At 44.3% G+C, this 553,302-nt stretch overlaps 2 protein-coding genes, 1 long non-coding RNA gene and 1 pseudogene across 5 annotated transcripts; 2 read left to right on the top strand and 2 right to left on the bottom strand.

The window, feature by feature from the left end:
- Positions 1-27,431: 27,431 nt before the first annotated feature.
- On the top strand, positions 27,432-97,651 carry CCDC3 (coiled-coil domain containing 3). Its single transcript, XM_050937015.1, has 3 exons — positions 27,432-27,911; positions 32,295-32,469; positions 97,112-97,651. Exons 1-3 carry the CDS (start codon positions 27,541-27,543, stop codon positions 97,385-97,387), a joined length of 822 nt encoding a protein of 273 aa, XP_050792972.1. The 5' UTR covers positions 27,432-27,540; the 3' UTR covers positions 97,388-97,651.
- Positions 97,652-150,237: 52,586 nt separating this feature from the next.
- On the bottom strand, positions 150,238-539,359 carry CAMK1D (calcium/calmodulin dependent protein kinase ID). Of its 3 annotated transcripts, XM_050936946.1 has the most exons (12): positions 539,032-539,359; positions 537,014-537,070; positions 388,779-388,910; positions 311,696-311,770; positions 227,460-227,598; positions 216,352-216,478; positions 197,748-197,823; positions 179,392-179,504; positions 177,508-177,586; positions 166,760-166,847; positions 166,089-166,227; positions 150,238-158,805 (listed from the first exon to the last, which is right to left on the bottom strand). In XM_050936946.1, the coding sequence occupies exons 1-12, from the start codon at positions 539,121-539,123 to the stop codon at positions 158,684-158,686; spliced, it is 1,239 nt and encodes a 412-aa protein (XP_050792903.1). In that variant the 5' UTR covers positions 539,124-539,359; the 3' UTR covers positions 150,238-158,683. The 3 variants fall into 3 exon arrangements, with proteins under 3 accessions (XP_050792903.1, XP_050792904.1, XP_050792905.1); XM_050936947.1 differs by lacking the exon at positions 537,014-537,070; XM_050936948.1 differs by lacking the exons at positions 537,014-537,070; positions 539,032-539,359 and adding an exon at positions 526,200-526,277.
- LOC127043202 (uncharacterized) lies at positions 163,712-245,895 on the top strand. The gene is made up of 3 exons (XR_007772167.1): positions 163,712-164,143; positions 164,372-164,511; positions 245,724-245,895. It is a non-coding gene; the product is annotated as an uncharacterized LOC127043202 (long non-coding RNA).
- Positions 237,032-237,343, bottom strand: LOC127043195 (histone H4 type VIII-like; annotated as a pseudogene).
- Positions 539,360-553,302: the final 13,943 nt, after the last annotated feature.

Below are 553,302 nucleotides of genomic sequence, written 5' to 3'. Positions count from 1 at the left end.
AAAGCTGCTACCCCTATGTCCCTCACCCCTACATATTCCATTCACCTCCATACACTGCTGCACTCCCATCATGTTCCTATACACTCCTGTGCCCCCCACATCCTCATGCATCTGTAGCCTTCTGCCTCCCCCTGCATCCCCATCCACCCCACATATCCCCCCACCCCCTCCTCTCTCCTTTACTGCCCCCTCTCACCCTCACCCTGCTCTCATCCTTGGTCTCTTTCCCTCCCCATCCTCTCTCCTCCCCACCATCTTTTCCCCTCCAGCCCACTCTTCTCCCTTCCCGGCTGGGTGATTTAGGCAGCCCCTGGAAAAGTGCATGAAAAAGTGTCTCTGTGTAGGCAAGTGTGTGTGTAAGAGACTGTGTGTCTTTGTGTAGGGAGATACGTGTATTGCCACATGTGTGTGTACCTGTGTGAATAAAATTTGCAGCCTAACTCTTTGACTTTTATTCCTTCTGCTGGCTTGCACACACAAAAAATGATGACATAAAATATGTGTGTTTTCATTTCATAACAAGTTTTTAAAAGAGAAGGGAACTCTACAAGAAATGTATTATTAAACAGTGAATGTTGTTGACTAGTAATTGCAGAAGAGCCAATGTATCAGACATTTCTCCCCACCTCTGTCTAGCTACATTATAAACTCTTTGTTGCAGACTCTCTCTTTTTATGTGTATGTCCAGCACCTACCACCCTGGAGCCCTGATCTTAGGTGGGGTCTCTAGCACTGAACAACAATTGTAATAATAAATAATGTGGAAGTATGTGTGTTAGCGCATGCTAGATGTGTACACATGAATACACGTGTGTATCTGCATGTAGGTGTGGGAGTCAGTTTCTACAGATTTATTTATATAGGTATCTGGACAGGCGTGCACTTCTGTGGTTAGGCTCTGTGGATTTGTATTTGGGCTTCAGGAGTGGGCCTTTAATGGCTTCATTGCAGCTGTGATAATGTGTGGTCCTAACGGAGGGAGGGGAATGGAGTGAGCAGGAGAGCAGGGCCTCGGGAAGGCGCGGAGCATTACATTTTCTGGAATTGGAAAGTTGGCAACCCTAGTTGCAGTTCCCATTCAGGGGCTGGGGCTGGCCTGGGGCTTGGGCCAGCCAGTGCGTCTGGGGCAGCTCGGGCTGATCCAGGGCTCCGCTGGCCATGGAGGGGGAGGGCAGGGGAAGTAGGGGGCCTGGAGCTGTTGGGCAGGGGGCAGGGCCTTAGGCAGAAGGGATGAGGGGGCTAGCCTCCCTGAAAGGGGGGTCCACTCACCACCCATGAGAGATAGGGTTGTCGACTTTCTAATGGCACAAAACCAAACACCCCTGCCCCACCTCCTGTCTAGTCCCTTCCCCTAGGTCCCTCCCCTGCTCATTCCATCCCCTTCCCTCCATCGCTTGCTCTCCCCCACCCTCTTTTCACTTTCACCGGGCTGGGACGGGGGATGGAGTGCTGGGGGATGTGAGGACTCCAGTTAGGGGAGCAGGCTCTGGGGTGGAGCCAGGGATGAGGGATTTTGGGGAGCAGGAGGGGTCTCTGGACTGAGGCCAAGGGGGTTCGGAGTGTGGGAGGGGGGTGCGGCTCCAGCTAGGGGTTCAGGCTCTGGGGTGGGACCGGGAATGAGGGCTTTGGGGTGTAGGAGGGGGCTCTGGGCTGGGGCAGGGAGTTGGAGTGCATGGTCCCGCAGCACATACCACGGCTCCCAAGAAGTGGCTGCCAGGTCCCTGTCGTGCCTAGGTGCCCTGGAGGCCAGGGAGGCTCCACGTGCTGCTTTTGCGCTCACAGGAGCCACCCCCACAGCTCCCATTGGCCAGGAATCGCGACCAATGGGAGCTGCAGGGGCAGCAACTGTGGGCGCGAGGGCAGTGTGTGGAGCCTTCCTGGCTGCCCATGCACCGAGGGGCCGCAAGGATCTGGCAGCTGCTTCCAAGAGCCATGTGGAGCTAGGGCAGACAGAGAACCTGTCTTATCCCCGGACCCCCACTGCACCATCAACCAGACTTTTAACAGCCCGGTCAGCAGTGCAGACCAGAGCCACCAGGGTCCCTTTTCAACTGGGCATTCTGGTCAAGAAACAGATGCCTGGCAACCCTAATGAGAGAACTTAAAATTCTGGAGACAGGCCCAAATCACAAGTTCCAAACCAGGTCTGAACTACCTGAGAACCAGGGGAGATCTGGATCTGCCATTTCGGGTTGACCCATTATGCAAAGGGGCCCCAGTCCTGGAGCTCGAATCCACACCAGGATTGGATTTTCACTTATGTCTGGCAGAGTTCTGAGCAGGGGTTTGGATTTAGGGATTTATTTATAAGCATTTCTATAGCGCTCATCACCACAGTATCTGGGCCCATCTCTAGATGTTATAACAATAACTGACTGATTTATACAGTGTCTTTTATGACACTGTCAAAGCTATGGCATTTATAGGTAAACAAGTCGCTTTTGAAAATGGAACTTAGGCTGCTAAATCACACAAAGGCTTTTCAAATTTTTACCCAGAGTGCTGATCAGTGTACTGAGTGCTGAAGCTTTATAGAATTACAGACTCTACACATATAGCTATCCCTTAACTCATTGGCCATTATAATGGCGCAGCAACCCTACACATTTTAGGGGCAGGAAGCAAAGAAGAATAATGTATTTAGTTAAAGCAACAGAGGAAGTTGAACAGATGTGTGAAGACCGAATAAAACTTCATAGATTAATAAGGTAAAATAATTCAGTGTCAACTTGGACTATATTGAAATGAATGGCTTTGATACTAGACATTACTTCTTCTTTGCTCCTTTGCATATCTGTTCAGTTTTTCATTACCAGGCACAGAGAGCAGAAATCAATAGTACTCTTGCATTAATTATTGATAGTAGCAGCCAGCCAACTGAATACAAAACTTCCCTAATTCAGAATCAGATTAATCAGTCTCATAGTTTGAGCTAACAAAGCTGAAAAATAAGTGCAATGAGAGGTCTAGATTTAAGATGCAATAAACAACACTAACTCCCCTAATAAAACCCCACAAAGCTATGATGTCATGGCTCTCACAAAAAAGAGGTGCAGAAGTGAATAATAATGCAGTCTCATTTATTTATATAGTTCCTTTCCTTTAAAATGATCACATAGAACTTTAGGCTGAGGAAACAATCTCCCACAGGATTTAAGAACCATCTCAAACATCACCACGTTCTGTTCCAAGTGCCAGACACTCTCCTTTGATCTCGTCTTCAGTAACAAGCACACGTAGCACAGCTCGCATAACTTAAATTAGAAAACCAAAACCAACCCTCATATAATTTTTGACTTGGAGAGAAATTGGGAAAAAAGGGAAAAATAATCTAGTCACATTGCTTAATGCACTTCTGGAGGTTCTCAGATATGACCATGATCAGAGTAGTAAAATTTTACAGTGTATATGGGGCGAGGGTCACTTCACACACTGAAATGCAGCCACCTCTAGACTGGAATGCAGCAATCCTTTAATATTCCACTGTAAAGCTGCAAAACAGTCTGAGAACAGGCTGTCCTCTCCAAAACAAACTATGGGACAGATGTGCAGTGCAGAGGGAGTGTTAGGTAATTTTAATCCTGATACCCTTTGTAACTTGTGTAGATATTTCAAGCATGGTTTGAGAGCGTGGAGGTGCTAAACCTGAAGGTTTGTGCTTGATCAGGTTATAGAGACACCATTCACTATGCAAAGTTTGAATAAAAATGTTGTAAACAGGAGATTCAATGAATAGCTTGGGTTTTTAATGAAGGATTTATTTGGAATGTATGGATTATTCTCTATTGATACAGCTACCAGCAAAGCAGTAAATATTAATTGGAGGCCTCCAAGTAGTGTACGAAAAGAAATCCAGTTGGAGTTAATGCCAAGATGGCTATGATATGTATGATGCAGACCTAAAGGACAAAAAGTATGAAGTAAAGATTTTCTTTCTTTCATGGGAATCCCAGGAGGGTTTCTGCACAGCCTAGGTGGAAAGTGCTTAGAATTCTAAGTAGCGTTTGTGAAGAGGCCACAGGACCGATGGATGAAGTGGCTGAGAGAGCCAGAAGCTTATTATGGCACCAGTCGAGAGGGACAGCAGAACAACTGAACAGCAAATGGGCAGCTACTGAGCACCACAGATGGTGGTTAGCCTGCACCTGATCTGCGTTAGTAGTGATCAAGGAAGTAAATGTGTCCAAGCACTGATGAGAGATAGGATGAATGAGCAGATTCAGCAGACACTCTAGAGAAAAGCTAGGACAGGTCTTCCCTACCCGCCAGATCAGCAGGTAGTGATCCATCTATCGGGGATTCCCAGTTGCTCTGCCATCGACTCCAGAACTCCACCACTGCCGAGAGGCAGAAGCGGAGTTGACAGGGGAGCGGCGGCAGTCAACCCCGCGCCATGAGGATGTGAGGTAAGTCGATCTAAGATACATCAACTTCAGCTACGCTATTCTTGTAGCTGAAGTTGCATATCTTAGATCGATCCCCCCCGCCCCAGTGTAGACCAGGGCTAAGGGCTTGGTTGTGAAAGATGTTAGTGACTTCAGTGAAGCAAGCATTTTGGGGTAAGCCCTGGAGGAGGAATCGATCTAAGATTCACAACTTCAGCTATGAGAATAGCGTAGCTGAAGTCAATGTATCTTAGATTGACTTACCTCGCTTCCTCACGTCAACTACGCTTCCACCTCTTGGTAGTGGTGGAGTTCCGGAGTCAATGGCAGAGCGATCGGGGATTGATTTATCTCGTCTACACTAGACATGATAAATTGATCCGCAATAGCTCGATCACTACCCACAGGTAGTGAAGACCTGCCCTAGGTTATGTGGTGTACTGTTGCAATTCTTCCATAAGTTCAACTGGTACACAGTCAATGTAGTCTATAGAGAATCATGTGTCATTTAAAGATGGAATAAGAATTGGAAAGCCTTTTGCATTTGAGTATGCAGGAGTTCCACTGCCTAAGTCTCTAAATTCTTTCTTGAAAGGGGAAAAATTGAATGAAGTTGTAAACTCAGTTTACAATATGTGAAGTTGATATATAGAATTAGGATGAGTTTCATGGGACCTCAGTAAATTATCAGTGCAGCCCTTCTGCTGGGTGAAGTTTGCATCCCCCTCTCAAACAACAGCCAGATCGGACTCTTTAATTTTCTTTTTTGTGATCTTTATCTGCTGTCTGCATAGAGACAAGAATAGCTTGAAGATACTGTGATTTTAAACAAACACAAAACAAAAGTCGTGTTAGACACAACCCATCTGCCCCTCCTGTCACAATGTATTTTCTTCCAGCTTTCTTCTCAGGGCCAGATGGCAGAGTGTACAAGCCCAGGAAAACTCTCTGTAACCCATTGGTATGTCTACACTGTAATAAAACACCGTCGCTGGCCCATGTCCTCTGACTCAGGCTAGTGAGACTTGGACTGCAGGGCTATAAAACTGCAGTGTGCTGTGGTCGTTTGGGCTCAGTTTAGAGCCCAGGCTCTGGGACCCCACGAAGAGGGTGGGTTCCAGAACCTGAGCTCCAGCCTGAGCCCAAACGACTACACTGCAATTTTATAGCCCCACAGCCTGAGCCAACTGACCTACACCAACTGCAGGTGTTTTACTGCAGTGTAGACACACCTTGAGTTATTTCTATGGCCCTCCATTACAGTAGTACCTGAGTGGCTCACATTCTTTAACATATTTAGCCTCACAATACTCCTGTGGGGTAGGGAAATGCTGATATTCCCATTTTACTGATGGGGAACTGAGGGCACAGAGACTAAGTAACTTGTCCAAGGTCATACAGGAAACCTGTGGCAGAGCTGGAAATTGTACCCATGTCTCCTAAGTCTCAGGCTAGCACTTAGCCATGATCTCCAGTCTCTTTGCCTATGAATTTCCAAACTACCCCAAGCACCTGCAAAGAAAGAGGAGCTAAAGGGAAGCACATTTTAAAATCAAGGACCCGCCAGAGAGAATGGTCTGTTAGCAGCTCCCTCCATTATACACAAAGGGTCTTTCACACAAAATGCCTCTTCTGACCTCAGTTGTGGATGTATGGCCCAGAGAGCTGATCCAACTCACTTTGAAGTCAATGGGAGTCTTTCCATTGGCTTCAGCTGGGGTTGAATCAGGCTCTTGCAGATTATTAAGATTAAAAACTCCACACAAGAGACAGTACAACTCGCCGAGTACTGAATACTTCCTGTGTATTGCACTAGTAGTCAACAAACAGGGGGCAGCATTCTGTATTAGCTAGAGCTTTTGAGTGGTCTAGCCCATGTAGAATGCATTACAGTACTAGAATTACTATATTTCTGTTGCTATAAACTAATTTCTTAGACTGCAATAATGTCTTATTAATCATGACATTTTAAATATTAAAAATGAAACCTACTCCGTCCTACTTATAATATCACAACTCATAAAAGCCAGAGGGAAGCCTGTCTGGAGGCAAAATTAAATGTGGATGAAAGCAAAGTACTGATTGTTAACTGGAATGGGACCAGAAAAACACAGCTGAAAAGAGGAGAGAAATCTCAATTTTTAAAACTGGCCCTTGGTCTTATATAGCTAGTTTCAACCTATATAAAACTTGGCCAAGAGCCTGTTATTAATTTTGATTTAACACAAGCAGACTTGCACTTTTTAAATACAAAACTTACAAGGTGAACAAAGCATTACCTAGAATACACTCTGAGAGTCAGATTATACCATTAAGTCACATGGGAAACACCAATTGACTTGAGTTTACACAGAAGACGCTGAAAAGCTTGTCTTTTTCACCAACAGAAGTAGGTCTAATAAATGATATTACCTCACCCAGCTTGTCCCTCAAAAATCTTTGAATCTATATGACTACAACACCACTGCAAACAATGATAAAAGGTATTACTCCTCACCCACCTTGTCCCTCGAAATATTTTAGTTTCATTTGTTACAAAACAAATATTGGCCCATGTATGATCTGAGCCTGAACTTTCTAAATATTAGTTTACCTTATTTCACTTGATCCACAGGTGTGAGTCAGCATGGGTCTCCATTAGCACAGTTATTTCAGTATCATAAAGACTATCAGAGGTGTAAGGACATTAAAAGATGCAGGATGTTAGATATCGTAGCAACAAAAAATAACATCTGCCTTTATGCTGGAGACTTAAAAACAAAGTTGCCATCTGCTTAAGTGGACGTTAAACACCCCATTGCCTAAGAATAGAGGTTTACTCAGGCCCTTCCCATCCCCTGCTGTGTAGCTGGCTGAAAGTGTGTTGGTTCATTCGTGCCCTCCACTCCAGAAGTGGCTGCTGTTCATTTGAGTTGTGTGTAAATTACCTTGATTCGTCCCTCGTTTTTTTCTGCCTTCTACTGGCATGGCCCAGGATGCAGCACCCTCAGCAGTATAAATTCTGCATGGGAGGACTGTGCTGGCACAAGGAGCCTGCAAAGGCCGTGCTGCAGTTGGAGAACCGCAGCAGCTAGTACAGCCCCTAAAGTGGGTGCTGCTAGCTGCTGACGGGGCTTGGTAAGGGTGGGCCAGTTCCGGGGACATCCAGGCAGTCCCTGCCTGCTGGGCTTCACTATAGTCTAAAGCTAACCTCCCCTGTGGAGGGCAGAAGTGGGAAAGCTAACTGCCTTCCTCTGGGGAGTAGATCCCGCTGTGGGGTGCAGCAGTGCCCAGTTTCTTAAAGGGGTGCAAATAGCCATTGCCCAGGCTGTATCAACCAGAGTGAATGGAGCCCAGTCGGCAAGATTTTCAAATGTGCTCACTCCTAGCAGCTCCAGTTGCTGGGAGCTGGGCACGTTTGAAAATCTGGGCAGTTGTTTCCAAAGCACTTTGGGATGAAAGTTTCTATATTCATGAGGAATATTCTTCAATCAAATGTTTCTTTGTTTCAATGGGACCAATAGTAAAAGAGGATACAAAGCTGACCCTAACGCTGAAGGATCCAGCTAAATCCCAGTTTGTTAAAAACCCACACCAAACTTTTGATGCCTTTTCTAAGACCCTCTCGCGAATCACTCTAACTAGGGAAGAAACCATCTGACGCATCAAAAGGCAGTTACTATGGTTCCCACAGCAGGTAGCAGGACTGTACAATTTATCTGTTACACTTTCCTCTCTCACGTATTAATAAGAGTTTTATCAACAAAGTGATAGTCATAGAAAAGCTAATTAAGCTTAAGCAGAGTTCAGGAAATTATGTATCCACGGCCATTCACAGCAACCTTTAAAAAAAAAGTTAACACCTGTGCCTGGCTCAGCATGCCATTTTTTCAAGTTTGCAGTTGTCCTCCAGGGAATCAAAGTGACAGATTTATGCAGAGCTGCAGTTTGCATCTCCCTTGAGCAACACTTTTATCCAGTGTTTCTTTCCCCACCCTTAGTAACTCTTTTAAGAAGACGCTGAAGAGAAATACAACAGATCTGAGAAAGGCAAAGAAAAAAACATCTTTCACAGCTGTTCCTAGCAGCTAGGATAAATCTACTCAGAATTAGAAATCAACACACATCACAGCGAAGGAGAGATTCTTCTCCTTTTTTCTCTATAGTAATGTTATCACATATACAGTCGGGTGAGATTCTGTGCAGCACAGAAATTGCAGTCCTAGCAGTGAAGTTGTTTAAGGTAGAGTTAAGCCACCTTTGCACCATCCTCATCCCAGGATGCTCAAGGGACCCGAGTGGCCTCTGGTGTAATTTGGACAGTGTCTCAGGCCTGGTCTACACTACGCGTTTAAACCGATTTTAGCAGCGTCAAACCGATTTAACGCTGCACCCGTCCACACAACGAGGCCCTTTATATCGATATAAAGGGCTCTTTAAACTGGTTTCTGTACTCCTCCCTGACAAGAGGAGTAGCGCTGAAATCGGTATTACCATATCGGATTAGGGTTAGTGTGGCTGCAAATCGATGGTATTGGCCTCCGGGCGGTATCACACAGTGCACCATTGTGACCGCTCTGGACAGCAATCTAAACTTGGAGGCACTGGCCAGGTAGACAGGAAAAGCCCCACAAACTTTTGAATTTCATTTCCTGTTTGCCCAGCATGGAGCTCTGATCAGCACGGGTGGCCATGCAGTCCCAACTCCAGAAAGAGCTCCAGCATGGACCGTACGGGAGATACTGGATCTGACCGCTGTATGGGGAGACAAATCTGTTCTATCAGAGCTCCGTTACAGAAGACGAAATGCCAAAGCATTTGAAAAAAATCTCCAGGCTATGATACAGAGTCCACAGCACAGTGCTGCATGACAAGCGTAACGGAAAGCCAAAGAATCAAATGGATGTTCATGGAGGGAGGGAGAGGATACTGAGGACTCCAGCTATCCCACAGTCCCCAGCAGTCTCCGAAAAGTATTTGCATTCTTGACTGAGCTCCCAATTGCCTGTAGGGTCAAACACATTGTCCGGGGTGGTTCAGGGTATAGCTCGTCAATTTACTCCCCCTTCCCCACCCGTGAAAGAAAAGGGAGAAAAATCGTTTGTTGACTTTTTTCAATGTCACTGTATGTCTACTGCATGCTGCTGGTAGACACGGTGCTAGGGCAATGAACAGCAGCAGCCTCTCTCTTTCCTTCCCTGGTGGCAGACAGTACAGTGCAGTAGGACTGGTAACCGTCCTTGTCATCAGCCCGTGAGTGCTCCTGGCCGGCCTCAGGAGAGGTCAGCCGGGGCGCCTGGGTAAAAATAGGAATGACTCCCGGTCATTCCCAGTAGATGGTACAGAATGGCTGGTAACCGTCTTCATCATAGCAACGGGGGGCTGAGCTCCATCAGCCCCCTCCCTTTCATGTATAAAGAAAAGATTCTGTACTGCCTGGACTATCATAGCAGCGGGATGCTGGGCTCCTCTCCCCCCCACCGTTTAATGTCCTGCCTGGACTATCATAGCAGCTGGAGGCTGCCTCCCCCTCATTTTATCTCACTAAAAAGTCAGTGTTTCTTATTCCTCCAGTCTTTATTATTTCATCACACAAATGGGGGGACACTGCAATGGTAGCCCAGGAGGGTTGGGGGAGCAGGGAAGCAACAGGTGGGGTTCTTGCAGGGGCACCCCCTAGAATGGCATGTAGCTCATCATTTCTGCGGGATCTGACACGGAGCGGCTGTGCTCTCTGGTACCCTGGTTCTCTAGTACACTTATCCCATATTCTAGGCAGGACTGACTCTATTTTTAGATACCATAAAGGAGGGATTGACTCGGGGAGTCATTCCCATTTTTGTCTTTGCACCCCCGGCCGACCTCAGCCAGGGGCACCCATGACAGCAGCAGATGGTACAGGACGACTGATAACCATCTCTGCTATCTTGCAAAGGCAAATGAATGCTGCTGTGTAGCGCTGCAGTACCGTGTCTGTTAGCAACATCCAGTAGACATACGGTGACAGTAAAAAAAAGCTGAACAGGCTTCATGGTTGCCGTGCTATGGCATCTGCCAGGGCAATCTAGGGGAAAAGGGTGCAAAATGATTGTCTGCCGTTGCTTTCACAGAGGAAGGAATGAGTGACGACATTTACCCAGAATCACCCGCAACACTGTTTTTGCACCATCATGCATTGGGGTCTCAACCCAGAATTCCAATGGGCAGGGGAGACTGCGGGAACTATGGGATAGCTATGGGATAGCTACCCACAGTGCAACGCTCCAGAAATAGACACTAGCCTCGGACTATGGACGCACACCACCGAATTAATGTGCTTAGTGTGGCCGCATGCACTCGACATTATACAATCTGTTTTACAAAACCGGTTTATGTAAAATCGGAATAATCCCATAGTGTAGACATACCCTTAGGGCTGTCTAAATTATGGCAGCCTCGCCTGGCTGGCAGTGCTATTCAAAACCCCCACAATACTACATGATAAGACCCTGCACTTCTCCTGCCCCAGCCATACCCCTGACATGTCCCTCATGCCCAGTCTTACAAAGGTGTCCTTCGAACGCAAGCTTATGGCTATCACCTGCCATTACAGTGCTGGGGAAATCATTTCCTGGACAGATGCAAGACTTTTAGACACCCACAATGCTGTTTTTGCCCTTTTACCTAATTTTTGAGCGTTTGACTCTGCAACCATAATAATGTTCTTTTACCTAGTTTTTGTGTGTGTCATTTCCTAGACTTTTAAAAACAAACTGAACCCCCTCCCCCCGTGAAATTCCATCATGTAGCTTCATATTGACATCCATATGGATCATCAGCAGGATTGGAACTTTTAGATCCAACACACAAACCTCTTCCACTTGAGCTAACAAAGTAACTGAAAGCAATTGTAGGCTGCCGTCCTCTATGTGGACCAGCACTAGAGAGGGATGAGATACACTTTGCTCGTGGGCTTCACAGGTACTTGCTGAGAGCAGAGGAAAGGTGAGATTCAGGAATCTTGGGTTCCAATCCAGGCTCTGGAAAAAGTAACAAATCCGTATGTGACGGCCAGTGAAGATACACGTACAGCAACAGAGACAGAATGCTGGATTGTCTGCTTCAGCCACACAGCCCTCCATTGCTTGAGCCAAAGGAGAATCTTTGTTAGGAAGCAGTAGCATTAGGGCTCACAGCCTTTGCGGGCTAGCCGCTAGGGGAAGCTCTGACATTCCATCTAGCAGAGGGCAGTGGTGCTCAGTGCATTAGCCAGGAGATTTCAAAAGGAAGAACGAAGAATTCATATGTGGAACAGTACTGGACCTGTTCCGCAATGTTTGTTTCTGCTACATCGCACAAAGTGCCTACCACATTCAGCTTCCTCTGCTCAGAGTTGTGCCGCAGCATTACAAGAGTGCCCCATTTTGAGCCCCATTATTGTCCATTACACAGACCAATGCAACTACTATGGAAGTACAACTAACCCCCCGACATGTAATCCCAGGGTGAGTGTTTTGATAAAGTGAGTGCAAAGAGACTGCCACAGTCTGTTTTTTAAACGTTTCCTTTGTAAAGCACCCGGTGAACCTTGTTTAAGGGTGCTCTACACAAGAGTGATGTGTACTCCTGGCACACTAAGTAACAATAATACACTGCTCTCACATATAGCACCTTTCACTCAGTAGTTTCAAGTCACTTTAGAGATATTAACGTCCTAGGCCTCGCAGTGTTTAGTTTTGTGCATCTCTTCACGCAGGAGATATTGACAGATTGGAAGGCGTCTAAAGAAGTGGGAATGATCAGGAGGCTGAAGAGATAGATTATGAGGAATGATTACAAGAACTAAATGTGTGTAACTTGGCTGAATAACAGCCCAGGTGGCGGAGGTGGAAGTGGCGGTGATGACTGGGCAAATAGGCAGAATATAATGAGTGCCAAAAATATTCAAATGCTGTCAAAACCAGTACAGAGGAGCTTCCTGACAGTGAGATCTATTGGGTTGTGGAACAGTCGCCCCAGAGAAATAGTGGAAGCCCCCCATCCTCTGGGATTTTTATTAAAAACAGACTGGTCCAAACACTGGAGATGGGAGTAAATCTAAGGCTAGGGTGAGGCCTATGAGGCAACAGAATGTGGGGAAAGCAGGGCTATGGTAGGGCCATGTTCAGGATTTATGGGGGAAATAGACAGTGAGAGGTGGACCAGGCAGCTACAAATGTTTCGGAACTAGCGTGACTAATGAAGGAGCTGTACTAGCGCTCAGTGGACACTGGGGCCATACTATAAAACAACGACAAGCTATGGCCAAGATTTTCAGAAGAGAATAGTAGTGATTTTGGCTGTCCAGTTGGATACTGTTAAAAAGGGGCCTGGTTTTCAGAAAGGGCTGCACACCTGCCCTCTGGAAATCAGGCCTCTCTAAGGTGTTTCTAGTTGGGCACCCAAAATCAATGGTAATTTTTTTAAATCTTGGCCAAAGTCGTTTTTTTGGTCTCTCCTTTTCCTTCTCTCTTCCTATGAAATATATTTTTAATACAGCTTTGCTTCACTCTTTGGGGAGTCCAATTTTTCCTCAGGTTATTTGCTTCTAATTTCTAATCTGTTATTTCCTTTATCTCCTCCTCTCTTTGACCCAAACTATTCCTTTACTCCTTTCCTGCCTCCATTCCCACCTCCCGTGTCTGCTCCCTGATCTCCCTCTCTTTCTCCATTGGTTCTCTCTCTGACTCTGCTCCCCTTTGTCTGCCTCACTTACCATGGTGCTCCCCCTCCTTCCATTCTGCTTGCCTATGTCTCTTTACTACAACCACTGCCCTCTCTCCAACAGAGATGCTTCTCACTCTGCATTCTGTGTTACTTTGACCCTCCTCAGCCATCCACAGATCCACACACCAGACACACAGACACACAGGCCTTTGTGCTGGAACCAAGTCCAATCAAGGATACTTCCATTAACTTCATAAGCAATGGATAGTGCCCTTTGTGTGTTGACTGATACACATATGTGACACGTTAGTCACATTGCTCAATGCACTGCTGGAAGGTGCTCAGACAGTGTAGTGATGAGGCTGTCATCAGAACCTGTGTAGAACAGAATAGTCTCCACTGCTGGGTATGAAACATAGGCTGTCTTGGAATTCGAAAACATTTTAATAAAACCTTTAAGCATAATGTTTTTATTAAAATGCTTTCAAATTCCAAGGTGTTTTCAAATTCAAAGCACAGATTTATAAGTAGACTATAATATGCTATGGGACGACTTTATTGGAAAGAACAACTGTAATGAGAAATAATTGTGACTTACCTTTTATGCAGCGCTTGAAAGCAGATTTCCCTTGAGTTAAGGGGATTAATTTGCACTCTAGCAGTGGACGAATTAAGACTTTTTAAATTTAACATAAACAAAAGAGATTTAATCCAGAATCCTAATGCAAGCGTATTTTCTGCTCACTTAAAAAGTTCAGTAATTCCATAAGGAAGATGGACACTTAGGTTATTTGAATCTCAGCACAGCTGGGCAACAATATAAGGGACATTGAAGGAAATTAGCTCACCAACATAAGAATCTAATTTTGAAAACTAAGCACAGTTTGAGTTCAATTGCAATTAACTATATGTTGTACCAAAATCACTCATTAGCAATACCTCTTCTCATTTTTAATCTTTTCCAGTCTGAGAGTAAGTGAAAATATTTGTTCATATAGGCCAGGATTGGGCAAACTTTTTGGCCCGAGGGCCACATCTGGGTGGGAAACTGTATGCAGGGCGATGAATGTAGGGCTAGGGCAGGGGTTTGGGGTGTGGGAGGGACTATGGGGTGTGAGAGGGAGCTCAGGGCAGGGTGTTGGGGTGCAGGAGGGCTGTGGGGTGCAGCAGGGGGCTCGGGGCAGGGGGTTGGGCTGCAGGAGGGGTGTGGATTGTGGGGAGGTCTCAGGGCAGGGAGGTGGGGTGCAGGAGGGGTTCAGGGTGCAGACTCCGGCCTGGTGCCACGTACCTTGAGTGGCTCCAGGGTGGCAGTGGTGCACAGTGGGGTTAAGGCAGGCCCCTACCTGCCCTGGCCCCGTGCCGCTCCCGGAAATGACCAGCATGTCTGGCAGTGGCTCCTGGGAGTGGGGTGGGGCAGGCGGATCCGCCAAGCTCTGCCCTCGCCTGTGGGTACCACCCACAAAGCTCCTATTGGCTGCGGTTCCATGTTTCCAGCCAATGGGAGCTGTGCGGGGAGGTGCCTGCCGGTCAGGGCAGTGCACGGAGCCCTCTGCCCCCACCCCAGGGGCCACAGGAACATGGTGCTGGCCGCTTCCGGGAGCGGCGCAGGCCAGAGTAGCCAGGGAGCCTGCTGGCAATCCCGTGGGCCAGACTGAAAGCCCTGATGGGCCGGATCCAGCCCACGGGCCGTAGTTAGCCCTCCCCTTGTATAGGCTCTGATTTTCTTACTTCAGGTTCGTGCACACAGAGACCTATCCTGGGCTCAATGAGAGTCCTGTACATACATATTCCAACTTACCAAAGGTTGTGGTGGATTCACACCAACCCCAATCACTGGCAATTTCTAAATCATGATTAGATTTTTTTCAAAGACATGCTCTAGTTCAAAAGGAATTATTTTAGGAAAGTTCTCTGGACTGTGCTATACAGGATGTCAGACTAGCTGATCACAATGGTCCCTTCTTGCATTGGAATCTATGAATATCTGAGGTGAAATTAATCTCAGTGCAGGGGCCCACACAAGGATCCCCGAGAGCGGAATTTGGCCCTTGGTGAGGGATGAAGAGGTAAGTGAGTGGTTTCTTGTAGAAACACCATTAGTTAGCCTGTAAACTGGAAGGCCGGCCCATGAGAGCTACCAGACAAAGCCAATTCCCCTCCCTACAGAATGACAGCAAAATATCTTTCATCCTTGCTAGCACAGCATTCTACTAACAGTCTCAGCACAAAGGCAAAGATGGAATGGGCACAGAGTCTTTAGGCTCTTGTCCCCTTTCAGAGGTGGTCTCTCCCACCAACTGAAATTTGGGTGGCAAATTGTTCTGCTACTGCTCTTGCTATTCCTGTTCTGTGGAAAGACAGAAAAATTAGGACTGTCAATCTGGTACCATTTATAAGCACCTAATTCACTTTAAAAACAAGCAGTGTCAAGCAGGTCTCTAAAAACTATAACAGATTCAGCTCTTTGAAAATAGGATAATGATGGGATATGAATACTAAAAGCTTGAGCAATGAAGACAAATGCAAAACACTACCCTGCTATGCTTTATGAACTCCATTCATTTCAGAACAGAATTCAGGGTTGTGGACTCAATTGACAATACTATAGATGGATTGCAACTTAAGTACTTCAAATATTGCTTTCTCCTCCAAGACAATTATACATCCCAGAAATGGTGTGGCTGAAGAGAACCAGTAAGAACTATCTGATCCTGGAACTCTTTGCCAGAAGGGGTTAGAATTGCCCTAGCCTGAGTGTATTCAGGTCCAAGTGCAAATGCACCTTTTCAATAAAACTCAGTAATCTGGGAGAAACCCTGGGTGCCTCTAAGAGGCAATACTTCCCCTCTCGCAAGCGCTGAGTCTATATAGGAAAAAGAAAACATTTAATAAAAGGGGAAAGGAACCCGGCATTAATTTGGGAAATCACCACAAGCATGATTCGAAGACATACAACCATGAGCCAAACACTCACCCCAGCATATTTTGGGCAATGTCCTTTTCCTCAGTCTCTTACCTTGTGGTGTGAAAGTCCAACAAACAAAGGTCTCTTTAACACACCACTTCCCTCTCCCTCCACTGCACCCTACTCAAAGTTGTTGTCCTTGGTCAGCGGTCAGCGGCGACCCAGAGTTCAGAGGTGCCTTTGCATGAGCTCACTTCCCACCCTGGGGGGTGAGGGAAGGCATCGAGCAATGCATCATCTCTGCTGCCCTGCTGTTCACTTTGCATTGCTCGCTCAGGCATCAGTTGATCTGCTGTCAGCCACTCCATTGCTGGCCACTCTATGTCAACCACTCTGTTGTCAGCTGCTCCGCCACCTCATAGACTCATAGACTTTAAGGTCAGAAGGGACCACTGTGATCAACTAGTCTGACCTCTTGCGCAACACAAGTCAAAGAACCTCACCCACCCACTCCTGTAATAGACCCCCAACCTCTGGCTGAGTTACTGAAGTCCTCAGATCATGGTTTAATGACTTTGAGTTAGAGAAAACTCACCATTTACACTCATTTAAACCTGCAAGTGAGCCACAACCTGCGCTATAGAGAAAGGTGAAAGGTCTCTGCCAATCTGACCTGAGGGAAAATCCTTCCCAACCCCCAAAACAGCAATCAGTTAGACCCTGAGCGTGTGAGCAAGACACACCAACCAGATGCCTGGGAAACAATTCTCTGCAGTAACTCAGCCTATCCCATCTAGCATCCCATCTGCAGCAGTTGGGGAATTTTGCTACTGGCAGTCGCCAATGGGCTACATGCCACTGTAGCCAATGTCATCATATCATCCCCTCCATAAACTGACCAAGCTCAGTCTTGAACCCAGTTAGGTTTTTTGCCCCCACAGTTCTCCTTGGATGTCTATTCCAGAACTTCACTCCTCTGATGGTTAGAAACCTTCATCTAATTTCAAACCTAAACTTGTTGATGGTCAGTGTACATCCATTTCTTCTTGTGTTCACATTGGCCTTTAACTTAAATAATGCCTCTCCTTCCCTAGTATTTATCCCTCTGATGTATTTAATAAAGAGCAATCATAGCTCCCTCAGCCTTCTTTTGGTTAGGCTAAACAAGCGAAGAAGCTCTTTAAGACTCCTTTCATAAGGCATTCCTTGGCTCATCCTAGTAACCTTTTTCTGCAGCTGTTCCTGTTTGAATTCATCTTTTATAAACACGGGAGACCAGAATTGCACACAGTATTGCAGATGAGGTCTCACCAATGCCTTGCATAATGGTACTAACACTTCCTTGTCTCTACTGGAAATAGCTCCTGGATCTGCATTATTCTTTTTCATGGCCGCATCACATTGACGGCTCATAGTCATCCTGTGGTTAGTCAATACACCCAGGTCTTTCTCCTCTTCTGGCACTCCCAACTGATAAGTCCCCAACTTCTAGCAAAAATTATTGTTGTTAGTCCCTAAATGCATGACCTTGCACTTTGCACTATTAAATTTCATCTCATTTCTATTACTCCAGTTTACAAGGTCATCCAGATCTTCTTGTATGTTATTCCAGCCCTCTTCTGTGTTGGCAGTACCTCCCAACTTTGTGTCATCCGCAAATTTTATTAGTGCACAACCACTTTTTGTGCTGAGGTCAGTAATAAAAAGTTTAAATAAGATTGGTCCCAAGACCGATCCCTGAGGAACTCCACTAATATCCTCCCTCCAGCCTGACAGGTCACCTTTCAGTATGACCCATTGTAGTCACCCCTTTAACCAGTTCTTCATGCACCTTTCAATTCTCATATTAATCCCTATCTTCTCCAATTTAACTAATAAATTCCCATGTGGAACCGTATCAAACGCCTTACTGACATCCAGTTAGATTAGATCTACTGCATTTCCTTTGTCTAAAAATCTGTTACATTCTCAAAGAAGGAGATCAGGTTGGTCTGGCACAATCTACCTTTTGTAAACCCATGTTGTATTTTATCCCAATTACCATTGACCTCTATGTCCTTAACTACCTTCTCTTTCAAAATTTGTTCTGTAGTCACTCATGCTGCCGTCTGCTCCATCGTTGTTCACTCCGCCTCTGCCCTCTCTCCTGCAGCCTCTAGGATGTCTTGAGATCCCACCACTTAACACAGCTCTCAGTGATTTCAGCTGCTAGTGGGTGAGCCTCACTGCTTGCACAGGCTGGGCAGTCTCTTTTACCAGAGACACTATCCCATACGCAGGTCTAAGGCTTAGCACTTGATCTGTTTATCAGTGATTTCAGCTCTGCTGATCCACAACAAAAGACTCTTAATTGAGTCTTAATCAGCTCTGTCCTTAAACAGTGGAGAGGGAAAGGGTCAAATGGTGTCAAGGACCCTTAGGCAGCACCCGCACCACTAGGCAAAAACACCTATCCAGGGATATCGGTGGCTCCTTCATGAGGTCGTGAGCACAGGTGTGTATTTGGTGTGGTTTACCCCTGTCCCAGACACCTGCCCCTTCTGAGGTGTGAGGGAGACCTTGGCACATGTTTACATGGAGTGCGCCAGGCTGCAGCCCCTATTCCTGCTCCTCTTAGATATCCTGTTACGTTTTTGGTTGCACATTTCCCCTCATCTTCTTATCTACGCACTCCCTTTCTGTGGCCCCACAAAGTCACGGGACCTCCTGGTCAACTTCCTCCTGGCCCTGGCTAAAATGGCCATCCATAAAACCAGTGAGAGGTTGGCCGATGGGGTCTCCTGTGACTGTGGAACCTATTTCCGATCCTCCGTCCACTCACGCATCCGGGCAGAGTTCCTCTGGGCGGCATCTGCTGGCTCCCTTGATGCCTTTGAGGACCAGTGGGCGCTGTCCAGGGTTCTCTGCTTAATGTCCCCATCCGGTTCCCTTCGTTTGGCCCTTTGACCTCACTCCTGTCTCTGTTATCTCATTAGTTGTCCCCCGAAATCACTTTGCTTCCAGGTCCTGCGAGTCCTCCCCTTACGTTAAAAAATCAGCCAAAAGTGATAATTTGGGCAAAGCAACTCTAGCCTGCTGCACACCTAGGCAGAGTGGGTATGTCAACACAAACAAGGCACAGTGAGGATAATTACCTACTGGAACCTACCAAGGGATGCAGTGAGGTCTCCATTGCTACAGACTGGAATTAATGTGTACATTTTAAACAGAGAGAGTAATTAAATATTGGAACAATTTACCAAGGGTCATGGTGCATCCTCCATCATTGACAATTTTAAACTCAAGATTGGGTGCTTTTTCAAAAGATCTGCTCTCTGAATTATTTCAGGGAAGTTCCATGACCAGTGTAATACAGGAGGTGAGACTAGATGATCACAGTGTCCTTTCTGGCCTGGGAATCTGTCAAATCTTTAAATGAAGAATGAAAGTCTTTCTAAGAGATATGTTTTAGCTCAACCAAAAGTTAACAGTTTGATGCAGCAATTACTGGGTAAAATTCCAAAGCCTGTGCTCTGCAGGTCAGACTAGATGTTCATAATGGTTCTTCTGGCCTTAACATTTATGAATCATAAGAGTCCAGTGCAAATGGTATTTTCTCTCTCAACTCATTTGGATTACAGGGGGAGTGTGACTTAGACAGTCAAGGATCATCCTCTCACTCCATTCCTCCGCAACTGTATGAATGATGTGTTCAGGTATGTTTCCCTTTGCTAAGGCTGCCAGTTGTGGAAGTGTTTTTTTGTTATGTAGATGTCTGTCCACTGGCATCTAGACTGAAACACAATTTTGGTTCGCATTGCTTAATGAGTAGACACCTGATTGCAACAACCTCCTGTCTCTGCTGATTTAGGCTGGATTCAATCTGGGAAAGTATAGGTAGAATTGAAGACTCCATAATCACTGCCAATTCCCTAATCCATCCTGAGCACTTTTACATTAAATTCTAAATTGTTTTAGGAAAACATCTTTTATGTCATTTATAAAATCATGCTTGGCTTTATGTATTGCTGTTCATTGTAACAGTGTATTACAGCTGATCCCCAGAAGGCAGATCTTATTTCACCAGATCATAAATATTGTCCAAAAGAAACAAAAAGCTAACAGAAAATTTGGGGCAGCAGAATGTTTTGTTTGATAAGGGGGAAAAAACAGATGGTAGAAAAATCGTGAAATGCAATGGAACAAATTTTAAAATGTACAAGAAGAATAAACCAGATTATGGAAACAGTTATAAGAAGGTAAGGAAAAACACTTCCTTTTGGGAACGGAGAAAGCCAAATATTCATCTTTCTAGGTCACCCAGTTTAAAGGGGGGAAGAAAATCTGGGTTTGATATTTTGTACCCTAGACTACAAAGGAATCGCTGAGGATATATAAATAAAAGACAGCTGAGTTGAGGTTTCAGGTCACCTACACTCATCCGTAAAACAGCCAGAGTCTGATCCTGTGCTCTTTTGTTTGGTACCTGGACTAAAGCTCAGCTCTGTCAATGCTTTAGAGGCAAAGAGAGCAAGATCAGAGTTATGTTTATACTAAAATTCTTGAATCACCTGTATTGCCATAGAAACAGGAAGTAAAATGACAAAGCCCTGAGGGAGAAATCCTTGGCTTTAATGTTCATTAAAATGTGTGAAAAGGAAGTAGAGTTCCTGCCTGGGAAAACCACAGGTCTGTCTCAAAGTCTACAAGACTATCTAAGAGAAGGAAGTGAATGAATAACCCATGGTGCATGCATGAGTGGTTAAAAGCATGGACGCAGCTATAATTGGCTCTATTGATGCTACTTTGATTAGTTAGTTTTGGCTACAGTGCTCGTCAGATACATTTTGAGTTCACAGAAAAAAAAATCACATGGCACTTCACACGGCACTGAAGAATGTCTCAGATCAGCCTTAGGATCCCTGAGGAGAAACAGCAAACATAGATCTTAAAGATGCAGTCTCCTGGCTGGATTGCTTAATCTTTGCTTTATGTCACTAATACCTTGTTATCCAGAGCTAGAAGAAGAGGAACCCTGGTGAGAATTTAGAAAGTCTTACTACATTTCAATACATCTGCCACTTACAAAAAAAAAAATTAGAAGCAACATTGAATTAATTGTTATGTCCTGAATCGAAAGAGCTAAACATCTCCACTAAAATATCGATCTAAAAGTAGTTGATAAAATCCCTAACTGAAACAGAAAACAGCGTAGAGGAGCCAGTTTTGTTCTGATGGCTCTGGGTTGAAAGGTCACCTACTGCTGATTATCAGGAAAACTTTCTAACAATTAAGCTACCAAAATGTGGAACGTCTCCCAAAAGGAAGCCTCATTGTGTTGGCCATTTAGAACTAGACTGGATAAGGCACTAGCAAATATAAATGGAATAGATACAGGAAATATGAGTCTTTAAAATGAAAGGTATTGTTATTTTTATAAATACATGGTTCTTTATAAAACTAAGGATATGACAACATTTACGCTCAATGACTGAAATCCTGGGTCCATTGACATCCATGGGAGTTTTGCCATTGACTTCAGTGGGGCCAGGATTTCACCAACTGTGTCTCCACAATGTACGCATCATCGCCACTGCTGGATCATGGAGAGAATTCCAAAGGAGAGTAATTACTCACTTCTACACCCCAGTAATCACCACAGAAAAGGAAATTGGACAGCTCCAATCTGAGCCAAAGGATGCAGGCAAATATGTCAGCACACACATGCTTTTTAGGACTGCAGTGTTTCAGACATTCTGGTCACACAACATATTTATTCACCTTATTAACAGTGGCATTAAGAAAACACAGCACTCCAGTAGGGCTCCAAAAAAACCAAAAGACTCCCCCTCCCCCAACAAGCAACCCAATGGTAATATTGTGGCTAAATGAAATAAAAGGAATAGCAGCTATGGAATCAGTCACAGCTCACATGAGATATTCCCAAATCTGGTTTGAGGATTGTTGAGCCTTCGCCAATTAGGTATTTGCAACACACACAAAACAAAACAAAGAACAATGAACCTTCCACGGAAACTGTTCTCCTCTATCTAGAAAGCTACCAATTTCTTATTTAGATGATTAATAAATAGTATCTACATAGCCGTTCAAGTATAATAAAACTGCTCTAAATACACATGTATCTATCTAGGTATAAACACGCTTCATCAGCTACTTTGTCCTATGACAATGGTGCAGCAAATTCCCACATATGAACGTGTTTCAGAGAAGCAGCCTTATTAGTCTGTATCTGCAAAAAGAACAGGAGTACTTGTGGCACCTTAGAGACTAACAAATGTATTTGCGCATAAGCGTTTGTGGGCTACAGCCCACTTCATCAGATGCATAGAGTGGAACATATAGTAAGAGGATATATATATATATACACACACATACAGAGAACATGAAAAAGTGGAAGTAGCCATACCAACTGTAAGAGGCTAATTAATTAAGATGACCTATTATCAGCAGGAGAAAAAAAACTTTTGTAGTGATAATCAAGATGGCCCATTTTAGACAGTTGACAAGAAGGTGTGAGGATACTTAACATGGGGAAATAGATTCAATATGTGTAATGACCCAGCCACTCCTAGTCTCTATTCAAACCCGAGTTAATGGTATCTAGTTTGCACATTAATTCAAGCTCAGCAGTTTCTCATTGGAGTCTGTTTTTTAAGCTTTTCTGTTGCAAAATTGCCACCTTTAAGTCTGTTACTGAGTGACCAGAGAGGTTGAAGTGTTTTCCTACTGGTTTTTGAATGTTATGATTCCTGATGTCAGATTTGTGTCCATTTATTCTTTTGTGTAGATACTGTTAGGTTTGGCCAACGTACATGGCAGAGGGGCATTGCTGGCATATGATGGCATATATCACATTGGGAGATGTGCAGGTGAACGAGCCCTTGATGGCATGGCTAATCTGATTAGGCCCTAGGATACTGTCTTTTGAATAAATATGTGGACAGAGTTGGCATCGAGCTTTGTTGCAAGGATGGATTCCTGGGTTAGTGTTTTTGTTCTGTGATGTATGGTTGCTGGTGAGTAATTAGCCTCTTACAGTTGGTATGGCTACTTCCACTTTTTCATGTCCTCTGTATGAATATATATCTTCTTACTATATGTTCCATTCTATGCACCTGATGAAGTGGGCTGTAGCCCACGAAAGCTTATGCTCAAATAAATTTGTTAGTCTCTAAGGTGCCACAAGTACTCCTGTTCTTTTTACATATGAACAAGTGGATAATAATGCTGCACCAAGTACCTGTATATATATTCCTCCACACACAAAAAACTGAGTTAACTTGGAGTTAAAGTTGGTAGACTTCATTTCCCAGGAATGCAAACCATATAAAGCAAAGAGGTGGGGAAACAGTTGAATAATTCAACAATCCACTCATCCATTCTCTTTCTCAACCTCAAATGCCTCCATTCTATCACCCACAGACCACATGCCTCCACCCTTATCCAGGACAACGGACACAACAGACTTGACTTCAGCCTAGTTTATGTTGATGTGTTTAGATTATTAATAGAATGGGTGTGGCATAGATGAAAAACACGCTACATAGTTCTGTTCACGGTTTTGCATTGGGGTGCATAAGTCAGGTATGATGTCAGATTGCGAAAGGTAGCTGTGATATATGATTTTCTGTAATGGCTAGGAAGAGTTATGTTAATAGGTCAGCTATGCTCTTAGTGGTTGTGAATTTGTTAGTAGTTTTTATGTAGGAATTACAGAACATAAACTTGTATGTGTGTGTTGGTGTATTACACTTATGTTTGAGTTAAAGTTGCACCTTGGTTGGATGAAAATATATGGGCTGTCGGCAGTGGGAGAGAGATTCAGCTGCTTATTTCCTTGCTCTTCACAGTTTCAAAGATTTTTAAAGATTATCAAACACCCATATTCATAATGTGGTCCCATTTGTAAGTACCACTGTTGCCAGATGTAACTGCTGATGCAGCCAAACATTTCAAAGCTAAATATAATTGGAAAGCAGAGGTGCATGGTAGGGTAAGGAAAGCATGTTGACAAGGATGTGGAGGGCCACGGGGACAATCCGGGGAGGGGGGGCGGAGGGACATATGATTCCCTGAATGAGAGAAACAGGATTTGTGGGAGAGGGGGTTTCCCCTTAGCACCGCTGCCTTGGCCCCTGGGTGGTGAGGTTTGGAGATTATGGTTGTTTAGTTAGAGGAACCCAAATAAATGTGAGAAAAACAGGGCAACATTTCAAAGAGGGAGTATTTTTAAATGTTTCCTTGGCAAACGTTAGTCAAGATTTCTCTTTAAAAATTACATGGACTATTCAAGCAGCAAAGAATCCTGTGGCACCTTATAGACTAACAGACGTTTTGGAGCATGAGCTTTCATGGGTGAATACCCACATCGTCAGATGCATGTAGTGGAAATTTCCAGGGGCAGGTACATATATGCAGGCAAGCTAGAGATAATGAGGTAGTTCAATCAGGGAGGATGAGGCCCTGTTCTAGCAGTTGAGGTGTGAAAACCAAGGGAGGAGAAACTGGTTTTGTAATTGGCAAGTCATTCACAGTCTTTGTTTAATCCTGAGCTGATGGTGTCAAATTTGCAGATGAACTGAAGCTCAGCAGTTTCTCTTTGAAGTCTGGTCCTGAAGTTTTTTTGCTGCAGGATGGCCACCTTAAGGTCTGCTATAGTGTGGCCAGGGAGGTTGAAGTGTTCTCCTACAGGTTTTTGTATATTGCCATTCCTAATATCTGATTTGTGTCTGTTTATCCTTTTCCGTAGCGACAGTCCAGTTTGGCCGATGTACATAGCAGAGGGGCATTCCTGGCATATGATGGCATATATTACATTGGTGGACGTGCAGGTGAATGAACCAGTGATGGTATGGCTGATCTGGTTAGGTCCTGTGATGGTGTCGCTGGTGTAGATATGTGGGCAGAGTTGGCCTCGAGGTTTGTTGCATGGATTGGTTCCTGAGCTAGAGTTCCTATGGTGCGGTGTGCAGTTACTGGTGAGAATATGTTTCAGGTTGGCAGGTTGCCTGTGGGCGAGGACCAAGAAAGAAACCAACAGGACTCCACTAGCCATCACATACAGTCCCCAGCTAAAACCTCTCCAACGCATCATCAGGGATCTACAACCCATCCTGGACAATGATCCCACACTTTCACAGGCCTTGGGTGGCAGGCCAGTCCTCGCCAACAGGCACCCTGCCAACCTGGCCCAGTTTGCAAAAAAAAGAGAACCTTACCCTGGAAGATTATATTTAAAAATCACATGTAATTTGTTGACTCCTTGACCTTTGTTTTGGAATTTTTCTTATTATTATTTCTTATTATTGTGGCTTCCCCATCAAGCTTTTTTTTTTGACAGATATGAAACAATATGTTGCTCTCCAAGAAACAGATTCTGAAGAATGCTGAAAAAGACTTGAGTCCATCAGTCAAATTTACTCTAGAATGTGTGTGTGTCTGGGGGGGGGGAGGGGATGAATACATTTTAAAAAATCTGTTTCAGATAGATCTTTGCTGTTTTTCCATAAAAATTATGAAGAACTAAGGTATAGGAGAACTGTCTGCTAATGAAAAGTGAATATTGCATTTATTTAAGATTCTGGACCACATTCTGCTGTCAGTTTCATCAGTGTAAATCTGGAGTAACTCCACTGATTTTATTGAAGTTACTCCAAATTTACCCCAGTGCCACTGAGAGCAGAAGTTGAGCCAGTGTTATTTAACTAACTCTGCATGATGTATAGCTGCTAACACGACTGAACTAAAGTTGATAGGAACCAGGAATAGGCCCAAGGCACCTATAACAGTCTTGTTATAGGTGCCTTGGGCCTATTCCTGGTTCCTATCAACTTTAGTCAATCAGATTTGGGCCCTTTGAGATCCTCAGATAAAGGGCAGTACTAATAAATGTAATTATTATTATAACAGAGTTGGGTGTTCTTCAATGCCATGGGTCTCAGGAAATACTTGCGAGAGGAGTGAGAACCAAATGTTCCCTGGTAGATGTATCCTGTTGCTGAAGTGGTAGTCAGAGTCTTGGAGATATTCTCCAAGGCCCAGTGGTCCCGCTAACCAGATGAAACCAAAATGTGCCGTTAGACACCCCTAGGTTGTGATGTGATAGGATAAGATGGTGGTAAGAGGTTGATGTGCTTGGGCCTGCCTTTCTATTTTTATCTTTCTTCTTGTGATTTAAAAAATGCCTAGAGCTAAGGATAGGAGCTTTTAAACATGTGTGATTGAAACAAATGAATATAGGTAAGCAATGTGGGAAAGCAGGAGGTGGAGGAGAGAAGTGGCCCGGGGTAACCTGTGGCTGGTCAGAAAAGATGGGCTGGCAGGAAGGGGTTCTCCCCTGCCCAGAGGTTGGTCATCTTCCTCCTCATCTCCTGTGCATTGAAGAGAGAGGGAGGTTAAGGGGAATTCTCCCACTCCTCCCCTTCCCAGTGGGTGGGGGAAAGGAGAATACATGGAAGCTGCAGTCCATACATTCTCCTATGCTTTCTTCTTCAATCATCCCTCACTTCAACATCTCAATCCCACTTTCTTTCATTTCTTACCCCATTCCTCTTCTCCCACTCTAATTCTATGACTCAGTCTCTACTTCCCCTTATCATCCACTCCTCACCCCATCCTTCCTGCCTGCATTATGTAGGGGCCCTCAGCACCAGTGACTCTGAGTGCCTGACAAACACTGTCATTCTAGTCTTATTATTTGCACTACAGCAGCACCCACAGATCCCAGAGCAGGCCCCACGATGCCAGGCACTGTACAAATCCACCATTCCTGCCCCATCGCATTTACATTGTCTCCTGCCCAGTGTGGTGCCTTGTCGGCTTTCCCTGGTGGGGGGGTCAGCCTGGCCGCAGGGGTCTGCCCACCCAGAACCAGCTGCAAGAGCGGGGACCAAGGCACCTTCATGCATTTTATCTTCACATGGGTGGATAGGGACGCAGCTTCCTCATTTGACAGATGGGGAAGCTGGGGCACAGATCCCCAAAGGCAGGTGTTTGCCTTCAGTGGGAGTAAAGCACCTAAATACCTTTGAAGAGCTGGGCCAGGAAGCTTAAGTGAGGTGCTCAAGGGCACAGAGAGAGGCAGAGCCAGAGATTGTTTGCAGCCCAGATCTGTGTCCCAGCCACAAGGCATCTCCCTTACTCCTCTTCTCCTCCATCAGTCTCCTTCCCCTTCTCCCCACCTACTCCCCTCCAGTCTCAAAACTCCTCCTCTCCCCCTCGAGCCCGTCTGAGCACAAGACAAGCTGCGGCCGCGAGCTCCGTTCCCTCCCCGCAGGCAGCGCGCAGACGCCTGGCTCCAATTTTGAAACGTCCCCTGTGCGCCTGCGCTCCTGCCTGTAGCCCGTGTGAGGCTGGTTCTGGGCAAGGCGCAGCGGCCGGGCTGCTGTCACTGCCCCTCCCTCGCTCCCCGTGTGACTCCAACTGGACGCCGCCTGCTTGATTGGTAGGGCTCAGCCCCCAGTCACCAGCCCCAATAAGCGGGTTCAGCGCGCAGGGATCCTGTTTCACGCGGTGCAGCTGCCTAGTAGCAGCAGCTTTTGCCTTGGGAAGCCAAAGTGTCCGGCGAGTATTGTGCGTTCATCCATCATGCTGCACATGCTGCTGCTGCTGCTGCCCCTTGGAAGGCAGCTCAGCCCATGCTGGGGCTGTCAGCTGCCCTCAGACTGGAGACCCTTGAGTGAAAGTTGCAGGGCTGAGCTGGCAGAGATCATAGTGTACGCCAAGGTGCTGGCACTCCACCAGGAGATGTACAGCCTGTATAATTACCTGCCCTGGCAATATGAAGCCAGCGAGGGGGGGCTCTTTTACTCGGCTGAGATAGAGATGCTGTGTGACCAGGCTTGGGGAAGCATGCTGGAAGTCCCTGCAGGCTCCAGGCTTAACCTCACTGGACTGGGCTACTTCTCCTGTCACTCCCACACAGTCATGCAGGATTACTCTTACTTCTTCTTTCTCAGGTGAGTAAAAACGTGTGAACCATGCCCTGCTTGAAAATGAGAGAGAACATTTTCTCGTTCATAAATGCTCGGCACTTGTATAACACTTTCACCCCAGCATCTCAAAGCACTTTGTATGCAGCTGAACCTCTAGAGCTTCTCTGAGCCAGACAAAAGTTAGTCCAGTACGTTTTCTGTAACTAAAGTACACAGGGAGCCACCAGGCATGACTTAATATTGTATAGTGAGTGAATAAAAGGAAATGTTCTCTGGTGTGTAACTATATCATGGATGAGCCTTGTACATTTATCTTAGAGATAATATTACTGAGCTGCAGCACATGGGGGAGAGCAAGTCTCTTTACTTTGGATAGTGGAGTTTCATACTCATTGTTACTCAGGTAGGTACAAATTCACCTAGCAGAGAAGACGTTAATGTTATGCATTTCAAAGGAGAATACTTTCTATTGTGATTTTTCTTGGAAGGAGTGGTGCTTAATTAGTGCTTTCCTAGACTACAGAAAGTAGAAACAAACATGTTCAATTTATTTGAAATCTAGGGTGTGTGACAGACATATCTGTAAATGATTTTATGACCTCAACAAAAATCAAACACTGCACTTTACTATGGCTTGTTTATAGTTGGTGTGGATTGGATCTTACATTTTCAATGTTCAATATTTACATTGTTCTGTAAATTTTAATCATCTGTGTCAGTTTCTTTGATGTGAAGTAGTGTACAACTAGCCAGCTGAAGTAGGAAGACAGTAAATGCACCATGATATATACAGATAGTTTGGAAAGTTGTCCTTTTAGAATGTTTTCGACAGACAAGTTGGTATGGTCATGGAGGATAGGTCCATCAATGGCTATTAGCCAAGATGATCAGGAACACAACCCCATGCTCTGCGTGTCCCTAAATCTCTGATTTCAGAAGCTAGGACTGGATGAGAGGATAGCTTACTCGATAAATTGCCCTGTTCTGTTCATTCCTTCTGAAGCATCTGGTACTGGCCACTGTCAGAAAACAGGAGACTGGGCTAAATGGACCATTGGTCTGACCTAGTATGGCCATTCTGATGTTCAGGTTTAGAACTGAGCATGTTGTTGGTTTTTTTTTCCAACTTGAGATTGAGGGTGTAAAGTTTTTCAAGCATTCTAGCGAATAACTGAGATGTAAATCAAGTTATCTTTTGAAAACTAAACTCAGTAAAAGTGTTTCCCCCCCATATCTGTTTTAGAAGCCTACAGCAGATAAAATAGTAAATAATGAAGAATCACTTTCTAAAGAAAAATAAACATCCCAGCAGATGGCATTTGTTCCCATCTTGTTGTTAATTTCTGCTCAGTGATTTGTGGTATTAACTTCTTAGTGATCTTGCTCATTTACAAACCATGGTAATGTCTTTCATGACCGAAAGGATACAGCATTTCAAAACAATAATTTTGCATTCCTATGGAACAGATTTATTCTGAGCTGTTATTTAACTGTGTACAGCTCAGCCTCTCTTTGTTTCTATGAGACCAAAGTAGGTATACTAGATTCTGGTCTATTTTACAGACTGGATAGGTGCCAGTGTCTATTCTCAAAGTTTAGCACATGGGTTTAGCACTGATCCCCAAGTATTTACTCAGAAGATTTCTCTTTGCTCTTCTGGATACCAGCCAAATCCTCATTTTAAGCCCATCAAAAGAATAAGAATAAGAATCTACAATGCAGAAATAAAGCCATCACAGTGAACCTTTAAATCCAAAACTATTTGTGAAATTCACTCAGTAGCTTGTTTAGAAACATTCAGTGTATCTCAAATCAGGGGATTGGTGGCAGAGAAGCACAACAAAACATGTTTTGATGGTGCCTGCTAATGTCTCTAAAAGCTAATTTTGTATTAGTTATTAATGGATTATTTTAAATTGTGCCCATCTAGATCAGTGAGTACCTGGAAAGAAATGGCAAACTAAAGCATAGAAAAAAATCAAACAAACAATGCCCAAAATATAGGACCACCCCAAATTATGCCTCCAGTTGTGCAATTGGCCCTTGGTGGGAGGACACCTGTGCCCAGGAGGAGCCCTGTTGATATCTGTGTGGCTGCAGGGGCCTGCCTGTGTGGAACTCATTGCAGGACTGAAGCCTATTGGGCAGAACCACCGCTAGTTTACATTGCTGTCATGATAGCGGGTGTTATGGACCAATGGCTGTTTACACCCTCTATGAATATATGGATATGTCTTCACTACGGAATTATTCTGATTTTACAGAAACCAGTTTTGTAAAACAGATTGTATAAAGTCAAGTGCATGCGGCCACGCTAAGCACATTAATTCGGCGGTGTGCATCCATGTACTGAGGCTAGCGTCGATTTCCGGAGCGTTGCACTGTGGGTAGCTATCCCATAGTTCCTGCAGTCTCCCCCGCCCATTGGAATTCTGAGTTGAGATCCCAATGCAAAAACAGTGTCGCGGGTGATTCTGGATAAATGTCGTCACTCAATCCTTCCTCCATGAAAGCAACGGCAGACAATCATTTCGTGCCCTTTTTCCCTGGATTGCCCTGGCAGACGCCATAGTATGGCAACCATGGACCCCGTTTTGCCTTTTGTCACTGTCACCGTATGTGTACTGGATGCCGCTGACAGAGGCAGTACTGCAGCGCTACACAGCAGCATTCATTTGCCTTTGCAAGGTAGCAGAGACGGTTACCATCCCTATTGCACTGTCTGCCATGCCGTTGTAAATTGGCAATGAGATGACGGTTATCAGTCATTCTGTACCATCTGCTGCTGTCACGGGTGCTCCTGGCTGACCTCGTTGAGATCGGCCGAGGGCGCATGGACAAAAATGGGAATGATTCCCCGGGTCATTCCCTTCTTTATGTTTTGTCTAAAAATAGAGTCAGTCCTGCCTAGAATATGGGGCAAGTGTACTAGAGAACTAGAGAGCACAGTCACTCCGTGTCAGAGCCCCAGAGATCCCGCAGAAATGATGAGCTACATGCCATTCTAGGGGGTATCCCTGCAACAACCCCACCTGTTGCTTCCCTCCTCCCCCAACCCTCCTGGGCTACCGTGGCAATGTCCCCCTATTTGTGTGATGAAGTAATAAAGAATGGAGGAATAAGAAACTGACTTTTTAGTGAGATAAAATGAGGGGGAGGCAGCCTCCAGCTGCTATGATAGTCCAGGCAGTACAGAATCTTTTCTTTAGACATAAAAGAGGGGGTTGATAGAGCTCAGCCTCCAGTTGCTATGATGAGGACGGTTACCAGCCATTCTGTTCCATCTGCCGGGAATGACCGAGAGTCACTCCCATTTTTACCCAGGAGCCCCTGTCCAACCTCACCAAGGCCAGCCAGGAGCACTCACGGGCTGATAATGACAATAGCAGATAGTACAATATGAGTGCTATCCACAAGGAAGGGGATGCTGGTGTTCAGTGCTGCAGCACCCCGTCTACCAGCAGCATGCAGTAGACATAGGGTGACATTGAAAAAAGGCGAGAAACATTTTTTCCCCCTTTTCTTTCGGGGGGAGGAAGGGTGTAAATTGACGACATATACCCTGAAACACCCGGGAAAATGTTTTTGACCCTTCAGGCACTGGGAGCTCAGCCAAGAATGTAAATACTTTTCGGAGACTGCGGGGACTATGGGATAGCTGGAGTCCTCAGTACCCCCTCCCTCCCTCCATGAGCGTCCATTTGATTCTTTGGCTTTCCGTTACGCTTGTCACACAGCACTGTGCTGTGGACTCTGTCTAGCATAGCCTGGAGATTTTTCAAATGCTTTGTCATTTAGTCTTCTGTAACGGAGCTCTGATAGAACAGATTTGTCTCTCCATACAGCGATCAGATCCAGTATCTCCCGTACGGTCCATGCTGGACATCTTTTTGGATTTGGGACTGCATCGCCACCCGTTCTGATCGGAGCTCCACGCTGGGCAAACAGGAAATGAAATTCAAAAGTTTGTGGGGCTTTTCCTGTCTACCTGGCCAGTGCATTCGAGTTCAGATTGCTTTTCAGAGTGATCACAATGGTGCACAGTGGAATACCGCCTGGAGGCCAATACTGTCGATTTGCGGCCACGCTAACCCTAATCTGACATGGCAATACCGATTTCAGCGCTACTCCTCTCGTCGGAGAGTAGTACAGAAACCGGTTTAAAGAGCCCTTTATATCGATATAAAGGGCCTCGTTGTGTGGACGGGTGCAGGGTTAAATCGGTTTAACGCTGCTAAATTCAGTTTAAACGCGTAGTGTAGACCAGGCCTATGCCTAGGAGTCTACTGCTACCCAGTGTAGACTATTCAGGCAACAGTCCTGGTATAGGTGAGAAACACAACATAGATGGGGGGAAAATGCCCCATGATTTGACATGACATAAGTACTATCTGATTTTTGTTTCAGAATGGATGAGAATTATAACCTCCTTCCTCACGGAGTAAATTTCCAAGATGCAATATTTCCAGACACACAGGAGAACAGAAGGATGTTTTCCAGTCTCTTCCAGTTTTCCAATTGCTCTCAGGCGCAACATGTCATAACTTTCTCCAGTGACTGGGAGATTCAAGAGGACAACAGGGTAAGCCTCAGTGGGTAGGTGTATCCCCACATCACTTGCAAACACAAGTGTATGAAATATACAGCAGTTGCAACTGATGGTACCTTTCGTCTAGATGGTCATGTAATGTTTTAACGTAACATGGTATTGCCACAAGCAGCCTCCCTGCTCTGGTCTTATCTGAAATGCTCAGGGGCATGAACTTGACTGTTCTAAGAGAGAGATTGTTTCAACCAGTGTTTTCTGTATTATGAAGCTTCCAACCTGACTCTTGCTGGCACCAAATCTATGTCCTTGATTGGATCACTCTGCACTCTAAAAGAACACATTTTTAGTAAGTCTCAGAGGGGTAGTCGTGTTAGTCTGGATCTGTAAAAGTGGCAAAGAGTTCTATGGCACCTTATAGACTAATAAATGCATTGGAGCATAAGCTTTCGTGGTGAATACCCACTTCGTCAGATGCATGTATCCGACGAAGTGAGTGTTCACCATGAAAGCTTATGCTCCAGTGCATTTGTTAGTCTATAAGGTGCCACAGAAATCTTTGCCATTTTTAGTAAGCAAAGTCTCAGATGCAGATACCACTGGTGTGTGTCTCTACAATGGCTTTTGGCCTTTGCTGGAGGGAGTGGGCATGTGTGTCACTTTCAGGTTTAAAATAAACAGGTGAAATACTTCGTTAGCAGTTTTGGTGGGGACGTTTCATGCTTATTTACAGAATTAAAACTTTTGGATTTTGTTTTTCTGCCATTGCTGATAGTTTTATGACGTTGGTTGTTTCTCCAAGGGGCTGTGAGAATTGTAAGTGTCTCTCTAGCTTAGGAATGACTGGATATTTGTCATTGGTTGCAATTTCTGTCATGTTGATTCATGCAAGGTCTACGAAACCACTGTTTACACATAGGAGAAGGAGCTCTATTGCCTTGTTCAGGAGAATGATGGTAGAAGCTCAATAGCCAATTGAAGGCCTCTTATTTACAAGCTGGCTCATAGCCAGCATAAGAAGTTTTAGCTCCTGGTTTTCCAGCTGGCCAGTGGTGCAAAATAATCAGAACATAGCTCAGGTCAGAGAGCAGTCACCATCAGGTGGAATTTTTATAGAACCCTGAGGGTTTAACTGTTTTAACACTATTTTTCAATCGTGTATTGGGGTGGGTCATAGACATCAGGTGGTTTTTAAGAGGGTGGGGACGATTTATCCTACAAACAGATCCCATAGTTACAGAAATATAAGGACAGGAGATAGGACAGGCTTGTAGTCAAAGCACAGGGCTGGGAATCAGGGTAGTCTAGACTTAAACCTTCTTCAGTTTCTTCATCTGTAGAATGTGAGGAATACTTACAGGTTACAAAACACTGAGATTTGGGTGTAAATCCACCCACACTAGGAAAACTTTGCTGGTCCTCTGCTCCAGATCAGGGATCTGGATTTGAGCAGATAGGGGATAGCTTCTATGTTGAGGCTACAGTCTGAACCCCCTCAGAGTCTGAGATGTTTGCAGGCACGGTATTGATTTGGGTCCAACTCTACAATTAATTAATGGGGAGGGAGGTTTAACTGAATTTTCAGTCCTCCAGAGGCTGCTTGGGGTGAACATTTGGCAGCAAGGAAGGAGGTGAAGGGCAATTTATTCAACTTGTTTCACCCATCCCTATTAATACACAGGGATAGTGCAGGGGGACTGGGAGCTGCATTCTCCAGCCCTCAAAGGCCACTTGGCATGCAGGGGAACTCTGGGGGCATAAATCTTGCAGAGGTGGCTCCTATACCAGCATTGCTCCAGGCAATAAGAGAGGGTGGGGCATATCCAGGACAGTGAAGGGAACGCGATGTGGCAGAGAAGAGCTCAACTATACCATGTGCTCTGGTGGACCCTTTGCAGCCCTTACTACAGCCAGGGCCAGGCAGCCCTGAATCAAGGAGCAGCAACCAGCCCTGTAGCTGTCAATGAGTTGGATATAGTGAAGGATAAGAGCCTGAATCGCTTTAGTCAGAAAAACCTCTTGTCAGCACGGCATACGTTTAAAACCACTGTTTTGATATGACCCTCCTGTGCCACACGGTTTTCCACGTGCCTTAGAAGAATGGCTCCAAAGCGAGTTGACTTCCCTGGCATAGCACCTGGCTATGCCAGCCGTGAATCTGGCCCATTCACTTTCATGGAAGCTACAAGGCAAAAATCCGCAAAGGCCACTTGGGGAAACTTAGAAACAAATGTAGCAAAAGTGTGTTTCAGCTGTTGTGCTCTCTGACCCTTTGCAGCTGTAAGCAGCTTCCAGAGTGGAATTGTTTTAGCTGCTTGCTTTATAGGTTTGGACTGAGATTTTTATCCACTTAGTATGGATAAAATCTAACCAGTTAACAGGCACCTTGTCTCCCCTCCACTTCCCTTTACAATAAAAAGTAAAAGCTTCCTTTGCACAATTTAAAAAAACATCCAGGCTGGCCTCTCTGTCATTCATCTGGGGTCCCCTAATGTCTCTGTTCTCCAAGCTGAGTGCTGGTTTTCCTTTGAACTGTCCCTTCAGGCAGGCATTCCCCACCCTTGGGAAGGGCTGCAATGATGTGGAGGTGTCAGGGTTTCATCCTCACTCCCTCATGGAAAAAGAGTAATAGCAGTGTCTCCTTCCAAAGGCAGTGCCTGATCTCCTCTGTTGACTACATGTTCAGGCCTTGTCTACACTACAGTTTAAGTCGATGCAAGTTATGTCGCTCAGGAGTGTGAAAAAACTCACCTCCTGAGCAAAGTAACTTGCATCGACTTAATGCGATGTCCACACGCTCTCCCACCAACGTAGCTTCTGCCTCTCATTGAGATGGATTAATTACATTGACAGCAGAGCGCGCTCCCATTGACATAGTGTGTCTTCACCAGATACGCTTAATCAATGCCGCTGTGGTACGGTAGTGAAAAAAAGCCCTTAGTGTCTTCTTCACTTCTTCCCCATATCAGACAAATGCCATGCCTGTGATTTCCCCTTTGTTCTCTCTCACTTCCCTCAGTTGTACTCATCCTACCAAAATCCAAACTATTTTAATTTCCAAATCCAGCCAGCTGAGCAACCTCTTGTTCTCTTTGAAACTGAAAGGTGCTATAAATGCTGAGTTCCCATTGCAGTAAATGAGTGAGTTTTCAGGAAAAATGGATATTGTTCCTTCAAGCTTTTAAAAGTAAAAATCTATTAAAGGGGCTCCCAGAGGGGGAAGGAGGCATCACAACGCGGGACTGTCTCTGAGACACTGTCAGGCTTTAGGATTCCTATGTGGAGGTACAGAGTTATTTTCTGGACTCACCCTGTTAGTCAGACCAGAGAGGTCTCATTAGCTGATGTGCATTAGTGTAAATGGTTTCCCAAGGTGCAGGGCAGTGGAAATCAGGCACCAAGAGTTTCTTTGAGATAACTGAGAGCTTGTCAGGGAGAAGTCATGGGAATAACCAGCTTAGGAGGCTTGGGCTAAGGTCTATGTTGAAGTGTTAGTCACAAACCTGCTCGCAGGCAACCTGGGATTCTGGTCGCTCAGCTTTGGATTCTGGGTTTGGCAACACCCCAGTGGCTGAGCAGCCCTTTTTAGTACATCAATGTTCATTCTAGTAAGGGGAGGGGTTAGAAAACATGGCCTAAGCATTGCCTGCCTAACTTTAATTTGCCTAGTTCACCACGACTGGGGAATCATCCACACACCAGATATTCTATAAGAAAAACAAGATCTCACTGTGGAGCCATGGAAAAAGCAGACTCTAGTAGACAACAATAACACATTAAGGCCTGAAAGATATACAGTGTTAATTGTATACTACATATAGCATTGACATAGCTGCCCTTAATGAAACCAAACTTGCAGTTGAAGGGTCCATAAAGGACCCTTAGCAGGGGCTGCATCTTCTTTTGGAAAGGGAACCCAGCAAAGGAAGACAATTTATGGCATTGTTCCTGTTAGAAACAGCCTCCTGAAATCACTGAAAGACCTTACCTGTGGGCAAAACTGAATGCCTAGTGACTCTACAAGTTCCCACTGGAAATTCATGCTTTGCGGCTCTTGTCAATGTTTATGCTCCAACCATGAACAGTGCAGAAGAAATAAATGAAAGTTCTATTCTGGTTTGATTGTGTCATTCTATTCCTAGGGGAGACAAACTCATACTACTGGGAGACTTTAATGCCAGACTCAGAGAAGTCAGTGAGGCTTGAAGTGGTGTAATAAAGAACAACGGAGTTGGAAAAATGAACAGCAGTGGTCTTCTGCTACTCAGCAAGTGTGCTGAGCATGAGCTCATTCTTGCTATAAGCTTTAGGAAAGCAGACAAATACAAACTTCATGTATGCATCCAAGATCAAAGCACTGACATCTGACTTATGTCATTACACGGCAAAGAGATATCGGGGATATCATGATCACTGGAGCCAAATAAGGAGCAAACTGTTGGGCCGACCACAGGTTGATCGAAGCCATTTTCAGTTTCCACATTGTTGTCCCTCAGTGGAATAAAGAATTCTGAACAGATTTAAACTGAAACTGAACATAGCAAAGTTGAGACATTCATTTAATCAAGACAAACTGAAGGAAAACAAAGGAAAAATTTGTTAGTATTACATCATCACCCAAGAACATACCCCAAAAGTGGAACATATTCACATCAACCATCCTTCAAGACTTGGAAGACAGCACCAGGATAGGTGTGATGAAAATGATTAAATTGAAAAGATCCTTCAGGAAAAGAATGATGTGTTTATGTGTTGACAAAACAACAAAGAATCAATATCAAAGAAGGATAAAGTCAAATAGGGCTTCATGTTCTTCAGGATAACTGAAGAGAAAAAAAAGTAGAAATACAAGTTTACATCGATATAAACAACAGAAAGTTGTTTTATGACTCTCTGAAGGCCATTTAAGGGCCATCAAAATGGACCAGCTCCATAAATCTGTTCAGATGAATCTACCTCAATAAACAAAGAGAGGCACCTCTGAAAGATAGGGGCAGCACTTCGAGGAGCTACTCAACCATCCTTCTACTGTCAACCAACTAGTGCTGGAGGAACTAACCCAGCACGTATACATGAAGAAATTGCCCAGCTGCCTACTGTCGAGGAAGTGCAAAAAGCTATCAAACAAATGAAGTCAGGTAAATCACCAGGCAAAGACAGCATGCTGCTGTAATCTTTAAACCTGCAGGCCCCAAAACTGTCATCTATACAAAATTAAGGATATCTGGGAAACTGAGAAAATTCCTCAGGATTTCAAAAATGCAATCATAGTTTTATAGTTACACAATACAAAAATAAAAGCAACAAATCTGACTGTGGCAACTACCTGGGCATCTCCCTGCTATCTGTAAGTGGCAAAATCCTCGGTTGTACCTTGCTCAATTGGCTTGTCAAAACAGAATCGGAAAAGCTTCTACGAGAGGCCCTATGTGGGTTTAAATCAGGTCAGAGCATCACAGACATGATTTTCATAGAGAGAGAGATTCAGAAACAATTCATTGAACAAAACACAGAACTCTACGCTGTCTTCATTGATCTAAAAAAGAATTTGCAACTGTGAGCAGAAATGGCCTGTGGAAAATTCTTGAAAAGTGTGCCTGCCCCACCAAATTCATTATCATACGTCAATTCCACAAAGACATGACTGGACAAATACTCTCAGAGGGTGGCCTCTGTAAGCCATTCCCTATAGCTAAGGGGGTGAAACAAGGCTGTGTGCTGGCACCAGTCCTCTTTGGTCTCTTTGCAGCTGTTCTAAATTACACAACTGACAACCTTCAAAAGGGCATCTACATAAGGTACAGAACTTACGGAAAACTCCTCAATCTCCAAAGGCTTGCTGCAAAAACAAAAGGTCTTGAGGAACTCTTATTTGAAGCTCTTTTTCTGGATTATGGTTCCCTACTTAGTCATAGTGAAAAGTGACCTACTGTTTATGCTTGACAGATTCTAAGAGGCCACTAAACAGTTTGGACTCGCTGTCAGCCTGGAAAAAACTGAAGTTCTCTTCCAACCAGCCCCGGCAACCACTACCACTGAACCAGATATAATTGGTGGTAAAGATCAATCAATCACTTTACATACCTTGGCAGTACTACTTCAAGGGATGGTTCAATAGGTCAAGAAATATCAAACAGAACACGAAAGGCAAGCCGGGCTTTTGGAGGACTTCACAATAGGATACTCAACCAGCATACCATCAAACTGCCAACAAAACATGATATCCATTGTAGCAGTGATAGCATCCTTTGCTATATGGCTGTGAAAGACAGACAGTTTACTGCAGACACATCAAGCAACTTGAAAAATTTCACATGCACTGGCTTTGCTCTGTTCTGAGGGTCCGCTGGCAAGGGTCTAACATTAACATCCTTGAAAAAGCCAAAACAACCAGCATCGAGCCAATGAGTATCAAAACTCAGCTTAAATGGAGAGGTCATGTTGTCAGAATGGACAATGATACACTCCTGAAAATAGACCTCTGTGGTGAGCTGAAACTCGGAAAGCCCTAGAGCAGTGGTCCCCAACATGGTGCCCGCAGGCGCCCTGGTACCCGCGGGGCCATTTATTTGCGCCCACCTAGTGCTCAGCAGGGGAAAGAAGCCGTGGCTCTGCGGTTGCTGGGGACAGAGGACTCCAGGGCTGAGGGCGCCGGTGCTCTCTGTCCCCGGCAGGCGCGGGGCCCGCCTAGTGCCCAGCAGGGGAGAGATGCCAGGGCCCCCCGCTTGCTGGGGACAGAGTACTCTGGGGGTGCAGGCTGCGCAGCTTCTCTCAGGCTTCTCCTTGCACTACCCAGAACTGCCACCAAAAAACAAACAAACAAACAAACAAAAACAACTGCTCCGCCTCTGCAGAATGGACCAAATGCTGCCCCATAGCATGTGCTGACGCAGGCACCTGCTTGCTCCACTGGTGCCCGGAGCCAGCCCTGTATGTGAGTAGTCTTCCGGCACTGATACCGCTGTTTTCTTGTGCTTTGAAATTTATTATTATTTTTTTTAACATTTTGCTCCAAAATGAGTGGTTCAAAGAGGAGACAGCGTACGTATTATTTCAACCCAGAGTGGGAAGAATATTAAATATGATGTTTTTCATATTATTTAATGTACAAATACAAAATAAGCCTTGAAAAATTCTGTAAACATGAATGCGCTACTGGCCACAAAAAGGTTGGGGACCACTGCCCTAGAGGGTCAGCCAGTGAAAACGCTTCAAAGACACCCATAAGCAGAATCTCAGCTCATACTGCATAACTATTGATAACTTCGAAGTCATAGCCAAGGACAGTCCTGAATGGAGAGCAACCCTCAATTAACGTAAACACTTTGAGAAAGACAGAAATGCAAAACCAGTTCAGAAGGACCAACCGTTATGCCAGATCTTCAGTGGGAGCCTGCCCATTCCTATGTGTAGACGTGGCAGAATTAAATTTTCATTTACAGATCTGTCTCATGTTACACTGGGGTTACATTCCGCAGTCAGCACATAAAGCGAAAATCGCGTATAGTCAAAATTACATTGAGTGTAATGGCAGGCGGAATCTCCTGCACTACAGAAACAGTATTTAAATTTTTTCTCTTTTTTTGGTTTTTTTTTTCTTGTTTTTGCCAACCGTGTAAAGCTGAAATTGCACATGTTAAATGCGCCTAAGGTCCGACAGACCTCTATTTGCAATGTCAGTGATTAATATAGATTTCTATTTTTAATTAATTATTTTTATGGTTGTGGGACATTAAGGAGGGGTAGAGATGGGGTTAGGATTAGGGAAGCGCTCGCAGTAGAGCTGCATTCGTGGTCTCCCAGGGCGTGGGGGAAGCTGCATTCCTGGTCCCATGGAACAGAGACCCCAGCCCAGGGCTGTAAGGAGGAAGACAAGCCCCCATCTGCATGAGAGACCACCCTGCTGCCGAACAGCTCCTGCCCGGGGACGGCTCCTGAACTCCTGGCTGGTGAGCGTGCGAGCGAGGCTGTGACAGCAGAGCTTCAGAATGCTCCCTGCACAGCCACAGGGCCGCTGACACCTGATCCCTGCAAGCACAAGGAGTAGCATTGGACAGGCTGCTCTTGCGCCAACTGTTATGGATGGATATTTTTTTTCTCATTGATTTCAGCATGTCAGTTGAAATCAACATTTACTGACAGATACCAATTTAAATCTAATCCTGCCACGCCTACGTTTGTGACATCTGGTTGCGAACTTGCTCCCTGCAGATTGGATTGTTCGGCCGCAAGAGAATGCATGAGATGCTGTGACGTCATTGTCAGATAGGATGGATAGCCATAAAGTCCTGCCTCAGAGCCTTGCTTCTCAAATCTCTGAGACAGCAGGATACCGGCAAATGTCAGGTAGGGGGTGAGTTTGGACAAGAACAGTGTGTGTGTGATGGGAATGAGGCGAGTGAGGAAATCTCTTGTTTACAGTCTCAGGTTCATTCCTTGTAGGGGGCCTTCTGAAATCCTAAATTTGCCTCTGGCCCTCTATCTTACTTTTGATAGGGCTCTGGAGTGGACTTTTAAAGTTGTGAATGCACATACAGTTGCACTGCATATTTATGTGAGTATATACCTGATTTGCCATGTATACCTGGTGTTTGCAAGTATAAGGCAGGTGAACCCAGTTGCTGGACTGCAAACATGTATGCACATCTTTGGAAAATCTGGCTCTTTTTGACTGTCACTTAATGTAAGATCACTCCTAATGACTCAAGGGATGCCTTCTCCTGAATGTATTTGAGTTGGGAACTTGGTTGAGCTTGGATTGTGGATTTGTGCTCACACATACTCGTCTATGCCACTGTGTAGACTTGAAGGAAGTTGTACACTGCAGCCGTGCACAGAAAATGTTCATAATCATGTTTTCAGTACATCCTTATTAAACTTTTAGGAATAAATTGTTTTTCCTTTTCTCAGCCATGCAGAATTTAAATCTAAACCTAACCTGACCTCACCCAGCTGCATAGCATAAGTTACTTGCAAAACTGACCATGTGTACTTTGGAATTATCCTACCAGTGTCTCATCAGGCAAACAGATTAGTATTATGGAAGTCAGTGCCAGGCTTGTGTTGCAGGTCACAACTGGAACTCAGGTGACAATTTCACATATGTGGTTGTGGAGGGACATTGGAGGTAAAAGGCATGTGGGAGGGATCCCTGGAAAGACGCGTAGTAAACTGAAGCATGGCCTACCATTTGCACCATGTGAAAATGTTTTTCTTAGAAACCACTTGGGCATGTAGTAGAGAGAACTCACGGTAAAGAGCCCAAACTTGGGTATATTTGGTTGGGGATGAAGCACAAACCTTCCTCCATGTGGGCCTGCTGTTGTAACCTGGGATGACTGAAGATCATGTGTTATCCATGGTTTACAAACAGCCCTTGTATTCTCAGAACTTCACTCAAGCGGCTATACTCAGTACGAGGAGGAGCTGCAGTAGGTTGGGATGTCTTTTCTGTAGCAAAAACAAGGAGAAGCCCTTGTGGCACCTTAGAGACTCTGAAACCTGTTTTCTGTAGCAAGTTGCATTTTGTTTTTGTGGGAGAGTAATTGGACTTTGTCTTGACTGCTCCCAAAGACCACTCCCCCTTTGTGATGTTTATAGTTCTCCTGCAAAGTACCAACTTGCTGTTGTACTTCTGGTCTGCTCTCATACTAATTTCCTCAAAGTCACTCATCAAGTGCCTGTGGTGTTTAGATGTTGCTTGTGATTATTAGAACTAGGAGCACTGACTGTTGGGAGTCTGAAAGGACAGGAAACAGGAAGGAGAGGAGAGGAGTTGAGGCTGACTGAGAGTTAGAGGGTGCAGCAGCAGCTTGGTAAAGAGGTTTCCACTGTACATAAAGTCCTGTTGAAGCTTGTTAGTACCTTGCCTGCTTGATACAACAGGGCCAAACTCCAGGAAGGGTTTGTGGCCAGCACTTCGGCTTCCAAGCTGGATTTGTAACAAGTTGCTATATTTTTCTCCACTCTGCCAGGGGATCACATAGCCCTGTTGTAATTCCAGAACTGATGTAGGTGGAGATGATATATGTAGAAGTGCTGCTATTTTTCCTTTTAGTTACCATTTTAGGAAGTGATTGTTAGAATTGGTCCTTTTGCCCTCCCCCCACAAGTCTGGAATATTTGCCTAGGAAAAGGAATCTTGCAGTCACAACAGTTTCTTTTTATTTTAACAGGACATGAGTTTCATTACTTTTTAATTTTTTTGCATGCTCAATAACTTTCTTAAAAGCTGCACATTTTTACTGTGCTCTCCTGTGGGGCCCCCTCAGGGGAGAGCCACAGATGTATCAAACAGTTGGTGAAATTTGACAACCCAATAAATAGACATACCAAACTGCTCCTGTATTGGCTCCAGAACAATCGCTACCTCACTTCTGGCTCTAGAAATTGCCTCAAAGGTCTCTCTTCATTTAACAAAACCCCACAGATAGTTCCCAGAACCTTGTATGTCACTTAGTCATGTGCATTCTCGGAGATCTGTGCAGCCAAGGCCCGTGCTGTCAGTAGCAGTCGCTTTACTGATACCTTGTGCTACTTGTTAGACCCAATTCTGTGAACCCTCACTTACCCAAGCAGACCCAGTGACTTCAGTGAGACTCCTCACATGAGTCAGGGTTTGCAGGATTTGACCCTTATTCCCAGAGCCGTCCTTAGGATTTATGGGGCCCTTCGCAGTATTATTAAACTGGTGCCCCTATGTCTGACTTGGGTCACAGCCACCACTTCCCCCCGTGGACCCCCAGAAAAAGTCTCCCCCATTGCTGACACACACTGAGCTTTTTATGCAGCAGATGCTGGAGCAGCCTGGGGCAGGGAGAGGAGGGGGAAGGAGGGACGAGGCAGCAAAGGATACCAAGCCTTCTGGCCTGCCTCATGGCAGCAGAGTCACTGTTCCCTGCAGAGACCCCTGTGCCCTCTCCCTCATGCAGAATGCGCCGTGCCGGCTCATTCGGTTCTGTGAATATAGCCCCTGCCTAAGGATGCTATAGCACGCGCTGGGTGTGCAGGAGCCAACCCACTCTTACCTGCTGTCCCGGTGGTGCCCCAAATTTTCAGGTCCCTGGGCAGCCACGTATGCTGCATACGCTTAAGGACAGCCCTGCTTACTCCCTTCTCTAGACTGTACTCAGTCTCCTCTTTATAACAAAGAATGTGACTACTAGGAATTGCAGAAGGTTTCCCATCTCTGTAGAGGAGCACCTCCTGGTGTGATCATAGTAACTAGAAGGCATTAAGTGGCTGTAGAAACTTTCTACCTGTAAAAATGCCAGTGTCACACTGCTGAAGCTCAGACATCTCAGCCCTGGTCTACACTGGGGGGGGGGGGGGCGGAAATCGATCTAAGTTATACAGCTTCAGCTATGTGAATAACATAGCTGAAGTTGACGTTCTTAAATTGACTTACCGTGGTGTCTTCACTGTGGTGAGTCGACTGCTGCTGCTCCCCCCTCAACTCCCCTTGTACCTCTTGTGGTGGTGGAGTACAGGAGTTGACGGGAGAGTGCTCAGAGGTCGATTTATCGTGTCTAGACTAGACGTGATAAATTGATCCCTGCTGGATTGATCGCTGCCCGCCGATTTGGCGGGTGGTGTAGACATACCCTGAGGGTATGTCTACCCAGCAGTCAGAGGTGACTGCAGCCCATGTAGACATACGTGAGCAAGCTTTCTTTACAAGCCAGGTTTCCCCCATTTTAAACACAGGGAAATCAGAGAAATGACCCAACGTGTATCATTAAGGGAATCAATACAGATGCATTAACGTCTTCTTGAACAAGCTGTTAAAGTAGCAGGGGCCTGCTCCATAACCTACTGACATCAGTGAGCATCTTTCCAACGACTTCAGTGAGCTTTCCATCAAGACCTAGGAGAGAGAGATTCAGCTTTGGAATAAGCCTTTAAAGTCCATGGTGTTGTACTAGAGATGGATTTGACCCCTTGTTTCTATGTATCTAGTGGACTCTTTGCAGCCTCAGTAGGACAGTTCAAGACCACAAGGATTTCTTCACAACCATAAGGGCTAGACATTTAATATTTACCAGATGAAAGCTTAAAACCAAGCTGATTGTGACACCAGAGAAGTACTTGTACATTTCACCATGGAGAACCACTCAATCCAACATCTGGCCATGAGTAGAGACTACAGAATCTCCTTTAGTACTGCTCTTAATCATTAGTAGTTGTGTCGCTAATGAAACCAAACGTAAAGAAATCTAAGAACACTGAGTAAATGATGATTTAGGAGTTGGTTGGATTTTGCTGTTTAGACTTTCCCTCACCCCACCCAAAAAGGAAGGCTTCTCATATCCTCAAAACATTTCAGAAACACTCTAATTTTTCCCACACATATGAAAATGAATTTTGTTATGTGCACCAATACGGAGGTGATGTGTGACACATCATCTTCATATTGGTGCACATAACAAAATTCATGTGGTGATGGTGTGGCCAAGGCGTTTGAACTATGGGAGGGGACTCAGGGCTGTGACGGAGGGTTGGAGGGGTATAGGGGTGTGAGGACTCTGACTGGGGGTGCAGGCTCTGGGTGGGGCTGGGGATGAGGGGTTTGGAATGCAGGAGGGTGCTCCGAGGCTATGGCGGGGAGAGCTCTCCCCACACAGCAGCAGCAGCACCTGAGCTGTGGGGGAGAGGCGCCTCTCCTTGTCATGGCAGTTCTGGGGCCGCAGGATAGGTGCCGTGGCAGGTCTGGTCCAGGGCTGGGTTCAGGCTGGGGGAAGGGGTGCCCTGACCGCGGCAGGTCCAGTCTAGGGCTGGGTTCAGGCTCGGAGAGGGGCAGCCCTCCCTCAACTGTGGCAGGGCTGGGTTGGGACTGGGGGAGGGGCGCCCTGGCCACAGCAGGTCCGAGCTGGGACCAGAGGAGGGGTGTCCCTCCCTCGGCTGTGACAGGGCTGGGCTGGGACTGGGGGAGGGGTGCCCCAGCCACAGCAGGTCCGAGGCAAGACCAGGGGAGGGGTGCCCCTCCCTCGGTTGTGGCAGGTCTGGGGCTGGGTTGGGGTCTGCGGCAGGTCCCAGCTGGGTGGGTTCCTTGAGCACCTGCGTGGTGCTAAATAGGCCGCTGCGCGGCCCCGCAGCTTACAGGGGACTTAGGTTTCCACCCATCTTTTCCCCTCCTCCTAATTAAATCCCTTTCTTCAACTTGTGTCGGAGCTGTGGCTAAATATTGCAGCACCCACCTTTGTAGCCCCGAACTCTTTCTTTCAGAGGGATTATGACTCTTCAGACTGGTGGCCAAAGAAATCTGCTCTGCCCCGGAGAGGATGAGAGCGCGAAAGCAATTAGAGAGAGCAGACTGAGCATTGATTTTGTTTGTAGAGTTATAGTGCATCTAAAGGTTCTACGATGGCTACCTGTGGGAGCCGGCGCTGTAGGCTAGGGTAGCATGGCAATGTACAGTCATTTGCCAGGCCCTTTGGTACAGGTATAGGACAAACTTTTTAAATGGGGTGGGGAGAGCACTCATTGAAGGCAGTGTCCTCAGTCTCATCTGTAGAAGCTGTATTTGCTGTGGAAGTGGGGTCAGCTCTCTAGTATTTCCGCCTCGACAGCTCAGACTACGAGGCTCTCCCTGTGATGGCCAATCCTGTGAGTCAAAGCTCTAAGGTAGACCTGGACTTTCCGCATGCCTGGGCAATGTGCTGTCAGCCAAGCCATCGGGCCAAGCCCATTAACTGCCTCTGTCAAATGCAAAGGTCAGTCTTGGGGCAGTTAATCTCAAAGGCTTTTAGTAATAGGCCTTCTGAGAACCAAACCCATTTCATAAATATGGTAAGAGCCTCTGTTCCTTTGTCTCCTTGGTGAAGCACACCCAAATAATGTGTAGAGGGTCAGGGCAGTGCATCTCCCCCCCCCCGTCCGCACTATGAGAGTGATCACAGCTGGGTTGAGGAAAAGACTCCTGAGGCCATCACAGTGGAGACTGGGTGGAGCTCTATGACACGGGCACAACAGGCAGTTGGTACATTAACTGTGTCGCTCTCTCCATTCACAAGGGAGGCAGGGAAGCAGTAGAAGTCTTGCAGCCTCATCCCACTGATTTGCCATGGCTCACTGTTCAGAGTGCTGCAGTTGTGTGGTAAGATTGCCATCCACATTCTTCTCAGAGAGACATTTCCCTCCACTAATTTCAATCACAGGGCCAGTTAAAAATAATAATGTTTGTAGTCCTGGGAAATTCTGCACCACTGAGCATCCACAGAATTTATGTCCCCTGCAGATTTCTTTGGTTCCCAGCAGAAAAGTTACTCCCTGACAGGGAAGCAAAGGGAAGCCACAAGAGCAGTAATGCAGTCCTCCCCATCAGTATGTTTTGGGTGCCTTGGGCAGCTGGAGGAAAGATAAATCACTGAGGGGCAGGGGCCAGGACTGGGGAAGACCCAGCTGGTGGCTCCTACCCTTGTGCTGGGCTGAGCTGAGCTGCTAGTCGCAGCTGGGCTGGGGAGGATGGGACTTCCTCTTCCCCTGCACAGGATCTGGGGTAGGGTCAGACCCACCCCCAGATTTCTCCCCAAGCTGCAGGAAGTTCTGCAAACTCTGCCCCCCCTCCCCTGCACCCATGGCTCCTCTGCTGCAGGGGGAAGGATCCCTGTACAGGGAGCTGCTCATGCAGCCACCCAGCCCCTGTGCATCCAGACCCCCTCATACCCAGAGCCTTCCACAGAGCCTCACTCTCCCACACTCAGAACCCCCCTCCCGCTGAGCCCCACTCCCCTGGCACCTGGACCACCCTGAGGAGCCACCAGCACCCCCACTCCACCAAGTTCCAACCAGCTTCACCTGGATCCCCACCCCACTGAACCCCAGTCCCTCAGCATCTGGACTCCCTACTGAGCCTCCCACACCCAGATCACCCTGCTGAACTGTACCCCCCACACCCAGGCCCTCGCCAAGTCCCAGACACCTTCACCTGGACCCCCTGTTGCACCTAGAACCCCCCCCTAAACAAGCCCCTGTGCATCCAGATCTCCCCACCCACCCCGCACCAAGACTGCCCCACACAGAACCCTCTCACCCCACACCTGGATCCTCCCCACACTAAGCCCCTCCAGACTTGGATGCTGCCTTGCTGGTGCACCTGGCATGGAGGAACAGGGCCATGGGGTGTTTGTGGAGCAGGCCCAGTCTTTTCGCTGTGTCAGGGTTGGGTGCAGCCTCACTACTGATCCTGTGTAAATATATTTGGACCACCAGTTCAGCAAAGTTTTACTTTTTAAAAATAAAAAAGATTAAAACTGTTTATGATATTTATTTTGTAAAAACTCCTTAATTTTTCTTACAGGTAGATAAAAAAGAGCAAATTCACATGGTAAGGTGAAAGAGTAATTGCCGAATAATTTAATTAATATCTCTTACATGTAAAATTACCCTTTTTATCTTATGGATTCATATATTATGTAATAATAAATATGATTTTCATATTATTTAATGCACAAATACAAAATAAGTCTTGAAAAATTGTTGGCGCCCACCACTCTTCTGAAAACATGAATGTGCTACTGGCCACAAAAAGGTTAGGGACCACTGGTTTAAGACATTGATGAAAAATATCATTGCCAGCTGAACTTCAGGGGAAAGTTGGATAGGATTGTGAGCTGGAATCTGGAAAGCAAATGGGAGCTGACATCACAGACCGGTGTAATTTTAACACCACCTAACAAAGCAAAAACAGTGGGATCTTTTATCACCAGCAGGGGCTAGAGCGTTATTTTACAGCTGATCTGAAAGATGGCACCTTCAACAGCACCATGTCCTCTGACACGCTGCTAGCATATGGAAACAATGTTGGCTTATGGGAATAGTGTTCCTTAGAGCAGAGGTTCTCAAACTAGGGCCACCGCTTGTTCAGGGAAAGCCCCTGTCAGGCCGGGCCAGTTTGTTTACCTGCTGCATCCGCAGGTTCGGCTGATTGCAGCTCCCAGTGGCCACAGTTCGCTGCTCCAGGACAATGGAGGCTGCAGGAAGCGGTGGCCAGTATGTCCCTCGGCCCACACTGCTTCCTGCAGCTCCCATTGGCCTGGAGTGGCAAACCGCGGCCACTGGGAGCTATGATCAGCCGAACCTGCAGATGCAGCAGGTAAACAAACCAGCCCGGCCTACCACGGGCTTTTCCTGAACAAGCGGCGGCAGCCCTAGTTTGAGAACCACTGCCTTAGAATTAAATAAGGAGACCTCTAACTGGGCTTGTCCCTGCTTGGTCTGAGACTTGACTTGGGTTGGGCAAATCAGATGGTATGGGCCGTTCAAACCACTTTAAAACAGAATTGTTTTGCTTTATTTTCTGTATGGGAAGCCGCTTTGTCACAACTGCTAGAAGAAAGATTGGCATTAAGCTAGTTTGAAAGGTGGGCGAGGTAGTGTCTTTTATTGGCCCAGCTTCTGTTGATGAGAGACAAGCTTTCAAGGTACCTAGAGCTCTTCTTTCAGCTAATTTACCATGGCATTAGCTCATCAATGAAAGTGGGATCTACATTAGTCATTGGAGGTCCTATGTACTAGAAAAGTCATCCTAGTAATGCCAGTAGCATTCAGTTTAAAGACTCAAAATATTCAGTGGGGTAAAATAAAGAGTGAAGGGAATTAAGTTTACTTGTTTAAGAAGCTAGTTTTATAAACATATTTACAACACTCACCCTAGTGCTTGAAGAACTGCCTCACTGACCAAGTTTAGAATGGAAGGAATGCTGTGTGAAACAGGGGAATACCTCTCTCTTCTATACACACAAGAGGCAGCCTGAAGCTGGCCTGCTGTTTACACCTGGCTTGTTGGCTATAGGTCGGTTAAATTCAATGGGCCCAATTCTCATGTATCTTAAGGCCCCTTTGCATTGTTCTAGTTGTATAAAAGGGCCTGAAGGTGGGTGTAAATAAATATAATTTGCTCTCACTTTAAAGCACACAGCAGTGCAAAGTGGCCTTGGTTATAAATCAGAATCAGGCCCAGTGACTTAAAAGTTACTGTTTTTTATAAGGATGAGCAGGAGTAGGGCCCCCCGCTTCCATTTGATAAAGCAATCGTCACTACATTAGCCTAGCAGCATGAAATGCAACTGTGCACAGAATTTTTGTAGTTTGAATAAATTGCTCAGCTTGATTTTCCTTCCTAATAATCCATCACACAGACAGGACGCCCATTCCTACAATCTGTATTTAATTTAAACGCATGCAGGCAAGATTAGAAAAAAAAATGGGTAACTGCTGGGAAGCATCTGAGATGAGCTGAGACGAGGAGACAGTCGACATATTTGGGTGACATCACAGACTTCTCGATCTGAGGAAGGGACATGATTAATGTCTAAATCTTCTTCTACAGAGATAATCAACTCTTTCAGGGTTGCTTTGTATCTAATTAGGGGCTCATTCTCCTCCCACATGCATACACACTGTTGATAGAAACACATTGCAAAAGGAAAAGGGAGCATTTAAGGGCACAAAATACTCTCTCCCATCCATGGGAAACATACATTCCTTACAGTTTTTATTATGTTTACAGCTCCCAAAAGTGTTCTGGGCACTTACAATATAAATAGAAAGACAAGGCGTTGGATTTCCTTTGAGAATCTAGGCCTAAGTGACTTAGGAGCACAGGTCCTATTGATTTTAAACACATTTGGAAATCTTACCCAAGATCCCGGCACTTAAAGAGCCTTCAGTTATAGTTTGAGCATTCTGCAACAAGCGGGGGTTATAAGCGGTAGAGAGAGGCTAGGGAAAGGGGTGAGGTTTACAGTGTTAAGATTATGGGGGTTATTCATCTCAGGCATGGGCAAAGTCTGGCCCATCTCTTACAAGGGCTGTTTTGTTTTTTTAAAACTAAAAATATTATGGTCAACCCACTTCTTATGAGCATCTTGGAAGCAGCAAGTCTTCAGTGATGATTTTCCTGACAAGACAGAAGTGGCTTGGCACTGCGCAGTTGGGAGGACGTTTCATGCGCATGGGTGGCATGGGAAGAAACACAGAGATGGCTATTTGAGAAGCCCACAAACAGGTCACCAAGGCAGACATCAGTGGCAGAGGGGAGATGAAGGGATACGAGGCTAGGGTGGATAGGGAGGCAGAGGCGCAGTTATGTAGACCCTCAAAGGAGCAGGACATGGAGTTTAAACTTCATGTCATGTAGAAGGATTGGGATTCGGAGAGCGGGTGATGTGAGCAGATCAACTGAGAAACATTTCAGCAGCCACCTTTTGAATAGACGGGAGTGGGGGGGACATAACTGGATGGCAGGGAAGACCCAGGGGAGGTGGTATGAATGTAACAAAGTAAGCAAAAAAGGGCAGAATTTATTGTTATCCATCAGTGGAGCTTGGGGGACTGCATCACAATTATGCCTAAACTGCCTTTAATCCGTAGAAGGTTGGCAATTTCTAGCCTACCAGCCCAACCGATGCTGCAGGAGGTGAAGGTATATGCCTTTTTCCTGTCTCCAAAGGGTTAAGGAGGAATCCTTTCGCAGTCCAAAGATGAATGAAGACAATCATTGCTTAAGGCTGCTTTTAATTATTCAGAGCCACATGTTAAACAAGTTCTGTCAAATTCACGAAAGCACGTAGTATTTTGCAGTGTGGTAATAGCTGCTGTCCTGGATCTTCATAGGAGGCAGGCAGGCTGTGAAATCTACCACAGCTGAAATACAGTGCACACGCTTACAGATTGGGTGCTCCTTCCACAGCCACAGAGGGTGGGAAATTGCAGATGGCAGTGGGGACTCTGATTACCAATGTGCTCAGTTCCATGTGTTTAGAGATTGAGAGACAGGCTGGCACTCATCTAGGGCTTAAGAAACCTGTCGTTTCCTCCAGAACTTTTCCAAGTCGTGTTCTGCGCTGGCACTGCCCAGGTCCCAGCAAGGATGTAGTCAGCTGGAGCGCAGTAATGCCGCAATGCTGCTGCAGCATTTCCTCAGGTGGCCTAGGCAACATCTCAGTTCTTTCTGACCACTGATCTGCTGCTCTCAGCCAAGGGGGTGTGTGTGTGAAGTGATCAATTTCCTTCTGTTGCCAGGAAGATGAACTGGATTAACTAATAGAGGCTAACTGTCCCCCACCTCTCATATTCCCTAAACTAACCTATAGGATACGATTCAGCGACACCTCCTCCCACCTCTGGAGCATGAAGGCTAGAGCATTCAATGTTCTTGGGCCTCTCCCCCAGCCCTAGACAGAGAGGGGCATTGTAGGACATGCTTAGATTTAAAAATGGTTGCATCATTTTCCATTCCAAGTTGTAGGCCTGTTCTGGGGCATCATTCCTTCCTAGACCTTCTGTCCTGACACATCTAACTAATGGTCTTTGAGGAGAGCCAGTCTCTGAATGGGTTTGCCTCCCCCTCAGGGAATGAATGTCAAGCTCCACCCCCACATCAGAGTTAAAATAAACATGGTCTCTGCAGAGAGAAGCATCCAAACTTGGGGTGCTACCTGTAGCCTCTAGAATGTGTAGTTGGGTAGGAATTTGGGGAGAGCTGGTTCTCTCGTGAGATTGTCTATGTCTGGAGATAGGTCAGAAATACTGTGCAAAGAGCCTTTGTGTTATTATATACAGATAGAAATATGTATATCGGGGTAGGCAACCTATGGCACATGTGCCGAAGGCATCACCCAAGCTGATTTTCAGTGGCATTCACACTGCCTGGGTCCTGGCCACCGGTCTGGGGGCTCTGCATTTTAATTTAAAATTAAATGAAGCTTCTTAAACATTTTAAAAACCTTATTTACTTTACATACAACAATAGTTTAGTTATATATTATAGACTTAGAGAAAGAGACCTTCTAAAAACATTAAAATGTATTACTGGCACACAAAACCTTAAATAAGGGTGAATAAATGAAGACTCGGCACACCACTTCTGAAAGGTTGCTGACCCCTGGTGTATATCTATATTATAAAGAAAACCCCAAATGCCCCTGCACACACATCTCTTCTTGGGGAAAGCATCAGAAAACACAGCAGGACCGATATTAGTCACGTCGCTTAATGCGCTGGAAGGCACTCAGATCCTACAGCAGGGGCAGGCAAACTTTTTGGCTTGAGGGCCACATCGAGGATAGAGATCGTATGGCGGGCATGAATGCTCACAAAATTGGGGCTGTGGTTGGGAGTGCAGGCTCTGGGATGGGCTGAGGAGTTTCGGGTGTAGGAGGGTCCTCTGGGCTGGGATCGAGGGGTTCGAAGTGTGTGTGGGGGATTGGGTGCAGGAAGGGGTGCAGGTTCCAGATGGAGGTGTGGCTCTGGCGTGGGGATGAGGATGAGGAGTTTGGGGTATAGGAGGATGCTCTGTGCTGGGATCAAGGGGTTTGGAGGGTGGGAGAGATCAGGACTGAGGCAGAGGGTTGGGGCATGGGGAGAGGCTCGGGTCCAGGCTCCGAGCAGTGTTTACCTCAAGTGGCTGCTGGAAGCAGTGGCATGTCCCTTCTCTGGCTCCTACACATGCAGTGGTCCCCAACCTTACTAGTGCTGGGGCAGGGCCATGCAACTGCTTCCAGGAGCCATGTGGCTTGGCCCCTGACCGGCACCTCAGCTGGAGCGGGGCAATCCCCAGACCCTGCTCCCCAGCGGGATCTCACGGGCTGGCATAAAACAGCTCATGGGCTGGATTTGGTCTGGGGGCCATAGTTGCCCACTCCTGTCCTACAGTGATAAGGGTGGTATAAGAACCTGTGGAGAATAAAGTAGGAATATTCCAGGGCTTCTGCATCTAGTCCTGGCTGGAATTGGGAAAAGAAGTGTTCTACAAGCTGGAAAAGTTAATATATGGAGATATACCTATCTCAGAGCTGGAAGGGACCCTGAAAGGTCATTGAGTCCAGCCCCCTGCCTTCACTAGCAGGACCAAGTACTGATTTTGCCCCAGACCCCTAAGTGGCCCCCTGAAGGATTGAACTCACAAGCCTGGGTTTAAGCAGGCCAATGTTCAAACCATTGAGTTATCCCTCCTGCATTAAGTGAGAATTAAGAGCTTGTGTCTCCACTTTTCAGGTCTCCAGGACTCTGCACCACGAACCCTCCGTTCTGCACCCCATGGTGTAGGAGTTTAGGGAGGGAGCATGGCCAATGTGAATCTTGGTCATGGTTGCTGGCATAGGGCCAGCCAATTCAATGATTTTTCAAGGGCTCCCAAGTTTTTTTGTACCTAAACCTGGGCTGCTGAAGCCACCCAGATTCTACATAGTCCTAAAACTCTGTAATCAAAGGAAGTGTTCTAGCATGAAGAAGAATGGCTTAAACAGTAGGGAAGGATGACTCACATGGCACTGAACAGACATATCTGGGCCAATGCCTCTCTGAAGCATGCACACAGCCTCTATCCCAGTGATCTGGAGCACCACACACTTAGGGTGGACCGTGGAATACAGTTTTTAGTCAGTAATTTGCTGTGTGCAGAACAGATCCCAGTGAAAAGATACTTCCATTGGTTGTTTTCTTTCTTTTACCCCATATGTTAATACAGAAACTGTGGAACAGGCCATTTATTAAAAAACAACCACCTCCAAAATCCAGCTGACAGCTGGCCATCGGGACACCTGTAATGTTGCCTGTAACCTGTTCAGCCATTGTGGCTAAAGGGAGATGAGATCTTTCAACCCAAGACATAATTTATCCTGTTCTCTGTATTTTGAGACTTATTTTCACAAATCACAAGCCAGCTTGGCTGAGGCAGAGCAGCAGTTTGTATCCCTAATGGACGCTACAGATGGAACCTTTTAAAGCCTGGCCTCTCTTCATGAGTGAACAATGTTTCCAAATTCATCCTATGTAATTTCCTTTCCTTACAGTGCTTTTCAGAAGCAGCAACAATTTCAGAGACATGGTTCCTTTATTTGCGTCTGGAAATGCAGAGCACATTAAAAGGGTGCAGAAAATAATGAGACATGACAAGTGAGAGCAGCAGATTTCTGGGAGCTGCAAATATAGTTTGTGTGTGTTTGTTCCTGACCAATAGTAGCTGGGTTCTGCTCCTGTCGTTCCAGGTGCTTTTCACATCTGATGTGAATACTAGCTCCATTTCCCCCTCCCCCCGATTTCTTGCACCAGTTTTGTTTTTTTGGAGATTATTACTAAAACAACAGTCCAGTCATCTGTAAAATGAATGAGAGAAGGAATGTGCATACCAAAATAGATGCAAACCTCCAAGATTCAGCTGTATAAAGCAATACCTACAAAATAAAAATCCAGGTCTGAATCTATGCCTAAAAACCTCAACCCAAACTAAATGTGACCATTTTTCCTCTGAGGTCTGAGACAATTCAGTTGTTGTCTGTTTTTGACATTTCTCCATTTCCTAGATTTGTCTTAAACCATTAACTACGCAAGAAGAAGACTTGTTACTGCAGTATTTCTGGCCCAGATAAAACTAAAAGGAAAGAATAAGCTTGCACTTACATAGCTTCGTCTTCCAAGCACCTTGCAAGTATTAAACTAATAAATCCTCATAATGCTCTGGCATATGTGTGTGTGTGTGGCAGGGGCATGTATAATAATGCCCATTTTACAGATGGAGAAATTGAAGCAGGGAGATTAAGACCCATATCCCTGGTTCCACAGGAACAATGGGAAATTCCATTTGATTTTAGTGGGACCAGGAGTTGCCTCTACTTGACTTATCCAAGGCCAAAAAGGATGTCAGAAATTAAGTTAGAACGCAGGAGTTCCTGGCCAGCTACATGTCATGTGCTGTAGCTACTAAAAGTCTCTTAAGCCAACCCTGTTTGCATGAGAATTCCAGCTCTGCTTCGTGATTTAGGTAAACTTCACACAAGCAGCCAGATTTTTGGTTGTTTATTGAAACTGAAGCTTTTGAAGCTCAACCATCAGTTGTGTTTACCCCAGCTCACTTAAAGGAGGAAAGAGTGATGTACCATCGCTGCACTGAGCCACAAAATTTCATGAACTTGTGGCTTTTGTTTCTCTTTTCTGTGAGCCTGTTTCAAATCATATTAGTTTGTTGGGTGCTTATTTTTCCTTCTTCTTTCTTTTAAGCTTGCATTGGATCTGAGCACAATTACTTTTCCCAGGATATTTTTGATTATATGTTTATTGTGGAGGGAAAAAAGTTTAACTAACAGCATAACTAGACAGCATCTCACAAGAGGTTTAAAAGAGAAAATCAAGATGATGGCAGTTTCTATCAAGGTGGACTAAGGATCTGAATAGAAATTAGTATACTGCAAGTCCAAAAAGATTCACTTCAGATTGGAAGAGGAGCCCTATTTCACACCCTTTGAAATGTGAATACAATGCACTTGTCCATTGGAAGTCCCCTATTTATCCACAGAACAGGCAAGCTACTTCCAACTCTCTATAAATGTTAACTGGATTCTTGGCTATATAAATAGGAAGATGTTGTGCAGAAGGTTAATATTACATCTGCATATGGCACTGGTGAAAACATTACTCAAATCCTGCATCCAATTATAGTGCCCACACTTTAAAATAATAAAATCTAGCTCTTACAGAGAGCACTTTTCATCAGTAACTCTCAAAGCACTTTTACAAAGTAAGTCAGGATCAGCATCCCCATTTTACAGATGGGGAAAACCGAGGTACAGAGAAGTGAAGTGAGTTACTCAAGATCACCCAGCAGAACCCAGATCTGTGTCAGATTTGGGAACAGAATCCAGGTTTCTGTAGTCCTCATCTAGTGCACCATCCATGGGCCACATTGCCTCCACTTTTGGAAACTTGCAGGGAGGTTAGAGAAGAGCTAAAAAGAATATTAAAGGTCTAGGAAACATGCCTTATCGTGAGAACTGTAAGGAGCTCCATCTACTTAGTTTGCAAGAGGGAAGGCAAAAAAGGCAACTTAATCAAAGTCTAGAAGTAGCTGCACAGAAAGAAGGTATCTAACATTAAGGGGCTCTTTAATGTATCAGACAAAGACATAACAAGATCCAAGTTGAAGTTAGAAAAAATGGTGCAATAAGGAGTAAATAGATATAACAGTGAGGGTAAATAACCATTGGAAGAATTTAACCACAGACTAACGTAAATTTTCCTTCACTTGTGAGACTTTAAATAGCAATTGGAAGCCTTTCTAAGAGACATGTCTTCCTTTCTGTGTAAAAAGGAAGATTAATTAATTCCCTTCTCTGCCATAGCTACTCGGTGAAATTCTATAACCCATCTTATGTAGGAAGTTAGACTAGATGATCACAGTGGTCCTTTCTAGCCTTAAAATCCAAGAAGTCATGACCTAGAGGGACTGCCACAAGGTGTCAGAGGGTAGTTCAGTCTGACTGTCCTCTCTAATCCTTTGTCTCTAATGACTGACAATAAAAGGGTGAATTGTGACCTGTCCACTAGAAAGTGGGCGTAGCTCACTAACCCATTTCATTTACGCTGAGAACCGTAAGGTAATAACAGCATTTGCTCTTTACCTCCGTTACCTAGGCGTGAACCAGTACCCTACAGATGACAGGCTCTAAAGCCCATGACCTAGTCTGAGCCACACAGAAAGCTGCAGTCATATTAGAGACAAAGAAAAATGTTAAGAAAAGGTGGCTAATTCCAGTCCTAAAGGATACCCAAGGGAAGGTTGGTTACTAACGTCAGCACATTGGGTGTTTGCCATTTGACAAATTTAGGGCTCAGTTCTCAAGAGGCATTTTGCTTAAGTGAAGACTATGTGATCCATTCCTTAAAAATCTTCTTTGGTTCCACAAGTATAATTTCCACAAAGCACAGGGCAGAAGAATCTCATTCCAGGTTCCATTTCCAGAGATGCCCAGCTGTAGATTAAATGGATTCAAGAAACGGTATTGTATGCTTGAGCCTTTTCTGCTTCGATCTAAATCATTCAAAAATAAATTCAGCAACAAAACTGTATGTTATTTAACCACGCTCAAAAAGCTGCTGAAATACTGACATGAAAAGTCCTGATGCTTCCAACTTAGTGGCGTTCGGTAGCCACTGGAAGGCATCCCACCCGTTCTAAATGATCTCGGCTCCAAAAACATTTTACAGATGTTAAGACGCAGGCTCCATTCTCCACAATGTTGAGATAATTAAGGGATTAACCAACCCCCTCCCTCTCTCCATCACTACCAAACTCAAGGCATTCTTATGGCAACTGCAAGGCTCATCTGTTTGTGCACTTCAAAATCAACCTCAGCTTTGGTTTCTATTCAGCCTCATAAAAGTTAAAGATGGAAAAAACTTAGAGGGCACCACTAAAAAAAGCTACATTTACTACGCCATGGTAATTGCACTTACCATGGTATTTCCTATACTGAGAATAGGAAATACCGCAAGAAAGACAAATATTGCAGTTTTTTTGGTTCTTCTCCCTCCCACCCCAACACTGCATTTGGTCATATAGCTTCGCTTATCTTCTGTAAAATTACTCATTAAGGGCAAAAATCAGCTGTCAGAGGCACACAAGAGCTCTTAATTCTGCAAGATAGCCGTGACTCCTCTGAACACATAGGCACGTGCTTAATTTTAAATGTTTCCAGCATCAGGGACCAATATGAACAGCATGTTTAACCATTTACATGGTGTATGGTATCGATACTGTATCAAAAGGGAATATTTTGTTCCCTCCTCTGCAGATCTGGGCAGTCATTTTTGTACTGCTGTTGGGGGGATCTGAGGTGGAGGGAATAGACTGACACCTGCAGGCATGCCATGCATGCCGTAGCTCCTGGGAAGGGAAGGAGGGATTGAAAGTGGGCAGTATTTCAACCCTAGCCGGAAAGAGGGCTGTGTTAGGCCAGCAGAGGCTAAGAGCCTTCAGGCTAGAGTAGATGTCACTGGAGTGGCTTTGTGGCTACAGCTGAGGAATCTGTCTTTCCCCAGCCCAACATACACCAGGAGGTCCCCAGGTTCTAACAAACTTACTCAAAGGTTGCATGCTCCTACTTAACCTATTAGCAACATGGCTCCAATTAGCATGGGGTGTCTTAAAAAAAAAACAACAACCCACCATCAAAATCACAATCAAACCAGTTTCATGATATTACTTGAACCCTAAACAATTCAGGGCTGAGGCTGGCTGCAGGTCATTGCTAGCTCCATCTCCAGGTCTTATTTAATAAATTTATTTTTGAAGACTCACAAAAGTTCCAGCTGTGACCTGTCCAGGAGAAAGTGGGCTTAGATCACTAATCCATTTCACGTAGGCCACTAGGACCCAGGAAGTGATAGCAGCATGGTGCAAAATAACAAAGTGACAATTTATGATTTCTTTGCTCGCACACTGATCTTATAGTGGGGAGTGAAAGACGCATTGAATATAAACATTTCCTTGTAGCTGTATCACTTTGGCATGTAATCTTGTAAAATCTCACAAGCTAGGCAGCTTCTGGCATGGACAATATTTGGACAGGAGGCCTGTACCAAAAACCCATGTAACAAACTATGCATTCTTACAGAAACAACTGTCTTCAACAGAGACTGAACCCGGGTTCTTCAGTGCCAAAACCACAAGCTCCTACTGTTGTAGTTAAAGGAACAACCTCTGTTAGATCTGAGTATATAGCAGATTATCAATATTAGGGCCTGCCACTAGACAGACACTTGGGCCTTGTCTACACAACACAGCAGTGTGCACTAGAGGGGTATGAAATCTAATGTGCACCAATGTATTGCACACTACCTGGCCCGTATAGACCTTGCTGGCACACACTAAAATTTCCCTAGTGCACATTAATGCAGCCCTGTTTCAAATAGCACTTGCACGAACCCAGTCTATCACATCCAGGTATTAAAGGAAGTGATACTGGTGATTTAGGGTGTGTCTTCACTGCATTTAGACACCCATGGCTGGCCCAGACAACTGACTTGGGCTCACAGGGCTCAGGCTAAGGGGCTGTTTAGTTCTAGTGTAGATGTCTAGGCTTGGGCCACAGCCTGAACTCTGGGACCCTCCCTCCTTGCAAGATCCTAGAGCCTGAGCTCCAGGTGGAGCCTGAATGTCTACACTGGAATTAAAAACAGTCCCTTAGCCCAAACCCATGAGCCCAAGTCAGCTGGCACAGGCCAGACAAGGATGTCTATTTGCTGTGTAGATGTACACTGAGTACTCCAGGTGGCATTTCTTTCTCAGAGTCACTACATCAGCATGGTATTAGAGATCACTGAGCAAAGGATCTTCTAGGAGACCTCCAGGACCAAGGTCTGACCATTTATGATCCTCTGATGGATTTTACACAAGTAAGGGCATGGGTCAAATGTCCAGGCTACATTCAAACGTGGGTAGTTCCTTTCTTTCCACATAAACTATCCTTGACATTTCAACAGTGCACTGTTTTGGGACCTCAGGCTCATAATATCTGAGCATCTGTCAAAAAGCTGCTACATTCCACCCCGGGAATCACTGCATTTCAGCAGAGAGTGAAGTGACTCATTTGCAGCCAAATTCAGATCTGTAGTGGTCCATGGCCATCCCTCCCCATCAGGCTTGGAGGGAGGCCACTCTGCCACACTACAAGATCACACAAAATTTTGTGTGGAGAGAAGTGTGTATTAGCAGCACAAAAGGAGTGGTGATGTGAGCCTATATTCTGATCCAGACTACACAGATTTATTAAGGGTATGAAAGATCTTAGTAGGGGAGTTACCACAGTCCCGGAACATGTGTACTAAAATATTTGGACCATTATCTCAGGCCTAGTCTCCCAAAAGAGGAAGTCAATCAGCAGTGTAGTTTCTAGGGGTTCCACAGGTTCCGGGAAAGCCCTGAGCTGATGTACCCCTGTTTGACTTCCTCTTTTCATGTATGCACATCTGTGGAATGGTGGCCTGAGTTTAGTTTATAGCTGGTAATGCCTTTTGAATCCTTGATCCTTTAGCTTGTAAAACCTTTTGGATGAGAGCTACAATATGCCTGCACAGTGTGTTTTTTATTTTGTGGATTTTAATCCAATCTTCTAAATTGCTTTAAAGCAGTTCCTTGTTACTAAATTCAGAATATCTTCTTTTTTTTAAATCAACCTTTGTGGTCAATTACAAAATGGTTTAGAAAATGATGCAAAAGGTCTAAACAAAGTTATATAATCTTTTAAAAAAATGATTTTTAAAACACAAAAACACGTTATCAATGGTATAGCAAAAGAGCAACAATTTCTCCATCCATTGAAAACCCGTGCTGAAGAGATGGAAGTGGAAATTAACCCTTGCTTGGAGTAGCAACAAAAATGAACTTTCCAACCCATGGAACACTGTGTTGCAGCCATCATGTGAGAAAATCTCTTGCAAATGGCTCATTGTTGGACGACATTATAATTGATTTTAGGACTGTCTAATGGATGCACACGTGTATTCTCTGGGGAGCTGAGGTGCAGGTTAGAATGGATTTACAACTTTTCCCCAAGCATTTAATGTATTAATATTCTCAAAGAGGGTAGTTTTAGGCAGGTTGACTGCTTTGGTCTTGTTTAATTTTTGGTAGTAAAAAAAATGTGACATCTCTGAAAGCTCCAGCAATATAGTTGTTTTAAAAGAGGTGCGCATTAAAAAGACATTCAAATTCACATGCTAGGAGTGGAGTTAGTGTCACCAGGTACAGAGTGCATCTCCAAGATTTTCTTGGATGGTGGTGGTATGTTGCTGGGTTTTAAGATGCTTGAAATTGAAAACAAATTGCTTTTGAGTGAGGTAAGCCATCAAATAGAATGATCTACTGTGCCTTGTAAATTCTACTTCTGAGGAATAGAACAGACTAGGGGTTGATCTTGTTCCTATTTTAGCTCCCACTGAGTTTAAAGGAATCAGGCCTTAGGGGGCAAATCCAGCCTGTTCTGGCTGGCCCAAGTATCTGGAAAGGGAGGAATCCTGCAGAGCCACTTGCAGCCACTACAGCCCCGTGGAAGGTGCCTATGTGAGGTGCTTACAAAGAGCCCTCTAAGTTGTGGGGGAACAGAAGGAGCTATACAGCTGCACCCAACCCATGCTGAGCCCCCCAGCCACACACACATCTAATCCTGGGCCTCTCATGGAGCAGCTTTCTGTGCCTTTGTGTAGGCTCCCTCTGTGAAAGAAGGGGAAGGCTGGATGTGGGAATTGCCTCTGTTAGCCATGGAGAAAAGAACTGACTTTGTCCATGAGAGAAAACAAAAGGTTCTGGGCAGCCTTAGTTTCGTGAGTGATTAAGATACATGGTTTATAACTTTTGGGTTTTGTTTGTTTTAATTTAAATGACAGTCATGACATTTCTGGTTGGGCTCTCTGGAGGGACTGAGCCCGTGACCTCTGGATCTAAAAGCCCAAATCTCCACTGCTTAAGATAAGAGACCGGCTCCAGTGCTGGGTGGTACTTGAGAGCTTCCTACAAGGTGTTCCTACTAGGCCTGATCTTTTAAAGTGCAGAACACTTCCTTGAACTGGTGGCCTCAGCATGGTTCAACTTCAGACCTTTTGTGTGCAAAAAAGCCTGTGTGATTGTAACCCACTGGTGAGCACGTGTTACAGTCACCTCCTCCCTCAGTGCCAGATCCACCAAGGATATGGTTGGCTAATGGCTCTATGTACTGATCTCTTTAGCTCAAGCAGTAGGAGCTCATGCTTTTAGTAGTAGGAAGAGAGCCTAAGACATAAGCCCTTGTATGAGGCAGGACCTGCTCATACAATCTGGCAAGAATAGGGCTAAGATTGCAAAAATACTCATTCCTAAAAAGGGCTCAGCTCAGAGTACTCATGCAAACACATCCCGATATCAAGTGGTACCAGAACATCCCAATATCAAGGATGGTGCAAAAACATTCCCCAAGAATAATGGGAACACACTAATCCTTCCTAAAAGATGACAGTAGGTAATAAAGATGTTTAATTGAACCAATATGAACAAGGTAATAGCTAGTCACATCAGGGGGCAGTAACTATGTCAGAGGCAGTACTAACTTGTTTGTATCAGTGTACAAAAATGTATCTCAGAAGTATCTTTGTCCAGGAGAGGGGAGTAAAGGAGAGTTCTGCCATTCACTGAGCTGCATCCATTGTCACAGGTATACATGCCTTAGTATCCTCGTAGAGTCTGCCAGGTGCTATTACCATGTTTTGTCGACAATAAACCTGGCCCGGTGCCTTCGTACATTAACAGATCTTGTGGTCATTGAGCAGTTTGCTCGAGGCCTGCTGTCCCAGCTGTCTGTGCAGAGCTGGGGCAGCACACAGGGAGAACACACACACACACACACACAGCCAAACATCTGAGGCTGTGGGATTTTCCTTGAACAGGCCATTAAAACATAAAGTGCATTTGGGCAGAGACCAAGCCTGAGATGCTACAGCCTAAAATTCTCTTAAAAAAAAAAAAAAGAGTTAGTTGTGAGTGAGTGTAAATGGGTTCCTGATGAAAGTGAATTTGCAACTTGAATTCTAATGAACTGTATTGAAAGCAGATTTTTAGATTAAATAAAATTTCCATCAAGTAATTACTTTAATCTTCAGAAAGTTAAGTAAGTGAAAGTATGAAGTGACTGACTTTGTTTTGAGGTGGTTAGTAAAGGAACACATCACCTTTCTGAGAAACTGCCAGGTCAATGCCAAGTGTTGAAGGGGTGCTATACTATAGTCCTACAACTGTTCAAGGGCCTCATTAGGAAAATATTTTACAAAATCCAAGTCTAATCTAAAGTCCTGTTCAAAATCTCACTCCTACTACTTCTGTTACCAAGGAAACACACTGTAATGCAGCAGTCTCCACACTTTTCAGGGTCTCCCCCCTCGACCTCTGTCCATGACCCCGAGCCAGAGACAGGGCCATGGCTTGGAGGAGGGATGCAGACGGAGGTAAGGGGACCGAGGCTGGGGGGACAGTGGAGGGGTGGTGCGGGGAGCAGGAGCAGAGCCTAAGCTGCACGCCCCCAAATATTCCTCTGTGGCCCCCAGGGGAGCACACCCCACAGTTTGGGAACCTCTTCTGTAATAGGAGTCCATGGAAATGGTGGGGTTCTTTTCTTGTATGTTGAGTTACATGTAAAATTTGCTCCCACCATCCCTGTTTTGTTTGTTTGGTCTTCTAACAAAATACGCCCCGAGCCAGCTCCACAGAAAATGAATGCACTTCACAGAAAGCAATTCTTTCTGCATCCATTCTGAAGGCACAAGTCATCCTTTGCCCACAGAGAATGGAAGGCAAGAGATCCTCAGTACAGTAGTCATTTACTGAGGAGTTTCAGATGAATATATATTTGTTCATCTCTCCTTGGATAGTTTTACCCAAGCTACTCAAGCCAATTTGCCATTCTACCCACCAACTCAAAACCCCTCATTTTCCAGTTCTGTATCTGGTGCATACCTGCTTGGCCAGCCACTCACCTGTCTTCCCCTACCCCAGTAACATGCACCATTGCTAATGCCTAGCCTGGCAGTAAGTCACAAGGTGTGAATAGGTCAGGACTTCCTCAGGGCGAGTGTTGATCTACTCTGTCTCCAGGAAGGAATTCCCCAAAACAATGTCACAAGAAATTGTTCAGGGCACCAAAAGACGTGCTGTGTTTTACCAAGTGTGACTGGAGCTATAAACTATGGCAGGAAAAAGCCCTGAGCTGTGAAAGCTCATTTTAAAGCAGAAGTCTTTTATGTTCTTAGTCAAAACTCTTTACAGAACAGCTTTAAAAAAAATAAGAAGAACTGAGGGCCAGGATATATGCCATTACAACAATGACATCCAAGAAAGATTAGTTGGACCTGAGTGACTTTAGGCCAATTTCCCCAATTCCCGTGAATCGGGCCCCGAGCCTAAGAGGGCCCCACAGCGTCCTGATGAGGGGTCCTGCAAGGCAAGGCCCTGGAAGACAACTGCTGCTGAGGAAGGACCCTCTGCCAAAGTGCCACCGGAAACAGCGGCAACCGACGGCAGGTCTTTCAAATCAGGCCCCACACGTCCTAAAGCGGGCCCTGCCTGAGTCCATCTAAAAACATAGATTGTGCTATTTTGTACCCTTTGGGCTGTTTGCTAAAGTATTAAGGAATTGGGAGAAGTGCCAGAAAACTGGTTCAACTCATCAAATACTATGAAGCTAAAAAGAGAAACCCTAGCCAGGGAGAGTGAGGAATAGAGGATACTGCTAGCTTCCCATGGAAGCAAGACACTGCTATGCAGCATCCGATTCACACCAGGAGCCGGAAGATGGTTGGAGCTGCTGAAAGTGAAGATTTATATGAAACACACACTCTATAGAGTTTTCAGCTTGCTGATGGAACAAAGGCAAAGGGTTTGATGAGACACGCTTCAGAAAACTGTGGACTGATGTTGCCAATGAGAAAGGATGCATTTGAACACTACAAGGTTGGCTTCTGAGACATGGAGAACATCTGCCCCTCTGAGCCACTTGTGGTTTGTCAGACTGAGTGGTGCTTGTCTCCCTTCTCCTGACCCACTCCCTCATAGTTCAAGCCTTGCAATACCATCCCCACCCCCAGCCACACACACTTTCAGCTGATATAATTGTAGGGCCCAATCCCAGAAAGACTCCGCTCGCAGCCTTACCTTTACTCACTAAATAATTCCATTGGCATCATAGTGTGTAAAGTTAAGTCCAGGCATAAATCTTTGCAGGATTTAGGACATGGGGAAGTATACTCCTAGGCCTCAAGACGCTCTCTGTACCACAGCCTTTAAAGTTGTCAACTCCATTTTCCCCCCTAAATAGATCATTTAAAGTCCAGGACACTAAATTGCATTAAGCTGATTCACTATAGGGATACTCAACACTACTGTATCTGAATTAACGACAGGAATACTGAAGCCTGGTATTGCTATATGGTGAACCAGGTGCCATGTTTCACCTTACAGATGCTTTTTCTGTAGTGATGGATGAAATATTTGTAAGTGACAGTACACCTCTACCTCAAGATAAAATTTTTTGGCTCCCAAGGACAGGGTTATCGCATTATAGGTGAAACCGTGTTATATTGAACTTGCTTTGATCCATTGGAGTGAGCAGCACTGCCCCCCTGGAGCACTGCTTTACCGTGTTATAGCTGAATTCATGTTATATTGGGTGGCATTATATCGAGGTAGTGGTGTATGTAGAAAGTAAGCTTTCCATATTTGTAAAACACTTGAGGAAACTTTTGGATGAAATCTGCTATACAAATATAGTATATTGCATTATTATTAGAAATGTATCCGAGATAGAGGCTTTGGACTTGGGTCTGATCTTTCTCCAAAGCTTGTAAGTGTTCAGAGGTGGGGCTTAGCTTTGGTCCATTACAGAGATAAAGTTCAGACCCAAGCATCCCTCAAAGGAAGCGTCTGGACATGGGAATTCAGATCTGATGTTGAATCCATTTGGGCACATCTCTGATTATCTCTATAATCCTGGTTATCTTCATAAATTACTCTTTGTTCTTACATAGCATCTTTACTCTGGGGATCTCAAAGTGTTCTACAAGCAGCTCATTGAGTTGTGACACACCTAGGAAAGATTGGTATCATTATCCCCATTTTACTGATCAGCCAACAGACAGGGGTAAGGCCTAAATTTCCAAGTCTCCACTAAATTTGGGTGCCCAATTTAAGATACTTAGGCCCCCCATTGCCTTGCACCTTGTGGAATCTTTTACACCATTACCATTTGCCATTTTTGGTAGTATATTACACCTATGTTGCACCACACAAGGTACAGAGCAGTGACAAATTTGGCCTCTTGGGACTGCTTTTTAGAGGTGCTGAGTGTCTGCAGCTCCCATTGAAGTCAGTCGGATCTCTAGGTGCTCTGCAGCTCTGGAAATCAGGCTCCAGGTATTTAGAGTTATCCTCCCATACATGGCAGTATGAAAAATTACTGGATAGTTTTAGGTTAAAATGACTTTGACAGGGTCATTAACTGTGGTGGGACTAGAACCCATGAATCCTTGACCTGCTCACTTGCTCTTGCCACTAGCCACATTTCCATCTTTACACATAGCTCTGGAACAATATTACAACCTTTTTGTATTTTAACGTGATATTTTGAGACAACATATTAAAGTTTAGCTCAAGTGTAACCAGTACAAGTTACAAGTGCAACTATATTGTGAAAGTCTGTCTTGCATTAGTACCTCTCCAAAAAACATTAAACTATGATGGGCTCTGCATTCTCCCGGTGCATGTTGATTCAACTGTTCTTAAAAATGTGGGAGTGAGGGAGAGCGTGAATGTCAGCACCAGTGGGAATTCTGAATGCATGTAGGAGGGGAAAACAGATCTAGCTGACTCGACCATCCTCTCCACTCACCCTCTCATGTGTAACTGAAAGGATAAAGGCTCAGTTGGCTTCGGTAGCGTAGTGCCTTGGGGGAGCCACCAGCTGCTACTTGTGTGTTACAGTTGGATTAAACAGGAGCTGAGTGGAATGTGCAGTGTGGGTAGGAGCAATTGCACATTCATCACCAGCTTCTGTCCACAGCAGTTTAAATATAACGTGCAGGCCTAAAATCAGCTAAACAAATGCTACCTAAGAAGTGTGGGAGGGGAGAGCTGCCTCTGGCTGAAAACAAGGGAGCAAATGCTGAATGGGCTGCACTGCAGCCATAGCAATGACAACCTACGTTTCTTATATACAGCATCTTTTGATCTGGAGATTCCCAGAGCCCATTGGAAAACAATGGTTCCCCATCTATTTCACAGTGTAGAGGGGAGCAAACACACACAAGGTCTGCACAAATGTAAGGAAAAGCGGGGGGGGGGGGGGTCACCCCAGCATGCTCCAATCTCCTAGGCCATTGGCCACACAGGGGGACTGTCTAGCTTCATGAATTCCCATCGGATCCCCAGGGTTAGATGCTGGTATCCCCAAGGGTCCACTAGCTGTATGGGGCTTCAAGTCTGTGTGTGTGTTGGTCTGTACGCACCATACACTCTGTTCACCCACCACTGAAATAGCTCCATCTCTGGTCTTAAACACAACAGCTGTTTAACACTCCACAGCAATATTGCACAGCAGTGTGGATCAGGAATTAAATAATAGCACATGTGATTGAAAGGCCCAAGGAATTCAGGTCAGCAGAATGGAATTACTCATGTTAGAATTTACCAGGATGATTTAATTTCTGTTCACAGTGAAAATGTCAAGATGTATTTTGTGTGTTCCAGTTAACCTTAAATCAAGCCTAACCATGTCACCACTTTCCTTTCATCTACTGACTGATGGGTAGCAAGTGTTTCTTAAATACAACAGTATGGAACTATAGACCAGTCAGCCTAATGTTGATATCGGGAAAGATACTGGAACAAATTATTACACAATCAGTTTGCAAGCACTTAGAGGGTACTAAAGGTACAAGGAATAGCTAAAATGGGTTTGTCAAGAACAGATTATGCCACATCAACCAAATTTCCTTCTTTGAGAGGGTTACTGGCCTCATGGATTCAGAGGGGAGGGGAGCTGTAGACATGATATATATTAATTTTAGTAAGGCTTTTGACACAGTTCCACAAGACTTTCTCATAAGCAAACTAGGGAAATGTGGTCTAAATGAAATTACTATAAAGTGGGTGCACAATTGGTTAAAAGACCATCCTCAAAAAGTATTTATCAATGGATCGCTGTCAAACTGAGAGGGCATATCTAATGGAGTCTCACAGGGGTCAGTCCTGTGTCCGGTACTGTTCACTATAGTATTAATGACTTGGAAAATGGAGTGGAGGGTATATATAACATTTCTGATGACATGATACTGGGAGGGGTTGCAAGTACTTTGGAGGACAGGATTAGAATTCAAAATTATCTTGAAAAATTGGAGAATTGTTCTGAAATCAACACAATGAAATTCAGTAAATGTAAGTGCAAAGCACTTCACTTAGGATGGAGAAATCAAATGCACAGCTACGAAATGGAGAATAACTGACTAGGTGGTAGAACTTCTGGGAAGGATCTGGGAGTTATAATGGATCATAGAATATTAGGGTTGGAAGAGACCTCAGGAGGTCATTTAGTCCAACTCCCTACTCAAGGCAGCACCAACCCTAACTAAATCATCCCAGCCAGAGCTTTGTCAAGCCAGGCCTTCAAAACCTGTAAGGATGCAGATTCCACCGCCTCCCTAGTTAATGCATTCCAGTGCTTCACCACCCTCCTAGTGAAATAGTGTTTCTGAATATCCAACCTAGACCTTCCCCACTGCAACTTGAGACCATTGCGTCTTGTTCTGTCATTTGCCACCACTGAGAACAGCCGAGCTCCATCCCCTTTGGAACTCCCCCTTCAGATAGTTGAAGGCTGCTATCAAATCCCCCCCTCACTCTTCTGCAGACTAAATAAGCCCAGTTCCCTCAGCATCTCCTGCTCTGGATCACAAATTAAATACAAGTCAACAGTAATATGATGCAGTTGCAAAAAAAAAAAAGCTACTGTCATTCTGGGGTGTATTAACAAGAGTGTCGTATGTAAGACATGGAGGTAATTGTCCCACTCTACTCTGCGCTAGTGAGGCCTCAGTTGGAGGTCTGTGTCCAGTTCTGGGCCCCACACTATAGGAAAGATGTGAACAAGTTGGAGAGAGTCTAGAGGAGAGCAGCAAAAAATGATAAAGGTTTAGAAAACCTGACCTTTGAGGAAAGGTTAGAAAAATTGGGCACGTTTCATCTTGAGAAAAGATGGCTGTGGGGGGACCTGATGCCAGTCTTCAAATATGTTCAGAGCTGTTATAAAGAGGACAGTGATCAATTGTTTTTGTCCACTGAAGATAGGACAAGAAGTAATGGGCTTAACCTGCAGCAAGGGAGATTTAGGTTAGATATTAGGAAAAAACTTTGACTGTAAGGAGTGTTATGCTGTGGAATAGGCTTTTGAAGGAGGCTGTGGAATCCCCGTCATGGAAGGTTTTTAAGAACAGGTTAGACAAATGCCCTATCAGAGTGGTCTAGATTTACTTAGTCCTGCTTCAGTGAGGGGGGTGGACTTGATGACCTCTTTCTATTACTCTGAACATAGGCATTGCTGATCACAGCGCTCATGTGGGTATAACTATGAATAAGCCACAACATCCTCACATCAGCAAGGCTAGTAGATGTTACCGTTTTAACTGGCCCACTTGTTGATCCAATTAAGCATTTAGGATTACATGCGGTCCCAACCCAGGCACTCTAGGGGTGAATCAGAGCTACCCTATCCCAGCTGGAGCACAGGGAGGTACAGTGCCTCTTGGGACAAGGGATAAGGTAGGGATGTAGCATGGGCAATCCAGGCGAGAGAGGGAGTTAGGAGGAGCTGCTTCTATTCACATTCTCTGTCTCTACACGAGGGAGAGGAGGGAAAAAAAAAAAAAAGCACACACACTACTCCAACCACTGATATAATTTAGCTTCTAGGGAGTAGCTTTGTAGCTTCCCTGGTGGCTGGAAGGCATAATTCTCTCCTTCCCACTCCTGTCGCCTCTGCCAAGCATCTGGCCAACGCTGCTTGGGGTCAGGAGCTGTGCTGTGCCTTTGGCCATATGGATTTTTTTTTTTTTTGCATGTCTTACTGAGGCTGGAGGACTTGGGCTCAAAGGCTTCTAATGAGAATTATGTGGAATGCAGCAGTTTTGCTTGTCAGAGGCTCATGGGAATCTCTCATTAGGTTTCAGCTCCAGGGATGTGTTCTCCCTAGGCTTCAAACAAATCCACAAGCTCCAAGCAAAACTCAGCTGAAACCACTACATTACACCCGCTGTTGAGTGGAAACATACGATATCTCCAAGTTTCCCCTCAGTTTCCACATGGAACCATTAGCTGACCCAGATTCACCTGGCTCAGCGGTGTGCACAGGAGTCAAAATTTGGCTGTTTGGAGGAGCTGCCTCACCCCCGGCCCCCACACCCCAGCAGCCAGAGGAGCTGCGTCTCCCTCCCTGCCCCCACAGCCCTGGGGCTGGAGGAGCTGTTATCTCCCACCCTGGCCCAGGAGTTGACTGTCCCTAGATGGAGCAGGCTCTCACCCGGCAGCCAGAAGAGCTGCCTCTCCTTGCAATGGCCCCGGTGGAGCTGGCTCTCCCTCCCCCTGCAGCTTGCGGTCCCTGGCACCAGGGGAGTTCTGTGCCCCTGCTGATTGCGGGGGGGGAGGGCTGTGCCCCCGCTTGCTCCCCCTTATGCACGCTCCTGGCTTGTGTGCCTTTCAGTGAATCCCAGGTTGAGTTTCCACTTATACTTGCTGTTTTCCTTTGCACGCAAAGAGCGGTCTGCACTTCCACAATAAAGCCTCCCTGGGCCAGGCTCTCAGTCCTATATGAGTCAGGAGTTACTTTATACAAGAGGAGAGAAGAAGCAGGTCCTCTACCTTAAGGATGTACAGCTTGGCTACAAACACTGACTCCCAGATAAAATGTGACAAATCAATCTCAGCTAGGAAGTAATTTAACTGTCTTGCCTTCCCGCCACAAGCACATGCTGTTTTGTCAAATTAGTGCAAAAATGTGGTGTTTATTGAGTGCCAGTGTTGTTGTTACTGTACAATAAACAGAACACAACGTTGCCCATGCCCCTTGCAAACCAAACAAAAATAGCATGTAGACATCAGTGTCCACCCAGTGACCAGATGCCAGGTTTATTCCTTGTAAAATCCCTGCACATTTCTTTCTATAAGTGTCCTTTGGGCTGTTGGAGTAACCCTGATGGCCTCCATGGTCGAAGAATGTTTAAGGAAGGATTTAAAGCAGTCAGTAAAGGAGTTTCCCGCACAAAGGGTGGAGTGGAAGGAGAGAAACACAAAATGCTACAATTTCAGATAATTTTTGTGTGCGCCTTGAACTGAAAATAGTCTATGAAGTGTATTGAGCAGTTTTGTTTCCTTGTAGATAACTGCATAGATTGGTTTGGGTTTTGGGGTAATGCCATTAGTAGCTTTCAAAAAAGCAACTATAGAGATATCTATGATTACACTAATGCATTTAGTAAAGGAATTGAACAGATCAGTGCAGATCTGAGAGGTTTATTTGGATTGGAATCAGATCTTGAACAAAATTAGTCATTCACCTGCACTCATGGCATGGTTTCTTATAGGAACCCTAAACCAGTGGTTCTCAAACTAGGGCCGCCGCTTGTTCAGGGAAAACCCTTGGCGGGCCAGGCTGTTTTGTTTACCTGCCGCATACGCAGGTTCAGCTGATCGCGGCTCTCATTGGCAGCAATTCACCGCTCCAAGCCAATGGGGGTTGCGGGAAGGGCGGCCTGCAGGTCCCTTGGCCCGTACCACATCCTGCAGCCCCCACTGGCCTGGAGCGGCAAACCACGGCCAGTGGGAGCCACGATCGGCCGAACCTGCGGATGTGGCAGATAAACAAACCAGCCCAGCCCGCCTGGGGCTTTCCCTGAACAAGCGGTGGCCCTAGTTTGAGAACCACTGTCCTAAGCCATCCCTGATAGATTGAGAGGCAGGCCTAGCCTCCAGCATCAGTTGTGAAAGTGACTCCACCATCTGCTTTGGCACCTCCTTCCTTTGCCCAGGATTGTGAAGTATTTTTCCTGCTCAAACCCCACCACATTAGTTCTTGTGCGGGGTGACTAATGAGAATAAAGGGCTCTGTCTGCCCTGTGATATCTCTTTATGTATTTGTGGATAGTTTACTTTTTTTTATTCAAGAACTAAGTTTAATTTATGTTCCTTGCAAGGCCAGTGCTGTTTCAAACACAGGCATGCAAGCAGGCCCATCCTCTTTCCAAAATGCCCTCCCTGGACTAGCTTAGTGGTAGGTAATCCAGGACAACCACCTTCTCACCACAGATGAGCTCCCTTGGGTGCTGATGAGCACCTCCTGCACAGACAGTGTCGAGTGCCCTTATCTCCAACTGAAGCACCTCAGGACTGGGCACTAGAGTAGGGGCATTTTGTAATTAACTGCAGCCCAGCCAGTGGTGTAGACTTATGGAGGCAAATCCTGGCCCCACTGAAATCAATGGCCAAACTCCCCATGAGCCAGTGAGGCCAACATTTCACCCCAGTTCTCAGCATCCGGCCCAAGTCAGTGCCCACAGAAGTCAATGGAAAGACTCCCTTTGACCTGGGGCTTTCCCTGAACAATCGGTGGCCCTAGTTTGAGAACCACTGTCCTAAACCATCCCTGATAGATTGAGAGGCAGGCCTAGCCTCCAGCATCAGTCATGAAAGTGACTCCACCACCTCCTTTGGCACCTCCTTCCTTTGCCTGGGATTATGAAGTACTTCTCCTGCTCAAACCCCACCTTGGACTAGGTGTCCAGTGTAGAGAAAATGTCCTCTCAGTCACCAAGAGGAAAGCAGAGTTCTAGTAGCTTCAATTTCTGGACCCTAAAAACATAACTAGGAAAAAATAAAAGGTGTGGTCACTAATCAAATATCACTGCCATTTCCCCCCACCCCACCAAGCCCATTGCCAGTCTACCAGTGACAGGTTCTTCCAGCAGCATCATGCATCACAGCTTTCCCATGATTCACACTATACAGTATAGCTCTTAGTGCTACCTGAGCATCATGTTTCAGGGGCCATAACAGCCATATTTCATCCTTCACCAGGTAGGTCTGAAGGCAAATAGAGAATTCATTTCACTGACTGGCTGAAATTACTCATACTCCCAAATGCCTGGCCCTAGGGTCAATGATCACACACCCAGCAGAGGACATGGAGGTCACGTGTTAGTCACAGAATAATGGTCAGACTGTGTTTAACCTATTAATAAATGGTGCATTGCTCAGCTGTTGAGGCAGCTGTCAGCTGGTAAAGGAAGGAATTTTATTGCAGGTGGTGAGATGACTGTCCCTCCTTTCCTAGTCCTTTGTCTCAGCAAGATGTAGACAGGTGTGGAGAACATTCATGGCCACCCTTTCATTTGTCCTCAAGAGAAAAGGAAGGGCTGTCTCTCTCTTTTAGAGAAATATATTTTACATCTGGAAATTCAGCAAATAGAAGATTATTATTTAATACTATAGAGATCCCCCTTTTCCAGGCATATTGAGCATTTGAAGTAGGATACAGACCCTTCTCTAAATCAGTGGTTTTCCATCTCTCCCTTACTTCTGTGCCGTCTGGCAGCATAAAGATTAAAGGTTGTGTGGGATTTAACCACAAAGCCACTGGCTTCCATAAGAATTGGGAGTCTAAATACCATGCAAGTCTGAAGGTTTTCAAGGCTGTCTAGGGGATTTAGACATATCAGGTGGGATTTTAGATGTGCCTAATTGATTTAGGAGGAGTACAATGCACAGTGACTTTCAATGGCATCTATGTTCCTAGCACCCACAGATGCTTTTCAAAAGCCCACCCACCTGTCATTAATTTTGGTGGAACATGTGTCTAAATCCCCTAAACAGTTCTGAAACATTTCAATCCACAAATCCAAGGAGCACTGACCTGTCTCCTACTCAGAAGTTTCTCACACCGTGCACTCAAATGCCTTATACCGAACAGTGGGAAAGTCAAAGATGCAGCTTTCTGGTTACTGAGATTCATAGGTTAAAGCCTCGGTGCTGTAATGTGACCCACAGCTAGACCATGCAGTGTACTTGCTAATAAGGAGGCTCTGGAGCAGCAAGACTTAATTGAACAGCTTAGATACAGCAGACAACTGAAGGATGTGTTTTAAGTGCCCGTAATTAATATGCACACATGGCACCAAATCATATTATAGTTCTCTAACTAAACTCCTGTCCCAGAGCTGCCTCTGCATTTACTTCCTATTACTTATAGCACCAGCTGTGTGCATATAAATAGAAGGACACTGCAGCATGTACTTAGCTTGAAGAAATTTAGTGGGGGAGTATTCTTGAACAGAAGAAATGACAGAGCACCTCACAGCCAGTTAGTTGTATCATGATTTACTGTATTTGCTCCATAAAAGCTCTGGCTAGACTTTGTAATAGGCCCAGCAGCCTATTTTCCAAATATTTTAGGTTGCTTTAGTAATTGATACTATTGTGGAGGGGGACAATTTCTAAGACAGCGAGGAGGAGGAGGAAGTGTGTGTGTGTGTAAAAGCTTTGGGTTACAGTGGATTGCAAATGGAATATGAGTCAACAATGTGATGCAGATGCAAAAAAGCCCAATATATATATTTTCAGTAGTAACAGTTACTAAAGCAACATTATATATTAGCCTTTTTTTGCAAATGCACCATATTGTTGACTCATTCAATTTGTGATCCACTATAACTCTCAAGTCATTTTTGGCAGTACTACTACCTAGCTAGTCATTCCCCGTTTTGTAGTTGTACATATATATGTGTGAGAGAGATCATATTATATAAAGGGGGGCAGGGACTCTAAGGCCTCTTAGTCAAGAGAGCTGTGTGTGGATGCAGGAGTCCCTCTAAAACAAGAAAAAGGAGTGGGCTGAAAACAGGACTGGGAACAAGGAGTGCCCAAGTTCTAAAAGCAGACAGACATGACACCCTCTTGGGAGCCTTTTTCATATCCTTTACTCTTTCTGCCTCAGTTTCTCCATCTGGCAAAGACAATCATAACACTATGGATACTTACACCCTTTTGAGTCAGAAGAGTTTTAAGTTTTTGATTAGCTAAATGGCCAAAAATTATTGAATTTTTAAATTTCAAAATTTGGGGGGGGAAATTGTTTAATTGTGAAAATGTTTTATGTACCACTCTCACCATCTCTAATGTATGTAATTCTACAGACACCAGGACATAAAGTAAGTAATTTATTGAACTGGCAAAAGTAAATTATATGGCGCAAGACAGGGAACAAAGTATTGTTGGAAAAACATTCACTTCAGAATCTCAGCCCAGCAGCATAGCATGAAAATTATTGTTTTTCCGTAGAGCCTCTCCTAAGGAAAATATGACAAGTTTCATGAAAGAGCCAAATTCAGATGTAAATAGAACAAAATATTTCTGTTAGCAGATACATATTTCACTTTGTCATTCAGTTTTTCATCCATGTACCTGTCCTGCTGCCTTCTTTGCCTGGAACTACCCTCTTCACCTTTTGTGCTAAATAGCTTTCCCTCCTCCATCCAAATCCCTCCTTATAACACATCTTCTTTCACAAAGCTATCAACTGAAGATAAGGGAGATTATAAAAAACAAAACGTACACCAGTCCCATAAGTTCAAAAGCACAAGTCTAGTCCTCCAAAATCATGAAGTTTAAAAGAAAAAAATTATCTTGGGGTCTTTTGGGTGCACTTCATGTTTCCAAGCACTGCAATGATGAGGGCTAGAAAATTGCTCTCTTTTTAAATGAGAGTGGAGATTCTCATGCAATGATGATGATCCCAGCAGCTGGGGCCGTAATAGAAGCACTGAAGATCACGAGGCTCATGATAAAAGTCATGCCAACACTTGCGTCCACATGGGGAAACAATGAAGATCCAAATTCTGCAATCATGCTCTTGCAATGACTCCACTGTATAACCTTTGTAAGGTGCAGATAACTCCATAGTACAAAACATAGAATATCAGGGTTAGAAAGGACCTCAGGAAGCCATCTAGTCCAACCCCCTGCTCAAAGCAGAACCAATCCCCAGACAGAATTTTACACCAGTTCCCTAAATAGCCCCCTTAAGGATTGAGCTCATAACCTTGGGTTTACCAAGCCAATGCTCAAACCACTGAGCTATCCCTCCATGTAATACAAGGAAGAACAAAATAAGCCTGTATATAGGAATCTGTACTGGAAGGAAAAAAACATTGATGATCCAATTTAAAAAAAGACAAAAATAGAACACCAAGTGACATGGGACAAATATCCTCAAACTTCTCACTAATTACCTGGTCACTAGCAACAGTAGGTTTCACTAGTAAATGTATCATAACAGCAGGAGTTACAAGTTCCTACAGATTACTATGTAATCATACTTAAAAGAGCCCAAAAGCAATTGCCATGTGACCTGTGCACTGTAGTTCAGAAGACATCAATAACCATGCATTTATCTTGTAATGATGTGGCATTTGCCATGTAATTATCTTGCCGTGACAATTATTAACCTAGAATTAAATGGTCAAGAATTACCATAATAATATTAAAGACCAGTTGTAGGATATTATGTGTCCTATAATTTACATGGTTTCCCAGATAAATTCATCCAAGGGTACACTTCTGCTCAGTGAACATGAAGTCAGATATAGCCCACTGTTCTCCCATATAAAGCAACCTAGCAAAGCTCCTCAAGCTTAAGTCTCAAACTCATCCCCTGAAATCAGGATAGAAAAATAACCAAAGACATATTCTGGCTTGGGAGATGAAGGCTGAATCTTGCTCTTTCGAGTTATTATCTGTTAATCAGTATCAAATGTATCATTATTGCAATCATGTAAATGCATTCTCTTGTGGAGTACTTACAATTTTCCAGCAAAAGGCTGCATTTGCTGAGGTTTACTTAGCTATATGAAATACGTCTAAGCTGTTTCAATAGAGTGTCTTGAGCAGTAAAATTTGAGTATGGATTTCAAATAATCCACAGGACTTGCTAGAGGTCAAGGAGTCAAGGCTCTAGACTGGGGCCATATCTAATTTATGCATTTTGGGACCAACGTTCCTGGTGAAATCAATAGATTAACTCCCATTTACCTCACTTGGAACAGGAGCAGATCACTAGTAGCATTAATACTTAGGGCCAGTTTCTGCTATGCTTCCCACATGGAGTTGTTCCTCACTCCATGCAGAATATGGTAATCTGCTGGATTACTTGCTCAGTAAGATATTGCTGAGTGTGTATAAGGGAGGCAGAATCTGTCCCCTAGGGAATAAGACTACAGTAAATCTAAGTCTGCAAGTGGTAAATACACAAGATCACTTTGTATCTGGCATGTTGGAAGCCATTCCTTGTATGCATTGGACACTGTCTCCTCCTTAACCAGAAACATTGTGGAACCTAGGAACACAGATTGACCCAAGACCAGCCTCCATAGTGAGCCTTCAGCCTGGCACCATAAATCAGGCCCATGTCCTTCTGCTCCACTTCAACAATCCTAAGTGCATTCAGAGGCAGAACAGAGAAAAAAAAATACACCATTCCTGAGCCCTGAAGCCCAAGCAATTTCAGAATTCTCCCCTATCCAAGTGTGGTATGTTCTACCATTATCACACATAGGATCATCCAATTTATCTTTCAAGATTTATAGCCCACTCACGAGGATGCATTGTACTCAGCCCCATCACTTCCACAGTGCGCCATGAAAAGGATATCTGTTCCATGAACGCCTCTGATAATTAGCACTCTGCGCCTGTTTTCCAGATCTCCAGTTTCATTCAGAGTTTAACCCCTTTGCTTCAGAACGATGGCATGTGCCAGAGGTATTTTACTAACTGCAGTCCTTTAAATTTCCATGTCTTGTGATAAACTCAGGACAGACAGCTGCGGGGGGGGCGGGGGGGAAAGGGTGTTAGAAATCAGTCTCAGAGAGTTAAAAGGCCCTCCTCCCTATCAACTGGGGAGTAACTACAGGTCAGTCAGGTTCAGCTGAGAAGGGGTTACCAAAGTATCAATTAGAATCAGCTGAGAGGGAGCTACCTGAGGTTAATTAGGATCAGCTGATTCCAACTAAGGGCTGCCTGAGACCTTTTTAAATGCTCCCCGGGGAGGGGGAGAAGAGAAGAGGAAAGGGGGAGAGAAGAAGTCCTGCTGCCAGGAGGCTAGGAGCAGCAAGACAGTGAGCCTCACCAGGAGGAGAGGCTGCATTCCCTCCCACAAGGGAGAAAAATAAGCTAAAAAGGACTGATGGAGAGAAGGAACAGACTTTCCCTGTGCCCCAAGGGGGACCATATTACCTAAGTCTGTTTCACTAGGGCTAAAAGCAGTGGAGGCTAGGGAGACGGAGAAGGTACCTTGCCACCGTCTATGCACATAATATTGCTACTTTACTGAAGCTTTCAGACTTCCTCTCTGTTGGCTCGTGTATCACATCTAACACATTACTAACATCTTTAGTTTTGGCACCATGTGACTAATCGAGCTGTCAGTGCCTGATAATGTAACACCAAAAGTAGAGAGGCTGTTGCTGAGGTCTCCTGGTTGCTGGTAGTTCACTGAGCCTCCTAGTAGCCAAAATACAATGGCCTCTATGCTTTTCCTTACTCCTCTGTGTGAAGGAAAGCAAAGCCATTCAGAAACCTCTGTGCAAACTGTGATGACGTAAGGTGCTATGCAGAATGCTTCCACGGAACCAGCCTTCTCCTCTCTGCAAGATAATCCCCGTATTTCACTGAGCCACATTTATATTGTCCAGTCTCATTTTAATAGGGCTTCCACCTTCTCTGGAGGTTTCATACATTACTAGACCTTTATATTGAAAAGGCCTATTGGACCATCCTGTGCATCCATTGCCAGATTGCTCCCTAAAGTAGCGGATGATTGTCCAGTCTATATTACTCAGATGTTGCTGTTTCCACCCCCTCTTTGCAGCAGCTAGTTTAATAGATCTTAGTGAGGAAGATCCTTTCTACTATTAAACCTAAATCAATTATTACTCAACTCCCAGTTATACCCCAGGCCTCATACTAAATAGTCCTCTCCCTCGTGGGGCCCAACTGACTATTGCCCTCCATCCGCATATTCCTTTACACCAGTGCAAAGTGTAAAATGCCAGAATGGTAGCGCTTTGCACTGATGTACGTCTCTAATACAATACTCAGGACAACCTGCATATTTCTGCCCTTTGTTTATCTGTAGGTTGTCGTCATGTCCCACTCCATTTAGACAAGCACTAAAAGTTTAATCTTTTCCTTGTACATCGGTCCCTCCAGCCCCTTTGTGTTTTGGGGCTCTTCCTTCTATTCCCTCCCAACTGGCAAGGCGCAGTATTACAGCTATGGCCAGACCTGAATGCTCTTTAGAACTAGGTACTTACAGGACTTTAATCATCATAGCATCTGTCGCCTGACCATTGTTACTGGGTTTTATGCTCACAACACTTCTGTGAGGTAGGGAAGTTCTATCCCCATTTTACAGATGAGACTCTGGGTCACAGGATAATTTAAGTGACTTGACCAGGGTCGCACACAGAGTCTGTGACTAAGCCAAAAATTGAACCTACGTCTCTCGCGTTCCAGACCCATACCCTGTGCACTAGACCAGCCTTCCTACTTATGTGTATCCTCGCTGATTTCATGAATAGAGCAAAATGAAAGCAGTAAATGCAACTTCACACCTGATTCTCAGAAGCGATACAAGAACGCTGCACTTCCTAATCACAGCCAACAAGCAGCAGCATGCTCTGAGCATATATGCATTTGACTTTCAAGCTCTGAACATAAACAGCAGCAACACATGTACAGTATTCTGAGCTAAGAACTCGGCTAAGGAAATATTTTTTTAAAGGCACCTGAGCTACAGAGGCTTATGTGGGGTGTGAAGTCAAGAGGTCGGGCCATGGAGCATTTAGAAGGAATTATGATATTTATTAACTGTGTTTTAACTTTAAACTGATGCCCTGCCTGACTTGGGTCCCTTGTCTAAGTAAGTCTCTCGGTCAATAAGCAGGAAGCTTCCAGAACAGCTATTGCTGTTAACAACTTTATCATCATGCAACAAACCAGCCCCCAAGACTTATTTGCAATATGCATATTGATGTTACACCAGGGTTAAGGAAGTCTTGAAACTGACTGCAGCGCTGTCCTCTTACACTGGACCTTTCTTTTTGAAGGAGATTTAGCAACTCTATAGCACTGTCCAACCAAGGATCTCAAAACATTTAGCATTAATTAAACCTCTGTGAGCTAGGAGAGTGCTAATTCCTTACGTTTGATTTAGCAAGAATTCCTCCCGGGGCTGTAAGGAGACACGTCCCTGGGGTAAAGCGTACGCTGCCATCCTTGTGCAGCTGAGGAGGCATGGAAGGGAGGTGGGATCCTAGCCTTGCTCATGCCTCTCTGGGAATCTAGAACCACAGGGAGCTCTAGGCATGCAGTCCTTGCACTCCCTAGTGGGATTGCAGCTGACTTGTGCCCAGGGAAACAAAGGGTTAGAGGAAAGGCTCCTTGATGCACTCTCCATCTCCAAGTCAGAGAATTCCTCCCTCAGGTGGGGGACATCATGCTATCCATGCTCTGTATTTGAAAGCGGTAAAATATGAGGTAGGAGAGGAGTCGTTTATGGAGGACAAGGAGACTTCAACTAGGGAGTTAAGTAGAAGATAAAGTAGGCTAAGTATTAGGGGAAACTTCCTAACACTGAGACATGACTCGTTCTCCCTAGGGAAGTGGTGAAAGCCCCATTGCTTGAGTCACTTACAACTAGACAGGAGAAAACCCTGGAGAACACTCTGGGAGGGGAGCGAGTCCTGAACTAGCAGGAAGATGGACTACAGCAGATGACCTAGTGGGTCTGGTCCATCTCTGAGGGCTAAGGCTCTGTGAAGATGGATTGCCTGTCTTGGGGAATGGAGGAGTGCAATTTAGCAGAGCAGTTTATTAAAAATAGTTTGCAGTGCTGCTTCGCAAGCATGTTTGGTGGAAAGAAACTACCAGATTCCATTTACAGTAGATTACACAGTTATACTTTCTTTGGAGACACAGGCAACGATTTACGGTGTGACACTCCACCGGCCACCTTCTGGCCAAAAGAACCTGCAGGAATTAGCTGGGCTTCTTCCTTCCCTGGTTTTAGCTTACAGGTGACAGAAAATTCCCCGCTTTGTCATTTTGCTGTCCACAAGTAATAAATCCCAAGGGAGACAGAAAGGGGCCAAGGTGGGAGGAGGGCACTCTTGGTATTTCAAAGCAGGAATCATCCATTTACCTTTACTCAGCAGAGGGGGGAGACTTCGCTTTTTCTTGTACAAGGCGAGAGACTTTCTTGGCTGTGCTTTTTCCATTTGGAAGTACAAAGTCACAAATCTAGCACTTGGTCTGAGCCTAGTGTTGTAGGGGATTCTTACGGATATAGGAATTGCCTGACTAACTCAGATCCGAGGTCCATCTTGCCCAATACGCTGTCTCTGATAGTATTCTGTACCAGAGGCAGGGGTGGGGGTAATTTTCTGCATGACATTTCCCACCTTTTTAATTTCATTTAACAGTCCCTTGTTCTTGTGTGTGACAGATGGAGAACAGAAGCCCCCACACTACCTTCGCTATGCCATGCATTATTTTATATGCTTTTATTAGGTCCCCAGTTAGTCATCTGCTTTCTAAGGTAAATAGTCCCAGTCTTTCCACTCTCTCTTCATAGGAATGTTTTTCCATGCCCTTGATCATTCATGTTGTTCTTCTGTGACCTGCCCACTCCAGCTGCAGGCTATACACATCATACAGTAGGTGACTGAAGCATTAAGAATTCGGTGTGCACAGACAGACCAACATCTCTTTATTTAGTCACTTTGTAGGCCAGATATTTTCCCGTCACGTAGCCTTTTAATTTGTCTGCCTTAGAGTATGTATGTGGGGTTGAAATACATCTTTCCTATTTGGTCCATACAAGAAAAACTAAGGTTCCTAATAGGTGACCCAGGTGGCATTTATAATGCTTTAGGTTGGACAGCATTTCTTCACTTGCCACTCTCAAATTGTTGTAAAGTGCTGCCATGTCTCACCTCAGAGCTGGCTGCATTTCTGTGGTGAATAAAGCAACTACTGGGTTTGATAGTTCATAGGGCACGTTGGGACCAAAGGCACCGCATAGGCATAAGATTTTTTTATCATGCCTCCAGAACAATGCTGCCAGTAATAGCTCGGCAGGTGACAAACTGAGACAATTTATTAATCAGCTTAATTGTCTTCATTAATAATGAAAACAACTCAGTACCTACAAATTGTGCACAGTTTGTCTATGCAAAAATATGTGAATGTTTATCATCCCATCCTCCCTCACGTTCAGAGCTTGTTTGCTTGCTTCGTCCACCTGTTACATCTCCTCTTAATCTAAGGCATCAAACTCTGTGGGGCATGCTTTTTTACTAATTGTACAGAACCTAGTGCAACAGAACCCTGCCCTGGCTGAGACTTCTCAGCACTAGAGTAATACAAAAGTAAATAAGAATGAAAAACTCATCCTCAAAAAAAAAAAAAAATCTTCTGAGCCAAGTTTAGCCCTGGCATAATCTGGTGCAATTCCAGTGATACTATACTGATGGAGATGGATATTTCATTGATACTGATGGAGATGTGTTTGTTTACCCAAGAGTTGAATTTGGCCCTCAGTCTTCAGTGCATTTAATGATGGTGACTTCAAATAATTTCATATGTCCCCATCCCCACTGCTGTCTAGTTACCCCAAAGTAGATAGTTTAACATCCCTATTAAATAGATTGAGAGAATATGTAGCTTCTAGGAGCTGTTGTAACACAAGACTTGCAGTAAGATAGTCTTTTAAAGGTCTGTGTAACGGGTCGTTCAACTCACCACCGCAGCACCTCCTGCTGATCATCTTGGGAATTTGCTCGGGGTTGCCAGTGCGCCCTCCTCAGGTGGCATCTCACCCATCATCACTTCTGTCTCCACCTCCAAGACCCACGTCACTCCCCAGACCACATCGTTCTCTTTTGGACACAGCCCTCCAGCCATGTTCCAGAGGGTTCTTCCCCCCTCCTCCGGGGGACCAACAATTCTTAGTCCTACCACATGCCTCAGTGGCAAACTGCAGTCCTGGTTCTGGCCACTCATCTCAGTGGCAAAGGGTAGTTCATACACTGGCCACACCTCTCAGTGGCAAGTGGTGGCAAAGGTCAGGGGGTTATCCAGGACCACCCGCTACTCCAGGCCCCGACCCAGGGACCATACAGCCAGCAGCCATGTACTGCCCCTCCTCCAACTCTGATGTTTCCTTCCCTGGGCCACTTCCCCACAGCCCCAGCACCTCCTCTACCCTTGTATCCAGGCCTCGGTTTGGCAGCTGTCAGCCTGGAGCTTTCTCATACTCTGCTGACCCTGCCCAGCACCGCTCTGTCCATGGTCTTCTAGCCCTCTAAGCAGCCAGTCCTCCTCCCTTGAACTCCAAGAAGTGACTGCCCTCTGCTCTGCTGAGCAGCCCCTTCTTATATGGGCAAGCCTGGCCCTGATTGGCTCCTCCAGTAAACCTTCCCCTAATTGGCTGGCACAATAAGCTTTTTCTTTATTGGCTGCCTCCCGCACAGCCTCCCCAAGGTTGCTTTAACCCCTTGCATACCAGTGAGGGGCAGCCGCCCCATTACAGTCTACCACGACCATTGTGCGTTCAACAGAGATGGATACTAGTTTCTTGACTTTTAGTTGCAAGATGCCTGGCTTTTCACACCAGCGCTTCCTAAGCCAGCACTTTCATGCCTTGTCTATGCTACAGAGGCTTTGCTAATACAGCGATACCAGTATAGCTATGCCAGCAAAGCCCCCTAGTATGGACACAGCCTATGTCAACAGAAGGAGTTCTGCTGTTACAGTAACATCATCTCCCCAAATGACGTTAGTTCTGCCAACAGAAAAACTCTTCTGTTAATGTAGCTACAGCTACATGGGGATAGCGGGTTGCCGGCATATGGCTTTACTGGCTATATCAGCTATGAGGAGTGATTTTTTTCATACCCCCACCACCAGAGCTAAGCTGACAAAACTTAGTTCTGTTGACCTGACTTTTGTTTCAGTCAGTGATGATGAACACAACACACTTCCATTTCTAGGTCATTCTGTTTTTATTCGTTCCTTGAAATGTTGTTAATTCAGGGGGAGAGGGAAATCGTTAAACTAATCCTAGTGAGATGAGCGAAGTACTGTAAAACAAAACTTCAGCGGTGTCAAGTTCACACAGCACCTTTCAATCTCAGGCCATGTCTACACTACAAAATTATGTCGACCTAACTTACGTTGGCATATTGCCACTGCAGTTATTATATTGCTTGTGTGTGTGCAAACTTGGCTCCTTGTGTCAGTGGTGTGCATCCTTACCAGGAGCACTTGACTTGTATCTATTGTATTGCCAGTGTGGGACATTGTGGGATGATTCCTGAAAGCCAGTAACAGTCTACATAAGCAACGCAGTGTCTACATTGACACTGCATCGACCTAATTACATCGACCCTGAATCTACGCCGCTCAGGGAGGTGGTGTTTTCTAAAGAGGCACTCACTTTAGTGGGAGCCAAATTTAAGTGGAGCCATTTCTGCAGCTAGGTCAATGCAAGGCAGCTTATGTTAACCTAACCATGTAGTGTAGACCAGGGCTCAGAAAATATACATAGGCCAAAGGACACTGACAAGTAGTTTTAGGCACAACAGGGCCTTGTTGGGTTTTGTAATAATAATAAATGAGTGTGAGGAAAAAATAACAGAGTTTGAAAAGTTTATGTGAATTAAAAATAAAATGGATGGAAAGGTTTTATTATATGTTTTATAGAGTATATATTATATAGAGTCTTAAATCTGAATTAGAATTGTACTAGGGCATAAATCTGAAATGAAAATGACTATTAAAAAGGAGAAAACATTAACAGTCTAATTTCAGTATCCAAACTGAGTGAAATGCAAAAATCAAGAAACAGCATATAATATAAACTAGATTATAAAAATTCTTTCAGTTATCATCAAAGGTGCTTTTAGTAACAGAGGGAAAGGTTTTATCCTTACTCAAAATGTGATTTTTATCTTGACAATGCCTCTTTAAGAGTAGTTCAGAAGCAATCAACCTAACACATGCATCCCATGCCCTATGCTATACCTTCCTTTATTGCCCTGGGGATGGGGCAGGACAGGGAAGTACCTGGTACATTCATCATCCCTGATGGGAATCCATGCAAAAGGCTGTATTACCCAGTCCATGCTGTGGTCAGCCACACTGGAAGAGAACCTGGAAATGTAGCTCCAAGGTGGGCCTTCAAAAGGCCTAGACTCAGGATGGAGATGAGAGAGATGGGAGTTGGGCTCTAAATGGCACTTATATCTTTGTACCGCAGCTTGAAAACAAAGTGCTGGCAGGGTGATAAGTTATCATAATTACCTGAACTCGGAGGTTAATAAAAGCGTCACAGAAAGTGTTATTTTACTGGAAATTACCAGTCAAGACAACACTAGGAATACAGGTCTCAACAAACAGGTATGCAAGACCTCACCTACCCTCAGGGCTAAACCTATGGGAATGTTCATGCTAGTTTCCCGCCCAACCCCCTACATTACAATCCTTAACATGAATGGTTCTCAAGCTACAGCACTGGGGAAGCTGCCAAACAACCGGAAGGCTATTTTAAATCTAAAAGGCAATGGGTATTCCTTGCGTCAGCTCTCACGGGGTGCTCAGTGTAATGTGACCATGTTATAAAAGTTAATACACGCAAAAGGAAGATGAGTGCTTTAACCACCAGCCCAAACGGAGACTCCAGAGATCTAGGTTCAGTTCCCAGGTCTGCCACTGCAGTCCTGTTGGACCTTGGGCGTCATTGGTGGGCAACAGATAGCAACTGGGCACCTAAGTCCCAGCTGAGCCCTGGAAAATCAGCTTAATCTCTCTGGGCCTGAATTTTAAAGACATCTAACTCTTATTGAAATTAATGAGAAATAGATGCCTAAATACCTTTAAAAATCTGGCCCTCCACATCACCTCTGTAAGATGAAAATACTTCTTTCCTCTCACTCTGTGTCTTTCCCATTAATTTAGATTGTAATCTCTTTGGGGAAGGGACTGTCTTTTGGTTTCATATCGGTACAGCGCCTTGCCCAGTGGGGCCCCCAATACCTGACTGAGTTCAACTGCGATACAAATAATAGGGAAAACTGATATACATGGAGACAATAGTGCTCCCCTGCCCCAGTCTCAGCAGAGGGACCATGGGCTGAACAGGACCTGGAATCTGTAGTGTTGTCTCTTCCGTAGACGTGCTCCTTGCAGCTCAGGTTCAAAGCATAGTGAGAAGACAGTGTTGGGGACCCCTCACCGGTGTTGTACCTATGATGGACAGAGGGGGCTCTCGGGTTGTCAGGCTAGCTCCTTTCATCAGCACTAAGGCCACTCAAACCCAGCTGTACTGCCCAAAGCAAATCACCTTTTATTCATAAGAACCCAGAAAGGCTGGGAACTTGAAGACAGAGATGAGGATTTTAACATTAGATGTCTCCGATATTCACTACAAACAAGTACCCACCCAGAATCCAAACACCTCAGCAGAAATGAAGGTTGTGCTTTCAGATTAATGGGCTCTTTGTTGTAGATAAGTTTTTCAAGAAGTCCATCTCTGAGTTTAAGAACATGGTTAAAAATATAAGAGCAAGTTGTGGCATTTATGCCCTTTCAAACACCCCCTGTCCCCCAGAATCCAACAACCCCTCTTCGCCAAAACAAAACAGTCCTGCCTGCCAAGTCAGTGCATTCTGGTAAAGCAGCTGGCACGTTGGCAACTGGGAAGTAAATTTTGTCACAATTTGTAACCAGGGATCGCATTTTCCAGAGAGAGTGCAGGCAGCAGGAATCCTTGGTCTTTTCGCAGCCTGCAATAGGAATGTTAGCAACGCATACTAGCAAGCGCAACAAGTGCCTGGGAAAACAGCACTTTGGTCAATGCTGCCTGCATCAGGCTCCTTAAGTTATCACTCAGGCAGCTTGTTGTATCTATGGGGGGGGGGGGATGGAGTTAGCCCCAACTATCAACTTTAAGAGAATTTTAAAACTTTATCACACATGGAACTTAAATTTAGGTTCAGCCTCTGTGCCCCAGCATTTTCAGCTTCTAGGACAGGAATGAAAGGTTGGGGGTTGTTTGTTTGTTTTTGGTTTTTGCGACTGAAATAGTGAGAGACACCACCACCCCGTTTTTAAGAAAAATGAAAGCTGGTCTGCTGGTGAACAGTTGAAAAGGCTATCCTTGCTTCTGGGCTAGTTCTTCATGACTCATGCTTTGAGGAAAGTGAATGCTTCACATTGCTCTTCAGTAATCTGCTGATGGCTGGAAGCGAAGACAGCAGTCATAGGAAGACCATCAACCATCACACTATCAAAGCTGATGTGGGCTTCTTGCATTTGGAGGGTCACCACAGGAAAGGGCTTTAACTCTTCCCTGACAAATACATACATCAGCACCTAGGAGTCAGTGACAGGCATCCATATAGCAAAGATAACCATCAGACTCTGCCCCCATGCACACAAACACACTCAGTCCCCACCCAGCCTCTCCATTGGTACTTTACATGAGTTTCCATAACCCTCCCACCTGCCAAAACCCTCCTTCACTCCCTGCATCAGTGATAAGCATGCTGTCATGGTTTCCTCTCACTAACTCCTGCTGACAGGGGCTGAGTATGCTGAGGAGGCAGCATGCTCAGGCCCACCCTTGGCTGGAGACAGCACTTCAAATCTGAAATCGGGCTGTGTAAACAATTCCTCTGATGGGCTCAAAGGAGTCCCCCATCCAGCCTTCTTCAGCTAAGGCAGGGGTAGCATTTTGTGGGTGATCTGCATCATGTCTTATTTACACTGCAGCATAGAGAGAGCCCTTCTCCTTGCTGGGGCTCAGTAAATATATCCTGTTAGAATTAAAAAATACAGAGCGAGGTTTGGCTCCCACGTCTTTCTAGAAAGAGTGAATCAGTTCTTTCTGTGGTTAAACAAATAAGGAGCCAGAGGTAAGCATCTGGGGCTGGCTAAGGTTTCCCGAAGCACCTAAGCAACATGCAATGAATCTGACCAGCTTCTCCTGGTCTCTGTGATTTATAGCATGGAAGGCAACTGGAGATAAAGGCTGGGATGCAACAAGACCTGCTGTAGGGGAAGATACAGCATGTGCAGTGCTTAATTTGTAATGAAAGAGGTGCCTGGGCTCAAGCAATTAAGTGCTGGTGCTGAAGCAATTTTTTTACTTTCATAACTGATGCAGCAAATCCAGAGGTGCCAGTGCTCAGCCCTGACACAAATAAAGCACGAGTATGTGCAAAGGGAGCAGCCAACCCCTGCAGCTACCTATCTGTAGCATTTGCACCGCATTCCCAGAGAGCACAAATGTCATTTGTTCCATCAGGCACTCCAGATGCTGCTGGTAACTTGTTTTCGTTGGTGCGATCTTGGTTTTGGAACTCTGTTTTTGGGAAGAAAAAAATTCTGGACTGTGCACGCTGCTTAAGGGAGAGGCTGAAATCTCAGCCAGAGCAGTTATTTACATGTGCTCCCTTTGAGCAGTGAGGATATCAGGGAAGTAATCATCTCATCACGGAGGGGGCCTACTTTTTAAAGCTAGGAATTATTGCGGGGGAGGCCCTAATTCCTTTTTAAAAAAAATGAACCCCATAGTAACAACAGAACATCATCACAACATAAACATCTGTTGACATCATGCCAACGAACAACGTGAGTAGGGATGGGACTTTTTGGCCCAGGACACCACGGCAACCCTCCCCCAACTCTTAGAAGGAGTACCGGAGTAGCTTTATTATCCACGGAGAGCAGAGGAAACCTTGTTTCATAGGTTTTAAGGCCAGCAAGGACCATTATGATTAGGGGTCTACTAAGTTCGCAGCCGTGAAAAACACATTACGAACTGTGAAATCTGAGCTCCCCTGTTAAATCTGGTCCTTTGTGTACTTTTACCCTATACTATAGGCTAAAGTATACAAAAATACACAGAGAGAGAGACTCCTAGCAGAAGTCATTTCAAGAAGAACAGATTGTTCTGAAGTGTTATTGGCTAGAGGACGTAAAACACAATACCAATATCAAGATGAGGGTCCCAACCCAAAAGGAGGTTGCAAGTCTATTGTAAGGTGGGTGCGGTATTATCACCCTTACCTCTGTGCTGCCTTCAGAGCTGGGTGGCCAGAGAGTGACGGCTGCTGGCTGGGCACCCAGCTCTGAAGGCAGCGCCCTGCCAGCAGCAGCAGAGAAGCAAGGGTGGCATGGAATATACAACTGTATGAACACATCTGCGAAATTTTGCTCTTTATGCCCTGACCAACCCACGAAAAATGTGTGATTTTAATCGCAATTTAAGTAGACCCCTAATTATGATAATCTAATCTGACCTTGTGCATAACACAGGCCGAAACTTCTGGGTGAAGGGAAGCATATCTTCTAAAAGACATCCAGGCTGGATTTAAAGGTATCAAGTGATGGAGAATCCACCACATTTGAAAATCTTGTAAGTAAGTTCATTGTGTGTGGTTCTATCTGGAACTCAATTTATGTCCCTCAGATAGATGAAGGGTGAGTTGGCACTGCTGGGGTTTGAACTTGTGGCTAACCTACTTGATCTCTTCTATGCCAACTTAATCATTTGTATACTGTTCATAATGTATAAATGCTACCATTGTGTACCATTGCCTTTGACAGCAGAGCGATCACTGTTCATTATGCCGTTACTACAAAGCATCTTTGTGATTCAGCCATAGGAGAACAGAGTCCAGTGCTTCAGCCATTCAGAAATCAGCTTATGTATGAAGTACAGATTTTATAAATAAACGTAAAGTGTGTGCACATGCTATAAAAGTGCTCATTCTTGCTATCGCATTAGCAAAAGCAAGTGTTGTTTGATACAATGCTGGTTTTTATTGGCTTGAATACATTTTGTTAAGCCTGTGGATGGAGCGAGGCTTAAAGGCAGGATACATTTTTAAGACAAAATATTTCAGACCAATACTTGGACAAATGAATCTCTGATTCCACAACAATAGACTCCCTGGGCCAAATCCTGAGAGGTGCTAGGAACCTGCAACTCCGAGGAATTTCCCATGTCCATGGTACCTGTCTTTACCTGGGTCCTGCAGTAGATTTCACTTCAGGCCACCCTTGAACTTTGCTAGCTAAAGAAACTATGGAACAGAGAGAGAGACTCCTAGCAGAAGTCATTTCAAGAAGAACAGATTGTTCTGAAGTGTTATTGGCTAGAGGACGTAAAACACAATACCAGCAGAGCCCAGAAGGGTAATTCGTAAGCTGTTCTAAGCAATGTGTAGTGCTCCATCCTCAGTCTGGGGTCGCTTGGCAGCATCGCTCGGTTCCATTAGAATGCATTGTAACTAAGTATTCCTTTCAGAAGTGGTATCTTAGCTGTTTGACCTTAGAGGCTCTGTGGGACTGGTAAGCTATCCACTCGATTGCCAGCACTGACACTAAAGCTGCCATTCAATAACAACTTCCAAGACAGTTTTGCTCTTTTCTCTCTAATTTCCTCACTATCCTCTCCTCCACTATCCTCCCATGAGCCACATTCAATTCTTTCACAGTCTACTGGGGGGTCGGCCTCCCACTCAGCGCACCTCAGGACAGACTGAGTGGCTTTCTGGTTGGCAGTCATTCCCGAAACCGCCCTCCTTAGTCTTAGGAAGGAGGGGAGGAGCCTATGCCAACTCAAATATAGACACCGAAGCGTGCTGCTGAAGCCTGAAAAAGGCTTCAGATTCCTTCACTTTGGCACACCTGCCTCTTTCCCTCTAGCCCTCTGCAGAACTTGTCCTTCTGCTGGAAGCGTGCAGGATGGCTCTCTTTAGTGACTCTTACTGTGCGAGATCGTTATGCAGGAGACTTCGAGTGGCCTGTTAACTGAATCTGATGGGCAGGAAAGAGCATTTTACTTAGCTGGGTTTCAGCCCTTCTTAAAAACTTAGCTCACAGAACGTACGTGGTCACATGTTTCATGTTTTATACCTGAAGTAGCTTTCCACGCACAAGGAAATGGAGCCTGCTGGCAGAAGATGCAGAATGAATGAGTCCACAGAACCTGCCCAGAAGCAAAATCCAGTTCTCTGTGGCTTTCAGAGGTGTGAGTGGTAATGAGTGATCCCATTTACACTAGTGTAATTCTACGGGACCTACATGGGATCACTCCACATTTATACAAGTATAAAACTGGGCAAAATCTGACTGAAACTGGTCTGTATTAGTGGAAAGCTCAACATGTTTGGAAACCACTTTTAATGGAAGTCCCATCTATGCTACAATTGGTTTTTTCTAACCAGCTGGCAACACAGTGGTGATTTCCAGGCTCATTGTGTCTCAGCAATTTCCATATCAACTGTGCTTTGTGCACAAGTAGAGATGATTGTTTTTTAACTGATAATTATGCAAATGGCACCAGGGATCAAATCTCAAGCTGGTTTCTGTCTAGTACATGCCTCAACAGCAGCAATAAAAAAGTTCCTCAGGACCAGTTCTGCCCTAGCTCTTGTGCAACCACACTGTCTTCAGTAGATTTACATAGGGTTAGCTGGAATTTAGTAAACAATCCTGTTGATGCATAAGGAGGAATAAAATCCAGCTTATACACATAGGTGTATTGGCTCTGACGGCCTAGCAGAAGTTGAAGATACTCAGATACGCGTCACACCTTATAAGAAGCTAGCGCAGACGGATAGATTAATAGTAATCAAAGTTTATTTTTGTCGCTAACATCAGCAGTCAGGGATCCTGATACACACAGTGTACATCTCGTGGGTAACAAGGTACCATTCTGACATAGTTGTTTCTCACATTAGAGCCATACTTCTATCTAGGAATTGCCAGACTGAGTCAGACCCAAGGTCGATCTAGTCCAGTACCTGTCTCCGGCAATGGCCAGCACTGGATGCTTCAGAAGAAGGTGCAAGAAACCTCACAGGAGGTTGAGATGGGATAATCTGCCCCCTCACCCCCCGTGAAAGTCGTGTTGTAATCCCTAATAGATAGGGATTGTTTTAAGAAACTGCAAGGGAAAGCTGTAAACTTGATTTAAGATTATTCGTACATGTTCAGGTTGAAGCTTTGCAGGGGACTGGGAAACATGAAAGCCAAGAATTCCTGGCTGTTTTCAAACAGCTTGTGGATTTAGCTTGCAATATGTATTATTGGGAAAAACCAACATCCTCCTTTTCTGAACAGCATTTGGTCCTTTGCTTTGGGGTTATCATTCTCCTTGGCATGCATTTATAAAGCCACTCTGGTGGGAGTATGGTCACCACAAATGGTTCCGTCTCTAGGAAAGTCTTGGGTCTCATCTGTAAAACGGACTGAAGCAAAGTAGCCAGCTGCAAATGGAAGCTGCTGCAGTGTTATCCTGCAGAGGTTTTTGATGGCTGGTGGATTTCCAAAGCAAATGAAACATGACACGTCCACCCACCACCTCCTGGTTTGCTGAGAAACATTACAAAACAAGATGGAAAAAATAGGCTATAACAGCATGTAAATTATTCATTACCTCTGCAAGTATTCACTTATTTATTTTGATTTCAGTCTTATTAAACTCCACACCAAAGGAAGCCCATCCAAAGCTCTGGGAGCCCTCGATGCCTATTTAAAAAACAGAAGATGATTGGAGATACAAAGTAAAATTTAATCAAAGAAACAGCATTCCTTTCTCCCCCCGCCCCCCAACATTTGAGGGCCTGTCGTGACCAATGCAGCTTAAAACTCCAGTCACACTATTAAAATTTAAAAGGAATATTTTCCTAGAGAGAATGGAAAAAAACAATTGCTCTAGAAGGGACTTCACTTCCTCCAGTCGCTACTGTACTTGGGAGTTTATTGGTAAGATGTACAGATTTACTAACATGGATGCATTAGGAACTTAAATCCATTGTTTCTCTAAACTCTGCCCTGAAACAATGCCTGGGATCAAATTTCTTGTTAGCAATAGTTTTTATTTTTAAAATTGATTTTTATAACCTTGTTATGACAACCACATACGCGGGAGGTGAAACCTAAAACAAAGGCTGAAATAAGAGGAAAAACCATCCAGTGATTCTATAAACCAGAGATACAACAGCACTGTTCAGTCATTACAAGAGAATGACACAGAGTGACGTGGCCATGTGATAGTATTTGATACATTACAAACAGGTTACTTAAATCTTTGATACGCTCTTTAAAAAAATATTCATCAGTCCATTCCTCAGCTTTACAGTTCTGCTCAGACTCTCTCATCCTGGAGGATTCCAAAGTGCTCTGCAAATTATGGCAGCATTCCTGTCGTTGTCCTGCTGAAGTCAGTGGGAATTTTGCCTGAGTAAGGACTGCAGGAGTGAGAGGAAATTTATACATTCAAGAGCACTAAAATGCAGCAATCAACTGATCCACTGCGCACTGTGCAACAATGGAGTTTGACTGGGGGAGGAGAAAATTTTTGACCAAGGGCAAATGTCTACTCTTAAGAATAAGGCGATGGGCACTTTAATATCCACATGGAGATTACCTGATCTTACTTTTTAAGGTCTCATCTAAAAGACCCATATGTAATAAACTGCATAAAATCTGGGGGAAGGGCGAGGGTTAAGCTTTGGAAGAGCAGAGTCCAAACTTGCCAGGATTTGACCTTGTGGTTCCAGGCAATGGTGGCACATCAAGTGTGAGATTTAGATCATTGTGCCATCCCCTTCTGTCTCTAGTAGAAAGAGCAAGAGGCGGGCCTGAACCAAAACCTGGAACTTCGGAAGGGTTAAAAAAAAATAATCAAACCCTGCATCTGATTATAGATTTTGCAAATGGCAGAACCCAATGGACTGAATTCAAATCCCAGATCTGAAACACAGAGCAGAAACAAGTCAGATCTTCTTAAGTTCACCTAAATGCCACTGATGACCTAGACCAGTGGTTTTCAAGCTGTGGTCTGTGGCCCTCTGGGGGTCTGCAGACTATGTCCAAGATTTCCAAAGGGGTCTGCATCTCCATTCAAAATTTTTTAGGGATCCACAAATGGGAAAAGGTTGAATATCACTGACTGAGGTTAACCTCTTGTAGAGCTCATTAAGGTTATGTTGATAGCTAATGAAGTCTAAATAATAAGATGGGTGAACTAGAGTGCCTTGTGATAAAGGAGGATATTGATATAATAGGCATCACAGAAACCTGGTGGACTGAGAGCAATCAATGGGACTCAATCATTCCGGGGTACAAAATATATCGGAAGGACAGAACAAGTCGTGCAGGGGGAGGAGTGGCACTATATATGTGAAAGAAAATGTAGATTCAAATGAAGTAAAAATCTTAAGCGAATCCACATGTTCCAAGCGAATCCACATGTTCCATAGAATCGCTATGGATAGAAATTTAATGCTCTAATAAAAATATAACATTAGGGATCTATTATCGACCATCTGACCAGGACAGTAATAGTGATGATGAAATGCTAAGGGAAATTAGAGATGCTATCAAAATTAAGAACCCAATAATAGTGCGGGATTTCAATTATCCCCGTATTGACTGGGAACATTTCACTTCAGGACGAAATGCAGAGATAAAATTTCTCGATACTTTAAATGACTGCTTCATGGAGCAGCTGGTATGGGAACCCACAAGGGGAGAGGCAACTCTAGATTTAATCCTGAGTGGAGCGCAGGAGCTGGTGCAAGAGGTAACTATAGCAGGACCGCTTGGAAATAGTGACCATAATACAATAGCATTCAACATCCCTGTGGGGGGAAGAACACCTCAACAGCCCAACACTGTGGCATTTAATTTCAAAAGAGGGAACTATACAAAAATGAGGGGGTTAGTTAAACAAAAGTTAAAAGGAACAGTGACTAAAGTGAAATCCCTGCAAGTTGCATGGGCCCTTTTTAAAGACACCATAATAGAGGCCCAACTTCAATGTATACCCCAAATTAAGAAACACAATAAAATAACTAAAAAGAGCCACCGTCGCTTAATAACCATGTAAAAGAAGCAGTGAGAGATAAAAAGACTTCCTTTAAAAAGTGGAAGTCAAATCCTAGTGAGGCAAATAGAAAGGAGCACAAAACGCTGCCAGCTTAAGTGCAAGAGTGTAATAAGAAAAGCCAAAGAGGAGTTTGAAGAACGGCTAGCCAAAAACTCCAAAGATAATAACAAAATGTTTTTTAAATACATCAGAAGCAGGAAGCTAAACAACCAGTGGGGCCCCTTGACGATCGAAATACAAAAGGAGCGCTTAAAGACGATTAAGTCATTGCGGAGAAACTAAATGGATTCTTTGCTTCAGTCTTCACGGCTGAGGATGTTAGGGAGATTCCCAAACCTGAGCCAGCTTTTGTAGGTGACAAATCTGAGGAACTGTCACAGATTGAAGTGTGACTAGAGGAGGTTTTGGAATTAATTGATAAACTCAACATTAACAAGTCACCGGGACCCGGTGGCATTAGCCCAAGAGTTCTGAAAGAACTCAAATGTGAAGTTGTGGAACTATTAACTAAGGTTTGTAACCTGTCCTTTAAATCAGCTTTGGTACCCAATGACTGGAAGTTAGCTAACTAACGCCAATATTTAGAAAGGGCTCTAGAGGTGATCCCAGCAATTACAGACCGGTAAGTCTAATGTCGGTACCAGGCAAATTAGTCGAAACAATAGTTAAGAATAAAATTGTCAGACACATAGAAAAACAAACTGTTGAGCAATAGTCAGCATGGTTTCTGTAAAGGGAAATCATGTCTTACTAATCTATTAGAGTTCTTTGAAGGGGTCAAACAAACATGTGGACAAGGGGGATCCAGTGGACATAGTGTACTTAGATTTCCTGAAAGCCTTTGACAAGGTCCCTCACCAAAGGCTCTAACGTAAATTAAGCTGTCATGGGATAAAAGGGAAGGTCCTTTCATGGACTGAGAACTGGTTAAAAGAAAGGGAACAAAGGGTAAGAATTAATGGTAAATTCTCAGAGTGGAGAGGGGTAACTAGTGGTGTTCCCCAAGGTCAGTCCTAGGACCAATCCTATTCAATTTATTCATAAATGATCTGGAGAAAGGGGTAAGCAGGGAGGTGGCAACGTTTGCAGATGATACTAAACTACTCAAGATAGTTAAGACCAAAGCAGATTGTGAAGAACTTCAATAAGATCTCACAAAACTAAGTGATTGGGCAACAAAATGGCAAATGAAATTTAATGTGGATAAATGTAAAGCAATGCACATTGGAAAAAATAACCCCAACTATACATACAATATGATGGGGGCTAATTTAGATACAACGAGTCAGGAAAAAGATCTTGGCGTCATCGTGGATAGTTCTCTGAAGATGTCCACGCAGTGCGCAGAGGCTGTCAAAAAAGCAAACGGATGTTAGGAATCATTAAAAAGGGGATAGAGAATAAGACTGAAAATATATTATTGCCCTTATATAAATCCATGATACACCCACATCTCGAATACTGTGTACAGATGTGGTCTCCTCACCTCAAAAAAGATATTCTAGCACTAGAAAAGGTTCAGAAAAGGGCAACTAAAATGATTAGGGGTTTGGAGAGGGTCCCATATGAGGAAAGATTAAAGAGGCTAGGTTTCTTCAGCTTGGAAAAGAGGAGACTAAGGGGGGATATGATAGAGGTATATAAAATCATGAGTGATGTGGAGAAAGTGGATAAGGAAAAAGTTATTTACTTATTCCCACAATACAAGAACTAGGGGTCACCAAATGAAATTAATAGGTAGCAGGTTTAAAACAAATAAAAGGAAGTTCTTCACACAGCGCACAGTTAACTTGTGGAACTCCATGCCTGAGGAGGTTGTGAAGGCTAGGACTATAACAAATGTTTAAAAGGGAACTGGATAAATTCATGGTGGCTGAGTCCATAAATGGCTATTAGCCAGGATGGGTAAGAAATGGTGTCCCTAGCCTCTGTTCACCAGAGGATGGAGATGGATGGCAGGAGAGAGATCACTTGATCATTGCCTGTTAGGTTCACTCCCTCTGGAGCACCTGGCATTGGCCACTTTCGGTAGACAGATACTGGGCTAGATGGACCTTTGGTCTGACCCGGTACGGCCGTTCTTATGTTCTTAATGTTATTAAGATCTGAAATAGTTTGTTCTTATATTCAAAGAAGACTGAGGGGTAGAGGAATTTAGGAGAAAACTGCAAGATGAGGAGGAGCTTCTGAAAGCAACCATACAGTTGTGGGGTATTCCAGCAATAGAATGTCTGGGGAATTTACATGTGCCTTCATAGTGCAAGTGGCTTCCGGGCTTTGGTTTAGAGCTCATGTGTCCTGTTTCCTTTCTACTCTTCCCTCAGCTCATGTGTTCTTCAGTCCAGAAAGCCCTATTTGAGGAAGAGGATCAAGTGAAGAAACTGCAGCAGAAGGTGGCAACCTTGGAGAAACGCAACAAGCAGCTGCGAGACCGGGTGAAGAAAGTCAAGAGGTCCCTCCGGCAAGCCAGAAAGAACAACAGGCACATGGAGCAGATAAACCGAAAGCTCAGTGAGAAGCTCTCCTCTGCAGGAGGCCAAATCCCACATATTAACTCTTTAAAACAAGAGAACTCTCATGCTACCTACCTTAAAGTATAATGCAAGGTTTAGGGCAAAAGCCAATGATATTGGTGACTTAGGGCCTGATCTCATGTTCCTTACACAGCCAAGTACTCCAGTGGGAGTTTTGCCTGCATTAGAGTGCAGGATCTGGTCCTCACACCTTGTCTACGCTGGCATTTGAACCATGTATGAAAAACAAATTGGAACTCTGTTTAGATACAGTTCTAGATAAGCAGGATCCACGCTAGATTTGGCTGGACACTGTAGACTGGACCAAGCTATCTTAAGAGTGCTTGAAGTGAGCCTTACGGGGATAGCAGCATCAATACCTTTTGGCTCCATTTTCACTCCCCAGCCTGGCAGTATTTGAAACCAGGTTATCTGGATCTGCGTCTAGGATCAGATCCAGATCTCACAGTCAATGGGCCTCTTTGCACTGACTTCCAATGAGAGCTGAATCAGGAACATAAAAAAAAGATTTCAGATCCAGTTTTCAAGCACGCTTCAATTTTCAGGGTAGACAAGGTCTCCTGTCTTGTAATCACTGTTTTAAGACATGATGGAGGTTGCTGGGCAACCTCATTTACCTAGGTTTAGATACCGTAGAGATCACATCAATATCAACAGGGCATTAAAATTAAGGTAGTTTATATGTGTATATATTTTAAAATCCTATAGAAAATATTTTTATTACACCTTTGATATAGTCTAATTTCTTAAAGTATGAAATAAATCCTGTTTCATGGAGGCAGTCATCCCTTAAAATATATTTCCCAACATTCCTCCTTAGGCACTGCCAAAAGAGATTAGAAACTGAATTTTTAAAATGGCTTAAGTTAAGGTAGCAATCTCATTGGTTGACAAGGATGCCAACCTTGTGTATATATATCAGTTCATGGCTTGGAAATAGTTAGCCAAATCACCGCTCTTCATATCAATATGCCATGGAAGAGTAATGAAAAAAAAATAAAGGAAGGCATTCGGTGTGTTTCCCCTTTTTGTTTTTGTTAATATTTATTTTATAATCAATTTACGTGACCTGAATAAAAATACACTTAATATTTGCAACTTTAGGACAGAGGCAGACAGACTTTGCCCAACCAAGGGTAACACTGACAATTTGCCAGGGCTACACCTGACTTGCATAAAAATGACCAGAGAGCAGCTTATCTTTATTCCAGAAATGTGGGCCATAGAGATATAGGTCGCATGCAATGCTTGATTTGAACCCTCAAACCTTACTAGACTATCCAGATCATGGCAGAACATTGCATGCTGGGATATGTAGTTTCCACAGGCTGCACCTCTGTACTGAAGAGAAGAGAAACCACAGGCTGCATTGGGCTCATGCACCATCCATGCATTAGGACCTATAGTGAGCCCTGTACCAACTTTTATACAACCATTTGTATCAAACCAAGCTGACTTTGATACTTACCTGTTGCTTTGGCTTCTAGGAAGCTGCTGAAGTTTAATTATCTTGTACCTCTGCTCTGCTTGGAAACAGAAGCATATATTTTTCTCCTGAAATAATACCGGCATTTCTTAAAAGTCTGACTCTTCTATAAACTGCAGCAGCTTCAAATTGTCTGCCTGTCAAGTCTGTATAATTCAGGTTGAAATAGTACAATTTCTGGAGAACTACTGAAGGTTTTCTTAGCATTCTAAAAAACATCAATGGATTTTTACTTAGTCAAAAATAAAATCCAGAAGAAAGTATCTAGGTTGTGTGTTGTTTCTATTTTTAAACTGTTTGAATAAAATTAACTGTTTTCTTGGCATTGGTACTAAAATTCTGTGTTTAATTAATAAAAATGTTCCATGTTAATCACGTATGTTAGTCAGGCCAGTAAGATGTTATTAATACAACTAGATTGTCATTTTTTAAATGAAAATGTGATTTTCAATCAAAACAAAATTTTGCAGAATATTTTTGTTTTGGTCAAAACTTTGTGCATTTGTCAACAAAAATACTGAAATTTCTCGTTCTGTTTTGTGGGGGAAAATCCCATTCTTTCATTTTAAAACTTTTTTCTTCCTCTTTTCTAGTGGGGGAAAAAGTACAAAAAGCAGGAGTGTTTATTTCCCTCTAGGAATTTCAAACATTCATTGTATGTTTGATCAGTTGGTTGAATTTTTCGTTAAAAAAAAAATGGTGCAAATTGAAAATTTTTCACTTTTTTTTTTGGACCAGCTCTGAAGATGTGGTCTAGCGGCCTGAACACTGCACTAGGAGGCAGAGACTCCTTAGTTCTGGTGTTCACTTCACTCTGGTCTTCACTTCAGTTCTGGTCCTTCAGAATCATATAACTTAGATAAGAGTTTTCAGAAAATTGTGTGTGCACTGTGCACATGCAGACACATGCATACAATTCATGCCTTGTTTTTACATGGTCACTATGGTCATACTTTGAATCCCAATAACTAAACATACCAGTTTAGGTATGTAATTGTAACACACGATTCATGGAGTTAAGATCAGAAGGGACCATTAGATCATCTAGGCTGGGTGTAATTTAATAACCTGCAATATACAGGGGGTAGGTTACCCCCGAACTGAGCCCAATAACTCATGTAAATGACCTTAAACTCTACTTCATTCTTCCCTCTGTAAAATGTGGATACTACTACTTACCTATCTGGCCAAATAGTGAGAATTACAAACATTATCTAGACTTACTGAAGTGATACGTATTATTAGCAGTCTACATCCGAGTATTCAGATATTGGGAGATCCACATTTCACAAACACCCACTAGCTTCATAGCTTGTATTACTTGTGAGATATGTGCATGTACTGTATTTAGTAAGGGCTGATACATAGAGTCCAGTGATGTGTGTATATCCCTGCATTAAACACAAATGCACTGTCACTATGCTCACGGTCATGCACTGTGATTGCAAGGTATAATGCATGTAATGATGGAAGTATTGTCCCTTTCCATCTGAGGAAGGTACCTGGTGGAAACACGTAAAGCCAGATTGTGACTGGCCCTTGCGCAGGTACACAATAATGGTGTAACATCCTGGCTAAGTGTGAGTGTCCATCTCCAGTGGGTGATCCACAGAAGATAAGTGTACTACCCCTATCAGTTAAAGGAGATACTCCTTGAGCTAAAGGAGTAAAAGCTGGCACTAAAGGGCTTGGGTTCTTTCCCTGATGGTTGTTTGACATTGATAGATTTGAAATCTAATGTGCAATCCTTGGCTAAGTGTCAGATTATTACGTGGGCAGAAGGTGCAAGGTACAGGCACAAGGTGCAAGGTACAGGCACAAGTGCAGTTCTTGGTAGCGGCGGTGTGCACTCTAGATTTCAAATTCACAGTCTGACAAACCATCAGGGATAGAAACTCAAAAACAATGGAAAGCGATTGTCTGCTCCTGTCACCTCATTATGGTGGGGAGCTCACCCTCCTAAAAGCTGGAGCAAAACCCCTCCTTCCAGGAACACAATACTTTCTGGAAACACCTCAAGGGCAGTGCAAATTCTCCTTGTTTCTAACCAAAGCTCTCACATGTGCTATATTTTGTGAGCTGTTCTACATTTCAGTCAAATCAGACTCCCTGTCTCACTATTTCAGCAAGTAATACATAGATGAGAGCACATGATCCCATCAAAATATTCCTTAGCCTAGAGGAAGGTGTACTGGACTGGGATCCAGGAGACCACAAGGTCAAGCCTCACCTTTTCTACTAAGTGGTGTTAATAATGTGCACTTCACTCCCCTCTACTGTGGAGCCCCAGTTATAAGCCAGGGCCCCATTGTGCTAGGTGCTGTACAAACACAGAACAAAAGGATGATACAGTTGCACGGGGTAATTTCCCTTTTTCTGTAACTTAAATTGTGTTGGTGTGGGGAACAGCATGAGCTGAATTTGGGGGTAGCCTGATCATGTTCTTCCTCCCCCTGGCACCCCAGGTAAAGAACTCCCCTCACACACACACACACACAATCCTTTAACAGCCAGGGCAGGGATCCCCTCAAACCTCCACCCACATCTGTAACAGATTGAAGAACCATTTTGTTTGATTCACACAGAGGCAAAATCCTTGACAATGGGTTTATGGTTTAAAATACATATGACATTTATCAGCTATGGCACAGCATGTTTCAAAACCCAAGTGTTACTTACGTCAATCTTTGGTCACGTGGCAGTGGTTTGTGTCACTCAGTCTTTAGTCACATGTCAATGGTTGGTGACACTCATCAGATCTGAAGTGGAGGCCACCAACAGAGGCCTGTACTTCACAGGCACAGAGTGGCCCCTAGATCGTATAGCACAAAAGTTCCCCCAGATTTACAGAACGTGTCTATTGACAGAGCAGAGCAAACCAAGTGAGCTGGATGATTCTCTCTCATGAATTACAAGCATCATCATGATTTAACAACCTCACACAAGTGGCGACGAGCAAATCATGCAGCGAAGGAGGAAGATTTATGGAGGACAGCGTTAGCAGCTTTATCTGGATTGCAGCAACAAAGAAATATAGGCAAGACAATGATTCCCATATGTCTGAATATTAATTTGGAGGAACAGCCACGCTCTGTTTCTGTGTTGGTTTATTTATTTTATTGGCGTGCGGGTGACAGAATAATTGTGTTCTGGAACTAGGGACAACAGTACTGCTTTTGATACCAATTGCACTCCACAGAATAATTCCACTCAAGTTAGATTTATCCTGTTGCAATGGAGATCACAATCTGTCCCAGTATTTTTAAGGTTGATCATAGAATCATAGAACTGGAAGGGACCTTGAGAGGTCATCTAGTCCAGTCCCCTGCACTCGTGGCAGGACTAATTATCTAGACCATCCCTGAGAGGTGTTTGTCTAACCTGCTCTTAATCTCCAATGATGGAGATTCTACAGCCCCCTAGGTAATTTAGTCCAGTGCTTAACCAACCTGATAGTTAGGAAGTTTTCCCTAATGTCCAACCTAAACCTCCCTTTCAGCTATTTAAGCCCATTGCTTTTTGTTCTATCTTAAGAGGTTAAGGAAAACAATTTTTCTTCCTCCTCCTTGTAACAGCCTTTTACATACTTGAAAAAGTATGTCCCCTCTCACTCTTCTCTTTTCCATGCTAAACACACCCATTTTTTTCAATCTTTCCTCATAGGTCATGTTTTCTAGACCTTTAATCAATTTTTGTTGCTCTTCTCTAGACTCTCTCCAATTTGTCCACAACTTTCCTGAAATATGGCGCCCAGGACTGGACATAATACTCCAGATGAAGTCTATTCAGCGCAGTGTAGAGGGGAAGAATTACTTCTTGTGTCTTGCTTACAACTCTCCTGCTAATACATCCCAGAATTATGTTCACTTTTTTTGCAACAGCATTCCACTATTGACTCATATTTAGCTTGTGGTCCACTACAACCCCCAGATCCCTTTCCGCAGTACTCCTTCCTAGACAGTCATTTCCCATTTTGTATGTGTGCAACTGATTGTTCCTTCCTAAATGGAGTACTTCGCATTTGTCCTTATTTAATTTCATATTATTTACTTCAGACCATTTCTCCAGTTTGTCCAGATCATTTTGAACTGTAATCCTATCCCAATAAAGCCCCAGTTTCTCCTATTCGCAGAAATATAAAGTCTCCCTGGGTCAGAGAATCCCCCATCACAGCAACAGAGGAGAAAGGTTTCCATCCCCAAAAGGAAAAACATCCAGAGACCTGAATGAAAGAACATGGATAACAGATGAAACCAGCAAAGCCTGTCAGCTGGTTCCAGCAATAAATTTAAGTAATTGCTATAAATTTCCACTTTCCCCCCATTTAGCCACAAATTACTTTAATTTCAGTCACAGGAACTTTGATTTTTCACCCAAGCTCAGAGCACTTGCCATACAAAACACTATTTCCAACATCAGTTTTAGTCTCGGCACATTAGTGTTGCCAAAAATGAGAAGACAAAGAGCAGCAGTGTGGTCCCGTGGGAATGAGGAGAGCTGTTATTTAGATTACAGTAGCGCCTAGAGGCCTCATTCCAGATTGGGCTCTCATTGTGCTAGGCACTGTGCAAACCTTCGTAAGGTACAGCCCAACCCAACCCCAAAGTACTTACAATCGAAATACACAGACAAAATGAAACAGGAGGCACCAAGAGGTGAAATGATTTGCCCAAGGTCACACAGCAGATTAGTGCAGAGGTGGGAACAGAGCACAGCTCTCTTGACTCCCAGTCCAGTGCCCTATCTACTAACCACGCTCTTTCTAGTTGAGTTCCTCTCCCAGCATTGCCATTGACTTGATGTATGATCTCAGGTAAAATCACTTCAGCTCCCTATACCAATTTTGAATGGGCCAGGATCAACGTACAGCCAGCCTTCACACCTGGGGCCAATGAGAGCATCCCACATGCGGCTGTGGCCAGAGACAGACAGCGTCACATGCCATGGATGATTGCCCTCTGATAAGATTTGCAGGTGGTCTGAGGGCTCTGCACTTGGCTGATGAGACTGCCATAAATTGGCTTGGCAAGCGCCTCATCTGATAAGATGATAACCTGCCTATGTCCTCAGTTTTCCCAGCTGTGAAATGGGGCTAGTGACACTGAAATTCAGTGACTCGTGTCACGCAGGACGTCAGACAAGATGATCGCAATGGTCCGTCCAAGCCTGAACATCTATGAATACTTCTCTCAATTCTGTGCTTGCTTTATGCTGCCTACATCCTTGAGATTCTCTGTGTCTCCAGATGTGTGCACCTCAGCTGTTTCTACAAATCGTCTTGAGTTCTGGACTCCACATACCAGAACACCACAGATGCACTAACTAAATCTGTGATAAGGCTTGAGCCAGTCAGAACACAGGATTTTTTCCCCTGCTGAAAATTTTGATGAAAAGAAGAATAATTTTCATTGCCACGTTTCCCGCAGAAAATGCCCCAAATGCACACCAAAATATTTCTGCTTCAGCCTTTTCTGGTTTTGAGCATTCAGTCCCCCTTCTTCCTCCGACAGAATATTGAAATTTTTCATGTAAAGCAGAAAAAAAAATCCATCAAAAAACAGTTCTGACAGAAAATATTTGACCAGCCCTAAGTAAGACCCTGCCCTGGTCCCATTTCTGTATGGCTAACTCCAGCAGTGAGACCCTATTCCAGAAGCTATTTACTATTGCAATTATGTTCTATTCCAACTGCCACATTCCGAAATATGTTAGAGGTGGTGTCTCCCCAGCATCGCTGTTCTAATTTGAGGACAAAGTGCTGAACAGAATTGCAAGTGTCAGTACTATTATTTATTTCATCACCTTCTCCTGCATCTTCCTCCCATAGGGAAAAAAGAAAAAAAAAATCACACAAAGGTCCTGAATTAAAGGTCTGGAGACTTTCATGCACATCAGAGGTGGGCAAACTACGGCCCGTGGGCCACATCCAGCCCGCAGGACTGTCCTGCCCAGCCCCTGAGCTCCTGGGTGGGGAGGCTAGCCCCCAGCCCCTCCCGCACTGCCCCTTTCTCCCCCGCAGTCATGCCGCCACGCGGGCAACGCTCTGGGCGGTGGAGCTGCGCATTCCTGCCGAGCAGAGCAGCAGCGTGTCTGACTCTGGCTGGCATGGCAGCCAGACATGCTGCTCTGCTCGGCATGGTAAGTGGGCCAGGGCTGGGGCTGGGAGGTTGTATAAGGAGTGGGGGGTCCCAGGGAGCAGTCAGGGGATAGGGAGCAGGGGGTGGTTGAATGGGATGGAGGTTCTGGAGGGGGGCAGTCAGGGGATGGGGAACAGGGGGAGTTGGATAGGTGTAGGGTTCCAGGGGGCCTGTCTGGGGGCAGGAGTGTGGATAAGGGTGGGGCAGTTAGGGGACAAGGAGCAGTGGGGGTTGGATGGGTCGGGAGTTCTGAGGGGTGCAGTCAAGGGGCAGGAGGTGGGAGGGGTCAGATGGGGCGGGGGCCAGACTGTTTAGGGAGGCACAGCCTTCCCTACCCGGCCCTCCATCCAGTCTTGCAACCCCAATGTGGCCCTCGGGCCAAAAAGTTTGCCCACCCCTGATGTACATGGTATAAAACCAAGACCATGCACTAGGATCCAGCATACAATCAAATGCATGTAAAAATACACTGACAGGGCAATCTGCTAGAACTGAGCATAGGAGCTTTGCTAAGGGCCTGATCCTGTGAGGTACTGAGTGCCCTCAGGTCCCATTGACTTCAAGGACCATGTGGGATCAAGCCCTAAGCGTTCTTGCATTCTATAGTCTCCTGCAACTACACTGGAAAGATGATGTAAGTGAGTGGCACAGCAATTCAGCGTGCTTTATTCAAGAGTAATGCTACAGTGGGCTACAGATTAGCGTTAGTTTTCACTGTGGAATAAACAATGACCCACGGCCAATTATATTTCAGCCACAGGCAATTATTCTAGCCCAAGTGTGAATCAAATTAATTCTTTCTTGGTGGGTATGAGAGTGAGAATAGGCATTTTTCCCACAGGTAAATGAAGCAGAGCAGAGGCCGGAGTTTAATAGCTAAGTGTTTCTCTTTTTTTCCATATGTGACACTGCATTCCACACAAGGCTGTAGGGGAACCAAACGAGCATGTTTTTAGACCGGGGTAGGCAACCTATGGCATGTGTGAGCTGATTTTCAGTGGCACTTACGTTGCCCAGGGCCTCGCCACTGGTCCAAGGGGCTCTGCATTTTAATTTAATTTTAAATGAAGTTTCTTAAACATTTAAAAAACCTTATTTACTTTATATACAACAATAATTTAGTTATATATTATAGATTTATAGAAAGAGACCTTCTAAAAATGTTAAAATGTATTACTGGCACGCGAAATCTTAAATTTGAGTGAATAAATGAAGACTCGGCACAGCACTTCTAAAAGGTTGCCAACCCCTGGTTTAATGGTTACAAATGGGTCTCCTGGGATCTCGTCTTGCTCCAATACTAATTCACTGTGTGAACTTGGGTAAACCACTTAACCTCTCTGCCCCTCAGTCTGCCCCCTGGAAAATATGTACCTGCATCCCCAGAAGTCCTGTGAGGCTTTCATAGTTCATCTCCGCAAAGGACATTGAGGTCCTCAGATGACAAATGATACTCATGTGCCCCAGGCAGCGACATCTACAAAAATGTCACCATTGTTGTCGGTAGAATCTTGGACGAACCATAGGGGCCATACAAGTGCCCCATCTTTTGGCATGTGAGCTATACAGAAGCTTTACAATGCTCTTACTCCCTTGGTTGGTTGGCTCTCTCTCTACATAGAATAAAAGTGCCAATCCTGAGTGCAGCAAACTTGGATTTCTGCCTAGGGGAAATGTGATCCACCAGCAGCAATTTGTTTCCTCTTGCTTCTTCACTACCAGAAGTTATTAACAGTTAGCAGCAGGCCCAGGAAGAGAGCAGCTAGGCCTAAAATGACTGCAGCTGGCACAGTGAAGAGAATGAGGGTCTAGGCAGCAATGAAGCAGCCGTGGCTGGCCTAGGTCAGCTAATTCAGGCCTGCAGGGCTGTAAAATGGCTGTGTAGACATTCGTGATGGGCGAGGGTCCCTGATCCCAGACTCCAGCCTGGCAGCTCCCTTTCACCACATCAGCACCCCCAGCAGACACAGGGGGAAGTGACCTCATGCTGCATCTGTTACATGCTCACCTCCTTGTGCTGATCAATGGGCCTTGATCGGCAGCAGTCCTTTTATAGCTCTCACCGGGGAGGGAAGGCAGTGCTGGTTTCCTGCTTGTGGAGTCAAGTATTGCTTTCAAAGCCATGCCTTCCAAGGGCTGGAGGGGCATGTTTCATTAATAAGAGATGGTATCATAGAGAGAGATGTGGTTTCAAGTTGGGTGGAAGAGTCATAAGTGAAATGAGCCTGGTGGCTGTATTCTAATCCTCATGGATGCTTGGAATGCGAACGGAGACATTCATGCATCAGAATCAGCTCAGAGTTAATTAAAGGAAATAGTACTTGACACTTGGTTTTCATCCTCAAAGCACTTTACATATGTTAACTGAAATTAAATAGTGATACCCTAGAGACCAAGAGAGAGGATACTGTACCAAACTCATCCACGGCAGAGAATAAACTTACACCGTTCCCTTTATGTTTAGTGATGTTCCACGCAATCAGCTTGGATCATCATAAAACGGGCAAATTTGTCCAGGGTATAAAGCTACTGACAAAAGTATCATTACATGGTCCCAGGGTGAAAGTGGTCCATCATGTTTAGTGTCACCGGAGCTAGCCATACAGAATTATTACCATATCTCCTTATTACCCAATATTCAAAGGCTTTTTCGCTTGAGGAGGATTTCAATTCCTGCACACACTGGAATTCCCACATCTACCTGATTCCTATAGAAACAGCAGGCAGCAGCAGCCCCAAAGCTCAGCTATGTCTTATGAACCAGTTTCCCAAAACAGACTTCTGAAAACAAAAAAATGGAGCAATAGCTATATTTTATCTATCATTTTCTCACTGTGGTAGACAAATGTTTGTCCCTGGGAGGGATAGCTCGAGGTCAAATTCCTTTAAAGTACACTTAACTCAGGTAACTGAAACCTCAAGCTGCTGAAGGAAGGGACCCAGGCATATTTTCAGAAATCTGTAACCATTTGATAATTTCACTAATGCTGTTTTGAATGACCATTTGGAAGTTTGCCGCCTCAGCGAGTCTAGAACTCAGATTTTCTTGGTCCAAAAGTACAAGCCTCTACTACTCAAGCTAAAGGAGAATCTCCCTTCAATGGCTATCAGTATAAGGCCTATAACAAAACTGAGTCCATCCAGTGCAGGGTGTGTGTATATAATAATATATAATATTATATAATAATATAATACACGTTGATGCACCTACATGCGCACACAGAGTTTGCTATGGTATTCTTCCAGAGTTAATTGTCACTCTCAAACCCTTTTGAGTTCTTCTAAGCCTTCCTTTCCTGAGGTTCAGAATAGGCTGTCTTGGTGTGTTTTGTTTGGAAGCACAAGGGTGTTAAGAGTTTCGGTTAAGCTTTCAATTATCTAAATCCAAGACTAAGTGGAAACTGAGTGGAAAGTTTCCTACTAAGTAAGAGTCTTTGTAAATGCCAAGCCTGTTCCTATGCAGATAATCCCTAGACTGTTTATATGCTGGAGGAGCTGAAAGTCAGAGTCACTCAGCATCCCACCCTTCAGATACACCACAAATTAGTCTGCAGAATGGCTGCCAGGCCTGCCTGAAAGAGCTGAGCAGAGTATGTTTACAGTGGAAAGTGCCTATCCCACACTGCATGGTGGGAAGACCTGTCCGGTTCCAGGCTCAGTGATACTCACCATCCTGTGAGTGTAAGGGTATGTCTACACTACGGGATTATTCCGATTTTACATAAACCAGTTTTGTAAAACAGATTGTATAAAGTCAAGTGCACGTGGCCACACTAAGCACATTAATTCAGCGGTATGCGTCCATGTACTGGCAGTGTAGCATCGATTTCCGGAGCGTTGCACTGTGGGTAGCTATCCTGTAACTATCCCATAGTTCCCACAGTCTTCTCCACCCATTGGAATTCTGGGTTGAGATCCCAATGCAAAAACAGTGTCACGGGTGATTCTGGATAAATATCATCACTCAATCCTTCCTCCATGAAAGCAACGGCAGACAATCATTTCGCGCCCTTTTTCCCTGGATTGCCCTGGCAGACCATGGCAACCATGGAGCCCGTTTTGCCTTTTGTCACTGTCACCGTATATGTACTGGATGCTGCTGACAGACACAGTACTGCACAGCAGCATCATTTGCCTTTGCAAGGTAGCAGAGATGTTACCATCCCTATTGCACTGTCTGCCATGCCATTGTAAATTGGCAATGAGATGATGGTTATCAGTCGTTCTGTACCGTCTGCTGCTGTCATGGGTGTTCCTGACTCCTCAGGTCATTCCCTTCTTTATGTTTTGTCTAAAAATAGAGTCAGTCCTGCCTAGAATATGGGGCAAGTGTACTAGAGAACCAGAGAGCACAGCCGCTCCGTGTCAGAGCCCCAGAGATCCCGCAGAAATGATGAGCTGCATGCCATTCTAGGGGGTGCCCCTGCAACAACCCTACCCGTTGCTTCCCTCCTCCCCCAACCCTCTTGGGCTACCGTGGCAGTGTCTCCCCATTTGTGTGATGAAAGAATGCAGGAATAAGAAACATCGACTTTTTAGTGAGATAAAATGAGGGGGAGGAAGCCTCCAGCTGCTATGATAGTCCAGGCAGGACATTAAAGGGTGGCAAGGGAGAGGAGCCCAGCCTCCTGCTGCCATGGTAGTCCAGGCAGTGCAGAATCTTTTCTTTAGACATGAAAGGGGGGGGCTGATAGAGTTGCTATGATGAAGTTGCTATGATGAAGACGGTTACCAGCCGTTCTGTACCATCTGCCGGGAATGCCCAGGAGTCATTCCCATTTTTACCCAGGTGCCCTGGCCGACTTCACCGAGGCCAGCCAGGAGAACTCACGGGCTGATGATGATGGATACCAGTCATATTGCACCATCTGCCACCAGGAAGAGGATGCTGGTGTTCGGCACTGTAGCACCCCGTCTACCAGTAGCATGCAGTAGACATAGGGTGACATTGAAAAAAGGTGAGAAACTTTTTTCCCCCCTTTTCTTTCGGGGGAGGGAAAGGGTGTAAATTGACGACATATACCCTGAAACACCCTGGAAAATGTTTTTGACCCTTCAGGCACTGGGAGCTCAGCCAAGAATGCAAATGCTTTTCGGAGACTGCAGAGACTGTGGGATAGCTGGAGTCCTCAGTACCCTCTCCCTCCTTCTATGAGCGTCCATTTGATTCTTTGGCTTTCTGTTACGCTTGTCACACAGCACTGTGCTGTGGACTCTGTCTATCATAGCCTTGGAGATTTTTTCAAATGCTTTGGCATTTCATCTTTTGGAATGGAGCTCCGATAGAACAGATTTGTTTCCCCATACAGCGATCAGATCCAGTATCTCCCGTACGGTCCATGCTGGAGCTCTTTTTGGATTTGGGACTGCATCGCCACCTATGCTGATCAGAGCTCCACGCTGGGAAAACAGGAAATGAAATTCAAAAGTTCGCAGGGCTTTTCCTATCTACCTGGCCAGTGCATCCGAGTTCAGATTCCTTTCCAGAGTGGTCACAATGGTGCACTGTGGGATACTGCCCAGAGGCCAATACCGTCGATTTGCGGCCACACTAACCCTAATCCGACATGGCAATACCGATTTCAGCGCTACTCCTCTCGTCAGGGAGGAGTACAGAAATCCGTTTAAAGAGCCCTTTATATCGATATAAAGGGCCTCGTTGTGTGGACGGGTGCAGAGTTAAATCGGTTTAACGCTGCTAAATTCGGTTTAAACGCGTAGTGTAGACCAGGCCTAAGGAATATAGCAGCAAGGGCAGAGAGGGCAGGTCTTCTTCAAATTAACTCCTTGCACCTTGGCTCTCCTTTTTGCTGGAGCACTAACAAATGTTCTCCAGCTGCAGCCTGGATCTTCAGCAAAGCACGGGGAAGGGTAGGGACAAGGCAGCAAAGGATATTGAGCTTCCCAGCCCACTTCACAGTAGCGGAGAGCCACAGTTCCCCGCAGAGACCCCCATACCCTCTCCTCATGCAGAATGCGTGGCGCCGGCTCATTCGGCTCTGTGACTATGGCCCCTGCCATAGGTGCCGACTCCGTGGGTGCTCTGGGGCTGGAGCACCCACAGGGAAAAATTGGTGGGTGCTCTGCACCCACTGACAGCTCCCCGCCCCACCTCTCCACCCCAGCTCACCTCTGCCTCTGCTCTACTTTCTCCCTTGAGCGTGTTGCTTCTCCCCCTAACTCCCAGCGCTTCCCACCGCGAAACAGCTGTTTTGTGGTGGCAAGCACTGGGGGGTGGGGGGAAGGAGGGGGAACACAGTGCACACAGAGAAGAGGTGGGGCCGGGGTGGGGATTTGGGGAAAGAAATCCAATAGGGGCGGGGGGGTGGAGTTGGGGTGGGGACTTTGGGGAAGGGGGCAGGGCATGGGTGGAGTCGGGGTGGGGCCAGGAGTAGGGAGGACGCGAGCACCCACCGACTCCGGGAAAAGTTGGTGCCTGTGGCCTCTGCCTAAGGAGACTGCAGTGCACTCTGGGTGGTGGTGCCCCAAATTTTCAATTGTCCTACACATTCGCTTTTGCTGCATGTGCCTAGGGACGGCGCTGCCTCTAGCTGACAAGTAACTACTTAATTACCATCCAAGTGAAGTGAACTTGACTAACTGACCCTTTAACCCTTTCTCACTCCTGATTGGGAAGTAGTTCATCCCATCACAGGTCCCTTTTCCTCCTCACTAATATCATGTCCACTAATAGCACAACCCTCTGTGGTAGTGCTCTGTACAACAAAGTTGTGAGACATTCTCGTGAGTGACACAGCACAATCCCTTACCACTGGGAGCATCACCTCAGCTACTGCCTATGTTGGTGTCTCAGATCGCAGCATGATGCCTTCTCTCTACTGAGCCATCATTCTGACGAGCAGTTAGATGACCCAGGACAATAGTTGCTGATTAAAGAACTTCATATACTTGTGTTTAAACTCAGAAGTTACAGGGTCGGAGAAAGAGAGCTTGGTAGGCTGCCCCACACTTCCAGCTCACCAAAGCATGTGAGGGCCTGCACAAAACACTTCCCATTGTATTGCGTAGCAGAGAGTTGGAGCCTTTTCCTCCAGTCTTGGCCCCTGATCCTGCTAGCAATTAACAGTGTATGTGGACTGGCAGTACTTGCAAGAACTTAAGACTCGTGGTTACTGCACTCCTTGTCCACATGCTCAACATCATCAGACCCTGCTACTCCTTCAAAAACCCATTAGAGGGCCCTGGATTGACAGCTCAGCAGGCTTAGATAGACAGCACAAGACTGCAGATCTCTGCAGTGTCAGTCCGATGCTCCTGGTTGGGCCTCTCCACTTAAATATAAAGAATCTGCTTCTCCTCTGATTTACACCAGTGTAAATGAGGGGACCACCACTGAAGCTGGTAGTGACACTGGTGCGAAACTGGTGCAAGTTTTTGGCCCAATCCCTTCTGAAGCTAAACAATTGACTGTCTGTGTCTGTAAAGCAGTCATCTGTCTGCCTTCAGCCTGCACAGCAAAGTTTTCTGTGATGTAGAAAACAACCGACCCAGTGGCCAAATGTAATATGATCTGTGCTGAGTTGCATAAATCCAATTGTATTTCCATGCAAAGCAAAGGAACTGAGCAAATGATCACTTTTGTCCAGAGACACTGGCTATTTATCATTATAAAATGGCCTTTGGCTCAGAGCACTGGTAAAGGTATAAGACCGGGCCTGCACAACTCATAAAGCGGCGAGGGCCACATTACTCCAAAGAAAACAGCTGAGGGCCGAAACCCCTCGGCCCCGCAGAAACACCTCCCCCACCCCCGAGCACCTCCCAGCCCCGCGAAAACACCCTGCTCCAGCACCGCCCAGCCCTGCAGAAACAAACCCTCCTTCCCCAGCGCTGCCCCACCAAAACAACTGTGGGCCAAAAAGGAAGGTTGGGGGTGGGGAGGCGATACTTGATTTTAAATCATCCAGGGACTCCCAGCTGAAGAGGTGGCTGGGAGCCCTCAGGGACAAATTAAAGGGCCCAGGGCTCCGGTGGCTGGGAGAACTCGGAGCTTTGTGGGACTGGGGCAGGGATTTAAAGGGCCCAGAGCTCCTGCCATGGGGGGAGGCTGAGCCCTTTAAATCACAGCCCCAGCCCATCCGCTGGAGCCGCAGATGGGATTCAAAGGGCTTTGGGCTGCCCGCAGCAGTGGGGAGTCCTGAGCCCTTTAAATCTCAGCCGCAGCCGGGAATCTTTGCGGGCAGCCCAGAGCCCTTTTGAATCCCAGCCGTGGTTGAGATTTAGAGGGTTCAGGGCTCCTCGGGGCTGCAGGCAGCTCAGAGCACTTTGATTCCCGGCTGCAGCTGCGATTTAAAGGGCTCTCAGCTCCCCGCCGCTGCAGGCAGCCCAGAGCTCTTTGACTCCTGGCCGCGGGACGCACAGTGAGGCTCCGCGGGACGCATGCGGCCCGCAGGCCATATGTTGTGCAGGCCTGGTATAGACGTATCTACAGGTGATTGAATTCAGCCCAGCTACTTTTGACCTGCAGTTGGCGCTGTCTGATGACAGTTTGGTGGCCTCTATGAAATGAGGTGGGGATCACAGTCCAGTTCCTAATTGACCATCACATGATTGATTCCTCTTCCTGGTTTCCTGCTGCTTTCATAGGTAACTAGACTCTTCTCTGCAAGGAAGAGAGCCAAAACCATGTGAGTTGACTGTTTTCTGGAGACCAACCGATACTGGACCCCAGCGGAAGGACACATCACAATTTAGAGATGCTGCAGCAGTACAATACATCGCACTTCCCCTGAACCTTTAATCTGGAGCCTTTAAGGTGCTTTATAAATGTTCATTCATTAAGCCTTTCAAAGGCTCTTTTTACCCAGAGGCACCAAGAGATCGGTAGCTCACCCAAGTTCCCACAGCAAGTCCGTGACAGAGCTGGGTTATAGAACCTGACCCCCAGTCCATGACAGCAGTTTCTAGAACCTGCCAGTGCCCAAATAGCAGGGACAGGATGTGTGAATAAGACCAAAAAGGAGGGATACAAAACACTGACTCATGCAGGAAACTGAGAGTGCTGGGTGATCCCTGTTTTTCGTGTAACTCTTTCCACAACTTCTCTCTATCTAAGATACTTATATGGCCCCCCATTGCTGTAGTATCAGAGTCTCACCATCTTTAATGTCAATTAAAACTTCTACATCAGATGGAGGATTCTGCATTTCTGACATAAATCATTTTCTACAATGGAGGGGAGAGAGCGTGGGACAGAGATAAGGTTGGGACTAAAGTGAGCGACGTCTCATGAGCCGAGGGACTCTCAAGGGGGGCAGGCATGACACTCCACTGCTGTAAAGAGGCAAAGAAGATGGAATGTGCTCACGTGTCTGAGAAATCACCCTGGAGCGTCTTACTCTCTAGTCCTTTCTAGCTTGGCCAATGTAAACAGGGGTTTGAAAAGAGCTGCTTTCTCCAGGTGTTCTCCCCCGTGATTACACAGCGGACACACTTGTTGGATCAGAGAAAAGGATTTACAGTTTCCTTTTTCTATTTCGCTCTGTTTATTCTAGAGGAAACACCATAATCCAAATACTAGTTTTTACAAGACTCAATCAAATCCTCTGTCTGAAATCCGGCAAGTTTCTATTATGTCATCTGCTCAGCTCCTCCTGCCTGTGCTTATGTTTCAAGAATTCCCAAGAAAACCTTAGGCTGTGCCAAGGCTTTCACACTAAACTCATTCAATGAGCCAGAATCTATGGGATCAAAATTTTTTCTCTTTTTCGCAGCCTCCTGTGCAGCGCGCACCCAGGGGCAGGAAACACATTTTAAACTCTTTGTGGCTTGTTAGACACACATCTGCTCTCTGCGAGTATGAGAGCTGCATCGGGTCATTTCCTTTATCTGATGATGGTACACTGCACATGGGTCACTCAAGGGGCTGCTGCTGCTCAATTCCTGAGGGACCTGGTGAGGTGCAATAAGAGGCAGGAGAGCATAGGGAAAGCTGAAACTGATGATGGGGACATCAGGAAGACCAGGACAGCAGGTATAATCATTTATTTACATCTCCAAATACATTTTTGTTGCACCTGCACTGCTCGCTAGCTGGAGGAAACGTACGATCCTCCAAGCAAAGGGAGTTTAGAATCAAACATACCCACCAGAGGGAATTTCCAGACCAAAAACACAGAGGCACAAAAGGAAAGATGAAACACATCATCCCCATTTGAAATATAAGACAATGACATGACTATACTGCAATGTTCTGTCTGTTTGAACTGTTCCCATGCAATTCTTAGAGAAGCAGGGCATTCTTTTAAGGTGAGGTGCAGGGGGTTACTTTTTTTATTATTATTATTTTTTAAATAATATAGCTACAGACTCCAACTCAGGGGATAAGGAAAGGGGAATGTCACAATATGTTGTCAATACAGTATTTTCCTTTTTCTGGATGCTAGTAAAAACAACCTTACTCCAAAAGTGGGAAGAGAAAGAAAGAGAAATGATGCATTATGTTTGCCTTAAGTAATTTTTTGGCTATGCTGTAGATTATTTTATTTATACATTGTTGGGGTTGGTCCTGCTTTGAGCAGAGGGTTGGACTAGATGACCTCTTCCAACCTTAATCTTCTATGATACATGAAATACATTGTTGGGGAGTTGGTAGCATCTCCTCTATTAAAGTTGTCTAACATTTTCCATGATAAGAGAGTCTTACAACTTTAATTCAGCCCTCTTGTGCATATGTATTGTCAACAGTTTTTAATGACATGATCACATACTGTCCCACCCTCACACCTCCCCAGAAAACCAGGACTCTATTGTGCTGGCTCTGTACAAACCCATCAGCAAAAATAAAGTCTCTGCCCCAAAAAGCTTAAGCCCATAATTACGGACAGGACAGGTAGCACTGCTTATAAAGTTTCCTCCACGCTATCCATTGTAAGACCCTGTTTTCAGTTGTTTAGAACTTTGCCAGATTGGCACTGTTTGAGCTGAAATTTCCCATATCAGATGTCTGCCTCAAGCTGGAAAGTTTCAGCCAAAATGGTTTAGTCATTTCTGAGAACAAACCTAGCGCATGAGGAGGGGTGGGGAGGACCATTGTTTTGCAATGTTAGAAAAGTTCTGGGTGACCTTTTATTTGAAAAGCTCTGGGTTCCCCATGGTTTGGAGCAGGGAATTGAAATCTGGGGTGTGTGTGTGTGTGTGTGTGTGTGTGTGTGTGTGTGTGTGTGTGTGTGTGTGTGTGTGTGTGTGTGTGTGTGTGTGTGTGTGTGTGTGTGTGTGTGTGTGTGTGTGAGAGAGAGAGAGAGAGAGAGATGGGGTGTTTGCTGTTCCTAGTCAAACTCTGCCTGAATTTGGCCAAATTGCAAGCCTTTGAAAAATCTCAATTTGCACACATTCAGTAGAGATTTCTTCAACTTTAGTAGCTAAAAACTCCACTGATTCCATACTCACACAGCACGCTCAAGCCTCTGACATTCTTAGTACTGACCAGACTACACGTGTACTATCCCCATAGCACCACTAAGCCTGCTTCACCCCAGGATTATAGGGGCTCAGAAGGACTCTCCTTGTAATTGCTGCTCTTTGCTGGACACCAGAGCTGTCTTTCCTGTGCTCTTCCTGAGCTCCCAGCTGGTGCAACATGGAGGAGGAAGCCACCTGACTTGAATACAGAGGGAACAAGTGCTGGATGGGGGAAGGGAAAGGAATAGATTGGGACTGGAGGAACAAGAAACTGCGTAAGAGCCGTCTGGGCAAGGAGGCTGAGGGGGAGTGACTGGGCAAGGAGGCTAGGCCTGGGATCGGGGGGGGGGGGGTTGGGACTGGTTGGGCAAGGAGACTGGGATTGGGAACCAGAGGGTGGGGAGGCTGGGACTGGAAGCTGATGAGCAAAATGGGGGCGGGGTCGGAGGAGACACACTGGAATTCGATGCAGAACAGAGGAGACTGGGACTGGCTGGACAAGTGGACTGGAACTTGGAACCCGTGTGGAGAAGAGGGATGGGGAGATCTGACAAGGAACTAGGGTGTGGGTGTAGAACTGGTACTGGATGGACAAAGAGACTGGGACATGGAGCCGGAGAGAATGTGTTGGGATGTTGGCAATTCAACAGGAGGTATATTCCCCTGTATGTCCGTATGAACGCAGAGCCCCTTCATGGTGCTAGATATTACTGTGCCTTTCCAATACCACATAAAATCCAGGACCATTGAAAAACCCATCGCACTTACAGCAGATGTAGGTTGCTCTCTGAATTATCCTGCCAAAAATCCAACTCAGGCAACTATATCCAGCTTAAGCTCTTCCTGGTATTTCTCTTCACTTCCTGAGGTGCAAGGGGTAGTTTGGTGGCAAGAATGCATTCTCCTAAAGAATCTGTCAAGGCAGTGAATCCCACACAGCTACAACTCCTGCTGTATTTCAGGTCAATACATACTCTAAGTCACACCTTTAGAAGTAATCCAAAGGCACCAGCTAAGGCCCCAAGGGCACACCCACTGGAGTCACTGGAAGTTCCTCCACGGAAGATTGGCACTGAGAGTGAGAAATAAGCGCGTGTCTCTACCATGAGGCTTATTTTATACTTCATCTACCTGGGCAACAGTTTTCTCGCCATCGCTCCCCACATCTGGCGAGTTTAACTGAAGGTAATGGAATGTGGTTACTTTCCCTTTGGAGCTGGACTTGCAGCCTGGGCTCCAGTTCTGGGCAATTAAACTCCCCTGGAAAACCCACCCAACTTGCGTCCCTCTAGCACAGGGGAGCACAGCGGCAGCAGCTGCTTCTTGTTTGTCTCCTGGTTGTTTACGGTGCTTCCTCTCCCTGCTAAGATACTGTGCAAGCCATTCGTTACCACAGCCTCTGGCAATTTCTAACTGGCACCAGAGGGTTTCCTGCCACTCATCTGATCTGCCCTCCCCATGTGGAAAACTAAAGTGAGCCCCAAACCATCCACATAGACAGCTGGCAGATTTGAGTAATGATTGTGGTGTCTACCTGGCTCCCTTTCGCTGAGGAGCTGTAGGATCAGTGATTCCAAGGAATCTTTACATGCACCTTGGATAACACCAGTATCAAATAAAAGGCCTTGCTGTGTGTCAAGTGCTGCCTATAAGCTGTAAATTACCCTTAAAGCAACTGTTAATGAACAAGGGGCAAGGGTGAGACAATCCCACAAGTCACAGAGGTGAGGTGACCTAATGTGGCCACTGAGGTCTCCCTGGACTGCAAGTCAGAATGATGTTCCAGGAATATTTCCCATAAATTACCCAATTGGATGGGTAGGGAGGAAACGTCGCTGGTTTCCCAAGGCATCACACGATGCCAACATTTTTGTATCTCCTTTGATTGTTCTCACAGATGGTCACAGTTTTGTGGAGCTAGAGTTCTATCATGCTACTCCTGCCAATCCAATCCCCCTTAACCCCCATGCCTGTTTCATCCCATCGCAACCTAAGACCTACATTGTAAGTTTAAGAGATGGGACATTCAGGAGTGTGTTTTTCAGTGTCCTCACTTGAATGAACACTCTCAGAGATCTGGCAAAGGAGTTACCCACATCTAATACGGGGCCTGAAGGTTCAGCTGTGGCCACGGAAGAGGAAACTGGTGGACTGAGAAGCAGAAGGATGATCCGCTTGGGTAAACAGAATTCAAAAAACTTCTCAAATCAATTACTTCATTGCATGCAAGTCCCCTTAGGTACTCAGGTGACATACATCATTTAAGACATTGACATCATCTATGTCAGTGAGGCAGTTATTGTACAAAGTGAAATGGCCTGTGCTATTGTGACTGTTTGCAGGGACTGTCTATGAACAACTAGTGAATCCTTTTTGATATTGTGAACTCTGTACATTTGTGCCCTTACGGTTGTGGTACTGTAACTGTATTGTGGCAAGGAGAGGGGGACTGGCACCAAGGTGTCTGCCTCTGAATGGGATGGTTAAGGACCATCAACAACTGAATGAGCCCTGCCCTGGCAGAGCAAAGGGGTGACTGCAACCTAGGTAAATCCAGATCTCAGCCAGCGAATGGAAAAAACCAAGAGTAGGAACAAGAAACCAAAGTGTTGGTGCTGGATTTTAAAAATTCAGAGACTGGTCAGAAGCACAAAGGGATCTTGCGGCAGGAGAAGAGACTCCGTGACCTGGGAGAGAAGCCCAAACTGGAGGTGTGAAGTCCAGGAGAGAGAGGACCTGGAACCCTGAAAGGACACTGACTCAATCCCAAAGAACACTCAAGACTGAAGTAGGGAATTGTGTACAGGTATTTCTAGTTTTGCATGGATCTGTATATTTCTTTTGCTGTCTAAAGTAAAGAGTAACTGGTTTAGAAATCCCTCAGCAAAGTCTGTCTTATTTGCTTCAACTATCATGTGTCCCTCAAGGTTTATGTTAGAGTATCCACAAGGGTGGAGCTCCGTGAAGAGCGGGCTTAAGCTATTCGGCAGCCTTGGGCATTTCAGTTCTGGTCTTGGGACTAGGGCAGGTGGACCATGAGAGCCCACTTCCAAAAAGAGGCACCAGACAGAGAGTCTTTGCGCAGGGAATAGACTCATAGACTTTAAGGTCAGAAGGGACCATTATGATCATCTAGTCTGACCTCCTGCACAATGCAGGCCACAGAATCTCACCCATCCACTCCTGTAACAAACCCCTAACCTGTGTCTGAGTTATTGAAGTCCTCAAATTGTGGTTTGAAGACCTCAAGCAGCAGAGAATCCTCCATTAAGTGACCCGTGCCCCATGCTGCAGAGGAAGGTGAAAAACCTCCAGGGCCTCTGCCAATCTGCCCTGGAGGAAAATTCCTTCCCGACGCCAAATATGGTGATCAGTTAAACCCTGAGCATGTGGGCAAGACTCACCAGCCAGAACCCAGGAAAGAACTCTTTATAGTAACTCAGATCCCATCCCATCTAACATCCAATCACAGACCATGAGTCTAGAGGCCAAGGGAGGGACTGTGCCTGGAGCCAAGATAGATCCTGGCGAGCTTAAGAGCACAGGGATCCAGAACATGAGTCCAAACACAGCAGCCTGGTGAGTGTCCAACAAACAGGAGCTTGACCCTTCAATAATCATTATGCCTTAAAAATGAGAAATAAAAACTATGAGTGCAAATCAATTTGCCATGGAGGAGTTGCCAAGGCAGGTGGGAACAGGGAGAGCAGGAGTATTAAAAGTCACTCCAAAAGACAGCACACACTACATGGCATCCGTTATAAATATAGGACTGGTCATACCAGTTTAAAATCACCAGTGCATCCAGTCCAGTAACCTGCCTCCAGCTGTTGCCACTGACACATGTTTTAGAAGAAGGCAAGAAAAAATACCCAGCTCGATAACATGCCTTTTCAGTTACTCAGAGCTGTACATGTTGAGTCACTGACCCCAGTAGGAGATTACACTGTGAACCGCTGAGTGAGCTTTAATTACCCATGTCATTATCTTAGCTTGCATTGATACAAAGCTGTTTGAAGGTCACAAAACTATCCAGCTTTTCCAAACCCAACCACAGTGTTTGTCTCAAATACACGATCTGCAGCTGTGAATGGGACAGCTAAGAGGTTGAATGTGACATGTTACATAAAGGATTGGTTCTATTATGTGATGCATCCCCACTCACTGGCACAGTCATACTGTGTTCTGAGGTACAAATGACTCCCCCAGACAGCCATATGGCAGCAAAAGCCAGTCCCCTGACGGATAACAAATATTGGCCAACAGGTGGCTGATGCAACCTGGGAGAACATAACTGAATGCCATTAGAAACACAGGGTCAGTCCTATTTATCCATTTCACTGGACGCAAAATCAAAATAGTCAAAACAGTTAAAACCTGGGCTAATGTTGACCTATGGTCAATTGTCTAAAGTTTCAAAATGATTAGGGGGCTGGAGCACATGACTTATGAGGAGAGGCTGAGGGAACTGGGATTGTTTAGTCTGCAGAAGAGAACAGAAGAGAAGAACGTGTGTGGGGAGGGGGGTTGATAGCTGCTTTCAACTACCTGAAAGGGGGTTCCAAAGAGGGTGGATCTAGACTGTTCTCAGTGGTAGCGGATGACAGAACAAGGAGTGATGGTCTCAAGTTGCAGTGGAGGTGGTTTAGGTTGGACATTAGAAAAAAAAACTTTTTCACTAGGAGGGTGGTGAAGCACTGGAATGTGTTACTTAGGGAGGTGGTGGAATCTCCTTCCTTAGAGGTTTTTAAGGTCAGGCTTGACAAAGCCCTGGCTGGGATGATTTAGTTGGGGTTGGTCCTGCTTTGAGCAGGGGTTGGACTAGATGACCTCCTGAGGTCTCTTCCAACCCTGATATTCTATGATTCTAAGCTGTAAAATAAAAAAGCAGCATCTCTTGAGCAAATCCATGTCCCTTCTTGGGCGGTTATTTCTGTGAGATCTATAGTAGAGGTACCATGGGATCCACTATGGAACAGTGTCGCATGTGTGTACTGCAGAAATCCAAAGGCAAGTGGACTCACTTTGCCATAGCAGTGATCACGGTGTTACTGGTGTCAAGCACGCTAAGTGAACGTTGAGCCTTAACACACTATAACTGTGGGATGTTCCTATCTCAACAGATTTTTAGGAGTCATGTCAGTAGCCTTCTGTATTAAAAGGAAGAGAGACAATAAACAGCAACTAATAACTAGGATCTTACATTTACGCAGTGTCTTTGAGCCCAATCTATTCCAACAGCCCTAAATTTCACCTGTCCCTGAACTGCAGTCGCTGCTGTGATTGAACAAGGCAGCTATTTAACAGCCCCCAGCAACAGCACCGATAGTTTAAATGAAGATGATCACGTCTAATGGAGATTGCAGGGGTGTTCGTGCAGGCAGGCGCAATTTGGCCAAGGCACCAAGACAGGCATCCTGACTTGTTACGAGTCTTTAGTGTCCAGAAGGGGTCAGGGTTTTACATGTCATCCAGTACACTGGACCTCTGGCAGCTCAGCTCCCAAGAACTGGCAGGCAGACCAGTAATGGTATATTAGGTGCTAGTGACTAGTAGTCTAGACAACCCATTTAGTACCTTACTGAGAAGCACAGGATTTATTGCTACAGCCTGCCTCCAACAGTGCCCTTACCAGACTGCAGGGGCACTGGTTCAGCACATACTCCAGGGGACAAAGAGTTCCCTACCTGAATCACGAGCATTCACTGCTGCACTATTTTGACTTTTCCCTGGAGATCGCTAATGTCTCACACAACTGCTATCAGCCCTGACCTTGCTTTGTTAGTCAGATCTAACAAAATCACAGCCCGGGAATGCTACAGCCACCAACCAAAGATCACGCTGCAGTCAAGATAACTGACAAGCACCGAAGGCCCTGTATTTATTTTTCTGGTGTATAGCCGATGCCCGGTTCATGCCCTGTGCTTATTGAGTTGAACTACAATGTTAACATTAAAGATGTCATTCAAGATGGTGACTACAGACGTCACATTCTGAAGTTTGCTTTCACCGATTTCCTTCTGTATGTCCTTAATACCCAGCTTGGTACGTCTCTGGAGACTGTATTTACTATTTATCTAAGGTACGTATATGGTCCCCACTGCCACCACATCTTTAATGTATTTATCTGCACAACAGTCTTCTGAAATGGGGAACTGAGGCACGGAGAGGCATGAGTGCTCTCCTACAGTTAGGTGCCTAAGCCAGGCCAGCTCTTTCTCAAGAAATGCCTCCCCTGCTCAATATCCCAGTAGTTAGGGCATTCATCCAGGATGTAAGAGCTCAAGGTTCAAATCCCCACTCTGCTTGATTCAGAGCAGGGTCTTGAATCCAGACCTCCCACCTCCTAGTTGTGTGCCCAATATAGGGTGACCAGAGAGCAAGTGGGAAAAATCAGGATCAGGGGAGGGAATAGGCATCTATATAAGACAAATATTGACTGTCCCTATAAAATCAGGACATCTGGTCATCCTTGACCCAAATAGTGGGCTATATAGGAGGTTATCCTGGTGTGGATCTTTCTCAAGCTCTCCTACTGAATCTAGTGCACTTTGTATGAAATACCTGAATAGGCACTGGACTGAAAAGAAAGCATGAGAATGACTCCATGGCCTGGTGGCTTAGGCCCTCCCTTGGGAATGGGGAAAACATGGGTTCAGGTCCCTGTTCAATTGGGCAAAGGGTAGATTTGTATCTGGGTGTCCCAGGGAAGTGCTTTGGGCTGTGGGATAGAAGAGGTGATGACCCCTCCTCCTCAGCAGGGTTTTGTGCAGGGCCAGTCTGGCAGTGAGCTGTAAAGCAGCCTCGTAGCCCATCTATTGGACAGACGGGGGACTGCCTCCTTTGTGAATCTCATCAGGAACCGGGTGTGAGTTAGGCACCAAGCAGCCTGCTGATGTCTGGGCTAAGACAATTCTGTGCATACCCATCAGCAGAAGTTTTGGTACCTAGAGCACTTCATCAGTGGAAATTTCAGTCCTTAGAGACTTTAAATGCTTGCAGGGCTGAGTGGAGCTGCGCAGTGGTTTTGTGAATGCCAGAGGTGCCTAAACGTTGCACTTTGGCACCTACAGGCACGGCTAGGTGCCCAATTCCCCCTTATGAATCTAGCCCTAAGTGACTCGCCCAAGGTCACATAGGAAGCCTGGGGCAGAGCTAGCAATGAACGCAAGGCTCCCATGCGGTAAGCTAGTGCTCTAATCAAGGCACCATCCTCCCCCTCTACTATTAGTGAGAAGTGTCGGGCCACGTAGCACCACAATTTCCCCCTAAACACTTGCGTGGCTGGCCACTCTGAATGTGCCAGGGCTCTAGCGGTTAATCTATATTGCTGCACAATACCTACGAACGCTTTAACCAGGCTCAAAATTCAACCCCTCTTGACCAAGCAGAAAACAAGAAACCAACTCACTGAGATACAGCCTGAGGCTTCAGCTCCACTAATTGTAAGTTTGAGCAGCTACCAGGAGAACACAAAGCTGCGAACAATTATGCAGCAAAGTAGAATGCAGGGATAATGGAGGGCAGGCCAACTATGACCTGCTGAACTTTGAATGCTGTGATTGATTACTGTGCTCGGGTCGGTTCCAGCTGGTCATACAGGGACAAGAGACACTGCTGCATCCGCCACGTTTACACCAGGAGGCTGAGTGTTTAGCACTAGGGCTCCAGAATAAATCAAACATCTGGTAGGGAGAACAAGACAGCGCTGTGCTGGCAGCACTGCGTGGCCCTCATTTCAAGGGCAAAGATGAAATCACCATTCCAAAAGCAGGAGAGACGTTGCTTACCAGAAAGGCCCTGCTTGCAGACGAGAGCACCCTTTCATGCCTCCCTCTTCTCCCCTACTGCCATCCGCAGACTTAACACACCTCAGCACAAGAGCCTGAGCGCCAAAACTGAATCCACACATGGCCCACGTCTGTTTGGCCTCCTTTTACTTTGGTGGGGAGAGGAGGAGTAACAGACTCCTGCTCTGTGGATCAGACACAATAACACTGACCAGTCGGTTACACATGCACTGCGCCTGGTTAAGTGGTGTAGCAGCAGCCACTCTGGACCACACTCCACGTGGCACTCCTGGAAGCTCTGAGCCCCATTGTGATCTCATTGACATTGGTGTAAATCCAGAGTGATACTCAGGGCAGGTCTACACTGGCTGCGCTGCTGTAGTGTTTAAGTGAAGACACTCCTATGCTGACAGAAGAACTCACCCATCAGCATAGTTAATCCACCTCCCTGAGAGGCAGTAGCTATGTCAATGGGAGATGCTCTCCCACAGACACAGCGCTGTCTACACAGGGGGGTTAACGTCAGTATAACTAAGTCAATTAGGGGATGGATCTGCACCCCTGAGCGACTTAGTTATACTGAGATAGGTCTGTAGTGTAGACCTGGCCTAAGCCACACCACTTAGACAGGGGAAAGAAGCCTAAGGCTTCCAGGAGTCCCAGCTGTGACAGGGCACATTAGCATGTGCCCCTCCCCCTGCAACCTGTAACTGAAGAGCCACCACTTAGCCCCCAGTTTTCTTTCAGTCACTGCACAGGAAAAGCAAGAAGGAAGGAACGAGACTCCCACAGAACTGAGAGCCCATGATGCAGAGTTAGGACATGCAAATCTGGGGCTAGGCCACACACTTGTGTTTAGGTATATTTCAAGGGGCACCATCTACTTCAATATCACCTGTCTGGAAATGTTTATGACTGTTACAAACAGTAGCTAAGGTTTTATAGCTGAGAAATTCGGGGATGGGGAGGGAACAAGATGGGGGTTCTGTTTTTCCCACTTTGTGCTACAATCTTTTGGATCAAGCCAGTTCCCCCAGTACAAATAGTTGGAGCCTTTTGTTTTTTGGGGGTCTCACACACAGCATCAGAAGACAGGGCAGCAGGGGTGTGTGTTAAAATTTGGACAACATGACAGTAAAACCACGGTAATCGGCCAGGGGATTAAGAGGCAGGAACTAATTTTAATTACTTTTAAAACCTGTCTGGATTTCAAACTGATGGTGCCTCTGGAAAAGCCCTAGGGCAGTTGGGGTCCAAAATCCACAATGATAAAAGAATCAAACAATGAACTACTTGCAGAATACAGAATAAACTCTGCAAGGAACACACATGCTGACTACTGATTTCTTACCTGTAGCAGTGAAACATAAATATAATACACACAGGTAGCTCAGCATTAAGAAGGGGGAAATATAACCAGAGGGAAGGCCAGTGGATGGAATCAGAAGCAGCCAAGTTTCAAAATGACCAAATTAAGACCACAGCTGCTTGTCCCTGACAAATTTAAAGAGCCAGGCATTTAAAGGGAACAGGCACCTATTTAAAAAAAAAAAAAAAAAAAAAAAAAAAAAAAAAGAGTGCCAACCCCAGATGTTCAAAAATCATGAGATTGTGACCATAAAATCATGAAATTATAAAAAAGCTTTTATAAATGTGTGTGGTCTGTCTTCAGGATTTTGAGTCCCCTTCTCTCCCCTCCCCTCCAGCTCCCATGTGCATCAACCTTAAACACACATGAAATGTGCACACATAGAATGCAAGCCCCTTTCCCCTGTAATGTCCAGAGCCCTTAGCAGCTACATTCCCACAATCCTCTTGGTCCCCTAGCAGGCTCCTTCAGCCCTCTCACTCCCCCAGCCCCAGCCAGTGCCAGACTCAGAAACAGCCCCCTCTCTCCAGCCTACAAGGGTGGGGGTTTCTGCTGAGTTCTTACCTCCAGTCATTCCCCCTTCTTGCACTGTGGTAAGGGAGCAGAGGAGGAGCAGCTGCTGCTGCTGCTCTCAAGTTTGGGGAGGGGTTAGACCCACCATGCAGCATCTGTTTAGGCCTCTGCCCCATCCAGGGCACCCTGATATTTATTGCAGCCTGCTGTGCAAAAGCAGCCCAGCAGCCTCTAGTGACCAGAGGAGGAAAGCAGATGGTTGGGACAATGTTCCTGAGCCTGATTCATCTGCGCTAGAGCCTCAGACATCCATTTTAAAGCCACAAAGGATCATCATTGTCACCTCAGCTGCAGTACTGCCAAGCTTAACCATTCAAAAATCATGAGTCAGGTCCCCAAAAATCATGAGATTAGTTTCAAAATCATAGGGGATTGTGGAGTGTTTTTATTTAATAAGAAATTGTAGGCTTAGTTAATTTGCCTTCTGAGCCTTTAGGTCTGTGGTCCCCAAACTGTGGGGTGTCCCCAGTAGCAGGCCATGGAGGAATGTCCAGAGTGGCAGGGCAGGGCAGGGCCTGGGCCAGCCACCATGAGGAGCAGACAGCGAGCGCCACCCAGCCCCACTCTGCCCACAGCTCCGCTCCAGCCTCACCCCAACCCCAGCCCCTGGCTGCAGCTGCGGCACTGACTCCACCTCCAGCTCCCACTCCCAGCCCTGGATCTGCTCCCAGCCCTAGCCATGGCCCCAGCCCAACCTTGACTCTGCTCCCGGCCCGGGGCACAGACGCATTCCATTCCTGGTAAGGGCAGGGGTGTGAGACGAAAAGTTTGGGCACCACTGCTTTAGGTGCGCTCACTTCACATTTTCAAGCTTTTCTCCACAACCATGAGAGCTAGAAACTTAGAAATTTTTTTTAAATATGAAAGCTGAGATTCTCATGCAGTGCTGCGATTTGAGCAGTTGTGGCTTTAAAATAAACCACCAGCTGTCATGAGACTTGTAATGTTATCATGAGGGTTGGCAACAGTGGGTCGGACCTGTTGCTTAGCTCAGGCCATAGATGGCCACCCAAGGACCATCTATAGGGAAGGGATTGCTCAGTGGTTTGAGCATTGGCCTGCTAAACCCAGGGGTTGTGAGCTCAATCCTTGAGGGAGTCATTTAGAGATCTAGGGGAAAAAATCAGTACTTGGTCCTGCTAGTGTAGGCAAGGGGCTGGCCTCAATGAGCTTTCAGGATCCCTTCCAGCTTTATGAGATAGGTATATCTCCATGTAAAAGGACTCCTGCATCAAGGCTCATGACATCATAACCACGGGTATAGGACTCCACACTGAAAGATCTGCTATGGGTGGCATCATCTATAGCACAAGAGAAGAAACTGAGCAAACTTCTGACCTATTTGCACACACAAGGCACTAGAGGGGCAGTACTAAGCTTTCCAGTGAAAAATGTTTGTAAGCAGGCACTTTATTTGGGGTGTGATCTGGGCTATATCCTGGGGAGGCTCTGTGGTGGCCCAGATGTAGATTCCAGCCTGTTAAGTGGAAAGCTCCAAAGGAATCTTTATTATACAGCAGACTGAAGCTGACTCCTAACATTTTGGATGGATAAGTACTGCTGCAGAGAAGCTGAATCTGAACAGAGCTATCCCCAGAAAAGCCAGATGAAGATTAGCTAGGGAGGAGACATTGGATCAGAGCTAGGGTTGTCCTGGGAGAAACCAGGCCAGGCTGGCCTGAATGAAAAAGTCAGGCCCCAACTACATTAGACGTTGCATCTCCAGCTATGAAACACTAAGACAGTTACTCTCCCTACAGGTGGATCAGAAAGACTAGGACAAAGTGCAGAGGGGAGGCATTCTTGATCCAGGGGAATCTGAATATTATAAATCAAAATATATAAACAGCCGTTGCCGGTGTGGATGCTCTCACATTTAAGGTATCTTAGGAAGAGTCTTTATAGGCAATAGGCGTTCCCATCCCCAGAGCGGCTGGTACACTGAGCTCAGGACCACTGCCAAGTACTGGCACATCATCTAAGGGCTTGATCCTATGAAATGCAGCAGGTCTGCTGCAAGGGTCTGAAACTTCCTGGGATTGAAGATGTTCAGCAATATGTTCACACAGCACACACACAGAGAAATTAGGTAATAACATAAATACTCTTGCTGGGAGGTTGTACTGTAACACTGTCCTATTCTTTCTTTTATTATTAAACCTTTAGCTTTCAGTTACTAAAGGATTGGCACCAGCATGTTTATTGGGTAAGAGCTGAGTTATATATTGACCTGGCTAAGTGGCTACTCTCTTGAGATTGGAAGGACCCAATAGTTCAGGAATGGACAACCTGTAGCTCAAGAGCCACATGCGGCTCTTCAGAAGATAATATCCCTAGGATCCAACTCTAGGGAAAAAGTGGTGGGTGCTCAGCATCCAACTGCAGCCCTATCAGCCCCCCTTCTTTCCCCCGTGCATCCTGCCCACTGCAATCAGCTGTTTTGCAGCATTCAGGAAGCTCTGGGGAGGGAAGGGCAGAGGAGTGAGGATGTGGTGTGCAGCCTCCCTCCCTCCCTCCTTCCCCTAGCACCTCAGCTGCGATCAGCTGTTTTGCTGTTGAGGAGGCTCTGGCGAAAAGCGGGGAGGAGAGAGGACATGGTGCACAGCCTCCCACCTCCCTCCCTCCCCCAGCACCTCCTCCTCCCTCTCTGTGCCTCCTGCCCACCATGATCAGCTGTTTTGCGACGTGCATGTGGCTCGGGGGTGGGAGGAGGAGCGAGGACACAGCTCACTTGGGGGAGGGAGCGGGAAGAGGCAGGGCAGAGGTGCGGGTAGGGACTTGGGGAAACAGGTTGAGTGGGGGTCGGGGCCCAGGGCAGAGCCAGGGGTCCAGCACCTCCTGGCCGGCACCAGTGTCTCCTAGAATAAAGCACACAGTGACTAGCTCGTGTGGAAATTTTTAATCAAAATTTTCTTACACCCTCTAACAATGAGAGGCAAGTGCAAACAGAAAAGAAAATACACAGATGAAAATCGAGGCATCCAATAGGAGTGGGAGATAAGTACTTTTTAGTTGAACGTAAATGGTAAGGCCATGTGTCTTCTTTGCCAGACGTGTATCTCTCAGGTCAAATCTTCAGACCTGCAGCCTCATTTCACTTCTAGCCATGCGCATATGGATCAAGAATTCCCACAAGGTTCTAAACTCTGAACTTTAAAACTGAAAACTTTGAAAAAAAAACCAAACAGATGTAGAAGCCCAGATTTACCAACTGATTGCAGACTGTAACGTTAGCCTCCTAGTATATGGCCTGGCACATAGCCCATGTGAAAAAGCCCTACTCTGAAGGAGATCTTATAAAAACATGACTCACTGATGTGACTTCAATCCTGTCACCAGAGAACGAGAATCTACAGAAGAAAATTTCTGGCCTGCAGCTTTCACGTCACAGAATAGAACACAGAATCTCCAACCTGAACAGTGACATCGAATTGCAACTGCACTCGCAACTTCAGCAGTGTGAGTATTTGAGCATCACCTTGGATGAGTCATGCCATGCGCAGGATAAACCTTATTATTGGTATTTGTCCACACTGTGTCTGATGACTATGTTGTAAGGAAAGAACTCCTCAATATCGGGGCACTAAAGGACAGAACTCATGGACAAGATCTAAAGGAGGCGTTGATGCTGGTAGCTGTGAAAAGCCACTTGCCTTTACAGAAGCTCACTGCCACTGCAACGTATAGGCTACGTCCACGTGGGGATCCGCAAATGGATTAGCAGGGCTTTGTAAAGCTGATGAGAGCTCTTCCGAATTTTGGACGTTTCACTGTATTATTCATTGGGAGCAACTGGTATCTAAAAATCTCAACTTTGATCACGTCATGAAACCTGTCTTGCACATTGTGAAATTCATTCTTGCAAATGCACTCAATCACAGACAATTTCAAAATTGAATTCAAGAAATGGAGGCAAAATTTGCTATTTCACTGTGCAGTTCAATGGCTCTCAGGAGGTAAAGTTATTTCCCATTTTTGTGAGCTCCTGAAACCAGTAAATTGTTTATGGAGGAGAAGCATAGAATACATCCCGAACTTACAGATCCTGGAGGGGTTCTAGACTTGGCATTTCTTGCAGACATGCTGCTGCATTTGGATAAATTAAATGTGGACTTACAAGGAAAATTCCGGTTGCTGTCTGATCTAGTGCAAGGCCTATTTGCATTCACGAAAAAACTGCAGTTGTTTCACAAACAAATTCTTGAGGGAGAGCAGACACACTTTCCCTCAATATCACAACTTCAAGCCAGATCAAAAGAAGATGCAGAACCCCAAAAACAGAGCAAACTAGGTATGCAAATGTGATTAAAGATCACAAGGACAATTTTGAGGAAAGATTCCAAGATTTGCAGCAGAAGAGACCTCAAATCAGATTTCTAATTGACCCTTTTAGTGCTGAAGCTGATTGTCTGAACCCCCTTTAGTCACTGATGAAGCAACATCCCAGATGGAAATAGTAGAACTTTTGGAAGATGACAGATTGAAATCTGTTCAGAAGACAGAGAGGACCATCACTTTCTGGAAATCTGTACCAAAGGAAAAAATATCCCAACATCAGAGGCGGAGCGGCTCTAGATATTTCGCCGCCCCAAGCATGTCATCATGCCGCAGGGGTCGCTCTGCCGGTCGCCAGTCCCGTGGCTCCGGTGGACCTCCCGCAGGCATGCCTGCAGAGGGTCCTCTGGTCCCATGGCTCCGGTGGACCCTCCGCAGGCATGCCACCAAAGGCACTCTGCCTACCGCCCTCTCGGCGACTGGCAGAGTGCCTCCTGTGGCATGCCACCCCAAGCACGTGCTTGGCGTGCTGGGGCCTGGAGCCGCCCCTGATCAGAGGTGCAGCCCTAAAATTCATCTTGTTGTTTGCCTCAACCTATCTTTGAGAGTCTGTTTTCGCAACACTCAAACGTGAAATCCAAGCACCGATCCATTTTGACAGACAGCTACTTAAGAGAACTACTGCATGTGAGCACAACTGAACACAAACCAAACTTCGAGGGAATTGTTGAAAGCAAAGATTTCCAAAAGTCCCACTAAGTTATTATTGTTAACTATACATTATAAATGTATAATAAATACACATTATCAACTTATATAATGATTATGTGTGTGTGAATATATATACACATAATCATTACATATTACTGTGGCTCTTTGGCAATGTACATTGGTAAATTCCTGTGTCTGGGTGGTGAGCCAGTGCTGGAATGCCTAAAGAGACTGCATTTTTGACTTCTTGTTAACCAGTGCGGTGCAACAGAAGTTTACTTTTGTTACTGGCTTGGTATAATCTAATGACCACCAGTTGGGGGTGAGTCTGCCCTATTTCTCAGCAGTTTAGCCTGAATCTGGCATGTTCAGCTGTGACCCACTGAGGCATGGCAACAGGTGTCCTGTAAGCAGAGTGAAGTCCTAGGTCCCAGATCCTCAAAGATGATTAGGCACATAGATGCTGTTGGTTTCAATAGGAGTTTGATGCCTTTGAGGATCTTGGCCTAGAAATCTGATCTGCAAACTCTTTTCATTGGGTTAGTCCTTGCTCAGGCAAATGATCCTAATGCAGCCAATGTGAGTCTGAAGCAAGTTCCTCAAAGCGGGATCCAGAGGGCCGGTGATCCAAGCTTTATCACTAAGTCACAGATGAAAAGCCACAAGCTTTGATACTCACTTAATTTGCCAGCTCGCTGGGGTAAGGCATGTCTTTTTGTTCTGGGTTTGCATAGCCTCACAGCAAGGTGGGGTCCTGTCCATGACTGGGGCTCCTAGGAGCTTCCGCAACTGCAAAACAAACCAATAATAAAACCATAGTATTAATAATAATGAATGGCCTCTAATGCTAAGCATACATTTTTATATCAATGGTGTAATGACCTGAGAGCTTCTTCTGGGCTAGCTCTAATGCATGGAAAAAGCCCATTCCCCTCGCCTTCAAATCCCTCTTCAAGCCCCATTTTGAATGTGAACCTCTACAAGAATCAGCCAGCTCATGACGGTCAGCTTGAGCAGCAGAAGCCGATGGTCAATGACACTGCTCTAGTTATATTTTAAATAGGTAAACCAAAAAAAATAAAAAAACAACCAAAGCTATTAAATGTGTGATGCCTGTATTTCTGGATGTGATTATTCTCTGGTCATTCTTATTTGGGGCATTTGGTTCCATAATTTTGACGAAAATTTCCTGTGAAAGTTCTGTCTCCTACACTCACAAGCCTGTTCGCTCTTGGTTGACAGTTTCCTTCTTCCAATGGAATGCAGCTGTTGTGGCCAGAGAGGTGATCTTCTGAGTTGCTAGGGTCACTTTAAGGCAGAGACCACCTTGAGTGGGTCAGGATGTTGAGGTTTGTAATGGAGATGTTGGCAACTTGAATTAGAGGTCATTAACATCAATCATTCTGTGAAGCAGTGGTTGCATTGTTCTCACAAATGTTTCCCTTTCGACAGTGTAGTAACTATGAATGGTTCCCCACAATGGTCAACGTTAGTGTGATTCTAAGTGTTTCAGCCTTCTCATCAGTAAGGGTCTGATTAAACACTGGCACAAATTACCAAAGGAAGTGGTGGATTTTCTAACTCTTGGTGTCTTCAGATGAAGACTAGTTCATAGATTCCAAGGCCAGAAAGAACCATTGTGATCATCGAGTCTGACCTCCTGTGCAACTCAAGCCAGAACCTCTCCACAACAATTCCTGGAGCAGATCTGTTAGAAATGCAACCATTCTTGATTTTAAAATTGTCAGTGATGAAGACTCCACCATTACCCTGGGTGCATTCTTCAACAGTTAATTAAAAATGTATCCTTTACTTTCAGCTGAAATTAGTCTAGCGTCAACTTCCAGCTTGTTATGTTCTACTTTCCTCTGATAGATTAAAGAGCCCTTATTAAATATTTGTTCCACATGCAAACGCTTATAGACTGTGATCAAGTCATCCCCTAACCTCTCTGTTAAGCTAAATAGATTGCGCTCTTTGAGTCTGTCACTACAAGGCATCGTGACAAAGTTCCTCCTCTACCTTGGTGGGTCCTGTGCTTATTGGCGGATTTGCTTGCCTTGGAGATTCACCATGTGGGTCAGGAAACAGCCCAGAGACCTTCCCTTCTGGTAGAAGCCACAGTCCAGGTCAATTCCTCCTGTGTCTGATCAGGAGTTGAGAGGTTTGGGGGGAACCTGGGCCTGCCCTCTACTCCAGGTTCCAGCCCAGGGCCCTGTAGACTGCAGCTGTCTAGAGTGCCTCCTGGTACTGCTGCATGACAGCTACAACTCCCTGGGCTACTTCCCCATTACCTTCTTCAAACACCTTCTTTATCCTCACCACAGGACCTTTCTCTTGGTGTCTGATAATGCTTGTACTCCTCAGTCCTCCAGCAATATGTCTTCTCACACTCAGCTCCTAGTGCCTCTTGCTCCCAGCTCCTCAAATGCACACTATAAACTGAAGTGAGATCCTTTTTAACTCAGGTGCCCTAATTTAGCCAGCCTGTCCTAATTGTTTCTAGCAGCTTCTTCTTAATTGGCTCCAGTTGTCCTAATTAGCCTGCCTGAGTTGGTTCCTGCTTATTCTGGAACTGCCCTTGTTACCTTACCCAGAGAAAAGAGATCTACTTAATCTGGGACTAATATATCTGCCTTCTAACACTCTCCTGTAGCCATCTGGCCTGACCCTGTCACAGCATGTTTTCTAACCCTTTAATCATTCTCATGGCTCTTTGGACACTCTCCAATTTATCAACATCCTCCTTGAATTGCGGGCACCAGAACTGGACACAATATTCCAATATAGCAGCAGACACACTAGTGGCAAATATAGAAGTAAAATAGCCTCTACTCCTACTTGAGATTCTCCTATTTATGCATCCCAGGGTCACATTAGCTCTTTTGGCCAGAGCATCACACTTGGAGCTCATGTTCAGCTGATTAACTACCATAACCCCTAAATCTTTTGCAGAGTCACTGCTTCCCAGGCTAGGATCCCCCATCATGTAATTATGGCCTGCATTATTTGTTCACAGATGAGTACACTCACATTTAGCTGTATTAAAATGCACATTGTTTGCTTGCACTCAGTTTACCAAGTGATCCAGCTCAATCCAAGTGTTTGTCTGTCCTCTTCATTACTTACTACTTCCCCAATTTTTGTCAACTGTAAACATTACAAGTGATGATTTTGTTTTCTTCGAAGTCACCGATAAAAATAGTGTAGGGCTAAGAACTGACCCTGACGGGATCCCACTAGAAACATACTTGCTTGGTGACAATTCACTTTTTACAATTACATTTTGAGAGCTCTCAGTTTGCCAGTTTTTAATCCAGTTAATGTGTGCTGCTTTAATTTTATACCCTTTTAGTTTTTTAATCAAAGTGTGTGGAACCAAATCAAACACCTTAGAGAAGGTTATGTCAATACTATTACCTCTATCAACCAAACGTCTAAGATCACCAGAGAAAGATATCAAGTCAGTTTGACAAGATCTATTGTCCATAAACCATGTTAATTTGCATTAATTATATTACTCCCCTTTAATTCTATATTGATCGAGTCCCATATCAGCTGCTTCATTATTTTGCCTAGGATCAATGTCGGGCTAATAGGCCTATAATTACCCAGGCCTTCCTGTTTCCCAGTTGCCTTTCTGGAAGACATGATTTAGCCAGACACAATTATTGGACTGAATACTGCGGTAGCATGTGAAATTTGGTGGCCTGTGTTATGCAGCTGGTCAGAGTAGATGATCTGATGGTCCCGTCTGGCCTTAAATGCTGAATCAATGAATCTATGATCCAGTGCTCATGGAAGTCAATGGGAATTTTTCACTGGACTTTAATGGGATTTGGATCAGGCGCCGTGAGGCCCTGATTCATCAAAGCACTAAAGTCCACATTTAAAATGAAAGCACATTCTGCTTAAGTATCTTGTTGAATTAGGCGCTAAATGTGGTGGCGGGAGCAGAATCTAAGCCCATCATGTTTATAAAAGTTATCGGAACTTCTCCATCTAAATCCCTGTGCACCAACTGGAGACAAAATCTCCATGCGCATGAGCTTTCAGCAAAGGGATAATAAACTCACCTCTCCTGCTGGGGAGCTCTTTGATCTGAACTTTATATTCATCATCTGCTGTGGATTTAATCCCCTTTATTTTTAATTAACTGCAGATTTTCTTTGGTTTCACATTTCTGGCTCTTTAACTTCACAGCAGCATTTTCCATTTAGTACAGAAACAGGCCTGGGGACAGGCTGATGATAAGCAGCATTGGACCGAGCTGGTGGGCTGATGCCTAATCGGGTCCAGCCATAGACTGGTGTCAAGGCTGGTCCTAGGTCAGAGCTTCATTAATGACCTGGAAGGGAATAAGCAGCAGGATAACAGAAGTAACAGTTGGCATTCAGGCGGGAGGAGCTGCACATGCCATGGAGGGCGGAGAAGGGAGAGAGATTAGAGCAATGGGAAGAAAATCATCAACTGGATCCCTCCCCGTGTGAAGTTTGCTAGCAAATCCATTGGGGGGTCAGGGAGGAGATGTAAAACACAGGTCCTTAATGGGAAGGAGAAAGCTGGGACACAGTAATGCTGAGAGACAGGACAGATGTGATTATGAGTACACACGAGTTTCCAAAGGCAGCAATGGCAGAGGCATCATGGCACAAAGCATCTGGTAGAAGTCCCTCTCCTTTGGTGCTGGTGAGATCACACCCGGCCTGCTGCGGTCTAATCTGGGCCTCGCCTTGCTAGAGTTCAGGGCAAAGCAGAAGAGCTGGGGGAGCTAAGCAGAACATACTCTTGACTCCGTGTGTCCAGGTTCTTGCCATATTCCAGATTCTTCTACAGCATCTGTCAAATCCACCTCTTCCTCTTTGTCCCTAATTCCAACACCCTCACCGACGATGCCCTGTTTATCTCTTGCCTATAACCTTCTGCTCTCCAGCCTCCCAGCTCTTCCGCCTCCAGTCTGTGTACCTTCTCCTCTCCCATCCTCCCCACTCCAGCACGCCCCACTCAAACTCAAGCTTTGTGGGGCTCAGTTCTGCAGCTGGAAGCAGTGTTTGCCATAGGCCCACTTTCCATGCTCTGCCTCTGGCTGCCTGCAGGGTGGTGCAAAGTGCTCCTTGCAGCCTTGGTCCTGCTTAAAAGCTGGCCCCTTGCTGCTGCCAGTTGCTGTTTCCCATCCCATCTGTGATCAGCTGGCTGTGGGATGCAGGCACACTTCACCGAGCTGTTATAGCCTTCACCCTCCCCTTGCTGTTCCCCTCCACATTAGCATCTCTCTTCTGAGGTGGCTGCACAAGAGGTTTGCAAGTTCCCTCTGGAAGCTTTAGGTTACTCACCCTACCACCTTCTCTGACCATGTGCTGCAGGAAGGGGGCACGTACAATGTTTTGCTGTTCCCCAGGCCTTCTCTCTACCTGTAGCCATGTCCACACTTCCTTGAAGCAGTTCCTGGGCTGAGCATTGCTGGGACACTGTGCTTAGCATGGCTGATTTGGTGTATGCTGCCCATCTTTTCCTACATGGAGTGGGGCACCTTTCATTTGTCTTGCCCCACTTGTATGAGAGAGAGAAAAACCCTTCTTTCTATATATCAATATGCTGGGAGTCAAAAATATCTCACCTCCACAGAGCTCAGCAGTTTCTTATTAGTCCCCCTTGATCAATGGAGAAACTGAGGCTCAAAAATGGTGAGCTCAAGCTTGCAAAGGAAATCATGGCAGATTGAACATTAGAACCCAGGCATCCTAACTCCTAGCGCCAGCCCCCTGCTCCAACCAGTAGCCCACACCTTCTGCTTCCATTCACACTAGGGAAGAAAGGGGGCCCACCCTTGGCCTGTTCCTCTGCAGAGGTTATTCAGAAACAAAGGGTTTATTTTCAATGGAGCATCCGCTCATCACACTGGGCCTTCCTCAGAGCACACCTTCCTGAACTTTCCCTTCCAACGTGAGGCAGGCTGTCACTGCTGGGCCACCTCAAACCACAAAAACCTCCACGCCATCACAAGTGATGAGATGGGAGGTTTTTTGGCTGGGGGGGGGATCAGCAGTGGTTTGAGGAACGGTTCCCCTTCCTTCCTTCCATCCATCCATCATGTGGCAGCTGAAATATTACATTATCAGATTTACATTCTAATTGACTGAGCCTCCTGGCAGCAATCACCAAGGATTACTGATGTGTGCATTTGTAGATGATTGGAACCAGGCTGCCTTCTCCTGGCTTTGAATCTGTGGCCAGGTTTCGTCCATGTGTTTCCTTAAGATCCCAAAGGAGCCTTGAAGACAGGCATAGACAATGAGTTGGCAAGAATGAGGAATTGTTAAAACTTTATGATGTGCATGTAGGAAAATACAACCCGCAGGGCAATTCAGTATATTTCTCTCTTTCTCACACACACACAAAACGAATGGGCTAAAAAAGAAATATATTGAAAAATTAGTTTTTCTCTGATTCACGCATTTATCACAAGTTTCAGGGATTGCTGATGGAAGCATTACAGTGATGCTATAATACTAAGCTGTGCTCCACTAATGGGCTTGCTCCAAGGAAGAACCAGGGAAAGACACTTGAAAATAAATCCATGGCTTATGGACAGAAAGGAGACAAGTGAATTCAATAACCCACAGGATAGACAAGTCCCAGGATGTCAGTGGAAAAAGGGAGGAAGAGGATATGTGGGAGCGAGAGAGAGAGCGGGGCAGGCTTCTAGTCAGAGCCACATGAGATCTCACCCTTTCTTGCCTCAGGAGCTGCATATTCTGTTAAGATGGTGGAAAAGAACACTGTAAATTAACCACACCAGGCATTTTACCTAAAGAAGGTCTCTAAGCCATTTGTGGGCTAGAAAGTAGGCAGGAACAAATCTGCCCTGCCACAGGCATCATGTTGTAAACTGGGTTAAAATGAAACACTATCACTTTCAGAGTAAGAGCTTCCTGGTCCTGCTTGCAGGGTAAGAGGCTCTGTAGGAAAGCATGCAATCAGAGTCAGTCAACAGAAAGCCTAAAGTGGAGTGATTTGTGCCTCTCTGTTTTAGGGAGCAGACTGTTTTTGCTCTCTCTGCTTTTGGGTTCTTGTGTGTTAGGGTTCTGAATCCTAAGAAATAAAATATTGTTATGGTGACACCTTCCAGAAAGAGTATTTTAAGTTTTTAGGTAACTTCTCTGTATGTGTATGCCATGAACATAACATAACATCCCCAATGGTCATGTTCTTGCATCACAATTGTGACAAAGTTCCTCCATTACCTTGGTGGGTCCTGTGCTTATTGGTGGATTTGCTCATCTCAGTGATCTTCCCCTCTGGTGAAACCCACAGTCTGGGTCAACTCCTCCTGTGTCTGATCAGGAGTTGGGAGGTTTGGGGGGAACCTGGGCCCACCCTCTGCTCCAGGTTCCAGCCCAGGGCCCTGTGGATTGCAGCTGTCTATAGTGCCTCCTGTAACAGCTGCATGACAGCTACAATTCCCTGGGCTGCTTCCCCATGGCCTCCTCCAAACACCTTCTTTATCCTCACCACAGGACCTTCCTCCTGGTGTCTGATAATGCTTGATTGTCTGATAATTCCTCAGTCCTCCAGTAGCACACCCTCTCAGTCTCAGCTCCTTGCACCTCTCAGTTTCAGCTCCTCACACACACTTCCTCTCCTCTAGCTCCTCCCCACCTGACTGGAGTGAGCTCCTTTTTAAACCCAGGTGCCCTGATTAGCCTACCTTGATTGGCTGCAGGTGTTCTAATCAATGTAGCGATCTCCACTGCCTTCTAGAAAGATCTTAATTGGCCCTAGGTGCCTTGATTAACCTGGAGCAACTGCCATTTGGTTACCATGGTACTAGCGATTTGTTTAGCCTGGGGCTAACATACCTGTTCCTCAGTACTTTACTGTAGTCATCTGGCCTTGCCCCATCACACAATAAATTACTTTGGAGAAAGACAGTCAGGTGGTTGCATTATATCCAAGATTCCAAACCTCTCTCACTGTAGCTCAGGGATACAAATAGAAAACTGAGGAAATCAAAGTGGAGATGAAATGTATTAGATGATTACAGATGATCCCAAACCAGACCTGATCCAAACCCTGTCAGACTTTGATGTGCTATCAATCCAGGTCTGAATCTGGCCCAAATCCATTTCTAGATCAGTGTGGTCTAAGGGGGAAATAACTTGAAGCAACATCTCTCCTTCCTCCTTCCTTCATATCCAAGCCCTTGTCAAATCCTGTCATTTCTTCCTTTATGACATCCCTATAATCTGTCTTTTCCCCTCCAGCCTCAATTAGACCTTTGCTCCAGGCCCTGATCATCTCTCTGCTTAGCTTTCACAAACCCCTCCTCTTTGGCCTCCCTCCATCTCACCTCTCTTTCCCATCCAGCCCACCTTGTCTGTGATACGTTCTGCATATAAGCTAATTTTACCAATCAAATGCTGATGCTGGGCCAGACTCCATAGGGGCCAGTGAAATGAAAATCAGAGCAGCTCAGAAGGCTTTTGCTGTCTCTGCCATTCCTTACATGTCTGAACTCATTTTTACCTCCCTACTTTCTCTGAATCTCCGCATCTTCTCGTCACTTTCCCCCACGCTCAGTAACCTTTCAGGTTACTCCCCACACATTGAGCCACTAATCCTTTATGCCCAGGGCTGTTCCTCTCCTATGGATCTCACCTCAGCACCCACTTCCGCAGTGATGTTCTTCTGCCTTGACCCAGGCCTGTTTAGCTTTAATATTGTTGTCTGGTGTTTTGTCTTCATCTGAGTGAGGACCCTGGTGTCATAAACAGATAGCTAAGGGTTAATGTCTCTTCCACCTGAAGCACCTGACCAGAGGACCAATCAGGAAACCGGATTTTTTCAACTCTGGGTGGAGGGAGTTTGTGTCTGAGTCTTTGTTGTCTGCCTGCCTGCTTTCTCTGAGCTTTGGAGAAGTAGTTCTACTTTCTAATTTTCTGTTTCTAAGTGTAAGGACAAAGAGATCAGATAGTAAGTTCTATGGTTTCTTTTCTTTGGTATTTGCATGAATATAAGTGCTGGAGTGCTTTGATTTGTCTTCTTTTTGAATAAGGCTGTTTATTCAATATTCTTTTAAGCAATTGACCCTGTGTTGTATCATCTTAATACAGAGAGCACATTTGTATGTATTTTTCTTTCTTTTTATATAAAGCTTTCTTTTAAGACCTGTTGAAGTTTTCTTTACTTCAGGGAATTGAGTCTGTACTCACCAGGGAATTGGTGGGAGGAAGAAAACGGGGAGATCTGTGTGTTGGATTGCTAGCCTGATTTTGCATTCCCTCTGGGGGAATAGGAAAGTACTTTTTGTTTCCAGGATTGGGAACAGAAAGGGGGGAGTCTCTCTGTGTAGTTTCACAGAGCTTGTGTCTGTGTATCTCTCCAGGAGCACCTGGAGGGGGGAAGGGAAAAAGGATTATTTCCCTTTGTTGTGAGACTCAAGGGATTTGGGTCTTGGGGTCCCCAGGGAAGGTTTTTCAGAGGGACCAGAGTGCCCCAAAACACTCTAATTTTTGGGTGGTGGCAGCAGGTACCAGGTCCAAGCTGGTAACTAAGCTTGGAGGTTTTCATACTAACCCCCATATTTTGGACGCTAAGGTCCAAATCTGGGACTAAGGTTATGATATGAGTGGCAGCGGTGGGATATAGACAGAATCCAGAAGCCAGTAGGAATATTATATTTTTCTCTTCTCTGCTAAGTGCTTTTTAGCAGAGAGAAACAGTTGGTTTTAAAAGGGAACCAGAGAGAATTTTTTTTTCTGCTCTCTCTGGCAGTTTGTGGCTTGCATGTTAAGCGAGAAGCCATTACCAAACTGTTGAGGGTCTTTTGTCATGCAATAGCCCTCCCATTAGGAGGCAAGTACCAGCACTTATATGCATGCAAATAAAGTGGTTTTTCTGGTTTCCCTTCATTGAACATTAGCTAGAGAGAGAAAAGGAAACTTAGCTAAAGGCACTGTTGCTAGGCAGACTTCAGGAGGCAACAGAGAACCTGCAGTTCAGAAGATAAACACCGGAGGGCACCCCAACACAAGAAAACAGGAATCATGACTTCTAAGGCAAAAATTGAGGCCGAAGAACAAATCAAAGAAGCTGAACACAGGCGACAACTGGAAATAAAACAAAAAGAGATGGAGATGAAAGAAAGAGAAGAACAGATCAAAGAGGCAGCCTACCAAAGAGAACAAGCAGCCCAAGAGGCAGCACACAAAAGAAAACTAGAAGAAGAAGAGGTGGCCTACCGAAGGAAACAAGCAGAAGAAGAGTTGGCCCACAGAAGGAAGCAAGAAGAAGAAGAGGCAGCCCACCGCCGAGACATGGAAAAACACCAAAAAGAAATGGAAAAACAAACAACAAAAAGAGAATGAAGAGAAGGAAAAACAGAGAAAACATGAACTGGACTTGGCAAAAGCTGGGCTGCCTGTGCCAGCCAACCCTAACAACCCGGCGCCAAATATTGCTCCACAGCACAGGAAATTTCCCACCTACAAGGCAGGTGATGACACCGAGGCCTTCTTGGAAAATTTTGAAAGAGCCTGTCTTGGGTACAACATCCCCGAAGACCAGTACATGGTAGAATTGAGGTCACAGCTCAGTGGACCTTTAGCAGAGGTGGCAGCTGAAATGCCTAAGCTGCAAATGAATGACTATAAACTTTTTCAAACCAAGGCCAGATACCGAATGGGGATAACCCCAGATCATGCCCGTCGGCGCTTCAGAACCCAAAAGTGGAAACCCGAGGTGTCATTTCCCAAACACGCCTACTACATTGCAAAAAACTATGAGGCCTGGATAACAGGAAACAACATTCAAACCTTGGAAGAACTAAACCTCCTCATACAAATGGAGCAGTTCTTGGATGGTGTTCCTGAAGACATCACACGGTACATACAAGATGGAAATCCCAAAGATATCGCTGAGGCGGGGGAGATTGGAGCCAAATGGATGGAACTGGCAGAAAGCAAGAAAGCTACTGTCAAGGGGAACGATTATCCCAGGGGGCACACAGACCATAAACCCTACAACCGAGGACAGCCAAAGACCCCACATACCACCCAAGTAAAGCCACAGATACCCTACCCTTCAACCTCACCAGTCTCCAGTAACTCACCTCGGCCCAGTGACCCATCATATGGAAGATGCTTTAAGTGTAATGAACTGGGACATATCAAGGCCAACTGTCCCAAGAACACCATGCGAGTGCAATTCATTACACCACCATCACACCAAAGATCCCCAGGCCCGGATGCCTCTCAAATACCCTTGGAGCGAAGGGAAAATTTGAGAGTGGGCGGAAAGAAGGTTACTGCGTGGAGAGACACGGGGGCACAAGTGTCAGCTATCCACCAGTCCTTCGTTGACCCCAAATTCATCAACCCAAAGGCCAAAGTTACAATTTACCCCTTCATGTCACAAGCTGTAGACTTGCCTACAGCTCAACTGCCTGTCCAGTACAAAGGCTGGTCAGGAATGTGGACTTTTGCAGTCTATGACAATTATCCTATCCCCATGCTACTGGGGGAAGACTTGGCCAACCAGGTGAAGCAGGCCAAGAGAGTGGGAATGGTTACACGTAGCCAAACCAGGCAAGCTTCCAGACCCATTCCTGTTCCTGAGCCGTCCACAGAGGCCCCGTCTGTGTTACCAGAGACCCAGACAGAGGTAGTGGACCCGGATTCCATGCCAACCACTGAAACAGCCACAGCACCTCCAGTCCCAGGCCCGGAACTGGAACAGCAACCAGCACCGGCGATTGCAACCCCATCTTCAAACTCAACGCCAGTGGGCGCCAGCGAGCCACAACTGGCAGAAGCAACAGACAGCCATACCCAAAAGGCTCAGCCAGAGCCTGAAATACCCTCAGGTGCACCAGCGGAGAGCGGTTCACCAGCAATGGAAACAACCCCATCACCTACATCGCTTCCAGAGGGACCAAGCCCAAGTCCACAGTCTGAGGAAGAACTGGTGACCCCAGCCTCAAGGGAACAGTTCCAGACTGAGCAGGAAGCAGATGACAGCCTTCAGAAAGCTTGGGCGGCGGCACGGAGCACCCCACCGCCTCTCAGCTCTTCTAATCGATCCCGGTTTGTTATAGACCAAGGACTTTTATACAAGGAAATTCTTTCTGGTGGACACCGGGAAGAATGGCAGCCGCAAAAACAGTTGGTGGTTCCAACTAAGTCCCGGGGGAAGCACTTAAGCTTAGCCCATGATCATCCCAGTGGCCATGCTGGGGTGAACAGAACCAAGGACCGGTTGGGGAAGTCCTTCCACTGGGAGGGGATGGGCAAGGACGTTGCCAAGTATGTCCGATCTTGTGAGGTATGCCAAAGAGTGGGAAAGCCTCAAGACCAGGTCAAGGCCCTCTCCAGCCACTCCCCATAATTGAGGTCCCATTTCAGCGAGTAGCTGTGGATATTCTGGGCCCTTTCCCAAAAAAGACGCCCAGAGGAAAGCAGTACGTACTGACTTTAGTGGACTTTGCTACTCGATGGCCAGAAGCAGTAGCTCTAGGCAGCACCAGGGCTAACACTGTGTGCCTGGCCCTAACAGACATTTTTGCCAGGGTAGGTTGGCCCTCTGACATCCTTACAGATTCAGGGTCTAATTTCCTGGCAGGGACCATGGAAAAACTGTGGGAAACTCATGGGGTGAATCACTTGGTTGCCACCCCGTACCACCATCAAACCAATGGCCTGGTGGAAAGGTTCAATGGAACTTTGGGGGCCATGATACGAAAATTCATCAACGAATTCTCCAATAATTGGGACCTAGTGTTGCAGCAGTTGCTGTTTGCCTACAGGGCTGTACCACATCCCAGTTTAGGGTTTTCACCATTTGAACTTGTGTATGGTCACGAGGTTAAGGGGCCATTACAGTTGGTGAAGCAGCAATGGGAGGGGTTTACGCCTTCTCCAGGAACTAACATTCTGGACTTTGTAAGCAACCTACAAAGCACCCTCCGACACTCTTTAGCCCTTGCTAGAGAAAACCTAAAGAATGCTCAGGAAGAGCAAAGGCCTGGTATGACAGACATGCCAGAGAACGTTCCTTCAAGGTAGGAGACCAGGTTATGGTCTTGAAGGCGCAACAGGCCCATAAGATGGAAGCATCATGGGAAGGGCCATTCACGGTCCAAGAGCGCCTGGGAGCTGTAAACTACCTCATAGCATTTCCCAATTCCTCACTAAAGCCTAAAGTGTACCATGTTAATTCTCTCAAGTCTTTCTATTCCAGAGACTTACAGGTTTGTCAGTTTACAGTCCAGGGAGAGGATGCTGAGTGGCCTGACGGTGTCTACTACGACGGGAAAAAAGACGGTGGCGTGGAAGAGGTGAACCTCTCAACCACCCTGGAACGTCTGCAGCGGCAACAAATCAAGGAGCTGTGCACTAGCTTCGCCCCATTGTTCTCAGCCACCCCAGGACGGACTGAACGGGCATACCACTCCATTGATACAGGTAATGCTCACCCAATCAGAACCCCACCCTACCGAGTGTCTCCTCATGCCCAAGCTGCTATAGAACGGGAGATCCAGAACATGCTACAGATGGGTATAATCCGCTCATCTACCAGTGCATGGGCATCTCCAGTGGTTCTGGTACCCAAACCAGATGGGGAAATACGCTTTTGCGTGGACTACCGTAAGCTAAATGCTGTAACTCGTCCAGAGCAGGGCTTTGTCTTTCTATTTGGTTTTATAATGCACCATGTAGGCTTAAACTATAAATCCAGGATTTTCAGCCATGAGTGCCTGTAGTTAGGCACCTATTTTCAATCCTGTAGTGAAGTGTTAGATGCACCCAGCTTGTTGAGTTGTGTGTAACCCCCTAGTCAAATCAAACTGTAGTAGCTCATGCTTTTCACTGTGAAGGCCCTGGATTTGATGCCCAGTAAGTCAGTCAAGATGGTGGCGGTCCCACATATTTCCCTGTGTGCTGATCTGGACGTATATCCATTAGCCTTTCCTCACAAGTCATGTGCCCCAGCACCCTAATAATTTTCATTGTCCTCCACTGGACTCTCTCCAATTTGTCCACATTCTTTCTGTAGTGGGTGCCCCAAAACTGGATGCAATACTTCAGCTATGGCCTCACTAGTGCCGAATAGAGGGGAATAATCACTTCCCTCGATCTGCTGACAATGCGCCTACTAATGCAGTCCAATATGCCGTTAGCCTTTTGGCAACAAGGGCACACTGCTAACTCATATCCAGCTTCTCATCCACTGTAATCCCCAGGTGCTTTTCTGCAGATCTGCCGCTTAGCCAGCTGGTCTCCAGCCTGTAGCAGTGCCTGGGATTCTTCCATCTTAAGTGCAGGACACTGCACTTGTCCTTGTTGAACCTCATCAGATTTCTTTTAGCCCAATCCTCCAATTTGTCTAGGTCACTCTGGACCCTATGCCTACCCTCCAGTGTATCTACCTCTTCCCCCAGCTGAGTGTCATCCATGAACTTGCTGAGGGTGTTATCATATAAAACTGATATGTGGCTCTCAGGAATGGAGAGTCCCAGTCCAGATGGACTCCTACAGAAATAAACATTTGTTTGTAATTTTGTATTTATTTTTAGCCATAACTAGACTGTGATGTGAAATAAAGCCATGTGGTTCTTATACCCTAGCAAAATGCAGCCAATAGTATCGCAGAGCACATCCATTGCCAGGGGAACCACACAGCCCAGGGGTTGGCCTAACACACGGACCCTTTAGTCCTGTTACTGCTTCCTAAATGAAACCCTTTGTGAAGGTTGTAAACAGATCATCAGCCAACCACTACAGGGCCAGATGCTGCAGTTCTAAAAACAAGAACTAAAGGATGAACAATGAAAGTTGGGTAACTGGGAATTCAGGTTTGGTAAACAAAGCCGGAGAGTCAGGAACATACAGCAATGTAATTCAAAAACCCGACATGCTAAACGGTCTGGAAGTAGAGAGCTGACTACATAGAGTGCTGATCAAAATGCTCCCGCTACCCTGCCCCTCACAGTTCTCAGCAATTCTGTATGATTTCTACTGCAGGAGTGCCCAGAGGTCCCGCTGAGACTGAGGGTCCATTGTACCAGGCACCATACATACACACAGGAAGAGACAGTGCCCCCCACCCCCAGCCAAACTTACAATCTAAACAGACCAACAGATGGAAAAAAGGAAGAAGTATCCTCTCGATTTTACAAATGGAGAAATGAGGCACAGAGAGACTAAAGCCCAGATCCTCAAATGTATTTACGTATCTAACTCCCCTTGATCTCAGTGGGAGTTAGGTGTCTAAATACCTGTGCAGATCTGGGCCCAAGTGATTCACTCAAGGAGTCTTTGGCAGAGGCAAGATTTGAGTGCAGATGGGTTGAGAGTAGACCCCCAAGAGCACTCTTCTTCTTTGCTCTTCAGGGAGGGAAGGTCACTCTTTGCACCATCTCCGCCCCAGTCCTCTGCCTCTTCTGTTCCCAGGGCCGGCTCTAGGCACCAGCAAAGCAAGCACATGCTTGGAGTGGCACAATTCCAGGGGCAGTATTCCGGTTTTTGTTTGATTGCTTTTTGCTTCGGCAGTTGTGCTCTTGAAGCTTGGAGCGGCACATATTTTGCTTGGGGCAGCAAAAATCCTAGAGCCGGCCCTGTCCGTTCCCCCTTTATTTCTAATAGCTGCAACTACCAGAGCTCCTAGAGAGATGGCACGAACACTCCTCCTCTGCGTGTTCCTGCACCATTGTCGCACTCAGGCTGCTGAGGGGGGACTCTGAGGTGTTCTGTCTTCTGGGATTCTCATCTACCCTAAGTTGATAACAGAGATGGTTCCTCCCATCAATGGACAGAGCCTCCAGGAAAAAGGTGAGGAGGGACCATCAAGGCCCCTATGCACAGGAACATCCTTTTTAAAAGAAAGGGACCAAGTTGGTAATTGAATCAGCCTGAGTCTCACTTTCCTAACAGATGTGGGTCACCAAAAGGCATTCTCCTGAAAGCTAAGGGCACAACCTTGCACCCATTGCAGGCAGTGGGAGTTTTGCTGTTGACCTCAGTGGGATTGGGCCCTAAATCCTCAATATCAGCAGCCCTGGAGTGGCTGTAGTACTCTCCATTTAGGGGATGGAAGAAACGATGATGGGGGCCCAAAGAGATTGTCTTGAAGCCAGAACTGATCCTGGACATCTAGTAGAATTTAAGTCCATAGTAAAAGGCGCTACTCCAATGCAGGAAGCTGCACAGCGGCGGCAGAGGCCAGGCCTAGGGCAATCACCCTTTAGTTCAGCCCTTCCATTGCTCATTCCCCTCTCTGTGACTGCAATCCTGAAGCCCTCACTCATGCAAAACTCCCATTAATCTCAACCAACAACAGCAATGCCTGAGCAGGACCCACAAGAACAGGCTCCACATAGGACAGAGTGAAGTTAATTGGAAGGCCACTCACTGCATGGAATAAGAGTAAGGTGTTCAAGGTACTCTCTATGCCATAATTTCTCTGCACACAAAGCTCCCCAAGCCTTTTCAGATAAGACCAATGGCCTTCCCCTTAGGAGTGGAAGTGGCTGTGTTCCTTGGCAGGGCTACAGTAGCAATATTTTCAATAACCTTGTCTCTGTCCTGTCCCTTTGCTTTCATTGCACTGTTTTATTTTACAAAAGAAAAGGGAGGCAAAGAATGTGGTGCTGAGCCCACGCCCGCGAGGTGAAGGCAGCTAGGTCAAGTAAACACCGACACGATATACGCAATCCTGTCTTGGAGTGAAAGGCCTGCAATTGTTCTGCGCTGATCTTCTCTTCCTGTTTCACAGGGGACTAGTCACTGCTCAGTGCACACGAGGTAATTGTTGAGTCTACAAAGCAGCCAAGAATCTTACAGCCAAGTAGTGGGGTTAAGGCTGACAGAGCTTCCTGGAATTTTATACAGAACTCAAGGGCCAGATCCTCAGCTGGGCAAATCAACCCAGCTCCATTTAAGTCATGGGGGCTGATATACGCCAGCTGAGGAGCTGTCCTAAGGTGATGAAAGGTGGTTAAAGTCCTGTAGCGAAAGGTTTTGCCTCAGTTCCCAGTAACAGAGCACTTACCTGTGGTGAAACCACTTGTATCTCTGTGAGCGCCTCACACCAAGTCACAAAATTGTGTCTTGACTAAACCGAGGACACGGAGAGAGTATGTGGCAAAGTCAGGAACATAACACAGAACTTCTGGTTCCTAATCTTGTGCTCTACCAGTATGGCCCAACTAGCAACATCCTCTGCTTCCTGGATGTCCTTAGGAGCCATGTTTCCCTTGTTTACCTCTCCCTTTCTCCAACCCACCAGCATGTTCAAAGCTCTTCACATGTAGTCACTGTTCTCTTTAAGAAGCACTGGGATGGATAGGGTCTCTGTTGAGTGACACAAGCAGTCCCCAGAGGCTGAGCCCATTGTCTGCATTGCCTTCCCAGCCCCCTGCTGAAGGCAGCTGTTCATTGGTACAATGCTGAAATAATCAAGTTTTCAAAGGGATGAGATATACCACAGAACCACTTTCTGATATTGCTATAATGGGTCAAAAGTTTATCTCCACTGATCTCACGAGAGACACCTGGGGGCGTCTAACATCTTCTAAAGTGACATTCTGTCAGAGGTCGTTGTTTCACATATCAGCTTCAGGAGATATTTGAGGGGCAAACTTTCACAGCAATACATGGGAAATAAATGTACAAGTCCTTTAAACAAGTACATTTTTGCAGTGCCACAGTCCTTTGCATTATATAATTGTTTCAAATGACAACATTGATCTTTTTAAACAATGCTGCGCTGGTCCCCACCATGAGCTATTTTGGACAGCTTTAGAAGGGACTGAACACAGCATGCCTCATTGACGGGGGCAGAGCTGAAAGCATAGGCACCCAGAACTGACTGGTATGGAAATCCCAAAGGGGCAGATCACTTTGTAAATCACTGTAGTTTGTGCTACAGGTATTGGAGAACTGGCCCCACATTCTGCAGCAAAGGCCTTAGATCCTGCAGTGCTCTGATGGAAATTCTGCTGTCGTTTGTTTCCCCATCCTTTCTGTTCCTGGTTTATTTAGAATCAGGGGCGGCTCTATGTATTTTGCCACCCCAAGCACAGCAGCCAGGTGTCTTTCGGCAGCTCGCCTGTGGGCGGTCTGCTGGTAACGCAGATTTGGTGGCTTGCCTGTGGCAGGTCCACCGGTCCCACGCCTTCAGTGTACCTGCAGCCGAATTGCCGCCAAAACCGTGGCACTGGTGGACGTCCCGCAGGCATGCTGCTGAAGGCAGCCTGACTGCCACTCTCACGGCGACCGGCAGGCCGCCCCACGTGGCTTGCCGCCCCAGGCACGCGCTTGGTGTGCTGGTGCCTGGAACCTCCTCTGTTTAGAAGGACGGCTTTTGGGAGCACTTATCTCGAATTTTTATTTGTTCTCTCTTTTACACCTAGCACACTGTTGGTGCTGTTTCTATAGCAAATAAAACAATAACGTTCTAAGAGCATTTAATAAATAAATAATATATCCTCTCTTTGGGCACCATAACCTGTACTGACAAGGAGATGGAATCGATAATTGTTTTTTTCATTGCTTGCAGGTCTGTTTGAATTCAATGGGACATGAGGGCGCTAAGTACTTAGAATAATGGACTCATTAGTTCGCATGACTGAGTGATCCTAATGATTACTACTTGTTCCATGTACCAGAGAAAGGTGACATTAAACCCTGGACTAGATCCTTCACTGGTGTAAATCAGGACAAGCCCACTGAAGTCATTGGCGCATTGGTGATTTACATTAATTAAGGCTCTAGCCCCCTATAATCATCATAGTCAACTTTAAGAGGAGGCTGAGGAAAGAGTATTTTTTAAAAAATATTTGTTCCCAAAATTACATCTCTTACGCATTAAAATTTGGTAACTACAGCAATAACAGGTGGCCTAGTGGCTAGAGCACTGGCATACTACTTAAGCAACCCACGTTCTAGTCCCAGCTCTGCTACTTGCCTGCTGGGTATCCTTGGTCAAGTCACTTCACCCCTCAGGTTTCCTATCCGTAAAATGGGAAAAATGGTGCTGACCTCCTGTGAGGATAAGAGCTGGGTGTTATAGCCATCTCAGCCATACAGTTCTCTTCCTCTCCCACACATGCAGAAGGATTAGTGTATCTGAAAATAGTAGGACACTTCAGATCATGGTGATTTAATTGGATTTATTGGAGGAAAACAATTAATCATCCCTTTCACTTATCATTATGATAGAAATCTCGATATGTATACATGATTGTCAAGGCAGAGAATCATTTGCGACGTAGCCCCATTAACAATTTGCAGGTTCGCAAACCCATTACGCAGGTTAAACTTTTTGCAATGCCTTAGTACATGCATGGAGTAAATACACTATTTCCCTTCATTTGGACAAGGATGTTGTTATGAAATTGCATCAATCACAAGACCTGTAATATTAGGCACACTGACATTCCTGGATTAAAACTGTAAGCTTTTATTTTTCTTTTTGTTAATAAAACATGCTCGCATCATTGTAAAAATAAACCAAGAGATGTTTTGCAGTCGAGTGCTACTTCGGGAATCCTTCCCAAATTTCCCTCTGGGCAGGCTGGGCTTTTTTTGTCCCAAGCCAAATGTTAAAAATAAATAAAATGCAGAAATGCTGCTTCCCACCCAGAAGCAAAGACTCAGAGAGAAACGTCACTGGCCTGGATGAGCAGAAACACGAACCACCTAATAACTCACCCACTAATTAACTGGTTCGACTTCTACTCAAGTCTGTGGGATGTCAGGGCTGCAGAAGCTGGGCATGAATAAAGAGGTGGTAAGTACTGACCTGGCTTTCTCACCTAGGGCAAGATTCAGCCCCTGTGACCCCAGGCTATGCTTGGTGAGTGTGGAGGGTGATGCGGGAGGGATTCTGACTGAGGACTCCCTCTGTGTGCACAGCACAGCAGCACTTGGGCCCTGATTCCACAAAGCACGTAAGCACATGCTTACCTTTAGGGAAAACAGATTCTGTTGACTCCAGTGAGACTGATGTGCTTGGAGTTCTTTGCATTGAGACTTTGCAGAAGGCCCAGCATGCTGCCCACTGCTTTGTGGACTGATGCGGTGGGCAGGGCCATAGCATAACCATTCCCCTTCACCCCTCCCTAAACCCTGTCAGCCAGTGGGAAGAGCAACTGTACAGGGCTGCAAGGGTAGGAGAAAGTCCCACCCAGGACTCTCAAAACAGCTAGAAGGTTTTAAACTCACTCCCTACATCACCCTGGCCTTACTTTTGCTGAAATTCCCCTGCCAAGCATGCTACTTCCAGGGAAATTGATTGTGAAGGAATGACTGAACCCATCTTCCTACTGGCAAGCAATTTCCTAGCTCTCAGCTGCCTCCCTTTGTGGATTTTGAGCTTTCAGTAATGTCCAACTCTTCTGTAATATAAACAGCAAACACTGAACAACCAGGCAAATTGCGCTCTCAGCTGATTAGTTGAGTGGGTTTCCAGCATTGATACTGAGAGCTCCATGTGACCTCCTCTCTCTTGTCCAGCCTCCGAAAAAGAAATCACGAGTCAAAATGATTCGCAGAGATCGATCAGCAGAAGAGACGATTACAATCATTTCCAGGTAGTACAGAAAATAGAGCTGAAGTCTTTTGTTGATAAATACAGACTTGAATGCATGAAGCGCAATGGGTTAAATGCAACTGGAAAAAAAAAGTTCTGACACTTGATGCTTTGGGAACATGACTTTAAGATATTCAGCAACTGGCTCGGTCCACAGCAACAGAGTATTCTGCAACAGATCTGCAAAGCCAAATTCCAAGACCTTCTCAGGAAAAAGGGGGAAATATAAATCGACTGAGCCTACATTCCAGTCTAAGTTTTGCTATTATCTTAAAGCGCAGAGACATAGATATAACTAACATGTTTGCTTGGCAGCCCTCGCTGTGCAGCAGATCCAGTACAAGGGATTTTAATGTAGATAATTGTTTTTAAGCATACGTGAAAACAAAAGTTTGATTTCCCGGAACCAAGACAGGTGTAACTGACAGGTGCATAGAATGAAGCCTCTCTAGACAGAGATCTTCCCTTAAAAACTGCACAGCATTTACTAAAAGGACAAAATACATTCCCAGGCTTTGCAGAGTTTTGTTCACAAAACGTCAGCTTTTGCAGTTAGCGCTAGGTAACGATGGATTTCGAGTTACAGATACATATAGTCCTTTCAAAACCAAACTTAAAAGAAACCCCAGGGGACTGGGTCCAAGATGTGTTTACAGCAAAGGCTTGGGAAATGTAGAAATAGTACAATTTAATACATGCCGTGCAGTATCATGCATCAATTGGACATTTTCATGTCATTGTGAGTTTAGCAGTGATTTTCACGACACTCAAAGCACACATGCCCTGTTTTCCCTCTCTGTCATGGAAAAATGTAGGCACTGTGAATCTGACTGTGCTAATAGAAACCAAAGATAACGCACTGATCTGTTGTTTTGTTAGGTGGAGTCCTGAAAAATAACATCTGAGATTAAGAAGCTCCTATGTTTAATTACAAATGTTGTTTATATGGATACAATCCTAAGTGAAGCCAGAATAGGAATTTATGTCTTGGGGCAAACTTTTAAACATCCGCGAAATCTGTATAAAATAAGTAATCACACCAAGGGAATAATGCACACACAATAAAGAAATTGTCTAGTAGACATGAATTTAAGGGTAAGATACAACTGTACTGGAAATTGGGGATAATTTACAGGGATCACATACAACTACTGCTGGGTGAATAATCTTCTACTGAAGAATTTACCAAATGAATTTTTGTTGACCAAATGTCTATGAGCAGATTGCAATTCCCTCATATATATCTGTTACTTGAAATTACTGGTTGGATAATACTTTGCATTAGCGAGCATTCTGTTGCATTTGATTTTGATACTGTTTTGATTAGACGCACAAGTCACATGATCGGTTTCTGTTCTTTGAGTGGATGAGCATAATTCTTAGAATCAGGTTTCTGGTTCAAATGGTCATGATAATGAAAGCAAAATTCCCTTCCCATGAATATTCTCTGGTATTTATTTAGGCCCAGTTCAGCAAGGTACTTAAGCATATGCGCAACTTGAAGAACATGAATTGTGCCATTGAACTGATGTATCTGCAGAAACAACACTTCGAAGCCCTAATTCAGAAGGTACTTACACACGTCTAACTTTAAGCATGTGATAAATCCCATTAAAGTCAAATGGGAGTCAAAAGTGCTTAAAGTTAGGTGTGTGTTTCTGTCCCTTGCTGAACTGGGGTTCCGTGGTCTCTCCCTGCACAGTCTAGCCAGTAAATTAGCTCCCGGAATATCTGCAGAGAACACACACAGAAGCCTAAATTATGTTTGTAAATTCAGCCCAATGTTTTGCAGTATTTGCCCAACTCTGCTCAAGACAGAAGTTGGTGGTTAGTGGGGGTGGAAATGTTAGCACAGGTTTCACTGAATCTGACAAATACAGATCCGCTTCCCCATTCACTCTTGTTCAGAACGTTCTCACTGCTTGCTAATGACTAAAGCGATTTGGGCTTGAACAAGGGCTTGTTTCCTCATGGCTCATCTGCTCTTCCTGCTTCATCCTGCAGTGCAGGATACACACCCCCATGCCCTGCAGGCATGGAAGGCCCTGATTCAGTGGGAAGGGTGTGATTCTGCGGTATACCATACCCCTTGTGCATCACGCAGCCCTGCACCATAGTTTGCAAAGGCATTGGTAGGCAGGGGTGGATTAAGGGAGAAGTCAGGCTAAGACATTGGTCTGTAACTATTAAAACACATCCACAACTCTCTTCTATGGAGGAGGAATATACCAGTCACCTGTGGTGGGCATTGCAATGATTAAACTGATCCAATGCCAGGCTGTCAATTTGCAAGGGTAAAACTCCTTTCTCCATGAGTTTCACCCCAGTGCTGAGATTCTCACGACAAGCCCGAGCCACTCAAGTGCCATGATGGTTTCTATCAAGGTACTTGTATGGCCCTTCTCATGGTGATGTCCAGATTTGTCTCCTAATGCCTCATTTGTGACACTACAATGACCACCAGGGCAATTGACTGCAATGTCATAAACATGGGATTCTGCTGTTACTAAAGGATCAGGCAGAAAAGGAGGAAAATAAACCAGGGCTGTGAAGGAGAGAAACTTGTTATAGATACAACTGTTGTCAACAATAGAAAAGCAAACCCAGGAAATACATGGATCAGAGGATATACCTCCTCTTTTCTCAAGCTGGCTTCAATGTTAAAAGTCCCCATTTAATTTCTGTTTTCAGAACTACCTAAAATCGTTTTCCCCACAGAATACACATTACATGATCATTTAATCCTTACCAGCAGCAAATCAGTGTCTACTATTGTTTTTTTTTTAAATTTCAGTCCACTATACTAACAGACAAACTAGAAGAAGGTGAAATAATAAAGCTTTTCTGAACCGACTAGTTTGATGGCACCTGCATGATAGTGACCAATGCAGAAGAGACATTACCTGCCCAGAAATAACTAAAGCATAATTGGGGAGGGTGAGTTTCATTTCGCCACAGCCAGTATTTTCCCATTCACCTGCCTCCTCACTAGCTGTGCTGCAGGGTCAATATCCAGTTTGTCTTTCAGGAAGTGATCCAGTGGGACATCTAGGCTGCTTTAGGAATAAAAAGTCAACCGCAAAATCAGCAGCGTGTGGCATTAACACTGTATAACTGACCTTCAGTTTCAGGAAGATCCCAAGCAGCCTACAGTCGCCAGTCTCCTGCAGGCAACTGGTGTTAGCTGGGTTAGTTTTATGTTTTCCTGACAAGAACATTGGGGTTGGTGTCACAGATGAGAACTGTGACTCTGGAGGTAACAATTCAACAATCGAGGCTGCAAGCAAAGACCAGAAGGAGGCAATCCAGGAAAAAAAGAGTTAACAAATCACAGTGGTGCCATTTAAACAAATAAAGCTAAGAGCAGCATAACTCAGAGAAGCATTAACTCGGGGCAAGTCTCCGAGATGTGGACCACATGCAATGAGTGAACCACTAATGGTTTGCTGAGATGGCCCCTTGGAAAATAAGCAGCCGTGCTTTCTTATCATACCTCATACCACCTGCACTGGTTACATACTGTTAGTTTTTACACTCATTTATAACACTGGTTTAGAACTCAACTGGCAGGCCAGGCTGGGGTGAAGTCTGCCGAGTTACACCTGTCGCTAGACATGCATGGGTGTAAGTTGAAAAGATTTGGCTCTGAAGGGGGATAGATCCTTAGTGAATCAATGACAGTAAAAATCTCCGCTCTCTCCTCCCCACAAATACCTGTCAGATCCTCAGCCACAGTTCTTGAGAAACAAAAGCTTTCCATCTCCTCGACTTCTGGCAGAAAGAAACGTTTTACTTTTAACGTCTTCTGATCCTTTTCTTAAGGTACTAATCCGAATAGAGTGATAATAAAATGATCCAATTCTTGTGGAATACCAGCAACATTAAGACAAATCTAATTTCCAGTCTAGAATGAAATGGAAACTATTGTAAATCCACAGCTCAATGTGATACTATTTGCATCCAGCATGGAGATATTGTGGACATACTGGACCAGAGCAGAAAATTGACCAAAAATCAATTGAGGGAGTGCACTCCTGCAATGGACTCACCTTTACATACGTCACTCTGCTTTATTTTGCAGAAGGAAAACATTTTATTTTTGCAAGACAAATTTGGACAGGGCCATATTTTGATTATTGTTATAAGCAATTAAATCAAAATCAGAAACTTCAGTATGATGTTAGAAAAGAATGCAAATAGGGGCTGCTTGAGTTTCAATTTATATGCAGCAGCATATACAGGAAAGCACCATTGGCCAAATTCTGTGTTAAACCAGTTTTAAATGTGGTGTAATTCCATTGACTCAAAATCAAGTTACTTCATATTTACACAGGTGCAATGAGATCAGAATTTATTGGGCCAACTGAATTTATTTGGAAGATGAAGTTCTGAGATAAGTTAAGGCTTTTAGGGCCTTATTATGACTTAAATTAAGGTCCCTTTACACCAGTCTGGCAGCATAAATAGGTCTTATAGTGGGCATAAATTGCATTAGCAGCCACTTTAACCCCCATTTACACTGCCAGAGAGATGTCAAGAGACCTGAGTATGAATATGAATAAGATCCTAAATGAAAAACCCTGTATGTCAGGGGGCACAGTCCAGTTTTAGATAATGCAGGATTTCGGATAAGAGGGGCTCAGATCAACAACGTCCCCCAGCATTGACTGCTGTTCCTGTCTACCAAATCTGGGGCAGGATTCTGCAACACTGAAGCCAATGGGAATTTTACCGCTGACTTCAATGAGACTAGTATCAGGCATTTTAACGTGTTTCTTAGAAGTTAATGGCTGTGGATTTTTGATTTTGCTTTGAGAATGGAGCCAAATAACCTCTTTGAAGAGCAATTACTCTATTAAAAACTGAGCGTGCATATCAGTGCTGTGGTATGTCACTATCACATGTTGGCCCAGATCCTCAGCTGGTGAAAATCATAGTTCAACTGACTTCACTGGAATGACGCCACTTTACATTAGCTGGGGATCTGGCCCATTATGTCAGAGACTGGATGTATCTATGAGGTTTTACAAGGCGATATATTGGAGTGTCAGCTATCCACAGGGGAAAGTCAGATGCACACTAGTGTTTTATGGAGTTCACATTAAATCATTATAGTTTGAATGTCTCTGATCGGCACAATATGATATAGGGTTGTTGGGAACTTCTGGAGGAAACTGGTTAAATCATACTCCACATCTCCAGACTGAAAATGGAGCACAGATTAATACTGGCTCAACCGAGATCTATTATATGTAATATCTTTATGAGCAGTGCAATGACATCTAGTGCAATAACATCTTTGGAAAGAACTAGCACTGCGTACCACCTGGTTTTCTTGAAATCCTGGCTCCTCTGAAGTTAATGGCCAAAATCCCACTGACTTCAATAGGGGCAGGATTTCACCTTACATGTTTGAAATCTCAATGAAATGTAAATGTCATGGCTTTTTGTAGCATGTTCACTATGGCCGTATATATTCAGATGTGTCTGTGACTGGTTTATCTAATTCTTTAAAGACAATAACTGATGTGGATGTGGCAACAGAATCATTTAAGGAAAAATGATCCCTGCCTGCCCGTGGAGAGGGCTGTATTTGGGTGTAGGGAGTTAGTAATAGCTTAGATGTGCCTGACTCTCATGAACTCCCCTTCTATCTTTTCTCCTCAAAGCTGGGAATGACTTGTAGAGATCTGGACACGTCTCACAAGGTTCGTAAGTGCGATGAGCTCTGAACACTGCTGTCTCTTCTGGTCCAGGATATTTAAAACATTTATGATAAAGCAGTGACAGTGCCTGTTTTTGGCCTTTTCCATGCTGCGGTGGTATATATGGTACAGGTAGCTTACACGCCACAGTGAAAGGCAGGCTGTGTCCACACTGCAGTGTGTATCATTATCACCACTTTACGGATGAGGAAACTGAGGCATGACTTTTTTTTTTTTTTAAGGCCAAAACTTTCAGAAATGCTTTCTGATTTTTGGTGCCCAGCTTGGGGCACCTGGGGCCTAACTCTGAGCCACCAATAACTTCAGCTGAGGTCAGTGGGTTGCAGTGCTCACCAGCTCTCAATTAGCAGGCCTCAAACTGGAGGTACTCAAAATCAGAGGCCACATTTGAAATTTTTGACCTTGGGCAGTGACTTGTCCAAAGCTCAAGCAGCAAGTCAGTGGCAGAGATGGGAACAGAACCCAGGCTCTCCTGACTCCTCCTTATGGGGCCTCACTGATGAACCACAAGGGGTTTAGCAAAGGAATAAGAGCTGTAGGATGAAGCATTATATCATTTTTCACATGCTTGCTGAACTAAGGGCTGTTCCCGGCTGAGAACTTTGCCACTCCAGTCAAAGTCAATGAATGTTGCAGGTTCACAGAATGTCATGATGGATTGTTTTCAATCAACTCTCACCACTGTTTCCAAGAAGGAGGAAGAGAGGGAAAGCAGGTTGTTTTAGTGTAATGGCACTGCTAGATCCAGACAGGTTTACAGTCCAATTTTAGGAATTAAAAATGGCATGCAAGCCTTTGGAACCCTCCTGTTTTGGAAGGTCAATGCAAATCTCTACCATGAGAAGTAACCTATCCCTCAGCAAACTGGAAGGAGGGATGCAACTGGAAGTACTTGCTAAAAGAAAAAAAGAAGTCTATTTCTCAAAAATTATCTCTATTTAAATAATCCAGCCGAGACCTTTTTAGTTAATGGAAAAAAAAATACAACATATACTGTTACCTACACTGAGAAGAAGAGAGTAAATCACTGGGAAAAAGAATGCGCGTCTGTTAGTTAGAACATTGCTAGACTCATATATACAGCACCAGAGACTGTTAAATCCATTCCCCCTGGAGTCATTGCAGTTTGTGCTAAATGAAACATTTCAGAATTGCAGTATAAAATATGGCCATAAAAAAATCTTCTCTCTTCTAGTCCTTCACCGAGTGCACAATGCAGGATGAAATCACTCGGAGTAGGTATGCTCGACCCGATGGCTTTCCCGTCTCTATCCTCATCCGCTGATCACTTGCTCCCTGTGTGCACTGTTGTTACTGTGGTCGGCCTGGGTCTCCGTTCTCCTCCTACTGCAGAAATACCGGAAGAAGCAGATGAAACAAAACTACAGAGAGCAGATGGGGACATACCTAAAAGGAAAGCCAAAAAAACAGATGAGCAAACTCTTAAAACGCTGATTTGCTGAGCCAGAAATGACCAGGGTCATTCTATAAAGCGGAGAGGAAATAGCCGCTGGAAAGATAACCAACATGGTTTTCCCATTTTTCCTGCAGCGATGAAATAGCAGCTGTGGATTCATTGGGGCATATTTTCCCCGCTTTTCCATTCACAGTTTCTCCCATCAATATCAATAGGTGTTTCATGCATGGATCATGAAGAGAACATGCCCAAAATTACGTTACCCATTTAGTTAGAATGGCGCTATATTTTTTAATTGGAGACTCATTGTATCTTTTATAATAAAGAGTTTTCTGATTTTAAGAAGCCCTCCAGAATTGTACTAATCCCCCAGACTTCACAGACATCTGCACTAGGGATGGTCAAAACTGTTCTGCCAAAACTGTTTTTTTGATTGAAAACTGTTTTTTTGGATACATTTTTTGTGAAGTGTCTGCTTTCCACAAAAATCTCAGTATTTGGTCAAAAAATTGAACACTCAAACCGCAAAATGTTTCAGCTGAAAGCCAAAATATTTTGCCTGAAAACTGAAATATTTTGGTTTTTGATATTTCAACCAACAGTCAGAAAATGCTACAGAAAATTAAAATGAAAACAAAGAACAACAACAAATTTTGTCAAAAAAGTTTCCACAAACCCGACCTCCTATTTTCTGACCAATTCTAATATGCACTTCAACTTCTAACAGATTTTGTACCTAGAAACGGCCAGGGTTGGCTCTGTACGTGATTCATGACTGCACATCACATGGTGAAACTCTTTTAGTGATGACAGTAACTAACAATGCGCCCCCGCTGCCAGAGGCCTGGGCTGCTGCACAGCAGTTTTCCTAGTACTGGTTCAGCACACAGGATTTTTGCAATGCAAACAGGATGCCCAAAGTATGTTTGTGTAATTGGTTTAGCCAGTCCTCTCTTCCCATCCTTTCTTCTCTCTGTCAGGAACTCCCAGAGCTCATTGCACCACATGCTGCTGATGTTACTCTCTGTGCATGTTCACTGATGCTCTATCCTCTGCTAAGGCACTGGGACACCTGCCCAGATTTTCCCTGTCGGCACCAGTACAACCATAGTTAGGCAGCATGAGATACAGATGCACAAACTAGCTGTGGGGTTGGAAAGGCTGCTGAACAGTAAGCAGCTAAGGTGACCATGCCCTAACCAGATATAAAATCACAGTTAAGAACATTAGGGTCAGATTCTCTCATCTGCTCAAGGACCAGAGGGTGGGTCAACTGACGTGGTTTAAAGTCACATTTACATTCCCTCCATCCTGAGACTGACCCCCAGTATAAACAGCCTGAAGCCTGCTACAACTTTTGCCCAGGTGCCCCTAGCCAAAAGGATATTCCAGCATCTGGGGACCGTTTGTGTGTAAAGATATCCCAGCCACATCCCCTTTTCCAGCACCATGGAGACCTGCTATTCTGGCTGTGCACTGTAATCCCATATGTTTTCCCCTGACACAAGCGGGAATCCCCAGAGATCCAGATATCCTGGCTTTATGGAAGCTCTACACTGCTCAAGCAGCATAAAACAGCCAGGCAGGGCTAAGAGTCTGGTCCATATCCTGAGAAGGGCCTAATTTACTTATTTAGACTCTCACTTCCTTTACTGATATGTAATTTATACTATCCTCATACAGCACCTCTGAGTTAGCCTCATGTCCTCACAAGTAGTAGAGAATTAGAACGTACCCTGGAAAATCTAGTCTCAGACTAGACAATCTACACAGGAGGTCCACTTTCTTGACACCATGGTGCAAATAAGTGATGGTCACATTAACACCACTCTATATCGAAAACCTACCGACCGCTATGCCTACCTTCATGCCTCCAGCTTCCATCCTGGACACATCACACGATCCATTGTCTACAGCCAAGCACTGAGGTACAACCGCATCTGCTCTAACCCCTCAGACAGAGACCAACACCTACAAAATCTCCACCAAGCATTCTCAAAACTACAATACCCGCACGAGGAAATAAGGAAACAGATCAACAGAGCCAGACGTGTACCCAGAAGCCTCCTACTGCAAGACAAACCCAAGAAAGAAACCAACAGGACTCCACTGGCCATCACATACAGCCCCCAGCTAAAACCCCTCCAATGCATCATCAAGGATCTACAACCCATCCTGGACAATGATCCCACACTTTCACAGGCCTTGGGTGGCAGGCCAGTCCTTGCCCACAGACAACCTGCCAACCTGAAACATATTCTCACCAGTAACTGCACACCGCACCATAATAACTCTAGCTCAGGAACCAATCCATGCAACAAACCTCGATGCCAACTCTGCCCACATATCTACACCAGCGACACCATCACAGGACCTAACCAGATCAGCCACACCATCACTGGTTCATTCACCTGCACATCCACCAATGTAATATACGCCATCATATGCCAGCAATGCCCCTCTGCTATGCACATCGGCCAAACTGGACAGTCTCTACGGAAAAGGATAAATGGACACAAATCAGACATTAGGAATGGCAATATACAAAAACCTGTAGGAGAGCATTTCAACCTCCCTGGCCACACTATAGCAGACCTTAAGGTGGCCATCCTGCAGCAAAAAAGCTTCAGGACCAGACTTCAAAGAGAAACTGCTGAGCTTCAGTTCATCTGCAAATTTGACACCATCAGCTCAGGATTGAACAAAGACTGTGAATGGCTTGCCAACTACAGAACCAGTTTCTCCTCTCTTGGTTTTCACACCTCAACTGCTAGAACAGGGCCTCATCCTCCCTGATTGCACTAACCTCGTTATCTCTAGCTTGCTTGCTAGCATATATATACCTGCCCCTGGAAATTTCCACTACATGCATCTGAGGAAATGGGTATTCACCCACAAAAGCTCATGCTCCAAAACGTCTGTTAGTCTATAAGGTGCCACAGGATTCTTTGCTGCTTTACAGATCCAGACTAACACGGCTACCCCTCTGATACCTGATCTCAGACTATTGTAGCCCCGCCTGCTCTTCATCAGTGTTGAAACTATTACAGCACAAATATCAATGTGCAGAGGGCCAATATATTTTGTGACAGCATAACATTTACTATTAATGGTATTAATCAGTATTAAAAATCTTAGCGCTGACAGCAATTGCTTTATGCAGCTCACTATTCAGTCACAGCTACTTGTTACTTCAAGCACTACCATCTGAATAATAAGACACATTCCAGTAACGGAGCCGCATAATTGGCTTCATTGTTGTATAATTGTTAATAAGCATCTCTTGATGCTGAAGGACTGCATCTGTAGAACTCTGGGCCCCATTTCTTTTCTTCCCCTCCCCCTTTATCTGACGTTCTCTAAAATAAAATTAAGTTTGAAAAATTTGAAGATGAAAGCGATGGCCAAGGCATGACAGAACCTATACAGCTAGCACGGCTTTCCCCCAAATCCCATCAGAGAGCTGACTTTGGAGGCACTACCTGAGAGGCACTTTGAAGGCACTGTTTGAAACAAGACTGGTCAGTGGGTTGAAGAGAGACTAACCTGTTACTTTGGCTGGCAGTGAACTAAAGATTGGTTGCAGTGAATAGCTCGGATGCTCCTCTTGTTGTAGAGAGTAAAAGCCATTGACCTGAGTGAAGTTATTCCTGATTCATATGAGGGAAAGCAAAAGGGGAATGAAGCCTCATATCTGTGAAGCAGCAAGAATCTGGGTTTTCTTTAGTCACTCATTTAGTGTGGGACCATGGGCAAGTCACTTGACCTACTTGTACATCTATTTGCACCTGTGCAGTACTTTCCCCATATAAGAAATTCTTTCCTAAATAAAACTAATGAGGAAGAAGGAGGCAGGAAAGAGTCTTCAGAGATATTTCTTTTTCCCAGGACCCAGTTGGTCTGCAGATTGTATTGGATGTATAAACTTTCCCTTATTTTCAGGAGTTGTATTTGCAGTTCCCTTTGGGGTTCTACCACTACTTGCTGCATTCCCCCTAACTGTTCTCTTTAATTTATTGCCTATTCACTAGTAAGATCTCTCATTGCGTTCAGTTTGGGATGCTAGGAAATCTGGCCATTCTTTTCTGCCTTAAATTCCAGGTGACATACAAACATAACCAGCTCAGCATGTCTGGCCCACTCTTAATGTCCTTGGCTGCTTAATCCATCCTGCAACCTTCCACCGCCAGATATTGTACTGGGCTATCTTAGCATTTGTAACAGCTGTAAGTGAGTTTTGTTCTTGGTCTCATCCTCCCCTTCACCACCCCTTGTAAACAGTGATTTCCTCATTATAATAATGAAAGCCCATTTGAGGTCAGAAGCAGTGACAGTTTAATCTTCCATTATCTATAGTTAACAGTGAAATCAGCAATCAGATTCTCTGGGTCTAACTTATGTCCCGCATTTCTGTACTGTAATCAGATTCAAAACGAAACCTCAGATCTTCATGCAACAGGCTCTCTGCTGCAGTCTACCTTGGTGAGAATGCTTTAGCTCCACAGTAGAAGTGATTTGTAGATAAGAGGCATCATATTATTCATATGTGGGTGACAGTTGGCTGATTTAAGTAGACCACCTGGGAGAAAAGTAGTGCTTTCCTGTCAGCTGCTGGAGCATGTGGAACTGGGCTAGAATGGATTATTCCAGGCAAAAAGGTTTTAGTGTGATATATTTCCACCAATGAAGATTATCTGTATGAATCTCTACGGTGCCTGAAATGCAAATAGAAAGGGCTCTGTTTTGGCCGACATTGCTTGAGTTGGATGGGAGGAAGCAGAGGGGTTTGGCAGCAGTTGTTGTCCTTGCAGGCATTCTGGCTGATGCAGCCAGAGTGTTTCCAAGGTGCTGGAGGGTGCGCACGCCAGAACAGGGGCTGTCACGTCTTTTAACTAAGGGCTTGTCTACATCAGAAAGTTGCAGCGCTGGTGAGGGAGTTACAGCGCTGCAACTTAGGAGGTGTACACATCTGCAGGGCACCACCAGCGCTGCAACTCCCTGTTTGCAGCGCTGGCCGTACTCCCGTTTTGTCTCGGGTGTAGAGGATCCAGCGCTGGTGATCCAGCGCTGGTAATCAAGTATAGACACTTACCAGCGCTTTTCTTGACCTCCGTGGAATAAGCAGGTATCCCAGCATACCTGAGGAAGCCTCTGGTAATCAAGCTGGTCTCCTTCCCCGGCTTGCTCTCGCGTTCCCCGAACCCCGAGCAAGCAGGTCTCCTTCCCTGAGGTTTGCTGGGTGGTTCCGGGAACGCGAGAGCAAACCGCGGCGAAGCTGGTCTCCTTTCCTGGTTTGCTCTCTCGTTCCCCGAACCCCCGAGCAAGCAGGTCTCCTTCCCTGCGGTTTGCAGGGTGGTTCGGGGAACGCGAGAGCAAATCGCGGCGAAGCTGGTCTCCTTCCCCGGTTTGCTCTCTCGTTCCCCGAACCCCCGAGCAAGTAGGTCTCCTTCCCTGCGGTTTGCAGGGTGGTTCGGGGGAACGCGAGAGCAAACCGCGGCGAAGCTGGTCTCCTTTCCCGGTTTTGCTCTCGCGTTCCCCGAACCCCCGAGCAAGCAGGTCTCCTTCCCTGCGGTTTGCAGGGTGGTTCGGGGAACGCGAGAGCAAACTGCGGCGAAGCTGGTCTCCTTTCCCGGTTTGCTCTCTCGTTCCCCGAACCCCCGAGCAAGCAGGTCTCCTTCCCTGCGGTTTGCAGGGTGGTTCGGGGAACGCGAGAGCAAACCGGGAAAGGAGACCAGCTTCGCCGCGGTTTGCTCTCGCGTTCCCCCGAACAAGCAGGTCTCCTTCCCTGCGGTTTGCAGGGTGGTTCGCGGAACGCGAGAGCAAACCGCGGCGAAGCTGGTCTCCTTTCCCGGTTTGCTCTCGCGTTCCCCGAACCCCCCTTGAAGCCGCCCAACAGCGCTGCAGTGTGGCCACATCTAACACCACTTGCAGCGCTGGTTGCTGTAAGTGTGGCCACTCTGCAGCGCTGGCCCTATACAGCTGTACTAATACAGCTGTAACAACCAGCGCTGCAAAATTTTAGATGTAGACATGGCCTGAGTCCCTGGGGACTTCCTTGCATTCAGGAACGGAGTGTGGCAGGACTTTGCAAAGGGGTGCACAGTGGTGGACAGGAGTGCGAAGGGGAGAAAGCAGGGTCAGCCAAAATCTGGCCCAAAGAGTAGGGGGATTGGAACTGCATGTTTAGTCCTTAGATACACCATAGCACAATAGTACAATGAATCAAACACTGTGGTATGTTGCTGTAGAAAGAGCCAATTAAACCTCCTCTGAAACTGAGCAGTAACTTGCAGTCTAATAAGCCATTAGCAGGCCTATTCAGCTGCACATCTTAAATCTCCATATAAGTAGACGTGATCTAATGGCTAAGTTTATCTCCCCCATTTTAATTGGCTTTTTGTGATGTAAAAACCTCAAAAAGATAGAGAGCAAGGAAGAGTAAATCAATGCTGAAAGGGTAGGGATAAAATGAACTTCATTGTGAAGGAAACCCTGCACTCTCCCAAATGATCCCTGTTGCTGCCCCTCACCATTCCCTGACATTCAGAAAACTATATAGGGCAGGTGTTTAAATCTCTTAGGCTAGGGGTTGGCAACCTTTCAGAAGTGGTGTGCCAAGTCTTCACGCCAGTAATGCATTTTAATGTTTTTAGAAGATCTCTTTCTCTAAGTCTATAATATATAACTAAACTATTGTTGTATGTAAAGTAAATAAGGTTTTTAAAATGTTTAAGAAGCTTCATTTAAAATTAAATTAAAATGCAGAGCCTCTCACACCCAGGGCAGGCCAGGAACCAGGCAGTGTGAGTCCACTGAAAATCAGCTTGCGTGCCACCTTTAGCACACGTGCCATAGGTTGCCTACCCCTCCCTTAGGCAGCTTTGAACTATCAGTCATGATGTATAACAATCAAGACACTGGGCCAAATCTGGTCTTAGTGTAAGAGGGTAGGACTGCTACCAAAATAAAAGCGATTTGTGTCCACTGACATGAGAGCCGATTTGCCCCATTGATTCTGGTGTCTCAGCCAAGGGGTAAATATTACAGCCAATCAGAAAATAGTTTTTTTCCCCTTGGGAAAATGAAAATACTGTAGGGTCAAATCTGTTGGGCTGACACAGTGGGAGGAAAGTAGAGTGATACGAGCTTTGATCCAGGTTGCTGTCAAAGCTGTCACATATTGCAGGAGAGAGCAACAGAGGGTGACGTCTGATTGATCACCGGTACCCTGCTAGGAGTTGGCAGCAGCCTTGCTATGCTGTCATGTACTTACAATCTTTCCTGGTTGTTCCATCGGGAAGTGGATTGGCCAGGCTGAGGGTGCTTGCCACGCTTGCATTTGAACTGTCCAAACTACTGCCAAGATGTAACTTTCTCATATGTCTCACAACTGCTGTGGCATTAAACGCTTGCTGGAAAGAGAAAAAAAAATCCACAGAAACACTTGGTTGTGAATTAATTCTTTTCTTTCAGAATTGTCAGATATGGATTTAAAAATAACAACTTTAATGAGTTACTCTTTTGTAAACTAAATACGGATGAAAAAAAAAACCCTTTCTCAAGCCTTGATCCTGTAACTCTTACTTCCAGTGAGGAGTGCTTAGGTAAACGCAGCTCTCTCTCACGGGCCCCTCTCTGTGCCCAACGGTAGAAGACGGGAATCTGTTCTAGCAGCCGCGGCAGGGCCTTGACTCTTTAGCTCAGCCTATAGCAACTCACATGTTTGGGTCTAGAGGTTCCTCATTCAATCCTCTGTACAGCAGCTGTAGCTTACTGATGTAAGTAGCACTAATCTATCTACAGTTCTGAGCCACGAATAAGATATTGCATCATCCCTTTAAAAGACTGTAACACAATTCAGTGCACAGGAAGGTTGCACCTGCTTTAGAAAACAGGTATGTGTTACTGGCTTGCAATGTAACCCCCTGAGAATGTGACACTTACTCTCCATTTGCTTTTTGCAAAGTTCTTTCGGATCTGAGCACTGACGGACTCATGGATATTTTTGCTGAGGGCTGTGTCCCCTGCGATCCTGAAACAGAAAAACAAGATCTTTTTACAGGTGCTTTGCTCTAAGACATCCGTCTTTAACACCTCTCGCTTTATAACTCATGGACTCAAAGATTCTAAGGCCAGAAGGAACCACAGTGATCATCTTATCTGACCTCCTGTACAGCACATGCTGTAGAACGCCTCCGAAATAGTTCCCATTTGAATTAGAGCAGGTCTTTAGGGAGAAAATACAATCCTGATTTAAAACATACCAGTGACGGAGAATCCACCAAAACCTTTGGCAAGTTGCTCCCATGGTTAATCACATTGACTGTGAAAATTTGCATATTATTTCCAGTTTGAATTTATCTAGTTTCAACTTCTAGCTACTGTATGTTGTTATATCTTTGTCTGCTAGATAGAATAACCCTCTATTATCAGATTTCCGTTCCCCATATAGGCACTTACAAATTATACATATAGGTACTTACTTAAACCTTCTGTTTAAGCTAAATAAATCAAGCGCCTTCTGTCTATCACTATAAGGCACATTTTCCAACCCTTTGATCATTTATAAAGGTGACCAGAAGTGGTCAGTATAAAGCATGATTGTTCATGTATTGAAATTCTGGTATAATCTTTTCTATGGATTTTTGTCTCTAACTTCCCACTGTTGTTACCAATGGCTTAGACCAGTACTGATAGCACTGATGGCAGCATTCGTGTAACAAAGCGCCGATGGACACTGGCATTTTGACCACTGTGTAATGTAGACTCGATGTTAGCAGAATTAGACAAAGTTGGTTAAAAGGCCACCTATATTCCTGTCTCTGCTAGCACACCCAATGTTGCTTCCATTTTATTTTGTTGGTGTGTGTCTGCTTTCTAGTACGACTAGAGATCTGGGTAAAAACACCAGTTTTTTCTTTTATGTGATTTATAAAGTTTTAACATCAACATTTTAACCTCCGAACACGTGGCAGTTTCCAAAGGAAGTCCAGCATGCCTGAATTCTGTTTGCACTGGAGACTTTCCTGCCACACTGAAATGTATGGAGTCGGTCATCATAACTAATGTAAGTCTGCACTCAGTAAAGCAGATACATGGAGTCTCTTAGCAAAGAAATGTGGACTGTATGAGATAGCTCAATCTCCACAAGACACAGCCTTAAACATTTCCAGTTCTTGCATCGATAATTCATTTGCACAAAGGGACAAATTCATCCCTCCTGTAAACCCAGTTATCTCAGTGGAATTACACATGGGGTGAATCTGGTCCATCAAGCCAGAAGGGCTGTTATAATAACAGTCACAGGAGTCAAGGATACCACGCCATATGACAGGTAAATCCTAGTGTAAGCCTGGCCCAAGTTCTGGGGCTGAAACCAGGAAGTAAAGGCTGGGCTCCTGGGTGATTTCACACATTCGTTACATGGTCCCAGAAGTAAATTCAGTCTTTGGAAAAAATGTAGCAGATGAAGCCATCTGAAACCTTCAGACTAGCAGGGACCCTGACAAAAAAATAATAATGATAATGCAGGAGCTGTTACAGTGCCCCCAAAGTTTCCTGGAAGCCAAGTGACATTACAGAGAAACTGGAGACGATGAAATCCTCCATGCTGATAGATCTGACAGGTCCAGAGACCTTCCCAGTGGGAGCACAAAGGGGCCAACAAACTGGTAAACAAAGTCATTCATAACAAGCACTTTGTAAATATTAATGAATTCTGCAGGAGGAAGCTACTTAGAAAAGCAACATGATTAAGGCCTCTGTCTAGAAAAAAGGACTGGAATAGAGTATGGTTTCATGAGGTGCTGAGTATCACACAGGATTGGACCAAGACTAGCCTAAGCGGACTGAGCTTTTCATTGCTGGGTAGCTGGCTCAATCTGGCATACGTCTACCCTACAATCTGAGCACTCTTTGTGAGCAAGCTAGTATTTAGTCTGGTTCTGAATGGAGAGGTATTCGCATCACAAGCGCTGCTACTTGGCATCACTGTGGACAATCTCAGTGCAAGAGTTGAGGAACAAATGAGCCCCAGGAGCTGAAGAGTCCTAGAGGGGTGAGGTATGAAGCATGTTGGCAGGGCAGTGTGTAGAAGCTTGTTTTGTGGATACATCCAAGACTTCAGAAGCCAGTATGGGAAGTCTGACAACTTTCTCAAGAACTCATGGCCTGATCCAAGGAGGTGTGCTTGCAGTGGGAGCTGAGGGTGCTCAAGAACTTTCAGGAAGTGACAGCAATGGCCAGGTTGTTATTGACATAAGAAGTAGCACCTTTCTCCATAAGTAGCTTCCCGGAAGCTACTGGGACTGTTCACCTCGAGTAAACCTAATAGAATCTAGCCCTAAAGCTGCGAAATAAATTAATGTATTTATCAAATTTTATTTTATCTAATCTGATTTATTTTATCCATCTATCTGGGTTCAGTTCTACCTTTACTATCTATCTAGACATAGTATTACTGAGCTTTAAAGGAACCTCCAAGACAGAGAAAAACAGTACACTCCCTTTTGGATGATTCTTCGGCAAAATACTGCAAGCATGTTTCTTTCAGCCTGTCCCTCCCTGCCCACAAGGGCAGTCTGAATCTTTCATCTAGTATTATCTTCAGAACCCTCATGCTTATTGAAGGCAGCCAATTCAAACTTTCTACAGGCCAAATACTACTTGGAAATACCAGGGAGTATGATGACAGGAAACGTGGCGTTAGCTGTGATGGATAATGCTGGAGGAACATAACAGTTCTGATTTTATATACACATATATACAAACACACACATATGCATACAGTATCAGAGATAGTCCAAAATAAATAGCGTGCAGGGATGATCTGGAGAGGAGTTTGATTTCATGTTGTACGCATCCCTGGTTCCCTTTGGGGAGCCATATCACACTTCAAACAACACTTTCTGAAAACAGAGCTCTTTGTAAACTATCTTCCTCCTCTGGATGGGAGTTATCTGACTAGTGCGTTTAGCACACAAAATACATTTAGTGGGACTATTATAATTTGCAGAGGCCCAAGCAATAGCAGGACAACAAGCTTCTGCATGGGCAGGGGGAAATCAAGTATCTGAGTGCCTCACAGTCTTGACTGGATTTATCCTCACAACACCCTGGTAAGAGAGGGAAGTGCTGTTATCCCCATTTTACAGAGAGTGAGGAAGACAGTCTAAGGTCACCAAGGAAGTCTGTGGCAGAGCAGGGAATTAAATGCAGGTTTTCTGAGTCCCAGCCCAGCCCCATAACCACTGGACCATCCGTCCTCTCCTAGACAGTGGTGCTGGAACAATGTTTATAACGGGGGTGCTGAGCACCACTGAACCAAACTGTAAATCTGTATATAATGGAAACCATTTCAAGCGAGGGGGAGTGGCAGCACTCCCAGCACCCCTAGTTCCAGCATCTATGCTCCTAGGAAGCATGTAAGAGATCTGGTTCCTTTCCCTCCAACCTGACTGATGGAGGCTGAGTTAGGGCCAGTTCATGAACTGCTGACCTCTCATGGATTTCAATCACAGCGCTGTGTATCCTATGGAAAAATCAGACCTTTGGGTTTCTACCTCTTGCTTTTAATCACTTCACTCTGAGCTATGTGGCTATGTGCCTTAGAGGAGTATCTGAATTCTGCTCTAGCAACATACTTAATACAGACAAGGTAGATGAGGTAGTATCTCTCACTGGACCGTGAAAAAGACAAGCTTTCAATCTCCACAGAGTTTTTCAGGTCTGTGGAGCTTGAAAGCTTGTCTCGTTCATCAACAGAAGTTGGTCCAGTCAAAGATATTACTCACCCATCTTATCTTTCTCATATCCTGAGACCGACACAGCTACAACAACACTGCAATAATATATTTAATAAACATAACTGCTATCATTAATACTAGAACAGAAAATATTAAAATGTATCAAGCTGCAGGAAATCACACCCCTTCTTTTGTTACTCTAGTTTTCCATGTGATTTTCTGAAAGGTCACAATGGAATGATGAAACCGCATATTCACTTTTGCAACAAATCATAAATAATAGCCCTGGCAAAAAAGAGTATAAATCACCTGTAGATTAAGCTGGAGAAGATTGTGTAAATGTGCAGCTTATTCAGTTTAGGATGTAACCATCTCTACCAACAGAGCTTATATATTGCACTTTTTCTTTTGCAATACTTCATTGTAATTATTAGCCTTCTTTTTCTGCCAACTCTGAGTTTAAGCATACTGTCTTCCTGCCAAGGCCATTTGATTATAAACAGAAACACAGCACATAAATGCAGGCAGCTGGGGAACAGATACAGTTCAGAAAAATGGATCATTGGGAAGAGGCGTTTTAATTTCTTAGGCCCTGATCCTGCAAACATTTAAGCACCTGAGTAGCTGTACGCACCTGCGTAGTTTCACCAGATTCAATGGGACTATTCACCTACATAAAGTTACTAACACATTTAACATTTGGCAGGATCAAGCCCTCAGTTTTCCCAATTTGCTTGTTTCCTTGGGAATTTTTTACTGAAAAGATGTGCTAGTTAAAGTCATAGGCACACTCTGAAGTGAGCCATGTCTGTGTAGGTGCAGTACTCGGATAAGTAACGTACGTAGTTGTTGTTGTAGTTGTGTTGGTCTCAAGATATTAGAGAGAAAAGATGGGTGAGGTAATATCTTTTATTGGACCAACTTCTGTTGGTGAGAGAGACAAGCTTTTGAGCTACACAGGTTGTCTTCAGGTCCTGAAGAAAAGCTCTGTGTAGCTCAAGTGTTTGTCTCTCTCAACAACAGAAGTTAGTCCAGTAAAAGATATTACCTCAGCTACCTTGTCTCTGGAATAATTAAGCCAGGTAGTTTTCTCTTGCATAGTTAAATGTTTTTGTCCACAGTCAAACTCTGATATGTTTTGTGAAACAGTTTCTTTTATTTGATGAATTTTTACCTCATTGCTTGTGGCGGACCCCAAAGACCTGGCGTCACAGTAAAAACACATAAAACGGAGGAGGAAGCAAGAAAATGTCACTGCATGCACAAGATAATGGACTCTCTCAGGAAGGTCAATGCCACAATGTTCCAGGCCCTTCACTCAGGGCACATGTTATTAGTTAAACAGACAATTTAGGCATAATACCAAAATAAAAGAATTCCTCTACCAACATGGGCTACATTTCCCAGAGGCTTTTCCTCCACCTCTCTTAGCCCTGCCACATCTTTGCTCTGACCCAGCAACTACTACAAGAACCTATCTCTTTCCTGCAATTCTGCAGCTCAGCTGAGCTCTTGCTGGTCTTTTTAAGGTGCTCTTCAGGCTATCACCTGATCCCTAACTCCACAGCCTCAGCTGGGATGCAGTAGATTATTGCAGTTGGGGCGTGGACCTTTGCCCTTAAAGGGCCAAGTGACCTTGTGACAATGTGGAGCTATCTCATCTCTTCTACTATTTATTATTTGTATAGTGCCAACTAGATGTTTTATATCCAGCTGTGAAGACTATGGATCAAATCCTGTCCCCTCTGAAGTCAGCAGCAACTCCCACGGACCTCAGTGGAGCCAGAATTTCACTTTGTGTCCTCCTATCCCAAAGAGCTTAAAAATCCATTGCAATGTGACTCTTTATCTTAGCTTCAAATACATTTTCATCTTCTACAGGCTCAGTCTTGCAAACATGCAAATAGTTTTTACTCTCATCAGAGCCCCATTAAGTTACAAGGGTGTGCTTGTAAGAGTCAGAGTTCTGCAGCAGAGTATGACTCGCAAGACTCTGTGAAGTCTGCAGGAAAATATGGCATGTTCTGGTGAGCTCTTCATCCAAAATCTCTGGAACTGTGCACATCGTTCATTTACGTCACAGCCTCTAGCATGATGTAGTCTGTTTGGTAGGTGAGATTTGCAAATGAGTATGTGTGTGTGTTAAAACTAAGGGTATGCATAGAAGGGTGGCGCTGGCAGACCCCTAATATAGCCACAGTAGTGTCTGTCTCTAAAAGCTAAATACCTGTGCCATATTTCAAAGTGCTGCCACGCTGTGTGGCACAGTGGGAGACAAGACCTCAAGGATAGACTTAGCTTTCCATTTGCTGAGCCTTACTGGCTCTGGAAAGGCAATAGCTGAATCCACAAAGGCCTTGTCACTACGATGAACCACCCGACTGCCAAATGACTAGTGAAATCAAGAGGCCCAAGCTCCCCTCCTTCAAACTGATGGTAAAGCAGCCTAGTGCAAATGGAGACAATGGTTAGAATGACAGAGGGACCAGTAAAAACCCTATTGTTTCCCGGCATAAGCAAACAGGTACACCCACAACTAGCCCTTCAGGTACAACAATGAAAAAGCCAGACAGGGCTGATGGCCCATCAGCAAAGACAATGGATTGTGACAGAGCTCAGTCTTCTCGTAGACACTCCAGACAGCCTGTGAGTAATGGCTGCTACGACCCTGCAGAGACCTGTGTCTGAGTCACCTGGTACTGAACCCCACCTTCTTGGAATGCCAGTGTTTTTCCACTGGAAGACAAAGGGTTCCCGCCAGGGGCGGCTCTAGGCATTTTGCCACCCCAAGCACGGCAGGCAGGCTGCCTTCGGCGGCTTGCATGCAGAAGGTCCACTGGTCCCGCGGCTTCAGTGGACCTCCCGCAGGTGCCTGCAGGAGGTCCGCCAAAGCCGTGGGACCAGCAGACCCTCTGCAGGCAAGCCGCTGAAGGCAGCCCATCTGCCGCCCTCGCAGCGACCGGCAGAGCGCCCCCAGTGGCTTGCCGCCCAAAGCACGCACTTGGCGTGCTGGAGCCTGGAGCCGCCCCTGGTTCCTGCCATACACAAAAGCTACATAAGGCAGGGGAGTGACATCATCAAGGTCTCCTCTGCCTCCCCACCCAAAGAGACACTAGGAAATACCTGAAAAGAAAAACTGAATTGAGGGGAGAAGAGTTGAGCCCAGGATGGAAGGTTGTCTAGCCTGTGAGCAATATTTGCCTGAAACAATTTTTAGGGTGAGAAATTACTATTTGAAGCCAATTTCTTTAGTGAATCAAGCTTCGTTTTCATGCTTTGTTTTATTTGCTTAGCAATCTGCTTTGTTCTATTTGCTATCCCTTACAATCACTTAAAATTTGCCTTTTATAGTTAATAAATTTGTTTTGTTTATTATTAAACCCAGTTTGTGCAATTTCTAACGGGAGGAGCAAAGTGGTGTGAATACCTCTCTTCACATTGGGGAAGAGGGTGAATTTTTATGAGCTTGAGCTGTGCAGATTCTTCTATATAGCGCAAGACAATATACCTTTGGGTCTGCACTCTAAGGCAGGAGGACACCTGAGTGTTGGGGCAAGTCCCCTAAGCTGAATCTTCCCAGAGCTGATCTCAGTGTCTGTGTCTTTCTGCAGCTGGGTGTGGCCCTGCTGGTGTGCGTGCTAGAGGAGGCTTCAGAGCTTGGCTCAGCAAGACAGGTTAAAAGGAAGCCCATGCTGGAAGAACAGGTGGGCTCAGTGGTATCTCAGCACATCAGGTGGCACCTTGAAGGGGGGCAACGCGTCACACTTGAATTCAGCAATGCTTTACATAGCTGGGAAGGGCCTTATAAATAAACCACTGCCTTGAAAAGTCACACTTGCAGAACTGTATCTCTGCAACAGAAATGACTGAAAAACTTTTTTTTAGTAGATTTTAGACAGAAGGTTGGGTATTGTGGAAAACAGCAAAATGTATGGAGCAGTCCATGATTTTCTACTGGCTTCTGGCAATGACTTGCAAAACAAAACAAAAACCCCACAACACATTTTATCTTCCTGCTCCATTGGTAGGACTTAGCAGCTGTGTGTTGGTCTTGCCATATTTCTTTATTTTAGTCCAGCAACCAACAGCAATGTTACCAGGCCAAGACTTAGATTTGTACATTTTGTGTATCTTGGATAATAACATTTTGGAAAATTTGTCCTTCAGAAATATAAAAGGTCACCCAATTCTCCACTGGGAGTTGCATTTCTGGTTCTTTACTCTGTATTTGGAATATCCACTTCTATCAATTGTTTAATTTCTTAAAGCTCAGAATTATATAATTTGAAAACACTTTTTTTCCTTCTCAAAAATTACAAACAATTTCCCAAATTTCCTTTTTGTTACCAAGACAATAGGTTACCAAGACGATAGGTACTGTTATTGATGGGACAGAGGAGAATTGCAATGATTTATGTTTTAACTTCTCCACATTTCTCGTTCATATTGATGCCGGCCATTGATCTTGCTAATATTTTACATATGCAATGTATTTATGGTAGTGGGTAGGTGGGAGGATGTAGACAAATAATCTCAATTTCCCAGATTATTTGTGTGACATCCTCAGTGTCTCATGTTTTTTTTTTATTATTCAAAGAGATATATTGCTCTTTTCTCCACTTGTTTTTGCCCCTTTGATTGAAAAGACTGAGTCTCAATCTAGTTGTAATCATAGCTATTATGAGACCCTGCAGTCATTGCCTGATGTGGTACTCTAGTTAGGATAACTCTGTGCCATTATACCAAGGTTTCCAGGACTATCACTTGCTTTCTATACATTCACAATTCATTGACCTGCATCACAAGTCACTAGTTAACTAGAGGAGCAAACCATGACCCTAATTTTTGGACATTGCAATGAGCAAGGAAACCAGCATAGCAAGAAGCATGTTTTTGAATTGCACTGATTTATGAACATCAGGTTCCATCCCATACCATTACACAATCTACTGCTAGGTAGTGGGGGATAATTTTCCTATACGTGAATGAAAGCAGCATCAGTCACAAGTTTATAAACACAGGGTATTGCAAGGCTCATTGTGTCCAGACAATCAGCAAGTAGTCATAGTCCGCTACAGCTCCAGTGTTCTGCTGTAAAAGACTTGAAGACAATCTACCTTTTCTTCTGTCCCAGAATTTTACAAAATGCAGACACACCAATGAACTTCAGTGAAGGGACCAAACACTCTGAATCCTAATCTCGGAATCTGTTCCATGCTACCACTTTTAAGCCTTATTGAAACTTAACATGCTTTTTAAATGGATAACGTGGTGTGCACCCAAGCTACATAATTTGCAAACTGTGCTACAAGGATATTACACATCAAATCCAGGTACCTAGACAAGTATGCTACAGACCCATGATCAAGTCTGCAGAGAGAGCAGTTCTGAACAACAAAGTTCACTGCTCCTCAAGAGATCAGAGCTTATTTTTTGAATTTCCATGTTCCAGATACACGAAGCAAGTGACTGTTATGTTAACATCTCTGCATGTTCATTTTATGCCAGTGCTGTAACTTGGCTGCATTCTGCATTCAAGTACACTGCTGCAGTGGAGTTGTCCAATGTAACTGAGTGCAGAACTTGGCCCATTGTGCTCCAATTGCCCCACAGGACAAGTACTGCAGTAAATCAAGCTACTGAACTTATTATTGTTCAAGATCAGCAACTTTATAAATGGCTAAGGGTACATGCAGGATGAACTTCAGGTGCTGAGGAAACACATTGGTCAGTGTACCATCCAACCTTATGAATGAAATGATATTTTCATTAGCTGTGATGTTCCTGAGTGGAAAAGGATTTCTACTGTCATTGATTCCAGTATCCTTTCCATTGCAATTATTGTCATTATTGTACAATCCCCAAAAGCAGCTTCTCTCAGCACAAACTTGCCTTCCCTAAAGGAGTTGGATTGAAAACCCTGACCCCCTGAGTGCTTACAATGACGGCCTAGTGCAGTGGTTTACAGGTAGCGTACCTCTTTCGAAACAACGTAGTCTACCACATACCCCTGTCTGAGATTGAGTCATAATATATCTATGATTAGATTGCCAAGTCTGATGAAATAAAGTGCGTTGTCTGCCACTACAGGATTTTTCTCATGTATGCCCTGACGAGAGCTCACGTACCCCCCCTCTTGAAAACTACTGTCCTAATGGATAGGGCACTAGCCTGATACTCAGGAGATGGGGGTTCAAGTCCTGATTCTGCTACAGACTTTTTGCATGATCTTGAGTATGTATGTCTGCACTACCAAAAATAGCGATTTTATCTTCGGTTAAAATAGTGGTGAAGACATAGTCACTTGAGGGGGAGTCTTGGATTGAGCTTTTGCTGCTAGCCAAATTGTGTCTGTACTGCTATTTTAACCCGAATTTGTGAACATGGATTAGCTAACTCCAGCTAAGAACATACCTTTTTTTTTAAGCAGTGTAGACATATCATGAGTCTACGCTGTACCTATGAATTGTGGATGATATCTCCCTGTCTCACCAGGGTGTTGTGAGGTAAAGTCTTTCAGTCGTTGTTAGGTGCTCAGACTCTACTTGGATGAGGGCCATATAAGTAAGCAGATGACTAACTTTAATCACATCCCATTGACTTCAATCTGAGTTTTAGCAAAAAGGCCAAATTCTGCATTGATTCATGCTGATGCAACCCCACTGCAGCAGTATAAGTAACTGAGAGCAGCAATTAACTAATTATTCAAGGATTTCAATGGGACTGCTGGCAAGCTTAAAGTTTTTGCAGGTTCAGGGCCTAATTTCAGATACAATGGAACAAGCAGGAAGAACGAGGGGCCAAAGACAGGGGTTGCAGCAATAAGTTACTCAGCAAAGGCTAGTATATGGCACAGTGGAGCAAACATTCCCTCTTGTACACACAAATTAAAGAAAAGTCTCATTTCTTGAGGTCATTGCAACAGAAGTCATGTGTTTAGTTGCTTACCATGGGTGCCGGGCTGCTTGCTCACAGGTATATCTTTTGTTAGGGTCTTTCTCCATCAAGTTCCGAATAAAATCTTTAGCTGTAAAAAACAAAATAAAATAAGCAAAAGCAATTGGGCTGACGCCTGGAGAAGCAAGGACACACAGTGGTATTTAAAGGTTCGTCTTAATAATGCTGATGTATGACACAATGACTTTCTTCCCCTTCCCCCACCCACTCATACAGGACTCTCATCAAAATGAAGTCTGCCTTTCATAAGACTAGCCCAATAGGCAAGATCAATAATAATAATAACATAATAATAATAATAATAATAAAGACACAGGAGTCAATTACCAAGTTTGAGCCCACAGACCGAGCATTCCAACTCTGTATTAGAGAGGTCAGACAGATATTTAAAAGTCTCCACATTCCTATTTTAACCATTTAATCATTATTTAATAGGCCTCCCCAGAAGTAAGCTACTGGCTTCACAGAAGACACAGTCACTAGCCCCAAAGGATTTGTGCGTTACATTTTAAATGTGAACCATGAGGGAGGGTGACAAAAAGTAGGGAGAGTATGGGGAGAAGAAGAAGGAGGGTTACAAAGCCTGTGATTACTCATTTCAGTCAAGTCACATCTGGGTGGTTCTGTTAATGTTTTCGCTGCTCTTTTTTAAAATATCAAATATAAGAAAGATAGGTGGTGAATGTGATCAACTCACTTGGGCTTGAAGCAGTGTGTGTTCAGGAGACTTTTAAATGGAGAGAAGACCATTGAAGGGAGGACATCAAAGGTGTCTGGGGCAGCCTGAAAAATGTGACCTAACTGCTTGTCTGAGACGCCAAACTTGGAATGAAGTGGCTTGATTTAGGCTCCTGGTGTTAATCTGATCTATTTGGGGAGATTCCCAAAAGCACTCTGGGGATTTCTCAGGAAAAGTCCCACTGACTTTCAGCTTTGTGCTCCTAAATTCCCTAAATCTTCCTCTGGATCGATTTCTACCATCACTGTGGTATCTGGGCACCAGATGTACACAGTATGAAATTGTGTAGCACTAGGAAGTTGTTAGCTGCCCCAAGCACAATCCAGCCTGGGACTCCAGTACATAATTGGGTGACTATCCCATCCTGCCACCTGTGCTGTGCCAGATACACTGATATTTTTAGCATGCTAATTTGATCAGGAATAGTACATGTACATCTGTCCAAAGTGGAAATTATACCTCAAACTCCAGTGTACACATACCTCAATAACATGCCTGGGTTAAACAGCAAGTCTGGCAGATTCATGAATGGAATCCAGAACTTCTGATTCCCAGCCTAGTGCTATAACTACTAGACTGCATGCCCTCCCTTCCCAGAGGATTGATGGGATTTTTCTTTCCTTGTTGTTTTAGCCATTTTCATTTGGAAGCCATTGATTTCCTGGGTTTGCTTCTTTCCCGTTTACATCGCACAGATTCATCAATCAGGCCAGCAATACACATTCAAGAAAAAAAGCTGAATTATTTTCTTTTCTATTATTGGAGACAGATGAAAATGTGCATTTTATTCAGATGTGCTGGAAAAATGAAAGTATGTTGTTTTCTTGGGGCTGAATACCAATTCTCATTTCATGGTCTTCTCTACAAATCAAGTTTGGGTGCTTTATGCCTGACACTGGGAGGAGACAGGACTTAATTTGAGGCTGTTATGGAAATAATTTCCCATGATGCTTAAAAAATATTTGGGTTAAAATCCTGCCCTCAGTTGAACATATAGCTCCCTCTGACCTCAAGTTAACAGGAGTTAGGCATACTATGGAGATCCAAATTTCACTCTTGGAAAGTATGCATGGTAGACATCAGTAATATGAAGGAAAGTGCAAGACATGGCTATTGGAATTAAATGAGCTCCTTACCAGAGTCTGAGATGTCATCCCAATATGGAGAGTCAAATTCATATTCCGCCTTAAGAATCTGCTCAAAGAGTTTGGAGTCATTTTCATCATAAAATGGAGGATATCCACAGAGCCTAATAAACAAAACAGATCAGGGGATGTGAAGCACTTTAATCACTTTCTGGGAGAAGGTAACAAATGAGGAGGAGGAATTCATAATTGTGAATCATGACTGAAATACATGGCACCATTCAAGCTTCCCAAAAGAGTCACGTGCTTCTCTAATAGATGCTCTCTTTGGTCAGGAGCAAGTGCCTTGTTGCAGCTACAGAGTCCTGGTTGCTGAAGGCTCAATCCTGACCCTTCTGTGAAGCACAGATGAAGACGGGCTTTATGCAGGAATTCTCCACGGAAACCCCAGCACAGTAGCTACTACAGCCTCAGAGTTGCAGAGGCATCTGTGCCCCCCACCTCCGGCTCCCTCTTCAGGGGGCATTTGGCCAATGGACCCATAGGATCAGACACAATAGCCATGAGCCCCTCAGCCATTTCTGCCCCTATAAGGGAGTAGAGGAAGTTTTCATGGAGTGCTGCTCTGTGTTGCAGAGAGAGCTCAGAACCCCCGGCACAGCCTCTATCACCACTGGGACCTTTCTCCATGACCTTCTTTAGCCCTTCTGAAGTCTCTGGTCCCTAAAACGGTCCATGTGCAATTTAAATTGACTTCCTTCCAGTGGTTATGGGCCATGCAGCTCCAATGTGGTGAGAGTGCAGAGGCAGGCATCCCCTACCCTTGGAACTCTGGAGTGCACAAAGGAAGCATGGCTCCTGTAACAAGCTCTGCTGGCTGGGGCAAGGTAGGCGCAGCATCAGGACTAGCCCTGAGCACTGTCTGGTACATCTGCATTACAGCCAAGGGCGTGAGTGGCAGCTCGTGTAGACACACCCAGACTAGCTGTCCTCTAGTTAGCTCACTGAAAACAGCAGTGAGGCTGTGGAGGTGCAGGCTTCAGTGCCGGCTGCATGGGACTGCACTTGTGTGGGCAGCCCATGCTGAAGCCTGTGCCACGGTGTCCTCACTGGTACTTTTAGCAAGCTAACTAGAGGACAGCTAGTGTAGATACATCTACATGAGCTGCCATTCCTGTACCCAGCTGTAGTGCTGGTGCACCCTCCCTTTTGTGCCAGAGGCACTAGCTATGAGGGGAAGGTTCCTTGCCCATCCTTTCCATCTTACTCTTAATGCCCCACAGAAAATAAAACTCCTGAACACGGCTAAAGAAAAGCTGTACTTATTAATCATTATTATTTGGATTTGGGTAGTACCCACAATGCACTAAGCACTGTTTACTCACATAGTCCCTGCCCCAAAGAGCTTACAATTTAAGGGGGAAAGAAACATTGATAAAGGACAAGGGAGGGTGAATACACTCAAAATATAGATAATTATATATATATATATTTAAAATTAAATAAATACATTCTAGCTCTACCCAACTACGTCTCAACCTACCCATTATTAGTTGGCTAATTTCTTGTAGGTGTTATATCACCTCTCCCCCTACGTATCTAGCATATTTATCTAGCTCCAGCCCTCATGGTATCTAGATGCTAACACAGTATATTTGACAAAGAAGTACAAATAATTTAATGCTTGATCTTTTGCATCCATATAACCAAAAAAGATCCAATCCCAGAATCCTTGTTTTATCTTTACTTAGGCAAATCTCCTGGCCCTATGTATTTATAGCTAGGCATTCTGGAAGCTTAGCACTAAGATAACTAGAATGTTAGCATACATAAAACATTGTCTGTATAGTTAGACCAGATGAGCAGTCACATTTTAATTAAAGCGTTCAAAGATTTTCCCCAGCTGTCTTGTTTTACATACAAGTCTGAACACCACAACTGTAAAATGACAAATGTACTTTAGAGACTGATCCAGCATTTAAGCGAATTGTGCTTTTGCTCATGGTAACTCAGGACCTTTCTATCTGCTCCATTCCAAGTACTGTGTCTGCACTGAGTTGCAACAATCTTCATCACTTATCTTTTGGTTTAGGTTAGTTCTCATGCTGTCACTTGAGCAGTGTAGGGGCCATGTGCTTCCATAATGTTCTGTCCTGTGTCAAATCTGGCATGTTACACCTATGAGGGACAGGTGTTTATTGATGCTGTCTGGCCACTGTGTTTGAGGAGATCTTTTCCATCCTGCATTCACTGGGTCAAGGTCGAAGATGATTATAGCAGAGAAGTTGGTGGGCATTTGGAACAAAAGACCACACCACCTTAGAGAGCACTGGGTAACTGTTTGAGAGCACAGGACCTTCTTAATTGGAAGACAGGTACCTTCATTTGGCTTGAATTTCTACCATTCAATGTTTTCGATCATTCAAAGATGCTTAATCTGAATGGTACTGAATGAATCTTTTTAATCTCGACAGTGGGGGCCATGTTTCAGTCCCATCGATCAGGATACTGACCACCAAAGCATTATATATACAGTAACTCCTCACTTTAAGTCATCCTGGTTAACTTTGTTTCGTTGTTACGTTGCTGATCAGTTAGGGAACATGCTCATTAAAAGCTGTTCAATGCTCCACTCTTATGTTGTTTGGCTGCCTGCTTTCTCCATAGCTGGCAGCGTCCCTACACAACCCGCTCCTCACAGCACCTCCTGCCCACCGGCAGACCCCACGGATCAGCACCTTCCCCCTCCTCCCACCCTGCCTGCAGCAATCAGCTGGCTTGCGGTGTTACAGGGGCAGGAGGGAGGGGGAAGGAGCAAGGACTCGGCGCACAGGCTCCCGCTCCTTCCCCTGCCTCCCCAATGCTGCAAGCCAGCTGATTGCCCTGGGCAGGAGGCGGAGGGGAGGGAAGAGGAGCCTGTGCGCTGAGTCCTCGCTCCTCCCTCTTGCCCCCTAAACACCGCAAGCCAGCTGATTGCCCCAGGCAGGAGGGAGGGGGAAGGAGCAAGGACTCTGTGTGCAGGCTCCCCCTCCCTCCTGGCTTGCCGCGGCATGTAGAAGGGAGGAGCGAGGACGCAGCGTGGGAAGTAAAGGGAGAGGAGGTGGGGGGAAGAAGGTGATAGATCAGCTGCTGCTAATGGCTGCACACATTGTTCAATATCGTCTGGAGAACAGCGTCAGTCTGGCCAACTGGCAAAAAGGCATTATTTTCCCGCTTTGGAAACAAAGGCAGCAAATGAGACTACTGCAACTATCACAACATTACTCTTCTACCCTTCCCACAGAAAGAATTTGCTTCAGACTTGCTGGCCCAAGCTGCCAACATCTTAAGGAGAAAGAGAAAACCACAGGTGGCTTTACTCCTCCCCATCCCATGACGGAAAAATCTTGACAGGGCGGCAGTTCATAAAAAAAGTGATGAGAATTCAAGCACCTCGATTACACTTCTCTTTAGGCCCCTTCTTTCACACACCTGTCTGATACAGAACTCGTATAATACTTTCATAAGGTTTTCTTAACCCCCAGGATGATTAACCTGAATAAAGTATTTAATTCAAGAGAGCCAGCCATTGTAAACAGACTAAGGATTTAGCTGAAACATTACTCTGTAGCACCAACAGGAGTGAGAGAAAAAAAATCTGTAAAATATAAAATAGTAGCGTTATTTATAACACAGAGCCAGCTTCCTGCCCTTAAAGTTATTTGAACCCATTTAACACACACAGTAAAATTATCAGTATTTTGTTAACTCTGAAGATTCAGTCTGCTTTATAGATATATTTTCTATACTGGGCCAGATCCTGATCTAAGGTACAACAGAATAATTCTGGAGTAACTCCACAGGAATTTGTAGAGTTACTCTGGATTTACTCTGGTATCACTGCAGTTGAAATCTGGCCTTTTATCTTTTAAAGCCGATGTACTCTGCTGCTGATAGGTGTCCCATTTGGGCAAGTGCTCTCATCAAAGGCCAATAAGATGTTTTCACACCAGCCAAGCTCTTACATTTAAATCAAGATTGGAAATGTTTCTAGAAGACATGTTCTAACTCAGCCACAAGTTATTTGGCTCGATGCAGGAATCACTGAGTGAAATTCTATGGCTTGTGTTGTGCAGGAGGTCAGACTAGACGATCACAACAGTCTATCTATGCATCTAAACAAGACATAACATGCCACATGCCTGATCAATGAAAACATAAAATAAAAATAATTCAGACAACTGGGATAAAGCACCACAGTTACTTAACTCCCTATGACTGCTCAAGAATGTTAACGTAGCCTACATTATTATGGCAAATATCAACGTTCAGAGCCCACAGTCACAGGGACTGATCATGCCCCCACTATATGCACACAGAGAGGAAGCTATTCATCCTGAATAATACCATTATGGTTATCTTACCTGTGCAGCTACCTTCAGGTGTAGAGATCTTGATACAAAGGAACCTACCCAGTTTCGCTCTTCAGCAAAGGGCAGTAGTGAAAGCTTTCAACATAGAATGGAAAGTGACTAGAATTCTAGCCTCTCTCTCTATGTGATCTCTACTCTGTAGCCTTTCAATGCCAGAGTGAGAGAGTGCTGTTCACTTTGCAGGCTACAGAAGCAAGGTGGGTGAGATAATAGCTTTTATTGGACCAACTTCTGTAGTCTCTCTCACCTACAGAAGTTGATCCAATAAAATACATTACCTCACCCACCTTGGCGCACTGAGGCCTGGTCTATACTATGCGTTTATACCGAATTTAGCAGCATTAAACCGATTTTACGCTGCACTCGTCCACACAACGAAGCCCTTTATATCGATATAAAGGGCTCTTAAAGCCGATTTCTGTACTCCTCTGTGACGAGGGGAGTAGCGCTGAAATCGGTATTGCTATGTTGGATTAGGGTTAGTGTGGCTTGCAATTCAACGGTATTGGCCTCCGGGAGCTATCCCACAGTGCACCATTGTGACCGCTCTGGAAAGCCATCTGAACTCGGATGCACTGGCCAGGTAGACAGGAAAAGTCCTGCGAACTTTTGAATTTCATTTCCTGCTGGGCCAGCGTGGAGAGCTCATCAGCACAGGTGACCACGCAGAGCTCATCAGCACAGGTAACAATGCAGTCTCCTGAGAATCGAAAAAGAGCTCCAGCATGGACTGCACTGGAGGTACTAGATCTGATCGCTGTATGGGGAGAGGATTCTGTGCTAACAGAACTCCGTTCCAAATGACGAAATGAAAAAACATTTGAAAAAATTTCCAAGGCCATGATGCAGAGAGGCCACACCAGGGACTCAGTACAGTGCCGTGTGAAAGTTAAGGAGCTCAGACAAGCCTACCAGAAAACCAAAGAAGCAAATGGAAAGTCCAGGACAGGGCTGAAAACATGCCGCTTCTATGTTGAGCTGCAAGCAATTCTAGGGGGGTCTGCCATCACTACCCCACCCCGTCCGTGGATTCCAAGGTGGGGGTGGTAATCGCAGCCATGGCTGAGGATTCTGCAGATGGGGAAGATGAGGAGGAAGAGGAGGACGAGCTTGTAGAGGGCACACAGCACTCCGTTCTCCCCAACAGCCAGGAGCTTTTTCTCACCCTGAAAGAATTACCCTCCCAGCCCTCCCAAGCAACTATCCCAGACAATGAAGCCATGGAAGGGACCTCTGGTGAGTGTACCTTGTAAATATAAGACAAGGTTTAAAAGCAAGCATTTTTTAATGATCAATTTGTCCTGAAGACTTGGGATGCATTCGCGGCCAGTACAGTTACTGGAAAAGTCTGTTAACATGTCCCTGGAGGATTTCCGCTCCATCCCCAGACATCTCCATGAAGGTACTCCATGGAGGTACTCCAAAAGCCTTTGCAGAAGGTTTCTGGGCAGCGCTGCTTTATTCCGTCCTCCATGGTAGGACACTTGACCACGCCATGCATGTAGCAAGTAATCTGGTATCATTGCATGACAAAGCCTAGCTGCGTATAGTCCTGGTGATTGCTGGCATTCAAGCAACATCCGTTCTTTATCTCGCTGTGTTATCCTCAGGAGAGTGATATCATTCATGGTAACCTGGTTGAAATTCAGGAATTTAAGTAAGGGGACAGAGATGGCCATTCCTACTGGGCTGTTTGCCTGTGGCTTAAAAGAAATCCTTCCCTGCAGATAACCAAGCGGGGGAAAGGGGAGGGGAGCGATTGGCACTGAGCTTTTCCGTGTTTGGCTAGCAGGGATCTTTCCTGCTACCAGCCACGCGGTTGCAGGGGTGGCTGGGAAGAGGGGTGTTTAGCAGTGATCTTCCATGATACCAGCCACGGGGTGGTTTCTGCTGCTGCACGTTAACAGAAAAGAAGCAGCACTCAACGGGCTTTGCTTGGTATTTGGGAAAGCAGGGCACTGGATAGATGAAGGCTGCAGAAGACTAAAGACAATGGTTTACCATGGCCGCATGCAAGCCGAATTCTGCTGCCCGGACTTGCGTCTGTGATCTGTAATACCAAAGCCGCAGGCACTCAATATTAAGATGCAAAATGCAACCTTGTAGTGAAAACATATGTGCTATGTAAGGTGAATAGTGTTGTTCACCATGAAAGAGTATAACCATTGTTCTCTAAAATGTATCTTTTTAAATACTTCTCTCCCTTTTTTCCCTCCCTCATGCAGCTGCAAATTTTTCAAGCCTCCCTACTCCGTCCCAAAGGCTATCTCAGATAAGACGGCGGAAAAAAAAGACGCGAGAAGAAATGTTTTCGGAAATCATGGAAGTGACCCGCAATGAAAGAGCTCATCTGAATGAGTGGAAGGACGTGGTAGCAAAGTACAGGAAAGATGCCAGTGACCGTGAGGACAGGAGGGACCAACGTGAGGACAGGAGGGACGCTCGAGATGAGAGGGGCAGCAGGAAGATCAGTGGTGGTGAGATGCAACTCTGGGGCTGCTGCGTGATCAAACTGACATGCTCTGGCATATGGTGGAGCTTCAGGAATGGCAGTAGGATCACAGAGTGCTACTACAGCCTCTGTATAACCACCCTCCCCCCTCACCATGTTCCTTAGCCTCCTCACCCACCAGACGAGTAAGAACGCGTGGGGGTAGGCTCCGTGCCCCCGCCCACTCCACCCCAATGGACAGCCCAACCAAAAGGTTCTCATTATTATGAAATTTTTTTAGTGGCCTTTTTCTTCCCTACTATTCTCCTCCCAAACCCCACCTGGGCTACCTTGTCAGTTCTCTCCCTCTTTTTATAATTAAGTAATAAAGAATACATGATTTTTAAACGAGAGTGACTTTATTTCCTTAGAAAGCAAGCTGTGATCGAAGGAGGTGGGTGGGTGGCTTACAGGGAATGAGTCAATTAAGGGGGGGCGGTTTCATCAAGGAGAAACAAACACAACAGTCACACTGTACCCTGGCCAGTGATGAAACTGGTTTTCAAAGCTTCTCTGATGCGCACCACCTCCTGGTGTGCTCTTCTAATCATCCTGGTGTCTGGCTGTGCATAATCAGCGACCAGGTGATTTGCCTCAGCTTCCCACCCCGCCATAAACGTCTCCCCCTTACTCTCACAGAGATTGTGGAGCACACAACAAGCAGCAACAACAATGGGGACATTGGTTTGGCTGAGGTCTGAGCGAGTCAGTAATGTATGCCAGCGCGCCTTTAAACGGCCAAATGCACATTCTACCACCATTCTGCACTTGCTCAGCCTGTAGTTGAACAGCTCCTGACTACTGTCCAGGCTGCCTGTGTATGGCTTCATGAGCCATGGCATCAAGGGGTAGGCTGGGTCCCCCAGGATAATGGCAGGCATTTCAACATCCCCAACTGTTATTTTCTGGTCTGGGAAGTAATTCCCTTGCTGCAGCCGTTTAAACAGAGTAGTGTTCCTGAAGACGTGAGCGTCATGAACCCTTCCCGGCCATCCCACATGGATGTTGGTGAAACGTCCCTTGTGATCTACCAGTGCTTGCAGCACCATGGAAATGTACCCCTTGTGGTTTATGTAGTGAGTGCCCTGGTGCTCCGGTGCCAAGACAGGGATATGGGTTCCATCTATCGTCCCACCACAGTTAGGGAATCCCATTGCAGCAACGCCATCCACTATGACCTGCACATTTCCCAGACTCACAACCTTTCGTAGCAGCAGCTTATTTATTGCTTTGGCTACTTGCATCACAGCAGCCCCCACAGTAGATTTGCCCACTCCAAATTGATTCCTGACTGACCGGTAGCTGTCTGGCGTTGCAAGCTTCCAGAGGGCTATTGTCACTCGCTTCTCAACTGTGAGGGCTGCTCTCATCTTGGTATTCTGGCACTTCAGGGCAGGGGAAAGAAAGTCACAAAGTTCCATGGAAGTGCCCTTCAACGCATGCGAAAGTTTCGCAGCCACTGGGAACTGTCCCACACCTGCAACACTATGCGGTCCCACCAGTCTGTGCTTGTTTCCCGGGCCCAAAATTGGCGTACAATGGCTAGAACCTGCCCCATTACCATCAGGATCTCCAAAGCGCAGGGGCCCGCAGTTCGACAGAATTCTGTGTCCATGTCCTCATCACTCTCATTGCTGCTCTGCCGTAGCCGCCACCTCCTCGCCTGGCTTTGCAGGTCCTGGTTCAGCATTGACTGCACAAGAATGCGCGAGGTGTTTAAAATGTCCATGATTGCTGTCTTGAGCTCAGCAGGGTCGATGCTTGCCGTGGAATGGTGTCTGCACAGTTCACCCAGGAAAAAAGGTGCGAAACGGTTAGCTGCTGCTGCTTTCATGGAGGGAGGGGTGAGGCTGTACCCAGAAGCACCAGCGGCAATGTTTTTTGCCCCATCAGGCACTGGGATCTCAACCCAGCATTCCAATGGGCGGGGGAGACTGCGGGAACTATGGGATAGCTATGGGATAGCTACCCAGAGTGCAACGCTCAGGAAATCGACGCTAGCCTCGATATATGGATGCGCATCGCCGAATTAATGTGCTTAGTGTGGCTGTGTGCACTCGACTTTATACAATCTGTTTTAAAAAACCGGTTTCTGTAAAATCGGAATAATCCTGTAGTGTAGACATGCCCTTAGAGTGACATTTCCAAAAGGGCTGAAGAGACTTGGGAACTGAGGAGACTCAGGCCCACATCCTGAAAGGCGTTTCCCCTACGGTATTGGAATATTGGGACTGAAGAGTGAAGATCTATAAGGGCAGCGAATGACTGGGAGGGAAATATAAACTTATGAATGGCTCATTTGCTACCTGTGGGTTATACCGAATTGCATTGCTGTGCTGCAGGGTGCAGAGCTGCTTATTTAAATAAAATGTACATAATTGTTACATACAATTATTGATATAAATTTCAACAATTGTATTTTTTCACTATTTTTATTTATTTATTTAACTTCTTATTTTAACCAGTCTCCAGGGTGGTCGAAATCTCTCTCTCTTTCCTTAGGTGGGCTCTTATCCCGTGATCTAGATAAAAGAGGCTCCATAGCTTCTGGTCCCTCTCCTTCATTTCCCAGTATCCTCCTTAAAAAACAAAAAAAAAACGTCCTGAGGAAATTACAAACCCTGGCTCTTGTGGTCTGCACGCTCCTTCCTGCTCCAGTGAACAGGCATGTGCATGTCCTTTCAGGCGGCTCTAGCGAGAGTAATAACTTATGTAAAGTGTACACTATACTGATTACTTTGGCCGAGGTACAAGAGCTAAGTTAGGTTTAAGAGGTTTATGGCTGAAAAATGTTCCGCCTTCAGGTAACCGCAGGGACAGACGGTGGCAGTTAAATACTGCCTTGTGCTAGGGAGCTGTACAGAAGCATATGCCCAAGAAAGAGCTCCAGGAGAGATTCTCCCTCAGCAGGAGCAGTCCCTTCCAGAGCTCCTTCAGGACAGCCTGCACTGCACCATCCCCGAGAGGAATGTGCTCCACTCTCTGCATATGGTCAGCTCTGTTGACAAGTCCAGAACTAAGGGAGTCATTTCCCCACTCCATTCAGATATTTGCATGTTTCTCTCATCACAATGCAAGAACAAGCTAATGCTCCAGCTGATTAGTTATTATTAACTATCCCTGACATTAACACTTTTCCAAGGTCTCCTACCATGGGCAATGCAACAGAACCTGCTAATAGGTGAACTGGCATAGAGTGAAACTCTGTTAATGATGAGCATAGGGAAGAACCTGTATGTGGCTGGCACTGTTCAACTGAAACACCCCACGTGGTTAGGAGTAAGTGGGTTCTGCTAACTCACTGAGCCAGGTGGTTCAGTACCTCTACCTTGATATATTGGAGATAGCAGAAATTTTCTGGGAAAGATGATATAGGGGGTGGGCAGGACAGCCCTGAGAGAGGAACCCCAGGAGAAGCCAAGCATGGAGAGAAGGTGTGAGTAGAATTTTATGTCATCTTATTGTGAATCTGACAGAGGCAGAGCCAGAGCCCAGGAAGGGAGATGAGTTTGGATTTTACACAGAGCATGGACTGGCTTTGCCAGGCAAAATGGGAAAGGACCCTGCTCAGAGTCCCGAAGTCATCCCACATGCAATTTGTGATGGCAGTGAATTGTAGTGGAATTCCACTTTCTGGGCCAAATTCCAAGGTTCTTACCTAGTTTTCACTTGATCCTTACTTAGCCAAAATCCTTGTGACCTAGATTTGGCCCATTATGAAGATCCTGTGTGAAAAAAATGACCTTACTTTCAGAAGGTTTCTCTATATTTCTTTAGTTATGCGAATAGTCGAAATAAAATACACAATCTCTCTCCAGTGGGAAAATCAAAGTTTGCCCTGGGGGAGTTTCAATCAATTGTTAGCTGTCATCATTTTCTTGAAGTTTCACCAAAGGCATATGCACTTTAAGGACTATTTTAGGGTCTTGCCACATCAGAAATAGCAACTGGCTGTTTCTTATGTTTTCTCTGTGCCTATCATTCCCACCCTTCCCCAAATGTACTCCCACCCTGTAACCAAATATAAAATGGGATGCTAATAAGCAAAACACAGCTGGACTTGCAAAAGAGAACCATGTTTTCTGATGTCCTAGGGAAAGTGCTGTAGAGGCCTGCTTAATGTACCTATTTCCTTACCAAAGCAAAGCAAAACCAAACAAGCTACACACTTTCCCACTGCGTAATGGTTGTGATTCCACGTACAGGAGCAGCTCTACACATCACACGCATATTGCCAGCGTATAGCTTGCAATCAGTGCAGGACGTACCAGGGTAAATCATGCACACTCTTTATTGATACAATAGTACGTGTTGAAATCTGTGTGTGAGGGGTGCACAAACCCCACACTAGAGAATAAGGGGTTAAGGAGCAGCAATGGGCCCAAGCGGCCCTGCCCAACCATACTTGTGAAGTCCGTACAAGCTGGAGACGGGTTTATAAGGGGAAGCAGAGCAGCTTAGAGGAGAGTAGGCAGTGGAATGGGGCAGAACTCTGCTCTGAGTTCTGGGGAAGTATTTCCCAGGAGCTCTTGCGGCCTGAGACTTGGGAAAACAGACCTGATCGGACCCACAAAGGAGAGACTTGGGAAGGGTCAAGACTTGATTTGTGATTCTGTAATTTACTCCATGAGCAGAAGGGCAATTTGGGTAGGAAGTGGTCCAGGGGGCAGCTGCATAGCATCCTAACGTGCAGGACATAGCTGCCCACCATTGGGCCCTGGATTGGAGCCCAGGGGAGAGGGTGGACTCAGCCTCCTCTAGCCACTCCCAAAAGACAGAGCATCAGCAGACGCCTTCACCTCAGTAGAGTCCAGCTGGGGAAGACCCTAACTGTTCAAGGGTCCAGACCCACAAAGCCCTGAAGCCCTTGGAGAAGCTGAAGGGCAGGACTATAACTGAAAAGGGGTAACCACCTGCTGCACTCACGCCTGTCCCCAGGGCAGCAGTGGGGGTGAATGTTCCCCTTTCCACTCTGTAATGGGTAGAGGTAAGGCCTGGGGCAGACAGGTCTGACTTTGAAGCAATGCCCTCCATGGGAAGTTGTCCAAGTGTTACTTATTGTTGGAATACATGTATTTTTCTCATTTTGAGCAGACACACTCGTTCTGGCTGACACAGTCACCTCTGATTGAACTGTACAGCTCTCCAGGGCACAACAATAAAGAGAACATTGAGCACATTTACAAGGATAATGAAGCTACTGAAGGACTGATTTTGGATTGTATTTTCCCAGGGTTTAAATCTGGCATCCTGGGTCCCAACATGGGTAACACATTTTGCTTTCATTAATTTCCCCTGCAGTGTCGAATGGATGTCATTGCTCATTTCCTCTCCTAAGGTATTGGGTAGTGACTTTTGGTATTGCTAAACCTGCCACAATTTTCCCTGTGGGGGGCTCTGTCTCAGTGGTAGCGCGAATTATTTCCTGTATATCAGGCTGTTACATTTTGTACTGTACGTTGGGAACATTTCAAGAAAATGTGTTATATAATGTAAGTTGTTAGTATCATTTCATGCACATCTACATCGAAGTAAAAAACAACCCAACAACAGGGATGGCACAGTCTTTGGGAAGGGGACTGCCTTCTACAGATCATTGTTGTTTAACAAATAATAATAATAAAACAGTAACGATGCTACTCTATCAATGATTTGTTAAATATAAATAATCAGAGGCTCAAGCACAACATGCTGTAGCCCATGACTTTTTTCAACTTTAAAATGCAATTTTCCATTTTTTGCTTCTATTAATTTAATCTTCGCCATGTAAAGGAATCTGAGGGACCAGAATTTTAGCCACCTGGCATCCATGAGCTTGTCTGTGTGGGTCCAAACCCATGGGATAGGAATTTGATAAAGTCTCTCACTCTTTTTTCTATTAAACTGAACACATACCAAAACTGCCTTGACACCAGTGGGAAAAGGAGCCCAACAATGAAGCTATTTCAAACTGGAAAATGTTACAACTGGAATAACAGGAAGTTTCAAGCTGCTAAAATTAGTTCTTGTGAGTAATGACTTTTTATATAAAATTAGTTTTTGATAAAATAAAACTCCATTGCTGCAGATGCTGATATCTGGATGTGATTTAAATAAAAAGCATTAGTGGCTGGCACTGAAAGAAGGGAAGTATTTCCTAAGACATCTTCACGTATCAGGGTTACATTTTTCTGTGTGCTTATGATCTATTATATAGTCAACTATTAATCAAAAATAGCAATGAATAAGAAATAGCTTGTTTTCTCAATGTCATAAGCTCAAGACTATCCTGGGAGAGTGTGCATTTCTGTTTGGATATAGTTAAAGCACTAAAAGTAACAATATTTTAAAACATTTCTCATTTATGCCCTGCTTCTGAATTGGGTTCCCCTAAACTGCCATCTTTTTAAATTCAACAACAGTAACATGCTAAGAGGAAGTAAGCGCTGGTAAATGTTTTCTGTTCTGCACAGAAATTACTTTGAATCTGACCCCCCTCAACACACACAATGATTGGAACTAACAGCCTGGTTTGTTAAGCAAGTATTGGCTTCACCTTCACCCACTGGAACTTTTTAGCCAGTCTAGATACAGTAGCATTCTCTGCCTAGTTGAGAGAGTTATTTTGGAAGTGTTAGTGAATAATACAAGTATAAAGTCAAATGCAGTCACTCTTCTCAGGCCAATTATCATCTTACCTGAAGATCCAAAACTGGTCACTCTCTCTTCATCCAGTCTAGGCACTAATACTGTTCCCATCAATGCAGTATCAAAAAGCCTGCAGGGCTATTTACTATGAAGACTGGGAGGGAATCCCATTCTCTTTTCCACCGAACATGTACCATTGGCTAAGTCCATCACAGAGGCTTCCACTTTCTTTCAAAGCAGGTATTGGGTATTACTGGAGATGGGATGTCGGAGTAATGGTGTGGCAAATCAATATTACTATACTTCTTAATGTATATAGTAAAATTAGATTCCTATTAGATATCTAATCCAGAAGCCTTAAAATACCACCACTTCTTATAGGACCTCATTGTTTTTCAATGGATTTCACCCTGCTGGGCAGGAAATTCCCGATAGGGTAGGTGGAATTTTAAGGCTTCAGAGAAGTATGTGTATCTTTTTTGAAAAACACAAGCACAAATTGATTTTGAAAACAAATAGGAGATACTGTTGCACTGATGCCAGCAAAAAACATTGTTTCACTGGTGTGAAAAAAAAAGTGTAAATTGGTAACATTGCTTGAGCCATGTCTCAAGGACAGGACTGAAACCTTCCATCTGATAGTTACACACAGATCACTGGGAGGATGTATTTCTCAACCAAGTGCTGGGGGGGGTACACTGTTGATCATCTTCATGAGCTCAGCTCCTGCCTTCAGACACAGCTAGTTATAAAACAGGGATATTAGGCAGTGTAAAAGCAACTAGTGAAACAGCAGCAAAAAGCATTTGTTTGCATGTGCCATGGCTGTATGGAGCTGAGGACATGGATAGAACATGGACTAATTTTATCTCTGCATAACCAGGCAGCACTAGCCAGGCTTGCTTGTGTGTAGCCAGATCAACACAAGTATTTCTATGGCAAAAACTTTACACTGAACTGTAACCGGGAAAGAGAAGCTAGTAGTAGCCAAGCCTCTGGCCTGCTGTTCTCTACCATCTAGCCTCGCAGCCAGGCTGAAGTACCATGCTTAGCATAGGCAGGACTGAGGACTTGACTAAGAAATAGACAGAAAAACCTTGCTAAACTGTCCCTCTATTGCTAACCTAAGATTCAAGCTTCAGGAAAGCACATGAGGGGGAGTGCTTCATTCAGCAACATGCCTTGGGCCCTGCAGCCCCATATTTGCAGCTGTTAGATGGCAGGTCTTGAGGGCAGTGAACGCCACTCCTTTTAAAAGAAGTATTAATGAGTCCCCAGTGATCTCTGAATTATTGAATATTAGGGCTGTTGATTAATGGCAGTTAACTCACACAATTAACTCAAAAATTTAATTGCAATTTAAAAAATTTAGCACGATTAATTGCAATTTTAATTGCACTGTTAAGCAATAGAATATCAATCGAAATTTATTTTCAAATAACTTGATTTCAGAATAAAGTGTATACTTGATACAGAATACAAAGTGTATAGTGTTCATGATCATTTTTACAGTGCAAATATTTGTAATAAAAATAATATAAAACAAAAAATAGTATTTTTTCAATTCACCTCAGACAAGTACTGTAGTGCAATCTCTTTATCGTGAGAATGCAACTTACAAATGTAGATTTTTGTGTGTGACATAACTGCACTCAAAAACAAACAATGTAAAACTTCAGCACCTACAAGTCCACTCAGTCCTACTTCTTGTTCAGCCAATCGCTAAGACAAACAAGTTTGTTTACAGCTACAGGAGATAATGTGCTTGCTTCTTATTTACAATGTCACCAGAAAGTGAGAACAGGTATTCACAGTGCACTTTTGTAGCTGGCATTGCAAGGTAATTACATGCCAGATATGCTAAATATTCATATGCCCCTTCATGCTTCAGCCACCATTCCAGAGGACATATTCCATGCTGATGACTCTTGTTAAAAAATGTGTTAATTAAATTTTTGACTGAACTCCTTAGGGGAGAGTGGTATGTGTCCTTCTGTTTTACCCGCATTCTGCCATATATTTCATGTCATAACTGTCTCGGATGATGACCCGGCACATGTTTTTCATTTTAAGAACACTTTCACTGCAGATTTGACAAAAACACAAAGAGGGTACCAATGTGAGTTTTCTAAAGATAGCTACAGCACATGACCCAAGGTTTAAGAATCTAAAGTGCCTTCCAAAATCACAGAGGGATGAGGTATGGAGCATGCTTTCAAAAGTGTTAAAAGAGCAACACTCCACTGCAGAAACTGCAGAACCCGAACCACCAAAAAATAAAATCAACCTTCTGCTGGTGGCATCTGACTCAGATAAGGGAAAGTGAACATGTGTCAGTACGCACTACTTTGGATCATTATTGAGCAGAACCTATCATCAGTAGGGTTCCAAATTCATGGCCATGAAAAATGCGTCATGGGCTGTGAAATCTGGTCTCCCTCTATGAAATCTGGTCTTCTAGGTGCTTTTACCCTATAATATACAGATTTCCTGGGGGGAGACCAGTGTTTCTCAAATTGGGGGTCCTGCCCAAGAGGGAGTTGCAGGGTGGTCACAAGGTTATTTTGGGGTAAGAGGGGTCACGGTATTGAAACCCTTACTTCTACGCTGCCTTCAGAGCTTGGCGGCAAGAGAGTAGAGACTGTTGGCCAGGTGCACACCTCTGAAGGCAGCGCCCCACCAGCAGCAGCACAGAAATAAGAGTGGCAATACCATACCATGCTCCCAACCAGCAGCCGCCACTCTCCAGCCCCCTAGCTCTGGAGGCAGCACCGCTGCCAGCAGCAGTGCAGAAGTAAGGGTAGCAGTACCGCTCCCCCCTCTCCCCCAATAATCTTTCAATCTCCCCACAGCTCCTTTTGTGACAGGACTCCTATAATTACAACATCATGAAATTTCAGATTTAAACAGCTGAAATGATGAAATTTACTCTTTTTAAAAGCCTATGACCATGAAATTGATCAAAATGGACTGTGAATTTGGTAGGGCCCTAATCATCAGCATGGAGGTATGTCCTCTGCAATGGTTGTTGAAGCATGAAGGGACATATGAATCTTTAGCGGATCTTGCACGTAAATATCTTGCAACGCTGGCTACAACAGTGCCATGCAAAAGTCTGTTCTCACTTTCAGGTGACATTGTAAACAAGAAGTGGGCAGCATTATTTCCTGCAAATGTAAACCAACTTGTTTGTGTGAGTGATTGGCTGAACAAGAAGTAGGACTGAGGGGACTTGCAAGCTCTAAAATTTTACATTGTTTTATTTTTGAATGCCTTTTTTTTTAACATAATTCTACATTTGTTAGTTCAAATTCCATGATAAAGAGATTGCACTACAGTATTTGTATGTGGTGAATTGAAAAATACTATTTCTTTTGTTTTTTACAGCGCAAATATTTGTAATAAAAATAAAGCGAGCACTGTATACTTTGTATGCTGTGTTGTAATTGAAATCAATATATTAGAAAATGTAGAAAACATCCAAAAATATTTAAATAAATGGTATTCTATTGTTGTCTGAGAGTGCAATTAATCGTGATTAATTGTTTTAATTGCTTGACAGCCCTATTTAATATTTGTCCATCCTGCCCCACAATAGCTCTGCTCCTTCAGTGCTCCTGAGACTGCACAAGGCAGGATTTGGCTCTAAGGATTTAGCAGTGCCAATAGCTTTGATTCTCTGTGCAAAATTCTTTTGCCTCCTTTTGCTGTTAAAACTTGCTCTGAGGAAAATCCAGCACTCAACGATGTTTTCAGAGGAGAACATTGCAGACACGCAAGCAGAACAGCAAAGGAGTCAGAAATCTGACATTATTCAGGAATGTGTTGTTGTTAAAGAAAAACGTGCAATATGCTTTAAAAAGAGGTAAACAACCACTTGGGTGGCACTGGGGAAAACAAGTCATAAAATTTATACTCTGGACTAAAAGAAAATGCGGATGACAGACAAACAATATGCACTGTGCAGCAATGGATAATGCAGCAATTAAATAGTGTGCAGACAAAAATAGCTCTGCTGCATTATGCAAAAGTTATTCATGTTGACAAGCCATCAAATATTTACACAAAGGGAAGAGGAACAAAGTAGGAACAATTCGATGCTGTGGCACTTCAGTCGCTTTTAGCTGCAGACTTATTTGACTATGACATTTGTATAATATGAAAAAATAATATCACTGGAAATATAAGTATCAACAGGTCTAACTTGGCTTCTGTTACACTTAGTAGCAACAGGGCTGTTCCCTGCTTCAGTGTACAAAGAGAACAAGTTTGTCATGTTAGCTGTGCCTTGTCTGGCCTATCTGAGCTAGCCTATTGCAGCAGCCTAAACATGTTTCAAGGAACCACACTTGGTACAAATGCCAATTGATGTAAAGAATCTAATGCTGCAGACAACATACACAATTACTATCTAACCCACACACATGCACAGGGAGCTGGGCCCAGAATGCTGGTACTTATAATTCGGCATTCCTCACTTGAGCTGATGGGAATCTCCCATAGACATTACAAGCAGCAGGTCCCTTCTCTTCCCTGTAGGCCAACCACTAGAGGTTGACCTCACACATTCACACACACAGAGAGCAGATTTCAGCTGCTGCCCATTGATCCCCAGCACTGTTATAGGCATAGCCACCTAAAGAGCCTTAGCTCTTCAGCTCAAGCTGTAACTGCTCTAACTTTTAGCTCTGGAGGCCTGTGGTTCAATCCCTGCTGTGGGGGCCAACATGGGGCTTTCACGTCAGATGGGGCTTGTCCAGGATTCCAACTGCTGTGGACTCAGACAATTGGGATGAGATTCCCTTGATCAGAAGAAGAATATACACAGGTGAATGTGTGTTACAGACCCTATAGTTATAAAATTAACGGATACTTACAAAATGTATGCAATTACCCCAATGGACCAACAATCCACCGCTTTGCTGTAGGGTTTCTGGGCCAGCACTTCAGGAGCTGGGGAAAAAAAAAGAAGTCATACAGCTAAATGTAACAAGACCAAAAACTGCATGTGTTGCCAACTTGTAGGGCTCCACGGTCATTAATGGTACCTAGAATCCCTTAGCCAACATAACATCTGTACTGGGTCAGACCAAAGGTCCATCTAGCCCAGTATTCTGTCTTCCGACAGTGGCCAATGCCAGGTGCTTCAGAGCGAATGAACAGAACAGGAAATCATCAAACGATCCATCTCCTGTCATCCAGTCTCTGCTTCTGGCAAACAGAGGCTAGAGACATTCAGAGCATGGGGTTGCAACCCCGATTATCTTTGCTAATAGCCACTGATAGATCTATCCTCCATGAGCGTATCTAGTTCTTTTTTTAAACCTGTTATAGTCTTGGCCTTCACAACATCCCCTGGCCCAATTCTGTGTAATGCTCACTATTTATTTTGGGAGCTGAGACTATCTCGACTTGTTCTCTACCTCCCAAACTCAGGTCTCATATTAGCAGGCCAAACCAGAAAGTTTTAAAGAGTATTTATTGAAAGAAAACTGTGAATCTGAATGCAGAGTTAGCTCATTATCTTCCGGCAGAGATTAGAGGACTGAAAACAAAAACAAGCGCATAAAAAATATAAAAGACAGTCAGGCCACAGGATCATCAGCTTCCCATCAAAAGAACTTTTGGTAATGTGAAGAAAAACAAGACAGTGTTGCACAATTGCTCAAATGTACATTTATAAGTTGCCAGCTCTGCGGCATTGTGCTATCAAATGGAAGATTTCAGGAAGCAACTCAAATTGAGGGCCATGTGTCACTGAACTGATATGCTAAATCTCCAGGAGAGGGATGAGAGCACGACAGCTGTCACCGTACCTCCTACAGCCTGACTAATGAAGCATCACAGTTGTCAAAGTCAGAGGGAGCCACTTTCCCTTCTGTCTCAAGAAGCAAAGAGACCATAATAACTGAAACTAAAAAAGCTAAGAATTAGAGCGAGACACACACACACAAAAGAACTGAGCCTCATTTGCATTTAATACTGTTAGCTACTGTATCTCGAGTTCCCATGGAAGATGGAGGTTGAACATTTATTCAAATGCTTGTGGGGTTTTTTTGCTTTTTTTTTTTTTTTTTTAAATCACTGAAACTTAAAAAGGCACATTACATGAAAGTCTGGAGAATTAGGTCTATGCTGGTAGCTTTCATTTGCAAATGCTTAACAGTGAATTTTAAACCCCATGACCTTAATCTTTTTCATGTAAAGAAGCTTTTGAATTTTCAAAGCAAAATGCCCATAATAATGCAAAAATCATTGCTCATAATATTTATAAAGTTGACCTGCCATGTTAGCTTTAAAAGCACAGGGTTTTCTCATGAGTACTGAGGAGTTTAAGGGCCAGGTTCTGCCACAACTATTCATGTTGAGTAGTACTTTACTCAGCAGGTAATCCCACTGAAGACAATGGGGCTACTCCAAAAGAAAGGGACCACTTAATGTGAGCAAGCAAATCACAGTCTGGCCCCTTGCAGTACACAATGCAGTTCATTTACAGAGCGCCCAGATAAAGATTTCCTGCTGCAGAGAGCGAACAGTCTAAATAAAACAAGGCAAAGGAATCCAGGACAAAATTTCTGGAGGAGGAGGAAGTGGAAGTTATTCATGACAAGGAGTTGCTTGGAGGAGAGTGTACAAGGAGGGATTTGAAGAGGATAAGGAACTTGGCTTCCAGCCTTCTCTCATACTGCACTCTATATAAGATACCATCTCCTTGCTCTCCTCTGCCAAGACTAGGCTTGGGAGATGTAAGGAGTGATGACTGGGAGAAGTCTAGGGGGAAATAGGTACAGAGAGATGGCTGGAAGTGAGGTTATGAAGAGCCTTGTAGGTTAGGATGAATTAAGCTTCACACAGCCCTGTGATGTAGGGCAAATATTATGCCCACTTTAGAGATGGGGGAAGAACAGCATACCAGACTTTGGCCACTAAAAAATAACTAACGATAACATTTCTGTTCAAATATAGGATTAATGGTATGTGAGCACGTATGCTGGACAATGCTTTGCATCTTCAAACACAAACACTACTTAACCCTCAGGCATGCCTGTGAGGTAGGTCAGTGTTCTCATCCCCATTTTACAGAGGGGAAAACTAGACCCAGAGAAGTTAAGGGACTTGCCCTGTGCCCTAGAGCGAGTCAGTTTCAGAGCTAGGATTAGAACTCAGAGGTTCCTGGTGCCCAATCCTGTGCACTGAGAACATATGCCTCAATGTTTATGAGAGTGGAATATATGAACAATGGACTTGCACCATCTCCTATTGAAGACAGTGACAAAGCAGCCATTGACCTTAATGGGAGCAGGCTGTGACTCATGTCAATAATAACATTAACAGTCACTGCAGGCTCCGATCCTGCCATTGACTCTGCAGGGGTGGATCCTGAACTTCAGTGGAACTCCATGTAGTGCAAGGTTCCACCTACATAGTTCCTTTTGCAGGACTGAGGCCAAAGTTCTTTCCTCAGTTTGCACCACACACACCTCTCAGAGCCGGCCATGTACCGTACTTCTCCTTTTAGGCTCCTCTCTGCACTGGGGGCCCAATCTGGCTAGTCTCCTGCAACATGATGCTAAGCACATCACACGATCATGCCTTAGGTGACCATGGCTGCAGTACTTCGTCTGCATCTTTTCCAGGGTGGTGCTTTCTAAAGCAGAAGGGCAGGGACTCAAAGAGTTTTCTGAATGCTAAAGTAGCATGGCTATAGGTTTTTGTTTCAACGGGCAATAACCCAGCAATTAAGGTAGGGGCATGTGAAGAAAACAAGGCAAGAACAATGGCCCAATCTGCTTTTCACACATATCAACAGGACTTCCACATGTGCACCTGAGGACAGGATTTGTGATAACGGTGGTGGACACATTTTATCTATGGCTCTTATATGGCCTTCATTACCTTACACACCTTCTTCACCGGGGTGGGCAAACTAAGGCCTGTGGGCCGCTTCCGCCCATCAGATGTTTTTATCCAGCCCACAAGCTCCCACTGGGGAGTGGGGTCAGGGGCCTGCCCCACTCTGCCTGCCTGGCACTCACCCCGACTCACAATTCCAGCATCTTTTGGCACGCGCAAAGCCATACTGCACAGGCGTGACTTCACCGTGCTGTTTCCAGGGTTGGAACCCCTGCCCCTACATGGCAGCCCCTCGCTATGCAGCAGCATGCCCAGTCTCTTCCAGGTCTCCAACAGCTCCACCCTCAAGAGCCTCGAAACTGCCCAGGGGCTGCACCTGTCCCAGCTAGGCTTCTTTCTAGTTTCTATAAGCTGACAGACCCTGTAACTTTTTACCATCTAAATTGCAGAGATAAACTTTTACCTTTTTTTCTTTCTTTTATTAAAAGCTTTGCTTTAAGACCTGTCTGATTTTTTTCTCCTAGTTAAGGCTCAAAGGAACTGAGTCTGTGTACACCAGGGAATTGGTGGGGAGAAGGGAAAGAGAGCAGGGGGGAGAAGGGAAAAGTGAATTTCCTCTTTGTTTTAGATTCACGGAGTTTGAATCTGGATTGCCTCTGGGTGAAGGGAAAAGAGGAAGGGGGAAGGTAGTGTACCCAGGGCGGAAAAGAGCTGGGAGGAAGAAAGGAGGGGGAAGGGAAATGGTTTATTCCCCTTTGTTGTGAGACTCAAGGAATTTGGGTCTTGGGGTCCCCAGGGAAGGCTTTGAGGGAGACGAAAGTTTATCAGGCACTCTACTCTAAGTCCTGATTGGTGGCAGCACTACAAGATCTAAGCTGGTAATGAAGCTTAGGGGAATTCATGCTAGTACCCATATTTTGGACGCTAAGGTTCAGAATCGGGAATTATATTAATGCAAATGTATATACTACACATCAGCCACAAGGAGATGCAATCGGAACCCCAGACATACCTTTAGGACTGTTTTTATTTATACGTGCTGTCTGACGAACTGTCTGTTCTCCTCTCATCCCTCTGTCTCCCATGTTCAGTTTGCTACCAGATCACACATTCCCCTGCCAATTTCTCGTCTTCTCTTCCTCTTTCCTCTCCTACCTTTTGTCATCCTCCTCCATTCTTCTTTCCCCTGAGCTCCTCCTCCACTACTCATACTCACCCCTTCTGCACTTCTCCCTCCACCAAACAAAAACCCCCAAGCAAAAAGTCGGCCTTAATCATAATCCTATTTATCCTATAAAACAAAACATCTATTTAAAGAACATGCCACCAAGATGTGGGCCTAGCCATGAAAGAAAACTCATGACTCTTGTCTGCCTCTTCCCCTCCCTGCTCTCTTGGTGCAGGGCTTCATTTCTCTTGTCTCCAGTACTATTTTAAGCTCTTTGGGGCAGAGACTTCTTATCTGTATTGATAGATTCACAACTCTTAAGGCCACAAGTCATCATCTAATTTGACCTCTTCTCATAACACAGGCCAAAGAACCTCCCCCAATAATTTCTGCACCAAGTCCACAACTTCTGTTTCAGTGATAATATATCTTTTAGAACGATATCCAGTCTTGACGTAAAGACTGCAAGTGATAGAGAATTCACCCATGCCCCTAGGTACTGCAGTGGTGCCTAACAGCCACAGAGTCATTGACAAAGCCCCATTGTGGTAGGCACCGTAGAAACACAGAACTAAGAGATGGTCCCTGCTCCAAAGTGCTCACAATCTAAATATCTTTCTTTATGTGCCTATGAACTGCCTAATATAGTTTCAGATGCCATAAAATAATACTAAGCACGTATGAGCGTCTGTGTTTGGATTAAAATGCCCAATCAAAAATGTTAAAGGCAAAAAATATCACACAGAACTCTTCACTTCCGGGTCATCATGTTTCAAATCCAGCCAATGTCAGCAGTGACTGCTTTACTGCCATCTCAAGGTGGTTGAGTGGACAGCTGTGAAATGAGCTGGTGGTCTCAATTTGTAAGCAGACAAATGTACATAGCTCCAAAAGCACAACTAGAAATGATGCCCACTGAGACTGCAGTTGGCAATCTCTGGAGAGACACTAAAGGAGTGAATAATCTAAGATCACGATCAACCTTTCCCCCCATCTAAGTAGTCAAGATTAAGGCATGTGAGGGAAGCTAGCACTACCTCTGTCTGTTCTTCAGGTAAATGGAACACTTGGCTTCTCAGTCCTGGCTATCCGGTGTCTTTCACAGTTTCATTTTTAAAAAATCTAGAAAGAAAAATGGAAGGCTTGTTCGGAAAAGAGATTTTTAGAAAAGGAATCAGAAAAGTTGCTGGTTTCAGCCCTTCAAAGTGAGTGATCATACTCTCCACTCAACAGCTAAAAACATGCTAATAAGCTCCCCCAAAATGCAATAACTGAATGTTGAAGAATAGTAGTAGTTCATGTTCTTGAAAAGAGCCTAGCACATGAGATTTTAAGCTTGCTGAGTATGCTGTATGAAGTTAGTTATTAGAATGTGCTGACAGGACTCTACCAGCTCTCCCCTCCTCGCCTGAGGGCTGAACCTGGCCTTCATTTGCTCCCATAATTGTATCTCCTGCTGGCAGCTTTTGCCACCCCACAAGAACAAAGTATAATGCTATTTTTCCTGTAATACATGATTTCAGGTAAACTGACAGGAAATGGCACCTTTATACGTGTAGGACAGGTTGTGCTATAGCTACACCAGCGCCAATTTCCCTAAAATAGGGGAAACAAAGGGGAGTTATGATACACATCTGTACCCGCAAAGATAATGGAGCAAATAATTAAGCAATCAATTTGCAAACATCTAGAAGACAATAAGGTGATAAGTAACAGTCAGTATGGATTTGTCAAGAACAAATCATGTCAAACCAACCTAATAACTTTCTTTGACAAGGTAACAAGCCTTGTGTATAGGGGGGAAGTGGTAGATGTGGTAAGACTTTAGTAAGACTTTTGATGTTCTCTCGCATATGACCTTCTCATAAACAAACTAGGGAAATACAACCTAGATGGAGCTACTATAAGGTGGGTGCATAACTCGTTGGAAAACCATTCCCAGAGAACAGTTATCACTGGTTCACAGTCAAGTTGGAAGGCCATACTGAGTGGGGTCCTGCAGGGATCAGTTCTGGGTCCAGTTCTGCTCAATATCTTCATCAATGATTTAACTAGTGGCATAGAGAACACTTAAAGTTTGCAGACAATACCAAGCTGGTTGTAGGTGCTTTGGAGGATAGGATTAAAATTCAAAATGATCTGGACAAACCTGAAAAATAGTCTGAAGTTAATAGGATGAAATTCAATAAGGACAAATGCAAAATACTCCACTTAGGAAGGAACAATAAATTTAACACATACAAAATGGGAAATGACTGACTAGGAAGAAGTACTGCAGAAAGGGATCTGGGGGTCATAGTTAAGGCTAGTCATGGAGGTCACAGAAGTCATGGAGGTCAGGGATTCCATGACTTCCAAAGACCTTCATGACTTCAGCCAGCCCTGGCTGGGAGCTGCAGGGACCCCTGCCGCTGCTGGCAGCAGGCGGACCTCCCGCAGCTCCTGGCCACCATAGGTGGCAAGGGGGAACCCCACTACTCCTGGCCGCCACAGACAGCCGGATGATCTCTGCAGCTTCTGCCACCATGGGTGGCTGGGGGGACCCCCATCACTCCCCGTCACTGCAGGCGGCAGGAGGGATCCCTGCAGCTCCCCGCCACCGCGGGTGGCAGGAGGGATCCCTGTAGTTCTCCACTGCTGTGGGTGGCAAGAGGGATCCCCAGAGCTCCCAGCCTTTGCAGTTTGGAGCCTACAGCGGAGTTTGGAGCCGACAGTGGAGGGGCTGGAGCTCCTAGCCCACCCGCAGCTGCCCAGGCTTCTCATTTTATCATGGATATTTTTAGTAAAATTCAGGGACAGGTCACAGGCTTCTGTGAACTTTTCATTATTGCCCATGATGTGTCTGTGACTTTTACTAAAAATATCTGTGACAAAATCTTAGCCTTAATCATAATGGATCACAAGCTAAATGTGTGTGAACAGTGTAACACTACTGCAAAAAGGCAAACATCATTCTGGGATGTATTAGCAGGAGTGTTGTAAGCAAGACACAAGAAGTAATTCTTCCATTCTACACTGCACTGGAGTATTGTGTCCAGTTCTGGGCACCACATTTCAGGAAGGATGTGGACAAATTGCAGAGAGTCCAGAGAAGAGCAACAAAAATGATTAAAGGTCAAGAAAACATGACCTATGAGGGAAGATTGAAAAAACTGGGTTGGTTTTGTCTGGAGAAGAGAAGAGTGAGAGGGGACATGATAACAGTTTTCAAGTACATAAAAAGTTGTTACAAGCAGGAGGGGGAAATTGTTCTCCTTAACCTGTGAGGATAAAACAAGAAGCAATGGGCTTAAATTGCAGCAAGGGAGGCTTAGGTTGGACATTAGGGAAAACTTCCTAACTGTTAGGGTGGTTAAGCACTGGAATAAATTGCCTAGGGAGGTTGTGGAATCTCCATCATTGGAGATTTTTAAGAGTAGGTTAGGCAAACACCTGTCAGGGATGGTCTAGATAATACTTAGTCCTGCCATGAGTGCAGGGATTGGACTAGACGACCTCTTGAGGTCCCTTTCAGTCCTGCAGATTCTGTGATAGCCTACAAATATAGGAAAGGTGTGAACTTCAAGTGTGGAGAGGAAATATTTATTGTGATACACAGGAAGTGGTACAACAAAGATTTATGGGATAAGACTTAAAGGGAAAGCCTGCATTAACTATCAGGAAATACTGCCTGACAGCGAGACGTATTACGCTGTGGAATAAGTCTCCACAGCAAAGGGAATTGGCCTAAACCTCAGTGCTTGGGATTTATAAAGCCACAAACACTGGAAAGTCCGCTGTAGGCAATGAAACTGTATTGCCAGGCAGATGCGCTGGATGTATTTAGAGTAAATACAGCCCTTAGCTTTGCAGCCATGAAGGGCCCCAATATAACAGATCTGGTATGGTTCTGCACTGGAACCATACAAGGGAGGTGGCTGGATTCCAAGAGATGCCACAGAGGGCGAGGGAAGGCAGGGCATTTGTTGGCCTAGGGAGAGTCGGGGCTGGAGAACATCTCATGGTATGAATCCTCCTTTATAGCAGGGGTATGCAAGACTGCTTCAGCCACGACAGCAAAGCAGGATGCACAGAGCAGCTCTGCAGCAGCTCCATAGGCGCCTGAGGGGGATGCCTCCTTTGTCCACCTGCTCATAGATCCCCCCAGCATCCAGGTCACCTGCTTGAGCTGAGTGCTGCCCCTTAGAGCGGCTTACTGAGCAGAACAGTATTTGTAAAGAATGACTGCGGTCTACGGTACAGGAAAGGTGGGAACTCCAAGTGGGGAGAGAAAATATTTACTGTGGTACACAGGGAGAGGTAGAACACATATTTAAGGGATGGTTCTTTTCTATCTGTTGTTACAAAGATAACTTTAAGTGGCCAAGCTGGAATTTACACAGCTTCAGCCATGATAACATACAAACAATCCCTATTTTCCGTATTTTAATGCAATTGGGGTGCCAGAACATTGCCCTGCAATTGGCTACAGTCTCCGAGGAAGGTCTGACAAATGCAGTACTCATGCTTTACTTTTGCTTTATTACTCATGTTGTGTTGCCTAAACAACTTCTTGTGTTGTTACTTGCTTAAAAGGATATTCCAAAAGACTTACTGTTATTTTCCACCCTTTGGCTCAAAGTGATACCAAGGAATTCAAAAGCAAACATGAAAATCTATTAATTACCTTTGTGCCTTGGCCTGGTGTCCTATCCGAAGCTATAATAAAATTACAGCTTTGACATGAGCTGAGATCTCTGCTGGATTTCTGGCAAGTCAGAAATATGGTGAAATGGCCTTTCAGGAATGCAAGACAAAGACTCAAAACGAAGAGGGAAAAAACAGATACCAAGGTTCCACTCCAACTCCCACTGTAGGAAATTTTCCATGGACCTCAGTAGGAGCTGGATTGGGCCCTAAAGCAGTAAGGTTACATTTAGGTGGGATTCATATATTAGAGAGGGTCCCATGGAACTATATTTCCATGATTCAGCATTCCTGAGGTGTCTAATTTACAGATCTAAAAGAGGATAACACCAGATCTGTGTGGACCATGGTGTATTGCTTGGGATAACATCTGAAGAAGTGCGTTTTTTACTCATGAAAACTTATACCCAAATAAATCTGTTAGTTTTTAAGGTGTCACTGGACTCCTTGTTGTTTTTGCCTGGGATAGTCTTTAAGGTCTTGAATAAAATGCTCAAAAGCACCTAAGTGTCTTACGAAAAGCACCTAAGTCCCATTTTCAAAGCGACTTAGGCATGTAGAAGCCTAAATATCATTGAAAATCAACAGTGTTTGGACTCTTAAGTCACTTTTGAAAACAGGACTTTGGTTTGACTAAGGTTTTCAAAGGGGACTAGTGATTTTGAGTGCTCCTACTGTTGGGTGCCCAACTTGAGCTGCCTTAAAGAGGCCTGATTTTCAGAAAGTACAGAGCACCCATCTTCTCAAAAATCAGGCCCATTTAAGTTGTCTCAAGCCAAAATTTCAAGTTACTTTTAAATATTTTTCCCTTACGTTCCTAACTAACTTAGGCTTGGTCTACACTATAGAGATAGGTCAGCGTAAGGCAGCTTATGTCGACCTAACTATGTCAGTGTCTACACTACAGCCTTTCTCCCACTGATGTCAGTGCTCTATTACACTGACATAATAACTCCACCTCCACGAGAGGGGTAAGGCTTATGTTGGTGTAGTGAGGGCGACACAGTGTCTGTGTAGACACTGCGTTCCTTACATCGGCTGTTGGCTCTCTTGCCAATTTCACGGCTCCGCTGACAAGGAAGTTGGCTCCCAGCTCCCCAGCTGGGCTGGTGCCAGGTCCCTCTCCAAGCCGGACTGCCATCCAGGCTCCTGGCTGGGGTTGCCACCTGGGCTCCTTGCTGTCCTCCCCAGGGTCCCAGCTCCATGATCCCTATTGAGAGCCCGGATGCACCGAGGCTCCCAGCTGGAAGCCCAGCTGCCCCCCTCGGCTCTCGGCTCCCTTCTCCCTGCTGGGATCTTGGCAGCTGACCAGACTTTAGGTCTGGATCTCCCTGCCAGAGGCGAGAAGCCCTGGGTGGCTGCCCTCCTGCTCCCAGCTGGGACTGGGGAGGCGAAAAGCTTGGGGGTCAGCTGGGCTCTGGGTGAGGAGCTCTGCGGAGCTAAGAGCCCTGGCTCTCAGCCCCCTACACTGCCCCTTTTCAGTCAGTGGAAGTGCTCCTTGTGAGGATATGCACCAGTGACAAAAGGAGGGTAGTGTAGACATCTCCCCCCGCAGTAATTACTGAGCTGGACGTAAGTTAACCTAACATAGGTCAACTTAAGATAGTAGTGTAGACATGCCCTTTAGGTACTTCTGAAAATTTTACTCCTTGTCTAAACTGGGAGAAAAATGTGGTTTTTAAAATCATGTTAGCTAACCTCACTTGAAACACCACTCAGCAACTAGCATTTAAGACCTCTAAAACTGTAGTCGCCTGGTGGGAGGAATGTCAATGGGACTATTTAAATGATGGAAATTAAGCATGTGCTTGAGCACTTTGCTGGATTGAGGACAGACTGCTCAGCATGTTGCAGGATTGAGCCCTAAATTCACTCACTGACGAAAAGGCAGTAGCTTCCCAGGGACAGAAGAATGTAATTGTCATATGAACAGACTGAAATGTGAGAAGCCTTCTTAAATAAGTAAAAATGTAAAATTATCTCTTGGGAAAACACCTTAATTGAGTTTCATCGGGTTAAATTATCCTAATAGTCACCTTTTTAACCGCAGAACCAATATCTCTGACAACCCTCCTGAAAGAATAAGACCTTCTCTGAACTGCTTATATTGATTTAATCTGTAGCGCTGGGATTTAAAAGCTAGTTAATGTGCTAATGTACTACTGGTTTTAGGCATTAGACACTAACAGACCATTTCCGATACATTATAACTTGATAAGTAATAATTTACTGTTTAGAAAGAAAACAGTGATATTTATCAAGAAGTTTAACTCTAATTACACATTTTGTTGGCTTAGAAAGTGACTGAACCAGGTAGATAGCAGTTCAGTGTATCGCTTACCACCACTCTTTTGAAACAAAACTGAGTCTATGGGCTTCTCTACACTGGCACTTTACAGCGCTGCAATTTTCTCGCTTAGGGAGTGTGAAAAAACACCCCCCTGAACACTGAAAGTTTCAGCACTGTAACGTGGCAGTGTAGACGGTACTACAGCGCTGGTAGCTACTCCCCTTGTGGAGGTGGTTTTTTTTACAGCCCTGGGAATGCGCTCTCCCAACCCCGGTGCTGCGACTACACAGCCATGTTAAAGTGCTGCCGCCGCAGCACTTTAATGTTGCTAGTGAAGACATGCCCTAAGTCTACACTGCAAACACTACAGCAGCACAGCTGCAGCAGAGAGGTTGCACCGTGGTCATGCTTAAGTGTAGACATTCACTACAGTGCTGGGAGGCGTTTTCCTGTCACTGTAGTTAATCCACCTCCCCAGGAGGTGGTAGTTAGGTCAATGGAAGAATTCTTTTGTTGACCTAGCGCTGTCCACATTGGGGGTTAGGTCTGCTTAGCTATGTCACTCAGGGAGTAGGGGCTCACAACCCTGAGAGATGTAGCTATGCCGATGTAAGTTTCCAGTGTAGACCAGCCCTAAATGAAGCTCCGCTTTTGTCCCAGCTACTAGAGGGCTTGATCCTGTAAAGTGCAGAGTCCTTCTCTCACTAGCGTAGATAGAACTTGAGTGCATTCATCACTTTTTATACTGGAAGCTGTTTGGGGAAGGAACTACCATTTACTAGTTAAAGTTCAGCTAAAGACTTTGGAGGGGGATCCTCGACCTGCTAACTTCTGTTAAAACTACAAACTGCCTCGAGCTAAGAGCCCACCTTTGTTTCACTAGTGAAGACAAGGCCACAGTGTTTATACAGTGCCTCACACAATGGGATCCCTGTTGGGTTGGCTTCTGAGCACTTCCACAATATAAGTGCTAAATAATAATAATGGATATTAATAACCCCTCAGACCTGGGCCCTTATGCCTTTTGCCCGGCGGTATTCAGCCACATGTTCCCAAGGGATTTAAGAATGAAGTGGCTGAACTAACAAAAGTAGGTAATTTCTCCTTAAAATCAGCTACAATACCGAACCACTGGGTGTTGTACCTATCTTTAAAAAAGGCATGAGGGATGATCTTGGGAGTTACAGGCCACTGAGCCTTACTGCAGCACCAGATGAACTAGCAGAAACAATAACTAAAAAGAGACAGTCATTCAACACCTAGATTAACATAATACGATAGGGACTACACTGGCATGGCTCCTGTGAAGGAAAACCTCGCCTCTTCAGTCTACTAAAATCTTTACTAGCCATGGTACTCAGACACCATGCAGTAGAAGAAGCTAATTAGAACAGTACTGTCATGGATCAGAAACTGGCAGGAAGATTGGAAGCAAAGAGTATGAATAAATTATTCATTTTCAGTGTGCTAAAAGGCTAACAGTTTTACAGCTCAGTGCATCAGGTGTTAGCAGACCCCTAAAACTGTTAACCTTTTATCACTGACTTAAATATTGTGGCTTCCAATATACACTGGTGTAAGATAGATAAGAACCAAGACTTAAAGCTCTAAAGCTGACTATCTAATAACAATATCCCCAGTCTCTTGTATAGCTCTTTTCATCAGTGGATCTCAAAGCACTTTACAAAGAAGGTCACCAACATAATTCCCATTTTACAAACAGGAAAACAGAAGTATAGGAAATTGAAGCAATTTGTCCCAGGTCACCCAGGAACAGAACCCAGGTCATCTGAATCCCAGTCCAACGCACTATCCACTAGGTCACATCAGCACCCTTAAACCTTTGTATAATAATTCATTTTGTGTTTCTGGGAGGAAGGAAAGTTACATTTATGCAGGGTCATTAGGCTACTGCTGAAAATTCTGGTGATATTACAACCCAGGAAAGCTGTTTGATGTAGATAAATTGCACAGAAACTATGCAGATGACGTGCAATCAGGTATAGCACTAGCAGTGGCCTCGTGGCAGGCATTATTGCAGCACATTTTCACTGTGCTTGGAGAGTGTTGTCTGGGCAACCAATGACGAAAAAGAGAAAACATCGAAGAGGAGCTAGCTTCTACAGAAGAGGGAAAAAAACAGAACAAAACTCTAAATATGATGCAAATGCAAAGTTGTCTGGTTTTTAGGAATACTGCAAGTGTTGGCTCACATCACCTGAGCCAGTATCAACATAACCAATGTCTTGAAGCAGTGGGGTATACAGCATGAACATATTCTGCTTTTGAATTGTAGAGAGGGAAAGAAAATGGGGAAAAATGAACATTTAAAAGGATAGTAGCTGCTGTGAAGCAAAAACAAAATTAGAGAGGCAGACATGAAAACACAACTGTTAGAAAATAATTATTCCCATAAGCTTATAAAAATAGATACACACTGTGTTATCATCCAATGACTCCACACAAAATTGTGGAGCTGGGAGTACGTGTGAATTTTTATAAAGAATATCAACAACTTTGATAACTATAGCACTTTCTATTATTTCCAAGAGCTTTGCAACATTAATGAATGAATCTTCATGCCCTCCCACACCGTGCTGGGTAGGTTTTATCCCCATTTTACAGACAGAACAACAGAGCAGTTTATGTGACTTTCCCAAAGACACACAGAAAGTCTGTGGGGAAGTCAGGAATAGAATCCAAATCTCTGGACTCTCCATTCTGAGCTTTAACCATACAACTTTAATCCAAAAGTAATGGAGGACATGGAAGTCACTCAGGTATCTGAGAATTTTTTGTCTTAGCTGAAGTAATGATGTGAGCATGTAACTTTGTATGTGTCAAAGCCTTTACCTGAAATCTGCAGTACAAAGACTTGTGCACATAAAGCAGAGGGATCTGATCGTATTTCAGGATAAGAGGTTATTTAAGGAATAAGATTCAGGTGCCAATGTGCATGATTATAGTGAAAACTTGACAAAAAATGAACAGAGGTAGTGAGGCAAATAGTTCAATACAGAAAGAAAGATTGTGAATGGATCTCATAAACACAAGACCTCTACCATCAGGAATCCAACATCACCACCCTCCTAAACAGAGATCAGACAATCAAGCCATCATTTCAGGCCTTAATCTACCAGGAAGGCCTAACACTGTGGTTAGAGTCCTGTCATCAGCAAGATAATGATGAATATGGAGTCACCTTTCTAGGAGTGGCAGGTCAGTATCCAGACAGTGAATGATCAGAACTCCCTAAGTATCAGTTAAAGTGGCAGCACTTTTACTCATGTGATCAGAAGAACTTTATTTCCAGAATGTGTAAATGGTAACATGAAGAGGCCGCATGAGATTATTCTCTGCCAGATTGGAGTCAGACTCTCTCACGTTCAGCCACTCTTCAGCAAACAGAATCTTAAAATTGATGTTTCTTACAGACTTATTGTTTTTGGCCAGTGGCCCATGGAGAACCTGCTGAAACATTTTAATTAAGAGAGCTGAGCAGCCTACATGAAGAATTATCGAACGTACTGTTTTAGTTCTTACTCAATTCCTCTATCGAGCTTCAAAAACAAGGTCTCTGATTCAGCTTGATTAAATAAAGTAGAGTCCAGAATGTAACCTAGTGCAGGCTGTGTTATGTTTCACAAAGTAATAAGAGATATAAGGCCATGATTGCTGCAGAGTGATCAAGACAAAAGAAAAATTTGTTTCTCTTTCCAAGGTTACCAAGATAAAATCAAGGGTATTTTGTGCAATATAGAGATAATGTGATTCCATGGATTTACACCAGGGATGAACCTGTCTCTCTGTGTCATAGGCTCTGCTGTGTTATATTCAGGTTTTTATACCATGCTTATCACTATGGGATCTGAGTGGTTTCTATTTCCTCCTAAATGTATGTAAATTCAGGTGACTTGGCAGTCACTAAGCAAAAATCATAGTGCCCAAAGTCATTAAACTTCCCATGTGGGTTTCTCAACAATTAGAAACAATGCACACAGGAGAATGTTAGAAACACAGCTGGGCCATTCTTTCACCATTATTGCAACTTGCAGATTGAAAGGGAACAGTAATTTTGCTGTGTTGGAAATCAGCTCTTTAACTGAGTGATCACTAAAGAGTGTAGTATTTTTATAGACTGAGCTCCAGTTCTGACCTTAAAATCTATGAGAGCAGCCAGCTAGGGTTCTGACATGGTGTAAATCCACCCGATGGTATTTTTGCTCCTGGCTGCAATTGTAGTCCTAGGCCAGAGAGAGAGAGTTTCCACATTCTTGGTTGCAATGTTTACGCGGGGCGTGTGTGGGGGGGTGTTCCTACACTGCTTCAGTGGGCATCCCTGCCTAGGTGACCATATCCGCCTCAGCCCTCCAGGGCTCAGGTGCTGGGCAACTTCAGTTTGCTCCCAAAAATACTGCCATCAAAATTCTGAAGGGAAACTGGCCTCCTGTTCTTGCCAGTGAACGAGGGGATCATGAGGGTCAGCCAGGAGATGCCGTGAATGAGAGAGAAATGGGGGGATTGAATTTCACCAAACTGCAATATTTCTCAGTGCCCCTGGATAATGGCTTCCAGGGGGACTGTCCAGACTTGATCATCAGACCTTAAGACAGAGGGGAGCCTTCAATACTTTCTATTAGATCCAGAGTGGTCTTGTGTCGCAAAGTAATCTGCAAAGCCCTGGCTACCCCTGTATCTATGAAATCATTGGCTGCTCCCGAACTGTTGAGGGCTCACTGGATGGACATCCGTTTGGTCTCTCCGAGGATGTGTAGTTGGATGGACACCTGCAAGTGAGAAGTCCCTGGATGAAGCTTGGTGAGTGTTCCAGTCAGGACTGAGGTGCAGAGAAATTCTTATCTCACAGACCCTAGGCTGGTTCTCCTCACTGAACCTAAAGCAACTAATTTCCCAGATTCCTAGGAGCTCAGATGGGACAGGCAGAAATGGTGTGGCCAGGTTTGCTACAACAGATGCTTATGTGGTGCCATTGGCATAATTCCTTTTCTTTGGGTGGTCAATGAGCCAGATCCACCTTCATCAGTTCAGTGGGTGAAACAGGTACCGAGGTAATGGTAAGTGGATGGGGAGGTAGGGGGGGCCTGCAGAGACCCTCCCTTTTCCTCTCTCCATTCCTGTAACTGATTATTTATGCAGAGGATGAGGTTGATGAAGGCATCCAGACTTGTGGGCATCTCCACGTGGGTCACTTCATCTTTGATCTCCTCCCTCAAACCCCACCAGAATTAGTACAGCTCCACTGCCTCATACCACTCTGCATCTGCAATGAGATGGCAGAAGTGTGCTGCATAGGAAGCCACAGTATCCTGTCCCTGTGGAGTTTCTTTAGAGTGGCCTCAGCCAAATGGCCATGATGCAGACCATTCAAGATTGCTGATATTGATTGGAGAAAGGTGTTCCAATTTGGCAGGACTGGGCTGTTACCCTCCAGCAAGGGGGAGGCCCAGTCTGGAGCCTCCCCCTTCAGGACACTGATTACAACTGAGGCATAGGTCTGGGGACACAACAGGAACAGAAGATGGCACTGGTTCATGAAGCCCCAGAACGGCTGGTGACTCCCACTGAATTGTTCTGGTAGAGGCATTGCGAACTGCAGTTCGAGGCAGGGCACTGTGGTCTGTGTCTGAAGCGAAGTGTTTTCTATGTGAAGCTGGCTTACTTGATCCCTCAGCAGCCCACTCTCTGAGCAGTTGCAGAACTTGGGCCTGCAGTGCTAGGTTCTCCGCCTGGAGGCAGGCAGCCCATTTGGGCAAGCCCAGTGCCTCTGGAGGCAGCAGTTGAATTGCTAGTTCCATACTAGTTATACTGGGCCAACCCTCGTTGGGCATAGGTGCAGGAACTATGTGTGCAGGGGGTGCTACAGCACTCCCAGGTTTTACGTGGGGCTCTGCTGCTGGTCCCACTCCCAGGGTCCTGGCCGCTGACCACGCGGTCGGGGCTCTGGCTGCTGACCATGCTCCAGGTCCCGGATGCTGCTCCCCCCCGAGGTCCCGGCTGCCTCCCTGTGCCTGAGGTTCCACTGTCAGCCCTGCACTCAAGGTCCTGGCTGCCAGCCCCGATCCTTCCCCCACCTATGGCCCTAGCCTCGGCCCCCTTAGCCCTGTCCAGGTCCCCGCTGCCCAGGGAAACACAGCCCTGCTCCCAGCCCCGGCTCAGGGGAAGGAGGGAGAACGGACAGGGGTAAGGGGGCTGGCTTCCAGCATCCCCACTGTTAAAAATGCTCCAGTGCCACTGCCCTTGGGGATGACTGTATGGTCTGTACAAACCGTTGGGGCGGGGATGTAGGCAGCTGGGCCTAGTTTTACCACAAGGTGGATGAGTTGGGTTCTTGCACCAGCCAGAGTTCAGAACCAGAAGGTCAGAAACTGAGAGTCAGATGCCAAAAGTCAGGCCGAGTCAAGAAACCAGGAGATCGAGGTCAGGGTCAGGTCGGAAAATCCAGACTCATTTGACCACACACACAAAACTGTATGTCAGCACAGATACAAAGAACACCTACTTCTGGCTACTGTAAACCTTAAAGTTCAGATCCTTCCTAGGTAGAAACGCTAGGCCAAAGGTATCCCTGGCACAGGTGCCATTATTTCAATGTAATTATTTAAAAGGAATTACACTAAAGATGAATTTTACACTGTAACCTGTTATAGTATCACAGTATTAGAACAGCTACTGCCATTTTGCATGCTCCTCTGAAATATGATGTTTGCCTTTTAAATAAAGTCTCTTAAAAAGGTATCCTGCAAAGATATTTTCCAGTATTTGTTTAATTATTCTTTTTAAACTATGCTGGTAAAAGGGAGTGAATGTAATCTGACCAGCAGTGCAACACAGCATCTTGGTACATTGACATCTTAGACTGGACAAACCATCAGAACATATAAAAAGGAAACAATCTGAGGACTGGACTACGTACAGGGTTTTTCCATCTCTATGACATTTCTATGAGTCTATAACTCAGTGTGCCTCGACAAGAGGTTTATTTGAGACTTTAAAATAAGTGCAGCTCATCCATTTTACTTACTAATACTTCTCTTGGAAGGAATTTGTGAAATGTGATCCTTTATCATTAAAAACAAAATGATTCCTACGTTAAAGTGTCTCAGTTTCATATGTGATTGAAAAACTGAATGGATTAGAAGGATATCATTCAAATGCGCCCAGTTCAACAGCAGGCACTGTGTTCAAGACAGCTCACCCTTCGAAGGAATACAATTATAAAGCTTAATCCCATAACCCAAGTTGACTACAGAAATAAATAAATGGCAGGATCAGGACACAATAGACGAAAAGGACCAAAGAAAGAGAAGCATTAACTTCAGAAAACTCTAGCTAATGTCCTCAAAATCTTTCATCTACTATACACAGTAACCAGAGAACAAAGAGCATTCTTTTATATTACCACCATTTTCACTTATGCATATACCTCCAAATAACTGATGGTAATTATGACCCAAACACTTACCAACATATCCTGGGGTTCCACATGCTGTGGACATGACGTCTCCTTTATCCTCCATCTTTGACAATCCGAAGTCACTAATCATGATTTTGGATTCTTCATCCTGGCTGTAGTACAGCAGATTCTCAGGCTAGGAAGAAGTTTGAGACAAACAGTTATGAATATATGAGTCCAGTAAAGAACAAGGTGACACTTTACACTTATTATATTTAATTTTTGAAGCGAAGTGGGGGGGGAGATTTCCCAGAACCCTCAACCAATTCCCCACAATAATCATTCTTCAAAGGCAATACCAGCCAACCTATTCTCGTGATTGAGAAGGATTCTATAGGGAACCAATCAGTGCCACTGTTTAGGCAACTAGCCAGAGGCCCTCCTCTTCAGATGTTGCATGCACCATCTCTGTTGCATGTAACATCTCTGAAGCCAATCCTTTTCTTTGACACCCCAAGCAGGAACCATGGCTCCTTCTTTCTCCTGACCAGAGACATAAGGGGATTGACCTATATACAAACAAGGACACCTCTTCAATCTATGGTGATAAAACAAAAGAGTTCGCTTATATGCAAGTATAAATGGTAAGTACTGTGTGAAACATTCAAAACATTTTACATAGATGCAGTATGGGGTTAAACTGTAGTTTAAAAAAACCCATTAGTGTTAGAGGATTTTTATATATATCCTGCAGGAAATAAACCATGATAAAAGAGTAAATGACATTAAAGTTAATAGAGTTACACCAACATTGATTTGGCTCCAGTTATTTAGAAAAAATATTGCACTGCTGAGAATAATGAACTAGGAGCCAAGTAGAAACCATGAGTCTTTTCACTGAGCTCCATGGAGTTGTGCTGATGTTAATCTAGTTTGAGATCAAAATCATGCCCCAGACACAGATGTGCTACATTGTTGCTAATCCAAAATGTTCAATACATCTGCTTTTAGTAATTCGCTATGTTTTTAACAAACAAACAATACAGGTCTTACTAAATACAGTGCACTTCTGGGAAGTGTAATTTGAGGTTTTATCTCCCAGGGTGATTCCATTGCTAAGGGTTTGAGCCTGCAAGGTGCTTAGGGTCCTCTGTGAACTCCCAGTGAAGCTGTGGAAGCAGTGGACAATCCACACCTCGTAGGGCCAGGCCTTAAACTTCTTACATTTTTACAGCACTAGATGACCAACTTTGTGACATAGTATTGGAACAGTTTCTGCCAAGAAACTGGTACAAATACCTACCACAATTTAACACATTTCTTCTATAAACCCAATATGTGCTCCAGATGTGGATTTCCAGGAAATAATATATGAGACAGATGGGACAATTCAACATCATTACATTCATTGGGCCAAACCCAGCCTTGGTATATAAGGGGGCAACTCCACTGAAGTCAATAGCAACGGGCTAGGGCTGAATTTGGCACCTTATCTTATAGCAGAACCCAGGAAGTCAGACACATTTTTATGTTTCACTCAGATGCTTGTGAACTCTTAAAAGTATTTCAACAACACTCACACAGAGCCAAGAACCCCAGGATACCAGAGGAGAAGAGACAGAATTAAATGTTTAGGACCTAATCCTTTGTACCTGCTTTTCAGTGCTCAATGTGGCATAGTGACGCTGTAGAGGAGATTATTGCAAAGGAGGCCACAGGGCCCTGAGATGCAACTACTTACAGCAGCCCTGAGGTTGCTTTAAGTTGTATGGACCAATAGCCCATAGGGCAGTCAGGATCATTGGGGCATAAGAATAATCCAGCCATGTTCCCTCTTCCCTGGATATTTCCCTTGAACTGGGAACAGGAGCAGTGAAGGAGCCATTACACCATCTCTATACCATCCAGATACTCCTCTTACATATGGAGTATTGTCATGTGGTAATTAAGCCAGCTTTCTGGCTGCTGTGCACCATCAGAGCAGCACCAAGCCGCATTGCTGGGCCTTAATTTGCGGGACTGAAACATAGCAGACAATGATGTTATCCACTTGACCTCACATGTGCATGTACACACAAGTGGAAACAAACTATGACCTTGCCTAGTGTCTTCTAAAGGGGCTGAGATCAAAAAGGAAACAGGGTTTCTGAAAAACAAAACAAAATTGGCTGTGCTGTGTTTACTGCTTTTCTAAATGTTCTCATGGTACCTCATGAGTCCCTCGCCTTCAATGCCCTGCATAGCTCTATCTCTGCCTTACCCTTGGACCTTCTTCTGACATCACATAGGGATGTTAAGGGCTGGATCTGTTCCATGGTAGTTTCATCAGGACCACAGACTTCCCATGACTCTGTGGGCTTGTCTATATGACCCCGGAGGCCACACTATGAAGATGTGATTCATAGAGTGCATCAGTGTGTCACTACTCTAACTCCCCGTGTGTACCTTGCTAGTGTGCATTGGTGTAGTCCTGTTTCAAACAGGATTATATCTATGCACACTAAGGAACACTTAGTGTGAACCAGCAAGTTCCACAAGGGGGAATTAGAGCACAACACACTGGTGCACTCTGCAAATCACACTCTTGTAGTGCAGACTCTGGCACAGCAATCCTGCAGTACCTTGCACACAGGTGTAGAACCGCTCAGTTGCATTTAAACAGCACTGGGGAAGCTTAAATCTGGTGGAAACTGAAGAGGAAATGGCACTGAAGAGCGCTTACCCATTGGCTGGAGATTAGATACCTCAAGTCAAAGAAAAGGAAACTTCAAATAAGTCAAAGGTTGAATGCCTCTTGCAGCTGGTGGACTCCCTTTTAAATAAAGGGGTGAGGGAATACCCTTTTTCTACTCATCGGTTCCTTCATTTCTTTATTCAGCTTGTAACACATGGCCATGTCTTTATCCATAAAGAGAAAAGTAGATCATTTCTCTTGAAAGACAGGACATTGATGGAGAATTTCATGTTCCTTTGTGGACATGAATGGACAGCATACATGCTTGATATGTAAGCAACAGGTAGCTGTGGTAAAAGAATACAACATTCAAAGACAGTATGAAGCAAACCAGGATGAGAAGTATGATAAGTAAACAAGAAAATTATGTGAAGATAAATACTCCAGATTAGCACAGTTGTTAAAAATGCAGCCATTAGTGTTTACTAATGCTTATCATGTAAGTAATTCTGCTGTTAAGGCAAGCTATGTGATTGCCCATGAAATAGCTGTCTCATCAAAACCATTTTCCGAGGGAGAATTTTTTGAGGAACTTCATGCTGCAAGCTTCAGAAGTACTGTGTCCAGATAAGTGGGAAGCTGTCATGGTATAAATCCACACTCTGAACCTTAGAGTCCAAAAGATGGGGTACCAGCATGAATTCCTCTAAGCTTAATTACCAGCTTAGATCCTGTAGTGCTGCCACCAACCAGGACTTGGAGTGCCTGGTACACTCTGGTCCCCCCAAAACCTTCCCTGGGGACCCTAACATCCAGACCCCCTGGATCTTAACACAAGGAAAGTAAACCCTTTCCCCCACCGTTGCCTCTCCCAGGCTTTCCCTCCCTGGGTTCCCCTGGAAGATCACTGTGATTCAAACTCCTTGAATCTTAAAACAAAGGTTAAAATGCCCCTTCCCCCCTCCTCTTTTCTCTCCCTGTCTCCCACCAATTCCCTGGTGAGTACAGACTCAATTCCCTTGAGCCTCAACAAGGGGAAAAAATCAATCAGGTCTTAAAAAAGAAAAGCTTTTAATAAAAGAACGAAAAAAGTAAAAGTTGTCTCTGTAATTTAGATGGTAAATGTTACAGGGTCTTTCAGCTTATAGACACTAGAGAGAAGCCTTCCCCCCAGCACAAATACAAATTAAAAATCCTTCCAGCAAAATACACATTTGCAAATAAAGAAAACAAACAAAAAGACTAAACCGCCTTCTACTGGTACTTACTATTTGAACAAAAAATTAGACAGCCTGTAGGTACGTCTGGTTACACTCAGAACCCAGAGAGAACAATAGACAAACAAACAACACAAAAACAAAGACTTCCCACCACTGAGATTTGAAAGTATCTCGTCTTTTGATTGGTCCTCTGGTCAGGTGGTCCAGGTTCACTGCTTGTAACCCTTTACAGGTAAAAGAGACATTAACCCTTAACTATCTGTTTATGATAGAAGCTTTTGCAAATATCAGCCTCTCAGAAAACAAAACTGCTGAAAGAATCAAGTTAGCTGAGAATCTGAAGAGTCAACTGCAGGACAAAGCAAAGTCCTTTGCTACTTTTTCAACAGCAATTGATGAAAGGACAAATGTAAATGACACATCTCAACTAGCAGTGTTAATTCATGAAGAACATGCGTGTACCAGAGGAGCTTGTAGAAATGTAGACACAAAAACAGTAAATTCTCTCTTTATCAACTTGGTGGAAACTCTAAACAAATTGGTTGTGGACTGGACAAGAGCTCTGAGGCTGGCCGCAAACAGGGCATCCTCAATGGTAGGTAAGAAAGCTGGAGTTGCAACAAAATTGAAGACCTAATTGCAAACTATCAACCACAACCAACAGTTTAGCAATTTTCATTGTATTTTACATTAAGAAGCTTTCTGTAGTAAAATTTTGGAATTAAATCATGTGATGAATGCGACTGTTAAAAATCTAAATTTTATTCGAGCTAGAGGTCTCTAATCAGTTCAGCCTGCTGTTGGAAGAATGTGACATTCATCGTGGGCTGCCATATCAAACTGTAATTCAGTGGCTAAATTGGGGAGTTGTATTGAAGCACTTTAAGAACATAAGAACGGCCATACTGGGTCAGACCAAAGGTCCATCTAGCCCAATATCCTGTCTTGCAACAGTGGCCAATGCCAGGTGCCCCAGAGGGAATGAACAGAACAGTTAAGACATCAAGTGATCCATCCCCTGTTGCCCAGTCCCAGCTTCTGGCAAAGAGAGGCTAGGGACACCATCCCTGCCCACCCTTTCTAATAGCCATTGATGGACCTATCCTCCATGAACTTATCTAGTTCTTTTTTGAAATCTGTTATAATCTTGGCCTTCACAACATCGGCTGGCAAAGAGTTCCACAGGTTGACGGTGCGTTGTGTGAAGAAATACTTCCTTTTGTTTTAAACCTGCTGCCTATTAATTTCATTTGGTGACCGCTATTTCTTGTGTTATGAGAAGGAATAAACAACCCTCCCTTATTTACTTTCTCCACATAAGTCATGATTTTATAGATCTCTATCATATCCCCACTTAGTCATCTCTTTTCCAAGCTGAAAAGTCCCAGTCTTATTAATCTCCTCTCATATGGAAGTTGTTCCATGCCCCTTGTAATTTTTGTTGACCTTTTTTGAATTGCATTGTGAGATCCATCTTTTCATGGATCAGAAAGGAAAAGCCGTCAATGAATTACAGGACAATGAATGGCTTCAAGACCTTGCTTTCATGGTGGATATTACAGAGCACTTGAACTCGCTCAACACAAGAATGCAGGTGGGCAACCAAGTAGCGATAGAATCCTATGACAACATTCATGCCTTTGAAACTGAGCTTCAGCTGTGGGAGAAAGAACTTTCCCAGAGTAACTTAGCACACTTACCTGCCTTGAAATCACTACGTGACACTGTTAGGACTCACTGTGATAACATCATGGGCAAAATTGCTGAACTGAGAAAGGAATTTCAAGAATGATTCTCTGACTTTAGGAACCATGAGGAAGAGTTTGCAATTTTCAGCACAACCTTTTCTGTTAGTGCGCTCGATGTACTAGAGGAGCTCCAACTGGAACTTAATGAAGTGTAGTGTGACCCTGCTGAAGGGAAAATTTTCCAATATTGGTGTTTCCAAGTTTACCAATATCTGGATCAAATTATTCTAGACTGAAGTCCTTTGCATCAAGAATTCTTTCCATGTTTGGGAGAATGTATGTGTGTGAACAAGTATTCTCCATTATAAATATCAACAAATCTAAGCTACTTTCTGAACTAAGCGACACACACCTGAACTCGATACTCAAGATAGCCTCAGCCCAGTCATTTGCTCCAAATGTTGATGCACCAGTTCTAGCTAAGAGGTACCAGGTATCGGGGCAGCAACAGCAATCACTAAAAACTAAAATAAATGTAATTACCAACATGGTTTCTCTTTATCTATTTCTATTTTAATAACTTTTGCTGAATGTGGCCCATGCAAAGTGGCAGAGTATCAGATCAGGCCCGCCATATGAAATGCATTTGACAACTCTGCGTCACGTACGCTAGTTTTACATTGGTATCTGGCTGTGTGGGAATTACCCGATTTACCTCGGTGCAAGAGAGATCAGAACCAGGCTTGTGTCTCTAGCCCCACACTTGGGTCCCAAACTGTGCCAGTTTGGCTCACCTTGCTGCTTCCTTTGTCTCCTATTACCATAAATGACACCTTATGTATCTTCTTGCTACCCCACCTCCCCCACGCTCAGAGCATCCTCCCTAACCACATTAGAATGGCTTAGACATTTTTAACACTATCTTGCGACATCAGCTACAACAGTGGCATCAGGATGCCTGTTCTCACTTTCAGGTTACATTGCAAACAAGATGTGGGCAGCATTATCTCCCGCAAATTGTAACCAACTTGTTTGTCTGAGCAATTGGCTGAAGTAGGACTGAGTGGACCTGTAGGTTCTAAAGTTTTACATTGTTTTATTTCTGAATGCAGCTATTTTTTTAACATAATTCTACATTTGTAAATTCAACTTTCATGATAAACAGATTGCACTACTTGCAGTTCTTATTAGGTGAATTGAAAAATACTATTTCTGTTGTTTTTTTACAGTGCAAATACCTGTAATCAAAAATAAATATAAAGTGAGCACTGTACACTTTGTATTCTGTGTTCAAATTGAAATCAATATATTTGAAAATGTAGAAAACATAAACAAAATTAAATAAATGGTATTCTATTATTGTTTAACAGTGCAATTAATCGTCATTAACTTTTTTAATCCATTGACAGCCCTCAGGACCTTTCATTGTTCTAACCACTGTCCTCCACCCTTTGTTTATAGTCATTCTTTGCTGTGTTATTTAGATCAGAATCTCTCGAGCTAGAGACCTGCCTTTCCCATCTGTTAAGTGGGGCTCTACAAATAATTATTATAATAGCGATAGTTAATTACTGATGTTGCAAAGTAATAGTCCCAATCTCAATCTTGATTGTGGGACCGTCTGGCCTCCATCAGGAACTTCCCCAGCTTAGGAGTACACAGGACCTGCTTGCCCACTTGCAGCCTTCTGCGGCAGCCACAACAGAGTGCATTACCAGCCCTCTGCTGGGCCCAGGTTCCCTGATGGAGTTGGGACCACCTTTACAACCTGTAGCTGGAAATCACCAGCTCCAATCATTAGATTCTGTCCAGCTGGGTTGGATGATTCTCACCAACTACCTGCTGGGCTCCTCTCCAGAACAGGGCTAGTTGTTCCCTGGTACTCTAGCCCTTAAAGCGGCAGACTGGCCTGTTTACAGTGCTAGGGCAACAGGTGCAGGGCCGGTGCACCATTTAGGCGACCTAGGTGGTTGCCTAGGGCGCTGGGATTTGGGGGGCACCATTTTCTTCGGCAGTGACCGCGGCAGCTGGATCTTCGGCCACCCTGGTCGCCGCCAGCAGTTAGGCGGAGGGAGCTGGAGGCAGGGGAGCACGGGGAGGGCCGCCTGCAGCAAGTAAGGGGGGGGCAGCATGCAGGGGAACTCCCCACCCCAGCTCACCCTGCCCCGCCTCCTCCCCGAGCACGCCATGGCTGCTTCACTTCTCCCGCTTCCCAGGCTTGTGGCACCAATCAGCTTAGGCACGGCAAACCTGGGAGGCGGGAGAAGTGAAGCAGCCATGGCGTGCTCGGGGTGCTCGTGCGCGGAGAAAGGGGTGAGCTGGAGTGGGGGAGAGTGTGCCTCAGGGCGGAGGGTGGGGGTGGGGAGCTGCTGCAAGGGTGGTGCCTCAGAGCGGCAGGGGGTAGCTGCCGCGGGCGGAGGCACGGGGTGGGGGAGGGGGGCACAAGGTGGAAGTTTCGCCTAGGGCACGAAACATCCTTGCACCGGCCCCGAACAGGTGAATTCCCCCCCAGCTACTGTCACTCAGGGAATACCTAGACAATGAGAGAACCTCTCTCATTGGCAAAGGTGGCATATTCATTGTAGCTGTTTATATATCGACAAGCCTAAAAACTTTACCAACACGTAACAGACCAGAAGCAGAACCAATGAACAGACGAAGGTAAAGATTATACTGTTGCTAACCCAAAGCAGGGCCAACTCTGTCTGCCATGAAGAGCTTCTCTTGTGCATTGTCCCATACAAAACCTGTGCAACAGCAATGCTGAGCGTTACTTGTAAAATCGGACTCTGGTCTGTCTGCCACATCCATATGTTTTGGGACAAGCCTTTATTTTATCATTTTCCCCCAACTGGCCCTTTTTATCAGATGTGAAAAATCAACATCACCACCACTCAGCATTGCCATGTTTATGCAAAGTTAAGACAAAGCAATGAGAGAGACAGTACAGTCCTTACCATCTGCTCAACAAAGAGTTGAAGGAGCAAATTGCTTTTGTAAGTCTGGAATAAAAAATGAAACCACCCAGGTAAAACATAAAGCTTCATTCATGACTTTGTTACCACCAGAGTGTGATGCTGCCCGGCTTCTCTTTAGGTTGGATTCCCCTTTCGGGACCTTTGAGGACAACGTAGGGGAAGAGGCCAGAGTATCAACAGCTGAAAGAGATGGTTGTAAAGTCCCACCAAGTCATTGACAACAGATTGCTTGGCTTGGCACTTTCCCTCAGTCTTCTGATAGCCAACAAATCCCTTGGCCTCTATAAAAGAGTATAGAGGTCCTATACTCTAAGAGGAAAAGTGAATCCTACCTCAAAATGGAGAAGCATTTTCCATCTCTAACCTCTGCCTATCCAAGTATTTAGATAGCTCCCATCACCAGAGTCACTAGGCTCTTCAAATGATAACTAAACTTATCCTCACAATAACTTTGGAAGACAAGGAATTCTTATCCCCATATTAAAGATGGGGAACTGAGGCTGGGAAAGACTAAGCAATTGACCCAGGAAAACTAAACTAAGCTAGTGGCAGGAATTGAACTTAAATTGCAGTTTAGTTCAGGTCAGTGCTTTAACCACAAGACCATCCTTTCTCTCTTGTAAATCTATATTTTGTTACAAGCTACATTAGTTTGCTCTTTCACTTTTATCCTACACTAAGTGATAAATTTGTGACCTCAGTGCTGAGTATATATATTCAGTTATTGTCTTTTATTAAAATATATGCCTTCTGCTACTGTATTGTTCAGGGTACCCAAAGCTTAAATGTACTGATTTTATCTAGCTATGCACACCGTTACATCTTTAGAAAGAAATATCTGCTTATCATCTCAATGGCAGCATTCAAAATGAAAGGAGAAAAGCATAAAAAAATAATGCTATTATCTGAATAGAAGGGATGAGAGATTCTGCTATAATGACACCTTGGCACAGTGAGGAACAAAGAATAATCTCAAAATCATACAATTACACCATGTTCTTCAGAAAAGAATCACTTGTGCAGAAAGCACTTATAAAAACATTGGCTCAAATGGAATGACCCTAAAGGAGGATTGATAGGGAATTGGTAAACATTTTCCAAACAATTAATCCTGTGACACTCTGTATCTAAAACAGCACCCTGGAACCCCCATATTCACCCCGTCATAGAATTATGATATATTGCACACAAAGCATGCATGTAAGATATCATATGAAAGGTCATGATCTGCTGAAACCCATTATTCTGTCCAAATACATATATCATTTGTGCGTATCAAGTTATGGGATTTTGCTGTAGGGTCGTTACTGAAATATGTGGTAAGGTTGCTAGTTACATTGAAAGAAGGCAAACCACTCCCAGGAGGATGTTCAGTGACCACTAATCAGCAGGGGAGTTGTAATCAAGGGATTTACAATTCAGTGGCAGTTGCACAAGACCACACCGGGGGGGTTGCTTAACACTGTGACTCAGCAAGGCCCACCAGGACAAATCTGGGCTAATATCTTCCAGTCACATGGATTAAGGGTATAAAATAATGACAGTGGCATCATGCCTGGGCCTTTCTCCTCCTCTACCCATGCTGGAAGCATCAAGAATGCTGGAAAGACAAAGAATTCAATTGAGGAGACATCCAGTGGGGTGAAAAAACTGCTTGATTGAAATACTACCTAACGTAATAAGGTTTAAGATTTAGACTGTGCGTTTACCTTTTATTTTCTTTGATAACTATCTCTGACCTTTTAAGCCCACCGCTTATAATCACTTAAAATCTATCTTTCTGTAGTTAATATGTTTTGTATTTTACCTAAAACAGTGAGTTTTGGTTGAAGTGCTTGAGCAATCTCAGCTTAATTTACAAAGGCTCGTTTATGTCCTCTCCACATCAACAGAGGGGCAGACTGTCTAATAAACCTACACTGGTCAGGCTTCTGACCAGGGAAAGATGGTATGGCTTTGGGATGCACCGCTGGAGAGATGGGGGGAATGGGCTTGTGCCTTTCTCTGTGTAATTTGTGAGCGGCTCAGGGACCATTCATGCAATCTAGCTAAGTGTGGGGCTCCACATGTGGTTATGCTGAGTGATAACAGCACCTGGAGGGATTTGCTGCTAGTCACTAGCAAGGCATTGTGAGAGATAGCCCAGGCTGGAGAGTTAAGGGGGCACAGCGATCCCATAGTTCTAGGTTGTAACCCAGGGATTCCATCACAAATCCCTCATCATTATAAGTAGTATGTGGTATTTAATACAGCACTGTAAATTTGCAAGGCACTTTTCAGCAGTAAAAACACATGTGTCTGCCCAGAAGAGCTCACATTCTTAATGTAACTGAAGTCATTTCCCCCCGGGACAGATTTGCTGTAATCCCACTCACCACTAATGTTGGTGAAGGTGGCAGGACAAGGCCCTTCATGAGACAAGATGAAGAAACACTACTCTAGATAAAATACAGGACAGCTGTTCAGATAAGTGAGGGTATGGATTATACAAAGCTTCACTTAAAAGATTAATCTCTACTACCAATGGTAGTCTCGAACAGTGTGAGTTAGGCTTTGCGGTAATTGGGCCCACACTCATTAATACTATCTAGGGATACAAGTAAGTAAATGGCCTTACCTTGAGATCTCGATGCACAATGCCCATTCTGTGCAGGTAGTAGACAGCATCTAGGACCTGCCGTATCAGAGTGCTTGCATCCTTCTCGGTGTAAAATCCTTTCTCTACTATGCGGTCGAAAAGCTCGCCTCCAGACACTCTGAAAAACATCATGGAATATGGAAGTGTGAAGATGTGCTTATAACTCTCTAAAGGTATGTCTACACTGGGGCTGACTGCAGCTTGGGTAGACACATCCAAGCTAGCTTTATTCTAGATAGCTCAGGTCCTGGAGCAGTGAAGCTGCTGAGGCAGCATGTGAGTAATTACCTAAGGTTCTGGGATGACTTGTACAGCCCATACAGTCCAAGTTCCACAGCACTGGCACCCAAGCTAGCTAGACTAAAGCTAGGCTCCGTGTCAGCAACATATATATACCTTAAACAATGGCCAATGACAGTAGGGTGACCACATGTCCTGTTTTTATAGGGACAGTCCCATTTTGGGGGACTTTTGCTTATATAGGCGCCTATTACCCCCACCTCCTGTCCCATTTTTTCACAGTTGCTATCTGGTCAATCTAGATGATAGTACAGAATCGGATTCAAGCAAGCGATTATCTAGTGCTATGGGGATGCTCAGACAAAGTAGAAAAAGCCTCAAATATTAGGATTTGGGGGGGCTTCCCATAGCACAAAAGCTGCTCAGTTTGCTTTTAATGCTGAATCCACCCTAACAGGACAAAAAGGTTGATTGAAAACAATAAGGTAATAGTTATAAAACAAAAAACATCATGACTACCCTACTATAACAGAATGGACCATCTAATCCAGTGTACTGTCTCGACAAGAGCCAAAGAAAAAGTAGTGGGCCAGACTCACTAGGGCTAGCTAGCACAGGGTAATTACACTTTCCTAGGCCAGCAAGATCCATGCGTAGATGAGGAAGGACAGGGAATGTTTCTGATACTGCCCAGCTGTAATACACTTCGTGTGCGTAAGTTAAAGTCTGACATCGCCGTCTAGTGACTGGCCCAGGACGATTATAAGGCTCTTACTACGGTCAGCAGCTTGACTCATACTTTAGGGGTAAAGACTTGTGTTTTTGGAGCTGGAGGGCAGGGTTCTATTCTCCTTCCCCATCTGTGAGAGATTTATACAGTAATTGTGTCTGATACCTACAGCATATTCATTCATTTTACTGCTTTGGGATTCCTACTGGGGAGAAGAAAAGGGCAGTCTCTTCCAGAGGCTTCACCATTTTACCCATTCCTACTTGTTCATATATCACAACCTAGACACACGCTTATGTTACAAGACTGTTGGGTGAGCCTGGCCTCAGACTGACTGGCAGAGCACAGTTATTAATGAGAGAACAGAGATTATGAGATCAGTTCCTCACCAGGTAACCCAGACTGGGAAAGGGTTCCATAAATCAAAGAGAAAAATAAAACAGAACCATCCCAATATTACACTTCTCTTCTGCTCAGCTAGAAATAACTTGCTCCTTCACCGATCTTACATAAAGAATGGGCCACATTAAACTTTTTAATGGAACTTTCTGTGAAAAAAAGAGGAAGGTCTTTACTAAGCTATTGAAATCATAAAACTGTCAGCAAGAAACTTTAACTGCCCCACCAGGACAAATAAAAGATTTCTATGTTAGCAGGCAAACAAATTAAAAAAAAAAATAATGTGATATGTTTTCTGCAAGCTGTACTACTTAACATATAATAAATAACAGACTGAAATGTTCTTTAAAAACAAACCTAATAAAGGAAAAATAATAGGGTCATTAAATGCTCGTGGGGGGAGCTTTACATTATACAAACACTAGGTAATTCAGTTGCAGGCACTCCAAGCAATAATCTATTTGAATAATGACATGAGGTCACTTCCTAAGGAAAGTTAGGAGCTGAAACAGAAGAGAATGCTGCTCCTGGAAATTAACATGTTCAACTTGGAAACTGAAATGAAATCTAGGAGAAAACAGCCATTTAAACTGAATAATCCACCAATTAATTAATTACTAAGCAACTAAACAAAATAAGCCACTGAAATATTGAAACTAAGATGAAATTATTCAACAGACGTGAAACTCACTCAGGGCCTGGTCCAAAGCCCACTGAAATGAATGGAAAGACTCTCACTGGCTCCGATAAGCTATGGATCAGGCCCCACATGGGTCCCCCCTGTGTCACTTACACTTTGTACTTCCACATTGAGAGCAGGGCTGGAAGCCCGGATCCAGAGTGGTCATGTAGAGGCTCTTTGCACTCCCTATGCACCAGAGAGGGGGCTCTGTGCTGGCCACAGAAACAGATTGATGCAGAAGATAGCACTATAGGGGAAGGTTGGCAGCAAGTTGGGTGAGGGGCTCCTGGATCCATTATGTAGTTCTAGATGCTATAAACACCTAGCCCAGGTGACAAGGAGGTACCACAGCCTACGGCTATTGCAACTGAGGAGACGGAGATGTGATGCAGCTCCACACCCTGGATTGCGGTGATTTTTGTCCACTCTCCATCCTGGGCATTTCACTTGCATAAAGTCTGAATGCTCACCCTACAGGAATCCTCCTACATAACGATGATCTGGTTGTCACAATAGGAGCTATATAATGAAAAGTGAATAGATACAATGGACAGGCAGGTGCTATTCCGTACCGCACAGGATGCTGCCCCAAATCCTTGGCTTTTAGATTCACGTTCAATATAAAATCCAGCCAGACTCCATTCTCCTTGCCATGGAAGAGTCTACTAAATGCTGTGCAAAGAATCTATTTCTCCATTCGCAGAAGGCAGACACAGTTTTATTGAATCTGGCTTTTATTAACTGCCTGTCTTTTCATATTTCCCCCAACTCCTCTTATACTCTGTGGATTCACTGCACTGAAAATTTAGTCCATGCCATAACTAATGTGATTGAATACAGCACGTTTTCCTAGGAAATCTCTGTGTGCTTTGTTGTGCACGCCACACAGTTCCTTGGCTTTTATTCCTGAGATATACTGCTTTACTAGACACTGATTTACAGCATGTGCTTTTATGTGCAAGGTCTCTCTCCTCCCTTACTCCCAGAGAGAATAACTCCCTACTATTTTTAATCAGAACTACTTGAGATTTCACACACACACACACACTCCACAAGTCCTTTATCTCTTAATCAAAAGCTCTTCTAACTTGAATTTAGTTCAGTTGATCTACTGTACCCAGGCTCAATCTGTTTATAATTTACTTTGAACACACGGAATATATTTTCAGCCTATTGAATGATGCATTGCAAAACAGAGCTGAAATACAGACACAAGATCACTATTCCATGGGTGGTTACCTCTTACTAATTCAGGACATGACTGTGACACCAAGTGCGCATCAGGCAGGGACCAAAGGGGGCATATGGCATCCTTTACTCTCTTGCATGGGTTACCCGTGTTGCAAGTCCAAGATAATGTGCACTGGCACAAGACACTTTGTATCCTGGTGCAGTTTTTTCTACACTATGGGTTTGCAATGGTGCATCGACAATGGCATAACTATACCGGTGCAACAAGCCCTGGGATAGACAAAGCCTTGTCTCTTCAAGCAAGAAGCTTCATAGTCACAGGTTCTGCCCCCAAGAATGTTCTGCCCTACAGCCCTAATGGCCTAAACCGGGGTCCCTCTAGCTGTGTCATCCCTGTCTTGGAGGGTGAGCAGACTCTTCGGTAGCTGAGTCTCAGCCCATTATATTGAGACCAGGACTTTGCACTCTGTTCTGAAGTGAGCAGGGAGCCCTAGGTGTTTATGAAGCATTTATGAAGCCCTCCTGCAGTGTTTGCACTGGTCTTTGTCACTTATAGGATGAGCTGCTGGTGGGTGTGGCACAAACGTCCCACTTTCTGAGGCAGTTACATTCAGCCTCAAATAGCAATAGTAACAGTAGCTGAAGCTGGAGGATGACAGTGTAGCTACGTCCTTGTCTTAGAGGAGGGGGATGTAGTTTCCTGGCCAGACAGATATGGAAGGAGACATTTCTCATCACTATGGCAATGTGTGACTGAGAGTAGACTGTAAGATGGCGGACAGTGGAAAGAGCAAGAGCGCACCGACAGCCCCATCCACCAGCAAAGCCCTGACGGCGGAGCAGGTGGTGGCCAGGTTCAACCAGCTGTGGCAGGAGCAGCAGGGCCTGGCCTCGAAGGCGGAGGAGCTGGAGCTGAAGCTGAACGAGCACAGCCTGGTCATCGACACGTTGCGAGACGTGGACCCCACCCGCAAGCGTTACCGCATGGTGGGCGGGGTGCTGGTGGAGCGCACCGTCACGGAGGTCCTCCCTGCCCTGGAGAGCAACAAAGAGCTGTCACTATCTAATCTGACTAGATGCACTTTACCAAACGTCGGCACAAGGACTGGGAGCAGAGGCAATTTTTCTCCCTTCACTGATTCTGATCTTGTCTCTGTGCAAGGAAAATGGCTGGACAGGAACAGCCAAGCATGATTACTTGAAGGCAGTCTAATCCTGGTAATGACTCAGGTGTTACGGGAATCTGGAGTAACATTAACACAAAAACAAGTGCCTAGGGTGTACGATGCATATTCAACAAAAAAGGGCTTGTGTCTGGCCCTATTACAGTTCAGTGCGCTCTATATTCTGATGAGTCACTGCTGACCATTATTAAAAGGAGACAAAGAACAGTCTTGTGATTAAGTCACTAAACTAGAACTCGGAAAGCACGGGTTCAGCTGCTAGTTCTGCCCCAGACTTCCTGTGTGACTTTGTGCAAGATGTGATCTCTCTGTGCCTTGGCTACCCATCCGTAAAACGTCTAACACTACTTCTCCATTTCACACAGGGTGATGTGAGCTACTATAGCAGCTATTATAGCAAAGGGATGTGTATCAATATCTGCATAGACAGGAGGTGGGCCTTTGGTTCCAGGGTAGATGTAGTACTGAATTTAATACCACTAACAATGACATGTGTTTGAGTAAAAATGAAAAACAACAAAGTTAATACTTTTTACTTCCATAGCACCTTCCATCTGGAATGATTAACAATCACTGATCACCCAAATGAGGAGGCCAGAATGAGTATTATCCCCATTTTTCAGCTAAGGAAACTCAGACACCGTGATTAAATGACTTGCCCAAGATCACACACACAGTTTGTGACACAGCCAGGAATAGAAGCAAATCCTGACTCTCCATCCAATCACAATACCACCCTTGCTAGGAAAGGTGCCTTGCCCTTGGTCCACTGTCCCTGCTTCAAGACACCGCGTAATACTGTGTGGCTGAGTGTTTGAACACTGAGCCATTTTCTGGAAGTGGTGTGCTACACGTGTGAGTTGTAAGTTGAACTTTGCTTTTGACACTTAACATTTGTTCCAAAAGGTCTATACTAAATAAACCAGACTAAGAGTCAGTATAGCCTGTTTGGTGACCTTGGGTAAGTCACTTTACTGCATAGTGCCTCCGTTTCCTGATCTGTAAAATGGGGAAAATGATACTGACCTTCTCTGTAAAGTACTTTGACAGCTACTGATGAAAAGCACTGTAAAAGAGCTGGATATTACTGTTATTCTATTATTAGTATCCTGGGTCTATTGCAACTCATTTTCCCCACAACTGGGAAATAATCCATTGCAGCGTTCCTGGTCAGTTGAAAGACAAGATTACTAATTTTCCTAGCAGAAATGGTAGGTGTCTCAGAAAAACAAGTAAAAGACATGGATCATAAGCTCTTTATTCCATGGAGCAAGAGTGGGCATGGCACAACAAGTGAGAATTAAAAATATACTGGGGGAAGGGAAAGGAAAGATAAGGGTGACAGTAATAAGGTCATGTAGTTATGTGGTAAGAGGTAAATCCACTTAACAGCCAGTCAGCATAGCGCTTAGACATTTGTACTGATCTCCTGGGATGGGGTCAATGTCACCTGAAGACATGAACCCATACTGATTTTTTGTCCTTGCAAATCTGTTGTTTTTGTTTCCTTTCTTCTCCTCAGATTAAATAAGAATAAATTGGTATTGTTGAAATAGTAGAAAAATGGGTGAAAATATGTATGATAGAGCTATAGGCACACCACCCCCATGGAGCTAGCACACAGCAACTGAAACAGTAAGAAATGCACAAAAGAAATAATGAGAAAAGAGAACATTAAAGTAGGGTCTAACTTAATATACATCAGCGCAGCCAAATTAAAAGTAAAACAATACGATAAAATGCATTTGACAGTGGAAGATATTAAAAATCTGTTATTGGAAAGTGGACAGACTAATACGGTATATTTTCTGAGTTTGTGAAAAGGGTAGGTAGAAGGAATAACAGGCAATTTGAGTTAGAATAATATGTAGTTCCGTAAGAATGTACTGACACAGATTGCCATTGCTTGGGTTTATTGTGCATAATAACAGCTTGAGTAACTGGATGTTCATGATCCTGTGGTAAATTGGGCTTGATTCTCCTCTCTGACAATGTAAATAAAGAGTAACTCCACTGAAGTCCATACAGACAGAAAGGTATAAAACTGGTATGAGATCCAAATCAGAGCCTCTGGTTTTATAGGGGGAAGAGTGTCCAAACAGAAGATATTATAAATAGAGCTATTAGACACTTGCTTCATTAAGGAGGTGGAAGATTCACTTTAACGATTTTGTTGCTTCAGTTCATGTGCTTCAAATGAAGCAAAATAAAATTCAGCTGAAATCACCTTTTTTTCTGATTTCTGATTAAAAAACCTGCATGATTTTGACCTGAAACCACAGCTTGACCAGTTTGTTCAAAACTTGACTCAGGTTCACCAAAAACAGACACAGGCCAAACCAGATCCTCGGATCTAAACCACCAGATCTGGATTTGGCTTCAAGATCACAGTTTGAATCTATACAAGAGTGGACAGGATACAAATCCCCTCTGTGAACTTTGAGAAAGTTTGCTTTTCAATTCACCAAGTTCAGGACTGTTTCAGTTGTGCCCATGTGACGTTACTGACGTAACCTGTGACTGTATAGATAATTGTTGCGACCACTGTTATATATTTGCAGCAAATATTGTACAAAGGTTGTCATGTAAGGTGTCTATGGATAGGTTATAATTTGCTGATTATGATTATGCTATCGGTATGGGTGTATCATTTTTGTAGCTGAGGTTATGAATATTGGCTATGTACTTGTATATCAATGTGTTTTGACTCTAAGTAGCCTCAGTGAAGCATTTGGTCAGCTTCTTGAGAAGGACTATTTTCAGTAAGTGCCCAATCAAGATACACTTAATGGACAATGGACTTTAGGAGACGCCAATCCACATCTGACCTTTCCTGGGAACGTTCAAACTAACATGTAAACAATGGCATCGGCCTATAAAGAACTGAATCATGCATGGATGTGTGACTTGCCCATGTGACTCCAAACTCCATCCTGCTATGATCTTGCACAGGAGAACTAAGGGGTTTCCATCCACAAGAGAAAGCCTATAAAAGGCTGCTGCATCTCCTCCATTTTGTCTTCAGTCTTGCTTCTTGCCTTTGGAGGAACTTTGCTCTGAACAAAGGACTGAATGATTCTTCCCAGCTGTGGATGTACTCCAGAGACTTGATTTGAACCTGTAGTTTATTCCATCACTCTATAAGCCTGAACCAGGAACTTTGCCATTACTGTATGTAATTGATTCCATTTAACCAATTCTAGCTCTCATCTATATCTTTTTCCTTTTATTAATAAACCTTTAGATTTTAGATTCTATAGCAGGCCTGCACAACATACAGCCCGCGGGCCACATGTGGCCCGCATGGGCTCACTGTGCAGCCCATGGGGGGTGAGTGGGCAAGCCAACGGCTGGCTGGCCGGCCGGCCGGCCAGTTGGCTGACTGGCAGGTGGGCGGGGTGGTGAAGGGGCCAGTGGCAGGCTGGAGAGTGAGGGTGAGCCAGCAGCAGAAGGTAAGAGGCCAGGCAAGTGAGCTGGCAGTGGGGGAGGGGGGCTAAGAAGGCGAGCGGGTAGCGGGGGGGTGAGGAGGTGAGCTGGGGGGGGGTTGGGAGCTGAGCAGGCGAGCGGGCTGGCAATGGCAGGGGGGTAGGTGAGCTAGCAGCGGGGGAGGGGGACTGAGGAGGCGAGTGGGGGGCAGGTGAGCTGGTGAGGGGGGCTGAGAAGGTGAGCAGGCGGGCAGGTAGTGGTGGGGGAGCAATTGGGAGAGAGGGAGGTTTTTCTGTCACTACACTGGTGGCTGAGGAGGCAAGTGAGGTGTGGGGCAAGTGAGCTGGCGGCGAGGGAGCAGGGGCTGAGGAGGTGAGCGGGCAGGCAGGTGAGCTGGTGGTGGGGGAGAGCTGAGCGGGCAGGCAGCCAGGCAATAGCGGGGGGGGGCAGGTGAGCTGGCAGCGGGGGAGCGGGGGCTGAGGAAGTGAGCAGGGGGCAGGTGAGCTGGTGGCGAGGGAGGGGGGCTGAGGAGGTGAGTGGAAGGCAGGTGAGCTGGAGGTGGGGGAGGGCTGAGTGGGCGGGCAGCGAGGCAATAGCGGGGAGGGCAGGTGAGCTGGCGGCGAGGAAGGGGGGCTGAGGAGGTGAGTGGGGGGGCAGGTGAGCTGGTGGGTGGGGGAGGACTGAGCAGGTGGGCAGCCAGGCAATGGGGGGGGCAGATGAGCTGGTGGTGGGGGAGAGGGGCTGAGGAGGTGAGCAGGGGGGCAGGCGAGCTGGTGACGGGAGGGGAGGGCTGAGGAGGCGAGCGGGCGGGCAGTGGTGGTGGGGCAATAGGGAGAGGGAGATTTTTCTGTCTCTACACCTATGGCTGAGGAGGCGAGTGGGCGGGCAGGTGAGCTGGTGGCGGGGGAGCAAGGGCCAAGGAGGCAAGCAGGCGGGCAGTGGCGGGGGTGCAATTGGGAGAGGGAAATGGCAGAATGCCCCTGATGGTCCCAAATATTCAAGTAACTGCCCCAGGGTAGTAAAGAAATCTGGGTCATTAAGGCTTGACAGTCTCGGTGGGTCTGACAGTCTCTGGGTCTTGACAGTCTCTGGGTCTGGGTTCTGGTATGAAAATTTCATGAAGCTCTCATGAGAAAGAATCAGAAACCACAGAGATATCTCTTAAAATGAAAAATTACAAACTCAGTCACCATCTATTATTTTTCATTTTTTAACTTCTTGGTCCTCCTCATCTGGGATTTATGATGCATAGTAACTTACTATATGAGAAGATCCATTGATTTCAATGGAAATACTTGTAGCGTCGGCACTACTCAGTAGGAGTCTGTGTGTCAGAATCTGGCCTCAGACCAAGTTTAGGATCACACATGGAGTCCAGTTTCATCCATTACATTGACTGTGTAATTGATAAATGAAAGCATTTTGCTGTAACCTCAGATTCATTGCTTCTTCAAGAACACTACAGAGGGTTCCATTGCTTCAACAGAAAATCAGTCATATTCTGTTTTCATTCCCATGTTCCTTCTGCAGTACTTGACTTTTTTAAAACATTAATTTACTCTTATTACCAGATAAAGACAAGTGCCAAATAAAACCGCATGGCCAAACATCTCATTCAACTTCATAGCTGCCTCCTATCCCCTCTTATCAAAACCCACAATACAAACATCCCTCTGTCCTGTTGACTTTAATGACCCGTTTAGCCGCCAAAACCATAGAGAGTACGACTCTGGTGCTTCAGGGCATAAACCACATCCACAGCCGTTACAGTCTTTCGCTTGGCATGTTCAGTGTAAGTGACAGCATCGCGGATCACGTTCTCCAAGAACACCTTCAGCACTCCTCGGGTCTCTTCGTAGATCAAACCCGAAATACGCTTCACTCCCCCGCGTCAAGCCAAGCGACGAATCGCCGGCTTGGTAATACCTTGGATGTTATCCTGAAGCACTTTACGGTGGTGCTTGGCAACCCCTTTCCCCAAGCCTTTACCACCCTTACTACGACCAGACATGGCGAAATCAAATCACACACAACTAACCCACTCCCAAACACCCCTCTGTGCTGGGCAGTGAGCTTTGCACCTAGGACCCACCTGAAATCTGCACCTGAGCTTTGCAGCCTGGACCCACCTCTATTCCATTTTCAAAACAGGACCAACTTATGGCACTGCATAGCTCTATCTCCAAGTTATCTTAAGGCTAACCACCCATCCAACACCAGAGTGGGATAGATCTGCTGTACCTACATTGCAGAGGGCACATCACTAGTTACAACGTTAATCTTTATAAAATAATATATATGTTGGAATTTGGAACTAATTGACGCTAAGTTACATTTAAATGATAATTTATTTGATGATTCTTTTCCCTTGTTGTCAATACCAATTTTTAAGGGATAAATCCTTCCCTTAATACAGCCATTCAACTTCCTGTTGCTATTAACTGTAAATACACATGCTCCTATGCCATTTGGCAAAACATTTATATGTTTGATGCTGACAATTTAATTGATTGATCGTTTTTTACAAAAGTCTTATTGATGACATCATCAATGGTGGATTTAAACAAAAAACAATAAAGCTATTCAGTATCAGGAGGACAATCCCTCATGAAGAACTGCTACTGGGAAGTCTGCCTGATGTCATGACTACATCTTCAAGTCACAGTGCAATAGAAGGATGTATCTTTAACAAAAACACAGTGTTTTAATGTGGCATCACATCAAAAGCATGATAGTGCTTCATGGGGACTTAACATTCACCCATCAGGGATGATCCTAGAAATGTGGAATAGGTATGAACCCTAAGTATAGGTTAATATTAAGGTCAGCAAAAATTGAGGCTTTTACTAATCATTAGTCAACAGCTGAACTGCTTAGAATTTAACTGTCAACAGTTAACTGCTTTGGGATTTTTTAGTAACAATTTATTGGGGTAAATGTATTATGGAGGGGTAGCCGTGTTAGTCTGGATCTGTAAAATCAACAAAGAGTCCTGTAGCACCTTATAGACTAACAGGCAACTCAATATCTTTGCTTCCGGTCTTTCACATTGGCATCCTTGCCGTGGAAGCAATTTCTTAATCTTTTGATGTTCCGCTGAAATCATTATAGAATACAATGATAAATGTGGTAAAATGTGAAGGAGTGGAAGTGCGTTTTGCTCAACCAACTTAGCATGTTAGATGACGAGTCATAAGCAACCTGCACTTCGCAAGGAACATTGCTGTTCTGAATTCTCCAGTGCACGCTTGCTGGCAGGGATGAGCTGACATCACTGGGAATCCCAGCACAAAGGCAGTATAATCATAATAAAAAGCCTAAAGGATCTAGTACCAATGAAAGAACTCAGCGATGAAAACAGCACCTAGTGTAAACTCTCTCAAACATAAATCTGTGACTGCTTATGAGGGCTTGTGTTCCTTTTCATGATAATGTTTAAACAAAAGCCCTGTCCTGTTCTTACTGAAATCAATGGCAAAACACATATCGATTTCAGTGGAAGCAGGATCAGGCCCACACATTCTAAATATGATTAACTTACTGCAGCATTCTTATAAGCCAACAAAAGCCCTTAACTCAGCCCATCAGGTGCAGAGCTGGGACAATCAGGTGAGCTAAGAATAGTCTGAGAGAGTTAAAGGTGCACTACCGGGAAGTTCAGGATCCAGATACTGCTTTTATCAAATGGAAGGGTTTCCAAGAACTATTATTCATACAAATTTTTTCATTTAAAAAACTAATGAAAACTTGTTTTTTTTGTTTGCATTTCAATTTCCTTTGCATTGTGCAAGTTCATGAGAAACGAAAGGAAATATGAGTAGCACATAATCCCAAAGGAAAGACATACTAGCAGCTCTAGTCTCAGTGTTCCAACTTAGTGAAATGCAAAAAGACAATGAACAAACAGCCAAAATAGTGAAACTCAGATTTCAGGTCCTGAAAGGACCATTATCACCATCTAGCCCGAGCTCCTACAAATATAATTAGACAATTAAAATTCTCTTAGTGCCAGTAATCTAAGGTGTTAATAATCAGGTAAGGATGTTTGTTACTATAAAAATATTATAAATCCTACAGAGTCCTGTGTCATTCAACATACACCTTAGAAAATTGCATCAGATGCCTCATTCACTGCACATCATCAAATATTCAAACTGAATGAGGCAAGAATTTTCCTTGCTATTGAAGCTTTAAATCAGAACTTTAAAATATGTCCCTTTCACAAATCTGTGCTCGTAGGCCACCAGAGGAAGAGTACAAGACTAAGTGTGATCTGTTTTTAAAAAATACAGGTATGTGTATTATAGGCAGCACAGGTAGTGATGCCTCTGGTTAAGGTTGCCTGACACTCCATTAAAAGATGCTGTGGATGGCACAGTGGTTTGTGCATTGGCCTGCTAAACCCAGGGTTGTAAATTCAATCCTTGAGGGGGCCATTTGGGGATTTAGTTGGGGAGTGGTCCTGCCGTGAGCAGAGGGTTGGACTAGATGACCTCCTGAGGTCCTTTCTGACCCTGATACTCTATGATTTTTCAGGTGCTTATAACTTTGCCAAATTGTAATCATTTAGGATGAAATTTACCAAGCAGGCTGTCTGCTTCAGGTTGTTTTTTTCATTTTTTGTTTTTTTTAATTTCAGCAGAAATTATTCAGCCTTTCTCAGAATGAGGTTAGGTGAAAATACATTGTTTTGCCCATGTTAAAAAATTATACAACTGTTTATTTGAGAATCTCTACTGCCCTCATGCTCTGGAGCTGGGAGTTGAAATTTGACTAGGGGTTTTGCCACCCTCATGAAAATCCACCCAAGGTTGTATACACTATAAGCCTCTGAAAATTTCAGTTTGTATATGCTCAGTAAAGGCTTCTTAAGAGGGTTGCAGCTAAATTCTCTGCAGTTTCCATCTGCACTAAGCATGCTCGATTCCCTCATCCTGACTGCACATGTGCTATCCTCAGATAGGGTGACCAGATAGCAAGTGTGAAAAACAGGGGCACTTTTTTGGGGGCTGTGGAGTATAGTTGCATATATAAGACAAAGCCCCTAGTATCAAGATGTTCAGTCACCGTATCCCCAAAGGGCAACTAAGTCCGCTCCACCCCAGAGGCACGGGCTCTGTAGAACTTTCCCTGCAATTCCACAGGGAGACTGTCTCTCCTGTGCTCTCGATGTACCCCCAGCTGGCACCCAGGCTGTGAGGAGAAAGAAGCAGCTCCAGACTGGAGGTGAGGAACTGGGCCTGAGGGAATGGTCAGGGGAGAGACTGGGACAAGGAGGTAGGAAGGGTAGGTAAGGACAGGGACTGGTACATGCAGCCAAGATCTAGGGGTGGGGTGTGTGGGAGGAAATGAGCCTAGGCCAGGAAGAGCAGGATAAGGAGCTAGGGGAGTGTGGGTCTGGGAAACAGAGCCAGTGAGGACTGGATGTGGAGTTGGGTAGGAGGAATGGGGACTGGGACATGGAGCTGAAGGGAAGTGGGATGGGAGACTGGGCTAAGGAATTGAGGCGGCAAGACATGGTCTGGGATGTGGAGCCAAGGAAGACTGGGACACAGGGACCAGAGCAAGGTGCTTAGCTGGGGGCTAGGTGATGTAGAATGGGCACCAGGACTGGAACAAGGAGCTGAGGGGAAGTTGGGGGAGGAGGAGGAGGCGGCAAGAAGAAGACTGTGACTGAGTAAGGCACATGCTATACAGGCTGGGACACTAGTGTCTGTAACCTCTGAAATACACTCCCTAGACTAGAACCCAGGATTCCTGAGTCTCAACATTCCTCTGCTGTCAGCAAATAGCTGTGAAAGCCACTGGTAAAATGTGTGCCTTCTCTGCCTCTAGTGCAGGCCCTCAATGAGACAGACAACCTACCACTGCTGCAAGTTATTCTGTTAGCTCAAGTAGCAGAGGTTTGTGCTGACAATGAACCACATGGAAGCCACTGAAATTCCACATGATGGAATATTCTGTTTTTTCAGTTTGCTTTTCTAAAAACCTAGAAAATTAAATAAGTCATAATAAAAGTTAAAAGAATGTTAAGGTTGCAAAGTAAAATAACAACAAATTAGGAAATTTTCTGTGGAACCTTAATTTAAACCCTGGTACATATGCCTTATGATACAGTTTTCAGTTACACAATCACACTACTTTTTTCATAGAACCCTTCCAGAGCTGTAACTCTTGGTGGGGTCTACACTACACTTTGTCCAAAAATTCCCTCTGGTGCTAACACCACTTCAGCTCTACCAAAGGAAGCAATGGTGGGAGCAGTAATACAGATATAGCTGCAGGTGAGAGTCTGTGTTTTACATACAGTGTCACCTAACCTTGCTCAGAACAGGCCTATGACATGGTGCTTAAAATAACAATGGTTTGAGAGATCTTGTCTGTACTGGTGGGTTCACTGGTGATAGCAACAACGGAAAATGTAGGGCTACAAAAATTCACAACAACTTGATGAGGTTTGACTTGAACTGTATTTTAACTCTACATGTAACAGGTGCAAGGCCTGGCCTGAGACACATCAATGATAGTGAAACTAGTGACTGTCATTTACAGCAGGGCCGCCCAGAGGATTCAGGGGGCCTGGGGTCTTCGGCAGCAGGGGGCCCCCGCTTCAACGGTAATTTGGCGGCAGGGGGTCCTTCCGCTCCGGGACCCACTGCCGAAGTGTCCCGAAGACCCGAAAGACCCCACTCCAGGGGCCCCGAAAAACTCGTGGGGGCCCCTGCAGGGCCCAGGGCAAATTGCTCCACTTGACCCCCCTTCTGGGCGGCCCTGATTTACAGAGATACTTGTGGTATTATTATTAGTAAGGCATCTATCTATATTAGAGAAATTGCACTGGTAAATTTTCCTAACGCAGCTAGGCTCTAAGAAATTCTATAACAAATTTTAAATCTCAGGCTCTGCTCAGCAGCCCACAAACAAAATGAAAGGCAGATGATGGTTAAACAGTTTCCATTCAGGCTATCCTTTTAAATTTGTTCGGTGGTGCCTACAGTAGCCAAGCAAAAGAAGCAAATCTGCAGATTACGAGGTTTAAAGTGTGCACATTCCCATATGTATTTTTAAAGGGCAATGTTAATTAGTTATGTGTTTGTTCCCTCCCTGCCAACTTTTAATTAAATCAAAAAAGGTAAAAATCACAGTGAATTATGGTACCATTAATTCACAGTCAATGTGTTGTCAGGCTGGTTGCCAAAGACTCAGTGTCATCAACCTCCCAACATTAGAATACATACACCATAAGTCAGACCCTGAAGGGTCTCGCTGAGATCATAAAACATTATTTTTTTAAAAAATGAGCAGTATAAATTAACTCACTAATGAGGTTAGTTCTGAGGAAGATATTACTCTCTGCTTTACTCATTTTCTTAGGTGGAATTCCAGCAATTCAATCTGAGCATGACTTCTCTTGCCCAGCTTTTATAGATATACACACACACGCACGCATATATTATATACATATATGTATATGTGACTCTGTAGTCTGAATGTTTCTCAGTTTGCTGCAACAGAGTAGAAGAATGAAGCTCTGTATATCCACTGTACACACACAAAAAACCCATCTGAGGTATTTTTCTTACATTTCTTGGGGCTGGAATAGCTGTTGTCCCACTTCTACCATACTATCTAGAATAAATTGATATTTAGAATCCGGAGGAGATTCGCCACCTGACAGCAATTTAAAAGTAGGTCAGATTTCAGGACTAGTAGGTCAGATTCCATTTTCCCTTTATCCTGTTTTCCAGTGGAAACCAACCTCAATGTCCTGCCAGCATTTACTAGGAAAAACAAGGCTCTAAAAATACTCATAATTGAAGTAACTGAAAATGGAGGCCTTAAATTATGCAAGGGATGGTAAACAGCTATTAAATGTGAAAATCTAAGAGAACTGCTAGTGTTTCAGTAAGGATTGTCTTGATTCTGAAGAGAACAAAGAAAAAAAAACAATGCACGCCCCAATAAGAGCAGGTTTCAGCCCTCAACACATTTTATTCCGTTTGCTCGAATAAAACACTAAAAATTCACTTTCCCATTTTCATTCCCCTTTTAAGTTAGATTTCCACATAGATTCCAGTGAATGAGTTTGCAGGTAGACATGTTTATGGAATCAGTGATTTTTAAGATTATATTAGATAATAGTCACAGAAGGTGAAATTCATCCATGGGCAGACAACCAGAAGAAGTCCCACGTAAGCCTTTACTTTGAGATTTTCTGCAAAATCTGTGTGGTGCATAGGCTTTGAGTTGGTCCTCTGCCCAGGAGTAAAGTTAACCCAGCAAATGCATTTTGAACTCAATATCCAACTATTTGTCTCAGAAATCTAATTCTAAAAGTTAAGCTAATCTAGAAAGCGAATGGAAACAATAAAATGAAAGCTAAATGTCAAATCCAAACGAGTCAACACAACTCAAATTTATCACAATATCAAATTTTAATCAGGTACTTTATTTAACAGGTTATAATATAAAAAAAACATGCATGAAAAATCTGCATAGCAAAATTATTCCCAGAAATTGTTCAGTGGCTCTTGAACGACAAATCTGAGGAAACTGTAAGCTTCTTGCAGATAACTGGCAAACACAGACAGAGATGAAATCCATCAAATAAATTATTCACTTAAAATGATTCACTCAACTCTGGCCTGAATGTACCACAAAGACATTTTTTAAAAAAACCTCTTCAATTTACTTTCTCAAGATAATATATGACAGATTCATAGATTTTTAAGGTCAGATGAGACCATTATGATCATCTACTCTGACCTCGTGTATGGCACAGACCATATAATTCCTGCATTAAATCTGTAATTTCTGGTTGAATTACAGCATATCTTTTAGCATGGCATCCAATCTTGATTTAGGGACTTCAGCTGATAGTGAATCCATCACACATCTTGGTTAAATTCTGCCCAATGATTAATTATGTTCACTATTAAAGATTTGCATCTTATTTCCAGTCTGAATTGGTCTCGCTTCCACTTCCAGCCATTGGATTTTGTTGTGCCCCAGGACCACACTCTAGTACAGATTAATGATTTTATTCTCTCTAGCTCATTCTCCTCTGATCTCACAGTCTCTTCTTCTCCCTAAATTCACTGACTCTGCCATCCCCAGAGACTGGAAGCTACTTTCCCCATATGCATGGCCACCCCACTACCCAGTAATGCAGATGAGGGCTTCAGTGCACAGTGCATGAGCTGAATGGTTTTGGAGAAAGCCGCCATGCATTTCAGAAGGGAGCATTTCTCCCATGGTGAATCATTCAGGCTTGGGGAATGATGGGAAGCCAAATGGGAAGAGAGTGCGGTTCCCAGGGGTAGAGCCCACAAAGCCCTCCCCTGTCTGGAGCGGAGGTCAGAAATAGCAGTAGCAGAGCAGTAGAGTTGAAAGGAGTGAGGCATCTTCTCTATCTCATGGACACCAGTGACCTTAGCAGACCCTACGCTCTGCCCCTCTCCCTCACAGTCCCTCCACTGCTAGCTGCAATCTCTCTGACCTACATGCTCCTCTGTCTCCCCTAACTCTTCCTAGCTCCCCCCAATCCCTTCCATCCTTCTACGCCCATGCTCCTATTAACTCATCCCCTCCTGGCTACTCTTTCCTCTGCCTCATCTGTCTTGTCTGTCTAGATTTTGTTCTGTGTTTGTACAACACCTAGAACAATGGGAGCCTGGTATATGACTGTGGCCTCTAGGCAACACTGAAATGCAAGTAATAAATCATAAGCAATTGTGAGCTCCAGGGGGTAGGGACTATTTTCTCTATGTACTTCTGTAACATCTCGTACAATGGGGCCTTGATTCTGTTTCGGGCCTTTCTGGTTCTATCATAATGCAAATAATAAACAAATAATAATAAGTTACTGCAGACCTGGAGAATCCTGTCAACCTTCACCCTTAATTAATCCTGAAAAGTGGGTTTTATTCATTCTATTGCCTGTGTACCAATAACAGGTTAGAAATAATGTTCAGAGATAAAACATCATGATTAGATCACACCTGGAATTTTTTGCACTGGAAATCAACAGACATCCTCTCCCATTAGCAAGGGCTGATTTTCCAGGCCTTGCAGTCTGTGCTGATAATGCACTGCAGGGGCCTGCAAGTACCAGCCAATTTATTTTTTGTTTGGACAGAGGGTGGGCAGTGTAGTCAGGCTCTCAGGCCCTCATGGAAGCTTTTATAATGCACAAAACAGACATTAAAAAAAACTGCATCTGGTCCTAAGGCCATGTCTACATCTAAAATTTTGCAGCGCTGGTTGTTACAGCTGTATTAGTACAGCTGTATAGGGCCAGCGCTGCAGAGTGGCCACACTTACAGCAACCAGCGCTGCAAGTGGTGTTAGATGTGGCCACACTGCAGCGCTGTTGGGCGGCTTCAAGGGAGGTTCGGGGAACGCGAGAGCAAACCGCGGCGAAGCTGGTCTCCTTTCCCGGTTTGCTCTCTCGTTCCCCGAACCCCGAGCAAGCAGGTCTCCTTCCCTGCGGTTTGCAGGGTGGTTCGGGGAACGCGAGAGCAAACCGCGGCGAAGCTGGTCTCCTTTCCTGGTTTGCTCTCGCGTTCCCGAACCACCCTGCAAACCGCAGGGAAGAAGACCTGCTTGTTCGGGGAACGCGAGAGCAAACCGAGAAAGGAGACCAGCTTCGCCGCGGTTTGCTCTCGCGTTCCCGGAACCACCCAGCAAACCGCGGGGAAGGAGACCTGCTTGCTCGGGGGTTCGGGGAACGCGAGAGCAAACCGGGGAAGGAGACCAGCTTCGCCGCGGTTTGCTCTCGCGTTTCCCGGAACCACCCTGCAAACCGCAGGGAAGGAGACCTGCTTGCTCGGGGTTCGGGGAACGCGAGAGCAAACCGCGGCGAAGCTGGTCTCCTTTCCCGGTTTGCTCTCGCGTTCCCGGAACCACCCTGCAAACCGCAGGGAAGGAGACCTGCTTGCTCGGGGTTCGGGGAACGCGAGAGCAAACCGGGGAAGGAGACCAGCTTGATTACCAGAGGCTTCCTCAGGTATGCTGGGATACCTGCTTATTCCACGGAGGTCAAGAAAAGCGCTGATAAGTGTCTATATTTGATTACCAGCGCTGGATCACCAGCGCTGGATCCTCTACACCCGAGACAAAACGGGAGTACGGCCAGCGCTGCAAACAGGGAGTTGCAGCGCTGGTGGTGCCCTGCAGATGTGTACACCTCCTAAGTTGCAGCGCTGTAACTCCCTCACCAGCGCTGCAACTTTCTGATGTAGACAAGCCCTAATTCCTAATATTCTCCAGATAAAAGCAGAAGTTGACCGTGTGAACCACCAAGACAGCTGCATTTTATGAGAATGCTGCTCCAAGCTCAGCTCAGCAGGAAGCTCTTAAGACATATAGCTCTTGGGGGAGAATCCTTGACCATGGAATTCCTTAGTGGAGGAGATAAGAATGAACTGATGTCTGACCATTCACGGAACACAATGCAAAACCCACCTGTGCACAAAGACCTTCCTGCAATAGTGTAAGGGGAAAAAAGGCAAAGAGAGACACCCCCTAAAAGTATCTGGACACAGAAGGGGCAGAGTGAGGTCTTTACAGTTTTAATGGGGCCATTAATTCTGTGTTTGGTGACTGATGTTACTGAGATGGACTAAACCAGATCAGATAGTTAACTGACTGCCATCATTAGTATATGCAATAGCAGAATGTATTGCATTTTGAAAAGAATAAAAGCTACACTTCAAGGGAAGCCTTTTGTCAAAAGATACATCAGGATCATAATATGCAAAATCTCCAGGGTGCCTACATAAAACAAACAAGCCCCACAGCTTATTTTAATAATTCCTCAATTATTGACCTACTAATAGCAGACTTAAACCAAACAATTGAGATGTCTGTAATGAAACTCATTGACTCAGCATGGAGAGTTATTTTCCAGGAATCTATTCACACAAATGAAAACACATGCACCCTGATGTTAATAATGAGGACGCCAGCAAAATAAAGAAGATTTTTTTAAAAAAGTAGTTATTTGGTACTGCCACTTTTGGAAATGTCTTAAGAATCCAGGCTGGCCTGCTGCCAGATGTTGTATTTTTACTGGGACCATTCCATGGCTCAAGGAGAGTTTTTAAATGTCTGTTTATTTATTGTTGCTCCTGGGCTGCAATGTATTCTCACATATTACACAGAGACATTTTAAATGCCCTGCAACTGAAAACACTTCAGATGAAGTCATTGGCAGTTAATGAGAGTAACTCTGCAGTAATTTTTTTAATGAGGAGAGCAAACTGGTGTCATCCAACTTACTGTTACACTAACACAGTAAGATCACTTTCTTATGTTTTTAGGGACATAAATAGACAGTGCCATGTTACCATAACAACAGGAAAAAATACACATCACATTCATTTTCCTTAATAAGAACAGGAGTACCTATGGCACCTTAAGAGGCAGATTTATGAGAGGTTTGCTCTATAAGCAAATTGAACTATTGCACTATAAATGTTGAAGCTGGGAAAAACAAAGTCAGAACGAACACAACTAATTAGACTTGTACAAGAGCTGGGCTGATTCAGAGTAAAACTAGAGTCAGGTTCTCACAGATTCAGTAGCACACACGACCTAAATTCTGCAGCAACGCCCTGCTATCAGCACAATTCAGACTGTCTCTCGTGTTTTATGGAAAGCATGACGGTCACCTGTTCAGGACTAGATTGTGCCTTGTCCCTGCATGGGTCTGCAAGTGGTGTGAGGGTGGGAAAGCAGGATACAAGAAGCATTTGCTTCTAGTGTCCCTCTCTCACAGGTACTAGACAAAACTGCAGTCCCCTCTCTCAGCCATAGGTGCTGGAACTAGGAGGCTGGGGATTCTCCCACACCCCCTGGCTTGAAGTAGTTTCCATCATATACAGGGTTTACAGTTTGGTTCAATGGCTCTAAGCACCCCACTATACAAACTGTTCCAGCACCCCTGTCAGGGACAGCCCCCTACTAATATCCTGTGGGTTGCTAGCTATGCCAAACAGAGTAGGAAGGAAAACTATAGCTCCTCCTCCCCACCCCGCACATCATACAGAACTGGGCTGATGCACTAGGGAAAACATGTTGCACTCTACTAATAGATGGAGCAATGTGTGCATTTGCCCTGTGCATAATCCCTCCCAGAGTTCCTCCTAAGGCAGTTCCGTACTGCACTCCCACCCCCCAGGCAGGCCCTGGGTGTTAAAGCCCCAGTCTAACCCTCCCAATATCTTGTGTTCCAAAAATATTATATAGCACCATCCATAAGCCCTAGGTGCATCCCAGAGCAACAGCAATACAAGCAGCAGAAATACACCAGCTTTAAATCACAGCCACTTCACTAATCGGCCCTGCTCAACCATCCCTCTCCCACAAAAAAGCCCAAATAAGTAGATGAGCCTTGAAGCATGCTGTGTGGCAGTGAGATTTTGGACACTGAAGAAACGTAAATCAGCAAACAATGTTATCCTGTTTCTAATGCATAACTTTCAGGAACGCAAGTTGCTGTGATAATGGGCAAGCATGTTTTTGTAAGGAAACTGGGGGCTACCGGAGCTGGAATGAACTATCACTATAACAATTTAGTAAATTCTTAGTGACTTTAGGGAGTCAGTGTGTTTATCTTCAGTGTATTTAATTTGGCCTAGGTGGCATCTCCGGTCGCTCCTGTAGATAAAACCACATGACTTCACAGTTTTATAGAATAAAGGGATTCAGCTTCGACTTAGAAAGAAAATGATCTGATTACTATATTTCTGTATAATGTTTCTTTAAACAAAATCTCACTGTTGTAATGATTATTGTTTTATTTCTGATATTTACATTGCAAGGATTTGTAACCCTGTTAATACTTACTAAATAAATGTATAGTATTGCAAAAAGAAAAGAAATATAACAATTCAAGCTTTCTTTTTCATTTTGTAATGATTTTTAAGGATCAGTCCTGGACGGTACATTCCTTTACCGTATGTTAAAAATACAATAACGTGAAATATAAAACCAGCAGCTTCTCTTCAACCCAAAATCAAAAATAACCAAACAGATGAAATCAAATCCAAAAAATAACCCTCACTTACGGACAAATATAGCACTTTTTATGTTCCTGCGCTGCATGCCATATATCTTCTATCCTCTAAGAATTCTGGCAGGGGAGGGGAGAGGGGTTAGAAAATGACCATAGAAATTATTATATTATCGGTGTTTATATAATACTCACAGCATACTACAAGATTCAAAAGCAAATATGAAGAAAAAGACCTTGACCCAAAGAGCTTGCAGTCTATATAGTGAGATGATGAGTGCCATGTATTTGACATTGAACTCTGGCACTTAAATACTACAGGCCAGATCTTCAATGGTGTAGCCTCATTGACTTCAGTGGAGCTATGCCAATTTACATCAACTGAGGATTTGGCTCAAAATGTACTTAAGTTTGAATGTGACAAGGGATCAAGTTTGTGGCTGTTATGTTCAGATCATAAACAGAGAAATAAGATAAAAAAATATTCTTGCTGGAAGATTGCAACATAATACTACTTCATTTTTTAGGCCTTGGCTACACTGGCGCTTTACAGCGCTGCAACTTTCTTGCTCAGGGGTGTGAAAAAAACATCCCCCTGAGCGCTGCAAGATACAGCGCTGTAAAGCACCAGTGTAAACAGTGCCACAGCGCCAGTGCTGCAAGCTAATCCCCATGAGGAGGTGGAGTATGTGCAGTGCTGCGATGCGACCACACTCACACTTCAAAGTACTGCCGCGGCAGCGCTTTGAAGTTTTGAGTGTAGCCAAGCCCTTAGAATTCAGCCTGATAACATACAAGCCCAAAAAAAGAGAGAGAGAAAACAGGCTGCTCTCTATGGCAGTGAGGCACAACTCACCCCTCTTGCTTTTAAGATGGCTCTTTCCATACTGACTCTGTTCACATGATTTGCGAGAGAGCCCACTCGTCTGCAAGCAGGACCTGGAAACCCCCACATTCTTATAGTGATAGCTTGCAAGTCCAACATAGTCCTCAATACACTGCACCACAGTGGCAAATACAGTCATCAGCAGTAACCATGGGAATTTAGCTGTGCAACTCACAAAGCAGGGTAATTATTTCAGACTAAAGTGACTTTTTATTCCAGAAAAGAGAGCCCATACATGGAGGTATTCTGAAATAGCTATTTGGTTCAATTTCCCCATGTAGACAAGGTCTCAATATCATTAGGTTCAGAGACAGAAGTAATTAGAAATGAAAAAGACATACTAGATTATTGGGCCTGGTCTTTAAGGCGCTTCAATCCAAACACTCATTTTGCACTCACAATTAGTTGTGGGTGCCGTTTTGCAGACACAATTAACCTGTTCAGGCATCCGTATCACATCTATTACTGTAGTATCTCAGGGTCTGCATGCTGCAGGAACAGATGCTGGGATGTAAACATCTATATTGCATACAGTCAGTCACCTCTATGGCAGCAGTTATTTGAGGCTGCAAAATGAGAAACCAGTCTTAAAAATCAAGCCCACTGAATCCATCCCTGCTGCCAGGGCAGAACTCAATCCTTAGGTGCGTATATTAAACTCATTAAGCTGATATTACACTTGGCCTTAGCCAAAAGATCAAGGTAAAAACATTAAAATGCTAAATGTCTATAGTCCAGATGGCTTGACTGGATAAATATGGCATAGATGCTACTCCAGTTCCATATTAAACCAAAGCACACACTATAAGGAAACAGGATTTTTGATAGAATTGGTGTTGGTAAAAAAGTCAACATTATTATTAATATAATAACCATAATTGATGTGTGCATGGCAGCTGCCTTCCTAATGGATCCTAAAGCACTTCAATATGAGACAAATCCTGACTCACAGGTAGTAGAAGTAAGGGGTACCTGAGCATCTTACTGCTATGCAAGCCAGCAGGAAGAGAGTTACCATAGCCCAGTGGTTAGCGACCTAGCCTGCAATTCAGAATACCTGTGCTCAGTTCTCTGCTCTGTCACAAACTTTCTGTGTGATCTTGGGCAAGTCACTGTCAAAGCACACTACAGAACTTTTACTGCACGGCAGCAGGCTCCACACAGGCAATTTATGTACAACAGGCTAGAGTGCTGTACGTTCACACCTTGGCATGCTGCACACTAACAGACCACGTAGAAAAACCCTTAGTCTCTCTGGCCCACATCCGCAAAGGTACTGAGGCTTTGTGATGCTGAGAGTGTTGCAATGCCTGACTTTTAGCACCTACAAAATCACAGGTACACATTGCGATTCACAAAGACTCCCTGCAGAATGCATGGGGAAAGAAAGAGAGACAAGATGGGTGAGGTAATATCTTTTATTGGACCAACTTCTGTTGGTGAGTGAGATAAGCTTTCGAGCCACACAGAGCTCTTCTTCAGGTCTGGGAAACGTATTTCTACACTGCAATTAAAAATTTGCAGCTGGCCTGCGCCAGCAGACTAGGACTTGTGGGGTTGTTTAATTGCAGTGTAGATGTTTGGGCTCAGGCTGCAGCCCGGGCTTTGGGGCCTTCCCACCTCACAGGGTCCTAGAGCCTGGGCTCCTGCCCTAGCCTGAACATCTACACTGCAATTAAACAGCCCCTTAAGTCTGAATCCCACAAGCCCAAGTCAGCCGGCTGGGGCCAGCTGCAGGTTTTTAATTGCAGTGTAAACATACACAGAGTATCACAGCTAAATGCAAAGGGGAACAGATTGTTTAGCATAAGTAATTAAAATATATTTCCAAGGGACCATTGAAGGCCAAGTGGCCCGTTAACGCCCCTCCAGTCATAGGGGGGGAAAGGAAGGGAGGGGAAAAGAAAAAAAAGGCAGCTTGCAAGGGGAGGTAGTTAGTGAGTTACAGATTGTTGTAATAAGCCATAGAGCCAGTGTCTCTATTTAGTCCATGATTTTTAGTGGGTGAGGTAATATGTTTTATTGGACCAACTTCTGTTGGTGAGAGAGACAAGCTTTCAAACTTACACAATGCTCTTCTTCAGGTCTGTAGAAGCTCAAAAGCTTGTTTCCCTCACCAACAGAAGTTGGTCCAATAAAAAATATTACCTCACCCTCCTTGTCTCTCTAATATTATAGACTTTAAGGTCAGAAGGGACCATTATGATCATCTAGTCTGACCTCCTGCACAATGCAGGCCACAGAATCTCACCCATCCACTTCAATAACAAATCCCTAACCTATGACTGAGTTATTGAAGTCCTCAAATTGTGGTTTGAAGACCTCAAGCTGCAGAGAATCCTCCAGCAAGTGACCCGTGCCCCATGCTGCAAAGGAAGGCGAAAAACCTCCAGGGCCTCTGCCAATCTGCCCTGGAGGAAAATTCCTTCCCAACTCCAAATATGACGATCAGTTAAACTCTGAGCATGTGGGCAAGACTCACCAGCCAGACACCCAGGAAAGAATTCTCTGTAGTAACTCAGATCCCACCCCATCTAACATCCCATCACAGACCATTGAGCATACTTACCTGCATATAATCAAAGATCAATTGCCAAATTAATTGCCAAAATTAGGCTCTCCCATCATACCATCCCCTCCATAAACTTATCAAGCTTAGTCTTAAAGCCAGATATGTCTTCTGCCCCCACTACTCCCCTTGGAAGGTTGTTCCAGAACTTCACTCCTCTAACGGTTAGAAACCTTCATCTAATTTCAAGTCTAAACTTCCCAGTGTCCAGTTTATATCCATTTGTTCTTGTGTCCACATTGGTACTAAGCTTAAATAATTCCTCTCCCTCCCTAATATTTATCCCTCTGATATATTTATAAAGAGCAATCATATCCCCCCTCAACCTTCTTTTGGTTAGGCTAAACAAGCCAAGCTCTTTGAGTCTCCTTTCATAAGAGAGGTTTTCCATTCCTCGGATCATCCTAGTAGCCCGTCTCTGAACCTGTCCCAGTTTCAATTCATCCTTCTTAAACATGGAAGACCAGAACTGCACACAATATTCCAGATGAGGTCTCACCAGGGCCTTGTATAATGGTACTAACACCTCCTTATCTTTGCTGGAAATACCTAGCCTGATGCATCCTAAAACTGCATTAGCTTTTTTAACAGCCATATCACATTGGCGGCTCATAATCATCCTGTGATCAGCCAATACTCCAAGGTCCTTCTCCTCCTCTGTTACTTCCAGCTGATGTGTCCCCAATTTATAACTAAAATTCTTGTTATTAATCCCTAAATACATGACCTATGAGTCTATGTTTTCCAAGCATCCCATACTCTGTTTATGTTCATGTTACAAAAAAACTCAACTGGCTCCCAACAAAGCCAATTCCAGAGTTTTTTGGGTTAAGTTTAGAGGCGAGAGAAACAAGGGTGATGTCGTAGGGGCCATGTGCTATAGACCACCGGATCAGGAGGATGAGGTAGATGAGGCTTTTTTCGGACAACTAACGGAAGTTTCCAAATTGCAGGCCCTGGTTCTTGTGAGGGACTTCAATCACCCTGACATCTGCTGGGAGAGCAATATAGTTGTGCACAGACAATCCAGGATGGTTTTGGAAAGTGTTGGGGCCACGTCCTGGTGCAGGTGCTGGAGGAATTAACTAGGGACCGTGCTCCTCTTGACCCGCTGCTCACAAACAGGGAAGAATTGGTAGGGGAAGTAGAAGTGGGTGACAACCTGGACAGTAGTGCCCATGAGATGGTCAAGTTCAAGATCATGAAAAAAGGAAAGCAGCAGAATATGGACCCTGGACTTCAGAAAAGCAGACTTTGACTCTCTCAGAGAACTGATGGGCAGGATCCCCTGGGAGGTTAATATGAGGGGAAAGGAGTCCAGGAGAGCAGGCTGTATTTTAAAGAAGCCTTATTGACGGTGCAGGAAAAAACCATCCTGATGTGTAGAAAGAATAGTAAATATGGCAGGTGACCAGCTTGGCTTAACAGAGAAATCTTTGGTGAGCTTAGACCAGGGGTCGGCAACCTTTCAGAGTCTTCATTTATTCATTCTAATTTAAAGTTTTGTGTGCCGGTGATACATTTTAACCTTTTTAGACCGTCTCTTTCTACAAGTCTATAATATATAACTAAACTATTGTTGTATGTAAAGTAAATAAGGTTTTTTAAATGTTTAAGAAGCTTCATTTAAAATTAAATTAAAATGCAGAGCCCCCCCCACCGGAACTGGTGGCCAGGACCCAGGCAGTGCGAGTGCCACTGAAAATCAGCTCGCGAGCCGCCTTCAGCACCTGTGCCATATGTTGCCTACCCCTGGTTTAGACACAAAAAGGAAGCTTACAAGAAGTAGAAACTTGGACAGATGACTAGGGAGGAGTATAAAAATATTGCTTGAGCATGCAGGGGTGTAATCAGGAAGGCCAAAGCACAATTGGAGTTGTAGCTAGCAAGGGATGTGAAGGGTAACAAGAAGGGTTTCTACAGGTATGTTAGCAACAAAAGAAGGTCAGGGAAAGTGTGAGACCCTTACTGAACAGGGGAGGCAACCTAGTGACAGATGATATGGAAAAGGCTCATGTACTCAATGCTTTTTTTGCCTCGATCTTCACAGACAAGGTCGGCTCCCAGACTGCTACACTGGGCAGCACAGCATGGGGAGGAGGTGAGCAGCCCTCAGTGGTAAAAGAACAGGTTAAGGACTATTTAGAAAAGTTGGACATGGGGCCAGATCTAATGCATCCAAGGGTGCTGAGGGAGTTGGATGATGTGACTGCAGAGTCATTGGCAGTTATCTCTGAAAACTTGTGGCAATTGGAGGAGGTCCCGGATGATTGGAAAAAGGCATATATAGTGCCCATATTTAAAAAAAGGGAAGGAGGAGAATCTGGGGAATTACAGACTGGTAAGCCTCACCTCAGTCCCTGGAAAAATCATGGAGCAGGTCCTCAAGGAAACCATTCTGAAGCACTTGGAGGAGAGGAAGGTGATCAGGAACAGTCAACATGGATTTACCAAGGCCAAGTTAAGCCTGACAAACCTGATTGCCTTCTATGATGAGATAACTGGCTCTGTGGATATGGGTAAGTGGTGGATGTGATATATCTTGACTTTTTCAAAGCTTTTGATATGGTCTCCCACAGTATCCTTGCCAGTAAATTAAGAAGTATGAACGGACTACAAGGTGGATAGAAAGCTAGCTGAATAGTTGGCTCAATGGGTAGCGATCAACAGCTCAATGTCTAGTTGGCAGCTGGTATCAAGTGGAGTGCCCCACAGGTTGGTCCTGGAGCTGGTTTTGTTCAACATCTTCATAAATGATCTGGATGATGGGATGGATTGCACTCTCAGCAAGTTCGAGGAAGACAATAAGCGGGAGGGGGAGAGGGAGAGGTAGATAAGCTGGAAGGTAGGGATAGGATCCAGAGTGACCTAGACAAATTGGAGGATTGGGCCAAAAGAAATCTGATGGAGGTTCAACAAGGACAAGTGCAGAGTCGTGCACTTAGGAAGGAAGAATCCCATGCACTGCTACAGGCTGGGGAGCTACTGGCTAACCGGCAGTTCTGCAGAAAAGCACCGGGGGATTACAGTGAAGGAGAAGCTGAATATGAGTCAACAGTGTGCCCCTGTTGCCAAGAAGGCTAACATCACATTGGGCTGCATTAGTAGGAGCATTGCCAGCAGACTGAGGGAAGTGATTATTCCCCTCTACTCGGCACTGGAGAGACCACACCTGTAGTACTGTGTCCAGTTTTGCCCCTCCCCAAAGGAATGTGGACAAATTGGAGACAGTCTAGTGGATGGCAATGAAAATGATTACGGGGTTGGGGCACATGACTTATGAGGAAGGCTGAGGGAACTGGGATTATTTAGTCTGCAGAAGAGAAGAGTGAGGGGGGGATTTGATAGCAGCCTTCAACTACCTGAGTGGGGGTTCCAAAGAGGATGGAACTTGGCTGTTCTCAGTGGTGGCAGATGACAGAACAAGGAGCAATGGTCTCAAGTTGCAGTGGGGGAAGTCTCGGTTGGATATTAGGCGGGTGGTGAAGCACTGGAATGGATTACCTAGGGAGATGGTGGAATCTCCATCCTTAGAGGTTTTTAAGGCCTGGCTTGACAAAGCCCTGGCTGGGATGATTTAGTTAGTGTTGGTCCTGCTTTGAGCAGGGAGTTGGATTAGATGACCTCCTGAGGTCTCTTCCAACCCTAATCTTCTATGATTCCACAGGATCCTAAACACATCCCTATAACAAGTATGTTAATATGTCCATTTCTGGTACATAGCAATCTTATTCTGTAGCTTCTGTAACATACAATAGATGACAGAAAAAACTCAGATCCTGGCCTGGTCTTACAAAGAAAGAGTCTGTCTGTCTGTCCAGGGAGTGAGCCAGGTGTATTATTGGGATGGAGGAGGCTATTCACTTATAGAACAATAATGGAAAACAGATTTCAGGCAGATAATTTATGAAGTGCTTTTAGATCTCCTTTAAATAATGTGTTATAAAACTGCATGAACATTCGCAGCCAATGATGAAAATGCTCTTCTGCTCTAACCATATTATTTATGTTGCCCTGGTTGTTATACTCAGCTCTCTAGTCCCACTCCTTTACCCTAAAGCAAGAATTGATCAATTTAAATGTTGCAGCACCATAAACATCTGGTTTCTATTTGGCTGTGGTATTCCCTGTACAATATTAAAATGTCATCAGTTCAGTTTTACAGACCACGTAAAGGCCTTAGTCAACCATTTAACAGCTAAGAAAAACATATGGCAAATACATATCAATCCAGTGACTGTATTAAACGTTTAAGGATTCAATTAAGAGGAATCCTTTCTGGGGTGTTCGGAAAACAGAAATACCAATGTTTCTTTACAATAAATATAAAACACAAGGTTGAAAATCCCTTTTCCCCCCCCTAAATGTGTGTGTGTGTGTGTGTGTGTGTGTGTGTGTGTGTGTGTGTGTGTGTGTGTGTGTGTGTGTGTGTGTGTAGATATTTACAAAGCACTTAACTTGGTAAGGTACCTAATTAAAATAAACTACTGATGTGAAAAAATGTTGATATTTTTACTGAAGAAGTTGTCTCTTTATTTTTTTTAATAAAAGAAGGTGGCTCTGGCCCAAACTCCCAGACTCAATCTCCCCATGAATTCCGGGGATGTTCACTCTGGATCTGAATGTCAGAGCTAGCTACAACTCCATGATGGTCCAAACTAGGGCATTAGATCTGAACACTCCAGTACTTTGAGAGCTTAGATTCAAAGCAAGCTGCGCTCTATTCCCAGGGCTGACTGCAGTCGTATTTTGAATGGCTACCCAGCTGCATTATTTCCATTCTCGAGGTCTGAGGTGCTTTAAAAAGAATGGTGGCTGCCCCGTAGAAATAACAGGTAGTAAAAAGGTAATGTCCTAGATGCACCAGATGCAGTGCACAGACACTACAGCCTTCTCCAGGTTCCAATGACTCATAGACTCATAGGTCAGAAGGGACCAATATGATCATCTAGTCTGACCTCCTGCACAAGGCAGGCCACAGAACCCTACCCATCCACTTTTATAACAACCCCTAACCCAGGACTGAGTTATTGAAATCCTCAAAATTGGTTTGAAGACCTCAAGCTGCAGAGAATCCACCAGCAAGCGACCCATGCCCCACGCTGCAGGGGAAGGCGAAAAACCTCCAGGGCCCCTGCCAATCCGCCCTGGAGGAAAATTCCTTCCCGACCCCAAAAATGGCGATCAGCTAAACCCTGAGCATGTGGGCAAGACTCACCAGACAGCACCCAAGAAGGAATTCTCTGCAGTAACTCAGTTCCCATCCCATCCAACATCTCCTCGCAGACCATTGAGCAGACTTATCTGGTGATAATCCAAGATCAATTGCCCAAATTAAACTATCCTATCATAACATTCCCTCCATATACTTATCAAGCTTAGTCTTAAAGCCAGATAAGTCTTTTGCCCCCACTACTTCCCTCGGAAGGCTGTTCCAGAACTTCACTCCCCTAATGGTTAGAAACCTTCGTCTAATTTCAAGTCTAAACTTCCTAATATCCAGTTTGTACCCATTCGTCCTCGTGCCTACATTAGTACTAAACTTAAATAATTCCTCTCCCTCCCTAACGTTAACCCCCCTGATATATTTATATAGAGCAAGCATATCCCCCCGCAGCCTTCTTTTGGCCAGGCTAAACAAGCCAAGCTCTTTGAGTCTCCTTTCATAAGGCAGGTTTTCCATTCCTCGGATCAACCTAGTAGCCCGTCTCTGGACCTGTTCCAGTTTGAATTCATCCTTCTTGAACATGGGACACCAGAACTGCACACAATATTCCAGATGGGGTCTCACCAGCGCCTTATATAACGGTACTAACACCTCCTTATCCCTGCTGGAAATACCTCGCCTGATGCATCCTAAAATCGCATTTGCTTTTTTAACAGCCGTATCACATTGGCGGCTCATAGTCATCCTGCTGTCAACCAATACCCCAAGGTCCTTCTCCTCCTCTGTCGCTTCCAACTGATGCGTCCCCAACGTATATCTAAAATTCTTATTATTAATCCCTAAGTGCATGACCTTGCACTTTTCACTATTGTATTTCATCCTATTACTATTACTCCAGTTTACAAGGTGGTCCGGATCTTCCTGAATAGTATCCCTGTCCTTCTCCGTGTTAGCAATACCCCCCAGCTTTGTGTCATCCGCAAACTTTATTAGCACGTTCCCGCTCTTTGTGCCAAGGTCAGTAATAAAAAGGTTAAATAAGATCGGTCCCAAAACCGATCCTTGATGGACTCCACTAGTGACCTCTTTCCAGCCTGACAGTTCACCCTTCAATACGACCCGCTGGAGTCTCCCCTTTAACCAGTTCCGTATCCACCTTACAACTTTCATATTCATCCCCATCTTTTCCAATTTAACTAACAGTTCCCCATGTGGAACCGTGTCAAACGCCTTACTGAAATCGAGGTAAATTATATCTACCGCATTTCCTTTATCTAAGTAATCCGTCACCTTCTCAAAGAAGGAGATCAGATTGGTTTGGCACGATCTACCTTTAGTAAATCCATATTGCAATTCGTCCCAATTACCATTGACCTCTATGTCCTTAACTACTTTCTCCCTTAAAATTTTTTCCAAGTCCTTACATACTACAGACGTCAAGCTAACAGGCCTATAATTACCCGGATCACTTTTATTCCCTTTCTTAAAAATAGGAACTACGTTAGCAATCCTCCAGTTGTACGGCACAACCCCCGAGTTTATCGATTGCTTAAAAATTCTCGCTAACGGGCTCGCAATTTCATGCACCAGTTCTTTAATATCCTCGGATGGAGATTGTCCGGGCTCTCCGATTTTGTCCCATTAAGCTGTTCAAGTTTGGCCTCTACCTCAGTTGTGGTAATATCCACCTCCATATCCACATTCCCGTTTATCATCCCTCCATCATCGCTAAACTCCTCACTAGTCTTATTAAAAACTGAGGCAAAGTACTTATTTAGATATTGGGCCATGCCTAGGTTATCCTTAACCTCCATTCCATCCTCAGTGTATAGCGGCCCCACTTCTTCTTTCTTTGTTTTCTTCTTATTTATGTGCCTGTAGAACCTTTTACTATTGGTTTTGATTCCCTTTGCAAGGTCCAGTTCAATGAGGCTTTTAGCCTTCCTCACTTTATCCCTACATGTTCTACAGCTTCCCTTGCTGATCCCGCCTTTCTTCCACTCCCTGTAAGCTTTCTGCTTTTTCCTAATCCCCTCTCTGAGTTGCTTGCTCATCCAGCTTGGCCTACAATTCCTGCTCATGGTTTTTTTCCCCTTTCTTGGGATGCAGGCTTCCGACAATTTCCGCAGCTGCGACTTAAAGTAATTCCAGGCCTCCTCCGCATTTAAATCCACAAGTTCCTCCGTCCAATCCACTTCCCTAACTAATTTCCTTAACTCTTTAAAATTAGCCCCCGAGAAGTCGAAAACCCTAATCCCAGATCTACATTTGTTTATCCTTCTATCTAGTTTGAACTGAATCAGCTCATGATCACTCGAACCAAGGTTGTCCCCTACCACCATTTCTTCTACGACGTCCTCACTGCTCACCAAAACCAAATCTAAAATGGCATCCCCTCTCGTAGGTACTTCAACTACTTGATGAAGAAATCCATCCGCTATCACATCCAGAAAAATCTGACCCCTATTATTCTTGCAAGCACTCATCCTCCAGTCTATATCCGGGAAGTTGAAGTCTCCCATAATCACACATTTCCCCTTGGTGTTTACTTCATTAAAGACATTAAAGAGGTCTCTATCCATATCCAAATCAGATCCCGGTGGTCTATAGCACACCCCAAGCACTATCTCAGGGGAAGCTCTAGTTGCTTTTTTACCCAGTGTGATTTTTGCCCAGACAGACTCTGTCTTGTCCATTCCATCGCTTCTTATTTCATTACAGTTAATCTCATCATTGATGTACAAGGCTACTCCACCACCTTTGCCTTTCTTCCTGTCTTTTCTAAACAGCACATAGCCTTCAATACCTGTACTCCAGTCATGAGTACTATTCCACCAGGTTTCTGTTATCCCTATAATATCCGGTTTCACTTCCTGCACCAGTAGCTCCAGTTCCTCCATCTTCTTACCTAGGCTCCTCGCATTAGTGTACAGACATTTTAATTTTTGGCGTTTGGCATCAGTGACATTCTTTCCCCCGTCGTGCACAGACCTTCTACCACCAGCATCACCCGTTACTCTGGTTTCTACTCCACTATTCCTCCTTGGATCAATTCTTTGGTCCGCAAGGGTATCCCCTCTCACTTTGTTTACTTCCCTCTCCAGGTTATATTCCGGCGTGGAGATCTCCTGAACATCTCCCAACCATCTCCCCCAACTCCCTAGTTTAAAGTGACAATGTTATGTTATGGTATAACAGTAATGCTCCTACAACACTTCATAAACCAATCAGCTGGCGCCAGAGTCTATGGATATAGAACTGCTTCCCGATAGAAGTGTCTAATGGTTAGAGAACAGGACCTGAGTTCTATTCCCAGCTCTGTCAAGATTTTTAAGCAATGGCTTCCATTTTTGCCCTTGCCATAACTTGCAGGCATAATACAGAGTATATGGAAATGTAGGTGGAGACTTTCAAAATCACAAAAGGCAATTAGGCCACCTGACAATTGTGTTTTTGAATATCTCCTCCCTAGGTGCCATCTCCCACCACTGCAATGCAGCCCTGCCTGGTTTGGAGGCCAACAAACAACTGGCACACACCGGAATACTAAGGGGCAACTTCTGTCGGGACACTGGAGCAGAACTTCATTCTTACCAAGAAGCACTAACGCATATGCAGGTCTTGATCCAAGATCAATATGAGTCTTTCCATTAACTACTCACTGTCTTTGGATCAGGCCCTTAATGGTCACAAAGAACAGACAAGACATGGTTAAAGTCTCATCCCAAACAGCCCTGCACAAGAATAATAGGCATAGAATTCAAGCTACCGCTGAAGGAGAAAGGACTGAGTCAACCCAGCAAAGATACAAACCAATGATTTCAGTGTCTTGGTGCTTAGTTTGCTAAGGCACCATTTGCCTTATCTGTGCTGCTATGACACTTTCCTTTCCTCTTTAACATGAGATTTCTTCAGTGATTTGGGAGGTTTATTAGTTTTGTTTTGCTGAGGACTGCTGATGAGGGAGGTGGAAATCAGAGGCCAGAATCTGACTCTACCTGCACTTCCCTAATTTAGGGCAACATTTGTTGCTCAGAAACTCACAGATCTCATGTCCCATATTCTACTCTCATTAGCTCACAGTGTGACTTTGGGCAAGTCACTTGCCCACCCGATGCCTCCTGTTAAATGGGAGTGCCAGCTTTGTAAGATCCGAGTATTGTTATTACATGGGTCAAACTTCCGCTGCTATCAATACTGGAAGAATATTGAAGCGGAGAGCCAGAGAGAGCTGGGAAAAAAGCACAAATTTGCTTACCTGGGAATCTATTTGATTTTAATTTTTGTGAGGGTTTTTTGTTTGTTTTTTTTAAATTGGGTACCACTAATTCAACCTAAGAATGCAAACAGATTTTTAAATGAAAATCATACTGAGATGTGAGCAGAGGGCATGTTCTGAAGAAGACTATGGTTTGCAGATGTTGATGCCTTTTATTAGTCAAATATAACAAAATACTTCAACGTATACCTCAGAGTCTACAAATTATGCTCACAACTATGCAGAACTGCTTTACATTTCAGCTTTGGGGCATTGTTTAAAAATTTACTCTGGTACTCTTTTCAAGAAAAGTCAATCACACCCAACTGGAGATTTAAAACATCAGGGAGCCATCTGGTGGCTTGATTGCCTTCTAATTAAAATCCATCTCTTGGGTTCTCCATTTCCTCTATCTGCACTCTGTTGTTGAACTACACTGGCCAGTACAGAGCATAACCGGAAAGGAATTAAATATTGTTTTGTTTCATGAAAATAAAATGTAAATATTTGGAAACCGCCAACTGGAGCATGGGCCCTAAAAAAAAGAAAAGAGGGAGCATGTTTTTTGCTACCAGTTTGGAAATACAACTGGAAAGATGTTTATACGGAATGCTTAGTTGTTCGAGTGAAATGAATGAGATATTTACCTTAAGATCTTTTTTTTCTTTTTTGCAAACTGCTCTATATTTCATAGGATTTTTACAGGGAACATTTATGGGGAATAAAGTAATAGTCACAGAACAAAAAAACTCACACAAACAAAAAAATCCTCCCTCAAAAAAGAAAATTTTAAAGTAATTAGTAAAATAATTACACTTACGGGAAGGACCTAAAATAATTTTTAAAAAAATGAAAAAAAACCACCCTTCCAGTTGGTTTTCCCCACTATCCCATAAAATTTGATAGAGAATTATATCCTTGCTATAGAATTCAATGGAATACCTTAAAACCTATAGAATATATAGAGAACAATCTCCTTTCTAAAGGGGTTTGGTTTTTGTTTTGCTTGTTTGGGTTTTTTTAAAAGTCACTGCTAATTTATTGATTTTACCTCTATTAAATTCTATATTCTATATATATTCTATATTCCCTTCCCTGGAGTCTTACAAAAGATAACCCAAAAAAATCAATTAGCTTCTAAAAAAGAGGAAAACTTTAATAAAGAAGGAAAAAACATAAAAATTGTCTCTGTAATCAAGATGGTAAATATATAGGGTTTTTTAGCTTATAGACAATAGAAAGAAGCTTTCTCCAGCAGAAACACAATTTAAGCTACTTTCAGCAAGTACACATCTGCAAATAAAGAAAAACAAGTTAAAAGACTATGACCGCCTTTGTACTTACTTACTATTCTGAATAGATAAGAGACTGTAGTAGGGAGATTGGCAGAAACCTGGTTGCACCTCTAGTCCCGTCCAGGACCCAGAGAGAACAAAGCCAAACCCAAAAACACACACAAAGGCTTCCCTCCACACAAGATTTGAAAGTATCTTGTCTCCTGATTGGTCCTCTGGTCAGGCGTTGCAGGTCACTGTTTGTTAACCCTTTACAGGTGAAAGAGATATTAACCCTTAGCTATCAGTTTATGGACAGCTGCACAGTGGGATAGCTACCATAGTGTACTGCTCGCTATATCCATGCAAGAGCTGCTAGTGTGGATGCACTCTGCTGATACAAGGAGCTAGTATAAGCAGCAAAGAAACCTGTGGCACCTTATAGACTAACAGACGTTTTGGAGCATGAGCTTTCGTGGGTGAATACCCACTTCCTCAGATGCATGTAGTGGAAATTTCCAGGGGCAGGTATATATATGCTAGCAAGCAAGCTAGAGATAACGATGGTGTATATTACATTGGTGGATATATTGGCCTAATACTCCAATTTGTCTAGGTCACTCTGGACCCTATCCCTACCCTCTAGTGTATCTACCTCTCCCCCCAGTTTAATGTCATCTGCGAACTTGCTGAGGGTGCAATCCATCCCATCATCCAGATCATTTATGAAGATGTTGAACAAAACTGGTCCCAGGACCAACCCCTGGGGCACTCCACTTGATACCAGCTGCCAATTAGCCATCAAGCCATTGATCGCTACCCATTGAGCCTGATGATCATGCCAGCTTTCTATCCACCTTATAGTCCATTCATTCATCCAATCCATACTTCTTTAACTTGCTGGCAAGAATAATGTGGGAGACCATCTCAAAAGCTTTGCTAAACTCAAAGGATATCATGACCACCACTTTCCCCAGATCCACAGAGTCAGTTATCTCATCATAGAAGGCAATCAGGTTGGTCAGGCATGACTTGCCCTTGGTGAATCCATTTTGACCTTTCCTGATCACCTTCCTCTCCTCCAAGTGCTTCAAAATGGATTCCTCAGAGTTAGCTTTCTTACAGAAAAGCACTGTCTTATGTGCAGTCCCCACAGTCACACTGTGTCGGACATGGATGAATAAAATGTTTCAGTACGGGCAAGGATTGGACATGCATTGTATTTTTAAAGGTGATAATGATGAATGACTTTTAGGTCTTGTCTATACTACAAAGTTTTGTCAGCAAAAGTTATGCCGCTTTAATTAAAGCGCTTTAATTAAAACTGCTGTTGCAAGTCCATACTAGCTCCTGTATCAGAGGGGTAGCCGTGTTAGTCTGGATCTGTAAAAGCAGCAAAGAATCCTGTGGCACCTTATAGACTAACAGACGTTTTAGAGCATGAGCTTTCGTGGGTGAATACCCGCTTTGTAAGATACATCTACAAGCTCATGGTCTAAAACGTCTGTTAGTCTATAAGGTGCCACAGGATTCTTTGCTGTTTTTACAGATCCAAACTAAAACGGCTACCCCTCTGATACTTAATATCCTGCAGTGTTTTGACTGTAGCCAGCTCACTGAGTTGCTAGATCCTGATGAATGTTCCCAGACTTCTGACAGATGTAGGTAGCCTGGCAGGATGTTACTGCCTGACTGAATTCATTTGGGGGGTATTTTTCCATTTTGATGGGCGGAAGTTTGCCTCCTTGCATGGCACTGATGCTGATGGGAGCTTCTTGTACATATGACTGTATTTCAAGTTGAGAGAGTTCACTCCTGGGTCATTGTGCATATAGATGCTAAAATGAATAATGCTCAGAAACAAAAATCATATATAAACCGATGGCAAGTTATGAAACCACAAAGCAAAGGAAATGTAAACACAATTTTTAATTTCTTGGCACTTAAGGTATATCACTCAAAGTGGCTTTTTGGGATTTTACTATGATATTTAACTAGTATTCCTCCTCCTGTTTCTCAATCATCCTTTTACTTGTTTCCATTATTTTAATCCTTTGTATTTCTCTGCAATCCCCATAGGAGGAGCCTCTTTACCACTGTGTTTCGATGCTATGCCTGAGAGCAGCCAGAATTTGAGATCTTTGGATACTATTTGCAGTTTTGCCTTTTGTGCACAACTGTTTCTTTAGTGATTAACCAGCACACAAGCTTTGTAAGCCTGACTGAAAAAGGCCATTTACCAGTGTGAAAAGAGTTTCTTGGGATGGTTTTTATAAGTTGAGATCTTTTCATTCACAGATACTTGATGCATCTACAGTTATAATTACAGGACCTAATCCTAAAATCCCTGTAAAGTGAGATTATGGATGTGAGTCAAGTTACATGAATAAATGTTTGACCACAAACTCTCTAACCACAGTACACAGGAAAATTGAAAGTGCTAGTAACATAGCTAGGTAACTTCTCAAGTCAAAACGGCAAGGGAGGGAGAAGGGTTCTGGAGATGGCTAGGACTAGAATTCAGGAGACCTGGATTCTATTCTTGACTCAGTCACTGAACTGTTTGTTGAGCAACCTTAAGGCATGTTCACCTCTCTGTGCCTTTGTTTCCCCTTTCCTCTCTTTGTCTTGTCTATTTACTATTCAAGGCTCTCCACTTGTCTGCACAGTGCCTAGCACAATGAAGCCCTAGTCTCAGCTGGGGACTCTTGGCTCTACCATAATACAAATAATAATTAGAACTGTCAGTTAAGCGAAATTAACTCAAGCGATTAATGCAAAACAAATTAACTAGATTTAAAAACAGTTGCAATTAATCAGTGTTTTAATTGCACTGTTAAACAATAATAGAATGCCAATTTAAATTTATTATAAATATTTTGTATGTTTTTCTACATTTTCAAATCTATTGATTTCAATTACAACAGAATACAACATGTACAGTGTTCACTTTATATTATTTTTATTACAAATATTTGCACTGTAAAAATGATAAACAAGAGGAATAGTATTTTTCAATTCATCTCATAAAAGTACTGTAATACAATCTCTTTATTGTGGAAGTGTAATTTACGAATGTAGAATTATTTTCTTATATAACTGCACTCAAAAAGAAAACAATGTAAAACTTTAGAGCCAGGGCCGCCCAAGGGTGGTGGTGGGGGGGAGAAGCGCCAAGGGGGGCAATTTGCCCCAGGCCCCGGGCCCTGCAGGGGCCCCCATGAGAGTTTTTTGGGGCCCCTGGAGCGAGGTCCTTCACTCGCTCCGAGGACCCCAAAAACTCTCACGGGGCCCCGGCCCCCGGAGCTTCTTTCACTCTGGGTCATCGTTGGCAATTCAGCAGCGGGGCAGTCCTTCCACCCTGGAACCCCCCACCAAAGTGCCCCGAAGACTGATGGCAGGAGGTCCTTCCGCCCCGGGACCCCCTGCCGAAGTGTTGGGTCTTCGGCGGCAATTCGGCAACAGGGGGTCCTTCTGCCCTGGGACCTGCCGCCGAGGTGCCGGGTCTTCAGCGGAAATTCAGCAGCGGGGTCCCCCCCGCCGAAGACCCCAGACCCCCTGAATCCTCTGGGCGGACCTGTTTAGAGCTTACAAATCCACTCAGTCCTACTTCTTGTTCACCCAATTGCTACGATAAACAAGTTTGTTTACTTTTATTAGAGATAATGCTGCCCTCTTCTTATTTACAATGTCACCTGAAAGTGACAGGCATTCACATGACACTGTTATAGCTGGCAAGATATTTATGTGCCAAATATGCTAAACATTCATATGCCCCTTCATGCTTCGGCCACCACTCCAGAGGACATGCTTCCATGCTGAATTTAAATTGGTATTTTATTATTGTTTAACAGTGTGATTAAAACGGAGATTAATAGCGACAACTACTTTTATGATTAATTGCCTTTTTATTAATCATTTGACAGTCCTAATAATAATAATAAAAGTTTATTCCTGTAATCAAAATTTGCTGGTAGTATCAACAGCTGCTGGAAAGGATTTTTCTGTGTTAGAATTCTGGCTAATAGAAATCTTTATACTTATTAGAAGGTAAATTACACTAGCAGGAACAAATCTTTTATTTTGCAGCTGTATTTATTAATAAATTTAATGAGATGGAAACTGCAGCATAAGAAATAACAGTTCTGAGTCTTTTCAGGATGAAACAGAAAGTTAATATAAAATCTAGTATACATTAATTTATCTGCTTAGATTGATGTCATGAATAACTTTAAGAGTTATATAAATTCTCTCTTTTTCTTAAGCTAATAAATTCATTTGCACTAAAGTAATTTATTTATTCAAGATAGACCAGCCCAAAGAATCTCTTTCAATTACTTTTTTAATTAAATGATTTTCCAGCTAAGCCACCTGTAAAACTTGTCAGACATACAGATCAGTTCTATCTAGCCAGAAAAATCTTACTCTTATGAAAGAATAAATCCTAATCCCTCCCTGTTACCATTAGACCACAGAATCTCTAATCAAATACCAAGCCACTTGAAGAAAAATCTAAATACAGCATGATAAGGAACATAACTACCTATGCTCTACCATCTCTTTTATATCCCTAAAATTAGCTAGTTTTAGTTCTGATTTTTTTTGTATTAAGGAATATTTGAAACTATAGAAATGGGAAAAACCTACTAGGTCCTTTAGTCCATCCTCCTGCCAGTGTAAGATTGCTCCCTACAACTGTGTAGGGTGGTTTCCTAGTGCTGTGTCCTATTCTGTTTTAAATGACTTCAACAACTGGGCTCCCACAATTTTATGCGGAGGGTGATTTCTCCATCTAGCAGATCCCACCATTAAGAAAGTGTATCCCGATGCTCATTTTAATAAATACCCTGTCACTTACTAGCTTTCTTTTTATCCCAGCGCCGGTAGGCCCCTGAACAAGCTTGAATGCCCACTCTATACCCCACTCACACCTTGATTTACTATCCATAGTGTCCTCCCTGAGGTTTGGCATTACAGATAGCTCAAACGCAACAACTCCGTAGAAACCTCAGCTTTAGCTTCCTCACAGAAATTGGCTGTTCTTGATGTCTTTTCTGAAGCAGCTCCTCCTAGAGCTGTTGCTAGTCTTCCTGCTAGGCTGCAGCCCAGGTTTCTATCACTCTTGTTGTGCTAGTCATCTCAGGACTTCTTCCAGCCCTCACCCGTTGTGTCTGGAGGGAGTCTGGAAATCTTATTACTCGTACCAAAATGGGAAAGGCCTGAGTCCCTACCCAATCACCCACAAAGGCCTGGAACACAGCTAACTGAAGTCAGTAGAAAGTTACATTGATCCAAAGCCCACTGGAGTCAGACTCCAGTAACACAACATAGACACTCAGCCTAAACTTCCTCCACTAGGAGTCAGTGTCTGTCTTAGTTCCCTCTTCCCACAGGGCCTCTGCCACCTCCCATGTGTCATAAGTAGATTTAATGAGCTACACCTGCCACAATGATTCACCAGAAATTCAGCAGCTACATGCCAGGTTCTAACAGCTGCTAAGAGAGTGAGTCAACAGAAAAGCCCTGACACCTTTTCCCAATTTCCTTGTGGTACACTAACAAGTTCTTCTCTCTTTCCTTGGGGTTTGCATTCACCAGATACTTGTGCAGAGTTAACATATCCCTTTTTAATAATCATTTGGCCAAGCAACTAAATGTGTGTACTTTTAATCTATCCTCATTCAGTTCTACTAGCCTCTTAATCATTTCTGTAGTTCTTGTCATGGCTAGTCTCAATGTACTAATGCTTTTTCAAATGCCATAATAAACTCAACAATCACTTGTGAAGCACTGACAGTAACCATTCTATATGCTTAGAAAAGGAAAGATTATGATGTCAAAATCACTGGGAAATCTTGGTACAGAGGGTACTGTATTTTAATCACTAGAATATGTTTTACTTTCCACCTTTTAATGTCTCTAATAGGACTAGCAGACTTTTTCCAAAAAAAATATTTCAATGGAAAATTGAGTTTGAGACAAACTGGAAATGTTCACATAAAGTGTCTGTTTTCCTTGAAAAGTTTCAATTCTTCATTGTAAAACTGAAAATGTGAAAACCAAACATTTCTGGCTGAACACCAAACAAAAACTAAATTAGTTTTTGGGTTTTCAGTTTTCCATCAAAACAGTTAAGATATTCTGCTAAAACCATTGATGGAAAAGGAAAATGTGCATCACTGAAATTTTCCATGGAAAAAACCCCAACCACTTTTGCAAGTCACCCAAAAATTGGCTTCATTAAAGTTCCACATTATTACGACAACATATGCTTTTCTAGAGAGTAGACAGATAAGCAATTAGATTCTTCATTACTCCCTGCCCCAGTCTGAATTCTAGATAGCCTTCTTTGCAATTGCCAGATTTTCACAACCGGTGTTCTCTTAAGCTGGACAGACAGCACTTACAAATCTTGCACTGGGCTGGGTTTTTTACCTTTCTGTTTTTGACAGTGGGAAGACTCAGGGCATCTGGAGTGTGGGCTTCCCCTCAGCCCACCAGAGAAGCACCTAGGTTTCTCACACACCCTGCTGGCTCTGACTCATCACCATGTAGGATTGCAAGCAGAAGTGAGAAGCACTCAGATGACAGCTTTTCTCCAATAAATTCCCTCCTCCCTTCACTCACCAGGGAGCTGCTCTTCACACTTCATGTGAAGTGCTGTACATCATCTTTACATTAACTCCTACATACCAGATGCTAGAATTAGTTTGAGATTGGCAACATCCTCCCAGTGCCTGGTATTTTAACAGTCTTCTCGACTATGTCAGCTCAAGGATCTGAGACACCTGAAGTCAGTCTTGTCATGCTTTGATCCTGTAACTGGATTTGTGTAGGGAAACTCTTATCCCTGTGAAGACCCCTGCTGATTTCAGAGAGGCTCTGCATGCATGTACGCAGAGATCCAATTACAGGATTGGGAGTCTCAGCATGTTGAGAAGGAAGACACTTAGATCCCACTTTTCTTTCCACAAGTATCAGTCTCTGTTCCTGCCTGCACTGTTTGGCCTGTCTGGTCATGCTGTCAGGGGATTTGTTGTTCAAAAGCTGTCTCTGCTTCCTTGGCTTATCACAGTCCCTATATTGCCCCAGGTAATTTTTAAGCTATTTGTTTGCTACAATTCCACACAAAGGGGCCTGACTTCTCCCTTGGGGCCTGATCCATCCAGGGCCCATCAAAGTCAAAGGAAGGACTCCTAGTGACATCAACAGCAATGGAGAAGGCCCGGGCTGTGGGCATGGAGGCACTTGGACATACTGCAATGCAGTTACATTATATGGGGTGAGTGGGCAGGGTTTGGGAAGCCCACAGAGAGTACAGAGCATGGCACCACACACAGTATTGGACAAGATGGTTTGGGGCAGGGTAGAGCCAGCAAGACCAGTGGATTTGCAGCAGCTCACCTATTATGGTCACGAAAGAGAGGGGTGCAGGAGCCATGGGAGTTACTGCAGTCTCAGGGCTCCCGTAGCAGCTGAGAGCAGCTCTACTCATGCTCTGCTCACTTCAGAGTCCTTCCAATGGTGCCATGTAAAATGGGCTCCCCAGATACTCAGGATGTACCGAGGGGGATGATTTGCCCTCTGTTAATTACTTCTGAATGTGGCTGGAGATGAGTGAGGTGCTGTAATCTGATTAGCTGTTCTTTGTTAATGAATTATTGATAGAGTTGTTGCTTGGCTCAGTGAATAGAGCACTGGCCTGGCTGCTAGTCCCAACTCTGCTGCTGCCCTGCTGGGTGGTCCTGAGCAATTCACGTCACCGCTCTGTGCCTCAGTTTCTCTACCTGTAAAATGGAGATAATGACATTGACCTCCTTTGTAAAGCATCTTGAGATTTACTGATAACAAGCCAATATAAGAGCTTGGTCTTTCCATTTGTCATCTGTATGGGACAGGAGGGCAATTTCCGGCCAATACTAGTAAGACAGCTAGACTAAGGTGCTGGACCAGATAAAATAACTTTGTTTCCTCTGTATTGTACAGTATGTATTGGTCACTTGACAGAAAACATTAATGAAATACTACAGCCTTGAGGAAAAGGAAACCGCAAAGTTATTGGATTGACCCTTAGACTGTACCGTCACAGGACTTTCAACCCAAATTTACGAATCATGCTTAAGCATATACTTAAAGTTTGGCTGCGGCCAAACTGGGAACGAGCAGATTTTAGGAGGCTAGCATAGATAGGGCAGAGTTCAAAAAACATGCCCAGATTGCAGCCTAGGCTAACATCTGATTTGGCCACTGTGACAATCTTTGGGTTCAACCAAGACCAGTAAGGGATTGTGTTACTGCCTGCCCTGTAACTTCGGTTGCCTTCAATGTTATGCTGCTGTGGCTCACAGCCCTGGCACCAACAGCCATCCTACAACCATGGAGGTCACACCCTGACTTCCATCACCCAGTTACTTTTTGCAGAGGGACCCCCAACACCCTCCCATTACTGAATTTCCCCCAGACCACCTGCCATGCAGTGTCCAGCCCTCTCCCGGAACACTCACAGAAGTTATTAAGTTTGTTGCTCCCTTTAAAGAGACAACACACTGCAGCTCGTTAATTTAACTGGGGTTTGACAAACACTTATTTCAATCACAGCACAGAATTGCTTTACAGTAAAGGGAAAACAAATTTATTTAACAAAAGGACATAGATTTAAATGATACCAAGTATAAGGAATAAAGATAGAAAGGATTACAAGCAAACAAAAGTAAAAATAGGCTTCTAAGACTAAAACTTAATTTCAGCAAGTTACAATTTTGGCCTAAGCAGAGTTCTCACCTACACTTGGTTCCTAGAGACCCCCTTGGTTGAAGAATCCAACTTTCTGTGATTTCAAGAGCTCTAGCCCCTTAAATTCCTCAAGTGATGGACATCAAAATGGCTTTCTGTTTCTGCATTTATCTCTGAAATTTCACTAACCCTGTTACAAAAAGCCAGAAGGTTTCCTGGGGTACAGTCTCCATCCTCAACTGAGGTTGTTAAATATTCATCTTTCCCCACTGCTTTTCCTGATGGCTTTGTTTGCCTTGTATGTAAATGTGCTTTTCTTTGTCTTGGGTCACACCCTTACCTAGCTTACATAGGAGACCCATTCAAGCCAGTGGAACCACATGCCTTTTTCTGAAACAAGCATGGCTTAGGCACTGCTTGCCAAATACATGTTAAGAATATATTTTCAGCATATATCTATAAAGTCCCTTGTGGGTTTACCATACATACATCATGCAGTGATTTTCGGGACCAGAGTGTTACTAGTTTTCATACAATACCTTACATGGCACCTTTTAGATACAGCTTATGATAAGTGTGTTAGGTGTGGTGAATATGTCAGGTTTGATAAGAGCTGCAGACACAGAATAACAAACCACCAGTGGGCCTCTGTGTCAGAGCCACAAATACATGCAAAGTGCTAAATCACAGTTGTTAAATTTGGTGGAAAGATCTGAAGTTTCACTCCTGTTCTATAGCTTCCCAACCAGATTTGCTTTTTCTGTGGTTTGCATTATCACTTGTTAAACAAAGCCATAGCTATTTAGGAACACATTGCTATGCTATTGCCACTCGGAACTTCACAGTAAAGACAATAACCAGGGCATTATGAAACTAAGCAGCTCAACTTTTGTATGACAAGCTTATGGGGCTTTTACATAGATATCTGATCTATTTTTTACATATATTGCTGAGATTCTGTAATGTTCATTCTGAAAACTACATGTAGTGTATATAAGGTTTATAATTGTAAGAAAGAGATTGACATTATAAAGAAATATTGAGGAAATTGAAAAAAAAAACAGTTACTTAGCATCACTATCTGTAGGCACAACTGAATACGGTCATTTTCTTGCTGTAGGAAAAGATTTACAAAAAGCCCTTCACATTATACAAGGTTTCAAGATGCTCTATACAAGATTATGAGAACAATACAGTCTATTTTCAGCTCACCAAGAAGAGTGAATCAATAGCCTTTAAAAAACTGTCTTTCTGGTGATTCATCTACAGAATGTATGTGTTTGAGTCAACAGAGTAGATTTATATCATCTCCGCCCAGCATGTAGCCGTTCTTTTTTGTAGATCTAAGTCCAGGTCCATCAAGACATCCAGACAGCCGATTAAGAGGCTGGAATCATAGGGGAACACACAAGAAAGACGTAAATACTATTCTACAGTTGTCATAAACAGATAGCTAAGGGCTAATGTCTCTTTCACCTGAAAAAAAAAGTAACCTGAAGCACCTGACCAGAGGACCAATCAGGAAACAGGATTTTTTCAACTCTGGGTGGAGGGAAGTTTGTGTGTGAGTCTTTTGTTCTTGGTTTTCTGCCTGTATGCTCTCTCGGCTATGAGGGGATTTCTATTTCTTGCTTTCTAATCTTCTGTTTCCCAGTTGTAAGTACAAAGGATCAGCTAGTGATTTATATGTTTTTTTTTGTATTTACATGTCTATAGTTGCTGGAGTGCTTTGAATTGTATTCTTTTTGAATAAGGCTGTTTATTCAATATTCTTTTAAGCAATTGACCCTGTATTTGTCACCTTAATACAGAGAGACCATTTTTATGTATTTTTCTTTCTTTTATATAAAGCTTTCTTTTAAGACCTGTTGGAGTTTTTCTTTAGTGGGGAACTCTAGGGAATTGAGTCTGCAGCTCACCAGGGAATTGGTGGGAGGAAGAAGTCAGGGGGAAATCTGTGTGTGTTAGATTTACTAGCCTGACTTTGCATTCCCTCTGGGTGAAGAGGGAAGTGCTTGTGTTTCCCTGCTGGAAATGAGGGAAGGTGGAATCCCTCTGCTTAGATTCACGGAGGTTGCTTCTGTGTATCTCTCCAGGAACACCTGGAGGGGGGAAGGGAAAAGGTTTATTTCCCTTTGTTGTGAGACTCAAGGGATTTGGGTCTCGGGGTCCCCAGGGAAGGTTTTTGTGGGGACCAGAGTGCCCCAAAACACTCTAATTTTTTGGGTGGTGGCAGCTTTACCAGGTCCAAGCTGGTAACTAAGCTTGGAGGTTTTCATGCTAACCCCCATATTTTGGACGCTAAGGTCCAAATCTGGGACTAGGTTATGATAACAGTGTAGCTGCATGTACCGGGAGGGCTAAATTAAATAATAAAATATATTTTGGAGAAGCTCCTTTATGTCAAGTTGAGCTATCGGTGCTTGCCAAAGGTTGGTTTTTTGGGTTCGATGCCACTTGCTATAGCTATAAGAGTTTTATCCACATTTATCAGAAAGCTCCTGTAGAATTTTCTGAAAACTTCTGGGTATATTGTTGGAAGTGGAAACCTTGTGGCCAACAGCTTCTGCTTTCAATCTTTCAGGTCTAATGGGTTCTGCAAATCAATATTTTTTTCTTCATAAGTTAATAGTGCAGTATATGATTGCACTGAATGTTATGCTACATAACAAGTGAGAACTCAAGTTTGAGCAAAGTACAACAGCTTGTATTGCAGGAATTGTCCTAAAACAGGTAACTGTCACTTAATCCTGTTAAGAGGCCTGTGTTATATAGGGAAAGAACTAGCTGGAGGAATGTTATCTGAGAACAGTGCTGATATTCACACTCTAAAGGATACTCCCATGTTTGGCTTAATGTGGTGCATTCAAAGTTTGAGTAGAATAAACATAATGCGGGTTGCGTTTTGCCTTGCAAATCATCATTCAAGACCATTCAACAGGACTGAGACCTTGAGGCCATTAATATAATTTAGAACCAAAAAGCTGTATAAAATAGCACACAGAGTTTGGTAGGAAAACAATTTTTGCACTAACAAATATCTGGGGGCTGATCCACCTCTGACTTACATCAGTGCACAACAGGAATAACTCAACTGAAGTCAACCGGGTTACATGGGTGTCACCCTGGTGAGAGGAGACTGGAGCCTCCTGGTGTTAGTTCATGTTCCCTTTCCCACATTTCTCTCGCTCTCTGGACTGTATTTGGTAGAGAACTAATTACCATACAAGGTTATGCTGATAAGTAAAATGGACTGAATTATGATAGATAACAGTGTATATCTTTGCAAAATACTTCTAATGACTCAGATGGTTGGATACTTACTGCCTTGAAACATGAATTGTGTCAAAGCAAGACACTGAAAAGAGTATGTCATAGTGAAGCTCTTGAAGCAGTAATTTAGACTTCAGGGAAATTTACAAGTAGTACAGATGCTACAGACAATGCCACACAAACAAACAAACTGATATGCTGCTTACAATGAAAAAGTACGAATAAAGCCTGAATTGCAATTTTTTAAAATTAAAATGGCCATTTCATGCACAACTACATCGTCTTCCTTTTTGCAAAATAGTTATTTAGGAAATACACTGAAATCAAACTAAATGAGTCATAGGATACATTATCGTGCCCACACTCATATTCTCAATCATTATGCTGGTGTGTGTGTGTGTTGTGTTCCTTTCTATCTATCCAGTGAATTTATATGCCTCAATGAACAAGCATCACAACAATTCACAGCCTTTAATGCATTGATCCTCACAACTTCCCTGTGAGGTCTGTGGCTTCTATTATTCACATTGTACAGAAGGGGAACTAAGACACGGAGAGACTAAGTGACTTGCAGAGGGTCTCACAGGAAATCTGTGACACAGCAGTGAACTGAGACTTGGTCTCTCAAGACCTAAGCTAGTGCATTACCCACTGGACTAACTTTATTTTCATACCACTTGCCTTTCCACTGTCCTTCATGGGTCTTTTTGTCTACTGAGCCTGTTGGCCATTTGGGGCAGGGACTCATCTTATTATTTACCTATAGCACGTACCATTGTTGTAGTATTTGTGTACCTAGCACACCCTGGAGGTGCTATATAAGTAACAATAAATTTTCCAGATTTGGGGCTGGACTGTGCATGCCTCTTTGCATATGACCTGGTAAGAAAGCTGTAACGGAAAGACTTTCCTGTTCCTTGTGCCCTTGAGAAGGGTCTGGGTGCAATCTGGTCCTTGAGTTTGGCACTGAAATTTCCTAAAGAGGGCAGGAAGGGCAAGAAAGGGAATCCAGTGATTAGGGCACTTGCCTAGTCTGCAGGACTATGCCCTTGGGGAAAGCATCTATTAATCCCCTGCTGTCTTCAATAAGCAGCTCCATCTACTCACAAATAAAGAAACAGATATTCCAGATATTCAAATTCTGGACACAGCCAGCCATGAGCGAGCCTGGGCTCAGTTTGTTCAATCCTTAACAACACCCTCATACTAATACAAATGTTCCCCATTGCTACCTTCAGTGGTTCATGCATGCTTCTAATGGCATCCACCTCTATACTGCACACATTGGGTGAAATCCTGACCCAAATGAAGTCAATGAGAATTTTGCCATTGACTTCAGGTGGATCAGGATTTTACCCGTTATAAGTCTGGATGTCATACTACTACACTGTTTAGTGCAACTACATACCTATCTCATAAGAACAAATAAATATGCATGTTCTTGTTGGCTACCTTAGTATATAACATTACAGAATACAACATATTGAGTAGTTTGCATTATGATATATACACTTATGTGAAATGACAATGAAAGATGGATGTGTAAAGTTACTAAACAGATACCTTAGTACAGCACTTGGTGAGAGATGATAAAACTTTATATTATGTGCTTTGAAATGTTCTTCACAGTGGTCACAACTACCACACCAACAGCACATACTCTGACTAATTCTCGGTACTTCTGCAGCACCTTCAAGCCGAGGAACTGAATGGACTTCACAGACATTAAGGGCCAGATTCTAATACCCTTATTCAATGAGTCCCACTGACTTCAAGAACTAATTAATTAATTAACTAGGCTTCTATTAGGAACGTATTACACCATTCCCACTTTGCCAAAAGGACAATTACAGCAGAAACTGAGTTGAGATCACACTGGAAATCAGTGACAGAGCTAGGAGTAGTACTAAGGTCTCATGACTTCCAGACTTGTGCCTTAACCCTCCTTTCTGAAAGGCTTGGGAGACTTTCCTGATACTAGCCTCTGGTTCTCTTTACAGCTAGAAGGGAAAGGCCTAGAGTTTGTTCCCCTAAGTAAAGGGAGGAGGGATAGCTCAGTGGTTTGAGCATTGGCCTGCTAAACTCAGAGTGGTGAGCTCAGTCCTTGAGGGGGCCACTTAGGGAGCTGGGTCAAAAATCAGTAGTTGGTCCTGCTAGTGAAGGCAGGGGGCTGGACTTGATGACCTTTCAAGGTCCCTTCCAGTCCTAAAAGATAGGTATATCTCCAATTATTTAAAAATTATAAAGTGGTGTGTCCTTTACCCCACTCTGCAGTGCCACTGTTTCCATGTTGTAGAAAGTTGTAATTCCTGTGGTAGAATATTATCAGACTTCCTAAATACACAAGCATCACAGTCACACAGGCACCAACCATTGGAAAATGTTGTCTCACATGCATCCACTTTCACTTTTTGCACCATATGTTTGACTTCTGTCTAATCTCCAACAAGTTGTTCGCTCTCTCTGGTGCTCACACAGAATAGCTGTAGTGCTCTGCTTTACTAAGCATTAAGGGATGGAGACCAAAGGGAAAAGACGCAGTGTAGTGTAATCAAATTCAGAGCAAAACACTACATCACAATTCATGAGTAAGGCTATGATTTAGTCACAGGTATTTTTAGTAAAAGTCATGGAAGGTCACAGGCAATAAACAAAAATTTATGGCCCCTGACCTGTCCATCAGCCACCGGGGGCCATGGACTGCAGCTGCTCCAGCCCGCTGGGGACCACTGTCGGGGCTAGTGGACGACAGCTGCTCCAGCCAGCTGGCCAGGAACTGCTGCCTGGGGCTGCGGACCGGAGCTGCTCCAGCTGCCCCAGGACAGTTGCCAGGGTCTGCTGGAGAAGTGGCAGGTGCCACAGTCTGCAGGGCCACACCAGCAGTGGTTGGTGTGGCTGTCTTGGGAGCCAGCTGCTTGGGCAGCTCTGGGGTCAGCCACACTGGCTCCTGCAGAAGTCACAGAGGTTGCGGAAAGTCACAGAATCTGTGACTTCCGCAACCTCTGTGACAGACACAGAGCCCTGTTCACGAGATTATGAAGAAAGGGCATTTGGACTAGCTCTTGATGCAGTTATCAACATGGGACATAGTGCAACTTCCATTGGTGCAGCTGGGGATCAAAACTGCTGAAAACCCATGCAAAGTATGTCACAGGGTGCCATGCAAAAGGGAAAGGCCTTTATCGGATGGAACATTCCTCCTCTGCTGATCTGCCTGTGGACACAGATGGGGCTACAGGGTGCAAGCTGAGTTTCACGCGACCTGGAGCAAAACAGGGGACAAATATCACTGTAGTATGTTCCCCTCTCAGGGTAGCATAAATGAGGCTGCAATTTGCATGGTAAGTTACTACTGTTCTGAAGAGTAGTAACTCCATCAATGTGGCTAAGAAACCCTGCAGAGAGGGGACTTGAGAGGAGATGGCTAAGCGATGGCATTGCAGCAGGGACAGGTTGCTTGGTCTTTGCGTAGTGTGGACAGGGCAAGATCCTCAGGCAGTGGCTCTGTTTATTCCATATACATATTTTTTCTGTCATGTGAGATCAGAGAAATAACTACTGTTTAACTGAACTTTTGTTTTGGCCTCTGAACATTCCCCTTTGTGAAAGGCTAACAGATCTCTCAAATTAAGCAACATGAGGCCTAGTCAGTTCTTGGATGAGAGACTTCTCATGGACACCTCTATCAAAGCTGCCTAAAAGCAGCACTGCCCTGCAAAGGAATTATCTTGAGTTCCTTGGTGATTTGGTATGTGGCACTCTTCCCTCTGACACAGTGATAAACTAATGCCCCAACCAGGGTGCAGTTTATAGTTGGAAATGTTATCCTTTGCCTGAGACATAAGGTCTTGCTCATTGCCTATCTAAAACTACATATTTCTTAGACTGCAAGCTGTATGAGGCAAAGCCCAGGCTTTCATGTGTGTTTGTACAGCACCTTGCACCATGGAGCACTGATCTTAATTTGTGCCTTTGGGCACTACCGTAATATAGCTATTTAATTCAAATAATAGCAACAACTTTAAATACTTCTGCAGTTTCAACTGAAGATTTCATTCTTCCTGTCCCACCTGCTTCCTGACCTAACCTGTTCTTATTTTAAGCTGCTGTTGCGTTTCTTCCCACAGACGGATGTATTTCAATGGCAAGCAAAGGGATTCCAGTTCACAATTTGTTAAACTTTGGGGATAAAATGTGCTATATAAACGCAAGATCAAATTTTATTCCCCCAGATAATCTCTTTATATTTAAAGCATCTTTCATAGTATCTGGTGCATCTTAAAGAGCTTCCAAAAGTTCAATGACAAAAAAAAAATCTTATATCTATATATATTATAGCTAGACAGTAAAGTGCAAACATGAATCAAACATCTTAAAATAGCAAATCTAGCTGCAAAACCCAGTGAGAAAGAAGCAGTTTTAACAGTCTCTGGCAGAAAATTTCATGATCCAGGAGGCAAAATGTTAAAGTACTTTGTCAAAATGATTGTATTTAGTGTTTACATGAAGAACAGCATTAATCAATCAAAAATGTCTTGGACTGCAGTGACAAATGTTCAGCCAGATGGTACTTGTGAGGGAACGGAATCAGGAAATCTCTCGTCTCTAAATGCTCATACTCAACCATATTTATTTTCTTTCTCCTTATAGTTTTTCTGTGGTTTCCATTATCACTCATTACATAGGCAACAAAGCTATCTAGGAACTTCATTGCTGGTTCTATGATGCACACTAGCTACTCTGAACTTCAGAGCAACAGCAGAGTCTGAACACAGCTTCCCAAGCCCAGAACCCTATTGACTGACCTACAGGAGAACCATAACTGACATCTAGCAGTAAAAAGCTTATGACATACTGATGAATAGTTCTGATTCTTTCTAGCAGTAGTTGTTGGTGGCATAGTCTATTTGTGTGTGTGTGTGTACATACACAGGTGCCCAGAAGTGTCATTTCAGAAAAATTTGGGAGAGGAGGGCAAAGTTGTGTCAACATGTAGAACAGTTTATGTAATTATATTCTATCCAGCAAAGCCAGAGTAGGGGAGTGGCAGACATAATGGAGTATATAGACTTATGAGAAGTCAAGGGGTGCGGGTAAACCAAGGTCAGGGGAAGATAATTGTCCCATTGCTAAGACTATGATTATGCCACGGAGGTCACTGAATCCATGACATTTTCTGCCCCATGCTGGAGCTGTCAGCAGGCATCCCAACAGCTCTCAGCCACTGCTGGCAGCAGGCCCACAGCAGCTCCTAGCCACGGGGCAGCAAGGGGACCCTGGAGCTTCCAGCCGCCGAGGAGACCCCGCCACAGCTCAGCTGTCACGGGGGAAGAGAGGGCCCCACAGTGCCACAGCTGCCCACCTGCAGCAGGAACCCTCCCCCAGCAGCTCAGCCACTGTGGGCTGCAGGGGGACCGAAGAGCCATCAGCCACTATGGGGCTGGACACTCCTCCCTTCGCATTTGTCAGGGATATTTTTAGTAAAGATCATGGATGGGTGATGGGCTTCCGTGAATTTTTGTTTATTGCCCGTGACTTGTCTTCCATTTAGTTGCCCAGTGTTGTACGGTACCTTTGTAGCTCTTTGCAGTCTGCTTTGGACTTAACTATCCTGAGTAGTTTTGTATCATCTGCAAATTTTGCCACCTCACTGTTTACCCCTTTTTCCAGATCATTTGTGAATATGTTGGGCAGTACTGGTCCCAGTACAGACCCCTGGGGGACACCATTATTTACCTCTCTCCATATCTTATCCAGTAAGATATTCAGACCCCCAAACCATTAAGAGCTTATAAAAATGACTCTTGCAAGGGGAAGAATGGTGCAGTAGTGTGGTGTTTAGATGTTGCTTGTAATTACTAGAACTGGGAGCACTGGCTGTCGGGAGTCTGAAAGGACAGGAAACAGGAAGGAGGGGGGAGGAGTTGAGAAGACAGAGTGAGAGTTACAGAAGGTGCAGCAGCAGCTTGGTAAAGAGGTTTCCACTTTAAAAAGAAAGTCCTGTTAAAGTTTGTTAGTACCTTGCCTGGTTGATACAACAAGTAGCCAAGGCACTAGCCTGTATCTCAGAAGACAGGGGTTCAATTATCTGCTAGTCTCAGATCTTCAGAGGCCTTTAGGTGCTTAATTTCCATTGAAGTCAGTGGGAATTAGGCACCTAAATCGCTTCGAGGATCTGAGCCACAGTACCCCATCTGCCAAATAGGAATAACAGTACTTCCCTACCTTACAAGGAAGTTATGAGGTGATACTATAGTAACAGGGTAATAAGTGCCTAAAATGGACACAACTTCAAGACTGTGGTAAAACAAAAGGTATTAGATACTCTTTTTGCTGGTCTCCAAACAAACTCGTAATAGCAAGATGTTGTCAGGGCTTCAAGAAAATTATTTCATCCATCAAATTTCCTAAGTTGTGGAGCTGTTTCCAAATGCCCTGCACCACTTGTGCAGTATTTAGCTCACAAAATATTTCAAAGATCCTGTAGAAAGTGTATGTCTTAATGATGCATTTGTCAAGTAAGAAGCCCTCATCCTTCTTAAATCTTCATTGACTTAAGTGGGCATGACATCAGGAAATGTGAGCTGAAAGCATCATCTCTATCTTTAACCAGTGACGATTGAGGCATGGTAAGACCATCCCAAAGACATTGGATGAGGTTGTATGTTAGCTAGCCAGGTTATTATTGCAATTAACCTCTCCTCCAGTTAATTTCAGGGTGTAATTCGTGGAATGACATTGATTTCCTGAAAAATGATTCTCCTTTCCTGCAGAAAATGTGGCGCTGAAAGAACCATAGCACCTGCCACTTCAGGATGTCAAAGTTCTATACAAAGATGGGTATCATCGGTTTACAGCTGGGGAGAAACTGAAGTACTGAATGGTTAAATAATAATAATAATACCTAGCTCTTATATAGAGCACTTTTCATCCATAGATCTAAAAGCAACTTACAAACGAAGTTAATATCATTACCTCAATTTTACAGATTGGGAAACTGAGGCACCAATGACTTGCTCAAAGTCACACAGCCCTCACTAGGAGTTTTGTCTTAGAAAGGAGTGGATAAAGAGTGAAGGATTTGGCCCTATGGGTAAAGTTTCCTCCCAGATTGAGGGATAAATAGTCTTTAACGTGGACAGGATGTGCCCATATCATATTAATCCAAATATGATGAGTGCACATTCTGTAAATGCATAATCAAAAAAGCTATAATCACAAGGATTTTTTTTCTTTTTCTACAAAACACTCAATTTTTTGAAAACTATAGTAGAACTAAATACCATTTTTGGAAAAAAAATCCAGAAAATTTGTACTCATTTAATTTTCCAGTGAGAATGGCTAAAGCACAAAACTATGACAAGAATTCCTGCAGCTGTTATAAAAATAGTTTCTGTAAGCAGAGGTAACCATAACACTACAAAAGAAGGCAACACAGTGCTTCAAACAGGAATTTGAATTGCCTTAAAAAGTTCTAGATATGAGACGATCCCTTCTTAGGGCCCTGATCCCAAATCCATTGAAAAGAATGGAATGAATCCCATTGACTTCAAAGGGTTTGGATCAGGCTCTAGATGAATCTAAAGTAAGATGCAAGCTCACTTTCAGTACAGATATAAAATGCTTTTGTATTTGATGATCACGCTTCATATGCTTGGCCTCCTGCCTAATAGGATCTTTTCCCCATTAGGTTTTACACATGGCCTTTTGATAATGTAATTAAAATGAAAACTGCAAGTCAGCATTACACTGATTTGAATTCGCTGAAGGGAACTTCAACAAAACAGCCCCCCTGACTATACCAAGTACAGAGAGTCTGGAGCCTGGGGGTGACAGTGCTCGGAAAATTGAGTTTGGAGCTTGCTTACTAATTTTTATCAGAATATAATCCTCACAAGCCAGACTTGACCACCTTTACTCACACTGTGTAGTACAGTGCTCCATGAGTAAACTTGGGGAGAGAGGCAAGTTTTAAAACAGAGGTTGCCAAATAAAGAATAAAACTTCAGCAAACAGCAATTTTAGCCTTGTATTTTCATTTGGTACAGTATGTTACTTCATTTTAAATCTTTCTAGGCTTCTATGGAAGTCCTCATCTCTCCAAATCACTGCAGCTACTTAAGAGTAATAATTAGTACACCTCAGTGCACTGCCTAAGAGCATTCAACTCTATCAGAATGTACTCTCGTACTGTGCTATACATGGACTTAATATTTATTGTGCATTTCCTAGTAAAGCTGCTTTGCCCCAACTGCTAGGTGTTTTATTGATTTTAGTGCTGGTACGGTACAATTTAAAATTACCGGCTACATCTAGAGCCAGAGTTAAATGCAAGAGACTAATTCAGCTACTATACGAACAATAAGTAACCAGCAGTGAAACTTCTGGGCAAGGCAAGGCATGAAAGAATGAAATAGTTATTCAAATCCATCAAAATGAGATGAAAATTGCTATGCCTCTAAATAGCAATCTGCCTGCTGTTTGAAGAGAAAGGGCTCATTCCTGCTCTCGGAGATGCAGAGATATTATATGTGGCTACTGGCCGTTATACATCAATGTCTGTCTTGTGACTCATCTATATCACATGCCTGCCTAGTGCTGTGGCTAATTTTTACAAGTTATGCAGCACTGGCACATGCACCCACATAGCCAGGTGCAGCATGGAGCTCAGAAATTAGAAAGTGTAGCTCCATGAATAGCAGCCTCCAGAAGTTCCTCTCTTCTTCAGCACCCTAATACAATAGCTAGATCTGGATATCTTACTTAAAAATCTTTATTTACCTTCCCAATCTTTATGTAGCTTTTTTGTTAATAATAAGAGTTGGTGATTTATTTATTTATTTTTGTCTTGCTAGTGCAGGTAGGAAGGATGCCATGCTTCCTAAGGGAAACCGGGATCAGACTTGTTTAGCCACGTCCAATCAGTACATATCCCACACTGTGAATCATACCTAATCCTTACAACTACAGGCAGGGAATTATCTGGACACATCTAGAATTCATCTTGGGAATCACTCTGCTGCTCATTAATCTGTTACTAAAACATCTGCTTATCCATTCCTGATCACTTCCTGTACTTTAATCCTTTCCACCCTGCTTACCTCCTCTTGGCCACCAGCACAGAAAGGAAGAGAAACAGCTTCCTATCAAGTACTTTGGAGTGTACCTTGGTCAGTTTAATCATCTTTCTTTCAAAGACAAAAATATGCAGAAACTGCTCCTGGAGGAATAACCATTGCTCATTTACCAGAGGTACAGAGCCAGTGGATCAGTTTACTATTAGTTCAGTAACTTGCACAGCGCCGATGGCAAATACTGGACTATAGTGCAATTAAGATGGCTATCAGTATAGTGTCATTCAGTCAATACGTCTTTGTAGCGTGACAAACCACAACGAACCAATAAAATGACATGTTCTGAGTCCATTAAATACTAGCGATGGCTTGAATCCAACTCACATATTTTGCAGTTTGGACCCATTTCTATTAAATACCAGATCTAGATTCTGAAAAACCCAGTTTTGATTCCTCTGATAGGCAGCTGAAGCTTGGGTAGCAGAACTCTTACCATTCTTAGGGTGTTCTTCATAAAGTAAAAAAAGGAAGCATAGTCCAGGGTGCAAGCTGGAGACCTAGGTTCAATTCCCTGCTCCTCCACAGACTCCCTGTGTGAGGTTCGGAAAGCCACTTGTTCTCTCAGTGTGTGGTAAAACCACTTCCCTACCCCATAGAGGTGTTAGGAAGATAAACATATTGAGGACTGTGTTACAATGGCAATGGGGGCCATATAACTACCACTGACAGAAGTAAACCACTTCTTTTGTCTTGTCTATACTATACCCAGCATCATGGTGTTGGAGCATCTTGTCTCTCTTAAAAGCAAGCATATTCACACTCATTGTCATGACCACCTATCTTCTTGTTATATCCCTTTGCTTTCTTCTAAAGATTACTCACTGTGGGAGGGGCAAAGGACCCACATTCAACACTGATGTTCAAGCTGCCCCCTGCAGGAGCCTCAGGCAGTAAATAAGAGCAGAATTTTATTTTAGACATGTTAGGAAGGAGGTGAGTGGACAATAGAAAAGATGGTGAGAACCAAACTTCTGGACCCTGGTGCCACAGAAAACAATGCTAATGTGCAGTGGGATCTTTGGACCTGGTTTTTAGAAGCATGGAACTCACAAATCCCACTGACTTCCTCTGAAGCTGTGGATGCTGAGACCTTCTGAAAATTGGGCCCTTTCATCATGAAAATCCATCATGTGTCCTATTCCTCAATGCCAAGAATGGGCATTTTGGAAACAGAGGCTGGCATTTGCAAAGTGGTCTAAGAGTGGCGTTCAATGGGAGTTGGGCACTCAAACTTCTTAGTTCCCTCTGAATGTTCCAGTCAGACACTTGTAGGACATCAGAAGTATGGCACTATCAGAAATAACAAAGTGAACACTATATTGAGACCTAGCTGGTTTCCTGTCCTCTTCTATGAAATCAACCAGCTGCTGAGTGCCAGGTACATCTACACTTACAGTAGTGTGTAGAGTACAGACATTGCGCACTCAGCTAACATGGGTATAAACAGAAGTGCAGATGGTGAGGCAAGTAGAATAATGTGCCCTACATGCCTGCACCCTAGGGTATATATCTTACATGGGCTCTCTACATGCCCAAGCTGTGCCTCCCATGTCTACATTGCTATTTTTAGCAGTATAGTGTCTTTCTACCTCCTCACAGCTGGAGCCTTTCCCTGCACAGCCTTTCCTCCAGCAAAGGGGAAAGGCTCCGGCAGCAGGGAGGCAACAGAGAACAGCTCCGGCAACAGGGAGGCAGTGGGGAAAGGCTCTGGCAGCTCCATGTTGCTGGAGCCAGTTGCCAGTGCCTTTCATTGAAGCTTGTAGCCACACACTGCAGTGACTAGTGTGGATACAGACTGTCTTTCACTGAGGTGTGTAGCTACTATGGAATGTCTGCACTCTACACGCCACCTTAAGTGTAAACACAGTAGATCTTGCCTTTTCCATACTTAATGCACCATGTAAACTGCACAGCTCCTGCTTAAGCTGCATGTTTGGAGAACTTTATATTCTGCTGTTAAAGCACTAATCCTGCTGCATAGAAGTCACTGAAATATTATCATGAACTATTGAGTACATAGACATTAAGGCCATGTCTACACGTACAGTGCTGCACTGGTGCAGCCGTACCAATACAGTGGCACGCTGCAGCGCACCTGGTGAAGACATTTTATGCCAAAGAGAGAGAGCTCTCCTGTCAGTGTTAAAAAACCATCCCGGCAAGCGGCATAAGCTACGTTGGCATAAGAAACTCTCCCATCATCATAGCGCTGTGCACACCAGCACTTATGTGGGTTTAACTTATGTTGCTCAGGGGAGTTAAATATTCACACCCCGAGTGACATACATTTTGCCGACATAGGTGGTAGTGTAGACATAGACTTAGTTCTGGGCTGGCTCTAGTTCTGGGTAACGAATCATGAGGAACATGCATCTGAACGAAATCCTAGAAGGCATCCTGTCCTGTAAGTCTGTGTGTTGGTTTAATTAGCATCCTGATGTGATATCTGTGTGGCATTTGTACCAGTGTTTTGTAATATAGCATATACTTGCTATACTTCTTAGGGAAACTGGCAAACAAGGCATTTCCCTTAACTGTTTCTTGTTTTTCTTTGAGGCTGAATATTTTAATTTAAATGTCACTTTCAAATACAGTATATGCTTCACTGCACTCAGAGTGCATTCATGCATTGGTTATTAAAACAAAAAATTTAATGCTTAACTATTGCTTAGTGCTTTTATTTACCTAATATTCAGTGGGTTTAGTGTGTGCTTAGAGATATAGCTTTTGATAATAATAATAATAATAAAGTCTATAGACTTTAGTGCAGATATGTAAGTATCTGATTCAGCTAGTTCTTGCAAGTCATTCTCCTTTGAACATTACAGTTGCCTCCAACAGGACTAACACATGAGGAGGGCCTATATGTGCCTATATAGAGGGTGGCAGAATCAGGCCCACAATTTGTCCATCAACAACTGACTTCAACGCATGAAAAAAAATGTAGGTGCCAAACAAACATTTCCAGGCCAGAGTGAGACCTTCTTGAACATATGGAATTTGGAAGAAGCTCCTGATCAGATTTAAAATCATTTTAAAAGCAGGTCAAATCTGGGGCCTAAACTTCTAGACAATAAGCACAATCCTGTTCCCACTGTAGTAACTGGCAGAAGTCCAGTTGATTTCAGTGGAAATAGAACTAAGCCCAGTTATAACGTAGAGTGAAATCCTGCTCCATACTACTCTTGCAAGTATTATTTTGTAGGGGTCTCTTACTGTCCCTTACTATGTATCAAATAAATACATGCATATCCAAATTAGATCCATTTTAATATATAACTCTCTAGCATGAACAAGAAATATCAGAGTATATAATATACATCATTAAAAAGTCAGTATATTATTGGAAAATAATAACTGCACCAGTGTATCTAAAATACAGTGGCATATCCCTATACATAGAAGAGGATATAACTGCTAAATCTCAGGAAACATGGTATATGGCTATTGTTGGTCAATGATCCACCCCCACTTTAGTCTCTAGCAACTAGAATGTCTATGATTAATCTCAAACAAAGCTTATCTTCAATCTCAAACAAAGCCACTGAGTTCAACCAAACATTTATTCCTGGAAATACTTTAGCTTCCCCACTCCTCTCCTGTATCCCCTGGAGAAATACTGAACTCAGCAAACAAAAGAAACAAACCCTTTTCAATATTTTATTGTTTGTCTTCATTCTCAGCAGGTAACTAGTTGCTCAGATCTTAATGTTATTACATGGTATCAACATTAGGAATGGAGAAGTGGGTACCTTAGTTTGAAAGCTCATCATCTGAATTCACAGAGGAAGCGTGAAATTACAACAATTCTGGTAAAAATCAATCCTATATGCTCTATGGTGCTTTTCTACACACATCTCCATTATGCAGTATTAGTAATTTCTTTGCAGAATCCTCATGTGGAAGTGGTAATAACTCCTATCTCATTTTCATATTTTTATATCATATGTGGGGCTGGTAGCACCACCTATTATTAAGGTTACCCAACACTTCCCATTATAAGACCGCATTTTCAGTTGCTTATAACTTCAACAACTTTAACCATTTGGGTTGAAATTCTACACGTTGGGTGTCTGCTTTGGACTGAACTCCTCTAGAAGATTTCATCCAAAATGGTTCAGCCATGTCTGAGAATGAGGCTACAGAAAAATACATTGGTTGGTCCATGTTACAAAATCCTGGTCTTTGTACAGTTCTAGCTCCTGCCAGGCTTTAGAGTAGGGACATGAAATTTGGCAGGGAGGTGGACTCAGTATCAGGAATGTATCTTTTGCTGTCCCTGTGCTGGTCAGGCTTATAGCAGGGACCCCGACTGTCATGTGTTCTTAATGGCACGCCTTCCCAACCCTTTTGGACCGAGGCAGAGTGGAGAAGGACATGGTCTATTTCAAATGCAGCGGGGACAAAAGCCAGACCTGCAGGAGCGATATGTGGAGTAGACTGGGACAAGGAGCCTAGTGAGGACTGGGACTAGCTGGCTGAAGAAACTGGGACCCAGGAAAAGACACAAGATGGGGAAGGCAAAAGCAGTAGATGAGGGGAAAATTGATACTGGATGAGGAGCCAGGAGTCATGAGGAGAAGAGACACTTGCTAGGAACGGAGCCGGGAACTGGCAACCTATGGGTTGGGTGAGAACTGTCAGTGACTGGAGCAAGGAGACAGAGTGGGAGGACAGGACACTGACCTTTTACAAGGAGCCCAGCGAGGGAGATTAGGAGTGGGAACATGGGTGGGGGAGAAAGGGGGTTACACCTGGCCTAGGTAAAGAAGAGATTGCTAGATATGGGGGGGACTGAGACCAGAAGAGAAGCCTGAGGAGTGGAAACTGGGACTGAGGTGAGGAAAATGGGACTGAGATGAAGACTCATGTTTGGACAAGGTGTTTGTTATTGAATGGAAAATTGTGATGGGTCAGGATGAAATGGATGAGTCTGGCGATGTGTTTGGGGAGAATATCTGAGGGTTATCCATTGGGGGTGTATGGGGTGCCCAGGGAGGGGTAGTACCTCTGATGGGGGGACTTGTCGTACCCCTTCGGGGATGGTCCGTCCACTTTGGTCCCCACCTGTCACTCAGCTCTCACTTGTGGCTCGAAGTAGCTGCAGCATGCGCAGTGGCCACACCCCAGGCAACGGCTTCGACAGGCCGGCTAAACCAGGTGAGTGTAACTGATGGGAGTCAAACCCTCAGTGAATTAGGGATATGCCTACCCTGCATGCGATGTCACCTCCAGCGGACTGGGTGAAAGAGATCACTAAGATCCAACAGCCAAGAAGGTGGTTCTGCAACACTTTGTGGACAGCGAAGGGCTTGACAAGGCATGAAAGACGTCAAGGCCATCCACTGCAACCAAAGAAGTTACTAGTCGTGATGATTTTTCATACCATTGGTGTCTGGCTTCTAAGGTTGAGAGAGTGGGATTGCTCCCGTGCAACGGCTCTACCACTTAAAAAGCTTTCACACACAGGTTCTGTGTAAATCATCAAACAACATCATCATACCATCCAAGTCCTGCGGCGACGGGGGAGGGGCAAAGCGACAGGTGGAGGTTACCACTGGGAGTCATAGTCCCAATCCTGCACGCAGGCGGCCTGTGGATAGGTGGTCGTCCAGCTCTGTACCTGGGGCAGCAGAGTTGTCCGGCAGTATCCTAGGCATCTGAGCAGCCCTCTTTAGGATGGCACTGCTCACCCTAGTAAGGGAGGGGCCTAGAAAAGGTGGCCTAAAAATTGCCTGCCCTACAACAACTGGCCAGCAAGCCGAGGCTGGCAGTTTAACCCAACCTGCGGCCAAAACCAAAAGAAAAATTTGAGGAAACTTACCATTGGTGTATGGAATGTTCGTACCCTCATGGATCGAGAAGCTGTTGCAAGACCTGAGAGAAGGACAGCTCTCATTGCTCGAGAACTAGCCCGCTACAACATTGATATAGGGGCATTAAGTGAAAGAAGATTGCCTGGGGAAGGTTCCTTGAGTGAACCAGGAAGTGTTTACACCTTCTTCTGGAAGGGTAAGACTGAGACAGAGGACAGAATACATGGAGTTGGTCTGGCAATAAAAACCTCATTGATGCATCAACTCCCTGACCTTCCAGTGGGTATCAATGAAAGACTGCTGAAACTACGCTTCCCACTAAATGCCAAAAGTCATGCCACCATCATCAGTGCATATGCACCCACTCTAACATGCTCTGACAACTCAAAGGAACAATACTATGAAGATCTCGACAGACTGAGCAAGGCCACATCTGTAATAGACAAACCACTCCTACTTGGAGATTTCAATGCCCGCGTCGGGTCTGACAGCGAGAACTGGAAAGGAATAACCGGGCCACACGGTGTAGGCAAAATGAACAGCAATGGACTACTCTTTTTGAGCCTTTGTTCTGAAAATGACCTGACCATTACCAATACTCTGTTCCGACAAGTGGACAAATACAAAATGACGTGGATGCACCCTAGGTCCAAAGAGTGGCATCTGATAGATTATGCCATTGTCTGAAGGCGAGACACCCGAGATGTACTGATCACCAGAGTAATGCGAGGCGCAGAGTGCTGGACAGATCACAGATTAGTCAGGATGTCTCTTCAACTTCACATCGCTCCCTCTCGGCACAAACGCCCTAAGCATGTGCGAACTGCTTTCAACATAGCCAAACTGAAGGATGCTCAATGTTTCAACATTTTCCAAAAGAGTCTTGATGACAAACTGACATCCCACGGACAACTGATCGGTTCTGTAACCGAAAAGTGGGACCAGTTCAAGCAGATAGTGACTGACACAGCAATAACATCTCTTGGACCAAAGAAAAGAACACATCAGGACTGGTTTGATGAGAACCAAGAAGAAATATGCTCAGCACTGAAAGTAAAGAGAAAAGCCTTTATCAAATGGCAGAATGACCCCTCCTCAGTCTCTAAACGGGACCATTTCAAGTACCTTCAGAGTAAAACACAGAAAGACCTCCGTCAGATACAAGACAACTGGTGGGAAAGCAAAGCCAAAGAAATTGAGCACTATGCTGAGACCCACAACTCAAAGACGTTCTTCAGTGCTATTAAGACTGTCTATGGACCTTCTAGACCAAGGACCGCTCCATTGCTCTCATCAGACAACACAACGCTGATTAAAGATAAAGAAGGCATCAATGACAGATGGCGAGAACACTTTAGCAACCTTCTCAATAGACCATCAACCGTGAATAATAATGTCCTCAATGAAATTCCACAACAAACTGCTCTGACAGATCTTGACTTTCCGCCCACTATAGATGAGATTAAGAAAGCTGTTAGCCAGATGAGTTCAGGAAAAGCTCCTGGAAAAGATGGGATACTAGCAGAGATATACAAAGCAGCAGGTCCAGCAGCACTAGCAGCGTTCCACAGCGTGATCATCAGCAACTGGGAGAATGAAAACATACCACAGGACCTCTGCGACGCGACTATTGTCTGTCTTTTCAAGAACAAAGGCAGCAAAGCAGAATGTGGAAACTAAAGAGGCATAGCCCTCCTCTCCGTTGGTGGGAAGATCATTGCCTGCATCATCTTGAACTGCCTAATAGCTAGTATTTCTGAGGCAAATCTACCTGAAAGTCAATGTGGTTTCCGACCTGGACGGAACACAGTCAACATGGTGTTTGCTGTCGGATAAATACAAGAGAAGTGCATTGAACAGAATATGCACCTGTAAGCTGTCTTCATAGATCTGACAAAGGCATTTGATACCATCAACAGGGAAGCCCTTTGGACCATTCTAACATGACTTGGCTGCCCAAGAAAATTTGTCCAGATTATATGCCTTTTTCATGACAGGCGAAGTGTTGTCTGATGGAGCCATATCAGCCCCCTTCAACATCACCAATGGCGTGAAACAAGGATGTGTTCTCACTCCTGTCTTATTTAACCTGTTCTTTGCATGCATCCTTAACCATGCAATGAAAGATCTAGACCGAGGTATATACCTGAAATACCGGCACGATGGTTCACTTTTTGACCTCCGTCGCCTGAATGCAAAGACTAAGACAGTGCAGAAACTCCTTCTTGAGACACTGGGCTGGTCTACACTACGCTCAATTGATCTCAGATACGCAACTTCGGTTACGTGAATAACATAGCTGAAGTCGAAGTATCTAAGATTGAATTACTCACCGTCCTCACGGCATGGGATTGATGTCCGCGGCTCCCCATGTCGACTCCGCAACTCCGTTGGTGTTGGTAGATTTCCGGAATCAATATAAGCGCGTTCGGGGGTCGATATATTGCGTCTAGATGAGTCCCTGAGGAATCGATTGCTACCTGCCGATACGGTGGGTAGTGAAGACGTAGCCACTCTTTGCCGACGACTGCGCCCTCATGGCTCACACTGAAAATGATCTTCAGCACATTGTCAACAAGTTTGCTGAGGCCTTGCAATTTTTCGGACTATCTATCAGACTCAGAAAGACAGAAGTTCTTCATCAACCTGCACCTGGATCAAATGCTTCTGTCCTGAGTCTCTACATTGATGGCACTAGGCTTAAAGTAGTGGAGAACTTTAAATACCTGGGTAGTGTCATATCCAGTGATGGATCACTGGATAATGAGATCAACGCACGAATATCCAAAGCAAGCCAGGCACTTGGCTGTCTGCGTGTCAAAGTTTTAAAGCACCACAACATCCAGATGTCAACAAAACTGCTTGTGTACAGAGCTGTTGTTTTCTCATCTCTTTTGTACGGGTGTGAAACATAAGACACTATATAGGCGTAACATCAAGCAGCTCAAAGCATTCCACGTGCGCTGCCTCCGCAACATCATGAAGATCTGCTGGCAAGACAAAGTGCCCAACCTCGAGGTCCTTGAGAGAGCCCAGATGATAAGCATCAAAATGATGATCATGAAGTCACAGATACGTTGGACCGGTCATGTCAGCCGTATGGATGCCAACAATCCAAAATCCCCCGCCAGCTTCTGTATGGTGAGCTCTCCCAGGGCATCTGGCATACAGGTCGTCCGCGGAAACGTTACAAGGACACCATCAAAGCCAATCTGCGGTACAGCAGTATCAAACCTAGGGACCTTGAGGACGCTGCCAGTGACAGAACACAGTGGCGTGCAACAGTTAGAAATACCTGCATCGCCTTTGAGGAAGACCACTGCCAGCGTCTACAAGAGGCACGCGAATGACATCACAGAGCATCAGCAGCGCACCATCCACTGACTGCGAACTTCCCATGCACCATCTGCAGCAAAATGTGCACCTCTAGAATTGTCTTGTACAGTCATCAGAGGGCACACCATGAGACCAACAATAGATGATCTGCACAGATTTGTCATCATCGAATCGATGGACTAACAAGATCCATTGCCTTGTAAATATTTGACGCATGCAGCTATGACGTCACTTTGAGGGATGCTGGCGTATAGGGAGATGACATTTGTGGTGGCAAAGATGGTGTTTTGAGGGAGATTGTTCACGTTGCAGAGTTTGTGGAGGAAGTCGGTTGTGTCCTGGAGGAAGCGGGCCTTTGTGTGGTGAGTGGTTTGAGGATGGTTTCTATGATAAGGGTACGTCTACACTACAGGATTATTCTGATTTTACATAAACCGGTTTTGTAAAACAGATTGTATAAAATCGAGTGCACGCGGCCACATAAAGCACAATAATTCGGTGGTGTGCGTCCATGTACTGAGGCTAGAGTCGATTTCTGGAGCGTTGCACTATGGGTAGCTATCCCGTAGCTATCCCATAGTTCCTGCAGTCTCCTCCGCCCATTGGAATTCTGGGTTGAGATCCCAATGCATGATGGTGCAAAAACAGTGTCGAGAGTGATTCTGGGTAAATGTCGTCACTCATTCCTTCCTCCGTGAGAGTAACGGCAGAAAATCATTTCGCGCCCTTTTTCCCTGGATTGCCCTGGCAGACGCCATAGTATGGCAACCATGGAGCCCGTTTTGCCTTTTGTCACTGTCATCGTATGTGTACTGGATGCCGCTGACAGAGGCGGTACTGCAGTGCTACACAGCAGCATTCATTTGCCTTTGCAAGGTAGCAGAGACGGTTACCAGTCATTCTGTACCGTCTGCTGTGCCAATGTAAATTGGCGATGAGATGACAGTTATCAGTCGTTCTGTACCGACTGCTGCTGTCATGGGTGCTCCTGCCTCGCCTTCGCTGAGGTCAGCCGGGGGCGCAAAGACAAAAATGGGAATGACCCCCTGGGTCATTCCCTCCTTTATGTTGTATCTAAAAACAGAGTCAGTCCAGCCTAGAATATGGGGCAAGTGTACTAGAGAACCAGTGTATCAGAGAGCACAGCCGCTCCGCGTCAGATCCCGCAGAAATGATGAGCTGCATGACATTCTAGGAGGCGCCCCTGCAACAACCCCACCCGTTGCTTCCCTCCTCTCCCAATCCTCCTGGGCTACCTTTGCAGGGTCCCCCCATTTGTGTGATGAAGTAATAAAGAATGCAGGAATAAGAAACACTGACTTGTTAGTGAGATAAAATGAGGGGGAGGCAGCCTCCAGCTGCTATGATAGTCCAGGCAGGACATTAAACGGTAGGGGGGAGAGGAGCCCAGCATCCCGCTGCTATGATAATCCAGGCAGTACAGAATCTTCTCTTTAGACATGAAGGAGTAGGGGGGCTGATGGAGCTCAGGCCCCAGTTGCTATGATGAGGATGGTTACCAGCCGTTCTGTATCATCTGCCGGGAATAACCAGGAGTCATTCCTATTTTCACCCAGGCACCCCCGGCCAACCTCACCTGAGGCCAGCCAGGAGACACTCATGCGATGATGACAAGGACGGCTACCAGTCCTTCTGCACTGTACCATCTGCCACCGGGAAAGGGAGGGGAGAGGATGCTGCTGTTCAGTGCCGCAGCACCGCGTCTACCAGCAGCATGCAGTAGACACACGGTGACATTGAAAAAAGTCAAGAAACGATTTTTTCCCCTTTTCTTTCACAGGAGGAGGAGGGTAAATTGATGAGATATACCCTGAACCACCTCGGACAATGTGTTTGACCCTACAGGCATTGGGAGCTCAGCCAAGAATGCAAATACTTTCCGGAGACTGCGGGGACTGTGGGATAGCTGGAGTCCTCAGTACCCCCTCCCTTCCTCCATGAGCGTCCATTTGATTCTTTGGCTTTCCGTTACACTTGTCACACAGCACTGTGCTGTGGACTCTGTGTCATAGCCTGGAGATTTTTTTCAAATGCTTTGGCATTTCATCTTCTGTAATGGAGCTCTGATAGAACAGATTTGTCTCCCCATACAGCGATCAGATCCAGTATCTCCCGTATGGTCCATGCTGGAGCTCTTTTTGGATTTGGGACTGCATTGCCACCCGTGCTGATCAGAGCTCCATGCTGGGCAAACAGGAAATGCAATTCAAAAGTTCGCAGGGCTTTTCCTATCTACCTGGCCAGTGCATCCGAGTTCAGATTGCTTTCCAGAGCGGTCACAGTGGTGCACTGTGGAATACCGCCTGGAGGACAATACCATCGATTTGCGGCCACACTAACCCTAATCCGATATGGTAATACCGATTTCAGCGCTACTCCTCTCGTCGGGGAGGAGTACAGAAACCGGTTTTAAGAACCCTTTATACTGATGTAAAGGGCCTCGTTGTCTGGACGGGTGCAGGGTTAAATCAGTTTAACGCAACTAAAATCGGTTTAAACGCATAGTGTAGACCAGGCCTATGAGTCAATAAAATATATTAGCTCACCCGCCTTGTCTCTCCTGGGACTGACACAGCTACAACAACACTGCATAGCCTATTACTGCTGTCACATACTCCATTAGCTTATGTGTGGTGACTCTAAAGTTTTCCACCCTGCTGAGGACCCACGTGGGTGTCAATAAAATGCCACATGATAGAATTTCTATTTTTTCATTTTGCTTTTGTAAAAAGCACAGAATTTTCACAGAAAGAAATAGGTTAAAAGCATAGTACAGTTGCAAATTCACTCAAAAGTTAGGAAATTCCAAAAATAAGGTTGCCTGTTAAACCTTAGCATGGCCCCCTTATGCCTATGCATTATGATATATTCTTTAACTATACGATCACACAGTTTTCCCCTTCCCCCACGGGAGCCCTACATTGTTCAGTGCATAGAATGGATTCTGCTTCAGGGATGAAACAGTCTCCTTCACTGCACAACACTGTCTGTAGGCCTCATGCTTCATTTGTTGCAGAAGTAGGATGGTATGTAATGAACGAGGCAGAGAACTGCTAGCTCAAGGCAGTTCAGTGGTGCTTTGGAGACATGGACTTTATTTCTGCCCTGCCACAGAGTTCCGATGTCATGCTGGGCAAGTCACTTAAAACAAGCTTTTCATAGGTGGTCCCTAATTGCGTATGCCTCATTTTCTGGGTGCCCCACTTAAGACTCTGACATCTGGTTTGTAGAAATGTTTTTTAGGAGACTGGGATGTGGGCAGAGCAACAGTCACAAAAGACGGCTACTCACCTTTGTAACTGTTGTTCTTCGAGATGTGTTGCTCATATCCATTCCAATTAGGTGTGCGCGCGCGGCGTGCACGTTCGTCGGAGATTTTTACCCTAGCAACACCCGGCGGGTCGGCTAGGCGCCCCCTGGCGTGGCGCCGCTATGACACCGAATATATACCCTTGCCGACCCGTCCGCTCCTCAGTTCCTTCTTGCCGGCTACTCCGACAGTGGAGAAGGAGGGCGGGTTTTGGAATGGATATGAGCAACACATCTCGAAGAACAACAGTTACAAAGGTGAGTAACCGTCTTTTCTTCTTCAAGTGCTTGCTCATATCCATTCCAATTAGGTGAATCCCAAGCCTTACCTAGGCAGTGGGGTCGGAGTGAGAAACTGCAGAATGCAAAACTGCTAAGCCGAAGGCTGCATCCTCTCTGGATTGTTGCACGAGGGCATAATGGGAAGCAAAGGTGTGTACCGAAGACCACGTAGCAGCCTGACATATCTCCTGAATAGGTACTCGGGCTAAGAAGGCAGTCGACGAGGCCTGGGCCCTGGTAGAATGTGCAGTAATATGACCGGGAGAGGTATGCGCTAGATCATAGCAAGTCCGGATGCACGCTGTTACCCAGGACGAAATCCTCTGAGAAGAGACGGGCTGACCTTTCATCCGGTCCGCCACTGCAACAAAGAGTTGGGGTGTTTTGCGGAAGGGTCTCGTACGGTCAGTATAGAAGGCGAGCGCCCTACGGACGTCAAGCAAATGTAACTGCTGCTCCCTACGAGATGTATGCGGTTTGGGGAAGAAGACTGGGAGGAATATGTCCTGGTTGAGGTGAAAAGCCAAGACTACTTTCGGGAGGAACGCCGGATGTGGGCGTAGCTGCACCTTGTCTTTGTGGATCACCGTGTACGGTGGGTCCACCATCAGAGCCCGAAGCTCAGAGACTCTCCTAGCCGATGTAATGGCCACAAGGAAGGCTGTTTTCCATGATAAGTATAGGAGTGAGCAGTTGCTAATGGCTCGAACGGGGGGGACATAAGTCTCGTCAGGACTAAACTGAGGTCCCAGGAAGGGGCGGGGCGACGTACTAGGGGGTATAGACGCTCCAGGCCTTTGAGGAACCTCGAGACGATAGGGTGGGAGAAGACAGAGTAAGCTCCTTCTCCAGGGTGGAAAGTAGAAATAGCCACCAAGTGCACTCGCAAAGATGAGATAGCGAGGCCTTGTTGTTTAAGATACCAGAGGTAGTCCAAAATAGTGGGGATGGGAACCTCTGTAGGTGTGACATTTCGCGTTTGGCACCAGCAAGAAAACCGCTTCCACTTGGCTAAGTAAGTAGACTGAGTAGAAGGTTTCCTGCTATCCAGGAGTATCTCTTGCACCGGTGCAGAGCAGCGTAACTCCGATTGGGTTAACCATGCAGGAGCCACGCCGTTAGATGGAGGGAATGCAGGTCTGGGTGGAGAAGCCTGCCGTGGTCCTGCGTTATCAGATCCTGATGAAGGGGCAGGGGGATCGGGTTGGCTATCGAGTGGTCCAGCAACGTGGTATACCAGTGTTGTCTGGGCCATGCAGGGGCGATCAGGATCAGTCGAGCCCTGTCCCTGCGAAGCTTTACGAGAACCCTGTGCACCATCGGGAAGGGTGGAAAGGCGTAAAGCAGGTGGTTCGCCCAAGAGATTAGCAAGGCATCCGATATTGAGCCCGGGGCGAGATCCTGGAAGGAGCAGAACCTCTGACACTTCCTGTTGTTGCGGGAAGCGAAGAGGTCTATGTGGAGAAAGCCCCACTTCTGGAAGATGGAATGTGCAACGTTCGGGCGAAGTGACCACTCGTGGGAGAGAAAGGATCTGCTGAGATGGTCTGCCAGAGTGTTCCGGACCCCTGGGAGGAAAGATGCTACAAGGTCTATGGAGTGGGCTATACAAAACGCCCACAGTTGGATCGCCTCCTGACAAAGAGGGGAGGATCGAGTCCCTCCCTGTTTGTTTATGTAGTGCATTGCTGTTGTGTTGTCCATGAGTACTAGAACACAACGGCCCTGCAGATGATGTTGGAACGTCTGGCAGGCAAGGCGAACTGCTCTCAGCTCCCGGACGTTTATGTGCAACGCCAGCTCTTGAGAAGACCAGAGACCTTGCGTGCGATGATGGCCTAGGTGTGCTCCCCAGCTGAGAGACGATGCATCCGTCGTTAGGGATACTGAGGGCTGTCTCGGTTGGAACGGCATTCCTGCACACACCAGGGGAGATGTTAGCCACCAGTTGAGGGAGCCTAAGACGCTCTGAGAAGCGGTGACAACCATGTCTATGGCGTCCCTGTCTGGACGGTAAACCGAGGCGAGCCAGGTTTGAAGAGGATGCAGGCGTAATTTGGCGTGCTTGGTTACAAAAGTGCATGTGGCCATGTGACCGAGAAGGCTGAGGTAGGTGCGGGCCGAGGTCATCGGAAAAGTTCGGAGGCTTTCTATGACCAAGGCTATTGCCTGAAACCGGGGTAGTGGAAGGCAGGCTGTTGCGAGTTTTGAGTCTAGCACGGCCCCAATGAATTCTATTCTTTGAGTGGGCACTGGAGTAGACTTCTCTAGATTGATCATCAGGCCCAACCGCTCGAATAGGTCCATGATGATGGCAACTTGCCTGGTAACTTAGGCTTCGGAGGTCCCGCGAATAAGCCAGTCGTCTAGGTAAGGAAAGAGGTGTATTTGCCGACGACGGAGGAAGGTGGCCACTACAGCCATGCACTTTGTAAATACGCGCGGGGTGGTGGAGAAGCCAAACAGAAGGATCGCAAATTGAAAATGTTGATGGTGCACCATAAACCGTAGGTACCGTCTGTGCGGAGGGTAAATGGGGATGTGAAAGTATGCGTCCTTCATGTCGAGAGCAGCGAATCAGTCTCCGGGATCCAAGGATGGGATGATGGTCCCCAGGGACACCATGAAGAACTTCAACTTTTTCAGAAAGACATTGAGACCGCGCAGGTCCAAGATAGGTCGAAGACCTCCTTTTGCCTTGGGGATTAGGAAATATCGGAAGTAAAATCCCTTGCCCCTGAACTCCTCCGGCACCTCCACTATAGCTCCAATAGAGAGGAGTGTACGAACCTCTTACCAGAGGAATTGCTCGTGAGAGGGTCCCTGAAGAGGGACGGGGAGGGAGAGTGGGAGGGAGGGGGTGAAATAAATTGGAGGTGGCATCCAGACTCCACCGTGCGTAGGACCCAACGATCTGAGGTTAATTGGGCCCACGCAGGGAGGAAGGAGGAAAAGCGGTTGGAAAACTGGAGGGGATCCTGGGGAAGGACTGGTGCTCTGCTCTTGGGCGCACCTTCAAAAGTTCAGTTTTGGTCCCGCTGATGGTTTGGCGGAACTGTTATTCTGGCTCCCTTAGGAACCCGATTGCCATCTGCGGTTCCCGCGACCACGCCTCCTGCTAAAATCTTGTCGTGGTCTGGGTGGTGGGTAAGGGCGCTGAGGTTGGGTACAGAAGGACCTCCGTTGGGTTTGCGGGGTATGCATCCTGAGGGAATGCATGATGACGTGATTGTCTTTGAGACTCTGGAGTCTAGGGTCCGTTTTCTGAGAGAAAAGGCCTTGTCCATCAAACGGAAGGTCCTGAATAGTGTGTTGCAGTTCAGGAGGTAGACCTGAGACCTGTAACCATGATATTCTCCGCATTCTAATCCCTGAGGCCACGGTTCTGGCTGCCGAGTCAGCAGCGTCGAGGGAGGCTTGCAGGGTAGTCCGTGCTACTTTCTTCCCTTCCTCCAGAAGGGCTTGAAATTCCGGGCGGGAGTCAGCAAACTTACCCACCGATTGCCAGGTATTATAATTATACCTGCTGAGCAGGGCCTGTTGGTTGGCTACCCGTAGCTGGAGGCCCCCGGCGGAGTAGACTTTACGCCCCAGCAGATCCATCTGTCTAGCCTCCCGCGATTTTGAGGCAGGGGCTTGCTGTCCATGGCGCTCTCGCTCATTCATGGGTTGAACGACCAGAGAGCATGGAGGAGGATCGGTATATAAGTATTCGTACCCTTTAGAGGGTACCATGTATTTCCTTTCCACTCCTCTGGCTGTAGGAGAGATAGATGCCGGAGATTGCCAAATGGTGTCCGCTTTGGCTTGGATGGAACGGATGAATGGCAGAGCCACGCGAGTTGGGGCATCTGCCGAGAGTATGTCAATGACTGGGTCTTCCACTTCCGGGACCTCCTCCACCTGAATGTTGATATTTAGGGCGACTCGCCGAAGAAGGTCTTGGTGGGCTTGGAGGTCGATCGGGGGTGGGCCCGATGACGAAGTGCCGGCTACTGCCTCGTCCGGTGAAGAGGAGGACGACAGACCCGGCATGGTTGGCTCATCTAGTAACTCCAGTTCCAGACGAGCATCAGGGTCCGGGAGCACGGGAGCACCTGAGGGTCCGGTGCCAGAGCTGACTCATCTGTACCCGTTGGAGGAGGGCGGCTAACAGTGGCCTCTGGTGCACGATGTTCCGACGGGATGGAACGAGGTGGAACCATGGGTTCGCCTTGGGCCTGATGATATGCCCAAGGCGTCCAGAAGGACCACTGAGGTGCTTGTTAAAAGCCCTGAGCCTCCTGGAGGACACGGCTCTGCGTTTCTCAGTCCCCATATGCAGCGCTATCCGCGTGTGAAGACTCAGATGGGTGCCGTGATGGCCATGGCGGAGCAGAGAGTCCGTGAGGAACCCTGTGAGCATGGTACCGGACGTCATGCCGTGCCGGAGAGCGGTACCGAGAGTCATACCGGTGCCGAGAGGTTGACTGGGACCTGCGACCGGTAAGGTGCCGGGAGGTCGACCGGGATTGTGAGGCTCTATGGTGAGAGCAGCTGCGGCGCGAACGGTGTCGGGAGCTGGACCGCCATCCGGAGTACCGGTCCGGAGAGCGGGACCTTGAGCGGTGCTGCGAGTATGACCGGAACTGAGAAGGAGAACGGTACCGGGACTGCGAATGGCGTCTAGATCGGGATCGGCTACGAGATCGGGAACGCTGTCGAGACCTTGATCTGGAGTGGTGCCTGCCTGCGGCGTCGATGGAAGGTGGCCTGACGAGGGCAGGCTTTTCTGTTGACGCAATAACCCGCACCGGCGGTGCCGGGATTGAGGAAGGGAGGGCTCCGTCAGGGCAATCAGTTCCCTCGCCGTCGAAAAGGTCTCTGGCGTGGTGGGAACGATAAGCTCTACCGAGGTGTGTGCCGGGGAGCTATCCTGCACCGGACTCGAAGGCTCTTGCATGGCCGGAATCAACGGTGCCGAACCTGCCGGTGCCGCGGCAGTTGTTGGTGCTGGGCGACTTGGCTTTGGCTGGTGCTCAGACTGCGGTGCAGATATCGGAGCTGCAGGAGCTTTAACCTTTCTGGCACGTGGGGAGAGGGAGCGGTGCCGGGCTGGCTTCTGTGCCAGTGATGGCTGGTGCCGGGGCATCTTGGTGGTGCCGGCACTCTCCGGTGCCGATGGGGCACTTCTCCCCAGTGCGGACTGTGAGGTACTTGGTGCCGAAGATGGAGGGGTGAGGGTCACCTCCATTAGGGCCGCCTCCATTAGGAGCTGCTTAAGACGAAAGTCCCGCTCCTTTTTAGTCCGCAGCTTAAACAATTTGCAAATCCGGCACTTATCTGTGAGATGGGATTCCCCCAGGCACTTTAGGCAGGAGTCGTGGGGGTCTCCTGTTGGCATCGGCCGCCGGCAGGCCGAGCACGGTTTGAAGCCCGGTGAACCAGGCATGAGCCTGGGCAGCGGGAGAGGGGAAGGGCTAATCCCCAACCCTCTGAACTATATACACTAACTATGTTAACAAAAGGTTATGAAAAGTATTAATTACAGCTATGAACTATAAAACTATATACACAATAAGAACTAGAACGAGTGAATAGCTAGGGAAGTGGAGATCAGCTGAGCCACGCTCCACTGTTCCAATGACCGACACGGGCGGTAAGAAGGAACTGAGGAGCGGATAGGTCGGCAGGGGTATATATTCGGTGCCATAGCGGCGCCACGCCGGGGGCGCCCAGCCGACCCACCGGGTGTTGCTAGGGTAAAAATCTCCGACGAACGTGCACACAGCGCGCGCACACCTAATTGGAATGGATATGAGCAAGCACTTGAAGAAGAACCAGAGTCAAGAGTCTAAATGCCAGAGCCAAGGGCCAAGGCAGAGTCCAAACCAGGAATCAGAGCCAAGGGTCAGAACCAAAGTCAGGGCTTGAATGACAAAGCCAAGGGCCAAGACAAAGACAAAGCCAGGAACTGGAGTCACAGGTCAGAACCTGCTCCATGGAGTCAGAGAAGGCAGGAGCAGGGCTGGTTCCAGGGCAGGAGCAGGGCTGAGACAGGACTGGAACACAGCCAAGTACAGGGAAGAGTCAAGGCTTGGTGCAGGACAGAAGGAAGCCAAGCAGAGGGAAGCAGAATCCACAAGCATGTGCATTGAACAGCTAGGGAGTTGCTGCTGGGCTTAAGAAAAGGCCTGCTAACTTTCTCAGAGACTTGGGCGAGGCAGTCCGTCAGCTGGCCTAGCTGACGTGGCCCAGCTGTGCTCGTTAGTCAGTCAGGAGACTCACAGCTGCAAGGCCTTATTCCTGACAGTGCTGAGCACTCACAGCTGCGACTGAAGTCAATGGGGACCATGCTTTAAATAGAGAAAATGTGTACAACACTAAATCCACTGAAAAATCAGGCCCTAGGTGTCTCAAACTGAGCACCCACAATGAGTGGGCACTTTTGACCTAAATCTCTCTCTACCTCGGTTCCCCATCTGTAAACAGGGATAGCAATAGCCCCATATCTGCACATCCACCAATGTAATATATGCCATCATATGCCAGCAATGCCCCTCTGCTATGTACATCGGCCAAACTGGACAGTCTCTACGGAAAAGGATAAATGGACACAAATCAGACATTAGGAATGGCAATATACAAAAACCTGTAGGAGAGCATTTCAACCTCCCTGGCCACACTATAGCAGACCTTAAGGTGGCCATCCTGCAGCAAAAAAACTTCAGGACCAGACTTCAAAGAGAAACTGCTGAGCTTCAGTTCATCTGCAAATTTGACACCATCAGCTCAGGATTGAACAAAGACTGTGAATGGCTTGCCAATTACAGAACCAGTTTCTCCTCTCTTGGTTTTCACACCTCAACTGCTAGAACAGGGCCTCATCCTCCCTGATTGAACTGACCTCGTTATCTCTAGCTTGCTTGCTAGCACACATATATATACCTGCCCCTGGATATTTCCATTACATGCATCTGAGGAAGTGGGTATTCACCCACGAAAGCTCATGCTCCAAAATGTCTGTTAGTCTATAAGGTGCCACAGGATTCTTTGCTGATCTCTCACAGGGTTGTTGTGTAAATAAATAATATTTGTCAAGCACCGTGATACTGTAGCAATGAGCACTACACAGAAAAGCCCTTGAGAAAATTAGTGATACTTTTTTCAAAGCAGTGTTATATAGACATGGATTTGACACTGATTTTGTGCTGTCTTGGAAGCATCACTTGTTGATGTTATTTGAACAAAATACATTTGGTGACTTTTTTTTTTAAAGTAGAAAAACTTGCTTCCATGCACTGTCAAAATTGCAAACATTGCACTACAAGTCTGAAGCCTTCTAAACTGTTTACTCCCAGGGTTTTAAAGCATCTAATGTGCTGCAATTCAATGTTATCAGAGTGCAGCTTACAACACTTCCTGCGTCTTGTATAAAAAAGCTAGAACTCTGGAGTGTATTCCCTGCTCAGTGTAGAAGAGAGGGTTCTTTTTCTATTAACACTATTCAGTGTTACTTACATCTAGCGCACAGATGGATCCAAACGACAAAATTTAGATCTAGATTTCAACCACCACAAAGTGTGGGGGTGCTCAGATTTGCATTTGTTACAGTCTATCAGAAATAAAGGCCAGCCACCAAATTCAGATTCCTACTCAGACATTGAATCCAACGCTGGGGGATCTCTGGATCTCTCACAAAGAGAAAAAAGACCTTTCTGCCTGTAAACGATTTATGGTTCTAATGTTCCCTCCGATTGTCTCTATTTTAATCTAAATGCCCTTTCCCAGAGTTCAGCTGAAGTTATACTCCGCTCCTCCAAACAGAGGCAGGTTTTAAATAAAAGTAAAACACAGTAGGATTGGCTTTTTCAAGGCAAGAGATAAATAAAGACTACAAGCTAAGAAACACAAGAAATATAATAGCAAATTAGGCAGAGATATAATCAAATGGGTGCCCAGCTCCACATAATGTATCTGAGCTATTGTAGCAACCATCTGATGTTCCCTAGGAAACAACATGTGTAAATCTTCCTATATGGAATCCAGGAAATGGGGCATGTTAAATTGATCTTAGGTATTCCAGTCCTAAATGCCAAACTTTCAGAAGTTCATGCTATGGGCCAGCACACAGCAGGGCTGAATACTTGTCTCCATCCTGCCCTCTCCCCCATCCCCCAACTTGTGTGATTTGACCCTCTCCCCACAGAGTGCTGGAAGAAGAGATTTCCTTGCCATATCCTATGCAGAGCCAGAACCAGTCTGGCTTTGTTTGACTTGCAGCAAGTACCTGGGATAAAGGGCAATAAAAAGATTTAGTCATTTCTATAGGATTTTTCCTCATATTTTAAAAGACAGGAAATACAGGATTAATTTCAATCTAGTGTATAACAATCAGAACACATGAAGCAACTTTTCACTTCACTCTACCTGAAGAAAATATTTAGTGCTACACCTTCCATTGGTATAAATGGGATCAGCTCCATTGGTTTCAGTGGAGCTCCAATGCATCTTAATGGAGCTGTGTTCATTACCCTAGCTGAGGTCCTTAAAATCCAACTTCCAGTCAACCTGTTTTACAAATATTTAAATAACAAGAAGAGAAAATTTGCTACAGAATGAAGAGGTAAATTATGAATGAGAAGAAAAGTACATTGATCAATATCTCCTTGGCATGCCAAATTATAGCTAAAATACAGAAACATATAAGAGGGCTCCTCTTCATTGCAACAGCTAGCCTGAGCTAGTACACTCAAGATACTCTATTTCAGGGGTTGGCAACCTATGGCACGCATGCCAAAGGTGGCACATGAGCTGATTTTTGATGGCATGCAGGGTGGGCTGAGCTGCTCAGCCCGCCACCCCTCTGGGGTTCCCACTGCTGGTCCCTTGCTAGCTGGAGTCCCACCGCTGGTCCCACTCAGCACCTGCTGCTGGCCTGGGGGAAGGAACCCCAGGCTGACAGCGGGCTGTGACCTCAGCTGGCAGGAGCCAGCAGCTGAAACCCCGAAGTGGCGGCGGGCTGAGTAACTCAGCCCACCACTGCTCAGGGGTTTCCACCATCGGAGCCTGCCAGCCAGGGTCCCACCACTGGTCCCACTTAGCACCCGCTGCTGGCCTGGGGTTCCTTCCCCGAGGCTGGCAGTGGGCTCAAACCCCAGCTGGCAGGAGCCAGCGGTGGAATGCCCAGAGCAGTGGCGGGCTGAACGGCTCAGCCTGCCACCGCTTTGGGGTTTTGGCTGCCGGCTCCTGCCAGCTGGGGTCACAGCCTGCTGCTAGTCTGAGGTTCCTTTCCCTAGGCCAGCAGTGGGTGCTGAGTGGGACCAGTGGCGGTACCCCGGTTGGCAAGGGGCCAGCAGTGGGAACCCCAGAGTCGCAGCGGGCTGAGCAGCTCCCATAGACATTCATCAGTTGTCAGCAAGAAATTGCATTTTAAAAGTATGCGATAAAACCTCTTTCAACTGGATTACTTCCAACGGGATTATTTTTCTAGGAGACTATCTCATCAACACGAGTAACTCCTTCTACAGGTGTTATACCCTCAACAAAAGACTCTGACCTGATTTATGCCGATGTAAATCAAGAATCACTCCAATGTAGTCACACCAGCTGGAGAATTGGAATTAGGCCTAGCGAGCACAGAAGAAGGGATGTTTCCCACAGAAAGAGAGAAAGAAAAATAACAACAAAACACAAGACCAGGCACCGTCTTGAGGGAGAAGTCAGTACAAATGAGTTCATAAAATGCAAACCAAATGAGTTGTATAAACTAAAAGTGTGGTAGGAGAGAGTTTCACTTAGAGACAACCTATCATAAATCACTCAACACTCAGTTTTGCGGTGCCATTTAAGAAAATATTTTTCATATCCTGCTCTCTTTTCCACATGGATAGGTGTTTGTACATACAGCAGCTTTGCAGAGTTCTACTCTTCTAGGACAAATAGGTTTTTAAAATTTCAGATATACCCTTAGTTATTTTTTGTCAAACTTTATAATAAGGCTCAGTATTACAATGCAGTTACATAGCAATTACAATAAGGTTTTGCTTTTCAGTATGCATTACTACTGATTCATATGATCAGAAGCTGACTAGATGCTTGATTTACTTCATACCATCCCATTGGTGTTCTTAATACATATTCTGTTGGAAGCCAAGTATGGAAAATACAATGTACTAACACGTGACTTTTCTCGATGCAGTTTATAATTACATTGTAATTACACTGTGGTTTTTGCTATGTAATTACAGTTAGCTTTTAAGGTTTGATCATTTCATTCATTATCCTGAGAAGAAGTGGGCAACAAATGTGTTGCTTGGGCTGCTAAGTTTCATGACAGCTCAGTCTTGTCAGGCTGTTGAGATTGCATACAAGACAGAGAATGACAACTTGGAGTAGGGTGTCATAAGGTCCTATTGCCCTGAATTGAAGATGTTTTCAGTACAAACCTTCTAAAAGATGTTAAAATATATTACTGGCACGTGAAGCCTTAAATTAGAATGTATACATGAAGACTCGACACACCACTGCTGAAAGGTTGCCAACCCCTGCTCTATTCCGACAAGTGAGGGTGATGCCCACACTGCAAACAACCCTGGAGCTTCACAGAGTGATTGGATTAACAGAGTGATTGGATTAGCAGCCGATGAGTTCTTGTACCTATAGCTGCTGCATTCCTACTGCATTACCAGCTCCAATGTCAGCAGCACTCCAACTTCAACCCACCCAAGAAGGCCAGCTGGCAGGAGTATAAAGCACCCCTCAACTCAGGGGTTCTCAAACTGGGGATTGTAACCCATTAGGGCATCATGAGGTTATTATGTGGGGGGCCACAAGCTGTCAGCCTCTATCCCCAAACCCCACTTCACCACCAGCATTTATAATTATGTTAAATATAAAAAATGTGGTTTTTAATTTATAAGGTGGGGGGGTCACTATTACAGAAGTTTGAGAACCACTGACCTAACTTAAGCTAAAGACCATACTGTGTGTAAGGGAGTTGGGTTAGGGCAAAACTCAAGTTATAGTTTGAGCTATCAGTGCAGTGACAAGGGGAAATATCTATCTCCTTGATATTATGGGATTGTTCTCTATGAGATATTTCTAGTGCTTTGCCCAGACTGCTTTTAAATAACCTGAGCTATGAGGCGTCCATTACTTCTCTGGGTCTGAGATCTCACAGTGGAGAAGTCTTTCCTGATATTCAGATTCAATTTTCCTCCTCTTAATTTCAGCCCAAACATATCTTAGCAGGTTACCAATAACAGAGAAAACAGGTGAACTTCAGTTTTACAGAAATGGTAGTGAATGTCTGAAGCCTTGAAATCACAATTCACAGAATAACAAATTTTGGATTAAATAAAAATTTGGATTCAGGGCAAGACACACATTTCAGGTAATATGCAGATTCAAATGTGTGGGGTTTGGAAAATCAGGGTTTGCCTGAAATTAAATAAGTTAAATAATAAGAATAATAATTGATATTTTACTAAAGAAGTTAAACCAAAGCCAGCATTCTTAGACAGCAAAGAATCCTGTGGCACCTTATAGACTAACAGACGTTTTGGAGCATGAGCTTTCGTGGGTGAATATGCATCTGAAGAAGTGCTTTTACAGATCCAGACTAACACGGCTACCCCTCTGATACTTGACATTCTTAGACAATTGGTCATAAAATTGATATTTTGAGAAATTCACTTGGTTTGTCGGAATTTTTAGGATTCTGATATTCCTTTGCCATTTCCCCTGCAGTACTCTGGGCAGGGACTGTCTTCTTTGTACAGAACCTAGCACAGTGAGCCCCCAATCTTTGGTTAGATTCCAAGGTGTTATTATAATAAATAATATTAAATATATCTGGCTCTGGGATGATGCAGCTGACTGAGAACTGGAACATTTATAGCATATGTAAGTAGGAGGACATTTTAATTTCAACTCAGGGTTTCTAAACCAGATTTTGAAAAGCAAAATGTTGAATCTCGGCCAACGGGAGTGTGGAGCCGGTGCTCAGGGCGGGAACAGTGTGTGGAGCCCCATGGCTCCCTGCCACGGAGCCAGACCTGCTGCTGGCCACTTCCGGGGCGCAGCGCGGTGTCAGAATAGGTAGGGACTAGCCTGCCAGAGCTGGGCAGCACCGCCAACGGGACTTTTAACGGCCCGGTCGGCAGCGCTGACCAGAGCAGCCACAACCCAGTGCCTTACATTCCATGACCCAGTACTGGGTTGCAACCCACAATTTGAAAACCACTGGACTAGATTATAATGACCTTAAAATCTATTCATTGATTCTAAACTGCACCAGTGGGCCTCCTTTTGGACAGAGGCCATTCCTCTTTTTATTTTCAATGTACTCTTTGCTAGAGCTGGTGAAATTTTTTGAATGAAACAAGTGAAGGGGAGTAATCAAGAAGTGGTGGGTTGGTTTTTTTGTTTTTTGAAAATGAAACACTTTGCAAAAAATACTGACTTTTAAATTTTTTATTTTTACATTTTATCAATTTTTTTATCCAAAACTTTATCAAAATCATCACTGAAATCTTTCGTTGACCCCAAACCCAACACTTTCCATTAATGTTTTTCTTTTTCTCTTTCGTCCATTCAGCTCTAGTTTTGCCCTCTCTGATACTTCCAGCTTGTATCAGTTCAGGTAATGAGTTTAGGCCACACCAGGATCAAGAGATAATTCTCAATGTTGCCAACACAGTTGTCTCCCCATAAGAAGTTTACATGATTATAACGGGGCATGGAGGGACAGAAATATTATTCAGAGAGCTAATTTCAAGGTGAGCCTATATTTATACATATTTCCACTGGTGGTGGTAAGTGATTTCCATCTGACTTTCTGACCATCTGGGAGAGATCAATATTTGGACAGGTGTTCAGTGTACACCCCTTATCTGCTCTACTGGTATTGTTTGAGCACTGTGGTCAGACATGGCAGACATTTCTTTTCACAGTTGGCTAATGGGTACAATCTTCTCATTTCCATTTTTAAATACACATACGTGTGCTTATCATCTTTGATTCTCTATAGCTCAGTAAAGACTACATCAGCCAGGGCTCATTCTTATGGTTGCTTTTACAATCTTTTATTACAGAAGTATGAAAAAAGGGAGAGAGAAAAACTAACCTAGACTGGTTCCCAGACAACTGAATTGTAGCAATTTTATACATATGGGGCCTGATACTGATCCCCTCGCACAAACCAGCTAGTACTTTACTCTGTGTGTAGCCCCACTGATTTGAACGAGACACTGACAGATACGGCAATTTCTTCCATAACCTTGGGAGACCTTACTAAGTTTAAATATCTTTAGGGATACGCTGTGTTAAAATGAAACGTTTATGTATTATGCCATAGGTCATATAGCCATAAGCCAGGATTGTCTGAAACCTCTTTAGGGGAAGATGTGATGTGAGGCTTGGGAGTTCAAAGGTCCATACTGAAAATGTGCCAGAGAAGAATAGACTTTGGTCACAATAAGTGTGAAGTGTATTTCCTGAGGAATACCTAGGGAAAGGTTAATGCAAATTCTCCACCTCTAGTTATGTAAAAACCCAGCCTTTTGAAGCTGCAACCTGAAGAGTGGATCACTGTCTGCTGATTGCCTGTTCATGGAGATTGGAGATCAAAGGCATGAGCTGTATAAAGTTGTGGTTTTGAAGGACTAACATCTACCAGAGCCAAAGGCTGGAGTTGGGGGTGACCTCTCATAAGCTTTTTAGCATGCATGCAGATTCTTTTATATTTTTAATGTGTTTTGTCTGTAATACTTTCACCTTAAGAATACATGTGCTTGCTTAGAAAGAGCTATGTGCTAACTTATAACTGCAAGCAATACATTGGTCATAGCCTGTAGAGGGAAAGCAAAGGGCAGACACTGGCCATTTAGGCAGTCTGGCTTGCTGGAGATGTCACAGTGTAATCAGGGAGATGTGCAGCCTTAATACCCTAGTCAGCAGGGAATGAAACAGGGGTTTCTTCTCAAGAAAGGTGACAGCTGAGGAGCTGGGAGCTTAGAGTGGGGCCCTTGGCAGACCCTGAGGAGGGGAATGCAGGTGCAGTTACCCTGAAACTGTGACAGAGACTATTACAGAATAATATTATTACACAATTTCAGCAAGAGCATCAATGTCTGGCTCATAGTGTTTTAAGCATCACTTCACCCATCTTTAGGGTCTTTCTCAGCCTGTAGCAAAATGAGTACCGGTACATACTTCTAATCTGTTCTCACCTTCTTGGTTAAAGAAACGAACAAACAAAAATGCTGACAATTTTGACAAGACGGTTAATTAATGGCAGTACTTACAGTTGCATGACCAGGTACAAGTGGTTTGGACTCTCATATATGTCTTCCAGTGCAACTATATTTTCATGTTTTATTCTGAAAAGCAATAACAACAACAATAAAAGGTAAGTGCAAGGTTAAATGGTGAACTTTAAGCAGCTGCCCAACAGAAAGCTATTTTTAGTTAGACGTTACTTGGCGCTTGCGATTTACACAGTCAGAACTGAACCCAGTTCCGTGTAAGCTGTCAGGAGTGCCCGGCAGCCCAGGATACTGTTATTGCTTAGCTAGCAGGAATGTTTCCTGATGAAATATTTAAAACATTAGACTTTTTTCTTCTCCTGTCAGATGAATAAAATGAACATCCACGGTGGTATTTGGATGTTAAGTTCTCAGGGCAGTAGCACATCAGAGTGCAGGGATTTGCAAATTGTAGATTGACTGAAGCCAGTATACAGTTAGTAGCCAAGAGTGCAGGGATATGCATATATACAGATGCTGACAGCAGTGTTGACATCTGAGGGGCCACAGTTGTACAAAATCCTCATACTCCAAGTGGCTCCATTCCAACACAACACCCCACATACAGCATCTTCTCAGCACTGCCTCACAACGTTGTCTATCATAACAATATACTTTATGCTTCAATGGGTCTTTCCAGGACTGGCGCTAGGGGTTTTAATGCCCTAGGCGCACGGCAATTTCGCTGCCCTGCGCGCTGGTCCCGCGGTTCCGGTGGAGCTGCCACAGTCGTGCCTGCGGGAGGTCCACTGGAGCCGCGCGAGCAGCCGACCGTCCGCAGCCACAACTGCAGCAGCTCCACCAGAGCCGCGGGAGCAGCCGACCGTCCGCAGCCACGACTGCGGCAGCTCCACCGGAGCCACCTGCTGCCCCCTCCGGCAAAACGCCGCCCACCAATAATCCTGGCGCCCTAGGTGACTGCCTAGGCCGCCTAAATGCAAGCGCCGGCCCTGGGTCTTTCCACCCACAGATCTCAAGCACCATAATAATTTAATTATTCAAACCATGACTCTCTAGTATTGCCATGACCCTCATACAGAAACATTCTTATAATTTAAAAATCCACCTGAGTAGTTGGTATCAGGGCACAGGTCACTGCTGCTCAGTATCACTGGGCCCCTGCTTTGTTAAAAGTGTTAACTTTTAGAGGAGAATCACCTCATCAGACAACAGTCTCATTAACTACTTGGAGCAAATCTTCTCTGGGATTATTGTTTAAGCAATTCCAAACAATTTCTAAAGCATACATTTAATTTGCATTAAACCTAAACTTAAGACCCTAAAGAGACTATCCATTTAACTGCAAGGGCTATAATATTAATTATACATAATATAGATGATTGCCTTAAGTGTGAGAGAAATCCCTCAAAAACTGTAAGCAGAATGTGCTGATTAAAGAACACACACATACAGGCAGAAAGAATAACAGAGGACACTCATCAGTGAATGCTAAACCCAGTAAACTTTTTGGGGCATAATCCACCCCAAATTTATGAGAGGTGCAATTAAGTACACAAAGCCCAATACTGAGCAGTGTTAAAGCATCTGACACTCCCAGTAAGTTGACGAAAGTGCTGAGTAGTCAGCATCCTGCAGGCTCTGACTCATCATAATGTGCACATATTGGGTTGGTCCAGCTTCCAGTGACATCACTGGAAAGACTGCCATAGACGTTAGTGAGAGAAAGAGATCAGACCTACATTCAGGAATGAAAAGCCACATTCAGATAAAAGACAGAAAGTAATGATCTGCCTTAAAACCTTCGTATTCAGGAAATTCCATATCAGTGGCATATTAACCCAAATCTAACATGCTGTAGGACCGGGGTCTGCAACCTATGGCATGCGTGCCAAAGACGGCACACATGCTGATTTTTCATGACACGCTGCTGCTTGCCGGAGTCCCTGCAGGCAGCAGCGTGCCTTTAAAAATCTTGCCCAGCCCGGCCCCCTCTTCTCCACCCTCCACTCCCTCAGCCCCCCTTCCCGCGGGGGTAGGGGCAAGGGTCAGGGGGCAGAAGCTTGGTCCTGCCGACTCCCCTGCCTCTTCCTGTAGTGTGCTGGGTTCCTGCCCCTCCTCTGCCTCTCCGTCCCGCCCTCCCTGCCGGCTGATCAGCTGATGGCCCTTGCGAGGGAGGGGGTCGGGAAGGAGCAGAGTCAGCGTGCTCACTGCTCCCGGCGGAGGCAGGGCCTTGTGGAATGGGGCATATCCCCTCCAGTCCCCTGCCCTGACCTCTCCTCACACACACCCCAGCCCTCTGCCCTGATCCCCCTCACACACACCCAGCCCTCTGCCCTGAGCCCCGCACACCCCCCAGGCCCGGGCCCTGAGCCCTGCACACCCCCCAGGCCCGGACCCTGAGCCCTGTGCCCCGCACACCCCCCAGACCTCTGCCCTGAGCCCTGTATGCCCCTCATACACACCCAACCCTCTGCTTGACTCTTTCACCTCCCCCACGACCCCAGCCGTGACTCTTCACCCCCCACATACCCAGCCCCCGCACACCCCATGCACCCCCCACATCCTGACTCTTGCACCCCCACATCCCCACCCCCACCCTGAGCACCAAACTGGAGCTCCTGCACCCCGCCCCTCACATTCCCACCTGCATCCCTCGTACCTATTTGGTCCAGGTAAGTGCCCCACACCCAAACCTCCTGCCCCAACCCTGAGCCCCCTCCCTCATTCTAGCTCCTGGCCAGACCCTTCACCCCCAGCCCTGTGCTCAGTGCACTCCCACCCTCATCTCAGTGCAGAGAGAGGAAGAGAATGGGCCAGAACCAGGGAGAAGGCAGGTACCCACTGTGTGTGGGCAGGGCCGGGACCCCAGACTGGCAGTGGGCTGAACGGGTTCGGTAGCTGGGATCCCGGCTGGCAGGAGCCGGCAGATGGAACCCCTGAGCGGCAGTGGGCTGAGCCACTCAGCCCACTGCCAGCCTGGGGTCCTGGCCGCTGGCCCCGCACAGCCCGCTGCCGGTCTGAGGTTCTGGCTGCCAGACCCTTGCCAGCCGGGGTCCCGGCCGCAGGCCCCGCTCAGCCCGCTGCCGGCCTAGATGAACAGAACCCCAGACCAGCAGCGGGCTGAGCGGGCTGGCAGCATGAGATCAACATTTTAATTTCATTTTAAATGAAGCTTCTTAAACATTTTGAAAACCTTGTTTATTTTACAATACAACACGAGTTTAGTTATATAATACATAGACTTGTACAGAGAGACCTTCTAAAAAACATTGAAATGTATTACCAGCAAGCGAAACCCTAAATTAAAATGAATAAATGAAGACTCGGCACACCACTTCCGAAAGGTTGCTGACCCGTGCTGTAGGATATCATACAGCAATATATGTGTGGCTATAGGTCTTTTGCTCTCTGGAGGTATAAAAATCCTTTGTTGCTCCAGTAAATTGTCCAGAGAAACAGCATCATAGCTCAAGCATTATAAGATTCATAAGAGAATCCTGAAGAAGTTAAGCTTTAAAATCTTAATTCTGGTGCGCAGGAATGGATGTCTAGTATCTTGGCTCTTCTATGGAAATTTTCCAAAATTATATAGAGCGGTTGCCTTAAAAAATTTCTCCAGTCACCTGTCCTATCTCATTCCAAAACTCAAAAGATAACAGGAAAGCAGGACTCCCTGGTGCCTGATTTTCATAACTGAGCAGATCAACCAGCTTTGTGTTTTTTCCCAACCCTCGCTGACTTGATGTCATTTACATTCTAAGCTGGATTTGTTTGTATTTATATAAATACACAACATCAGCCCTCAATATGGATCGAGAGTTTGTAAAATTCCATTAGGAAGAACACAGCCAGTTTTGCTGCAGTGGCTCCATCAGATCAGCAGAATCGGCAGCTGCCTGGCCAGCAGAACATGTAGGAACCATTTATCTGGTGTGGCTCTGTGATGTGACAAGCAGACTTTTTTTCAGTTTGCTTCAGGCAAACTCAAGACCACAAGGGCCTGATTTTTGGAAATACAGCGAACTCACAATGCTACTTGAAGTCAATGGCTCAACACCTCTGAAAATCAAGCCCTCAGGCTAATGCTACATTTTTGAGCTAAGGGAGTAGAAAGCATCTCCCAAACAGTCAACTTTTATTTTTTATCCTGGCGAGGTGGAGGAGGGCTGGGAGGTGGTCTACATTTTAGTTAAAAACTCTTCAAAGAAAAGAGACGTTCACAATAAAAATGCTAATAAGACCTGCTACGCTAGCAAGAGCGGCTAGAGAATACATTTGTGCTTATTATCAACTTGCTGGCTCTCTCAATGAAGGCCAAAGATGATCAAGCTCTCTATACCTTCCAGCAGAAATCACTATAATCAATCGGAACCACTTATTGTTCATCTGCAGTGACACTCAACTTGAGCAGAAATATAATTTTATAAACAACAGGAAAGAGAAATTGCTTCAAATTCTGATAAATGACTAAACTTTCATCACTGGCAGACCCACCTAATTGTGGTAATGGACATGTGTAAGCAGGGTAAGCGACAATCCTGGTCTACCAGATGTGTGTGTGTGTGTGTGTGTCTCTCAGCACAATTCCCTGGCTCAGAACATCCAGAAAATGGCTGGATACACCAAGTATGTCCTTGCATTCCATTCACTTGAATAGATGCTCTGTTAGATCAATTGCTGAGGATTGTTCAGAGGGAATTAGGGAGGTACTTTACAGTGTTGGAGCAAGAGAAAGTTTGGAATGGTTTAATTCTGCTTTTATCCTGGCCTAGTAGTGCAGCATGAATCTCAAAAGGTTCAGAGTATTCATTCTGATAAACCCCAAAATGTCTGGATGCATATCCATGTGTGATCTATCTTATCTTAGGGCTTGGCTACACTGGCACTTTACAGAGCTGCAACTTTCGCGCTCAGGGGTGTGAAAAAACACCCCCCTGAGCGCTGCAAGGTACAGCGCTGTAAAGCCTCAGTGTAATCAGTGCTGCAGCGGCTCCCAGCGCTGCAAGCTACACCCTTCCATAAACTTATCAAGATTAATCTTAAAGCCAGATATGTCTTTTGCCCCACTACTCCCCTTGGAAGGCTGTTCCAGAACTTCACTCCTCTAATGGTTAGAAACCTTCGTCTAATTTCAAGTCTAAACTTCCTAGTGTCCAGTTTATACCCATTCGTTCTTGTATCTACATTGGTACTAAGCTTAAATAATTCCTCTCCCTCCCTAATATTAATCCCTCTGATATATTTATAAAGAGCAAGCATACCCCTCCTCAGCCTTCTTTTGGCTAGACTAAACAAGCCAAGCTCTTTGAGTCTCCTTTCATATGACAGGTTTTCCATTCCTCGGATCATCCTAGTAGCCCGTCTCTGAACCTGTTCCAGTTTGAATTCATCCTTCTTAAACATGGGAGACCAGAACTGCACACAGTATTCCAGGTGGGGTCTCACCAGCGCCTTATATAACGGTACTAACACCTCCTTATCTTTGCTGGAAATACCTCGCCTGATGCATCCTAAAACTGCATTAGCTTTTTTCATGGCCATATCACATTGGCGGCTCATAGTCATCCTGTGATCTACCAATACCCCAAGGTCCTTTTCCTCCTCTGTTGCTTTCAACTGATGCATCCCCAATCTATATCTAAAGTTCTTATTATTAATCCCTAAGTGCATGACCTTGCACATTTCACTATTACTATTACTATTACTCCAGTTTACAAGGTCATCCAGATCTTCCTGTATGATATCCCGGTCCTTCTCCGTGTTAGCAATACCCCCCAGCTTTGTGTCATCTGCGAACTTTATTAGCACATTCTCACTTTTTGTGCCAAGGTCGGTAATAAAAAGGTTAAATAAGATTGGTCCCAGAACCGATCCTTGAGGAACTCCACTAGTAACCTCCTTCCAGCCTGACAGTTCACCCTTCAGTACGACCCGTTGTAGTCTCCCCTTTAACCAGTTCCTTATCCACCTTTCAATTCTCATATTGTTCCCCATCTTTTCCAATTTGACTAATAATTCCGCATGTGGAACCGTGTCAAATGCCTTACTGAAATCGAGGTAAATTAGGTCTACCGCATTTCCTTTGTCTAAATAGTCTGTCACCTTCTCAAAGAAGGAGATCAGGTTGGTTTGGCACGATCTACCTTTAGTAAAACCATGTTGTACTTTGTCCCAATTACCATTGACCTCAATGTCCTTAATTACTTTCTCCTTCAAAATTTTTTCCAAGACCTTACATACTGCAGATGTCAAACTAACAGGCCTATAGTTACTCGGATCACTCTTTCTCCCTTTCTTAAAGATAGGAACTACGTTAGCAATTCTCCAGTCGTACGGTACAACCCCTGAGTTTACCGATTCATTAAAAATTCTCGCTAACGGGCTTGCAATTTCATGCGCCAGTTCCTTTAATATTCTCGGATGAAGATTGTCTGGGCCCTCCGATTTTGTCCCATTAAGCTGTTCAAGTATGGCTTCTACCTCAGATGTGGTAATATCCACCTCCATATCCTCATTCCCGTTTGTCATCCTTCCATTACCCCTAAGCTCCCCATTAGCCTTTTTAAAGACTGAGGCAAAGTACTTATTTAGATATTGGGCCATGCCTAGGTTATCCTTAACCTCCTTTCCATCCTCAGTGTGTAGCGGTCCACTTCTTCTTTCTTTGTTTTCTTCTTATTTATATGGCTATAGAACCTTTTACTATTGATTTTAATTCTCTTTGCAAGGTGCAACTCTACTTGGCTTTTAGCCTTTCTCACTTTATCCCTAAATGTTCTGACCTCAGTAAGATAGCTTTCCTTGCTAATCCCACCCTTCTTCCGCTCCTTGTAGGCTATCTGCTTTTTCTTAATCATCTCTCTGAGATGCTTGCTCATCCAGCTTGGTCTACAACTCCTGCCTATGGTTTTTTTCCCCTTTCTTGGGATGCAGGCTTCCGATAGTTTCTGCAGCTGCGACTTAAAGTAATTCCAGGCCTCTTCCGCATTTAGATCCACAAGTTCTTCAGTCCAATCCACTTCCCTAACTAATTTCCTTAATTCTTTAAAGTTAGCCCTTTTGAAATCAAAAACCCTAGTCCCAGATCTATTTTTTTTATCCTTCCATCTAGTTTGAACTGAATTAGCTCATGATCACTCGAACCAAGGTTGTCCCCTACAACCATTTCTTCTATGAGGTCCTCACTGCTCACCAAAACCAAATCTAAAATGGCATCCCCTCTTGTCGGTTCTTCAACTACTTGGTGAAGGAATCCATCAGCTATCACATCCAGAAAAATCTGATCCCTACTCTTCTTGCTAGCACTTGTCCTCCAGTCTATATCTGGGAAGTTAAAGTCTCCCATGATCACACATTTCCCATTAGTGTTTACTTCCTTAAAAACATTAAAGAGGTCTCTATCCATATCCAAATCATATCCTGGCGGTCTGTAGCACACCCCAAGCACTATCTCAGGGGAGGCTCTAGTAGCTTTCTTTCCCAGTGTGATTTTTGCTCAGACAGACTCTGTCTTGTCCATTCCATCACTTCTTATTTCTTTACAGTTAACCTCCTCATTGATGTACAATGCTACTCCACCACCTTTGCCTTTATTTCTATCTTTCCTAAACAGCACATAGCCTTCAATACCTGTACTCCAGTCATGACTACTATTCCACCACGTTTCTGTTATCCCTATAATATCCGGTTTCACTTCCTGCACCAGTAGCTCTAGTTCCTCCATTTTGTTCCCTAGGCTCCTCGCATTAGTGTACAGACATCTTAATTTTTGCCGTTTGGCTTCACTCACATTCTGTACCCTGTTAGGCACAGACATTCTACCACCGACATCACCTGTTAGTCTGTTATCTACACTACCCTTCCTCCTTATGTCAATTCTTCTGTCCATGGCTGTATCCCCTCTTACTTTGTTTACTTCCCTCTCAAGGTTAAATTTCAGCGTGGAGATCTCCCGAACATCTCCCAACCATCTCCCCCAAATTTCTAGTTTAAAGCTCTCTTAATCAGGTTGGCGAGCCTCCATCCTAGAAGTCTATTTCCATCCTTGCTCAGGTGAAGTCCATCCCGAGAGAACAGTCTTCTGTCTGTAAATGCTTCCCAATGGCCGTACATCCCAAAGCTCTCCTTATAGCACCACTGCCTGAGCCATCTGTTGATCGCCATAATCTTGTCACACCTTTGTCACCCTTCTCTAGGAACCGGCAGAATCCCACTGAAGATCACCTGAGCCTCGATTTCCTTAAGCGTCTTCCCCAGTCTGGTATAGTCTCCCTTGATACATTCCAGAGATACATTTGACAGATGAGGAACTGTGGCACAAAACGACTGACTTGTCCCAAATCACACAGGAAGTTTATGGCAGAGCAGGGACTTAAACCCATGTTAACCACTGGCCATCCTTCCGCTCTTGAACTTTCCTGTTCTCTCTCCTCTCTTGCAGAGTCATCTCCTTCCCTCCTTCTAACCCAACCAAATCCATCTTTTTCTCCTCGAGTCTGCCACCCCACCCTGGACTTCATGGGAGAGTCCTGATTGCCACACATCCATTCCACTTACTGCTAACTGGAAGAGATAAAAAATGGACCTTGTTTTTATTCTGAGCTAGACAACATATTGATGTTCCAGCACTACTTGATGACACAACATTATGACAGGACCATGGCAGTGACAGCACAGTGTGTAGATACCATAGTGCTGACAGTTTAGATTAGAAAGATAATGTCCACAAAGAAAAATACCTTGGTTAAAAAACAGTTATGGCTGCTTTAAAAAAACCTCAGCCTACACAAATCATTACAAAATGTGTCCCGTTAAGGCATTCTCCGGTAACAGACCTCAGCCCTCCCACACATCACATTCACCATTTTCACAGACAGGTTCTGTCCCTCTATAGATAAATCCTGTGCACCTCCATCATGCAGGCAAAACACACAGCACATTGTCCTCCATGATTAGTGCAGCTGTCTGTGAAATGGAGATAATACTGCCTACTTCACAAGGTTCATGAAAACGGCTCACACAACATTTGTAAGGTGCTGAAATAGAATGAGGATGTCAATAAATAAAGAAAAGGAAAAGGCCTCTAGTCTCACTCCATCATTCTGCATCTCAAATACTAGGCACTAAAGGGCTTTTCCAGCTAGTAGAGAAAGGTATAACAAGAACCAATGGCTGGAACCTAGAGAGAGACTAATTCACATTTTTACAGTGAGAGTGATTAATCACTGGAACAAACTACCAAGGGAAGTGGTGGATTCTCCAGCTCTTGATGACTTCCAGTCAAGACTGGATGCCTTTTCAGGAAGATATGGTTCAGTCAAACAGAAGTTACTGGGCTCAATGCAGGGGTAACGGGTGAAATTCTGTATAGTCTGTGATATGCAGGAGGTCAGACTAGACAATCTAATGGTCCATTCTAGCCTTTAAAAAAAAATCTATGACTCTACTTACATCCCTTTTCCAAACACAAAGGCTAGCAAAATAAAAGAAGGCAGTTACTGTGTCTGCATCAGCACTGAGTGCACTTGAGCAGCATCTAACACTTCAGATGATGCATCAAATAACCAACCTGAGTTTATACCAGCAAATTGACATGAGCAACCAAAATGCGACCGATTACTATTCTAAAAGTAGCAGTGTACAGACAAGAGCTCCCGGGAGCTGCTTTGATTTGTTTTAAAACTTACCTATTACAATGCACTAGGTACAGGCTGGGTTTCCTTTGCTCAGCATTCATTCGTTTGGCCTAACCTTTTGTAAAACAACTAAGAGCAGCTTTGATAAGTGGATCGATAACAGGTTGTCTTATTTCACAGATGTTCACTAAGAACTACTGCATCCACTACTAGGGAAAGTCTATGTCACAGCTTCCTAAAGAAAAACTGAAATTTCTGAAAGGCCAGATTCTGCTCCCAAGATGAGACCTATCCCACTAACTTCGATGGGAGCAGGATCTGTCTGTGAATGATAACTGATATTTCTCTGCTTCATGCAGCAGCAGATAGTGGTGACTAGCACAAGCTGCTGAGTGTCCAAAGACTCAAATTTATCCATAGTACATTGGGCACACACAAGACAACTTGCATTACATAACACCACCTTAAATGCTTAAGCGGTGACTCGGGGGGTGCACAGGAATCTGAGCTGGGCCTTTGCACTAAGGGGTGAAATTCACTCCCATATTTATAAAACTGCAAGGTCTTTGGATGGATATTGCTGTAGAAGTGCAAAGGATTACAATGTGGAAGTGGAGATATAATGAGAGAAAATATATCCCTGAATAACTACGCGGTTTCTACATCTCCGCCAGCTCCTGCTTGTCCCAGACCATCGCTTGTATATTACTAGAGATCACTAATTATGGAGGCAGCATTCTCTGTTGATTAGAGCAGGGGACCCAGGTTCTATTGTTGCTGTGGCTGCTGACATGCTGTGTGATCACAGTAAGGTCACAACTGCTAGTCTAGTGTGTAACTGATGATAATTAGCCATCTGATAAAGCACCTTAAGAACCTGGATGAAAGCCGTATGGCAAGTGTAAACTATTAGGATTTCATTAATAATTATATTTATCACATTTGGCATATTTCTACATGGGGGAGTAGGATCACTGGTGGCTGTTGAGAAGGACATTGAATAAAATACATGGGTAAACAAGAAAGGTGTTTATGAAACACAGGTTTCCAAAACAACAACTTGTTGCTGATCAGACTCTGTCAAATATGTGGGGCATGAAATTAAATGATGCAAACATGTAACCAGGATGCAGGGTAAATACTTTGCTGAAGAGAAGAAAAACCTCCTGTCTCACTCATCCTGACATTCCCCATCCTCCTCCCCACTCAGTCCCCTGAAGCTTGAAGGCCCAACTAGACCACCCTCTGGGATTGTATACTCCAGTCAGGATCTTATTCTCTTCTTGCTGAATTTTAGTCATCATCCGAACAGGGATGCATCTTATATCCTCATGGTTGGGTCTAAAATATTCTATTGATTGACAGAACAATCCATAGCAAGTTAAAGCAGTCAGGAAAGATCGCTCAGAGCACTAAGTACTAAGACAACAGCAATTGCACACAAAGGAACTGCTTGAAACCATGTTTACAGAGAACAGTGTGTGTTTTTTCTAACCTGATCTACAAAAGGCCACAAGTGGAAAGTTTGGAAGCCTAGGCTTTTAAAAATCACCATGCAAGCCTGGGTTAGTAACCAAAGCTTGTCATCCTCGGAGGCACCACTGCTCCCAATGGGCAACCTTGCAGGCAATCTCAGGACTTGTCTACACTGGAAGTGCGCAGCAAAATAGAGTGTGAATTTTTAGCACACTGGCTATTCTGTACTAACTCCCCCCCTGTGGACACTCTTACTAAAAGTGCCTTTGTGTACTTTAGCGTAATACACCTTAAACTGTACTAAGCTAAATTGCCTAAGGGCATTGTTTGTGCACAGACTATCCACCCAGGGAGTTAGGCTCAGTCTATGCTACACAGTTAGGTTGACATAAGCTGCCATGCATCGACCTACCTGTGGAAGTGTCTTCACTTAAATTCGGCTCCTGTAAGTGCCTCTCTACACCGATTTATTAACACCACCTGCCCGAGCAGCATAGTGTCATGGTCAATATAATTAGGTAGACATAGTGACAATGTAGACACTGCATTGCTTACACTGACTGTTACCGGCTTTCAGGAGCCACCCACAATGCCCCACACTGGTGAGGACGCACACTACCGACACAAGGAGCCCAGTGTGCACACACTATGGAGGCTGTATGCCAACATAAATTAAGTCAACATCATTTTGTAGTATAGACATGGCCTTCATGTGAAGGGGCTAATGGGTTGTAAATTCACACCCTTGCTTGCTGCACATTAACTTTCCGTCTGAATGACCCCTCAAAAGAGGCTGAGGACTGAATGGGCTACTGAATCTGGACTGCTATCTTGCCTCTAAAGTGCTGTTCCTCCAGGGAAGAGCGGAAGCGCATGGGGTGAAACAGTGTGTGGCAGGTTGTGTCGATAGTGGACTTTGGTATCTAGTGTTTTCCGTCCAGCACCTTTCATCAGCAGTAAATCAGATGCATGTATGTGCACGTACACAAAATAGAGATAAAGCAAGGAAATAAACTTAAAGAAGCAAATTGGAGAGGGTCCAGAGAAGAGCAACAAGAATGATTAAAGGTCTTGAGAACATGACCTATGAAGGAAGGCTGAAGGAATTGGGTTTGTTTAGTTTGGAAAAGAGAAGACTGAGAGAGGACAAGATAGCAGTTTTCAGGTATCTAAAAGGGTGTCATCAGGAGGAGGGAGAAAACTTGTTCACCTTAGCCTCCAATGATAGAACAAGAACCAATGGGCTTAAACTGCAGCAAGGGAGATTTAGGTTGGACATTAGGAAAAAGTTCCTAACTGTCAGGGTAGTTAAACACTGGAATAGATTGCCTAGGGAAGTTGTGGAATCTCCATCTCTGGAGATATTTAAGAGTAGGTTAGATAAATGTCTATTAGGGATGGTCTAGACAGTATTTGGTCCTGCCATGACAGCAGGGGACTGGACTCGATGACCTCTCGAGGTCCCTTCCAGTCCTAGAGTTTATGAGTCTATGAGTCTATAAGCCCCTGCAGTAAATTGGCCTCAGCTATATATGGTAGAGAGATGTGGACAAAAGCAGGCAGATGCTGAGTGTTCCTATGACACAGATGACTCTGCATAATGGTAGTTCACAAAGCTAAAACATCTGCTTTTTTGTTGCTGTCATTGTAAGATCACTGGTTTTAAGACAGTCGTGTTCCTACGTTTCTTATTATTGAGCCATACAAACCTGAAAGAGGTTTTCCAGACTTAATAAATATTCCCTTGAGTCAAATAGGAAACGACAGAAAGGAAACGTATTGTGTGCTTGAAGGGGGGAGGAGAAGAAAGGTATCCTGCAATGAGTGCTACAACTTATCTACTGTGCCCTTCCTCGGAGGTCACTGCAGAGAAGAGTGTTGTGAACCATCCCACTGCAGTACCGCATGCTGCAAGGGACTCCCAGCAGGCATCCAAAGGTAGCTGGGACAGCCAACTCTCAGGATGAAACCATACAGCACCTACAGCTCTGTTCCTATTAACCCTGGAGGAAGATGATTTTAACATAGATATTCTAGTCAATTTAGTTACCTCAGGGTTGGAATTACTTTAACATTGGATGTAACATTTTGTATGCAAAGAAATGCACCAACATACATGTTCACAAATTTCTAATTTGTTCTGAAATGGTTTCCCTGCCTTGCTCTAGAGCTATGAATGGTCCCTTAGAATCTGTGCTATTTATGCTAAACTATCTGTTCAATCTTGTATTTAGCTGTGACACTCTTAGTACCTTTCCCACACCTGGAGAAGAGCTCTGTGTAGCTCGAAAGCTTTTCTATCTCACCAACAGAAGTTGGTCCAATAAAAGATATTACCTCACCCACCTTGTGGCTTTCAGTTATTTCTGTATCCGCCTATGGTAATGTTTCAGAATAGCAGCTGTGTTAGTCTGTATTCGCAAAAAGAACAGAAGTACTTGTGGCACCTTAGAGACTAACACATTTATTTCAGCATGAGCTTTGGCATGAGCTTTCGTGAGCAAGCTCACGAAAGCTCATGCTGAAATAAATGTGTTAGTCTCTAAGGTGCCACAAGTATCCTATTCTTTCTATGGCAATGTGTATTCTGTATTTAACACACCTTTGATTCAAATAATTTCCCAGGAATTGCTCTTGCTATAGAGTAATTCCCTACTTAAGCACAAACCATGACCTGTTTTGGGCGGCTACCTCATTTGTCACACAGCTTGTTACTGGCATCAATCCATTTCCTTGTCTTTAAAATCTTATTCATCCTCTCTAAGATCTCCCCTTAGTCTCCCTTATTCTAAGCTCCACAGGGTAAATCCAGGAAGACTTTCCGGCCCTTAAAGTCTTGAATTATTTTAATTGCCTTCCTCTGCATACAATCTTTTTCCTCTCAAATGCTGGCCTTAAACCCTGGTAACTGGTGAGGCATAAAATATTCAAATGAGATTTCACTAGTGGAGTACACTACACACAACTTCCACTTATTTAGAATTCCATGGCTGGAAAACTTAAGCTTGCTTACGTGACCACTGCCAAACCCATAGTTCCTGAACTGTGTCCTCTCATATATTATATTCACTGTGACTATAATCCATGTGTTTATTTTTCAGTTTCCAGCCTTGTTACACTGCATTTAGCAACGCTGAATTCTGTAAGCCTCCTATGCATGCAAAGGCCAACTCTTCCAAGTCACTCTGAATTCAGTAGCATGTTTACTCTGTTGACTGGTCCAGCCACTATTTCAGATGTATTATATGTTAAAGAAGGGCTTGAACTATACCCCTGCATCCAAACATACCCTCAACTTTTGTGTAGGTCACATCTGGCTGTGAACTCTGTGGCTGTCCCAACTCTCACTAATGGGACAAATCAAATCCCTGGACATAAACACCTATGAATTTTGGGTTATCCAGTTCTAGATATGAAGTGTGTGATACAAGCCTGTCACTAATATATATACACCCCGGGCAAGTTTAACGCATAGGCAAACTACACAGGTGCCTCAGGCCCAAATGCATGGGGGGGCCCCCAAATCATTCTCCTTCTCCACCTCCCCTACCTCCTCCTCCTTTCCACACCAAGAGGGCACCAACCACCCACAGCACCACCCTCTGTCCCAGCACAGCAACCCTAATCAATGGAGGTGCCAGGGTGCCACACCTGAGTGGCGCTGTGAGGTTACAACACCTGGAGGAGAGAGCAAGGCCCAGCCCCACAGGATAAGAACGCTGCTGCTGGACAGTGAGTGTAGGGTGGGTTCACTCTCCAGCTCTCGTCCCCACCCCCACTGCCCCTCCACACCATGGATTAATCTAGCCCTCTATATACCCTTTCCAACAGCATCGCTTTCCAAATCAAATAGACATAATGACCTACCATAAAAGAAAGTATACTCCGGTATGACTGAGCTGTTTCTATACCTCTGCCAGCTCTTGCTGTCACAGAGACCAAGACCCTGAATGAGAATCACTTGTATATTACTTCAGATCATTAATGACGAGGGCAGGACCCTCTGTTGGTTACAGCAGGGGACCTGGGTTCTATTGCTGGTTTGGCCACTGACCTGATGTGTGACATAATTACAGGAAAGCCATGTAACTGGGGCTAATACTAAGCCACCTAGTGAAGCATTTAGAGAACCCTGGATGAAGGGCAGATACAAGTGTAAGTCTTAAAAGGGGTTCTGAGGGCTAACTTCGGGGCTTCAGGCTGACTGGGTGTCTAAGGTGAGTGGTTGTGATACAGAGCTGGTCACTAGATTAAATCCAGCTCAAGCCAATAGTAACCAAAAGCTAACATTATGTGAAGGCTGATCAGTGGTTGTTGAGAAATAAGTCAGAGGTTGTCTGTCCCTTTCCAAGTGTCAGTGTTCCAAAAATCACTGTCACTCCTATAATAAATAATAATAATTGGAGATATACCTATCTCCTAGAACTGGAAGGGACCTTGAAAGGTCATTGAGTCTAGCCTCCTGCCTTCACTAGCAGGACCAAGACTGAACTAACTGGCAGCCTCAACAAGCAGGACTTTGGATTGAACAGGCATCAAGATGGTACTTTTCTTCTATGCCCAGAGCATGATTCAAAGCCTATTTAAATCAATAGAAATATTCGCTTTGTCATCAGTGAGATCTGGATCGAGCCCCTAGAAAATAGGGCTGAGGTTCATTGCAAGAGGAATGTCTGACCATAGACAGAACAGCTATCCTGGTATGCCATACCACAAGAAGAGAAAGCATTCCTGGTTTACACTGAATGAAGATTTCACTGATAACTGGTACAGCATTCTTTTCCTAACCTCAGTGGATCTGACATGACTGTGGTGTGCAGGGATATCCTGTTACATCTAAAACCATTTTGCAGGCAGTAAACTTACATAAAGGGATATTAGTCATCCCTGAAATATTCACTTCACACAGACACAGGGATTTTTCTAGTTGTCTCCTTGTATCTCTGGCATTTGTTTGAATATACACAAATGCAGAGTGAGTGCCACACACCATGATCAGAGGAGTTACACAAAAATGTCGAAAGCTGCTAGTCTAAACTGTACTAGGACTCAAGAGTTTTTAAAACTATTGATCGCTCTATAGAGAAGATAAATAACCCTTAGCTCTTTTATGTAGCCCATTTCACAAATAGCCCTCTAAGCAAGTGCAGAAGTCCCAGGAGCTTCCTTCTACAGGTGGGGAAACTGAGGCACAGCCAGGAGAAATGACTGTGCCAAAGTTCACACAGCAGAACAGTAGCAGAGAGCTGGGAACATAACCCAGATTTCCTGACTCCCATGCTGTAGTCTTATTAACTGGACCTCCCTGCAAATTCTCTACATAGTTTAGGTAAGGTACCTATCAGTTTGGTATTTATGCATTCTTGTCTTCACCTTCATGGCTCTTCACAATTCTGACCTTGCCTACTTCCCTCACAATCCTTCTACTAATGATGCCAGACCCAACTGCCTGCTTCTCCAGGTCCCACAAGCTCCTTCAAGCTTCCTTTCATGAATCGCCCATGAAAAGCCCATGGTCTTCAAATCAGGACCACAGTGACAGACGTGCAAACCCTCTGAAGGAAATAAGGCTTGCATAGGTGTCACTGACTGGGGTATAGCGGATAATTCTGCTATGGGTTGAGTTAAACCTGGTTATTGTAGTTAGAGCCTTACAAAAAGAAGCCATTGTAATCACGTGGTTGAAACAATAGCAGTGCCACTTAAAAAACATGGAAAAGCTGAGTAGAAGCTAAACTCTGTAGCTCAAGGAGTTTCAAACGTAGGGGCTGGGGCTTTGATTGATGGAACTGTGGGGGGTTTGGGTGAGAAGGAGGTGAGAGAGAGACAGGTATGTTCTGATGAGTTACAAAGTGTCAGTTTTTTCCTGAACCCCTCAGAGTAGGACCATGCGTTAAAATGGGACCATCTGCTGTGTGTCATGTAGGGTACCTGTTAGCCAAGGATCTGCTTTGCCCATGTTAAGGGAAACAGGAGAGGATTAGGGCAAGATCTTGGCATTCAGACCCCACAGCCAAAGGAGGCCTGGATGCAGCAGTGAGTCAGAGGAAGAGCATCAGGCAACAACACAGTACTCAGCCAAAGTGGTGCCAGCCAGCTGCCTGTTGGGCTGGGATGCCTCCGCTGGCAGGAAGATCAAGGACTTAGGAGTGGGAGGAAAATAAGAGTCCACCCTAGGGGCTGGGAAGGAGAATCTGTCTGGGGAAGGAAGGAACAGCCTGAGAGTCTGTGAGTGAGAAAGGTTGGGCTGGGATGAAGAGAATGCCAGGGAGAGAGGGATTGAAGGAAAAGCTGATCTGACAATGTCCTGAAATTCTGATGGATCTGGGGCTTCAGTCCTAGGCTGTGCCTGAAGGGAAGAGGGAGATCAGTTTCTCTGCCAATGCAAACGGCGCTAAGATACTATAGTTATGGTAGCCATATAAGCACCTAGAGGGCACTGATGTAATCAAGAGGAGAATCTGGCCCATCGTATGCCAAAGAGGAATATGCCTGGAAATGGTATTTTCCCCATACACAGTCAAACAGCAAACACTGAGCCCGATTCATATGAGGAACCAGTTCAAATTGAATATAAAACACTCCCTTCTGCCCCACTGATGAAAGCAGCAAGTTCCAAAGCAGGCTCAGTTTGCAGACAAAGTTTTCATTCAACACAAAATGTGTGGGACAGCCTCAATTATCACAGGTCTGTCCCATCAGCCCCCAACCTGCAGAGCAACTAAATCCTGTTTTGTTTACCTGAGACCTTGGCACATTGGTTGCTGGATTTCCCCATTGGGCTGGTTCCTGCAAGAGGAGCTGCAAATGTTCACAGGAGGCAGTAGGATTGTGCAGGGTGAGCTAGTAATTGCACTGGGTTTTGATTTCATATATGAATGCCAACAAAACCAGTGCCTCTGAGCCTCATTTAAACCCTCCCCCAGTTTAGGACTAGCCAACTATAGGCTTACAGGGGGGTTTAAGCCTCAAAGCCTTAGGCCTGAAAATAAGAATTTCACTGGGTCCTCAGATATCCTAAAAGTGGCATCTCAGCCCTCCTGCGTCCTGGGGCTGACCTCGGCCTACCATGCTGTGCAACAGAGACTCCCTTGATATTTTGCAGTCTACCTCAAACACCTCCACGCACAACAACCCTCTGCATGACAGACCAGAGGGGACAGCCATATGCCACAAACTCTGTCTCGCAAAGAGCTTGAGGAGCCATATTTTCTGAGGAAGGCAGAGTATGAAATTAAAAGGCAATGTAGCTACCCATATTTCATAATCACTATCGTCAGGGCCTTTCCTCGGTCACCTATGTGAAGCACTTTTGCCATGAGTCATGTATATAGTGTACTGTAGCAGGGTACGTAGGAATACTTTCCAATAGGGAAATAATGGGAGGTGGCTCTCAGGCAAATGCCTATTCTGATATTGTGCCAATTTTAAAACTAGTTATTTATTATGCATGACTGTACTCACCCCCATGGTTCCTCTAAACTCGGTGCAGATAGCACCACTATCCAGACCTATGGGCTGATCTATGAAGCCAGCATAACTCTATCAGTTTCAGCTAAATTACTGACTTACACCAGGGATTGTGAGAAGAGACTCAGAACCTGGGTCTTATGCTGCTGAACATCAAGTGTAAAGGCTAGAGATGGGCAGATTTGTTTTGCTTAACTTAGAACTCGCACTAACATTGTGGGTTCAGACACGCTCTCTAACCCATTTGTTACTGGATTCGCTATATTCTTAGGAGACATTGTGGTGGGCGTGGGAGACAGAGCAGAGAGTGGAAAAGAAGAAACACTCAATGAAAAAAATTAAACACACTGAGCAGCATCAATTCATGTAGTAATTCAATGGGGCCAAATCCGGTAGCCTTACTCAGGCAAAACTCCCAGGAGTCTTACCTGGCCAGATTCCAGTTTCCGTTACACTGCCATAGAGACTGGAATAACTCCATCAAGTGAAAGCAAAGCTTGACACAGTGAATGGTAATGACTGCTGCTTAACCGGGATAATATTATTAGCATAAATTCTCCTTAATAACAGTGTATTTGGCTGGTGCTGAGGAGTTAAGTGGTATTTAACCAGGTGATGAATAGGTCTAAAATGTTATGCTCTAGAGCAGGGGTTCTCAAGCTGGGGGTCATGACCCTTCAGGGGGTCGCAAGGTTATTACATGAGGGTCGTGAACTGTCAGCCTCCACCCCAAACCCCACTTTACCTCCAACATTTATAATAGTGTTAAATAAAATGTGTTTCTAATTTATAAGGGGGAGGGTCGCATTCATAGGTTTGCTGTGTGAAAGGGGTCACCAATACAAAAGTTTGAGAACCACTGCTCTAGAGGTTTAACACAGAAGTTGACAAATAAAGATTTTTTTAAAAGAAAAATTTGAAGTGTGGTAGGTATCATTTATATGTTTGTACTTTTAGTAGAAAAAAATCTGGTATCACAAACCCTCAAAATTTGGAGCGGCAGGGGAAGAGCAGGTGGCTGTGCTATATATATTGGTCCAAAGCGAGAGCGAAATATCCCTAAAATGGTGGGAATTTGAAATCCAGATATGCATTTATCAGAATCTTTAATCAGTCTTTTAAGACTTTTTTTTTTAAATAGCTTCTTCTTTACCCTTACCATGTCGGGAAACTGGGAGTAAAGTTTTCAAAAGCATCTAGTGAAAACAGGACTTTGGCTCTGAAGTTCCATTGACTTTCAATGAGATTTAGGCTTACAGGGCTAGATCCACAAAGGGATTTAGGCACCTAATTGCCACTTCAGGAGCTCAAGTCCAAATATTTAGATCCCTGAATCCACATCACCCATCTCCACTGTTGAAACTGTTCCACTTTACATAAATAATTAAATAGACAGTAGAGCAGGGACTCAAATTTGGCTCACCTACAAGCCAATTGAGTGTCCTAACCACCACACTATACAGCCATTCTCACACTTTCTCACTCAGTGAATATTTAATTATTGACAGATAGTGGCATGGCTTCAACAGAAGAGAAAGGCCACTCCAGCATGTCTCAGAACCCACTGGTCATCTGAAAGATGGGAGATTTGAGTTCAATTCCCTGTTTCCAAATCCGGCAGTATTGGGGACCTGAACTTAGGTCTCCTATATCCTGGTTGAATGTGCTAACCACTGAGCTAAAGGTTATAAAGGAGTACAACTACCATCACTTCTGTTTTTTGGGAGAAAGAGCACAGGTGTCTAACTCTACGGTTCATGGCTGTGGATCCTAAGTGGTGATAAGGACCTCCTTCTGACTAGTGTGACCATATTTCCCAAAGTAAAAATGGGACACTGCACGGGACTGGCCTGAGCCACCTGGCATCGCCGCTTGCCTGATCCCCCCATGCAGAGCTGGCCCGAGCCACCTGGCGTCCCCACTCACCTGAGCCCCATGCTGCTCCAGGTTGGAGCTGACCGTCCGAGCCTCAACACCCAGCACCTCCTGGCACCACTTGCCCACCTGAATGTTTTTCTGTATCCCCTCAGAAGAGCACACCCCACTTTTTTGGCAAAACTGGGCATTTGTTCCACTTGCTAAGAGCATATCCTGGCCAAAATGGGACATATTGTCACCCTACCTCTGACCTGGATTTAGACCCCTAAATCCCTTGGGGTGAGGTTTAAGGCACACCCCTCTCTTTGGCCTCTTCTACTGCCTAGCTTAGCTCAACGTGCTGGTTTTTGTGGTCCCCATTCTTGGGTGCCTAACTCTCCCCATGCATTACATAGGGAGCCTGGGTGACTAAGTATGGATTCCACTGGATGGCAGGGTGCCGAATATTTTTCATTGTAATGCTGAGTTTTTGTGGATCTAGCTCCTAAATGCCTCAGTCACTTTTGAAAGTGTTACTTCTCCTTAGCATGGAAGGTTAACAACTGTAAGAATTCCTCTAACAACGAATGCTAACAAATCAGACAGCATTATCCACAGTAATAACTGGTTGCAAGCAGATTATTGATGTTATAAACAGTAATTAATGGCATGGGACAAATACATGTAAGTTCTTACTGTAGGTGCAGCAGGATAGAAAACAGTATTGAAATGACACACAGATTCTTTTTTCATCATTCTAAATTATGGGACTGCCCATTCATTAGCTGTTTTTATGGCTTCATGAATCATAGGCAGGAGCAGGAATTCTATGAAAAATAATGGCCACATGTATTTCAGAGACTACAGGGGAGAATGATGGGATGTTTGCCATTTTGAGTCCTGAGGTTTCGTTCACCAGAATCAGAAAAATAGCAAAGATGGAAAATTAGTTGTTTCCTGGCAGTTAACAGTCTGATTTCCAACCAGTCAGAGATATACACTGCAGTGCTACAGTTTCTAATACTTTATGCAGCCAAGTCACACATTCAAGTCACACACGGTGACTCATTTTTTCCAAAATGTTGTATCTAATTAATTCAAGGTGTTTAGAATGAAAGGTAGCTATTAAGTGGTGTCTGTAATAAAGGGCATTAATGCTGCATAAGGGCTGATAGGCATAGGGTATTTTGATAACATAACTCTTGCCTTTGATGCGCCAAAAGCTTGGTGGTATATCATAAATGAATCTTGTGCTACTTACTTTAATCCATTTTCTTTCCATCTTACATCCACTAATAAAAATATGCTGGATTGACACAGCAGGGAGAGAACAAGACCCAACAAACATTCCCCCACCAAATGTACCTGAATTGGGATTTAGAAGGAAAGTCTCTTTGGAGAGGAAGGTGATTAAGCAGTTCAGCCTCTGTCAAGAGTAGGTGTCTGGGGAGGTGGTGGTAGTGATTTTGTGGTATTGACCCTTGTCCACTGCATGCTGGACTGGGACAACGAATTCATATAAGCAACAGAACAGTCAGAGGATAGCTGTTTTCCATCACTACCACAAGTTTGCAGGGTGCTATTTAAAGTGTATGTTTAACCTCACAATTACAGATAATTATTTTTGCACACCATGATTTTTGAGAATGATACTTAAAACCTCTTGTACAGTAACTAATGTCATGATTAACACTGAGCAGTCTTTAAAGGTTTCCAGGTTCCTTTCTGAATGATCATCCAAAAGTTCTTTGGCCTTGTTATCCGCGGTCTGGAGATCTAGAGTTTGCAGAATGTCTGAACTTCATCAGAAATACAAGCAACAGCCTTTCCCACAAAATTTCCAGTTTGTCTCCCAGCCAAAACTTGGCACTGCAGAAATTCATAGCAATTGGATGTATTATTGTGAATCTTTCACATAGGTCTGTCAAGACCTCTTGAGATTTAATTCCGAGCTACTTAGATACAATACTATAATCTATTGTAAGGCTTGACAAATCTTTTCCATTTAAAAATCGTGTCCTCCTTTTTTAAATTGCTTTAGCTGTCTAAGCTGTATTTCAGCTTATATATCATTAGATTATTCCGTTTCTGTCAACTTAATAAACAAACAAAGTTTGATCAAAAAACCCTATTTCCTTCCAAATTAATTCTTTTCTTCATAAATGAGACCTATTAATGAAATTAAGACTCCAATCCTGAAAACAGTTAAATGTTTTCAATTAATTGTAACATGCATAGAGTTACTTGGGTGAGTAAGTATTTTCAGGCCTAAATACAAAGTTCCTAACTTCAAAGTTTTTTAGATCATGCAAAAAAAAAAAAAAAAAACTAAATAAATAAATAAAGCAAACATATGGAAAAAAGTATATTCTCCCCACTAGCATAATTCCAAAATGTGGCTGGAAATACTGTGCTCACACTTAAGAAAAAGTTCACCTCTGGATTAAGATCAAAAAGGAAATTTGCAAAGCAAATGGAATTTGTTAAGAAGTTACAGGCAGATTTTAAATGGGGCTGGAATTATCATGGAAACAAACCCAGTCTGCAATCCAGCATAAACTGCTCACAATGTATTTGAAATGTTTAGGGAAAACACACAAACCCAAAGAGCCAGAATAGCCTCTACACTGCTATAAATCAGGAGTGTGACTCACTCAAGTCAATGGGCTGGATTCTCCACTGTCTGGCACCTCGTGTCCTCATTTACACTTGTGCAAAATATTTGTGCATTCTGATTTGGTAACATTTTACATTCATTTTGCACTGATCCAGATGACTACAAAAGGTAGGAGGCAGTGGAGAATCAGACCCAAAGGGGTTACACTTGTGTAAAACGGGTGTAAGTGAAAGAAGAATCAGGCCCATGGTTTTGATAAAATACGTATTCCTAATCTGCCATGCAGTTAACATTACACCAGTCATACATGTGCTTAATATAAACACCATTCAATTTTATCATTTTCATTAAAACTGAACCTGCTGAACTATGATTTACAGATTCCATATCCAGATATGGGAGGGTGGGGGCAGAAGGGGACCTGTTGGTTCTGAGATGTCATTTATCCTTTTGACACGTATAAATACACTTCTGAGCAGATAATGAGACTCTTCAGCTCTGACAGCATTTAATCTCTCAACACAAGCACTAAAAACACCTCTAAGTAGGTAAATCCTGCATTAGTCTAATTATTACTCTGTGCATTTTCTTTTGTTTGCCTTTTGTTTTCACTTCTTATTTTCACCTCTGACTTTGGATTTCTCCTCCACAGCAAGTTAACCAACCTTTCGTTAAAAGTCCCATCTGTTCTAAGGCAGAAAGTTCTCTTCCGTCCCCTGACAGAAGCTCCATAATGCATGCTGGTAATCTCTAAAGCTGTTATTTGTTCCAGTTTTGCTATGTAATTATAGTGTGTCAGGTATTACGTGGAAAGATTGGTGCTTCCATTTGTGCAGTGTGTGAGCATTTGCTCAGGAGAAGAAAAGGGGCCTGTGCGGTACTCCTTGAAAAATTCCAACTAAATGGAATACAAATCAAATGTTCCCACTAAATGAAACACACATAAAATCTGGTCTTCACCTGCTATGCTAGCTCCCGGTAGAATTTCAAATCAAGTTCAAGGTCTGGGTCTTTCAAGGCACCCCATGGCCTGGCCTATGGTATCAAAGGGTATTTCTACAAAGCAAAAAAAACCCACCAACCCCACAGCACCAAGTCTCAAAGCCCAGGGCAACTGACTCAGGCTTATGCTATGGGGCTAAAATTAGCCATGTAGACATTCAGACATAGGCTGGAGCCTAGGCTCTGAGACCCTTCCGCCTCGCTGATTCCTAGAGCCCAGGCTCCAGCCCAAACCCAGACATCTAAGTTGCAATTAAACAGCCCGTTAGCCCACGCCCTGAAAACCTGAATCAGCTGGCACGGGCCAGTCATGGATTTTTAATTGCAGTGTAGACATACCCAAATAAAGCATCGTACCCTGAACTGAGTTTTTATACTCTGAAAAGGGAGGGAAGATAGCATCCATGTGAAGGACACTGGGACTTTGTTATTGCTAATCAAGTTTACTACAGTGAGGGGCAGTAATATTAAACACTAAGACAAACAAATAATATACACCAGCTTTAGGCAATTAATCCTCACAACACCCTTTGAAGGTGGCATTTATTGTCCCCATTTTATCAATGGGGAAACTGAAGTAGGTGGTTATGTGCTATGCTCAAAGCCAAGAAGGGAGAGAATGTCAGAGCTGGAGTTACGTACCTGATCCCATGCCCATTGAAGTCGGTAGCCCATTTGCTTCAATGGGATTTAGATCACGCCCTAGAACTCACAGAGAAGTTCCTGCCTTCCAGTTCTCAGTATGGTCATTAGTCCACAGCTGACTCTAGGGAGCTGAGCTATGGGCCTGTTTGGAGTAAATTAAATGGCTGAGGTTTCCGCAGGCACTGAGCCCCCACAACTCCAGTTGACCACGAGGGGAGCTGGGGGTGCTTAGCACCTAAGAAAATCAGGCCCAAGTTTTTATTTTCCAAGGTAATGGAAAGCCTCCAGCAGGGCCTAATACATTCCCTTTGTAAAGAAGGCTCCTTGGGTACATAGCGCCAAGTCAGAAAAGGTCTCAGCTAAAAAAGAAAAGACAAGTTATAGCGCGTCCCTTTCCTTGGAGCCCCAGAGTTCATGTGAGCCTGACAAAAGGGGTGGATACCTTTCCGCTTTTTGTATCTGCATTCAGGGAATGTCACAGCCACCCACAAAGCTGGATTTACAGAACCTACCAGCAGCACAGGTAAAGAAAAATATCACCTTTCACTGGTGCTGTTTATGAGCTGCCAATGCTGATGTCAGACTTTACCCAGTGTGGAAGTTTGATAGACAAAGGGTCTGATTTTACACCAGGGTAATCAGGAATAATTCCATTGAATTCAAAGGAGTTAAACAGGCATAGAACTAATACAAGTGAGATCAGCATTAAAGCCTGATGTGTTCATGATCTGCAAACACACTGCTTAGGCAAAGTAAAGGGGAAATAAGCCATTTTTTTCCTTGTGGTGGCCAATTTCAGGGATGCAAACTCACTCACCTTCAGAAGAAACAAATTCATTTAATCACCCAAGGTACCTCCCAAACACTGTTCTTGTAAGAGCTGTGTTTTATACCCTGTCCCAAAAAGTCAAAGGGAGAGAAATTAATCAGAGAGAGAAAATGGTGGGGAGAGACTGAGACAGTGAGAAGAGAAGAGAAGAGACAGAAAACGGTGAAGGTAAAAAACGGATAGGGGAGAAAATGTCAAATCAGCAAAGAAAAAACATTGTGATGTCCCTGCAGTGGATGAGGGAGCAGAAGAGGACCCTCTCCCCAGATCACAGTACTGTTTCTCTACAGGGAGTGTCATAACCTATTCCCAGATTTGGACCTTAGCATCCAAAATACGGGGGTTAGCATGAAAACCTCCAAGCTTAGTTACCAGCTTGGACCTGGTAAAGCTGCCACCACCCAAAAAATTAGAGTGTTTTGGGGCACTCTGGTCCCCCCAAAAACCTTCCCTGGGGACCCCAAGACCCAAATTCCTTGAGTCTCACAACAAAGGGGAATAAACCATTTCCCTTCCCTTCTCCCTTCCAGGTGTTCCCTCCCTGTGTTCCTGGAGAGATACACAGAAGCAAGCTCCGTGAATCTAAACAGAGGGACGCCACCCTCCCTGTTTCCAGTCCTGGAAACACAAGTACTTCCCTCTTCACCCAGAGGGTATGCAAAGTCAGGCTAGTAAATCTAACACACACAGATTTCCCCCTGACTTCTTCCTCCCACCAATTCCCTGGTGAGCTACAGACTCAATTCCCTGGAGTTCCCCACTAAAGAAAAACTCCAACAGGTCTTAAAAAGAAAGCTTTATATAAAAAAGAAAGAAAAAATAAAAATGGTCTCTCTGTATTAAGGTGACAAATATAGGGTCAATTGCTTAAAAGAAATATGAATAAACAGCCTTATCCACAAATAATACAATTTAACACATTCCAGCAACTACACACATGTAAATACAAAAAATCAAACCTATGGTCTTCCTATCTTTGTACTTACAACTTGGAAACAGAAGATTAGAAAAGCAGGAGGCAGAAATCCTCTCATAGCCGAGAGAGAGTACCGGCAGAAGACCAGAACAAAGGACTCACACACAAACTTCCCTCCACCCAGATTTGAAAAAGTCTTGTTTCCTGATTGGTCCTCTGGTCAGGTGTTTCAGGTTACTCCTTTCCAGGTGAAAGAGACATTAACCCTTAGCTATCTGTTTATGACAGGGAGGAATAACGGTTTTGGAGTTCAGTCATTAGATTGGGACTCAGGAGATCTATATTCTTTTCCCAGCTCTGCTCCCAGACTCTGTGCAACTGTGGCCAAGTTAAATTTCTCCATATAATGGGGATGATATTTCCTTTCCCTCCAGCTCTGTCTGCCTTGTCTAATTAGACTGCAAGCTCTTCAGTACATGGACTGGCTCTTATTATGCATATGTACAGTGCCCAGCACTATAGGGCCTCCAGACAGTATTGCAATACAAATATTAAAATGGCAGTCAATGGTAAAATCTCCTGTTGTTTCAATGGGACCAGAATTTGCCTCAGTAATTAAAAGGAGAACAAAATGTAAAGGTTTCTTTCCATAAGCATATTAATATGGTTTGTCATAGCTGAAGGGTAAGCTGACCTTTAGATCCCTTTCAGTCCCTCTGGAATGCAAGCTTCAGGTGACAGGGATGGCTTCCTTCAGCTCTTTCAAAGGGTGGAACCCTGTGGTGCAACTGCTCTTGGATTGGATCTCTGGGAAGTAGCCCTCCAGCCACAGTGTTACCATGACAGGCCCAACTTAGGTTCGCTCCTGGAAGCCCCTTTTCCTTTGGGGACTTATGACCCATGGCTGATTAATGTGACTCAAAACAGCATCTTAGCAACACATATTATTTATTTACCCAAAGACAAATAGCAAGCATGGAAAAGGGATAAAACAAAAAAAAAGGACTACACAGCTCAGTCTTATCTATGTTTTATTCCTTCCTTGTATGTTGTAGAAAACCCCGTTTAACCCAGCTACCTGTGTCTCTGGGCTGAGAGAAGCAGGCTGCACTGCTGCAGCATGCTCTCTGAGTGTCTCTCTGTCAGAGACACCTCTCCACGTGCTGCTGCCCACTCAACTCCCCTTCCTCCATAGGCCAGGATCTTCAAGGTTTTAGTAACCCCTTTTGTCCTATGTTTGGGCCTGGGCAGCATAAATAGGATGGCCAGGTGTCTGGTTTTCGACTGGAAAGTCTGGTCTAAAAGGGGACTTGACACTGTCTGGTCAGATCTATTGACTGGACACCCAAAGTCCAGTTACTGTCAGAGGGGAGGCAGGGAGGTGCAGTGTCATCACCCACGTCAGCCCTTACTCAGCCAGGGCCACCTACTACTTGTGTCGGGCAGCTGCAGCTCCCAGCCCCGGTTTCACAGGCAAATCTCTCCCAACCCAGGCAGAGAGGGAGGTGGGATGAGGAGTAATGGGGGCAGGGCCTCAGGGAGGAGGTGGGGTAGGGGCTGGGCCTCATGAGGATGACGAGGGGCAGGGGAGGTTCCAGCACTCCTGCTGCAGTCTCAGTGTTTTAAATATTACAAAGTTGGCAACCCTAAACATAAACCTTGCTAGTTTAGCTGGAACCAGACATGTGGGTATTTCCCCCAATTAACAGCATCTCCATTGTTTCTTCAAGGAGCCTTGGTATTCTCTCTGACCTATCTTATCTTTGCCATTGTTTCACTTCCTGTGTATTTCCCTCTAACAGCCTTCTTTGATTTAACTCCTTGAGTCAGGTAGGATAATATTAAACAAGTAAACTGAAATGCACATGATATTCATCAAAATTATACAGATATCTGCCTCATTCTCCACAAAGCTCTTGACATATCTCAAGCAATCCCACTTAGAAAGGGGAATATACATTTATTAAATACACAAGTATCAAAGGGGTAGCCATGTTAGTCTGGATCTGTAAAAGCAGCAAAGAGTCCTGTGGCACCTTATAGACTAACAGACGTTTTGGAGCATGAGCTTTCGTGGGTGAATATCCACTTCATCGGATGCATGTACATCCAAAAAGTCTGTTAGTCTATAAGGTGCCATAGGACTCTTTGCTGCTATTAAATACACAGTTTACCATCATGGAGCCAGCAGCTGCAATATCTCACTGTGTAACTTAAAGTTACCTTGGGCTGAAATATATTTAATTTTGATGAAACCAAGAGATATAGGGATGCAAAAATATCATCATTCCAGGAGGAAGAGTCAAAGAGAAATCCCCTGGCTGAATTTTGAGGGAAGGAAATTATTTAAACAAATACCTATTTTCTGGAACGTAAATGGATTTTTGGTGGTGAGCTGTACAGACTCACACGTTTGGAGAGACTTTTTCCCCTCTTTGACACTTTCTCATATATTGGTATTCATTTCTGAGTCCTGCCTGAATACAGTATTATCTCAAGTGGTTGCTCCACAGACATAATGAATGACAACAGAGTTATGGTTGCAGTCAGCACTAAGTGTGTAAAGATGTTTTGTTGAAAGGTTGAACAGTAATCAGATGAGATGGACTTTTGTGATTTCTAAATCTTCTTTGTTCTTTCTCTGTTACAAACTGAAGACTGCAGAACTCATGAGTATTGTGATGGTTTTTGATTAGTTGCTTTTTCCTGCATGTTGTGCCCCTATTAAAGAGGTGAAAGCAGGTTTTAGAGAACACAAAAAGTGAAGTACTACATAAGAAACACAGAAGCGTTATCACAGATGCCATGGAAAGAGGTCCCAAGCACAATAGCTGGAGAGGGGGATAAAGACGTCCACATTTAATTACGCAACTATACTTTTTAAACCTATTTTTGTTTAAATCATTTTAGATTTTTTAAGAAAAGTTAGAACAAGGTATAAAAATATTTGGGGAAGTCTTGAGATTTTGCATCAATAATATGTTGTAGATTTAGAGGAAGATGCAGAAATATGAGACAAAAGTCAACCTTTCTAATAGTCTGTAAGTAAAAACCAATTTGATAATTTCCTTTACTCTTTGCAGAAATATGCTCTTTTGACTTCCAGGTAAATATGTTACTTTCTGGGCCAAAATTACAGGATGTGTGTGTGTGTGTGTGTGTGTGTGTGTGTGTGTGTGTGTGTGTGTGTGTGTGTGTGTGTGTGTGTGTGTGTGTGTGTGTGAAAAGTACAGCGTTATAATGGAAGCTGGTTGCAACCTACACTACAGAAACATTTCCACTTCATAACATAGACACATGTACCTTATAGATACACATGTAATCCACTCTTGAGTGCCTGTCACAGGATCCCTCTCTGTGCTCAATCCACAGATTGTATGAGCCTGGTTATAGCCCCAAAAACAGAGCTCTTGCTCAAGTTGTAGCAGCTCACACATTTAACTTGACAGTCACCATTTCAATCCCTAATGTGCTGGCTAAGACTGCAGCTTTCACACATGCACATGTTATTATTGGCATGGAAGATAAATCAGCAACAAATATAGAATCTACTAATGAGAAAAATGTGTCTGTATTTGCAAGGTTTTTTTGTTTTTTTAAACAGACACTGAATAAACAAAAGCGATCACTAAGATAAAGATTCCACACTAGCAAATATCACACACAAAGCCTTAACAGCTTAGGGCATGTAAAGAAACTTGATCAATATAAAAGACAAGACGCTACATCTTCAAGACAACATTTTTTTCAGTTGAATGCCAGTTTGACAAGTGTCACACCCTACACAATTATTTGCTGTTGCACAGTTCCATGTGAGGTAACTAAAATAATAATTAGAGGGCATGTTTATTTACACGTATGTACACAATGGCATTCCTTAGGGGCTTGGTTACAATGTCACGTGACCATGGAGCCACACCTGGCTACCTGAATAAAACATCTGTGCAAAATAAACAAACCATGTACAATCTAGTCCAGTATGTAACTTCACTGGGGTTCATGGCATTGTTTAGTACACAATAGATTCATTGAAAGAAGGAAAGATTTCAAAGAACTGGCAAGCATCACCACCTCATCCTCACTGGAGGACATTTGTCCAGCTGTAGTGAAGAGTTGGGGTTTTGCTGGCCTCATGACTGGCCCTGGGCACTCAAATACAGCAGTCACTAAAACTACCTTCTTTCAACTCTAGCTAGCGTCCAGTCCTCTCTGGCCATCACCATCATTCTGGACTATTGTAAGGCACTCTACCTAGCTCTGGTCAAAGAGTTCACAAAGAAACTGGGGCTCATGCATAAACAAAGTTTGCTTCTACAGTGGGTCAAGACAATTATCGTATTCTATTATTCCAGCATGCTACAACCTGCACTAGCTCCACACACATTACAGCATCCACTCCTAGTTTCTAGTAGGAGGCCCGGTCCAAGACTGGGGCTCCTTGGTACTATAATAAATGCAACTAGTAACAATACCTTTGCTATCTTCAGATCATGCTGCCAGACTCATTTCTTCAACAAAGTACTTCCCAAGGAACCAGAACAGAAGAAAACTGAGCAGTGTGCTCAAATATAGAGGACAGGGACAGTGACCTGCCTGTACTGCTCTGGTGCCTATGACACTGGTAAAGCACCAAAACACCAAAAGCCTTGTGACTTTAAGTCTGGAGACATTAGTGTTGACATGCACACCATGAACTGACAATCCTGAACTTCTTTAGCCTTTCCCAAGTCAGAAACACACGTGCAAATTACAGAAATCAAACTGTCTGCTGTCCAGCAAAACAGGGCTCCTGAGTGTGTTTATTTCAGACAGGCTGTTAACAGCTTCTCTTTAGGACAAGTCTATTTGGTAATACAATGTGGACCACTTCTTCTGTATGAGACAATTTATACCAAAAAAAAAAAAAAATTCTAAATCAGTGGTCCCCAGCCTTTTCGGCTGGTGGGTGCCAGCCGAAGGACCACTGCAGCAGTGGAGCACCCGCTGAAATGCCGCCAAATTTCGGCTGCATTTCGGCGGCGATGCCTCTCGATGACATCACTTGTCGATGGCAAGCGGTGTCAGCAAGAGGTGTCCCTGCCGAAATTCGGGGGCAAGGCCTCTCGATGACATCACTTGGCGACAAGCGTCATCGAGAGGCATCCCCGCCAAAATGCCACTGAAATTCGGCGGCATTTTGGTGGGTGCTCTCCCGGGAGCCAGGACGTGGGCGCATTAAGATGCCCCGGCGGGCGCCATGGCACCTGCGGGCACCACGTTGGGGACCACTGTTCTAAATGGATAAATTATTTTGGGCATCTCACTAAGAAACTAACATAGAAAAGGAACTGTTGCTTCAAGCAGAAGATTGTTCTGTCTGTCTATATGCAACGTGCAAAATTAAAATGGTTTACTCTGTGTCATCTGCTCACTTAGTATATGAGCTCCTGAACTAGCCACTCCTTCACAACACAGATATGGATTCCTGTTGTTTTATTGACTCAAACAGTAAACTATGATGGAGATCAAAGCCCCTTTTCCGTAATGGGCTAAATTCTGATCTCAATTACACTGGCATAGAACTGGAACAAATCCACGCATGTCAATGGATTTACACTGGTGTAACTGAAATTAGAATTGGGCCCTGTGTTTCATTCTTAGTGATGAAGTTTGGAGATATTTTCCCAAGTCCAGCTATGGTCTGACCCAGGATTGACTTGGCTCATTATAAAGTTAGAGGCCAGCTGTAAAATTCAGATCTATAGGCAAATCCAAACTTTGCCAACATTTGAGGGGGTTCAGAATTCTAGTTTAGATTCCTACCTGTTCACAGATTCCAAGGCCAGAAGGAACCATTGTGATCATCTAGTCTGACCTCCTGTATAACACAGGCCATAGAACTTCCCCAAAGCACTCCTCTTTCAGGAGTGTTTTCTATTCTAAATTGGGGACCAACCAGCCTTGCAGGGATTGACATTTTGGGAACCTCTCATACCTTTTTTGAGTTCAAGTTTGTGAAACCTTTTTCTTGTGATTTAGACCCTTTTCTGACTGTCCGCAAGGGAGATTCAGTAATAAAACTATCCAAACACACCCATATGTTATACATAGGAAGTCACTGTCGACTAGCATATAGACCACTCATCAGGAAACATGGGTTCTATTCCTGGCTCTGCCATTGGCCTGCTGTGTGACCTTGGGCAAGTCACTTCACTGTTCTGTGCCTCAGTTTCCTCAGCTGTGAAATGCAGATAATGACCCTGAACTTTTAATGAAAGTGCTTTGAGACCTATGGATGAAAAGAGCTCGGTATTATTATTTTATATATGAACTTATTTCCCTATCTAAAGGGGTGCCTGTGCTATATATAGGAGGGAAAGGTGAAAGAAGCCCAGTGTGGAGGGCCCACACAAGGATCATGTTTGCTATCTATTGAAGGCTAGAAGGATCAAGTTCTATTGAGGGAGCTGTGCAGAAAAGCATGCATTAACTCCTGACTATATTACACGTTTTGCTCTAAGCAGTGCTCTTTCATAAGCAGCATAATTCCCCAACATTATCAAAATTGAAAAGGATGAGGTGTGAGGAAAACTGTTTACAAACCTGCAAGACCAACTGTTCGTGAGGCTCAATTTTATTTTTAACACTAGGCAAAGCAGGGGGTTGCAAACCAGCTTTTAATTAATTTTTGTTTTTATCCCACAATCCTTTGGCTCTAAATGATGGTGTCAAATACCAATTTTTATATAGCTCAATAACAGTTACATTTCTCCATCAGAAAAAATATTTATTTGGGGCTTTGTAACCATTTGATGAGCTTTGCTGCAGAGCCTTGTCCTGCTGCTAAGCAGGAGAATCTCTGAGCCCTCGTCCAGACTAACCCGCGGCATCGGCGGGTTAAAATCGATTGCTCGGGGATCGATATATCGCGTCTAGTCTGGACGCGGTGTATCGATCCCCGAGCGCGCTTACATCGATTCCGGAACTCCATCAATCCGAACGGAGTTCCGGAATCGACACGGAGAGCCGCGGACATCGATGCAGCGCCGTCCAGACTGGTGAGTACCTCGATTTTAGAAATTCGACTTCAGCTACGTTATTCACGTAGCTGAAGTTGCGTATCTAAAATCGATTTTAATTTCTAGTCTGGACGTGGCCTGAGTGAAAAGCACATGCCAGGCTGCTGAGAGAAAGAGATGCAAAGAAGAATTTAGTTTTCACACAGACCCAAACAAGCATTTTGGAGCTTTTCCCCCATGCATAAGTGCCGACTCAGCACCCACCGGCAGCTCCCCGTGGCCCCTCCCGCCTCCCCTGCTCCAGCTCACCTCTGCCTCTCCCTCTGCCTCTGCCTGCTCTGCGAGTACGCAGCTGCATCCTACTTCTCCCCCCCAACGCTTGCACCGCAAAACACCTGATTTGCAGGGCAGTGAGGGGGAACGCAGTGCGCTGAGGGAAGAGGCGGGGCCAGGGCGGGGATTTGGGGACGGGATCCAATAGGAGCAGGGAGGGGGTGGAGTTAGGGTGGGGCTTTGGGGATGGGGTTGGAATGGGGACAGGGCCAGGGCAGGGAGAGGGTGGAGTCGGGGCAGGGCAAGGGACAGGAAAGGGGTGGGGGGCCAGGCACCCACCGGCACCAGAGAAAGTTGGCGCCTATGCTCCCATGCTGTCCCTCATGCTTGGGAGAATCTCTCTGTAAACATCCACATAACTAATTCATTGTCCTCCTTCCAATCCTTCCTTAAACCTCTCCTTTGTTGTGAGGCCTACAAAAAATTTGACAATGGCTAAGCAGCTGGTGTGCTGAGTCCACAGGTTATCATGCTGACCAAGATTGTCTCACTATTTCCTTGCGCGCCCCCACACAGGTGCTGGAACTAGGGTGATGGGGGTGCTGCTGCATGTCCTGGCTTGAAATGGTTTCCATTATATCCAGGGTTTATAGTTTGGTTCAATGGGTCTCAGCACCCCCACCATAAAAACTGTTCCAGAGCCGCTGCTCCCCCATCTATTTGCTATATCCGCCTCTTGCCTTATATTTAGATTGCTGGTAGACAGGTATCATCTTTTTGTTCTCTGCCTGTACAGTGCCTAGGACAGTGGGATCCTGGACCATGACTGCAGTACAAATAAATAAATAAATAAATAAAAATAATAATAATAATAATAATATGCACTTTGAAATAATGTATTCATTCACAGGCGATGCCAAGCCCATGGGCCAAATCCTGATGTCCTTACTCAGAGCCTCATCCTGCGGGGTGCAACAAGAGATGCAGATCCAATCCCCCACAAAATTCCCTATGCGAGACAGTCTCCCTAATTTCTGGTCCAGTCCATTTATGACTCTCTTTGAATCCTCATTACGTCCTATTTCCACTGCAGCCTTTCCTGACAGTCCATGCTGTGTCTAATCAATATTATCCAGTCTTAGCTACACCTTAGTGCATCTTATTACCAGCACTATCTGCTTCCATTGCAGCCTCCTCTCCTTATCCCTAGGGTCTCTAATCTACCGTTCTCTTTCTCCCCTGCTGCTTCCCCTCCTTAGTTTCCATACAAAAACCCTGTACTTTGCTGGTACCAGAGGTTGAGCTCACAGAGTTAAATCAGGTCCCAGCCAGTGAATCAGCATTTCAGCTGAGTTAATCTAACCCTACTGCAAGAGTTTACTTTATAAACGAAGAGAAAATCCAGCCATGGGTTATTACTAACTCAAGTTTTCTTTTCATGATCAGACTCCTGCAGCTATATTATTTTTCTCCCATGGATCTTCTATAAATCACGGCAGATCCATCCCTTAGCTTCATAGGATTCTGGAGAAGAGACTATATAAGACAGGAGGCCGTATGTTGTTCCCTTAGCACCATAGGGTTTGTCTAAAGACTTAGGGAGTTCAGTCTGTCTAGTTTATCAAAAAGAAAATTGAGTGGTGGGTTGAGCAAAGCATGCTCTTTCAATCTAGCAGAGAATGGGATAACATGATCCGTTGGCTGGAAGTTGAGCTACAAAAATGCAAACTGGAAATAAAGTGGAAATTTTTAACAGTAAGACTAATTAACCACTGGAAAAATTTACCAAAGGTAGTGGTGGATTCTACATCAGCAATTTTTAAATCAAGATCAGATGTATCAGAGATAAACTATAGGAATTATTTTGGGGAAGTTCTCTGGCCTGTGTCATACAAGAGGTCAGACTAGGTGATCACTGTGATCAGTCTGACCCCTGATCTTGATTGGCCTTGGAATCTATGAGTCTATGAGAAAATACCAGATATTAAGGAACTCTTTAATGTAGCAGAGAAAGACATAGACAAGAAATAATGGCTGGAAGTTAAAGCCAGACAAATTCAAATTAGAAATAAGGCACTTTTTAAAAAAACACTGAATGTAATTAACAACTGAAACAAACTACCAAGGGCACTGAGCTTGTTACGGGGCTCATCTAGTTACTGGGGTCAATACAGGAGTAATTAGCTGAAATAATGTGGCCTTTATTACACTGGAGGTCAGACAAGATAATTTAATGGTCCCTTCTGGCCCTTAAACTCTATGAATCCAGGGATAAAGGCAGGTTTCATTTTAGAGGTATATCTAAACCAAAAACCCTGTTCCAATACGCCTATGGGGAAGTTCATGTCTTGATCTAAACTTTGCGGGTTGGGCCTATCTCTAGGTAAAATGGAGGTTTCATATATGAACACATTTGTTCAGATCCACAAGGGGACTGAGGTACCTAAACCCCAGTTTTAGGCACCACTGCAATCCACAAAACCCCCACGTGCCTGCCATCTCACCTTGTGGGCACTTACACTTACTTAGTGCCTAAATTTCTCAGGGCCACCCAGAGGATTCAGGGGGCCTGGAGTCTTTGGCGGCAGGGGGTCCCCTGGGGTCCCCGTTGTCAAATTACCACCAAAGCGACACCTGCTGCCAAAGACCTGGAGCGGAAGAAGCTCCGGGAGCCCGGGCCCCACAAGAGTTTTCTGGGGCCCCCAGAGTAAGTGAAGGACCCCGCTCCAGGGCCCCCGAAAAACTCTTGTGGGGGCCCCTGCGGGGCACGTGGCCTGGGGCAAATTGCTCCACTTGCCCCCCCCCACCCCGGGCAGCCCTGAAATTTCCACTATAATGGTCCTGTAGGTGCCTATGTTTCTGCCTCTGGGTGAGCATACTGCTGCCTCACTCTATGTGGACAGATGCCTATTTCTCACCTAAACCCAGTTACAAACCGCAAACAGGGGGAGGATGGATATAGGAGATCCTGCTTCACTTCCTGCCTTTGTCTCGTAAGAAGATATTTGAACAGAAGCTCCCCTGCCACTGGACTATAGAGTGATTCTCATTCTCTGCTCCAATTAATACGGAACAGTTTCAACAAGACCTCCATCAGAATATCTCATAGTACAGTTTAAGGTGCTCCCCAAAAGGCAGGAGGACTGCTGTTTGAATCCATTCTCAGCAGGCCTGGGGGACTGAACCAGGGTCTCCTACCTGGTGGATGAGTACCCAAGCTACTGGACTACAGCTGCTAATTTCCCAACCTCTTTCCCTAGCTGTTTTCTGTGGAGTTAGGCAGGCACCTAAGCTGCCTGATTCCAGAAGCAGGGTTCCTGGCTGTGATTCACCACCAGAGATAGGCAGTTAGCTGCAGCCCAGATGTAGGCACAAACTCCATGAGGGGCAGGGCTGAGGGGACATCCCTTTCCTCAACACCTCCCCTTGGCTAGCTTAGGCAGCTCCCTACCTAGCATGCTGGCTTTTGTGGATCGCATTCTTAAGCATCTGTCTCTCCCCATTCATTGTATAGGGAGTCTAGATGCATAACCCAGGTTTTGTGGATCACATTGTCATTCCAGTGACTTCCTAGCTGCCCAGAAATTAGGCGTTGCAACATGCAATCCATTTGCGGATCTTAGCCATGGCTCTTTAACAACAGAGTTTTGTTTTAAGGACACAGGTGCAAAACAAGTCCTTGCACTCTGAATGAGAGCCACGGTATGGAGAAGCTCAACTGTTAATGGAGAATGGAGTTTTCTCTTCACTAGGCACAGGAAAAATACCTCTAAGGAAGAAAGAAAAGAGGCAGACTAAAGAGAAGACAGATAGACCTTATACTGAAGGCTCCCTGTTTGTATCTGGTACACAAGAGAGAAATCATTCATCCATGTTAAAGTGACTCTGTCATGCTGTGAAGGTTAGCAAGGTACCGATGGCCACCTGCTGATTCAGTGCTGCCTAGGAAAGCTAAAACTGCCTGACAGGAGAACAAAATGTGCAATGCTCAAATGAGCCAATTTACTAACTGAAAAAAAGCCCTCTCTTTTCACCCTTCATGCCCCACTGCGTAAATTATTCCTCCAGTCACAAGCAAATGGATTGAAAAAAAAGCCACAGCCGGTGCTAAGGAGACTACCAAATGCAAGTAAAGCACCTAGCATGCTTTGAGTGCCATAAAATATTCATTGTTCCAGCCTGAAACCCTATTTCCTTCAAAAGAACTGAAAATCCCAGATACTCACGCTGAGAAGAATCCTGTGTTAGCCTAGTAGTGGTCTAGTGACTGGGCTCACTACTGACATATAGGATTGAATCAGATTTGAATGCTGGCCCATGACTGCTAGAGGCTGGAGGAGATACTACATTATTAGCCCATAAGTGGAGGGAACAGTTGGCATCATTCACCATTGACTCATGATGGTTAATTAAGACATGGTGATGATGAGCTCTGAAGGGAGTCCCATCTAGTCCTCTACAACAGGAAGCAGCACCTAAGTGAGTTAGGCACCTCATTCCCATTGAGTTAAAGGACTTCAGTGAGAGTTAGATATTTAACCTGCTTAGGCACTTTTGAAAATCCCACTAAGCATCTATCTGCCTCTTTAAGTGTCTAAATGCTTTTCAAAACCTGGTCCTTAGGGTCCCATCCTGCACTCATTGACTTCAAAGTCTGCAGGATCAGATTCTTAATGTTCACAAAATTCCCATGTATGTGGAATGGTGTAGAGATGAACCATTCATATTCGCTTGAACCTAACACTTTTTTTTTTGAGTACTTACCCCCACAAATCATCTTGCTCAGACTGTGTAGCCCAGCTGTGTTAGGAACATGTACCGGCAATGAGAAAAAAGATTGTTCCCAGCCTGAACAATTTTCAGCCAGCTGTAAGTCATAGGAGACAACACTAAAGAACTGCCAGAAACACTGACAGCAGTCTTCCGCTCCAAAAGCCATTCAGAATGATCCCAAATACACTTGGCTCTATTATGAAAATGGCTCTCAAGTTAGAGCTGAAAGAAAACAATGTCACCATAAGCAAGCAAATTAGAAGTACATGCTTCTAAGGAAGCAGGGCTGGGGGGAGCTTAAACAAATTCAGCTATTGAGTTTCATGGACTCAGTGTGACAGAAGGAGGGGATTTCAGTCCATCATTCCAGTCCTCTCAGGACTGAGCTAAGTGGGGAATTGCTGTCATAATGTCCACATGCAGAGAAGAGGGGAAGATAGGGAAGGAAAAGTGCTGCCTCCAGGACATGCATGAGTTGGCCCTTCACAGAAGCTCTCCCTGGATGCTCCACAAGGTTCCAGCTCTGGCTAGAAGGAGAGATGGCAGAGGGGGGCTGGCAGCTGTCAGCTGGAGTCTCTTAAGTTGCTGTGGAGCAAAGCAGCGTAAGCTGGTGTGGAGTGAGGGCCTGATTCTGGTCTCAGTTATGCCAGGGTAAATCAGGAGTAATGCCATGGTAATCAGTGGACCTATGCCAGTGTGAAATTGGTGTGGGAGAAGAACCCATCTCAGAGACTGCAGAGAATAATCCTCAAGGGAGCAAATGGGGCCCAATACTAGCCCACGGTACTATCCTTCCTTTTGTATTTTTGTTCAGGCTCAATCATTCTGCTCTCAATTATACTGTTGCAAATCTGGACTAACTCCATTAACTTCAGTGCAGTTACTCTGGTTTGGTACCAGTATAAATGACAACGGAATCTTGTCTTCCACCCTACTAAGTGTTCATAGGCACTCTATTAGTCATCAAAAATGTATGGGCAGAATACAAGAACATTCTTGCTCAACTTCATATTTTCCTTCTCGTTTTAATATTGAAGAATCAAAGCACAGTGTAAAATCTGATCTCCATGAAATTATGCAGGCACTTATGTCTTAGTGTGAAGCAATGAAGAGGTTTAGGGTGAACTCTGTAGCCCCTAGAGTCAATTTTAATTTTTTTCTCCTATTTCGTATGAGCTGAAGCTTGGATTTTTATAAGAGCCTATAAGTTCCATTAAATTTGAATTCTTCCATTGACTTCAATGGAAGCAAGGTCAAGCCATGGGTTTCTATTGCAGCCAATGAAAAAGGGAGAGCTTATTTATCCTAGGTAAATCTTCATATTTTGTAACCAGCGATGTGTGTGTTGCAGTAGGGCAGGGATGATATCTTTAGGGTTCTGGACCTTGCTGAGCACATGAGCAGCACAAAAATGTTTTCAGATACTCCTCTCCCACACACACACACACACACACACACACACAAAACAAAAGGATGAAAACCAAAATTTTACAAAAAATGTCATCAACTTCCCCCAGTTCTACAAAAATGTCAAGTTAGCCCCCTTGCACAACTGTACTTTATCCATCCTAACAAAGTTGGGAAAGGCTAGAATAAAGAGGTGGTGTTGCCAAGCAGATAGAGTACTGGCCTGGGACTCTGAAGGCCTGGGTTCTTTTCCCTACTCTGCTACAGGCCAGCTGCATGACCTGAGGCAAGTGACTCCCCCTCTCTGTGCCTTAGTTTCCCCATCTGTAAAATGGGGACAATGACACTGACCTCCATTTGTAAAGCACTCTAAGATCTACTGGTAAGAGCCAGGTACAATTATTGATATAGTTTTGTGTATCATATCACATACATATGTTTGTGGTGATTCATAGGCAACACTTATAAAAACTAAAAATAACCCTTTCCACTTATTTTTCCATCTGGAAAAACACTATATCCCTTCCATCTGAGGAAAGACTAAAAAGATTAGGGCTGTTCAGCTTAGAAAAGAGACAACTATGGGATGATATGATAGAGGTCTATGAAACCATGAAGGGTGTGGGAAAAGTGAATAGAGAAGTGTTATTTACATTTTCCCACAATATAAAAAACAGGGGTCACCTGATGAAATTAATAGGTAGCAGGTTTAACATAAACAGGAGAAAGTACTTTTTCACATAATGCACAATTAACCTGTGGAACTCCTTGCCATGGCATGCTATGATTGCCAAAAGTATAAGTGGCTTTAAAAAAGAACTAGATACGTCCATGGAGGATAGGTCCATCAATGATTATTAGCCAAGATGGTCAGGGATGCAACTCCATGCTTGAGATGACCCTAAATAGCTGACTGTTAGAAGGTGCGAGTGGAGGAAAAGGATTGATCACTTCAACTGCCCTGTTCAGTACACACATCTAAAGCTCTGGTACAGGTCACAGTCACAGACAGGATACTGGGTTAGATTGACCATTAGTCTGATCGAGTATGGCTGTTCTTAAGTTCTTTTAGGAAAATGCTTTGAATAGCAGTTACTTTCCATTATAATTACAGTTATGGGTTCCCAACAGATTTCGGAGTAATCAGCTTGTTTTGCTTCTGAAGTGCTAAATAATGGCAAAATCTAGGAATATTTACTATGCCAAATAGAGCTACCACATGCAGACTCTTCTGTTTGGTATACGGTAAAAAGTAATTAAAAGAAAGTTGAAACAACAAGTACATTCCATGCTGATGTGCATTTTTCAAACAATTAGGCCTCAGCTTGTGTTACACATCACTGTCAGTACCCAATCCACAGCATCTGTGAGGCTATTATAGCTCTCAACTACAGAGCTTGCTCTTTAGATGAAGCTGTAGATATTCATGATTTTAGTTCTAGAGGCCCCAGTTTAATCCCTGGTATGTCAATCAAGGTGGCAGCCAAGACAGGGGATGCAGATTTGCAGTTTATCCAGAACACACTCAAAGACTTAAAATTAATTTTGGATCACGCTCTTCCTCCACTTTTGGAAATAGAACAGATAAAATGTACACGATTTTTGACTAAGCACTTGATTGTACAGGCAGGAGTCACCATGGGTGTGTATAAACACACTCTGAACACCTGACTGCTGTGCATAATCCGTCTGTTCTAGACTTAGTATTGCAGCTATCAAGTAAACATTTAAGATTACTTGTTAACATTTCCTTTTCAGCGTTTTCATTACAGCCATTTGACACTGCACTTTCAGAGAAGAAATTTATTTAGTTAAAAATAAAAAATAATTTTTTTAAAAAAAGCAACTGATCGCCCATAAATAAGATTGTGTTGACTTATTATGTCTGCTCTTGTGGGTAAAAAAATTGCACAAGTGAGTTAAAGGAGGCAATAGTGTCTGTTTAATGTTACCCTCCGTAATTTTAATTTGATAAAACGTCTGGCAAAGTAAAAGCTTCTTGCTACATTTCCTTTGGAAAACGATTCCATAGGTCATATAATCACATAAACTGTCAGTATTGAAAACAAAACTAACCCACAGCGCTCTGTATCTCTTATAAAGATTTAAAACCTGAGTGACAATATCTCTGCTAACCACATACATAAATAACTAAGTGCGGATGTAATTCAGAGGAAATATTAGTCTTTATTTTGCCAAAGGTCTTGTCTACAGAACGTTTGAGCACTGACTTAACTAAAAGGATTTAGAATCCAATTTACAGTAGAACCTCAAGAGTTACAAACAACAGAGTTATGAAGTGACTAGTCAATCACACACCTCATTTGGAACCAGAGTACACAATCAGGCAGCAGCAGGGACAACAAAAAAAGAAAAAAAAGAAAAAAGCAGATACAGTACAGTGTTCTGTTAAACGTAAACTACTAAAAAAAAAAAAAAGGAAAGCAGCATTTTTCTTCTGCACAGTAAAGTTTCAAAGCTGTATTAAGTCAATATTCAGCTGTAAACTTCTGAAAGAACAACCCTAACATTTTGCTCTGAGTTACGAACATTTTAGTTACAAACATCCTCCATTCCTGAGGTGTTCGTAACTCTGAGGTTTTACTGTAGTTACATCAACACAACTCCCTAGTGGGGACACTTATTTCAGATTAAGAATGTCCTATTTCCATTTTGATTAAATTGATTCCTTATCAATGTAAGCAAAATCGAAACAAGCTGTTCTTAATCCGAAATAAGTCCTGTCCACACCACTCCATGCTCAACTGTTAGACTATCCCAAAGAATAAGTAAATCTTTCGTACCGGTCTCCTAGTCAAAATATAAGGCCCAACCCTAAAAAAATTCTCATGCAAAACTCCCACTGAAGTCAAGGGGAGTTTTGCATGAGTCAGGATTGCAAGACTGGGACCAATATGTGATACGGATGCCTCCTTTTATCATAATGGGCCAAATACCAGTCTTATCTATATAGCTATAATTCCAGGATAGCTCCAAAATTGTGGGGCTGCTGTTGGATTTACACTGGTGTAATTGAAAGCAGAAATTCATGCAAATACTGTCCCATCTACTTATGGTCGGATGCAAAGCCCATTTAAATCAAGCTTCCATTGATTTCAAAGAACTTTGGATCAAGCCCTTAATCAGAAAAATGACACAAACTTTTATTTTATACAAACAATGGGTTAGCAGGTTATTGGCAGGCTAAATTCTTAACCAGGGTAAAGTTTATATTGCCTGTCTCTCAACATATGACAACTTTATTTCTCAGATACACATGATTTATAATTCTGTTATAATCAAATTCAGCTCTTGCCTATATCTGAGCTTGGAATTTGGGCAAAACTCTTTAGGAAAATACTTTCTTTGGATTTTATTTCACTTATTTTGTGTTTATTATAAGATGGGGGAGGGGTTAAAATGCACTTAATAAAAAAAAAGTAGCTATTATAAATAAAAATGACCAAATTACAAGATAAATAAAATAGTCCAAGACAATTTAAAACACTAAAAGAAATACATATTAAACACAGACCAGTTCTCTAGCCTCCCAAAGAACTGAATTTCAGATCATATACAGAATATATTGTAGGAGTCGGATTCTGGACCCTCACTCCAGTTACTTTGCACTACTTCAGCACTACAATGCAGCTGAAAGCCAAAGGGTCTGGCCCCATGAAGATTCCTCCAGTGTAGGAGGGCGTATCTGGCCAAATCTACCCCAGCATATCTGAGTGAAAGGCACCATGGCTGGAACATCTCTATGTCTTGGCAATACAGACTTTAGAGGTTGTTGGCTGTCAGTGCAAAGAAGAGCTGCCACTGGAGACCAGACTAGCAGCTGATCAGGCCCAGATTTACAGGCATGGATTATGATGAGTTAATGTCACCTTTGCCCCACATCACCATCAAACATGCACTGAGTGCAGCTGTGAATCTAGGCCCAAATATGTTAACATATATAATATTATATGGCATTATGCAACTTCCCTTTTTGCAAAGTCCTACAGAAAATCATATCCTCTCATCTGGAATGTTTGAGCCATCCCCTAAAATTTAATAGAAGTGATCTTTCTGCTACAGAATTCTACAAGATGATTCAAAATACCTATAGTGATAATACCCTCTATTAAATTCGTAGTAACTTCTACAGAACCCTGTTACATTGCTAGAGAAATGTGTGGGTTTAGTCCCAAACAAATTCCACGGCACTCTTGCATAAGGCCTGGCCCGTATCTGGAATAGTCTGTGGGAGCTGTTGGATGCTCTATGCTTTTGAAAATGAGGAAGGTGTCTAAATATGGAAGTGAAGTCCTGATTTATAGCTCTTGAATTTAGCTGAGTGGTTGATCCAGATTCAGATCTCAGGCAAACTTCCCCAAATGTGAAAAGGTATTTGGATCCAGTGTTCTGGTTCTGGCCCTTCTCTACTATAAAGCAACCAAGAAGTATTTTTTTTTACATAAGCAAATGCAGTTTTAAATGTCCTACATCAGGGGTCGCCAACCTTTGAGAAATGGTGTGCCAAGTCTTCTTAAATTACAGTGAATAAATGATTTCGCGTGCCAGTAATACACTTTACATTTACAGGTGCTGGCGGACGGAACCCCAGATCAGCAGCAGACGGGTGAGGGGCAGACTGAACCCTAGACTAGCAGCGGGCTGAGCCGCTCAGCCGCTGTCAATCTAGGGTTCCCTCCGCCAGCCCCTGCCAGCAGGGGTCCAGCTGCCAGCCCCACCCAGCCCACTGCCGGCCCGGGGTTCCGTCCATCCAGGCCGGCAGCGGGCTGAGCGGGGCTGGTGGTCAGGAACCTGGCTGGCAAGGCGCTGGTGGCCAGAACCCCAGACCAGCAGCGGGCTGAGAGGGGCCAGCAACCAGGACCCCGGCTGGCAGCAGAGTGCCACTAAAAATCAGCTCACGTGCCACCTTTGGCACGTGTGCCGCAGGTTGCCGACCCCTGTCCTACATCAATCAGGAAGGGCCCTGAATTGTAAGTGTATCTATCTATCCTCGCATGAAAACTTTGGACAAATGTACAGGCAAATGCAGAGGAAGACTGAGCCACAGGGTCCCAATGACACTTTGAATAGTCACCCACTGTCGCTCCACACAAGTCACTTAACCTCACATTTATCCATTTGTAAAGCATCTACAGTAACAGTGGCCCATCCCCTGCTCTCAGTCAATTCAGAGTAGTTCCACTGACTCCAACTGAGTTATTTTGTATTTTACACTGGTGTCACAGAACAGAATTTGGCCCACTGGAAATATTACATACCGAGCTTCATAGGTTTTAAGAATAAAATAGGGCCCCTGGGTTCATAAAGCCTTTTGAGTTCCTTGGATGAAAGAATGCAAATGTAAACTACTCTAATCTGGTGTCGGAATCCTGTTTCTGATTTCTGGAGTACAGGCAAGTCTCATCTTACGCAGGGGTTCCATTCCGAGGTTAGCGCATAAAGCGAAAACCGCATATAGTCAAAATTACATTGAGTTGAATGGCAGGCAGAATCGCCCGCACTACAGGTACAGTATTAAAATTGTTTATTTTCCCCTTTTGTTTGTTTTGTTTTGTTTTTGCCGACCGCATAAAGCTGAAATCACGCATGTTAAGTGTGCGTAAGATGTGACAGATCTATAGTTATTCTTCAAATACTTCCCGTGTGTCTTCTTGCCAACTCTGATCTATTCGGAAGTTGCATATCAGTGCTTTCAGATCAGCGAGGGAGTTTTGCTGCATGTAGTTAAGCCGCACTCTTAGCAGTTAAAGGCATGGATATGCTTGTTACAGCACACCAACCCTCCTTGTTCTGTCAAAAAGCCAAATAAAGATAATGAACCAAATTCTCCTCTTGGTTACACTGCTACTGTTCCATTGATCCAATAGGGTTGCACTTGTGCATTAGAGGAAAATTCAGTCTAATTAAACCAAAACAACAAAGCCTTTAGTTTTATCTTTCTTTACATGTTAGTAGAATCCACATAGCTATCCGTTCTTGCTTAATTAGACATAGCTTGTTTCCTACACAGGAATAATCCGCATGGGCTTTCCTTGGTTTCTTCTGGATTATTCCCTGAGGGTTGGCCAGTTCCTAAAACCCACAAATCTTCTGAAATCTATGTGTATCTAGGGAGAGAGGAAAATCTGGTCTAACTGTAGGCTGTCTCAATTGTAGGCCCTGTTTGCCTCTGTTCTTACCGATGCACAGTGCCTTACAAACAGTGGACTCGATTCACTGCTCTGGTACACCAGTTTGACACCAGTGTAATGCCATTGATTTCAGTGGCATAAAACAGATGTGAAAGAATAGTGAATGGGGCTGTAAGACTACACATACGGATGTACAAGTCATTTCCCACATCACTGAAACGCAGCCATCTTTGATCTGGAAAGTGGTGGCCAACAATACATCACAATATTTTAGTGCAAGAACCAAAGAATACTACATCCAATTAATACTTCAAGGTGAAGTCACCATAGACAGGAAGACTGTAATATACAAATAAGAATTTGACCAGGACACCTTTATTCTTGCAAATCATGCAGTGAGATTTTTAACTAGAGCTGGACAAATTTTTTTATTGAAATATTTTTTTAATTATTTTAACTATTTAAAAAATAAAATGGCTTCTCTTGTAACATTTTCATTTTGGTCAAAAATTGTCCAGTTTTTTGACAAAAAGAAAAAAAATAGTTTTTCCCAAAATCTGAAAAAAGTTTTACTGCAAACCATTTTGAAAACTTATTTTTTTAATTTTGCTTTTTAACCAAAAAATTTCTAAGGATTTAAAAAATATATATTATTATTAGAGAGACAATGTGAGTGAGGTAATATCATTTATTTGATCAACTTCTCTTAGTGAAAGAGACAAGCTTTCAAGCTTACATACAGCTCAGTAATTAAAGACTGTATTATAATGCATACCTACTGGGGGCTAAATTAAAGTTTTCTGGTATTTACCAACATTTGAGTGCTTGATTTTGCATCCTTAATGTTTTTTTGCGATAGTTTTCTGTATTAATTTATATAACAAATGTAAGATTATTATTATTAATGTTAATGAGAGCTAGGACTTGATTCTGCTACCACTGAAATGAACAGAAGTTTTGCCACTGATCCCAGTGACTGGAGGGACCTCTGTGTAAGCTCGAAAGCTTGTCTTTCTCACCAACAGAAGTTGGTCCAATAAAAGGTATTACCTTACCATACTTGTCTCTCTGAACAAAGCACACAGTTGGCACTGAAAAGAAGTTCTTACTAAGGCTGCAAAATCCAGACCCTGAATATACAAACACTTTAAAATGGATATTTCAGAAGCAGCTGCTTCTGCCGTTACATGCGGAATTATTATATAGGCCAGGCCTCTGAGCTATGATGTTCTTTAATCAGCTCTGACCTACCCTTTCTCTCAGGATATGTCAATTTTCCGTTGAGTCGGGGTTTACGTTGACCCTGAAGAACAGTTAAATAACAGATTCAATATATCAAAACAGAAAAAAAATAGAGCCCTACTGCCCTGAAACAATTACAGTAAAATTGACTAATCCCACTATATGCCATGTAGATGATCTAGGTATATATAGCATTATGATGATCTTGCTATATATAGTAATATGGTGTGTTAAAATACATAGAGAACATAACATTACTAAAGCAATTATTGAACATATTGCATGCAGATGAAACTAGCTACAACTCTGTAGAACTGGAGAGGATATAAAGGATTTTGTGACTCTTACTAGTCTCAATGGGATTTTTCTCTCTCATGTAATGTATTTTAGGATTTTTAAGAAGCCTTGATCTGCTTCTCCATGTCTACTTAGGTTTAATCTACCAGGAAACATAAACCAGTGATGTTTAGCAATCCTGGGTGTTTAGGCTCCCTCTGCAAAGTGTCAAAACATTTCAGTTGGTTAGAAATAGGGTGATTTTTAACTGCGGAATTATTTGATTCTGTCTTATAAAAGTAGAATGAATTATATTGTAAAAATAAGAATAGATTAAAGAAATGTTGTATGTACCTTTAAGCAGAAATAAGAAATGTTGAAATACAGGCGCCAGGAAAAGAAACATTAGGCATAAACAATGGTGCTAATGGCGAAACATTAACAGAAGATCGGTAATAGTTAGTAAGGAAATAAGATATGCATGCCTAGCCCAGGTAAATTTATCAGATTCTGCTTCCTTTGTTATCTTGTTAAGTTCTCGCCCTTTTATCTGTATAAATAAGATAGTTTGTGTCTTGCATGGTGCTCACATTATCTGGGTGTTATTAGCAGAGCGCTGTGCTAATAAAACAGAGTGGTCTGACAAACTATGAGTCCTGAGTCTAACTTTGACAATTTGGAGGTCCCACTGAGATGGCAACCGTCTTCACTGGGGCTGTGTGATTCCTGATCGTTTTTGTAGGACGACCGTGGCAGCCGGCACCTGGGCATTTGGTCCAAGCAGTCCTCCACCAGAACGGAAACACGCACGACCACAGTGAAGTCTACGCCATTGAACCTGTTGGTTCGCACTCCGTTCTGGTAGGGATCCCAGGATCTGACATCAGGAATCTGGTCAGGTAATTATTTCTGTGTTTTGTCCGGACTGAGGACTGTCCTGTCTCTGTTTCTATCCATCCTCCCTGTGGAGTGTTTGAGTCTGGGTGCCGTCTCCATCTGGGGATCGGCCAACCAAGAGGTTCCTGTCCCCGTGGTCTGAGTGAGTGGAATCTGCACAATCGCAGCCGCACCGCACTTTGGGTAAAACCGTTGGTGTGAAAGCAAGGACGATTGAGGCAGTAGCCTGTGGGCTCCTTTTGTGTGTTGCACCGGGCATCGCTCTGACGAACCCGAATTACCTTCTTGTGTGATTGGTGTGTGAAGTCCTCCTGTATTGGTAACCAGACGTCTAAGTCAGGACAGTTCCCCAAACGAACGCCGGCTCATTTATGTATTTTAGGATGGGTCCGGACTCCTATAGAAAGGGTCCGGACTCCTGTACATTTCTGGAAAAATGGTCTAGGCTAATTCAGGGGGATCCCAAAACTCAGTGGCCACTGTTAAAATCTTGGAACAAAGACCGAGTGGACGTCTTAAAAGAAACTCAGCCAAACCTAAAACTAAATTGGCTAAAGGAGAGGTTAATTGTTTCATGCAGTGGTGGGAAGAGGCAAATTGTAGGTGGACAAAATCAAAACTCGCCTCTCTCAAATATTCAAATAATAAGTTAAAAGCTTTATTAAAAGCCTCCTCTCTCACCACCAGACCGAGCGCTCCCCTTTACCCCGTTCTCAAATAACCCCACCCCGGATCGATCCCAACCCCTTTCATACTCCCATCTCATTGTAAAAAGGACAAAAAGCCCCTTGTTCTGTTCCCCTTTGTTGTCTGCCTCAAAAACTGATTCTTTAGTGTTCCACTACCAATTCAACAAGGAGGGTGGGCTCCTCAACTAACCCCCACCCTTCCTGGTCCCTTTCCTTGAACATTTCTTTCAAAATTGTGAAATGACCACAATATCACCCACAAACAGTTCGTTGAAAAAAGCAGGATTGGGCCCAGACAAGCAGGCAAGCAACAGATAAAGAAACTGAAAAACAGGCTGGAAGCCCTAAGGGCATAGTGTCCGGAGTAAGAAAAGCAGTAAGTGCAGGCATGAATCCCTGGAACAATACCTAAAATGGTGAAATTTGAGTTGATAAAGGTGTCATTTTGGGAGATAAACAAGTGATTTAAGGGAAGAGACTGAAAAGTTAACTCTACAGAGGCTGGAGAGAATTAAGCAGTTAAACTTTGTGAAAATGTTAAAAAGGACCATGTTGAAAAGAGAATTCTTGGTTTTTTGCAGCCATTCTGAAGGAAAAATGGGCCCTTTTCCAAAAGAATGCCTGTAAATAATCCAAATATATATACAGCTATGTAAAAACAAAGCAGTGTAAAGGAATGTTAAGGAAAAGAAAATACGTATGTATCTATTTGTCTGTGAATATATGTAAAGTTCTAAGAATCTAAACCAGCACATCTGGTTTGTAAAACTCCTGTTTTGTAGTTGTAAGATAAATTGGTTTTGTTTTTGTTTTTAATGCCACTAAAAATTCATTTGACTCTTTAATTCAAAGTTGCAAAACTGACAGACCTTTTTGCAAGACACAGGTAATTAGTGTTGTTTGGCTTTGGTTTAGCATTTAACTCTTAAGGGGTAACTTGATTCTTTACAAAATTTAAAATGCTTTTAAATAAAGACCAAGTCATGGCTCCAATAGGGCAGTCAAAATCAGGAGAATAGGGAGAGATTCTTTCTGTTTGGTTGGTTTTTTGCAACAATAGCTGATAAGAGCTGTAGTGAAAGAATAAGAAATTAACAGTGCCCCTCTGAAGCAACAGCAGAGGTGAGGTGCACCAAACAAAAAGAAGCAATGTTAAAAACACTGAGCCTTAAAATGACTCTGTGTAATCAGACTGTCACTTTGATAAGGGTACTTAGAAACTCTGTAAGAACAAAAGAAATTGTTATACCTTATGTAAAAATTGATATGGCTAATGTTTTTAAAGTTATAGTATAGAAGGAATGTGCATTTTCCCTAGGACATGTGCAGTATATAGTAGAAATGGGTAAAAGAAATGCAAATGAAATGTGCCGCTGAATTAAAATCCTATTAGGGCTCCAAAAAGAGCCGCAATAGGCTGTTTTCTTTTTCAGATCCCTGTGTGTTAAGACAAGAGTCTCTGAGCTCTGCTGATGGCTTTGAATCCAAAAGCCAAGCCTGTGTTGATGCAAATTACCTAACTGATAAAGAAAGGTGAGAACTGCCAGCACAAAAGAAGCTGCAAATAAAGAAAATACCTGGTCAGCAAACAAATTGCCTAAATAAAAGGCATGGTATAACAAGATACCTTCAATAGATTTAACGCTGTTATTGTTAATATGAAACGTTGAAATAAATTTAATGTTAGTAAGTACCCCTGTAACAACGTATAGTGTGTATGATTTTTGGAAAAATCCTTTAAGGTAATAAGGTAATGATGCTTCTCAGCTATTACCTGTGAATAAACCTAAAGCTTAACACAGCAGGAAAAACATTACAAACTTAGTCTGCTATATAAGAAGAAAAACTGAGGTACACCACCTCATGGATTTAATGACTAAACAGTAAGACAATTTCCCCATACCCCTTAAAAAGTAGAAGCCATTAAAACCTGGTCTATAAAACAAAAAACACAGGAAAATATGGGGGTAATTCCTCTGTTTTGCCTGCAATCAGCAAGGGTATTTGTAAAAGAACGGAATCTTTAAGCAATAATCAGTGCCACCCCAAAAGGGGTAGAAAAATGTTATTTTTGTCTTTCAGAAAATCATAAAAAGCTAATACCAGCTACAGAACAAATGAAAGAAAAAAACATTCTGCAACAGCTATGGAATGTACTGAAATGCAGATATTTAGAACGTAAGAAAATATTAAGGTTTTAATGCATCTGTTAAAGCAAAGGAAAAGATCATTGTTTAATACCTATTAATATAAATGGATGTAGTATGTCTCCAGTACGGTGAGACAAAATTTGTTAAGTGAAGAAATTGTTGTTAAAATCGCACACCACCAGGCTCTGGAAGCAAAGATATGGAAAGTTAGCCCCCACTCTCCATATTGTACATGGGATCCTTCTGGCTACCTCGGACCTCAAGCTAGTGGGCTGGGGAGGAAGGGAACCTATTGGACACTAGAGGTTGTATCAAGTGGACTCCTCAAAAGTGGGTATGCTTATCCATGCCTGTTGCTCCAAAGCCCTGTAGTAAAGACATTTCACTACAATCCTGTATGTGGGATAAAATGAATAATGAGACCCAAGTACTGTATAATAGGCTATGTGTATGTGTTAATTCTTGGGGAAAAGTGTTTTAAAAGGATAAAAGTGTTAGCAACCCACCAGTAGACAAATGTAAATGTAATGTAAGTACTGTGTTTGCCAATAATCACATTTACTATTTGCCACAACAGCAACAACAAAAGAAAGTCTCAGCTTACAGTAAGCACTGATTTAGCTGAGTTCTCTATCAATCTTGGCATTGAATGGCAAACAGTTACCAATCATCTGTTAAAAGGTAAAAAGGTAACATAGTTCCTAGAAAAAAAAACAATGTGAGAAAAGGGACCATTCATATTATACACGCAAATGGGGACGTGTTAAGAATTGCCACTGCAGAAAGACATAACAGCTTACCATTGGTATAGCATATTTTCTGGATGGTCTCCCACAACTACTGGCATACTAATGTTACTACCTCTAATTGTTTTTGGTTTTAAATTGTGTGCGTTTAATTGAAATGTTTAAAATGTGCTGGTGGATAAAATGAATGTATGCAAAGCTAAAGCCACAGGCCCAAATCACCTCCCAGTATTTTCTGGGCTAAATAAGAAGTGACACTGGCGATTAATAATCTTAGTGTCAAATGGGGGATATGTAGGATCAGAATTTTATAATGTCCCATAAGAATTAATGTATAATTTGATTTCATCCTGCTAGCCACCCTTTTTGAATAGCAGAAAGAAATGACCCTCTGGGACTATAAGATTCTGTTTTCCCATATGCATTACAAATTGGGCCCTCTCTTAACTCTTTGTTTTAAGATTGAGTTAGTAAGAGACAAGATTCTCTATTGTGTTTATGTTAAGTAAATTAGAGAAACATTGAAGGCCTGGGTCTCAATGTAAATTGTCTTGGTTATTAATTGTAAAACTTAGCAAGGTTTAATTTGCAATGCCTTTTTGCTCAATATAAAATACTACTGTTTGTATTCTCAATCTGTTTGTGTGAATGAGAAATGTATGCATCAGAAAAAGATAAGGTGTGAAGGCCATTGGTATAGCCAGAGTCAAGGAAAGAAGCAAAGAGACTTAAAGAGCATCAAAGAATCATCAGGCACTGCTTATTACCGAGACGGCTGTTAAACTGTCTGGCATCACAGAGTGGATACATGCTTCGCAGTGTAAGAATGCACCACCCCCAGCAAACCAATCACCTCAGGACCACGCAGAGTCAATTTTGACTCCAGAAGAAGATGTAGAGGAACAGCCTGCAATACCTTACAATCTACGCTCTTGTAAGGGTTGCCAGAAGCAGACGACGACCTAAAGCAAGGCCCAAGAAGGAGCAGTAGCAAGCCTAGCGCCTGCTGCCTGGCGGACGTAAAACCGTGACTGCGGTTCCCTCAGTTGAGGTTGTCAGAACCAAAAGGGCCCTGCCTCCAACATGCACCTCTGGTGGTGCCTGTTCCTCGGCTGCTGGTGTCTTAAAGTCTGGGGAGTCCACAATGACAATTCTTTTATCCAGCAGCAAGTGTGGATAGCTCAGACCCTTAATATTTCTAAATGCTGGGTCTGCAGCCACATCCCAGCCCACTCTCAAACTGGTGTTCCTGTCCTGGCTATCCCACTCAATTCCCCAGACCTCACTGGAAGACCTTGTCCGTTTAACACAATATGGAACAGTAATGACACCTGGGAAGAGGCTATTGGCAGTTCCTTTATCCCACTTGGGGGAGTAATACACTATGCAAAAAGGCTCCTGAGGTTACAAGCAGTAGTTAAAATAATGGCAAAAAAAGCTGGAGAAAGTCTAAGAGCCCTGGCCAAAGAAACAGGGGCGATCCGAGAGGTGGCCCTCCAAAACCATCAGGCATTGGACATAGTGCTGGCGGCCAAAGGAGGGACCTGTGCTGTCATTGGAAAACAATGTTGTGTGTTTATACCTGATGATACCAATGAGGTAATAGATCGTGCTAGCCACTTAGAACAAATCACATATCTTCCCCATGAAGAGCCGAGTTCTTTATGGAAGTGGCTAAGTAACCCGTTCAATTTCTCTGGCATAAGAAACTGGTTGTTCCAGGGAGCCCTGACTATCCTGTTTGGAATCCTAATGATTTTTGTATGTTTTCAGTTAATCTCCTGTTGCATCTAAAATGATGTAAGAAATGCCACACAGATAGTTGCCCCAAACCAGAGTTCTAATATGATGATTTTAAATATCACTGATGAAGAAATAAAGAACAATTGATTTGTGGAACCCAGTAATTGTTGGTCATGGCGTAAGCTTGACCAAAAGGAGGGATTGTGAAAGTAGAATGAATTATATTGTAAAAATAAGAATAGATTATGTACCTTGTATGTACCTTTAAGCAGAAATAAGAAATGTTGAAATACAGGTGCCAGGGAAAGAAACATTAGGCATAAACAATGGTGCTAATGGCGAAACATTAACAGAAGATTGGTAATAGTTAGTTAAGAAATAAGATATGCATGCCTAGCCCAGGTAAATTTATCAGATTCTGCTTCCTTTGTTATCTTGTTAAGTTCTCGCCCTTTTATCTGTATAAATAAGATAATTTGTGTCTTGCATGGTGCTCACATTATCTGGGTGTTATTAGCAGAGCACTGTGCTAATAAAACAGAGTGGTCTGACAAACTGTGAGTCCTGAGTTTAACTTTGACAGTCTTTAGCAAAATTCTTTGAATTTTTTCCTAGGTGTCTGGCTGGTGACCTTGCTCACATGCTCAGAGTTTAGCTGATTGCCGACATATTTGGGGTGGGGAAGGAATTTTCCTCCAGGGCAGACTGGCAGAGGCCCTGGGGCTTTTTCACCTTCCTGTGCAGCGTGGGGCACGGTCACTTGCTGGAAGATTCTCTGCACCTTGAAGTCTTTAAACCATGATTTGAGGACTTCAATGGCTCAGACACAGGTTTGATACAGGAGTGGGTGGGTGAGATTCTGTGGCCTGCGTTGTGCAGGAGATCCTACTATCATAATGGTCCCTTTTGACCTTAAAGTCTATGATTCTTCAGGTCATGACATGGGCATAAGCAGCTTAGAGTCTGTTGCTAAGGCAGCATTCAAACAGTACAACTGCAAAAGACGTACTGTCCCATATGCAGGTCAGATTCATTCCTGCCTGCACTGGTGCAGTTCATGCAGTCTGTACCCCCCCTGTTCAGGAGCTTGCAGGATCTGCCCCTGGGATCTGCACTAGCTTGCGTGTGCCCTCTTATCTAATGGAACTTTGCAGGAGCTGCCCCCATTCCATTCCTGACTTACCCAAACCTGGGGCTGCTGAGAAGATGGTGCAGAGATGGTGAAGCCAGCTCCGTGGCTGGGCATAGAGGTCCCCTGCATCAGGATATTCCCCAAAGTGGAACTTAAAAACTGCCTGAGGTCCCATATTTCATCAGCCTAGCTGGCACAAAGAGACCACAGGACAATCAAGAACTGAACCATCAAGTTTAGTAACATGGTGGTGCCCACACACATATACATACAAGGGCCATGAGCCCTCTGCACCCAGACAAAGCCCCCACTGACCTGATAATTTACCAGGCTTTTTTAAAATCTCCAATTTCTACCAAAAAAAAAATCACAAGCAACTTATAAACACAGCAAACATAGTTTACAGACACACTGAAGATAGAAATATCAGTGTGTGCCAGATCAGATTTTCCATTTAGTCAGGTGCTTTCCTGTCCAGTCATAGCCAATACCTCATATTTCAATGGAAGAAAGAAATATATGTAATGCTGCTGCACGTTGTCAAAAGACAATGCCTTACCAACTCCCACAGCTGATCAGCTTATGCCATGCAGTCTGATGTTCAGATTCCTCTTGCAGTAATTGCAATATAAACACCCCCACTAGTATGGCATAAAATAGAATATCTGCTCCTATTACTCACTTCATTCTGCTACTCATGAGTTATGAGGTATCCCAAACTGGTGGCAATTCAGAGCATACACTGCCAATCTTCACACACATTATCTAATACATGGATGGGGGCTCCTAGACAGCACTCTTTATCTCTACATCTCCTGTGTTTCTTTCCTCCTCCTTGATTCAGCCTATTGTCATGGCCCTTTCATCTTCACAGCAGGCACTCAGGGCTAGAGTTGCAAAGGTATTTAGTGGGCTTTTCCACTTTTAGCCACCTCAGGATATTGCAGGATTCAATCCAATGCACCCAAGTGGATCCTTCCCCAGGGGAGGCCCACAAAAGGGGTTTGAGGAACCCAACTTCACATTGTCCCTGGGAGCGGTGATGTGTTTGAGACTCCCCAGAGGATCAAGCCTCCCAATATCCCAGATTCCAGGCCTGGTGGGGGCTCCTACCAAGTCAGGAGAACAGGGAAGGTGGCAGGGCTGCTCTCTTGCAGGCTGGCTACCCAGCAGATTGTGGATTTGTATCTGCTTCGCAGAGGTTGAGGGGATGATCTGGCCAATCCTACATTCCGGAAATGCCCTAAATTTCCTAGAAGCTAATGGGAGACTTGGGTGTTAAAGGAATACATGCTCAGGCTAACAAAAAGTTACCTGCACTTCACCTGAAGTCCCAATATCTGCTCTGAGGTACTGGCCCATCTTCTATGATTAGCAAACAGGTTTTGCTTAGGAGAAATTGAGAGCTGCATTAGTATTTTTCCATAAGAGCCTCAGGTAGAGCTCCCTGTGTGTCAGCAGCCTCCACCCCGCCAGGAAACGGAGCTGGCCTATAGTAGCAGCCATACTCTGCATGCCCTCGCTCCCACATGGGTCTTTGGCTAGTCAACCCATATAATAATAATACTCCTAGCTCGTATAGAGCACTTTTACATCCATAGATCACAAAGTGCTTTACAGGGGAGGTTTATACCATTATTCTCATGATGAACCCGAGACACAGAGGTGAAGCAACTTGCCCAAGGTTGCCCAACAGCTCAGCGGATATACTTGGGTTGTAAACTCTTTGGAGCAGGGCTGCCTTTTTGTTCTGTAGAGTGCCTAACACAACGGGATTGTCACAAACAGATAGTTAAGGGTTAATGTCCCTTTTACCTATAAAGGGTTAAGAAGCTCAGTAAACTGTAAAGGGTTAAGAAGCTCAGTAAACCTGGCTGACACCTGACCAGAGGACCAACAGGGGGACAAGATACTTTCAAATCTTGGTGGAGGGAAGTCTTTTGTTTGTGCTCTTTGTTTTGGGAGTTGTTCGCTCTTGGGACTAAGAGGGACCAGACGACAATCCAGGCTCTCCAAATCTTTCTGAATCAGTCTCTCATGTTTCAAACTTGTAAGTAATAGCCAGGCAAGGCATGTTAGTCTTATTTTTGTTTTCTCAACTTGTAAATGTTCCTTTTTTGCTGAGAGGATTTTACCTCTGTTTGCTGTAACTTTGAACCTAAGGCTAGAGGGGGTTCCTCTGCGCTATATGAATCTGATTACCTTGTAAAGTATTTTCCATCCTGATTTTACAGAGATTATTTTTACTTTTCTTTCTTTAATTAAAAGCTTTCTTTTTAAGAACCTGATTGATTTTTCCTTGTTTTAAGATCCAAGGGGGTTGGATCTGTGTTCACCAGGGAATTGGTGAAGTCCCTCAAAGCAACCCAGGGAGGGGAAAGTTTTTGGGGGACCGAAAGTGCTCCAGACACTGAAATTCTGGATGGCGGCAGTGTACCAGATCTAAGCTAGTAATTAAGCTTAGAAGTGTCCATGCAAGTCCCCACATTTGTACCCTAAAGTCCAGAGTGGGGAAGGAACCTTGACAAGGATCCTGGTTCATGACTAGGACTCTTAGATGCCATTGCAATATAACCAATACATAAGAATAACAATAGTACAGTCAGGAACACTTTGGTCACAGTCCATGGCCTACACCCCAGTCACAAGCCACCTTTCCATGCTGCTATGATGAGAGTAGCATAGTCCCACGATACAAAGGAGAATTTGGGACCATTTGCACATCTCCTCCACAGCCTTCCAAGCCTACATAGAAACACTATCCTTCAGTATCCATTGTGAGGGCGGGGCAGGATCTGATCATTCGGAAGAACTGAATTTGCACTCGATAGTGATTTAAACTTCTGTCATTACAGCAAAATAGCAACAGCATGAGTTAGCCAGGTTTTAACAAGTAAACCAACATAAAAGCTTGCTCTGAAAGTGATTGCTTAATATAACGACCAGCTGTCTCTTCAATTCTGCTGAGGCAACCTATGTTCTCATTATTATTCACTGAAAAAAGCTTGTTTTGTCTATACGGTAAGTTTCTGGGAAATAACAACTTTACTTGACAGACTGAGATGCCAAGTGGGTCTCCCCTCTCCCTCCCAGCCATGCTATTCATTTCCAAAAAGGGAAGAGTGCTGATTACTATGAATTAAGGCAGTGGCCAGTGTCTGTCTGTCCATCTCTCTCTGGCCCAGTGACTGTGGATAAACACTTAGAAGGTTATCAGGCCAGAGAGCAAGAATGATTCTTTAGTCTAGGGATTAGGCAGGGCATCCACCTAAGAGATAGGAGACCTGGGTGTCCAGTCCTCTGTTCCAATCACTCTTTCTTTATTTATTCACAGTGGAACAGCTTCAAGAGGAGAGTCTGAGGGAGCCCCACATGAGGTTACCCCATAACTCTGTGGTTAGAGTACTCTCCAGGTAGCTGGGGGACCCCTGTTCAAAGCCTTTCATTCCCCCTCTGGCAGACAGAGGGGAATAGAACCCAGGTCTCTCATATCCCAGGCAAGTGCTCTAACCCAGTGTTTCTCAAAGCCAGTCTGCCACTTGTTTGGGGAAAGGCCCTGGTGGTCCGGGCCAGTTTGTTCACCTGCTGCATCCGCAGGTTTAGCCAATCATGGCTCCCACTGCCTGTGGTTCTCCTCTCCAGGCTAATGGGGACTGCTGGAAGGGCAGCCAGCACATTCCTCAGCCTGTGCCGCTTCCCACAGCCCCCATTGGCCTGGAGCAGCAAACCAGAGCCAATGGGAGCCGCGATCGGCCAAACCTGTGGACACAGCAGGTAAATAAACCGGCCCGGACCACCAGGGGCTTTCCCCAAACAAGTGGTGGCCCAACTTTGAGAAGCACTGCTCTAACCGCTGGGCTGAAAGTTACAAGATGAGTGGCAGCAGCTGCTGCTGCTTTTGAATGAGACCCTGGCAACTTAGGAGGCTGAATGCCTGTCTTCCCCTGGTTTGTATATCCCTCTAGGGCAGGCCGCAGGTTGCCCACCACTGCTCTAGGGCCTCGGTGGGAGACAGACACCCACACATCTAGAGAGAGGCAGCAGTGAGCATGCCCAGAGGAAGATACAGGTGCCCAGGGAATTTTACTCTGAAAAATCTAGGCATCGAGTGAGTTTACGTGCCTATGGGGTTCGGTGGGAGTTTTGTGGAGCCAAAATTGGGATTTAGATGCCTAAAACAGGGATTTAGGCACCTACATCTGGGGTTTAGGTGCCTAAGTAGTTCTGTGGATCTCACTCTTACTGTGTGAGAATATTATAGCAGTCACCAGCGAAGCCTGGTCACTGGGTGACAAGGTTATGCTGTTGCTGCACCTGGTTAGCTGGTGCTAAAACCCTGCAGGATAATAACTACTGACTCACTGGGGCAGCCATGGCTCATCATAGTCCATCCTGAGTAAAAAGGAGGTGGAGGGCCTAGGACTGAGACCTCGCAAGGGGAGTTGTCAGAGCGGTGGGTAAGAAGGGTTAGATGATACTATATTTTTCAATGATCCTCGTGTTCACTTAAAATAAACCTCAGGAGAGGATGATATTTTTTACAGAGTTTGTTACCGTTTGTCTGTTGGGTGGAGACTTCACCTGCTTATATTACTTAAACTGCAAGCTCATTGGGGTCTTTTTGTTATGCGTGTACAGTGCCTTGCACAATGGAATCTGAACCACTCCTTCGGGTATTACTGCAATACAACTAATAATGTTATTAAGGCTCCACAGCAGTTTCCATTCTAACCTCCTGTTTTCACAAGCTCATAACTTTCTGAAACATCTTGGACTGAGACCTCTTTGGCTATTTTTGAGTTATGAGAGAGCAATAATTACACACTCAACATTTTCTCCAATTTTAAGAAAATGTTAACCAATTGGGGTTGTGGAAAGGAGTTAGGACTCTTTTCTGGGAACGGGGTAGGTATAACTGGGGGGAGGGTGTTTTTTTTAAAGAAAAGTGACTCAAATCTGAAATTGGGTATGGGCATATTCTGCGGTAATGAGTTTAAGGGCTTTTTCTAGGTTTGTTTGCGGGGAAACAATCAGATCATTTATAGGGAACTGGAAAAAAACCCACCGTTGTACATGTTCGGTAGGAAATAGCTAAAGCAGACTATGGTTACTGTAGCATACGGTATTTGTTTCACAACACACAGGCTGCTCAAATCACTGATGTCAAATTAAAAACATGTCTAAGCTCTGAGATATGCACTGTTCTTAACCGTGGCTTATTGCTTCTTTTTAGTCAGCTATTGAACTCAGTGGGCCCGAATCTCCATTTTGGCTTGCTGGTTTTCCACAGATGTAATTCCATTGACCAGCGTAGTTTCTCCTGACTTAAACCAGTGCAACTGAGAGGAAAATCCAGCAGATTTTCCCCCCAGTGTTTTAAAAAGAGAGGAAAATTTAAAAAATTTAAATAAAGCCATAAATTGGTGCTTGTTTGGAATCCAACATTTCTTTTCATATCACCTACCCTCTATGAGAACCTTTTTAAAGTAAATTTATCTTTCAACACATTCACACCTGCACAATAACCATGAATGGAAAAAATTTGCACTATTCTACAAAAGCAACTGAGTGGAATTCATAGATCTATTTGCTTAAAAAGCAGAAAGTAAATCAAAATATCCAACCTCCATCCCTGCCCCTACATCCTGTATTTTTCTTGGGGGTTTCTTGGGGGCTTCCATTTAGGGTCACAGGGTCCTAATGTAACAAACTGGTGAGCGTGTGTTACAAGTGCCCCACTGTGTCCCATCCGGGGGATAGGAATCTGTTATATCTCCATCTAGAACGCATTGTCTTTTTAAGCTTAAGCTGTAGCAGCTCATGGTTTCAGCTCTGGAAGTCCCAGATGACAATCAAGATGGCGGCCATCACACATGGCCCTTGCACAGATGTGAGAGCGTGGAGGAAGGGGAGGCAAGGAACACCTGGGGTCTGATCCTATACCACAGCTACTGGTAAATGCGCACTGATTTCAATGGTACAGGATTGGGTCTATGGTCCATCCATCACAGTCCTTGTACCTCTTTCAGTGAAAGGTCTGGCTGAGGCCTGTGGCAGTAGGAAGGAAGAAATCGACCATGGCCCTTCCTCCTCCTACTCCACGTTGACCAGCAGAACAGTCCAGCAGCAAGGCAGAGAACACACTGTTCCCTATTCCTTTTTAGGAGGGGCACCGATAGCCTAATCCAAAATCCACTGAAATCAATGGGAATCTTTCGACTGTGGACTTAGGATCAAGCCCCTAGTGCTTACTGAGGCCTTAATAAATAAATGGTAAGCAGCTTTCCTCCCATGACCAATTGTAGCACATAGTATCTCAAAATTTCCATTTAAAAATAATTAAATTACTGAGTGGCCTAAAATAATAAAGTCCAGATTCTGATCTGAAACTAGATTTTATGCACAGTGAAATATAACGTGTTTACAACTTCGGCCAACCTTCTGCCTTCTGTGCAGTTACATACAGCTGAAGTAGCGATTACAAGGGCTACTAAGCATCACGCTTCAGGGCGTAATCTGGTCCCTGGTGGGGGGCTCTTTTAGGGTAGTACTGAACATAGGTGCACTATGGGATTTTCATCCTTATCTGAAGTATCCGATGCTTCAGCAAGGTATTTTGGCATGTGCCTAAACTTAAGCACGTGAACAGTCTATTGACTTTACTGGGACTGTTCACTACTTAAAGTTAGGCATGTGCTAAAGTATCCTGGTAAAATGGTGCCACCAGCTTTTCTCAGGAACAGGCCGCCAGACGAAATGCACCATTGTTCTGTTCTGGTATTGCATTGTTTGTGTTCAAAGGCCTGCTCCTCCTGTGCACTGGGGAATTTTGCCATTGATTTCAGTGGGAAAGTAATGAGCTCTCACTCAAGGGACACTTAAGATTGGAAGGTATAAATATTGACATAATGTAACTTAAAGATTCTTTGGTCTTTTTCCATTTTACAAACGGACTGTTCAGTGTTTGTGAAAAAATAATGATCGAGTGTGTGTGATTCACTGTGGGACTCAGAGAAGACACTTAGGCTACGTCTACATTAGAAACTTCAAAGCGCTGCCTTGAGAGTGCTCCCATGGCCGTGCTTTGAAATGTGAGTGTGGTCACGCACAAGCGCTGGGAGAGAGCTCTCCCAGTGCTCCTGGTAATCCACCTCCACGAGGGGATTAGCTCCAAGTTCCCAGCACTTGGAGCCTGTCCACACTAGTACTTTAAAGCACTCAAACTTGCTGCGCTCAGAGGGGTGATTTTTCACCTTCCTGAGCCAGCAAGTTAGAGAATGTAAGTGTAGACAAGCCCTCAGATAACTAGCACAACTGTGAGTAGAGCAGTGTTTGTAAATGTGTAGTTTTGGGGCAGGAGCAACGCCCAACTCTATAGATACAAAAATCCAAAAAGTAAAACCTTCTGCTATGCAAATATTTCCCATAGTTCACTGGCCTCCCACAATACACAGGCACGCTCTCCTCACAATGCTTAGTACTTCGGTTAGTTCACCCACACGGAGTGATGGAGAGAATACTGTAATAATGTGAGAATCAAGAGTCAGTCCTGCAGCCTTTTCTCATGTGAACAGTCCCTGCTGAAATCAAAGGAATTGCTGTCATGCATCAGGACTGCAGGACGGACCCCTGTATACAACATTTTATTCAAGGATCTTGGAGTGCTTCACAGACACTAAACAATTCAGTTTCACAAAGGGGACTTCCAGAAGCCACTAGTGGGGTGGTGGCTGCATACTTTACAGCCCCTTTCCTCACCTCCTAAAATCCACAACCAGCAGCAGCTGAATCACTTTCTGTCCCCATCTAACAGTCATAGACTCTTAGACATTAAGGCCAGAAGGGATCATCATGATCATCTAGTCTGACCTCCTGCAAATTGCAGGCCACAAAACCTCACCCACCCACTCCTGAAATAGTCCATGACTTTTACTATATACCCCTAACTAAAACTGGGGGGTAAGGGGTGTCATAAACAGATAGCTAAGGGTTAATGTCTCTTTCACCTGAAGCACCTGACCAGAGGACCAATCAGAAAACCGGATTTTTTTCAACTCTGGGTGGAGGGAAGTTTGTGTCTGAGTCTTTTGTCTGTCTGGCTGCTTTCTCTGAGCTTTGGAGAAGTAGTTCTGTTTTCTAATCTTCTGTTTCTAAGTGTAAGGACAAAGAGATCAGATAGTAAGTTATATGGTTTCTTTTCTTTGGTATTTGCATGAATATAAGTGCTGGAGTGCTTTGATTTGTATTCTTTTTGAATAAGGCTGTTTATTCAATATTCTTTTAAGCAATTGACCCTGTATTGTGTCACCTTAATACAGAGACCATTTGTATGTATTTTTCTTTCTTTTTATATAAAGCTTTCTTTTAAGACCTGTTGGAGTTTTTTCTTTACTGGGAAATTTCAGGGAAATTGAGTCTGTACTCACCAGGGAATTGGTGGGAGGAAGAAATCGGGGAGATCTGTGTGTTGGATGTGCTAGCCTGATTTTGCATTTCCTCTGGGGGAATAGGAAAGTGCTTTTGGTTTCCAGGACTGGAAACCGAGAGGGGCAGTCACTCTGTTTGGATTCACAGAGCTTGTGTCTGTGTATCTCTCCAGGAGCACCTGGAGAGGGGAAAGGAAAAAGGATTATTTCCCTTTGTTGTGAGACTCAAGGGATTTGGGTCTTGGGGTCCCCAGGGAAGGTTTTTCAGGGGGACCAGAGTGCCCCAAAACACTCTAATTTTTTGGGTGGTGGCAGCAAGTACCAGGTCCAAGCTGGTAACTAAGCTTGGAGGTTTTCATGCTAACCCCCATATTTTGGACGCTAAGGTCCAAATCTGGGACTAAGGTTATGACATGGTGTAGCAGCGGTTGGGATATAGACAGAATCCAGAAGCCAGTAGGAATATTATATTTTTCTTTTCTCTGCTAAGGGCTTTTTAGCAGAGAGAAACAGTTTGGTTTTAAAAAGGGAACCAGAGAGAATTTTTTTTTCCTGCTTTCTCTGGCAGTTTGTGGCTTGCATAATAAGCAAGAAACCATTAAGGTGCTATTAAGAGTCTTTTGTCACACAATAGCACTCCCATTGAGAGTCATTACCAGCACTATATAAATGCAAATAAAGTGGTTTTTCAGGTTTACTTAACATTGAAGATTAGCTAAAGGCACTGTTGCTAGGCAGACTTCAGGAGGCAACAGAGAACCTGCAGTTCAGAAGATAAACACCGGAGGGCACCCCAACACAAGAAAACAGGAACCATGTCTACCAAGACAAAAATGGAGGCCGAAGAACAAATCAAAGAAGCTGAACACAGGCGACAACTGGAAAAAAGACAAAAAGAGGTGGAGCTGAAAGAAAAGGAAGAAAGCATCAAACTGGCAGCCTACCAAAGAGAACAGGCAGCCAAAGAGGCAACACACAAAAGAAAACTAGAAGAAGAAGAGGTGGCCCACCGAAGGAAACAAGCAGAAGACGAGGCAGCCCACAGAAGACAGAGAGAACTCCAGAGGGAAGCCCACCAACAGGCCATGGAATTAGAAAAGGCTAAGCAACAGACTCCAGCCAATCCTAACAACCCATCGCCAATTATTGCTCCACAGCACAGGAAATTTCCCACCTACAAGGCAGGTGATGACACCGAGGCCTTCTTGGAAAATTTTGAAAGAGCCTGTCTTGGGTACAACATCCCCGAAGACCAGTACATGGTAGAATTGAGGTCACAGCTCAGTGGACCTTTAGCAGAGGTGGCAGCTGAAATGCCTAAGCTGCAAATGAATGACTATAAACTTTTTCTAACCAAGGCCAGATACCGAATGGGGATAACCCCAGATCATGCCCGTCGGCGCTTCAGAACCCAAAAGTGGAAACCCGAGGTGTCATTTCCCAAACACGCCTACTACATTGCAAAAAACTATGAGGCCTGGATAACAGGAAACAACATTCAAACCTTGGAAGAACTGAACCTCCTCATACAAATGGAGCAGTTCTTGGATGGTGTTCCTGAAGACATCACACGGTACATACAAGATGGAAAACCCAAAGATCTCGCTGAGGCGGGGGAGATTGGAGCCAAATGGATGGAACTGGCAGAAAGCAAGAAAGCTACTGTCAAGGGGAACGATTACCCCAGGGGGCACACAGACCATAAACCCTACAACCGAGGACAGCCAAAGACCCCACATACCACCCAAGTAAAGCCACAGACACCCTACCCTTCCACCTCACCAGTCTCCAGTAACTCACCTCGGCCCAGTGACCCATCAGATGGAAGATGCTTTAAGTGTAATGAACTGGGACATATCAAGGCCAGCTGTCTCAAGAACACCATGCGAGTGCAATTCATTACACCACCATCACACCAAAGATCCCCAGGCCCGGATGCCTCTCAAATACCCTTGGAGCGAAGGGAAAATTTGAGAGTGGGCGGAAAGAAGGTTACTGCGTGGAGAGACACGGGGGCACAAGTGTCAGCTATCCACCAATCCTTCGTTGACCCCAAATTCATCAGCCCAAAGGCCAAAGTTACAATTTACCCCTTCATGTCACAAACTGTAGACTTGCCTACAGCTCAACTGCCTGTCCAGTACAAAGGCTGGTCAGGAATGTGGACTTTTGCAGTCTATGACAAATATCCTATCCCCATGCTACTGGGGGAAGACTTGGCCAACCAGGTGAGGCAGGCCAAGAGAGTGGGAATGGTTACACGTAGCCAAACCAGGCAAGCTTCCAGACCCATTCCTGTTCCTGAACCGTCCACAGACGCCCCGTCTAGGTTACCAGAGACCCAGACAGAGGTAGTGGATCCAGATTCCCTGCCTACCACTGAAACAGCCACAGCATCTCCAGTCCCAGGCCCGGAACTGGAACAGCAATCAGCACCAGCAAGTGCAACCACATCTTCAAACTCAACGCCAGAGGGCGCCAGCGAGCCAGAACTGGCAGAAGCAACAGACAGCCCTACCCAAAAGGCTCAGCCAGAGCCTGAAATACCCTCAGGTGCACCAGCGGAGAGCGGTTCACCAGCAACGGAAACAACCCCATCACCTACATCGCTTCCAGAGGGACCCAGCCCAAGTCCACAGTCTGAGGAAGAACTGGTGACCCCAGCCTCAAGGGAACAGTTCCAGACTGAGCAGGAAGCAGATGACAGCCTTCAGAAAGCTTGGGCAGCGGCACGGAGCACCCCACCGCCTCTCAGCTCTTCTAATCAATCCCGGTTTGTTATAGACCAAGGACTTTTATACAAGGAAATTCTTTCTGGTGGACACCGGGAAGAATGGCAGCCGCAAAAACAGTTGGTGGTTCCAACTAAGTACCGGGAGAAGCTCTTAAGCTTAGCCCATGATCATCCCAGTGGCCATGCTGGGGTGAACAGAACCAAAGACCGGTTGGGGAAGTCCTTCCACTGGGAGGGGATGGGCAAGGACGTTGCCAAGTATGTCCGGTCTTGTGAGGTATGCCAAAGAGTGGGAAAGCCTCAAGACCAGGTCAAGGCCCCTCTCCAGCCACTCCCCATAATTGAGGTCCCATTTCAGCGAGTAGCTGTGGATATTCTGGGCCCTTTCCCAAAAAAGACGCCCAGAGGAAAGCAGTACGTACTGACTTTAGTGGACTTTGCTACCCGATGGCCAGAAGCAGTAGCTCTAGGCAACACCAGGGCTAACACTGTGTGCCTGGCCCTAACAGACATCTTTGCCAGGGTAGGTTGGCCCTCCGACATCCTTACAGATTCAGGGTCTAATTTCCTGGCAGGGACCATGGGAAAACTGTGGGAAACTCATGGGGTGAATCACTTGGTTGCCACCCCGTACCACCATCAAACCAATGACCTGGTGGAAAGGTTCAATGGAACTTTGGGGGCCATGATACGAAAATTCATCAATGAATTCTCCAATAATTGGGACCTAGTGTTGCAGCAGTTGCTGTTTGCCTACAGGGCTGTACCACATCCCAGTTTAGGGTTTTCACCGTTTGAACTTGTGTATGGTCACGAGGTTAAGGGGCCATTACAGTTGGTGAAGCAGCAATGGGAGGGGTTTACGCCTTCTCCAGGAACTAACATTCTGGACTTTGTAAGCAACCTACAAAGCACCCTCCGACACTCTTTAGCCCTTGCTAGAGAGAACCTAAAGGATGCTCAAGAAGAGCAAAAGGCCTGGTATGACAGACATGCCAGAGAATGTTCCTTCAAGGTAGGAGACCAGGTTATGGTCTTAAAGGCGCAACAGGCCCATAAGATGGAAGCATCATGGGAAGGGCCATTCACGGTCCAAGAGCGCCTGGGAGCTGTAAACTACCTCATAGCATTTCCCAATTCCTCACTAAAGCCTAAAGTGTACCATGTTAATTCTCTCAAGCCTTTCTATTCCAGAGACTTACAGGTTTGTCAGTTTACAGTCCAGGGAGATGATGCTGAGTGGCCTGACGGTGTCTACTACGACGGGAAAAAAGATGGTGGCGTGGAAGAGGTGAACCTCTCAACCACCCTGGAACGTCTGCAGCGGCGACAAATCAAGGAGCTGTGCACTAGCTTCGCTCCATTGTTCTCAGCCACCCCAGGACGGACTGAACGGGCATACCACTCCATTGATACAGGTAATGCTCACCCAATCAGAACCCCACCCTACCGAGTGTCTCCTCATGCCCAAGCTGCTATAGAACGGGAGATCCAGAACATGCTACAGATGGGTATAATCCGCTCATCTACCAGTGCATGGGCATCTCCAGTGGTTCTGGTACCCAAACCAGATGGGGAAATACGCTTTTGCGTGGACTACCATAAGCTAAATGCGGTAACTCGTCCGGACAGCTATCCAATGCCACGCACTGATGAGCTATTGGAGAAGTTGGGACGTGCCCAGTTCATCTCTACTATAGACTTAACCAAGGGGTACTGGCAAGTACCGCTAGATGAACCTGCCAAGGAGAGGTCGGCATTCGTCACCCATGCGGGGGTGTATGAATTCAATGTCCTTCCTTTCGGCCTTCGAAATGCACCCGCCACCTTCCAGAGGCTGGTAGATGGCCTACTAGCTGGACTGGGAGAATTTGCAGTTGCCTACCTCGATGATGTGGCCATTTTTTCAGACTCCTGGCCCGAACACCTACTACACCTGGAAAAGGTCTTTGAGCGCATCAGGCAGGCCGGACTAACTGTTAAGGCCAAAAAGTGTCAAATAGGCCAAAACAGAGTGACTTACCTGGGGCACCAGGTGGGTCGAGGAACCATAAACCCCCTACAGGCCAAGGTACATGCTATCCAAAAGTGGCCTGTCCCAAAGTCAAAGAAGCAGGTCCAATCCTCACCCACCCACTCCTGAAATAGTCCATGACTTTTACTATATACCCCAACTAAAACTGGGGGGTAAGGGGCACTCGGGAGGCTGATCCTGGTCCGCTGCAGGTACTCGGGGGGCAGCTGCAGGTGCTGGGGGGGGGAGTGTCACACCTGGCCGCTTCAGAAGTCACAGAGATCACAAGCACAGAGCCTTACTCATCAGATATTATTCTACAACTCTTCTCTTTTAATTTGATGCCATTATGGATGCTCCTTTGTTGCCAGAGTTTCCACAAAATCCTAAAAAACAGAGGTTGTAAGACAGCCCTCCTGCAGCCAAGTTGGCTGATCAGGGAAAATCTGCCCCTCTGAGACTATATGAAATTACAGGCTGGTTAAAACAAACTAAGAGAGCAGACTATCTTGAGAAAAATATCTTAAGATATAATGGATATCCCACATATTACTAGTGCACATTGAGCAAATTTGCAAGGCTTGCCACCTAGAGGAGAGGAAGCCGAGAATAGAATCTCCTCACTACAAGACAGTGAGTACCACGAATATAACTTTGGAGCAATAGGAAATGGCTATTAAAGCACTGCAGGGAAAGGGTAAGGACATAAGTGGAAGATCAAGGAGAAATAATCTGAGAATTTTCAGTCTCCCAAAGGGGCTGGAAAAAAATGAGGGCTGTGGAATTTTTATCCACCATCCTCCCAACACTTTGTTTCTTCTCTCAACCAGAACTTAGATATTAAGAGATTCCATTGTTTCCTTGCACCAAAATCCCCTCCAGATGCAAAGTCCCGAGCCATAATTGTGAGATTTTAAAAATACAGTACTAAGGGACTCATTCTTAGAAAAAACAACCCATGAACATAAAATCCAACATGGAAGGGACACAGGATGATGATTTTCATGAAAGACATGGTGGAAAAGAGGGCTAAATTCAATAGATCAAGAGCTCTAGCCATAGGGTTGGGTTGAGACTACTTTATTTCCTTCCCTGCTAGGAGGGCAAGGTGTTTAGTTTTTAGGACAACAGAGGAAGCTGAAAGGCATCAGATCTCACTCTAGCAAAAGACCCCCACAGAAGGTACAGATGGGATTCATTAAAACAGCTTTACCAGATCAATCACTGCAGTGCTAGAATTCAGTTCTCTGTTTAGCAACAAACTGGACAGGGCAAATCCATAATTGCTCCTCCCTTCTTTCAGTTTCCTTCCCTTCAAATTCCCGGGATTACCAGCAGACAGAGCAAGCTGAGGAGCAAGTTGGTGGGAAGCGTCTCTGATTGAATTTTGACCCTCTAGGCCCTCAGCCCAAACGCAGTAAGCAGCTATGGGCTCCAGCAGCTACTGTTAGCAGGCTGGAGTTTTACAATATGGATGCACCTCCTTTACTTGCATCTACCCCACCCTCACTCATGATTCCAGTGCACCAGAAGCACATCCCTCTCCAAAATTCTGACTCCAGCCAAATCACTGGCATCTTTACGCCCATGGATCGGGAAAATTGAACAGAGAAGTGTGATTTTGTTTTCTTTCTGAGGCACTCTCCCTTCTGGTGTCTTTTCCAGTCCTTCCCCGCACCCCTTTTTAAATACTTTTCCCCAATGATTTTACTTTGTTTCATCCCATCTAATTTCCTAGATTTGGGGTTTAGAATAAACCCAGAAATATTCAGTCCATTTGCAATCAATGTGCACTTATAAGAGATAGCAGATCTAAATAATGTAATAAAGATTTCTGTTTATTGATTAATCCCTTCAATTCCCTGATATCTTATTCTAATAATTTTTTTCCAATTTCTCTGTACATAAAAATAATAATAATGATAATAATAAGTAAATAAAAAGATTTTGCGGTCTGTTCAAAAGCCTCTAGCAGTCCAGATTTGGCTTGCAGTCCGCCTATTGCCGACCCCTGATCTAGAGACTAAGGCCTGGTCTACACTAGGGGGGGTGGGGTCGACCTAAGATACGCAACTTCAGCTATGCGAATAGCGTAGCTGAAGTTGGTGTATCTTAGGTCGATTTATCTGGCCGTGAGGACGGTGGCAAGTCGACCACTGCCACTCCCCCATCAACTCCGCTTCTGCCTCTCGCCACGGTGGAGTTCCAGAGTTGACAGCAGAGTTATCAGGGATCGATTTTATCACGTCTACACTAGCTGCAATAAATCGATCCCCAATAGATCGATCACTACCCACCGCTCTGGCGGATAGTGTAGACGTACTCTAAGAAGGAATGTCAATATGTCCAACTTAAACATGCCATCTCCCATTAGTTTGGCCCTGATGTCTGCACTATCCCAGACTCAAACGAACTGCTTTCATTTCTTCAGATATTACCCAGATTACCAAGACCTATGGCAATGCTATCTGCAAATTTGGCCAGCAAACGTGAATTAAACATGGATTTCCTAGAAAAGAAACAAAAGAAGGAAATAGGCCAGTTTTTCTCTGCTAACTAATGGTAACAAGTTTTACCCAGTGCTTTGAATGCTCTTTAGACCTCTGGTTAAGATTAATCTAGTAGAAACTCATGGATGCAGTGGACCTCTCTCCAATTGTTCAAAACAGGTGCCGTTAAGTCGGACAAATGTTGGCGCTGTGATTCATCAGGCGCTAATTTAACCTATATCCTCCGGAATATTTTTACATCTGAATGTTTGGCCAGAACTTAATTGCAGTTATTTTTTCTTGACAAATAAAATTGTGTTACAAGCTAAAGATGTAATTTTAAACTTAATGGATATTAATTGGAAGCTAAATAAATATGAAAAACTTTGGCACTAATAATTGCTAAAAGACTAGTGCTATAAAAATGGAAATCGAAAAAGCAACCCACAATTGAAGACTGGAGCACAGACATCATAAAGTTGGCTACCCTGGAAAGAAATGTATACCGTAACTGAAATACCCCATATCTCAAAGACATGGAAAGGTCTCCTGGAAGTATCAGGATGATCCTATTAAATGTGTAGAGGCTCCCCTCACCTTCACCTCTTCTCTGTTCACTTTCTTCCCTCCTCTTCTCTTTCCCCATCCTCTAAAGTTTGCTTCTTTTATTTATCTTATATTAATAATTTTTTTCCAATTTCTCTGTGCATAAAATAAGGATAAGGCAGAAGAAGATTTAAAAACTAGTTGTATTTATATAACTGTGCAATACAAACAATTAATTTATACTTTAAGCATTCATAGTATATATAATCAAATGTTTTAAATATAGTTAAGACTAGATAGCCAGTGGTTGAGATACTTAAGGTGATAGAGGAAATCAATGACATGCCAGGAACAGGATCCAGGAGTCCTGAATCCGTTTCCTGCTCTAATATTAGGTTTTATGATATGCAAAGTTGATCCTAAATAGAAAGGTAATACTACACTCCATTTTAATATATGATATACTCACTAGGATCCAAATCATCAGTCTGGCAATTCAGTGGTATGTAGCCTGCCAGAGCTGCCATGATCTGGTGGGACTCTGCAGCTGCAGAGACCTACATGGACTTGGAAGGGAGGTGCAGAAAAATCTCCTCTAGAGCTATGGGTTAAGTGTAACCCACTGGCTAGGAGTTCTGTCTTCTCCCTCCTACATTTGACTGGGTGGGGGTTGGGTTGTTCATCCTCAAGGGGCCTTGTCTCCTAGCAGCTCTCATCCAGCGAAGAGTGCTGTCTCACATTGTCCCTCTCAGATTTCCTGTGGTTGCTTATCAGTTGTGAGGAACCAACTCACATCATGGAGTCAGGGCAGTCCCGTGAGTGCTGAGTGCCTCCTCAGTGTCTTCTCCTAGCGCTCAGGTGAACCACCCCTCCACCCCCGTGCCTCTGTCACTACAGGACTGTAAATAGTTTGGGTGGTTTCCTTATAGGATGGATGCTACTCTTGGCCAAGCCACCAGGGATTGCACTGGGGACCTCCAGAGCTAAAAGGATGGGCTGCCACAGCTTGAGGTAATGCTCTCTAGCTGGGGCTGTAACAGAATCTCATCCTTTGCAGATCAGGCAGAGGGAGGGGGAAGACAGAACTCCTGGCCAGAAACTCTTTCCCAAAGAGGTCACAAATATTCTGTTTGTGCTACAATTAGAGAGGTCCTTTCTCTTCTCCTGCGAGAGCTATTGGCATTAGCAACCTCCATGGGGACAGTGCAAGGACCAGGGAAGGATTGGGATCCAAAGAAGTCAGCATATTCACATGTAGGGGCGGCTCCAGGCACCAACACACCAAGCGCGTGCCTGGGGCAGCAAGCCATGGGGGGCGGCCTTCCAGTCACCGTAAGGGCGGCAGTCAGGCTACCTTCAGCAGCATTCCTGCAGGAGGTCCACCGGTCCCACAGTTTCGGCAGCAATTTGGCGGTGGGTACGCCGAAGGCATGGGACCGGTGATCCTCCTGCAGGCATGCCGCCAAATCCGCGTTACCAGCGGACCTCCCGCAGGCAGGCCACGGAAAGCCGCCTGACTGCCGTGCTTGGGGCGGCAAAATACACAGAGCTGCCCCTGTTCACATGAGATGCTTTTTCTAAAAGATAAGCTCCCGTTCAAACAGGAATTATTTTGGGGAAGTTCCATGGCCAGTGTCATGCAGGAGGTCAGACTACATGAGCACAATGGTCCCTTCTGGCCATAGAATCTATTAATATGCAATCTCTGCATCTACTCCTAGTAAGCTCTATACTTCTCTCTCATGGAATGGGGGTGAATCTCTATCACCTCCTACAGTCATGCACCATTCTCAGGATCAGGCAGCTGGGTAAGGGCTACCACCAATCCTTATAGTCTTTTAAATCAGCCCAAGGCTCTGGCGCTCCAACCAGCAATTAGACAACATACACACTAAACGTTACCCTGGGCATTAAGCTCACCAGAAACAAAAGCAGGACAATTAGAGATACCTTGGCAGCCTAGCAACTGCAGCTCAAGATCCGGCCAACCATGTTTAAAGCTATGTCTAATATCTGCCTATCAAATAGAGAATTCATTTGGAGTGTCTGTTTGAACAGTGAAAGAGGCTGATTTCCCACCCCCTCATCAATTGTGAAGAGAAGGGTTTTTTTTGTTTTTTTTTTTTTAATTCAGTGTTTCCCTGATACCACACACAAATTCAATACTGGGATCATTAACAAAGTGAATCTATTTTCAGAGTAAATACAGAGACCTCCTAAGGCTGTATTAGCAACAACTAAGTAGGAGACATTAAGAGATAAAAATGAACAAGTCTTTCTCTTTTCAGCAAACTCCTAATGTGCAGTGGGCACAGAGGTGGATTTACAGTGGAACACAGGGTGCCCTGGCTCAGGGCTCCCCAACGACAGGGGGCCCCAGGACTGGACAGCTGTGGGGGAAAAAGTTTGGTCCTGCCAGCTTCTGAGGTTCCTGGTGCAGGCTCCGCACTCACCAGCAGCCAAGTTCTCCCCGCCTCCTCCCCCAAGCATGCAGTGTTCCTGCCCCTCCCCATCCCTTCCAGCACTTCCCCCACTGCCAAACAGCTGTTTGCTGGTGCTCAGGTCGAGGGAGGAGCGGGGCCACAGCACCCTTGGGGGAGGAGGTGGAGAAGAGGCAGGGCGGAGCCTTGGGGAAGGAGGTGGAATTGGGCAGAGTGGAGCAAAGGCGGGGCTCCTTCCTGCACCCTAACTCCCTCCCAGACCCTGCACACCCAACCCGGCCCTCCCTGACTCCTGCAGCCCCAACACACTCCCAGCCCTGACTCCTGTACCCCCCACACACTCCCAGTCCTGACTCCTGCACCCCTCTCACACATACCCTGCCTCCCTGACTCCTGCAACCCCCCACAGCCACAGCCCCCTGCCCACCCTGACTCCTGCACCCTCCTCCACATCCCCACCTACACCCCTCGCATCAAACAGGAGCTGCCCCAGATAAGTGCTCCACACCCCAACCCCCTCTCCCAGCCCTGAGCCCTGTCCCGCACCCTAACTTCTGGCCAGACCTCACACCCCAAAGCTTTTTTACATTTTTTTTTTATAAAACGCTCTTATCCAAAGTGCTTTACAATAGTTAGCTAACGGTACAAACAATGGTACAAACAATATTTGGAGAGATCATTAAGTGGTCCACCGAGACCCTCAGCGATTTTCAAGTGGTCTGTGGAAAAATAAGTTCGACAACAAAAATAATTAATGTACCTCACTTTATTTTCATTTACTTCCTATTACTTATAGAAGGAGGATGAAGAAAAAAAAGAATGAACTATGGGGGTGGGAGTAAGATAAGAGAGAATGTTCTTTTTCTTGGCTGGATCCCAAGGAGGGGCCCCAAATATGAAGCTGAGCAAAGGGCCCCACTAACTCTAAATCTGCCACTGAGTGGGTAGCAGACCAAGTGGATCTAACTGTATGACAAATAAGGCATTTTTCATCCACATGCTACTTTGCCATTGCAGTTCGAATGGTGTAGCCTGTGCTGCTGCCTTCTCTTCTCTCAAGAAGTGCTTCGTCAGAATATAGGAGAAATACTTTACAAAACAGAAGCAATAAATGACCCCAAATGATTTGTCCACTCTGCATCCCTGGGGTCAACGTTTATGCAAGCCATCATTACTGTAGGCAAAATTACCAGTCTCATACCAGGATGTAAACATTGGTGGATGATTCCATCGAAGCAACATCTACTCTAGGCTGCTCGGTTATGCTGCTGGCTCCTGTTGCCTAGATGTGGCCACTAAACAGCAGATGAGCTTTGTTGCTTGGCAACAATACACAACTGTCACAGCCAGGTTGTGGGCAGCAAGACCTAATAGTCAGAGCCAGAGTCCACAGTCACAAGACAGGAGTCCGCTGGATGAGGACACCGGGAAGTCAGAAGCAGGAGACAAACTGGAGATCAGAATCATGAGGCATGAACCATAATCAGGCCAGGTCAGGTTACTAGGGGGTAAGCGGCAGGAGACAAACTGGAGGTCGGGAACCACAAGTCACATGCCAGGAGTCAAGCTGGGTTCAGATACCAGGAAATCAAGCAGGAGAAGCAGAAGCAGGTAGTACAAGGCACAGAGTCTAGAACAGGGCAGAGCCTAGTTGTTCAGACAGCTTCCTGATCCTACTGCTGGCTTAGGCAGGGCCAGGGGGCCAAACAGGCACTCTGGGACTCTGCCAACTGGACCTTAGGGGCAGAGGCTCAGAGTGGGGCTGGGTTTCATGGGTCCCAGCAGGGCCGGATCCAAGTTTTTTGCCGCCCCAAGCAAAAAAATTTTCCCATACCCCCCAAGCCCTGCCCCAACTCCGCCCCTTCCCCACCGCATTCCAACCCCTTCCCCAAATCCCTGGCCCCGCCTCCTCCCCCAGGCGCACCGCATTTCCCCTCCTACCCCCTGGGAGGAAGGGGGGAAGAAGCAGAGTGGCGGCGCGCTTGGGGGAGGAGGCGGAGGTGAGCTGGGGGGAAGCGGTTGCTCTGCCCCGCCAGGGTTACTTCCTGCATCCCTCTCTGTGCCCCCTCACCACCGCAGCTCTCCTCCACTCCGCCTGCTCCCCTGAGCGCGCCGCCGCCGCTCCGCTTCTCCCCCCTCCCTCCCAGGCTTGCCGCAAAACAGCTGATTCATGTGGCAAGCCTGGGAGGGAGCGGGGAGAAGCAGAGCGGCAGCACGCTTGGGGGAGCAGGCGGCAGTGGAGCGGAGGTGAGCTGGGGAGGTAGTGGTTCCTCTGTCCCCCTCAGGTTACTTCCTTTGGCCCTCCCGGTGCCCCCCACCACCGCAGCTCACCTCCGCTCAGGGCCAGCTCCCGGCTTTTTGCGCCGCAAGCCAAAAAAAATAGGTGCCGGAGTGCTGCCCCTTGGAAAGTGCTGCTCCAAGCACATGCTTGGAGCGCTGGTGCCTAGAGCCGGCACTGGATCCCAGATAAGCCATTGTCAGCATGCTGCCCAGTAAAGCACTGGAGTGTGGCTGCTCCCATAAACGGGACCAGGTTTGAGACCTGTGGTTATACCAACAACCTGTTCTTCCTCCTGCAACTCGCTCCTTAAAACACAATTCTTTCTCTCAACCTTCCCTTGCCAATCTCCTTTTTGGGGCAGCCCCCTCCCACTCTTCTGACTGAACCCTACGTGTTTTTGTTGTAAGGGGTCAAATTCAAGCCTTGCAACTGGGGCAGACCCCTGAGGCCCCATGGAGCCCCATCCACTTCACTCCATGGGACTGGATCCCATTCGGCTACTGGGATGGTTTGCCTGAGAGTGACCGAGTTTGCCCTTTTGCCCCAGTCTTTCAGCTCTTGCTGTCTGTGTCTTTAGCATGGTTGTGGCACTTTTGATTTGAAGGTTTGGGACTGGTTTTGTTGCACACTGCTGAAACAATTATCAGTGTGAACCTTATAAATGATCAAGACTTGGGGCCTGATCCTGCAGTCTTTGCACACTGAAACCTCCCATCAGAGTCAGTAGGAGTTTGGACTGTGTGTGAAAAATGCATGGATTGGGCCTTAAATGGTTACAATGGAACTGTGCTCAGAAGTCAATAACGGAGATGGGCATGTTTAATCTCAGTGATACAAGGTGCTGCCCCCAACCCAAACAGTCTGCATCACATGGAGTGAGGGTTGACTTTGGATTGCTTTAGAGCAGTTAATCTATGACTCTGATCCTGCTCCCACTGAAGTCAATGGCCAAATCACCATTGATTTCAGTGGAAGCAGGATCAGGCTTCATTTACGGGATCTTAAGCTCCCCAGACCCATTCCCCTCCCCCCCACACCACGCATTAACCTAGCTGCATTAATGCACAAGGATAACAGATAATTTCTGAAACCATTTACAGCACAGTTTATGCCCAGATGTTCCCAACCATCTGCATTAAGCTAAGCAACTCAGTCACATTTACAAATCACAATTCTCGTTCACTGACCACAGCCCTTCCTGCTCCACAGAGCGGACAAACGCACCAATTCAGACCGTAGAAGGGGATGCATGTATTCAATACTTACTTTCTCAGGACTGCGATTTCATTCTCTATGCTGCTTTCCTTCCCCTTCAGTGCTTTCTTGGGGATGCACTTGACTGCAAAGAGTTTTCCACTAGCCCTCTCTTCGGCCAAAACTACTTCAGAAAACGCACCCCTGAAAGAAGGAAAAGATTGGTCTCAAAATATATCCTTTCTGTACCTCTACTTCAAGTGTGGATCTAGGTCTATGAAAGCTGCTATACCCATTTTGTTATCAAGGACACATAGATAGCAGCTTTCATTTGATTTATAAACTGTGCATCTGTTAACATTCATGGCATATTCCTGTTGCCAAGGCTTACTGAGCAAATGGACAGTTTTAATAGAAAATCATGGTCTATTATTATTATTATTTGTATTACCACAGCACCTAAAAGCTTAGGCATGGACTGGGACCCTGTTGTGCTAGGAGCTGTACAAACACAGAAGAAACAGAAAAGTCCTTGCCCAAGGGGTTTACAATCATAGTATAAGCACAGGTCTGGAACCTAGTACCTCCAAAATTCTATTCCTGGTTTTGCCACTGACTTAACAGGTGACTTCAGGTAAGTCACTTAGCATCTTCTGCCTAAATTTCCCACCTATAGTAATACTTCACTCTCTGGGGTTTTAGGAGGCCTCGTTCATAAATGGTCATAAGCACTTAGTGATCCTTGGCGAAGAGACTTGCAGTAACTTCCCAATTATTGTTAAATGTGCCATGGGATCTGAAAGGATCACCAGAAGTTAGGATCAGAGCTATAAACCTCCCTTGAAGGATGGCACATGTAGCAGCCCAGTGTGCCCCAGCAACATTTGTTCAAACCTGCTTCAGATGGAGAAGAAGAATAGCTAATGAGGCTTTCTACACAATGTAAAACTAACCCTTGGAACAAACCATAAAGCCACAAGAGATTACTGAAGAGCATGAGAGGATTCAAGACAGGATCAGGCATGTACGTGAATAATATGAACATCCACAGTCACATCAGATAGAACAAAATTTATAAAGGATATTTATGTTTGAGGGTACAAGCCAACCACTAACTTGCAAGAGTGTGTGGGGGGAGGGAGGGGAGCTGGGAACCTCACCTTTAACGTACATCTCTTATATCTTCTTCTGAAGTATCTGGTACTGGTCAGAGACCGGATATTGCACTAGATGAACATTGATTCTGATTCAGAATAGCAATTCCTACCGTACGGCTAATCAAAAAACATTTCCTGCAGCACCTTGGTTTGCCCTATAGGTCTCACAGCCAATTGCTTATCTGACAAGATCACAGCCTAAGGTCACACAGCTGCATTATCATATTTATATAAAATAAAAAGAACCAGGATATGTTTTCCTTCAATCAGTAGATTATTCTGCCAGCCACATGGCACTCCATAAAAAGACAAGTCACTAGCAGCCTGAACAAACCACAGCCATGCTCCAGCAAGCTCTTAAAATGTTAATATTTGATCACAACCTCATTAAACTGCCATGAACTTTCTCAGACTTTTCATTTCCCAGGATTGCTGGTTATCTAAGTGTCTGTGAATAAACATAAGCTTTTCCTTTTCATGGCCAGGTTCTTCCTTCATGATTCATAGATCTGATGACACAGTCAAGCATTTGTAACCTCAGAATTGCTCCCATGGATGTGAAAGAACTGAATGAATCACTGCATGAATGGATAAATGAATCCGGGAATAGCAGGAGGATGGTGATTAGGGAAGAGAATGCTTCCGTTTACATAGACAGGCTTTTGTAGTTAATAGTAAGTAATAAGGAAACTATAACAGGAAGTTAGGAATAGATTATTGGGATTGCTGCAAAGTGTATGTTGTGAATTTTGCCTACATGCAGAAGTGACATTTTAAGCAAGGGATAGCAAGGTGTTCCAGCGAGCTTTCACTAAACAATGAGCCCAAATTCTGATCTGACTTGCGCGTTTCTACAAACAAGGAAACCTCACTGACTTCTGCTCAGTGCTTCTGTGCTTAGATGATAGCTTTTCAGCACACTCTGGAACCAACACACTGCATTCTGGGGCTCACACACATCTAATGACTTGAGTAATAAAGACCCATGCACGGCAACAGGATTTTTAAAGACCTATGCAGTGATTTCATTATGCCTGAATACTTGTAATTATTTAATGAATGAAATTATTCTCTAAGCCAACCCTAATGCTTAGAACAGCCTAGTCAATGATCACACATGTCCTGATTCAGCTAGCTGATGAGAACCTTCAATTCCCATCGACTTCTGTAGGCAATGAAGGTGCTCAGTCTCTCACTCATAGGCTCCTGTTCCTCCAATCCTCCAAAGAACTCCTCAGGTCCTGTTCTCGTATGCTTTTGATGCAAACAATCAGCCCTGTGCTCTGCATGTGTTTGGTTGTGTATCACAATAGTCTCTTGTCTTTAGCCTGCAAGTGCTTCAAGGAAGGGATCTCTTATCCATGCAGCTCATTCTACCTATTGTACAGTGCTGTATATATTTAAGGTGCTGTAAAACTAAAGAACACTTCCATTTTGAGCTCAAGTTTATTACTGTTCTAAAACAATGAAATAAATGAAGGCCCGGCCTCTATGTTTCTTTTCAGTAGGTGCTGCTCTAGGAAATGCCTAGGTTTCAGCTGCTGCAAAAATTTTAATGTATTTCCTCCACCGTTTATTGGCAAGGCTCTGGGCACGGAAGTTGTACCCAACCCTGGACATGAATTTATTGCCCATTGACTGTTTTCTGGGAACTTAGAGTTCTACTCATTATGATTAACCCATTATAATTAAAGACAAAATGGGGCAATCCTCGCTGAATGACAGCTTTTGGCACCAGGGGCAGCTCCAGGCCCCAGCACACCAAGTGCGTGCTTGGGGTGGCAAGCCACTGGGAGCGCTCTGCCAGTCACCGCGAGGGCGGCAGGCAGGCTGCCTTTGGCAGCTTGCCTGCGGAGGGTCTGCTGGTCCCGCAGCTTCAGCGGACCTCCTGCAGGCGTTAAGCTGCCAAAGGCAGCCTGCCTGCCGTGCTTGGGGCGGCAAAATGCCTAGAGCTGCTCATTTGGCACTCATAGACCACTTTTCATGTTGCAAGTGTTGAACAAACATGGGGCTAGATTCATGCAGCCTGTGGTAGTGAAAATATCCCCAGAGGGTGACAACTTCCAGCAATGGTGGGCACTTGCTCCCTTTTGGGGCCCCACAGCCCCAAGGTGGCATCACTGGTTAGGGAGAGGATGTAACCAGAGGGGCAACAAAAGATAGTGACAAGCTTAAGAATAAAAGGGAGAGGTGAGACCTATCGAAGCCAAAGAGAAGGAGGTTGTTATAGTCAAGTGGAGATTAACTCAGGCAAGACTCAGGGAATCAGGGATGGAGAGCAAGAGGAAGGAAAGGATTGCATAGATATGGTAGAGGAAGAAGGAACAGGGCTTAGAGAGAGAGAGAGGAATCAAAGGGTATGTTGCCATCACAGGGTGTGATAGCAGCAAAGCCACAGCAGCACAGACTTCAGCGTGCACAAGTAATTATCCGGGGTTCTGGGGTGGCCTGGTACAACCTGTGCTAACAGGCATACTGCTGTGGCCTGACTGCTCCAAACTAGCTACATTAAAACTAGCTGGGGTGTGTCTACATGTGCCACAGGCACACTGTGACTGCAGTGTAGACATGCCCACAGACAGCTCCAAACAGTCTTGGAGAAGTTGTCACCGGTGATGTAGTGGGGAGAGATTAAAGTGTATGGCTGGACTGGAATTTAGCTTAATTGTAGAGCTTTTGGGACAAATTAATCCATCTTTAAGGGTCCGATCCAACTCCCATAAAACTCCTCTTGATTTCAGCAGGAGCCGGATTGAGCCTTAAGGGCCAAATTCAACTCTAGCATAATCACTGAAGTTGCACCAAAGATGCACGTGGCCCAATTCAAACAGGAATTATTTCAGGGAGGTTCCATGAGCTGCGATATGCAGGGGGGCTGACTGGACAAGCCCCTTCTCACTTGAGGATCTACATCTGCTGTATTTATCCATTTATTTGTGCAAATGGTACTTCTCCCTCCCTTCCCCTTACTCCCTCTTCCTCCTCCTCCCACAACCCGCCAGACATCAGAACATTCTGCCACCTCATTATTCTGAATTGACTCTCACCCTAGCTTCCAATATTTCAATCCTTCTCATTAGGAACTTTTCCCCTGGATTCAAGGAGGAAGACCTGCAGCCTCTCAATCCAAAACCCAGTCTTATTACAAGATTTCCCATTCGCATCTCATACATAGCACATTACAGCATGCCACGGCACTGGCTCAATAAATGAATCTCCATCGATATTCCCCGTAGCACTTGAGTTTTCTGTGGGAGTTTCCCTTCCAAGTATTGATCAGACTCCAGTCTGCTGCTTAGCTGATGAGATCCATCAAATGACATCCCAGATGGCATTGCTGCTGGAAGGACGGTGCATGTAGTCTGCTAAGACTGGTAGATTCATTACTCAGGCCATGGCTACACTGGCGCTTTACAGCGCTGCAACTTTCTTGCTCAGGGGTGTGAAAAAAAACACCTCCCTGAGCGCTGCAAGATACAGCGCTGTAAAACGTCAGTGTAAACAGTGCCGCAGCGCTGGGAGTGCGGCTCCCAGCGCTGCAAGCTAATCCCCATGAGGATGTGGAGTACGTGCAGCGCTGGGAGAGCTCTCTCCCAGCACTGGCGCTGTGACTACGCTCCCACTTCAAAGAGCTGCCGCGGCAGCGCTTTGAAGTTTTGAGTGTAGCCATACCCTCAGACTGTGGGGAAGGCTAGGGAGGGAAGTGGTGAGTTCCCTCCTGATTCTAAGGTGACCAAAGTATTAAGGCCTCTATTTAGCAAAACACTTATGCACATGCTTTAGTCCATCCCCTCTTCAACAAAGCACTTCTGCATTTGCCCAACTTTCAGCTTGTGCTTTCATCACTGAAGCCAACAGGATGTAAGCACATACCTACAGTCAAGCTCATGCTTAAATGCTTTCCTGCAACAGGGCCTAAATCTGTGATGCACATAGCCTGTCTCGCTACAAAGTTCTCATAAGTTCCTCTCCTGCCAACATTTAAGTATGAAAAACTTTTTGCATGTGAGTGAGCCCATTGCATTTAATGGGGCTATGAAGGTGCTTAAGTGTTTGCCAGATCCACTCCCTAGGGAGCAGTCTTATGGAAGCTACATTTCCAAAGTAGTGTGGAGTCCTGAAACTGTGAAAGGCAAGACTATGCTGGGGATGACAGAATCAATGACAAAAATCAATGTCTTTACAAACTGATCAGTAAGATTATGAAGCGTGAATTTATTTTTATCGGAAATTTCATAGGTGGAAAAAGTACAATGTCTATGAAGACAGCAAGTAAAGTGAGTTTTCTACCTTGTGAAAATGTCCTGCAGGATTTTGTCCCTCTCCCACAATATGACCAACAAATTATTTTCACATTGAAGGGAAAACTTGTACGGTATTTTGCACAGATAGGCCAAGATTTAAAAAACATTAGACTAAAATTAGGCACCAAGTGGCTGAGATTTAAAGCTACTATGTGATTTGGATGCCCAATTCCCATTAAATGGGAAATAGCAAAGAGTGAGGCTTTCAAAGTGCCTAAGGGAATTAGAAGCATATTTACTACTCCTAAATCCATTAGCAATTTACAAAATCCCACCCAAGCCTCCAAAACTTTTAAGTGCCTTGGAAAATCCCAGCCTACATCTATAGTTAATATAGTATATTAGATAAATAAGGAACGTGATTTTCAAAAGTGAAAATAAATGGGAGCTAGTGGGTACCCAGCTCTTCTGCAAAATCAGACCCCCTTTTTAGCTGCCTAAATATGGACTTAGGAGCTGAATTTTGGGCTCCTATTTTTAGAAGTCTTGGCCATGCAGTTTTTCATCCTACGGGTTTGGGTCTTTGCAAACCTCTAATCAAGCCACAAAATGCTTCTGTGATCTAGGTACGTTTTTAATACATGTTTCAAAAAAGGGCATAACAGAAGCACAGAGGGGTTAAGTGACTTGCCCAATATCACACAGCCAGTGACCAAACTTTAGAAGACAGTCAAGGAGTCCTGATATTCTATCACCGTCTAAAACTATTGGAAGATGCAGCATCCCACAAGGAGTCCATCTTTTATCATTTGAATTTGTTTGTATCATTTCTCATCCTAATTACTCTCTTTAATATAGAGTTACAAGGACAGCTTAGGGTTTCAAGAACTTTGTTAGAACATGCTGTATTTGCATCCAAAAGGATTTCATCTTTGCCAGTTTTCTAACCGAAAACAATAGCTACAATATTAAACTGTAGTGCATATAAAGAGGTATTAAGGTGCAAGAATTTTTGCCCTTCCACATTTCTGTAGAGTTTGTTCAAACTGTGATTTATATATGAAAATTCAAGTCCTGAGATAAAATTAATGAAATGCACTTATGGCAGAGTGCCTTTGCCATAGTATCTCAATATGCTTCATTGCCACAAAAAATACAAATACGGGCCGTATCAAACAAACAGCCAACGAAGGAATAAAACTTACATTTTCCATTCACTGAGACGTACATGTTGAACAGATTTCCACTGCATTAGCAGGTGCACTGTCATACTAAATCAACAGTAGTCATGCAGCAGATTTCATATTGTCACGTTCTATATGGCTAATGATCTTAATTATGATATAGTTAGGTTTTGCTGTGTACTTTACCCAGCCATGCTACGGAAAGTAATCAGCGAGCACCAATGGTGTGAAAATACACCGTTTCCAGTGTGAAGAGTCTTCTGAGATGTGAATTGACCAAACAACAGTAAGCCATTTCATAAAAAGACCTTAAACAACCACAGTGTTGTTTCTCTCTTCTTGGATTCTCCACAGATAGGCTAAGGGCTTGTCTACACTTGTACTTTGCAGCGCTGCAGCTTTCTCGCTCGGGTGTGAAACACCCCACTCCCCACCCCCGAGCACTGCAAGTTTCAGCACTGTAAAGTGCCAGTGTAGACAGCGCTGGTAGCTACATCCCTCACGGTGGTGGTTCTTTTAGCACACTGGGAGACCTCTCTCCCAATGCTGTGCTGCTTTAACGTTGATAGTGAAGACATGCCCTGAGTTTAAATCACCGAACACACTGACAAATAAATAGGAAAAGTCTTCACAGGCACTTTCATAACAGGTAAGCTCTGGCATGCGCTAAGCAGGGGCAGCTCTAGGCAACAGCAAAACAAGCAGGTGTTTGGGGCGGCAAATTACCAAGGCAGCATGATGCTGGTGCACCAGCTCCGACCTGAGGCAATGTCCTGGACTGGCTCCTGTCAGCCCTTTGTTCTCTAACCAGCCCTCCTCAGGCAGGAGCTGGTAGTGCGGCCCTGCCCCGGTCGCGGAGCACAGGAGGTGGCGGCAGAACATGCGGGCTCCTCCTCAGCGTGTCCTCGCTTCCGCCTCTGCCTCCGCCTCCCCCTCCCCCCTGCACTGCCTCCTGCCAGGGAAGGGCAGTGGCAGCCTGGGCTGAGCCAAACTCTTGCCACTGCGCAGGCTGAGCCCACAGCCGGCTCGCGAGGGTCCCGGGGAGCAGGAGGCCCGCGCACGCTGCCCTGCGATCACTGGCTGCTCTGCCCCGGGCCCGGCATCCAAACCCCGCAGCCACGACAGCTTGCTCTGCGTGAGAGGTACAGGCGGTGCCCCCTGCCTGGCTGGCTCTGTCCCCAGCCACGCCGTGGGGTGACTGCTCGGGACTCTGGGGTGTTGCTCAGGCTGCCCCAAGCCAGGCTCCCTGGGGTCCACTGCCCCTCCAGCCACAGGGGCCCTAGGCCAGTTTGGGAGCCAGTCTGCAACCCTCCTCCCCTCCCCATGCTGCATAGCAAGACATGGGACCATGGGCAGGGCTGCTACAGCCACTTTAGACTGGGATTGGTGCCGGGGGAGCAGAGGTGATTGTGCCCTGGCTGGAGGGACCAGGCAGCCACCTCCAACACCCGCTGCTTGCTTCTGCCGGCACAGGGCTGCGATGCCCAGCTCCGGAGGGCAGCACCAAGCCCCCGGGCGTGCTCGTGGGGAAGGAGAGACAGGAGGCAGAGCTGTTTGGTGTCTCCCACGCAGCTCCAGGCCCCTCTGGCTACTCGGCAGTGATAGCCAGGCTGGGTAGCCCACCAGCAGTGTGACTTGGTCCGACCCACACGGACCACATGAGCCCTAGGATTGGCGCTGACGTCCTGCATATGCCAAGGCCTCCGGCACAGGGGCAGCCCTAGCTCTGCCCAGGAAGACACAGCTCACTCCTTGGCCGGCCCAGTGAGTAAATGAGTCACTAGTAGGACATTGTTTTATTTCACTAACTACAAATTCTCTGTTTTCATTTTTTTAAATTTTAAACAGTCCAACACAAAACAAAACATTGCAAAGTGCAAACGTGTAGAAGCCACACACAAAAAAAAGGAGGTGGTTACGGCCAATTTTTTTTTTTTTTTGCTTGGGGCGGCAAAAAACCTAGAGCAGGCCCTGGCTCTAAAGTACACTAAGGTGCTAGCTGATCATACTGTCACCTCTTATCAGCTAAGAGACTGTGTGGTTTACTAGTCAAAGCAGGGAAGCAGGAGTCAGATTCTGTTGCTGGTTCCACAACTGACGTAATGCCCGTTATCATCTCCCTCCCCCACACACACCTCCAAAACCAACACAAAACTAATAACTGAAAGTAACATTTTTGGTCACAAAGTCGTGTTCCAGAAAGCAGTTTGGTCTGTGTAGAAATGGACCCACACTGCCACTTTCAGACCTGGACTTGGCTTCAAAGTTCCCTAAAGTTCATGGTTATTGGGATGAGAGGCCCAACTCTAGTTCAGTGTGAAACCAAGAGTGACTACTGCTGGGGTATTTTTATCTGTGCCTTGGCCAGGAACAAGGGCCTTCCAGGATGTGCAATATCTACTGTACTGTAGTAAAACATTTACACATAGACTCATAGGCCTGACAGGGATCTTGAGAGGCCTTCTAGTATCTAGTCCAGTCCCCTGCACTCAAGGCAGGACTAAGTGTTATCTAGACCATCCCTGACAGGTCTATTCTGTGAAATTTCAGTGACGTTAAGTGACTTAGACAAGGTCATACAGCAAGTCAGTGGCATATATGAGAACAGAACATGGGTCTCCAGACTCCCTGTCTACATATCCCAGAACAGATCAATATAACAGAATGGGAAAGGCCACATTGGAACTTTTTGTTCCATTCACAATACTTTATTCTATCACAGAGCAAGTGTTTTTTCTGTCTGCTCTCATTCATCATATATAACGGAACTAGTCCTGCAGTCCATGCTCAAGCAATATCCCCACTGAAGTTAAAGGGCATTTTGCCTGAAAAAGCACTGCAGAATCATACCTTATGAGTTAAAGCCACAAAAGTTGGCACTTGCTTAAAGTTAGCCACCCAAGTTTGAAAATTTTGCCTCATACCTAGTGGGCCACATTAGTCTCTAACACAGGGGCTGGCAATCTTTCAGAAGTGGTGTGCTGAGTCTTCATTTATTCACTCTAATTTAAGGTTTCATGTGCCAGTAATATGTTTTAATGTTTTTAGCAGGTCTCTTTCTATAAGTCCATAATATATAACTAAACTATTGTTGCATGTAAAGTAAATAAGGTTTTTTAAATATTTAAATTCATTTAAAATTAAATTAAAATGCAGAGCCCCCCAGACGAGTGACCAGGACCCGGGCAGTGTGAGTGCCACTGAAAATCAGCTTGCATGCCACCTTTGGCATGCGTGCCATAGGTTGCCTACCCCTGCCCTAACATAACACTAGGAGAAATTTGCTCCAATGTTGCTTTAGTAACGTCACTCACAATGTTCCCTCTCTCCCTGACTTCTACTGCACAATCCAGCTGTGCTGCTTGTTTTCCCATGCAGACCATCCATCACAAATTAAAAAAAACCTCTCACTCACCATGCTGTTATTACATGTTCCAGACAACGAACAATGCTGTTAGGCTTACTTAAAATGCTGCTGCTGTTTGCCTAATGGACAACTGAATAACAAGGACAAGGGTCAATGTTATTCTTCACTGCACTGCTGATGAAGCAAGTGGTTCTTTCCTGCATCACTGCCATTCCTCTCTGCAGACACAGAGCCGGTTCCCCAATGAAGCTCCATGTTTTAGGGGATTCGTTTTGTTCAAGGTAAAAAGTATTGCAATATTATTTAAACAATAAAGTAGATCACATTTCCCTGCTGATACCCAGGCTCTTTTCCCACATCACCTAAAAGTACACAGGAACATGGGAGTTGCCATACTGAATTAGGTCATTGGTCCAGCTACTCCAGTAGCCTCCTGTGGCCAGTATCAGCTGCCTCTGAGGAAAGTGCAAAACTCTATAGTAGTCAGTTATGGGTTAACCTGGGTGGTAGGGTGGCCAAAAGCATAGGGCACTGCCGTAGAAATAAGGATACCTAGGTTCTATAACTCTGCCACTCACTTCCTGTGTGATCGTGAGCTAGTCCCTTTGCACCTCTTCCACCCTTGTACTTTAAGACTATAAGATCCTCAGGCCACTGCATCTTCTATGTGTTTGCAGAGCACCTAGCAAAATGGGGCCTTGATCTCAGCCAGGGCCTCTACATGTTACTCTACTATCAAAAATGATAACTTGCTTCCAAGGAAAGTTTCTTCCTATCCCCCATTAGATAGAGGTTGCCTTATGCCCTGAAACATGAGGTTTTATAGCCTTTGTAAAAACTGCCTGGTTTTCTTGCTCCAGTATGTTCCATGCTGGCAAAGAGCCCCGTGCAAATGCAGTATCACAAAATTTCAATCTTAAATAGTCATAAGAGGAGACTGGATTTGTTTGGATCCACTTCCCATTTTGTTGTACTGTTAGCTACAATTACAGATTAGTGTTTTGACAGTCTTTGTCACCACAATGAGTTATAAGAATTCTAATGTTTATTTTAGTCTATGATTTCTTTTTGTTTCAAATCTTTGATATTTTAAGTTCCCAGACAAAAAAAAACTTAATTCAGCTGGAGGTATAGTTGAAAATACATGTCGGAGGAAAGCTCTTCGGAAGAAGGCTATAATTTAACAAAAGAATGTTTGTTATAAAGCCAGGAAATTCAAATTTAAGGTTGTAAGCAAAACAAAAATGTTTGAAACTATGAAAATGCACAGGTAAGATCACTCTAACATCCTTAACTCTACCTGATTCACCTCCTACAAAACCAGAAGATACCTCCTTGTTAAAGAGGTTTTATTTCACTAGGAAACTGCAGCAACACTGAAGACAGTATTGATACTGACAACTAGCCCTTTGCTTTGGGGTAAATTTCACTCTAGCCGACTATATTACATTAATTACAAATGCATTGTAAAGCATAATGTGAAACTTCTTAGCATGGTTAAACTTTTGTTCTCCCCCATGCAATAGCTGGTACATTGCACAAAACTTCAATAAAGCAGGGAGCTTTTTCCTGCATTGCTTTCATCAAACTGCTGCAGTCCACACAAAAATACTGAACTCGGGACTTGCCAGGAAAGGAAATGAGGCCTTGATGGTTTCTGCTCTAAAGTATATTCATGTCCTATTTTACTGCTAGGAAATATAACCTAGTGGGCTGAACAAGGAGTTAAGAATCAGGAGCTTCTGTGTTCTAATCTTGGTTCTACCATTCACTCACTGTAGTTTGTAAAGTCTCTTAACTTCTTTGCTCCATCTCTTGGGGGAGGGAGGTGATAATACTTTGCTAGAAAGGTTATTTTTACAATGACCTGCAAATGAAAAGTGCTATTGTTATGATGGTTGAAATCTGCACAAGATTTACTGATTTGGGAACATATCAAGCCTTTGCAATTCACCTTAAAAGAGGCTCCAACAAATACATGGGACTTGTATGCACAGTCACCACACAGTTCTGCAATAAATACATCTCTATTCTAGAGCAATCAAGCACTGGAAAAACCAGGATATTGCAGGCACGGACTGACGTACAATGCAGATACAGCCGTGTAAGGATGTTTGCAGATTGATTGCTGCATTATGCTTGGCACTAGAAATCCCATCTGTCCCCCAGATTCAGGAACACTCCATTCACTGACAAATTTATAAAGAGAAAATGGATATTCTTAGTATTTAAACAAACACTAAAGTTGAGTTTTCTGAGATACTATTGTATTACCATAGTATCAGAGCAACAAAGAGTCCTGTGGCATCTTATAGACTAACAGATGTATTGGAGCATAAATTTTCATGGGTGAATACCCACTTCGTCAGATGCACCCACAAAAGCTTATACTCCAATACTTCTGTTAGTCTATAAGGTGCCACAGGACTCTTTGTTGCTTTTTACAGATCCAGACTAACACGCTACCCCTCTGATACATAGTATCAGAGTGCCTCATAATCTTTAACATATTTCTCTTCATAACCTCCCTCTGATCATCCTTCCTTGCTAATCAATATAGAATTTAATATACTAACAAATGCTGTCATTGTATTACATTAGATATTACATAGGAAAGAGACAAGTAGAATACACTAAGGATATGCAATACAGATGAGTGGGCAAGTTCACGCTGTTGTAGACCACTGGTAATTTTTGGTCTTAAAACTGCAACCCTAACATTGCCTTAACCGAGTTTGTCATATTTAATTTCCCAGGCTATTGCAGAACTAATGCATCATCATGCCAGGGTTCCCTCCACACCCACATGTTTTAATGTGGTCATGTATTATTCTGGCAAAGTCTGTGTCTGTCTTCCTCTACTGGTCTGCTAGAGGATATCTGCCTACTACTACTATGAGCTAATGGAGTTACACCTTTAGTTTGTGCTCCAGTGTTGAAAATCCCCAGTTTGCACCCTGCTGGCGACACACACAGAAACTCAGATCATTACAGTAGCACTTCTGTAGGAAAGGCTCCGTATCTCATGTCCAACGATTCCCCTTAGCCAGCTTCCAGCTCCAAACCAAGAGGATTCTTTTAAAAGGTGCCAACAAAAAGTGCAAAATTTTAGACATCATCATCATCCCTCTTTTCTCAGCATATAAATGAAAGACATTTGTGATTCTGAAGGGAGCTATTAAATGGGATGGGTCAGCAGCACAAGAGACTTCTTTTCTCTAGTTGTCAGAGCTTAGCAGCAAACCCAGCGTTAGTCCTCACAGATAAGGAAATTCCCAGAGTTATGTAAATCAGTTGGACAGAAATGAAACGAATGAATTGACAGTTCAAATATATGCCTGGGTGCTCAACACTTAGCGAACTGCAAATACAGCCAGCAGAGATGCCCTCATTTTAACACAGGAAATTGTCAAAGTGATTAGCCAGATAATCTAAGTTGTTAATTGGTGGCTGTTGGGGGGAAAAAATCCATGAAAAGGGCTCAATTAAAGCTCCTAAAGACAGAGCCACATAGGTGGAGGGAAGGTGAGACCTGCTATCTGAGCAGTGATAGCTAGAGGCATTGTGTCTGCCTAGAACAGAGACAGTCCAGAACTTCTACACTGCCCTTAAACAACCACTTAGCCCAAGCCCTGTGAGCCTGAGTCAGCTGGCAGGGGCCAGCCACAGGTGTCTAACTGCAGTGTAGACATAGTATAGACAGGCGTGTCATGCTACATCTTAGGAAAAAGAGGAGCCCGGGCCTCTGGCATATGCCAATGTGCAGCAGCAGAGGAAGCCTGGATCACAGCCCCAACCCACCCAGACATACACCCCTATGGGGAGTTCATCATTGCCTACCATGCTAGCGTCCCCACTCCCGTCGCTCAGGGACCACTGGTTATCTCCAGTGCAAAAGCACGAAGGGGAAGAGAGGCTCTAACTGGCCCTTAATATACTGACATGAGAGGAGCCATAACATATAGATCACAGCAAGATTTTCATAAAGAACATCTTGGGGGTTAGCTGCAGTAAATGTTCAGAACTGAAAAAGATTCAGCTCGGTGAGAGGCTGGAGAGTGGTGGCTAGGTAATATACTAAATGACAAACCTTACATCATCAGAACAAGCTCTCATTGGCTGGTTGTACCCTGAGGGCAGGACACTTACCTAGCAACTTCTCCTATTAATTATTCTTGTTATTATTATTTGTATTGGAAGATCACCTGGGAGCCCCTGTCACAGACCATCACCTCATTGTGCTAGGGACTGTGCAAACACCCAACAAAAAGACACTCCCGATCCCAAAGAATTTACAAGCTAAGGAATTAACTCTTTCATGGGTCATAATTTTTCACACACCAAAAAATAAATAAAAGTATAACACCCTGCATCTGACTACAAGAATGATGTTTTGCTATGAAAACAGAAAAATTTTCTGTTTGCAAAAAAAAAACAAAACATTTCCACATGCAAGAATATTTGCTATTTTGCTCATAACAAAATGTCACCACATGAATAGCTGTGTTCTCTGACAAAAACAGTGTCTTTTCCCCTCTCCCAGTGGATTAACTCCCATATGCTAGGAAACATTCTAGAAAATATCAAGTATTATTTGGAAGTTGTAATATTATTTTCCAACACGAGTATCATCCATTGAGGAGCAGTGGGAGCTGTCAGGAAAGTTTGTAGAACCTCATGTTTCTCAAGCCTTTTCCTTGGGAGGATACCACTTCCGGAAAATTCCTTGCACATTTCTCCATATTTCCTCACACTTTTTAAGGGACTACACTATGGTGTGTCCATGTATTCTGCTGCTTTAGTACTTAGAATGTAATGGCTAGGAAGAGAGAGTGAATGTTTGTGTGTGTGCGTGTGTGTGCGCGCACGTGTACACACATGCTCGTGTGTGCTGCTACCCTCTACTGCAGAGATTCCAAACTGTTCAGGTGTTTATAGTAAGCCTTCTACTGCTGACAGGCAGAGGTGTTTCTCTTTTAGCTCAAGAGATAGTAGCCTGTGCTTTTGGAGCAGAAAGATCTGAGTTCTGTCACATGACAGTCTAAGTGCGCACCATGGTGTGCAGCACACTGTGAAGTCCTATGTGACCTAAAATATAGTGCAATAATAATGCTTCGTACTTACATAGCAGCTTTCCTGGGAGAGTTTCAAAGACCTTCACAAAGGTATCATCATCCCCATTTTAAAGGCGGAGGCACATAGGGTTGAGGACAGAACCTGAAGTTCTGACTCCCAGTCCTCTTATCTAACCAATACACTTAAAGCTGTTCCAGACATTCATCTCATCCTCCGAGTCCAGGCCACCAGCCAGTTAAAATTAAAGCTCTCTTGATCTAGATCACGGTTAGCTTAATCTATCTGCATCAACAGGCACCTTTAATAACAAGTAATACAAATATATGCAATCAGCACCTAATATTGTCCTGTACTTGTATCTTATATGACAGATTAATAGAAATTGATTGTTTCTGTCCAACAACAAGTACCTGATCAGCTTTGCCCTCATCACGCAGTCATAATGAAAGAGCAGCTCTAGCCCATTTTTAGGGTTCTGAAGGCCAGATCTGAAAGTACACTTTGGGACAGCCCTGTTGTTGAGATGTTCAACTGGAAAAGAGCAGCTTAGTTTACCCTGTTTTGTGTGTGTGTGTGTGTGTGTGTGTGTGTCTGTCTGTCTGTCTGTCTGTCTTCATCATACCCCAAACCAAACTCTTTTTTGCCAGCATACACATTCAATCATGGGGCAAATTCTGAGATCACTGATTAGTAGCAGAAGTTGCACGTAGAAATCCCACTTTAATTGGTTATCCCACATTAGTCACACAGGTGGAAATCCAAAATAACTTCCTTACTTTGCAGTCTCAAATCTCACCTCAGATCCCTTAATATGCTACCAGTTTGTCTTCCCATGCACTCACTCTAAAGTGCTGTGGTACCCTGTCCAGAGACCCCGCGAACTTTGGTATCAACTCATCATCCTCAGTTACCTGTTGTGTGCAAATTTTAATAGGATGCCACATGTCTTCTTCCAAGACAAAGATATAAGGGGATAAACAAAACTGACCCAATATTGTCATGCCTCCCTTATTCCAGCCCTCTTTCCTGAACTGCCCCCCTTTATGATTAATCTTTACCTTGATTAAAAAGCCAAGTGTTATCTTTAAAGACCTATTACATCTATTTCCCTAGCGGCATAATTGCATTAGCATTATCCTGAATCAAAGCCTGTACAATCAGCTCTCAGTATTGAGCTTTTTCTCCGCTATACTCATCAGAAATGAACTGCTAAGCAGTTTATTTTCGCTCCAAAGTGATCACCAAGTGTTTTTCTCTGTCATCTTATAAGACAAAAGGAGCTCGTCATCTCCTAGGGCTTATCTGGTAGGAGCAAACTAGCAAAGAAGTCACCTCTCTGTTTTGAATGCTACACTCAAACCTTTAAAGAAGCATAACTGATCTGCATAACTGTTTTCCAAATCTCTCTCCGAATTAAGACACTCAGATACCGGACATATATTACGCACATCTGTTTTCTAGTGATCCTGTCTGATCATGTAAAGCAGATTACATCAATTAAAAACATCATGCTTTTTCCCCTTCTTGACATGGTGCTTTTCATGTGAGAAATGGTCTGGTGGGCAATGATTCATTGTCCAAAACAGCTGGGTCAATTAAAAAACAATCAGATGGTATCCACAGGGAAATTCATCTCAAGAGACATGATTTCTAAATAAATCATTAGAGAGGCTTGATTTTACTTAGAAATTGCTGACAGCCCTGGGCGGCGGGGTTCCTGCTGTCAACCCCAGATGGCCAGGCTCCCGCTGTCAGCCTCCCTTGTCCCCTCCTCGCCGGGCTGACTGTGGGAGCCCCTGCTCGCGGTCTCTTGCTGTCCGTCCCAGGTGGCCGTGCTCCCGCTGTCAACCCCAAGAAGAGGGGCTCCCACTGTCAGCCCTGTGAGAAGGGGCTTCCCTGCCAGCCTGGGAAGTGGGAGAGAGGCCCCCACTGCAGTCTCCCCAAGCCTAGGAAAGGTGAAGAACCCTAAGAGCATCAGAGGTGAGGCTGGGAGGGCTGAACTATTGCCGGGAGGCTGCAGGGGGTTGAAGTGCAGGGGGGGGACTGTATGATGGTGGATTCTGAGCAGATGGGGTGAGTGCTGGGAGAGTGAGCTGAGCGAAATGGGCGTCAAAGTAGGGGGGCTGTGCTGATATGGTAGTGATGATAATGGCTGGGGTACAGAACCGATGGGGCACTGAGAGACAGGTAAATTGCTGGTCAGGAGACAGGCAGATGTGGGGTTGAGAGCTCCTGCTACAGGGGCCAAAATCACACTATCCAATAGATGTGGGAGAGTGGGTGACACTCAGTGTCACATGCGCACACCCTGGGGATGGGCAGGGGATTCAAAAATCAAGAGACTGACCTAAGAAACACAATATCAGCTTTTTAAAAATCTCATGACTTTTGGGGGGTCCAACTCATGATTTTTGATCTCTTGAAATTGGCAGTACTGAGTTTATTATATAAAAGGTCAAAGGTTTAAGGGATACCAAATATGATGAGTAAAGACAAATAATTACAAACAAAAAGTAAAACTAGGCTTCTAAGACTGAAACTCAACTTCAGCAAGTTACAATCTTTGCCTAAGCAGGTGTCTATCCTATACTCACTTCCCAGAGACTTCAACCAGCTTGGCTGAAGGACCCAACCTGCTTTGATTTCAAGAGTTCTGGCCCCTTGAATCCCACAAATGATAGACCCCTATGAGATTCTCTCTCCTTTTTTGTACAGTCCAGTAAACCTTTGAAATATATTCTTTGAAAAGTAAGCCCAGACAAAGCCTCTCTTTCTTCTGCTGGGGGATAGATGCCATACTTTCCCCCAAAATTCACTGACCCTCCTTCAAGAAGAAGGAAGGTTTCCTGGATGGGGTGCACTCTCCACCCCTTGTCATGATTGTTAAGAGGCTATCTCCATCCCTCACTTGCTAGATCAGGGGTTCCCAAACTATGGTACACATGCCCCTGGGAGTATGCAAGACATTTCTGGGGGGTACATGGGAGAAATTGTGTGATGGTGGATTATATCTATTAATTATTTTATTTATTGCATTTTCATAAGAAACTACTCAGACAGAGCTTTAAAACTATGGAAATGTATTATATAAAATACGGTAGTTAATTTACAGCAAGATGTACCAATGAGAACACAGATACACTGAGACACTGATGTACGGAGCCCTCACTTCCTATCACCGTACAGCACGGGTTCAGTTGCCCAGCAACTGTACATTCTAATTGAGCTCAGAACTTAGTCAGAGTTTTTTTCAGTTGTATATGTCGCACTGTAACTATATCTGTTTGTAACAGTGAAATATGGACACATGGCTAAAGATAGGTAGTGTTAAGAAGAACACACAAAGTATCAGTGATGAGAAGGGATAGGGTATGTGGTCAGCTGATAGGTCTGGAAGAGGGCACACAATAAAAAAAGTTGAGGAACCTCTGCACTAGATTGATGGCTTTGTTTACCTTGCATGTAAATGTGCTTTTCTTTGTCTTTGGTCATGCCTTGCCTAATGTACATCACAGACACATTCAAGCAAGCAGAACCACATGCCTTTGTCTGGAACAGGCATGAATTAGGCATTGCTTGCCATTTTAAGAACATAATTCTAGCACATATTTATAACCCATTCTAGACATCCTGTATACATATCCCACAATGATTTCCAAGACCAGCGTGTTACCAGTTTGTATATGATCCCTTACGTGACACCTTTTAGATACAGATTATAACAGTGTGTGAGGTGTAGTGAGTATGTCAGGCCTGACAAGAGTTGCTGACAGAGTAGTGATGCACCAGTGGGCCTCTGATTACATATCCCCATTTTACAAATGAGTGAGCTGAAGCATAGAGAGGTTAAGGGTCTGAGCTTGCTTTGGTTGAAACGATGAAGGCCAAGGTCGTAAGTGAGTTGTGCAAAGGAATAGTAAATCAATGTCATAGCTAGGATTAAGTCCAGCAAGTCTCCAGGACCCATGACTAATCCACTAGACCATAACCCTGCCCTCTTTGAAGAACAAACTCAGCTTTGTCAATCAGATCCTGAGGCTAAGACTCAGCATCTAAGATCTGCCTTTTCCAAATTAGCCCTTGAGACCTGCATCCACAGTCTGCACTCCGGAAGAACTCCCCCGACTTTGATGATACATCAACCCAAGTAAGGACTGCAGACGCAGGCCATTTCATGACTGTGGTACCACACAGCTGAGTCGTTTTATAATATCCCCTCTGTATGGCTATGAAACATTAATTGGCTTGTTCTTATTCTGTTGTTACCCATCCAGCCGGGCATGAGAATCTGTTTTAAATATTTGGACTCAAAAGGATGTATATGTTGAATCTTTGCCCACTCTTAATCACAGCTTAGAGTTAAAAAAAGGAGAGAACATGACAGAGAGAGCGAGTACCACAGAATGCAAAATGTTCATTGTTCAGAATCTAACTCCGTTAATATTAACAACCTCAGCAGTTAGAATTCCAGCTGCAGCCTTATTTTTAACAGATTTCTCACAGAACAATAACAAACAGGTGTTTGCTTTCCCACCCCCGGCCCCAGCCCACTGACTCAAGGGTCCGAATTGTGGTTTTATGTCCCAGCTGAGGAACATTAAGAAATCTAATGGACTTGTTTGCCTAGTAACTGCTGCATTTAAGAATAAACATTCTGGAGAAGATTAGTTCAGTGCAATTGTCCAGGGAAGTTACCGAGCAAAGCTGGAACTTCTGCAAACAAGTTTGACTTGCTTTTTAAAGTATACTAAGGACCTAATCCTGTTCCCATTGAAGTCAGTGCAACTGGATTTTTGCCATTGACATTAATGGGACCAAAATTTGGTCCTTGGTCCATGTGTAAATTGTTCCACTGATATCCTGGTTATTCACAGAACAGGTACAGGACCGGCACAAACTTCCCCATATTAACCACTCAGGCTGCCTCAGTGCTGTTCTGAAAGGACCATTCCTGAGATTATTGGGTAGTTCCAGGTTTGCTGTGGTGTTGTAATCATTGGGCCTACAAATTTACCTTAATTATGAGCTCAACTGTGAGACCGTTTATAAAGTGTTGCAATAACCTAGAACAGTAAATGTTGATGGGAAAAGGGAGACAGAAAGACTAAATTAGTCCAAACAAGGCCTACTGATATAACTCAAGGACTATGTTCAAATCGTACCTGGCAAATAAGAGGAGTATGAACCCAAACTGATATGTTGGAAATTAGGCCTAACTGGTGGACAAAATAACGAGAAGACAAGCTATTCTGACCATCACTCCATTTGGAGTCCTCAAAAAGAGACTCTAGGAGTGGGAAAAAGCTGGCTACTGGTACACTGGCTGACTGAAAGACAAGAGCAGGGGGAAGGAGCAAGTTTCATCATTATGGCTGCCACCCGCACCATCTCCTGGGACTCCTGACCTTCTTCACGCTAATCTTGAGAGATGTGCTGATCAGATCAGGCCAAAGAGAGGGACCCGGATGACACTGCCACCTCCACCAGCTCTGGCTAAATCCCAAGCATCTCCTGAGATGTGAGACTTTATCTGCACCCCACCTCCAAACAGATCCTTTTCCTTCTCTACCTTATTTCTTCTCTCTCTACTTTTTCTAATAAGAGTCTGGCTTAGCCAGCCAAGACTGAATATGTTGCAGCACTGCTGTAAGCCTGTGCCCAGAAAGGCAGCTAAAAGCAAGGCCCTAAACAACCTCACGCTAATATAAGTTTGCCAGGTCTTGGAGTGGCTGACAAGACCATGTGCTGTGTCTGTGTTCTTCCAGCAGTGAGTTTGCAAGTGAAAGTCAATACTCGAGACAGAAGCTGCATTTTTATTTTGCTCTTCTTTTCTTTTCCCCTTTGTGCATCTTGTTTTGTCTTCTAGGAAACAGAATTGACTTTAAAAACAACAGCAATGACAGCTCCAGCCCATTTCAATTAACTTCTTCTCTTCTTCGCTTTTCCCCAAATAGGACAGTTATCACTAGAACATCACCTAAGAGACTGTGACACAAGGTAGCTTTTTCCTTCTAAAGACTCTCTCCAGCTAAAGAGAAACGGAACAAGGAATGCTGTTAAAATGAATGACTTATTTAATACTTTGAAATGTATTCAAATGTTTTAACCTTCCCCAGCTTCATTTCTGTTTCTTTAATAAATGGCTTAAAATATTTTAATGATGTGTTTGCTATGGTACTGAACAGGCGGAGTTCCCTGTATACCAAACCCCAAACCTTGTTTAATACAGTTTAATGATGGACTGTGTCATGTTAATACCTTTGACTTTTTGTGCCCATATTCCATCGACACGTAAATGACAGTGACCTACAAGGAAATTTCCTGAAGGCCTCAAGAATTGTAAGTCACCCCAAATTCCATTTAAACCATGGCACATTAAGCACAGATTCTACTGATCTGTGGTTCTGAGTCCTGGACCCAACACAACTTATATCCCAGAGCCAGCTTGGCATGACCCCACAATAGAGAGTGTCAGACCAGAAGGCATAGGTGGTGACTGAGGTAGGGCAGGGGCTGTCCTTGTCTGCCCAATGCTGCCTCTTGTGTTTGAAGTTAGCAAGCAGTTGTGCTGTAATTATTATAGGGCATGAGGGGGCATATTCTGAGTTAAACTCAAGGGCAAAAGGCAGCAAACAGCAGGAAGCCAGCTCACATGGCAGGCCAGTCATTGTGACATCTGAGCCCACCAGAGAATGGCAGCATGATGTGGTGACAGTGCTGCTTGCAGTGCCTTTATCTGAAAGAAGGAAAGACCATAACTGCCTCAGTATCTTAGAGGGGAAGACAGTAGGTAAACTCTGCATTAGCCACCAGTGCCTACACCACCATGGGAGATCCCACTCTTTCCTGGAGGCACCTCATTCTAATATTGAGTAGTTCAATCTCCACAGTAGATTCAGCCTTTGGCCTCTCTGCTGACACTGTCAGAAAAGAGGTGAATTAAGGTACAGGTCCCTGATTGTTATGCGGACACCTGTCTGCCAACAACAGAACTGAGGGTGAAATTCGCCCCTGTGCACAGGGCCAGCAAAGGGCCTATGCACCACTTCAATCCTATTTAAACCCTCAAAACAGAGTTTAAGTGGTCTGTAGGCCTCATGCTGGCTCTCTGCATGGAGCTGAATTTCACCTTGAGGGTACAAACTCACTTTGTATGACAGTCACCCCTGGAACAAAGGACAGCATAAAACCAAGGTGTGATGGTCACCATACTGGCCAACACACTAGGAGTTAAATCAGGGACCTCCAAGATAACAACAGGAGCCACTACAGCTTAAGCTAGAGAACCAAGCCTCCCTTGGTGGGGCTGTAACAGACTCACACCCTCTGCAGATTGGGCACCAACAGAATCTCTAACACACACTCACCAGCAGGTTACATATATCCTATTTAAGCCCATGCACATTTCACCTAGAAGTCACTGATAGTAATAGCTCTCAATCACTACTGCCCTGGACTGCCAAACTAGAGGTCAAAGTCTCTGTATGCCATTCTCAATCCCCATAAGCTCTCATTACTTGTTTTTCTGAGAGCAATGACATAAGAGAAATAATCTCAGTACAGCAACCCTTTCAAGAAAGCCAACCATAACTAACTATTATAGACTTGTGACCTTCCCTGTTGGAATATGTTAGCAGAAACAATCTGACAGCCACTTCTAGTCTATTCTATCTGATATATAATTACCGTACATTATATTCTCATAATACGAATGTGAGTTTCCTAGGAGATTGCTGCCACGCACCCAACCTATTTTTAAAAATAAAACTTCTAAGAATTCATTTCCATCTCATGCTGTTTTGTACACATTGCACACACAATGGCAGACACTGCTGTCATTGTGCTTCTCATCAATAACACAGTTCAAAACCGTCTGGCATGGATCTCGGACATTATGTTTGAGAGGACACTGTAATATGCATACTGATGAGTTAGATAGGTGGAAGGAGGAAAACCTGCAAACCTGAAGCTGCTAATTTTCATGTTTCTTTTAATGCTATCTATCATTTTAACATGAACAAAAAGGAAGTGACATATTATCTTCCTAGGGTGAAATTCACCCCAGCAGACCTATTTAAGCCCCACAGTAGTTTGGTATGAGGACAGTGTTGGAGTGGCAAGGAAGAGGCAGATTTTGCACCCCCAAAGCACTACAAATGGTGACTGAATATTATGGCATGGAATGGGCCACTTCAAGAGAGCAGGGAAAGGAACCAGTGAGTCCAACCTTCTGCTGACTGAGCTGCTGAGAGTATCCGCCTGAAGAAGGCGGCAGAGATGAGCTTTGGCTAGCATTCCAGCCCATAGGATGGAACAGACACTACAGACAAGCTGCACAGCAATGAAGCAGATGAAGAGAGGTGCATTCCATCCCTCTAACCCCTCGGTGGAGTTCTGGACTACTCTGATTGAAAAGGGTTTGGGCAGGGGGGAGGTGGGGGTTGGGGGAAGATGGGAGGGGGATGTAGTGAGTTTCTACCTAAGAGCGCATGGAACTCTCTTTGGACATTTCAGAAATGTATCAAAGTGGGACAGTGTTCCCTCAAAAGGAAGGGTAGCAATGTGTAAATAAGCTTTGTGTCTTTTAAATATATGACAGCTAGAAGGACGGCCTGATAGATTTCCTAATTTAGCTCAAATAGAGATGTGTAATAGTTACAACAAAAGACAAAGTAAGTTGATATTTTGGGGGTGGGAGGTTTTTGCATTTTGCTATGAACTTGAAAACTTGGATCCATTCCATTTGGAAATTCACAGTTCACCTTTTCACATATACCTTTTGCACAAAAATTAGCCCCTTTCATTTGCAAGTGAAAAGGAGCTCATGCCAAGTGGGAGGGGACTTCAGATTCAACAATTAAAATGTGAAATTCCACATAGTTTGGGTGTGAAAGTTGCCACTTCCTTGAATTTAAAGGAAAAGCTAATGCAAGGAGCATGAAAGTCATCCAAAGGAGTGGAAATACGTGTGTTAAATTTCACAGAGAAATGTTCAGTAGTTTTGCACACTCCAGAGTTAAATGATTTGCTTCTGCTATGCAACGAGGCCTTTACCACAATATTTACTAAGGGATGGTTGGGATTCTCCATCACTTGAAGTCTTTATATCAAGACTAGATGTCTTTCCAAGAGCTATGCTCAACTCAACCAGAAGGAATCTTCCTTTCTCTGCCCTTATCACTCAGCCTCTTCAAATATTTTTGTCTCCACTTCTTGGTTTCTTTTTCCCATTCAAATGCTAGTTTTGAACTCTTCACCACTAAACTTTCCTCTCTTTTCACTCACCCATAGCCTGGCTCCTTTTCCCCATGGCCACTTTCTTCCTTTCTTATTACCCTTCTGTCCTCTCCTACCACCTGTCTTACCCCTCATTTTTCTGTGTTATCCTTTCTTTCCTTCTCCTTTCTTGTTCTCTCTCCACTCCCTGTCCTGTTGTCAGCCTTATGTAAGTACTTCTAGTAGTGGCAGGCCAAAATTTTCCATCAAAACTTTTTTATAAGACAATTGGGTTTTTAACAAAAGGAACATTTTTGTGGGAAGTGTCTACTTTCCTCTGAATTTTTTTGTCATGTTTTTCAGCCAACAAATATTTTTTTCAATTTTTAGCAGTTTTTGGCCAAATAACTAAATAAATTAGTTTTTCCACCAAAAACTTGCCAGTGTTTGAGTCTTTTAGGAGTCTTTTTGTTTGTTTGTTTGTTTTTCCTTTCTAAACAAAAAGTTACATTTTTCCACTAAAAACCTTGATGATACCTTTTCATCTTTGTCAAAATTTTCTGTGGGGAAAAAAAAAGCTAATTTTCTACCCAGCTGTAATTTTTAGTGTTAGATGCTGGACGCGGGTTTCTGCATTGCTTGCCCCTTCATTGTGTACCTACTTATCCTTGGGCAAAAGGAGGGAGTGGGCAGCATCTGATATCCACATTACACAGGTGTAACGGACAACATGGGGCGCGAGGCTGAGAACCAGGTTCTGGATACAGATAGATGGGTCACATTTTCAATTTTAATGCACTATGGAAAGTGAGTGCAAAATAGATATGGAACACTACCCAGTCAGAATGGCAATGTTTTCACCTACTTTGCACAGCATGAGCCAAATTATCTGATGATGACATATATCACCATTGATTTCAGTGGAATTATGCCCACAGAGAATTTTGCCCTATGTCAAGATGATCAGGGGAGACTTTCATTATCAGTAGGTCAGCACCTTAAAAGGTAAGTGAGGGAATTTAGTGAAGAAAATACCATATTAGATTATCTGCTCCTTTCCCCTGCCAGAGGAGGATTAGTCCCTATGGAATTTGTGCAATGTCCTTCTTTAATCTGTTTTTAAATGATTCATATGATGGGGCTTGCTGGTGCAGACCAGGTGGCCCTTTCCAACAGACCTAACCATTGCAAGATATTTGCCACTACTCAGTTTAAATATCTCTCAGATTCATTTTATCTCTTGACTTGATGATAGCCTCTTGGATCACACTGAACAATTTCTCTCCTTTCTCTAAATTTACATCCTTCAAACACTTGCATCATCATGAGATCAGGTAGCTGTTTCTCACCACCTCTCCTCAGAAGCCAGTTCCTTCGGCCTTCATTCACTTTGCTTTGAAATCCCTACAGTTTGTTGGCACCTTTCTCATACTGTTGTGCCCAGAAGGGAAGGCAAAATTGTATATGCCAGCCTCACTAATGTTCTGTATGGAGGGAAGTATCACTTCTCAGGTCTGAGACATGACGATTCAGTGAATGCAGCCCCAAAAGTCACAGAGGTCCCTTCTGTTTTATGGTTGAGGCTTGTTCTATCTATCTAGGGTACTTATCCAACCCCCATTACTACAATAGCTGAGCAACTACCAGTCTTTAATGTATTTACCTCATAATACCCCTGTGAGGTTGGGAAGTGATATAACGCCCATTTGACAGAATGGGAACTAAAGCACTGAGAGACTGAGACTGAGGTTTTAAAAAAAGACTCTGTAATAGATCAGGATCTTGAACTCAGGTCATTCAGCCTAGTTTCCTACCCACATGGCCATCCTTCCTCCTTGAGAAACTGCATTACAAGCTCATGTGCACTTGGCTGTCCACTGTTCCCACAGACCTTTTTCAGCATTATTGCTTCCAAGTATCTCTCTCTTGTGTTACTGAGTGACTGTCCCCCAAATACATATCATCCGTTATATGTATTTAAATGTGGTTTGCTCTGAAAAGTGACTTTGTGAAAATGGCATCATTCCACACTGATCTTGTCTTGGTGGCTCCATATCAAATTTGCTCATTTTACAAGTAAAAAAGATAGTGTGGTCTGTTCCAGTCCTGCACACGCAGCCTTAGCTTTAGTGAGGTCGTAGAGGTGTTGCTGAGATTGTAGAGACAGTCCTGTAAAGGGAACTTCATTAACAAGTCTGCTGATGATGCACAAGCCAGAATGGAATTCAGTTCATTCTCCCACGGCTTCGTTAGATCCACAAGGCAGTCAGGAGCAAGAGTAGCAAAATTTAATTTTTCACTACAGAAAGCAGAACAAAGTGTGACTATACACAGCAAACATATAAGGGAAGTATTTTTTCACACAAAGCTCCGTCAGTTTGTGGAACTCTTTGCCAGAGGATGTTGTGAAGGCCAAGACTATAACAGGATTCAAAAAAGAACAGGATAAGTTCATAGAGGATAAGTACATCAATGGCCATTAGCCAGGATGGGCAGGGATGGTGTCCCTAGCCTCTGTTTGCCAGAAGCTGGGAATGGGAGACAAGGGATAGATCACTTGATGATTATCTGTTCTGTTCATTCCCTCCGGGGCACCTGGCACTGGCCACTGTCTGAAGACAGGATGCTGGGCTAGATGGACCTTTGGTCTGATCCAGTATGGCTATTCATATGGGAGAGTAAGATGGTTCCATTTTTAGAGTCACTTCTCAGAGTAGGACCGTACTTTAAAGTTTTATGAGCCTTTATTAAAATGATGCCCCGTTTCCTATTTAGCTAAGCTGCACACACGTAAAAGGCAGTAGTATTTCAGCATATAAACCAGCGACTGTTTGTTAAGTCACTGCATTCTACGGTTAAACAAACTCATTTTCTTCGTTCCTGCATTTGTCAGTGGATTCATTTACATAACTTAAAGTAAACAGTGTAAATACACATTGGCTGAGCTGACAACAAAGCCTTTATGAGGAAATAAATCTTTCCAATTTGTTGGCAAAAGCTTCAGAGGAGCACTTATTTTACAAGGACGTTTGCAGGTGTTCGTATTTAAATTTTTTCAGGAAGGGAGTTTAAAAGCCTCAGAGGCATAGAGTGACTGACAATTACTGTTTATTCATTTCTATGTAATGGGGGAAGTTATTTCATCTTTCTTATACATATTTAGCAGCCCATAGCACAACGAGCAACTCAGGTCTCTTTTTCTCCCACCAGGGAAGGTCTGTTTATTTTAAGCCTAGGTTCTAAAATTATTTATTGGCAAATAATTTATGAGCAGGATCCTCAGCAGGTACATATCAGCATAGCTCCACTGAAGGATTGATGCTGATTTATTCCATAGCACTAGATCCATTTACACCAGCTGAGGATCTGGCCACATTATTTTAAACATATAACCTTATTTTTAATTACACATAACGTGTACATTGACCTCTGCGCAAAGGGCCAGTTCAAGGCCTGTCCATCACTTAAGTTCCACTGAGGGTCTATTTTGATGGCTTAAGAGCAGCTTATGTTGTGCATGGTCCTTTAGCATGCTTTCCATATGAGGCTGAATTTCACCCAGTAAGAATAAAGCACAAGCATCACCAAGTGTCTTTTAATGGCCTAAATTAATAAAAGGTTCATCATTTTTAGTTAACTTAGAAAACACACAGGGCACAACGGTGGCACAACTGAGCCACCAACATCTTCATGCAGTCCTCCCCATTCCAAACACAGCAGGGGCTCAGCTGTCACCATGGCGCCATTCCTTCCTTCCATTAGACCAGGGACTCATTCAGAGCGGGTGGCCATGGGAGAAGTGGGCAGACTGCACATAAAAGACAGTTAAGGTGATGCATTTTTAAAGTGTGTGTATATGGGGAAATGAAATACCTTGACAATAGAAAGAAGTTGTTACTAAAGAATTAATAATGAAACTGTCTAGGTCCCTTCCCACCACGATGTCACCAGTTCAAAGCCAGGATCAGTAGTGCTAGGAAAGTTGTTACCAGGTGGTGTTCATTCAGTGTGTAATGAGTTTGGTGGACCCAATCCAGATATGTATCCATAGCGCAAAAACCACAACTAGGGACCTGCATCCATCTTGACAGTATGAGCAATAGTGCTAAGGAGCCATAGAAAATGAACTTGCCTATTAACCCTAGAGATTGCTCCTCCAGGGTGAGCATATGCACTGAGAAAAACTTTGTACTGCCAGCTCCTGGACTATCCTTATTCTGTGGACAAATAAGGAGGCTTAACTCCTCTAGAGTTTTCAGTCCTTTAACAAACACTCAATTTATTTCAGATTCAGAAGGAACAAAACAACATTTATAAAAAGATATATAGATTTTCAGCCTCAAGGGCTTAATAAAACTAAACGATTTGGCATGATTCATATTAGACATGCTTGAGCATTAAAAGTTTTGATTAAAATGACTGTGATGTGGTGGATCTAGATGAAAAAACAAACATCTTTTTTCTATAGCTCTGGGTTTGGAGATGAAACAGAGCAACTCTCCTGTTCAGATGCATGTGCAACTCTCGGTAGCACCAGTCATAATTATAAACACACACAAAAGGAGACTACACGCTGATATGTGCAATAAAAGCACAAGGAAACACAATTCCTGTGAACTCATAAAACATACAGCATCTTCTTGCGAAGTTTCTCTGACGTGAATCTTTTCAAGATACTCAGCCACAATTGATATTATCTTAGAATATTTGCATACTAAAAAAGGGCTAGATTGAAGTTTTGAACTATGTACCTTTCCAGGGAAATGAGAACTACTCTCTTATGTGGCAGGTTTCAGAGTGGTAGCCGTGTTAGCCTGTATCAGCAAAAAGAATGAGGAGTATTTGTGGCACCTTAGAGACTAACAAATTTATTTGAGCATAAGCTTTCATGGGCTAAAACCCATTTCATTGGATGCATGCAGTGGAAAATACAGTAGGAAGATATATATACACAGAGAATGTGAAAAAATGGGTGTTGCCATACCAACTATAATGAGACTAATCAATTAATGTGGGCTATTAGCAGGAGAAAAAAAACTTTTGTTAGTGATACAAAAGTTGTGGGGATTTTTCTCCTGCTGATAATAGCCCACCTTAATTGATTAGTCTTGTTATAGTTGGTATGGCAACACCCATTTATCACTACAAAAGTTTTTTTTATCCTGCTGACAACAGCCCACCTTAATCGATTAGTCTCGTTACAGTTGGTATGGCAACACCCATTTTTTCAAGTTGTGTGTGTGTGTGTATATATATATATATATATTCCTACTGTATTTTCCACTACATGTATCCGATGAAGTGGGTTTTAGCTTATGTCCAAATAAATGTGTTAGTCTCTAAGGTGCCACAAGTACTCCTGTTCTTTTTTCTCTTATGTGGGCTACTCCCATCTTAGTTCTAGGCAGGTAGGAAGAAGCAGGGCTGTTTGCTCACTTACTGCCTCCCAGAGCAGACAGGAAATGAGTGATCAGAGAAGCTGAGCTAGCACAGAATCGAGGTCCTATTTTGTGGCATAGGCCAGCAGTAAATTACTAATCCCCGTATCCAGGCTATATCGGGGAATAACTGTGATTCCAGTGGGTATCTCTGAGGCACAATGCCTCCTGGAGTGACTTCTGAAGTGCAGCAGCTTATATAGCAATCCTTGGCTCAGGGCTGTGCCTAAGTCACGATCTAGGACAAAACTTGTGTATACCCATCCCCTCTGGTAAGACTTTTTTTTACCAAATAAAGGGCATTTATCAAATGAAGTTCCCAGTGGTTTCCTTCTAATTTGTGGTCAGGAGAACATGGCACTTCAAAAAGCTCGACCAGATTATTTTTGGTCTATGAGCTGTTGTTGAATGAGAAGGAAAACGTTTAGAGCAGTAGTTCTCAACCTGCTGTCCATGGGCCACTTGCAGTCGAAACAGCACACAGCTGTAATCCATGTGATATCCTCTGGGCCATACAGATAGCATATATATTTTGTGTGGTTGCGGTCCAGTAACATATAGAGAGCTGCATATGTGGCCCACAATGGTATAGGTGGAGAACTACTGGTTTAGAGGACTGAACAAAGAAGAAAGTTCCTGCCATTCCTAATCAGCTAACTGAAAAATGCCTCTTCTTTAAAATACAACAACAACATTTCAGTCTAAATGGGTTGTTCAACCAGCTAGGCCATAGGTGCCGACTCCGTAGGTGCTCCAGGGCTGGAGCACCCATGGGGAACAAACAGTGGGTGCCACTTATGAGCTCCCTCCATCTCCCCCAGTGTCTTTGCCACAGATCAGCACATACCCCTCCCTCCTGCCTGCCACGAATATTTTTTTTTCGGTGAGCAGGAGGCTGGGAGGGACGGGGGAGGATCAAGGATGCCGCATGCTCGTGGGAGGAGGCTGAACTGGACGGAAAGAGGTGGGGCAGGGGTGGGGTCTTGGGGGGAAGGATGGGGTGGGACAGGGTCTGGGGCAGAGCCAGGGGTCGAGCACCCCCCAGCACTTTAAAATGTCGGCGCCTGTGAGCTAGGCAATGGAGAATAGGCAGGCAGGGGACTTCTGGGTAGCTAAAAGGGCAGAATGAAGACAGATGTTTGTTTTTAAGTGGAACTAACAGTGGCTAGAAATGGGCATTCTGGGACGGTCTACTTAAAATATCATGAAACTAATCAGATGGGTTCCAGTCGTCATGCTGATTCCTTGGGAGTAGTGTGTGTAATCCTTACATGTGGGAGCACCAGGGGCAGTTCCAGGCACCAGCGCAGCAAGCGTGTGCCTGGGGCGGCAAACTGTGGGGGGCGGCGTGCCAGTCGCCGTTAGGGCAGGAGTCAGGCAGCCTTCGGCAGTGTTTCTGTGGGAGGTTCGCTGGTCCCGCAGCTTCAGCAGCAATTCAGCAGAGGGTGCCGAAGGCGCGGGACCATCAGATCACCCGCAGGAAACATCGCCGAATCCGTTTCACCAGTGGACCGGCCGCAGAAACGCCGCCGAAGACTGCCTGATTGCCGTGCTTGGGGCAGCAAAAAACACAGAGCCGCTGGGGAGCACTCACACATACAAATAATGTGAATGACTGCAGAAAGCACACCTGGCTTGGGTGAATGCTCACTAATGGGATGCACAACCTAACTCATTGCTTGTATGTCATATCACTTCCCCGCCACTGTTAAATCTGAGTTTTGCCTTCTACTGACCCAGTCCTGTGAACACTCCCAGGTGTAGTGGTCACTACCCAAAGTACATTGTCTTCCACAGGGAACTATTGTTGTGTACCTCCTGGCAGGATTGTGGCCTAATATTGCAAGGGTCAGAGACCACACTCACACATGTGTAAACCAGGAAGACAGTGGAGTTACACTTCCTAACTAATAACCATACAGTTCCCAGTGAAGCCGATGAGAAAATCCTAGTCGACATCACTGGGAACAGGACCGGGCCTAACACTTTCTTTTTTAAAATACCCTTTCGTCCCTGGAGCGAAGCATTGTATAAAATGCTATTGGGATTCCCTGAATTAGTTCTGGGACCACCTGAGGTGATGCACAAAGATGATATCTATGTTATGCTTGTCTCTAACATCTGTGATATTTTCCCCAAGCCAGTTGCCTCATAATTGACTCTGTATGATTAAATTGCTAATTGTACTACAGTGGTGCTCTCTCGCTGGTATGTCCTCCTGCTGTTTAATTCATAAATGCCAATAGGAAGGCACAATAGACATAAAAATTACTCTCATCAAACACCGTGCAGTTCCCACTTATGAACAGGTAAGAAGACTATACAAATAAATAAAATTCTAAAAAGCAAGGCCAGAGATTGCATGCAACCTTTTAATACAGCCTTTCCAAATTTCACGTGTTTGAATCTTATCCATTTAAATGGAGGGGCAGGCATAGCATTTGACAGAGACATTGCAAGATATGATCGGCTCTGGATGCTATTTCATATTTAAATCTTGATTTACCAATAGGACTGCCACTACTTATTTAAAAATAAAATGCTACAGCACACTGCTACTCTGAAAAAAACTGTGTAGAAACAGCACCTTCTTACTCAAGGGATCTGTTCTTTCTGTGTATTTGGTATAATATTTACTCACACAAATGAGTCCTCCCCATTGAGCCAGCCCAGCTAAGGAAGAGTGAGCTCACTTCTGCCCCTTCTTGTGCATTGTCGGCAGAATGGTTAGTTGTTACACCTGTGCAACCCCAATTAAGAAAATGGAGGTTGCACAGGCCTATCAGAGCATAATTTGGCCACCAAACTCTTTATTATGAGTGACAATGGCTGAGAAGGAAAGAACCCAGCTTGACTCAAACCCCAGGCTGAGTTTACAGGAATGGCCGTAAAAAAAAACAAACAAAAAAATCCAGCTTTTACTTGTAAACTGGGTATGGAATATATGGAAATTACTGAGATAATAAACATGGAACCTCATGAAGCCACTATTAGAATATTTTTTTAGAGCAGAATTTGCTCTTTAAAGAAACTCTGCTTTGGAGAAACTGCATTTATCCAAATCTTCCAATGTAGCAGTTTTGTATTGTTTCACATGTAATTATGTTACAGGAGTCTACAAGGAAAGAGTTCCATTCACCTACTACTGAAAGCACCAAAAAGCCATCTGATAATATGAATGAGGGTCAGTGTAATTTAAAAAAGAAAATTCAATGAAGTTTCACAGATTGACTGAAATTCACCCTTCTGCAAGGACTAGGTAAAGCTTATGCATAACTGAAGTCCCACTAAAGCCATATTTTAGGGCTTAAGTGAGGCCTTGTCTACACCACAACGTTGCAGCACGGGTGAGGGGGTTACAGCGCTGCAACTTAGGAGGTGTACACATCTGCAGGGCATTACCAGCGCTGCAACTCCCTGTTTGCAGCGCTGGCCGTACACCCGGTGGAACCTCAGGTGTAGAGGATCCAGCGCTGGGGATCCAGCGCTGGTCATCAGGTGTAGACACTCACCAGCGTTTTTTCTTGACCTCCGTGGAATAAGCAGGTATCCCAGCATACCTGAGGAAGCCTCTCTGGTAATCAAGCAGGTCTCCTTCCCCGCGGTGTGCTCTCGCGTTCCCCGAACCCCCCCACAAGCAGGTCTCCTTCCCCGCGGTGTGCTCTCGCGTTCCCCGAACCCCCCCGCAAGCAGGTCTCCTTCCCCGCGGTGTGCTCTCGCGTTCCCCGAACCCCCCCGCAAGCAGGTCTCCTTCCCCGCAGTGTGCTCTCGCGTTCCCCGAACCCCCCCGCAAGCAGGTCTCCTTCCCCGTGGTTTGCTCTCGCGTTCCCCGAACCCCCCTGCAAGCCGCCCAACAGCGCTGCAGTGTGGCCACATCTAACACCACCTACAGCGCTGGTTGCTGTAAGTGTGGCCACTCTGCAGCGCTGGCCCTATACAGCTGTACTAATACAGCTGTAACAACCAGCGCTGCAAAATTGTAGATGTAGACATACCCTGAGATTTAAATAGTGAATAGTCCTTGTGCTGTCTGTCTGCAAAGGCGTGAATTTCACCCGCTGAGTGGCTACAGATTTAAGCCCAATAATTTATTTGAAAAATAGCAATTGTGCAATTTAGGGAAAGTTGTATAGCAAGGTCACCTCGCCCATCGATGCTGAAAAATGAGCATGAACTGCAGAATTCAGATCTCTATTCTGAACACTTTGAAATGTGAGAACTGGGGCTTTGGGTCAGCCTATTTGTAATCAGAAGTTGCAAGTTAGATATGCACAACCTTAAAGGTGACCTGCTAAGGATTAGAGTAGAGGAGAGGATTTGGCATGGTTTTTGGCTTCTTAATAATAATTAAAGAAGACCAAAAGGTTTCCCCCAAATAATAATTTTTCTTTATCTTGTGTCTCATATCAGAAAATCATACTTGTCTATCTTAGAAGACTCTATAGCCAGCTGGAGAACTAGGAGGTTTATGATATTTGAGAAACGATACAAGTGAAATTTTATTGATTGAGAGAAGTGATTTTTATTCAGATTATTTAAAATCTTTTGATTTTTTTGTTAGCACATTGGGAGAAAAGCTTTCTTCCTTAAAGATTCAGCAGTCTTGTCCCTTCATTTAAAGGTTAAGAAAGGTACCACTACCAAGCCACCTGAGGGTCCTTCAACAAGAATAGGAAGATTAAAGTTAACATGTGACAGCTGAGAGTCTCAGAACTGATTAATGGACAGAGCCACTAATTTCAATGGAAGATGTATGGCTGTAACCCATTCCTGACTCTGAAAACCTCAGCCTACATTTCTAATATTTTCACAGGATAAAACACGTAGAAACAAACCTACCAAAACAAACCAATAAAACACTCAATTTTTTCAGGCCTTTTTGATACATTAAAAAGCACAACAGGGTAAAAACCTCTTTTTGGTACATCTGCAGATCACCCTTAAACTCCATGTGCAATTAATACTTAAGCAAGTGTGATGGAGTGGACTAGGTCCAAAGGCCCCCTGCTGGAGGCCTCAGGATCTGGCCACAACATCCTGGGAAAGGAGGAATGGACAGGTCCTCCATGCCTGGCTAGAGTGGCTGCAGGGGAAGCAGCCAATCAGAGAAGCTATAGGGAGCAGCCAGTGAGGGTCCAGCAGGCTCCTATAAAAAGAGCTGCAGGCCAGTTTGAGGCAGGTAGTTGCTGGCAGGACCAGATCCCAGCATTTTTAATCTTTACTAACATAACTCTGGCTGTTCTTGTTATATGTGTAAATGCCCAATCCCTTTTAGAATCTGTTCTTGTCCTCAATGATATATGCAAGGAAACAATTTAGCCCCTAACTTCCATAATCCCCTTTTCCTTCTTTAAAACCTAAAACTGGTGATTATTGTGCTGAAATCAAGAGTGACACAGTGCATCATTCAAACATTTTTCATACTGCATTTCATTTCTTTCTTTAAGTAAAGAACATGTTATTATGGTTAATGAAATCCAACAGAGCTCATTCTGCAACTCTATTAATGTCAGTTTGCTTTACTCCAGTTTCCCTTTTTTCCCATCACAATTTACTGTCTTAAATGTTTTGTGAGATTTTGAATGTTACTGTGAGGCATTACAAAGGGTTTCTGGTTGCAAGGGAAGCCAACGCCGTATCTGCCATTAGCTACTGAGTGCATCCTGTCCTGGACTGTCATAGCCTGGTATCAACGTACAATGACAGGTATGTTAGTGACTTCTGCAAAGTTAAATCTCTAAGCTGCCCATAATGAGCAAACAGATTCCAGAGCTGCCCTCATTTGTACAGCAAAATCATTGCTTCAGCTGTGTTTGTCATTTCAAGGACTTGCAGGTTTGGTTTTCGTGTGGGCATTGCTAATACTAGAAAGCATGTGCCTCAGTGCAAACAATGCAGGTATAAAGGCACTCTGTTTTGTGCCACACATTTGTTGATCCAAAGTAACTCTCTCATTTAAGCTTTCATTTCCCTTGCTGAGCCAGATTCATTCCAAGGATTAAATGAGTTACAATAACAGGAGGATTATTAAATATCTTAAGGGGAAAGACTCACCTAAAGTTAAGCAGAATTATCCATCTGCATGAAAGGTTCAGGCGGCTTACAAGTTGCCTGCCAGTAAGAAGTCTAAACCCACTTGCCACAGGTGGCTGCAAATATAAAAGCAGGAGGGACCCTCCGTCAGTGAGATCTAGAGGCAAAGTTCCTGCTCTTCTCAGTGGTAGGGAAACCCAAGCGCAAGTTGCTGCCTTGATCCTATGTAGTTAGAATGGAGAATCAGGCCTGTTGTTTTTTCCATTCTCTCTCCATATTGTGATTACAGATGGGCCAAGGAGACCAGGATTTGGTTTAGCAAAAACGGCCGGATTCAAATTCACATTCCATTTTTATCCAAGCCATCAAAGTCCAGATCACAGGTTTGGGATTTGTCCCATCTCCACAATGAGCAAAACAGGGTCCAGTGTTGATTTTGCAAGCCACAAAGAACTGGGACCGGCTAAGATCCAGGATCCATTTTCTCTAAACCACCAACATTTGAGGGAGAGAGCTCCACAGAAAAGGTTCTAATTTTAACTCATCTCTTATCACAATACAAAATAGTATCGTTTCCACCTATCACTGGTGAAAACCTCTCCCTCTCAGCTAAGTGAGTCATGGAATCTGTACTTAGAATCAAACCATACAGCTTGTTCTGTTTGGTGATGCTCTTAAAATGCAAGTTTGGATACAGATCTGTTTTTCCCAAATTTTGGAGGTGCCTTGATTTGGACCATCTCACTCTGTCTTATTAAATGCCATCTACTGAAGTTGAGTTTCTTGTCTTACCATAGCTTTCTAAGAGAAATGAGGGAACACAAAATCGCAGTGAAAGGCTGGGGAAAAAATGGATGAAGGTCAAATGCAAGTTTTGACACACATTGTTGTGTGATAGTGGCACCTGCATGTCCCACAAGAAAACTTGCAAAAGAAAGAAAAATAAAAAGTAAATTTGAAAGGCAAAATTCAATAGCATTTGGTTGGGATGTTTTTTAAAACTATTTTTGTGGCCTAATCTCCTCCTACGAACAGAAAGAAACAGATAATTTTCTACTTAATATTATCTCTGCTTGATAGTAGCAGCAATAACAAATTTTCCACCTCATTTCTCCATCAACAAGCTCCCTTCCCCACTCTTCCTCTCTCCCCTTTGTTGTATATAGTTTGACTGCAGTGACAGTCACTTATCTCAGAGCTGCTAGCTGCAAGATTGACTCACAAGAGAACTTTTTTTGTTCACCTATCTCATTGACTTATTTAAAAGGACACTGTCAGGTTGGAAAGAAGATTTTTAAAAATGAAATCAAAATCCCTTGCCTCTGTTAGACTGACTACACTTTAAATTATTTTAAAAAAGGAAGAAAAGGCTAGTTTTCTTTTTGCCATTTAGAATACCAATTGAAATTTATTAAGTATTTTTGGATGTTTTTCTACATTTTCAAATATATCAATTTCAGTTACATAACAGAATACAAAATGTACAGTGCTCACTTTATATTATAGTAACTCCTTGCTTAACGTTGTAGTTATATTCCTGAAAAATGCGACTTTAAGCAAAACAATGTTAAGCGAATCCAATTTCCCCATAAGAAAATGTAAATGAGGGGTTTTAAATAAACAATTTAATACTGGTATACAGCTATAATGATTGTGAAGCTTAGTTGAGGTGGTGAAGTCAGAGGCTGGGATATTTCCCCGGGAATGCCTTACTGCTAAATGATGAACTAGCACTCAGCTGATCCCTTAAGGGTTAACACGTTAATGTAGCCTCACCCTCTACAAGGCAGCACGAATGGAGGGAGGGGAGACAGCAGGGCAGACAGAGACACACACTTTGTGTGCGACGGAGAGAGAGAGAGATGCACAGTACTCCTTTAAGTACGCTGACCCCACTCTAAGTACGCTGCCTTTTTAAGTAGATCAGCAAGCTGAGACAGCAGCTGCTGCCTAGAAGCTCCCTCCATCCTGAGCCCTGTCGTGTGTCCCCCCTTCTCTATGGAAGATGGGGTAAGCAGGGTGCAGGAGCAGGGGGGAAGGGGACACCCTGACACTAGCCCCCTTCTCTCCCGCTCCCCGCACAGCAAGCAGGAGGCTCCTGCAGCAGCTCCAAGGCAGAGGGCAGGAGCAGCACATGGAAGTGGGGGGAAGGACAGATGAACTGCCGGCAACTGATAGCCCGCTGGGCGGCTGCCGCACAGGGAACTTACGAGAACGGGGAGCGGGCAGGGGGGCTGACAGTCCACCCTGGTTCCAAGCCTCCACCAGCTGGCTGCAATGGGCTGCTCTTCCTGCAAGCAGTGGACAAAGCAGGCGGCCGCCAAAAGCCGTTATAAGGGAGCATTGCGCAACTTTAAATGAGCATGTTCTCTAATTGATCAGCAATGTAACAATGTTAACTGGGATGACTTCAACTGAGGAGTTACTGTATTTTTTATTACAAATATTTGTACTGTAAAAATGATAAACAAAAGAAATAGTATTTTTCAATTCACCTCATACAAGTACCGTTGTGCAATCTCTTTATCAGGAAAGTGCAACTTACAAATGTAGATTTTTTTTTTGGTTACATAACTGCACTGAAAAACAAAACAATGTAAAACTTTAGGGCCTACAAGTGCACTCAGTCCTACTTCTTGTTTAGCCAATCGCTAAGAGAAACAAGTTTGTTTTCATTTACGGGAGGTAATGCTGCCCACCTCTTATTTATGATGTCACCTGAAAGTGAGAACAGGAGTTCTCATGACACTGTTGTAGCTGGCGTTGCAAGATAGTTACATGCCAGATGCGCTAAAGATTCATATGTCTCTTCATGCTTTGGCCATCATTCCAGAGGACATGCTTCCATGCTGATGACACTCGTTAAAAAAAATGCGTTAATTAAATTTATGACTGAATTCCTTGGGCGAGAATTGTATGTCTCCTGCTCTGATTTACCCTCACTCTGCCATATATTTCATGTTATAGCAGTCTCAGATGATGACCCAGCACACGTTCATTTTAACAACACTTTCATTGTAAATTTGACAAAATGCAAAGAAGGTACCAATGTGAAATTTCTAAAGATAGCTACATCACTCGACCCAAGGTTTAAGAATCTGAAGTGCCTTCCAAAATCTGAGAGGGATGAGGTGTGGAGTATGCTTTTAAAAGTCTTAAAAGAGCAATACTCTGATGCGGAAACTACAGAACTCTAACCACCAAAAAAGAAAATCAACCTTCTGCAGATGGCATCTGATTCAGATTATGAAAATGAACATGTCAGTCCACACTGTTTTGGATCATTATCAAGTAGAACCCATCATCAGCATGGACGCATGTTCTCTGGAATGGTGGTTGAAGCATCAAGGGACATCATCTTTAGCACATCTGGCATGTAAGTATCTTGCAGCGCCAGCTACAACAGTGCCATGCAAACGCCTGTTCTCACTTTCAGGTGACATTGTAAACAAGAAGCAGACAACATTATCTTCTGCAAATGTAAACAAACCTGTTTGAGCGATTGGCTGAACAAGAAGTAGAACTGATTGGACTTGTAGGCGCTAAAGCTTGACATTGTAGAAAATGTAGAAAACATCCAAAAATATTTAAATAAATGGTATTCTATTATTGTTTAACAGCGTGATTGATTGCGATTAATTTTTTTAATTGCTTGACAGCCCTAATTTTATCATAAGTCATGAGGTATTTGGTGTTTTTGCAAAGGTTCAGCTTCTGGAAGTATTACCTGAGAAGCTCAGCTTTCTTTTTTTTTTTTCCTAGAAGAGTAAGTTTCTAGCCCTGGTGGTCACAGAGAAAAGCCTGAAAACATAACCTGAGTGCACCCCAGGCTTAAAAACCAGAAGGCAAATATAAAGAATACCAAAATTATTTTTTAAATCTCATGACTTTTATGCCACTCTCAGGATTTCTCTGAAGCCTGACTCATGGTTTTGAACTCTGGGTCTTGGCAAAACTGCATTGAGGACTTGATTCTCATTTACACTGCAGCCCCCTTACACTATGAAAATTAGCTCCACCTCACCCCCAAAAAATCTCAAAAATAGAAGAGGAAAGAGCTTCTCAATACAATGATAACTAATGATAGGAACTCCCTGCTCAGCAGCACAAGGGGGACTCTTTAATCTGACACCTAGGAGGACAATACAGGGGATCCTTCACTCCCAGGTCTGTTTTAATTTAGGATTGTGGTCTCCTGTGGTCTTTCTTCTCTGTGACCCAGGTGGGCATGGGGGGGAAGATGATCCTGGGTAGAGCTGGCTGAAATACGTTTTTTCCATGGAAAAACTGCCTCTTCTAAATGAAAATCTTCATAGAAAATCTTCTTTCTTTCTAAATTTTCCAGTTTTTTTCCTATGAAAAGCTAATGGTTTAAAGATTAATTTAAAAAAATTTTGGTTTTCAGTTTTCAAAAATCACTGGGAGGGAAAATCAGTGTTTGGTTTTCCATTAAAAAACAAAAATTTTCCATGAAAAAAGATAATGACATTTTTTTATTTCTTTTGAAATTTTCCCATTAAAATATTTACCATTTTCCAAGCAGCTCGAGCGCTGGACTTAGGCTCTTCCCCTCCTTCAACTCAGCCTAGGCAGCATCAGTTTCATCACCCTAGAACTGAGTGTATTGGAGGCCTTTCCTTTCACCCAGCTGACACTTCTACAACCTTTCAGGTTTGAGATTCCAAAGAGCAGGGTTATAATGTTCTCGATCAGGCCTTGACTTTTGACCCCACTCTTGCATTTTTTTATGCGCCCATTATCACCAGCATCTAGGCAGCCGCAAAGCAGAAGTAGTGACAGGCTCAGTGGCACGGAGATGCTATGGGAAGGAGATCTCCAGCAAACAGATTAGGTTACTGACTTTTATGTAAAAGCAGCAAAGAATCCTGTGGTGTGAAAACCAAGAGAGGAGAAACTGGTTCTGATTGAACTGACCTCGTTATCTCTAGCTTGCTTGCAAGCATATATATACCTGCCCCTGGAAATTTCCACCACATGCATCTGAGGAAGTGGGTATTCACCCACGAAAGCTCATGCTCCAAAATGTCTGTTAGTCTATAAGGTGCCACAGGATTCTTTGCTGCTTTTACAGATCCAGACTAACACGGCTACCCCTCTGATACTTGACTTTTATGTAAAAGTCTCCTGTCCAGCTGTTTGTTCAGATATGCAAGTCTCCAGTTCAAAGACTAACTGAGCTGAATAAAAAATTCCTCTCAGTTTAGAGGTTTGATTTCTATTGAAATCTTGTTATAAAATCCAGCAGCGTGTCACCTCTCAGACACAAAGTCTCCTTGCAAGGCCTTGGAATAATAATAATTTAAAAAAAAATCAGTTCAATCAAAACATCCTGAGGGTATCTTTACATGAACATTTTTATTTCCCTTTCAAGTAAACGTATTGTTTTCAACAGCAAATTGCAAAGTAAAAACGTTAAATCTACATATCAGGGTAGTTTATTCCAGAACTGCTTGAAGATGCGCTTCAAGCAGAGACTACAAAGACACACTTTGTGCAACAACTGGTTTATCACTTGCTCCTAAAATAACCCTGTTTATTGTGGCAGGAATAAAATCTCCAGCATACAGCATGGCAATGCATTTCCTGCCTGGTTCTATGCCCAGTATGGTGTACAATACCAGTACAATAATATGCAGAAAAGAATATTTAAATAAAAATACCCTTAATCCAATCTCTGGTTTTCCTGCGTTAGTGACCTTTGGTCCAGATTGTAGCTTTAAGCCCCTGACTGAGTTGTGAGCACATGGTATGTGACAAGATGAGAAAACAACAGCAGACAGAAAATAAATAGTATTTTTACCATTTCCTAGTAAATGCTGGTCAGAGAAGTATTTTGCATATGGACAGTGTTAGCGGCTCTGCTGAAAGATAACACAAAGAGGGACACCCCCTTCAAGGTTTTGTATCATGCTAAATCTAGCCCAAAAGAGATCTTATTGAGATGAGAGAACTTAGGGCTGGATGGTCTCTGCTTTTATGAGCTGAAAAGGTGGGATTCAGATCCACTGAGATTCTCTTGGAAGGCCCAAACAGAACCTGGTTGTGGGGCCGTAGCAATATGATGATGTTATTTATTATTGTATTACCGTGACTGGCCCCTGTAAGGGAAAATGGGACCAGCTACACCTATGCCATAATTAATTAGCTGCTTCCTCAGCCTGAGAGTGTAGGACTAATGAGGGTCAGGTGACAGCTGAATGGATACCTGGGCCTCAGAAAAGGACTGAAAGTGTCAGCCTAGAGTTAGAACCACAGGCAGATGGCACAGCACCACACTTGTGGAGTGTGCTGAGCCAAGGTCTGCAGCACAAAGGGTATTCTAGGGGAACCAACCTGGGGCCAGTGCTCTCAAAATTAACCTCCCCACCCCCAAAGGGAGCTGGGAACAGGACCCAGAGAGAGGACTGAAGAGAAGCTCCAAAAGGCAAAAGAATCTTTTTGTTTGTTTGGGGCTCTTAATTTGAACTGTTGCTACCCTGGAAGAGGTGAAGTTTTTGGTGATGGCCAGAGGACTAACCCACATCTCCAGCCTTGACTGTTATCTGGAAAGCTAAGATGACCAATTGGGGGGGGAGGGAAACTGAGGCAGAGAGTGCCAGCCATACTACAGTTGACCAGCAAGGGGTGCTATGGGGAAGCCATGCCTATCTACAGCCCCCTACTTAGATCTGAAGAGTTTAAAATCTGAATAGACAAGAAAAAGGATGAGAGGGTAAACAGACAGAATATAATATAATGATTGGAGATATATTAATCTCCTAGAACTGGAAGGGACCTTGAAAGGTCATTGAGTCCAGCTTCCTACCTTCACTAGCAGGACCAAGTACTGATTTTTGCTCCAGATCCCTAAGTGACCCCCTCAAGGATTGAACTCACAACCCTGGGTTTAGCAGGCTAATGCTCAAACCACCGAGCTATCCCTCTCCACCCTCTGTTATGTGACTTGCCCAAAGTCACATGATAGGCGAATGGCCAGTTTGCCAGAGAAATTCAAATAAGGCATACATTTCTACCCATAGGATAATTAACTAATGGAATAATGTATCCAGGGATGGGATGGATTCTCTACCACTTGAAGCCTTTTAATCAAGATTTAGTCTTTCTAAAAGGTGCTGTAATTCAAGCTGAAGTTATGGGCTTGGTGCAAGAATTATTAGGGGAAATGCAATGCCAGGTGTTATGCAAGAAGTCACGCTAGATCATCATAATGGTACTTTCTGGCCTTAAAATCTATGAATGAAATATTGACTCTATTAAAGTCAATACCAAAACCCCCACTGCAGTCAACAGGCTCACTAGGTGAATTTCTGAATCTATGAAATGATTGGTATTAGATTTCTGGGCTATATAAATACAGCTATTTGGTGTGCTTATTTTATTCCATCAATAAACACAACTCCAATCCTATGAGCTCTCAGTCTCACACTGGATTATGCTAAAAAACAAACACAAAACAGCAAAACAAAGAAACTAAAATGATAAAAACATGGAACTGCAGAATAATACCTGATCTGAACTCTTCGTAAAAAATGCTCTCCTGGGAGCAGTTTTCCTTCTACCCTGGTTCTCGCCTCTCCCCTGCCTTTCCTCCACCCCTCTCAGGGTCTGTCGTCATCTCTTTTTATGCTTATTTGTCTTATTGTAAGCTCCTTAGGTCTCTGACTTTTCTTCTCATTAGTCTGTCAAGCAGAAAAGTGCCCTACCAGTGCTATGTAAATTACAGAGGAAAGCACAGAACATTAAATGTTTGTAAAGAAGTGTAAAGCACCCAAAATGCAGTGTTCTATTAGACACTGACCATGTGGTAAATGGAAGAATCCTGCCATAGTTCTAACTAACTAAACAATTTCCTTGACAGGCGTTACACAGTTTTCAGCAGGGTTACAAAGGTAGCACAACAGATGCTGTCATTATGAGCCCTGATTGTTTATGAGAAAAGAACAGAGTTATCTGTTCATAAAATAGATCCACATGAAAGCTGTTAAACGGAAGCTACAGAGATTGTTGATGTGGCAAACTAGAAATAACTATAATTTCACTAAAACTCTTTAAAATTAATAAAAATGATATAGAACAGAAAGGGAGACAAGATCCTCTGTTCTAACACACTTCTCCCCCTGTCTGTCTTATCCAGTGTAGATATAGCTTGTAAGCTCTTTGGGGCAGGGGCTGTCTCTCTCTTATGTTTGTACAAGGTCTGGCACAAACGGAGCCCTGGCTTCCAGGTACTATCACAACAGCAATAATAATAATTAATTAAGGGGCAGCTATAGAAGAGAGCCCCTGGCTCAGACAACAACAAAATAGGGGACTCCTGCATGGGATTCATAAAAGGCTAATTCCCTTTACCTTATTCACTGCTGAGCAGCTTTATTTTCTTCTTTTCAGTATGCAGGTGATTGGATTTTTCCTCTAGAAGATCAGCTGGAAATACAGATGTTAAAAGTATCATTTCCTACTTGAGGGGGTTTATTAATGGTTAAGAGCCTGACTCTCCATTCCCACACACTTTGTGCAGTCACTCACACCAGGGTAACGTGGATGGGAAATGCTACCACTCATAATGGTAGTATTGCACACCCACTTCGCATTAGTGTAAATGACTGCACATGGTTCAGGGCCACAAAGAATCATTCCTGTATGTTCACTGTCTGTGTATTTGCACAATCTGTTCCTCCATGGAGGGAGGTGGGGGGTAATAGTATGGTTGAGACCAGCAAATATTTAATTCCATTATTGGTACTCTTAAACTTATTAGGTTCCAAAATGATTTGATTAGGGCTCAGTTCTGAGACTCGGTACTTACTGGAGTGGTCACATTGACTTACAAATGGACAGCAGAGTTCCACGCCATCCTGGCCTCCCCCAGGTAGCAAATAATAATATATACTGTTCAGGAGGTAAGTTATTCACCCTAAAAAGGTGGGATAAGTCATCATGAGGTGCCTGTGGGCTACATTCTTCTGTACCCCAGCTAGATGGCCAGTCACTTGTTATTGGAGACACAAAAGGTTCTCCTTCAGTGGTGCAGGGCTGAATTAAAAGAGAGCTGAAGGAAGAAGCCAGTGAAGAGAGAGAGAGGAAACTAAACTGGGGATAGCTTAGCTAATCAGCAAAGCTGCTGTACACATTAGCTCCTATTTCTCCACATCCTTCCAATCTCTATGACCTCTGTAGGTGAAACGTGTGTTGTGTGGAAGGAAGGTGAGGAGCAGGGTGTAGATCAGATTGTCTTGCCCCTGCTGATCTACAGATTCACAATATCTGCTACTTATGGACCACCAGGCAAGGACATTTTGGAGGCCTGCACTATTGCACAGGACTCTGTGACGTTGCACTCCATAACGTTTTATGGAAATAGGCTTATGAGTGTAAATATAATGGAACTGGAATATGCTTTATGCAAAAGATCTCTTGTAAGGTATCATTACAAAGCTTATGCTCTACTGAGTGTGTTCATCCCATTTGTTTGCATGTGTTATTTCTATGTCTGGAGTTAGAAGAATAAGATATAAACTTGTATTACTGAGGTAAACATATTGAGTGGAAGCCATTAAGGGTGCTTCAGAATCAATGAACTGTAAATGGCTCTGTTTACTTGCAAGCCTTCCTGTGTTCGTGTAAGCCAGCCCAGGAAAAATGATGGAATCCATCTTAAACCTGGTGCTTTTCCATTTAGAAGGAGGGGTGGGGATCCAGAGAGACAAAAGATTTCCGCCTTACAGAAGGGGGTGGGAGAGAACAAAGGGGGCCCCAAGTCATGAGAAAGTCCCTGCTTTTCACCTAAGATGCCTGCTGGAACTAACAAGGACTGTACCAGGGGAAAGGATTGGTCCCAGACTAGGAAGCAGACTAGTCTGTGAAAGAAGCTTTTTGGAATATCTCTGAGGGTGAGATTTACCTGTATTCAGTTTCTTAATGTATTAGGCTTAGACTTGCGTGTTTTGTTTTATTTTGCTTGGTGACTTACTTTGTTCTGTCTGTTAGTACATGAAACCACTTAAATCCTACTTTTTATACTTAATAAAATAAGTTTTGTTTATTAATTAACCCAGAGTAAGTGATTAATACCTGGGGGAGCAAACAGCTGTGCATATCTCTCTATCAGTGTTACAGAGGGCAGACAGTTTATGAGTTTACCCTGTATAAGCTTTATACAGAGTAAAACGGATTTATTTGGGGTTTGGATCCCATTGGGAACTGGGTGTCGGAGCTAGGTGACCTGCTGAACAGTTTTTGGTTAAAGTCTGCAGCTTTGGGGGCATGGACCAGACCTGGGTCTGTGTTGCAGCTGGCTAGCATTTCTGGCCCAACAAGGCAGGGTTCTGGAGTCCCAAGCTGGCAGGGAAAATGGGCTCAGAGGTAATTCCAACACGTCAGGTGACAGTGCCAAGGGGGTCTCTGTGTCCAAACCCATCACAGACTCCACCTGTAACTTGCTGATAAACACCTGTCTATGTGCCCAAAAGAGATGAGTGCACAACTCCCACTCAGATCAAGGGGATTTTCACACATGCAGTTAAAGTCAGAATTTGTCCCTAAACATATTTTAAAATCCATTTTCAGATTGTTTAAACAAGTTTTTTTTTAACCTCAGACTACGAGCATTCAACAAAAGGCAAATCAAAACTCATTTCAGTTTAGTTGCTTACCCTTAATTACATTATTTCCATCCTTCTGTAAAAATGTATTACTATAAAGCACAGAGGGATAAACCTCTGTTGATGTAATATTCATTTGTACAGAGTGGCATAGTTACTTCTTAGTAAATGTGAATTACTTATGAGAGTCATGTGCGGTGTCACTGTAGCTGTGTTGGTCCCAGGCAATGAGAGTAATGTCTATTTGCTCAGTTTACAAATGAAAGCTGCCATTTCCTTTCATATCCCTAAGAAACGTATTTGCAATGATTCAAGTGCATAGATTATTATTATGATGATTTACTTAATCCAGAATCAGAAACAACATCAAGTCAGAACAGAACTGGGGAGTCTATGGCCAATTTCTGCTCTTATTTTACTGTGTGCATGGCAGCCAGGAACCATGGTGATGTGCACAGTAGAAATGCATAGATTAAAGAAAGAGAGAAATTATCATAGGCTGACAGAGAGAAAGGGACAGACAGTATGGTGATGAGAGCCATAGAAGTGCTAATACAGATATGAAATAGACAGCCACCCTCATGTGGATTGGAGCTATTGCAGAAGATAAAACAATAGTGATCCAAAATCAAAGGTTGCACCTCACACACAGTCTCTCTCTTAATGTGTAGGTAATTAGTTTAATGGGATTTTTTGTGGGATGGGATTATGTGTTTTGTTTTTGCTGAGAGAGTATTCAGGCATTGAATGGTACCAAGCTATTTACATCCTTGGATGGTGGGCAGAGTCTACCAGAATAACTAGAGGACTATTCCGCAGATGAGCTGAGGGAGGTTCTACAATGCCCAGAATTTAATTGAGGGCTTGTCTACACATACAGTGCTGCAGTGGTGCAACTGCACCAATGCAGCACATCTGGTGAAGACACTCTATGATGAAGGGAGAAAGCTCTTCCATCAGCATAATAAAACCACCTCTGTTAGGGTGACCAGACAGCAGTGTGAAAAATTGGGACAGCGGTGGGGGGTAATAGGAGCCTATATAAGAAAAAGACTCAAAAATTGGGACGGTCCCTATAAAATCGGGACATCTGGTCACCCTAACCTCTGCAAGCAGCGGTAGCTAGGTCAGTGGGAGAAGCTCTTCCACCAACATAGTACTGTGCACACTGGCACTTATGTCAGCGTAACTTGCGTTGCTCAGGGGTGTGGTTTATTCACACCTCTGAGTGACATGAGTTATGGCAACATAAGTTGCAGATATAACCTAAATACGAGGGACAAGGAATGAAAACACAGGGGTGGGAGTGTAGGTTAAAGGGTCAAAATGAAGGAACCAGACAGTGCCCACTGCCCTTAGAAGGAGTCCGAGGAAGCGGTGGATGTCACCCAGAGGAACTCTGCCTAGATGCATCCATCGACTAGGAACTGGGAAAATGGCTCAGTTACAAAACATATACACCACTTGCCCTTGAGCTTCTTTCCTCTGGGCTGATGGATGGCCATCTTGGCCAATGCCAGGAAGTAGTTCATAGAGCCACAGATTCCAAGGCCAGAAGGGACCAGTCATCATCTAGTCTGATCTACTGTATAAAGGAGGCTATCAGGTTTCCCTGAATTAATTGCTGTTTGAACTCAAGCATACTTTTCAGAAAAAACATCCAATCTTGATTTAAATAAGCTTCCAGTGATGGAGAATCAACCACGTCCCTTGGTAAGTTGTTCCAATAGTTAATTACCCTCACTGTTAAATATTTCAAGTCTGATTTGGGTTAGCTTCAACCTCCAGCCCCTGAATCATGTTGTACCTTTGTCTGCTAGATTTAAGAGCCCTTTGTTATCAAATTTCTGTTTCCCATGTAAGTACTTACAGAATGATTTAGTCACTTTTTTCTTTGATAAACTGAGTAGATTAAGCTCACTGAGTCTTTCATAATAAGACATGTTTTCTAATCCTTTAATAATTCACATGGCTTTTCCCTGAGCCCTCTCCACTTTTTCAGCATCTTTCTTGAATTGTGGACGCAGAACCGGACATAATATTCCAGTATCAATCACACCAGTGCCAATTACAGAGGTGAAATAACCTCTCTACCCCTCTGTGAGATTCCCCTGTGTAGGATGATCAGGTGGTCTCAGGACCAGCCTGACTCTTCTATCCAATGAAGTCCTGATCATCCACCAAACAGGTAAAGCAGGGGGGAGTGCAAGTGACAGCTTCTTGCTTCCCCACCAACATTAATCAACCCTCTGCTGAAAAGGCAAACTTAAAAGATAAGCACCTCTATCCACTCGATCATTGGCCTGTCCGCAGAGATGATCATTAATGCCAGTTCTGTGGTGTAGACACCTGCATCCACTGAGAGCTGGACTGAGATCAACTCATTTCATATAAGCCATGAAAAAGCCATCACAGAGCAAGCATTCTTCCAGCCACACAGCTGGATTCAAATTAGGTTCCTAGAAAGAAGTGACTAGAAAATTCTCAAAGCAGCACACTGTGCAGCCTTTTCTAGAGAGGATAAGTACTGTATCACAACACGTGATCACATGGAAGAACTAGTCCTGCAGCCTACATTTTCCAACAGATCTTAGACTGCCTGATTATCAACAAAATGGAGCTATGGAAACCACCATTCACAGAAAAGAAACCAATAAGCACTTGTAATTTGAGTCATTCTCCTCCAATAAATAAGGATCCCCTGCGCTACTGGGGTGTAGACAATGGTTCAAACAAATAAATTAGCTGAAAATCCAGAAGAATCCAAAAAGGATTATTAGGGTGATATGTTTTCAACAGACCACTCACGAGCTGCAAATGATGGCTCACCAAACAGGCATGTCTTAAATCCCCTGTGAAAGAGGAAGCTCTGAAACATGAGAACCTGACTTGTATTTGCATAGCAGCATTTATTTGAAAAGGATCCAACTAAGAAATATCTTAAGCACGAAAAAAACGAACACTCCACAATATACACAAGCCATTGGGTTCATTCTATGGTTCTCAGAGCAACTAGCTAGTGTGGGAAAGAAAGAATGAACTTCATTAGATTTCATGGGAACACAGAGGCAAAACCAAATTCCAAGAAAGAAATGTGACAAAATCAAGCAAACATGGAAAACAGGTGAGGATTAGGCCACAACCAGAAAAATTTCTGCTCCAAAGATTTACCCACATAACACTAAGTACAGACCGAACCCTTCAAATAGTTAAGGGCTCCATTGCCCTGCGTCTTGTAGTAATTTACACCAGTGCAAGGTAGGAGTAAAATGTTTTGGTATCATTTTATACCCACTATGCAGAAATGTAAGGCTAGGTCTTCACTGGCAAAAAGGGAGGGTGGGGAGGTTTCACGCTGAAATAGCTAACTGTTGTATATACTGTAACAAGTAACCTCCTTGTAATATTCCCTGATGCGCGTTAGTGTTGTAGTGTTTCAAACACCACTGCGTTAAAGCGCACTAGGAAACTTTAGTGAGAACCAGTAGGGTCTGCTCGGACCAATTAATGCACAACACGTGAGTGTGCTTTAGAAGTCACATCCCAACAGTCCCCGTCGCTGCTCCGTATAGACAAGCGCTAAGGTGCAAGTAACCATTTCTGGTGTTTTTCCAGGATTCATTGGATAAACACAGTTTCGGCTTTTGTGTCGGTGAGTTTTATTATGTTTATTGGTTTGTAACAGGGCAGCTTGCCCTTGAGCTGGAGAGCCTGGGGCCACACCAAACCTGGTTACAGAAGGAGCCCCACCGGAGAGGAATCAGGTAATTTCCTATCAAGAGCAGAAGGTAGATGCAGTAAACTCAGAGGCTGTAGTGAGAGGCTCCTGCAGGGAAGATCAAGATGTAAGAGAGTTGTTCCAGCTTGGAAGGGCCAGGAATAGCCTGCTAAGGCAGGAAGGATTCTGATCAGATCCAGGGAGTTTGGGCTATATCTGGCTGAAGGCAAGACTTTTGTGTTTAGTTCTGAACTGGAAATTGATAAATTAGGCCCTAAGGACAGCTGTTGTGACTAGATTGGAAAAACCCAGTGTGGAGTTTATGTGGGGATCCAAGAAGAGAAACTGAGGTGAGGGCTGCATGCAGGGCTCCCTTGAGGCCACCAGGGGGCGCTAAGAGGCAGCCACTCATCACACTTCAAACCAAAAATCAGAAGCCCTAATTATAGGGTTGATTATAGGATAATTTAGAATAAATATATTAATCCAATATTATCTCTAGGTACATTAGTCTCTCATAAGTGAGACTGAAATTCAAAGAGATCCTTAAGACTTTGTACACTTTTTTAATAAGAAAGAATGGATTTTGGAGGTCTTTGCCTCTTATTCTTAGAACAGATCACTATATTAATTTTCTCCTGCATCTGGATTATTTTAAATTATAAATTATAAACTTTGAGGAGTCCTCCCTGGGATTTTTTTTTTAACTAGCATCAGATTACCATTTAATCGATAAAACATTAAACAACAGTCAGGATTTCTCTATTGTTTTTCATCCTTGTATCTCACGTGTTACAGATGAAAGTAAATATCCCATTTTACAGATGGGAAAACTAAGGCTCAGGAAAAAGGATTCTATCAGGTTAGTGGCAGAGCTAGGAACAGAAGCCAGTTATAGTATCCCCTCATAAGCGCTCTTTATCCCATACAAAGAAACTAATTGTAATCTCTTTAGAGCAGGACTACCTTCTTGTTTTATGTTTGTAGAGTGCCTTACATAATGGGGGGCTGGTTCATGAGTGGGACCTTTAGGCACTACCACAATACAAATAAATAAATAAATACAATAATTAATTACAGGTAGTTATGAATTTCACTATCTTACCTCAACAATATTTATCTCATGTATATTATTCCTTGAAGCTACTCATTTCTTGTTTGGAGGTGACAGATTTTCAAACCATTAATATTATGTGACAGTTAAAGCTGTCAGATCTAAGTATTGTTCCTCCCACTACCCTGTCTATTATTTGTAAAAACTACTTCCCAAATGCTTGTGTACATAGGCACAACCACATTATTTGCCCAGTTAAACAACTGTTTCCAACATGCTATTTTCAGAAAGGTTATTTTAATGGTGCTGATCAGATGTCTAGTTTATTTGGTGGTAAATTTCCAACTGAATTACCTGTAGCTTGGATTCCCTGGCCATATTTTGTGGTCCTTGCTGGATATGACATCAATGGGAGCTGCATAACCAGGGCCGGCGCTTCCATTAGGCAACCTTAGGCGGTCGCCTATGGCACCAGGATTCGGGGGGCGGCATTTTGTGCACTCCCCACGGGTCACATGGGAGCTTCCAGTTCCGCTCCCGTCACACCGCCAAAGAAGGACCTTCAGTCGATGTGCAGCGGAAAACAGCGGCTGGCAATTGTGCAGCTCAATGACTGCTGCTGTTGCCTGCGGCATTTTGGCGGAGGATCCTTCTTCAGCGGCGCGACTGGAGCGAAACTGGAAGCTCCTGCGCGCCCCATAGGGAGCACACAAAATGCCACCCCCCAAATTCTGCCTAGGGTGCCAGAAACCCTGGCGCCGCTCCTGTGCATAACTATCATATTCCTCCCTAAGATAAATTCCCAAATAGTTACAACATAGTTCGAAGAGTGGCAAAGGGATGCTGGATCTATATTGTACATTATGGGACAAAAAGACCAAAGTTTTTCAGTATGTGGCAAAGGGACACTTGGCCTCTATTTTGTTAGATTCAAATGCCATTTCATTGTGCTGTAGAAGTCAAAACATCGGAAAGACCATAAACTGGCTTTATCATTAGTGGGTGCTTCTTGGCTGTCTCAGTGAGGCAATGTTCAGTAGACATGAGAAAGTGATGCGATGGTGAGGCAGTCATAAGGAACGTAATGACAGTGACAAGCACAGGAGCTATGTTTCACAACACTTAGCTCACCGTAATTAATTTTGAAACAAGTTATTCTTCATTTTACATTTCCATAGAGTTCCCAGGTCAGAGAACACAACCAAAATATGTTTACAAAAATATGACATGCACTAAGCTCTCCCAGGTCAAATTAATTGTGATTTAGGGTTTGATAGATGCAACTTTTTTTTTTTTTTTAAGATATGCTCTAGTTCAAAAGGAAATTTTTTTGTGGAAGTTCTATAGCTGGTGTTAAACTGATGGTCAGACTACCTGACAACAAGGGTCCCTTCAACCCCTGGAATCTATGAAGCACTGGCATCGCATGGTTTCACAACTGGACACTAGACGATTTAGATTTTGCTGATGACATAGCTCTTCTCCATGACAGCTCAGCCAACATGCAAGCAAAGACCAGATGATTGTCCAGCATTGCAAGAAAGTCCTATGTAACTGCAACTATTGGAAGACAGGATACTGGGCTAGATGGACCATTGGTCTGGCCCAGAATGGCCGTTCTTATGTTCATTCTCACCTTTTAAGGGCTAGAGGGCCTGGAGCTACCCAACCCTGATTACTAAAGAGGCGTACCTGAGAAAGATTCGCTCTTTTCCCTATGAAGGGCAGCAGGAAATGGGGGCAGCTGAGGAACTTGCAGTGAGTGAGACAGATTGCTGCAGGCAAGACCCTGACACCAAGGGAGTTTAAATTGGGGGCCAGGCCCACAGCCTAGGGAGCAGGAGGCTCCAGGAGGAGGCCTTGACTGGGTTTGGGTCTGCAAGCCAACGCCAGAAGGATCAGCTCCAGATGAGAAGAACTGGGAGGACAGGCTGTAAGAACAGAATGGGACAGGAAAAAAGCTCTGGTGGTAAGAGAAGACACCAGAGCTACATATGAACTTGTGTGAGGTGATGAACTTTATTTTGGGACACTGAGGATTGTCATGAACTGTTTCTGTCATTAAACCAGCCCCAGACAAATACCCCTCCGCAATTCTCAAGGGGGCCTTAAAGTGGGGGAGAGAGGCAGGGTGCTGCAGAGTGACCTCAGGCCATAAGGCAGGGCTCAAGAATCAGCTGGTCCTGTTACAACAGGGTGAATAATAGCTGTAAAACAACAAATCTAATGAGAACTGCAGCAACTCCCAACTCAAGCAGTAACATGCAAGGCAATGGGGACACCCAGAAGGATATGAGATCATGAATCTGGCAAGGCAGCAGCCGCGTTCACCAGCTTAAACAAGCTTTGGTCATCCAAAATCTACAACTTAAAGACCAAATTACTAATCCTCAACTCAAATGTTATTTCCATCTCAGCATATGCCTGTGTAAACAGTTAATCCACAAAAGGTGCAACTAGATATCTAAATGCCTTCCAAAGAAAATGCCTTAGAAAAATAATAGATATTAAATCAAATAAATTTATAAAAAGTGCCGAGATTCATTGGAGAGTTCAACAACCCCTTATCTCCAAAGTTATCCAGAAAATAAAAAAAACATTGGGGATGTGTGCTAAGAATGAAGCCAGAGCATCTATCACGAGATACATGGGTAGCTGGAGGAACACAGAAAAGGGGCCGACCAAAAGAAACCCTCTGGTGAACATTACTCAAAGAGGGAAAATGTACAGGACTTAACAACACTGGGGACATGCAAAGAGTGGCCCAGGAGAGTTAGGGATAGTAGAGCCTTGTCTGTGGTCTAAGTGGTGTAGGTAGGATTCAGATCCAGATAGGGCTTGACCACGCACAAAGATGGATTGGTTTAACAAAACAGGGGATTTTATACCCATTACAGCTTGGCATTGGCCCTCTCAAACCAATTTAAACCTGAGTTACTCCAATTTAGTTTGCTTTGGTAAATATAGAGGCACAAGCTAAACTGACAATCAGTTTACAATTGATCTACAGCTTGGTCTACATATAGTTTTTGAATTGGTATGCTATGCTGATTAGAGGTGGGATTTTTTACCACTATAGTTTTACTAGTACAGTCTCCAGTTTGGATGCAGTTATAGCAGTACAGACATGCCTTACACCAGTATAGCTTATTCCCCTTCCTGTACAGGAATCGCTGTACTGGTGTAAAGCACCTTTATAACAGTGTAGCTGCATCCACACTAGGAGGGGTTGTATGACTCACTACACCAGTATATCACTACAGCATTTCTAATGCAGACAAGGCCTGACAGTGTGCACACAGGGGTTTGCACTCGTTTAACTAAGCTGTTTTCTAAATCGATTTTAGTTAAACTGGTGCCTATGTGTAGACTAGCTTCTATGTGCAGACAAACCCTCAGAAATAAAAGCAGGGAATCACTGTAAATTTTAAACCGTATTCACAGCTAATACTGATGCTTCCTTTTCCCCTTTACCAAAAGAAAACAAACACTCTGATAAATGTAATCATTGGTAGCTGCGTTCTGATAGGATTGGGACACACCTACTCAGCCAAAATGACTGAGCTTTTCAGAATGTTCACATGTTCAAAAGAAGAGACAAGAAGCCTTTAAAACTATTCCAGTGTTTATTTCACGTCCTTCCTCCCCTCCATCCGTACCCATTTTTGACCCTTTCCAAGGAACATCATGTACAGCAGCACATTCCTTCAGGCTCAAACGGCCCCACAGGCTGTGCTGAAATGCTAGAACAATGTACAATAGGTTTTCTGGTCTCTTAGCACTCACTGTGGCGAGGGCAAGTTTGTTTCTCGATCTTCAGACATGGGAGGAAAGACCATGCTGGGGAACAATGTTACGGAAATTAGAGGGCTGGGGGACAGGGGATAGAAAAGCTAACAAGGGAAGATGGAAAGTTCTCCCTTCCCACTACATGATCTACAAGACCACAACACGGGAAACAATTGCTACCCATCCATTATCTGAAAAACAAATGGTATGGTAACATGAAGTGTCCCTATAATCTTCTGAAACGTGTCCTACTAATCTGTTTAGGCCTTGTATAACATTTTTTATTTTCAAAGCAGAGGATGGCTGTGATCTACTGGCAATCCGGAGACTTTTTTGCTCAAACTTTTTAAAGTGACTGGTGATTTTGGATGCCCAACTCAAGACCCCTCAGAAGAGCCACATTTTTAGGAAGTACTGAGCAACCAGCCCCTCAAAATCAGGCCCCTTTAAGGGGGTCTCATTTTGGGCACCCAAAGACAGAAGCACCCAAAATCACTAGTCACTTTTGAAAATTAAGGCCTTTGTCTTAATTCAGATCTCTTTAACATACACACACACCAGTGTGAATCAGGAGCGATTCACAACAATGGAGTTACATTGGCATAAAACTGGTGTATGTTCAGAATCCTCAGCTGGACCGGGCAGAATGGACAAAGCCCCAGCAGTGGCTGCAGAAGTTGGAGGGGGTAGGGAGAAGGGGCTAGCTGAGGCTCTCCCTAGGTGCTCCCCCAGACTGGATCTCAGAAACTGAGGGGCACTAGACCCCTTAAATACAGCTAGCCCAGTCTGGACAGGAGCCCCAGCAGTATACCTGAGAGCATGGCTCCTCAGAGGCACTCACTGTAAATGCAGAATGGTGGGATATAACCATGCACTGCATATATTATGTTTATTTTCACTGCCATTCCTTAATATTGCCCTAACCTTGCTTTTTCATGTAATCAGGCACTAGCTGGTAAAGAGAACATGTAGGACCGAGACTGGATCTACAGGAGGATCTCTAACTTAAGCAGTAGTCGTTAATATGAATAAATCTGAGAACAGCTGGTTTAAAAGATAATGTCTATGATTAAATGTTGTCCATTGTTGAGCTCCAAATCCAATATGTCAATCTGGCAGATGACAGCATTCTTTACTTTTTGCAGTCCTACATAGCAAACAAGTGTAAGCATGAACCATCCAGCTTCTTTAGCTCGTCATCTTAAACAGATTGCATTTCTCTGCAATTAGCAAAGCACCATTAATACCAAACAAGATATAAAGCACATATGGCCCGATGCCTTCTCTTTTCCTAATCAACTCAGATAGAAAAAGAAAAGGCTCCATATACCCTCTTTCTCCTATCTCTAGTTCTTGCCTCTTTAAAAATTCAAACACCACAGGACAGGGTTTAGTCCCTACTATATATACATCCTGTTGTAAACAAATCAGGGGCCAATGTGCTCTTACACAATATCTGTAACAGACAGAAATTGTTATGGCCAACTTCCAACTTATCAACTTTGGCAGCATCCCTTCATTAACTTTAGAGTATGTGTTCCTGCTGAAATATGTAGTAGGATGCTGAGAACTCTTGTTTTAGCTTCCCCCTAGTCAGTTTTGAAGTGTGATGAACTTTTCACATTTCTGACACTCCACCAATACCCTCCTGTCAGTGACAGATGTTGGTTCAATCATCCTGCTGCTGTTAGAATAAGTTATGTCTTGCATTGGAGCTTCTCAATAACTTCACTGGGTAATATAAAAGCCAACACCTTTCTAATTCAGGCAAAACTCCCACCAAAGATAACAGAGAATCTGATAAGATTCTGGTGAACAAAAATACTACTACTATGGAAGCTACTGTGGCCTAGTGGCGAGGACGCTGCCAAGACCTGGGATCTACTCCTGACCCTGTTAGTGGTTTGCTGAGTGATTGTGGACAAGTGATTTCTCTTCCCAGATGTTTCCCTACCTGTCTTGCTGCTCCTACAGTGCTCCCAGACTCTGCCAGCCAAAGAATGAAGGACTCAGGCCATGTCTACATCTAAAGTTTTGCAGCGCTGGTTGTTACAGCTGTATTAGTACAGCTGTATAGGGCCAGCGCTGCAGAGTGGCCACACTTACAGCAACCAGCGCTGCAAGTGGTGTTAGATGTGGCCACACTGCAGCGCTGTTGGGCGGCTTCAAGGGGGGTTCCGGGAACGCGAGAGCAAACCGGGAAAGGAGACCAGCTTCGCCGCGGTTTGCTCTCGCGTTCCGCGAACCCCCCTGCAAACCGCAGGGAAGGAGACCTGCTTGCTCGGCGGTTCGGGGAACGCGAGAGCAAACCCGGAAAGGAGACCCGCTTCGCCGCGGTTTGCTCTCTCGTTCCCGGAGCCACCCAGCAAACCGCAGGGAAGGAGACCTGCTTGCTCGGGGCTCCGGGAACGAGAGAGCAAACCGGGAAAGGAGACCCGCTTCGCCGCGGTTTGCTCTCTCGTTCCCGGAGCCACCCAGCAAACCGCAGGGAAGGAGACCTGCTTGCTCGGGGCTCCGGGAACGAGAGAGCAAACCGGGAAAGGAGACCCGCTTCGCCGCGGTTTGCTCTCTCGTTCCCGGAGCCACCCAGCAAACCGCAGGGAAGGAGACCTGCTTGCTCGGGGCTCCGGGAACGAGAGAGCAAACCGGGAAAGGAGACCCGCTTCGCCGCGGTTTGCTCTCTCGTTCCCGGAGCCACCCAGCAAACCGCAGGGAAGGAGACCTGCTTGCTCGGGGCTCCGGGAACGAGAGAGCAAACCGGGAAAGGAGACCCGCTTCGCCGCGGTTTGCTCTCGCGTTCCCGGAGCCACCCAGCAAACCGCAGGGAAGGAGAACTGCTTGCTCTGGGCTCCGGGAACGAGAGAGCAAACCGGGAAAGGAGACCAGCTTGATTACCAGAGGCTTCCTCCTTCCACGGAGGTCAAGAAAAGCGCTGGTAAGTGTCTACATTGGATTACCAGCGCTGGATCACCAGCGCTGGATCCTCTACACCCGAGACAAAACGGGAGTACGGCCAGCGCTGCAAACAGGGAGTTGCAGCGCTGGTGGTGCCCTGCAGATGTGTACACCTTCAAAGTTGCAGCGCTGTAACTCCCTCACCAGCGCTGCAACTTTCTGATGTAGACAAGCCCTCAGTCTGACTCTAGATTCCCCTTGAATGCTGCTGAATACCTTGACCTCGGGGTCTGCCATTTTTATTTAAGTGTCACAGATCCACTTTCTTTACATGATATTTAAAACACTTTTTCCTGCCACCATTATGAAACACATACTAACATGTTGGCTGGTATCAGATGCTCTGCTGGAATGCTATAATTTTCTAACTTCACAATATCTGTCCCATTGCTCCCAGCAGGGAAAGAACTCTCTTTCCTTCTCTGCTGCAGTGGGATCACCCCAGTGCTGCAAAAGACTGTGCCATGCCAGGATTCCAGCTCTGTCCAAATTGAAATCAATATCTGCAAAATACTTATGGCCAAATTCTTATTCCCCACATAAAGCCCAGCTAGGTAGATTTCATATCAGGGGAACTCTGCTGGGGCCAGGGTACAGAATCCTCTGTTCCCAACTCTGGCATTGTGGCAGTTATGAGAGCTGTACATAAAAATAGTATCCACAAGTAAAGATGGGCATCTAGTGGCATGCAAAAACAATAGTGCCTGTGGTATTTAGGGTTGCCAACAGTCCCTTATTACAAGGAGTGTCCCTTGTTTTTTCATCTCTCTACAACATGATTAGGAGCTGCTTATTAATTATTAATTATTATTATTATTATAATATCAGGAGCACAGGTGGGACAGAGGTGCTAAGAAAACAGTCCCTTAATTCTGAAATACCTTAGCAACCCTAGCGGTATTGTTCATAACTTCACAGGTTCAATAAAGTTGTTTCGCAATACAAATGGCTTCCTATTTGCTGCTCTTAAAAGCAGCCACTACTTCAGTCAAACCCCAACACACACAAGCAGACAGTGGATCTGTGTAGTTCCCAGACCCCATGATCCTGCCCTCATCGTCCCCTGCACAGCTGCAGAGAAAGCTGCCATGCAGGAGGAATGTGGAGCTCTCCCTTACCACCATGTAGCCTGCAGTTGAACTGTGGTAGTTTCACTGATTTTTGGGCCTGGGCCATCTATGTAAGGGAGGGCAAGATTTGTATATAGTTTGTGAAGCATTGTGGGATGAAAGGGGCCGTTTCAATGTACATCATCATTCTAGAAACTAACTTGCTAACTCTGTGCAATCTAGTCACCTTGGCAGCCTTGGAACATTTGTGTTTTGTAAGGTTAATGCTAGAAGAAGAATTGTGTCTGACCCAAAGCAAATATGATCCCAAAAATATTCCTGTGTGTTATTTTAATAAGGGATTTCAACGTCTGCTGAGAAGGAATCACCTCTAGAAGCCTACATTCTCTTTCAGTGACTGTTCTGTCTACCTGGGTTCACTGCTAAGTATCAGTGAGCACAAAAACTTAGAGTTTGCCCTGTCTCCTAAGGGCTGGGTTAATGGGATGAAAAAAATTGGAACATAGCCAGAACTACTTACCTGGAGTGTTTAAAAAATCATAGGTCAGGCCCCAAAACTATAAAACTCGCTGAAAAATCTTGAGATTTTACAAAAATAATACTTGTGGGGTCCTTATATTCGCCTTCTGGTTTCTGACCTTTAAGATTCAAGATTTCACATTTATCTCTGCAACCATGAGGGCTAGAAATGTAATTTAAAAAAAAAAAGAAAGCTGAGAGACTCACATAATCACATGAGTCCAGGAGGTAGGGCTTTAGGACACAATTGTGATACTTGCAATAAAATTGCTGAGTTGGCAGCACTGCATTACAAAGTGAAGAAAAACATTTGGTGCTAATCCTACCAGGTTTGTGCTGAGAAAGGGTATAGGAACCTTGGCCAGTGCATCTGTTTGCTACAGAAATCCCGGCAGCCAGGGAGAGGGGATTGTGCAATGGAACATAATTTTAGAAAGGAATACCATGCAGCCCTGGCTAGCCTGTGTTGCAGATGGCTGGTAGAGGGAGCTGCAGGGGTGAAAGTAACTTACAGGACTTACCGGTACTGCCGGAGTCCTGAGGAGGGCGTGGCCTCAACCGGAAATGCGTGGCCTCTCAAGATTTAAAGGCCCTGGTGCACTGGCTGTGGCTGGGAGCCCCAGGGCCTTTACATCAATCCAGGGCTCTCAGCTGCAGTGGTGGCTGGGAGCCCCCGGGGCTCAGGGGTAAATAAAAGGGCCCAGGGTCTGGCCGCCGCGGAACTCCGGGCCCTTTAAATATCCACCACCCTGAGCCTTGCCGGGCTGGGTCCAAGATTTAAAGGGCTTGGAGCTCCTGCCGCTGCGGGGAGCTCTGAGCCCTTTAAATCCCGGCCGCCGGAGCTGCGAGCGGGATTTAAAGAGCTCTGGGGTGCCCATAGCCGCGGGAGCTCTGAGCCCTTTAAATCCCGGCCCCAGCCCGGCCGCTGGAGCTGCGGGTGGGATTCAAAGGGCTCTGGGCTGCCCGCAGCCGCGGGCAGCCCAGATCCCTTTAAATCCTCGCCGTGGAAGCCAGTGTACTGGTCTTGCCGGTACACTGTACCGGACCGTACCGGCTTACTTTCACCTCTGGGGAGCTGCCCACAGCTAGCTTACTACCGCCATCCTTGAGCATTACGATGGAATTCTGCCCTGCTGCTTTGTTGTGGGGAGAAGCTCCCTACAACCTCCTCCCCTGCTGGTGCACAATGGAGGACAGAATCTGGCCCTGAATATTAGCTGTTGTGAACCTCACTCCCTTTTCCCCTCCATCTGCCCTTACTGTTAATATATTGTAATGTAGAATGTTAAAATAATTCAGATGTTATGTGCCTCAAACATGGTTAGTTTTTTAATAGCTCTTTAGATCGGCTCCTGCCTGCACGGTGACATTTTGATTACACCACCTAGAGAAAGCTTCTTTGCTCTAATGATTTACTGCAGCACATGGGCAGTGCCATATCTCTGCTGAGTACAGTGCAACCAGCAGCCTCCTCATTTTTATCGTTTTTAGAAAGAGAGAGATGCTGGTTGGGCTTTAGGAGTGCAGAGACCTGCCCCCAACCTGCAAAACTTCTCTGAGAAATTAGCCTTAGAGCTGACAGCGCATGGCAGAGGACTTCAGAGTAGCCTGTGAGCTCTGCACAGATGTATCAGTTAGGAAATGAACCTTTTGGGAGTGAGAAGGAACAGAACACTTCCTGGAGGTTTTGCTGCAACAAGCAGGCCAGATTCATCTCTGGTGGGACACTGATAGAGAATGGCCTGACAAGAGACACCAGACTTGGTAAGAGCCAGTGCATCTGCTCTGTTCCTCCCCTCCCACAAACTTTTATTTTCTTTAGCAATTACTATGGAAACCCACTTCCACTCCTATAGGTTTTATATAATGCCATTTCTGTAACTGTTTATTTTTTGTTAATGAGTATTTCCAATTACAACACTGGAACTGTGTGTGTGTGTATATATATGAATATAACTTTTTTTTTTTTTGCTATGCTGCTTCCAATGTCCGTAAAGATGCTCTGAGATGAAAATAAGAATGTAAAATATAGTTTAATAATGGTATATTTTGGGCAGGCACTGGGGGGATTCTTATAACAACCGCGGTGGAATCTTTAATGTTCACACAAAGCAGATAGGTTCTCAGTTTTTAAGGTCTCATCAAAAAGGCATATATAGGAGGATCGTCAATTTATCTTCTTGTTTACACCAAACCACATCCCTATTCTCCTGTTTTCTAGCTCTCCTCAAAACTCCCTTCTTCTGCTTAGCCTTCCATCAGCTACATTCACTCCTGTATTGCCACCTACCACTCTTACACAAGATCTTCGACTTCTCTTGTTGGGTTGTACCTGACTCATTATTTACAGCCTGATCCTGCAGCCCTTCGTCATACCAGTAACTCTTATCCACTTTATCTTACTTTGAAGGGGCAACTTATCCACGTGAGTTGCCCCTTCAAAGTAAGGATTTACATGTGACTAAAGCGTGCGGAATTAGATGCCTAGATCGTTAGCACACAGATCTTGTCTTCCTATGTGTTTTGTGAAGCACCCATGCACATGCTACGGAAATAAATTAATAATAATAATATAATAATAATAATAATAAAATAACAAAGTTAATAGTCCTTGGAAGTAGTAGAGTGGATCTCATACTGGACTAAAGGGAGGGTAATTGGGCGGGGGGGGGTGTCTATTCCTGGCTGTGCCACTGACTTGCTGTGTAACCTTGGACAAGTCATATCACTTCTTGGTGTCTCTGTTTCCCCTACCACCCTTTGCCTATCTTGCCTATTTACATTTCAAGCTCTTCATGGCAGGGACTGTCCCTCGCCATGTGGTTGTACAGCACCTAGCTCACTGGGATCCTGAACTCAGTAGGGGCACCTAAGTGCCATTGTAAAATTAAAAAATGGGCCATATCCTGAAGTCCTTATTCAGTGTTTGCTCAGGCAAAACTCAGACTGCAAAGGGATATTTGCCTGAGCCAGGAATAAACAAAAACTAAGTAGGGATTCCAAGATATGAAATAAGACAACATAAATAATTGACCAAACTAGGTCCTTCTTAGTTTGTGACATCTGACAGCATCACAGCACAAGTTGGTTTGATAAGAATCCACTTTGTGTGTATGTTTATTCTGCAGAGTCTCACGTTTCCATGTCAACATATTTTCTAAAGGACATTTTTGATCCCCTACCGAAACGTAAGAACTGCAGGCAGAAAAACAATCGCTGGTACAAATACTACAGGGTGTTTTTCCTCTTCTTTTCAAATATTTGCTTCGGAGAGTTCAGCTCTTGTAAGCATGCCATATTGCTGCTGTAATATTTTATAAAGAACTGCATTTACATGCAATTACATTCTCCCAGTAACAGAGATGTTGCTTCAATAAATCTCTCTGTAGTGAAATATCATTTATTCTGCCCGGCTAGTGATTTCAGAATTTTTGTAATAAAATATTCTATCTTGTAGGCTACACTTTAACCTTTTTATAATATATAAAAAATGAACATTCCTGAGTAAATAGCTTCACAACCCAATTGCTTTTAATTTTTTCTGTACGTCATTTCGTTCAGTTGTCATTGAACACAGCTGCTAGACAGGAAATAGAATATTCTGGGCTAACAATTGGAATTCAAACAGCTGAAAATTAGGTATAAAGGGCAGTATCATACTTCTTTAAGGAAAAAAAAGCTTTTCTTGATTTTGTAAGCTAGATTTATGCCTAGGGTCCAATTTCAAAAGTATCCATCTATACAGCATGTATCAATCATGCATTTGCACCTGCAAATGCCAGTTAGGTAGACAAACAGGCAATTATGCACATGAGTGGATGTCTGCTCACACTCAAAATCTGGGTTTGTAAATGTAATTTATGCAGCCACTTTTGAAAACTGGAACATAATTGTCAAAAATGGCCTCTAAAATTTTGCTTGCAAAACTGCCCATGCAACAAGACTGTTTGTGTGTGCAGATGTAGTTTGCACTTGGAAATCAAGTGGCTAGGCGAGCAGTTACCTACGTGCAAATGCAAGTGTGGCAATGAAAAACTCCCATGGTCCTCAATAGGCTTTGGATCAGGCCCACTAGAGTTACGGAAAGTAGTTCCATTTGAAAACCTAGCCCCTATGTGTCAATCTCCCAAGGAAAAGACTTACAGCAGGGGGGGGGGGGGCTGCCAGAACAGCTGACTGGCAGCCAGCCCTGGGGTAGTGGAGCAGCAGCTGCCAGAACAGCAGCCACGGTCAGCCCCATGAGCAAGTGTCAGGGCTGGAGCAGCTGCAAGCCCTGGCAGCACTCTGTCACTCCCACAAAGTATTTGTAGTAAAAGTCAGGGACAGGTCATAAAGTTTTGTTTATTGCCCGCAACCTGTCCCTGACTTTTACTACAAATACCCGTGACAGAATCTTAAGCTTTCAGGGACATGGGCAGAAATTTAACTTTGACCCCTTTTGGGGATACATGTTCTGTGCCCTTCCTGCCCCAGCCCCAGGAGGAGCTCGCTTTTCCCTCCCCTTCACCTCCCTGGCAGGAGCTCATTCTTCCTTCCCCCAACCCTGGGCCGGCAAGAAATTGCTCTTCCCTTCCAGCCCCGCAGCCCTGGAGGAGCTTGCTCTCCCCCCGCACCACGGCCCCAGGGTCAGAGGAGTTCTGTGACCTTAACCATTATTGGGGGGGCCATGCCCCTGCTTTCCCCCACCTTGTGTATGCCCCTGACCATCACTGATAAACTTTGCAGGTAACACAAAAATTGGGGGAGTGGTAAATAATGAAGAGGACAGGGCACTGATTCACAGCGATCTGGATCATTTGCTAAACTTGGCACAAGTAAACAATATGTTTTTTTTAAAACATGCAAATGCATACATCTAGGAAGAAAGAATGTATGCCAGATTTACAGGATAGGGGACTATCCTGGTAAGCAGTGACTCTGAAAAGGATTTGGTGTTCACGGTGGATAATCAGCTGAACATAAACTCCCAATGTGATGTTGTGGCCAAAAGAACTAATGCAATCCTGGGATGCATAAACACGGGAATCTCACGTAGGGGTAGAGAGGTTATTTTAGCTCTGTATTTGGCACTGGTGCAACTGCTGCTGTAATACTGTGTATAGTTCTGGTGCTCACAATTCAAGAAGGATGTTGATAAATTGGAGAGGGTGAAACGAAGAGCCACAAGAATGATTAAAGGATTAGAAAACCCGCCTTATAGTCAGGGGCATGCACAGGGATTTAAATGTGACTGCTTTTGGGGGGGCTTTTAAACACTGGCTCCCATCCAAATACAGATGTTTAATAATGGGCCCTCCAATCTAGCAGAGAAAGGTATAACACAGTGATCTCCAATGCAGTGCCCATGAGTGCCATGACGCCCGCTAGGGCATCTATGTGTGCCTGCCTACTGACAAGGGAGCGCCCTGCCATCAAGGAGCGCAGCCACCAGACAAGCAGTCACCGAAATGCCGCCAAGAAGCAGCAACGTCAAAAAGCATCACCGTGGAAATGCCACTGCTTCTCGGCGGCATTTCGGCAGCAACGCCTCTTGATGACACTGCTTCTCGGCAGCATTTTGGCCGTGGCACTTCTTGGCGCTGCTCCTTCTCAGCAGCATTTGGCGGCTGCTTGACCGGCAGCCGCACTCCTTGGTGGCATTTCGGCAGCTGCTTGTCCAGCGGCTATGCTCCTTGGTGGCATTTCGGCGGCTGCTTGTCTGCCAGCCATGCTCCTCGGCTGCATTTCGGCAGCTAGTCATCCAGTGCCCACCACACTGAAAGGTTGGGGACTACTGGTATAATACAATCCTCCAACGACTTGGAAGTTGAAGCTAGATAAATTCACACTTGGAAATAAGGTGTAAATTTTTGATTGTGTGGATAATTAACCATTGGAACAATTTATCAAAGATCATGGTGAAAACTCCCTCACTCGCAATTTTTAAGGCAAGATTGAATATTTTTCTAAAAGATCTGCTCTAGGAATCATCTCTGGCCTGTGTTATACAGGAAGTTAGCTTAGATGATCACAATAGTCCCTTCTGGCCTTGGAATCTATGAAAGATTACCCATTTTTTTCTTATTTCTGGTTTTATTAAAAAGGCATTTCCTGGGGAAATCTTTGGCATTCATTTGTTATATAGATCTTCCTTTACATGTTTTCTCTGGCAAATGATCACTGAACTCAGCAGTTTCTGTATCTAACTTTGTTTCTGTTTTAAGCACTAAAAAACAGTAATAACCAGATGCTCCTGCCAAAGAGTAAACATAAAATAGAATAATGTAGATGATCCCTCTTTAAACCTACATAAAATTGATTCAGGCACAATAGATCACAAATGGCTAACTTAAAACAAAAGGCTCTTGAAATGAAAGACAAAGACCTCATCACCTTCAGCTTCAAGTAGGCATTTAAGCTAACGAGCACTACAAATCAATGAATGAATTCTGAGTTGCTATCTTGCAGGACTTCAGACAGATTTCGGTAAACAAATGAAGACCTAAAAATAAACATATGGGAAAAAATATATTGCAGGAAATTACTCACATATAAACAGAGAGTGGAGGAGGAGGAGGAGAGAATAAGAGGTTAGAAGAAGGTACTGCAAAGGTAACTTAATCAGTGCATGAGAGTAAAGATCTGTCAGGAGTCACCAGTTCTACCCTGCATCTATTGGAAAATCAGCAACTATTAGATCAGTAGCTGACTTATACAAAATATGTACCAGCTCACGCTAAATATATGGGCTATGTTCCCTGCCCTAAGCTGACGTCAGGCTATGTCTACACTACACAGCTTCAGCAACATGGCTGTGTCGCTAAAGGTCATGTGGTGCAGCCACTGTTTGTTGGCTCTCCTGCAGACAAAAATACTTCTACCCTCAATGAGCTGCATTTGCATTGTCAGCAGGAGAGCACTGTTCACACTGGCGCTTGTCGTGACAAAACTTTTGTCTTTCCGGGGGCGGGGTGAGGGTGGAACACCTCTGAAAGACAGAAGTATTGTTGTTCAATTGCCAGCATAGACATAGCTTTGGTGAGAGTTGTGTATACAAATCCAGAGATGGAATTTAGCACCCTGAAAAGAACTGACTGAGTTCTGATAACATCACAGTGAGAGCAGCTAACTACAACAGCAAAGTTGTAAGTGGTGTCCAAGAATCTTCCTATGAGGCCTATTCAGAGTCTTCTTCTGTTGAATTTTATGTATTTGATGGTTCAGACAAAGTGTGTGTTAAAATTCATACAAAGCAATCACCTGGCTTCCCCTGGGTTTTGGATGAGATTCTGATATGGAGACTGTATCTGCTGTAACAGGAAAAGCTCTGATTTTTTAAAAGATATGTATTGGTATAATTTTAACTTTTCTGAAATCTCTCATTCACAATTGCGTTGTAAGGCTGTGAGCCACCTACTCAGAATAAAATTAACCTTTGTTTTAGAGATGGGCCAGAAACAAAACCCCAGATCTGGGTCCTGGTGTTCAAACTCCAAACCCAGGTCTGACCTCTCCTGTTTGACAAGGAAATCCAACCAAAACCCTAGCAATAACTGTTCCTCCACATTTTGAGGGTTCAACAAAGTCTAGAACTATGTCTCCAGATTTCTGGCTGTATATCTCTGATATAGGCAAATATATAACGTTGTTGTTTATAAGTAATCCCTCATAGCATGACAGGCAAGGTTCTCATCAACTACACATGCACTTTGGTACATACAAAGTGCCTCTACCTCAATATAATGCGACCCAATATAACACGAATTTGGATATAACGCGGTAAAGCAGTGCTCCAAGGGGGGCGGGGGGGGCTGCGCAGTGCAGTGGATCAAAGCAAGTTTGATATAACACGATTTCACCTATAACGTGGTAAGATTTTTTGGCTCCCGAGGACAGCCTTATATCAAGGTAGAGGAGTATAAGTAAGATATAAATGGAACAACATTAATCTATCTAGGTACTCATATACCACCCCTTGTCATAAACAGAGTGTTAAGGGTTAATGTCTCTTATACCTGTAAAGGGTTACAAGCAGGAAACTGGACACCTGACCAGAAGACCAATCAGAAGACAAGATACTTTTAAATTCGGGTGGAGGGAAGTTTGGGTGTGAGTTCTTTGTTCTTCTCTCAGAGGGTCTGAGAGAGACCAGACATTACTACAGGCTCTCTAAGTCTCTTTTCAAGTAGTGAGTAAAAAACAGGCGGTTTAGGGTTTTTTTTTAATTGTTTTACTCTATTTGCAATTGTGGATCTGGCTGGTTAACTTTTATATGTGTAGTTGCTGGGAATATTTTGATTTGTATTGGTACTGGGGGGAAAGTCTCTTTCTGGTATCTGTAAGCTATAGGACCCTGTATATTGACATCTTGAAGTTACGGAGATAATTCTTTACTTTTTCCTTTCTTTTATTAAAAGATTTATTTTTAGAGAACATGATTGATTGTTTTTTCTCTGTTTCCCTTGTTTTATCCCAGGGGATTGGGATAACTCACCAGGACGAGTGGGGAGACGGGAGGGGGAGAGATAAAATCTCTCTCTGTTTTCCTTGAATCTGTTTGCCTCTTTGTGGAAGGGAAGGGAGATGCTTCTCTGTATGGTGATTTAAGAGGTTAGATCAGTATCTCAGGGTAGCCCAGGGAGGGAAGTTCTGAGAGGGGGAAGGTGGGGGAATGGTTTATTTCTCCTTGTTTTAAGAACCCAAGGGGTCTGGGTTCTTGGGGTCCCCAGGGAAGGTTGGGGAGGTCAGAGTGCCCAAAAACACTATATTTTTGGGTGGTGGCAGCCTATCAGATCTAAGCTGGTAATTAAGCTTAGGGAAATTCATGCTAGTATCTCATTTTCTGAACTCTAAGGTTCAGATCTGAGAAAGAATGCTATGACACCCCTCCCATCTCATCATTAGCAAACAATACTCATCTTTCTATTTCTCTTCCTTCTGCACCTGTAAGAGAAATAGCTTGATTGGCATATAGTTCTTTGTTTTTATTCCTTTATCTCTGTGTATTTGTGTGTCAATGGGTGCGTATGTAAAGCAAAGTCAAAGGACTGAGTTTTGCATTTAGTTCAGGAAATGGTGAGTCATTCTTGTCCCTTACAGGATATTTTTTTTATTTTATTTTTTTATTTATTTTTTATGTTTTTATTTTTATTTATTTGCCTAGTTTCCTAACAGCCTGGGTCCTTGGCAACCTGCCTGCCGGACTGCCTAAGAGACGAGGAGCCCCATCTTCCAGGGTCCGTAGCTCTGGGGACCCCGCGAGGCCAACTGCCCTGAAGCAGGTGGTCTATTCCCTTGTGCAGAGAATTTCTAAAATTTTGGTTGTCATTCTGAAGCGGAACAAAATCCAATTTCAAAATATCGAACTCCTCCACAAAAGGAATTACCTTTCTCTGCACAGCTCTACCCATGTGCCTGTTTGTTGGCATCTTCATTGTACTAGGGGAACACAACTACTGTGGGAGGTCACGTGGCCTCACGTAGTAAGGGCCAGTCCCATGGAATGCTTTGAAAATCAGGACACAGACCTTGAACCGGGCTCCGTATTCAACAGGGAGCCAGCGTTGAGAGTGGAGCACTGGAGTGACATGTTTACAGAGACCAGGATTGCTAAGCAGATGGCTGCTGCACGTGTATTGTTTGGCACTTCCTAAAGGTATGTGGCTTCGTTCCTAGGTATAAACTACAATAATAAAAGCCTGGAAAATGAGGCATTTTCAAGACGCAACCAAATCAAAGTTCATCTGCGAATCTGGTACTTTCAAAGCACATTAAACTCTCCTGCTGTGCTGGCACCACATGAAGGATATGCCTACACTACAGTGTTAGCTCAGGGTTAGAACTCAGCATCAAGCCCAACCCACCTTCTCTCAACACACAAATCATGCTAACCCAGGGTCCCCGGACCCCATAGGAGTGGAGGGTCCAAGCTTGAGTCAAGCTGGGACTATTACTTCGCAGAATAGATGCAACCCCACTGGACTTGTGCTCTGGGAGTCTCCCAGAAGTACAACAATCCCACAGGCTGACTTTCTTTGTCCTCTGAAGAGAGTCAAGTTTGGTGGACAGTGAAGTTTTCCCACACTGCACCACAAACAAAGGACTAGAGGAGGGCGCTAGGAAGAACAGGATATGGGCAGTTGGAGTCAGGCCTGCATAATGCAGTGTAGATGCTGGAGCCCCAGGTTGAGACCTAGGGTTCAACAACTCTTAACCCGGGGGTACAAATGAGTGGAGATGCTCAAGCCCTCGGTTAACAAACCCAACATCAGCTAACTCAAGTTCCACTAACCCTGGGCTTACATTACGCGGCAATTAAACACCCGCAACTGGCCCATGTCAGCTGACTCAAGCTAAGGGGCTCAGGCTAAGAGGCTATTTAATTGTGGTGTAGAGATAGTACTCCTGGCACTGCCTCTTAGGGTGCTAAGTGAGTTGCAGCTATGTAGGAGTGTGACTCTGGCACTGTGTTGCCCTTGCTTTGTAACACTTTGTGCTGACAGACTAATGTATAGTAGGCCTGCACATTGAAACCATCATCCAGCCAAGGATTCCAAAAGCACTTTACAGACACCCTTGCCATGTAAACATTAATATCCTCAAATTAAAAGTGAGGTAAACTAAGAAGCTAAGGGCTAGATTCACAAAAGGACTTAGGGGCCTAACTGCCACTTTAGGCACCTAAATCCCAGCATCAGACCCCTCTGGGATCACAAAGCCCCCACCCAGCTTCCCCTGAAACCTGTAGATACCTAAACTTGCTCAGCACCTAAATTTTCACAGTAAAAGTTTCCTCAGCACCTCTGTTTCTGATTCTGAGCATGTGCACTGTAGACCCACGCCAGTTGTCCATACACCAAAGCCCCAGAGTGCTGCCTGAACCAGGGGAAGATAGGTGTTCCTCCACCTAACTCACATGCAGAGCCAGAGCCAGTAGGCATGATCACAGCTTGCCTACCTGATTGGGTGCCTATGGAAAAGCTTACACGAAATGGTTGGGGAGAGGGGTCAAAGAGGATCTCCCTCATAACCTTTAGGCCAGTGGTTAGGGCACTTGTTAGAGGGCTTTCCCTTCACCCACTCCCCTGATTCTTGTCATGTAGACGGAAAGTGGAAGACGATAAGTCTAAAGTGCAGACAATGCAATGTATATTGGGGTTCGTTCCAAGCAAGCATATCCATAGTTCTACACACCGGCAGAGTCTGTTTCCCAGTGTCCCATTCCCAGCTCTTACGCCACAGAGCATTTACTCCATGTCCCCTGTCATAAACAGATAGTTAAGGGTTAATGTCTCTCTTACCTGTAAAGGGTTAACAAACAGGGACCCCAAACACCTGACTAGAGGACCAATCAGAAGACAAGATACTTTCAAATCTCATGGGAGGGAAGCCTTTGTTTGTGAGTTTGGGGTTTGGCTTTGTTCTCTCTGAGTCCTGGATGGGGCTAGAGGTGCAACCAGGTTTCTGCCAATCTCCCTGCTACAGTCCCAAGGAGGAGGGTCCAGCACCCTGACCCCTGTCTACAGTGGCTGGGAGCTGCGAGGACCCACTGCCCTGCAGGGCTGAGAGCTGGGGCAGGGGCGCGGGGTGGGAGGCGCCCTGTGGGGCTGGAAGCTGAGGAGAAGACCCTGGATGCTCATGCTGGCTGAGCATCTATGGGGGGGGGGCCTGCTAGTGGTGGCAGCTGGGAAACTCCAGGGTCCTTGCCAGCGCCAGCAGCTGGGGAGCTTCAGCGTTCCCACACCACCCATGGTGGCTGGGAGCTGTGGGGGGTCCCTCCACCACCAGCAGTGGCTAGTCGGCTGCAAAGGTTCCAATGTCACGAGATCTCTGCAAGTCAAGGATTCCGTGACGTCCGCAACTTCTGTGACATAATTGTAGCCTTATGAATAATAAATGCAAGAATCAGAGTGTCAAGAGAGAGAACAGGTACAAGAATCATTCTGTAGCCTGGTGGTTAGAGCATTCACACAGTAGGTGTGAGACCCAAGATCCAGTCCCCCTGCTCTGATGCCTTTTTAAAATTATTCGTCCACAGTGGAACAGTTTCAAAAGGAGAAAAAATTGAAAGAGCTCCACATGAGACTATACCATAGCTCAGTGGTTAGAACACTCCCCTGAAAGGTGGTAGATCTCCCTTCTTCCCCTTATGTAGAGGGGGGACTTGACCCAGGGTCTCCTACTTCCCAGGTGAGTACCCTAGCCCCTTGGCTACATCTTATGGGGGAAGATGTTGCCCTTTCCTTCCCCTAACTTCTTACTTAATTGGCATAGGTGCCAAACTCCAAGAGAGGAGGCGCCTCCCTGCAGCCTGGACGTAAGCAGCTACCTCTGTGAGGGGGTGAGGCTGAGCACACACCTCTTGGCTTGGCACCTCCCATCAGCTACCTAAGGTGAGGAGCTGCCTAGCACACTGGTTTCTGTGAATCCCATTCTGAGGTGCCTGTCTCTCCCCATTCATTGTGTTGGGAGCGTCAGCCAGGACTCCTGATTCTCGGTGCTGGGCTCTAACCCCTGGAAAGACGGCACTAGCCAGAGTACCCTTTTGAGGTAACTTTTCACAAAGACAATTTTTTTCTCTCTTTTCATTGTTTTTAACATGTTCCATAATAGAGTTCATTGCCCATAAAGCTATGTCACTCCTTACTTCTCTAGTGTGCATTTATCTAGGTTCATTGGTAGCCCTGACCCAAAGTACCTCACATGCACTAATTAATTTATCCTCACAGCACTCCTGAGGGGCCAACTGAGGCACTGAGAAATTAAATGACCAGCCCAAGATCTCACAGGAAATCTGTGGCAGAACCAGGAATCAAAGACAACTTTCCAGACCCTAGCCCAGTGTCGTACCCACTAAACCAGGGGTTGGCAACCTTTCAGAAGTGGTGTGCCGAGTCTTCAGTTATTCACTCTCATTTAAGGTTACGCATGCCAGCTATACATTTTAACATTTTTAGAAGGTCTCTTTCTATAAGTCTATAATACGTAACTAAACTATTGTTGTATGTAAAGTAAATAAGGTTTTTAAAATGTTTAAGAAACTTCATTTAAAATTAAATTAAAATGCAGAGCCCTCAGGACCGGTGGCCAGGACCCAGCAGTGTGAGTGCCACTGAAAATCATCTCGCGTGCTGCCTTCGGCACCCGTGTCATAGGTTGCCTACCCCTGCACTAAACCAATCTTCTTCCCTGTGAAGGCCTAGAAAAAAGTTCCCAACAGAGCCAAAATGCAAGGGATTTCAGTGGAAATTTTAAAGTGCACAAGGGATGCCCCCAAGTTGTAAACACAGCTATAGTAGGGTGCCTCAAACACCTACCCCATCTTTCAAGGCAAGGACAGAGTACCATAGTCGCCATCTAGCAGTTTAGCTGCCAACTCACCACATACCACTACAAGGAGCTTGATGCCTTCACTCAGCCCAGCAGTGTTGTTGCTGCAGCACAAGAAGCTCAGCCCAACTTTCCTGAGCAACTAAGGAGCAGAGGTGATGGCAGCAGAACACGTTCCCACACTTGCCTTTCTGTTGACATCATTTGGGGAAGGGGATGGCAGCCTTCTCTGTATGCTCAATCTTTTACCTAAAGCAGAAGCTATTATTTACCTTACCATAAGTTCTTAGGAGTCCAGGCATTTACTGGACCCCATCATGCGAGGTGCTGTACAAACAGCACAAAAAAAGACAATTCCTGCCCCAAAGTACTTACAGTCCAAGTGTAAAATAAGTCATGACAGATAGAGACAGATGGGGGAGCACAAGGAAACAATGGGACCATACCAGTCAGCATGGTAAGCAGTGGTCTCGGCACACCAGCCGCCTAACCTTTTTTTTTTTTTGTAGGCAGGATGGCAAAGTAACTTCTAGCTGCCCCTGGCTCTGCCTAGCCAAAAGCAGAGTTCAGTTTTTTACTCCAGTAAAACCAGAGTAAATGCCCTAGCTAACAGACCTAAGACTCAGCTCAGGTCTTAAGTAAAATATTCTTTTGTTGGCCATTTTAGTGAATCAGAGAGAGAAATAAGAGGTTAAAAATAAACAAACATATGCATATCAAGAAAAACACTAAGGCAAGCAATGCGAGGTTAGCTCTAAACATGGTGCTGAAATATTTCTCAAGGCCTACTGCTGTCATTATTAGCTTGTGCTTTTCTCTTAGCCCTATGCAATATGTAAAGTAACAGTTTTCCATGAAAAAAATAAAAAATATCAAAGAAAACAGCCATTTTAAAACTGAGCACTTTTACAAACATATGCTGTTCTTTAAAGATACAGAAGGGTCGTGTTATGTTTGCAGAACAACCGTATCCTGCTAAAGGAGTGCCATGTAGTCTTTTAATATTAGGAGTGGGTATTGTTTGCTCTTTAATAAAGAACAAAATAATACCACACCAATAGGGACTTACTTGGTCATGTCTGAGGAAGGTAGATGATTACTTTGTACTGGCATGAACAGTAAAGTCACTTAGAAAAGGAACAAGGTAGTTTTGCATGAAGGTGAAAATCCTAGTAATCATCAGATTACTGGTATCTCATCAGAAGCTCCTCCAATTCTTCCTTCTAGCAACCATGTTGTTGGGAGAGATTGAGAATGCTGTGAGGTAAGGCAGTCATTGCAAAGCCTTTTTGCCAACTTGGCTGCTACCCAGACTGGAGTCCCATTGGTAAGTCAATTATATGGTTCAAAATCTGCCCCCACCGCCACACACACACACACACACACACACACACACACACACACACACACACACACCTTTGCTACTCCCTTGCCTTCAGCAGGGAAGAATCTGTCCCTTTGAAAATACCATCAAAAGTGACACCGACAGCCCATTATCAGTCTCAGATCGAAAGATTCATGAAGACAGAACTCTTCTGTCGCCCCTAAAGGTGGCCCATGCAGATCCAGTTGAGGCATTTTGTTGTGTGCGGTATAGGATAGCTTGCACTGCCCCTGCCTGTTCTGGGGGTAGAGAAAGGACTTCAGTTTCCCATGTTGTCAGGCAGACATCTTTGTCAGGCACTCGAGTCACTTACAAAAATTAAATCAATGCAAACAGGGAAGGGAAAAAAAAATCAGGATAAATTATTTCAAGACACAATTCCAGTTTTACACTCTGATTTCAATTTTGGCAGCTGCACATCTCAAGGATGCACATTCAGAGTCAAATTTCATTTAGAGTTTCCGGGATTTTGAAAACAGAAGAAACAGGAAAGAAAACATGTCTCTAGGACACTAATTTATTTAAAAACTGAAAGGAAGTGAGCTGCTTGTATAACTCCTGAGTTGTGTGCCCTTTTTTTTGGCTTGTTTTGATTTTTTTTTAATTAAAAAAAAAAGACTTTTAAAGTAGCCAACATTTTGTTTTCTTTCAAACAAAAAATTAAAAGTAACCTTTAAAAATATCAACTAACGTGGATTTTGGTTCTAGTGACAACTGCTGGACAGAGAGCGCTGGAGACTGAAAGCTTTTATCCACGGCTCAGGTGTAACACTATTACCACATGCTGCTCTGACAATGTGTCTAGGCCCTAAGCAGGAGGTAGCTAGGGTGACCAGATAGCAAGTGTGAAAAATCTGGATGGGGGTGGGGGGTAATAGGAGCCCATATTAAAAAAAAACCCAAATATTGGGACTGTCCCTATAAAATGGAGACATCTGGTCACCCTCGAGGTAGCATGCTGAAGCAGGGGGGGTGGGAGGGGGAGGAGTTCATTCTATCGAACTGGATATTTACGTGCCCCTATTGCTGCAATGTCTAAGCAAACACTGAGAAAGCTGGGAAATATCTTGTGCTGTTTGCATTTGATGTAACAGAGACACATGGGGGCTGCTGGCACTTCAGCCCACGTTGTCTCACCAGCTCTCTCAATGGCTTCACTTCCGTGTCCATTGTGCATCAGTCCTCGGCTTCTCTGTTGAGAATGCCCATAGTGGTATCAGTTCTGATAAACGTGGCACCTGCTCTCAGGAAACTGCATGAATGCTAGCAAACATTCTACATATATATATAGCCCCCCTGGTGGAGCAGTCTGGGTCCCAAAGCAGGGTAGAGCCTAAGTATTCCTCCCTTGTAACCAGCTGTCACACACCTTGAGGCCCATGGGTCCTGTGCACCTCCTCTCCTTCCTTCCAAGAGCAACAAGGGGCAGCATTTCTTCCTGCTGCTAGAGCATCTCTCTCCAGCCAACCCAGGTGCTGTGTCTCTGAGTTGCCTTGGCACATCACTCAGGGTCCTAGTTCAGCCCCTCCTGGCTGTTCATATTTCAGGAACCTTTGAGTCCTTCCTCTTTTTGGAGCCTCAGAAATAGCCCGGGCTACACATAGGTCACCAAACCACCAACAATCTCTGCTAACTTGGGCTAAATTTCAACAGACAACCCTGATCCGGCAAATACTTACGAAGAGGAGTGGGCCCTTCAATGGGACTACTCCTGTACATAAAGCCACATGCTTGAATAAGAATTCCCATGATGAGGGCACTAGTGGTGAAACCCATGCTATCTATACACCAATCTATGAGACATCCACAGCAGCTAAGATATTGAAATTCAGCACAAGAGTTACATGTGGAGCGCATCCACAGCATACTGTTTGTTTCATATACAATTACAAAGAGTTATGTAATGTAATTAAATGACGTAATTTTAGGTTCTAACAATGCTTTTCTGTGGTTGAAATTAAAGTATGTTTAATGGTGTAATTACATCCAAGAAGAGTCACGCAACAAAAGGTTCATTACAATGATGTTAAGTACAAAGTGTATGATTGGTAGAATCTTCCCATTTATTCCAAGTACCACAATGCAGAATACTAGGGACAGGTACCCTGTCTCCTTCTGAGTCTCGCGCAGCACTAGGCACATTGTCAGTACCAACCACACAGAAATGACAACATCTGCCACATTAATAACTCAGCACTCTACATTTCTGAAATGCTGTACACGGATTAGTCCTCATCACCCTAAAGGATCTAGTGGTTTGTAGACCCCATATACCCAGCACCACTGGAGTGGGAGAGTGGCAACCAACCACACAGCAACATGGGGCCAAGCAAACTTAGCAAAGTGGGATCTTTAACAACCATGTTGAGCAGACAATACAGTGGTTCTGAAGGCTTCACCCAAAAAAGTCCATGTGGCAGAATGCTGGGAATAACCCTGTGGGTCACTGTTTAACCCATCAGTCCCCGGGGCAGGGGATTTACAGAGAGGACTTCCTGATTACCAGATCAGATTGGGGCTGGGTAGCTAATGAGCTAATTGACTCATTAGCAAGGAGATTGGGCAGAAGAGCATAGGAAGGAAAGGCACAAGAGGAGAAGCAGAAGAGGGAGAAAGATTAGCAGGGCCTGACAAAAGGGAGTTCTCTGACAGCTCTGCCCCACCACAGCTGCAACCACTGCGGAGGGGGCTGAAGCTGAAGAAGTCAGAAGGTTCATTAAAGTTATGGAATCCATGACCTCCATGACTAAATTGTATCCTTATATGTGGTACTCACTGGAATCTGCATGGGACAGATGAAGGGTTGAACAACCCCTGCCAGAATTTGAACCTAAGATTCCAAATTGTCCAGGGGCAACTGCTTTGTGATGCTCAAGCACCCAGAGATTCCCCTAGCACAATGGAATTCCCCAAGTGGCTTATACGGCTTTGTGCTAACCACAACCTCCAGGTAAGGGGCATGTTCAGGGAGTGTCAGGGGATGTCCTTGGCCAGTGGAGTAATCCCTAAGGCAGTGGTTCCCAAACTGGGGTTCATGAACCCCTGGGGGTTCACGAAATGTTACAGGGGGTTCTCAGGAAAAAATTCCCTAATGGCGGACAGAGAAGTCCCTAGGGACCCCCGGCATGGGGCCAGCAGTCTGGAGCCCCTGGACTTCCAAGAGCTAAGCAGATCAAAGCAAACATATCTATCACGCTGAGGAGATTTAAACTTCAAGACTCCTTATAAGAAATGGAAAGGGAGGTGGATATTTTTTGCTGTTTTTAAAATTAAATAGGCAGCTAATATTGTTTTTTAAATTATTATGAAGAACGAGTTTAAGGTTTGCTGTAATGTGCATTGTTTGCCCGGACTGCTCAAGATCTGAATGCTTGCGCAGGAGGAACTCTTTGAGGTGGCTTCTTAAATACCTTCATGCTGTTTCATATCTGATACTCCTTGATGAAACGTATGAGCCTTGCCTTATAACAGGTTTATTCAAAGTGATACAAGCTATGAAAGTGAGATCTTGGAAGAATGTTGCCATTTTCATAATGTAATAAAAATACTGTAATGATAAATAATAAATAGTGTGTAATAAGCATGTCATAAAAACTAATTTTATATTTCCAAGATCACTGCTTTTATAATTTATACTCAGGTAAAGGAGAAAATCCCTGGAAATATTCATTTTTAGGAAGGGGTTCGCAAGACTTGACATTTTAGTGAAAGGGGTTCACAGGTTGTTATAGTTTGGGAACCACTGCCCTAGGGGAACAATGTCTGCAGCCCATGTAACTTAGCCTAAGTCAGTTACACTAAGGATCAAAACTAGCCCCAGTGGGCAGAGAAATGGCAAAGTGGGAAGGCAGCTTAAAGCCTATGCCTGCCTCACCACACAAAGCATAAACTCAGCACCCATGACAAGCTGGCCTTAAATATTTCAAATTAGCTTCTTAGCCCAGTAAGCCGGGTCCCCTCTAGCCACATAGGTGAAGCTTTGGATAGCCCCTATTTCCCAGTGCAGTGGTGTGAAGTCAGGAGCAAGGTTGGCTCTAGGTTTTTTGCTGCCCCAAGCAAAAAAAATTTTGGCTGCCCCCCGTCCCAGCCCTGGGCTCCTCGCCGCAACCCCCTGCTGCCCCAGCTCTGGACTCTCCTGCCCCACCCGCACCCCCTGCCGCCCCACCTCTGGGCTCCCCCTTTCCCCTCCACCATTGCTCCCATACACACACACCTCCTGCCGCCCCAGCCCTGGGCTCTCCCTCCCCCCCACCTGCACCCTCCTTCCGCCGCAGCCCTGGGTCACTGGTAACTCGCTCCTACAGCAGGTCATTCAGCAGGAATTTTAGATGTGCACAGAACACAGACAAGATTGGTTCCCATATGGTTACAGAACTGCAGTAAAGTGGAACAATTTTCAGCTTGTGTGATTGGAGGATATATGGATGCATATTATAAGACTATCCTACATAAATAAGGAAAAGTTGAGGTGCCTTTATTATTCTTTTGTTCCACTCTTTCTTTCTACGGGGAATTTGCCAATGCAGTATCACTGTCTTCCTTTTAAACAAACAAACAAGCAAAAGGCAATGGCCGTTGAAAATAGCAATTCCAGTCGTAATAACCACTTGGAAGCATTTCTTGCTCAATTTTATCCTACTTTTTCTACAGCAAGTTACAGTGGATCAGTATATTTGATTTGGGAGAAATGAAGTAACAGCTGCCCAAACAGAGCTTGAGCACTCCTGAATTTTGAGGTGTTCAAATCTTGAAGGCAGGTGCTGGGGGGAGAGCGGAGGTTCAGGGGGGCAGTCAGGGGCAGGGAGAAGGGGGGGTTAGATGGGTCAGGGGCTCGGGGGGGGCAGTCAGGGGACAGGCAGTGGTTGGATAGGCATGGGAGTCCCAGGGGTTTGTCAAGGGACAGGTAGGGGGTACAGGCCTAGGGGGGCAGTTGAGGACAAGGAGAAGGGAGGCCTAGATAGGGGGTGGGGTCCCAAGAGGCAGTTAGGGGCAGGGGTCCCGGGAGAGGGTGATCAGGGGACAGGGAGCAGGGGGGGTGGATGGGTTGAGGTTTCTGTGGGGGGCAGTCGGAGGGAGTGGATGGTGGCAGGCTGGGGCGACCCTCCCTCCAAGGGGTGTCCTGTTTTTTGAATGTTAAAATATGGTATCCCTGCCCTTCACAGTGCAACTCTCCACTCACAGCATACTACAGCATGAGGTCACCCCCTTCCTTTCTAGTTGGTAGTAGCCAAGGGAATGCTGGGAAATATAGTTCTTTCCCTGCTCCAAGGCTGGCTCTATAGGCAGGGAGCTAACCAAGGAACTACAGCTCCCAGGGCCCCCTGCTGGTTCTCAGCTCCCATGCTGGATCCCTGCCACCCCTGCAAATGGGCTGCCCCAAGCAGGTGCTTGCTTTGCTGGTGCCTAGAGCCGCCCCTGGTCAGGGAGGGGTGATTCATTCCTAAAACGCCACTTAATCCAGTTTCAGATTGCAAGGTGTCTACAGACCACTGTTGGGAAGAAAGTGTAACACACCAAGTCGTGAAGGAAGGACCACTGCATCAGCTATTCTCTCCTAGAGGGACTAGACAGAGAGGGAATAACTAATGTAATCTAAACTAAGAGCAGGGACATCAGAAGAGTCCAGAGGTGGGGAGGCAGGGTTGAGCCCTCTCTCTGTTGCTGTTCCCCTCTGCTTGTGGCCCATTCACAGTCAATACATCAGAGGGATAAATATCAGGGAGGGAGAGGAGTTATTTAATGTAAGTGTCAATGCTGCCACAAGAACAAATGGATATAAACTGGCCATCAACACGTTTAGGTTTGAAATTAGATTAAGGTTTCCAATCATCAGACAAGTGAAGTTCTGGAACAACCTTTCAAGGGGAGCAGTGGGGGCAAAAAACCCAACTGGCTTGAAGACTGAGCTTGATAAGTTATTGAGAGGATGGTATGATGAGATTGCCTACAATGGCATGTAGCCAAGCAGCAACTGCTAGCAGCAAATATCTCCAATGGCTGGAGATGGGACTCTAGATGGGGAAGGCTCTGAGTTACTATAGAGAATTCTTTCTCACATGTCTAGCTAGTGCATCTTGGCCACATGCTCAGAGTCTACCTGATCGCCGAATTTGGGGTCAGGAAGGAATTTTCTCTCTAGTCAGATTAGCTGAGATCCTGGGGTTTTTTTGCCTTCCTCTGCAGCACGGGGCACAGGTCACTTGCTGGTTTAAACTAGAGTAAAAGGTGGATTCTCTGTAACTTCAAGTCTTTACGTCACATTCTGAGGACTTCAGTAACTCAGCCAGAGGTTATAGGTCTATTTCAGGAGTGAGTGGATGAGGTTCTGTGGCCTGCAATGTGCAGGAGGTCAGACTAGATGATCATGATGGTCCCTTCTGGTCTTAAAGTCTATGAGTCATTTTTTTCCCCATCTCCTCCCCAGTGACTCTCATGCTAATGGCAATAGAGAAGAACAACATGTATTTGTATTCTTCTCTATGTAAAGATGGGATAACAGAACCTAATGAAGACAATCTGTTCTCTGCTCCCAGGGGCGGCTCTATGTATTTTGCCGCCCCAAGCACAGCAGGCAGGCAGCTTTCGGCAGCGCGCCTGCGGGAGGTCCGCTGGTAACGTGGATTCGGCAGCATGCCTGCGGGAGGTTTGCCGGTCCCATGCCTTTGGCGTCCCCGCCGCCAAATTACCACCGAACCTCCCGCAGGCATGCCGCCGAAGGCTGCCTGACTGCCGCTCTCATGGTGACCAGCAGGCCACCCCTTGTGCCTTGCCATCCCAGGCATGCGCTTGGCCTGCCTGCTCCACTGAAGCAACTGTATTGAAAGCTGTTGTGTCAGGCCTGGAATCTCATTTTGTACCCCGGCAAGATTCCAAACATCCTCAACTGGCTTTGTACTACCTCCCCCTTAAATAGATCATTTTCATAGAAATTATAGAAACATAGGGCTGGAGGAACCAAAAGAGGTAATCGAGTCCAGCCCCCTGCGCTGAGGCAGGACCAAGTAAACCAGCCCATCCCTGATTAACTAGAACTTTCCTAATTAGCCTCTTCTGTCCTAATGAAATATTTTTACAAACTATAATTCACTACTCTGTAGCTCAGAGTAGTGTAAAGCTATATATATATGTCTACACTACAGCACTCGTGTGCACAGCGTTATGTCAGAGGGAGAGCGTCTCCCGCTGACATAGCTTCTGCTGCCCATGGAGGTGAGGTTTTTATGCCAACAGAAGAGTTCTCTCCCATTGGCACAGAGCATCTTCACCAGCTGTGCCACTGCAGAGCTGTATGTACAGACATACCCTAAGACTCGTGGGCTTTTACTCTCCTTTGTGCACATGCTGCTTGACAAACCTTGCTTACTCGTTGTCTTATTAATGTATTTACCTAACAAAACTCAGCTCAGAGGGAGCACTTGGTTTTTGGTGAGATCCAGCTTCCTAGCTTCAGCATATACAATTCAACTGGATCTGTGTACCAGGCCTCAGATAATCTGAGCATTGGCATTTAGTAACATATTTAGATTTCATAAGTGGTGAATGTAAATGGTGCTAATCTAGCTATGGGCTTGTCTACACTGGCACTTTGCAGTGCTGCAACTTTCTCACTCAGGGGTGTGAAAAAAACCACACCTCTGAGCGCTGCAAGTTTCAGCGCTGTAAAGCGTCAGTGTAGACAGTGCACCAGGGCTGGGAGCTACGTCCCTCATGGAGGTGGTTTTTTTGCTCTGCCGTGACTACACAAACCACATTATCAGTGAAGACAAGCCCTATGTCTGCAGACATACCACCTGGCAGTGTATTATTTTGAACTACTGCAAACTCTGAAGTGCGGGGCTTGTGCAATGTTGCTGTGTGATTTTAAACAGTTGCGCATTCTACTCCAGAGGTGACCGATTTCAGTAGTGGATAATGTGATCTCTATGCATATCCCTTTCCAACCTCAGAGGAGTGTTCTGAGGCTTAACTGATGAGTGCTTGCAAAGTACTTCAGGATTTGTAGATAACAGAAGCTATAGAAGTGCAAATGACAGGCATAATTGTTATACTAACCTTGGGTTTTTTTTAAACCCTGGCTACAGATCTTTTTGTAATTGCTGTCAAATAGCAGGAAAGAGATAATAAACATAAATGGAAAGTAGTAGACAGATAAGAAGATTCCTGAAAGTTAAAGACTGTAGAGTGCCTTTAGGATTAGGCATCTAAATGAGATGATCAGATTTCCAGAGTGAGCTACTGGGTGCTGATTTCTTTCTATGATGCTTAAGTCTCCTTAGAATTTTTCTGTGGGTTTGTCTTGAGCACATAACATTATCTGAAAGTAGTACTTACAATTGGTTGGCTCTCCCCATATATGAACAAATTCAGTCCTCAAGCATGCCCTGAAGTCAATGAGATGCCCCCCATGCTTCACTGAGAGGCCCTGCATGCATTTTCTGTGTCCAATTAAAATGTCAGTGGTATGGCTTAATAGCCTTGTGACAGAACATAGAGGGTCTAGCTTGTTACCAGCAGACAGAGAGTTAGCATCCTGTGTAGCCCCCCCCCCTTGGGTTTATGTAGCACTCCGAAGTCATACTGTACATGCTAGGGTTAGGCAGCTGCAGAGCCGATGTTGGTGCTTGGGTCATGGACAGTGCACAGAACCCCTATGGTTGCCCCTTGCCTAGGAGCTGGACATGGTGGCTGCTTCCGGGAGCCACGCAGAGCCAGGGCAAGCAGGGAGCCTGTCTTAGCCCTGCTGCGCCACTGACTGGACTTTTAGCAGCCCAGTCAGCAGTGCTGACCAGAGCCGTCAGAGTCCCTTTTCTGGTTGAAAACTGGATGCCTGATAACACTAGCTACAGTAAATGTAGTCTGTTCTGGGGTGTTACTTGTCTGCTTTACACTTAACTGGATGTAATGCAAGGTCTCTATTTCTCAGTGCCCAGGTTCTTTAAAGGTAACTACACTACTGAATGACCACTGCTCTTGTGATTGCACCAGAGATGAGAGGTGCTGGAAAACACCCAAGCAGTGGGTTTTTGTGATTTCTGTGCATGTGTGAATCTTGCTCCTCGTCTGGGAGCGTAACACATACAGGGCAGAGTAACTGATGCAGGGTTGGTACTGAAGGCCCGATCAAGGCAAACCATGGAATGAGACAGAAGTATTCTCTGACCATCAAGGGCTGAAAGGCTTCTGAGGAGACAGTGCTCCACAAGCAGCTGTAATAAAGCCAGCATTGCCAACCCAAGCATTCAAACACCATGAGATTTTATCAATACTAAATTCTGGCTTCTTATTAATATTAAATGTTTATGATTTGTATTACCATAGCACCTGTGGGCTCCAGTTTTGGACCAGGATCCCACTGAGCTATATTTGCCTTTTAGTTTTTAACCCTTTAGATTTTATCTGCAACCACAAATGCTAAAACCTATAAAAAAATTTAATGCAAAATGAGATTTTCAGGTAAGTAATGCCAAGAAGGGATGTTAAGAAAAACAACAACTATTAAGAGCTTCACGATAAGCAGAACTTTTTCTATAAGAACTTTATTGCTTTTTGTGTTGTAAACTATATACAGCTGAACCACAGGCACAAGGCCAGGGCTTCCGGGAACTTTCCTGAAAGGCTGCTTCTTACTGCAGAGCAATTCCACCAACTTCTAAGGAGAATTGCTTTTCGTTTTCTTCTCCTGTTGCTCGAGGGGATGTATGAGTGTGTCAAAAATTGTAACACTAAGTGATAGTGATTATGTGCACTATACCAATAAAAATAAAATCAGGTAAATTGAAAGTACCTGTTCATAAGGGAGAGCATTGCAAAGACCAGCCTGTGGTTATTGAATGCCTAGCTGGATTTGGAACAGCTGCAGTGTCCCTTCAAAGTCTTTTTAGGTCTGCAATGGAAATGAATGTGATGCATTAGGCTATGTCAGGACTCATTATATCAGGAGGATGTGATTAAAGCTGAAGTTGCTCTACAGAATTAAATGCATCTTCAGCTGCAGCACAAATTCTAAGGGATGCTGACTTTGGTAGGATTTCTCCTCCCCCCATGCGAGACATGTTTAGAACTAGGTAATCGGGGCGGGTCCAGGCACCAGCACAGCGTGCTGGTTGCCATGAGGGCAGCAGTCAGGCTTCGGCGGCATGCCTGCGGGAGGTTCACCGGTTCTGCGGCAACAGCAGCAATTTGGCGGCAAGTACGCGGAAGGCACGGGACCGGCAGATCACCCGCAGAAACACCGCTGAATCCCCGTGACCAGCAGACCGCCCGCAAGTGTGCCACCGAAGGCCGCCGGACTGCCGTGCTTGAGGCAGCAAAAAACATAGAGCCGCCCCTGCAGGTAATTACTTATAGATATAAGGCATTTTACTACAACAAACTAGTAAAAGGACCAGAGGTATTGATTGTGACACATCCTTTTAAAATAGAGGGTGTTATTGTTATAAGAAAGGAAGGTGAAACAGTTTAGCTGTGCATTGTATAATTACACCAGCAGGGCTAGGTCTTTTCAAATCATGAACGACTCGGCACTAATTTTAAAATGTGCTGTCGGCTATTGAATGTCACTTGCCTTGGTGGTAACAGGAAAACATGGGAGCGAATACACAACTGATTCTTACTTTCTCTTTTCTACCATCAGTGTTTCTAAACCACTGATTCATATCTAATTCCCTCAGTTCTCTTACATATCTATTTTTCCGGACAGTGATTACAATGAGGCATGGAGGAGAAGGACTCACTATCCTGTACTGTGTCAGTGGCGCATAGTTGTATATAAAACTGGAAAAATATAAAGGGCATTTTATTACAAAATTTGACTTTTCTTAAATAATTTTTTTTTAAATTGCTCCAAGTCATTGCAACAGCAGGAATGAATGAATAATGTCTGATCCTGCAGCCCTTACTCATGACTCTTCTCCTAGATTTCAAGAGTATGCATGAGGATCTGATCTGTTTTGGGTAGAGATGTGACTTCTTACAATGAGTAAGGGCTGCAGGACGGGGCTCTTTATTTGCTGCTCTTGATATAACTTTCTTTGGCTAATTGTTTGCTTCGGTTGTTGGTCAGGCTGGTTACTACTCATAATAGCATCCACTTGAGTTATCATAGCATCCCATCTGCTCACAGAGCAAAGCACGTGCTCGCCTGCAAGGCTGCTATCAGTGGATTTAGCAGAGGGTGAGATGAGCCAAAGTTGTCACACTGCAGCAGCTTGGAAAAGCTCAGCATAACAGCAAAAGGCACCAGAGTTCGGGAAGACAGTCGTTAACACAATTTTTATTTGGAAGAGGTTTTGTTGCTTTGTTTGTTCTCCCCCCCCACACACACACAGACACTCCTCAACTAAATGCTAGAAATTCTTCTTTAAAATAGGAACTCGTGCATTCACCTTCTGCAGAGCGTAATCCCAGGAAAGCTTCTGGCTTCCCACAGGTGAAAAGGCAAGGGGCTCTCTCAGGCCCTATGATTTACAGTCAGCAGGCAACATACATTATGGGGAGAACAGAATTTCAGTTGCACACATACAAAATGGGAAATGACTGCCTAGGAAGGGGTACTGTGGAAAGGAATCTGGGGGTCATAGTGGATCACAAGCTAAATAAACAGTGTAACACTGTTGCAAGAAAAACGAACATCATTTTGGGATGTATTAGCAGGAGTGTTTGTAAGCAAGACACAAGAAGTAATTCTTCCGCTCTGCTGTGCTCTGATTACGCCTCAACCGGAGTATTGTGTCCAGTTCTGGGCGCCACATTTCAGGAAGATGTGGACCAACTGGAAAAAGTCCAAAGAAGAGCAAGAAAAATGATTAAAGGTCTAGAAAACATGACCTGTGTGGAAAGATTGAAAAAAACTGGGTTTGTTTAGTCTGGAGAAGAGAAGACTGAGAGGGAACACGATAACAGTTTTCAAGTACATAAGAGGTTGTTACTAGCAGGAGGGAGAAAAACTGTTTTCTTTAACCTCTGACGATAGGACAAGAAGCAATGGGCTTAAATTGCAGCAAAGGTGGCTTAGCTTGGATATTAAGAAAAATTTCCTGTCAGGGTAATTAAGTGCTGGAATAAATTGCCTAGGGAGGTTGTGGAATCTCCATCATTGGAGATTTTTAATAGCAGGTCGTTAGCCAAACACCTGTCAAGGATAGTCTACATAATACTTAGTCCTGCCAAGAGTGCAGGGGACTGGACTAGATGACCTCTCAAGGTACCTTCCAGTACGATTCTATACAGGAGTTTACATCCATTGGTGTGGGCTGAAAGTTCCTGCCGGCATAACTGCTAGATGTGTTTTTGGCAAGGGGGGAACAGGCACATGAGCAGCACCCTACAGGCTCGATCCAACTACTGCCAGAATCAATGGTCAGACTTCCTCTGACCTCAGCAGTAGTTGCTTCAGGCCCCAGAGGTGGTTGACTATGGCAGGGGTTTTCAACCTGTAGTCTGCAGACCTCTGGGGTTCCCAGACTATGTCTAAGATTTCCAAAGAGGTCCACTCCACATCTCCATGTAAAAATTTTTAGGCATCCACAGATGAAAAAAGTTGAAAACCAGTGCTCTATGCAGGCTGCACTGCATTGTGACAAGGCTACTTCCATTTATCTGGCTCTCCAGTTTCCAGACCATGCATATGAAACCCACTGGTGAATGTTTGTAGCAGGTCCTCTTCTGTGTAAACACACACAAGACAGGAGTTGTCACTATCCCTAATTACAAAGCCTTGACTCATTAACGCAAGCTGTAGCAGCTTATGCATTCGGCTGTAGCGGTCCTTGGTTCGATCAGTGTAGAAGGCCGTCATCACACATACATGGGCAGAGTCAGTTCTATGAGTGGGAGAGCTAGTGTGAACAGACAGCAAATGTGAAAAATCAGGACAGGGGGTGGGGGGGCAATAGGAGCCTATATAAGAAAAAAGACCCAAAAATCTGGACAGTCCCTATAAAATTGGGACATCTGGTCACCCTAGAGGGAGAGCAGGACAGTCACCCTGGGTACCAGCTTCCAGGGAGCTGTGGCTAGCCACTGTTGTGAGGGGGTTTGCTCAGAAACTTGTAGGAAGGTGCCAAAAACATTTTCCGCCCTGGCCAACAAAACGCCTAGGGCTGCTCCTGCACATGACTGCTAAGCATCTCCTGTAATCCGGACTGTAAAAGTTTTTTGCAACCATCTCCACTGGAAGAAGAACTAGACATTTTTGTGCACTCCTGGCTGAATTTCACCCCGTACAAAGTACCAGCACAAGGGCTATTCATCTCTTAATTCCCCCTCAAGCTTAAGGCTGCATTGGCCTTGAATAGCCTTCTGCATAGGGGTGAATTTCACCCTTCTGAGAGCATGCTATCTGCCAACGTCCGTAACAGGTTTTCCAAATATCAAAACAGCAGAGTTTTGCTACTTACTTGCCCTAAAAAAATAAAAAATAAAAAAAAGACACACAAGCACACACACGCACCATCACCATCTTATAGCCCTTAGAAATTAATAAACCCCTAGTTCTCAGTCACTGAGTAACAGCACACCAATTTATGGATGGCTACAAATATATCTATCCATTTTGCTTGATGCATCATTGGCAATCAGCTCACTTCTGTAAGTTCTGATCTCCATTATATGATTATGGGTTTTGAATATACGAGCAATGTTCCTTGCATTTTAGATGCTATCGGTCAACAGTCTGCACTCCATGCCTCTTCCCATATTTCTCATTAGGTCATAAGTAACACAAAAATTAAACTGATCCCGAGGTGGTAAGAAAATCAATCTCCTCCTGAAAATCATTCCAGTTTAAAAACCTTTATCAATCTTTCGTCTGCTCAGAGACCGGAGAGAAAAAATTACAGCAAGAATACATCAAAGTGAACCCCCACAAAATATTTCAAATGGCCAAAAGCTTTGCTGAAATAATATTCTTCCTAAGACCAGCATTTTTAGAAAGACATATAATGTCCCAAGGTTTTTTCTCAATAATTTCTGTGTGCTTTCAATTTTCAGTAGATCACAGCCATTGTAACGAGTGCATTTAGAGTTTTAAATACACATTTCTCTACTAACACAAATAATACACTCAAGTTGGTAATGAGATTACCTCACACCAAAAGTTAATTAATTGCAAAAGAGCAGTCAGACTTCCTTTTATCTTTCCCTTCCCCCATATTTGTCTGCATCCACCTGTTGTCTGTTGTTTTATACTTGGGTTGTAAACTCCTTTTTGTTCTGTGTGGTACAGTGCCTAACACTATGGGGTCCTGCTCCATGATTAGGGTTCCTCGGCACTACGGTAATAAACTGAATTATTATTATTACTTATTAGTTATAATAGAGTGATCTTGTGGTTAATGCATGGGACTGGGAACCAACAAATCTTAGGTTCTGAGTCTAACACTGATGCTCTGTGACATTTAGGCTAAAGTTTTCAATCTTGTGTATTGATACACTGGCATCTAAATCCATATTTGGGCATATAAATTAATTATGATTTCCAGAATTTAGATGCCAAAATACGGACTTAAGTGCCTAGCTATATGCACACGTTTGAAAAATGTGGCCTTTCTTTTTGTGCCTAAGTTTCCCCATCTGTAAAATAAGGATAATACAGTAATCTTTACCTACCTTCCAGGTGTGTTGTGAGCCCTTCATTCACTGGACCTTGTAACACATGCTGAGAGACTCAGATGGAAGTGCTAAGTGTTACTATTTCATTGATATCACTTCCAAGCACAGCAATCTCCTCATTGCTCTATGATGGATTTTGGCTCATCTCTTTATGTGGATATTCCTTTTCCAGTGCCTATTATTTTCCCAAGTCATTAGTGGCCCTAATACCAAACTGATGTAGTTACTTACAATCGACACATTGGCCCATTCACATTCTGGTTGCACATAGGAGCTGGATTCTGGCAATAGCATTCCAGCTAGGATTTCCCCTGCCTCGCTGTTGGCATTAAGCCAGTAGAGTCATCTTCCACACCAACTTCTCCCCCAAATTTGGCACAAGGGGCATATTGAGATGGGGGGTATGAAGCTACTCTATCCTACAGTGATCTTACACTGACATAAAGCTTCTAAGGTATATTACACCCGTGGCATAAATTAGAGCAGCCTAGGGATTGCTCTAGCTCACACTGGAGCCAAGGCTGGCATAAAATGGCCACAGGATTAGGGGGCCATTACAAGCTCCTTCGAAGCCTCACATATGTCTGTGGAGCAGAGCTTGGAGACAGGAGAGAAAGTAGTCCATAGTTTTGTACTTTTCTTTCACACTGGGACATGACTGATTCCGTGAACAAGCATGATATATCATGGTGTCCCTAAAGAACTTGCCAGCTGCCTTAGATATCTAAATATTTGCGGTGAGATGATCCCAATATTTCTGTAGATGGTATATACCCCTCCCCCTCATCACCTGAATATCTGAGCACTTCACAACCTTTAATGTTTTTATCTTCACAATACCCCAGGCAGGTAGAAAGTGCTATTAGCCCCATTGTACAGAAGGGGAATGGAGGCCCAAAGAGACTGTGGTCAGACTGGATATCTGATGGAGCTGGGAAATTAACCCTGGTCTCCTAAATCTCTGGCTAGTAGCATGATCACTAGGCCATGCTTCCTCTCTATATGAAGCATTCAAGGTATTTAGTATAGCAAGTACATTTGAATACTGCAGATACTGAGGAAACCTTATCTATTTTAGGCAAAGTTGGCACATTTCTGAGTGTCACCATAGTGCAGCATATGGGTATTTTCTTTTCTTTCACCTTGACAGTTATGAACTACCGCCTTTATTCCTATTCCATTTATCCCACGGGGAACTCTCCGATTAAAGAGCTGGGAAAATTAGTCATCATAGACATGTATTCCTTGTGACGAACTGCAACCTTGAAACAGAATAGGTTTATTCAGCAGTGCTAACACAGATGAACTTTACATATCTAAGTCTTGAGGAGTTTATTTTTCCTTTAGTACAAAAAGCTTCAAACTAAAAAAATGTGAGACTCTCCTGCCAAAGGAAGCCCTTCCTGTGGTCTGGAAAAAGGAATTATTTTGTTCTTCAATATGGTTAAGAGACAGACAAAAGAAATGTACCACAGAGAGACTGATTCTGCCAGTCTTCCTCACACTGAACGGTGTCTTACTATGCACATAATCTTACGGATTTCAACATAAGGGTAGCAGGACCTGACCTGAAGACTTTTAGCCACTTGTTCAAAAAGCAAGGGCCTGAATTCTCAGCTACTTGGGCTTGCAACATCAATGCCCCAGGAGTCCAGAAGCTAAAACAGGTTCAGACATTTCTGACCTAAAAAGAAACCCAGTCACCCCACAATACTGTTTTCTAACTAGAATCATAAGCTGTCAGGAAAGGGCCTATTATAATTATACTTCCATCTGAGGTTCTCAAAACCCGTCAGTCATTAATTCATTATGCCTTGTAATATCCCACTGAGGTAAGTGGATATTATTTTACTGATTAGGGAAACTGAGGCACAGAGCACGGGCTTGAAGAAGGGCACAAACGGGGTCTCTGACAAATCCAGAAATAGCACTCATGATTGCTGAGTCCCATACCTGCATCTTAACCACACAACAACCCTCCCGCCTTTGATTAGCACACACACCCCCCCAATTTAATAAATAAATAAATAAATAAATAAATAAATAAAGCAAGCCAAAGAAGGCTAGACAATTTTAATACCTATCTCTGACTCCTAAACACATGCATGGAGTCATTTTGATTTAATACCCACCTTGGATGCAAAATTCATGCTTGCTTAGCTCCCTACGCTTATGTTCATGTGTTAAGATAGGATATTGCCAGCTAAAAGCTGCTAAGCCATTATTATTAATAATCATTTCTGTAAGTCACTGGGTCCCAGATGCCAGCCAGAAATGGGTTGAGACAGACACACTACATAATGCTGCAAATGCCACCTCTCCTCTTGTTGGCATCTGTAGCAGGTCAGTCCAATGACCAGCTGGCCTAATGGTCAGGCAGCGGATTCACAGTTCTTTTCAATCTGCCTGTCCCAGAGGGGCCCTGCCTGGCCTCAGTCTCCCCTGTTCCCCCTCTCCTCTGTCATGACTGAACACCAAGGGGAGGAGAGGAGGCGCCCAAGAGAGGGGACCAAGGCCTTCCCACTCCACCAGATGCCAACCCAGGGCCCTAAAGGGGCAGCAGTGTCCAAACCACTTATTGGTCTACCCCAAGCTACCTTCCCACCAGGTCACTTCCTCCCAAGCTATGGTTCCTCCATTTGGGGGCATGGTCACAGTCTTAGCAGCAGTTGCTTCATCTGCCAGGGGACAACAACTGATTCTTCAGAGCCTCTCAACAACAAGGGATGGGGAAGAATATGAATCATTGCTCCTGCAGTTGCTCTACCCACAGTTGCAGATGTCAACTTTACCTCCTAGCACAGCCTATAACTCTCTCCCCCTGTCCCTGGGCTACCAGTGCCCTTTTTAAACTGCCCCTCCACCTGGAGCATTCCTTGCACAGCTGTAGAGGGGTAGCACCTCCCTGGCCCAGTACTGCTCCACGCCTTGCTCTGGTTTAGTGGGGGGGAGGGGGCGACTGTAAACTCCATCACAGCACCTGCCACAGTTACCTGTTTTTACATTAAAAAAAAAATCAAATTGTGGCTCTCATTCACCTTCTGCAAGTTCAAAGTGAATAGGGCAGTAATAATTGTTTCCTTAATCATGCAAACTAATGGTACTATCATGATAAATGCTGCATGAAAAATTACCAAAGTACAAAATGGCAACAAAGGATTATATTGGAAGTGTAACCCACTGCTCAGAGTATATGTCCCCCTCTGTGCCCAGTCCACATAGTATGTGAGTCTCTCACAGGTCCTAGCTGGCAAGTCCGGCTGTTTAGCTCAAGCGTCATGCTTTCTAGTGCTGAAGATCCCAGTTCAACCCCTACTGTCAGCCTGAATGGCGACCCTCATATAAGCACCGCTTTTGCTCAAGAATGACTGCATACCATCAAGACTGAGGGCCAAATTCTGACCTGCTTTGCATGATTGGCATTTACTGCCAGACGGAAATATTGAGGCTAAGAACCTAGAGGAATAAAAAGAAAATGGTCTCAATCTGGTTTGGGAGTCAAGAGATTCCCTCTCGCCTCCACAATAGGCGCCAGTCACCCAGCATTATTTCTACCAACCAACGAACGACCCCACCCAACTACATATTCAGACTCAATTCAGTCTTGCTCAGTTCTTGCGAAGTGCCAGCAAGATTCAATGTTCTACTAACTGTAAAACCCTCAGTGAGGGGAAAAGTCTGCACAGACAAGAAATGTTCGTGGTTGGTTTCCAAAGAAAACCATGTGTTTGCAACTCGGAGCTACAATGGGAGTGTTTGGTCTTTTTTCAATAATGTTATGTTATGCTGAAAAGAACACTTGCTGACAGAAAACAGCTCACTGAAATTCAAAGGAAAGGGAGAATAATGGCGGGCAACTTTGGAGGAGATTTCCCCCCCCCCCGATTAATCCAAAACAGATTTATTTTTAGGTTAAAAAAACAAACAAAAATCAATACTGCTTGGGTGTTATATGTCCTCTTTTCAGCAAGTCATCAACATATACAGTAGAACCTCAGAGTTATGAACAGCAGAATTACGAACTAATCAGTCAATCATACACCTCATTTGAACTGGAAGTACGCAATCAGGCAGCAGCACAGACCCAAAAAAAGCAAATACAGCACAGTACTGTGTTAAATGTAAACTATTTTTAAAAAAAAAAGGGGGAACGCAGCATTTTTTTCTGCATAATAAAGTTTCAAAGCTGTATTAAGTCAATGTTCAGTTGTAAACTTTTGAAAGAACAACCATAATGTTTTGTTCAGAGTTACGAACAACCTCCATTCCCAAGGTGTTTGTAACTCTGAGGTTCTACTGTATGCTATAGGCCACATTCTACCATTAGATATATGCATACAACTGATGGCAGTGGGAGCTCCTCACATCTATTTGGAGAGGCACTGTGACAGGGCCCAGGACTAGGACTCAGAAGACCTGTCTTCTACTGTATGCAGACATATGACCATGGGCAACTCTTTCTATGTTTTTCTTATCTTTCTCCCCTTGGTCTATCTTGTCTAAATTGGAAGCACTTAGAGGCAGGGGCTAGGAATGGCTAAAATCTGCTCACTTTACTCATGCAAGAGGTCCATTGTAGTCAATATCACTGAATTTTGCATGAGCAAGGTAACCAGGATTTGGCCTCAAATGATAAAGTCACAACAAAGATTGTCATCATTCTGCAAACCAACCCGTGCACATCACACTTGGAGGGTCTCTCCCCAGAAAACTGTAGCTTTTTTTTTGCAGGGGGACAGTCAATTTTTTTTTTTACAAGTGGATTTCACTGCTACTGAAAGGTGACAGAATGGCAGCACTGCAAAATGAAGTCCTCTGTTTATCCACAGAAGAGAGACAGCATGAGCAGCAGCAGTGTAAACTTTCGCCATATGGCCTTCTGCTGACAAGAGCACCAGTTCCAACAGGGGCCTGTTTGCAACATTGAAACCTGTCTACTAAGAACTTAACTATGACCTCCAAGTTGTTTCACAAAGGCCATCAGATTGTAACAGCTTTTGTCCTGTATTGATCTGGGTCATAGTTTATGACCTGGACGTGAAAGGTTCAATCTCCCAATCCCTAGAACTGCTGCTCCCCTACCCTTTGTCCTCTTGATAGAATGATGAGACAAATAAACCGTGCCTCAGTGAGCTGACATAAAAGTGCAAAGCAAAGAAGCAGCTGAAGCTCAAAGAGCAAAGGGACACTAATGGTTGAGACTGACTACTCCAAAGGCAGCGTTAGTGATAAGTGGATAGAGAGATGATGTCAAGGCAGAGCTAAAATGTAACCTATGACTATGGCATTGGTTATTCTATGACTCAGAAGAGCAAGATTGCTGTGTACATGATGCTGTGCCAGGACTTATTACTGTAGGTCACAGACTCTGATGGCACTGGAGTTTATATTCCTATGTAAATAGAAAAGTCCTTATAGGTGAAACTTGGACAATGGGGCTACGTCTTCACTACCTGCCGTATTGGCGGGTAGCAATCGATTGCTCGGGGACCGATATATCATGTCTCATCTAGACGCGATATATCGATCCCCGAACGCACTTATATCAATTCCGGAACTCCACCAACCTGAATGGAGTTGTGGAGTCGACATGGGGAGCCGCGGACATCGATCCCACGCCGTGAGGACGGTGAGTAATTCCGATCTTAGATACTTTGACTTCAGCTATGTTATTCATGTAGCTGAAGTTGCGTATCTGAGATCGATTTTCCCTCGTAGTGTAGACCAGCCCTGGGTTATATTTTTGCAGCTACCACTCTTTACTATGATGATTGCGGGGGGGGGGGGGGAATCACATGTAAAGCAGCATGCTTTTACAAGGTGCTTCACAGACACCCCTTGCCCCTTAAGAAGTTTACAAATCATAGGTAAACAGGGCAAATGAAAGGCGTGGGCAGAGGGTGGGGTGGGGTGGAATTTAGGAAAGGAAGAGTGTAGTGAGATTAATGGGGAGAAGGAAGAAATATTTCTAATGTAATGGCGGCTTTAAGGATGTATTGGAAGGAGGATTTTAGAGATGGGGCTTAGTGACGGGACACACAAGGTTCTTCCAGGCATAGGGAACAGCACACTGGTACATACAGCAAAGAGTGCAGAGAAAAGAGCGCTGACCTGTCCAAAGACTTTCCACCCCTCCCTTGTCTCCAAAACAGCCACTCCTGCAGCCCTTCCCCTGAGCACCTGGAGTTAACCCCTTGTTTGCTGGGATCAGGGAGTGCCCCTGCTCCCTACTGAGCAATGTTGTGCATTGACCCTGCTGGAAGGTGGAGGACGGACAGAAGCTGTGCAATACTCAGTGGTTTCACTTCACGTGGGGCCTGATCTCAGGCAAAACTCCGACTGGCTGAGGAAGGACCAAAGAAACAGACTTCATTTGCTATCATCTACTGCAAGTCCACACCCTCTGAGGTTCAGGCTTGAACTAACCTGAAAATTTGGCTGAAATTGCTACGTTTTGTGTGATTTCAGTTTGCAAATATATATCCCTCCCCAGTACCCAGAGAAGGAATAGCGTTCCCCATATTAATCTAAAAGGGTTATTGGTCTCACCAGACCTGGGTTCTGTTAGGGGCTTAGAAACTTTCGGGTTTTATTATGGGCGCTCAATGCTAGCAGGATGAAATTTACCCATGTAGATGTTCCCACAAGGCCCTGTACCAGCTCTTTGCTCTGGAGTTAATTTCACCATAATTATCATCTACAGGAACACTGTCTCAAGTAAGAATTAGCTCCTATTAAGAACTGGTGAAAAACTTGTAGTGGCATCCACTAGTACTGCCAGAACTAAGAGTCTTGGGGTTTCCATTTATACTCTCAGTGTCATAGCGTTAGAACAGATGTACACATTGGCTGCGGGCTGGAAACTTGGCATACAGGATCTGAACCCTGAAGAGAGAAATTCTTTCCTTTTACAATGTTTCTAATAAAATAATATTGGATATTTTTAAACAATTCAAATTCGTATTAAAATACAGTCTTCAATTATTGTGTGTTAATTATTAGAAGGGGATTACGTTTTGCTGGTGTTTAAGTATTTTTTAAATTGTATTTTTTAATGTTTTTTTTGCTGAAAGAATGAAACACTCTGCACAGCACTTTGGATACAAGGGTTGTGGGAAAGTTTAGGAAATATAGGACCAAGCTGTGCAAGCACCATCGTATCCTTAGCACACAAGCACGGAAAGCAGCCACTTAGCTGCAGCTAGCACTTTGGTAAAATTCTCCCTTGAATAGAGAAGTCTGCTCAATGCATCAGGCACCACTCAAGTCCTATGTTAAGGAGTGAAGTGGCACATTGGGTCTTGAGTCGATCCTCTACACAGGCGTGAATTTCATGCCTGAGTGTAGAGTGGTCCATGACCAGGTGGCTTGAGGATGTGGCTAAGGCTCCATTCCGATTAGCGAGATGCCTTTTTTGCAACACCGTGGTGTTTCAGGTTGTGCACCAAAAACTGAGGCATCCAAAAACTAGTGGACCCCTTTGAAAATGTAAGCCCTAGCCTCTCACAGGTGCAGAGGTAATACTGCTTATCTACCTCGCCATCATGAGGCCTACGTTAATTCATGGTTGTAAAGGGCTTTGCGGTCCTTGGATGAAAAGGACAGTATAAGCACTGTGTAGGACTACTCAGATGTTATTAAATCCTGACAGGTCCATTGGACTGGAGGTTGGGCTTTTCACATGATTAACTTCAGCTTTTCCATTTTAAGCCTGCTGTCCCTGCACGGGTTAAAAAACACTTTAATACCCAGGAACACTCAGCCAAATTGGAACGCTCTAATCCCTCTCTCATTCATCAGGTGCATATTACACTTGGGGCCTGGAGCCTGGTCCCACTGAGGACACGGGGAGTTTTGCCATTTACTTTGATAGGAATAGAATTAGGACATCAGTCCGGATCTCTGCATTTTGTGCTTAGCCTCTAGGAAGCAAACCAAATGGCTGTGCCCTTGCTGCTGCTCTTTCCTGGGTGGCAATACCGAGTAGGCAAAAGGAAACTTTAGGCTAAAGATCAGAAGCAAATGAATGAAAATTGGCAGACTGCAGGATACACTATCACCATGGAAGCAGTGGGAAACCCATTGCTTGAGTAATTTCTGGCTACTTTGGACAAGGCAATGGAGAATATTATGTAGGAAACTATCTTGCACTGGGCCAGGGGCAGAAGAGATGATCTCATAGGTCTTTTCCATCTCTGATTTCCAGGCTTTCTGTGCCTCTGACACAAACCCCCAAAATAGCTACAGTAGTCCGGGTCAAGGTATCAGTGATGTCATGTGTTTGGTCTGAAGATCTGGCCAAGGGTAGATGTGCTGTACTGGGGTTGAATGAGTAATTCCTAGACATGGTTCCAAAATACACTGCTCACTCAGAGCAAAAACACCAAACCCAATGATTCGCCCAAGACAGGCTTCAATTAGAGTACAGTGGTTGTGCAAGTATTGGCATAGTTACTGCACAGTAAGCAGTAACTCCAATGGACATCATGGAGACGTATTCAGTGACTCATCCTAACACTACCATATTATCCCTCGCTAGCTGTCACTACCACAACTGTGGGCAAATTGCTTAATCTCCCACTGCCTCAGTCCTCCTCCTCTCAAATGGGCAGGGCCTCAGTTTTCCCATCTGTGAAGCAAGGGTAATATTTTCTTTCCCGACAGGGGCACTGCACAGCATAATTGATTGATTGTAAAACATTTCAACCCACATACTCAAAGGTATTTAGGAGATCAACACCCACAGACTGCAGTGGAAGTTAGGAGCCTAAATACGCTTGAGGATCTGGGCCTTTGAAATCACAAGAGCACATGGTTTTATTATAGTCATGGGAGAGACAAGCCCAGCTGGATTTTGCACTGCAGTTCATTAACTAATCTCCTCAGTATGTATAAATAACTCCCATTGGTATAAACGGAGTTGAAGGAAAAAAACAAACCTCTCAGGGATCAGTAACTGCTGCCTCCCGGCAATCTTCTAGCCAAAGCAAATGACAAATACTAGAGACAAATGAGAAAGCTCAAACAAACTCTAGGCTTCTAATGTAGCCACCGCTAAAGACTGGGGAAAATATTCCTTAACTGTTGTCACTGCTATTACTGACCAGATACTAATGAGAAAAATATTTGTTGAAATTATGAATCCATGTAAAACTATATAAAATGTACTTTACAACCTGGTTTCAGGTATAGGTTTTTATTACCAAGATATTCTGTATTCTATGGTTTTGGGAATGGGTCAGTATTGCCAACTCTTGCAATATTTGGCATTTTCCCCCAAAGACCCAGATCCTGGAGTCATATGATTACATGGGGTTTTATTTTGAAATATAAAATAAGTTTCTAACCATCATGGCTACAGAGAAAACTTGAAAATATGAACCTTAAAGACTCAAAAAATCACTTGAGTAGATACCCACAGGGTCCAGATGGGTTTCTACTCTAGCAGCTAGCTTAAGCCTCTGCCAGTGTTACCCCCAGCTAAACTGCTATTTTTAATGCACTGGTGAGAGCAGAAGTAGTGCATGCCTGTCTGCTCAGCTCAGAAGCACGCTCCCAGCAGCAGTGTAGATGTGCCTTAAATCCAGGTTAGAGGGCAGCACCGCCCTCCGCCCAAGATTCACAACCACGAACCCTCTCCTGGAGTTAGGTGCTTACGCCTTGTGAATCTAGCCCCTAGCGTGTGCACCAAGTGAACTCTCCAGGGCTGGCTAAGAGGCTTGCACAACCCTGGCATGTTAGCACAGTGACATACAGGGATCCATAGCAAGCAGAAGAATCCCTCCTCTTCTTATCTGGGCCCAAATCCTAAAATCCTTACCAGCGTGCAATGTCAAAAACTCTTACTCAGGGTCCAATTTGTAACAGTCATGTTCGATTGTTATTTAGGCTCTGTAACTCAGTGTGAAGAGATACTCTAAAAGAAACTGAAATCGGCCACATGATAAATGAAGGGGGTGGGGGGTGCAGCCAGGGCCAGTTTTAGGAAGTATGGGGCCCGATTGGAATAGTTTCAAGGGGGCCCCAGCAGGGATGACTCACCCAACAGCGCTCCAGGTCTTCACTCTAGGTCTTCCGCGGCACTGAAGGACCTGCCGCCGAAATGCTGCCGAAGACCTGGAGCAAGTGAAGGACCCGCTGCTGAAGACCCAGAGCACTGCCAGGTGAGTAAAAATTAAAAAGGTGCCTAAGTTAGGTGCTCTTCTTTAGGGTACGGGGCCCTCTTATGTGTGGGTGTGGAGCCCTCTAAAGTCAGCCCTGGGAGCAGCTCCTTTTTATGGACACCCAGCCAGCCAGTTAGCTATAAAATTCCTCTTAGTAGCTGTTCTCTGCTTGCTTTACCTGTAGGGTTAACAAGCGCACAGGTGAAAAGAAAGGAGTGGACACCTGACCAAAAGAACCTATGGGAGGGCTAGAACTTTTTAAAATTGGGGAAAAATTTCACTTTGTCTGTGTGTTGTGGTTCTCCAGCAAAGAGGAGAACAGGGCAGCAGTTATGCTGTGAGAAGCTTTAAAACCAGGTATGAAAAAGCATTAACTCATACCTCAACTCTACTTATCTGAAACCCCAAATACGTAAGTAATCAGGGAAAGTGAAGGAAGACGCAATTAGGGTTAGTTCTTTTATTTCTTATTGGCTCATGGACTCCTCTGTGCTAACCCCAGATGCTTTTGTTTTGCTTGTAACCTTTAAACTGAACCTCATGAGAGCTATCTTGGTGTTTAATTTTTGTAATTGTTTTTTAAGACCTAGCAAAAAGCCTAAATTCCAGATGTATTTTCTTTCTTTTTGTGCTTAATAAAGTTTACCTTTATTAAGAACAAGATTGGGTTTTTTGTGTCCTAAGAGGTGTGTGCATATGTTGTTTAATTAGCTGGGGGAAACAGCTGATTTTCTTTGTTTTTCTTTCTCAGCTCTTACCCTCAAGCCCTTTCACCCACCTCCGGGGATCTCACAGGAAGGAATTCCTAAGAGTGCCTTTCTGGGTTCTCAAAAGGGTTTGTTTGTTTGTTTGTTTTTTGCATTTGGGAGGTGGCAGCATCTACCCATCCAAGGTCAGAGAGAAGCTGTGACCTTGGGAGTTTAATACCAGCCTGGAGTGGCCAGTATTAATCTTTAAAATCCTTGCCGTCCCCACCTTCTGCACTCTAAGTTCCAGAGTGGGGAATTAGCCTTGACAAGCTTTGGCAAGCTAGGCAAAGATATCCAGTGTGAGTTTGCAGTCCGTATGTAGCCAAAGTTGGAGCATGAGAGAGAATTTAAACATTTCAGACAGACAAGCAGAGGGTCCTTAGAGATCCTTCCTCCTTTGGAGGTATCATACTCATTTCATTTCTGAAATTAATAAACCCTAGGAGACCTGAGCTCTAACAACCACCGTTCAGATCAAGGTCTGCTCCATCCGTGGTTGTGATTCAACAAGGGAAATACTTAGTAAAGTGAAATCTGAAGTGAATACTATCCTGGGACTTTATTTAATGTGTCTAGTCTGTCTCCCTTTGCCAACTTCAGCACTTAAGACAAACGACCGATGCTCCACTGCAGCTTTGAACAACAAAGCACAGATTTGTTACAGTGCAATTTGTGTCATCTAAAGCAGCACAGTGTGTTTTATTTTTAAAGCAAGGAAAAAATGCATCTCTTATGAAATTCTGTGTAACATTTCTTGTATTAAACACACATTTTCAAACACAGTAACACACACTTAATTCTTGTTAACCTCCAGGCCACAGGCCAATTCCTTAGCTAGCGTAAACTGGTACAGTGCTATTGACTGCAAAAAAGCTATGCTGATTCACACCAACTGGAGATTTGGGCCCTTGTGTCTCCTGAAATTCTAATTGACTAATTAAATCCTGCCTACCTAAATTCTCCTTGCATTTTTATTGGGAAATGAGGTTTTTCCCCTCCTGCTTTAAGCTGGTGTGTGCAGTGTTAAAAAGCTGCATTATTCTGCCCCAGAGTTGGCTGCATTTCAGCGGTGGGTGAAGTAATTTCTGTACAAATAATACATAATCTAAGATGAACCCTAGCCACAAAACTCAGTCCCAGAATGACCCCAAATTCCAAGGTGGCTGGAATCAAATTTCCAGGCCTATATCTCTATAGTATATTTTGCCCTCCTATAGCCTCTTTCATCTGAAGATATCAAAAGATTTCATAAATGATTGAATTAGTCCCCAGCCATGCCTGTGAGACAGGTACCAATTTCATTTTACAGACTGTGGATCTGGGTCTCAGTTTCCCAGAGGTATTCAGGCTATTCAAAGGTATTCCATGGAAATCAGGTGTCTAAATACCTTTTCTGGAGTTGGGTCTACGCAATTAAGGATGGAATTTTCCAAAACTCCTAATGATTTAGGTGTGCAAGTCCCATTGATTTTCAGTGGTACTTCTGCTCCGAGATCGCTTGGGAGCATTTGAAAATCCTCTCCTCGGTTATTTGCCCAAAGTCACAGAGTGAGTTTGAGGTAGAGCCAGCAATCGAATCCAAATCACCCAGCTCCCACTCCTGGGCTTTAGACACAGAACCACCTGTCCCCTCCCTGTAGTAGTTAAAATGGGTGAAGAGCTTTTGGTAGGAAAAGTTTTATATAAAAATAATCATTACTTATTTGTTTTTATAGGGTAGCAACCCTGCTGCTTGGTTAGCGAGGATATAGGAGGGGCTAATGCAGCCTGCCCCATCTCAGGCAGATTCTACGTAACATGCAAGGGAGAGAGGCAGACTCACCTCTTTTGAAGTTAATAGGAGCACACAGGCACACGAACAGCCAGAAGCTGCAAGTCAAAGATTCTCAACATCCACCTTGAAAAGAAACACCCTTCACATAGGCCTCCCCCATAACAGAGATGAAAAGGTGTCCTGGATTAGATGCTTGCTGCACACTTCAAAACCCTATTTGTGGTGATCTGTCCTGAAATAGCACAGCTGGAAATGCATTCTTAAGAGCAAGGGCCCTTGTGCTGAGACAGAAATAACACAAGGAGCACCTCCCACAGAGTTCATTTACCTGTGACACAGATATTTACCCATATATACTACCCTTTGCCACAGCCAGAACCCAGCACTCTCACTGAACAGCCCATGGAGGGAGTCAGATCCAGGAGTTGACCACACTGGGGTCAATGACAGACAGACACTACTGGGCAGCTCAGAAATGCATGCTATAATAATGGTACACACAGGGGCCCATAACACAAGGTAGCCTCCTTGAGTCAGAGTTGTAGAGTCTCATAGACTTTAAGGCCAGAAGGGACCATCGTGATCTAGTCCAGTGGTCCCCAAACTGTGGGGAGGGAGCATCACCCAGCCCTACTCTGACCCCAACCCCAGTTCTGCCCCCAGCTCCGCCATCGGCCCAACCTCTTCTGCAGTGGGGCAAGGGGAGGGGACAAGACAGATTCCATTATGGGTAAGGGAGGGTGTGGCAGGAAAAGATTTGGCACCACTGATCTACTCTGACCTCCTGCACATCCCAGGCCAGAGAACCTGACCCATCCCCTCCTGTAATAGACCCATAATCTTTGGCTGAGTTATTAAAGCCCTCAAATTAAGATTTAAAAGACTTCAAGTTACAGGGGTTAGGGGTTTTTCCCCCATTGATCCTCTTAGAAGGCTGTTCCAGAACTTCACTCCTCTGACAGTTAGAAACCTTCATCTAATTTCAGGTCTAAACTTGTTGATTGCCAGTTGAAACCCATTTGTTCTTGTGGCACTTAAATAACTCCTCTCTCTCTCTGGTATCCATCCCTCTGATGTATTTACAGAGAGCAATCATATCTCCCCTCAAACTTCTTTTGGTTAGGCTAAACAAGCCAAGCTCCTTGAGTCTCCTATGGTAAGGTAGGTTTTCCATTCCTCTGATCATCCTAGTAGCCTTTCTTCACACCTGTTCCAGTTTGAATTCATCTTTCTTAAACATGGGAGACCAGAATTGCACACAGTATTCCAGATGAGGCCTCACCAGTGCCTTATATAATGGTACTAACACTTCCCTTTCTCTACTGGAAATACCTCACCTGATGCATCCTAGCACTGCATTATCCTTCTTCGTGGCTGTATCACGTTGGTTGCTCATAGTGTTACCCGGGGTTCTTTCAACCCAAAGCTCTTGGTAACTTTTAGTCTGTACGAGGAGGTGTCAGGAAATAAATCAGGGGAGACACAGCCGACCGATAGATGGCTGGCACAAACAGGACAACACAAGAGTGCTTGCACTTAAAGCTCTACTTAGTCTCAAGCACTTACACACGTCCGCAACAGATTAGTAAAACACCCCCAACCCTAGATAATTACCAAAGCTGAGTGAGGCTCTTGAGAGAAACAACAGCAGGCTTTCGGTGACCAAATCTTCCGTCTGCTGGTAGGGACTCAAGATGTATCCAGAGGGAGAGTCCCCAAACAAGTCCAACTATCTCAAGCTTTTTCCCCTTATTTATACATTAGTAATAGAATGACATGTCCCTTAAAGAAAACTTGTTACGCAAGCAGTTCCAATGGGCAAGCAAGAGGCTCCTTCTGATTACTGATTAACCAGGTGTGGATTATTCCAGAGTTTGCAGCCTTGAGACCCCAACAGACATTGCTGGGGCACATCCTGCTCTTTTAAAATGTATGTATCAGCAACTTCAACACAATTCTTATCAGGAAGGATGCGGGGTCAAGCTGCCCTTTCTGTGGAACCGCAAAACCCCCCCCTCGCCTACCTTGGTCAAGCTGAGACTGCTAAATGGCCAATTTACAGCTTGCTAACTAGGCTGCCTTTAACAATAAGCCATAGTGGTTTCAGGCACTTTACTGGTTTGCCAAAGTCAACCCGTACAATAGTCATCCTGTGATCAAGCAGTATACCTAGTCTTTTTCCTCCTTTGTCGCTTTCAACTGATATGTCCCCAGGTTACAGCAAAAATTTTCATTGTTAGTTACTAGGTTCATGAGTTTGCACTTTGCACTATTAAATTTCATCTCATTCCTATTACTCCAGTTTTCAAGGTCCTCCAGATCCTCTTGTATCATATTCCAGTCCTCCTCTGTACAGTAGAGCCTCAGAGTTAAGAAACCAGAGTTACAAACTGACCAGTCAACCACACATCTCATTTGGAACCAGAGTATACAATCAGGCAGCAGCAGAGACACGCCCCTGCAAAAAGCAAATATAGTACAGTGCTGTGTTAAATGTAAATTTCTAAAGAAGTAAAAGGAAAGCAGCATTTTTCTTCATAATAAAGTTTCAAAGCTATATTAAGTGAATATTCAGTTGTAAACTTTTGAAAGAACAACCATCATGTTTTGTTCAGAGTTACGAACATTTCAGAGTTACAAACAACCTCCATTCCCAAGTTGTTTGTGTCTCTGAGGTTCTACTGTATTGGCAGTACCTCCCAACTTTGTGTCATCTCAAATTTTATTAGCACACACCCACTTTTTGTGCCAAGATCATGGATGAAAATGTTAAGTAAGATTGGTCCCAAGACCGATCTCTGAGAAATTCCAGTAGTAATCTCCCTCCGGTCCAAAAGTTCACCTTTTGGTATGACCCGTTGTAGTCACCCCTTTAACCAGTTCCTTATCCACCTTTCAATTTTCATATTAATCCCCATTGTCTCCACTTTAATAATTTCCCATGTGGGACTGTATCAAATGCCTTACTGAAATCCAGGTAGATATACTGTATTTCCTTTGTCTAAAAAATCAGTTATCTTCTCAAAGAAAAAGATCAGTTTGGTCTGGTATGATCTACCTTTTGTAAACCCATGTTGTATTTTATCCCAATTATTGTTAAGGAACTCTATGTCCTTAACAACTTTTTATTTGAAAATTTGTTCCATGACCTTGCATACAGTTGAAGTTAAACTAATGAGCCTATAGTTTCCTGGATCACCTTTTTTCCCTTTCTTAAAAATAAGTACTATATTAGCAATTCTCCGGCCTACTTATGAAATAACCTGGATCCTACGGTAAGGTGGAAGGAGGTGCTGCATCTACATGGCTTATTAGCTTATTAGAGACAGGCTGATTCTTACAGGATAGGCTCCAGGCTACCCCAACCAAGTACCTGGGGTCACCCAGGTTACAAAGGATGCCATGAGGTCTGCTGCCCCCTCACCAGCAGAGCTGAGCACAGCAAATGATGACACCAACCACTTTTAGGCATATAATGCGGGTCCTGCCCTGGCAGGGAGCAGTAAGCAAGATTTGCCAATGCAGCTGACTCTGGAACGAAGTGCAGGAAGTAAAAATGGGGATACCAAGGGAAGAAGCTGAATTTACTGGAGGTTTTGCACCCCCGAGAGCCCAATTCAAAGACAATGGATGCCAATGGAAAGAATTTCATGAGCACCCATGATCTTTTATCAAGCCCAGGGATGATTGGAGGAGGGGACAGGCCTTCTCTCCTGAAGTGTTTTGGAAAGGGATGCAATTTGAACACATTTTAATGCTGAAGGAAACGCAAACTATTTTCTCCCTCTTCTATCCCTTTGTCATTTGTTTCCATTTTCTTGCCTTTATTGCTTGGGTCTCCTTATCGCTCCAGCAACTTCCCGATGCTGTTTCTGCCTCTGGGCATGTGTACTGCTGCCTCCCTCGAGGTGTCTGGATGCCTCTTTCCCAACCTAAGCAACTCACAACTCCCAGAGCAATTCACAAATCAGCCAAAGATCAGCATTCGACCCCACCTAAGTCGCATACAGGGACCGAGCTGGTAGCCATGCTCAAAAGTTGCCATTCAAAATCCAGCTATTGGAGGAGTGGGAGGTGGCGGTGCCAGTGTCATCTCCCATTGTGGAGCAATGGAACCATCACAGGACCAGAGAGAGAGTAAGAGAATGACTCTATAGTCCAGTGGTCAGGGCAACCACCTGGGAAGTGTCAGATCCCAGGGTCCAGTCCAATCACTTTCCTTATTTATCTACAGTGGAACAGCTTCAACAGGGGAGATTCAGGGAGCCCCCACAACAGAATATCCCACAGCTTAGTGTTTAGAGCACGCTCCTGAGAAGTGGGAGACCCCTGTTCAAATCCTTTCGCCTGCTCTGACAGATAGGGGACCTGAACCCAGGTCTTCCACATCCCAGGCAAGGGCTGCAACCACTGGGGTAAAAGTAATAAGGTGGGAAGCAGCAACTCCTCCTCCACTGGCTTTTGTGTGTGAAGCAAGGCAGGTGCCTAACTGATTCCCTAAGGAAATGCCTTAGGCTCCTAAACTGCCTATAAGCAGGAGAGAGGTTCCCATTTGTGGATCAATAAGCAGGGCTAGGTGCCACCCTGCAAACTGGACTAAGGAGACTAGCTCTGAGAGAGGGGTGGGACTTAGCATACACACACCTCTTGTCAGCCTCTCCCATTGGCTAGTTTAGCGCACTGGCTTTGTGGATCCCAGTCATCTCTCTCTCCCAGTTCGCTGTATAGGGAGCCAAGGTGTGTAACTCAGCCTTGCGGATCCCAGTGTTGTTCCTGTGACTCCCTTGTTGCCCAAAGGTTAGGCACCATGATAGTCACTGTCCAATGCCTAAGTCCCTTCATGGACCTCACAGTTACATATGACTGCTCATGACACCCCATGAGGTGGTAACCCCATTCTCCCGAGAGTAAGAGGAAGTCACAGGTTAAGTGACTTGCCCAAGGCCACAAAGCAAAGGGGATTAGAATGCAGGGGTCCTGACTCCCAGTCCCCTGCCTTAACCACCAGACGTTTCCTCAGAACCCATGTCTTTTCTTTCCTTCCTCAGTTTTCGCCTCCCCTACCCCCACCCCAGCTGTCTAGCTCCTTCCCACTCACCCCTCCCATCTCTTCCCTCCTCCACCTTCAACCTAGTGCTGAGTCTTGCTTCTCCTCTTCCCCCGTGACATCTGTGTCCATCCAGACACCAAGCTGTCTTCCACCATCCTTCAGGATGCGCCTCTGTGCTGCACTGAGCTGAGCTGATATGCACAGAACAGTGCTTCCTCCTCCACTGGGTCATATGAAGGCCCATCATCTGGACTGCCACCCCAAAGCACTGCACCCCCTAGAGCTTGGTAACTGCCTAGATTACCTGTCCCGAGGCCGAGGGCTACAAAACATCAGCAGACCTGAGTGTGGTTGACAGGCTGCCTCAAAATCCAACATCCTCTCCTTACAAGTAGCTATTAGCACATTCTGTTGTTTTTTTTTTGTCAGCAAATTGCATCTCTCTCTGTATTAAAATTAGTCGTAGGGTGGGTGGATTTAAACTGGCCATAGCACTAGGCAGAGATTGTATGTTTGCTTATTGGACTTCACTGAAATGCATATTAATCTATTGTAGGTGCTTACTGAGCACAAAATTACTGTAGCACCTAAACCCTAATTTATTAGCTAACATAGCTAACACCTTGCCTATGGCCTCCTGTAAGTACAGTAAAATTGTCCTCATACCACGTCTCTCTCTTTTCTTGGCAACCTTTAAAGCTAAGGGGTTGTACACATTGCAGTTTCTCATTGCATACATCAAGAGGTCCCAGAATCCCTATGTCCCCCTGCAAGCTCCCTGTGTGCCACTCTCCCATACTCCCCCACTTCATGAACTCCCTGCAACCCCTCCCTTCCTTATGGGTTCCTCCTATCTCTCCTTTCCCCCACCATTCTCCCAATTCCCATGCCAGGGCCCCCCATTCTTCTCCCCACTGGGGATTGTGTGTCTCGCCATTCCTCCATGCCAAGGGTCCTTAGTCTCCCCTCCATGCCAGGGGCTATGTACACCCCTTTTCCTTCATGGCACCCTAAGAGAGAGAAAAATATAAGACTGGGAAGGTAACATTTTACAACTTTACTGGGAGGAGGGGCAGAGCTGGAACTGAGGTGTTGTTATGCTAGAAGGTGTTAATGGCTGCCATCAACCAGTTCTTTGATACAGACCATTACAGAGGTGGCTAAAGTGGCTGGCTTTGCTAACCAGATGCCAGAGGCTGTGTGTGTCCCCCATTTCTTCCTTTTGCTTTTTTCAATTTCTCCCAAAAATCAGTATGGTTCTGCCCACTGATTCCCAGAACACTCCCTGAGAGTTTGGAATTGATTTGATGCAGCGTTCAGAAGTTATCGTGTTGCAGACAGAGAATGGCACTGACTTGAGAGAGAGGCCAGGTCTACACTAGGAGTGCTTGGCTGGTAGAGCTATACCAGCACACCAGCCAGCAACGCGCTCCTAATGTGGATGCAGCTTACACCACCAAACTACGCTTCCCGCCGTTCCTGCAGAAATACACTTTTACTGGTATAACTGTGTCTACACTAGGTGCTTCTGCTGGCACAGCTATGTCAGGTCAGGGATCACACCTCATCACACCCCCAACTTGCATAGCTATGCTGGCAGAAGTCAGTAGCATACATCTGGCCTTAGCCCTCACTTTGCTTGGCCAACAACATTATGGACCTAATCCCCTACCCCTCATGCAGCCTAGTCTCCCTGTGAAATCAAGGGGAATTTTGCCTATGTGAAGACTAGTGAACTGAGTCCCATTTCTAGAACAGTATTACCTCCAACACACTAGCCAAAACACTCAGTACATTTCCCCCAACTTCCATTTATACAGCAACCATCACATCCAGAGCCACAGACAGCCCCAAAATGCCCAGTTAATAGCTGTCTCTGAATTCAAGCCAAACCCTCCCAAAACTCAGACTGGTTTCGTATCCAGTGTTCTGGTTCAGGCCTGTTTGCCTCTGGAAGGAGAAAATCCAGAATGGATATATTATTCTAGATTTTCTTGGTGCCCATGGTTGCCACACTATGCCTCATCCCTCATTTTCACATGTTCTTTATTTCAGTCCCACCCTCCTTCTAATGACTTTGAGATGACAGAGAATGAAAGAAAGAACAAACCTCACACGACAGGTGTGAGTTACACGATTTTGATGCACTACTGGAAGGAACTCAGATGCTACAATGATGAGGGTGGTATAAGAACCTGAATAGAATAGAATAGATGCATCTACACTAGGCTCATCTAATCGGAGTAGTGATTCTTTGGGGCAGGATCTGGCTGTGCTACATGTTTGTAAAGTAGCTACATTCAGTACTACACAAAAAAACACAGAAGATAAAATAATCCAGTGAGGGAGTGAATCTCTATTTATGTGAGCAGGAAGTTACGGCTTTGAAAAGCACCTTCCCAAATTCAATTAATCAAAACAGCCGAATGTCCCTTCTTGAAGCGGCAGGCCTCAAGATCAAATTAACATCAGTTGAGCAGCTGGAGCACAAGCTACTGTGACAACTGAGACCAGATCAGAGAGATATAACAGACTCAAGTTCTCTGGTTGTGGACCACAACACCCAACGCAACTTTCCATGAGGTCTGCAAAATGCCTGAATTTTTCCTAGCATGGTGAGTAGGTTTATTTGACAAGGGATCTAGGATTTCTTTTAAAAAACAGAGGAGAGCTTCCCATACCGTGAGTCCAGAGCATCTGAGAGCCAGTGAGCTACACTATCCCTCAGTTCTTTCCAAGAAGCTCTGTAGAATGCAGTTTGTTTAGGTTTCAGTCTAAAAGGAACTCTGCACCCAAGGGAACCCATCTGTCATAAACAGATAGTTAAGAGTTAATGGAACAGAAGTACTTCATATCTCTTTTGCCTGGAAAGGGTTAACAAGAACAGTGAGCCTGGCTGTCACCTGACCAGAGGACCAATCAGAGGACAGGATACTTTCAAATCTTGAGGGAGGGAAGTTTGTGTGTGTGCTGTTAGTTTTTTGGTGGTTCACTCTGGGGGCTCAGAGGGACCAGATGTGCAACCAGGTTTCTCTCCAATCTCTCCGATACAGGCTCTTATAAGTTCAGAATAGTGAGTACTAGGGAGATAAAGCAAGTTAGGCTTATGGTTGTTTTCTTTACTTGCAAATGTGTATTTGGCTGGAAGGAGTTCAAATTTGTATTTTGCTGAAAAGATTTTAATTTGTACTTGTATACTTAGGCTGGGAGGGTATTCCCAGTGTCTATAGCTGCAAGACCCTGTAATATAATCCATCTTAAATTTACAAAGATAATTTTTACTGTTTTTTCTTTCTTTAATTAAAAGTTTTTCTTATTTAAGAACCTGATTGTTTTTTTTATTCTGGTGAGACCCCAGGGGACTGGGTCTGGATCCACCAGGGAATTTGGTGGGGAGAAAGGAGGGAAGGGGGAGAGAAAGGTTAATTTTCTCTCTGTGTTAGGATTACTTTCTCTCTCAGGGAGAGTCTGGGAGGGGGAGAGAGAAGGAGGGAGGAAGGTGGATTTTCCTCTCTGTTTTAAGATTCAAGGAGTTTGAATCACAGCGATCTTCCAGGGTAACCCAGGGAGGGGAAGTCTGGGAGAGGCAACGGTAGGGGAAAGAGTTTACTTTCCTTGTGTTAAGATCCAGAGGGTCTGGGTCTTAGGGGTCCCCGGGCAAGGTTTTGGGGGGACCAGAGTGTACCAGGCACTGAAATTCCTGGTTGGTGGCAGCGCTACAGGTTCTAAGCTGGTAATTGAGCTTAGAGGAATTCATGCTGGTACCCCATCTCTTGGACGCTAAGGTTCAGAGTGGGGAATTGTACCATGACACCATCCAAAATTCTGGGCACCCTACATAGATATTTAAAAGACATGATAACATAGAAGTTACAAGTCAGACATCATCCAAAGCAGCAGCATCTTGCCTTCTTCCTGAACCTGAAGAAGAGCTCTGTGTAAGTTCGAAAGCTTGTCTCCCTTACCGCAGAAGTTGGTCCAATAAAAGAGATTACCTCACCCACCTTGTCCTTCTTCCTACACAACATTTTATCACCAGGCATATTTCCGATACAGCTTGAAATCCCTACCATGCAAGGCTATGTTAATACTCCTGGGGTCTAATTATCTCCCAGTTCACCAGTCCTCCAAAGAGAAATTCCCATTGATATAAAGAATGAGCCATTTTTAGCTTTACTCAACAAGTGGCTACATAAACCAAGTGTGAGGCAGGAGCAAAACATGAGAACAAAGTATACAAAGTATATTATGTTTTATGGGGCATATTTATAACCTAAACAGAACTCTACATAGAGATCCCATTAAAAATGAGAGGAGGGAGGACTCAGATAAAGGATCTTAGAGAGCTCAGGGGAGGAAATAAACCTAATCTAACTATACCAGTAGCAAGTGAGTTACAGACTTCAGCAGACAAATCATTAACTTCCCCAGTGACTGTCTCTGCTCATTAGTATAAGCTCTGTTAGGGAGCAGAGAGCTGTAGGAGAGCCACAAAGATTAACTAAAAATAGTAAAAGACCCACGGAGGAATGGTCTTGTTCTAAACTCTTCACGCGGTTTAAGATAAAACTTTAACCCAGATGACCAGGTGAAATGCATGTGAAGTAATTCAAGCCCTCAGCACTGTGGGAGGCTGAACTGAACCATTTACAAACATACAACACAATTCATGTGTGATATGGCCAGCGGGGGATGGGGAAAGAACACCCTACCAACCCCATGCAAGAAGGATTTGTTTATTTAGGAACTAATTTATCATTCTCCCCTTTGGGGGCGGGGGTTGTTTAAAGGGATATGTGCAGTTCTCGAAATTGCTTGCTTTTAATTCACTGCTTAATCCTCGGGCAACATGTGACCAAGGCATTTTTTATATAGAAATAAGAGGCCATTCAGTTATGTTCAGGCTGTGTTGGAAATAAACCGGAAGAGCAATGCCAAATAAAAGAAAACTCTGTTAGATGCATAGCTATGAGTTAAAACAGTAATCGAGAGATGAACCAGGAAGGCCCACTATTATGGACCAATGGAAGTGGCCTATGGGATTCATGCATGGAGAGAATATGTCAATTTTATACATGTTAGGGGGGTGCTGTAAGGTATTTAATACATATCACATATCTGTGTCTGAAACATACATGAGAGTATGACAACATACAAGTCAAAAATCCTTAACAGCTAGAAACACACACTAGATGAAAACACATAAAATCAGTAGATAAAACATAATCTACTTACATAGCATTTGTATACAAATTATATGGGAGTCTGTATACATGGACTGAACATTTATATGGATAACAAGACTGTCCAGAGTTGTAATAAAAGTTTTTGAAGGGATATTAAACCTCATGCCTCAGGGCTATGAAGGGACATTAAACCTCATTCTTCAAGGTTTAAGCCAATTTCTAAGTATTAGAGATCAAGAGGAGACATGGGGGGGGGGGGAGATTACCACACAACTGACTCCTGCAGGATTCTTATATCTTCCTCTGAAGCATCTGGTACTTGCCATTGTCAGAGACAGCGTACCAGGCTAACTGGATGTCCGGTCCAAACCAATCTGGCAAGTCCTATGTTCCTATTTTGCTCTGAGCGGGATATGATTTGGAAGAGTTTCCATTTTATCCAAACTATTAAAATTCAAGGAGAGTTCAGATGAAGAATCAAGTTCTGACCCATCTCATGATTAAACCATAAACAGAGAATAAAGTTCTCATTCACCAAAGGTTACACTGCACTTGCAGCAAGATCTACTTAAAGTATATACTTTCTGAACGCCAGACCAAAAAAATATTAAGTATGTTAACTTGGTGAAGATAATATATATATTTGTTATGCTGTCTGAAGTGGCTCATCACCATGCGTGCCACCCTCAGGGCAGACTGTCAAGGAGCAGGGCAGAGACTCTGAACTGGTTGCATGTTCTATACAGAGGCGCTAGAACAGTTTTTATAGTGAAGGTGCTGAGAGTCATTGAACCAAACTTTAAACCCTGTATATAATGGAAACCACATCTCCCAGCGCTGTAAACTAATCCCCATGGGGAGGTGGAGCACCTGCAGAGCTGGGAGAGCTCTCTCCCAGCGCTGGTGCCGCGACCACACTCACAATTCAAAGCGCTGCCACGGGAGCGCTCCCGCGGCAGCACTGTACAGCTGCAAGTGTAGCCATACCCTGAAATGTAAGTACAATATTTATATTCCAATTATTTTATAATGATATGGTAAAAATAAGAAATTCAGCAATTTTTCAGCAATAGTGTGCTGTGACACTTTTGTATTTTTATGTCTGATTTTGTAAGCAAGCAGTTTTTAAGTGAGGTGAAACTTGGAGGTACGCAAGACAAACCAGACTCCTGCAAAGGGTACAGTAATCTGGGAAGACTGAGAGCTACCGACTTAGCTTTCTCAGGAAAGACAATATAACCAATCCTGTAACAAACTAACTAAAGATTTATTAACTAGAAAAAGAAATGAGCGAGTTATTAGAAGGTTAAAACAAACATATACAGTATACACAAATGAACTGTAGTCTATAGTTTCAAAAGGTGACAGAGTTGTAGTAATCTGTCAGCTCTGATGTCTTTCAGGGCTAACCCAGGTTGCCCCTTGAGATCTCTGCTTCTGCTTTATAGCTCTGGCCCTGTGAGAGTCCAAACAGCAAAAGAGATTTAAAAATTTCTTGTCAGCTCTTTTTATAACCTTCTTCCACAATTCAAGGTGATGGGATGAGCCCTTTTGCACATAGCCTCTTCATGGCAGTAAGGGACAATTAACAAAGTCTTTGTATTGTGATGTCCCACAATTTTGATAAGCCTTCTTGATGGGCAGGAGACAATCCCTCCCAACTGGATTCACAGTTTCAGAGCAAACATTTTTCCAGTTACAGAGCAAGAACTTAAATATTACCTTATGACATGTGATATAAGTGAGATTAATGCATGAAGCAACTTGCATGAATTTCATAAAAATTTAAACACATTGTTATAAGCCCAATACTATTTTAACCATACTACCACACAGATGAAACAGACTGGTTTCCAGCAATGAATTTGTCCAGCTCGGCTGAGGCCTGAAGCCTTGGCAATTGCTGGCACCCAGTCTGCCAGCGTCACAGTATTTTACCATTACTTTTATGTTTTCATGTGAAGCGTACCATTTGGAAGGTCCCATCAAAGTTTCAAAAGGGAGGTATTAATATACTATTTTAGTGTGTTAATTTTATTAAGACAGTGAGGGAAAGAGGCTAATAGGATTGCACTGTCAAGAAAACTAATATATAAATAGCAAAAGAAGTCAGTGGGAAATTGATTGCATGGTATGAGCCTCACATATACTCCTCACACACACACTATGCTTCCTACTAATACACGTTTTCAAAACCACATTCAGCTATGTCAGTAGAGTGAGTCTGGGAGGGTGGCACTATGGATAGACTGTCTTACTGCAGCCTGCTGTTGTTGCTGATTTGAATGCCCAAGCTGCTGCTTTTACGACTGAGTCAAGATGAGACAAGGGTCATTAGCTTATCTTTCTGCACAGAAATGACAGCAGTGTCCATTACTTTTCACTTGGTCTTTATCATGTTGGATAGAGTAAGCATGTGTTTTGTCATACATCACTTGTCAGTACAGCTCATCTTATCAACTCAAAATGCACAGCAGTGCCTAGTGAAACAGGGACAGTATGAAAATGAAAAACATTCCTCAGAGGAGGGTCCTGCTTTTCCATTTAGATCTATGGCTCTGTAGTTAAGGGCATTTTGATTAGGGAGAGGTCATTTACCCAAACCCTGGAACAAAAAAAATAGGATTTGGATCCATGCTACCCATGGCTTTGGTTTTGCAAAACTGAAAGCACCTGGAGTCCATCACTACATTCTCTTTCTCTCTTATTCTCTGCCTCGCTCACTCTTTCATTTCACTAGTTCTCTGTCAATACAGTGTTCCAATGGCTAATAGCCAAATTCTGCTCAGTTACATTGATGTAAAGAAGTCCATTATAGTCAATAAGCTAAACTGACATTAGATACGCCAGTTTTGGAGATAATCCACATTCACAGCAGCGTAACTGAGAACAGAATTTGGCCCTGAAGCAGTAAGAAGATTGGAGGAATGCAGCTCACACAATTTTATTGAGCGTTCCCAACAAACTCTAAATACAAATCATGTTCTGTAAATTGTTTGCTCCACACTTGCTCCAATTCTGCCTTAGACTCCAACTGGAATTCAGTGCAGGGAGCATCTGCAGAATGAGGCCCACATTGAAAGTGAAGTCTAATCGTTTTTCAGCCCAGCGACATCCTTACTGGTATCAATGCGAGATTAAAAGCCCATGTGAACATATGCTGCTTGGTCCTGCACACTGAACCCAGCGAGCTGAAATTTACATTGTGAACAAAGAGGCCTCTCCAACAGGATTTACAACAAGAGGGTCACCTTGATTTGAACGATTCCTTTGACCAAAAGGCCTTCTGCTGCCATGTCTTTGACTGCGCACTGTTGCACCAAGAAAGCATCCACTGATTTCCACAGATAAATCATATCCATAACATTTAACTTACAAAATACAGTACATTCCTGAAACAGAACTCAGATTACACAGGCCGTACGTCAGATTTCAGGATAAACATAGCTACATACTTTATGCAACACGAGGGAGGAAAATACAATGAAGTCATTATCAGGGCTCTAGCTCCTAAGTCTTCTCAGGATCTTTTCCTCTGTTTCTGCCCCAGGGTCTCCCTCCATTTGTGATGTAGGAATCTATTGACAGGTGGATACTCAGTGAGTTGATAGAGTAGGAAGTCAGTACTTCCTTTGCCATTGTGAACTCCTTGCTCTTACTCCCACACTTGCATTGCCAACTCCTATGAGTCTCAAAGTTGATTCCGAGGCAGATTTGCTTCATGGGGGCATGATACACCATAGGGCTACCACATAAGGAGGAAGAACATCTAATAGCCAATTAATTTTAGTTACTGAGAGGGGAGCTTAATCTTTGTATGAAGATCTTACCATGCAGGGAGCATGGCAACTGTAAGAAACAGCAGCTATGCATGATGGTGACAGGTGCATTAGAGTAGGGATGGACAGACTGAATAAAATGAGAGCACATCTGTGCTCCTTGCACTCTCTCTCCACCTTGTGCACTCGCACAAGATTGAGCATAGCCCAGCCCTCAGAATCCAGGAACTTGTAAACCAAGCAGAGGACATGCACTCAAAGGGAACTTGAAGGCCCATTTGACCAGTGTGACAGCAAACCAGGAATGCACACATTCCCTGGTCATTGCACGTCCTCTTCCCATCTCTCAAATGTAACCGAGGAGCTTGCAAAGGAAAGTGAAAAGTGTCTCAGTGGGTGTTAAATGGTGTAACATGACAGTTATCAGAGCTGTAAGATAAACTGCTCTGCTGTATGCTAGGTTTTATATTATATCTTTGTTCAAATTCATCCCCTATGTAACATTGCTGGATCCTGACAAGTGGCTGAATTCGTCCCTGTATATCTGGTCACCCCCCTCTATGTCAATGTGGAATCCACTTAAATAAATACCAGTAAATACTAGGACCACTTAGTCTAAGTATTCAGCTTATTATGGCAAAGAAGAAAGAAGGGGGCTAGTAAAGCATTACTTCCTACCAGTATTAGCAAAGAATAACTGCCTACTCACATACAGTGTTGCTAAAATGGCAAATCAAATGGCTAATCATGGGAATTAGATACTTGGGGTTTCTTGGAATCAAAGGTTATTCCTCTCATAAATGTGTGTTGACATAGCAAATTGGAGTAAAAAGCCTTTACATTCTTATAAATAAAGAGCTTGATCCTGCAGACCTTATTCCTGCAAAAACTCTCATTAAACGTTCAGGAGGAATACATTAGGTGCCGGAACTGACTAGTCATCATTCCTTATTTGATGGGGATTGGAAAGAGTAATGAAAACAGGTCATAGGCCCAATCTTGCACTGCCTTTGCACCCCAAACTCCCATCAAGATGAAAGGGTGCTGAGGGAGGGTGGTGAGTCAGAAATACAGGAGCAAGCCTTACAAAAGTAGGACTGGGAAAGATTAGTATATCAATTAGTTGTCAATTTGCATGAAGGTCGGACTCTGATTTCTTCAATGAAAAGACAATAACAGTCTAGTGCTCGATGAAGAATTATCAGTCACACTTTATTCTAAAGTTCTATTCATACATAGTTTACTAAAACATTAATAAACTATTAATAGATGTAAGCATGTGACAGACGAGCAATGTGTCATAGATGACTATAAGCACATCAGAAGAAGAGATCACAGATTGTTATAAGCAATCTGTTGCATGTAACAGACTATAACAACTAATTAACCATCTATTGAAATAACTATGAATCATGTATTAACCCTTTACAAGCTATTTAAAAATGGAACCTAAACATAAAGTGTGAGCAAATCAGCATATAAAGGACTGAGCAGCTGTTTTGTCATGTCCGACATTTTAATGAATAATAAATAATAGTACTTAGCACTTGCATAGCACTTTTCAAACGTGGATCTCAAAGCACTTTTGAAGAGTGAGCATCCCATTCCTTATCCCCACTTTAGAGGGAGAAACTGAGCCACAGAGAGGTTATGAGGCCACACAATGAGAACATGACAAAATCATGAAGAGATCTCAAGTGTCCTGACTTGCAGTCCTGAACCCTCATCCACTGGTCCATACTGCTTCCCCTTCATATTGCTTTTTTGGTTTCTATTATTGCTTCATATTTGCAGGGTATACTTGAAATTATCCATGCTATTTTGCAATAGTATTCAATTATATTTTAGATACAGATAAATATGGGGGGGGGGGTGTTCAATGGCCTAGGGAGAAGACCACCACTTATCTTATTTTCAAACCACTGAAGTTTTCAGGAGTCATTAAATGAGGTTTAAAATAAATGTATTCCATACAACGTCTCTGTCTCTGGCCAGATGCTGAAAACACTTCAATGGGGAGAAAAACTAATTTTCCAAACTAATCAATTTAATCTGCTTTTTAAAAACATTAATTAAAACCAACCTTATGAATCAGATTCAGATGAACCAGATCTGACTGTCCTATGCACTGGAGCTAAACTGTCTTAAGATCATGCAGGCTCAGCTGCTCACCAGACCCAGGGCTGCTGCACAAAGCATCCTTCTCCTTAGACCCATAATTAAATCCCCAATCAGGTTAAAACAAAATCAGAACCTTTAAACACAGCATGTTTCTGGCTCTCATGAAACCAGGCAAGACTGCCCTTCAGAGAGCTGCTTCCTGGTAGAGGGGGAAACACTAGGGAGGATATTTAAATGACACCACCACCAATTGTCATAGAATTTCTGGCTTGTGAGACACTGTTGCTGGAAAGCTTGAAATGGTGAGGCTGGAAAGGAGATTGGAAATCTGACATGGACAAATACTGACAGACACTAAAACAATGAGGAGTGCAGCAGGTACCTATGGGCATGTTCTTGCTTCCACTGAAATCGGTGGCCAAACCTCCACCAGCTTCAAAAGACCCAAAATCAGGAGCTGAAATATTAAAGCTGAGAACCCCTTCATGCCTGCAAGATTGGTCAGTCTCTCTAGTTTCCCACCGCTCCAATTTGTCACCCGTAAAGGACTTTAATAGTAGGTTTCAGAAAAGGCTTTAATAGTTCAACCCCACCAAAGGGCTCTTGCAGCAATGCTGAACTCTGGAATTAGAGTTACACCAGGGGTTCTCAAACTGGGGGTCGGGACCCCTCAGGGGGTTGCAAGGTTCTTACATGGGGGTCACGAGTTGTAAGCCTCCACCCCAAACCCCACTTTGCATCCAGCATTTATAATGGTGTTAAATATATTAAAAAAGTGTTTTTAATTTATAAGGGGGGTCGCACTCAGAGGTTTGCTATGTGAAAGGGGTCACCAGTATAAAAGTTTGAGAACTACTGCATTACACCATCCCAGGAGGGCAAGATAAGCTTAAGATTCTACATTATGAAAAATATTTAGATGTAGGGACCATTTATGCAGGGGAGCAGAAGCCAAGAAGAATTGAGCAGGGGGCATGAAAGGGGCTCTGCAACATGCCCTCGCCCACAAGTCCTTCCACAGGGTTCATGGCATGCCTTAGCGGGAGTGGGGAAAGGCTTCTATGTGGTATGCATATTCCAACCCAACAGAAACACAAGCAGCAAAGCCAAGGGGATACTATGCTGTCAAAACCAGCATTAACATGTGCTCTTTGCTGAAGATACATGAGGTGTTAACCATCGGAGGGCATGTCTCAGGGGACTGCACAGAGGGGTAGACCCAACCATGGAGCTGCAACCTCCTTTTCCTGTAGATCCCTGGATTCTATAGAACTTTCTCTGCCACCACCCGATGTCCCACCTGTTGAAAGGAGCCCTGACCGGAACTCCACCAGGATCTCCTGGCTGACTTTCCTGCACCCTCCTCCCATCAATTTTACCATGAGAGGTTACAAAATGAGCATTAGATATCAACCATTTGTAAAAATTCCTGCTCTTCTGCATAATGATCCAGAAATAATTTTCAGCAGATTGTCTGCATTGATGTGACACTGCAGGGTCCGAATCACCTTTCAGTGTAAATGCCAACTCAGATAAAGGATAAGCATGGGCTTTCAAAGCTGATATGGAGAACTCACATTAGAAAACTCAAAGGTACTCAACACAATGATGATGGCTATTTTCAATCAAAGGGAGAGTTAATGTTTAATTTCTGTTGTCTGTTCAACAACAGAAGCTCCCCTCCACATAACAAAACTCAGTGTGAATGTCTATAAAGGAGGCTTCCTTCAGGAGGCCAGCTCAAATGGAGAGGAGGGGTACTTTGGGGTTTTTTTTTTGTTTTTCTTTTTAAAGGCTTATTTGAAAACCTTCAGTCTAAGAGCAAAGTCTCATGTATGCCAGCTGAATCTGTGCAAGGAAAAAACAGGCTGCCTCCCTCAGTGGAATGAGAAAGATTAGCTTACATTTCCAGACATATTTAGAAAGCTGGTAAAAAATAAGCAAGTGAAGGGAATGAAGTCAGTCCTAGCTGAGGGAACGTTGCCTTCTGCCAGCAATGGAAGATTTTACAAGTTGGTTCTTTTTTATTTTTTATTTTTTTTGCCTTTTCTCCACCTAAATATGCAGCTGGGAATTTCCACTGATTGCCAAACTACAGTAACCCTTCAACTGCATTATAAGTAAGCCTTCAAAGCAACAACATCTTACACACTAATGTAAAGTAACTGCATTAGACCCAACCAGGCAAAGGCATGTTGCTATATCCATCACATCCTGCCTCCAGGACCATTAGCAGTATTACATATGGAACTCATGCTTGCTTGGTGTGTCATTTTGTCCTCCTCTAGTGGTGGCTAGGCCAGCTAGAGATTAATGACCTTGCTATAGCCCTGGCTAAGAGAGCTACATCTTTTAGCTTAGGCAGTAGATGCTCCCGCCTTAAGCAAAAGGTTCCAGGTTTGATCTCCACTGCCTACAACCCACCAATGGGGCATTACACATAGACAGGATCTAGTTCTGCACAACTAAACCTTCCACTGACCTAATTCTGGACTAGTGATTAAAGTATGGGTCTAGGAGACCTGGAATCTAAGCCCAGCTCTGTCACAGGTTTCCTAAGTAACTATGGGCAAATCAGCCCATAGTCTTCAAAAGTGGCTCCTGGTTTTGGTTGTCTAACTTGGGCCTGATTTCAGAAGTGGAGAGCTCCCAGATCTTGGCCTCTCTGGTGAGTCTGTGAACAAAAGGGCCAATTTGTTTCAGCTAGGATAGCAGTTTTTGCATTGTGGACACTAGTCTGCTAGGAACTGGTCTGACACCACCAACTAAACGGATGTACAGTCTGTAAGTCACAACCCAGCCACCACGTGGCAGTGACTTCCAGTCGCTAACACAATGGACTGGATTCAAATCAGCAACGTAGGGGTCCAATTTCCATATCCCTCAGGCATCCAGCCCGTTTCTGGTTTTCTGTCAGAATTCTGGCACTCTCTTAGGCCACTGTCCTGTGATGGGATTTCAGTAAGATTCCTTGTGGGTACAGAGTTCCTCCTGTGCTGGTCCTACTGCAGCTTGAGGTGAGTGGTGGTCTTAAATGGGATTTTGGCTGGGGGAATCTGGTTATTTTACTTTATTTTTAAAAGTTATTTAAGGATTCATCTGAAAAGGGCAGTCCTTTCTGTAAATGCAGCAGGTCCTTCAGAGCAGGAAATAAAGCCCTGTAAATAATGCATATTTCCTTTGATTTCCTGCAGGGTTTCACAGGTCTTTCAGTCCCTTACAGCTGATCTTTAATGTTAACTGCAGTCTTCAGTTGCCTCTACCACTATATGGGTGGTCCACCATCAAAAATGATACAGTACACAAAAGAAATAGACTCAAACGAGACACAATAAATTGTTTATGTTCAGAGCTGAGTTGGTAGCCGTAGGTTCTTTTTTGCTTCAGCCCTCACCCCAGAAAAGCTACAGCTCTTCAGAGATCCTAGCGACCCCTCCAGACCCCAACATGTAAGTCTAGGTCTCCTTGGCAGGTCTACGCAGCTCACAGAAGCAAGCCTCACAGTTTGAGCTAGCAGGGCTTGCACTAGTGCTCCAAAGATAGCTGTGTAGACAGTGCTTTAAAGTTGTGGTCTGAGCGTGAGTTTGGGCTCTGAAGCCTACGGAAGGGGGTGGGCTTCAGAGCCCAAGCCGCAACATCAAAGTGCTGTTTTCAGAGTGCTAGTGCAAGCCCCACTAGGCAAGGCCTGTTGACCTGAGCTAGGAGGCTTGCCTCCACAGGCTGCATAGACCTACCCATTGACTTCACCCCTCCAATGGGACTTAACCTCATGCTTAGAGTCTGTCATGTGCTTAAGTGCTGAACGGAAAAGGACTGACACTTACACGTAAATGCTTTGCTGAATTGGAACCCTAACAGTATGTCTACACTGCAACAAAACACCCACAGCTGGCCTTTATCAGCTGACTTGGGCTGGCAGGGCTAAGGCTGCGTAGCTACAAAATTGCAGTGCAGACATTTGGGCTTACTAGGATCGCTGCAACTTTCCCAGCTTCATGTTTTCAGTCCGAACGGGATCATTGAAATCTCTGAAAAATCCCAGTGGGTTAAGCCATTTGGCAAAAAGCCTATGAACGAGGGTGAGCAAGAGTACAGTATTTTATACTATTAAAATAATAATGTATTCAGCTTGACACTGAGGCCTCAATTCAGAAACACTTCAATGCACTTAAATCCATCTCTGTTCAGGACAGCACTTAAGCACATGCTTAGCTGTAAGCACATGCTTATGTGCTATCCCGAATAACGTTGTTTTCTTGAGGTCTCAGGCCTGTTTGAGCCCCTTCATTCAGGCTGAAGAGCACTCTCAATTCCCAAGGAGAAAAATGGAATTTCAGGGCTCCCTGTATCTTGCAGAAGGTGCTCCAAATTTTGCAGAATGAGAGTCAATGTAATTTGCTTTTTCTACGAGTTTATGAGAAATTCAACAGGCCATCCATCAGCCAGCACTGTACTTCAAAATAGAAAGAGATAAAGAGCTTTACCTTCTGAGTATATAACTTTGCATAATAAAATTTGGAGATTTTCTGATGGATGCTGAACACTCTAACGCGGCAGACTTCCCCGGCAGATGTAAATCATGCAGCTTTAATGAAAAATCTCTCCACAATTTAAGCTGCAAACTTTCCCTTTCTCCAGAGCCAAAGAAAAAATAAAAATGTTTTCCACTTACAAAAGATATTTTAGAAAGCAATGGGGAAATGGGAACTAGGCTCACCATGATCTCTTCCTACAGTGCCTTTAATAAGTGAAAAGAATGAGGAGTACTTCTGGCACTTTAGAGACTAACGAATTTATTTGGGCATAAGCTTTCGTGGGCTAAAGCCCACTTCATCAGATACATGCAGTGGGAAAAAATATATATATATATAGTGAACATGAAAAAATAGATGTTGCCATACCATCTCTAATGAGACTAACTGATTAAGGTGGGCTATTAGCAGGAGAAAAAAAACTTTCGTAGTGATAATCAGGATGGCCCATTTCAAACAGTTGACAAGAAAATGAAAGTAACAGTAGGGGGCAAATTAACATGGGGAAATAGTTTTTAGTTTGTACAATGACTCATCCACTCCCAGTCTTTATTCAAGCCTAATTTAATGGTGTCCAGTTTGCAAATTAATACTAGTTCTGCAGTTTCTCGTTGGAGTCTGTTTTTGAAGTTTTTTGGTTGAATAATTGCGACTTTTAGGTCTGTAATTGAGTGTCTTACTAACAAGAAATTATTTAATGCAAGTGAAGCCCTCGCATAGCACCTCCTGTCTCCCATTGCCACAGGCAATCCTACAGCCATCCCCAAAAGTACTTTCACTTTACATCCCCTCCCAGCTTCTCCCAACCCATCTATAACTCAGCTAGCAGAGGAAGGCAAAACCCCATAAAATGACATTTTCTGGGTTGCAATCTCTTTAGCATTTCCTGGTAAAGTCATACATCTACAGCAAACATTGTTGTAAAACCACCAGTAGGCTGGATACAAATATAACAAAAGCCTCTAGAACTGCCCTGTCTGGATTCCCCACCCACACTGAGATGAGTTATTCAGCAGTGTCAGAATATATGAAATACTTAATTTGATTTGGTTTATATGCCCAATTTATACTTGGTCCTCTGGGGACCAATCCTGCTCAACCTGGAGTCAATGGCAAAAGGCTCATTGTTGTCCACGGGATCAAAACAGGGCCTTAGCAACACTGAGTGTCTCACATACAAGCAGCACTCACAAGATGATAATGCATCATTACGACCTGAGTCCTAACACACTAGAATATATCTTAGTGTGAAGGTGAAGACTTTGATAATAATTTACATTAAGATATCTCTTATATAGCATTTGTCATCTGTAGCTCTCAAGATGCCTTACAAAGGAGATCAGTATCATTACCCCCATTATACAGATGGGGAAACTAAGAGAGATGCAGTGTCTTGCGTGAGGTCACCCAGCAGGCCAGTGGCACTGCTGAGAACAGAAGCCTGATACCTGAGCTCCAGCCCAGTGCACTATCCACTAGGCAACCCTACCTCCCACAGAGCACATTTCATTTCAATGGTCCAGGCCCGCATGATTTCTGCTCCCAAAACTCATTGACCTCTGTAGCAATTTTCCATACACATGGAATTTAGGATGGAGTCCTGTCAATTTTCTAGCACTAATGAAATGCAACACTGTCTCTGGGGTAGACAGTACTGGCAGCACTTTTGATTTGATCACCACATGTCATGTGATTATAAGAAAACCTCAGCTTTTCATTTTTCAGAGGGAAAATAAGTTTCTAGCCACTGTGGTTGTAGAGAAAAGCCTGAAAATGTGACTCTTAAAGGCTCAAAAACCAGAAGGCAAATAAAAAGAACTATATATATATAAACTCATTGATTTTTAAGACAGTCTCATCATTTTTTGGGACCTGACTCCTGAGTTCTGACTAACTAAGGTTGGCAATCCTAGGTAGACAGCAGCAGCAAGCACTCAGGGGAAAAGAGATCCTTCAGTGAAGGACACTGAGGGTACATCCAGACTACCCGCCGTATCGGCGGGTAGCAATCGATTTATCGGGGATCGATATATCGTGTCTCATCGAGACACGATATATCGATCCCCGAACATGCTCCCCGTCGACTTAAGAACTCCACAGGAGCAAGCGGCGGTAGCGGAGTCGACGGGGGAGCTGCGGCCATCGATCCCGTGCCATAAGGATGGGAGGTAAGTCGGAATAAGGTACGTCGACTTCAGCTACGGTATTCCCGTAGCTGGAGTTGCGTATCTTACATCGACACCGGCCCCCCCTAGTGTAGACCAGGCCTGAGGAAAACCCATTCCCTCACACACAGCTTACTGGGAGCTTTCATGTGCATGCACAGCAGCAGATACTCTGCTTTTAAGTTTTCATTTGACTCCACAGTAAACTTCATGGAACTGAATCTAACCTCCTTGGAGGGATGAAATGTTAAACCAGCCCAGCTGGGATTCAAAGTCCCAGAGAGTCTAGGTATTTAAAACCCAGTCCTTTAAGGGGTTGAGCACTCCCACGTCCCATTGACTTTAATGGGAAAGCTTATCACCTTGCATGATCTGGGTCCTGGTGCTTTAAGAGTGAGGCTTTCAAAAGTTCTCAGCATTGGCCTAATTCTGGAGTCAATAGTAAAATTCCTACAGTCTACAGAGCAGTGCTAAGTCACTGTTGAAAATCCCACCCTAAGTCATTCTGACATCTGCTTGCACTTGTCATACAGCAGAGACAGATACTGATGGGAAATGAAATCCTCTACTTCTTTTCACAGCCAGGGCACGAACATGGCAGCTGTAATGAAACCTACAGTCAGTGCAGACTCCAGCTTATAAAAAGGACTGAGCTGAAGACACAAAGCTAAACTTGACATGACAGCATCTTAACAAGTCAGCCATGTTGCCCAAAAAGCAAGACTTCATCGTGGACTCCGTGTGAGACTCTGCATGCATTTTCTTAGTCCAATCCTCTCTGAATTTTTCATCCAGTGCCTGCCCAGCATTATTTCTGCCATCAAAAGCTCCATAAAAGAATACACAATGCTATGCTGAAGGGCAAGGCTGACAAAAAGCCCATCAGTCTGACAGATAAATGCTGTTTAAGGATTATTAATCTTGATTGTTTCTTGACCAAAGTTTTGCTTCAAGAGCTCAGGCAGGTATAAAAGTTTAATGTGTGTCCTTTTGTGACTGACAGCCTCCAATTATAATTTCAAGGAGCTTTTCTCCTCCAAACTGGGGGAAATAGTTTAGCTCTGACGCATTTACAGACACAAAACTATCAGCAAAATTGGAGAGACCAATGCACATGCTGGGACAAATTTATCCCTGAAGTATGCCCATTTAAATCAATAGCGTTATGCCAGAGATTAACGTGTGTGTGTTATATAAAATGTACTCTTAAGGCCCAATTCTGCTCTCACTGACATCATTGAAAATGCAGTGAAGTCAGTGAGATTGCATTAGAGTAACTGTCGGCAGAGACCTTAGTCCTTACAACACAAGTTAAACATAGGTATTCAGCAACAGTCACAGCATAAACAGATGCCAGCAGATGGTATTACACTGAATAAAATCAATCAAGGGCATATACAGTATGTCAAGAGAGCAGTTACAAAAACAAAGAGGAGACCCGTACATCTGTTTCTTAATGAAACCATTAATAAAAAAACTATTAGCCAGCAAACCAAAAGATAAAGTCCAGGAGGACAGCAACAATGCATAAAGAAATGCAGTATGTATCCCAGTTCAACAGTCAAAATAAAACAGGATGTTAAGCTGACACTGAAGGACCAGATTATGCAAGGCATTGTCGTGCAGAACTCTGGTAGACATATGACGACCCAAGATTTCAGGCTCACAGTCAGACTTGGGGGTTTGTAGTGATTTCTCCTCATACTGCCTTGCAGGAAAGAGTAACTATTTCCCATTCTGCACTGCTCTTCAACCACTGTGACTTACTGCTAACAGAGCAGAGGAAAGGGCCAAAAACAGGATATTTTAGGCGAACTAAATAATCCCCAGGCTACCTTCCAAGAGTGACAAAACAATTATTGTGGGGAGAATTAGAGCTGTCTTTGACCTGGAATAACCAAATGCCTCGTCATAGTTACTGCTTGAAAATGTCTACGTTGCAGATGGCATATAATTGCATTCTCTGGAGTGCACTATATTTCTTGTATTTTACCAGGAGGAGTTTGCACTGGCCACGTTAGTCACAAATGGGGAGTAACTGCTAACCTACAGTTAATGTTATATATTGGTTTCCATTCTAACCTCCTCTTTTCACTCTGTCAAAACTTTCACCTTTTGTGACGAAGATTTCCATTCATGGACTCTGCCTGAAGCTGAATATATTTTGAAAGTTTGAGCAAACCAAACAAAAACAAAACAAAAAAATCATTCAGCCACTTTTACCTATAAGGAAAGTGACAAAATATATACTTTTCCAATAGTACAAAAACACCTCATGACCTTTTTTCTAAACAGCTCTACAGCCTAGAGGGCTGGAAGTTGAAATTTGAAATATACCATTGATGTAGTCCTCACTGATAAGATATGCCTGTGGTTGTACTGGTTTTCATTTGACTGAGTTATGAGCCTTAGAAATTAGCATATGAAGTATGTGTAGAAAATGTTTTTGCTAAGTTCATTAGGCATTCAGCTAAGAAAGGACTTGCTTCAGGAGTATGTGTGGCTAAGCAACCTCTGCCAGATCCCTCATTATAGCAGACTACATGGTTCACTCTGTCAATAAGCTTGCCTTTTCTCTCTAGGCACTAAAATGGCCCTTGTCAAAGAAATTCACAAACTATAGTGACGTGTCTCATTTATAGGTGATGGGAGCCGTATAACCTAGATCAGTGGCCCTCAACCTTTCCCATGCCAAAACTCCAAGTTACAACAGAAAAAAAAAATTGGGAACCTTCCTGTCTAGCAATAAAGAAAGGAAAGGTGGTCATGACTCGATGAAATCTGCCTGTGACTCCCAGTTTGAGAACCCATGATATACAAGAAAGCTACGTGCCTAGCAAAATGTGTAGGCAAGTATACCGATGGCTCCTTATAGACTATGTGAGAGGCAAAAGGGTTGAAAGAGAACTCCCACATCCTGTGTAAGGGGAGCAGAAGAAAGCCCTACTCAGATACATCTTAGACAGTGCTTCATTTGTAATGAAAGAGGAGCCAGGGCTCAAGAAAAGAGGTGCCAGGGCTAAAGCAATGTTTTGCTTTCATAACTGGTGCGGCAAGCCCAGAAGTGCAGGGGCTATGAACTGCCAAACCTAGAGGTGCTGGGGCTCAGGCCTGGCACAAATTAAGCACTGGCTTTTCGGTGCTCCACATGTGGGGCAGATGTGAAGACGAACACGAGGTTCAAAAACATTACATTTTAGAAGGTGGAAGAGAGCGGATTTTACACCATGCCAGACAAGTGCATGGAGAGAACAGAAGAGAAAACAAAGAAAGAATATGACCAATACATACCTGTATATTTAAGGCTCAGATGACCTGAAACAAGCTGGGTTGCCATGGAACTGCCATTTAACAGCAGCATATAATATGGATCTCACAGAATTCAGAGTGCTCCTCCCCCACCCCCCCAACTTTTTAATGCTAGTGAAAGTGCCACACTGACAACAGAAGAAAATGAAACCTATTTATCCATAAAACAGGCACATCACCACAGACTAGCTTCCCCAGTGCTGCCCTCCTAACATTCCTCAGTGTGATTAGCTGTCTAAGGGCAGCTGAACATTCATACTCAATCAGTCTTGCTGCCAAGTATGCCATCCTGTGTTTTAATCAATGCCAACTGGCACAGTTCTGGTCCAGTTGTTTGTTTGTTTCATTTTTGTTTTTTTAAAGGTTCATAACCTGCCGCTAGGAACAGGACTAAGACCATCAGCTTTTTCCCACAGGACCAAACAGCCATTATAAATTGACAAATTTCACCTGCCAGATTACAGCCAGCAGCCAACCCACTGCATCATCCAGGACCATTCAGTGCAGTATAATGAAAGGCATGGTTTGCAGTAAACCCCCACATCTCTCCAGCTTACAATGCTCATTCGCATGTGGGTTTGGGATTTTTTTTTTGGTTCCTAGAGAAAAATAATTTGCTCCAATCTTTCTGCTACTAAATAAATAAATAAAACACCAAGCACAATTTAGACTGAGACTAGGTCTACACTGGGGGGTGGGGGAGGTCGACCTAAGATATGCAACTTCAGCTACGCTGTTGGCATATTTTAGGTCAATTTACCTGGGCGTGAGGACGGCGGCCAGTCAACCGCTGTCACTCCCCCATCGACTCCGCTTCCGCCTCTCGCTGCGGTGAAGTTCTGGAGTCGACAGCAGAGCAATCAGGGACAGACGTGATAAAATCGATCCCTGATAGATCAATCTCTACCCACAAATCCGGCAGGTAGTGTAGACGTACCCTGAGAGAATCAATGGGAGCTGAGCGCCACACCCACTTAGGTCCCTTAGAAAATTCCAGCCTTAGAACTGAGCAAAAACCAAAGCTACCAGGGGTGGCTCTATGTATTTTGCTGCCCCAAGCATGGCAGGCAGGTGGCTTTCAGCGGCATGCCTGCGGGAGGTCTGCTGGTAACACGGATTTGGCAGCATGCCTGCGGGATGTTCGCCGGTCCCGTGCCTTCAGCGTACCCGCCGCTGAATTGCCGCCGAAACCGCGGGGCTGGCGGACCTCCTGCAGGCATGCTGCCGAAAGTCGCCTGACTGCCACCCTCACAGCGACCAGCAGGCCGCCCCCCCATGGCTTGCCACCCCAGGTACGTGCTTGGTGCGCTGGTGACTGGAGCTGCCCCTGATAGCTACACTGTATATTGAAGCAATGCATCATTAATTTAGGTCCAGATCACACTATGATTAGACCAGAGATGGATAAATGACAAGTGATGCAGAAAATAATGTCATTATTGGCCATGAAAGACTATCTGAGCAATACTGCTGAAAACAAATGAATGGACTGGGATTGTACTGATAAAAATCATAACATTTTTAAGACACTGACTGAAAAACACAGCACACATATTATATGCTCTATAAATCTATTTTTTTCATGGTTCTCTTTTCAAGCCACTGAACAAACTGAATAATTGCTTAAGGAACTATGACAGAGATGTGACCAATTTTTGTGATTTTTTCCCCTTCATATTAAAGTGTAGTGAGACTCAAGAAAGTAACTCTCTCAAAAGAACATTGTGGTGTTCTGTTTCCTCATCACGATTTCAGGTATAACTGGTTCCATTTACAACTCTTAAGGTGAGTTCGTGAACCATTGGTACTGCAAACTCTACCTGGGATCTGCATGTCCAGTTGTCTTCTAACTCAGACATCATCCTCAGCAATGCAGATCCTGCAATTACAATGTACTTTGCTGATGGGGGGTTTTAAAGATGCATGAGGCAGGAAAAAAAAATCCTGCTCACTCCTCTGCAGATATATTGGTTCTGCAGGGTAAAGTGGAGCAAAACTTCTGTGTATCAGTGAAGTCAGCAGATGTGACTCAAAGACACTCTGGACCTGATTCTCCACTGCTTTATACCTTGCATTGACATTTGCGCCATGTAAACTGCGGTCGTGACTTGGTAGCAGTTTGCATCCAATCTGCACAGCTGTAATGACAACGCAAAAGACACAGAACAATGGAGAAAGACACCGTGAGTGTCTGAGTGCTATCTGCCGACTTCCCTGATACAAACAAGTTCTACTCCTGTTCACATTGCTGAGCCAATACGTAATGAGCAGAAGATATCTGGAATCAAATATATAAACTGCTCCTTAAATGGTATTTCTGCTAGTCATTCCCCTTGTCTTTCATGTTCTTGTACTGCTATTTACCACCATTTATGGTAACAAAAATTAAGGAAATGTATCCCACAATCCCATGGGCTGATTTTCTTTGTCCTCAAGACAGTCAAGTTTGGTGGATAGTCATGTCCTCCCACACCACACCGCAAACAATGGGCTAGAGCAGTTTGGGAGGATGCTAAGAAATCTGGGATATGGGTGATTGGACTCAGGCCTTATAATGCAGTGTAGATGCTGGAGCCCAAGGGTGGGACCAAGGGTTCAACAATTCCTAACCTGAGATTACAAATGAGTGTAGATGCGCAAGCCCTAGGTTAACAAACCCAGGGTTTGCAACTTGAGTTCTACTAACCCTAGGCTTACATTGCGGTGTAGACATACCCATAAGCTCTAGCTAACCCAAAAGGAAGAACTCCACTCACAGCCTCCCAAGCTGTGCCAACCCATGGAAAGTTGTGAATCTGGCTACCACACCCAGTTAAGTGATTCATGAGGAACAGGGAAAGAACCCAGAAAGCAATTTAACATACCAGAAGGGGTGGCAAAAGAGAGAGAATCAGGTGAAGAAAGAGGAGCCTTCACCTCCCACCTACACTGGGGTCTCAAGTCATTTGAATGAACAACAGGCCACTCATTGGTTCCTTTGTTCAAACTTACTCAACAGTGGCATTCTCCATCCTGTAATATTCTACACCAGGGGTCGGCAACCTTTCAGAAGCGATGTGCTGAGTCTTCATTTATTCACCCTAATTTAAGGTTTCGCGTGCTGGTAATACATTTTAACGTTTTTTAGAAGGTCTTTCTCTATAAGTCTATATATTATATAACTAAACTAGTGTTGTATTGTAAAATAAACAAGGTTTTCAAAATGTTTAAGAAGCTTCATTTAAAATGAAATTAAAATGTGGATCTTATGCTGCCAGCGCGCTCAGCCCACTGCCAGTCTGGGGTTCTGTTCACCTAGGCCGGCAACGGGCTGAGCGAGGCCTGTGGCCAGGACCCCGGCTGGCAAGGGTCCGTCAGCCAGAACCCCAGAACAGCAGCGGGCTTGCGGGGTCGGCAGCCAGGACCCAGAGGGCTGGGGGTGGGCTGGAGTCAGGGCTGGGGGCTGGAGGTGTCAGGACAGAGGGGGAGCTAGGTATGGGTGGGGGTGCCAGAGTCAGGGCTACAGTTGTGGGCGGGGGATGAAGGAATCAAGCAGAGGGCTGGGGGTGTATGAGGGAGGTACAGGGCTCAGGGCAGGGCCTGGGGGGCTACAGGGCTCAGGGCAAAGGGCGTGGTGGGGGGCAGGGGGAGGGTGTCAGGGCTCAGGGGAGAGGTCTGGGTGACTGCCCCCCTAAGAACTCCCAACCTCGCTGCTCCTTGTCCCCTGACTATCCCCTTCTGGGACCCCTGCCCCGAACTGCCCCCCAGGACCTCACCCCCTATCTAAGCCTCCCTCTTCCTTGTCTGGACCCTACCCCCTACCTGTCCCCTGAGTGCCCCAACCCTTATCCACACCCCCATCCCCAAACAGACCCCCAGAAGTCCCAACCCATCTGTCATAAACAGATAGCTAAGGGTTAATGTCTCTTTCACCTGTAAAGGGTTAACAAACAGTGACCTGCAACACCTGACCAGAGGACCAATCAGGAGACAAGATACTTTCAAACCTCGGTGGAGGGAAACCTTTGTTTGTGTTTTTGGGTTTGGCTTTGTTCTCTCTGGGTCCTGGACGGGACTAGAGGTGCAACCAGGTTTCTGCCAATCTCCCTGCTACAGTCTTTTATCTATTCAGAATAGCAAGTAAGTAAAAAGGCGGTTATAGTCTTTTAACTTGTTTTTCTTTATTTGCAGATGTGTACTTGCTGGAAGTAGCTTAAATTGTGTTTCTGCTGGAGAAAGCTTCTTTCTATTGTCTATAAGCTAGAAAGACCCTGTAATATTTCATCTTGATTACAGAGACAATTTTTATGTTTTTCCTTCTTTATTAAAGTTTTCCTTTTTTTTGTTAGAATCTAATTGATTTTTTGATTATCTTTTGTAAGACTCCAGGGAAGGGAGTCTGCACTCACCAGGGAATTGGTGGGAGAAAGGAAAGGGAGGAGGGAAGAAAAACCTGCTCTCTGCGTTTATCTCTGTATCTCTCTCCGGGGAAGAAGGGAGGGGGAAGGTAACATTCCTCTCGGTGTGGTGATTCAAGGAATTGAATCACGGTGGTCTCCTAGTGTACCCAGGGCGGGAAAGAGCTGGGAGGAAGAAAGGAGGGGGAAGGGAAATGGTTCATTCCCCTTTGTTGTGAGACTCAAGGAATCTGGGTCTTGGGGGTCCCCAGGAAGGTTTTGGGGGGACCAGAGGGTATCAGGCCCTGGAATTCCTGATTGGTGGCAGCGCTACAGAATCTAAGCTGGTAATTAAGCTTAGAGGACTTAGGCTAGTACCCATATCCTGGACGCTAAGGTCCAGAGTTGGGAATTATACTATGACACCATCCAACTCCCCTCACTCCCTGCCTGCTGCAACCCCTCTCCACACTGCTGTCTCCTGACAGGACCCCTAGAACTCCCAACTCATTCAACCCCCCCAGCTCCTTGTCCTCTGACCACTCCCTCCAGAGATGACCCACCCTAACTTCCCCACCCCAGGATCTTCCTTGCTCCCGCTCCCTTGACTGCTCTGACTCCTATTCATCCCCTGCCCCCTCACAAACCCTGGGACTCCAATGCCCCATCCAATTCCCCTTGCTCCCTGACTGCCCCCTCCAGATACCCCCAACCCTAGCCACCCCCCTCGGGATCCCATCCAACCCACCCTGCTCCCTGTCCCCTGACTGTCCCCACCCCTTATCCAACACCCCCAGCCCTGGGCCTTTTACCTTGTGGCTCCACGCAGAGCCAGACACGCTGCCCCATGGGAGAGCACAGCCCCAGCCCTCAGAGTGCTGCGCACAGCAGCAGGGCTCCAGGGGAGGGGAGAAGGAGGGGGGGCGGCAGCTTGCTGCACTCAGCCCGGCGCTCCGGTCCGGGAGCGTGGACCCCGCGGCTTGCCGTGCCCGGAGAGTGGGGTCATTTGCCCACCCCATGTGCACGGCTATGCTTCTGCTCCCTGCCCCCACGGGGTGAGCAGAGGGCAGAGGAGAGCAGGCCAGACTGGGCAGGATTTTTAATGGCATGCTGGAGTCCCAGCAGGCTCCAGCGTGCCATCAAAAATTGGCTCGCGTGCCGTCTTTGGCACGCATGCCATATGTTGCCGACCCCTGTTCTACACATTATATGGGAAAATTGCCAGGTGAATGAGGCAGCACGAATGCTCAAAATGAAGTCATAAGAAAGAAAGAAAGAACAAAGAAAGAAAGAAGTGAAATGAAATGAAATGAAATGAAATGAAATGAAAAGAGGAACTGGCCCAGTCTAGATACTTACATGCCTCCTATTCATTGTCTGTCTTTCTTTTAACTCTTGCACACATACAGCTGCTTTGTAACTTGCATGCATGGTATACGTTGCCGACACCATATGAGTTAATAATTCTGGAAGCACTACAGGAATTACCACCAAAGAATAATGTCAGATGTTAGAGATGGGAAAGAACTGTTATATCATATTATCCACGTCCCCCTGCAGGATACAGCCTTCATATAGAGGATGCTTCAGATATGGAACTGAGAATAGATGCTACATATAGTTAACTTGATTTCCTATTCTTAGTCTAGCTGAAAAGGATTTTCCTTCAGCAGATGGAAAGATACAGTAATGCACCACAAAAACAGCATCATGAAGCCACTGCATATAGCAAAAGATGAATAGAAATTGGTTTGAGCTGCAAAATTTGAATCCAGAGGCAAATTTTAATCCATGTCTGGGGGTATTCACATGCTGAGTTTTAGTTTTGACCCATCATTAAAAACAACCAGCCAAATTCAGCTCTGGTGTACATGGGCATGACTTCACTTGAATCTGACCCAGTATTCCCTTGAATTTGACACCACCACAGAAATATGAACTACGTAATAACACCACAACACATTTATACAGCTTCTTTCATCCAAAGATCTCTGCATATTTTCCAGCACTGATTAATGAAGCCACACATATAAGGCTGGTATCACAATATCCATTTAACATACAAGTACATAGAAAGGTTGCCTTAGTTCACACATGGCAAAATCAGGAACAGAACTTAAAAAGTCATACTTTCTATTTTTCTGCCATAACCACTGGACCACATCAACAGCCACAAGAAGAGAAGAGTTGCTGCAGCACCATCTCATCCCCAAACTAGACATATGTGTGTGGGATTTGAGTCATAACATGAAACTGCAGGTGGTGTTCAGGTCCTTGGTGGAAAAAGATTGAGAGCCACTAGGCTTAGCGTATGTATTACACTGTTCACAGAAACTATGCCTTATGGCAGAATGACAAATTCATCATCTGGGGTTTTATCTGCATGCTTTGTTTTGTTTTTAAACTTTGCATTTCTATAGTACAGCAGTTCTTAACCAGGGGTCCACAGCTCCCAGGGTGGCTGTGAGCTGGTTTCAGGAGGCGCCGAGACCCCAATTCCCAGCACCCCTGCGGGGCTGAAACCAGGAAGAGAGCCACAGGGCTTCAGCTGTGAGCCCACTGCCCCATGGGGCTGAAACTGGGAGTGGAGCCGCGGGGAGCCCTGAGCCCCAGCACACCCCCGGTCTAAAGCCCTGAGCCCCAGTGCCCCACAGGGTTAAAACCCAAAGCTCCCACATCCCAACTGGAGCCCTGAGCTTCCCTCACCCAGTGGCTGAAGCCTCAGCACCCCCAGTGGCTGAAGTATGGAGCCCTGAGTGCCCTCCCAACACACACATATGTGGTGGCCAAAGCTAGGAGCCCCAAGACCTCCCATTGGTCCCTGGAATTTTTTTAGTATGTTGCAGGGAGGGGCTCTACTAATTAATTAAATCTCACAACACTCCTGTAAGGTAAGTCAGTATTATTATTGCCACTTCACAAACAAGGAGGGAAAAGCAGAGAGGCATTAAGAGCCAGATATACAGTGATATTTAGGCACCTAAAGACACAGATAGGCATCTAGTAGGACTTACAAAAAAAACTAAGCAGGTTAGGCACTGATCTCCCATTGACTTTTGTACATCGGCAAGCTAGGTCATTGCAGGGAGGGATAGCTCAGTGGTTTGAGCACTGTGAGCTCAATCCTTCAGGGAGCCATTTAGGGATCTGGGGAAAAAATCTGTCTGGGGATTGGTCCTGCTTTGAGCAGGTGACTGGACCTCCTGATGACCTCCTGAAGTCCCTTCCAACCCTGATATTCTAGGACATAGATGGGACTACAACTCAGTACTGTTTTTAACCAAGAGACCATCCTCTGTCTTTTGACTTTCCCCTATTGCAGATAATGCCACACAACTCTGCTCACCTGTCATATTAATATATTTTCAGTTTTATTTCTGTTTATGATCTCTATTAATATGTCAGGGATGCACCTGCTTGCTTATCTGAGTAAGAATTATCTGAGCTGTCAGCAAAGAATATTAAAGTTGCTTGATTTTTTTTTTAAATGGGAAGTGACAGGACCGATTATAACAGTTGATTCAATGTCCTTGATTGTGAAGCTCTCTAAAGCCTTTTATCTAGGTCTATCTTTTAATAGGCTAGGATTTATGTCTATAACATCTCTCTGAACAACATGGTCTCACGGCTTCTGCTAAAAGTACACTGCATTAGACAGTGCAAACGTCAATTCCGCATTAGAAATACGAATAGAACAATCCAAGGCTGATGTACTTCTGTTGCCAGCTTCTGTTCTCAGTTACTTCAGTGTCAGTCTGGAGCAACTACAGCAAACTGGAACAACTGAAATCAATACAATTACTCCAGATTTACATTGGTGTAAATGACAGCAGACAACTCTATTTCCTTCAGACATCTCTTACTTAAAGTGATGCACAAAGAGTTTTCTATCTATCTAGGTTCTTACATGGCCCTTATCATTCTAGTAGCTGAGCACCTTACACCTGTTTACCTTTGAGAAGCTTTTCTTTTCTGCTGAAACTTCAGCTCATTCCCAGCTTCTTTTCTACATGTGAGCTGATTCTTGCCTAGTAAAAATCACAAGCCCTCCCCAAGTCAGTAAGGTGAACATTAGTTTGGAAAAGAGATGACTAAGGCAGCATATTATAGAGGTCTATAAAAGCATGAATGGTGTGGAAAAAGTGAATAAGGAAGTGTTATTTAACCCTTCATGTAACACAAGAACCAGGGGTCACCCAATGAAATTAATAGGCAGCAGTTTAAAATAAGCACAAGAAAGTTCTTCTTCGCACAACCCAGAATCAACCTTGGAACTCATTGCCAGGGGATGTTGTGAAGACCAAACTATAACTGGGTTCAAAAAAGAATTAGATAAGTTCATGGAAGATAGATCTATCATTGGCTATCACCAAGATGGTCAGGGATGCAACCCCATATTCTGGATGTCCCTAAGCCTCTGACTTCCAGAGACTAGGACTGGACGACAAGGGATGGATCACTCAGTAATTGCCATGTTCTGTTCATTCCCTTTGAAGCATCTGTCCTTGGCCATTGTTGGAAGACAGGATACTGGCTTAGATGGACCATTGGTCTGACCCGTATGGCCATTCTTATGTTCTTATTAGGTTTTCTCTCACCATATCAAACCTGTTATTTCCTTTATTATAATTTCTAGCCCAAGTAAACACAGATGAAAAAAAAGAAACCTATTAGGGTGGGGCAAGGGGGTATAAAAAGAAGTATAGGATTGAAATTAAATAAGAACATTTACACTGATATCAGGACAAAATTCCTAATGGCAAGAGCAATTAGACAATGGAATAGTCTATCCAGGGAAATGGTGGGGAAAAAAGACTAGATTGGGCAAAGCCCAGGAAGATGGAATTCTGCTGTAAATGATCCTATACTGACCATGTAGACGGACTAACTATGCTATTCCCTCTTTTCTTTCTATCATTCAACAATTCCTCTTTATTTTTAAGCAGCTGGGTAATAAGGGTAAAAATAAAGTAATGGCAATAGTGCACAGATAGTGCTTCGTATTTTCAAAGTCTTTTACAAGTGTTAACTAATTAAAATTAATTAGACATACAGTCCTAGCCAGAAAGCCATATAAATATGTCTAGAAGAAGCTAGTGATGACCCACCTTCAAGAGACAGCACAGTCGTTTATAGGGGCACTGAACTAGGATTCAGGAAACCTGGGTTCTAGCCCTGATTTTGCTACTAAGATGTTGTGTGACCTTTGACTAACTCTTGTTTCTCACCCTTTTTGTTACCTATTTAGACTGCAAGCTCTTCTTGATAGGGATTGTCTCTTACTATGTGCTGTATATACTACTATGTGCCTAGCACAATGGAGCCCTGACCTATGTTGAGGACTATCATAAAGTTCAAGGCCAGAAGGGACCACCAGATCATCACATCTGATCTCCTGTATATCACAGGCCACCAACAGCACCCAGCTCCCACACACTACACCCAACAACCAAAATTAGACCAAAGTTATTACAGTCCACAGCTGTATACACCTACTATAATACAAATAATAATACGAGTGATGTTATCTTTACATTTCCCTTACCAGGGCCAAGATCCAAACATAAACAATATGTTCAGCATTTGCTAGTCTCTCAAATCAAAAGGAAAAACAAAAAACAAAACCGAGATCATTCTCAAATGTGGGTAGGTCACTGTGCTGTAGCATTTTGAAATACCAAAGCTCCACCCTTTTCTGAGAACTCTTACATATCAAGCATCATAAATGTAAACATATTTCTGCGTGGTGGAATAACATAGCTTGTCAGGCATTTTTAATGGGGTATTCTGTTAAAGCACAGGGATATAACCATGTTTCTGTAATATTCTAACACTTGAATAATGATGCCTTGCACTAACAGAACAGCCTTCATTTGAAGATCTTAGAAAGACGTGCAAGCCTGAATTCATTTTCACAACACTGCTAAAAAATATATTAGGGTCTGATGCTACCTTCATAGACATCTATGCCATAACTGCCATTGACTTCAGTGGTCCAAGCTCAAGCCTTATAAACAGAGAATCAAGGTAACAGAGTTTAATAAAGACCAAGATGTGTAGATCCAGGTACCAAAACTCATAAACAATTTTCTCCAGAGGTACAGAGAATCCATAACGCCTATTAACATTGGCTTAGATTTGTGGGTCCTCTGCATCTCTGATGATCAAGCCACTGTTCGGGTGCCCGCAGGTTTTGAGAGACAGAGAGAACAGGGCAGGAAATTAGAAAATTAAAGGAGAGAGCAGGCTAACTGTCAATTCCAAGGGCCTCTGTTCAGGGCTCCTAATCACATTGCTGCCGGTGTTAACTCTCCACGTTCATTTGCACTGTTAAAAAGAGCCTTTTCTTTTGTTCTTCCTGGAAAGTGTAATTAGACTAAAACTATATTGTTTAAATTGGAAATTTATGTGAAAATTAAATGGTTTCCTTATGAGAACTTGACTTTTTTAATCCAAAAATCACCTTTCCACATGCACTCTGCCTCCAACGTCTGAAAAAACAAAGGGTATTTTAGTTCTTCTCCCTGGTTACACAGGCTGTTTGTTGAAAGTTACTGCTGTTTCTAAATGTGAGATCTGATACTACCAAGATAAATAACAAGAGAAATCATTGATCTTTTGCAATAGGAATGCTGAAGCTCTGATCTCAGATGTTTTACTGTCAAATCAAATCCAAGTGTCTCATTATCTCAATAAATTTTTCTCAACACAGCTAGTGTTAAAAAGAAACAAATTAGCTTTTCAATTCAGCCAAGAAATTTGAATAACAAAAATACATATTAGTTTAATTTAACCTATGCAAGCTGCTTGGTGATTAAATCTGGCATAAAACTCAATACAAAGATTTAAACGTGAAAACACCAGAAAGGGGCCTTGGAAAGTTCATTAAAAATCTGTTTTTTATAGTTCCCTTTTTTAAAAAAGAAAAAAAGAGTGATTGACACATCTACAGAAAACTATAGGAACTGATAAGCCAGACAACACACGTCAGTAGTTAGATTAGATAGATAGATTTTGTGAGTCATAATGATTTTTGGAAAATGATGACAACATAAATATTTTGATAGCTAGGCTATTTGAGTTGTCATTAAGTAATATGTTTGCAGCTATGTAAATTATTATTATTATTATTATTTATTATTATTATTTTATACCGCATCACTGATGTTCAAATCTATTTGCAGACTGATAAAGTGCCAGATCCCTGCCTCAAGGAACTCTTTCATTCCTCATCCGATTCATTAACCTGCTTACTAATAATATCTTTTCAGTTCAACTTTGTTTTCATACCACTGGAAATGACTGGAAAATTAGGTCCTATTAAATAATCATGAGTGTAAACTGTGATTCACCAGTTAAGTGAATGCCATTACTGGCAATAAATTCAGAACCTTATTATAAGCTTTCATTACTAACATATAAACCAAAACAGTGCAACTTTGATATAGACTATATCCTTTGATGCTCTACAGGTGTAAATAAAAAATCATTCAAAACCAGATTCGGCATGTAGCCACATGTAAATTACACAGTGTAGGGAATAGGAAAGTATTCGAAGTGAGCAGCAGAGGACGAAAAGAAATTTTTTTTCAGCTGATATTTGAAAAGAGGTGGATGGTGAAGGAGGCAGGCAGGCTGCTCCAGATGGGAAGAGATGTAGAGAAGAAGGATTTCACACGAACAGCAATGAGATGAAGAGAGGAAGGATAGTCTTGTGGTTAAGAAACTAATGCAGGACTTGGGAAACCCAGGTTGAGCTCCATGCTCTACCACAGATTTCCTGTATAACCTTTCCCAAGTTAGGGCTTGTCTACACTTAAAACACTGTAGGGCTTCAGGGAAGATACGACTTATTCCAACAGGAGGTGCTCTCTCATCAGCGTAGGTACTCTACCTCCCCATGAGGCAATAGCTAGGTCAATAGAATTCTCCCATCAACCTAGTCCTGTCTACACCAGAGGTTGGTATTTTTCATACCCCTCAGCAATGTAGTTATACCAACCTCATTTCCTAGTATAGACCAGGCCTTAGTGTTCCTGGGACTGTTGCCGCACACCTCATGTAGCCATTTATATCTGTGCAGAACACTACTGTAGAATGGCAGTATTTTATACTCACTTTGCTCTGGTGTACCAGGTGCCAGATTGATGAATTGCAGATTGATGAATTATTATTAATGATTTGTATTACAGTAGCGCCTAGGAGACCCACTCATGGCGCAGGAGCCTGTTGTGCTAGGCGCTGTACAAGTACAGAACAAAAGCCCCAAAGTGCTTACTATTAATCCATATGAATGCTGGATTGCTGCTCTAACCATCTCCTTCCCCCCCCACACACACACACACCATTGTATAATGGGAATGACAGTACTTCTCTATGTCACAGGGAAGTTGGGAGGACAAGTACATGACTGGTTCGGAGGTTGTCATAAACAGATAGTTAAGGGTTAATAGAACAGGAGTACTTCATGTCTCTTTTGCCTGGAAAGGGTTAACAAGTTCAGTGAGCCTGGCTGTCACCTGACCAGAGGACCAAACAGGGGACAGGATACTTTCAAATCTTGAGGGAGGGAAGTTTTTGTGTGTGCTGTTAGTGTTTGGCTGTTGTTCTCTCTGGGTTCTGAGAGTGACCAGACGTGCAACCAGGTTTCTCTCCAATCTCTCCAATACAGGCTCTTATATGTCCAGAATAGTGAGTACTAGGGAGATAAGGCGAGTTAGGCTTATGGTTGTTTTCTTTATTTGCAAATGTGTGTTTGGCTGGAAGGAGTTCAAATTGGTATTTTGCTAAAAGGATTTTAATTTGTACTTGTATACTTAGGCTGGGAGGGTATTCCCAGTGTCTATAGCTGAAAGACCCTGTAACATATTCCATCTTAAATTTACAAAGATAATTTTTACTGTTTCTTCTTTCTTTAATTAAAAGCTTTTCTTGTTTAAGAACCTGATTGTTTTTTTTTTATTCTGGTGTTAGATCCCAAGGGACTGGGTCTGGATTCACCAGGGAATTGGTGGGGAGAAAGGAGGGAAGGGAGAGAGAAAGGTTAATTTTCTCTCTGTGTTAGAATTACTTTCTCTCTCAGGGAGAGTCTGGGAGGGGGAGAGAGAAGGAGGGGGGGAGGTGAATTTTCCTCTCTGTTTTAAGATTCAAGGAGTTTGAATCACACTGATCTTCCAGGGTAACCCAGGGAGGGGAAGCCTGGGAGAGGCAACGGTGAGGGAAAGGGTTTACTTTCCTTGTGTTAAGATCCAGAGGGACTGGGTCTTGGGGGTCCCCGGGCAAGGTTTTGGGGGGACCAGAGTGTACCAGGCACTGGAATTCCTGGTTGGTGGCAGCGCTACAAGTACTAAGCTGGTAATTGAGCTTAGAGGAATTCATGCTGGTACCCCATCTTTTGGACGCTAAGGTTCAGAGTGGGGAATTATACCATGACAGAGGCGCTCAGCTACTGCAATGACGGAGGATATAGAAAGACAAACTGTGGAAAGAGAAAGGAGGATGGTGCTAGATGAGGGAGGAGGAGCTGAAAGGGAAGCAGTGGAAGATAATGTTTGTAAAGTAAACTGGTGCATATCAGGGAAGATGTACTGTATGTGAACTGGCTATCCCCCAACAATCTGCCTTCTTGAAGGTCTTTGATTAAACAATATTTTCAGACCTGCCTTGGATGCTTAGGAGGCTTAAGGCAATCTGACCTCTGTGGTACCTGGGCAGTAGTTTTGCCTGGGTCAGAGGATCAGTGGCCACTTTAAAATCTGGTATCTGATGAAGCATCATGACTAGAAAGTAATGCTATAAATCAGGTGTCGGCAACCTCTGTCATGCGGCTCGCCAGGGTAAGCACCCTGGCGGGCCGGGCCAGTTTGTTTACCTGCCGTGTTGGCAGGTTCGGTGGACCCTGGCTCCCACTGGACGCAGTTCGCCGTCACAGACCAATGGGGTGGCAGGAAGCGCCGCAAGCCGAGGGATGTGCTGGCCACAGCTTCCTGCCTCCTGTATTGGCCTGGGATGGTGAACGCAGCCAGTGGGAGCCGCGGTCCACCGAACCTGCTGACATGGCAGGTAAACAAACTGGCCCGGCCCGCCAGGGTGCTTACTCTGGCGAGAAGCGTGTCAGAGGTTGCCGACCCCTGCTATAAATCACGTCAGAGCTGGGAAGAATTCCCTCTTTCAGTCAATGGATAGCAGTTTTTTGTCTCTAGCCTTTTTGATTCACTAGTTATCAGACCTTAATTCTGATTACCATCTTGCCTTTTCCCCTCCCATTTTAATTCCCTACTACCATTAACACTAGACCCAATGTTCTATACTATCTAAGAGCCTAAAATCCACTTTGCAAATTGCAGGAACTCCTCATTTCTAACTCTAGTAAATACTGGTTTCTAAAGTCAGGCTGCAAGATAGCAATCAGAATGATCTGACTTTAGAAACATGAGTATTATCTTAACTTATTCTTCCTAATATTTTTATTGATCCTGGATGTTAACAGTGTCGATTAAAACTTCTCAGCAGTTTCACGAAATGTAAAGAAATGTTAGTATTTGGACCTCAGCCTTGAGTCATTCACCCAGAGAAGCCAGAGAAGTTGTTGTATGTCCCAAGCTGTTGTGACATCACAACCAACTCCTGTACCCAGGTGCTCTAATGGCACAATGATCCATAGAATTTAAGGCCAGAAGAGACCATTAAATCATCTAGTATGAGCCCTGGCATAATACAGGCCATAAAATTCCATCCAGTTATTCTTGTATTGAGCCCAATAACTTGGCTTTGACTAAAGCATATCTTACAGAAACCTTATTATACAGTTTTGATTTAAAGACTTCAAGAGATGGAGAGCCCACTACTTCTCTTCAAAGTTTGTTCCAATGGTTAATCACCATCACTGTTTTAAAAAAGGGAGGGAAAGGGGGCTTATTTCTAATTTGAATTTGCCTGGCTTTAACTTCCAGCCATTGGTGCTTATTATGCTTTTCTCTGTTAGAGTCAACAATGATGTAGCACGCTGTAGTTTATTCACGTGAAAGTACATACCTTGGTACTCATGTATGTCCTCTTAACGCAATTAAGCAGAGAGAATATCAAACGGAGAAAACCAGATGACAAACCTCAGTATTTTCTCCATTTAACTCCACTGGAGGGTCATAATGTGTACAAGAACCGCTTGTGATGTAAGCAGCAGATTGGAACTCTGTCAATGGGCATGCCTGTTGTGTAGTGCCCCCTGCTGGCCAAGCATGGCTGTGCAGCATCCTGCCTCTTATTTCCCTTTCACAGGTTCCCAGGAATAATCCAAAGAGGTGTATGTCCAATAACAACCCTCCTTATTGGGGACTGGTTTATTAACTCTCTTTCACCTCTTCTGCCCCAGTCTCCTCCTGGGCACATCCCTCCTCCTGGAAGTCTCTCTGCCTACAACTGCAATCCTCTCTACCAGGCACAATTTCCCAGGTTCTGCTCAGTCTCTCCCCTTAGCTCACCTGGGCACATCCATTCCCAGGCCTGTAGTCTCATCCCTTTGTAGTCAGGCGGTTGCGGTGTTTCTGGACTTTGAGCCATTGAACTCTCTTCCCAAACTGCTTCCTTCAGGAACCCTTTCAGCTACAGCAATAGCTCTCACTCACCACCACCACCCCCAGCTTCCTCATCCTGTTTCCCTCTTTATATGGCCCAGATGCCTTCCCTTATGCCCAAATGGACAGCACATAATCAGTCACAGGTGCACTGGACAACCCTTCTCTCTTAAAGGGGCCAATTGCCCTAAGACAAATTCAAACAGCCCCTCAGTCTTTTCAGGGATAGGGAACCAGATGAGGGGCAAATATCAATTTTTTCTTTAACTTTTGAGAAGCTATCGAAGTTTCACATAATTACATTACAATAATTGGAGTGAAAACTATTTCATAATTTAGGTGGCACCCACAATTAAAGGTTTCATGTTTCATGATTCATCCTGACAGCGAGAATACAAATGCTTTCAAGAAGTGCAAACTTTTCTTATCTTAGGCCATCAGAAAGAAAGCTTTCTGATCAGTGAGAGCCAGTACCACCTATTTACCTGAACCCACCTATCAGTCCCTCCTACCTGCACTACCACCCATATGCACATGGCACCATCCACAAAGAGGTGTCCTCAACACTAACACATAAGGTGGATATCTTCCTGCATCAGGTGGAGGAGGAGGAGGCTAGCTGTCTGCTTGCACAAGAGAGGAGGATTCCTCATTGTTTTTACAAGGGAGGAGGTTTATCCACCTCTACTAATAGCATCTTGGTATGAGACCCAGCCAATCACCCGCAAGCAAAGGAGTGAGTTAGTGGTTAGAGAAAGCCTCTGTGAGCATGAGGAGTATGTGGGTGAGTCAGTGTATGTTGAAAAATATATGTGCATAGGTGAGATTATTATGTATTATTGAGACACAGAATATGTGAGAGTGTGCATGTATGCAAGAAGAGCCTTTAGTCTGGGTGTGAGAGACAGAGATGGGGTGTGAGAGGAGAGTGCTTGTGGGACAGTCTTTGAGTGAATGTGTGACAAAGTGCAAATGAGTGTATGGGAGGGGAGCGAAAAGTAATGTCACGGTGAGTGTCTGAATATGGAAGGAAGAGTGAGGACACGGGACTTGAACAGAAAGGCCCTCAGACAGTGCAACCACCTCTGGGTTCCTTCTACACTGCACTTAACAACCAGGTTGGGACACAGTTACAGTTCATTTGTGGCTATACACAACAACTGAGTTGTTATAACATAATTTGGGGTTGTCTGTGCAAATAGGGCCAAATCTCTTTACTACCAAATTAAGAGAATCACATTCCACCCCTATCTTTTCAGAACAAGAGCAACAGTCCCATAACATAGATATAACAGCATTTGCTCCCTTCTAAACATGCAAAATGATGGCCCCAACAGAGCTATAACTGTAATGTAAACAGAACCTAAATTCTACAATGATAGATGCTTTAGAAATGCAGGATGATTAGATTAAACAGATCAGCTGACCAGCCTAAGGCTTTCTCCCCTTCCCAACCTCTGTTCATTCCCTCTGGAGCACTTGGCATTGGCCACTGTCAGAAGACAGGATACTGAGCTAGAGGGACCTTTGGTCTGACCCACTAGGGCCATTCTTATGTTCTTAACCTAATGCTTGGACAGGATTCTGCATCTTACGATCTCTTGGAATGTCACATTATCAGCTTTAAAAATGACACTGATGTGGCTTTAAAATTTCAAGGGCTTACAGAGAGAACGGTATTTAAATGATTATCTATTTTCTTAACAGATTCCATTACTGTTGTGAAACTTTACATCTCCCAGTGGCAAGTTGATGCAGTCTTTCACCTGTCCAAGTGGGTGAATTGATTGTCTAGAGCTACAACAGGTGAATTTGTTGAACTTTATGTATCTGAGGGGTAGCCGTGTTAGTCTGGATCTGTAAAAGCAGCAAAGAATCCCGTGGCACCTTATAGACTAACAGACGTTTTGGAGCATGAGCTTTCATGGGTGAATTCGTCTGTTAGTCTATAAGGTGCCACAGGATTCTTTGCTGCTTTTGTTGAACTTTGTAAAGATAAACAGTGGGCCAGCTCCTCAGCTAATGTAAATTGATGTTGCTGTACTGACTTTAATGGAACCATAACAATGTACATCAGCTGCGGAACTGGGCCAGTATTTATCACTATGTTTTTGTTTGGTTTTAGGGGAAATATATTTCCTTCTGCATTGACTTTCCTCTTTAACTGGACACTTAGTTATTTGTCCCAACACAATATTCAGGAATGAACACGAACAACTTCAAAAATGGGGATAAAGGCAACAAAGGCACTACCAGACTTACTTACATAGAATCTGGTTCACCACCATGTTCTTCTATTTATACACCACTGGATGGGGTGAAACTGGAGTAACAAATGGATAAATCAGGACCATAATTTCCAGTGCAAAGTGATGGCAATACAAAACAAAAGAACGCAATTCCTGAAGTCAATGGGAATTTTGCTTGAGTGCTAGGCTCTCAGAGAGATTTTTCAACAGTATTCTGTCACTCTCGCTTTCCTTCCTTCCGATGTCTTCATCTTCTCACTTCTCCTTTCTAAGCAGTTTCCACTTTGGTCTTTCTTTTTTGCCCTCTTCATCTCCATTTCTGTCTCCTTCCCCTTTTTTCTTCTCTGTTTACATCTCTCTCTCTCACACACACCTCACTTTTTTATCTTTCTTATGTCCTTTTCTGGTCTCCTCTACTTCCAGGACTGCCATGGAGCAGAGAGTTACTGGGATTTTGCTGTTGAACAGAAGCTTTTTCCCTGTAGTCCGAGCCCTAGTGTGAAACTGACCAGGGCTAATGTTTGTGACTTTAGTCAATTTCACACTGCTACCAGCACCAGGGGAAAAACTTTTGCAAAATTGCATGATCCAAACCAGTTTCATACTACAGTCAACTGCTTAAGAAAACACCACTGCACAAGATCGTTCACTGAAGGCAAATGACCAAGACTTCAGCATTCCAACAGGAGGCAGTTCCCTATGTATCCCCTGCTACTGTATTATATTTGAAAAACAGTTTTTCTTTCACTTTCTGTCCTGATTTGGGGGTTCCGTGATTTCCTTACCACAGCTTATTGCATCACAGCCACCTAGAGAGATGCTGAGAAGACAGAAAGAGAGCTGCTCTTGTGTTATAGGTGCTTTCAGCACTTTGGAATCCTTAGATAAAAGATGACAGAGAAGTACAAAATATACGCACCTTCATCTAGGACCTTTCATCTGAGGGCCTCAAAGTTTTTCACCTCTGAGGCAAATAAGTATTATTATACAATTTTTACAGATGGGGAAACTGAGTCATGGAAATTAAGGTCCCGTCTACATTATGAAAAATCTATTATATTATGGAATTAGCTTACACATGTCATTTCCAACATGGTTCAGCATTATATTATAAAAGGGACCAAATCAGGCTTCAGCTTTGTTTGTAAATCATATTATAAAGGACTTGATCACTTGAACCTCATGGCCTGAGATAACTCCCGATTAAAACACTGAAAGCCTGTCCACAGACTTTAATGGAAGGGCCTTAGGGGCCTTGGACCCCGACCCTCCAAGTTATGTACGTTCCGATCTTCCATTGATTTCAATGGAAACTAGGAGCCTTGCCTAAATACCTTTGAGGATCTGGGCTTTGTGAGTTGGACAGCAAATGGTCTAATTTGTCAGAAGATCTGAGCACTGTCAAGTTCCATTTAAATCAATGAGATTGGCAGGTGCTCGGCACCTTTGAAAGTCTATGGCAGAAACAAAATTAGAACTCAGATTTCCTGATTAACAGGCCTGCACACTGCTACTAGGGCATGCTCTCTCCAGGAGTGGTAAAGGAACTGATTCACAAATATTGGGTTTTAAATGTAAAAATATTTATAATTGTCATAATAGGGCCGGTCCTACTTTCCTTATGCCAGCTCCCTTTGCCTTTGATCTGGCTTCCATAATATGTTAATTATTTCTAATTTAATCGGCCTTTTTTTTGGCAAAACTTTGCAGTTTGACTATTAAACTAAGTTACATCTAAAACTTTCATTGCTTACAACTATAGTTAAATAGAATCCTGTAGCCAGAGCTTGCAAATTGTGACATTAACAAATAATCTCTAAGGGCACAAACTACTCAGTGGCTACATTTAATTAATTTCAATGGCAACAGTAACACCAGCATAACTGAACCATTGGATAAAATGCACATAGCCACCTTGGGGCTCTAATGTGCTTCACTGATTTCAATGGAGACATGATCGATCAGCCACAGACGTAGGAAGTTGTTGGTGGCACAACTCATACAATGCGGAGAGAACTTCACAGACAATCTTCTGTGGTGACAGAGGTTTATAATTAGGCTTGGAAGGATTCGATTTTTAATCAGCAGATGTCAGTAAATGTTGATTTCATCATACACATAAACCAACAAAAATATTTCCATTGATAATAATCAAACTTTACAAACAGGCAAAGAGAACGTATTAGAATTTGACTTAAATTTACTTTGTACATTTTGACAAGTGATGTTGACAATTTGTGTTTTAATGGTTATAAACTTTAACTTTTTAATCTCAACATCTACATTAAATAACAATTTTCTGTGACCCCTATTGTCTGATCCTCCCACAATTCCCACAACTATGAAAATTTAATTACATGAAAATAAAAAATGCTTTAAAATAAATATTGATATTATCCATTAAAAAATAAATTGAATTATGCCAAGCCTATTTATACTGGAAACCACAGGCAACAGACTTGCAGCTTTAATTAATCTCTTCATGTTATGATTTTACTTTTTCCAACACTCTTTAGTGCAGGCAAAGAATTACATACCTAAGATGACAAGTAAGGACATGTTTCTTATTACACCAGATGATGTCAGTACCAGAGCTAGACAACGAGGATGAGAATAAACTAAAATAATAACAACATTTAGCACTTATACTGCGCTTTGCATCTTGAAAGAGCTGTAAAACATTAGTTTGATTAATTAAACTATGCATTTTACTAAATATTACAATATCTACTCTACTTATTATAATCCAGATGCATGACCTAGATCAACATTAAATGTCTAGTCTGATTCTTACTCACAGTTTGTTCATAAGGAAATCAGTCAGTTAGTGAACCAAAAATATACTAATGTTTACAGAGAGCCCTCCTTTGGAAGCAGAAAGAAGTTGAAATACTATGTTAGTCTAGTCTCACTGTATTTTGTAAGTAGCACATACAGTGCTCAGTATGTAAAGTACAACCTAGAATTAATATCACTTATAGTCATTCTAAAGTTGCATGTAAAACTGCTCAAAATACAGCTGCCAGGGACACGCAGTATGTGACTGAGACAGATGCTATAGAAGCATAAAATCAACAAATACAAGCAGTCCATATGTTAACCTCTCCTAGAACTCATGGCCATCCACATCCACAATGTCTTTTAAAAAAACTTTTTTTAAAACAAATACACACGCCTCCTTATTGAAGTGAAAAGTATTTTACTACATCCTGTTCCCTCTTTTTTTTTTACCATCTGTACATGTTTATTCTGAACCTTCAGAAAGTCTAACATTTTACTAATCTTTATGAACAGACACAAAATAAAACAAAACAGTGAAACCAGCAACAACAGTTAAACTATGGTAACGTACTAGATGAAACACATCCAACCCACTCTTATTATTTCTGATCTTTTTTCTACTAAGAGACTCTGACATCAGCTTTAGCAGAAAGCATGAAAGTCAGACTGCCCTTACCATTGCCCAATCTCTCTCTCTTTCTCAGCCTATGTATATTATAAATTACATTTCTATTAATATTTTTGATAAAACAAACATATTAGTCTGAATACTGGGGTGAGTTGACCAGAAAGTGAGTTGACCGGGGGGTCAATATTAGATATACAACCATTTTCTCTGTATACAAATATATTGTTATTTCTATTACTGATTCAACCTAGTTCTTGCCACACACCCAATGGAAAAAAAAGAAAAAAGAAAAAAGAATGAGATACTGTATATAAGCAGGACTGTCTTTTGGATGCTTTAGTGCCCAGCAAAGTGCTGGATGGAATAGCACATATGCACAGGCACTCACAGTAACACAAACCAAACACACAGGTACACTCACACACTTACTAAAACACATCTAGCCACCAATATATGCACACATAGTCTTATATCCGTACTAATACATATCAAGGCATATACCAGCATGCGCACACACTAATTCTAACACATTTTCAAATATATATGAAACACCACACACACGAAAATGACACAATCACAAATCAGCAAGCCTTCAAATGCATAGAAACGCATCACAACACACAACCCACACTTACACCCTCAATCCACACAAACACAAACCTCAAACACACATTCATGAGACAGACACACACCAACACAAAGGTATCCGGACACACACACACTCAAATGCATACACACACACCACGAACCTCCTCACTACACACAAACATAAACCTTCTCAAACACAGACACACGAGACAGAAACAAGCCAACACCAGTGCATCCCGGACGGACACACACACACACCATACACACTCAAATGCCTACAAACACCCAGCAAGAGGCACTCTTTGGCTCGTACACACAATCGCACCCCACCAAACACAACCTCGGGTGCAGGCTGACACACGGACACCGTGCACACACACTCTCAGATTAAACACCCTCTAACACACAGCCCATCTGTGTGTAACTCAGACTGCCGGGGATGGAGCCAGCCAGCCCGGCCCCGCCAGCGGCGCGGGACGGTGGGTCCGGCTCCCATCACCCCCCGCCCCAGCAGCAGCACCGGCTGGGCGGCCGCATCCCGGCCTGATCATCACTTACGTCCCCAGGGTCTCCTTGAACTCGAAGATCTTCTTGATGTCCTCGGCTTGCTTCTTCCAGGAGGCGCTGCCCTGCCCGTTCTCCCGGGCCATGGCAGCGGCGGCGCAGCTTTCCCGCCCGGGCAGGAGCCAGAGATGCTGAGCCCAGCGCAGGCAGCCGGACGATTGAGCAGCGGGCGGCACGGGGAGCTTTTGCTTTCTCTTCTGCCGCTGCTGCGGCTGCGGCTTCCTCTTTCCCCCTCTCTGCTCGCTGCTGCGCTCCTGCTCAGACTTCCTGCCCGCTGCGGCGGCGTGTTTCCTCCTGGCTCCGGCGGACCCTGCTTTCCCCTTCTCCCCTCCTGGCTTCCTCCTTCCCTCCCCGCTTTCTAATTTTCCTCCCTCTTGCTTTCCTCCTCCCTTGTTTCCTCCTTCGCTTTTTTCTCTCCTTCCCTCTTGTCCCTTCCCGTCCCTCTCTTCCCGTCTCTCCTTCCCCCCCTCACCGATTGGTGCTGCTGCCTTCAAGGGGGATTTCCTTGGCGGGTTTTATCCCCCCCCTTCCCGGCCACCCCCGTCCGTTTGCAGCCCCCCGGGGTTTCCAGCCAGACTCAGCAGTAGCAGCCCGGCTGCAGGGAGCAGAGGACGCTTGGAAGCCGCTGCTTGAGTTACTTTTGCCCCCCCCCAGCAAAGCCCCGAGTCCTTGGCTCTCTCCAAGAGTGCGCCCCCCCCCCGGGGTTAGTTTTCTTGCAGGAGACTCAAGCGGGCTTTCGTGCGCGCCAGGCGAGCCTCGCAGTGCGCGCGAGCCACGGAGCGCGCCAGGGTCCCCCCCTTGTCTCAGGCTGCTGCCGCTGCTGGCCATAGGGATTTCACGGCGCTGGCACCGTGGCGGTGGCTGGTTGTTATGGCAATGGGAGGCGGAGGGGAAAACAGCGCCGCCTCCTCCTTCTTTCCCTCCGCCCCCCCCCCCCCCAACTCCAGCCTCTCCTGCAGCCGCGCCGCCTGTCAGCGCCCCTCCTGACTGAATGACTGGCGATAATTCGCATTGCACCAAAACCGCGCACGTCCAACCCCCCCGTACACACGGAGCCCAGCCAGCCCGGAGTGGCGGGGGCCGCCTCCCTCCGTCTGGCAGGCGCGCGCGGGAGCCCCGAGCCCTGCAGGGGGGAGCCGCCCGCCGAGCAGTCCCGCCCGCCCCCGCAGCTGCTGGCGGGCGCAGCGGTGAGTGCAGCAAGGGCAGGAGTGCGACAGGGACTCTGCGGAGGGCCGGCGAGCCCGGCCAGGGAGGGGCAGCGAGCTGCGGGGTCGAGCGCTTGATTTGACTGCACGTGCCAGGAGTTTTCCGCTGCAGGCTGTGCTAGAGCTGCCCAAGAGCCCCCCCCCCCCACTCCCTTTTCTGATTGGCCCAGGCAGCTCCAAGGCCTCTTTGCTAAGGGACTGTCAACCAAACGGGCCAGATGGACGCCTATCCACTGGAAACGGGACTGTTGTCGGTCTTTGCATTGCTGTAGCGCCCAGATGGGGGGGAGGGGGCAGAGGGGGTATTGTACAAGCACAGCAGGAAAAAAACCCGATGGCCCAACGAACTTCCAGTCTAAATAGACAAGAGAGACAAAAGCAGGGTGACTATCCCCATTTTGCAGATGAAAAACTGAGGCACAGAGGGACATTATTGACTTACCCAAGGTCACACAATAAGCCTAATCTCCTGAGTCTCAGGCCAGTGCTTTAACAGCAAAATTCATCTTTCTGCTCTAAAACTCAAGCCACCCCCCCAGTGTCTTTACGTAGGCCACCAAACAACCTTCAACTCAAGGGAGGCATTGCTGGTGGGTGCTGGGCTAGATCATGCAGCTGACAGGAGACATGGATTCTAGATTCATATCTTCCACTGGCTTAGTGAGAAACCAGGTTCAAATAGTTAACTTCTCTGTGACTCAGTTTCCCCACTAGTAAGATGAAAGTAAATAGGCCAGTGTTTTCAAAAGCGGGTGTGTCAATTCAACACCTAAATCAGTGACCTCACTTTCAGAAGCATCTAGTAGCTGGGGTAGTCCTCTTGCCTTCTGTGGGTTTTGGATCAGGCCCAAAATCTGGCCCCTAATTTAGGAACCTAAATATGGATTTAAGTGTCTAACTTCAGGCACCTGATCTTAAAAATCTGGCCAACAATATTTACCTATACTTAAGAGGCATGTTGACATTTTCACAAGAAAAGCATTATGTAAGTGACAAATATTATTAATTACTACAATAATACTACTAATTAGATGCAAAGTATTATTAATCATGACAGACATGGGCTGGATTTCAGCCAGCAACTTAGAGGTAAAAATTACTGTAGTCACTATTGCCAGTCCCGTAACTGCCTCATGTAAATACTACCCTTGTCCTCTACTCTCCACGAACCACATGTATGATACTTGTCTGTTTTAATATAGTTAGTGACAAAGTTCACTCTCAAAGTGGAAAATAGTAAGAGGGGTAAAGCTCAAAATGCTGTGAGATTCTTTAACGTGTAAAGTTTTTTATAATCTTAATTTGAAGATTAGAAAACAATGTCAATAATTTACAAATATCAACAGTGAGATAATACCAGGATTTGGGGGGCAGCAGTGGATTCATTTGGATCAGAACTGAGATGCACCTCATAATGGGGCACAACCATGAGAGGTAGTATACTAACAGTTATTTCAAATTATATCAATCTAGATTACAGTCTCACAACACAATATGGTAATAAACTGGCTAGTTTGCATGTGTAATACTGCCCTCTACTGGATAGAATAAGATCTGCTTAACTGTGTGTCATAGGCCTTACAGTATTAACAGTTCTCCTTTCGCTCAAGGGGTAAGGATGTGGCAGTTCTTATGTTCATATCATCATCATAAGAATCAATAGAGTCATAGAATCATAGGAATTATTATGGTCATCTAGTCTGACCTGCACAACACAGGCTAAAGAATCTCACCAATAAAATCTGCCTCAAATTTATAACTTCTATTTGAGGGCTAGCATAACATAAGCTTCCATCACTATTACTTATGATGTCCCTTTTTTGCACATCATGTTCTACATTTGAGTATGATCAGGCTGAGAGATTTTCACATGTCTCTATGCCTAGGCAATGCAACAGAAACACACTATCCACAATTTTAGCTAGTATTGTGCATACTGCAATTTCTAGGCACCAAAACTCTGTGAGTTAAAAGCAGGGTGTCAGCCTATTACTCAAAGTTTTCTTTTGGCAATTTAACTCACACTCTTATCATACTAATTAATATACTTTTTTGTGCACTAATATAACGCATATTTGAAATAACTAGTAAGGTAGGAATCCTCAATAGCCTTTACACTTTTAAGTACATCAGACACTCCCGTAAGCCAAGGATCATCGACACAATAGACCAGATCAGCTCTTTCACAGTCATTACAGTCTGTCATGTCAGAATGAAATCAGAGAGACTGTAATACTATTTGATTGACATGATCCAAGAGAGATATTGTAGTATATTTTAAAAAATGAAAAATCTTACCCTAAGGTGAAAGTATATAACAATACATGCTGGGGTAGAATGGCTATATATAACTATATTACATGTAATTATACACAAAAAGTACATTAAAATAACTTTATAAAGGTTGCAAAATCAAGCACTCAAATGTTAAGAAATACCTGTGCAACCTTAATTTGGCCCCTTTTAGTGTATATATTATGATACAGTCTTTGATTACATGATCACAAACTATTTTTATTGCAGCCCTGCCTATAATAGATATTAGGTTACGGAGTCTTAACGGTTTATTTGGTCATTCTAAATAAGTGCCAGTAAAACCTGTATACCACACCATTCTATCAAGCATTCTCTAGCTACAACCTTACAGGAAAAAAAAAATTGGGGTTTGGGGGGCTTTTTGGGCAAATGTTTTAGAGGGTTTTTCTTCAATTTTTATTTGGACAGGTATTTGTGCAGCATTTTAAAGGTGCACTTTTCTAAACGGGTTCAGAGTCCTCTGATGGGACCCCTTAACTCATCCTTCAAGACCCATGTTGCCTACTAACCAAAATTGTATTTTTATTCCATTTTTGCAGGTTAAAATGATCAAAGTCCTTACAGCATCGTAAATCAGTCTAAAGCCTTCTATCAGTTTAAGTCCTTTAAGATGATCTGAGGCCCTAGCTCAACATAAACTGCTAAAAACTGAGTCCCGAAACATACAAGTTGGGGACAAAAATATTATATAAAAGTTTGGAGCTTATTCTGCTTTAATGATTGGAAGGGGCTTATGTTGCTGTGGCAGGGCACACTCGCCCTGCACTGGACAGGGAAAGGTTAACCTTACATTGTGGGTTGAGGAAGCCACACCCCCTTTACTCTACTGGGCATGCTCCAAGTGCATTGGTATAAAAGGGAGCAGCTTAGCTCAGCTGGTGCTGATTGCTGGGGAGGAAAGATGTGCTCTGTTGGCTCCAGCCAAGGAGCAGCCGAAGCCCAAGGCCATGGAGGCCCGAGATACTGTAACCCAAGCAGATACAAAGGTACCTACCAAGACCTTGCTGCGTCTGGAGTTGCAATGGACAGTGCAAACAGGGGAACCTGGATAAAGCAGAGGTGCCCAGACTGCAGCAATGGGAACTATGGTAGGAAGCAGCCCAGGGGAATTAGATAGTGGCCTGGTTAGTGAACTGGTGTTGTAAGTCAATGGGTTTATAATAATAAAAATAAAATAATATATGGAAATATACCTATTTCATAGAACTGGAGGGGACCCTGAAAGGTCATTGAGTCCAGCCCCTTGCCTTCACTAGCAGGACCAAGTACTGATTTTGCCCCAGATATCTGGGTGGCCCCTTCAAGGATTAAACTCACAACTCTGGGTGTAGCAGGCCAATGCACAAACCACTGAGCTATCCCTTCCCTCTGCTTAGAACACTGCCCCCCTGCTGACTCAGTGGCACATGCACCTGACACTACCAGGACCCTAGGCTGGGGTCCAGTGGAGTTGTGGAGCAGGAGGGCCTGGACCCCTCGACCAGAGCTGCCACTCCTTCCTTGTGCATGGTGGCCCCCTCCCTGACTGCCTTTGGCCATTAGGCCTTACTGCCCTGCTGAGAAGGGCAAACCTATGGACTTGGGCTGCTAGGCCTTACATCCCTGCTAACTGGGGCAAATCTATTGATGTTGGCCAGTGGGCTGCACTGCCTTACAAACTGGGGAAAATGTACTGACTTTGGCCATTGGGCTTCACTGCCCTGCTGAGAAGGACAAACCTATGTTCTTGGGCTGCTAGGCCTTACTGCCCTGTCTTCCCAGAGGCGAATGTACTGATTGGGGCTACTAGGCCTTACTACCCTGCTAAGAGGAGCGACTCTATTGATGCTGGCCATTGGGCCACATTGCCCAGTCTACTTAGGGTGAACTGACTGTAGTTGCTGGGCCTTACTGCCCTGCTGACTGGGGCCAATTAATTTACTCTGGCCACTGGGCTGCACTCCCGCACTAAGATGGACGAGTATATAGACTGAGGTTAGGAGAATGATGGGCCACACTTGCCCCACACTGGATTGGGTTTTCCCCAACCCTGTCACAGTTCCCCTAAGGATTTTTTAAACTGTATAATGGGATAAACCTGCAATGGTATGGGTGGCTTGCATACTTAGCCTACAATTAGACATTAGTTGAACATCTGGTGCACAGATTTCTGAAGATCTTAATAGGTCTATTGGTGCCTACTAGTTTTGAAACAGGAATTTTTCTTCCTTTCTTTTATTTTTGTTTGATTAAATCTAGGAAATTAAATAATGATACAAACTGTTAATATAAGGCTAAGATTACACATTTACACACTCAAAAGTCAGGAATTTTAAAAAAGTGAACATATCACGCTAACTCTTCCCCTGGAACATATGCATTACAAAAAAATGTTTCAATTCATGATCATGTGTCTTGGATACACACGGGTATCTAACGCCAGGTGTACACTACAGATTTATCTCAGCATAATTACGCTGTTCAGGGGTGTGAAAAATCCACACCCCTAAGCGGCATAATTATACCGACTAACCCCTAGCGTAGACAGTGCTATGTTGGTGGGAGAGCTTTTCCCGTTGACATAGTTACCAACTCTCATGGAGATGGATTAACTACACTAACAGGAGAAGCTCTTTCATTAGCATAGGGGCATCTTCACTTAAGCACTTGCTGCATTTTAAATGTAGACCTGCCTTAAGACTGTACATAAGAACATAAGAATGGCCACACTGGGTCAGACCAAGGGTCCATATAGCCCAGTATCCTGTCTTCCAACAGTGGCCAATGCCAGGTGCCCAGAAGGAATGAACAGAACAGATAATCAAGTGATCCATTCCTATTGCCCATTCCCAGCTTCTGGCAAACAGAGACTCAGGACACCATCGCTGCCCATCCTGACTAATAGCCATTGATGGACCTATCCTACATGGATTTATCTAGTTCTTTTTTGAAACCTGTTAGTCTTGGCCTTCACAGCATCCTCCGTCAAAGAGTTCCACAGGTTGACACTGCATTGTGTGAAGAAATACTTCCTTTTGTTTGTTTTAAACCTGCTGCCTATTAATTTCATTTGGTTACCCCTAGTTCTTGTGTTCTGAGGAGTAAATAACACTCCCTTATTTACTTTTTCCATACCAGTCATGCTTTTATAGACCTCTATCATATACCCCCTTAGTCGTCTCTTTTCCAAGCTGAAAAGTCCCAGTCCTATTAATCTCTCCTCATATGGAAGCCGTTCTATACCCCTAATCATTTGTGTTGCCCTTTTCTGAACCTTTTCCAATTCCAATATATCTTTTTTGAGATGGGGCAACCACATCTGCACGCAGTATTCAGGATGTGGGCATACCATGGATTTATATAGAGGCAATATCATATTTTTTGTCTTATTATCTATCCCTTTCTTAATGATTCCCAACATTCTGTTCACTTTTTTGACTGCTACTGCACATTGACTGGATGTTTTCAGGGAACTATCCACGACTCCAAGATCTCTTTGAGTGGTAACAGCTAACTTAGATCCCATCATTTTCTGTCTATAGTTGAGGTTATGTTTTTCCAATGTGCATTTGTCATAAACAGATGGTTAAGGATTAATGTCTCTTTTACCTATAAAGGGTTAACTAGCAGTAAACCTGGAACACCTGACCAGAGGACCAATCAGGAGACAAGATACTTTCAAATCTCAGTGGAGGGAAGCCTTTGTTTGTTTTTTTGAGGGTTTTGCTCTGTTCTCTCTGGGTTCTGAGAGGGGCCAGACATGTAAGCAGATATCTCCAAATTTCTGAAACAGCCTCTTCTGTTCAATTTAGTAAGTACCAATTAGGAAAGGTGGTTTAGTCTTTTTATTTGTTTTCTTTATTTGCAAATGTGTATTTTGCTGGAAGGATTGTATTTGTGCTGGGGGGAGGATTTTCTCTAGTGTCTATAAACTGAAAGACCTTGTAACATTTGTCATCTTAATTTTACAGAGACAACTTTTACTTTTTTCTTTCTTTTATTAAAGCTTTTCTTTTTTAGAACTTGATTGATTTATTGGTTATCTTGTGTAAGACCCCAGGGGAGGGAGTCTGCACTCACCAGGAAATTGGTGGGAGGAAGGAGAGAAGCGGGGAGGAAAAGCCTGATTTCTCTCTGTTAAGATTACTGTCTCTCTCTCAGGGAGAATCTGGGAGTGGGAGAGAAGGGAAGGGGAAGGTCAATTCCTCTCTGTTTTAAGATTCAAGGGGTTTGAATCACAGTGATCTTCCAGGGTAACCCAGGGAGGGGAAGCCTGGGAGAGGCAACGGTGGGGGAAAGGGTTTACTTTCCTTCTGTTAAGATCCAGGGGGTCTGGGTCTTGGGGTCCCCTGGAAAGGTTTTTGGGGAGACCAGAGTGTACCAGGCACTGCAAGTCCTGGTTGGTGGCAGCACTACAAGTTCTAAGCTGGTAATTAAGCTTAGGGGAATTCATGCTGTACCCCATCTTTTGGACACTAAGGTTCAGAGTGGGGACTCATACCATGACAGCATTAATTTGCATTTATCAATATTGTAGGGAAAAAACATGGATGGGAGCAGAGTGGGAGTAGAGAGGAGTCAGGAGGGATGAGGTAGATAGGAGCAGAGTGGGAGGGGAGCAGGAGTGGGGAGCGGAGGGCTTGTAGGAGGGAGAGGTGGATAGCAACAATTACTAATTCAGATTTAAATCTACTAATTTTGCAAGTAGTGGTGTGGGCGGGGTAGAGGTGACTCATCACCCCTTGGCTCCGACAAACACAACAAAGCACACTGCGGCCGCCTAGGGCACATGTGCAGACTATGCAGTGCAGGTATGATAGGAGGCAAGCCTTGGAGATTTTGAATGGGTTCTGGATTCACCACCCAAGCAACAGGCAGCATGTTGCACTCTAACTGCCTGGTGTGGACCCTGCTGGACTATGATGATGCGTTCCAAGAACCTACAGTGCACCAGCAGGATCTACACAGGACAGTATGCAGCCTGTGGCTCAGGTGGTGAATCCAGCACCCTAAGCCCAACTGACAGTCACTGCAGCTGGCCTCCTAACAGGCCTTCACTGTGCAGTCTGCAAGGAAGGAGGTGGTGGTGGAGGAGAGAGGGAATGTGACAGGGGAAGAAGAGGAGGAGGATTATCCCAGGAAGGAGGTCCAGGCTTGATACTGGCCAAGGTAATTAAGGGCCCTAGGTGTCAGATTACGGCAACTTTCCTAGGGCTGCCCCTCCTCTTCTCCAGGTTACTCCCAGTCCCAAAGGACCAATCGCACCTTAGATCTCACACCAAAGACAACACTGCAGCCAATCCTATAATAAACTATATAAAGATTTATTAAATAGGAAAAGGAAATAAGGGTTTTTTACAAGATTAAAGCAGGTAACATATATACACAAACAAGTTACAATCTTTAGTTTCAAAAAGTAACAGAAGACTCTATAATAAGCAAGCTCTTTATGTCCTTTAGGTCTATCCCAGGCTAAGCACTGAGGATCTTTTGCTTATCCTTGGTAAACTTGGCCCCCAGAGTCCAAGTAGCATAGAGATAATCCATTCCTTCGCCTTGGGGTTTTTATCCCTTTCCTGCCATGTGCTCTGAGCTGCAAACTCAGCTGATGGGAGGAATTTGTTTGCATGACTCCTTCAGGGCGGGGGGAGCAAGACAACTGAGTCTTTTGTCCTCTTCAATGTCCCATAATAGTCCCTCTGGTGTTGATGAACCTTTCCTATTGGGCAGGACATAACACCATCTGTTGCAGATTAGCACTTTACACTAGCTAATCTCTCACTCCTGTCTGGTGATTTATATAGTCCCAGAATCTTATAGTTCAGCCATTCAAATATTACATTACAATATGGGATACAGATGTTGTAAGTCAGATTAATGCATGCAGCAACTCTCAAGCATTCCAAGTCTAAACATATTCTAAAACCTGTTTTTAACAATACTAACACAAGTAAGCCAGCCTGGTTACAGCTATGTAGTTGTCAGCATTCAACTGAGGCTTGGAAACCTTGGCATGAGCTGGCACCTGGTCTGCCACCATCACACTTCCCTATTTTTTCTCCCAAACATCAGTAAAAGTCTCAGAGCAAGTTTGGCACTTCTGGGATAGAAGTAGGTGGAGGACGGGGCAGGATAGGAGTAGAACGGTACAGGGGCAGGCTGGGGTCTCAGTAGCAGAAGGGTCTGTACGCACTAGACCACATTCTGGAAATGAAGCTAGGAGTCCTGAATCTCCCTTTCTCTGCTGTCAGCAAATAACACTCCACTGACAAAGTGTATCTCATGCCCTTACAGTGGCTCATCCACACAGAAGATAACAGCCTACTACTGTTTTCAATTACTCCATTGGCTCAGAGGTCAGTGCTGAAGATCTAAAGGTTCAAGCTGATTATAGAAGTTAGTCAATATTGTTCTATGAGATAAAAAAAGATGACCTGAAAAAAATTATATTAGGTAATTACATTCACTACATTAGAAGAACATTATTAAGGTCGCAAAGTGAAGCCCTGAAATTAGGAAATGCCAGAATTAAATTTGTTTGAGCAACATGCATTATGATACAGTCTTTGATTACATGACCACATGCTATTTGGGGGGGGGGGTCAGGACCCCGCCTCGCTTTCAGTGTGTAGGATGGACAGTGCTTTGGGGATGAATCAGAGTTTGATATTGAAGAGACTGATAGTGATAGTTACAGAGACTGTTTGTTGGTTCTCTGTCTGATTTTCTGAGTACCTAGCCGGAAACACTTGTGGCCAGATGTCCAGAAGAGCTGAGATTTGTGACTGCCACTGTTGTTAGTGGGAGCTGTGCAGTACTCAGATACTATAGTGAGGGGTACCATAGAAAAGCCCATAAGGAAATTAATTTTCTGTTCAGTATATGGATTGAATGGTGACTATTAAATAAAGTTTGTGGCCATACATTGAATGAGGATAAAAAGAAATGTTGAATAATTATAAATAAAAAGCAAACGAACAGCAGTATGTGATCATGTAATTAAAGACTGCATAATAATATATACACACAAGGGGCCCTGTGATGTTCCCCAGGCCTACCCAAGCTTCTGAGGCACCTTGCTACCACCTGCCTTTAATGTGAGTGAGCCTCATCTGTGCCAGCCCAGGGTCAACTCCCTGACACCACGGCAACATGAGTCCTCCCCTCTAGGTCTCCTCATGCCTCATTCTCTCTTTACAGGTTAACAATAGGTACACTTCAACCCAAGCATCTCCTGTAGTGTCCATCCCCTTATCCACTGGACACTCACCGAGTGACCAGACCTGCTGTTCCCTAAGGAACGGTACACCACAACTTGCTAGTCTACCTTAGAGCACAGCTCCACGTAACATGCACCATTTGGGTCTCTTTATAGAGAAAGCAAGTATAAGTTTATTTAACAAATATAGATTCACATGACAGCAAATAGACATTTTGGTGTCACTGACCCAGAGGATCAGTGCTACACCCCAACTTGGGACAGACTCTTGGAGAAACCCCTTCTGACTGGGTCTCACTTTTCCTTCAGGGTGGGCCTCACTGCCTCCTGAGACTGAACCTCTATCGTGCTTCACCCTGTGAGGTCTGTTCAGCAAGTCCAACTGAGATATAGAATCCTGGCAGAGACTTGTACACTCTGCTGGCATTAATGCACCTCACCAAGTATTTATAGTGACACTCAGTTAGAGTTTCCAAAACAGTAGGGCTTATTAATCAAGTGGAACACCGCATTGGAAGTCCTTAGATTAGCATAGAGAAATGAAGGTTAAAGCATAGCACATTCTAGTTAGCCCAGAGCAGTCCACCAAACCAAGCTGGAGTGAACTCCATTTTCAGGCTCTGTGTCTCTCTCTGCCTTCCTTCCTTAATCAGCTTTCTGGTAAGAGAGCCCAGATTCCTTCCAGAGGCCAACCCTTTATTCCATACCAGTCCTTTGTTCTTGAGCTGGGGTTTCTGCCCAGCTTCCCTGCTGCAAGGCTGGGAAATCCATGAGTCACTGGAGTTTGCAGGGAACTCTCTGGTCCCCTGGTTGATCTGGGTTGGTTTCAACTAGTTCCTTGATGACTCTTCATTCCACCCAGACAGGGTAGATGGACACACAGCTATGTCTTTTAGTTTAACCTAAGAACAAACTTAGTCCTCCCCTCCTCCTTGGGTACTGTAGCAATGCAATGTATAGGGAAAACTAAGGCACACAGGCTTCATTAAAAAAAATTACAAAAATTCCCACTTTGTCAGACCTGGAAACAAAGGGGACCAAAATAATAAAATGCTTTCTATGGCCTCAACTTAACTAACAAGTAATCCTGCTGTCTACAGAAGTGTATCTGACCAAAGTTCTTCCCAGCATTTTCAGCCAAGTCTGGCTGAGATACCTTTTTGGAGAAGCAAATACATTGTCAGTTTACTTCTTCGGTGAAGGGTGCCAGGGCATCTGTCTGCATCCCCCAGTTATTCCAGACCAGTCCTTTGCTCTTCAACTCTCAACAGGACGGCCATACATCCTGTTTTGGGCAGGACAGTCCCTTTTTTAAGCCCTGCTCCAGCTGTCCTGACTTTCTCTGGGAAAAAGTGGGCATTTGTTCCATTTGCTCTTGCCAGCTTGATCAGTTCCAGGGCACAGGGGGCCGGCAGGGTTAAAGTTACCAGCAACAGCTTCACACGAAGAGGGGACAGGGGGACGACTTTGGGTAAGCAGCTGGGGCCAGCCTCGTGGTGGGAGGGGGAGAGCAGCTGAAGGGCACCAGCATGGTGTCCTGTTTCTCTTTTGGAAAATATGGTCATCCTACTTCTGAAACAGGATCGGCTTCCGCCTCCCCTTTACCTCTTCCTATTAATTTCCTTCTGAAGTCCCTGGGAGCTCTTCATTAGCATTTGACTCAGGATGCTAATTGACTTCTATTGTAAGACACACAATTGTTAGCTGGGGAAATAAGTATCTCCCACCTCCTGTCTGGAGAAGTTTATCTCAAGGCATGCTACCTCCAGGAGACCTGCCTTTAACTACAAGGCCTTAAGAACATAATTTCATATATAGATACACATATATATGTATCTTCTTACACCTTATCTGCACATACATCTCACAATTATCATGATGACCAGTGTGACACAGGCTTTCTTAGAGACCTAACATGACATTCTTTGGTGAACTACAATGTAAATACCATTCCCCAAGGATCCTTATAACCCATTTGCCCCCTGTGCCCTCTGACAGTTGGCATTAAGAGGTCCTTGGGTCACAGAGCCAAATTAAAGTTGCACAGGATGTCAGACTAGATTAGTGGTCCCCAACCTTTCTGTCTGGCAGGCACCAGAAGAAGGACCCTGGCGGTGGTCAAGCATCCGCTGAAATGCCACCGAATTTCAGCAGCGACACCTCTCGATGATGTCGCTTGTCAGCAGCATTTTGGCAGATGTTTGATCATCGGCCAGGACGCGGATGCAGGACCGCTAGACTAGATGATCATAATGGTCCCTTAGGGCCGCCTAATCTACTAAACAATGAACCTTAATTCTGGCATATCTTAACTTTTGAGAGCTTGACTTTGCAACCTTAATGTCCTCTAAACATAGGGATTTTAAATGTAATGTTAAATCTATTTGAGAAATAGTGTATGATCATAAAGTTAAAATCTATGTGTCAGATCACTGGATGGTGTAAATCACAGGATTTACACCAGCTATGGGATATGGCGCTCAGTGCCAAATTCTCTTCTCTCTTCGGTTTCCATTGGTGGTTTCAATGCAGTTCCATTAGGTGGGAAAGCAATATTTGGCTATATGTCATAATGAAAAGTTAAGGTTAATGCTTTTAAGGTTAACTTTCACATTTCCTGACTTTTGCATGCTCATCTGTGCATTAATGTAGCATGAACAAAATTCAGTTGCATTGGTGTCAATACAGAGTAGTTCCATTGAAATCAGTGATGTTATTCTGAATTGCCACCAGTATAAACAACTGCAGAATTCAGCACAAAGCTATAGAACTATATACTACAATTACAGAGTCAAATCGTAATAGCAAAAGGAGAAAGAAATTAAGAGACACAAGCAGAAAAGAAAAGATGTGGAAAGTAATTCACTACCTCGTGAAGTAATCACTTCTCTCGTTTCAACAGGACACTCAACCATCTTTTATATTGTTGTTGGTAATACCCCTCGTAGAAACTGGAAATTAAAATTTCTTTATCTCCTAATTTTCTCATTTTCCATTTAGCAAACACTTCAGTTTTCCTGTGTTTCTAACAGAGCTGAAATTAACTTGGCTCATTGTGTTCTCTCCTTGTCTGAGCATTAGCATCACTGAATAGCGCAGAGGGAAGTGTTTGTTAATTAACCCCTGCTACTATATTATGTCCAGTCCTACACTACTTTCACACACAAAAATTCTCATTGGCCTCAACAGGAGATCCACGTGGAACACTACTGCGGGACTGGAGCTATATTGTTTTTGTTGGTCCCACAGTAGGGGTAATGTGTTTTAAAACTTCGTCAATGAAGTAGGGATTATTAGACAAAGATCCCATCCAATTACACAATTGGGAAATCAGTTGCATCAGTGCCTATTTAAATCATTACAACTCTTAGGCACTGTAAAAGTTCTTTATTTTAGTACTGTCCAACCCCTAAGCATTCAAAAGTCATGAGTCAGGTTTCAAGAAATTATGAGAGTGACTTAAAAATCACGAGTTTTTAAAAAAAAAACCAGTAGATTTTGAACTTTGTCTTCTGGTTTGTGAGCGTATAAGGGTGCACAAAGGGT

Source organism: Gopherus flavomarginatus, chromosome 1 (assembly GCF_025201925.1).
Source record: "Gopherus flavomarginatus isolate rGopFla2 chromosome 1, rGopFla2.mat.asm, whole genome shotgun sequence".
NCBI classification, from domain to species: domain Eukaryota; kingdom Metazoa; phylum Chordata; order Testudines; family Testudinidae; genus Gopherus; species Gopherus flavomarginatus.
This window is presented reverse-complemented; position numbering and strand designations above follow the sequence as displayed.

Excerpts from the sequence above, each read along its gene's own strand:
- CCDC3 (XM_050937015.1), top strand. The coding sequence starts at position 27,541 with ATGCTGCACATGCTGCTGCTGCTGCTGCCCCTTGGAAGGCAGCTCAGC. Across the intron at positions 27,912-32,294 it reads TCTTACTTCTTCTTTCTCAG|AATGGATGAGAATTATAACC; the intron begins GTGAGTAAAAAC and ends TTTTTGTTTCAG. Across the intron at positions 32,470-97,111 it reads AGATTCAAGAGGACAACAGG|CTCATGTGTTCTTCAGTCCA; the intron begins GTAAGCCTCAGT and ends CTCTTCCCTCAG.
- CAMK1D (XM_050936946.1), bottom strand. The coding sequence starts at position 539,123 with ATGGCCCGGGAGAACGGGCAGGGCAGCGCCTCCTGGAAGAAGCAAGCC. Across the intron at positions 311,771-388,778 it reads GAAATCGCAGTCCTGAGAAA|AATAAAACATGAAAATATAG; the intron begins GTAAGTATTGAA and ends ATTGCTTTTCAG. Across the intron at positions 179,505-197,747 it reads GGGGTAATTGCATACATTTT|GCTCTGTGGATATCCTCCAT; the intron begins GTAAGTATCCGT and ends TTTGTTTATTAG.